The 487,587-nt window shown below is 39.9% G+C and overlaps 2 protein-coding genes across 5 annotated transcripts; one reads left to right on the forward strand and one right to left on the reverse strand.

Moving 5' to 3' along the window:
* Nucleotides 1-48,814: 48,814 nt before the first annotated feature.
* On the reverse strand, nt 48,815-119,382 carry znf277 (zinc finger protein 277). Of its 2 annotated transcripts, none has more exons than XM_072267618.1 (12): nt 119,302-119,382; nt 108,736-108,937; nt 103,141-103,229; nt 102,870-102,952; nt 78,058-78,149; nt 74,566-74,676; nt 69,280-69,412; nt 65,171-65,238; nt 60,512-60,608; nt 57,770-57,812; nt 54,851-55,025; nt 48,815-52,382 (listed from the first exon to the last, which is right to left on the reverse strand). In XM_072267618.1, the coding sequence occupies exons 2-12, from the start codon at nt 108,792-108,794 to the stop codon at nt 52,178-52,180; spliced, it is 1,155 nt and encodes a 384-aa protein (XP_072123719.1). In that variant the 5' UTR covers nt 108,795-108,937; nt 119,302-119,382; the 3' UTR covers nt 48,815-52,177. The 2 variants fall into 2 exon arrangements, with proteins under 2 accessions (XP_072123719.1, XP_072123718.1); XM_072267617.1 differs by having other exon boundaries at nt 119,319-119,379.
* A 250-nt stretch (nt 119,383-119,632) lies between these two features.
* On the forward strand, nt 119,633-485,317 carry dock4a (dedicator of cytokinesis 4a). Of its 3 annotated transcripts, none has more exons than XM_072267619.1 (52): nt 119,633-119,789; nt 198,923-199,006; nt 210,930-210,970; nt 211,763-211,818; nt 212,959-213,055; nt 216,842-216,990; nt 238,289-238,373; nt 258,800-258,951; nt 276,847-276,928; nt 278,766-278,826; nt 278,921-279,068; nt 292,552-292,640; nt 308,728-308,853; nt 315,891-316,015; nt 319,732-319,894; nt 322,685-322,791; nt 323,470-323,611; nt 332,261-332,358; nt 332,463-332,546; nt 332,813-332,913; nt 336,879-336,960; nt 340,272-340,442; nt 342,703-342,895; nt 351,533-351,660; nt 356,817-356,951; nt 360,090-360,188; nt 364,025-364,119; nt 371,629-371,704; nt 378,414-378,514; nt 378,651-378,709; nt 378,809-378,957; nt 384,817-384,902; nt 395,313-395,408; nt 395,795-395,855; nt 399,114-399,207; nt 401,853-402,001; nt 407,806-407,892; nt 408,013-408,117; nt 420,504-420,645; nt 425,543-425,709; nt 425,862-425,948; nt 426,134-426,310; nt 431,766-431,849; nt 436,165-436,284; nt 459,772-459,893; nt 462,376-462,496; nt 465,790-465,871; nt 466,022-466,131; nt 469,052-469,124; nt 471,215-471,331; nt 473,967-474,046; nt 478,284-485,317. In XM_072267619.1, the coding sequence occupies exons 1-52, from the start codon at nt 119,753-119,755 to the stop codon at nt 478,710-478,712; spliced, it is 5,904 nt and encodes a 1,967-aa protein (XP_072123720.1). In that variant the 5' UTR covers nt 119,633-119,752; the 3' UTR covers nt 478,713-485,317. The 3 variants fall into 3 exon arrangements, with proteins under 3 accessions (XP_072123720.1, XP_072123721.1, XP_072123722.1); XM_072267620.1 differs by having other exon boundaries at nt 469,055-469,124; XM_072267621.1 differs by lacking the exon at nt 471,215-471,331.
* The last annotated feature ends 2,270 nt before the right edge of the window (nt 485,318-487,587 follow it).

Here is a 487,587-nt window from a genome sequence, read left to right on the forward strand (position 1 = left end):
AAATCCTGATATTTTTCCGTCGCAATCTTCCCTCCTGGTCAAGCAATTTACTTTCCTGTTGTTTTAATATTTTTATCATCTTACTTAGTATCTCTGCCACCGCTATTTTCTGATTGACGTTCGTGAGCTCTGACTTTATATCATTGAGTTGCTGCTTCATATCTTTTTGGACTTCCCTTATCTCCTCCAGAATCCTTATCATATTTGCCGCTTTGCCGGCATGAGGTCCCGCGTCAGCCTCACCACCACAGGCACATGTGGGAGCGCCGTGCACCGTACCTCTCTCCCATAGGCTCCGCAGTGATGCTTTTTTTAATCTCCATTCTTTTTCCCCATTCTTGCCCAATTTATCAATTCAGATATTTTCGAATGAGTTTGCATTTGAAGGATTAACGGGGCAAAATATGCGTTCTTCCTGAGGAGCTGTTGATTTATGCTGCCATTCTGAACGATGACGTCTCCAGAACCCCGTCGCTGTTTTTTTCTTTGCAGAGGGGTTGGGAATTTGTTGCTATTGTTGCTGGTTTTTTCTGCAGGGAGGGGTTGGCGATTTGTTACTATTGTTGCTGCTTTTCTACAGGGAGGGGTTGCAGAATTGTTGCCACTGTAACTTTTTTCTGTGGGGGAGGGGTTGGGGGATTTTGGGGTTTGCAAGTTTTGTTTCTTTTTTTTCGTGTGGGGGTGTGTGTCTCTTCTTTTAACAACTCCTATGGTCTTGCTGTACTTCATGGCTATCTGGAGAAGATGAATATCAGAGTTGTATTGTATATGCATACTAGACAATAAAATGAATCTTTGAATTGAGAATGTGGTAAGGATTAGCTTTTTTTGTTATGTTACATCGAAACATGCAGTGAAATGTGTCTTTTACATCAACAACCAACACCCCTTGAAGACGTGCTGGGGACAGCCTGCAAATGTCACCATGCTTCTGACACCAACACAGCATACCCACAACTTACCAACCCTAACTGATATCTTTTTTGGAATCTGAGAGGAAACCTGAGCACCCGAAGGAAACCCATGTGTACAAACTCCTTACAGACAGCAGTGGGAAATTAGCCCTAATTTTCCTGTCACTGGCTCTGTAAAGTGTTACACTGGTTTCCATGCTATTGTGCCTTTCAAGTCTCTCCAATGATAAAAAGCAATATGAATATTAATGGAATAATTGTTATAAAATTTGCATTGCTAAACTTGCAGAGAATAATTTGATTATTCAATATAGTGAAATTGAAACAATAATTCAATATACTGCATATTTAAAATTTATTAAGGGTTATTACCACATATTGTGACATATGAATACAGGAAGAGTGAATACAGGAATTCAGAATTTCTCTTGTGAAAGCACTAAGGCTGATATTCTAATATACACTAGTAGTAAATCGAGAAGGCCAATTTGGACAATGTTGGAAAATCTGTGAGGGCTCATACCTCTGTTTTTCTAGCATCCATACAGATCTGAAGCATACTGGAAATATAACATGCTTATCTGAAGGTGGATGGGTGAAGTGATTCAAAATAGAAAAATGGGATTTGTCATCTCACACATTCCTTATTATTTATTCCTTTGCAAAATTAGACACAAACAGTACTAATGTTTTATAGGTGTCTTCTGTATTGGTCTAATGGACACCAGTCATTTTTAAGCACAATTTCAGTAAGGCAAGTGTTTGCAACTTGTTTAAAGGTATATTCAAAGGACAAAAAAAATCTGGCATCTTATTTTGTTCTTCTGCATTCTCATCCACAATGGTCTGTGAAAATTTCTAATCCTTCTTCCTCTATGCAGGCATTCTTGTGGTATGGAACCAGTTTTTGGACATACCCTAAATATTTCAAATACTTTGATTTTGGGGAATGCTTCAGTTTAAAAGAATTGTATTTATAATGAACTTTTCTTCACCTAGAGGCATTTTAAAACAATTTCCATTTGACAGGTACTTGTTATTGAAAAACAGTCAAGTGGATAGCCTAGCTACATACACAAAATGCTGGAGGAACTCAGCAGGCCAGGCAGCATCTTCGGAAAAGAGTAAACAAGCAATGTTTTGAGCTGAGGCCCTTCATCAATGTCCAGCATTGTGTGTGTGTTGCTTGCATTTCCAGCACCTGCAAATTTTCTCTTGTTTGAAAGTGGATAGCTAATGTGCAACCAGCAATATGCTACGAACATCAACGTGGCCAATTTGTTTTTATGCCATTCGTGTCCCTCAGGATTTGATTAAAGCAATTTTGGGAGATTATAGATCAGAGGCAGTAAAATGAGGAAAGAAGAAACATGGATAGATAGCAAAGTGAAAAGGAATTAACAAAATAAAGTAGTATAAGACCTTGGGGAGAGCTTAAGGTAAGAATTTGATGGTGGAGAGGAAGGAGCTGTTTCTAAATCATTGAGTGTGGGTCTTCAGGCTTCTGTACCTCCCCCCTGATGGAAGTAATGAGAAAAATTTATGTCCTATATGATGAGGGTCCTTAATCATAGATAACTGCCGGTTTGAGGCACTGCCCCTTGAAGATGTCCTTGATAGTGGGGAGGGTTTTGCCTGTGATGGAGCTGACTGAGTCTATTTGGAGAAGAAGTTAATGGGTGAAAATTTACAATGATGTTGCTAAGAGTTGAGGATCTGACTTATAGGAAAGCTTGAACAGGTTCGGGCTTTATTCCCTGGAGTGTAAGAGAATAAGGGGAGATTTCATAGAGGCATACAAAATTTTGAGAGGTAGAGATAGGTTAAATGCAAGCAGGCTTTTTCCACTGAAGTTGGATGAGACCAGGACTAGAGGTCATGGGTTAAGGGTGAAAGGTGAGCTGTTTAAGGCAACATGAGGAGGAACTTCTTCACTCAGAGAATGGTGGGAGTGTGGAGCATGCTGCCAGTGGAAGTGGTGGATTTGGGTTCAATTTCAAAATTTAAAAAGAAATTTAGATAGGTACATGGATTGGAAGGGTATGGATGCCTATGGTCCAGGTGCAAGTCAATGGAACTAGGCAGATTAATAGCTTGTCATGGGTTAGATGGGCCAAAGGGCCTCTTTCTGTGCTGTAGTGTTCTATGACTATAGTGAGATTTTGAGTGGGTGATGAGATGAATTGGAGAATGTTGCATAAACTACAACTTATTGAATTATTGTTCATTCAATCTTACACAATTCATTGAGTGTTTGAGGCTAATGAAGGAAGTGTTTGAAAAGTTAACTTCTATGATATGGTGATGAACTTAGTAACCAGAAAGGGAAAGATACTACAGAGTTTGACAATGGCTTTGAAGAAGGAAAAGTTGATTTTGGTATCAAAAATGATGAACAAGTGAACTTATCATGATTTGAGCAGGAAATTAACATTCGACAACTATTTTTCTAGGCTAAAATGGCAGCTGGGGCAATTTGATGGAATGAAAACAAGAAATACTAATGTGCTAAGGATGTCTAAGAACAATACTTCAGTTTTGTTAACCTTCAGCTTGTTTGATTCATTAATAATTTACCAAAAGATGGAGAGTTTAAGAATGCAGTACAACTTTTAGGATATTGGAGAAGGCAGCAATGTAACTCCAAATTGTCAGAGTACACCTGGGAGGTAACCCTGCCCTGTAATTCCTGATGATGCAGCTCTAGGGTAGAGTGCCGAGACACAGTATCCCAGGATGAATCCTTGAGGCTCTTGGGAAAATACCTTGTTGGAAGAGGATGAGACATTGCTGGATCAGGATAAGTAGAATCAGAAGATAGCTGTGCTTCAGAAGAGAATGTACAGAAGAGAATGTACAGAAGAAAGCAAAAAGTAAAATAATAAAAGAGGCAGTGAGATCAAATAGGAGAGAATGGAACTACATACCTTTTGTTCAGATCAAAAGTTCTTTGACTATTGCCATTGGTCTTTATTAGGATGCTGCTTAATTCCCAGCATTTTTATATTTCTGTTTGTCTAGTGTGGATTTGCTACTTTGTGTGACTCAACAATGAAATTACAGAGGCTTGAATGAATAGTATGAAAGCAGAGAGGTGAGGGCTAAAACAAAGTTCCACATTTTATGCACTTCTTTTGTGAACAAACTGAGAAGGATAGGAATAAATGGGACTGAGGTCCTAGCCATGTTTGTGACATTGGAAAGATTGTCAAGGCATACATAGTCATGGAACATCGTAAGGATAGCTCATAAATGTGTGTCAAGGGTTCATGGTAAAGTGTGCTGTGTACAATATGCACTCAGATAGAATACAGGGATTCATAACTCTCTCCTACAATTTTTAGACCATAAAATACCCTGCCACTACTGAGGTCCTTTCAGTAGGACAGCAAACTTTACTGTTCTGGTTATTGTTTACTGTTTACCCATGATGCGCTTTACTACGTGCATTTCGAATTATATTTTATTAACTTATTTATAGTATAATAATTTGGTTTCTGTGCTGTGTGTGATATATGCAGTGTGGGTGCATTGTGGTCTGGAGGAATGTTGTTTCATTTGTGAGAGTGTGTGTAAATATACACACACACACACACACACACACACACACACACACACACACACACATATTCAGATGATAATAAATTTAAACTTGAAAATTAAAGATTGGAAATTACTTTGGAGACACTGATACTCTTAACAACCAAACTATGAGCCAAGTAAATTAATAGATCTGTTCTATTCATATTATAAGTACTTGTATATATTTTTAGTGATACAGCACGCCAACAGGCCCTGCTGGCCTAACGAGCCCATGTCGCTCAATTACACCCATGTGACCAATTAACCTACTAAGCTGTGCATCTTTAGAATTTGGGAGGAAACTGGATTACCCAGAGGAAACTCACATGGTCCATGGGGAGAACATAAAAACTTCTTACAGACAACAGTAGAATTGAACCTGGCACTGGTGCTTTAATAGCATCACGCTAACTGCTACACTGCTGTGCTGTCCCATGATTTTATATTTATTTACACTTCTGAACTTCACACATTTAAATATAGTTGCTCTTGAAATTCCAAAATTGCTAACAATTGGGTCATTGATGCAAAACTATTTTATTGCAGATTCCGACGTGTTCATTTGATAATGAGAGCAGTCCAAACCAGGAAGTACTAACTTTCACAGATGATGAACGTGCTGGAGGTCTATGGGTTCCAGGGAAAGGAATGGTCACCACATACATTTTTGAAGTAAAATTATACCTTTTTCATGAATCTTAGTATTATTGAAATGTTGAAGACTAGAAATTGAATAAATATCTCGTAAATCGCAACTGTTTATCCAAATGAAAGCATCTGGTGTATTAATCTTTTATGCTTCCCACAGGAGAGAACAAAAGTTTGTAAATACTTTGACACAGATTGTGGAGCCTGACTTATCTTGCCATTGCAGTGGGAAATGAATTTGGATTTCATCAAAAAATGTGTAGAACAAGTTCAGGTGAGCAACACTTTATGATTTATTGATGACTTAATAGCTTAAAAGTGCACTGTAATCTGTAGTACCTGCTGTTGTTCCCATTATGTTGCTATTTTAAGAAATGAGCATATTTAACTAAAAATTTTACTTTAAATATATTAAGTTATTTATTTTATTTAAAGATAGACCATCAGTGGTAGAATTGAATCTGGGTTGCTGGAGCTGTTATAGTACTACATTACCATGCTGCCAGATCATACATAGTCTGAGGGACAAAATATCTGCAGTATACATGTATGCCACTTAATTATTTTTGACAAAATAAATTTTTAATGAGCTAGTACAATCTTGACTCTGAAACCATATTGCAAAGGTATGTTATTTTACTTATTTTGAACTTGATTCTTGTGAATGATTAGTGTTCATCTGATAATACTTAGACAGAAAACAAAACAGAAAGGGAAGCATACATCAGTTTGTAAGTAAGGTTTGGTTCTTTGGAAACCTGATGTAGGTAAATTTCAGTAAGTATTGTCCTTCTCTATTTCAGGAAGACCTTTGAAATTGTACCTTATGTGCAGTTAGCTCTTGAGGGAAGCTCTCTGCGTAAATTCAAATCTAGCTATGCAACATGAGATATTAAAATGGAATATTACTAAATAAAGTTCATTGAAATGTATATTAGGGACGTGTATAAGGACCATTGCTGCTTTTGGTGACTATATGTCGCCTGGAAATGGTAGTAGTAACTTTGTGGAAAACGTATGTAAAAGGGAGATTAGGGGGCAGGTAGTCAAACAATAGGGACAAGTCATAGTTATATAAGTAAATTAGAAACACTGAAATTGAAAGTGACAATATAGCACAATGTGGAAAAATAAATTATATGCAGATAAAGAAGGGGAAAATTAAAATGTCAGTCACAGATCTATAAATTTGCAAATGAGACCACTGATGTTGGTAAAATATCTGATGGTGACAAGAAGTTGCATAGGAGTGAGATAGATGGTTGAGTGGTGTTGTAACACCTGCCTCAAATTCAGTGTCACCAAGACCAAGGAATTGATTGTGGGCTTCAGGAAGAGGAAGTTGGAAGGACACACAACATTCCCCCTTAACAGGTCAGCAGTGGAAAGGTGAGCAGCTTTAAGCTCCTGGAAAACAGCTTCTCAGAGGATCTGTTTTGGGTCCAACACATTGATGCAATCATGAAGAAGGTACACCAACCTGTAGCTATACTTTATTAGGAGTTTGAGGAGATTTGGTATGTCACCAAAGACTCTAGCGAACTCTGTGGAGAGCATTCTAACTGGTGTGGTGGTGCCGTTGAAATGGATTGTAAGAGGTTTCAGAAGAATGTGGTCTTAGCCAGCTCCATCATGAGCACGAGATGTCCCCATCATTGAGGGCATCTTCAAAGTGCAGGGTTCAAGAAGGTGGCTTCTATCATTAAGGAATCACACCATTTTCTCATTACTACCATAAGGGAGGAAGGCCCACACTCAACATTTAGGAACTGGTTTTTACTCTCTGACATCTGAATGATCCATGAACCCATGAACACCACCTTGGTATTCGTCGTTTGCACTATTTATTTACTTTTAATTGTAACTTACAGTAATGTGTCGTGCCTGCACTTGACTGCTGCAATAAAACAACAAGTTTCATGACTTAGGTCAGTGACTATGAACCGGAATCTGATTCTAACCAATCTACTATATTCTAAAAGTCAAAAAGAAAACAACTGGAGATGTTTGAAATCTGAAACAAAACCAGTCAATGAAATAAGTATTTGAATCAGGAGTAAGAACCCTTATTTTTTAACAATGACACTGTATACTGGAGGCCCATGACCCATTCCTCATCGGGGGGATCAGAGGTGGAAGGGGTCACCAACTTTAAATTCCTTGGGGCTATCATTTCAAAGGATCTGACCATGGTCCAGCTTGTAAGTGGTATTACAGAGAAGACATGGTAGTGCCTCTATTTTTTTTAGAAGTTTGCGCAGATTCGCACGTCATCTAAAACTTTGACAAATTTCCATAGATGTATGGTGGAGTGCATACTGACTGGTTGCATCACAGCCTAATATGGGAACATCAATGCCCTGGAAATACAGGAAGTAATGGATACAGCCCAGTCCATCACAGGTAAAGCCTCCCCACCACTGAGCACATTTACAAGGAGCACTGTCGCAGGAAAGTCTTGGCTCCACTTCAAATTCCAATTCGGCTTGACTCTTAAATTGATCAAATCTTGGAAATTTCCATGCCTCACCTCGGCTCCACTTCAAATTGACTCCAAATTCGCTCCAGCAACTCCAGGTCAGACATGCTGCAATTGTCCTGCCCCAGCAAGACTGGCAGTGATTGTTTACCAGAAAAAATACGAATCACAAAGTATTTATTTGGTTTTTTTTGTTTCATCAACCACCAGAAAGGTCAAGTCACTTTTTATTGTCATTTCGGCCATAACTGCTGGTACAGTACACAGTAAAAATGAGACAACGTTTTTCAGGATCATGGAGCTACATGAACAATACAAAAACTACACTGAACTACGTAAAACAACACAAAACTACACTAGACTACAGACCTACCCAGGACTGCATAAAGTGCACAAAACAGTGCAGGCATTACAATAAATAATAAACAAGACAATAGGCACAGTAGAGGGCAGTAGGTTGGTGTCAGTCCAGGCTCTGGATATTGAGGATTCTGATGACTTGGGGGAAGAAACTGTTACATAGTCTGGTCGTGAGAGCCCGAATACTTCGGTGCCTTTTGCCAGATGGCAGGAGGGAGAAGAGTTTGTATGAGGGGTGTGTGGAGTCCTTCATAATACTGTTTGCTTTACGGATGCAGCGTGTGGTGTAAATGTCTGTAATGGCGGGTAGAGAGACCCCGATGATCTTCTCAGCTGGCCTCACTATCCACTGCAGGGTCTTGCGATCCAAGATGGTGCAATTTCCGAACCAGGCAGTGATGCAGCTGCTCAGGATGCTCTCAATACAACCTCTGTAGAATGTGATGAGGATGGGGGGGCGGTGGGAGATGGACTTTTCTCAGCCTTTACAGAAAGCAGAGACGCTGCTGGGCTTTCTTTGCTATGGAGCTGGTGCTGAGGGACCGGGTGAGATTCTCCCCCAGGTGAACACCAAGAAATTTGGTGCTCTTAATGATCTCTACGGAGGAGTTGTCGATGTTCAGCAGAGAGTGGTCGCTCCATGTCCTCCTAAAGTCAACAACCATCTCTTTTGTTTTGTTCACATTCAGAGACAGGTTGTTGGCTCTGTACCAGCCCGTTAGCCGTTGCATCTCCTCTCTGTATGCTGACTCATCGTTCTTGCTGATGAGACCCACCACGGTCGTGTCATCGGCGAACTTGATGACGTGGTTTGAGCTGTGTGTTGCAGCACAGTCGTGGGTCAGCAGAGTGAACAGCAGTGGACTGAGCACACAGCCCTGTGATGGTGTTGGAGATGCTGCTTCCAATCCAGACTGACTGATGTCTCCCAGTCAGGAAGTCTAGGATCCAGTTGCAGAGGGACGTGTTCAGGCCCAGTAGGCCCAGCTTTCCAATCAGTTTCTGAGGAATGATTGTGTTGAATGCTGAACTGAAGTCTATGAACAGCATTCGAACGCACGTGTCCTTTTTGTCCAGGTGGATTAGGGCCAGGTGAAGGATGATGGCAATTGTGTCGTCTGTTGAACAGTTGGGACGGTACGCAAACTGCAGGGGGTCCAGTGAGGGAGGCAGCAGGGTCTTGATGTGCCTCATGACGAACCTCTCGAAACACTTCATGATAATGGATGTGAGTGCGACAGGACAGTAGTCGTTGAGGCAGGACACTGAAGACTTCTTCAGCACGGGGACGATGGTGGCGACCTTGAAACATGTAGGAACGACAGCACTGCTCAGGGAGATGTTGAAGATGTCAGTGAGAATCTCGGCTAGCTGGTCTGCACATCCTTTAAGCACTCTGCCAGGAATATTGTCTGGTCCAGCAGCCTTCCATGGTCTGACCCTGCACAAACCAGTTTGAGTTGTCGCTCAATCTAGTAAGTTGCACCATGTTAAATTGAAAGGAGATTGAAGAACAGAAAAGTCAGGCTGTATATTCATAAGCATTTGTAGATAAAAGGACTGTTTTGAAAAAGCATAGTTAAAATAGGGAAATACGAGGAATTCTGCAGATGCTGGAAATTCAAGCAACACACATCAAAGTTGCTGGTGAACGCAGCAGGTCAGGCAGCATCTTTAGGAAAAGGTACAGTCGACGTTTCAGGCCGGGATCCTTAATTTAATAAATAAATGAATAGGGTATGAAGGCAAATGGTTGTTGGTGAGTACCTGCAAAACACTGGATTGACCACAATTAGAGCAATGCATTCAGTTCAAGTTAGAGAAGCCCCTGGGGAGGGTGCAGAACAAATGCAGCAGACTGGGTAAACCTCATTAAATCATATGGAAAGAGAAACAGGATTATTGTTTCAAATCCATGACCTTTCATCAGAAAAGAGTTTCAAAGAATTGGGGGATGAAGGAAGACTGGAGAGCTTTGGCTGATTGAGGATGTTTGTTATTTAGAGATGACACTGAGCAGAAAGTTGCTGTTGCGACCCCACTCGACCTGCCCTTGTGTCTGCTCCTGCACGTCTTCTTGTTGCCATCTGAAATTCTGCCCACAACATTGTGTCATCAGTGAACTTATATGTAGATGGCATTTGAGCTGTGCTTCCCGCACAATCCTGAGTGCAGAGAGAATAGAGCAGTGGGCTAAGCACCCACCCTTCAGGTGCACCTGTGTTGATTGTCAGTGAGGTTCATCAAAATGGACAGACTGTGGTCTCACAATGAGGAATTCAGAAACCTGTTGCAGAGGGAGGTACAGAGGCCCAGCTTTTCAACAGAAGCTTGTTAATTGGTACTGAGGGGATGATAGTGTGGAATGCTGAGCTGTAATGGATAAGGAGCAGCCTGACACAGGTATTGCTGATGTCCAGGAGGCCCAACGCCCAGTGGAGAGCTAGTGAGATTGCATTCACTGTAGACCTGTTGTGGCTGTAGGCAAATTGCAGTCGGCCTAGGCCCTTGCTAGCAGTAGTTAATTCTACCCATGACCAACCTCTAAAGGTACTTCATCTCAGTAGATGTGAGTGCTACTGGGCTCACCCAGCTCTTCTTGGGCACTGGTAGGATTGACACCCTTTTGAAACAGGTGGGAGTCTTTGACCGAAACTGTGAGAGATTGAAGATATCCTTGAACACTCCAGGCAGTTGGTCAGCATAGGTTTTCAGTACACTTCAAAGGGCATCATCGGAGCCTGATGCCATGTGAGGGTTTCACCCTCTTGAATGATGTTCTAACGTCAGCCTTCAACACAGAGACCATGGGGTCACCAAATACTGTGGGGATATTCTCCCTCTTGCAGCATGCGGAAATGATGTTAAGCTTATTGGGGGAGTGACGTACCACAACTGATTGTATTGTTAACTTTTGCCTTATAGGTAGTAATGACACTCGAGGCTTGTTACAGCTGATGTGCATTCGATTGCGACTTCCTTCATACAAAACTGCCTTTTCGTTGGTGCCAAGTTTGAGAGAGTTCATGAAGGTGGAAAGACTAGGAAAAAAATTCTTCTTCTTAGAAGGGAAAGTTGAGAGTTGATAGATTGAGATGTTTAAAATTGTGATGGGTTTGGACAAAGAAATGAAGGGAAATGATCTGTTTTGGTAGAAAAGTCAAATGGTATTGATTTAAATTGCTTGGCAACCAGGGATAACATGAATAGAAATCTTTTCTGTCAGAAAGTGCTCCTGAACTTAAATTCACTGCCTCAGTAATATTTGTCTTTTTCACAATGGCTTTTCCTGTAAAACACTCTGGGAAATGTTCCTATTAACATATAAACACAGCATTTTTTGTTCTTTAACTTTACTCGAAGTAATAACTTCCTGGGGATTTGATTTTCATGTCAGAAGACAGGTTTCCAGTATGTAGTAGCTTTGCCCAGAAGGCAAATTTGTAAAAACCCTCATAATTATTGTCACATATTTATATCCTTGTCATAGTTGCATGTATTATAGCAACATCAGCTTATCACATTATAAAAATGTGTTTGGAATTCAATACAGAATAAAATGACAGCAGATTTTGGCCTTTATTGAAACTTGAGGGGAACCTGCAGATGGTGGCATACCCTTGCACGTGTAGTCAGAGGTTTCAGGTTTGGGACTTGCCACTGGAATGATCCAGGCAAGCAACTGCAATGAATTGCAGGGAGACAAAACAAAGAAACTATATGAACAAAAGACCATCAAACACCCAAGGGGGAAGGGGAGAGAGAGGGTGGGGGAAAATCAGAGCTGAGTAATCATTGCAGAACAGTGGGCAGAACTAGCCTGTCCTTCGCCTCTGACCTCGACACTCTGACCTTTTCAATCTCGCCCAGCATTTAAATCTTTGTGTTGTTCCTCAGTCTTGCACAGCTCTGGGGCCTAGACTCTGCCAGCATGATTTGGCCTGCACCCTACCTTTCCAATTTGGCCCAGCGTTTAAATTGATCAGACATCAGGACTTCCCTTGCTCCCGCCTCTGACTGCCTCGAGCATTCCTCGCCTCCAAAGATCTCCCATCCAGGACCATGGCAACGAACTACTGGTTGAGATGCAAAAAGGGGAATTTCAATCTTGTGGCCAGTTAGAGGTCTATAAAATTCTGCACTGGAGTCAATAAGGGCAATGCAAGGAGCACCGCTCTGGAGGGAGCTGAACTGGGAGTGAGGCTAGCAACTGTTACAGCTTGATGTTCCTGGGAGTTTCCCAGCAGGTTGGGACAAGAGGTCCAATGATGTCTGGCCTCTCCACAGTAAATGCAGCACCTCTCCCTCTTTCTATCTCTTTTGGCTTGCGAGAGCCTGGTCCAGCCTATTTGCGTAAGCTCCTCAGAAGCTGGGATCGGCAGCAGTCAAGGAGTCCTAGCCTGGGGAATAGGAGAGGACAGAGGAGAGTCAGGGGGAAGAGTCTCTTGGGAATATTCCCCTTCATCTTCAATTCCAGTAGGAATTTGGATGGCTGTAACTTGAAGGAACATTAAACCAGGAATCCGCAATATATTTTGGGGTTACCCTTGTGTCTCCTGGGAGCCAGTAGGTGCAGCAATCCCTCACTAGCATCGACAGAGTTGCCAGCTTGAACGTGCTTAGAACTGGCAGCCACTCCAGCTGAACTCGGATCCTGCTTACCAGAATCGGGGAATTTCTGGGGAGAACATAAGAACATCAGAAATAGGAGCAGGAGTAGGCCACCTGGCCTGTTGAGCCTCCTCCGCCATTCAATAAGATCATAGCTGATCTGGCTACTGACTCAACTCCACCTACCTGCTTTTTCCCCCAGAACCCTTAATTCCCCTACTATGCAAAAATCTGTCCAAACTTGTCTTAAATATATTTACTGAGGTAATCTCCACTGTTTCACTGGGCAGAGAATTCCACAGATTCACCACCTTCTGAGAAAAGCACTTCCTCCTCATCTCCATTCTAAATCTACTCCCCCAAATCTTGAGGCTACGTCCCCTAGTTCTAGTCTCACCTACCACTGATAACGACTTTCCTGCCTCTATCTTATCTATCCCTTTCATAATTTTATATGTTTCTATAAGATCTCTCATTCTTCTGAATTCTAACGAGTACAGTCCTAGGCGATTCAATCTCTCCTCATAGTCTAATCTGCTCATCTCTGGAATCAACCTGGTGAATCTCCTCTGTACCGCCTCCAAAGCCAGTATATCCTTCTTCAAGAAAGGAGACCAGCACTGCATACAGTACTCCAGGTACAGCCTCACCAGTACCCTGTACAGTTATAGGATAATTTCCCTGCTCTTAAATTCAACCCCTCTAGCAATGAAGGCCAACATTCCATTTGCCTTCTTGATAGCCTGCTGCAGCTGGCAACCAACCTGAGAGCGGTGAGCATCTCCTGAAGCATGCCTGCAATTGCTCCCTGGTAGGTCAATTTGGTTCATGATGGCTCAATCATGCTGTAATTTGAGAAATCACAAACAGTAATACCACAAGTGGTTCTCCTACAATTCTTCTTTTTCTTCTGACTTTAAATGGCAATTGGCAGTCCAACTTAAAGGTGCATTACCGCCTCCAATTGGACTGGAGTGTGGTGTAAAGAATTGAGGAATTAAACCCCAACTAGTTCTTTATCAAATGCAACTAAATTACCTCAAAAAACCCTCTAGATTTTAAATAATGAAAGACAATATTGTGAATTAAAGTCACTTCCATAACTTAGTAAAGTTTTTAAATGAAAACTGTCAACTCCCAAAGCAAGTAGTACAGCCCACATTTGCTTTCTTTCAACCTTATACACTTCACATTGTAAAAGAATTGTTCAACTGTTTCATAACGATGACAAAAACCTGCACATCCCAGAGTGATGTTTTCTAACAAGGTATAAAGAATAGAATGCCCAATTCTAAGAATTCCTACAATTAGTAGCACGAGGCCCTTGAGTACAGACTTTCCATGAAGGAATATGGCAGGCAATAATTGGCAGTGTGAGTCTTAAAGGGACAGCAGCAACTAACCATACTCTGGGGGAAATGAAGCACCAAAACCTGGGTGCCTGCTGCTGTTGTTCAGTCAGGACCATAACATTTTCCATTATATTGTTGTTTTATGTCTTGTAGTGCAAAGGCTTTGTGTGGTCAGGAGTTGAATTATTATGCATAGCCAGATCATGTCACCCTCATACTGTTGCTTGACTCCTCCATAGGATAGGTCTTCCAGTTTAGTCATGAGTCCTCAGATGTTCATTGGGAAGACTTTTTAAGGTAATCTGGTCTTTGCAACACACATCAAAGTTGCTGGTGAACGCAGCAGGCCAGACAGCCTGGCCTGCTGCATTCACCAGCAGCTTTGATGTGTGTTGCTTGGACTTCCAGCATCTGCAGAATTCCTCGTGTTTGCGTTTTTAAAATCTGGTCTTTGAGTGAGTTTGCTGCGTCTGGACCAGATTTTTTAGCTTAATAATTTTGGTGCACTTGAGTGCCTTGCTAGGCCACTTTGGAGACCATTTAAGAGTCAACGATATTGCTGTGATCTGGAGACACATATACTAAATTAGTGAACCAAGTGAAAATGTATGGCAATCCTGTAGTTTTCTGTTCATAGTTATGAAGATTAATTGTTTTTTTACAGTTGCAAATTACTAATTTCCTCAGCCACCATTCAGGGTATTGAACTTGTGTCTCTGGAGTCTGTTGATGGCTAGAAAACACATTATGCTTTGGGTACTTTGAAATTTAATTTAAAACAATGCAGCCTCAGAACCTTACTCTAGGTTGGATGAGAATAGTAAAATGCTTTAACGTGAGATAAATGAGCTCTCATCAAATTAATACTGAAGAAATTGTCATAATTCTTATTTTAGGAAAGACTTCCAAGCCTGTCTGATCACCGAGAAGTTACTGCAGCCCCTAGACAATGCAACGATGATGCAGATGAAGTAATTTCCATTTTTTTTAGCTATCTTTGGGGATAGTCTGTTAATACCATTCAAAAGCCAAAGGGACTACAAAGATGAAAATGGCTACCGGTAAGTAAAAGCTGCTGTACTTAATTATAATCAAAGGTGTTCTCTGTGCATAATATTCAATATGCAGACATCAGTCCATTGAATTCAACTATTATTGTTCTGTTCTCATGTAAAATTTCAGTAAAGGATTTGAAGAAAAGAATTAATTTAATGAAGATTTTTAATATTTGGTAGTTAAGTTACCATATTGAAAACATATTTACTTTTTCCATTAGAAACATGTGAAATATTTTGTTTCTTACAGGGTTCACAATTTATGTATCATTTTGAATTAATAATTTGAATTTCAATTCAGTTGAGCTCCCTGGAGAACAATCATTGACAACATTTATGTGGGTTTAAGAATCTTCATAGTTAAAAAATCACTGAACAAGTATTCCTTTTTTTGCCAATTTTCATATAGCTTTAAAGCACTAGAATCTTTTTGCTAAACTGTAGTTCTGGTATTTCTGTTGCTAGCTCATATACATTACTATACCTAAACATTTGTCCTCAATCATTTTCTAAACCAAACAGAGTATTTGGCTTTTGTCTATGCTACAAAAATGTAAGGCTGATCTGAAATTGATATGTCGAGTACAGATGCCAATAGGCTATTTAATTAGAATCATGGAGACATAGAACACTACAGAATAGAAAGAGGCTCTTTGGCCCATCTAGTCAGTGCTGAACTGTTACTCTGCCTAGTACCATCAACCCACATCTGGACCATAAATTGGAATAATTTCTTCTGCTTTAATCTCAGATTACATGATTGGCTTTATGCTAAGTTTGGACTACTTGGGATGATCTTGGTAAAAGCTGGTCCAAACTGAAAACATCATCCATGCATTCAGATGCAATTGTGTTTTGTGGAGGTTGGTAAAACCAGGACTTTAGTCCTTGTCACCAATTTATGATAAGGAAGTGGTGAGGATACAGATGGGGAAGATGTGGGGGAAAAGCAGCACAAAGAGGAAGCAGAGCAAGAACAGATTCAACTATAAATATACCCAGCTATCAGAATTCATCCAGGGATTAGTTTACAAGACCAATCCTGCCCATCCTTGTACACTACCCTCCTCAGTTCTATTATCAGAATGCCATCCTGTCCTAAAACCCTTGCACTCAACTGACTACATACTTAGCACCAACACTAAACTTAGAGAAAAAGTTTGCTGTTATAACACCTGTGTGACCAACCTGTCTTGCAAGCTCACTGTTACAGATTTGTCAGTGGCTACACCTTGGCAGATGGGAGCACTTTGAGCTCATTAGGTGGAGGTGGCAGGTTATTTGAAGAAGCTGTCAGCCTTCACAGCATATTTGCAGGCTGCAGTGGTGCATTGTTGGCAGGGGTGGGGGATAGTTATGTCCATTCAGCCTTGTGGCATTATAATGTACACAGTGGAGTGGGTGTCAAGTCTGACTAATTGGTGATTCCAGAAAGAGGTTCCGAGCATTCTGTATAGCTGTGCAGAAGTGAAATTGGAGGAGTGATGTGGAGCTTTGAAAGCCCCCAACAACATTTGGTCCCAACACCGAGATGGCAGTGACGCTGCATCTCCAGAACACTGGTCTTCTGAACACTTCACAGAGGGCTAGCAAGCTGCTGCAAACAGCTGCAGTTTTTGTGTAACATGACCGTGAGATGCAAGTGATAAGCTAAGGTGAGAAGAAACTTTCTGTGACACCTTTGTTTTACTTGGCCACTTGCTTCATTATCAACTTTCTACCCTTCCCATGAAGGGCAGCATGTGCTTGTTCACAGTGGAGAGGGAATACAGGTTGATTCAACCTTTTTCAGGTTCTGCCTTTTTTATTTATGCTTGGACAATCTCCTTTCGCCAGTGGGAAGCTAATGAGCTAGTGAAAGCTTATAGCTCATTTAGGTAGGAGGGTTACAAAGTTATACAATATACCTAGCTTCATTTGCAAGGTGAGAACATAAGAGAGGATGTTTTCCATCATGGAAAAACTTTGAACTATGGTGCATGTTGCTGAAAAAATGTCACTCCACTCTTTAAGAAGGGAGGGTGGCAAAGGCCAGGAAATTATAGGCCAGATATCCTGATTTCAGTGGTTGGCTAAATGTTAGATTTCATTATTGAAGGTGAAGTTATGGAGGCATATGATAAAATAGGTTCTTTTTTTTCTTTATTAATCTTTTTATTGATTTAAAAGGAACATAAATACAAACAAGAGGAGAATTTTCTCAAATATATATATCAATAACAATACAAACCGAGATTAAGATAGACAGTATCAAAATCATACATATTGTTAAGCTAGTATAAAAAACATAATAAAAAAAGAAAACAGCGATTCTCCTCTTCTCAGTTCATGAAGAGCAAAGAAAAACACTGAATTTTAAACGAAGGAAAAAGAACCGCACTACACTATATAAAAAAAAGAAACAAAAAAAAGGGACTGGGCAGTCCATTTTGAAGATACGACCAAAAAAAAGAAAGATTTTCTGATCAAATCTAAAACTTCGAAAAAGAAATTGGAAGAGTAATAAATCAAATTAAATGAAAATATTGGATAAAAGGGCACTAGATTTGCTCAAATTTAAAGGATGTATCAAATGTCTGACTTATTTTCTCTAAACTTAAACAGGACATATTGGAGGAAAGCCAATAAAAGACCGTAGGTGGATCAGAATCCTTCCACTTCAATAAAATGGCTCTCCAAGCCAGTAAGGTCGAAAAGGCTATCATATGTTGAGCAGAAACAGGAATATTTCCTGCTTCTGATGGGATAATCCCAAAAATTGCCATAAGCAAATTAGGTTGTAGATCCAGATCCAAGATTTTTGATAGCATTTTAAAAACATCTCTCCAAAACTTATCTAGCTTTATACAAGACCAATACATATGAATTAAAGTGGCCACCTCAATGTTACATCTGTCACAAATAGGACTGATATTTGAAAAAATACACTCTAGTTTATCCTTTGACATATGGGCCCGTGCACTACCTTGAACTGTATCAAGGAATGACGGGGACAAATAGATGAGTTATTAACCAAATGAAAAATCTTACTCCATTGATTATCTGAAAATGACTCTTGAAATTCCGATTCCCAACCACGTTTAATTTTATCATTAGATACCATTCGTGAGTTCAATAACCTTTTATAAATTATAGCTATCAACCCTTTTTGAAATGGTTTAAACTGAAAGAGAGCATCTGTCATATTAGGTGGATAAGCAGAAGGGTAATTTGGCAACAAACCACGTAAAAAATTCCTGATTTGTAAATATCTAAAAAAGTGTACATTAGTTAAATCATATTTATCCACTAATTGAGAAAAAGGCATTAAACAGTCGATAAAATAGGTTGAAGTCAGCATGCTTTCCTAAAGAGGAAATCTTGCCTGACAAATGTGTTGGAATTCTTTGAGAAATTGACAGGCGGGATCGATGAAGGAGAGTTAGTGAATGGTGTGTGCTTGAATTTTCAGAAGGCCTTTGACAAGGTGCCACACATGAGGCTGCAAACAAGATAAGGGCCTGTGGTATTACGGGAAAGATACTAGCATGGATAGAAGATTGGCTGACTGGTCGAAGGCAAAGAGTGGGAATAAAGGGCTGCTGGTGACTAGTGGTGCTCCATAGGGTTTGGTGTTGGGACACAACTTCTCATGTCATTCTGCAAAATCGTCATCCAGCCCACATTTGATTTTTTCCAGCATAGAGGGGAACACATTGAGAGCACTGAATTCAGTTCATTGAATGGGAAGAGGTGCACTTGAATTGCTGTTTTGCCTGTTTGTGTTCCTGGATAGTGGAAAAGGAAGAGACTCCTGTGGATGTGTGGGAAGGTGCCATGAGAAGATGTTGGTGACGATAGAGGAATGAACTTAGGAGTTACAGAAGGAATAGTTCATTTGGAATGCTGAAATAAAAGGGGAGGATGGGTCCGGTGATGACGTTATTTTGAACATGGTGGGAACTATGGAGGATGACGCATTGAATGTGGAGAATGGTGGGACAGAGATTAGGATAAGGAAATCCTTTCCTTGTTCTGGGTAGAAAAATGTGTGTGAGAGTAGAATTGGGAGAAAAGAAACAGACACAATTCAGAGCCCTTCAGCTATGCTGAAGTGAAAGCCATAGTTGAGAAAAAAGACAGTCATCTTAAAGGATCGGAAGTTGCAATAAGAACAGAAAGTACTGGAAACACTAAACTCAACAGGCAGCATCTGTGGAAAGGGAAATTGGATTAACGTTACAGGTGTAACACCTTTGTCAGAACTGTGAAGGAAAGAAAACAAGTTAGTTTTGTTAGCTGAAAAGGTGGGGGAGGGACGGTGGGAACAGAGGGAATATCAAGTGTGAGGAAAGGGTGTTGGGTTCTTACCTGTCAGCCCCAGTGAGGTCCATGAATATTCTCCAGCATGGTTGCCATGTCCTGTGAACTGGGCACTTAGCATTGATCTCATTAGTGGCCACCACAGAATAATAGAAGAGATGTTGCCAAGGGGCTTACCATTGACAATCTCTCCACAATTCATTATAAACAACCCCTTTCCTCCTTCCCAGTTCCCATTTCATAACATTAGTGCAGGATGTCCTATTAATGTCTTTTCCAAAAACAAAATTGTTTGGGAGGAGTGGACTCAATGCTAAATCTATTCATTCCTCATTACTCTTTGGACACATTATTCTGAAGTTGTAAAAGTTCCTCACTGTTTGTAGAATGATGCATTATTGCCTTGCACAATGCAGATAGCTTTTAATTGGAGACAGTGACATCCAGGCCCAAAGAATTACACAGCCAATAAGTTAGATATGTCTGTAGGGACAACACATCAGCTTAGTGTGGCTGTGAATACATTTAGGAACTGCCTGACCATCTGTGAAAGTATTACCATACTGCACTGAATGCAACTATATCAAGGGATATGAAGATCAGTAGGGAAAATGAGTTTGGGATTGAAGGCCAGACATAATTTTAATGGATGACAGAGGAGTTTTGGACCATTAACTTTTGCACTTATTTCACACCTTTGATAACATTGATATTTACTATTAAAATGTCTATTATATAGAATTGCTGAAAAGACAACTAAAACAATGAGAATAAATAGTAAGAAAACATTTATGGATACAAATGTTTCTGCCAGAGGTCTGATAGCACTCACCAATAATAAGGCACAGCTCCAAAGCAATTTCAAGTGTGAGACACAAGAGAATTTTAATGCAGATGCAGAAACATTGTCTTTGAAGAGACTCCATTCTGTTGTCAGTTTCTGAAGAATTGCATTCCATCTCAGACACTATGGGCAGCACAATATCTCTGTACATGCACATAGATATAAAGCAAAGGTGAAAGCCCTGTAAAGGACAGTGCTTTATTTCCATATCATACATTAACATCTTGCAGCACAACATACAAGCAAAATTAAATGGGCAAGGGGATATCTAACAATGATCAATTTAATGACTCAATTAATATTGGGTTTAAATATAGTCTCAATACATGTGTTTATGTTTCAATGTAAAGTTTGTGTGATTATTAATAGCTTATTTTATTTATTCTAAGCCATTTGATAGAAAGGAATATAATCATTGACAACCTACAACAGAAATTGAAACAAAGCAACACAACCGTGGAAAACCTCCATGAGAAAATCAGAGAGTTGTTGGAGGACAATTGTCAACAATCTGAAATGATTCAGCACCTTAACAGAAGAATATCGGAGCAGAAGATTAATCATAAGGAAGCTCTTGACAGAATCACAGCTTTGCAAAAAATATTTGGGACCTACAATTCTGTCTCGATAACACCTGGTTCATATATGGAGCCAAAGTGATTACTGGAACTTCATAAATGCACTCGTGAATTAAGTATTTCCAACAGACACCTTAGATCTATGCTAAATCTTAAAAATTCAGAAATCAGTCAAACCATAAATAAAATTATGGATCCTGTGCTGAAACTGAAAAATACTGAAGCAGCATTAACTCAAGAAACTGAAGACCTAAGGTCTTTATATAAGAAGGAAGCTCTGGAAAAGAAGTTGCTTTATAACAAACTCCAGGAGATTTGTGGAAACGTTAAAGTATTCTGTCGCTGCAGGCAAGATTCAGAGGCTCAGACCATACTGGATTTTCCTTCGGAAAATGAGATCACAGTTAATCAAAATGGAAATGTGAAAAGATTTTCCTTTCATAAAGTTTATCCTCCTTACACCACTTAGGTAAATATTCAAATTATAAAATGTGAATCATTCCCAATGGATTTCTACTCCTATCAAATGTCTTTTTTTTTCAGTATTTAATTTGGGTACTTTGCCATTATAGCCATGGTCTTGAATACAGCTGTTCGATAAATCAAGGTACCAAATAGGCTTTTGGGACTATGGCTGCTCAATAATGCCAAATACCAATAATATATGAAACTTGCAAAATTCAACTTTTATATACCATCAATATCTTTCAAATTTGGAAATGGAAGAAATTTAATAAAATGCCATTTTCTGTTTTATGTTACTTATAAATATGGAAAATAAATAGTGTACTTAAAGATTTTTGGCAAATGTAGACAAAAAAATTAAATGTAATGATATGAACAATTTATTTATTCTATTGTTTTCTCAGCTATTGACATGTGAAAGCCTATTTTAGAAGTAAATTTAGTAGCATTCACTTAAAGTTATGTTCAAAGTTCAAAGTAAATTTATTATCAAAATACATATATGTCACCATATATAATCTTGAGACATTCACAGTAAATAGAAGAAACACAATAGAATCAGTGAAAGACCATCCCCCAACAGGACAGTCAAACAACCAATACACAAAAGACAACAAACTATGCAAATTTACAAAAAGAATAAATAAATAAATAAACAAACAATAAATATTGAGAACATGGGATGAAGAGTCCTTGAAAGTGAGTTCACAGGTTGTGGAGAAAGTTGAGTGATGGGGCAAGTGAAGTCATCACCTTTGCTCCAAGAGCCTGATAGTTGAGGGTAATAACTGTTCCTGAACCTGGTGGCGTGGGTCCTCAGGCTCCTCTAACTTCTGCCCGATGGTAGCAATGAGAAGAGTGTATGGCCTGGATGTTGGGGGTCCTTGATGATGAATGCTGCTTTTCTGCAACAGTGCTTTGTGTAGGTGTGGTATATTCTGTGACTGTTCAATAGCTGAAATTGAAAGACATAACTTGTCAATAAAACACACACAAAAAGATTTCATCAGTTTCTTTAGAGTAGATATCTTTTACTACCATTGAACATTTTGTTCTTAGAATCCAAACTAAGTCCAATTCTCTTTTGTTAGTTAGAGAAATATTTTTGAACTCAATATCCATGATTAATGTTTATTTAGTGATTTTAAAAATCAAAGATCATTAAGTGCAATAATATTTTACTGAAGTGTTATCATTGCTTTAATATTAGTCAGTTTAATTCACTCATTAGTTCAATCACATCTGCTGGACTCCTGGCATACAGAAAGTTGGATCACTAGAAGATGTCCATAACAGTGTAATGTCTTGTTGCCATCATGCTGTATACTTATGCAATGAGAAGGATCTTGTACCTGAAGAGATAACATTGATTATTTTGCTTAATGTATTCATTTCTTGTTGAAATACATTAGGACCAAGTGTTTGAAGGAACACAACCCATCATTACATCTTGTGCAGATGGCTACGATATCTGCGTTGCGGCCTATCGTCAGACGGGCTCAGGAAAGACCTACACGATGATGAGAAATGAACGTGATCCGGGAGTGAACAGAAGGTCAGCACCACCAAAGTATTTTATTGTGCAAAAACTGGGTGAATTAAGTTAATGTTATCTTTACATGGAGAATCTTGCACTTGTAAAGATGAAATGACTCGTTCACACTTCATTTTACATAAATTCATACGCTTAAACTGGTTAACATAAAAAGCTTCTGTTCATTTACTTTAGATCAACCAGGGAATTTCTTCAAATATGTCAGCAAAGAAAAAGTATCAGGTATACTATAAAGGTAAATATTATTTAAATGTTTTATTTTTAAAATATGAGTTAAATATTTTATGAGACAATGATTTCTTCAAAGCTGCTAATTGAAGTGCTATAGTGAATCTAATTGAGGAAGTACTGTATGTACTTGCCCCATACACCATACAGAAATGGAATTCCCAATGAAGTAAGACCAGAACCACACAGACCACAAGATAATGCAGCTTTGAGCTGACTCATTTAACAGTCTGATAATCAAAAACTATAATCGAACAAATGTGCAAGAAAAGGAAAAAAAAAACAACTTACATATTTTTCATATTTAGTATTTTTATGAGTTTATAACGTTCATAATTGTTATTTCATCTGTTCTTGGAATTTGTCCAGCTAATCTTTTGCTAGATTAGATCAAACAGGGAATGTTTAGATAATGAGAAAAGGAACTGAATCATTACCAATATTGCTGAAAAAAATTGAAGTTATATAAGCTATTTGAGAAGGTTCTGTAGAATATGAAGGTCTATAGTTTAGCTCAGAAGACAAATGTTCATTCAGTCCAGATGGAACCACAACAGACAACTATGTAGGTGTTCAGTGGTACACTTTGGATACACTTATCCCATCTCTGATTCCGATGTTCATATTGGGATCAGAAAATCCCTATACATTGTGTGCCTTGAATTATACAACTGTGTGTTCACGGATGAAACTAGTTTAGGCCCATTCAGCAGACATACACTCAGGTTCTGAGATTGTATAGTGGAGCAAATTGTTGGGTCTTGTTAATCCAGCTGCGGTATCACTTATCTGGGTCTTGTTGAGGTCGTGTCTCATTTGAGGTCATTCAAATGATTACTTGATATTCAAGTGTCCCTTTATCACCAAAATCAACTGGTTGGTTGCTAGGGCCCACAATGCCTTCAGCTCTGCAGCTTCTCACATCAAATCTGATCCTCTTCCATTAATTATTTTAACTTCTCTTTCAGGGAACCTATCCATATCAGGATCCTTGCAGATCTATCTCATTCACTTTGGATGTCCCAGTACTTGATCCAATCCTAAGCCTTTCATGAAATTGAGCTAATGTCAGTGGTAGTATTGATAACTCTTCCCAGTAGTGTTCACTGTCTCTGGAGGACTATATGCACCAATCTTTGATTTACTGTAGCTTCCCTTTCATTAAACCATGTGAGAGACCCTAAGATTCAAGATCCATGGTTGTTTAAAGTCATTTCCATACACAAGTGTAAAGGAGAACGAAGTAATTGTTACCATGGATCTGATGAAGCGCAAACAAAACTCACATAAGATAAAGAACACAATAATACAAAGACACAATAAATATAAATACTTAACATTGCTTATACAGTACTATGCAAAGGTCTTAGGTACATGTAAAAGAATTCTGAAAAGCAAAGATGCTTTCCAAAATAATGAAATAAAAGGTTTCTAAATATCATTTTTTTAATAAAGAGCAGTAAACAGTAAAAAAAAACTAAATCAAATCAACATTTGGTGTGACCACCTTTGCCTTTACAACTGCATCAATTCTCTTTGGTACACTGTTGTGCAGTTTTATAAGAAAATCATTTGCTGGGTTGTTCCAAGCATCTTGGAGACTTGCCACAGTTCTTCTGCAAACTTTGACTATCTTGCTTGCTTCTGTCTTGCTTAGTAATTCCAGACAGCCTTGATGATTTTGAGAGGCCATACCATCTGAAACCACATAAAAAAAATCTCAGATGCCTAAGACTTTTGTACAATACTCTATATGTACATAGATTGATTGTAGATACAGAGAGTGACAGTAGGTACAGGAGTCCCCCTGGGTCCGCTCCTCCGTCTCTTTCTCCTATGGTCCACTTTCCCCTCCTATCAGATTCCTTCTTCTCCAGCCTTTCCTACCCACCTGGCTTCACCTATCACTTTCATACTAGCCTCCTTCCCCTCCTCCCACCCTTTCACTCTGGCATCTTCCCCTTTCCTTCTCAGTCATGAAGAAGAATCTTGGCCTGAAATGTTGATTAGTTATTCATTTCCATTGATGCTGCCTGACCTGCTGAGTTCCTCCAGCACTTTTTGTTGCATAGGAGTGTCTATACATAGGGTGACTCTGACAGGAAAAAGTTATATTGAGAATTATGGATACAATTTTGTATTTTACATTCTCATAAAGCTGTACCAATCTTCCCATAACAACACTCAACTCTCAGGCTTATGATCTACTGAGGGGCATTCTGGAGATCACTTACAATCACCTACTCATAAATTTGGGATGTGCTCTTGGGATAAGTGGAGCCAATACACCGATAATCTTGTATATCTTCCTTAACTAATTTCCTAGCAGTCAAAGTGGCAACCCCCTTCCCCGTTACATCTGATTTTAAGAACTGTATTTGTCTATTGCTACTGGGGTAAGCTTGATCCCTGGTCATAGCTGTATCTCACTATCTTTTTGCCTGGTCACAGTTAGGGATTATAGAAAACACAACAGAATATTCATACCTGACCCTGTCATCCCCCACGGCTGACTATTCATCTCAAAACCAAAGCAGTATTACGGGCCAACTTGCAGCCCATTGTCCAGTCCTGGTTGTAGACCTGTCTCTTTGCTCTGTGCAAATCAGTTCTGTTTCTTGAGTAGTGTGGGCAATATTGGCAGTTCTCTAAGCTTCCATCAATAGGGGCATGGTATTTATTTCCGTAGATTCATGGATTTAATCATGACCAATGCTCCTCTGAGCATATGTTGCAGAAACTTGTAAAATTAGTCTGCTCTATCATGGGTACCCGTCTTCGTAGTATCCAAGACACCTTCAAGGGGCAGTGCCTTTGGAAGATGGTGTCCATCATTATGAATCCTCACCACCCAGGGCATGCCCTCTTCAAACTGTTACCATTGGGGAGGAAGTACAGAAGCCTGAAGGCACACACTCAGTGATTCAGGAACAGCTTCTACCCCTCTGCCATCTAATTTCTAAATAGGCATTGAACCCATGAACACTACCTCACTACTTTTTTTTAAAAATTGTGTTATATTGCAGTACTTATTTGAACTTGACTATTTTATAGAGATATATACACTTAACGGAACTCAGTCTTTTTCTCTCTATATATTTACCATGTATTTCATTGTACTGCTGCTGTAAAGTTAACACATTTCACAACATTGGCTGGTGATATGAAATCTGATTCTGTGCCCACTGTGGCTGTCCCTTCAGTCAGTTTCACTGCTTGTTTCATCATCCGTGCCCATATTGTTTCAAAACCAGCCTCTCTATGAATTAGGTATCAAAGCCCTGACTATTTGAACAATTATTTTTTAAACTACATTAACCATTTAACGAGATGCTGTGCTTAAGTAGCTGTAACCCACTCCTCAGTACAAGATGATCTGTAATTTGTTACATTCCTTGCAAGCAATTGCACTGCAGGAGTGTGATGAAATATCCGCCACTTGTTTGGATGAGCGCCGCTTCAACAACATAGAGGACATAATCTATCTACCCTGTCTACAACCATTCAATCACTCCACCACTGATCCCACAGTCTGTACCACCTTCAGGATACACAGCAGTACCGGTACCCCACCTAATCTAGTGCATGTTATCTTTTGGCTTTCATTGTCAATAATACTAACTTTTTCAATCAAAGGTAATTAATTATTGATTCTTAAACTAATTTAAACTTTGAAGTCAGACTAATATCCATTGGCAATTTAATCCAATAAATGTCCCACACTTATCAAAATATTGTTTCATCATTCTTTTTATAATTCTAAGCTAAAATCAAACTTTTCTTTTGGACTGGCAGTTTTTCTCAAAGATCCAAGTAACTTTCATGCCATACAAGTGCCAGGCAATAATGATATCCAACAAGAGGGAACCTAGCTGTTATGGTATGGTATGGACATCCATGGCATCAGCCTCAGGGTTGACCATGGATGTTGCATCTTAGCTGAGCTGTCTAGATACACAAGCCTGGGCAGTGCAACATGAAGAGCAAGCTGCTGCCCACGTAGCAAGCTCCCCCTCTCCATACATCTGATGAACCGAAAGGAATAGCAGAGACTGATACCAAAGGCATTGCAGGAGTTGCCCGTCAGCGCTGAACTCAACGTTAGAGACGTGGCCTTAGAGGCTCCAGCTCCAGATTTTTCCCTCGGTGTTTACTCCTGAAGCCTCCCCTATAAGTGGGTATGGCTGCAAGACAGCAGAGGTTTGAAATCAACTATTACACCTTGACATTCAATGGCATTGACATCTCTGAATCATGTCTTAAGGCCATAAGACAGGAGACTTGCCCCACTGAGTCTGCTCCACCATTCCATCATAGTTGAATTAATTATATTTTCCCTTTCAACCTCATTCTCCTGCCTTTTTCCTATGACCTTTGACACCCTTAATCAAGAAACTATCAACCTCCACTTTAAATGTACCAAATGACTCCACCTCCACCGCTGTCTGTGGCAATGAATTCCACAGACTTACCATTCTCTGGCTAAAGAAATTCCTTCCCATCTCTGTTCATAAGGGAACTCCTTTTATTCTGAGTTTATGCCTTCTGGTCCTAGACTCTCCCACTACTAGAAACATGTTCTTGATGGACATTCTAGCCCTTTCAATACTTGTGGGTTTCAATCAGATTCACCAACTCCCCCCCCGCCCCCCACCAGTCTTCTAATTTTCAGCGAGTACAGGCCCAGAACCATCAACTGCTCCTCAAATGTTAACCCTTTCATTCCTGAGATCATTCTTGTAAACCTCCCCTGGAACTTCTCCAATGCCAGCGCATTCTGGGGCTCCAAATTGCTCACAATACTCCAAATGCAACCTGACCATTTCATTATAATGCCTCAGCATTAAATCCTTCCTTTTACAGTATATTCCAATCTTCTCAACATAAATGTTAACTTTGTATTTTCCTCCTTTACTACCAACTCAACCTGCAAGATAACCTTTAGGGAATCCTGCACTAGAACTCCCAAGTCTCTTTGCACCTCTGATTTCTGAATTTGTTTCCCATTTAGAAAATAGTCTACACCTTTATTCCTTCTACCAAAGTGCATGACCATACACTTCCCTACACTGCATTCCATCTGCCACTTCTTTGCCGATCTGTCCCAATTCTTCAGTAGACCCCTGCTTCCTCAACTCAACTTGCCTCTCCAGCTATCTTTGTATTAACGACGAGCTTGGCTACAAAACTCTATCATAGATGGATAAGGGATGTAAAAGCATGAGAATACCCCCACTTTGGAAATTGCTCACCAAGCTATACATCAACCTGACTTGGAAAGATATCACCATTGCTGGGTCAAAATCCCGAAACTTCCTCCCTAAGAACACTGTGGTATGTACCTGCACCTCAAGTAGTACAACAGTTCAAGAAAGCAGCTTGCCACCACTTTCTTAAGGGCAGTTAGGGACAGGCAGTTAAATGCTGGTTCAGCCTGCAAAGCCCACATCCCTTGAATAAATTAATAAAAAGACCTCAAGAGACTGCAGGATAAGAGGAAATTCTTAAGGTTTACCCTGGAGGGGTGTAGTGAAACTTAAAGTATCCATGTAATCAAAATTTTGTCAAAAGAGGCCCTCATAATGTGATAGAATGTACAGTAGGTATGATGTCTTTATATTCACCTTTTAATCTGCAGTCTTTTTATTTTGCAGGTATCCATGTTGGAAATACATAATGAAGCAGTACCAAATCAGCCACGTGCCCAGTTGGAAGTAATGACCCAGGGAAGAACCGTTGTTATCCCAGGATTAACAGAGATTGAAGTGAAAACTGAAAATGACATCAAGAATGTAATGCAGCCTGGAAGCAAAAACAGAACAATTGCATCCACAAAGATCAACTCTGACAGGTACTGCCCATCTAAAATAAATGAGTTGACTATAATGACAGAGTTATACCATAATGACAGAATATCTGGTTTTAAGGCCCAGGAGTGAGTAATGTGATTGTTGGTAGTGATGGGAGTAGGGTAAAGTTACTGTCCAAACTTATTTTGTCACAGTCCTTCTGCAGACTTTGTCTGTCTCGCTTCCTTCTGTCTTTCCAGATAATTCCAGACAGCTTCGATGATGTTGAAATTAGTGCTCTGTGGAGACCATACTTTCTGAAAACACATAAAAAACCTAGGTTGCCTAAGGCTTTTGCAGAATAATGTACATGTGCAGAGATTGATTGTGGATATATAAAGTGGCACTAGGTTAAGGAGTCCAATCACAAACGAGAGAAAATCTGCAGGTGCTGGAAATCCAAGCAACACACACAAAATGCTGGAGGAACTCAGCGGGCCAGGCAGCATCTATGACTTTGTCAATATTTCAGACTGAAACCCTTCAGCAGGACTGGAGAATAAAAGCTGAGGGGTAGATTTAAAAGGTGGGGTGGAGGGGAGAGAGAAACACAAGGTGATAGGTTGAAACCTGAAGGGGGAGGGATGAAGTAAAGAGCTTGGAAGTTGATAGGTGAAAGTGACAGAAAGCTATGGAAGAAAGAAAAGGCGGAAGGAGCACCAGAGGGAGTCGATGGGATGGCAAGGAGATAAGGTGAGAGAAGGAAAAGGGGATGCGAAATGGTGAAGGAGAGGTAGGGGTTTTTACCGGAAGTTTGAGAAATGGATATTTATGCCATCAGTTTGGAGGCTACCCAAATGGAATACAAGGTGTTCTTCCTCAGACCTAAGAGTGGCTTTATCACATCAGTGGAGGAGGCCATGAATAGACATATCGGAATGGGAATGGGAAGTGGAGTTAAAATGGGTGGCCAGTCTCACAATCTATGTCAGGTCTCATCAATAGGAGTGTCTATACCTAAGGTGACTCTGACAGGAATAAGTTATATTGAGGATTATGGATACAATTTTGGGAGTTCCAAGTTTGCTACGTCTTATAATGAACAACAATTAGCTCAGAGTGGATCAAAAGGTGGTATGTATTTTGCTATAAACTCCAGCATCTGTCGTCACTTGAGTCTCTAGTCTGGTATCTTAAAGTGATAGAGTAGGGGGTTAGTATGTACCGATGCCATGCCAGATATTCATGGCATGTACTTAAAGAGGTGCCATAAAAAGAAGGCTTTTATTTCTCATTTTCTTCTGTTTACCCAAATGTATCAGAACTTGTCATAGCAGGATTAGTACAAGATCACCACAGAAAACCAGGATCAGATTTAATATCACTAGCATATGTCATGAAATTTGTTGTTTTTGTGCCTACATTACATAATTGAGCAAAAAAGTGGATTACAGTAAATATATATATAACAATTAAATTAAAAAGTAGGGAAAAAGTAAGAATTAAAAAAAAATAAATCAAATGGCAGAGGGGAAGAAGCTGTTCCTGAATCACTGAGTGTGCGCCTTCAGGCTCCTGTACCTCCTCCTGATGGTAGCAATGAGAACAAAGCATGACCTGAGTGATGGGGGGTCTGTAATGATTGACGCTGCCTTTTTGAGGCATTGGTCCTTGACGATGTCCTGGATACTGCAGAGCTAAGTGCAAATGATGGAGCTGACTAAGTTGACAACTCACAGCAGCTTATGACAATCCTGCGCAGTAACCCCACACCCCACCCCCAAATACCAGATAGTGATGCAGCCAGTTAGAATGCTCTGCATGGTACATCTGTAGAAATTTGCAAGTGCCTTTGGTAACATACCGAATTTCCTCAAAACATACAAAATCTACATTTTAGAAAACTCAAAAACTTATGTATTTTTCTTTGGTCTCTAGTTGACGCTCTCACCTGATTCTCATGATCTGGGTGGATGGAGTGGATAGCTGTTCTGGGGCTAAATACCACGGCACACTTACACTATGTGAACTGGCAGGGTCAGAACGAATCTCCCAGACAGAAGCAACTGGTTAGAGGCTTGTAGAGGCAGCTGCTATTAACAAATCCCTAGCTGCACTTGGACAGGTAAGCTCCTTTAGTATTTCTTAGAATGTTATAACATTGCTTGGCAACAACTTTCTAAAATGCTGCTCACCTGATTGGATGCCTTGGATTTACTCTTTTGATCAAATGTTCATAAAATAAAAACGGAGTGGAGTTTTTAGATTTTAATTTAGAATTCTTTGTAAAGGCAATGTAAGGTACAGTACTTTTCAGTAGTTCGAGTTTAACTGTCATTCAAACATACAGATGTGCACAGCTAAACGAAACAGTGTTTCTCTGGGGCCAAAGTGCAAAACATAGTACATACAGTCACACATAGCACACAGCATATATAGACATGATAGCACATACAGTCAAAAAATAATATCAGCACAAGTCACTGAATGGCATGGCTTGAAGATTGATGGTGCATGGGATGTTGTCCTGGAGCCATGTTTCTGCATGAACAAGCACAGCACAGTTCCTCATCTCACACTGAGTCAGCCACAGATGAAGGCAAACCAGCTGGTCTCATTTGGGCCAGCCACAGATAAAAGCAACCTTGCTTTTCTTTGAGAAAGCAAATGCTGGAGAGCAGCACTGACAGGAGAGCTGCCTTGTAGGGGCCAATCCCCAAACCAGAATGGATTCCAGTGAGCCTGCCACATATTTTTTCTCTCTCACATTGCCCCCAGCATCTCCTCCCCTGAGTGATTGTAACAGGCAACAGTACAGCATGAGGGCCTGGTCCATACAATAACTGAGGCCTCAAAGCTCCCTTACTGTCAGTCTCTCCAATGAATCAATGAATGGACTCACAGTACTTGGTGTAACCAATGCCCATCAAGGTCTTGCAATCACAAGAAAAGTTATGTCCGCACTCCATGTTTCCATTAGTAGGAGAGCTTAAGGTCTGAGAGCACAGTTTCTGAATAAAGGAACGCCTTTTGAGAACTGAGACGAGGAGGAATTTCTTCATTCAGAGGGCTAAGTATCTGTGGAATTTGTTGCCATGGAGGTGACAGAATATGCTTTAAAGCTCAAGTGCTGAGAGAGTGTGAGATGGTGAAGTCCATCAACTGTTCACTGATTTCTAATAGGAACTGTGCTGAAGTAAAGGGGGAAAACAATAAATGCCAGGCCAACAGGCCGTTAACAAGAACTTTCAATCTAAAGCTAACGCCGGTATAGCGGCTCGGCAGTAGTAGCTTAACAGTAAACAAATACTGCTCATGAACAGTATCACTCTAAACGGTAGTCTTCTTTCCCAGAACAGTAAACAGGGCGTGTTAACATCACTCTGCTTTTGATCAAGACTCAACAACAGTGAAATGAAAGCAAGGCAGTTAAATACCACAATAATGAAACACTAATTGGCTGGAACGTGCATACCCACGAGCGTGATTTCTGAACCTGTCCTGCCTCCCGCCTGCGGCAGAGTTTGTGGTTGTGACAGGGATCCTCTTCCCTAGACACCAAAGACCTGTACCTGCCAGAAGTCCCGGATGAGAGACTTGTCTAAGATTTCATGGGCTGGAACCCTAGAATATTCCTCAGGGTCATGCCCCTCCCAATCCATGAAATACTGGACCCTGCCCCGCACACAGGGGAGCTTAGGGTGAGCAGTGGAGTGGGCTGCTTTGGTGAATCGGTTCACAGCCACTTGAATGGTAGTGCGTCCATGAGACAAGGGCAGAACAGTGATGAAATCACCATCAGGTAAGACCAGGGGCGTTGAGGAGCAGGCAGAGGAGAGAACAGATCTGTAGGGCACTAATGTGACGTCTTGTTCTGGGCACATGCGTCAGAGACAAAGTCGTGAATGTGCTAGGCCTTCAAAATCAACTCCATGAATTCCAGGTCTGTTAAATTCTTGGATGTACAACCAGATGGGAGGAGTGACCCCATTCCAACACTCGGGCGCACCATAGCGGGGACAAACAGCTGGTTGAGCTGCCCCTCACCTGATCCTCGTGGGCGATCCTCACCTCTGCCTCTATTCCCCGAGTCACCGGAGCAGCAATGCATGAGTGAGGGAAGACTGGCGTTGAATTGCAGCAAGAGAGAGCAGTGGCCTTGGTATTGCTGCCTGGACGGTAGGTGCGGCTGAAGAAGAGAGCCGAGTCTCTTGGCATCACAAGTGTAGGAGAGGTTCTTGTGATGTGTCCATACCAAAAGGGGGGGTGCTCTACCCTCTCCAACCAGCGTTGCCATGTTTCCTGGGCCTCCATAACAGCCAGAGGTCCCCGGTTCCCGACATTGTAATTACACTTGGCAGGAGTCAAGTAACGGGAAATAAGAGCACTGGGGTGCAGCTGATTATCTGCAGAAGAGCGCTGGGAGAGTACAGCTCCAATGCCGATATCTGATGCTTCCAGCTCGACAGTAAATGCACGAGATGGGTCTGGCTGAAGCAGCACTGGGGCAGTGGTGAAGCATTGCTTTAGTTCTGAGAATGCTTAGCCTGCTTCACTTATCCAAAGGAATCCTGCAGAGATCATCTTGCTGAGTGTATTTATGAGGGCCACGATGGAACTGAAGTTTCTGATGAAGTGGCAATAAAAGTTTGCAAACCCATGAAATGCCGCACCTCTTTGACCATAGATGGTTAATGTTACCAACAGCAACTGAGAGTAAAAAGACATCATCTACAACCTTCATTTTTCACTCACAGTGAGTCGAAGAACAAATCACACAGCAAGTCATGAATCACTTGTCATTTAAGGGCTTTTGCTGAAATATCAATTTTATTGCAGGCAGGAGCACTGATAAAGACCTGCAGCATCTGTAACCATCTCCTTCCACTCTACTTGCTTCCCCCCACCACAGTAATTTACCCTTTTTGTTCAGATCTGTGATCTCCGCAGAGGTAGCAGCCATGTAAAGTTGGTTTGAAGTAAAATGCCCTGCTTTCCTGAGCAAATATGATGGTACTGAGCACATAGTAAACAGATAACTTCTAGCAAATACAGATGCAATTGGCAGTGAATCACTGTAACAATGTCCTAAAGCAGGAAATCTTCCAATTTTGTGAATTTTTTTTTTGGTGACACTTAACTTACCGTTGAAGGCATTTCGTGCACAAAAATAGGTAAAATCCAATTGCAAGACCATGTTCCCCTGAATGCAAAGTTAGACGTAGTCTGCAAAAGTATCACTTTGACAACTCGCAGTTTTATCATACTATCTTCTATCACCTACATTGATATGGAAAATCCTGGACAAATGCAAAATAGAATATTTGGGTAATGAACTATGATGCTGCAAAAGAACATTGTAGTGTCAACATATTGATCCTATTTGAATGTTTTAGTTTAACTTTTTACACTGATTGGCCTAATCTCAAATAATAATGAGGCAGCCTACAGAGAAGAAGTCATCACCTTGACACAGTGGTGTCAAGAAAACAACCTCTCCCTCAATATTGCAAAAACAAAGGAGCTGGTTGTGGACTACAGGAGGAATGGAGACAGGCTGGCCCCTATTGACATCAATGGATCTGGGGTGAGAGGGTGAACAGCTTTAAGTTCCTTGCCATGAACAACACCAAGGATCTCATGTGGTCTGTACATACTGGCTGTGTGATGAAAAAGGCACAACAGCGCCCCTTTCAGACGGTTGAAGAAGTTTGGTATGGGCCTCCAAATCATAAGGACTTTCTATAGGGGCACAATTGAGAGCATCCTGACTGGCTGCATCACTGTCTGGTATGAGAACTGTACTTCCCTCAATTGCAGGACTCTGCTGAGAGTGGTGCGGACAGCCCAGCGCATCTGTAGATGTGAACTTCCCACTATTCAGGACATTTACAAAGATAGGTGTGTAAAAAGGGCCCGAAGGATCATTGGAGACCCAAGTCACCCCAACCACAAACTGTTCCCGCTGCTATCATCTGGGAAATAGTACCACAGCATAAAAGCCAGGACCAACAGGCTCCGGGACAGCTTCTTCCACCAGACCATCCGACTGCTTAATTCATGCTGACACAACCGTATTTCTATGTTATATTGACTATCCTGTTGTACATACTATTTATTATAAATTACTATATATTGCTCATTTGGATGGAGAGATAACATAAAGATTTTTACTCCTCATGTACATGAAGGATGTATGTAATAAAGTCAATTCAATTCTCCTCTCATCTTTGTAGGTTCTTGCAGCCTTGAAGAATAATGCACTTCATATACCATTCAGAAACTCCAAACTTACACGTTTACTTCAACCAGCTTTCAATAGGGATGCTGGTAATAGGTTCATTATCTTTAATTATATTGCATAATGTATTTAAAATTCTTCTGTTCCTTTTAATTATGTTAAAAACCCTGGAAAATTAAGGAATAGGCAATTTAATCTGGCTGCCCTCATGAAAATGATTCTGGGATTGAAAAGCTTGTCATGTGAGGACAGTTTGATGATTCTGGGCCTCTACACACCGAAATTCAGAAGAATGAGGGGTGACACCGCCCCCCCCATTGAAACCAATTGAATGTTGAAAGGCCTCAGTAAAATGGATAGTGAGAGGATGTTTCCTATGGTGGGGAAGTCCAAAACCAGCGGGCACAGCCTCAAAATAGAGGGGTGCTCTTTTAGAGCGGAGATGAGGGTGACTTTCTTCAGCCGGAGAGTAGTGAATCTTTAGAATTCATTGCCATAGATGGCTGTGGATGCCAATTCATTGGGTTTATTTAAGACAGAGATTGAAAGATTCTTGATTGGTCAGGGCATGAAGGAATATAGGGAGAAGGCAGGAGATTAGGGCTGAGAGGAAAAATGAATCAGCCATGATGAAATGGCAGAGCAGACTTGATGGGCCAGATGGCCTAATTCTGCTCCTGTATCTTGTGTGTTTTCACTGTGTTTCTATTAAAATTTCGGTGTCAAATAGTGAATTTAAGACTTATATCTAAAGGTGGGTGACAGGGCAGTCGAGGAAGATACAAACTGATTGGTCTGATCATAAATTAACTGCTGGCCTTGATCAGTTAGTTTGAAAATAACTAGAAATGAAATGTCAACATTAATAATTTCAACCAACAATTAAAAGGCAATCAAGGAACACTTTCATTGTGCAAATTCACTTTTAACTCAGAATCTTTTGGAATTTATAAGTAGTTGATATAAAACATGTCTGTAGAAAGCATACAGTGCTTAAAAAAAGTATGCAGCCCACTTGGAGCTTTCATGTTTTATTGTTTTACAGCATTGATTCACATCATCATCATCATCATCAGGTGCCATGCCCAGTTTGAGCTTTGACTGCCATGGCCCACACACTCCTGTTTCAGGTCAAGTGGATCAATTCATTGGTATTCATTTCCAGTTCTCTGGCTGCTGTCTCCATCACCATTTGTCTTTGTCTTCCTCTTGCTTTCTTCCCTTCAATCTTTCCCATAATTACCCTGCATTCGAACTCCTCTTTCCTAATCACATGTCCAATGAAATTACTTGCCTTTTCATGATCTCATACATTATTTCTCTTTTTGTGTTTGCTCTGTTCATGACATCCTCTTTAGATATTCGTTTTGTCCATGATATTCTTTGCATCCTCCTCAAAAACCATATCTCTGTTGCTTCAATTCGTTTCCTCATGTTACTAGATATTGTCCAACATTCTGAGCCATATCACGTAACTGGATAAACGTAACACTTCAGTGCTCTGAGGTGGGTTATCATGCCTAGTTTAGTGTTGGTCAGTATACTCCTCATTTTCGTAAAAGGTGTCTTTTGCCATCCCTATTCCTCTTTTGATGTCCATGTTGCACCTGCCATCTGATGTCACCCAGCTTTCTAAGTAGCAAAAGTTCTGTACTTGTTTTATGTCTTCCCCATTTATTCTCAGCCTGCAGATAGGATTCTCCTTCTTTTTGGATATCACCATACATTCTGTCTTTTTGCAATTGATAGATAGACCCATTTTTGCACTTTCTTCAACAACTATATCAATTAAGTTTTGTAGTTCTTCCTCTGTACTTGCAATTAGCACACTGTCATCCACATATCTAAAATTATTGATGTTTTCACCGCCAACTTTGATTCCCAAGATGTCTCTTAATTTTTTGTAGTATTGTTTCACTGTACACATTAAACAAATCAGGGGAGAAAACACACCCTTGTCTAACGCTTCTCCTGATTTTCGTAAACTGACTCACCTTTCCATCTATTCTTACAGCGGCAGTTTGTTCCCAGTACAGATTTCTGATTAGGTGGAGTTCTTTCGAATCTAGTTCTAGAGTTTCCTGTAATATTTTGAATAACTTATTGTGTTTCACTTTATGAAATGCTTTTGTGTAGTCAATAAAACAAACAAACAAATCTTTTTGCACTTGAATAGCTCGTTCTGATAGTATCCTTAACATCATTATCGTATTTCTTGTACCTTTGTCTTTCACAAAATTACATTGTTCTTTACCTATTTCAGCTTGTATCTTACTGTTAGCTCTTGTCATCAAAATTCTTAGAAGTATCTTAGTGATATGACTCATTAAACTTATGGTCCTATGTAATTCACATTCTATTGCTCCAGGTTTCTTAGGAAGAGTGATAAATACTGATATTTTAATCTCTTCTGGTATTATTCCAGTCTCATAAATGTCATTGCTAAAATCAGTAAGTTTTTCAATTCCATAATCTTCAAGGGTGAAAATTTGTTCTATTACTAATTCATCAGGACCTGCTGCCTTTCCTTTCTTCGTCTTATTTATTGCATTACGAACTTCAGATTTTAAATTCTTGGACCTTCAATGTTCTTCTTAATTTCTGGATTTCCTCCTCGATTGTCTTCAAACAATTCCTGAATATACTCAGTCCATCTGTTCATAATGTCATCTTTTTCCATGATAATGGTACCGTCCTTTGCTTTCAAACATCCACCTGAAGAACAGAGGGGCTTTTTACCAGTGATATTCTTGATTTGTTGATGTAACCTTTTTGGATCAGTAATAGTGGATTTAATTTGGCTTTTTGGACACTGATCAACAGAAAAAGTTTTTTTTATGACAAAGTGAAAACAGTTCTCTACAAAATGATCTAAATTAATTACAAATGTAAAATACAAAATGATTGATTGCATAAGTATTCATCTTCCCCCCACCCCCCTTTTAGAATGACACACAAAATAATCACTGGTGCAGCCAATTGGTTTTAGAAATCACATAATTAGTTAAATGGAGAATTGTTTTTGGAGACCTTTGTGCAGTGAAGGTGTTTCAACTGACTGAAGTAAAAATAAACCTGTATCTGGAAGGTCCAGTTGCTGGTGAATCAGTATCCTAACAAAAACTACATCGTGAAGACAAATGAATATTCCTAGCAACTCCACGAAAGGGTTATTGAAATGCACAAGTCAGGAGATGGATACAAGAAAATTTCCAAGTTATTGAATATCCCTTGGAATATGGTAAGTCCATTAGACCGTAAGGCATAGGAGCGGAATTGGACCATTTGGCCCATCGAGTCTGCTCTGCCATTCAACCATGGCTCATCCTTTTTTCCCCTCCTCAGCCCCACTTCCCTGGCCTTCTCCTAGTAACCTTTGATGCCGTGTCCAATCAAGAACCTATCAAGCTCTGCCTCAGATACACCCAATGACCTGGCTTCCACAGTTGCCTGTGGTAACAAATTCCACAAAGTCACCACCCTCTAGCTAACGAAATTTCTCTGCATCCCTGTTTTAAATGGACACCCCGCTATCCTGAGGCTGTGCCCTCTTGTCCTAGACTCACCCACCATGGGAAACATCCTTTGCACATCTACTCTGTCTAGGCCTTTCAACACTCAAAAGGTTTCAGTGAGATCCCCTCCTCGTGCTTCTGAATTCCAGCGAGTACAGACCCGGTGCTATCAAACGTTCCTTATATGATAATCCTTTCATTCTCAGAATCATCTTTGTGAACCTCCTCTGAACCCTCTTCAATGCCAGCACATATCTTCTAAATGAGGAGCCCAAACCTGTTCACAATACTCAAGATGAGGCCTCATCAGTGCCTTATAAAGCCTCAGCATCACATCCCTGCTCAATCTAGACATCTTGAAATAAATGCTAACATTGCTTTTGCCTTTCTCACCACTGACTGAACCTGCAAATTAACCTTTAGGATGTTCTGCACAAGGACTCCCAAGTCCCTTTGCATCTCAGATTTTTGGATTTTCTCCACATTTAGAAAACAGTCTGCACATTCACTTCTTCTACCAAAGTGCATGACCATGCTTTCCCTGTTTCCTCAACACTACCTTCCCCCCCACCAATCTTTGTATCATCTGCAAACTTGGCAAGAAGGCCATCTATTCCTTCATCTAAATCATTGATATACAGCATAAAAAGATGTGGTCCCAACACCGACCCTGTGGAACACCACTAGTCACTGGCAGCCAATCAGAAAAGAATCCTTTTATTCTCACTCACTACCTCCTACCAATCAGCCAATGCTCTAACCATGCGAGTAGCTTTTCTGTAATACCATGGGATCTTAACTTGGTAAGCAGCTTCATGTGTGGCACCTTGTCAAGTGCCTTCAGAAAGTCCAAACATGCAACATCCACTGCATCCCCTTTATCTATCCTATGTGTTATCTCCTCAAAGAATTCCAACAGGTTAGTCAGGCAAGATTTTCCCTTAAGGAAACCTCGCTAACTCTGACCTATCTTGACCTGTGTCACCAAGTACACCTTAACCTCATCTTTAACAATTGACTCCAACATCTTTCAGACCAGTGAAGTCAGGATAACTGGTCTATAATTTCCTTTCTGCTGCCTTTCTCCTTTCTTAAAGAGTGGAGTAACATTTGCAGTTTTCCAGCCCTCTGGCACCATGCTCGAGTCCTATGATTTTTGAAAGATCATTACTAATGCCTCCACAATCTCGACTGCAACCTCTTTCAGAATCCTAGGGTGCAATTCATCCGGTCCAGGTGACTTCTGTACCCTCAGATCTTGCAGCTTTTTGAGCACCTTCTCCCTTGTAATAGTAACTGTACTCACTTCTCTTGCCTCACACCCTTCAACATCTGGCACACTGCTTGTGCCTTCCACAGTCAATACTGATGCAAAATACTCATTTAATTCTGCTTTTGAAGTCTATCAGCAAAAAATGGAAAGAATATGGCACAACTGTAAATCTGGCCAGAACAGGCTGTCCTCAAAAACTGAATGACCTTGCAAGAAGTGGATGAGTAAGGGAGGCCACCAAGAGACCTATGACAGCTCTGGAGGAGTTACAAGCTTCAGTGGCTGAGATGGGAGAGACTACGCATACGATAACTGTTGTCCAGGTGCTTCACCGGTTGCAGCTTTATGGAGAGTGGCAAAGAGAAAGCCACTGTTGGGGAAAGAAAAACTCTTATGAAATCTTGGCTAGAGTTTGTCAGAAGGCATGTGGGAGATTTTGAAGTCAGCTGGAAGAAGGTTCTATGGTCTGATGAAACCAAAATCGAGCTTTTTGTCCACCAGACTAGATGCTATGTCCGGCATAAGCCGAACACCACACATCATCAAAAAACACCATCCCTACTGTGAAGTATGGTGGTGGCTGCATCATGCAGTGGGGATGCTTCACTGCAGCAGGCCCTGGGAAGGCTTGTGAAGGTAGAGGTTAAAATGAATGCAGCAAAATACAGGGAAAACCTGGAGGAAAACCTGATACAGTCTGCAAGAGAACTGCGACTTGGGAGAAGATTTGTTTTCCAGCAAGACAATGACCCTAAGCATAAAGCCAAAGCGACACAGGAATGGCTTAAAAACAATAAAGTTAATGTCCTGGAGTGGCCAAGTCAGAGTCCAGACCTCAATCCAATTGAGAATTTGTGGCTGGATTTGAAAAGGGCTGTTCACTCACAATCCCCATGCAATCTAACAGAGCCTGAGCAGTTTTATAAAGAGGAATGGGGAAAAACTGCAGTGTCCAGGTGTGCAAAGCTGATAGAGACCTTTCCACACTGACAGAAGGCTGTAATTGCTGTCAAAGGTGCATCTACTAAATACTGACTTGAAGGGGGTGAATACTTATGCAATCAATTGTTTTCTGCCTTATATTTGTAATTAATTTAGATCACTTTGCAGAAATCTGTTTTCACTTTGATGTGAAAAAGTCTTTCTCTGTTGATCATGTAAAAAAAACAAATTAAATCTACTGCGATTCGATGTTGTAAAACAATAAAACATGAAAACTTCCGGGGTGGGAGGGGGGGGGTGGTGGTGAATGCTTCTTATAGGCAACGTATGGTTCGACTGATCAAGAGCAAACATATTGAGCTACAACATATTGATAACTAGCTGAAATGTTGACAGAGAACTGATCGTGAGTTGCATTGTGTGCCTATTTGTGGACTATTCTGTCAGCCCTGTGGCATGGAAGGTGGAACACAGTGCAAGCCACAGAGCATAGAATCTTACAGTCTGGGAACAGAGTCATCATAACCATGCTCACCGCTGACTGTATCCTCTCTTCTAGCACTGACTTGTGCTCTTTTATGTCATTGACATATCTGTGGTCATCTCAGTACTTATTAAATATTGTCAGAGTACCTGCTTCACTACTCACTCAGCCAGTACATTTCAAACAACCTCTGGATTTATAAAAAAATTATCCCCCAAAGCTCTCCCAATCTCCTACTACTTAACCTTTGCCCGCTGGACACCCCTGTTAAGTGACAAGTTTCTCATTATGTATTTTTCTCATAATTTTGAATACCACAGTCAATTCCTCCTCAGTTTTTTTCTGTTTCAAAGGAAGCAAACCCAGCCTAATTAGTGCCTCCTCATAGATGAATTGCTCCAACTCAGAGAATATGTGGATGAATCTCCTCTGCATTCTCTCCAATACAGTCAAATTTAAATGTTTTTGTTTGCTTGCTTAATAACATCTTTGCATTGATATTTTAGGCCTTCGAATAATGTGTCTTATCTGCCTTCTTAATCCCCTAACTGAGATCTTCAGGGATCCTTGAAGACAATCCCTCTGTTTCCCAGTAGTTCCCGAGATCCTTTCATCATGTACATCCTAACTTTATTAGACATCCCAAAACCCAAAATTTCCCATTTTTTGGATTAAATTCCATCTGTATTGTTCTGCCTATTTTACCAATACATCAATAACATTCCGTCGCTAAAGATGTATATTTATGTTTGTAACATCAGTTTTATATCTCCTTGAATAAATCTATATTTTTCATTTATTTAATTTATTAATCATCAGAGGCAAACGGAAATAGTGAAATTATCTTCAGGTGGCACTTATGAATAGAGATATTGAAAAAAAATGAGAAGGCATTCAGTGCCAGGATATAGATTGAGTGAATGGGCTAAACCTTGGTAATTGGCATTTAATTTCGGAAAGTGTAAGGTCCTACACTTCAGAAGGAGAAATCAAAGGACAGACTACTCTCTAAGTAGAGTATGCAAATGAGTAAACTTGCATTCTCATGCGCAAGAAAATATAAGTTACCCTAACTCTGTTTCTGTAAGTGAAAGAGTCTTGAATGAGGGGGCATAGTGACAAGATACTCATAGTCACTCATTTGAAAATCAGAAGGGAACTTCCTTTTGCAGAGTGCAGTGAATTCCTGGAATTATCTACCTTATGGGTTTGATGAGGCCAGACCACCACAGCTCCTTAATACATTTTTGAAAGAGCATGTAATTCAGAGACATATGGATCTGGCATAGGAGTACTGGCCTGAGACAGATCAGCCGTGATCATATTGAATAGTGGGGCAGGCTTAAGGAGCACAGTGACCTAATCATTTTGCTTTTTTTTCTTTATAATTAAGGCATTTAAGGCAGAGATAGATAGATTCTTGATTAGCCAGGGCATCAAAGGGTATGAGGAGAAGGCAGGGGAGTGGGGATGACTGGAAGAATTGGATCAGCCCATGACTGATGGTGGAGCAGACTCGATGGGCTGAATGGCCTACTTCTGTTCCTATACCTTATGGTCTTATTATTCTGTTGTATCTCCTTAAACTCTGCATCATTTGATATACTCAGTCAGAACAGTTCATTTATAAACTAATCAAGGCAGCAATGATTTTTCTTCCAACTTTGGGAGCACCATCACTACAGTCCTTGCCTCTTTTTCCTTGTATCTCAGTGATATATAAAGTGTTCCTCTGCTTTCCTTATTTCCAGCTTTAGAAAGAGAATTAGTGTTATGCATTGTCTGATATTAAGCAAGAATGTCTTCAAGCTGAGCACTGAGGTCAAAACTGTACTTTGGTTGACTAAAAGTTCTATAACCTTTTCATAAGATGCATTGTATTTCCAGCTAGTCAAATAACTTTCCCTAAATAAGAACAGACTTCAGGTTCAGAGTCTTTTTTCCCCAGGGTGGAAATGTCTAATACCAGAGAGCATAGCTTTAAGGCGAATGGGTAAAGTTTAAAGAAAATATGTGAGTCAAGTTTTAAACAGAAACTGGTAGGAGCCTGAAAGCACAGCTGGGGGTGAAGGTTTGATAGAAATGGATATGATAATTATTTTTAAGAGGATTTTCAAGAGGTAAATAAACAAGGAGGGAAGGGAACAATATACAGTAGATCATGTGCAGGTACATGGAATTAGTTTAACTTAGCATTATTTAGCTTAGAAATTGTGTGCCGAAGTGCCAGTTCAATGTGCCGCAAACTGATAATTAGAAACTACAGTGAACTTGTACAATGTTAACCCAAAATTGTCCTAGTACTTGACAGATTGTTTTGAATCCCATACCCCATTCATCATCACTACTTAATTCCAATATATGTCTGTATTTTTACCACAGTGCCTGCATTGTTAAACCTATAGTTCTTCTTAGACTCAAATTCTCCAGTGCTTTACTTGCTGTTTTTTCCAAAGTGCATTCTCAACAAACCACAGCTTACCTAAAACTGCACGGCTGCTACAAGGTTTTGTTCTTCTATCATCCATGAACTCATTGATTGCATCTCTCACCGGATAAAATTCAAATTCAAGGTCATTTAAACACTTTTCTCTTGTTTTCTAGTTTGTATTCTGTCCCTTAACCTTAAACTTCCAGTTAATCCAGTGCTCTTTCCATTGCTTTAGCTGTGGCACAACTTTCAACAATCTCATGTTTTCTAAAGTCTCTTGTTCAATTGTACCTTCCCTCCTTTGCTAATTTTATTCCCAATTTGATAAGCCTACTTACAGCCTTTTGGTTATCTCCCCAACTTCCACTTGGTATCCAATGTGAAAATCATTCTGATGTTTTCTATGCTAGACATACAAGGCTCAAACTACCAAAGATCCATCCCTGGCCAGATTTCAGTTCTTGGACATAAGGGATTATAAAGATCATAGTTCATTTATAATACCAAGCCAGAAAAGTTGTAGTAAAAGGTCAAACTGTGATAATTAGACTCTAGGTGTTTGGAATCAAACTCTATATTCCTCAACACAGACAAAATGCTGGAGGAACAGCAGGCCAGGCAGTATCAATGGAAAAGAGGAAGTCCTGCTGAAGGGTCTCGGCCTGAAACGCCACCTTTACTCTTTTCCATAGATGCTGCCTGGCCTGCTGCGTTCCTCCAGCATTTTGTGTGTTGCTTGGATCTCCAGCATCTGCGGATTTTCTCTTGTTTGTGACAATGTTTGCAAAGTATACTTATACTCTTTTCTACTCTTTTCTTTTAAGATTGTGATTGATACTTTTTATTTTTACACTTCAGGTCTGCATTTTTATTAATGTTAATTCAAATACTGAGAATTTGGAAGAAACCTTGAGAACACTTCAGTTTGGGTCCTCAGTTCAGCAAGAGAATCTTGGAAAAATCATACAGAACTGTCAAGCCCAGGAGCTGAAATAAATTGCAGAGCTTTGAATGGAAACCTGGATGGATTAAATGCATCAAAATGACTTATTATTCATAATAGCATGTTATTCATAAATAGCATAAGTAGAATAATAAAGCAATTTGCAGTGCTACCTTTTTTATGTTGACACTTGTAGGCCATTATGTGTTGAATCATAATGGGTTATAAATAGAATTTTCTTCAAGGACTGTGATGATTGATTTCAAAACAAACAATACTGACAAAATCCATGACCTTATTTTATAAGAATATCCAGAAACAACTACCGCAATAGCAGAAGAACCAATGAATTTCACCAAATGGCCTCTGTACACACAAGCCCATTCCACATGTTCAATGTGTCATTATGCCTACTGCAAGAGCATTACCAAACCATGTTCTTTTTAGCCTAACTAACTTGGGACAAAACATCAATTGTCCAAAATGTTGAAATATGCAGGTTAATCCAATTTGAAGTAATTGGGTGGAAGCACAGGCTACCTGTCACATTATCTCTAAGTCAACTGCGAGACAGTGAGATACAAATTGCAAAAACACATGCGCATGTTGCTATGGATCAGGACATTTTATTGTTGACATACATGAGGTGTTGCCTCATGTAGGATTGAAACAAATGAATAGCATTACATTTGACAAAATGACTGTTTTAGTATTGCTGAACCAGTGGTTAGTTTTGCATTTTCAGCATTGTTCTGATTAAATGGTGAGTGTAACTGAAATACATTTTATCCATTTATCAGAAATGGATAAACATGTTGCACATTCATTAAGCTTGTCATATTCTAAACCATAAATGCACAGCCGTGAGCTCAAATCCTGAGTGAGTGATTCAATTAAACTAGAATTGATCAAGATTTATTAACAGTATTTGTGGCTGCATCACAATCTTCTTCAGAGATATTCTTCAGAGTGGTAAATCTGCCATCCTTACCTATACTAAGCCTATATATGATTCCAGGACTAGCAATGTGATTGATGTGTATCTGTCTCTTCAGGTCAGGGACATTGAGCAAAGGTGGTACTTGTGACGTTAACATACCGTGAAAAATATTGAATATTCCTATTACCTAAATACTGAAAAATATTACTTTGCTTTGTGCACTTTGAGCTGTTTAATATACTGTAATTTGAATTCAAGTATCTGTAATTCTAGTTTACTTTGTGAATATTAAATGTAGCACTGAAAGTCAGCTTCTTTCTTATGCAGTGTCTTGTCCTGGTTCCATGGATATTGGAATCAATCTGAAATCTGAAATATTTCCCAAAAGATCCACACTTAAAAAATACTTAAGAAGGTGAGGTTGAAAGACATCTTCCCAGTTAACTCCCTCAAAGCATTTACTTCAACTTTGTATTTTATTCTCCATTATTTGTGGTGGATTTAGTAATAACCCAAACTGGAGGTGTTTTGGGAACTCACACCCCTCTTTACAGCAGTGGTACAGTAGTGTAAGCAGTTTTTAAACTCATGGGAGTGCATTTCTTTCACAAACACTGATGGTCCCAGATCACATCATACACAATCAGGAAAGGTCACCAATGCCTCTGCTTTTTGAGGAGGCTGAAGGGATCTGGGCTACGCAAACTGGTACTCATGAACTTCTACAGATGCACAGTAGAGAGCACCCTAACAAGCTGCATCACTGCATGGTATAGAAACTCCACTCTGGTGAACAGGGAGGCTCAAAGCTGCCCAGTGCATCACCAGCCATCAAGAACATATATACAGAAAGGTGCCAGAAAAAGGCCTGTGCCACCATGAAGGATCTCACTCACCCTGCTCATGGTCTGTCTGTCCCACTCCCAAAAGGGAGGAGGCTACATAGCATCCATACCACGACCACCACTCATAAACGGTTACTTCCCTCAAGCAGTAAGGCTGATCAACACCTCCACCCACGAACCCACCCCCGACCACAACTTCTTTATCACTTACTCTCAGTCACTTTATGTACAGACACTCCTGTATGAGTGTCACTTTATGGACATACAATCAATCTATGTATGAGTTATCTTGTGTGTTTATACTGTGTTATTATTATTAGTGTGTCTTTTATCTTATTTTTTTTGGCCACTGTTTCAGATCTGGAGTAATAATTATTTTGTTCTCCTTTACACTTTGTGTTCTGAAAATAACATTAAGCAATTTTAAACCTTGAACTTTCCAATACTATTAGCATTTACTGCACTAGGTGGCAGTCTATTCTGTGAATTTATGATAGTGGTATCAATCATTTCTTAAATTTAGTTTAAATATTTATTGTCCTGCAGCAGGAGTACACAGAGTAGCTGACCTTTTTAATTAAGAGCTCGAGCTATACAGCATTAAAATTTAAGAAAGCTTTAATTTAAAGCTTACTTAAATTTTAATGCTGTGTAGCTCAAGCTCTTAATATAGTTATTAATAAGGCAGAACCTTTTGCAGTGTGCCTTTTCAGTCCAAAGCATATATTAAGTAATCATTTTTTTTTAAATATTGTTTTCATTCTATGTAAATAATAAATTTGTGAGAAACTTGATGAATTGATTGGCTATTTCTTTGTGGTCAAATGATTTTCAGCAAACAACCTGAAAAGATGCAATATAAGACATATACTAATCAGCAAAAACATCATCCAATGGTCTGAGCCACAAAATTTCACAATGGCGCAGACCATGCAAATTATCTTTTCACTACTGAATAATGTTGAAAGGTGATGGTGTTGGAGAAGTGAAGAGATGGGTTGCAATTCGGTGGACTAATTGGACCTGAAAGAATTTTGTAATAAAGGCAAAACAACTAGCAAACTGCAAGGCTTATTGGTACTACCGGAGTTGACTTTCCTTCTCCAAATGGGTTTTGTCCTCCACTTCTCCTGATTTTTGTAGATTTAAGTCTCAATGTCGCGCAACATGTTTTTTTCTGGAAACCTTGTACATTAAAAGGCAGCTTTAGATCAGCCAACAACTAAGAGCATTAGCAGAAAGCCAATAGGTGTCATTTGGCTGAGATCATGCAGTTTTTGGTCCTCTTCAATTGAGCATTTTGAAGGTATCGGTAGTTACTGCGGAGTTACATGGGTGTAAAATGGACCAAGAAAGTAGACTGCTACAGGATGAAGATATTATTGCAGCTGCCCAGAAATCTTCCAAACACCTATGAGAGTATCTTTGCATTTGCATAGCAGGTTTTTTGTCAATAGTGTAAAGCTTTCACGGAAAATTCCCAGATGACTCGAGTGTGCTTTGACTGTCAAGGGTAAAATTGATGACTGTGTACCCGGAGGAAGTCAGCAAAGTTTTACATCCTAGTAAACAACTCATCAGCCACTTTGTTAGCTGCCCAGTGTAAATGTCTCTCACTGAACTCTGGGATGAAGCAGTAACAATAGGCAGCAATGTCCTTTGGTATTTTTGGTTAAGCTAGACCATCAGGTTCAGAAGACAGCAAAACTTAGTCCTGATACAATGGATACATGCATTTGTTTGATATGATATCTGGAACTGCTTGAGACCATGACTGAGACAGCAATCTATTATTTGTGAAATTGTGGTTTATGAGGAGCTATCACAAAAGTTTGCAGTTACTTAATAAAAGTAAATGTCTTGCAAAATTAAATTTTATTTACTCAACTATAACATTTACAGTATTATCTGACACAGGATGATTGTGTCATAGTCTTTATTGAAATACAAAAACATAAGAAAGTAGCAGCAAGTGTATGCCATTTTATTTATCAAACCTGGCCCACTCTGATCTCAGCTGCGCAAGTTCTCCATAGGCCTCAAATCCTTGATCTTTAAAAAACTCCTTTCTAAGTACCCTCAATTAGATAAATTAGCCTCAGCAACCCACTCAGTTTTAGATGACTACCCCCTAATCTGGTAAATATGTCCCATTTATGATTCTCCAGTTAGTGGAAGCATCTCAACAGCTACCCTATGAAGAACAACCCCCCGCCCCAACAAGTTTCAGTAAGATCAGCTCTCATTCTTTTAAGGTCTAAATAAATATATGGCTCTATTTTCATTTTCTTCAGTTGATTTTGAACACACATCTCTCATCACAGACTTACCTGATGAAACTTTTCAGCCTGCTTCCAGTGCTAGTATATCCTTCCTTAAATAGAGACCAAAACCATGCACAGCAATGCAAAACATTGAAAACACGACAGACACAAAACTTGTTTTTTCCTCCAAGTTTTTTTAATTAAAATAAATTCAAAAATCACTGCTAATTTTATGTATTAAGTGTGATGTAACCTTTCAGGCAAGCAGACTATCAGGTCAGATTTGCTAAATGTGGAAAACAAGATTTTATATGGCAATTGTTCTTTTTAAATAAAAAGCTGGGATCAACAATCGGTAAAATAGAAAATTCATTGTCTTTTTAATACCACATTTTTGGAATTGTAGTAAGAATATTTCAATGATGACAAAAGCAACATTTTAAACTCATCTCAGACTAGGAGACAAATATATAAAATATAACATTATAGGACTTACAGTATTTACTTTTACCAAATCTTTCAGTGGTCAATTCACACTTTGCTATAATATTCCCATTACGTAATTATTTCTCGTTTCCATTACAGAATGCCACAATATAACTCAGGGTGTCAAGCAACACAATTTGAGCACACTTCCGACTGCAATAAAAAATGACAATATTATTCTTATTACAATAGATATCCATCTTAAAATGTAGTACTGATTAACCCTCAGGAACAAAGCTCCAATGACTTTAACTTCCTCTCTGCTATTTCAGAACACTCATGTAAAATGTTACACTGCATTTTTACTCGTTTTCTTGTGAATGCGTCAAATATAAAACCAACAGATAAGAATTTATACAGGTGTGCTAAGCAGTAATTTCAAAATGAGATTAGAGGTTGAATTAACCTCATTAAAAAAACCTATAAAAATTTAAGGTAGCATTCTATTGTTTAATGTAACCCTACTTAATTCAAGCAGCTGTTTAAAGTCTATAGTTAATGTTTATGTATTATAGTCAAAGTTTATAAGCTGAATTTATAGTTTAAACAGTTTATAGTCATAGTCATGAAACAAGGTTTTGACTCAAAACATTGACATTTCCTTTTTTTTCCAAATAATTACTGCTCAACCTGCAGAGTTTGTCTAGCAGATTTTTTGTTACTTTAGTAATATGTTCTAGTATAAAGTAAACAGCTGAAAGAAGCAGTAATTTAAATCTGAAAATTTCCTGTTTTAGATTCTAGGCTTAATGAGCCTCTTTTACATTCTCACATTTTAGAACCAAGTTTTGGACAGTTTATTTTAAGTCCTATCCTTCTGCTGGTTCTGATCTTAAATTGGAAAAAAGGTGCATTGCAACCGCTTCTTTTCACATGATATGCCAATAATTTAGATGAATTGATGGTTTTGTAGCCAAGTTTGCAAACAACGCAATGAGAGGTGGAAGGGCGGGTAGTGTTGAGTAAACAGGGAAGCTGCAGGAGGACTTAGAAAATCGGTAGAATGGGCAAAGAAGTGGCAGATGGAATATAGTGAAGGGAAGTATATCGTCATACACCCTGCTGGAAAGAATGAAGGCGTAGACTACTTTCTAAACGGAGAGAAAATACGAAAATCCAAGGTGCAAGGGGACTTGGGAGATCTTGTGCTGAATTCCCTAAAGGTTATGTTGCAGGTTGAGTTGGTGATAAGTAAGGCAAATGCAATGTTTGCATTCATTTTGAGAGGACTAGAATACAAGAGCAAAGATGTGATGCTGAAGCTTTATGTGGCATTGATCAGACCACACTTGGGAGTATTGTGTGCGCATTTTTGAGCCTCTTATCTAAGAGAAGGTATGCTAGCATTAGAAAGGGTCCAGAAGAGTTTAATGAAAATAATTCCAGGAATGAAAGGGTTAATGCACAAGGAGTGTTTGATGCCTCTGGGCCCATTCTCACTGGAGTTTAGAAGAATGAGGGAGGATCTCATTGAAACCTATTGAATAATGAAAGGCCTAGAGTAGATGTGGAGAGAATGTTTCCTACAGAGGTCGAGTCTAGGACCAGAGGGCACAGCCTTAGAACAGAGAGACATCCATTTTGAACAGAAATGAAATGGAATTTCTTTAGCCAGAGTGTGGTGAATCTGTGGAATTCATTGTCACTTACGGCTTTTGAAGCCAGGCCATTAAGGATATTTAAAATGGGGGTTGGTAAGTTCTTGGTAAGTCAAGGCATTCAAAGGTTACGGGGAGAAGGCAGGAGAATGGAGTTGAGAGGGATAATGAATCAGCCATAATGGAATGGCGGAGCAGACAAATTAGACTGACTGACCCAATTCTGCTCTTATGTTTGATGGTCTTAAATGAGATTAGAATTGCATGTTCCATCAGGAAGCTTAGCTGCAATGGGTAGAGAAGGGCTGGTTGCATTTAATGTTTTTCACAAAGCTTTTAAGAGAAGATATGCAGGTGCACTGATATTAAAGGACAGAATACTACCTTAAATATGTAGTAGATGTGGTTAGGATGCTAAGTATGATAACTTGTCATTAGGTAAAATGCACGAGGAAAAGTATTACAGGGCTGACCAGGATAGGATTGACATGGGAATGCAGGGAATAGAATCCTTCCACCATTTCAAGCACGGCAGTGAGTTTTCCCGAAAGATTGCCTGCATGAACAGAATGATTTTAAGTGACACAAAATATTTTAGTTAAATTACATGGGGTCATTCGGGATTATTTTAATCCTCCCCATATGCATTAACATATCATGTTCAATAGTGAGGGACAATAGGACTTCCCAAGCTTGAAGTTCAGATCCCCATAGAAATAATGAGGAAACTGAACAGATTTTGGTCTCCCTCTACAGGTGTTAGTTTAGATTATATCATTCTCAGATATATGAGAATCTTACTTAATGATGTCAATTTAGAAGTTTTTTTTTAAACTTCAAGTGGCTTTGATAGAAATTTTAACAAGTGGAAAAGCAGGGAGCTTGATACCTGGGCCTGGCCGCCACATCAAGGAACATGGCTGAGCCTGCACAATTATTGGGAACAGGTTTTATTCTTCTAATATAAAGGGGGAATTAGATGCCAGATAATGGCTTATGCAATTTGTGGGAATTGCAACGCTTATGAGATTTTTCTTCCAAGTTTCAAGAACCGCACTTTGAGGAACCATTGATATTTTAAAGTTTGTTTTTTTGATGAACTCAAGTCAGTGGTGATTGTAATTTGTAAAAAAAAAAACCTGTGGTTTTCAGTTCATAGTCTTTTGTGATGTTTTAATCTGGATAATAATAAATTTTAGTTTTAAAATCTTTAATTCTCCAAAACATTAAATAACGTGAAAAGTATTAACCAAATGGTCTGAACACTGCTGTTTTTCCTATTGGTGGCTTTTCACATGACTGACTTCTTCCCCTTATACAAATATTTTTAAAAATATGTTCATTGATTCTTGCATTCCATCTTCTGATAGTACATGTAGACAACCTTATGTAAAAACTTGAGCCAGATAGCTACGCATCTGCCATTGGTATAATTCATAAAAATGGTGACTTTTTAATTTGCTGGATGAGAGAGGGCGATTGCTGGCTTCTGGTGCTGCAGTCGATTTAGAATACTGCTTTGCTTTAGCGTTTGCAAATTCGAGATGTCTTCTGCAACAACAGGAATGTCTGTTGTTTGGTTGTCAGCTGTAGTTTCATTCTCGCAGTCAGATAAAGAGCAAAGCAGAGCATCATTTTCATATGTAGGAAAGTAATACCTAAAAATAGAAATAACAAATAATTTAATCATCTTAACAATGTTATGATAATAGCTCTAAGCATACGTAAATTCATTTTATGCATACTTTTGAGGCCACATGCATTGTGCAGAGGGAAATAATGCAAATAAAGGCCTCCGAGGCCAACTGTATTACCACTTCAATTATACATTGTATGTTCACATCATAGAGAACCAGAGAAAGGTTTTAGATGTCTGTTTAATTTAATCTAACGTACAGCCTTGAAGTCAGCATAATTTTGTTTTTAAACATGCAAAGAAAGTTGATAACAGAAACGGAACGGAATTATTATGCACATTTTTTTCCTGAAATCGCCAAGTTGCTGGAGCGCTTTGTCAACTTCAGTGCTGTACAAGAATGGCGCTCCTTGGCACCTACTGCAACAGGTTTGACTTTTTGTCAAATGAATCTGACTTAAGAAGAAAATCAATTTTGCGATGAATGTCTCCAAATGAAATCACTGTTATGCAAAAAAGTGCTAAATGCTTCACCATTACTTTTGTGAAAATTGCTATTTTATTTTTAATCACAGATATATAATGTCCTGGAAGAACTCCAGCAAAGACAGACACAATCTGACTCTTCTGTATAATTGTCAATTCTATTCTAAAGCTAAATCTTCCAAATAACACTTGATGCTCATTAGCTCTCACTGTAGTCTCAGATACTTTTGCAAAGGTTAAAGATCGTCAATTTTAATTCACTGTTGGTAAATTGAAGAATCTTACACATTCTAATGGTCGGACAGTAGCATAGCAGCATAACGTTTTACAGTGGCAGCAACCTAGGTTCAATTCCGTCGCTGCCTGTAAGGAGTTTGTATGTCTTCCCCGTGACCTCATGGATTTCCTCCAGATGCACCCACTTTATAAAGAAGTTAGGGTTAGTAAGTTGTGAAGCTGGAGCATGGTGACACTTGCAGACTACCCCAGCATATCATTGGACTGTGCTGTTCATTGAGATGTACAACACATTTCACTGTTTTTAAAATGTACTTGTGACAAATAAAGCTAACGTTAGGATAGAGATCTTTACCTCAAACACATTTCAAAAGCTTTTCTTTCAACTTGGTTTTCCGTTTACTGTTTGTTGCTCTTCTTGTCTCTGGGATATAACACCACAGTAATTTTATAAGCATTTTTGCTACAAAATAGTCCTTTCGACTCATTGCTTCGACTCATTTCGACTCATTGCTTCGACTCATTTACTGCTAAGGTGGGTAGTGTAGATTCAATATAAATTTCAAAATTAGGAAGTGTTTATACAGAAGAGACAAGGAAAATACATCCATAAAAGGGAAGCCGAATAAACAAAGGTAGGGTTAACGCAACTGGGAAAAGTTCCCCAGGTGATATTTTTCTCCCTCTCAGAGCAATTTCTCATGATCTTGAAATACATGCCTAAAAGGATGGAAGTACAATCAACAGCAACTTTCAAAGGGAAATTAAAACAGTAATGATTCCAAAAATCTTTATATTTCTAAGTTACTGGAATAATTTTTCAACTTTAAGGCTATGAGAGCAGAGCAAATGTGCGGAAGATGAAATGGGTCAAATGGACTTAAGTAGAATTTTAAGCCAGTTTTATTCAAATCAAAACTAATTGTAATCTTAATTAAAAATAGTAATAGTAATCAAAATTAAGATATGGCTTGCTCAAAGCAGCCAAATGATGTAATTAGGATGTCAATCTTGGTGACACTAGCCTAGGAGCGAACACTAATGTTCTTCTATTTTGGCAGATATTGCAGAGGCAGTTTTAAAAGCATTGTTCCAATAGTTCAAGCTGACTGCTATCTCAAGAACATATAGGAAGCCAGGAATCATTGCTACCCAATGAGCCATAAGTTTTGCACCAGGTTTGCGTTCTTGAAACAATTTTCCATCAGTCAACTAAAAGCTGTGGTGCTGCATTAAAGGTGATGGTAAATTTCATCATCAATAGTGCTAATGCATTGAAGGTGTGCTGGAAACCCGAAGGAGAAATAGAAACATAGAAAACCTACAGCACAATACAGGCCCTTTGGCCCACAACGTTCTGCCGAACATGCCCCTACCTTAGAAATTACTAGGGTTACCCATAGCCCTCTATTTTACTAAGCTCCATGTACCTATCCAAAAGTCCCTTAAAAGATCCTAGTGTATCCGCCTCCACTACCGTTGCTGGCAGTCCATTCCACGCATTCACCACGCTGCGTAAAAAACTTATTCCTGACATATCCTCTGTACCCACTCCCCAGCACCTTAAACCTGTGCCCTTTTGTGGCAACCATTTCAGCCTTGGGAAAAAGCCTTTGACTATCCACACGATTAATGCCTCTCATCATCTTATACACCTCCATCAGGTCACCGCTCGTCCTTCGTCACTCCAGGGAGAAATACTATGTTCTGTCATCATGTTTGAAATCTAAAGTAATACTGAACTGAACTGTTTTAATTAATACTTACTGAGGTTGATCCCAGGCAGATTTATCAAGCAGTGACATAATATGGTCTGTTTCCGTCATGTGATCTACAACTTCTGTTTTCGAGTTGAATGCTTCTCCACACCTGCTGCATTGGCGTTGGTGAATCTCTCTTCTTATAAAGTTTACTAATTTGACCTGCTGGTAGAAGTTTAATCCTACAAAAAGTGGAAATAAACTTATTGTTCTTGTATATTCAGCATAAAATTTGACATGGTGTGAACACCAATTATTAAAAAATAACAAGACCTGTCCTCAATTTTTAGTGATTACATTTTATCTGCAGAGTGCAGCATTTTCCACCAGCTCAAAACATTTGCTAAGGTCCCCAAGGATAAAGGTTTATTTCAATATAAATACAAAATTGTGTAAATACTTGGCAATTATCAACTGTTGGGAAATAATAACTTCAATCAAGTTGCAACTTCAACAAGCATCAGAAAGTTCTGGAAGAGGAACGCTGCATTGTTTTCTCCTCATCCAGTAATGCTCTAGCCAGTTTTAAGACGAGAGCAACCAGGCAAAGTAGTTAATTTTAGAATTCTCTGTCACACCCAAAGATTGACTTACTGGTTTCTGGTAATGCATTCAGTTAAAATCCCTCATGTAATTCACTGATCATTAGCCCACACAAGCTTCATAAGCAATCTTACCCAATCCTTTAATAACTAAGAAGGATTTCCTAAGGGATCCTGCAATTAATTTTTGATATACAGTACTTCCAATTATACTGCTGTAGCCTGAATGCAACTGTAGTTGATAAAATTACATTAGATAAACCTATAGGATTGAAATCAAGGTACGTCTTCTACCTTCTTGATACACGTTCCTTGTGGAAAATCACAAGGAGTAAGTTCACAAAGGATGATTAGACCTCTTCTGCAATAGATACTGCCAAAATCCCCTTGAAGAACTTAAAAAGCAGCAAAGAATAATTTCTTTTTGTTCCCTGTAAAGGCTTCGTGACAAAATGCTCCAGAACAGCTGTAGGCTCTAACTTTGTTACAGATTAGGAGGCACACAGAAGAGATAATGGAGTTGATGCTTCCTTGGCACTAAGCTGCTGAGGTCATGAAGTGGTGGCTTGACTGACTCTAATGGACTTAAAGTCAGCGGTACTGCATTGGTTTGAGACAGTGGAGTTTGTTGGTCTAGTTGAGAAAGGTTGGTCATAAAACTTGAGGATTAGATTAACTTTACTTCACATTTCTAATTCCCTCATCTTCACATTTTCACTTCCTCAGCTGTTCTCCACTTGCAGAAATAAACTATTGACCAATTTTCAAACAGTCAAATAACTTACAATGATCCCTTAATTACACCTCCCCCCACTCAGCCTCCAGTGAGGATTCCATTCCGTTCTCCCAGGTTTCTCCAGTATATGCATTCTGACAATGCCAACTTAACCACCCTTTCTGGCATGAACTAGATGGGCCAAAGGGCCTGTTTCCATGCTGTACTTCTCTATGACTCTCTATGTCTTCTTTCTCCAACACTATTTGTTCCTATTTCACCATGAAACTTGGCAGTTTCTACCTCTGCCTTACTTTCTCTTCCTCCCAAAACTACAATAAACATCCCTGTTCATGCCTCTTACCTCACTGGACTCCAGGTTCAAAAGGCAAACCAAGGCTTTACCACCATCTCTTGTGCGATACCATATCTTCCACCGTCCCCCCCACATCATTCTATATGATCAACTCCCTCTGCAACATCCTGATCTAACCTGAACATCAGCCCCAACATTCTTCTCCCTTTCCTATAGCATCTTCTGATGTTTAGTCTGTCCTTGGTTATCTCATTCCAGGGCCCCAAGCAACCATTACATGTGGATCAAACATTTCCTCTGCGTGGGCAAGGTTACGTACAAACTGAATGATTGATTTGTTACGTATTGTTCAGTGCTATTGCGACTTTGTTTCCAGTCACTTACCTCCTGTGGCCACTCTCAGCTTCACCTTCGGTTTCAACAACATCCCAGTCAAGCTCAAAAGAAATTCACAAAGTATTCCACCTTTCAATTCAGCTCAGTTGGACAACTGATGCAGGTAATTATTTTGCTGTGATATTTAACCATCCCCAACTTGCACTGCCAAACACCTTTCCTTGTTTCACACAGACAAACCACCTCTCACCTAACCACTCACTTTTCAAGGCAGACACGAAAATTAAATAAACAACATAGAAGTAGTGACAATTTTAATCAGGGGCATTTTAACATGAAAAATATCTGCCACGTCGAGGGACTTTGGAGTCCACAGAGCCTTGAAAGTGACAACACAGTTAGATAGATTATGGAAGGTATAAAGGATACTGGCATTTGTCTTCATTCATGGAGAAAGGGTCTACAGAAGTAGGGAGCTTGTTCTCTAACTTTATAAAATCTTGGTCGGACCTCAGCTGGAGTATGCAGGTCTGGTCACTAAGGGCATAGGAAGGATGTGGAAGAGCAGGAGGGGGTGCAAAGAAGTTTCAGCAAGTTGTTAACTGGAATGAAGCAGTGGCCTTGCAAATCTCCTTTCCACCCTCAATACCCTCTAGTATCTGTCATTTTGACTTGGAACAACACTGATTATCTACTCAATTGAAGCCTCTCGTTGTACGTATATCTTCTGTCAGCTAGCCGCTCGGCTTCTGACACTCGAGAGAAACAACCCATGCCTATAGCTAACACACGCCACTCCAGCATCCTGGTTAACTTTTTCCTGCACCCTCCCCAAGGTCTCCACATCCTTCCTTTATAGTACTGGTGACCAGAACTGCACACAATACTCCAAATGTGGTCTAACCGAAGTTTTATACATCTGCAATACAAATTCCCAACAACTTTTATACTCAATCGCTGACTGATCATTGAAAATACTGTAAATAAACATCTCATGAGGAAGTAAACAATACCTACCCATTTCAGACTTCAATTTAAGAAGGTCAAAATGATGTTCTGTCTACAAAACAGATTAGAGAAAGTTAAATATTATAAACTACAATGGTGGGATAGAATGTAAATCTTCAGATTAAAAATACAGATACGCAGATACAATACAAGTGAAATTCTAATTATGTGGAACTATAAGATGAACAAAATAAATCTATGATGCAATTTATTAGTGGTATAGTGGCTGCAAATCTTTTATCGAATCAGCACTCTCTGAACCCCTGAGTAATCATTGTCATTTGCAGTGCAGTTCAGAAGCACATATTTTACAACAACCCATCAAAGCATACTCATTTAGGTTCTAGGAGACAAGCTCAGAGCCGACTCAATGGGATCTATTAAGTATTAAAATAGCGCCGGAAATATAAAATTATGATTAAACAGTGTCACTGTAGCTTTATGAAATAAAAATAAAGCATGACAAATCAAAGAGAAGTTTTGGAAGTAATTGGTGGCATGGGCAAGAGGGAACCAGTAGATATGGTATATTTGGATTCTCAAATGTGCCATACAAAAGGCTTTTATACAAATTACAGGCTCTTGGGATAGAAAGCTGCACACAAACCTAGATAGAAAACTGGTTAAAGGACAGTATAATATGTCAGATTGGTAGAATCCAGAGAAATGCATGCCTCAATTTCTAATTTCTTTGCAGACACAAGAGGCTGCAGATGCTGTAATCTGGAACAACAATGAGAAACTCAGTGAGTCTGGCAGCATGTGTAAAAGACAAAGGTCACCATTTGAGGTGGAAACTCTGCATTAGGACTGAATATAGAGGGGAGACAGAAAATATAAAGAAGTGCGGGAGGGGTGAAGCAGGGACTGGAAGGTGATAGGTGGAATAAGATGAGGAGGGTGACGATGGGCAGAAGGAGCCAGATGAAGGGACAGAAAGTTAGAGTTGCAGATGCTTAAATCTAATACGTGAGGAAAATGTTAAGTGGAACCAGATAAGGGAGGGATGATCAGCAGATGGGAGTAGTTGGTGGAGGGTGTAGGCGAGTGAATGGGTGAAATGTGTGGATGATAGGCAGATGAAACCAGAAGGGGAACAAAACTGAGTTACGGGGACAGGTGGGGAGTTGGTTGAGACAACATGGAATTTAGAAAATTCAATGTTCAAACCTCTGAATTAAAGACTGGCCAAGAGGAATATGATGTGTTGTTTTGCTAGTTTTCATTTAGCCACACTCTGGCAATGGAAAAGGCTAAGGACAGGCAGATTGGTGTGGGAATGGGAACTGTGATAGCAGGCAACTGAGAGCTTATGACGGCCATTGCGGACAGAGCACAGGAGTACCATCAAGAGTCTTTGCTTGGTCTCACCAATGAAGAGGCCACATACAGAGCAACAATTGCAGCAGAATAGGGTGGGGGCTGTGCACATGAACCTTTGCCTCAGCTGGAAGAGTTGCTTAGGTGTAGGGACAACAGTAGTACATCCTGCGGTTGCAGAGGAAAATGCCTAAAACAGCGTGGGGAGATGGAGGGGAGGTGGGTTGGTGGTGGGTGGTGGAAGGGTTGAGCAAACTAGAGAATCAGAGAGGGAGTGACCTCCAGAGTAAGCTGGAAGGGATCCCATTGCAGGTGGCAGAAACCAAGGGTGATGTACTATAAGTGGAAGCCGGTAAGGTGAGAGGTGAAGAACATCTGTCATTGTCAAGCAGTGAGCCTATGGCTTTCTGTTCCAGGACATCTGAAATCAACAAATATATTTTCCCCACTACTGTGGTTGATGGAGACCTCACATGCATTTCCTCTATGTTCTGGACTTCTCCTACCTGAGGCTAAGGGGAAAATGGTGAGCTGGGGGTAAGGAGAATGTGAAGAAGGTAAAGTCAGGTAGTTAGAAGGGGAGAATATTGTAGTTTGTGAAGTTGTTCATTTGGGTTAGAAAAATTTGACCCAGAGAAAGAGTAAAGTCTTTATTCTAAGCATTAGCATTAAATCTTTGGAATTTTCTACCCCAGAGAACTCTGGATGCTCAATCTGAGCACATCAATACTCAGATCAGTCAAACTTTGAATTCTAAAGGAAGCAAGGGAAAGGAGGATCAAACAGGAATATAGAGCAAGGGGCAGAATTCACCTACTCCTGGAGATGTACTCTTGAAGATATTTCACGTTTAAGAGCACAGCTGAATCTGAATATGCATTAGCAATTTTTAAGAATCTTGATGAGTGCAAATCCAAATTAGTGCTAATTTATGGACAGATGGTGTGATGTGGTTTCAAATACAACAGTAAAAAACGGCAGTTTCACTTAGTTGTCAGTGAATACAAACTAAAACAATCCAAGCTAACAGTAATTCCCTTCACTCTTCCCAATCAATCAATGAATGACTTCTGGTATCATCATTATATCAATTTTGAAACTAATGTCATTTCTGACCTAAATGAGTCTGCTGTATAATAGTATTTTAGCCATTTAATAACAAAATAATGAAATTATTCACTGTGGGCTAAAATATAATTAGATACTGAAAAACAGTGAACATTTTTTAAATAATCAACTAATCATTTTCTTCAACTTCATTTCATTTATTTTAATTCATTTAAAAAAAATTACTTGTTCCATTTCTTTTTTGAAATGGTTTCTTTTTATGTTAGGCAACAGACATTAATTTATAAAGGCAGTCTGCAGACAGCTAAGCAGACTGGTTCACGCTCTTAACAAATTTTATGTTATTCTTTGACTTAGTTTTACCTTCATGTGAAGGTGTAGTTTTTCAGTTGAATCTTTTGCTTTTTCGCAGAAAAGACAAACAGCACACATTGGGTTGCCTTGCCAATCAGACCAATCACTGCAAATAGAGCATAAAAATGAGACAAAGGTAAATAAACTGCATATCCACAGACTGAGGGAGCTCAAGAACTATGACAGAAGTCTAGTATGGGGAAATATGATGCCACTTGTTTTTGATCTGAGAAGGACAAATCGAAGTGTTTTCTCAACGGTGATTATTTTAGAGAATCAATTCATGTCTTCTAGTGTGACTCTGTGGTTTTGTGGTACACTACCTACAGGGAGAGCCAAGTCTATAATGCTAAGGTAATTCAACTTTATCTATGTGCTGATCATCCCTATGAAAATTCCTGGTGCAAACTGATGCACAATATTAATGTTCTGAAAATACATGTGATAACATTTCCAGATTGCAGCACTTCTTCCCCAGTTGGTGCTGGCCAGGATTCTATTACGTTGCTTTGGATTCTGCTGTATAATGGCATTGCTTAGATTTTGCTGGAGGTGAAGTTATAATCTTGGTAACTCCAAGATAAATGGTCTGATGTTGCAAGAAATTTATCTGTTGCAGAAAGGATCCCAACTCATTCATGGACGGTCCCAAGCCTGGCTGTGATAGGAAGAGGGTCGGTCATGGGACGAGGAACCCTGTACCATAAAAACCCAGTGCTACAGAAACATCAACAGAAGCTCCGGGGACCTCAGCCCTGAGAGAGGAAGGATCTTTGCCTAGCAGTGAAAGACGGGTGACAGTGGTGACAGGCTTAAGAACAAGAAAGGATTCTGCAGTTCTCCCAACACACATCAAAGTTGCTGGTGAACGCAGCAGGCCAGGCAGCATCCCTAGGAAGAGGTACAGTCGACGTTTCAGGCCGAGACCCTTCGTCAGGACTAACTGAAGGAAGAGTTAGTAAGAGATTTGAAAGTGGGAGGGGGAGGGGGAGATCCAAAATGATAGGAGAAGACAGGAGGGGGAGGGATGGAGCCAAGAGCTGGACAGATGATTGGCAAAAGGGATAAGAGAGGATCATGGGACAGGAGGTACGGGAAGAAAGACCGGGGCGGGGGGGGACCCAGAGGATGGGCAAGGGGTATAGTCAGAGGGAAAAAAAGGAGAGGGAGAGAAAGAATGTGTGTATAAAAATAAATAACAGATGGGGTACGAGGGGGAGGTGGGGCATTAGCGGAAGTTAGAGAAGTCGATGTTCATGCCATCTGGTTGGAGGCTACCCAGATGGAATATGACGCAAACAACAGGAATTCTGCAGATGCTGGAAATTCAAGCAACACACATCAAAGTTGCTGGTGAACGCAGCAGGCCAAGCAGCATCTGTAGGAAGAGGTGCAGTCGACGTTTCAGGCCGAGACCCTTCGTCAGGACATACTCTCATTCCTGGTAAACTTATGAAGATATGCATTGAGCTTCTCTTCTGTTTGTGTACTATTTTTTTCAAAAGGAGACAGCCTAACAGCATTCCAACCAGAATGGTAACGTGTGGACTGGTCTGGGGAAGGCTAAACAGCAGCACTTCTCTATAGAAACACTGCTGTAATCAATCACTAGGCACGTACAGACAGTGAGGGGTCAGGAGGTGAACTACCTGACAGAATGCTCAACTTTTACTTATATGGACCTCAGTGAATATGGACTGTTTGGGGCCCTGAATGGTGGTAAGGGAGGAAGTGTAAGGGCATGTGTAGCACTTGTTCTGCTTACAAGGATAAGTCCTTCCAGGTGAGGCGACACTTCACCTGTGAGTTGGCTGGGGTGATATACTGCGCCCTGTGCTCTCGATGTGGCCTTCTATATATTGGCGAGACCCGACGCAGACTGGGAGACCGCTTTGCTGAACACCTACGCTCTGTCCGCCAGAGAAAGCAGGATCTCCCAGTGGCCACACATTTAATTCCACATCCCATTCCCATTCTGACATGTCTATCCACGGCCTCCTCCACTATAAAGATGAAGCCACACTCAGGTTGGAGGAACAACACCTTATATTCCGTCTGGGTAGCCTCCAACCTGATGGCATGAACATCGACTTCTCTAACTTCCGCTAATGCCCCACCTCCCCCTCGTACCCCATCTGTTATTTATTTTTACACACACATTCTTTCTCTCACTCTCCTTTTTCTTCTTCTGTTCCTCTGACGGTACCCCTTGCCCATCCTCTGGGTTCCCCCCCCACCCCCCCCGGTCTTTCTTCCCGGACCTCCTGTCCCATGATCCTCTCGTATCCCCTTTGCCAATCACCTGTCCAGCTCTTGGCTCCATCCCTCCCCCTCCTGTCTTCTCCTATCATTCTGGATCTCCCCCTCCCCCTCCCACTTTCAAATCTCTTACTAACTCTTCCTTCAGTTAGTCCTGACGAAGGGTCTCGGCCTGAAACGTCGACTGTACCTCTTCCTAGAGATGCTGCCTGGCCTGCTGTGTTCACCAGCAACTTTGATGTGTGTTGCTTGAATTTCCAGCGTCTGCAGAATTCCTGTTGTCTGCAGTTCTCCCGTTGCTTCTGTGTCAGTTGGGTAGAAAGGCAAGTGGAGAGCAGTACAAAAATAACTGCTTTGCTATTTTGAGGTTTGCCACCTCACTGAGAGAAATACAATCAGAACAAAATTGTCAGCCTAAGTTTCTTGGCTGGATTTTTGTGGCAAGCAAGTTATATAAATAATGGATAAAACATGTCCAAGCACACATTTGAGTGGGAGCCCATTTTGTATATATCATGTCAAGGTGCATTGGTCTCCAAGATATATACACACTGGAACTTCTGTTTTGGATTTTGGACATTGAACAGCTTGAAGAATATGCTGGCTTTGAAACTGATACTGCATACTTTCACCATTATTATAATAGTATAATATTAGGATAAGATGAATAAATCACAGCAAATTAGGCCAATGAAAAGATTTTGTAGTGGATTAAGTCCTATCTGACACAAAGCTATCAGATGTCAGTCTTCACATCTTTATGATATAACTATCATGATTGTCATAAGGAAGTGTCCTTTACCCAAGCACCTTCTGCTTTTTTGATATTGACCAGTTATCTTTCAGAAAGGCCAAGGAGTGCTTATTCCCTGACAACTCTACTCTGGTCATCTCCCTGTACAATATGCTTAAAGATCAATAACATTCATTCCTGCAACAGGGTCTTGATAACATCCAGAATTGTAACAAACACTGAAGTGACATCCCTGCTACAGAAACATTTGGAACAAGAGATCTTCCTTGGCTTGAAATGGAAGTCAACGCTGCTGAATCTTACAATGTTAAGAACATTAACCAGAAGCTTCCCTGGCTAAAATGAACACTGAGGTCCATATAAGTAAAAGTTGAGCATTCTGTCAGGTAGTTCACCTCCTGACCCCTCACTGTCTGTACGTGCCTAGTGATTGATTACAGCAGTGTTTCTATAGAGAAGTGCTGCTGTTTAGCCTTCCCCAGACCAGTCCACATGTTACCATTCTGGTTGGAATGCTGTTAGGCTGTCTCCTTTTGAAAAAAATAGTACACAAACAGAAGAGAAGCTCAGTGCACATCTTCATAAGTTTACCAGGAATGAGAGAACGCTGGGAATTTTGTTCAAATTCATTCAATCCAAATTTCAGCACAGCAACAGTGCTTAGCATATTATTCACACCCCCCCCCCCCCACCGCCTTTACTTTGGTCTGTCGTCGGCAATATCATATGGAACACACCGACTGTACAAAGATATCAAAATGCAGCTTAAACCTGCTGAGCCAGGGATTGTGGAAAAGACATTCGGTAATGAAAATCTTTGGCATGATATACAATTCTATCAATATTTCTGCTGAACACAGAGTAAAATTCTAACAGCATTATCCTTGATATTGTTAAATAAAGTGTACATTAATACTGCTGGATAAACCGTAAAAGATCTTTATCAGTAAAAGTATTGACCAGCCACGTGTGGAGCTGAGAATTTCTGCATCGCAGCTTATAAAACTGATTAAACTGCAGTAAATACACCATGTGTGTGAAACACTATTTACAGTGTTATGAATCACCATAATATTGCAATGGCTCATTATGGTTATGTTACTCCCTGATACACTTGTGGAAGGTGTAACAATTTTATGTCAGAAAAATTAAAAATACCAAGATACCACTAATTTAACTAGTCAGTGTTCTGGCAGCTCCAGGTGTTAAAATGTAGCTGCATCCTCTGCCAATTCAGGGTAAGTTGTAAGACACCACTCCACCTCACCATGAAGGAAAATAAGCTTATATCATCAGTTGGCCACTGGCCAATGAAACATAGATATGAATTAAAACCCCAAAGGAGTCTGTAACCAATTCACATCCTTCCTTTCTCCTTAAGAAAGGATATGAGCATGAATTACTAACTTTAGATCAAATTAAAAGATACTCTTAATAAAGAAAATTGAATAAGGTTTAAGATATCATGCACTTTCTCTAAATAAAAATAAAAATAAATAAAAGTAACAAAAACAAGGTGGTAATTTTGTAGTCTGTGGGCAATGAATTACAAGACTTTATTGCTGCTTTATAAAACAACTGCAAACTATCATTTTACCACAGTAATTTTACTTAGAGTGACGACAAAAACAGTTTGAAATCAGATCACTACTTACTCATCCAGCTCTTCAATGATTTCACGGTCATCTTCAGACTGAACTTCCTCCCAGTTCTTCCCAAACTCCTGAAATAAGTCAACAAGTTTGCTCAATTCTAGGGGAAATCAAACATATTCAAGCTGTAGTAGTTAAGCTCATTCCTTCTGAAGTAGAATGATGCCCCGGAATGTTTGTGAGGATTCAGCCAATGTGCAGAGCAGCAACGCAAGTTGACCAGTCAATTCATTGAAATCTTTTATAAGGCTTTACTTTTGTCAGATTACTTAATATAAATAAATTGGAATGCACATCAGCGTCCTTAAATTATTTTGTGGTGCGAGGTTTATTAGACAAGTTTAAAGAAAAATTATCTATTGATTTTACAAGTATAAACTTACATTGTGTTTAGAATGGAATTCATGTAATTGCACTTGCTGAAACTTAGCGTAAAAAATAAGGGAAAAACAAATTTGGTGCACTGTTACGGTAGCACCTCAGGTTTCAAATGACTGGATAAATTACATATTTGAGAGCACTAACAATAAGTTCTTTCTTTAAAAAGGGATAATTGGATCTATTTGAAGTATGCTGTTATCAATTTGTCATGATATGGCTGTAAAGTAAACCAACAGCCTTCATTGGTAAGTATGTATGTGTAAATTGGTAAACAGCAATACTTTAGACAGTTACAGTAATGTTACTACATGACTTACAAATGCATTCGGACTGTTAGAGCAATGCCAAGTTCCAAAACAAAGTTAATAACATTTAAAATGGCTTTTTACTATATTCACAAAGCTGTCTCTGAGCAGTTTAAAATATTAGGCATAATAACCTTTCATTATTATTGCTGATGAAATGAAAAACTGACACCACATTGACATAGTGTAAATAGAGCAAAAATATGTAAGGAGTCTATTTGATACAGTTAGTGAGTGATGACAGACTAATGTCATGCATTGTAAAATTACAAGTTTAATGAACATGTTTTAGGAAGAGAATTAACAATTAGTTCTGCAAAAGAAATTCATTAGTCTTGCAGTGCAGTGCAATGTATTTGCTGAGTGACATGCCAAAGCTTGGTGCAGCTGCCCTGAAGATCTCTATGGGTAAAGTCTACAGTCTGAGGCTCTTCTGCCATTATACACCTTGGGGCCAGAACCTATGTAGAAACGTTTGCTAAAGAAATATTTGCAAAGGATATCATGTTGAACTAAAGAATGGTGACATATATATAATCTACAAGTTTTAAAAATATTTTTAAAACAAAATGTAGATCTGAAAAGGGAAGTAATAGAGTAAAACATAATCTTAATTAAGAGCTTTGAAGCAAACCAGTACTGAACTATACAAATTAAATGTGTTTTATGTTCAATTAATTACCATCAGAAATGTAGTCATTTTTGTAATGCAAGAAATATGACAGCCAATTTGCACGCAGAATGGTCTTAAAAATGTAAGCTGAAAACAACTAAATTATCTATTTTATTGATGTTGGCAGAGTCAGCAAGGATAATTTTCCTGCACCATCTAAATATACCATGTGACTAAACCAATGGGGCTAGGGGGCTGATATCTGATTGTAGTAGTAATCAGGGTGAGATGTGTGCAGTATTAGTCATGCTCTGGTGTCTGGTGTGCAACTTAAAGCTGCAACCTGCTTTGAGGCAAAGGTCCTATCAACTAGCCCTATTTAAATGTTCCATGATCGCTGTCATATAACTAACATGTTTGGAACAATTCTAGATGAAATTATTTGCTTTGTTTTGATCAACACTCAAAAACATCCAGCATTTTGTGTGAGTGGCACAATTATTATGTGTTATTTGTTAGAATTTTTCTGCTATTAACTCATTTAAGAGTTTAATGCTGGGACTAATTGGAAGAAAGAGTTGATAATTTGTCTTATACAGGTGTCCCCCGTTTTTCGAACGTTCGCTTTACAAAACCTCGCTGTTACGAAAGACCTACACTAGTTAAAGATTTCGCTAACAGAAGGTGTTTCCACTGGTACGAAAAAAGGCAGCGCGCGATAAAAGGCAGCACGCACCCCGAGCAGCCAGGCTCCTCCCCTGGAATTGCATTCTAGCCGGCATTGCTTAAACACGTGCCTCTGAGCAGCCGTTAGCAAGATAAGTTCTAAGGTATTGGAAAAGCCTAAAAGAGCTCGTAAGGATGTTACACTTAGCGTAAAACTAGACATAATTAAGCATTTCGATTGTGGTGAACAAAGTAAGGACAAAGTGAGTTTGGCTTGTGGAAGTTGACGAAGATGATGTTGAAGAGGTTTTGGCATTCCATGACCAAGAACTGATAGATGAAGAGCTGATGCAATTGGAAGAGGAAAGGATAACAATCGAAACCGAATGCAGTAGTGAACGGACCGAAAGTGAAGTCATCCAGGAACTGAACATGAAGCAACTGCGTGAGATTTTCCCTGCAATGATTGCAGAAAAGTACAACTTTAATTTTGAAAGGGTACATCAGTTTAGGGCATATTTGCAGGATGGTTTGAGTGCTTACAAAGAACTGTATGACAGAAAAATGCGCGAGGCTAAGCAGTCAAGCATACTGTCGTTTTTCAAGCCTTCCACATCAGCCACAGCAGATGGCGAACCTCGACCTGGAGGCAGGCAGACATAGAAGAAGATGACCTGGCTGCCCTGATGGAAACAGAGGACGACAAGATGACACCTCAGTGTTCCACCACCCCAACCCCCGGACTGATACATTGCCGTGGAGAATGCAGCGGTAGCCGGGACGCGCCCAACACATCTTTAAGAAAAATAGCCGAAATAAACAAGCTAATTAATTAGGTGCTGCCCGGCATGAAAATGTCGGGCCAGATCAGAGGCGATTGTCAATTGCGTTGCCTCTGATCTGGGCAACATTTACGTGCCGGGCAGCACCCAATTAATTAGCTTGCTTATTTCAGCTCTTTTCTTAAAGATGTGCTGGGTGCGTCCCGGCTACCGCTGCACCACTGCATGAGGTTGGGGACCACTGGACCACTGCACCACCCCAATCTCTGATGACTCAGCCTAACACACCATCATCAGTGTGCTCGACGCTGTCTTCCCGATTCCGGTAAGTGATATTACACTGTACATGCATTATTTCTACTTTATATAGGCTGTGTATTTTTATGTGTTATTTGGTATGATTTGGCAGCTTCATAGCTTAAAGGTTACTGGAGAGAGTGTTTCTGCCGAGAGCGCTTGCGTGAGATTGTCACTACAGAGAACAGTGCGGCAGTGATTGTAGAAAAGTATTTCTACTTTATATAGGCTGTGTATTTATATCATTCCTGCTTTTACTATATGTTACTGTTATTTTAGGTTTTATGTGTTATTTGGCATGATTTGGTAGGTTTTTTTTGGGTCTGCAAACGCTCACAAATTTTTCCCAAATAAATGGTAATTGCTTCTTCACTTTGTGACATTCTGGCTTACGAACCGTTTCATAGGAATGCTCTACCTTCAGATGGCGGGGGAAACCTGTATATGTGTGTGTGCTAATTGGGGAAAAAAAAGTCCCAGTGCAGGGACTCAACCCATATTATTGAAATTTCTATCCACTCCCCCCAAAGAAGCTGCTGGATTTGCTGTTCCTCTAGCAGATTGTTTGTTGCTCCAGATTCCAATATCTGCAGTCTCTTGTCTCCGCAACTAAAACTTGCAGGTGCTGGAAGTCAGTAACAAGCAAAGATGCTGTTTACAACACAACAGATAATGAAAAGAGAAACAAAGTCAATATTTCGTGACAATGGCCCTTCATCGAAATTCAAAGTCTGAATGCAAGCATGTTTGGACTGCAGGAATTGGGAGGGAGGACAGAATAAAGGAAGTAGTATCTCTGAATAGTTGTGGATCAAAGTTGTAAAGGGAACAATTATTTCCATGTACCTATAGTATTTTTCTTCTGTCTCTAACTGCAGCAAGTATTGGCAATCCCTACAACACTGATCTAGACACCTCCACCTCTCCTCCTTTTTTAAAACACAATACACAATCGGTTACCGATTCAAAATGTTGACTACTTCTCTCCCCATGGATGCTGCCTAAGCTACTCAATAATCGCCTTTCTTCATTCTAAAGCTGCACTCCAAAGCCATACAAAAGCCTTACCAGATAGTTGATGGTGTAAAATCTGTCGTACTCCTGATTTTTGGCATTGATTCTACGGTGCTGCTTTTTCCTCATATGGTCTCTGAGTGTATGTTTGTCCCGAAATGTTTTCTCACAATACAAACATTGCAAACTGCAAAAAGAATACATCTGTCAAGAATGCATTTGTTCTTAAATACTTAATGCACAAAAAGGTTCAATCAATCATTACTTTACCTGAAAAATATAAAAATTTAAATTCTTATTGTCCTGTAGCAGTAATTATTTCTCTGACTGTACAACTGCATTGACGTCAAGATTAAAACAAAGAAAATTAATATTCAATATTTTTATTTATGTTGATTGAATACTAAAACCATGAATAGAACTTTCATGCAGGAACAGTAGTTAAGTAATTCAACTGAACACAAAAAATTATTAGAAGATGAACACAAGAAATTATTAAAAGAGAACTGAAGGCAATAAGAGGGGGAAAAATACATCAAGTAATGATAAACTGTCAGACACCTTTTGACAAAGGGTGTGAAATAAGATTCAAGAATATGTTTGGGAAAAAAAAATTAAATGTCCATCCAAGAGAAAAATTTTCCAGGTTATGGTAAAAAAACATGAGAAACATATTTCAAACATCTGACACAAGTAGGATGGGTCAACTGGCTTCCTTGTGTGCCACATCATCTGTGCACTTCTGTCTACATTTCTGGGAAGCCACATCCTTGAACACATGGAGAACAGCAGTGACAATTTCAGGCTTTCATCAACCCTTCAGCAGTATTCATTTACTACTGTAAACATGGCAATAAGAAACATGAAGCATTTTCACGAGCTTCAGTGGAGTTAACATATTGCCTGACATTTTTCCAATTTTTAAAAAATACGTCCAGGACAAGATGCCACATAGGAAGAACAAAGCAGTGAACTACAAACTACCCTCCTCTGACTGAAATATTTATTCAAGTTTGTACTTGCACTCAGCAAGCCAAAAATAACCCAAGTGGTTGAAGAGTTTATAATGGAGATGCAAGGATGTACAACAAACTAATAAGTGGTAAACTAATGTAACAGAGAGACAGGAGAATGCAAAGAAGGAATGGAATATCTTTGGTCAAAGGCTAAGTTTGTCCAAATGTCACAATGGCTATGAGGGCTAATTTGTTAACAAATTAAGGAAGTTGGTGAGAAAAATAAATAGGAAAAGAACACATTGGTCTGTCCTGCTGGGTATTTCCACCATTCACCTTTTTCCCCTGATTTCCAGTAACTGTTATATTCTCTGTCCCAAGATAACAAACAGGAGAACCAACTCAACAGCATTCTCCCTGACAACAGCAGACACGCACAGCACCAGTGAGGTTTAACAGCAGAAGAGAGAAGGACTAGGCAAATAGCGAAGATTAAAATAAATCCTGGTTGTACATTGTTATGTACTGTAAATCTATCTTAACTATATGAATTCTAAATTATTAAGTTTTTTTTTTGCACTTACCAAAAAGTGGAGGCCTGTTTGCAAAGGGAGTGTATGAATATCTACTTCCATTTACACAATCTTCTGGGTAAGACCATTTAGGGAGTTGTGTTTTCCCAACAGACACCTGGAAAGGTAACTCTGCCTTGAATTTTCTTTTGTAATGTAGCTTTATATTGTAACTGTCATTTATAGTTTCAGCTGTTCCTGTGCTACACCTATTTATACCGTCTGTGAACCCTGTGGGAAGGGTGGGATAATGAATTCTCTTCCAAAACCTGCTGAAAGGCTGACTGCAGAAATCCTTTCTGGATGTGGCGAAACAGAAACTATTCTAACTCAAAGATGACGTTTTGAAGTTTGTGAATACAGGTGGCCCCCGTTTTCCGAACGTTCGCTTTACGACAGCTCGCTGTTATGAAAGACCTATATTAGTTACCTATTTTCGCTAACCGAAGAGTGTTTTTGTTTTTATGAAAAAAGGCAGCACACACCCCGAGCAGCCAAGCTCCTCCCCCGGAACTGCATTCTAGCCGCCATAGCTTAAGCATGTGTCTGTGAGCATCTGTGCTTCATCTCAATTTATTTTGTGCATCCGTTAGCAAGGTGAGTTCTAAGGTATCGGAAAAGCCTAAGAGAGCTCGTAAGTGTGTTACGCTTAGCGTAAAACTGTACGTAATTAAGCGTTTTGATCATGGTCAACTAAGTAAGGACATTGTTCGTGCGTTGAACTTGCCTGCATCCACCATTTGCACTATTTACACGCAGACAGAAAGAATCTTGAAAGCTGCCAATGTTACTATTGGTTCTGCTTGTAGCAAAGTGGTCTCTTTTAGTCGGCATCCAGTAATGGATAAAATGGAAAGTCTATTGCTTGAGTGGATTGATGGGTGTACAAAGCGTGGTGTTCCATTAAGTTATCTTATACTTAAGGAGAAATCAGTCAGTCTTTTTAATAAGTTGAAACAGAAAGCACTGGCCGATGGTGATGAAAATGTTGCGGAAGTGGAATTTAAAGGTAGTCATGGGTGATTTGATCAGTTTCTAAGGTGAGGGCAGCTTCATAGTTTAACGTTTACTGGAGAGAGTGCTTCGGCTGATACGGAAACTGCCGAAAAGTTCCCAGCAGAACTGAAGAATATAATTACAGAAGGTGGTTATTTGTATGAGCAGGTGTTTAACTGTGATGAAACTGCAATTTATTGGAAAAATTGCCGAGTAAGACATTTATTTGGAAAGAAGAAAAGCAGGCTAAGGGACACAAGGCATCGAAGGACAGGTTTACCCTAATGCCTATTATTAACACCACTGGTGATGCTGTCCTTAAGCCTCTACTAGTGTACCATTCGGAAAATCCGAAGGCGTTGATAAGAATACACTTCCTGTTGTGTTCCGTTCACATCCAAGCAGTTGGAATACCCAAGGGTTTTTTTCTGAGTACGAGTGAATACGTTAGTCCTTTTGTTGAAAAACACTGTACAGAAAACAACCTCGATAATAGGTGTCTTGTGATTGTCGATAATTGTGCTGCTCATCCACCTGGCATTACCGAGTATAGCGGTAACATTCGTGTTGTGTTCTTACCGCCGAATATGACATCATTGCTGCAGCCGTCCGACCAAGGCCTAATAGCCACAATTAAGGCTTACTATACACAAAATGTAATGCGTTTTATTGTAAGTACAATTGACAAAGAGGGCAACTCCGCAGTGTCTTTGCGAGAGATCTGGAAAGAATACAATATAAAATTGGCAATCGCCAACCTTGGAGATGCTCCCGATAGGCTAACAGTCTCGATAAGCAATGGCGTTTGGAGGAAACTGTGTCCCGAAGCAGTGAACGATTTTAAAGGCTTCGAACTATCAACAATAATTATGGCAATCGTGACTTTGGCTAAGGAGGCTGGGTTTGTGGAAGTTGACGAAGATGATGTTGAAGAGGATTTGGCATCCCATGACCATGACAGATGAAGAGCTGATGCAATTGCAAGAGGAAAGGATACAAATCGAAACCAAACGCAGTAGCGAACAGCCCGAAAGAGAAGTTGTCCAAGAACTGAACGTGAAGCACTTGCGTGAGATTTTTGCTGCGATTAACAGAGCTGCAATGATTGCAGAAAAGTATGACTTTAATTTTGAAAGGGCACGTAGGTTTAGGGCATATTTGCAGGATGGTTTGAGTGCTTACAAAAAAACTGTATGATAGAAAAATGCGTGAGGCTAAGCAGTCAAGCATACTGTCATTTTTCAAGCCTTCCACATCAGCCACAGCAGACGACGAACCTCGGCCTTCGACATCGAGGCAGGCAGACATAGAAGATGTCAGTGACCAGTCTCCTGTACCTCCTACCACTGCAACCTCAGCCTAACACACCACCGTCAGTATGCTCGCCGTCTTCCCAATTCCGGTAAGTGAAACTACACTGTACGTTATTTCTACTTTATATAGGCTGTGTATTTTTATGTGTTATTTGGTATGATTAGGTAGGTTATTTTTCGGGTCTGGGAACATGCAAAAATTTTTCCAATATAAATGAAAGACATTTCTGCGAAAGTGGAATTTAAAGGTGGTCATGGGTGGTTTGATCGGTTTTTGAGACGACGGCAGCTTCATAGCTTAAAGGTTACTGGAGAGAGTGCTTCCGCCCAGAGCGCTAGTGTGAGATTTTCGCTACGCTTGACAGTGCTGCAATGATTGCAGGAAAGTATTTCAACTTTATATAGGTTGTGTATTTATCATATCATTCCTGCTTTTACTATATGTTAGTGTTATTTTAGGTTTCATGTGCTACTTGGTATGATTTGGTAGATATTTTTTGGGTCTGGGAACGCTCAAAAACTTTTCCCATAAAAATTAATGTTAATTGCTTCTTCACTTTACACCATTTTGGATTACAAACGGTTTCATAGGAACGCTCTACCTTCGGATAGAGGGGGAAACCTGTACTTCTAAAATATGAGTGCAATCATTTTTCTGATTTGGCAACTGATGCTGTTAAGCTTTGCTATGGATTTAACTTAAGCTTGTTTCAATTCTGTTGCAAGCTCTAAAGCAAGCAAATGGAATGACTTTTGATTAGGTGCTGGAATATAAGAAACATTTCTGTGTCTACCACAGGCAAGTAAAGAAATTAATTGTAATGTCTTGCAAGTCATAGCAATGCTGGATTTGTGCAGGTAATATGTTGGAAAATCCAGCTACTTGGGCATAATGGTAATTTAGGGGTATCTGGTTATACATCATGTTCATTCAGCAAAATTCATTTGGCCGATTAGGTGTGGAATAAAATTCAACAAAGCTCAGGATTCCAAAACAGAGATTGCACATTGGAAGTAAACAGTAGAACAAACTCAATTTTAGTACTCAAGACAAGATGTACGTTGTGATAAGTAAAACCAATCTGATCTGTGATGCTGAATAAACAAAGTTGCTTTAAGAAACAGCAAATTTCCTAAATGGAAAATGGCTTGTTGCCATATCCATAATTATTTAAATTGCTTTGTTGGTGAAAATCTCCAACTTGAATCTAAACCTGAATCAGTTTGACATGGATGAGGATTGAGAAGGCTAATCATAACTGCTCAATAGTCTTTTTCATTCAACTGTTTACAGCAGGGCCTATTGCAGACTGCCCACTAACCGTAAGAATCATTTGCTCTGTTAAATTTTGTGAGCAGGTAGACAACGTTAGTTGATAAAAGGAGCAATATGACTTATGTGCCCCATACATTGTAACTGTGGAAACAAACTAACATTACTCAATAGTTATCAATCTTTGTAACAACCCTATTACATAGAAACATAGAAATAAAAAAACGTACTTATCCATTTTTTTCTGCACCAAATCCAGAAACTCATTGCAGTACACAATATTGTCTGGAAGACCCACGTTGAAAGCATGATCTTTGGCCATATGATTGAAGAGAACCGCTCTGAATGTGTATTTAAAATAAAAGAATACAATTTTAAACAATTACTAAGCAAACCCATGCTAACATAGAAAAGTTCTGAGAGTGCAGGGTAACTTCTGAAATGAAAATCAAAAAGAAAAGTAAGCACTTGTTTATCTTATCTTGTTAAGCAGCCTCATGTGCAGCACCTTGTCAAAAGCCTTCTGAAAATCCAAATAAATAAATCCACTAACTCTCCTTCGTCCATCCTGCCTGCTATTTCCTCAAAGAATTCCAATATATTTTTTGGTTGAATTCCGCTTGAGGAAACCATGCTGACTCTTAGTACTTGGTACCATGTGCCCCCAGGTACTCGGAAACCTCATCCTAATTAATGGATTCCAACAGCTTCCCAACCACTCAAGTCAGGCTAACTGGCCCATATGCCATCTCATAGGCATTCTACAAATTCCCTCTCTTGGGATCCAGCACCAACCTGATTTTCCCAATCTACCTGCATATTGAAATTCCCCATGACGACTGCAACATTACCTTTACTACATGCCTTTTCTAATTCTCATTGTAATTTGTATCCCACATCCTGGCCACTGTTTGGAAGACTGTATATAACTGCCTTGAGGGTTTTTTTTTAACCCTTGCAGTTTCTTAACTCTACCCACAAGAATTCTACATTTTCTGATCCTATATCACCTCTAAGGATTTGATTTCATTTTTTTACCAACAGAGCAACCCCACCCCCTATGCCTACAAGCCTGGCTGCCATTTCAATACAATGTGTATCCTTGGATGTTAAACTTTCAACTATGATCTTCTTTCAGCCATGACTCAGTGATGACCACCACGTCACATCTGCCAATCTCTAAACGTGCTATGTGACCATCTACCTTATTTCATATACTGCACGCATCCAAATATAACACCTGTATTCATCACCCTATTCAATTTTGCCCACGTGTTCCACTTCAACTTAGTCCACTGATTGTAATATTGCCCAATCATTGGCCTGTTCTTCCTCACAGTATCACTTGTATACCAATTGCCCCATCCTCAGCCCTATCAGTCCAAATTAGTTCCCTTGCCAAATTAGTTTAAACCCACCCCAACAGCTGTAGCAAACCTGCCCGCAAGATTATTGGTCCCCTAAATTCAGGTGTAACCCATCTTTTTTGTACAGGTTAAACCTTCCCCAGAAGAGATCCCAATAATCCAGAAATCTGAAACCTTGCCCCCTGCACTACATCTTCAGCCACTCTTTCATCTATACAATCACCCTATTCCTGCCCTGTCTAACAGGTGGTATTGGGAATAATCCAGAGATTACTATCCTAGAGGTCATTCTCTTCAGAATCTTCCCCAACTCCCTATACTCAGTGTGCAGGACCTCTTACCCCTGTATCATTGGTGTCACTGTGCACCATAATCTCTGGCTGCTCTCCTTCCCTCTTTGAGAACCTTCTGCAGCTGCTCTGAAACAGCCTGGACTCTAGCACCTGGGAAGGAACCCACCATCCTAATGTCTTTTTTGTGGCCACTGAATCTCTTGTCTGCCTCTTTAACTCTCCTATCACTATCACTCTGCCTGACTTTAATGTTTCCTGCTGAGCAATGGAGCTGGCCACAGTGCCACTCATCTGGCTCTTGCTGATGTGCCCCGATAGGTCAGCCCCCCACCCCCTCAGCAATATCTAAAGGGGTATACTTGTTGCTGAGGGGAATGGTCACAGAGGAACCCTGCACTGATTGCTTATGTCCCTTGCTTCTCTTGATGGTCATCTGTCAACTATCTGAAGGCTGCACCCTAGGTGTGACCACCTCAGTAAAAGTCTCATCAATGAGGTTTTCAATGTCCTGGATGGCCTTGAAAACTTCCTGCTCCAGTTCCTTGATCTTTTCAGTCAGGAGCTGCAGATTGTTAATTAGAACAATCTGCAGCTTCTGTTAATCTGACTGTCAGGAGGCAATGAGAGAGGCATATCCTGCTGGCTCCCGGTGACCAGTGGTGTTCTGCAGGAGTCATTATTGGGACCACTTCTTTTCACATTATACATCAATGATTTGGATGACGAAATTGACAGTTTTGTGGTGAAGCTTGCAGAAGATACGAAGATATAGTGTTGAGGGAAGCAGAGAGTCTGCAGAAGGACTTAGATTGGGAGAACAGGCAAAGAAATGGTAGATGGAAAGTGTATGGTCATGCACTTTGGTAGGAGGAATAAAAGTTAAGTCTACTTTCTAAACGGGGAGAAAATTTGAAAATTATATATACAAAAGGACTTGGGAGTCCCTGTGCAGGATTCCCAAAAGGTTAACTTGTAGGTGAAGCCAGTGGTACGGAAGGCAAATACAACGTTAACATTCCTTCTGACACTAGAATACAAGAGCAAGGATGTAATACTGAGGCTTTATAACGCATTGGTCCGACCACACTTGGGAGTATTGAACCCCATATCTAAAAAATGATGTGCTGGTACTGAAGAGGGTTCAGAGGAGGTTCACGAGAATGATCCTGGCAATGAAAGGATTCACATATGAGGAGCGTATGATTTTTCCGAGCCTGTACTCACCGGAGTTTAGCAGACAGAAGAGGGGTTCTCATCGAAACCTATCCAATATTGCAAGTCCTAGATAGGGTGGATCTGGAGAGATGTTGCCTACAGGGGGTGAGTCTAGGACCAGAGTAGAACATCTATTTAGAACAGAGATGAGGAGGAATTTCTTTAGCCAAAGGGTGGTGAATCCATGGAATTCATTGCAACGGATGGCTGTGGAGGCCAAGTGATTGAGTATATTTAAAGTGGATATTTAAAGGTTCTTGACTAGTCAGGGTGTCAAAGGTTAAAGAGAGAACGCAGGAGAATGGGGGTGAGATGGATAATAAATCAGCCATGATGGAATGGTGGAGTAGACTCGATAGGCTGAATGGCTTAATTCTGATCCTATGTCTTATGGTCTCAGATTACCAGAAGTGAAATGCTTCATGAACATAATTTCAATGATCAGTTCTTGTTCTCAAAAATGTCTAATATCCATAAGTTTTACAATACGTTAACACCAAGAATGGACACATGTGGAAAGCGTGTTTAAGTTTGCTCATTAAAAGAGAAGGTTGTGGGAGGTAGGAGTTAGGAAACCACAGAACCTGAGTACTTAAGGTTGAGGATTTCTAATGCAAGAGAAAACTAAATTAGAAGTACGTGGTGATTTATACATAAATGAAGGATTAGATTTGGTCTGAGAATTCTCTCAGTAAGATTGCTCTAGGTCCATTATTTCATGTGGCAAGCAATTTAATAAATTTTCATTCAAAGCTTGGCTGTAAAAGGTTATCTGAGATAAAAATTCAAAGTTCATCTGAATCTTCCTCTGAGCCAGAAAAATATAACTGCCTTAGAAAATACATACCTGTTTCCTGCAAATTCTTCATTACAAAACATACAGATACGATAAAAACTGTTGTCATTCCTTTCCACCTGTTGCTGTTCCAATACTTCTTCCTGTGTAAAAGAAAAGGACTTAGGAAAAGAACACTGAGCAAATCAGGTATATTAGCTTATGAAATACTTACTTAATAAATTGTACATCCTGATAGGTGATATTATGTAAAGAATACCCAAGAAAAGCAATACATAAGACTGTATTCAGAAAGATCTAATGCATAGAACAAAAGAACACAGCTTTAATATAGGAAATGACTCTATGATTCATAAATAAGAAACAGGCATCAAACAGTAACAGAATGGAGATGGAAGAACACAATTTTGATAAAGTTAAGTTTTGCACAAACTCTGAAAATTACGAGAAATAGTGAGGTGATGGGGTGGTGCTAGTTTTCAATGAGGGCTTCAAATGTTAGGTACATATTGGTAAAGGCTGGAGTATCACTATAAAGTAGAGGGCAGGATCTGTGTATGACAAAGGTGGCCGGAATCAGAGGACAAGACGGAACAGAAATAGAAGTTGGACTGGTGGAAACTGAAAGGATACAAGACAGGAGGCATCAGTGAAAGAATTCTGATGATGGGTAATGAACAGCAGGTGAGAATAAAAGTGATAGATAACTGCATGGAGGAGTTTCAAATAAGCTGCAAATCTTGGAAGGCAAGCCACGAAGATCAATCAAGATAAAGAGTCTAAAGTAATTTAAATTGAAGCCAAGCATTGTAATAGTAGTGGAGTGAGACAATAGTTACAGTACTACAGAAATGGACAAAATAATAGGTTTCAAGAACAGCTGGGTATTGCAACAATTCTTTTAGTCTTGAGTTAATCTGACAAAGGCAGGTGAAATAGATTTGTTTTCAGATGTTCAATTGGAAGAAAGAAAACTGATAACTTGATTCTTGGATATGGCCTAATTACACTCATATTTAAAATTGTGCTATCAATTTAGGGGTAAAAATGTGGTACTTCAGACGATATTGCCAAAGGGCAGAAACACTGGAAGATCATTAGAAGGCATCTCATTGCAATAGATCAGGAACAGGAGCAGAAACTGGATTTAGCGCAGGTGGTTCTGTGTCGAAACAGAATGGAACCAAGCAAACATGTATGGTAAGGTTAAAAAGGGCAAATAAGTTGTGATCAAATAGACTGAAATTAAAACTATTAGAGTACTAAATTTTGATATGATGTTCAAAAATATACAAAAATAGTGAGTTAAATCTAGGATTAGACAAAATGGGTACTGATGATCAGTGTGAACTTGATGGGTAAAAGAGTTTTTTCCACGCTGTGTTTTGCTCTGTGATTTTAAACAATGGAAGAATGGTGGATTTTGCTTCTATCACTGTTCTTAGCAAGGTCCTACATGACTACACCTCTCTGCATTAAGTTAAAATGCCAGATTCTCACATATTTCTTTGATTAGCCTTTAAATATGTGCCCGTTGAAGTATTTTTTTATTCTTCCATCTCATCAAATATTGTATAACTTTATGCCGCTTATTTCTTGTGAAAAGCAGCACATTTGATCTAATCCCTGACACAGAGAAATATTTTTCAGCTTGATATTCCTTCCAAAGTTCAAGAAAATTAAAGTTTGAAGGATTATGCTTTCAGTGGAGGATGGTGTTCCCACAGAGAGTCATTTTGAAGTTCAGAAAATAAAAACAATTGCATGTTGTGGAGTGAGGGGAGACGTCAGGCTACGAATAGAGGAAACAGCGGGTGTGAGAGGAGATAAGTCCATTAAATGTTGAATTGAGGTAAAATGGAAAATAAAGGATTCTAGAAAATTAGAGAGAAACAGGGAAGAACTGAAGTACCCGTGTGAATAGTGTCTATGAGATGAAGTCCAATAGGTTCAGATTTAAGATTTAAGTGAGGAAGGTCTTTTATTTTTGGAGGGTTATTTGAAATATTCTTCAACTTCTAAAATAATTCTGACATAGAGTTTGATAAATGAAGGAGCACAGTAAGGTAGTATTTTAAGGTTTGGATTTAAGGAAAAGGGAATAAAATCTGCATTTATCAGTAATACCAGCATCTTCTGAATGAATAAAATATATTTTGCAAACATGTGACAGCATTGTGCAAAACACAACCAGTTAACTTGACCTTACGTTCAGGGACAATTCTGAGTGCAGAAAACAGAGGCACTAAGACAACTCAGATCACCACCAGTTCGTAGATGGTATATTTTGAAAGTTAACCAAAGAAATAAAATATTACATTAAATCTGGTGAGTTCCAAAATATGATATTTCATCACTGCAAACAGCCAATACTTAGTGAATTTTGCATTATATAACATAAAAACATAAGGAATAACAGCAGGAGTATGACACCTGGTCTGTCAAGCTTCCTCAGCTATTCAATAAGATCATGGCTGATCTGGCCATGGACTTATCTCCACCTACACGCCTTTTCCCCATAACCCTTAATTCCCCTACAATGCAAAAATCTATCCAGCCTTGTCTTAAATATATTAACTGAGGTAGCCTCTACTGCTTCTTTGGGCAGAGAATTCCTTAGATTCACCACCCTCTGGTAAAAGCAGTTCCTCTTGATCTCCATCCTAAATCTACTCTGCCAAAGCTTGCGGCTATGCCCCCTAGTTCTAGACTCACCTATCAGTGGAAACAACCTTCCTGTCTCTATCTTATATAACCCTTTCATAATTTTATATGTTTCTATAAGATCTCCTCTCATTGTGCTGGATTCCAGCAAGTACAGTCCCAGGTAACTCAATCTCTCCTCACAGTCTAACCCCCTCATCTCTGGAATCAACCTGGTGAACCTGCTCTGCACCGCCTACAAAGCCAGTATATCCTTTCTTAAGTAAGGAAACCAGAAATACACGCAGAATTCCAAGTACGGCCTCACCAGTACCCTGTATAGTTGCATCATACCGTCCCTGTTCTTAAATTTAATCCCTCTAGAAATGAAGGCAAACATCCCATTTGCCTTCTTGATAGCCTGCTGCACCAGCAAAGCAACCTTTTGTGATTCATGCACATGCACTCCCAAGTCCCTCTGCACAGCAGCATGCTGCAATCTTTTACCATTTAAATAATAATTTGCTCTTCCATTTTCCCTTCCAAAGTGGATGACCTTGCATTTACCAACATTGTACTCCATCTGCCAGACCCTTGCCCACTCACTTAACCTATCTATATCTCACTGCAAACTTTGAAGGTCCTCCGCACAATTTGCTTTTCCACTCAATTTAGTATCATCAGCAAACCTGGATACACTATACTCAGTCCCCTCTTCCAGATCGTTAATATATATCGTGAACAGTTGTGGGCCCAGCACTGACTACTGTGGCACACCGCTCTCCACTCATTGCCAAGCAGAGTAACACCTATGTATCCCCAACTCTCTGTTTTCTGTTATTTAACCAATCCTCTATCCGTGCTAATACATCACACCCAGCTCTATGCATCCTTATCTTATGGATAAGTCTTTTATACAATAGACAATAGGTGCAGGCGTAGGCCATTCAGCCCTTTGAGCCAGCACCACAATTCACTGTGATCATGGCTGGTCATCCACAATCAGTACCCTTTTCCTGCCTTCTCCCCATATCCCTTCACTCCGCTATCTTTAAGAGCTCTATCTAACTCTTTTTTGAAAGAATCCAGAGAATTGGCCTCCACTGCCTTCTGAGGCAGAGCATTTCACAGAACCACAACCCTCTGTGTGAAAAAGTTTTTCCTTAACTCCATTCTAAATTGTCTACCCCTTATTCTTAAACTGTGTCCTCTGGTTCTTGACTCCCCCAGAACGTGACGGCATGTTATCAAATGTCTTCTGGAAATCCAAGTCAGTAACGTCCATCTGTTCCCTCTATACACTGCGCTTGTTATATCCTCAAAGAACTCCAGTAAGTTTGTCAAACAGGACCTGACTTTGCTGAATGCATGCAGTGCTTGCCTGATGGATCCATTTCTTTCCAGATGTCTCACTATTTCTTCTTTAATGATAGCTTCAAGCATTTTCCCAACCAGATGTTGAACTAACGGACCTATAGTTACCTGCCTTTTGCCTACATTCTTCTTTGACCAGTGGGATGATATTCGCCATCTTCTAATCCATCGGTACCTGCCCAGAGTCGAGGGAAATTTGGTAAATTATCACCAAAGCCTCTACTATAACTTCTGCCATTTCTTTCAGAACCCTGCTGCATTCCAACAGGACCGGGAGACTTATCTAACCTTCAAACCCACAAGTTTGCTCAGCACTACCTCTTTAGCAGTATTGAGGACCTCACCTCCCATCGCATTCATAACATCTCTCTTTGGCATGTTCGACGTCCTCCACCATGAAGACCGGCACAAAGTAGCCATTCAAAGCCTTCGCCATTTCCACATTACCCAATATCAATTCCCCCTTCTTGTCCTCCAAGGGACCCACATATTTTTGGTAATGAAATTAACTACAGTTCAACTTTGTTTAAAATTCAAAATTCAACTCAAAAGATTTCATTCTGAAGACAATGGCAATGACTAAATATTTCAATAGAATCTCTCTGTCATCATAAGTGGCAAAGTTGCAATTATTTATGCTCAGTTACCAAGCTGAGATAAGGAGAGAGAATTAAAAACAAGTTTACTGACCTCGCCCAACATTTTCATGCTAGGAGAGCACAGTCCCAATTTGAGGGACACCGAACAAAATGTGGGCTGAGTTTAGAAACAGGGTTACATCCAAGTTCAAATTTAACTATCATTCAAACATACAGCATTCAAAAATATAGCCAAACAAAACAGCATTGCTCCAGCACCAAGATACAAAACATAGTCATGCACAGCACAAGGCACATAAAACACATATAATTATCATTGCAGTAAACATACAATCATACACAAAGAAACTATAGCCCAACTCCCTGAGTACCATGTCCTGTAGATCGGTGGTGCATTGGATATTGTCTGTCACGACGAGCATGCAGCGGTCCAATCATCACATGCTAGTGCATCCACAGATGAACACTAGCCAGCATTTCTTCTACCAAGTGAGCACTGGAGGGCAGCACTGACAGGAGGACCCAGGCACCCAGGCATCAACACAGTGTGTACACATGCTGCTCCGCATTGCCTTGGTACTTCCTCTGCTGTCTGGCTGCACCAGGGAACCCTGCAGCATGAGGGACTGGTCTGCACAATAACTGCAGCTCTGCTGCTGTCACTCTCCCCAATGAACCAGTGAACCAGACTTGCAGTGTTCAACATCACCAATGCCCAACAGGATCATGCGAGCAAAAGAAAAGATGTCCAAGACCATCTGTTGAACTGTGCACTGCTTCGGACACCTCCCTGTAGCAGCCAGTAACATGGTACACAACAAGTCAGCTCCACCACTATCAAGCAACTCCCTAGTGGGGTAGATCTGCAGTATTTGACGTTTTTAATATCCAGCGGTGTCTAGCAGTCGTAAAAAGATATAAATGACAACAATTACACCTTTGTTTTGACACAGAAAGGCCGCTGAGACTGAGTGTGCCACCATCTAACCAAGAGTGGGTAATCCAACACCTCCTTCTTTGGTCCTTAGCATCAGAATGTCACAATCCACTGTTCAAAAGTGCAGTGCTCTGTCACTAATTCAATTCAATTCAGAGAGAGTACAGCATCATTTCAAGTACTTTTCTTGACGGACTAAAGCCACAGAACCATGGCCTAAATTAGAAGGGCCAAAGGGCCTCCTTCTACATCATAGGAAATATCCAAAGTAGTAGACAAGCTGCATTGTTCACTTGATAACAATAACAGTAGTTAATACATTGTTACAAGCAACTCTTGGGTTCATTATAAGTTATTACATACGCAAACACGAGGAATTCTGCAGATGCTGGAAATTCAAGCAACAGTGGCCGCACATTTTAATTCCACGTCCCATTCCCATTCTGACATGTCTATCCATGGCCTCCTCTACTGTAAAGATGAAGTCACACTCAGGCTGGAGGAACAACACCTTATATTCCATCTAGGTAGCCTCCAACCTGATGGCATGAACATCGACTTCTCTAACGTCCGCTAGGCCCCACCTCCCCCTCGTAACCCATCCGTTATTTATATACACACATTCTTTCTCTCCCTCTCCTTTTTCTCCCTCTGTCCCTCTCACTATACCCCTTGCCCATCCTCTGGGTTCCCCCCCTCCCTCTTTTCCTTCTCCCTGGGCCTCCTGTCCCATGATCCTCTCATATCCCTTTTGCCTATCACCTGTCCAGCTCTTGGCTCCATCCCTCCCCCTCCTGTCTTTTCCTATCATTTTGGATCTCCCCCTCCCCCTCTCAAATCTCTTACTAGTTCTTCTTTCAGTTAGTCCTAACGAAGGGTCTCGGCCCGAAACTTCCACTGTACCTCTTCCCAGAGATGCTGCCTGGCCTGCTGCGTTCACCAGCAACTTTGATTTGTGTTGCTCAAGTTATTACATAAATGCCTTTTTGGACATGCAGCTAAGTCATCTGTATGTCAGTAGGTGCCAGTACCACCTTTGAGCCAAAAGGTTGCCAGAACATGCAACAAAATTAGCATAATCTAGGCTAAAAATAAATGTAATGCTGAAGCTCTGCTGGCTTTCTTAGGCGGACACCAAAGTCCAATGTACTATATCTATGAAAATTTGGGTAGTTTTGGCCAATATTTTATCCCTAAATTAACAACACAAACATATGATCTGATCATTTGTGCAAATTAGCCATTGTGTTTCCCCCATGTGCTGTGAAGTGCTTTACAACATCCTGAAAAGGGCACTGACAATACCATAAAAGTAGAAAATGCTTCCCTGATTGTATTTATACTATTTTTAAAAAGTTCAAGATACTAATGAAAATCTCATGTTTTGTGAGTTGTGTTTCTACATTCCTATTCCCTATCCACAATGATGCATGTGATTTTTAATCAGACCACAAACTTCAGGTCCAAAACCAAATGGATAACAGGAAATTCCTGTTATTCTGTGCTAGACATAAACAATTTGATTGAGAAATTGTTACATAGCTATGATGGAATGTCTCATTGTTATAAAAAAAACAAAGTTACTGATTCTTACGTTTACATTTTAAAATGATAGAAAGATGCAGTTTATATTTAAAAGATTCATATACTACAACTGCCTCTGAACTAAAAACAGTAGCTTTGAGTTGAGTTGGAGTGCACCCAACACTTACTATGACATGCTCATAAAGTCTGATTATAAACCTCCACAAATGTTTCCAATTTGAAGATTATGGTTTGTTTTTTTTTCACTCAAATCCTAAGAAATAGTATCAAGGATTTAAGGTAACAAACAATAGGACTGGGGGGAAAATTAGATCACCATGGGGATCTGAAAAACAATGCCTAAAGCGTGGTGAATAGTGAAAACTTAATCATATTTATCAGTAAATACCCCAATGAGTGCAGAGCCCGCCATAGCCCACAAAAAGGCACTTTGTCTAATTAACTCTTCAGATTCTTTTGATCAAACAAAGTTACAATATACTTTTTATATCTTATGTAACATAAAACCAACTAGCAAATGTTCTGCAGGCAATCAATAAATGTGAGAATGGGGCTACAAAAAGATAGATAGGACAAAACCACAGTTAATAATAAAGAGATGGCAGAGAGAACAAATCATTTCCTTGCTTTGATGTGTACCTGGGAAGGAAACACGTTGGATGAGCAGTGAAGAGGCTAGAGAGAGTGCACCGATTTACAAAGTTGATAGCAGAAATGCAAAGATAAACACATCAGGAAAAACAAACAGGATCTCTTTTCACCTGAGAAAAGTAGCTGAAAGGGTGACCTAAAAGAGGTATTTAAGAAGAGGAAAAGTTCTGCTAGAGTGAGTAGATAGAATGCTTCCACTTATGAGAATAAACGTAACAATGACCATAAATATAAAGAAATCTAATAGGGAATTCCCTCCAAAAGGACCATAACCTTATTGTGGTTTGGATGTTTGTGTGCCCCAATGACCCGGAGAGCTATGCTGGCTGGAGTCAGGGCTTTGTACTTTGGCTATGGGTGGGGTCACCCATGGCAAACAGGTTAAATGGTAGAGGCCAGATGAAGAGTGGTCCACCGATCCTCGAGGTTCAGGGTTCAGGTCAGGGTTACCAACTCTGACTTGTCAAACAAAACTTATGGAAACTGCAATGAAGAATCCTTCTATATCTGTGTGTGACGGTATTCCTGAGTCTCCATCCAGAACTTGCATGACTGACAGTAAACCTTGAGGAAGCTACTGTCATGATCAAAGAAGCCATGAATGCCGCCAGAGATGGAGGACCTTCACTGCTGCCAGCAGCATAATGGGCAAAAGAAAAACAGGAATTTCAGGAAAAATAAACCTTCCTTATCCGAACATGGATGAAAAGGTGGAACTCACGAACATAGTACATTGCATAGATGTATTAAAGAGGGCAAATTGGAGGGAAGAGGGAATAAAATGTTGAGCTGATGAAGAAAAGGATCCAGGAACATTATACAGGTTGGAATTGACTGGATGGGCCAATAATCTATTTAGCATATCGATGTTGACACTTATTACAACAGGTTCTCTCTAGCTTAGGAACACCCAACATATACACAGCCTAGGAAATACAAACAAGCTGATGGGAAAGGTTTGCCAACTGCAATGGGGCTGCAGGCATCTTAGAAACATAGAAAACCTATAGCACAATACAGGCCCTTCAGCCCACAATGCTGTGTTGAATATTTACTTACTCAGAAATTACCTGAGGTTACCCATAGCCCTCTATTTTTCTAAGCTCCATGCACCTATCCAAGAGTCTCTTAAAAGACCCGATTGTATTTGCTCTCACCACCGTTGCCGCAGCCTATTCCATGCACTCGCCACTCTCTGCATAATAAGAACATACTGCTGACGTCTCCTCCGTAACTACTTCCAAGCATCTTAAAACTGTGCCCTCTCATCTTAGCCATTTCAGCCCTGCGGAAAAAGCCTCTGACTATCCACACGATCAATGCCTCGTCATCTTATACGCCTCTGTTAGATTACCTCTCATCCTCCGTTGCACCAAGGAGAAAAGGCTAAGTTCACTCAACCTATTCTCATAAGACATGCTCCCCAATCCGGGCAACATCTTTGTAAATCTCCTCTGCACCCTTTCTATGGTTTCCACGTCCTTCCTGTAGTGAGTTGACCAGAACTGAGCATAGTACTCCAAGTAGGGTCTGACCAGGGTCCGTTACCATCTACAAAAGGAAAGGTGATCGATCCGAATGCAGCAACTATTATGGAATTTCCCTGTTAGCAACAGCAGGAAAGGTCCTCAACCGCATCATGAACAACTGGCTCAAGCCTTTAGCTGAGAAAATCCTTCCGGAGACACAAGCCGGCTTTAGACCATCACGTGGAGCAATAGACATGATCTTCACAATGCGACAACTACAAGCAAAATGTCGTGAACAACTTCAACCTTTGTACATGGCATTCATCGACCTCACCACAGCCTTTGACTCGGTATCAAGGGAACTCCTATGGGATGTCCTATCCCCCTATGGATGCCCTGAAAAGTACATTTGAATCCTGAGACTCCTCCACGATAGCATGCTTGCCACACTCATGGTCAGCAACAGTAACTGTGAGCCTTTTCAAGTCAGATCAGGAGTAAAACAGGGACGCGTGATTGCCCCAACTTTGTTCACCATCTTCATTGTGACAATCATCCACATTATCAAAGACGACCTACCCCCAGGAATCGAAATTGTCTACAGAACAGATGGCAGACTTTTCAATCTTGCCTGCCTCAAGTCCAAAACGAAGACATCCACGAGTTCCAATACGCAGATGACAACAGCGTTGCAGCTCTTTCAGAAAACCACCTACAACAGATTCTGACTGCCTTCAACGGTGCATACATGAAACTTGGACTTACCATCAATTCAAAGAAGCCTCAGATCATCTATCAACCGTCACCAACTAAGACAAACCGGATAGAACCATCAATTCAACTTGGCGAAACAACCCTGGAAAACGTGGACCACTTTCCGTATCTTGGAAGTCACCTCTCCTCCAATGTCGACCTTAATGACGAGATCCAACATCATCTTAAATGCGCTGGAAATGCTTTTGGACGTCTCCAAACAAGAGTCTTTCATGATCGTGACATCCCAACAGACACCAAAATGTTAGTGTGCAAAGCAGTGGTAATCTCAACACTCCAGTATGCATCAGAAACCTGGACAACATACCGACAACATCTGAAGGCACTTGAAAAGTTCCATCAACGCTGTCTTCAAAACATCTTAAATATCAGCTGGGAAGATAGAAGAACCAACGTCAGTGTGCTAAATGAAGCAAAAATAACAAGCATTGAAGCCTACGTCATCAAGAACCAACTAAGATGGAGCGGTCATGTTGTTCGGACGAAAGACGAACGTCTGCCGAAACAAATCTTCTACTCCCAGCTTAAAGAAGGCAAATGTAAAAGAGGCGGAAAACAGAAGAGATTCAAAGACGTCTTAAAAGCCAACATGAAGAAATGTAACATCGACACCAACAACATCAACAATTGGGAAACCAATGCCAAGGACAGGAAACTCTGGCAAGCCATCATCCGAGAAGGAACAGCAACTTTCGGAGTCAACAGATGTGCAGAATTATAGGAAAAGAGAAGAAAATGAAAAGAGAGGGAGCAACAACCAAAGCCCGATCTGCCATCTGGAACTACCTGTCCTGAATGCAGAAGAACTTTTAAAACCAAGATTGGACTCGTAAGCCACTTGAGAGCCCATAAGTAGATCAACAGAACGAAGACCATCATCCTCGACCTCGAGGGATAGCCACAATGACGGCGATAGCTGTAACATTACCTTTCAGTTCTTGAACTCAATCCCATGGTTGATGAAGGCCAATGCACTGTATGCCGCCTTAACCACACAGCCAACCTGCGCAGCAGCTTTGTGTATCCTATGGACTCAGACCCAAAGGTCCCTCTGATCCTCCACACTGCCAAGAGTCTTACCATTAATACTATAGTTTGCCATCATATTTGACCTACCAAAATGAACCACCTCACACTTACCTGTGTTGAACTCCATCTGCCACTTCTCAGCCCAGTTTTGTATCCTATCGATGTCCCACTGTAACCTCTGACAGCCCTCCACACTATCCACAACACCCCCAACATTTGTGTCAACAGCAAATTTACTAACCCATCCTTCCACTGCCTTATCCAGGTCACTTACAAAAATCACAAAGAGAAGGGGTCCCGGAACAGATCCCTGAGGCACACCACTGGTCACCGTCTACAACCACTCTTTGCCTTCTGTGGGCAAGCCAGTTCTGGATCCACAAAGCAAGATCCCCTTGGATCCCATGCCTCCTTACTTTCTCAGTAAGCCTTGCATGGGGTACCTTATCAAATGCCTTGCTGAAATCCATATACACTGCATCCACTGCTCTTCCTTCATCAATGTGTTTAGTTACATCCTCAAAAAATTCAATCAGGCTCATAAGGCACGACCTGCCTTAGACAAAGCCATGCTGACTATTCTTAATCATTATGTCTCTTCAAATGTTCATAATTCCTGCCTCTCTGTATCTTCTCCATCAACTTACCAACCACTAAAGTCTATAATTTCCTGGGCTTTCTCTGCACCCTTTTTTGAATAAGGAAACAACCCTCCAAATCTCTGGAGTCTCTCCCGTCCCCATTGATGATGCAAAGATCATTGCCAGAGGCTCAGCAATCTCTTCCCTCACCTCCCACAGTAGCCTGGGGTATATCTCGTTGGGTCCCAGTGACTTATCCAATTTGATGCTTTCCAAAATCTCCAGTACCTCCTCTTTCTTAATGTTTACATGCTCAAGCTTTTCTGTCCATTGTAAGTCATCCCAACAATTACCAAGGTCCTTTTCTCTAGTGAATACTGAAGCAAAGTATTCATTAAATACCTCCACTATCTCCTCCGGTTCTATACACACTTTTCCATTGTTACATTTGGTTGGTCCTATTCTCTCACGTCTTATCCTCTTGCTCTTCACATACTTGTAGAATGCCTTGCGGTTTCCCTTAATTCTGCTCGCCAAGGCCTTCATATGGCCCCTTTTGGCTTTCCTAATCTCATTCTTAAGCTCCTTCTTGCTAGCCTTATAATTTTCTAGATCTCTATTATTAGATTTTTGAACCTTTGTTAAGCTTTTCTTTTCCACGAGATTTTCAACAGCCTTTGTGCACCATGGTTCCTGTACCCTACCCTCCTTTCTCTGTCTCACTGGAACATACCTATGCAGAACACCATGCAAATATCCCCTGAACATTTGCCACATTTCTGCCGTACATTTCCCTGAGAACATCTGCTCCCAATTTATGCTTCCAAGTTCCTGCCTGATAGCTTCACATTTCCCCTTATTCCAATTAAACACTTTCCTGACTTGTCTGCTCCTATGCCCCTCCAATGGTAAAGGAGATAGAATTGTGATCACTATCTCCAAAATGCTCTCCCACTCAGAGACCTGACAGCTGACCAGATTCATTTCCCAATACCAGATCAAGTACAGCCTCTCCTCTTGTAGGTTTATCTACATATTGTGTCAGAAAACCTTCCTGAACACACCTAACACACTTCACCCCATCTAAACCCCTTGCTCTAGGGAGGTACCAATCAATATTTGGGAAATTAAGATCTCCCATCATGACAACTCTGTTATTATTGCACCGTTCCAGAATCTGTCTTCCTGTCTGCTCCTCAATGTTCCTGTTCCTATTGGGTGGTCTGTAAAAAACACCCAGTTGACATCCTGTTTCTGACATCCACCCAGAGACACGGTAGGTGGACAATCCCTCCATGACTTTCTCCTGTTCTGCAGCCATGACACTATCTCTGATCAGCAGTGCCACTCCCCCACCTCTTTTGCCTCCCTCCCTGTCTTTTCTGAAACATCTAAAGCCTGGCTCTCTAAGTAACCACTCCTGCCCCTGAGCCATCCAAGTCTCTGTATTGGCCACCACATCATAGCTCAAAGTACACACAAAATACTCTTCAGATGCTGGGGTCAAAGCAACACTCACAACATGCTGGAGGAACTCAGCAGGTCGGGCAGCATCCGTGGAAATGATCAGTCAACGTTTCGGGCCTGAACCCTTCATCGGGACTGAAGAGGGAAGGGGCAGAGGCCCTATAAAGAAGGTGAGGGGAAGGTGGGAAGGAGAAGGCTGGAAGGTTCCAGGTGAAAAACCAGTAAGAGGAAAGATAAAGGGGTGGGGGAGGGGATAGGCAGGAAAGGTGAAGGAGGAAAAGGGGAAAGCCCAATGGGTAGTAGAAGGAGGCGGAACCAAAAGGGAGGTAGTAGGCAGCTGGGGGAGAGGGCAGAGTGAAACTGGGATAGGGGAGGGGAGGGGGAGGAAATTACCGGAAGTTGGAGAATTCGATGTTCATACCAAGGGGCTGGAGACTACCCAGTTGGTATATGAGGTGTTGCTCCCGACCTGCTGAGTTCCTCCAGCGTGTTGTGTGTACCATAGCTCAAAGTACTGATCCACACTCTAAGCTCATTCGCTTTGTTCATAATACTCCTTGCTTTAAAATAGACACATCTCAAACCATCAGTCTGAGCATGTCCCTTCTCTATCACCTGCCTATCCTCCCTCTCACACTGCCTACAAGTGTCCACTATATGTGAGCCAACTGCCCCTTCTTCCATTTCTTCAGTTCCGTTTCCACCCTCCAGCAATTCTAGTTTAAACTCTCCCCAGTAGCCTTAGCAAACCTCCCCGCCATAATATTGATGACCCTCAGATTCAAGTGCAACCCGTCCTTTTTGTACAAGTCATGCCTGCCCCAAAAGGTGGTCCCAATGATCCAGAAATCTGAATCCCTGACCCCTGCTCCAATCCCTCAGCCACACATTTATCCTTCATCACATTCTACTCCTATACTCACTGTCGCATGGCATAGGCAGTAATCCTGAGATTACTAGCCTTCTGGTGTTGCTTCTCAGCTTCTTTCCTAACTCCCTGTAGTCTGTTTTTAGGACCTCCTCCCTTTTCCTACCTGACATTTGTACCAATATCTACCATGGCCTCTGGCTGTTCATCCTCCCACTTCAGGATATCTTGTGCAGGGTGGGAACTCTGTGGCTATATTTGCAACTTGCAACCTGTTCCAGTTACATACAGTTCATAAGAATGGAACCTTTATATTTCACAAAAGTTCAAATGCACTAGCATCCAACTTCCCTGAATATTACATCAAAAACTCGGAGTACTTAAAGAGGTGGCTGAACAGATTGTGGAGGCATTAGCAACGATCCTTCAAGAATCACTAGATTCTGGAATGGTTCCGAAAGACTAGAGAATTGCAAATGTCACCCCACTCTTCAAGAAGGGACAGAGGCAGAATAAAGGAAACTATAGGTCAATTAGTCTGACCTCAGTGGGTGGGAAGATGTTGGAGTCAATTATTAAGGGTAAGTTCTCAAATACTCGGAGGCACATTATAAAATAAGCCGTTGTCAGCATGGTCTCCTCGAGGGAAAATCTTGCCTCACAAATCTGTTGGAATTGTTTGAAGAAATAACATGCAGGATAGACAAAGGAAAATCAGTTGATGTCGCGTACTTCAATTTTCAAAAGGCCTTTGACAAGGTCCCACACATGAGGCTGTTTAACAAGCTACGAGCCTATGGTATTACATAAAGTTTCTAGCACGGATAAAGGAGTAGCTGATTGGCAAGAGGCAAGGAGTAGATATAAAGGGAGCTTTGTCTGACTGGCTGCTGGTGACTTTTTCGTTATATGTCAATGATTTGGATGGAATTGATGGCATTGTAGCAATGTTTGCACATGATATGAAGATAGCTGGAGTGGCAGGTAGTTTTGAGGAAGTAGACAGGCTACAGAAGGACTTAGACAGATTAGGAGAATGGGCAAAGAGATGGCAGATGGAATACAGTGTCAGAAGTGAATGGCCATGCACTTTGGTAGAAAAAATGAAAGGACTGAATATTTTCCAAATGGAAAGAAAATTCAAAATACTGAAAGCAAAGGGACTTGGGTGAGGAAGGCAAATGCAATGTTGAAAGTTTATAAAGCACTGGCAAGGCCTCACGGAGTATTGTGAGCAGGTTTGGGCTCCTTATAGAAAGGATATGCTGAACTGTCATGTGAAGAGCATCTGATGGCTCTGAGCCTGTATTCACTAGAATTCAGAAGAGTGAGGGGTGATCTCATTGAAAACTATCAAATCTTGAAAGGCCTTGATAGAGTGGATGTGGGGAGGATGTTTCCTATGGTAGGAGAATCTAAGACCAGAGGACATAGCCTCAGGATATAGGGTGATCCTTTTAGAACAGAGATGAGGAGGAATTTCTTTAGCCAGAGGGTAGTGAATGTCTGAAATTCTTCGCTACAGGCAGCTGTGAAGGCTGTCTTTATGTATATTTAGGTAGAGGTTAATAGATTCTTGATTGGTCAGGGCATGAAGGGAAATCAAATCCTTAGAAAGAATGACATAGGATCAGAGATTTACAATTCTTAGAATTAGGGTAGTGTTAAAAAATGTTAAGGATAAAAAAAAATCCCTAACTGGAATTATATCAGCTAGCCAGGATGTGGGGTACAAATTACAACAAGAGATAGAAAAGATATGTAAAAAGGGCAATGTTAAAATAGTTATGGGGGATTTCAATATGCAGATAGAATGGGAAAATCAAGTTGGTGCTGGATCCCAAGAGAAGGAATTTGTAGAATGCTTACAAGATGGCTTTTTAGAGCAGCTTGTGATTAAGCTCACTAGGGGCTGGATGTTGTGTAATGAACCAGTTTGATTAGGGAGCTTAGTGTAAACCCTTAGGAGGCAGTGATAATATGATACAATTCATCCTGTAGTTTCAGAGGGAGAAGCTAATATCGAATGTATCGGAATTACCACACCATATATGGAATAAGGTAGATGAACTTGCAGCACATTTGCAGATCAGCAGGTGCGATGTTGTAGGCATTATTGAATCATGGCTGAAAGGTTATAGCTGGGAGCTTAATGTCCAAGGATACACATTGTATCAAAAGTACAGGCAGAAAGTAGAAGGGTGGCGATGCTCTGTTGGCAAAAAGTGAAATCAAATCATTAGAAAGAGGTGGCACAGGGTCGGAAGGCGTTCAATCATTGTGGAGAGAGCTGGGAAACCGCAAGTGTACAAAAAATTTTGAAGGGAGTTGTGTACAGACCTGTAAACAGTAGTAAGGATGTGGTCTACAAATTACAACAGGAGGTACAAAACGCATGCTAAAAAGTTATGGGGGATTTCAATATGCAGGTAGATTGGGAAAATCAGGTTTGTGCAGGATTACAGGAGGGGGAATTTTTAGAGATACGGGGAGAAGGCAGGAGATTGGAGCGAGGGGAAAATTAGGCAGAGCAGACTTGATGGGCCAAATGGCCTAATTCTACTCCTATATCTTATGGTCTTCTGGTACCAGAGAGTGGGATTAAAGGGATCCTATTCTGGTTGGCTGCCGGTTACCAGTGGTGTTCCACAGGGATCAGTGTTGGGGCCGCTTCTTTTTACATTGTACATCAACGATTTGGATTATAGAATAGATGGCTTTGTGGCTAAGTTTGCTGATGATACGAAGATAGGTGGAGGGGCCGGTAGTGCTGAGGAAACGGACAGTCTGCAGAGAGACTTAGATAGATTGGAAGAATGGGCAGAGAAGTGGCAAATGAAGTACAATGTTGGAAAGTGTATGGTTATGCACTTTGGCAGAAAAAATAAACCGGCAGACTATTATTTAAATAGGGAAAGAATTCAAAGTTTTGAGATGCAACGGGACTTGGGAGTCCTCGTACAGGATACCCTTAAAGTTAACCTCCAGGCTGAGTCAGTAGTGAAGAAGGCGAATGCAATGTTGGCATTCATTTCTAGAGGAGTAGAGTATAGGAGCAGGGATGTGATGTTGAGGCTCTATAAGGCGCTGGTGAGACCTCACTTGGAGTACTATGGGCAGTTTTGGTCTCCTCATTTAAGAAAGGATGTGCTGACGTTGGAGAGGGTACAGAGAAGATTCACTAGAATGTTTCCGGGAATGAGAGGGTTGACATATGAGGAACGTTTGTCCGCTCTTGGACTGTATTCCTTGGAGTTTAGAAGAATGAGGGGAGACCTCAGAAACATTTCGAATGTTAAAAGGCATGGACAGAGTGGATGTGGCAAAGTTGTTTCCCATGATGGGGGAGTCTAGTACGAGAGGGCATGACTTAAGGATTGAAGGGCACCCTTTCAGAACAGAAATGCGAAGAAATTTTTTTAGTCAGAGGGTGGTGAATCTATGGAATTTGTTGCCACGGGCAGCAGTGGAGGCCAAGTCATTGGGTGTATTTAAGGCAGAGATTGACAGGTATCTGAGTAGCCAGGGCATGAAAGGTTATGGTGAGAAGGCAGGGGAGAGGGACTAAATAGGAGAATGGATCAGCTCATGATAAAATAGCAGAGCAGACTTGATGGGCCGAATGGCCTACTTCTGCTCCTTTGTCTTATGGTCTTATACTGCAGTGTAAAGGGAATTACAGAGGCATGAGAGAAGACCTGACTACAGTTGATTGGAAGGGGACACGAGTAGGGGTGACGATAGAGCAATTGGAGTTTCTGGGAGCAATTTGGAAAATGTGGGATCAGTTCATCTCAAAGAAGCATTCTAAAGGGAGGATAAAGCAGCCATGGCTGACAAGAGAAGTCAAAGAAAGCACAAAAACTAAAGAGGGTATATACAAAATAACAAGATTAGTGGGAAGATTGAGAAGTTGTTTAAAAACCCACAGAAAGAAACTAAAAAAGCAATAAGGAAAGGAGAGATGTAATATGAAGGTAAGCTAGCTAATATAAAAGAGGATATCTGAAGTATTTTTAGTGCTGTGCAAAGGTCTTTGGCATATATATATATATAGCTAGGGAGCCAAAGACTGTTGCACAATAGTGTAATAATTCTATGTATTGTGCTGTACTGCTGCAGCAAAAAGAAAAACAATTTTCATAACATATCTGAGTCATGATGAACCTGATTCTGATATGGGTCTGTCTCCATTGTGGACTGAGAGTGGGAAGGGTGTAAGGAGAGGGGAGGAAGCAGGAAGCACCAGAGAGACGTTTTGTAATGATCAATAAATCAATTGTTTGGAATCAAGTGACCTTGCTTGGTGTCTCAGTGCTGGGTGTGTCTGCACTCGTACCACTCCCTACCACTGGCAATCCTTCTATGCCATCTGACCCAACACCCCTCCTCCCCCCCCCCCGGTGCTCCACTCTTGCCGTTCCCAACATCCATCTCTCCCGCCAGATTTACAAACCCACTGTCCAGTTAACATTGACAAATACAGTGCTGTGCAAAAGTCTTAGCTATATATACAAAAATGCTGGAGAGATAGTAATGGGTGTGAGAGAAATGGCAGATAAACTCAATAAGTATCTTATGTCAGCCTTCACTGTGGAAGACACCAGCAGTACGTCAGAAATCCAAGAGCGTTAAGAGTGCAGAAGTGAGTGTAGCTGCTATTTCTAAGGAGAGGTGCTTGGGAAGCTGAAAGGTCTGAAGATACACAAGTCACCTGGACAAGATTAACTACATCCCAGGGTTCTGGAAAAGGTATCTGAACAGATTATGGAAGTTAGTAGTTCATTCAAGAATCACTAGATTCTGGAACGATTCTAGACTATTGGAAAACTGCATATGTCACTCCACTCTTTAAGGGAGGGAGGTAAAAGGTAAGAAGTTATAGGCCAGTTAGCCTAACTTCAGTGTTTGGCAAGATGTTAGAGTTTATTATTAAGGGTGAGGTTTCGGGCACATGATAAAATAGGCCAACGTCAGCATGGTTTCCTTAAGCAGAACTTTTGCCTGATAAATCTAGTGGTATTCTTTGAGGAAATAACTGGCATAATAAACAAAGGAGAGTCAGTGCATTTTCAGAAGGCCTTTGATAAGGTGCTGCCCATGAAGATACATGAAGAGCCCAAGGTATTAGAGGAAAGTTACTAGTCATAGAAAAGTAAAGCACAGAACCCAGGCCCTTCAGCCCATCTAGTCCATGCTGAAAAATTTAAACTGCCCAGTTCTAATGACCTGCACCCAGCATAGCCCTCCATATCCCTGCCACCCATGTGCCTATGCAAATTTCTCCTAAATGTTGAAAATGAGCTCGCATGCACACTGACATGACACTCTCACGACCCTCTGAATGAAGTTTCCCTTCATGTTCCCTTTAAACTTTTCAACTTTCACCCTTAACCCATGATTTCAACCTCCATGGAGAAAACCTGCTTGAAATTACCTTATCTATACCCCACCTGATTTTGTATACCTCTATCAAATCTCCCCTCAATCCTGACCTATTCAATCTTTCCTTATAACTCAAGTCCCCCAGTTGCAGAAACACCCTTGTAAATTTTTTCAGTACTCTTTCAACCTCATTTACGTCTTTCCTGTAGGTTGGTGACCAAAACTGCACACAATACTCCAAATTAAGCCTCACCAACATCTATATAACATCCCATCTCCCGTAGTTAATACCTTAATTTATGAAGACCAATGTGCCAAAGGCTTTCTCAACGACCCCATCTACCTATGACACCACTTTCAATAACGGACCTTTTCAATCAAGATGATGCCAGAACGCTCCCTCAGTCGACATCTTCCAGATAGCTCCCAAAAATGTCTTTATTATTTCTTTTACATCTGCTTTTCACATTAAATGTGTTTCTGCGATTCACAGTTTGGAGTTCATTTGAGTGATCCAGCACCTTCTCCGAGAAGATTCCGGGAAGCTAGTGTGTACTTGGACGGCCTTGATGCGAAGAAACTTTGAGATGGGTTGCCAGCTGATGTTCGACTCCATTTCACCAGTTCAAGCATTCATCAATTGCAGACTAAAGCATCGAGGAAGATTCTGACATCGAGGCCAACATGGAAGGCGAGCAAGAGTTCAGTGCTGACTGCCTTCCTTTTGATTGCTGCTGGAGAAGGAATCTGCGAGTGGCCTACCACTGTGTGGTTCGCTGTGGCTGGTGGGTAGGCCTCTCTGCCTTGTGTGGCATCCACCTCTTTTGATGAATGTCAGTGACATCATAGGATGGTATCGTGGTTCCGCGTTTATGGACTTCGGACTGTTTCAGACTTATGGTTTTTTTATATTCCGTGGTTTTTTTTTAAATCACCTTTTCAGTTTCATTGTGCGAGGAGACATTCCTGGGGGCTGATGTTCTGTTGTGTTCTGCTAGTTTTTTTGTACGGGAGAGGGGTTGTTTTTTGGGGATCGATGTTCCTGTTCCGTTTTGTGCATGGGGGAGGGGGATCTGGGGCTTGATGATCAGGGTGTTTTTCTTTTTTGTGCGGTGGGGGGCTGTAGTTGCCCTGTAAACAACTTTCATGTTCTTTCTTTGTTTCGTGACTAACTGGAGAAGACGAATTTCAGAGTTGTACATGGATACATGCTTTGATAATTTGAACCTGTACTCGCAGATCCCTTTGTTCTACAGCACTCCTCAGTAGCCGAACATTCACATTCACTGTGTAAGACCTACCCTAGTTGGTTCTCCCAACGTGCAACACCTCACACTTGTCTGCATTAAATTCCATTCTAGCTCATCCAGATCCTTCAAACTCTGAAAGTCTTCCTTGCTGTCCACTACACCCCTAATCTTGGTGTCAACCTCAAATTTGCTGATCCAGTTAACCACATTATCATCCAGATCATTGATATAGATAACAAACAACAAAGGACCCAGCACTGAACCCTATGGCACTCCACTAGTCACAGGCCTCCAGTCAGAGAGACAACCACCTACTATCACTTTCTGTCTTCTCCCAATGCCTAAAGCCAATGTCTAATCCAATTTCCTACCTCATCTTGAATGCCAAGTGAGTAAACAGTCTTGGCAAACCTCCCATGTGGGAGTTTGTCTACATGGACTTCAGCAAGGCATTTGACAACAACTAATCCCTTGCCTTCATCAACTTTCCTGGTAACATCCTCAAAAAATTCTGTAAGATTGGTTAGACACGACCTTCCTTGCACAAGGCCATGCTGACTATCCCTTATCAATCCTTGTCCATCTAAATACCCATATATCCAGTCCCTTAGAATACCTTCCAATAACTTTCCCACTACTGATGTCAGGCTCACAGACCTATAGTTTCCTGTTTTTTTTTTTACATGAGTCTTTCTTAAACAGCAGAACATTAGTTAGCCTCAATCCTCTGGTACCTTATCTGCCACTAAGTTAGGATAGGTGCATGGATTTTTTTTGCTTCTATATTTACTCAGGAGACAGACACAGATCTATAGAAGTAAGGCAAAGTAGCAGCAAGGTCATGGATTACAGATTATAGAGGAGATGGTGTTTGCTGTTTTGAGGCAAATTAGGGTGGATAAATCCCCAAGGCCTGACAAGGTGTTCCCTTGGACCCCGTGGGAGGCAAGTGCAGAAATTATAGGGGCCCCAGCAGAGATATTTAAATCATCCTTAGCGACAAGCAGAGCCTAGACTCTACAACAGGAGGTCATTGATACGGGTGAAAGGGGAAATGTTTAAGGGGAACATGAGGGGAAACTTCTTTAGTCAGAGAATGGTGAAAGTGTGAAATGAGCTGCCAGCTTAAGCGGTGGATGAGATTGCGATTTCAACTTTCAAGAGAAATTTGATAAGTACATGGATGAGAGGGATATGGAGAGCCATGGTCCAGGTGCAGGTTGATGGGACAAGGCAGCTAAAATAGTTGGATGGACCGAAGGGCCTGTTTCTGCCCTGTAATTTTCTATGAATCTCATTCTTCTTCAACTTATTAGATTGGAAGAACAAACAGCATTCATTTGACAATAATATTAGCTAGTGATTGTGCCAGAATAATTTTCTTATTTTCATGTGTTTCTTAATATAAATGCAAATTAAAGTACACTAAAATAATTGTTTAGGGACAACATTGCAGATTCACTACTCAGCTCAATCTTAATCATGCTATCTGTTGCCAGGCATGCAGCCATGCATATTACATCTAGAGTTTTCAATCTAACCTCTATTCCCCAGCTGATATTCCTCCTTCACACACCTGCTTTCACTTACAACACAATAGTTAATGCTGCTGCCCTACATCTCCAGGGACCTGGGTTTGATCCTGATCCTGAGCAGTACTGGTATGGTGTTTCAACATGATTCATTGAGTTTCTGCTGCATGCTTGGATTTCTCTCATATCTCAAATGATTTTCTTTAAATTTACTGATATTTTAATTGGCTACTGCACATTACCGCTTGGTATAGGTTAAGTGGGGAAAGAATCAATGGGAACATAAGAGAGACAAGGAAGAAATAAGTTTCAGAATTATAGGGAAATCAGAAGGGCGAATGGGACTCCTGAGAACTGGCATTGATCTAATTAGCAGAATAGCTTCCATGTGTGTTGTAGTAAGTAATAAGAAATGACTTGCAAGCTGTAACCAGCCTAACTCTGAACAACAACATGATTAATCCATCTGTCCATTGTTGTGCCCTTTGTGCTGCAGACCATTTGATCAAGAAACATCTGCAGATCTTCTATAGAACATGGAATCAAATCAATTGAAGGGAAAAATAAATTCTTCTCAAATAGCTTGGATAAGTGATGAGGCACGTCTTGCATTGTCCAAGATCTTCAGTCACCTGTGCCGTAGATCAAGCTGTTTCTTTTCACTGTGGTTCTGGATTCAATCATGCTCAGTTCAGTGCAGGATTCACTCAGCACGTGTGCTGATTGCAATGGAAAAGTATATGGCATCCACAGGCCCACTAGTTGTCAAAAGCACCATTGAAATAGGAAAATTGAAAACCTTTGACCAAACAAAATATGTAATATTTTAAATTAAGCTTACACAATTTCCGACAAAGTCAAGGAATGGATTCTACTTCTGCTGGAGGTCAGAGTTGTTGTTCCAACTGAGAGTTTGCTGAGAAAACAATTCTAGATATTATGCAACAATGTTTTCCCACAAGCTACATAAAAGCAGCGTTCTTTCAAACAACCCTGAAGTGAAGGTTAGCTCCAAGGCCCATTCTCAGCATGGTAGCTCAAACAAGATACATATGGTGAATCACAGGAATTTGTTCTTCATCAGTTGTTTCACATTCCTTGTTCTAAAGATTATTTGAAGACACATCCTGGTCAAGTAGACTTTGCCACTGAAGGATTCATAATGACCAAGTGGATGGAATAAGTTTGCTTGCAAAGGGAATAATTGTAGTTTAAAAGTTCTAAGTGAAGACAGATGTTACCTATGAGAAAGAAACAGGTGAAGGAAGTCAAGTGGAGAGTTCTAAAAATGATGTATACAAACATGATTACATTCAGTTGCCTATGAATTGTATGTATAATGACCATCAGACAGGTGGGGCTCGTCAGCCCGCCAAGGAGAAGGAAAACCCTGATTTTAACCCTCCGCTGCCTTGTGGCCATACCCACCCATGGGAAAGGCTACGGGAGTAAACCCCGAGGAAGAAATCGAGAGCTGGGGTTCCCAAGGCAGTTTGATGTTGTTTACAACTTCACTCTGGCAACCTCTGTGACAACACTGGTGCCAAGCTGTATCAGCGCTTGCCCTTCCCTTGGACTACATCAGTGACGTGGAGAGAGGAACCCACTGCATGGGCAACAGCGGGTTCTTTAAATCTTCCCGCCCAGGAGAGGACACAGCCCACCAGAGGCGCAAGCCCATGATCCCCTGGGATCGATGGCTGCCTACTTACATAATGACCAGAATCAAGCTGGTCTCAGATTGCTGAATTTGACTTGTAGAGGTTTGGTGACATCTTGAGTCATCACATTTTCTGAATTATGCAGATTTTAAGTTCAGGTGCTTCCTCACGTATACTTACAGATTTGGGCACATTTCATTTTTAACTCCCTAGTGATGCACATAGAAGCTGTAAAAAGTACTCTTAAAAAGTTGCTGTAAATACTTTGCATTAGCCTGAATCACATAACTATATTACATATTACAGACAGTAACTTCCAAATAAACAAGTTAAAACAAAAGTGAAGTCATAATCTATTAGTTGCACTCATAAATGTAACTATGTTTCAATGATAACTTTTCATAAAACAATTCTAGCAATGCATTTTCTTTAAAATGTGGACTTTTTCTGTTTTCTGAATGACTGATATCAACAATATGCTGTAACACAGCCCAACGTGCAATATTTTGTGTATGCCTAGATTTTTAATAATCTGAGTCAGTTACATAATACTTACACATTTAATTTAGATACTTCAGGTCTTAACATTTAAAAGGTATTGAAACATTTCTGAATGCCATATGATGCCGCTTAATACAAGAGTTTTTCATAACTTCAAAAAACAAAATATAGCCTTTAAATAAGAATTAAGAAATACAATGATGTATTCAGCTGAATTAGACTCTACCCAGGCAAAATACACCTTAATCTGACAACTCTTATCAATATCCAATTAACAAAAGATCGTTGAGTGTCCTTGTCAAGTTATTCAATTAAACCACGTTTTGATATGCAACACACACAAAATGCTGGAGGAATTCAGCAACAGGCCAGGCAGCATCTATGGAAAAGAGTAAACAGTTGATTTTTCTGACCAAGACCCTTCATCAGGACCGAAATGTCGACTGTTCACTCTTTTCCATTGATGTTGCTAGGCCTGCTGAGTTCTTCCAACGTTTTGTCTTGTTTTGATTTTTTCAGCATCTGCAGATGTTCTCCTGTTTGACATTATTGATAATAAATGTCAAACACGAGACATTCTTCATCGTAATCACTTACAAGTCTTTTCTGCTGAAGCTGCTCTCGAAGTATTCGGTCTTCAGGTAAAACATCGCACAGAAGGTAGTAGTCTGCTTGTTCCTCTATTAAAACAATATAAACTGTTAATAATATTATTTGAGAGCTTATTTAAAATTCCTTACCTAACATTTATAATCACCTGTTTCACCCTTAGTTCACGGGACTATAACCATCAACAATTTGAAAACAACTATCAATTTGAATTTAAAATTAATTTCTCCTTAGTAAACTATTGTAAATAATAACCTACCCTCAGGACGTTGGGAGTTGGTTCTTATTACACTACAAAAGTCCGTCACTGGTTGCTCAGTAAATCTTTTTTTCCAATACAAGATGTATCTTAAAACAAACAAAACAAAATACAAGTCACACTCCCATGAACTACTATTTTCTTGCCACATAAAATTAAGACTACTTTTCTTCCCAGATAATTGTGTGTGAAATTTCTTTTAATTATGTGATGGCTGCTCAGAATCTGGACTTTAAAGTTTGGATGCCAGAGGTCCTCCAGATTTGACGCCCAACACCAATTAACTATGAAATGGTTAAGTCATTACTGCAGGTGTGGGCATCTTCCTCAAGGTCAGGGGTTCCCAACCTTTTTTATGCCACAAACTCCTAGCTTTAACTGGGGGTCTATGGACCCCAGGTTAGGAACCCCTACTTAAGATCAATTAAAAGTGTTAATCCTTTGCCGATGATGAAAATTTCATTCAAAAGTTTAACTTTTTTTTCCTCTTAAACAAGTGTTTTTATATTGCTTCTTTATCGTGCCATTTTTATGCTTCTTCATTCTATAAGACAATTTATCTCAAGCAACATGCAGTTGATCACTCCCTCTGCCTTAGATAAAAATGCAGACATTTCACTTAGATTATAAAAAGTGCTGTATTTTATTGCAACATCTCACAATAACCAGCATGCTCAGGGCTTGTGGAAGCAGCAGATATTCTCAATTATTGGATATTACTTCTATTAATACCCATTTTTTTGTGTTAGACACTAGTACAATAAATTGAAAGTGAGTGTGGGGACCATAATCCCAATGAGTTTAAAGTAGGCCAGATTCTGAACCATCAGGAAATCTGAATTATTGAATAGTGGATTATCAGAGTTTTACTATACAGTATACTGTTTCCACCATTCAAATATGAGATACTAATCATTCTTTGTTTTCTTTAAATAAATCACATGGTGGTATTTCATTCAATTGTGAAAACCACTTTGTTTGCTTCGATTTACCATCCTCTTGGAAATTTATTTTAAACTACTATCTAATATAGCCATCATTTTACTTAATGACATGTCTGGATAATTTGGACAGTTCTTCGCCACTATTATAATCTCAGTTCAAGGCTAAATTTATATGCTACAATTTCTATATTTGTCCTTATTGTTTTCCCCTTGTTTACATCAATGCTTAAATAAAATCTAATTAGGTACAGCAGGTCACATACTGTACTTAATACTGTACATATAAGCTCAGAATGGCTTAAGTATGATAAATATCATGACTATTTTTAAATCAGAAATTAAGATCAGATGTATTAAATCAATTCATTAGGAATAAAGGAATACAGCAATCTTTCCTCTGCAATCTTTATTTTGCCCTCCGTGCAACATTTAAATCTGGTTTAACAAAGCATCATTGTGTGGAGTCTTCAAAGTGATTGGTTTGAAACCCAGGGTTCAGAGACCACTGACATCCTGTAGAGAGCACCATGTTGGATTAGATGTCTGGCAATAAGCCTGCACGTAAAACCAATATTAAGCACTACAGACAGTTGGATATTTGATAGACAAAGAAAACATTTTCTGGATCCATGTTGAGAGAACAGACAAGATGTCACTGGTACACAACAGAGCTCAAAAGCACCAACATAACAAAATTCAGTATTTCTTAAATATCATTAGTTCATATTATTCAAATGGTTAGCTATTATGAAAGCTTACCACACCGCCAATTACAATAGTTAATAGAACATTAAGTGGTTCACACTGCAGAAAGTAAACAGGAAGAAAGAACTATGTACTATGAAGTACAGTATATTATACATGCCAAAAGACTTTGAGGCCAAAAATTGAAGCAAATGCTCAAAACCAAGAAAAGTGATTTTGTAAATATTTTTCTTTCTTCTTTAGGCACTTGAACCTTACATATCTATTTTGTAGGGAATGTGCTAAACAATGACTGATGAGATGAAGGAATTAAGGAAGTGGAAAATCTATAATAGAAGAGAGATGTCAAGTTGTAATATTTTGCTATTTTATAGCGAAGGGACAACTATTAAGTGAGTTGATAAGCAATCCCAGTGGCGTTCTCACTATCAGATCATGTAGTGACAATTTCAATTATTGTTTCTTTCATTGGATGACTTATATCATCCTGAACCTATTCCAACTGATTTATTTCACTGTAGTGCTTTTATAGTATTTTGTTGTTTAAGTCGATTTTAGAAGCCTAAATAACGTTACTGGTTATCTCATACATGTGCGCCTATAAACTGGCATAAAAAACAGAACTGTTACTTGAGTAATAGTAATGTGTTAATCACAATTGCAATTAACTCTGGAAAAGGAAATTCAATTTTGACCCATAAGAGATTTACTGCTATTTTTGAACCTATGAAACATAATTGTATCAGGCCAATGCAAATTACCAATCTTATCCACTGATCAACGTGCTTTGCACTTCAACTTCATTTACAAATGTGCAATGGGCATTTTACTTTTTTTGCCACTTAAAAGAAATCCAGATTGTCAGTGAAAGTCATTGTGGACTTCAAGAAGGTGCAGGTGAACCACCCCATCTGTGAATACATGGCTACTCTGTAGAGAGTTAAGTGCACCAAGTTCTTGGAGAGTTCACATCATGGATGATCTCACCTGATTCCTTAATATCACTTCCTCAAACAAGAAGGTAGAGCAGTGCCTCCAATTCCTAAGGAGACTGAGGCAAGCAAGGCTCCCATCCTCCATCGTAAGTGAATTTTATAGGAGCACTACTGCGAGCATCCTGACAAGCTGCATCTCCATCTGGTATGGGAGCAGCTGAGCATTGGACTGGAGGTCCCTACATAGGGCTGTGAGAATGGCTGGCAGGATCACAGAGGTGTCCCTACCATCCAATGAGGACATTTAATCAGGAGCACTGCGTACACAGGATCCTCAGTATTATCAAGGATCCCACCCATCAACCTAGCAACGTCTTTGACTTTCTACCGTCAAGCAAGAGACTCTGATGCAGAAAAACAAGAACTATCAGGAGGGGAAAAAGTTTCTTCCCTCAGCCCATCAGGCTTTTGAACTCCCTGCCACACCGTATTTGAAATGTTTCCAGTTAATCTGTTCTGTACCTTCCAATATTTAATGTATAACTGGGCTTTACACCCTGGTTCGGAGAAACATATCGAATAAGCACCTCTCTTGCTTCAAGCCGAGTACAGGTACCAATTATAAGCAACGTTTCAATTACAAACTCTGCCATCTTCTTCAGGGATGATTATTTGAGACCATAATCTGTTCACATTGTCACATGTATATAGTTAAATGACAATAAACTTGACTTGAAAAAACATGATGAAATCTCACTACTGTTGAGTGCATTCCTGTGCTGTTGTAATATAACCAATTTGACTATATGAATTGCTACGTTCTTTTCTGTTTCTATGGTCAGTAAATATTACAAAATGCTGCTAGAAGTAAATGTTGATTCTATCACATAGGATGACTTAAAAGAAAAATCACTTGCTCAGCAGAAAAGTATGATAGCAGTACTGTGTGGGAATACTCATGTGAATTTTGATTTCAGGATCAAATTCTGACAGGAACTGGACACAAAGTTATTATTCATTCTCATTTAGATTTTTTTGCTCCAGATAGAATACCCTGATAATTATACAAGTCATGACATGATACAAAAGAGGAAAGTCATACATTTAAACCCTCACAAACAAGAGAAAACCTGCAGATGCTGGAAATCCAAGCAACATACACAAAATGCTGGAGGAACACAGCAGGCCATGCAGTATCTATGGAAAAGAGTAAACAGTCGACGTTTCAGACCGAGGCTACTCAGAAGGAATACAAGGTGGCCACCAATGGCATGCACATGGATTTCTAGAACGTCCAGTAATCCCCCCCCGCCCCCCCCCCACCTTGACCACTCCCCATTCCATTTCCTCTCTCACCTTATCTCGTTACCTGCCCATCTCTCCCTCTGGTGATCCTTCCCTTTCTTCCATGGCCTTTTGTCCTCTGTTATTAGATTCTCCCTTCTTCAGCCCTTTATCTCTTTCACCAATCAACTTCCCAGCTCTTCACTTCACCTCCCCTGCACCCTGGCATCACCTATCACCTACTACCTTGTATTTCTTCCTCCCCTTCCCCCACCTTCTTACTCTGAACGCTCATCTTTTTTCCTCCAGTCCTGTGAAGGGTCTCAGACCGAAAAGTTGACTGCACTCTTTTCCATACATGCTGCCTGGCCTGCTGAGTTCCCCCAGCATTTTGTGTGATCATTTACAGTCTCATTTTTTTGTGTAATTCATAAGTCAACTCTACAAAATTTATAATTTTTTATGTACTTGCATAATTTGGAATCCAACATGGGGACCAGTACATTTTGGCTCAATTAAGTAGCTGACCCAATTAGATGAAGCTTCATGGAAATAGTTAAAAAGGTATAAAATACAAAGCACTGTTTAACTGAGTAACAAATTATGACCTTATGCAGTAACAAATTATGACCTGAGTAACAAATTATGACCTTCTCCACCGAGATGCAGCACAGAGCATCATAGGAAGTCATTCCTGCCTGTGGCCATCAAACTTTACAACTCCTCCCTTGGAGGCTCAGACACCCTGAGCCAATAGGCTGGTCCTGGATTTATTTCATAATTTACTAGCATAATTTACATATTACTATTTAACTATTATGATTCTATTACTATTTATTATTTATGGTGCAACTGTAACGAAAACCAATTTCCCCCAGGATCAATAAAGTATGACTATGACTATAAAATATAGATAAATTAGAACACTATCAATACAACTGGTGGTTGTAACCGATGATGACAGGAAACCTGTGTGGGAGAGTTTTCAAAGTGGAAAAGCCAGTGCACTCGGACATTTCCAATGTCTCCACCTCAGAAGTCTGGGTCCAGTAATATGAATAGAATGGGGGTTCTAGAATAGTTGTCCCAGGTTGCAGTGGATGACCATGACTTTTTTTGTGCCTCATCACTCCTGTCACTCTCCATTTAGAGTTGCAGAACTGCTTTCCTGCCCATTGGAGCTTACTGTAGATTTCTCCGCCCAGTCCGCCGGACCGGACTTCGCATGCAGGTATGTTCCTATCTCATGGAGGTATGAGACCCGCCAGCTACCGTCACCTGGCTTACCCCGCCTGTCAAAGCAGTGTACTAGGGTGTGGTCATTTTCACATGTAAACAGCTACTTGGAGTCACAAGTGAGAGCTGAGTGTCTGCTGGGGTCCAAAGGTAACATTCAAGATGATTGTCGATACCTTCAAATTCTTTATGGTTCCTAACTTGTTAAAGTAGTGAAATCATTTCATTTTTACTCCCAGCCGTTTCTGGCATCGCTGCTTGAAACTGCAGTGAGCTAAACAGTTCTGAGTTGTCTTACTCATTTTTTAATTCATTCCTTAAATTAAGTCTGCAATCCCTCAGCTGCCTCCCTTGCTACTGAGGGTGTCCTCATCACCACTTTTATCATTATTGCCCCCTTACAGAACTTCCACCACCCCTGGGGGGAACAATACCACCTACTTTTGGGAACCACTGCCCCAGAGTTAAAATGAAGAAAAAAAACATCAGACCTTCTAAAATCTGCAATCAGTTTCACATCGGATATCACCAGTGTGTGTTCAAGAATCATGTGCCTGAGTAAGTATTCCTTCTCTTCCGCAGGGTAACATTCTTCACAAAATATGCAAGGCAGCAGCAAGGAGGTTGAGACTTGAACAGCATTACTAATCGGCTCCGGCAAAGAGAGAGGCTCTAATATCCAGTCTTTGTTTTCTGAAAACAACACAAAATTGATTCTATTAGTTAACTTACCGCCACAAAGCCAGAGTTATAAAGCATGGAAACACGCCCTTTGGCCTAACTATCTCATCTAGTTTTATTTTGCTATCATTTAGCCCATTTCCCTTTGAACTTTTCCTATCCATGTACCACTCCTAATTCCGTCCCTCAAACCATTTGACTTACTGGAAAAGTTTGCAATGCTTTTAATAATGTGAATTCAGTCCCATCCTCGTGAAATCTATGTGAAAATTTCAGGGATGATGGTGCATGCCAACTTCTGGTCAGTTGATCAGAAAGGGCCCGAGGAGGCACAGTAGTGTGGTGGTTAGCACAATGGTTAACGGTGCAGGCACATGGGGTTCAATTCTTGATGTTGCACGTAAGGAGTTGATACGTTCTCCCTGTGACAGCATGGGTTTTCTTCAGGTGCTCTGGTTTCCTGCCACAGTCCAAAGATGTACCAGTTAGTAGGGCAATTGGTCTTTGTAAATTATCCTGTGACTAGGCGAGGATTAAATCAGGGGATTGCTGGGCAGTGTGGCTCAAAGGGCCACAAGGACCTACTCCACACTGTCTCTCAATAAATACACACAGGGAGGAGCATGCATACATCAGGACAGGTCATTTCTTAGTACCAAACATGTCAAAGATGACTTCTGAGTATAACAACTTAGATTTTCTGAAGATGTCAATGAGAGGAAGAATATTCTTCAAAATTTGAATATATTTGTTACATGGTTATAAAGCATTAATAATTTACTGCCCCAGATTTTGCAGTTCTAACTGCAAAACTTACCAAAGCCTATCACTATAGCAACTTTGAAATTTCTGTTAAAGTCTAACATTGCTGTAAAATTCAGAGTTACTCCATAGAATGTATTACTTTGCATGTAATTGGACAATTATACCATCTTTCTGCTCTACATGTGGTAATGTCTGTAACACTTTTCTTTTATTCCACCATACAAAAATCATATACTCTGTATTGTCTTAACTAAAATAAAAATAACTTATGGCCTCATTTTGCTCATATAGTTATAATGGGTGACTTCAATCTACATGTAGATTGGGTGAACCAAATTTGTAAAGGTGCTGAGGAAGAGGATTTCTTGGAATGTATGCGGGATGGTTTTTTGAACCAACATGTCGAGGAACCAACTAGAGAGCAGGCTATTCTGGACTGGGTTTTGAGCAATGAGGAAGGGTTAATTAGCAATCTTGTCGCGAGAGGCCCCTTGGGTAAGAGTGACCATAATATGGTGGAATTCTTCATTAAGATGAAGAGTGACATAGTTAATTCAGAAACAAAGGTTCCGAACTTAAAGAGGGGTAACTTTGAAGGTATGAGACGTGAATTAGCTAAGATAGACTGGCAAATGACACTTAAAGGATTGACGGTGGATATGCAATGGCAAGCATTTAAAGGTTGCTTGGATGAACTGCAACAAATGTTCATCCCAGTTTGGCAAAAGAATAAATCAAGGAAGGTAGTGCACCCGTGGCTGACAAGAGAAATTAGGGATAGTATCAATTCCAAAGAAGCAACATACAAATTAGCCAGAGAAAGTGGCTCACCTGAGGACTGGGAGAAATTCAGAGTTCAGCAGAGGAGGACAAAGGGCTTAATTAGGAAGGGGAAAAAAGATTATGAGAGAAAACTGGCAGGCAACATAAAAACGGACTGTAAAAGCTTTTATAGATATGTAAAAAGGAAAAGACTGGTAAAGACAAATGTAGGTCCCCTGCAGGCAGAAACAGGTGAATTGATTATGGGGAGCAAGGACATGGCAGACCAATTGAATAATTACTTTGGTTCTGTCTTCACTAAGGAGGACATAAATAATCTTCCAGAAATAGTAGGGGACAGAGGGTCCAGTGAGATGGAGGAACTGAGCGAAATACATGTTAGTAGGGAAGTGGTGTTAGGTAAATTGAAGGGATTGAAGGCAGATAAATCCCCAGGGCCGGATGGTCTGCATCCCAGGGTGCTTAAGGAAGTAGCCCAAGAAATAGTGGATACATTAGTGATAATTTTTCAAAACTCGTTAGATTCTGGACTAGTTCCTGAGGATTGGAGGGTGGTTAATGTAACTCCACTTTTTAAAAAAGGAGGGAGAGAGAAACCAGGGAATTATAGACCAGTTAGCCTAACGTCGGTGGTGGGGAAACTGCTGGAGTCAGTTATCAAGGATGTGATAACAGCACATTTGGAAAGCGGTGAAATGATCGGACAAAGTCAGCATGGATTTGTGAAAGGAAAATCATGTCTGACGAATCTCATAGAATTTTTTGAGGATGTAACTAGTAGAGTGGATAGGGGAGAACCAGTGGATGTGGTATATTTGGATTTTCAGAAGGCTTTTGACAAGGTCCCACACAGGAGATTAGTGTGCAAACTTAAAGCACACGGTATTGGGGGTAAGGTATTGGTGTGGGTGGAGAGTTAGTTAGCAGACAGGAAGCAAAGAGTGGGAATAAACAGGACCTTTTCAGAATGGCAGGCGGTGACTAGTGGGGTACCGCAAGGCTCAGTGCTGGGACCCCAGTTGTTTACAATATATATTAATGACTTGGATGAGGGAATTAAATGCAGCATCTCCAAGTTTGCGGATGACACGAAGCTGGGTGGCAGTGTTAGCTGTGAGGAGGATGCTAAGAGGATGCAGGGTGACTTGGATAGGTTGGGTGAGTGGGCAAATTCATGGCAGATGCAATTTAATGTGGATAAATGTGAAGTTATCCACTTTGGTGGCAAAAATAGGAAAACAGATTATTATCTGAATGGTGGTCGATTAGGAAAAGGGGAGGTGCAACGTGACCTGGGTGTCATTATACACCAGTCATTGAAAGTGGGCATGCAGTTTACAGCAGGCGGTGAAAAAGGCGAATGGTATGCTGGCATTTATAGCGAGAGGATTTGAGTACAGGAGCAGGGAGGTACTACTGCAGTTGTACAAGGCCTTGGTGAGACCACACCTGGAGTATTGTGAGCAGTCTTGGTCCCCTAATCTGAGGAAAGACATCCTTGCCATAGAGGGTGTACAGAGAAGGTTCACCAGATTGATTCCTGGGATGGCAGGACTTTCATATGAAGAAAGACTGGATGAACTGGGCTTGTACTCATTGGAATTTAGAAGATTGAGGGGGGATCTGATTGAAACAAATAAGATCCTAAGGGGATTGGACAGGCTAGATGCAGGAAGATTGTTCCCGATGTTGGGGAAGTCCAGAACGAGGGGTCACAGTTTGAGGATAGAGGGGAAGCCTTTTAGGACCGAGATTAGGAAAAACTTTTTCACACAGAGAGTGGTGAATCTGTGGAATTCTCTGCCACAGGAAACAGTTGAGGCCAGTTCATTGGCTATATTTAAGAGGGAGTTAGATATGGCCCTTGTGGCTACGGGAGTCAGGGGGTATGGAGGGAAGGCTGGGGCGGTGTTTTGAGTTGGATGATCAGCCATGATCATAATAAATGGCGGTGCAGGCTCGAAGGGCCGAATGGCCTACTCCTGCACCTATTTTCTATGTTTCTATATCTTCTGATGATGCTAGCGCCGAAACCTCTTCCAGTTAGTTCCCTTGTTCCTTCTTTGAAGTTGGTAGACCCAAATGCTCTACTTGAAATGGCGCTGAACAACAATCTACATATTTGTGCACACAAAATAGGAGGAAGCTTATTATCTTACAAACCCTTGAAATATATATTATGCTGTGTATTCTGTGCCTTATTCTGTTCAAAGTACATCACCTTCTTCCTTTACCTTTTGGCTGCATAATGAAATTATAAAACCAAGAGTCCCAAATGGAAATTATCGTTGTAATATCTAAAAATACCAACATAAGATGGATGGGAATGAGAAGAAAGGTCCAGTGGAAAAGTTTACAGTGGTAGGTTAAATGGCTCGCTCTCAGTTCCAATTTCTAATAATTTTACCTTCAAGTTCAAATTTATTATCATTCAACGTTACACGTGAAAACCAAACAAAACAACACTCCTCTGGACCAAGGAGCACACTACGGTACATGTACCTCACACAATACAAAGAAAGTAATGTTACCATAATAAATTAACAATTACTAAACATATTCCATGGGATGACATTTAGTGTAAGGTGCATCTATGGCACAAGTTAAAAGTAAACTATAATGCTACTGGCACTACATAAGTGATGAGACCTGGGTGGTGGTAGGGAGTTCTGAACTCTCAGGCCTGGCTGTTTCCCATCCTAACAGTCCTTGTCGTAATGCTACAGTCAACCCATTTACTGTCAGAAGAAATATTTTATAAAATTAAATAGCTGGTATATCAATATCTACCTTTGTGACTATTAAAGCTCCCCCTTTCTTCTTAGCCATTTTCTCCATTCTTCTGAAACTGAACCAGCTTTCACGACCTTGATATCATATTTATTCTAATCCTTGGACAACACACTGTACTGTAATTAAAGGCTGATTTATACTTCTGCGTCAAATCGACGCCGTAGGTACAGCGTAGCCGCGAACCCTACACAGAGCCTATGTGGATCCCTACACCGTAGCCTGACGTGCTCTCCCAAAATGTAACTATGCATCGTGGCAACGCAGACCGCAACAACTATGATTGGTCTGCTTGGTAGCATCGCATTTCCTCCTACGCTGCAATAGCTTCCCATTGGGCGACTGAAGGGCAGGGAAGGAACTCTGGCGGTAATGCTTTCCATAAAGCTTTACAGACCTCAGAACTTATGGAGGACACATTTTGCTTTTACGAAAAAAGACGCTCGCTTTAAACTTGTTTACCCCGAGAAAGACTACCATGACCATGAAGCCTTGCACGGGCAGGTGGGTGCGCATGTGTAACGCGCCTGAATTGCAGAACGACGCAGACACACCAATACACAAGTATAAATGCTCACAATGCGTGCAGGCCACGCGTAGGTTGCAGCGTCCACTTGACGCAGAAGTATAAATCAGCCTTAAGAGAACCATATATACAAGTCTCCAAAGCAATGTTCCTTCCTGGTTGCAACCTAGCACAACCATCTTCAGTTGTTTGAATTACTTTTATTTTATTATTACATTTAATGTGTTTGCAAATGACTGCACAATATTCAATTCCAATTTCATCTCCCCAGAAAAATTAAGCAACACCCCTGAAGGTAGCAAGAACTATACGACATTCAGATATTTTCCATACATGTTACATGTTAAGTAATATTCACATGATATAAACAGCACACAATGACCATCTCTGACAAGACCCACTTGTCTTTAGCAGCACTACCTTTGCTGAGTGACCTATTCTATTCAGCATCCTGGAGAATCATCACAATAGCGACTCAAATTGTGTGGCTGGAAAAGCAAATCAGGATCTGGGTATCCTTCAGGGAGTATCTCACCATTTGACTCCATAAGATCATTTCACCTTCTGTACGATTCAATTCACAAATCCAATGGAATACTCTCCACGTTCCAAGAAACCAACATTATAGAAGTTTGACAGCACGCAGGCAGATTGGTTTGCGAGACTGGTACTCAAATCACCAGTCCAAATATTCACTCCTTCCTTGACATGGGCACAAAATCCATAATCAATAGAATACTGGTGCTCTTCAAGATCACAGAAATACTTTACACACCACAAATATTTACCAACAGGGTATTAGGTCAGCAGGGAATTGGGGACAAAATACAGCTCACTCCAAGTCACACACCATCCTGACAGGAAATATTTTGCTATTCCTTCGTCACGGGACTTCAACACTAGAACTGCTCACTGAAAGGCAAGTTATCCAGATTCTTACCAGAGCACCATTGCAGTTTACCATTGCCTTTTCAAGCCAAGTAGATCTTGCCAACATTCTAAAATTAAATGATGGAAAATAAAAGCCCAGAGTCTAGATTTGACAAGCACTTCATATATTATTTGGGGCAGTGAGGTGGAGATATGTCTCTATCAAAGGAAGTGTAAGGCACTTCTTCTCTCCGCTAGCTTGCAGGTCACCCCTGGGCAAGGGGTACCACATGCTTAGCCCGCAATCAGGGTCACATAAGGCCATGGGAGCATATGGTGGATGGTTGTCCGAGCAGCTGGTGCACATCACAAGCCTGACGCCAAGCCGAGGTTCAATCCTGAAGGCTGGGGTCACCCGTCCTGTAAAGATACTGCCCAGAAGAAGACAACGACAAACCAATTCCTAAGAAAAATTTGCCAAGAAAAAATATGGTCATGGAAAGACCACGATCGTCCATGTCATATGACATGGCACATAACGAATGAACAAATTATATTACTTATTGACTCCGACTAGAAAGGAAAAATTATGGGAGATAATGCATATTTGTAATTTGTTTTGTTGCCTGCAGGGCCACTAATGCAAAGGCATCCTGTCAGAATAAAAGGCAAGGATAACAGGTTTACGGAACCTTGGTTTTCATGAGGTCCTGGTTAAGAACAGGGAGGATCACAGCAGATAACACAGGTAGAATCAAATGAGTACAAGAAGTATAAGAAACACAAGAGAACACTTAAAAAAGGAAGTCAGGAGGGCTAAAAGAAGGCATGAGGTAGCGCTAGCAGACAAGGTGAAGGAGAATCCCCGGGGCTTTTACAGATATATTAAGAGCAAAAGGATAGCAAGAGACAAAATTCGTCTTCTGGACCAATACATGCATGGACCCGAAAAAGATGGGAGAAATCTTAAATGGATTTTTTGCATCTGTATTTCCTTGGAAGATAGACACAGAGTTTACAGATGTGAGGCAATGAATCAGCGAGGTCATGCAGCCTATACAGATTACAGAAGAGGTGTTTGCTGTCTTGAGGCAAACTAGGGTGGATAAATTCACAGGGCCTAATAATGTGTTCCTTTGGACTCTGTGGGAGGCTAGTGCAGAAATGGAAGGGCCACCAGCAGAGATATTTAAAACATCTGAGGAGTGAGTTGAGTTGAGTTGAGGAGGATTGGAGGATAGCTAATGTTGCTCTGTTGTTTAAGAAAGGCTTCAAGAATATGCCAAGAAATTATAGGCCAGTGAGCCTGAATTCTGCAGGGGGAAAGTTATTGTAAGGTATGCTAAGGAACTGGATATACAAGTGTGGTTAGAGGAGCAGAGAAGGTTATTGGGGTCTCCCTACCTTCTGTCCAAGGCCTCTTTCAGAGTTGATGCCTCCAGAAGACACGGTACATCATAAAAAAACCCTCACGCCCTCTCCATGAACTGTTTGTTCTTCTGGCATCAGGCAAACGTTACAGTAGCATCAAAACTAAAACCACAAGGCTACTAAATAGCTTCCTTCCACAGGCAGTCAGACTACTAAATAGCTGCTCTACCTGACTCTGCTTTGGACACTTTTAACTTGCACTGGACACTTATAACTTGATTTTAACTGAGAGGTGGCTGTTGTGTTTTACTATTTATTGTTATGTTTATTATTTAATGTTGCGTTTGTTATGTTATGATTGCACTGCTCCTGAGAAACACTGTCTCATTCTGCCCTGCAGAGCTGATGTACGGTTAGAATGACAATAAAGTTTTTTGAATCTTGAATCTTGAATTTGGATAGACAGGGATAGTCAACATGGCTTTGTGCATGGTAAGTCATGTCAAACCAATCTTATACAGTTTTTCGAGGAAGCTACCAGAAAAATTGATGAAGCTAAGGCAGTGGATGCTTGTTTATATGGACTTTAGAAATGTCTTTAACAAGGTCCTGTATGGGAGGTTGGTCAAGAAGGTTCAGTCATTTGGCATTCAAAATGAGGTAGTAAATTGGATTAGTCATTAGCTTCAAAGAAGAAGCCAAGAGAGAAGGTAGATGGTTGCCTCTCTGACTGGAGGCCTGTGACTAGTGGTGTGCCATATGGATAGGTACAGGGTCTGGTGTTGTTTGTCATCTATGTCAATGACCTTGATGATAATGCAGTAAACTGGATTTGCAGATGACACCAAGATTGAGGGTGTAGTAGACAGCAAGGAAGACTATTAAAGCCTGCAGCGGGATTTGAACCAACTGGAAAAAAGTGCAGAAAATTGGTAGATGGAAATTAATGCAGTCAGCTGTGAGGTGTTGCACTTTGGAAGAACCAGCTAGGGTAGGTGGTAAATGGTGAGCAGTAGGGCACTGAGAAGTGTGGTAGAACACAGGAATCAGGGAATACAGACCCGTAATCCCTTGAAAGTAGCATCACAGATAGATACGGTTGCAAAGAAAGCTTTTGACACACTGGTCTTCATAAATCAATGTACCAAGTACAGGATTTGGGATGTTCTGATGAAATTGTACAAGGGTGAGGCCTAATTTGAAATACTGTGTACAGATTTGGTCCTTATTTACAAGAAAAATGTAAGTAAGATTGAAAGAGTGCAGAGAAAATTTACAAGGACGTTGCCGATACCCAAGGACCTCAGTCATTGGGAAAGGTTGTATAGAGGAGAACTTTATTCTCTAGAACGTAGAAGTTTGATAGAGGTATACACAATTATGAGCGGTAATGAATAGGGCAAATACAAGGAGGCTTTTTGCATTGAGGTTGGGCGGGTATGAGTTAAGGGTGAAAAGTGAAATGCTTAAGGGTAATGTGAGGAGGAACTTCTTCACCCTGAAGGTGGTGAGAGTGTAGAATGAGCTGCCAGTACAAGGGGGTGGGTGTGGGGTTTATTTCAACATTTAAGAGAAATTTGGATAGGACGGGTATAGAGGGCCACGGTCTGGGTGTAGGTCGATTGGACTGGGCAGATTAATGGTTTGGCACAGACTAGAAGGACAAAGAACCTGTTTCTGCGCTGTAGGGATCTACGACTCTATCAATACACTAGAACTTTCAACAATTCTTCTGCGGAAATCAGCATTGAAAAATTGGTAGCAAGCAAACTTCATAAATTGCTGCAACTTAAAGAACAAAACTGTATACTTAGAAGCATATTTTAAAATCTAGATAACACTCAAATGTACTGCTGCACAGAAATTGTTGAGAAATGTACCAAAAAATCTTTAATCTATTATTGTTGCATCAAATATTCCATTGGTACAAATAAGCAACCGAAAAGATAAAGCCTGCAAATGCTGGAAATCTGAAAAATAACACAAAATAATGCTGGCTATACTCATGATGTCAGCCAACATCTGTGGAAAAGAAACAGACTTAATATTTCAGGTTGACGACCCTTCAGCAGAAACTTTTAACAGCTTGGTTAAATATCTATTACTACAAGATGTAGGAATCTGTGCGACAGGTTTCATTTTAATTGGAGAACAAATATACTGGCCAGGAGGTTCACTGGTTTTACTTGGGAAGGTTTAAACAAATTTGGAAGGGGCTGAGAACCAGAAACTAGGTCAGAAAGAGGAGACATAACCATCAGAAAACCAATACATACACTCATATTTGGGAAAGAAGTGGGTGACTTCAACTTCCCCAACGTAGACTGGGACCTCCTTAGTGCAAGAGGATTGTACAGGGTAGAATTTGTTAGGCGCATCCATGAGGATTTCGTAAATCAGTATAGAGATAGTCCAACAAGATGAGGAATCATATTGGACCCAGTGCTGTGTAATGAGCCATATCAGGTGACTGACCTTTCAGCGAGGGAACAGTTAGAGAAGAGTGATCATAATTCCTTAAATAGTAAGATAGCTTTAGGCAAGTACAGACCTTGAAGAAATATTAAATTGGAGTCAGGTAAATTGTAAGAATATTAGGCAGTAACTCAGGAAAGTTAATTGGGAACAGCTGTTAATGGCCAGCTCCTTATTAGTCCCAATATGCAGCAGAATCTTGGAGCCTTGATATGAGGCTATAGCAATTTTGTATTTAGAAGAGATTAATTTAGTTGGGCATTTAATTAGTGACGTAATTAGTTCGGCATAACACCGGGCTGAAGGGCCTGTTCCTGTGTTATACTGCCTAACCCGGCTGAATGTTTTCAGCATTTTATGACTTTTTAAAAATAATCTAAGAAGTCATTGTTTCAATAAATTGCATCAGATTTATCCCTCGCACCTATCAACTATCCACCCTGGATTTTCACCCTTCACGTTGACCTTTAACACCAAAATGAAGTATCATTCCTTTGTATCAACACATGCAGTCTAAACAGTTGGGATGCCGGGATTCTCTACAAGGGAATAATCCTTATCTCCTCTGCAATGTTCTACAGAGTGAGAGAAAAAAACAACCAACGCGTACTGCGAGATTCACTTCAATTTAAAAGTGCAGCATCTGATGCTTTCATACAAAGTGAAACACAAATTCCCGTAACTGTCCATTACTGACGTTCACCCATGATAGTATCCCGTTATTCCCTTCTAACCCACGACTAACAACGCCCTCACCTCCCCCCTGCCCCAACACAATTAACAAGGAACGGCTCACGTTGCACATTTTACCACCTTCGCTGGTACTTGCCGTACCCACGGCCGCCATCACGCCAGTCTGCTTATCGGTTTTACGTCACCCGTGCGAAAGCATAACAACCGTCCCGCAGCCAATTGTAGATCGAAATCGATGGAAGTAATTCGCGTCATGACCTAGGAACCTTGTAGTTCGGTTACGCTTTGATATCGAGGCAAAGCGAATAATTAGAACTACACCTCCCAGAAAACAGCGCGCCTTCCTCAACTGAAGAAACTACTGTTCCCAGAATACCTTGTAGCACCTACAATGCGGGACTACAGCTCCTAGTAGCCTTTGCGCCTTTAGGGTTCTTGCCTGTCCAGAGTCTGAACAATGGTCCCGTGGATAAACTGCTCAGTAACTAGGGCACGTTAGGGGACAAGTTTTATTGTTGTGCAAATATTGCATTTATCCTTTATCTGGTTCGACGATGTGGATACCTACAGACAATGAAAAATACGGTGTCGGTGAGTGTATTGCGGCTTTACTCTGCGTGATTTGTGCCCCCCGCTATTGAATTGCAATGAGTTTGAGAGAGTGCGGTTGGTGCCAGTGACTGGGGTCGATGCAGAGGCGAAGCGATGTGTCCAAAAAAGCTGCGAAGAACTGAACCGGTGTAATACGATAATATTGCCGCTTCTTTGAGGGCGCGAGCTGTTCCTCTCGTCCGTTATAATTGGGCTGCCTATTTTTAATTTTCCGTTTCCTTGCTCATATTAAAAACGTCCTTGGCTTAGAGGAAGAGGGAGAAATGCTGGTTTCCCCGACTGCTTTGTGCTCCCGCTACCTTTTCCTTTTTAACCTTCCGCTAACGTTTTAGCCATCGCTTCTGAGTTCTCTACCCTGCCTTTGTTTTGCTTCATTTGTTATATTTTCTATGTATTTGAACACGCTGTTCCCAATATTTCTATTGTCTTTGCAAAATAAACCTGTTTATGCGTGCAAACAAAGATTATGAATACGCATAGACACATCTCTGAAGAATACTGCCCATTTATATGTAGTCGGGGTTTGTAGCCTTCCGATTGTCACTCTTTGTAATCTGGTTGTTTGTCAGAGTTGCGTAAAGTTTAGGGAATGATAAATTTGTAAACAGAATAAGTAGGTCTGAGGTATTCCTTTTTATTAATCATTAAAAACAGATTGTGCACGCTTCAAAAGAGGAATGGTTTGATTTTTTTTTAAATCTTCCGATCGTAATAACAAAGCGGCAGCATATGGATGGTACTACCGCGTCTCAGCAGGACGGTAGATCAATGGGATATTGATAGTAAAACTGCTTTTAATAGCGGGTGATGGAATTTTAAAAAGAACTCTCAATAAATCACTTCGCTGGTATTTTACAAATCTGAGTATCTTAGCAGAAGTTGTTCCACTGCCGCCTGTTATGAATATTTTAAAACTAGCCTGAGGGCAGATCTTGGAGCGCTGTTGGAATTTGGGCGGAGAGGTAGAGGTTTGCGTATGACTCTCCTCAGGAACCTTGTGAATGGATGTCCGTTATAATTCAGAGATGGTTAATTGCCAGATCAGACAGAAGTTGTCTATGTATGGTTATCAGTTCAGTTAAATACCAATTTTGGCGCCTTTTGGAAAAGCTGCCAGGGCACACCTCGAGTTTCCCCCCGCCGATCAGTGGACCGGGATTTTCCATTTCCCTCGGCGATTTGGCCAAGGTTTTGCAGCAAATCATTCTGGAATTCAAATAGAGCCGGCAGTCGATTTTTATCTCACGATTACACTCCCAGTGGAATGGATGGATTGGGAGTTGTGCGGTTTACTTTTCATCGCCAGGAGTGAGGTCAGAACGTCGATTGATGTGGTCATCGGTGAGGAAATGCAAAGTGATGGATGGGTTCTGTCACGCAGGTGGTTAGTCAAATTGGCGTTGCGTTAAAACCTTCATGGCTATAAACAATTCTCAGGAGTCGCTGCGGAGAAATAAACTATTTTGGAATCAATGCGTTTTGTTATTATTGGTTACGAGTTAGCTGAGAAAGCTTAGAGTAAGTTGTTGTCGGACAAAGCGCTCGGTGACTGTGAAGGTGCATTGAAAATGTGACCATTATTGCAAGTTGTCATAAGGGTTTAACTAATGTTTCCGAGCTCTGACCCACGTGAACAGAGATAGAAATGGAAACCAAAACAAGTTCCATTTTTAATAAAGACGAGAACATTTGCAGATGCTGGAAATCCAAGCAACACACACAAAATTCTGAAGGAATTCAGGAATTCAAATTCTGTCAGGTAGCATCTAAAGAAAAGAGTAAGCAGTCGACGTTTCGGGCCGAGACTTTTCACCAGGACTGGAATTATTTTTAATAATTCGTGTGCATTTCACTCCCCTCGTTTCACTGTTCTCTTCCCGTGGCGTTTGGAGACCATTTGGCGACTTTCTGTTTGTCTGCATTACTAATCTTAGAACAGTTTCTTCTTTAGTAAATGTTACTTGCTACAGGCCAGTTTGAAGGTAACTGAACCAAAATTAGTTTAATTCTTTTCTCATGGTCTTCAAAGGGATCAATTTTCATTGGCCATTCAGCTATAGAAAGCAAACATTTTACTTGTAATAGTAATGTACTCTCAGAAAAAGTAGGTTGTGGCAGAGAGTTTCTTTTATTCAAGTGTAACTATTTGGAGAATTCATTGATTTTTTTTGGAATCAAATTTGAAACTGTAACATGTGAAATTTAATTTTTGTGGAGAGTTGATTGCAAGGTGTGGAAACATTGTGGTCTAAAGCCAGATTTAAATAATGCAGAAGAGACTCTTTCATTTATTGTTCTGAAACAAACCATTAAAATGTGCTATTCTGTGCTCTGAAAACAAAGTTAATTGTAGAATAAACGCTCATGCTGGTTGAAGTAAAACACAAAAAAATGGTGAGAAAAATGACAAGCCAGTCAGCTTCAGAGGAGAAAGCAGACATTTGAAATTTAGCCTCTTCATTAGAACAGTTCCACTGAGAACCCTGCATTTAACTGTACCCTTGGTGGGAGGGGATGATTAAAAATTTACCAATCAGACACAAAGCCCTTTTCATTTGTCTTGCAAGAGTATGATAGCAACCTGCAGGAAAATATGGATGTTGTTAACTGTGAACAGCATGTTGCAGATACCCAAATGTGTAACCGCAGATCTCAAAGCTATTTGTACAGACAGGGATAAAGACAGTTAAGTCTGTAGGAGTGGAAATTTTTGTGCAAGCTTTACTTTCATTGATTTCACAGCTGTTTTTTTTCTAGCTGTGCATGAAATTAATAAATGCTTTATTAAGATATCTCTTTTGTGAAAATTCCTTTGAGCTATGTTTACTAACAATGTTTCAAATTTGTAGTTAGTTTGGGAATATCATCTGTATTGAATAGGAATCACAATAGAGGAAGTTCTATTAAAGAGAATCCGTGCTCCAGTAGGTATTTGAATTCAGCAATTGTACAATCAGATACAGGGTTGTGAGAATTTTTTTCAATCCTTCTCAACATATTGCAGTGAGAGAATATATTTTGATAAAGACACAAGTCCGTAGGCATTGGAGCAACAGACAAAAAGCTGGAGGAACTGAACAAATCAGGTAGCATCTAAGGAGGGAAGTAACGGTCAATGCTTCCAGTCAAGAATGCATATAGAAAGAGGGGAGATGGTCAGTATTTTAAAAAGTGAGCGGAAAGATGTGAGCAAGAGCTAACAGTCGGGTAAATCCAGGCAAGGAGGGGGTGGGAAGCGGATCGGGATGGGAGGATAGAAGCTGGGACGTGTTAAGTGGAAGTAACAGTGCTGAGAATGATGAAATCTAATTGAAGAGGAAGGTAGAACATGGAATAAAGTAAAGGAGGTGGAAGGGCAGTTTGGCATTTGGGCAGTGAAGCACAAGAGATTCTGCAGATGCCAGAAGTCTAAAATGTAGCAGCAGCTCAGCGGGTCAAGTAGCACCTATGGAAGGGAATAAACAGCCGACATTCCGGGCCGAGCCCTTTCATCAGGACTGGAAAGGAAGAAGCCAGTATAAGAATGTGGGGGGGGGGGGGGAGGATGACATGCTGGCAGGTGAAGCCAGCTGAGGGGGATGGTGGGTAGGTGAGGGACAGTAGATGAAGAAACTGGTAGGTGGTAGGTGGAAAAGATAAAGGGCTGAAGCAGGAGGAATCTGATAGGAGAGGAAGTTGGGGGAGGGGCACCAGAGAGAGGTGATGGGCAGGTAAGGATGAGGTAAAGGGGAAGAAGGGGGCCACAATGGGGAATGGAGAAAGGGGGGAGAAATTACAAATTGATGTTTGTGCTGTCAGACTGGAGGCCACCCGGTGGGAAGATGAGGTGCTGCTGCTCCAACTGGCACAGACGCTACAGCATCCCCTTCACTTCCTCCATTCAGGGCCTCAAATGGTCCTTCCGGGTGAGGCAATGCTTCACCTGCGAGTTTGTCGGGGTCATCTACTATTCTTGGTGTGGTCTCCTCTGCAGCGGTTTGATCCGACGTAGATTGGGGGACTCTGGTTGAGCAGCTTTGCTCCATCTGCCATACCTGGCAGGATTTCACACTGACCACCCATTTTTACTCCCCATTCCCATTCTGACATGTTAGTCCACAACCTCTTCTACTGCCCTGATGAGGCCACTCTCAGGTTGGAGGAACAGCACCTGTAACACACATCAACCAACATTTCCAAGTAAGTCTTTGCTGAATTCATGCAAATTGTACATAAATATTAATTGATCACAGAAACCTGGCTGAAATCTTAAACTGTTTGACATCAAGGATGTCTCTAACTTATTCTATTTTTAGCCCAGCATTTCACCAGTTTAACGATCTACTCTTCCATTCCCTTGCTGAGGAACCAGTGTATTAAATTGTTAATGATAACATCAGCTAAACACGATGGAAGGTTTCATCACATTTGTAATAAATGTATAGGATTGCTGAAGGTAAAACAAAATGTATGCCTTTGATTGGTATTACTATAAAAAGCATGCTTTGATCTGTTTATATATTCTGTACAAAATAAATAAGCAGTATTCAAGTATAGTGTGCAGCTTTTAAATAGTATTTTCATATGCTAACCATCTGAGGCATTGACAGCCTGCTTTGAGATTATCAGCATATGGAGTTGACGGATATTTAGTTTTCTATTGTCAGCAATTTATATTTAATAAAACTTTATGCTTTTAAATCAAACTCTTACACTTCAGGATATTGAAACTATATGCCCCTTGATGTATGTGTTTTACTGCAACCAATGGGACTAGCTTGGTTGCCTTGGGTGGCATGGGCAAGTTGGTCTAAAGAGCCTGTCTCTGTGCAGTAGATTCCCTGAATGGAAAATAACTGTGTGTGACTTTGTTTAACATGGAGAGATTGATGCATGGGCAGCCACTGCACTGTTTTTATAGATCTGGGTCAGATTTCAGAATCAGAATCAGGATTATTACTTAGCAGCAGCAGTTCAATGCAGTACACAATCTAGCAGAGAAAGAAAAAAAAGTAATAAGTAAAATAAAATAATAAATAAACAAGTACATCAATTACATCTATTGAATAGATTTTTAAAAATGTGCAAAAACAGAAACACTATATTTTTTAAAAAAAAAAGTGAGGTAGTGTCCAAAGCTTCAATGTCCATTTAGGAATCGGATGGCAGAGGGGAAGAAGCTGTTCCTGAATTGCTGAGTGTGTGCCTTCAGGCTTCTGTACCTCCTACCTGATGGTAACAGTGAGAAAAGGGCATGTCCTGGGTGCTGGAGGTCTTTAATAATGGATGCTGCCTTTCTGAGACACTGCTCCCTAAAGGTGTCCTGGGTACTTTGTAGGCTAGTGCCCAAGATGGAGCTGATTAGATTTACAACCTTCTGCGGCTTCTTTTGGTTATATTCCAGTGACAAGGAAGACAAGTTGCCGGGGAACCTTTCACTGCTGCAGCCTTCCTCCACCTTCGCTGCTGTTGTGATGTGTCATCATCTTCTGCCAGCCCCGCCATTGAGGTCTTCATTGGATTGCTGTTTATCTGCAACCTCCCCCTTGACCTTACCATTATGAGTGATCCTACCAGGAGCAAAAGTTCCAGGTGGCTAAGCTTCAGATGGCATCACTCTTGGGATCTTAGGAAATGAGAAACCTCTCCACCATGACAAACTGATGGTCCTCAAAAGAATGTGCGTATAACTATATGACTTTGTGCTATTCTGTAATTAAAGTTCCATATTTCCTGTAAAGTTTTAAAATTTGGTATTTTTAGACAATTCTCATTTGATCTTAACTAATAGTACATGTATGCCACGTTATGAGGTGTTCATTTATTATTAAATTTTCAGGGTTAGAAATATTTCCTGAATTATTGCTAAGCGCATACCTGGTCAAGATCAGCTTGCATTACTTTGGAAAACTTTAAATATTTCCAGCACTTCCTTTTCAGAACTTGGTTAAATATCACTTGTGGAAATAGAGTATTATTTTAAGTTATTATTTTATGATTGAAATTTAATTCAGCAAATCCAACCTGCCTTATCAGTCAATTCCAGTAAGTGTAACTGGAGAAAGTTACATTTCTTTTTACTGAAATCCTTTGAACTGCTTACATAATTAAGCAGATTTTCTTATTGGTGTTTTATATCAAGTCGTTATAGTAAATTGCATGTCTATGGCTGAGCACTCCACATGCATTGCTATTGACCACTGTTACTGAATTTCTGTCAAGAAAAATACGTAGCTACAGCTAGGTACAGTTTTCAAATTTAATGTCCTTGGTCTAATGAACCAGCAATACTAATAAACCTTGCTATCATTAGGCAGTCAATAATTTTTGGTTTACTAGCATTAATCAGAATCAGCTTTGGACACTACCTCAGTTTCTTAGAATGTACAGTATTTCTGATTTTGCACATTTTTAAAATCTATTCAATATATGTAATTTGTTTATTATTATTGTTTTATTTATTATTTTTTCTCTCTGCTAGATTATGTCTTGCATTGAACTGCTGCTGCTAAGTTAACAAATTTCACGTCACATGCTGGTGATAATTAACCTGATTCTGAAGATAGTCATCATAGCTATCAAGTGAAAGCTTTAACATTATTTCACTCTTTCATTTTACTTTTGTTTGAACAGTAATTACTATTACCTTTTTGATGAAATGGGGAGTACCATTGAATCAAAGGAATGCAAATGAACATGGGAGACAAATCAACATTCTGGGTTAATTTGCATGATTGTTTTTCCAAATGAGGCTCACTATAAATCGTACCAAGTGAACAGGCAAATTGATTCACTTGTTTATATAATTTTATGGCACATTACTTTTCTCATAGTCTGTCTTGGTATTCTCCGACCTGATGGCATCAATATCAATTTCTCTAAGTTAAGGTGACCAGCCCCCTGTTTCCCTTACCCATCCCTTGTTTTTCCTTAACCTTCTGGCTCTGTACCCATTCTCCTTCCCCTCTTCCGCTCTCATGGCTTGCCCATTGCTTATACATTCCTCCCTCTGTTTCCCCACCTTTGCCTCTTTCCCATTATTCAATGGTCCACTGTCAGATTGCATCTTTAGCCCTTTGTCTCCTGCACCTATCACCGATCACCTCCTAGTTCTCACATCATTCCCACGTTCCCCAACCTCTTTCACTTAATTACCTTACCGCCTCACCTGGATTTCCCTGTCACCCACTGGCTTGGGCTGCTCCCCTTCTCTCAATCCTTTTATTCTGTCTTGTGCCCTCTTTCTTTCCAGTGCTGATGAAGGGCTTTGGCCTGAAATGTTGGCTGTTCATTACTATCCATAGATGCCATCTGACATGCCAAGTTTTTCCAGCATTTTGTGTGTCCTCTGTTTCCCGTTTGTACAGTCTCGCCATCCGGTTTTTTTTAATCTGACATGGAACAGAAGTGAGAGTTTTCCCATAATTACATGATCTTGGTAGTATAAAATTGTGGTTTTGATATGGAAAATGATGTGCTCATGTCTCAAAGCCTCTGTTATGTAGTCAGAGATGTATTTGTTCATTTTTGGGTTTTAACTGAGATCCAATCAGCATGATAGCGAAGAAGATACTGTGAAAATGGTTTCATTTCATTCTGGCCACTATTTGTTCCTGCAGTGGTACTAATAAAACAATTGTCCCAAATGGTACTGAAATGTGCTTTGCTGTGGGGAAATTTGGGCTGTGCAGGCAGTTCATGTCGTGCACGTGGACGAGGCCTTAAAAGTTAGAGAAAGGAAGTGACAGTCACTGTTTATGAGAATGCATTCACTTTTCACCTTTTCACTGCAAAATAAGATTTAATCTTCAAGATTGTTTACATTGAGTTAAATGAACAGTTTAATTGGAGACGTTTGGTTTGCCACACCGGATGTTAGGTAGGCTATGTGTACTGAAGTTGCAACATCCTGTGAGAGTTGAACCCTTTGTCCAATATGTTAACATTTTCAAAGACAGAGTGGTGAATGGATTAATTTTTCATCAGCACAGAATAATGAAATCACAGAAAAATGGATAAGAAAGGAAAGTTATAGTATGTTGATGTTATTAACATTTCTTACAGTATGTTAATTTGCAATGTAGATTTATCATAGTTAATTGAACTAAAGATGGAATTTAACTTAAATGTTAAGTGAACTGTAATGTTAATTACATGTTAAGTTTCCATTTTCATGATAGAACCTGGATGAAACGGAGAATGAAACATTTGATGGATTAAATTTAGATTTTTGATCTTTGCCTGTTAAACACATTTTTTTCTTGGTTATATTTATTTGTATTTCCTTGTGAATTGAAATAGGTTGTAATATTTATTTACCTTTTAAGCATTATGCGGTAAAGAATTTTAGCCTTGAAGCAGGGTATAATTAATTAAATTGAAAAGGATAGGCATCTTATGAGGAGTTTAGGGAGAATTCCCAAAGATGTGATCTATTGAAATGACAAATGTAAAATAAACATGCTGTCCTTGTCAGAAGAATGCTGTCAAATTCATGCTTGTAAAACTATAGTCGTAAAATGGTGTATTGTTTTAAAAATTGCAGTTAAACATTTACTAAAGTAAATTATGTTGTAATATCTGATCTTCATTGGCATGTGTTCTGCTTTCTTCCTATGGGAAATCAATGTCTTTGTGAAGTTCAGATTTGCAAAGGTTCATGGACCTATCTGGCTCACTTTACAAATTATGATTTTTTTTTGCCTTGAGCAACAAAACCTCACAGACATGGCAAAATTGCTGTATGTTGAATGTTTTGAATTAAACAAGTTGCATTCTATTTTGATTACGGTTTATATTGCTTGAATGTTTCAACATCAAAGTATTAACTTGGAAGTTATTTTTAAAAAAAAGTGTGGATCTAAAATAGTGTCACAAATGATATTCTAAGGCATAGCAGTAAAAGCAAAAATAGTAAGACAACAGCTGCAAGTTCATTAATAAGATGACATGTATATTGCATTCAATTTCGTGATAAATTAAGAGGAAATTGGTATCTCAAAATCATAACTTGTACAATAGCAATGCAGACTGATGTCTAAAATTAGGAAGCAAAGAGACAAAGTATATTTAACATTTAACTTCAATGTAAATTATGGATACATATTTGGAAGAATTCAAGCTTTGAATGAAGGAAGGTCATATAGTGCAAAATTAGGCATGGATGCTGTTGATTATGATATAAAATATTAGCTATCTTAAACTAGAATTGGTAAGGTGTTTTACTTGCCTTTTCATTCTTATCATGAGATGGTCAGTGCATTTCACATCTTGTATGATTGTATATGTTTATCACGTATCCTCGTTCTTCTAAACACTATAGTAAAGTAGGGGTAAGGCTAATGGGGATTTCCCTTCACTTCATTGGGACTAAACTGCACTCCAGTAACAATGAAATGCATGTCTTGAAGACAATTTCAGAAGCTAAAATTGTAAAGAGGAGAAAGTCTCAATTAAAAGGCTTTCTTCCAAATTTCCAAATATATAATTTTATATTACCAACTAATTATGTTGTGTAATTACTGGTCTGTCAAACATGATTAGTAATATTGCACTGAAACAGCTGCTTCTGAATGTTGATTATTTTAATTTCATGATTATGCCATCATCTTGTAGACGAGTGGTATTTGGAGCTCCGTTCTATATGCCACATTGCACCAAGTGCAACATACTTGAATCTATCTTTATCAAGCTTTATGATGATAATGGATTTAATCATGTTGAACCAAGATCTTAATCTTATTGCAAATTCCTCATGTTTTTGTGGTGGCAGATTTGCTTTGGTTGTAGCATTTTTGTCTCTTTCATTAAGCTCCATACCCCAGATTTAAACACATAATCTTGGCTTATGTTTCAAAACAGTGCTGTCACTTAAATCTGAGATTCAGTCAAGGCAGTACCTGTTCTCCTGAGAATGCTAAAGATCCTTTGTTAGGCCTGAAAGAAAAGCAGAGGAAATCTGGTGTTCTATGTCAATTATTTGCTTCTGGTCCAATATAATTTGTTGCTTTTGATATCTTGACGTGCTGGTTGGCCACATGTTTTCTGACATCATGATGGTGACTATACTGTTGGGTTATCATAGGTAATTAATACTGACATTAAATACATTTTTAAGTGAAATCTTTTCAAGCATTGTTTCCCTTCTCATCCAAAGTGCATTTCCATCATTATATCCTTAAATGCCCTTCTGTGTTGCTGACAACAGATGACCATTTATCAGCCTTGCTTTTCTCTACCAACAAATATTTCATGACATACATGAGTCATGACAAACCTGATTCTGATGTGGGTCTATTGTGGACAGAGAGTGGGAAGGGGACAAGGAGAGGAAAATCACGGTTGGGAAAAGGGGGAAGGAGAGGGGAGGGAGTGGAAAGCGCCAGAGAGGCATTCTGTAACGATCAATAATCCAATTGTTTGGAATCAAATAACCTTGCCTGGTGTCTCTGGACTGGATATATCTGTATCCATGTCACACTGTGCCCCTGTTCTCATTCTCTGCTACCTGTCCCACACCCTTCCTATGGCACTTCATCTTCACTACTTCATCCTTTTGCTTCTGCCAGATTTACAAACTCTCTCTCCACTCCTTGATGACAAATACAGTACTGTGCAGAAGTGTTAGGTACACTATCTATATTTGTGCCAAAGACTTTATACACTATTGTATTTTCTTCAATCTCTCTATTTCCAAAAAAAGTTGATTATATAATGTCATAACTTTATAGCCTTCTCTATTACTAAAGCCAGTGACAACTTGTGCTCTTTTCACATTGGTCCCCAGTACATCACTCCCTTATCCTCCAGTATATCTTTATAAGTTCACCCTATCTCCTCTAAAAATGCTATTCCCTTTTCTCAGTTTCTTCGCCTACACTGCATCTGTTCTCAGGATGCAGTTTTCCATTCCAGAATATCAGAGGTGTCCTCTTTCTTTAAAGAATGGGGTTTCCCTCCCTCTACTATTGATACTGCCCTCACCCTCACCTCCTCCAATTCCCCTAAATCTGCGCTCATCTCATCTTCCCGCGGTCGTAATAGTAAGAGTCTTTCTTGTCCTTACAACCCTATCAGCCTCCGTATCCGAACAAATTGTCCTCTGCAACTTCCACCATCTCCAAAGGGACCCTACCACAAAGCATATCTTTCTCTCCCTCCACCTCTGCATTCCACAGGGATTCCCTTATCTATTCGTCCCTCCCCACTTATCTCCCTCCAGGTACTTATTTCTGCAAGCAGTGTAAGTGCTACACCTGCCCATACAGCTCCATTCAGAGCCCAAAAACAGTCCTGCCAGGTGTTGCAACACTTCACCTTCGAACCTGCTGGAGTCATCGGTTGTGTCGGGGGCTCCCAATGCAGCTCCCAAATTGCTTTGTCGAGCACCTCCGCACCATCCACCATAAGCTGGACTTCCCGGTGGTCAAACATTTTAATTCCGATTCCCATTTCTGATCCGACATGTCAATCAATGGCCTCCTCTTGTGCCAAGATGAGGCCACCCTCAGGGTGGAGGAGCGACACCTTACATTCTGTCCGGATACCCTCCAACCTGATGGTGTGAATATCAAGTTACCCTTCCAGTGAATAAATTCCACTCCCCCCCCCCCCCCCTTCCCCAGTCTGACCATTTTCTTCTTCTCACCTGTCTATTACTTCCCCAGGTGTCCCCTCCCCCTTCGCTTTCTCCTATTGTCCACTCTTCTCCAGCCCTTGACCTTTCCCACCCCCCTGACTTCACCTGTTACCTTCCAGCGAGCCTCTTTACCTTCCACCCACCTTTTAATTGAGGCAGTCCCCCCTTTCTCTCCAGTCATGAAGAAGGGTCTTGGCCCAAAACATTGACTGTTTACTCTTGTCCAGAGATGTTGCCTGACCTGCTGAGTTCCTCCAGCATTTTTGTGTGTCTCTCTAAATTCATTTATTTAGCTTCCACACCTCATTTTAAAACAATGTTCTTCAACTATTCCTTTGCACCAGAACATTTCCCCTACTGCCTCCTGTCTCAGCCAGCTCATTTTACTTTCCTTCTCTTTGCTGATATTTGAGGAGAGCTACAGAAACCAATTGTTGTAAGTATCTTAAAGGCATGAAATTGACCATAATCTGTAAAATCTTCAGGAGGATGGTAAAAACCATACATTTAGTAAGGACTAACACGACCAGATGACGCTTCTGTGCTTTATAGCAGTTAAGTACTTCTGAAGTGTTGTCATTGTACTGTAGGGAAAAAAATCCTTCAGTTTATGCGCAGCAAGATCTGAGAAGTTGTAATGTGACAATGGCCAAATGATTTACTTTTAATTTTGCATTAGGCATAAATTTAATCGGAAAATTGCCTTGCTGTAGTGTTGTGGCTGAGAGTTGGACAGCTACCAGGTGATATGAATTGGATAAAATTTTCACAAAGCATACATGTGAAAACTAAGGTTTAACAAAATAGGTTTTCAATTTATGCCATAGGTTTGGTGGTCTTTTTTAAAAACAAAATCATTTGATCTTAGACGTTCTGCAAAATCGTTAGATTTGTAGGCTTGTGTACATTTTTCTCCACTCTTAGCACTGCACAAAGACCACATAGAATCTTGACTCTGAAATTGAAATTTACATTTGTTTCAAAACACTGTGCAAAAGCTTTGATAAACTATGCCTTTTAAATGCCTTTGGAAAAAAATGCTGAGCTTGGCTTCTAAATCCTTCAGTTTATTTTACTTGTTGCCATCTGTGACTTTCATAGGTAAAGCACCTTGTATTAAATAGCAGGTAATCAGTGTCTGGTATTCTAAATTAGGCTGATGCTCTTTAACACAAATTTTCTAAGGTGCAACAGTCACAACTTCATAAAATTCTTCTACAATTGTCTATTTTAAGGCACAGTTTTTAAACAACTTCTACAAAGCTAATATCCAGCAGGCTTCATTTCTTATACACACCAGCAATGTAGGTGAAGTGCTTGGGAATTCAGGAGGCACATAGGATTTGAAGATGGATATCATCTGATATGAGTCCTGACGAAGGATCTCGGCCTGAAATGTCGACTGCACCGCTTCCTACAGATGCTGCCTGGCCTGCTGCATTCACCAGCAACTTTGATGTGTGTTGCTTGAATTTCCAGCATCTGCAGAATTCCTCTTTATCATCTGATATTGTTTGGAATTGATCCACCATGCATTAGTTCCAGCTTTGCTATGATGGGGGGGGGGCACTGGAAAGATATATGAAGGTAACGGAGGAAAAGAGGGCAGAATTTCAGCAGCATGTGATAAATTCCGTAGGTACAGACTGTTAAAGTATTGGGGCTCTTGGGATTATACAATGGAAAAACATGCCAGATATAGTTCAGATATAGTTCATACCTGAGCCAATTGCTGTTGCTTCTTTTGTATCTGCTTAGGAAGGAAGATAACTTGTTTCTACTCCAGTTTTATGGGTTTCAAGGTGACTAATGAGGACAATGTTGGAAACAAGTGGGAATGGGAGATGCCTGATGGAGTCAGTAGTTTGTTAGGGATCTCACTCAGTGTGTTGCTAGTACCAGTCTTCTTGGTGGTCCTGATGCATTGCTTCTGTTTTCTGTGTCATTCCAGAAATTGGTGGAAATTTTGCACTTGCAGAAAGCTTAAAGCCTATCCTTCAATCTTTTTCACTTTGTAATCTCTTTCATGTCGGATCTTAGAATAGTGGCTGTTTAGGGAGTCTGATGGTAGGTCTGTGAACATCATGACATTTCAAAGTCTCTGAGTAGAGAAGGCTTTAGATTTGGAATGCTGGTCTGGAGTTGTGCCACATAGCTGGGGATGTTGGTTCGTTACCTTCCCTATGAAACTGATTGACTTAACTAACATTTTACTCTTATCACATTAGAATAAAACCTTGTGTCAGCAATTCTTCTTTGTTCCTCTGTACTACAGAAGTGAACATTTTCTTTCCAGTCCTTCCTGGCAGTGAAATGGAAGTGATGAGGTTCTGCGCAAATCTGGAACAAACTCTTGAAAATAATATACATTCAACATAACAATTAGGCTTTCTCTCACATCTTCAGTCCAACAGTTTTCAAACTGCAATGGACTTTGGCACCTTTATGAACTGCTTCACCATGACCTCCTAAATCAACATTATTTGAATTAAGCCTTGAGTTACAGTAAATGGTTTGAAGGTAAAACAGAATAGTCTGAAGAACTACAGTGCATATTCATCCCCATTTGTTAATAATCTTAAAACTGCGTGAGACATGTATCCTGTACTGCTTGGTCCTCCCTAGCATTACAATTAATATTCTTTGGCTGGTTGCAGTCACTTAAGTTCATTCTTTTTCCAAAGTACTTTGGTCAGCAAACTTGAATTCTGGATGTTCTAATACCTTGTGGTTGAAAGGTAATCAAATTCATGATTTTACAATGCATTCTCAAAAGTTTCACAGTTTGCTTTTGGCAAGTGGGAAGGTGGGGGTGGGAATAATTGACTTAACAAAAGTCTTTCCTTTCTAACCCATATATATCAACTGCAAAGATGAACTGCGCCAAAGCACATTAAACATACTACAGGAAGATTTTTTTTCTCTAGGATGATTGCTATTTGCAGTGATCTAATCTGATGATTATTACTGAAATAGAAAGCACTTTTGATTATTGAACCATTTTGTCATCCACATGATGGATAGATCTGGTGCATTACTGTATGCAAACTAAATACATTTGTATTTTGGTTACTGCCTTTCATAGAACAAAATCTAAAAGGTTAGAGATGCACAAAACACTCAGTTCTATCATGTGATGATATTAGCAGAATGTTTTAATAGTTCAGACCGACAGGAAATCAGTTGAACATTCAGGTCATCAAATATGTCACTATATTTTTGTTACACTACTATTCAATGTGTGGGCATGTGGCCAAGTGGTTAAGGCATTGGACTAGCTACCTGAAGGTCATGAGGTCGAGCCCCAGCCGAGGGAACGTGTTGTGTCCTTGAGCAAGGCACTTAATCACACATTGCTCTGCGATGACACTGGTGCCAAGCTGTATGGGTCCTAATGCCCTTCCCTTGGACAACATTGGTGTCGTGGAGAGGGGAGACTTGCAGCATGGGCAACTGCTGGTCTTCCATACAACCTTTCCCAGGCCTGCGCCCTGGAGAGTGAAGACTTTCCAGGCGCAGATCCATGGTCTCGCAAGACTAACCGATGCCTTTACTTTTACTATTTAATGAAATGTGACAACTTGAAGGAATTTTTTTTTAAAACTCAGCCTAGCTGCTTCTGTTTGTTTCTGTCTGCATCTGTAATATTCCACACTAAAAATCCCCAGTCAAATGTATTAATTACATAAACTTTGAAGTTTAATACTGATTGGCCTAAAAGGGATTTTTAAATTAAATAGTGAGTTGGATGGTATCAGAGTGAGTTTATGTCGAGCTCCGTTTCCTTATCAGGTGAGAAAAGATACTGGTGAACTGAAACAAAGGATAAACAGCCCTTAAAGGTAAAGTGGGTCAGTTGTTAAGATTATTAAGCCTGTTAATTTTGAAGCAATGGATATCTGGTTGAAGTAAGGTGGGCATGGGTTTGTTGGGTCATTTTAAGGCATTACAATAGCTTCTGTAATAGCAAATTGATGTCAATGGGGGGGGGGGGGTCTCCAGCAGGAATCTTATTAATCTGGAAGTATGATGAAAGGTCATTGTCTGAAACAGTAACGCTATTTGTCTGTGCAGGTGCTGCCTTACTTAGGGTATTTGTATCATTTTGTGTTTTAATTTCAGGAAGTGCAGCTGCTTATTTTAATTTCCAAAGTTCATTTGAGATATTTAATATTTTTCCATATTGAGTGCTTCCAATATGGTCCATTAACAGTACTTTCTTAAATATCATCTATTTCCGCCCCTCTTTTTCCTGTTGTACTGTTGAAATACTAATATGCATTTTTTCTTGCCTAATTCAATCCTGTAGCTGACAGAATCAATTTTAAAGATGTGGCCTTGTCCCTTCCTAACCAAGTGGCATGCTTCAGTCCTGTGAGAACATGAAGAAAGCAGAGGCAGGATTGGTCACACAACCCTTTAGGCCTTAAAGCTCCTGACAGATTTGATCTCCTTTTCCCTGATGAATTCTCACAAGCCTCAATTTCCCCTGTAATCAGTGTATCTTGGCTTTGAAGACAGGTGTGTTCCATTACTTGGTAGGTATTGACAAACGTATCTTTCATGCTCCTTTAATCTCTTTGTTCCTGCCTTTAGAAAACTTTCTTTATAAGGACATCTGCCTTGTTGCATTCAATTACTTTAGAAACCTACTTACAAAAACATGACTGAGATTCATCCCCCCCTTACCAAACCTTGTGGCTTTTTCACTCCTATTCAGACTCCCTTTACAACCCTTGGCTTGATGATCTGAAACTATCTATCTAATGCAGACTAAAGTAGAGTTGCAAGTGGTGTTATTTGTGGAATGAAGCTTTTTCAGTGGTCAAAATATGCAGGTATACTTTGTAAGTGATCAGTTGACAGTGGAGGATGCAACAGTCAGGACTTAAAAAGACAAAGCATAGACCACACTGACATGGTACTGAGATAGTGAAACATCACCACTGATTTAAATTGCTGAGGATCAGTGCATGCCTGTGTATACTTCCAAATATTCAGACGTCCTGTTTCTTTCTCCTCACTCATTGGATTTGATCATCAAAATCTACCTGTTCATGTTCCTGTGGCTGAAGAATGCTCTTAACTAATTTCAACAGTTGTGTAATCTCAGTGGAAGTTAAAAATAACCTCTTCAATATTGACTCGAGTAAGCTTCTATTAATTTGCATCTTGAGCTCTTTGAATGTCATTCATGTGGTGTGGTTATCGAGCTGAAATTTCAATACTAATTGCATTAAATTTAATCTGTCTGTAACACACCAACTGTAAGGGAATTTGCTTCCTTTTCGAAGCATCTAACAAAGAATTAAAGAAATAACAATTTATGGTAATATTTCTCCAGATAATAGCGAGTATGAAATAAATCATATTACATTTGTGTAGATACAGTAATCTCTATGTATTTCATTATTGTAGCTAATACCCTTTTCTTCCTTTTTTTCCTTGAAAAGAGGACAAATACAGATATTTCTAAGGTCTCTTTGTATTTCCATCAGTTGAGATTAGAGCAATTTCCTTTGAAGTGTAATATATTTCAGTTCTGGATTATTATAGCCTCCTCTGATTTTTACTTATCTGATTGCAAAGTTATTTCCAGAATCACAGTCAGGTTTGCTATCTCTGATAGATGTGGTGAAATTATCGTCTTGGGGCAGCAGCGCACTGCAATATATAAAAAAAATTACTAAGTTAAAATAAGAAATATGAGAAAAGAAGTGGTGTAAAAAGAGCTCAATAGTAAGGTAGTGTTAATTGTTGTTTAGAAATCTGGCAGAAGGGAAGAAGCTGTTCTTGAAACACTGAGTATGTGTCTTCATGCTCTTGTACCTCCTCCCTCATGGTAATAAAGAGAAAAGGGCATGATCAGGCGATGGCACTTATCCCTGCAATCTGGGTAGTAACCAACCTGGTAGCATGAATATTGATTTCTCTTAACATACATAAAAGTTGCTGGTGAATGCAGCAGACCAAGTAGCATCTCTAGGAAGAGGTACAGTTGACGTGGCTAACTGAAAGAAGAACTAGTACGAGATTTGACTTTCAAATTTCTTACTAGCTCTTCTTTCATTTAGTCCTGACGAAGGGTCGCGACCCGAAAGGTCGACTGTACCTCTTCCTAGAGATGCTGCCTGGCCTGCTGTGTTCACCAGCAACTTTTATGTATGTTGCTTGAAATTCCAGCATCTGCAGATTTCCTCGTGATTGATTTCTCTTACCAGTTTTTTTTTTAAAAAAGAACCCTCCCCCTCCCCTCTTCTTCTGTTCCCCACTCTGGCCTCTTACCTCTTCTCACCTGCCTATCACTTCCCCCTGGATTCCCTCCTCCTTCCCTTTCTCCTCTGGTCCACTCCCCTCTCCTACCAGATTCCTTCCTGTCCAACCCTTTATCTTTCCAACCTGCCTGGCTTCACCTATCACCTTCCAGCTATCCTCCTTCCCCTTCCTTCCCTCATCTTTTTATTCTGGTGCCTTCCCCCTTCCTTTTCGGTCCTAAAGAAGGATCTTGACCTGAAATGTCGACTGTATTTTTTTCATAGATGCTGCCTGACCTGAGTTCCTTCAGCATTTTGTGTGTGTGTGTGTGTTGCAGCCATTTATGATGCAAAGTTTTCCCTTGTAGGAAGGAATGGCAAGTAAACCCTGACACAGCTAACATGCATCTGATTGCATCTGTAACTTCCTTTGGATTGGCTTTTTTCACTTTTATGATGGCTTTCTGTAGATCGTTCATGGACTAATTTGTAGAGTTCTGGATCCCAGTTTTTAAATGTCATTTATTTTGCCCAACTTTTATCAATAGAAAATACACCTTTGTCAGTAATGCTTACTCCAGGAATATAAATATATTGCGGCTTACCAATTTCTAGAGTTAATTTAAGATCTCCATTCACCATTGTAGGTTGAATTCCATGAAATGAAAGAGATATAACTTCAGAATTAATGTGTTCAGCTGCACATTGCAGTTGCAGCTTAGTCTTTGCATCGTATTGTTGGATCCTGACACCTTTGTGATCTAAAAGTTCTATAGAAGTCAAGAATGATGCATGAAACTTTTTGCTTATTGTCATTTTATTAAATGCTACAAGAGTCAAAAAAGAACAAGCAAGAAGAGCCGAGAGAACAAAGAAAAGACCAAGGAAAAAACAGTTGTGGGGTCTCTTACTTGGACTTGAGATAACAAACTTCACTGACAACAGTTAACCTATAAAATAGCCAGATTCAAGTAGTGTGACAACTGCTACTGAAAACTAAGACATTTACAGAAAAATACAGAAGCAACTGTGCCACAGTTACTTTAAAATTCACTGAACAGATGATGATACCAAAAATACAAGCACACATAGGAAAGTTAAACTGCAAGAAAAATTAGACTACAGGAAAAATAGCAATTCTACACCCCAATCCAGTGCTCTTCATTAGAGTATTTTAAACCTCCAATTGATACATTAAATTGTGGCAAAGGATTTGAGCCCATCTTATTTTGTAGGGTCATAGTCTTAGTACAGGTTGCTGGCTTTCTTTCAGTGCTGTAAACGTAACAGTTTAACATGCATTACTGCAACTGCATCAGAGTGTCATATGAAAGAATATAACTAAATGCAGTTAATTTTGAATAATTTTAACTCGTGTGTTGACTGTTATTGTCACTTGCAATATTGCAACAATACAAATCCATTATAATTTAAAATTGTAGCCATCTTGCATGGAATTGAGTTCTTTGGCCTACAATGTCCATTCCAATCTTTTTGCCCATCTACATTGATCCCATTTGTCTGCAGTGGTTCACAAGGTGCAATGCCCTGACTAGTCAAGTTTCTGTCTAAGTATCTCCTAAGCATAGGAACAAGTCTGATTCCGCATCTGGCTCTGACAGCAAGCTCCAGGTACTAACCGCTCCATTTTTATAAACAACTTTCTGGTCAGATCCCTTTTAAAACCTACTTGCCTTAAAACATATGGCCCTTGTTTTTGACACTGCTATCATGGGGAGAAAGATTTTGACTATCTACTGCCTCCATGCTTTTCATAATTTGATATGCCTCCCATAAAGTAACCCTTCAACCGCCGTTGCTCCAGAGAAAACAAGCCCAAGCGATTCGGTCCTTTCCCATAAGTAAATTCCTACAATCATTAATCCCTACTACAATCATTGTTCCCTCTACTGCAGCCGCACAGTTACTGAAATACTCCCATGCACATAGCCTTCGTTGCTACACAGCTGAAATTTTAATTTACATTATGTTAATATAAACTTGAAACTTTGCTGATATAGTTTTGAAATCTCTGCTAATATAATTGTGAAATACCCTGTAATTGTGTCAATGAATAAATTTTCTAAATAATAAATGTACTTAAACTTTTACATTGAAACATTTTAGAGCTTCACTATTTATTTTGTCAGTGTTTCAAATGCCAACACTCTTAGAAATTGTAACAATAAACACATTAATAGAAGTTGGTCGCTCATTGTTAATAAATAGCTGGCTGCTGAATGCAACATGAAAGGTTTTCTTTGTACTGTATTTCATTGTACTCTGCAATTAATAAATAAATCAAAAGTATGAGAATTTTCAATTTTCTTTCTAAATATTCATAGTATGCATATTACCAAAGAAACATTTAAAGTAACTTGCAGTTTTCAGGCCATGAAAAAAAAATCTTGCACAGAGCAAACTAAATATTGCCTCTAATCCAGACAATGTATCAGATGCAATGATAAAAATAAGCCACATGGATTACAGCAATGTACAATTAATAATCTCTGTTAATTAACTTGAATGAATACTTCTATGCAAATCCATAACATGCTTTTACAATTAGTGTTCTGTTAATCCAGATGTTTTTCTTGAAAACTGTTCAGTTACAAAGAACGCCACAGCTATCGTGATTTCTAAAGCAAACACTTATTTTGTGCTGTATGAAACATCCAAGTAAAGATGCCATTTATGTCAGATTTGCTACCATATTGGATTCTCTAGAATCATTCTTATCTGAAGTTGTATTTTGCACCACTTATTTAATTTAACTATATATATGACATCTCAAGATATCAGTAATATAAGCAAACTCCATACAGCTGAGGCACATATTATCAGGTCCTTTTTTTCAATGCCATTCTACAGTTCATCAGCAAACATTAATCCAACATCACTATAACCCATGACGAGATAATAGAAATTAATGATAATAGTTCATTGTGTCTTTTGGTATCATCCTTGTGTCATCTCCTCAAGTTATTACACAGATATTCTTGCTGTGAGACCATATCAGTAAGTGTAAAAGTCTAATGTGATTTTATTACTTTATTATTTGGTGCTCTCTCCATAAAACTAAGTGTTCCATGTGCTTTCTTAATTGCTTTTGACCATTCACTTTCACAGATACACACCCAGGCTATTCTGATTTTATACTCTATTTTAATATAGTGTCATTTTAGATGAATAGATTTTTGGATATTAAGGGAATGAAAGAATTGGGATTAGTACAGCTTTGAGATTTAAAAAGTTCATCTATTAGCTTGTAAAATAATATGTTAAGATTTTTACTGCTCTTGCTGTAGGGTATTTCATTTAGTACCTCTCTGTAAAAGCAGTATGTCCTGCTAGTGGAATGTTTTGGTTTCAACTAAAGATGAGGGATTATGTTGTTCATCTTTGGGTGTTGTGTCAGCCAATCAGGATGGTGGAATTGGGAGAAGGTTCCAGAGACAGCTGGGCTGAGAGATTTATGACGGACACTGGTGGGGCTCATGGTCTTTTGGTGGGAGATGTGGAGAGAAGAAGACTGGGAGGGATGGCTATACATAGGAGTCAATCCAATGGGAAGACATGATTGCAAGGAGTACTTCGAGACAAAGGAGTTCAAGATGGGAAGTCCTACCAGTGACTGGTGATGAGAATTCAGCACCATCAGTAACAGTCACACCCAGCTTTTGGACAATACAGGCTCCAATGCATGTGCACATTTAGACTGGTTTAATTGTATTGGGCCCTTTTTTTTTCTCTATCAATAACTGCTGGATAACGTTGAAATTAGTAAATACACTTTCTTTGTAATTGTATGTGGTGCACAATCTGTTGTTTCTTGCTGACCGATAGTTATGAATGGGCAGTATTTACAAAGCATCTGCTCAAATTGAGGTTCTGTTAATTGAACCTTCCTGTTTGGTTGAACCCAAATCACACTGATCCAAGACGTATATTGTTTAAGAAAGGTGGCCTTCTTACCGCTGAATCGCGTAGAGTTTGCATACGAGCTCAGTGAGGGGGTTACAAATAGAACAGGCATGAGATGATTGGCCTGCTGTTTGTTGCATTCTTAAGATCTATGTGTGGATCAACAATAGGACATTATGCATGTAGGATGCTTGTGCAAACTGATCTTTGCAAAAATATCAGCACAGCATAACTGAGTGGGAGAAGGTATCTCTGAAACCATGCAGAAGGTTAAGAGCATTTATTTACAGTAATTCGGCACTAAACCACTTTAAATTATTTAAACACTCTATTCCTCTGAAACACTCTTCTATACCACAGTGATACCAAACTATTCAAGGATCTCAAGTCATTAAATTATAAACCTTTCTCATCTGTTCCAGTTGGTGTAAATACAGCCCAGAACTTGTGGGAAATTGCATAATTGGGGTCTTACTGAGTTATTGCAGTGCATTGCTGATGATCTTCCCAGTAACTCTCAAACCTATGTTAATGATTAGAATACTTACTTGGTTTGTTAATTAAAATGGCTGTTGAAGATTGTATTTTCCACATACCAATTTGGGTTACTGACAGACAATTTAATACCTTAAATATTAGCAGATCTCAATATTGAATATGGTGTGGTGCTTCACGACAAAATAGAAGGGCAGATGTTGTGGTAGGAGCAGAGATTCTTAGATTGTTAATATTGTTGCCACAGCTCCTAGCCAAATGCAAAATCTCCTTGAAATCTCGCATGCCAAATCCTACTTATTAATATGAAGCCTAGGGAGGGTTCAGAGGTTAGCCTTTGTCTCCCCTAAATCTTGCAAGAAAAGGAATCCTTAGGCAGATATAATCTGGCTGAGGCAATATGAGGTGGCCCTTGTAAACTTTCATGTTATTTTACTGCTTGTATGAGTTAATTTACTGTGCTACTGGAGATGAGAGAGATTTTGATTGATAAGAGTAAAGAGGAAAACCTTGAAAAATGTATTTTACTTACTAATACACGGAATAAAATGAACCATTCTACTGATTTATTGCTGGCCCTGCCTTGAGTGGTTTCCGTAGTTATTTTTCAAAAAGTTGAGACTGCAAAAAGTACTATGGGAAATTATAGTACAGTATCTGTTAACTTCAACGAGCAGTCTGTTGCAATCCCAGCTCGTGCTTTTGTTCAACTAGATTACTGATACAGTGGATTGTAGATAATTGGGCCATTGGTTAATTGGGGCAGCGGTTTTATTTGAGACTACTCTTAAATAACAAAAACTAAGTTGTGAAAATAGCCAAGTTTCACTTTGTTTATTTGGGATACCATGCCACTTAATTGGGACAGGAGACTGTTGCTAACTAACGTCAGTCATGTGCATGGCTGTTAGACACTACACCGTTCTTACAGGGATCAGTTTTTAAAAGGAGTCTGTTCCGTGTGTTTGTGTTTAAAAAGCTGTGATTTTTGTCATTGTTGGTGAGAAGTGAGCAGTAAGACAATTCAGAACTAATTTTGCTCATTGCAGTTTCAAGCATTCAGAACTGCCAGGAGTGAAAATGAAGCAATATTGCTATTTCAAGTTAGGAATTATGAAGAATTTGAAGATATTGACAATAATGAATATTACAATGTAAATGAAGATTTGAAGAATATAATCGTCTAAAGCATTGTATGAAGGCAGTCCATTATCTGCTCTAGGTGCCTGCACTGATTTTGTTTATTACAATCAATCCAAAGTTTCATTTAAATACATAAATTGTTACTCAGTTACAGCGGTTTGTCTCTTTTTATACACCTTTTTAACTATTTCCATGAACTTCCACTAATTGGGCAGCTGCTTAAATGGATGAAAATGTACTGGTCCCAATGTATCCTAATTAACTCAAATCCACTGTATTCCTTATTAGAGAAAATTTGTAAGGCAGCAACTGAACGATGTTGATCTTGAGAGATGATTCTTTGCAAGACGAACTTTGGTTCAAAGGTTCATTTATTATCGAAGTATACAACTCTGAATTCTTCAATTCTTCGGGTAGTCATGAAACCAAGAAAGAAAAGAAAAGAGAGACAGCACGATCATCAACTCACAAATCCCATCCCCCCCCCCCAGCAAAAAAAAACGACCAAAAACAGATCAGGCACATCAACACCCAAATCCCTCCTCCCACACAAAAACCGAGCAACATGGATCAGGCATATTGACCCCCAAGTCCCCCTCCCTGCACCAAAAAATGAACAAAATGGATCAGGCATATCAAACTCCCCCTGCCAAAATCCCCTTCCTTGTACAAAAAAACCCGAGAAGATTGGGCGAAAATCACTGAATAGAAAAACTATGAGAGTGAAAAAAGGTCTATAGCCTAAAGTCCACATCCGACATGCAGAGAAAACCCAGACAATACTCTCTGTGCCTGGGTGCGGCAGCAGGCTCTCCCCTCTCATGTACAGAACAACTGATCAAAAGACAGGTATCTGACATTTGCCCTCTGCACTCACGTCAGTGCTTCAATCTCTCTTGTTGCTTTAATTGGCAAAGTGGAACCAAACATCGGCTGGCACCCCATTCTGCAGCCTGCCCACTATGAGGTTCGCACACTGCCTCCTGGAAACCTCTTGGAGACTGCAGAGTGCTGGAACACCCAAACGATCTCCAAATTTCCGTGCTGGCCCTCAACGCTTTAATCAGCGAACAGTGGACATCAGCTTGGGTGCCATTCTACTGCCTTCTTGTCACAAGGTTTGCTCATGCTGCCTCTGCCTCCTTGAGTTCTCTCAGACGTTGCAGAGCGCCAAGGCACCCAAACGATCTCCAAGCAGCAAAACACATGCTCTAACAGTTCCAGAATTACATTCAAGATAAGAAGCACACGTAAAAAGCCATAAAAGAAGTGATTTATGGTTTTGTGGTCTATCCAGAAGATGTCAACCAAAGGAGCGTTGTATGCAGATGCCATCCTGACCAATTTTTCACCAAACTTTGTAAAGTAAATTTCAAATAATCATGTTAGAGTTTGGCATTTATGGATTTTGTTTATATAGCCTAATGATTATACTCGTATTGCAAATATCAGTTATTTTTTATGAAAGTACTTAATTGAGGTGATGAATTAAACCTAAATTTATTCAACTTTACTGATTAAATAAAATCTGTACTGGACATAAAACTGAAGTGTACCTTTATGAACTGGTTCTCAGTGTTGATGCCAATGAAATTGTCATGAATTTGAAGTATTTTGATAATAAAATGTAAACTGATTCAGGAGTTTTGTTACCATGACAGTCTCCTAGATGCAGTAGCTACATTCAGTTTTGTGCCCAATTTTTTTTTGTGTTACAAATTTGGGAAAAATAATTTGCATTATTTTTCCCCACTTAGCTTTTTTATAATATTCACAAAAAATTATCATTATTTTATTTAGTAACTTTCCCGATTTCTCCAGATTGGCAAAGCATGACAAAAATTGCTTACACTGCATTTGAATGTTTCCTATGTGGTTACTGCTTTGGCAGATTTACAATCACTGCACAAAGGGTAAATCATTTTCTTATATTGAGCAATCCTGCTAAACTAGTACTGCATTGGAGTTTCTTCATAACATGTGCGTGCAATTTGGTATGACCTGGACTACTGGTGGAACAGACCTTCTGGAAAGGGGAATGCAGTGTTTGAGAGGAAATAAGTTGGTAGCTTTACTCAGGAAAGGGAGGGGCCACAAACCGCGACCGGAATGATTTAGGAGGCAATGCTCTGGTTTTGGCAGATGTCCAGCTGCACATCTTGTGTGTCCTGATGTGAATTTATAGTCGATGCTGACAATAACTATTTTTGTGTGCTTACTGTAGAGTAAAGCAGATGCTGAAAGGAAAGCGGGAACCAATATTAACTCAATATGGTTTAATTTGCTTGGAAGTAGGAGACACCAAATGAAGGGAAATGCAAAGCAGAACAGGATGAGTTGGACTGCCTGCGTGTGGGGTGCAAACAATAAAATTAGTGAGCTGCAGGCACTGAGTATTGCACAGATATACAGCAGCAAGAGAGATGTGGCTGGAAAAAAAACTGAACTTTTAAGTATTTCTTGCTATCAAGGATGTAACATTCAGACTTTATAGAACACTGATGAGGCCTCGCTTGGAGTACTTGGACCTCTTATTTTAAAAAGAATGTGCAGAAATTGGAGAGGGTTCAAAGGGGGTTCACGAAAATGATTCCAGGGTTGAATGGCTTGTCATATGAAGAGTGTTTGATGGCTCTGGGCCTGTATTCATTTGAATTCGGAAGAATGAGGGGTGACCTTATTGAAACTTATCAAATGGTGAATAGAGTGGATGTGGAGAGGATGCTTCCTATAGTGGGAGAGTCTATGACCAGAGGACACAGCCTCAGAATAGAGGGGTGTCCTTTTAGAACAGAGATGAGAAATTTCTTTAGCCAGAGAGTGATGAATCTATGGAATTCTTTGCCAAAGGCAGCTGTGAACGCCAAGTCATTATGTATATTTAATTCAGAGGTTGACAGATTCTTGATTGGTCAGGGCATGAAAGGATACGGGGAGAAGGCAAGAGATTGGGGCTGAGAGGAAAATACGATCAACCATGATGAAATGGCGGAGCAGACTTGATTGGCCAAATGGCCTAATTCTGCTTCTATATTTTTTGGTCTTACAACATTCTTGGGAAAAATCACTTGTTATATACCACTTAAACAGATGACAAATATGATGGTTCAAAGCCTGTTTGGTTAGAATGAGAGAAAAGGAGGAACTATCCTGTTGCTGACTGCTTATAGACCAAAGCAGCGAGAAAGAAGTAGACAACATTTGAGCAAGATTTTGTAAAGTTTCAAGCATTATGACATCACGATGGGACTTGATAATTGCTTTATAGATTAGGAAGTATTTTATAACATTGGAAGCATCGTTTTGAACAATTCAATCAATGTAATTCTGAGACTTTGAGGTACTGGTCAGGCCACACTTGGAGTATTGTGAACAGTTTTGGGCCCCGTATCTAAGAAAGGATGTGCTGGTGTTGGAGAGGGTCCAGAGAAGGTTTTTGAAAATGAGCATTGGGAATGAAAGGGTTAACATAAAATACTCATATGGCTCTGGGGCTGTACACACTGGAGTTTAGTGGAATCAGTGGGGGTGGGGAGTATCTCATTGAAATGTACCAAATATTCAAAGGCTTGGATGTGGAGAGAATGTTTCCAGTTGGAGGAGAGTCTAGGACCAGATGGCACAATCTCAAGAACAGAAGGACTTCCCTTCAGAAGAGATAAGGAGGAATTAGAGGAGGCTACCTCAGTAAATATATTTAAGACAAGGTTGAACAGATTTTTTTTATAGTGGGGAATTAAAAGTTATGGGGAAAAGGTAGGTAGGTGGAGATGAGTCCATGGCCAGATCAGCCATGATCTTATTGAATGGTGGAGTAGGCTCAATGGGCCAAATGGCCTACTCCTGCTCCTATTTCTTATGTTCTTATGAATTTCTTTAGCCAGAGGGTGCTGAACTTGTGGAAATTCATAGCCACAGAGCTGTGGAGGTCAAGTTATTGGGTATACTTAAACTGGGAATTAATAGGTTCTTTATTTGTAAAGCTATCAAAGATTATGGGGAGAAGGCAGTAGAATGGGGTTGAGAGGGAAAATAATGCAGCCATGGTTGAATCATGAAGCAGACTTGATAGGCTGAATGGCCTAAGTTGCTCCTATGTCTTATGGTATTATCAATTTCATCCTCCACTTATTTCCCTGTAACCTATTTTTTTTTTCTTCACACACCCATGAGCTATCAATTTAATTCTGATTCTCCCACCATCAAACTACACTGGGAATAATTGCACAGTTAAACACCTGACCAGTACATGTCTGAAAGGTGGGAGCAACACCTGGGAGGAAACAACACATTCCCAAGCCGCACTGGAGGTCAGGAACAAACCAAATCCTTGCTGAAGCTAGGAGGCAGCAGTACTATCTGCTGATGAATTATTTGAATTTAAAATCCACGGCTGCCATGGTGGTATTAAAACCCTAATCTATGTTGTTAGTCCATCCACTTTAGACCAGTAACTCGCCAACTGTGCCACGACAACACTTCTGGAGTGTAAACATTAGTAGCAGAAAGGAAGGAATTTTCCAAAACGAGCTTGAGAGAATTTTTTTTATCAGTATATTTTCCTCATTACAAGGAATAATGTAGAACGCCAAAAAAAATGACGAAAAGCAATTGATTTGCATTTTGACTGATGACAATGATTTCTGCTTAGTTGTAGTTGTGGGAAACAGTGAGGAAAATGAAGGCAGGCTAATTTGCTAATTTCACTGAGTTAAAATGGGATTTAGCCCATCCATAAATTGGTTGTGAGGAGGAGATGAGGAAACAGTGAATGTATAGGGAGCCTTCAGAATTAATCTGATACAGGCAAGAATGAAATATTTGGTTGAGGGTAGTGGGGTAGTGGAAGCTGGAAAAACAAACATGGAAAGAGGATTCAGTTTTCGCTTTCATGGTTTTATGGAAGAAGTGTGAAGTCTAGGATTTCTATGTAATTTATTGTAACAACCATTTAGACTGTTTTGAAATAAATACCTTTTTGATGTGAACCACCTTTATATCCCTGATATTTCCTCGTTCAGGGGCACATGGAATGTCTTTTATCATGCAGTGCTCATTTTGGAGCATCGCTGCAGGTGTGAGCTTTTCTGTCCGAAAAGCATGCATCAAATGTCTCTCAGAGCAGGATGATGTTTCTCACCTGGCACCATCATGTTCTCATCTCTGGGCTTGCCCCCAGCAGCTGTTCTGACAGATTCCTGACCCATTGCATTGAAGGTGTCTTCTGAATTTCTTCATCCTAATTTTTAATTTGCTGATGTCAGTTTTTGTTTGCCTTTTCAATTCCAACTACCAGTGTTCAGGCCATGTTTTCACTTCTTGGAAACAATAGGACTCTGACCCCTCCAACACAGCCCATCAGTGGAAAGGCTGCTTCCCCACGGGGAGGTTGAGGCAGCACCACATCAAAGACAAAGTTGTGTCTGTGTCCCTGGTCCTCATGTAAAATAGTTTTGCAGTATCGGTTCACTCATCAAAATAGCTATTGACACACCTCAGCAGTGTATGTCTAGCACAATCACCAAAGCCCAGGCATCAAACTGAACTAAACTGGCTTGTGTTATTCTCCAGTTACCAAGTTAAATATATTATCAGAATAAAATGGCGAACAGCAGGAGGAAGTTCTGAAGTCTTTTTAGATCTGTATAAATGGTTAAAGAATGGTTAAAGGAAGGGTGATTCTTCATCGAAGGAAATCTGCAGGCAGAGTATGTGACAGATGTAGTGAATGAACAATATGCATCTATCTTCATAAGAGATACCACTGCCAACATCACAGTAAAAGATGTGAAATGTAGACAAGCTGAATCATTTAAGGATGAAGTTCTCCAGGTTTTTTTCCCAGAAGAAAATGTTACTATGTCCATTTGGAATGCATGCTTGATTATTGAGGGAAGTGAGGTGAAGATAACTGATACTGACTACATCTTCTGATCCTCCTGAGAGCCCAAAGGTTAGAAATGTTACACTCTAAATGTTAACACGAGGAATTCTGCAGATGCTGGAAATTCAAACAACACACATCAAAGGCCTGCTGGGTTCACCAGCAACTTTGATGTGTGTCACCCTAAATGTTATTTGGTTTGCTGCAGGGGTAAGAAAGGCATTGAGAGCAAAGAGACCCAGTTACCCTGCTCAGAGTTGATAAACCTACTGTCACAAGGTTCATAGCCACGTAGAAAAATACAAATTATTATAAGCATTAAAATATTAATATTTAAACTTAAAAAGAGTAACGCACACTCTCACTCTTGTTTCCCTACACAAACAATTAAATATTTAAACCAATTTAATTAATTTGGATTAAAAAATGTTAATTTTTCCCCAGTGGTTAATTTCACCATTGATTTCAATGGGCTCATTATTCTTAAAGCTCCATAGTTTTACTGACCTTTGGTCTTAGTATTTCTGCTGCCAAATTTATTGGAGATTTTGGCAAAAGATTTGTCCCATTATGAAGGGGGAAGGTCAGAAATAGCAGTGTATTTATGGATAATTATGTTATGGATTGCAGTATTTAGTGATAAATTCAAGTTGCATTCATTTCATAATGTTATTGACTTAAGTGCTTTCAGGAAACTAATTTGTAGGGTTGTATAAACAACTTGGTTTTCTAAATACCTCCAACAAAAGAGAAGTGCAGAATAGAATTGGTATCAAGCAAACATTTAATACAAAGCCATAGAAAGAGAGCTTAATGAGAATGACAAAAGTTTCTGGGAGCATTGGAAAGGGCAAGAGAATCAGTGTTTTAGGATGGGAATTCCAGAGCTTGTGGCTAAGGCAACTGAGAACACAGCTGCCAGTGATGGCAGTTGCAAAACTGTGGACTTGCAGGAGAGCAGTATTGGTGGGAATGCAGTGATTTGGTGGAAGAAAAGGTCATAGACAGTCTTGAAAACAAAGAAGAAATGTGTAATGTTTGAGGTTGCCAGAACAGGGATCAGATAGGTGAGTAAGCACACGTATAACAGGTGAATGGTGCTTGTAATGAACTGAAAGAGTGAGTTCATTAAGTTTCCTGATATGGAAATTGACCCCAAGGCATTGAAGAGGATTTTAGCAGCAGGTGAATTGATGTAGTTTAAAGTTCAAGGTAAATTTATTATCAAAGTGTTACCATATCCTACTTTGAGATGCATTTTCTTGTAGGTAGTTAAAAGAAAAAATACAATTTTACAAAAAGCTTTACCTAGGTAGGCAAAGACTAACAAAAAGAACAATGTGCAAGAGAAGACAAATTCCAAATAAAAATAATACTGAGAGCATAAGTTGAAAAGGGTCCTTGGAAGAGAGTCTGTAGATCATAGAATCAGTTCAGATTAGTGGTGAGCAAAGTTATACATGCCGGTTTGGGAGCCTGATGGTTCTAGGGTAATAACTGCTCCTGAACCTGATGCTGTGGGACTTGAGCTTCTGTACATCCTGTCTGATGATAGTAGCAAGAAGAGGGCATCTCCTGAATTGTGGGGGTCTCTGATGGATGCTGCTTTCTTGTGGTAGCGCTCCTTGTAAATGTACTAAATGGTGGGGATGGCTTTGCCTAAGTTGGGCAGAGCTGTACCCACCACTTTCAGCAGCCTTTTCCATTCCTGGGCATTGGTATTTCCATACTAGACCACGATACAACCAGTTAGGATATCTCACTGTACATCTGTAGAAACTTGTCTTAAGTTTTTGGTGACATGCCAGATCTATGGAAAGTTCTACGAAAGCAGAGGCTCTGTTGTAACGCCATTGTGATACAGCTTGTGTGCTGGTCCCAGATAGATCATCTGACAGGTTAATACTAAGGAATTTATAGCTACTGATCCTCTCCACCTCCATTCCCCAAATGAGCACTGGGTCATGGATCTTTAGCTTCTTCCTACAGTAGTTGATAATCAGCTCTTTGGTTTTGCTGATGTTGAGTGAGAGGTTGCTGTTGTGACACCATTCAATCAGATTTCCAGTTTCCCTCCTATATGCCAATTCATCACCACCTTTGGTTCAGTCAAAAAAGAAACTGATGTCGTCAGGAAGCTTAAATATGACTTTGGAGCTCTACTTAGCCACAAAATCATCTGTATGAAGTGAGTATTATGCAGGGGACTAAGCACACAGCCATGTGGTGCACCTGTGCTGATGGCAATTGTCGAGGAGATGTTGAACAGGGGAAGGGGGTCAGGTAAAATTATGGAGGTGGAGTAGGAATTTTGTGTTTTAGTAGATCTTTGCTTTGTGACAAATGCATCAATGTTGTAAACTTTATGAAAAGTTTAGACTGTCAGCAAGGAAGAGAATGATGCCGGTGGAAGAAGCTGCCTGTGGATATGTTTATAGCCACAATAGACACAGCAGTTCAACTGATCCTTTGTGCAACACATTGCTTCATTCCAGCCTTTTCCATCAGTGTGGTATCAGAGCAGTTAACACCAATGCCAGTGAACACCAACTTTTGGAAAGGAATTTGAAACCATGGTCAGGAGTCCAATGCGATTGGATTACATTGTTTTGTACCATCATCACTACTATCAGGGGAGGTGGTACCGGAACTTGATGACCCACACTCAAAGTTTTAGAATTTTGTCCCCTTTGGTGTCAATTCCTGAATGGTCCATAAACATGTGAGCATTACCTCACTGTTTATTTATTTATTATTGTACCTTGTATTTTTTTTAATATCTTGCACTGTGTTGCTGCTGCAAGACAACAAATTCAAGATTATTTGATGTCATTTCCAATACACAAGAATAAAGGTGAATAAAATAATTGTTACTCTGGACCTGATGCAGTGACCAAAAAAATACTAAGATAAAGAACACAATAGTAAAACAAACCACCATAAATATAAACACATAAGATAGTATGTGTATGTATATGTATATATAGATAGATACAGTGGCATGCAAATGTTTGGGCACCCCCTAGTCAAAATTTCTGTTACTGTGAATAGTTAAGTGAGTAGAAGATGAAATGGTCTCCAAAAGTCATAAAATTAAAGATGAAACATTCTTTTCAACATTTTAATCAAGATTAGTGTATTATTTTTGTTTCGTACAATTTTAGAGTGGGGGAAAAAAAAGGAAAGGAGCACCATGCAAAAGTTTGGGCACCCCAGGAGATTTGAGCTCTCAGATAACTTTTACCAAGGTCTCAGACCTTAATTAGCTTGTTAGGGCTATGGCTTGTTCACAGTCATCATTAGGAAAGGCCAGGTGAGGCAAATTTCAAAACTTTATAAATACTGTGTCCCCTCAAACCTTGTCCCAACAATCAGCAGCCATGGGCTCCTCTAAGCAGCTGCCTTGCACTCTGAAAATTAAAATATATGATTCCCACAAAGCAGGAGAAGGCTATAAGAAGATAGCAAAACGTTTCCACGTAGCTGTTTTCTCAGTTCGTAATGTAATTAAGAAATGGCAGTTAACAGGAATGGTGGAGGTCAAGTTGAGGTCTGGAAGACTAAGAAAACTTTCCGAGAGAACTGGTCGTAGGATTGCTAGAAAGGCAAATCAAGACCCCCGTTTGACTGCAAAAGACCTTCAAAAGATTTAGCAGACGCTGGGATGGTGGTGCACTGTTCTACTGTGCAGCGACACTTGCACAAATATGACCTTCATGGCAGAGTCATCAGAAGAAAACCTCTCCTGTGTCCTCACCACAAAATTCAGCATCAGAAGTTTGCAAAGAAACATTTAAACAAGCCTGATGTATTTTGGTGTCAAGTCCTGTGGACTGATGAAGTTAAAATAGAACTTTTTGGCCGCAATGAGCAAACGTATGTTTGGAGAAAAAAAGGTGCAGAATTTCATGAAAAGAACATATCTCCAACTGTTAAGTATGGGGGTGGATTGATCATGCTTTTGGCTTGTGTTGCAGCCAGTGGCACGGGGAACATTTCACTGGTAGAGGGAAGAATGAATTCAATTAAATATCAGCAAATTCTGGAAGCAAATATCACACTGTCTGTATAAAAAAAGCTGAAGATGAAAAGAGGATTGCTTCTACAACAGGATAATGATCCTAAACACACCTCAGAATCCAAATGGACTACCTCAAGAGGCGCAAGCTGAAGGTTTTGCCATGGCCCTCACAATCCCCCGACCTAAACGTCATTGAAAATCTGTAGATAGACCTCAAAAGAGCAGTGCATGCGAGACGGCCCAAGAATCTCACAGAACTAGAAGTCTTTTGCAAGAAAGAATGGGTGAAAATCCCCCAAACAAGAATTGAAAGACTCTTAGCTGGCTACAAAAAGCATTTACAAGCTGTGATACTTGCCAAAGGGGGTGTTACTAAGTACTGACCATGCAGGGTGCCCAAACTTTTCCTTCGGGCCCTTTTCCTTTTTTGTTATTTTGGAACTGTAAAAGATGGGAATAAAAAAAAAATCTTGCTTAAAATATTAAAGAAATGCGTCATCTTTAACTTTATGCCTTTTGGAAATTAGGTCGTCTTTTACTTAGCTATTTACAGTAACAGAAATTTTGACCAGGGTGCCCAAATGTTTGCGTGTGCGCGCGTGTGTGTGTGTGTGTATATATGTATATGTATATATATATATATATATATATATATATATATATAATATACACACACACACCCGCCCCCATAGGAATACCTGTGCATAAGGTGACAGGAAGTGATTGTGTATGTAGATGGGTGGGATAGTGGCTGGAGGTTTTGATCAGCCTTGATGCTTGGAGGAAGTAACAGTTTTTGAGTCTAGTGGTGTGGATGTTATGTAGCCTCTTGCTTGATGGAAGTGGGACAAGCAGCCCATGAGCTGGATGGGTGGGATCCTTCGTGAAGTTACTGGCTCTTTTCCGACACCTTTCTGTATATATGTCCTTGATGGCCGACCGGCTGGTGCCAGTGATGTGTTGGGCAGTTTTGACTATTTGTTGTAGAGTCATCTTGTCTATCGCAGGGCAGATTCTGTGCCAAGCAGTGATTCAAATTGTTCGGATGGTCTCAACTGCACACCTGTAGAGTGATGTGAGCGTAGACTGCATCGGTAGAGTGACGTGAGCATAGACTGCATCTGCAGAGTGATGTCACTAAATTTCACGACAACACACCCAAAATGCTGGAGGAACTTGGCAGGCTGCAAGGCATCTATTGTGGGGAGCAAACAGTTGATGCTATGGGCCAAGTCCCTTCACCAGGGCACCCCTTCATGTCATGAGTCAGTGATAATAAACCTGATTTTGATTCTGAAGTTCAGAGGTACAGGGCAAGACGGGAGTGTAGTGGAGCTGAAAGGATTGCTAAAAGGCTGAGTACCCTTTTTCTTTTTAGTAACAAGTGAAGTTAGTTCATTCTACAAGAGTGAAAAAATATGCACTAAGAAGTAGGTCAGTTTTCTTAGAGATTTTATTCTTGGCTCTGCTTTTGCTTAGGGAATGTAATAGCTATTTGCACTGTCTCTGTGCTGCTCTGATCAAATTCTTCAACTGAAATACAATGTACTAAGTGTTATTTGTGTCAAATATTAAACATATTTATTGTAAGTTTTCTTTCTTTAATGCAGGTAAACAAAAGCATTATTTGACAATAATCTTTAAACTTTATGAAACTTTTTAAAGGAGTTTTATAATATGAAATTAAGATATAAAATTTTATTTCCTGAATCTATTATTGTATATTCTGGAAACTTTCGGTGCTGATTAGAAAACCCCAAAGAACCGGGGACTAGAAATAGCAAGGTGAAATCATACCGAGAAGATGAAATGTAAACCAAATTAGTTTAAAGTTGAGGTAAATGTGGTTGGCACAGAGGTAGTTATTTATCACATGGGAGTAAAATATTAGAGCACTTAATGAGCAGTGTTAGAGATTTAGAAAAAAATGACATGCACGTGCATGTTCAGACAAAGCCCTGCTCGGCATTCGTGTGAAAGGGAACTTTTGTGGGATGATGATACAGGAACCAAAGTATTTTTAGTACTGTGAAACTCCAGTGAGGATTGAGTTGTCTTATGTTGCTTCTCCATGTGCGAGTAACCAAGGGAATGGGGTTGGTCGTCCTTGTGAAACTGTGAATGAATCATCTGTGAGCTCTTGTATGCTATGTGTAAATTAGCAATGCAGTCATGAGAAGTGATACTGAACCAATCTGTGTATATGCCATAATAAAACAACTGAGTAAAGTATTGAAGTTTGTGTTCCAGTCCGGACTAGTTAATTTAAAATGCACTGTAGTGCACAATTTTTAAGCAACAAATAAAGATGCTAAGTTACACTGTTCTGCTTTTAATGTACCACGTATTAATATTCTGAGGTACATGAATGAGTAAAAGGCTTTTAAATACTCCTTATTTTGGAATGGTAAATGCTTGATTGTATTGATGCTTCATGGAGCAACTCAAAACGTGGCTAGAAACTGAAAATAACAAGATCACCAATTTGCCTGTGTTTTGAGGTGCAATTTTTAAAAATGTTGGCATTTCTGAAGAATTAAACATCTCAGCTCCTATTTGTTTAATAGGATAAGCTTTGCATTCTCAGTTTGAAATAATGTAGAACAATAGAATTTGGATAGAACCTATACAACTAAAAATTTAATAAAATTAAATAAAAGATTTTAATCCAGAGTATGCCAGTTATCCAATGGGCATTAGTCCCAGTTGACCTACATGTCTTAAAAATGGGGTTTCCGTTTGCATAAATGATGCTATTAAATTTAAATAATAACAGATGAAGGCTAATTTTGTGTGCGGAGGTGAGGCGGAGTTAAGGTGGCAGGGGCGGGGTCTGAGAGCGAGGAATGACCTGAGGTTTGCTGACGTAAGTGCCAGGCCGGATTGAAATGGTCATAGTGTCAGGGCTGGAGGCGAAGGATGGGCCGGTGTTCAGCTCGCTGCTCCATGAGGTTCACTCATTGCAGCGCTGAACTGCGGCTGTGGCCTGCAACTAGCCTGCGCCTGGATCGGCTGCAGTGATGACTGGCTTTGTGGCTGTGAACTCGCTCCTGTTTTTGCCCTGCACGTTGGGTGTCTGAGGGTCTTTTTATCATGGTTCTATTGGGTTTCATTGTTTTGTGATTGCTGGTAAGGAGATGAATCTCAAGGTTGTATATAGTATACGTACTTCAATAATAAAATAAAATCAAGTACCTTTGAACTTTGGGAAGCAAGAACACCAAAGTGGACTTATTACAAGTGAACATGATATAGGATCTGGTGATTAACCTAAGAAAATCTGAAACAATAACAAAACTAAATTATCTTTAAAAGAATAACATGGATTGAATCTGTACGTTAAACTCGAAAGACAAAAATAAAAAGCTGAGCTTTCTGTTACAATGGGAGTAAAAGACTGAAAATCTGACAGAAATACCAGAGAGTTAAGCAAAACTGCACCAGTGAATGATCTTGCATATAGCAATTTCCATAATCCTGTCGAGATTTCATAATCCTATTGAAATTGTGTTGTCAGCATTGTTCACTGCTCGCACTTCTGCAATAAGGCAGACTTCTGTCAACGTGACATCTGGATGAATCTTATCATTGACAACAGAAGATGTTGTCCTCAAATGGGTGAACATGCCATTTCAGATGAGATTCTTTTTTGAGAACGTTTGTTTAAAGTAATGGCACTAACTGCCATTGCTTTGCCGAAGGAAGAATATAGATTCTATATCCCATAAACTTTTTTTTTTCCCCAGTGCAGAAGGTTTTTGAAAGGGAGGTAACTTCATTTTGCTTTGTAAGTCTCTGCTCCGGAATTCCCATTGAAATCAATGGGACTTCTATCCTGTGCCAGGTCTGCCTTGGCACAGAATCAGGGTGGTGTTTTCTTCAGTGTAATCACAAGAACAGGCTCTGCTACTTAACACCGTGGATTCCAGCAGCAAAGTGGGTGCACTGAATTTTACGTTCTGAATCTATCCGTGATTCCTGGACTTCTGTGATTATGCTTCGGTCTGACAGATGAGTTTCAACAGCAGAGTGCCACAGGGACTGTTGGCAGTGTTGATATGATTTGGCCGGTCTATCAATACCAGTATAGATTCTTTATTCCTTTCAACAAATACCATGTACTCTCTAAGTTGGACGCTGCTTTCTCTTAACCAATGCTGATCAAATCCAGTGCAGCTCATTGACCTTGGAGCTAGAGACGGACTTGAAAGTCTTGTACATTGAGTACCTTGATGGTGTAAAACCTGTGTAGGTGATTTACAAGCATATGCTTTACAGAATAAAAAATCATTAATAAATGAAAGCGTGCTGAATGCCTGGTTTGATTTGGCTTCATATAAAATGAATTGAAAATGTCATACATTTCAACAGTTAATGCCCCACAAAATTGCTTCATTAGCTGTAAAGGTCAGGAATACCACTTTTTGTGTATTCATTGAAATTGCTTGCAAGTACAGAACATCACCTGATCTCGCTTTGGGATTCTGTTATTTGAGATCTCATTGAAGAAACTACCACCCTGATCCTGTGCCAAGTCAGACCTGGCACAGGATATGAAGAAGCTGCACTGATTTCAATAGGGATTTCACACAAAAAAAAAGCATTGATGAAGTGAAAGAAAGTTACCTTACCTCCACTAAGTAAGGGACACAATGCTGGGGCCCTGACAGAGATTTTATGTTTGAAGGCAGCTAATATTGCTCCCATATATAAGAATGGCAAAGATGAGGCAGGAATCCATAGTCAGTTAAATCTTGTGTCAATCGTGTTTTGGTAAACTAGAGCCAAAATTGCCTTGATGATGGACAGAGACTTGTGGTTAAGAGCTTATATTTGCCCCTGGAAGACTGTAGCCCATGGTATGCTGCAAAGATTAGTGCTTGGGCCTTTTTTGTATCTGATAAACGCTTCTGCTGATGACATGTTGGAGTTGTAGATAGTGAAGATGGTTATCCACGATACAGAGGGAAAATTGAGCAGAGGGAAATTCATAGAACATAGGACATAGAACACAGAAACTCTACAGCACTTTATATAGGACCTTTGGCCCACAATGTTGTTCCGACCATGCACCCTACTCTAGAAGCTGCCGAGAATTTCCCTTCTGCATAGTCCTCTATTTTTCTAAGCTCCATGTACCCGTCTAAGAGACTCTTAAAAGACCCTATTGTATCCGCATGTACCACCTTCGCTGGCAGTGCATTCCAAGCACCCACCACTCTCTGTGTGACAAAACTTACCTCTGACATCTCCCTTGTACCAAATTCTAAGCACCTTAAAACTATGCCCTCTCGTGTGTTCAGCCCAGAGGAAACCCTCTGGCTATCTGCACGATCAATACCTCAAATCCAGCTAATTGTCAGGTGAAGCATTTTGAACCATGGAATGCTGGCAAGACATGTGCAGTGAATGGTAGGGCTTCTTTGAAAAAAATTATGTACAGGTGGACCTTTGGGTACAAGTTCATTGCGACGTAAAAATGGGGATATTGGTAGATAGAGTGAGGGTGATGTTTAACTTGTTTGCCTTCGTAGGCAGGGATATTGTGTATAGAGACGAGACATTGATTAGATTATACGTGGAATGCTTTTTGCATTTCTGGTCACTACCGGAAAAAATATGGCATTGCAAGAAAGATTGCAGAAGAATTTCATTAGGATGCCTGAAACGGAAAGGTTTAGATACACGGAGAGATTGGATGGGCTGTTATTGTTCTCACTGGAGAACAAGGGGCTGGCAGGCGACAACAGAATTTAGAGGAGCAAAGGTAGTGCAATGTTACAGCCCATTTTGCAAGAGTCCAGAACTAGAGGAGGTAAGTTTAAAGTGAGAGGACATGTATTTAAATAAAGTTTTTCCACATGGATGGTGAGTATATGGAACAGACTGTCGGAGAAAAGGGTAGAGGCAAGTACAAATCGGTGTTTTAAAATTGGACAGGTGCATGGAGAGGAAATGAAAAGAGGAATGTTGGTAGGAAAATGGGATTAGTGTAGAAGGGTACCTTGGCATGGAAAAATCAGGCTGAAGGGTCTGTTGCCGTGCTGTATAACGTAACTCAGCTCTTAATGGTTTATTTACTTTAATGTGACTTGAAGCTGTAATTACTGGATCATTTCCAGATATAATCCCGTAATGTGCAAAGTTTTTATGGATTGATTTAAGTGTCAAGACAATCCTTGCTGTCCAATTTTATGATGTCCCTGAAGTTCAATTCTATCTCCTTAATAGTTTCTGCTTGAACCTCTGCTTCCAAGCAACATTATCCTGGCAGTTGCAATAAACCTAATTGAGTATAGCCCAGCTGTTTAAGAGGCACCTGGAGAGGCCTGCCATAAACAATTACTTTCATTAATGTAAGAAACAGGCAACAGATGAATGCAGACTATGGGTCCATAATTTGGCACCAAAGGCTGAATTTTTGGATGTGGTAGGTAAGGTAGTTGTGGAGGATGTAGAGTGGAGCATCTGTGATGCTAATCCTCGTCAATGTGTGCAGAGTTGATGGTCCATGACATTGTCGGTGTACTTATTTGAAGAGTACTTCAGCTAAAACTTTCAACATTACACAGCTGCACAAGAGTAAATGAGCTGCTTCCTGCCCCCCCACCCCCCAACACTATTTTAAAAGGCTCGTTTACTTGTTAGATATTTATTCTTCTTACTGAGTGGCTGTAGCTTCAGTTGTGCAGGTGCTTGGCTTTTCTTGAGCTTGTAAAGTAGCTGAAACCTACAGGGGAATGGGTTGCCAGGTGCTGGTGGGCGGGAATCGGCACAAACTACTGTGCTTTAAATTTGGACGCATTGGTGGCCATTCCTCTCTGAATACATGGAAAAAGAGTGCAGAATGAGCTCAAAGGAGAGAGGAGATGTGGAGAAGAATTATCGTCAGGAGTCCATTCCAGCCTTGGGCGACAAGGAGTTTAAAAAAAATACTTGAAATGCTGAGAAGGTCCTCCCAAGTTGTGCAGGGTGAAGCAGAGCATGAGTTTCTGTTTGAAGACCTTTCATCAATGTCTATAAACAAGTTTCATCGTAGAGTGGAAGGGGGATGGGAGAAGTGGATGAAAGAGGTCTCTGATGGGAAAGCAGGAGCCATTAAATAATAACGTGATGACATGTTTGAATGAAATTGAATTGTAATGAGACAAGTAAAGGAGATCAAATTAGAGTTAGCATAATGGGTGAATATAGTGCTTAAAATCTCAAGTGGAGATAGAAATGGCTAGGATGCTTATTAGTTGATTTTATTTGAAATTCAATTTGGACTCCGTGAGGCAATGACGTGTATGATCACAAAGTGCTACAATTCCTTACTTTGAGATGGGGCAGTGATTTTATTTATGTATTGTTTAATTTAGAACATTGTAATAGTCAATGTATAGTTTCTTTCATAGAGGGATGAAATGTGCATTGGTGAACATTTGCAGAACACAGAGTCCCTCCCCTCCCCACCCCAGCGGTCACCTGTTCTCTATAGTCAGTCACAGAGCACTACAGCACAGAAGCAGTCCCTTCAGCCCATCTAGTCTGTGCAGAGCTGTTATCCTGCCTAGTCCTATTGATCCGCACCAGGATTTAGAACCCTCCCTATCCATGTACCTATTGAAACTTCTCTTAAATGTTAACATCAAACCCATATCCACCACTTCCTCTGGCAGCTACACACACACACACACACACACACACACACACACCCCTCTGAGCGAAGAACTTCCCTCTTGGGTTCCCCCTAACTTTTTCACTTTTCATCCTTGACCTAAGATCTTTAGTTGTAGCCTCACCCAACCTCAGTGGGAGGAAACTGCTTGCATTTACCCTATCTATACCCCTCATAATTTTGTATACCTTTATCAAATCTTCCCTCATTCTCCTCCACTTCAGGGAGTAAAGTCCTAACCCATTCGACCTTTCCTATAACTGAGGTCCTTAAGTCCCAGCAACAGCTGTGTAAATTTTCTCTGTATTTCAATCTTACTGTATCTTTCCTGTGGGCAGGTGACCAGACTGCATATAATACTCAAAATCTGGCCTCGCCAACATCTTGGGCAGCTTCAACATAATATACCAACCCCTGTACTCAGTGCATTGATTATTGAAGGCTAATGTGCCAAACACTCTCTTTATGACGCTGTCTACTTGTGACACTGCTTTGAAGGAATTATAGATCTGTATTCCCAGATCTCTCTGTTCTACTGCACTCCTCAATGTCTCATTAAATTCTACCCTACTTTGTCCTCCGAAAGTACAACACCTCACACTTGTCTGCAGAGATTCATTTGCCGTTTTTCAGCCCATTTCTCTAGCTGGTTTTGATCCTGCTGCAAGTATTATTAGCCTTCCACACTGTCCACTACACCCCTATTCTTGGTGTCATCTGCAAATGTGCTGGTCCAGTTCACCCCATTATCATTCCAATCATTGATATCGATGACGAACAACAACAGACCCAGCATCAGTCCCTGCGGCACACCGCTAATCACTGTTCTCCAGTCAGAGAAGCAGTTTTCTCCTCAAAGCAAATGTCAGTCCAGTTTAATACCTCAGCCTGAATACCAAGCGAATGAAACTTCTTGACCAGTCTCCTATGCTGGATTTGTCAAAGGTCCATGTAGACAACATCTGTTGCCTTCATCTATATTCCTGGTAACCTCCTTGAAAAGCTCTGAAACATTGATTAGGCATGACCTAATGCACAAAGGCATATTAACTATCCCTATTCAGGCCTTGTTGACCCAAATACTCATCTACTTATCTATCTGGCCCCTTGGGATGCCTTCAAATAGTTTACCTAATGCTGACTTGCCGGCCTATAGTTTCCCAGCTTGGTGGTGGAATCTTTCTTGAATAATGGAACGGCATTAGTCATCTTCCAGTCCTCTGGCGACTCACTTGTGCTGTAAGATGTTTCGCTTCTGCCAATTTTAGTTTTGCTTTACTCTCTGTGTTAATTTTAATTTGACCAAAGAGAACCTTTGATGACTATGGCAAAACACTCTGGGAAAACCTCCGCGGGTTACAAGATTTCTTAAATAATTTGTATCCTTTTTAAAGAAGCAATTCCTTACTAAAGAGGTCACCATCTATTCCTTGGCACAGAGTGCTGAGGTACAGTGTCTTTTCCTCCTGTTTTGCCCTGTTGCCTGCAGCTTCTGATTGGATATATTGTTTCTTTCTTGGAATCTTTCTTTTTGCAGTTCTTTATTGATGATTTTTCTGGACAACTACCATTTTCCTGAGCTATCCCTTTCCTTCACTTGATATTATATCTTCACAATTCATGATCAGCTTAGCCCAATCTTTATCAGGCTTAGCTACCATGAATGTGGGTCTTTCTCACAACCAGTATCACACTTCATTCTCACTGTTCTTGCTTTAGTTATATGATGATTAATTCCCTGTTGTTCACAGTCTCCTTATTCACATATTTCAATTATGTAAATCAATTTTAATAATAAACCCTATAAATATTCTTCAATAAATTGAAAATTCATTTAAAAACTAACAACAATTTAAACATGTTAAACTAGTATGTTAAAACAGCACATTCCACCCCACCCCCAACTTCCAGGTTGGAAATTTCTGTTTGAAAGAGTTGGAGACTGATGCTATGTCCAGACTAGTTGGTGTAGATTTGGAGAGGCAGGTTCCGCAGCATAATCCTAGCACGATCTAGGTCTGCCATTGATTTTCTTGGGCAGATCCATTAGATGAGGAATGTTGTGCTTCTGTTCTGGTTTTATGTACTTAGGGATACATGGAACAGGCCTTTCTGGCCAACAGACTGTACTGCCCAGCAACCTACCTATTTAGCATTAGTCTAATCACAGGACAGTCTGTAATGACGAATTAACTTATTAACTTGTATGCCTTTGGATTGTGGGAGGAAACCGGAGCACCAAAACGAAGCCCATACATGTTCTGAGGCTGAAAATTAGACTAATGTGGGAACCACTGTCTCCTCTGTTGATGGGGCAGGTGGTGGCCAATGGAGTGCCTGGGTGCTAGTTTGTGAGACAGTATGTGCCTTCTGCTGCTTACACAGTGCTTCTCTGTTTCCTCATGGTTCTCAGCACCTTCCTGATTGATCTTTCTGCACTTTGGGTGATTACAAGAACACAAGGAAATGAGACTGGGAGTAGGTCAATTGGCCCTCACCCCTGCCCTGCGATGTAATGGCTGATCCACCCAAAAGTGATGCTGATATTGGTTTACTTGTCCTTCCATGAATTCCCATGATATTATGGAGACATGTTTGGTGGTTTATGTCCTTGTGTCTTTAGAAAGCCTGCTCTAGGTCCTTCATAGTTTGGAAGCACTCCGGATGGTGGGGTCACTACTGCCTGCTAGATTTGAGCTAGGCCTGAAATCTTGATCATTAAATAGTCTTTTTCTCAATAAAATAAAAGTTGAACAAATGTATTGTAGGTGTTGGTGGATGTTTGCCTTCAAGTGTAGATACCATTCATTTAGACTCAGTAGTATGACCATACCACAACTTCAAAAAACAATGCCGAGAACAGCACCAATCACTGTATGTGGCCACCTTCAACCTTGCTAAAGCCTTTGACTCCGTCAGTCAGGGGGTTATGATGGAATATTCTCTTCAAACTTAGCTGTAATAGAAATTCATCTCTATCTTTTAATCTGTCTACAGCAATGAATCAACAATGAAGACCTGTGTGAAGCAAGACTTCCCCATTACTCTAATTTTTTTTCAGTCTTTCTTTCTGTAATAATGCACCTTTAACTTCAATGGACTTCCTGTGGGAATGGAATGGTTTTTGGAACTGAAGGAAAGCGACTGTGCCTGCGGCCAAATTCACCTGAATCTCAATAGTCAACCTTCAGTATGCAGATTTGTGCAGGCTGAATCACTGAGCTCCAAGATATCAACTCATTCACTAAAGCAAATGAAGGGATAAGCCTTACATTAAACATCTGCAGGAACAAGGTCATCAGTCCACTTGCCCCTGCTGCCTTCTTGTAGGAAAGCATCATGTCAAGATATTGGAAGGCACGAACCAACTCTATATCTTGGGAACTGCCACTTAGCAAAAGCAGATATGGATAATAAAGTGGTCACTTTGGTTAGACGACATGTTGAGTTAAGCAACAGACCTGTCATTCAGCACACTCCTGACTTGCAACTTATCTGCTCAATGTTTAGATTTATTTATCTGGGAAGTGCTGAATACCAGCAGTTTCCAGTGGAAGCCTTGGCCACGATTTGATGCAATTATTCCAATAAAAGATTGGGGGAAGCTTGAAAGCAAATAAAGAGGAATACAAGTAAAATATTTTACTCTAAAATTGGAAAATCTTGTTTGAGAAAGGTGATCTCCCCCCCCCCCCCGAGTTTCACACATGTTGGGTTTTGTTAATTTTACTACGCAATGTCGGCTGTTCTGAGGTTTTGCACAATGATGCAATAGTTCACAATGCCAGTGAATTATTTGTTGCTGTAACTAATTTTTTTGGAGAATGGAAACTTGGAATAAATCTTCTGGTGATCTAACTTAATTATATCCAGTTACATTGACAATTCTAAAATCTCATTTCTACCATTGTAAGGAGAGGCAGACAGATTGGAAAAGGGCTGACAGTTTTAAACATAGTATGGCATATTGCTGGCGTGTTAAATGTGAATTTATCTTGATATCAGATGGTCTTGTGTGCTATTTGGCATTATGTTGATAGCATGGTAACCATGGCCAAATCATTTCCGATTGAGGCAATAATGGCAGTAACTACTGAAATAGATGAAAAATATTTTTGCCTTCAATAAACACACTGTCTTCTCAATCCTTGTCTTTTAGCTCCAATAATGTGAAATTAATAAGGTCTGTAATGCTTAAAAAAAAAGGATCAATATAGATTTGAAAACTCTTAATGCTGATGTATTGCATAGCTTATTTTGGAACCAATATCTAAATTTTGTAGAGATAATGTTATTTTAATTCTCTTTTAGCATACAAGACCATTAGACAAAGGAGCAGAATCATGCCATTCAGCCCAACAAGTTCGCTCTGTCATTTTATCACGGCTGACCCCCTTCCCTCTCAACCCCATTCTTTTGCCTCCTTCCATAATCTTTCATGCCTTGACTAATCAAGAACCTATCAACCTCTGCTTTAAATACCCCAATGACCTGGCCTCCACAGCTGTCTGTGGCAACAAATTCTACAGATTCACTGCCTTCTGGCTAAAGAAATTCCTCCTCACTTGTTCTAAATGGACAACCTTCTGTTCTGTGGCTGTGCCCTCTGGTCCGAGACACCCCCACCAGAGGAAACAACCACTCTATTGCTGCCCTTTTTTTGTCTTGTACGATCATTTCCCTTGTTATCCTATCCTATAACAAACATTTCCATTCCTCCTTTCCGCCCTTCCCTGCATTCCATTCTTCCCCAATAGCTTTAAACCCATTATGTTCCTCATTTTATATTGACCTGAAATAAGATCTTTACCTTGAACTGAAAATTATTGCCTCCACAAATGCTGACCGACCTTCTGGGTATTTAAAGCATTTTACACTTTCAGTTATCAAGGTTGCTTATTTATCAGTCAATAGTTTTCAATGGATTTATATTTTGGCTTTTGGCTACAGTTCTAATATGTCCTCATGGACATCAGTAGTACAGTATAAATTCTAATTTAAACAGAGCATTGACCTGTAATGATGTAGCATAGCTCCATGGAAATGCTGTACAAAGCTGCTTGAACTTCTGGTGGCATGTACCTTAACTGCAAATCAGGCCCATGTTTAACATAAACTTTATATCTTATTCAGAATTCATATGTTATCTGGCGGAGGATATGAAAAAAAACAGCAAGATGGTATTTGTCAACTTGTTGGATGTTGCATACTTGTTCATGAAGTTGTGCTGTTATTATCTGAGAGTGGTTAACCTTGAGACTGGACCTGAGTGAGAATAGATTGATTAACTGCATTAACCCTTCTGGAGTACTGTTTTTTAAAAAAAGAGAGATTTAAAAAAAAATGTATGCTAATAGCCTTGAGTGTGAATATGATTGCTTAAGTTGAATCCTAATCCATATAATTACTGTTGATGTAGGTACAGCTGTACCAGAAAGACATTGTTATTTTAAGACCTTTGTGATCTGTGTTGATTATCCAGTAAATGTAAAATTGCTCACTTCTATTCTGGTTTTTGGTGATTAAACCATGCATTTCATATGCTACATATTTAACGCACTGAGGATGAGAACTGTGCCCGATTTTGTGGTGGAGGGTAATTTCCTCCCTTAAAAAAAACAATATTGATTAGAATTTTTTCACAAGTTGTTACTGACCTATGCAGATTGGGAACTAGCATTTCTCATAGGTGTGGTCTGACCTGTTGAGTATTTCTAGCAATGTGTATTTTTATTTTAGATTTTCACCATCTGCAGTTTTTTTTATATATGTGAATATTGAAAGTGGAAATTCCCAAAGTAAGTTTAATTGAGTGTAACCTGTTGTAGAAGGGATTGTTAAATTTTTCTGCTGAAAAGGTATTTATTGGTAAATGAGATGTGACGGCCCAAATTGTAACTCGCTTTATGTTGAATGGAGATCAGCATCTTGGTGTTTAATCAATCCTTGGATGTTTGTCACCAACAAGGGCAGGATCAGCATCAAGATCCCATCCCCTTGATGTTCAATGACTCAACCACTGTTTGTTTTTCCACCATTAATTTCAAACAGTCACAGCAGAACAAAAAAATTCTCGTTATGTGGATAGATCTTGTGGTGAATTGATTCACTAAATGAAAATCAAAAAGAAAAACTGAGAACTCTAGAAAACTGAATTAAAACCAGGAAAATGCTAGAAATAGTCAGCGCGGTGGGCAGTACCTGTTAAGCAATGTAGAGTTAATGTTTAAAGTTTAGGTGTTGATTTGACTAAAGCCTTTAGCATTTTCTGTGTTGTAGTGACTGACTTCCCAATTTGTCTGAACCTTTTCAGCATTGATTAGGTGCATGTTATGAGCAATATGGATTTCTGAACAATAGTTGTTCCAAAAGCTTACAAAATTGTAGTTTGTGTGTTGGTAATACATTCAGCTTCTGTCCTGAATGTTTACTCTTTCCATGAGATCTACGAAGATGATCATGAGCAATATCTGCAAAATGTACTGTAGCCAAGGTTTCTTTGACTGTACACGTTTCCCACCACTTTAACGGACAAAGGCAATAAAGGCTCCAAAGAGTTGCTCCTTCAAATTTTGCCTCATTATTGCACAGTCTGTTGTGTTAGTAATGTATGATTCATTGACTGGCAGTGGTTCCAAATGTCAAGCTTCTTGCTTATCACTGCTGTGTAGCAGTACTGTCAAAACAACTGATGTTTCCACAATGTGATTCAAAGCCACATTCTCCAAAGGCAGGTCAACCTGGGAAACTGTTGACACTGTTAGTGATGCCCCCATCATGTAAATTCTTTACATTTAGTACTATGTTTATTTGTTGTGCTTATTGAAGATGGTTTGGATGGATTGAGCTGAATAATATTTCCAATCCTGGTGGACAGGGACCATCAAAGTGGAGAATTTCAATAATTCTGTCAACTGTGTAAATAGTAAGTGTAACCATTATAGATGGGTGACAGGGTCTCCATCATGGGAGGAGTCAGCTGCTCCTGTTTAGACCCCCAATCAGGGTCATGTCAACCAATGGGAGCAGATGGTGGATGGTCCTAAAAGCAGCTGGTGCATATCACAAGTTGTTGTACGACCACTGACACCAGGCAGACAACCTCTGAAGAGTATTGACAATGGCTGGGATCACTCGTTTTGTAAAGATGCTGCCTAGAAGAAGGCAATGGCAAACCACTTCTGTGGAGAATTTGCAAGAACAGTCATGGTCATGGACAAGACCATGATTGCCCATGTCAATGCTATATGGAAATGATGTTGAAGAATCATTATAGAAGGCATAGGATTTCTAACTTTTGTTCAGGAATACCTTTTCTGAATTGAGCTTTAAGGAATGAAACTGGGCAGTTGGAAAGCATGAGTCTAATAATAATCAGCATTCAATTTAATTTATCACTGTTATTGCAAATGCCATTGATTAAAAGGTGAAGGTTTGAATCCTGGATCACAATTAATTTTACTTGACGGAAATTGTTTAGCAAAAATGGACTGGAAACAGCTGTCTAGATGCACATTGGCTCTTGGGAGAATGAGAGGCATCCAGGAAAGAGTTTCAAAAGGTTAAGGTGCCAGAGGAAAGGGTGTGATTGTCAAATCTGGAACCCTCCAGATTATGATATGCAGAAAGGTTAAGGTAAAGGAAGTTTGCATGAAACAATGAGTTTAAAACAGAAAGTTGACTTAAAGGAAGTGAGGTGAAAATTGAAAGGGAAATTAGAGAAGTAACAAGATGGCCTGAAAAAATAATGACAAGGAAAATCAAAGAACATCCCAAGAAAATACCTAGTACTTAAACAACAGGGGAGTAATTTTTTAAAAACATAGAGCTCATGTGGACCATGAAAGTTAAACTAATGTGTGGAAGGGAAGGGTGTGTGGTGTGCCTTTATTAAAGGTGATGTTGAAATGGAAGAACGTTAAGCATTAGAGACACAAAAGAGACTGCAGATGCAGGAAGTCTGGAGCAACACACACAAAATGTTGGAGGAAATCAGGTCGGGCAGCATTTTTTGGAGGGAAGTGAACAGATGACATTTTGGGCAGAGACCTTCAGAACTTAAAAGAGGGTAGAAGCCAGAAAAAAGGGTGGTAGATGTGGGAGGAACACAAAGCTGGTGGTAGGTGAGTGCAGGTGAAGGGGGAGGGCTGAAGAAGATGTAATCTGATGAGAGAGCACAGTTGACCACAAATATAGAGAAGCAGGTAGTATTAGATAAGGAAAAGTGTGTTCGTGTTTCTGAAAGTGGACACATTATTCTATTGTGCTCTTTGTTAAAGTAAGCAATGGAGCAGAGACTCTGATCGTGACATTTCAATCTACACAGGCTTTAGGGAGTGTTAGAGAAGTGGAAGGCTACATCAATGTAAGGGGTCGAAAGAGCAAGTGAATTGATTACATGCCAGCTAACGTAACTTCAGTGAGTAATTTACTAGAACCAACAATGACAAGATAAAAAATATTTACAAAGGTATAGTGTAATTGGAGGCAGCCAGCAGGGACTGTTTAGGGAAGACCCTTTTGACAGGTGTGATGCTTAAGCAGGGTTAATGAACATGGTGCATTTGATGTGATTGTTGTGGGTTTCCAAAAAGTTTTTTGACAAGATCTCAAGACAGATGGGCAAAAAACATAAGCGTCCTTAGGATCCAAAGGGAAGTGGTAGATAAATTGGCACAGTAGTAGGAGGGGATAATGTTTGATAAATATTCTTGTGTCTGGAAGGCTGTTGCATGTAGGGTTCCACAGGGCTCAGTGCTCAGTACCTTTTGAATAAATTTTGGAGATAATTAAAAAAATTAACTATGTGGCTGTCAGTGAGGAGGAAAATTAGATTACAGGAAGATGTAGATGTTTTACTCAGTTAAGCATGAAAGTTCTGATGGAATTTAATGTGGGGAAATGTGATATGTATTTGGAATAGTGAGGTCATTCAAATGGAGGGCATTAAGTGGTTTAGAGAAACTAATTGATCTTACACAAACTTCTAAAGGTATTTAAAGCTCTTCTTAAACACATAGACAGCCAAACCTCTGCTCCTGTATACTGATTGGTAAATCACAAGCATGATATGATTGCACTGGAAGGAATATGTGAGGGTGTTGCCAAGTCTGGGAAATGTCAGCTCTGAGGAAAGCTGAGATGAGCTTAAACAAGGATTGTTTATTTTGAAGCATCAGAAGTTGAGTGTAGATCAGAGGTTGAGTTTATAAAGCTTTAAGGGACCCAGATGGGAAACTACCTGTTTCCGTTGGCAATGGGCTCGCAAACCAAGGGATCAAAGATTTCACATAAAGAGGAGATGAGGGAAAAATGTTACCCTAAGTGTAGAAGGGGTTTGGACCCAACTTGCTGAATAAATATGGAAATAGATGGATCCATGTAGGGCTGAGTACCAAGTGCTGGAAGGCATAATTAGGCGAGATAGCTTTTATTGTGGATATAAAGGACATAATGTCCTCTTGGGTGTTAACTCTTTTTAAAATTTAATATGTAGCTGATGACAGACCTTGCTTGACTATGATGACCCAGCCTAATAACATTCATTAAGTTAATATAGAGCCAAGTATCAAAGGATTGGGGAAAGCACTAAACAGCAGCTGTAAAGTATTATTGAAGACTTCATTGAAATATGAATATGCAAAATCAGGAAATTTTTAATTAGAGCGGAGTAAAAGCAAAAATAAAATGGCAGAAATCTTAAGGTCCAGTAGAATGATGAGAGAGATGAATAACATTTCAGCAACTAAGTACTGGAGGGAAGAATTGGAGGAATAAACAAAAGAAAGATCTGTGATATGAGGAAGTTGGATATTAAATGACAAACATAGAAAAGGTGTGCCTGGGGGAGAGGTAAATAACAACAGCAGAATAATTTCTATTGATTTGTCTGCTTTTTTGAAAAAAGTTATAAAGAATGAGAGTAGTGACGTCAATCAAATTGAGTTGTGTTGAATTTACGTCTGCAATAGGTGTGTGCGAGAAGTAGTAATTTGATTGTCTGGGAAGCCAGAGGCAGAAATCATCTGCATGGATGTCATTCCCCTGCTTTTCTTTCTACTCCAAGAAATTTATTGAGATTGAAATAGTTAGTAAATTAGCTGGCTGCTGAACCAAATGTGAACTATTGTTCAAGCTATAATTTTTATTTGATGAAATTGTGCTAGCTTGCTGAAAGCTGAAGATTCTAATTCATTAAGGGAATTGAAAATGGTGATATGGGGAAATTGTGTGTAGTTTGGAGACTTTGGGATGGGAGAAGTTAAATTTATGAGAGGAAAGTCAAAAAGAAGATGCTACTATGGAAAATGAAAGACTATTCTAGAAATTTATGATGAAGTCTCCTAAACTGACCGATTTAAAGGTAAAGCCCAGCTAACATTGGGAAAGAAATTGAGGAATCTGACAAAGTTGTGTTTGTATAACTAAGGTCTGTCAAAAAGTGATGGGTTTTTGCTTTGGTAAATTTTTCATGTGTGCAAACAGTCTTTTGGTTTTTTTTATTTACTTGCTTTATAAAATGCCTGTGCTTTTGTGAAATGTCTTATTAATTCAAGTGCAAGTGGAGCATTCAGCCTTTTTTGGGGATTGTTTTACACTCAATCCATATGTGCATGTTACACTTGTTCATGCCACTATCTCCTCATTAATACATTGTTCAGGTTTGCGTGTATGATCAGGAGGGAGGTGCATGCAGAAGTTAATAAAATATCTCAAAGGAAAGCTCCAGGAATATCCTACCTGGGGAGCATAAAATCTGTACAGAGAGCTATGACTTCAGAATGATTCGTATTTTGAGTAAATATGATATTTCTGGACTTTGGTCTGTTTGTTTTCCAGGACGTTGGAATGAATTAAGATTGTTGTACCTGGAGAAGGCACCAGGTCATCATCCTAATTTAATTGGTTTATTAAATTACTATTACACACTATTTCCAGCAAAAATCTTCAGGAGTGTGATTTTCAAAAATACACATGGTCTTCTGCTGGAGGGCATTTTTCTTCATGAAGTGCCTGAACCACTTTGCTTGTCAAGTGTTTCTTCAGAATCAGGTTGAATATCACTGGCATATGTCGTGAGTGAGATGTTGTTTTGCAGCAGCAGAACTTTGCAATACATAATTTAAAAAACTATACATTACAAGAAGAATTATATATAAATATTAAATGAAATAAGTAGTGCAAAAATGGGGAAAAATAGTGCGGTGATGTAAATCTGGTGGTGAGGAAGAAGCTGTTCCTTAAACATTGAGTGTGTGTCTTCAGGCTCCTGTACCTCTTCATTGGTAGCAATGAGAAGAGAGCATGTCCGGGATGATGGATGCTGCCTTTTTGAGACATCGCTTTTTGAATGTGTCCTGGATGCTTGGAGGCCAGTGCCTATGCTGGAGCTGGCTGAGTTTGCAACTTTCTGCAGTTTTTAAAAATACTTTGCTGTGGTCCCTCCATACCAGATAGCGATGCAACCGGTTAGAATGCTCTCCATAGTACTTCTGTAGAAATTTACGAGAGTCTTTGGTGCCATATCAAATCTCAAACTCCTGAGTGTTATTTTGAGTCTTTGGACTCAAAATATCCAATAAGCTTGAAACAAGCTTGAAAAGCACACATTTAAATCAATATTAAATTTACCTCTTTTAGGTAACCCATTCTCTCATTCCCCTTCTTTTACCTTCATGTGATTAAACTATTAAATTTCAATTTGTGACATTTTTTCTATCTGAAGCTAATCTTTCCCTGAATAACTCTGGTTTTCACCCTAGAGTGGCATTCCTTCAGTTGTATTGACTTAATAAATGCCCCCCCCCTTCATCTTACGATTAATTTTTTCAAATGAAGGTTCCTTGACCTGAAATATTGAGCCTCTTCCTCTTAACACTGACACTGTCTGATCTACTAGTGTTTCCGCCATTCTCCGATTTTTTTTAAATTTTGTTTTAGATTTCCAACATGTTTTATTGTTTTTTGCCACAATCCTTGCAACTTCATGCACTATTCATTCCTGTTGATATTTTCTTGGGCTACTGTCTCAATTTTTATCACAACTTTGGTGTGCTGTGGAGCTGTACATATTCTGGAGTCCTGAGAGTAAGTTTTTAAAAAATCAATGTTTCGAATAGTTGACTCAATAGGGAATAGAGTGATTTCAGTGTCCATTGTGGACAAGAAGAGCCTATTGTATGTGAGGCAAATCGGTCCCCGATATTTAATTCTTGGATTCTTATTTTTACGTCTGCTCGAAAAGAAGTAATTATAAATCTTTTCTTATCAAAGTGAAAGATATGTGCAAAGTTGTTATACTTCATCTGGAAAAGGTTGATAGTGCAAACAGCTGGAGAGAGAGTTCCCAATAATCAGTGGTGACAATGGGACTTAATCCCAACCTCAAAGCAGACTTCCTCTGAACTATAGTTCCAATTAAATTTCCTACATTATCTCGTCAAATGAGATTTTCCTTTGTTCAGTGAAATCTTAAGAGCCAATTCCTTCTGTAAGAGGCCCCATTTTTTTTTATTCCTGTGAGGTACAGGAACCAGAAAAATTAAGCTTGTCCCTGTTATTATAGAATAGATTCAAAATGACAACTGGAACTCAAAAGTATGTGAGAGTCCTTGGATTCATTTGGAAAAACAGGATGAGCCTCAGTTGTGAAGCTGATAAGAAATTCTGTAGACTGAAGAGAGGAAGGGGAAAAGTAATTGTAAATCTATTTTTGGAGTTGGGATCATTGAAAGCTGTACTTAATGAATTGCTGTTTCAGTAAAGTAGAAGTTTAGGGGTCAAAGCTCAGCCACTTTACACCTTCTGATGTTAACTGTGTTCTGAAAGTAAAGGCATGTAGTAATAGCCAGTTTTATGATATTTATACATGGAATTAAATAATATGACATACTGAAGTTTTAAGCTTGTGTTTTTTTTCTGAAACGAAGTTTCCACATTCTTCGGACACCAGACATACTGCTGAGTATAGCAGTGAATGAATGCACACTTGTAAGCATTTCTCAAGCTCTTGTTTTGTATTTCTTGCATGTTATTCATTTCAGATCTATTTGGCTGAACCTCAGGATGTTTTACTTTACTGTTATAATATTTCTATTACCCATGCGTTAATCCAGAAAATAATCAGACCATTTAAATCCACTTGCTGTAGGTTTTCTTCAGTATTAATTTTGTTGTATTTTAAAAGAACAGCATTATCTTGAACTTCATTGTTTTATAACTTGCTCAGGAATGCCAGCTGAGTTGAGCTTGGCATTGAACAAGTTTACTGTGTGCCAAAGCATCTGAATGGGGTCAGGCCATGAGTGTTTTGCTGATTTCCTTCAGCTTGAGGCTCAAACAGATTTACAGAGCATTGGCAAGGGGAGAAAAAGTCTTGAGTTTCAGAAGGCAAGGTTTAAATATAACTTTAGATGCCAGTTGACTTGGAAATAGTTTATTGTTTGAGATTTATTTGTAATTAATGTTTTATTTTAATATTTTGAATCCTTTTTATTAATCTGGATGGAGTGACAATGTAATTGTTATCTTTAACAAATAGGATTATTGCTGATTTAAAGATCAGTGGAGCACAGATGCAAATCTTGCACAGATTTTTCCACTTGACCTTGGCTACATTAAAAGACAATTGATATTCAACTGATGTCTCACTGGGAGATGAAGGTAGTGGGAATGATGGTGGTTTCGAGAGTGAAGACCTTTCACATTTGTAGAGTTGAGTGATTTAGGTGAGATTCTTTGATTTAATTCCTGCTGAGTCTGATTCATGTTGATGTTGGTATACCTGTTAATTTGATTTTTATGTAAGCCAATGCAGATTTTTACAATGGAATTTCTCTCTTTGATGCCCCAGTTACATATTGCACATCAAGCCCACTATATTCCTTTTTAACATGTTTGAAATCTTCCTTCGTTGGTGGGGAAGAGTAAACCTTTACCCTGCACTGACTTATACCAGACATGTGCAAACATTGGTTACTTGGTTATAGACAAAACGGAGCAAATCCATAAATATTGTGGTACCTAACTGAGTGCGAGTGAGAGACAGACACGCAAGGCATGCACACATTTGATTAACAAGCACTTTTGAATTCTGAGAAGTGTGTTCAGGTTCTATCTGTGACCGAAAGGCTATGGGTTATAATGCATCTGGCAAGCTTGACTTTCAAATGAATCTATTTTTTCCATTTCTTTTAAAATTAAAGATGACCTGACTTGTAGAAATTTAACTTCTTCATGTTCCTCCAAATTTAAAACATTTATCAAGAGTGCAATAAAAACAATATTTTTGTCATGTTTGTTATGACTCTGTATACAATATACATTCCTTATGTGTAGCGTTAATGTTAATATCTGGTGAAATGAAAGAATCATGCAAATGAAAGAAATCATGTGTAGAATGGTATGATATTAGTAGTTCCTGAAAATAAATGTTTCGGCTTGTGGTTGGTTCTCAGAAAGAAAGTGTTTGTTTATTTAGAGATACAGCACAGAACCAGCCCTTCCAGCCCTTTGAGCCGTGCTGCCCAGCAACCCACAACAGCACCAAATTCATCCTCACCCAATCACGGGACAATTGTCAATGACCAAATAACCTACCTAGTTCGTCTTTGGACTGTGAAAGGAAACCTGGGGAAACCCCACGCATTCCACAGGGAGAATGTGCAAACTCCTTACAGAGGATTCCTGGATTAAACTCCAAACTCCGACACCCCAATCTGTAATAGCGTTGTGATGCTACCACGGCACCCATATGTAAACTGGGAACTATCTTTAGTTCAGTAGTTCACCGTTTCTTTTCCTGCTGTCATTCTGTGCTACTTAGTTTGTATATTAAATACTTAAATTAAGTACTGAGGTAGTGTTCATGGGTTTAATGTCCATTAAGAAATCAGATGGCAGAAGGGAAGAAGCTGTTCCCGAATCGCTGTGTATGCCCTTAGACTTCTGTACCTCCTTCCTGATTGTAGCAATGAAAAAAGTGCACATACTGGGTGATGGGGGGGCGGGTGGGTGTCCTTGATGGAAGCTGCTTATCTGAGGCACTGCTCCCTGCAGATGGCTTGGATACTATGGAGTCTAGTACACATGATGTAAAATTGGTCAGCTCCAACACTCTGCATCTTGTTTTGATCCTGTGCAGTAAATCCCCCCTCCCCCATACCAGACAGTGATGCTGCCTGTCAGAATGCTCTCCGTGGTATATCTGTAGAAGTTTTCGAGTATTTTAGATTGCAAACCAAATCACCTCTAACTCCTGATGAAACATAGCTGCTGCCTTTCCTTTTTGCATCAGTATGTTGGGACCATGTTAGATCATCAGAGATCTTGAAATCCAGGAACTTGAAACTGCTCACTCTCTCCACTTCTGATCACTCGATGAGGATTGGTTTGTGTTCCTTCGTCTTACCTTTCCTAAAGTCCACTATCAGCTGTTTGGTTTCACTAACATTGAGTGCGAGGTTGTTGCTGCGACACCACTCCACTAGCTGGCATATTCCACTTCTGTACGCCTTCTCGTCACCATCTGAGATTCTGCCAACAGTGGTTGTATATCAGCAAATTTATAGATGGTATTTGAGCTATGCCTAGCCACACAGTCATGGGTGCAGAGACAGTAGAGCAGTGGGCTAAGCACACATCCCTGTGGTGCGCTAATGTTGATTGTCAGTGAGGTGGAGATGTTATTACCAATCCGTAGAGATTGTTGTCTTCTAGTTAGGAAGTCGAGGATCTAGTTGCAGAGGGAGATATGGAGGCCCAAGTTCTGTAGCTTTTCGGTCAGGACTGTGGGAATGCTGGTGTTAAACGCTGAACCATAGTCAATTAAAGCATCCTGACATAGTGTTGGTATTGTCCATATGGTTCTAAGGTCGCGTAAAGAACCGTTGAGATTGTGTTTGCCTTAGGCCTATTGTGGGATAGGCAAATTTTGGTGGGTCTATGTCCTTGCAGAGGCAGGACTTGATGTTAGCCATGAACAACTTCTCAAAAGAAGTTAATCACCGTAATATGAGTGCTACTGGACGATGGTCTTTAAGGCAGCTCACACGACCCTTCTTGGGCACTGGTATAATTGCTGCCCTTTTGAAGCAGGTGGAAACTTCCAGCTGTATCAGTGAGAGATTGAAAATGTCTTTGAGCAGCCCCACCAGTTGGTTGGCACAAGTTTTCAGAGCCCTACCAGGTACTCCATTGGGGCCTGTTGTCTTGCCAGGGTTCACCCTCCTTAAAGACAGCCTGATGTCGGCCTGTGAGACAGGGATCACAGGGTCATCGGGTGCAGCAGGGTTCCTCACAGCTGTAGTTCTATTCTTCCCTTCAAAGCAAGCATAAAAGGCATTGAGCTCATCTGGGAATGATGTTGGGTTTCTCTTTGTTGGAAGTAATGGCTTGCAAACCCTGCCAGAGTTGACGTCCATTCCATACTGCCTCCAACCTTGTTTGGAGTTGTTTCTTAGCTCTTGAAATAGCCCTCCGCAAGTCGTACCTGGTTTTCTTGTACAGACCAGGGTCGTCAGAATTAAATGCCGCAGACCTAGCCCTCAGCAGTCTACGAACCTCCTGGTTCATCCACAGCTTTTTGTTTGGGAATGTACAATAAGTTTTCATAGGCGCACACTCATCCACACAGGTTTTAATGAAGTTGGTGACAACTGCGGTGTACTCATCCAGATTCAAAGATGAATCCCTGAATGTTGTCCAGTCCACCGATTCAAAGCAGTCCTGAAAGCGCTCCTGTGCTTCCCTTGTCCAAACCTTCTTGGTCCTCAACACTGGTGCTGCAGTCTTCAGTCTTTGCCTATACTCGGGGTAGAAGTACGCCCAGGTGATCAGACTTTCCAAAGTGTGGGTGTAGAATAGCACAGTAGGCACTCTTGATGCACCAGTGGTCCAGTCTATTATTTCCTCTGGTGCTACAAGTGATTTATTGATAATTATTTAGTGACTTTTTCAGGGTGGTCTGAAATATATATATTTCTTATCGTAATTTAGTTTTTTTTATGTATTGCACTATACAATTGTTGCAAAATAACAAATTTCACGTTACAGTATATGCCTGTTATATTAAATCTGGTTCTATACCACAATAAAATAAAAATTTCCAGAAATTTTGTAAAATTGTAGCCATCAAAGCAGAAACGCAGTATTCAGTTTGCCATTTATCATGGCATGTCCAGAATGCTGACAATGGGAATGGGAATTTCAAGACTTAAGTTTTTAAAACTTATTCTGCTCTGAAATAAAAACAGAAGATGCTGAAAGCACTCAGGAGGTCAAACAGCATTGGTGGGGGAAAAGAAACAGTTCATGGTTCAGATCTAAAACCCTTCAGAGATCAACCTTTCTTGTTCAAATAATGTGGGATCTTTAAACTTGATTTGAAACTTTTGAGGGAAGGTAACTGAATAGCTCATACAAAATGCAGAACTGGTGATTATATCCATAGGTGTAAGCAAGAATACATTTATATTATGAACTTCAGCCAGAGTGGCTTAAGGTCCACAATTTAGGGTTGCCTGTTGGACTATTTCAAGCTGAATATTTGAGTAGTGTCAGTTGCCCTCTTGTATAAAGCTTTATCCCCAGTTGGCAAGTTTATTTACAACGGATGTCACTTCATTGTTTTGCAAGGTTTTTTTTTAATCCAAGCATGACTGGTAATGCGGTACATTTTTAAAAAAAGGATAAATTGTTTTGCATTGTGGCTGACCTGTGTAGATTGACTGTTACTACTGCACCTGCTGATACAAAGTGATAGCCTCGCAGACACTGGAGCAAATCAATTTATAGACTTTTTGAATTGCAGTTCAACAAATGATCCAGTGTTGAAAATTTATGGAACTACATTTTATCCTGCTGATTGTGCACCATGCTGAAGTTCTTTGAAGTCTGGGTCTTGGTTTTCAGAAAATACTGCTCTAATTCATATCTCTCTTGAATTACAAAACTTGCTTGAGTGCCTGATTAATTGTATCAGTCAACTTATACAATTCTTTTAGTTTCTTTTCCTCAATTCTTAAAAAAAAATGTGATGTTGACTCATTGATTTTTGAAATGTATTTATAGCTTTTTTTTTGCAGTAATGTAAATTTTCGTTGAGATTTGATCATGTGACATCCTGGCTAATATCTTATTTGTGTGCAATTCATCATTTGACCACGGCAAATGTTAATTGGTTCAGTGTATCATCCCTGATTTTTATACTCTCTGCTTCTGTTGATAAGAGCCTAGAATAAGCGCAGAGAGTATTAATCACTTTTGCAGTTTGCTCTCCCACTGGATGCACGGCTATGGTCCGGCTGCAAGTCGATGGGAGTAGGCAGATTAAATGGTTCAGCACAGACTAGATGGGTTAAAGAGCCCGTTTCTGTGCTGTACTTTTCTGTGACTATGACAATGTATGATTGTCGGCTTCCGTAGCTGAGGTTCAGCTCCTGCACCCTTTTTAGAAGATGATTGTCCTTATTGCCACCGTTCCTCATTCTTCCTGACAAAATGTAACACTTCACATTTCTCGAACACCACTGTTTCGCTCATTTCTGGTGGTTGTTGTTGAGGAATTTGGAAAACCTTTCAAAGGTATCCACTAATTGACACTCGATACCTTTTTTGAGTGGTCACAAGTTGCACCTGATCCATCGATGTTGTTATGCTATTAGGCTTTAAGTTGTTTTTTTACTAATCTTTTTATTTGATTTTTACTCAGTTTTCATGCTGAGGATGACTACTTGTGCTGAGATTAGCTATAAATAAAGACTGAACCAGTATCTTTATATTCAAATGTCTGAAGTAATCACTGGATCAGCTTAATTGGAGTAAAGCAGCCACAGACTTGAATGTTGAATATTAATGTCACTGAACATTAAATTTTCCATTTTACCAATCATTACTTTAAAATTGACTACTTTATAACTTCACACTTGCATGTGTAAATGTGAAATTGAGATGGGAGGATGTTGCACTTTTGTATTTTTCTCTGACTATTATCATTGTTTTCTGTTTTCAGATGAGCCCCTTAGAGAACAGATGGGCAGTTCTTGCTAATTTTATCTTTACCTACTTCTATGAACATTGCTTCAGATTGATCCACATGGTAGAATTTCAAAGCTAGGCAAAGAACTGATAAATATTTAACCCCCAACTCCCCAAGGACTGATCAAGTGTAATGTCAGTTTAAGATGGCAGTAGACTTGCATCCCACTGGCCAGGTGTGTGTCTTTACAACAGGGTTCTTGCAAGGCATAGTGTTTCTAAGGATTGTTGTCTTTTATAAATTGTAACATGTAACAGGAAATTCGCGAGTTGGAAATTAGATGTCACTAATTTAATCATGGATTGATTTTTTTGTAGTAAAAATAAATAATTTGCAGAACTAATGTATAACTACCTTCATCAATGTGCAGAAATGTTTCCTGGTATTCTTGCAGATAAAACCACATTATTTCCTTCTGGGGACACAAAATACAGGTTGCTGAAGAGTTTCAACATCAAACTGCTCTCCTGAAACACTGGAGGTTCAGAAAATCTTGATTAATACACACAAGAGGCTGGAGGAACTCAGCAAGTCAGTCAGCATCTGAGGAGGAGAACAAGCCGTCAACATTTCTGGGTGAGACCCTTCATCAGAACTGGTCTTTCTGAATGGTCTTGGCCTGAAACGTTGACTGTTTATTCCCCTCCATAGAAATTACTTCCTGGTTGAGCTTGGAATGCAAGGTTATAAGGTAGATAGGGTCATAAAGAGAGCTTTTGGTACATTGACCTTTATTAATCAAAGAATTGAGTATAAGAGCTGGAATGTTATGATGAGATTGTATAAGGCATTGGTGAGGCCGAATCTGGAGTATTGTGTTCAGTTTTGGTCACCAAATTACAGGAAGGATATTAATAAGGTTGAAAGAGTGCAGAGAAGGTTTACAAGGATGTTGCCAGGACTTGAGAAACTGAGTTACAGAGAAAGATTGAACAGGTTAGGACTTTATTCCCTGGAGCGTAGAAGAATGAGGGGAGATTTGATAGGGGTATATAAAATTATGATGGGTATAGATAGAGTGAATGCAAGCAGGCTTTTTCCACTGAGGCAAGGGGAGAAAAAAACCAGAGGACATGGGTTAAGGGTGAGGGGGAAAAAGTTTAAAGGGAATATTAGGGGGGGCTTCTTCACACAGAGAGTGGTGGGAGTATGGAATGTGCTGCCAGACGAGGTGGTAAATGCGGGTTCTTTTTTAACATTTAAGAATAAATTGGACAGGTACATGGATGGGAGGTGTATGGAGGGATATGGTCCGTGTGCAGGTCAGTGGGACTAGGCAGAAAATGGTTCGGCACAGCCAAGAAGGGCCAAAGGGCCTGTTTCTGTGCTGTAGTTTTCCTATGGTTTCAATGGTTATGTCTGAAGTTAAACAAGATTTATCTCTATTGGGCATTTATTTATTTTGTTTCTGACCTGAAGAACAAATGAACTGGTAAATGTGAACGCACCCATCAGATATTACTTACATTTCTGAACTTATGAGAAATTAATCGCTGCAACATTATTATTTTCACAGAAGTATGTGATGAGAAAATTGGGATTGTAACACACATCAAAGTTGCTGGTGAACGCAGCAGGCCAGGCAGCATCTCTAGGAAGAGGTACAGTCGATGTTTCAGGCCGAGACCCTTCGTCAGGACTAACTGAAGGAAGAGTTAGCAGGAGATATCTCTTTCATGTCTCTTACTAACTCTTCCTTCAGTTAGTCCTGACGAAGGGTCTCTGCCTGAAACACGACTGTATTCCTAGAGATGCTGCCTGGCCTGCTGCGTTCACCAGTAACTTTGATGTGTGTTGCTGGAATTTCCAGCATCTGCAGAATTCCTGTTGGTTAAATTGGGATTGTTCTCACTTTATGTGAGTGCCTGCACTTCCTCATCCTAACATTGAGTATCAATTTGACAAGAATGCTGCCATTTTACTTTTTAATTTTCCACTCGATGGTATCTCACGTTTGTGTCGGCACTCAGTTTAAGAACCAGAGATGTTCGACTTGCCCCTTTTTCCTCCCCTGCTGTTTATAGGTGAATTAGCTTACTGTAGTTAGTTACTGGGTGCTTAGGCTAATACTAGAATACTGTATCATTTAGTGTTTTCTGTAGTTGTTTACAGCTGCCAAAGTCCAAAGGGATCAGAAGACTTTGCACTGACATAAACAAATTATCAATAATTCGAGATAGGGATGCATTAGATATCCTTTGCCTTAGGAGTAGAATTAAGTCATTCAGGTGTGTGGCTTTACAACAGGGTTATTGTGAAGCAGTGTGTTCCTCAGAAATGTCTTGTATAAATAATAATATGTAATAGGAAATGACCAAATTAGAAATTATATGTTACTTAATTTGATCATGGATTACTATGACATAGAAGCAGAATTGGGCCATTCAGCCTATTGAGTCTGCTTCAGAATTTATTCATGGCTGCTTTGTTTTCTTCTTAAGACCCATTCGCCACCTTTCTCCCTGGAACCTTTGATGCTGTTAGTAGTCAAGAACCTGTCAACCTCTGCTTTAAATATCCTCAATGATTTGGCCTTCACAGCTGTCTGTGTTAATGAATTCCATAGATTCGCCACCCTCTGGCTAAACAAATTGCTCCTCATCTCTTTTCTAAAAAGCGATCTTTTCATTCTGAGGTTGTGCCTCTAGTTGTAGAATCTACCACTATTGGAGAAACATCCGCTCTATGTCCATTCTACCAGGTCATTCAGTATTTGGTAGGTTTCAATGAGATCCCTCATTCTTCTTAACTCCAGTAAGTACACGCCTAGAGCCATCAAACACTCCTCGTGCATTAAACCCTTTCATTCCCAGGATCATTTTTGTGAACCTCCTCTGGAACTTCTCTAATGCCAGCACATCCTGTCTTAGATATGGGTTCTAAAACTGCTTACCACTCCAAAAGCGGTCTGACCAATAAAGCCTCAGCATTGCATCCTTACTTTTATATTCCAGACCTCAAAATGAATACTAACATTTCGTTTGTCCTCCTTTCTATCACCTCAAACTGTAGGTTAATCTTCAGGAAAATCCTACTCCCTGTCCCTTTTGCACCCCCAATTTCTGAATTCACTCCCCATTTAGAAAATAGCCAATGCTTTTATTCTTTCTACTGAGGTTCATTACTGCACACTTCCCTGCACTGCATTCCATTTGACGCTTCTTTGCCCATTCTCCTAATCTGTCCAAGTCCTTCCTCAACACTACCTGCTCTTCCTCCTAACTTTATATCATATGTAAACTTGGTCATAAAGCCATCAATTCCATTATTCAGATAATTCACATATAATGTGAGGTAACAGACTGAACACCGACCCCTATGGTTACTGGCAGCCAACCAGGAAAGGCCCAGTTTATTCCCACTCTTTGCCATCTGCCAGTTAGCCAGTCTTGTTCATGTTAGAATTTTTCCTCTAATTACTTGGGCTCTTATCTTGGTTAGCAGCCTCATGTGTGGCACCTTGTCAAGGACCTTCTGAAAATCCAAATAAACAACATCCGCTGTCTTTCAGTTGACTATCCTGCCTGTTATTCTCTCAAAGAATTTCAGTAGATTTGCTGTGACTGGGAGAATGATTACGGGGAATGTTTTGCAAAGAGAAGATGTGGGGGAGGAGGAGGAGGAGCTTCGAGCAAGAATCCATTTTTACTGAGACGTTGAAAGAATAATTTCTCTACCTGAACTTCAAGCAATGGTGTGAGATGGGTGGACTTCATTCAGGTGGCCACACTGTCACTTGCTGTAGACAGAAAAAATAAACTTGACTCTGGGCTAGGATTACCTTGCCTAAGCTAGTCATAGTCATACTTTATTGATCCCGGGGGAAATTGGTTTATGTTGCAGTTGCACCATAAATAATAAATAGTAATAGAACCATAAATAGTTAAATAGTAATATGTAAATTATGCCAGTAAATTATGAAATAAGTCCAGGACCAGCCTATTGGCTCAGGGTTTCTGACCCTCCAAGGGAGGAGTTGTAAAGTTTGATGGCCACAGGCAGGAATGACTTCCTATGACGCTCTGTGCTGCATCTCAGTGGAATGAGTCTCTGGCTGAATGTACTCCTGTGCCCACCCAATACATTATGTTGTGGATGGGAGACATTGACCAAGATGGCATGCAACTTAGACAGCATCCTCTTTTCAGACATCACCGTGAGAGAGTCCAGTTCCATCCCCACAACATCACTGGCCTTATGAGTTTGTTGATTCTGTTGGTGTCTGCCTCAGCCTGCTGCCCCAGCACACAACAGCAAACACATTAAGCTGCAGATAATTCTGCTCACACCATGCGACAAAGTTTCCTACCGTAGCCCTGTACTCAGCCTCATCTCCCTTGCTGATGCATCCAACTATGGCAGAGTCATCTGAAAACTTCTGAAGATGACAAGACTCTGTGCAGTAATTGAAGTCCGAGGTGTAAATGGTGAAGAGAAAGGGAGACAAGACAGTCCCCTGTGGAGCCCCAGTGCTGCTGATCACTCTGTCAGACACACAGTGTTGCAAGCACACGTACTGGGGTCTGCCAGTCAGGTAATCAAGAATCCATGATACCAGGGAAGCATCCACCTGCATCACTGTCAGCTTCTCCCCCAGCAGAGCAGGGCGGATGATGTTAAACGCACTGGAGAAGTCAAAAAACATGACCCTCACAGTGCTCGCTGGCTTGTCCAGGTGGGCGTAGACACGGTTCAGCAGGTAGACGATGGCATCCTCAACTCCTAGTCGGGGCTAGTAGGCGAACTGGAGGGTATCTAAGTGTGGCTTGACCATGGGCTGGAGCAGCTGATGTGGGAGGTCAATGCCACCGGTGTGTAGTCATTGAGGCCGCTGGGGCGCGGCGTCTTCGGCACAGGGACGAGGCAGGACGAGCTAGGTAACCAAAGTGAGAGTAGTAGTTGATGTTTATATTTCTGGGCTTTCTCAGGTTAGAAGTAATGATGTTTGTGGAGATGGTATGTGGTATCTTGTTGTATACCATTCATTCTTAAAGAAGGGAAGTCATAGAAGTTCACTCCTGAAAGAAGCCAAGCTGCATTTCATTCTCTCTTGCCAAGATCCAGAAGGAAATCTTGCTGTGATTACAGGTGATCCTGTGGTGTCTGATTCCATTGTGCATAACTGTAGCTGGCAACTGGCATCAAACCTGCACTATTCTGGAAATGAGGGGATTTCTCTTCCTCTGTATCCAGTTGATTCTGGACCATAATCAATCAGCAACACGCACACTGCCAGTTGTATTTGAATCACCATGACTAGTCAGAGATCATGAGAGGACAGCCCTTGATACCAGTTGTGTTGTGAAAAAGAGGAAGCAACAGAATGTCTTCATCCACTCTGGTTATTCTTGCACCCAATGTCAAAGGGTGAACCTTTTAGCCAGCATTGTTCACGTCTTCCTTTCTTTCTGTTATTGGTTCTGTTATAGTTCAGTTAGACTTTCTTGGTTATTTAAATAATTAATTATGGGTTTATATGTAAATGTATGTTAATTGCATATGTCATGACACTACCATGTGATACGTGCATGCCTTGCTTAAAGTAAAGTCGTAGTTACACCCGCATTTTGGACTCCCGATCCTCCTTTGAATTAATGTTTTGAAGTTACAAAACATAACATTTGGCCTATGGAAGCAAAAATAAACAAAGCCACAAAATAACCATCACAATTAATTTTACAGATGTGAACTAATTGCCTTTCGTGCATCCCTTAGCACGTCCCTTTCATGTTTGTTAGTCTGTCCTGGTACTTCCAGCCAATTCTGTGTCTTCAGCTCCAGATGTAGGAACTTTGACCGAACTCCAGCAGTCCTGTGCCTCTAGGCTACATGTGTTCCACATGTTATGTACTCCATGCTGGCTAGCTGACTGGCTCCAGAGGCACAAGCAGAATGGGTGATAAGTTGGACAATTACTGTCATGAAAAGAGAACAGCTGCTTCTTGCTGTTCAGAACAATTTCTGAGAGATTTTAACGAGGGATTCTCCTTCCTAGCTTCCAAGACCTACTGGTCTACAATCAGAATTTGCTTTACATTCAGCAAAGATCAGGAGTGTCTTCTCTGCTGCTTGCCTGCTTGTATTAGTGAAGAGTATTTCTCGAGTGACTGTAAATCTTTGTTCTGCTAATGCATTTTCCTATCCTTGTCTGATATCCCATTCCCTTTGATCACTCCCTCACCTACAAACATGGTGTAACATTTTCCTTTCTGTCTGCCAAACCACAGTGACTATTCGTACATCTGCTCCATGCACAAATCATCCAAAGCTTTCCAATCCTCCCAACCAGACATTCCACTGCTGAAGGTAATGCTGGGTGTCTCAAGAGTAATAACGTTTGAATTACCACCCTCTCGTGAGACACTCTTTCCTCTTGAAATTGGTTAAAATATGCTTGTAAGCATCTCTAATTGCCGCCTCCTCCAGCTCGCTCATTGTGCAGATCATTTTCTTCTTAAAACTATTCCCTATGCATGGCCCCAACTCAACACAATTCATGAAAATTTACTACTGGTGTGTGCGTCTTGCAGTGACCCCTTCCGCAATATTTGTTCCCGCCTCAAAAAGGCAGCATCCTCATCAAGGACCCCCAGCGCGCAGGACTTGCTCTTTTCTCGTTACTATCATTAGGGAGGAACTACAGGAGCCTGAAGACACAAACTCAATTTTTTTTTAAGATCGTTTCGTCCCCTCTGTTCTCAGATTTCTGAAACAGATATTGAACCCATGAATGCTACCTCACATTTTTGCTTTCTTTTTGCACTCACTATTTAAAATGTATATGTATTTCTTATTGTAATTTATCGTATGTTTTATGTATTACACTACTGCTGCTGCAAAACAACAAATTTCACAACATACAATATGTCTATCAGTGATGATAAACCTGATTCTGATTCTTCCTTTCAAGGTTCAGTGGCAGTGCTATTGTTCTCGTATCATCTGATAACAATGGGGAGTAATTCAACTCTTTTAGTTGTTCATTTGTCTTGTTCAAATATATTGCCATTTACCACCCCTTTTCTTTAGTCTCTGCCATCCTTATGAGATCCTGTAAAATTTTTTAAAAATTGGAATCTGCTAACTGGCTTGGAATATTTAACTAAACTGATCCATTACCCTAAACACGGAATTCTGCAGATGCTGGAAATTCAAGCAACACACATCAAAGCTGCGGGTGAACGCAGCAGGCCAGGCAGCATCTCCAGGAAGAGGTACGGTCAACGTTTTGGGCCGAGACCCTTCGTCAGGACTAGGATTAATCCATTACCCTGTTACTTCAAAGCCACAGCTATATATTTTCTTGCTGGTCCTTCTCCACATCTTTTTCTCCCTGCATTTCGGCCCTCTTGCCTTGACACTCAACCTTGTGACAGATTGCAAATCAATAGGAATGTCTATTAAATTACTTCAAACTAATGAGAGATGAAACCCAGCTTTAGCTGGGGCAAGTAAAGGTCAGTGGTAATTTGGCTTTCTGTTATACATCCTGATTGACTTCTCCTTTCCATTGACCTCAATTAAAAAATTAAATTGGGCTGGGCCTATGAACTACGAAGAATTCATTCATGCTCATTTGCTGAATGCACTTTGGTTGAATTTTACCTCTTTTGTTTTGACAGGTTTGAAGGGTAGTTTGCAAAATTTCCAATCTATCTATGCCCTTCAATATTCAAGAGGTTTCAATGAGATCCCCTGCCGCCCCAATTCTTCAAAAGTCCAATGAGTACAGGCCCAGAGCCGTCAAACATTCCTCATACCTTAATCCTTTCTTTCCAGAGATAATTCTTGTGAATCCCCCTCGAGCATCTCCAATGGCAGGACATCCTTACTGAGATAAGGGGCCCTAAACTCCAAGTGTCATCTGACCAATGCCTTATAAAGCCTCAGCATTACATCCTTGCTTTTATATTCTAGTCCTCCTGAAATAAATGTTTACATTGCATTTTCCTTGTTTTCCATTAACTCTACTTGCAACGTAACTGTTAGGTAATCCTGCATGGAGACTCTCAAGACCCTTTGCACCTCTGATTTCTGAAAATAGAAAATAGTCTACATCTTTATTCCTTCCACCAAAGTGCATGACCATACATTTCCCTATATTTTATACCATCTGGCACCACTTTGCCCATTCTGTCTAAATCCTTCTGCAAGCACCCTGTCTGCCCCTCCACCTATCTTTGTTCATCTTCAAACTCAGCCACAAAGCCATAAATTCTGCCATCTGAATCATTGGCATACAATGTAAAAAGAAGTGGTCCAAACAAGAACCCCTGCGACACACTGCTAGTCACCAGCAACCAACTGGAATAGGCCTCCTTTATTCCCTCTTTTTGCCTTCCGCTTGTCGGTTTCTATCTATGATGGGATCTTTTTTGGAATACTTTCGGCTCTTGTTTAATAGCCTCATGTGCGGCACCTTGTCAAAGACCTTCGGAAAATCCAAGTAAAGAGCATCCACTGACTCTCCTTTGTCAATGCTGCTTGTTATTTCCTCAAAGAATTCCAGCAGATTTATCAAGCAAGATTTCCCCTTAAGGAACCATGTTGACTTTGGCCTATTTTACCCTATGCCTGCAAGTACTCCAAAACCTTATCCTAAATCGATTCCAACCTCTGTAGTCAGGCTAACTGGTCTATAATTTTCTGTCTTTTGCCTCCATCCCTTCCTTATTAAACAATAGATTGATATCCAGAATCATTCCAGGATCTGGTGGTTCTTGAAAAGTCACTACTAATGCCTTCCCAGTCTTTTCAGCTACCTCTTTCAGAGCCCCAGTGTGTAATCCAATCGGTCTAGGCGACTAAATGACCTTCAAACCTTTCAGCTTCTCCTTATTAATAGAAACTGCACTCGCCTCTGCCCCCTGGCAATTGAATTTCTGGCATAATGGGTAGCTTGAGCAAAGTTCCTTCTGTTGGATATGACGTCTGGGGTAGGGGCACTTTCTGATGATCAGAGTTGTGCCTTTCCTGAAAAACAATGGTAGGGTACATGCCTAGCATGTTCCGCCACTGATAGCAGATAAAGCTAGTTGAATTGTTGATATTAATTCTGTAATTAAATAGATATAGCTAAGGAAGGGTAAGTGACATCAGGTTAACTTGTGTCCTTGAAAGATTGGCAGTAAGAAACTGTGGCATGATGTGATTCACTCTGGTTTCATGTGTAAGCAGGTTAATGAGACACTTTCTTCAACCAAAAGAATGGAAAATGTGCAGAAGATAAAGTTATTTCTTCAGAACTTCGTCAAACTCTGTGCAATGTCTTTGTGATGATCTCATCAGTTTCGGAACTGAGGAAACAAAAGTACTTGCTACAAGTTTGAGGTGCAGTGATGTGTAGGCAAATGCTGCATCCACAGGCTATATTTATGTACCTAATCAGTGTGTTACAGTACTGTGGGTACGTGGGCTATTGCAATTTTGCATCGTATCAACTCCAGTGTTAGTGACATTAAATGGATAGATGAAAAATATAGGTACAGATGGAAAAACAAAGAAATCTGAACAACATAAAATAAGTTCAATAATCATGGAGCATACATTGAAACAGCTTCCATTTTATAAAGAATCATTTCAAAACCTGTGTGTATGTGGACTAAATTCAAATCTAAGGAACTACTGTTGCTTCAAAATAATAGACTACATATTGAATATACCATCTGTTACCCAGCATGCCCAGGTACACAGTTACGTTAGCAGCAGTAGAAGAAATAACAAATTTAATTCCAGAATTAGTAACACTGATGAGGATAATGATGAGGGTTTTTTGTAGTATTCTGCAACTGAAGTGTATACATATCAAAAACATAGAGTTAGAAAGCATGTCTCTTTTAAGAAGTTTACAAAATCCAGAACATGTGGTGTATGTATTGTGGACTAAATTAAGTCATCTGGTATTTGAGACAATGTTTTAAAAATTTTAAGTATTATACCATGCTTGAGACATGTATATTGCTAAACATGCCCATCTACTTTGGAAATATCTTGCCACAATTCAAAAAGGGAGATTAAAAGAGTAATATTATATTGAAGCAATTGGGCATTCTTCAGGGTCAGAGCAATAATTTGTTTAGGTGCCAGCTGGTTGGTGACAGAAGGTTCACCCATGCTGTCAGCTACCAGACAGATGTGCAAGAAGCATTGACCTTGCACATTGAAGTGGGAAGGAGAAAAAGGGAATGTTTACTTTTATTGTTTTCAGTGGTGAAGGCTTGCAACTGAGTAGATTATCCACTCTAGTGAGTGTAAGTAGAAAATAAAAATTATAACGTATATGTATCAATACATTAAACAATTATTGTTTCAAGTATTTATTTAACAGGGTATGGCAATTTCACCATAATTCTAAAACTTTTGGACCACATTTCAGTGTTAAATTGAGGAATTATTTTACTTCCAGCTTTTAAATCTTCAAAAATAGCAAGATTTTGGAGAAGACCAAGTCATAGATAATATGTTAGATCTTCTTGGGAAATGCTATGATGTGGATATCTATTCAAATAATATTTGTAATATCGTTTAACTTTTATAAAACATTTCCTCTTTCCAGTTCCCCATTTGTCAGAGAGTGCATGTCTATTTCATTTTTCAATTTTCTTGTGTTAATCTTCTATTAGTTCATATCCATAATCTCTTAAATTAGTTTTTATCTATAATGTCAGTATTCTTGAGATTAAATAATGAAATGGTTGTTGTTCTTGACATTGCATTACTTTGCTAATGTCTTCGCACATTCATTGGTTAATGTTGTAATCAACTACTGGGTTGTATAGCAATGATAATATTTAAGAAAATTCAAGCATTAGGAATTATATGTGGCTTCCATAAAATAAAACATCTGATAGTTGAGCAAAATTTTTTTGAATAAATTTCTACCTAAATATACAGGTATGTGTGATGATTACTCTTGGAACAGAGTTTTGCATAGTGGTAGAGAGAAGCACCTTTGGTAAAATAGAACATTTTTTTTCACATTCTGGTGTCAAACCCAACCTGTCTGCTTATTCAGATCAGTCATTATTTATCCAGAAAGTTAAATGTCTTTATGTAGATCAGTATCTTTCAGGAAATAGAATAAATTACCTTCTGGTACAACTAAGAAGCCTACAATTCAAAACTAGTTTTGTTACTGTATCTGAAACTTGCCTGTCATTGTTATGTGATTCATGAGATTCGATGAATGATTGAAACTTTGAGTAACACACAAGATGTTGGAGGAATACCGAGTCCCAGCAGCAACTTGTATGCAACAGTTCCTTAAAATTTTACTTTCGGGACGTAGGTCACAAAGACTAGACCAATCTAATGGACTTTCTTGAAGTAAGACATCTCTCTGAAGGCACTATTGGCAGAACTTTACAGAAATTTGATTTGGCAATGATGGTGGAATAACAATTTATGTCCAATTTGTGATTGTTGTTATTTCTGGATGAACTAAGGGGAGTCTTGTGAATTTGGTTCTTTTCTTCTGGTTACTGATTTGGGAAATACTGTGAAGGATGATTTTTTAATGTTTGCTGTAGTACATGCTGCCCATCATTAAAAACGTTAGAATCGAGTAGATGAAATAACAGTCATGTTTTGGATGCTACAGCTAGCCAGTGAAGTTGGAAGTGGTTCGTCATGCTCCGAAATTTGTGTCTTACAGGCGAGGAGAGTCTTTGGGTGGCATGGTGATACAGCAAAGAGCGGCTGCATTATAGGTCCAGTCAGTTGTGATCCTGAGATTTTAACATCTCTCTGTGACTGTGTGGATTTTCTCTGGGTGCTCCGTTTCTTTTGGTGTGCTCATGATGCGGGTTGTAAAGTTAAATGGCTACTGCACATAGCCCTAGTGTGTTGAGTGGTAGAATCGGGGGAATTTGCGGTGGGAAACAATAGGATTAGGGTAGGAAAACTGTAAGTAGGTGGTCGATGTGGACTTGGTGAGCCTGTTTCCTTGCTGTATAACTCAATGACTCTAAAATGGAGGCTCTGCGTTTACACAGCTGTAGCCACTGTTCTGTGTACGTAGTTTGTTTAGAACTTCAGTAAGTTGGGATCTCTTCTTGGGAAAGTACAACCTATCCAAAAGGAAAGGGCTACAGTCGAACCTGAAGAAGACCAATATTGTTATGGGTAGATTTGCTAGAGCTGTTGGGGAGTGTTTGATCTAATTGGGCAGGGGAAAAGGAACTGGAGTGATAGGCCTGTTGTTTTACAAGCAGTGGCAGTGTGTACTGAGACTATCAGGAAGGACAAGCAGATGGTAGGGCAAAATTGCAGTCAGTGGGATGAGTTGTAGTGTAAAGAGGGGATAAAGCTAAAAGGGCAAAGGGGATACAGGACTGAAAGTGTTCCATTTGAGTGCATGCATTATATGGAATAGGGTTGATGATCTTGTAGGGCAGTTAGAGATTGGCAGGAATGACTTTGTGGGCATCACTGAGTCATGACTCAAAGACTATCATAGTCGGGAGCTTAACCTTAAAGGATATACATTGTTTCAAAAGAGCAGACAGGTAGACTCAGGGGGTGGTGTGGCTCTATTGGTTAAAAAATTAAATCAAATTCTTAGAAAGACGTGACATAAGATCAGAAGATATCGAAAACTTGTGGGTAGAGTTTAAAAGACCCTGATGGGAGTTATATATGGCCCTTGTGGCTAAAGGGATCAGCGGGTATGGAGGGAAGGCAGGTAGAGGGTTCTGAGTTGGATGATCAGCCATGATCATACTGAATGGCGGTGCAGGCTCGAAGGGCCAAATGGCTTACTTCTGCACCTATTTTCTATGTTTTCTATGTTATATACAGGCCTCAGAACCACAGACAGGATGTGAGTTGCAAACTACAATGGGAGATCATTACTATCGTAACAATGTCACAATCGTTTTGGGGGATTTCTATATGCAGACAGGGAAAATCAGGTTGGTGCTGGATCCCAAGAGTTTGTAGAATGCCTACAAGATGGCTTTTTAGAGCAGCTTGTGGTTGAGCCGACAGAGGAATGGCAATTCTGGATTGAGTGTTGTCTAATGAACCAGAGGGTGGGCACGTGGCCAAGTGGTTAAGGCATTCGACTAGCGATCTGAAGGTCGTGAGTTCAAGCCCCAGCCGAGGGAGTGTGTTGTGTCCTTGAGCAAGGCACTAATCTCACAGTGCTCTGCAACGACACTGGTGCCAAGCTGTATGGGTCCTAATGCCCTTCCCTTGGACAACATCGGTGTTGTGGAGAGGGGAGACTTGCAGCATGGGCAACTGCTAGTCTTCCATACAACCTTGCCCAGGCCTGCACCCTGGAGAGTGAAGACTTTCCAGATGCAGATCCATGGTCTCGCAAGACTAATGGATGCCTTTAATGAACCAGATTTGATTAGCGAGCTTAAGATAAAGGAATTATTAGGAGCCAGTGATCTTTAAGAGGAGGATATGATAGCATTCACTCTGAAATTTGAGGAGAAGTTAAAGTTGGATGTATCAGTATTACAGTGAAGTAAAGGGAATTACAGAGGCATGCGAGAGCGATGGCCAAAGTTGAATGGAAGGGGGCACTAGCTGGGATGATTGCAGAGTAGCAGTGGTTGGAGTTTATAGGAACAATTCAGAAGGTGCAGGGTAGTTACATCCCAATGAACTATCCTGAAGGCAGGATGGCACAGCTGTGACAGACAAGGGAAGTCAAAGCCAACAGAAGAGCAAAAGAGGGGGCATATCATGAAGCAAAAATGAATGGGAATCTTTTTAAAAACTTATAGAAGGCAAATATAAAGCCATAGGGGAGGAAGGAAAGATGAAATATGAATGTAGGCTACCCAACTGTGTCAAAGGGGATAACCAAAAGTTTTTCTTCAGATGTATAGAGTGTAAAAGAGAGGCTACAGTAGATACTGGACTACTGGAAAATGACACTGGAGAGGTAGTAGTAGGAGACAAGGAAATGGTGGATGAACTGATTAAATATTTTGCATCCATCTTCATAGTGGAAGACACTAGCAGTATGCTGGAAGTTCGAGAATGTCAGGAGACGGAAATGAGAGCGGTTGCTATTACTAGGGAGATGGCACTTGGGAAACAAAGATCTGAAGATGGGCAAGTCACCTGGTCAGATGGACTACACCCCAGGGTTCAGAAGGGGGTAGCTGAAGAGTCTGGGGAGACATTAGTAATGATCTTTCAAGAATCAGTAGTTTCTGGAATGGTTCCAGGGGACTGGAAAATTGCAAATATCACTCCACTCCTCAAAAAGGGAGAGAGGCAGAAGAAAGGAAATTATAGGCCAGATAGTCTGATCTCAGTGGTTGGGAAGATGTAAGAGTCAATTGTTAAAGATGTGGTTTTGGGGTACTTGGAGGCACATAGGTCAAAGTCAGCATGGTTTCCTTAAGGGAATGTCTTGCCTTGTGTACCGTTCATCCAATCAAATCACGGCACAGAGCAGAATAATGAGAATAGAGTACAAACAGCTAAATAGAAAATTCAGTGCCGGTAAGCAATAAGGTGGACAACAATAAGGTAAACAACAGAGGTTATAAGGTCAAAAGTCCATGAATTTCACTGAATTCTCTGGTGTTTGTATTTAATTTGTCAAATTAAAATTTTGCAAAATTAAAAACATATTCCTTTTGCTTATATATATTTTAATAAATTTGTTTACAATTTGTAGATATAAAGGCTTTATAACCAAAGCAGGCAGTAAAATTCTGTAAGTGATTGTGTAGAAACTGTACTGCCATCTTCAATTGGTTGGATCTTTGTTGAACTTTACTGATGGTTCCAATGGGAGTGCCAGGCTCGTTACTTGCACTACTGCAGGTTTCTGTGAACCTGAGCACTGAGGCCCATTCTTGCCGGGTGCCTAGCAATACGCTGAGTACTTGCCGTTTGAATCTTATATTGGGTCAAACATGGAGGATGTCCTTGGCTGCATCAATGTCAATGGGGAGGTTATGCCTGTGTACAGGGTGAAAGATGAGAATCAGATCTGGTTTAATGTTTTAATTATTTCTAATTGCTTTGTGTTTCCAATTTTTTTTTCTTTTGAACATTTAACACTGTGAATCAGTTTAAATTCAGAATGTTAGAAATGTTTATAAACAATTTATCTGACTAACTCAGATGGGAAAACCCTGTCTCCAGCTCCACCTACTACGAGACCGATTTTGTAGTCAGTGTTTCTACTCTTAACTGTTAGAATCCCAATCAAAGCTTAAAGTAGATTTATTGTCTAAGCACATTTGTTATCAAATGCAACCCTGAGATTCATTTTCTTGTAGTTGTACATGGTGACATGTATTTTTTTTTGTGTGTGTGTCTGTGCATGTGTCTGCATGCATGCATCCGTGCGTGCATCCATGCATGTGCGATGTTGACAGGACGGTGTCTTTTTCATGCCTTTACAAGGTGCGGAGTGAGAGAGAGAGACTGAGACTGTGGCGCGCCACTCCTCACACAGACATTTCACAGTATTTTTCCCTTTATTTTATGAGGTCGAGTTGCGATCTCGACACTCAACCCAGCACGGATGGAAAGCGTACTCGGGAGTGGACCCGGCTGAGTTCAAACCCAGGAACCTCTGTTCCAGGGTCCGGTGCTGATGTCATTGTGCCACCAGCCAGCCAACATGTATTTGCTTTAATAATAAATTGATGCAGACAAGGGATGAGAAGTCCAATGATTGGCCCTCAGCGTCTAGCCTATTTATGTTTGAGAATAAATAGACTGTAGTTATCATCTGAGTAGAAGACCGGATCCAACATGATCTCACAACAAAATGGAGTTCCTTCCTTGGAATGCGAAGCAACCTCCATTGGAGCTTTTCTCAAATTAGCCATTTGATTTTTTGAAATCTTCCCATCCTCGTCATGCAGTCTTCATCTGTTATTTCCATTGCATTTGCTGTCCTTAGTTTATGATCTTTATTAAGGATATTTGTTTTGTCTTTTACTCTGAGCTCCCAGCCATCCCCAAGTTTGCTTTTCAATTTGAAAAAAAAGTCTTTCAGTATTTTAACTATAAGTATTTGGCATCTCTAACTTTTGTGGCAGTTTTGTACATCACTTTGTATGCTACAGAAATGCGGTTTCAGTAACTTGAGGAATATTTCAGATAACCTTTGTACACTTAAAATACTTATTTCTGAATTTACAGTAGTGGACTGAGTTTCAGAATTGTCAGCTTTCTTTTGTATTTAAAAGAATTAATCAAGATCAGAAGTCTTCCAAAATAACTCTGTTTTTAATTTAATGTCAAAATGAGGAAGTGCACTTGTGAAGAAATGTTTTTGTTCTTTTGGACCAGCAGTGTGAGTGAGTGTAATTTATAAGCTATCTTATCTATTTATAGTTATTATTTTTTTTTATTATTGTGCTGCTTTTGTGCTGCATTGAATCTGGAGTGACAATTATTTTGTTCTCCTTTACACTTGTATATTGGAATGACATGAAACAATCTTGAATTATCCTAATTTGTGTGAAATATTAAGTGCCAAAATATTGCTTTTGTAGAGCCATAATCATTAGAACAACACAGCACAAACCCAGGCCCTTCAGCCCAATGAGTCCATGCTGACAACAGTACCCATCTAGCTAGTCCTAATTTTCTGAACTTGGCACTTATCACTCTAAACCCACCCCTCCATGTACATGTACCAATGTAAGGAAGGCCCTATCGATTGCATTCTTAGTGTAAAAAGGACTTGGGAATAATTTTTCTTTTCCTGAAGAATTAAGATACTTGAGATTGAATTGCAGACCCATTGGAGAAGCAGAAAATTGCCAATTGTAATGCAGTTAGATTAGATTAGATTCAGATTCAACTTTATTGTCATTGTGCCGAATACAGATACAAAGCCAATGAAAATGCAAAAATACAGATCCAAAGCCAGTTGCTTCAAACTGTCTCCTGTCCTGGAATTTATTGCGTAACGGTACCATATGTGCACTTTTGCCAGATAGGTACAGTCATTCAAGGCATTTAGCAACAATGTTATTGGGGTAATGAATTTCTCTCCCAGAAATTCATTTTAAATTGTTTTTAGTGTGCGTACTTAACCTGACGATAAGTTTCATAAATATAAATTGCTACTGTAGCTCTGTAAATTGTGCAGTTCAGTTTTGAATTGCTCATCTGCAATACTTCTGGGACCCATTAGCTGTTGTGAGTAGCCTCTATGGTGGAGAGTTTTGCTTGAAACAGGAGCATTTGAGAAAGATTACCTTGTAACCGTTGCATTCTCCACTCTGCCGAGACCTTTCAGGGTGATGGTAGTTACTTCATAACTGGTGTGATTCCTTGTTCTTAATAGTGATGACAATAACACTGTAACCACATTTTTTAGACACTATGCCAAATTAGGTAATTATTTAACTCTTTGCTCAGTTTATCACACAGGTGATTATTATCTTGATTTTCAAGAGGAAGAAGGAAAGACTTGAATTTATGTTGCAAATTTTATAATGAGAATGTGTCCCAAAGAGCAAATTAAGTTTTTCCATGTTTAATTACTGCAGGTGAGGCAACACAATTTTCAGAAAACAAGATTCCCACAAAAGAGAAGATTTATGTGTGACATAATTTAGGGTTGTTTTTGATACAGTCCGTCGAGATGGGCCTTGTAAGTCCAATGGCCTAACTCCAGTCCTGGCCTCTGTTGCTCTCAGTGTGGAGTTTTCAGACTTATCTGTGACCACCTGGGCTTGCTCTTAATCCCAAAGATAGGTTAATTGGGCATTGTAAGTTCACCCTGGTGTGTAGATGACTGATAGAATCAGAAATGAGGAGAATATGAAGGTACATTTTACTTAAATAGACATGATATGTTTGTTGGTCAGCAACGATTCAACGGCCAAAGGGCCTGTTACAGTGCAGTGTGAATTTGAATGCTGGATTGTCTTCAGTATCCTGGTCAGAATTGCTGTCTTTTGTCAAACCCATACTTAGAGATGAGCAAGTAGGGTAAAAGACTATTGATAAATTTATTTATTGATCGATTGATTTGATTGAGATACAGCACGGTTAGGCCCTTCCAGCCCTTTGAGCTGCAACACCCAGCAACCCCAGATTTAAACCTGGCCTAATCACGGGACCATTTACAATGACCAATTGACCTACCAACCAGTACACCTTTGGACTGTGGGGAGAAGTCAGAGCACCTGGAGGAAAGGAAACCCACAGAGTCAGGGGGAGAACGTACCAACTCCTCACAAACAGCGGCAGCATTAATTTGTATAATTAGTTGCTCCATATCATTCTATCAAGAGATAGAGTACAACACCGGAGAAATGGTGTGTGGTTTACATTACAGGAATAGCTTGATAACATTTTCCAATAGAAAGGCTTTTATTTGAAGAACTAGGTAGTTGGCAACTCCAGCCTACCCAGGATAACAAAAAATATGCATTTGGCTGAATAAATATAGCAGAAAAATAAACAGTATTTTCTGAAATTTGTATTGCCAACTTTGTAAGATCATGTTTTGTGTTTTAATGGTAAATTAGCTAAATAGCGTGTTTAAGCTTTATTTTCTGCTGGAATTTTCTTTGTGATATCAATCTACACAGTTTAAAATACTTTTTGTGGATCATTGCTTTTAATGGTCATCCGATTAAGGCATTCAAAGATTTGCCAAAATCCCCATGCATTAACGTTTCTCATGTTTATTGGTGATACAGTAGTAATACAGATTTAAACTCATTGAAATGTACAGTACTGCGCAAAAGTCTTGGGCACAAATATATATATTTTGCACAATCATGTATATTTGTTAAAATAGGAAGGTGGTTGGGAAACAGAAATAAGAATGCTTAGCTTTGTATTAGCTCAGTTGTATGAAGACTTGGTAACAGGGAAGATATAATATACAGTACTGTGCAACAGTCTTGGGCACATAGTTTTACATATGTGCCTCGGACTTTTGCACAGTAATGTATAGATTTAATTTTAGATTAAGGTGATAAATCTATAAAATTGTATATCTTGTCAACTCAAGATGCTGTAAATGTGCCCCATGTAAGGAAAATAATTGTCCTTTCATTATATTTTGCAGTTTAATTATGAGCAACATCTTAACCATACTGTTCATATTTCTCTCTTTCAGTAATATCTGGCTTTCGGGGAACAGTCCCTTATGGTTTACCATTGGAGGTGGGGGACACAGTTCAAATATTAGAAAAATGTGACGGTGAGTTTGCCAGTGGCACAAATTTATGGAGGTATTGAAACATCCTTAATTGAAACTTGTGAATTCTAATTGTATATTTGGGTTGATCAAGTAATTTTATATTTGGTAGAGCAGACACAGGGGAGCAAAAGCCTCACTCCTGCTTATACTTCTAATGTAGTACTCTTAATTATTATAGAGTAGCAGTTGAGAGTTGCTGTTTCAGGCTGTTAACTCTGCAGCTGCAAAGCAAGTTTTGTTTTCAGTGTTGTCTCAAAGGCCTGTGAGCAGAAGCAATCAGTCAAAACTTGTGAAGGTGATTGATTTGATTGTGAGTGCAGACAGATTTGGATCTATGGCAGTTTCCAGCTCAATGCTTTATAAACCAGCACATTAAAACAAATTCCCTGAGCTGTCATGCTGCTGGATTAATTTGTACAGGTTTTGGGCAAACAGGAAAAGAAATACAGCCTGCTAATAATATTTTATTCAGAATCAGGTTTATTATCACTGGCATGTGACGTGAAATTTGTTAACTTAGCAGCAGAAGTTCAATGCAGTACATAATATAGAAGAGAAAAAGAAATAAATAATAATAACAAGTAAATCAATTACAGTATTGAATATTGAATAGATTAAAAAATGTGCTAAAAACAAATACTGTATATTAAAAAGTGAAGTAGTGTCCAAAGATTCAATGTCCATTTAGGAATCGGATGGCAGAGGGCAAGAAGCTGTTCCTGAATCACTGAGTGTGTGCCTTCAGGCTTCTGTACCTCCTCCCTGATGGTAACAGTGAGAAAAGGGCATGCCCTGGGTGCTGGAGGACCTTAATAACGGACGTTGCCTTTCTGAGACACCACTGTCCTGGGTACTTTGTAGGCTAGTACCCAAAATGGAACTGACTAAATTTGCAACCCTCTGCAGTTTCTTTCGATCCAGTGCAGTATCACTCCCTCATACCAGACAATGATGCAGCCTGTCAGAATGCTCTCCATGGTACATCTATAGAAGTTTATGAGTGTTTTTGTTGACATGCCAAATTTCTTCAAACTTCCAATGAAGCATAGCCGCTGTCTTGCCTTCTTTATAACTACATTGGGATCTCTTCTGGGGAAGGTGGGACCTGTACAGATTGGATGGGTTGCACCTGACCTCGAGGGGGAGCAATATCCTTGCAGGTAGGAACTCAGCAAGTTGGGCAGCATCCGTGGAAAAGATCGGTCGACGTTACGGGCCGGAACCCTTCGTCAGGACTGCAGAGGGAAGGGGCAGAGGCCCTATAAAGAAGGTGGGGGGTGGAGGGTAGGATGGAGAAGTCCTCCAGTGTGTTATTAGTGTTGCTTTGACACCAGCATCTGCAGATTATTTTGTGTTGTCCTTGCAGGTAGGTTTGCTAGCATGGTTCGGGAGGGTTTAAACTCATTTGCAAGGGGGATGGGTCCCAGAGCAATAGAGCAGTGAAAGAAGTGCATGGAGTAAAGCCAGATCTAACATACAGAGAGGCTTTGAGGAAAGAGAAGCAGAATATATGGTGTAAAGACAGTAAGGAAAAAGGGGCTGAAGTGTGTGTACCTCAGTGCAAGAAGCATCAGGAACAAAGGTGATCAACTGAGAGCTTGGATACATACATGGAATTATGATGTAGTGGCCATTACAGAGACTTGGCTGGCACCAGGGCGGGTATAGATTCTCAATATTCCTGGATTTCAGTGCTTTAAAAGAGATGGGGGGGGAAGGGGAGGAGGGGGGACATTACCGGTCAGGGATACTGTTACAGCTACAGAAAGGGTGGGTAATATAGCAGGATCCTCTTTTGAGTCAGTATGGGTGGAAGTCAGGAACAGGAAGGGAGCAGTTACTCTATTGGGGGTATTCTATAGGCCCCCTGGTAGCAGCAGAGATACAGAGGAGCAGATTGGGAGACAGATTTTGGAAAGGTGCAAAAATAACAGGGTTGTTATCATGGGTGACTTTAACTTCCCTAATATTGATTGGCACCTGATTAGTTCCAAGGGTTTAGATGGGTCAGAGTTTGTTAAGTGTGTCCAGGACAGATTCTTTTCACAGTATGTGGACAGGCTGACTAGGGGGAATGCCATACTAGATCTCGTACTAGGTAATGAACCGGGTCAGGTCACAGATCTCTCAGTGGGTGAGCATCTGGGGGACAGTGACCAATGCTCCCTGGCCTTTAGCATTATCATGGAAAAGGATAGAATCAGAGAGGACAGGAAAATTTTTAATTGTGGAAGGGCAAATTATGAGGCTATAAGGCTAGAACTTGTGGGTGTGAATTGGGATGGTGTTTTTGCAGGGAAATGTACTATGGACATGTGGTCAATGTTTAGAGATCTCTTGCAGGATGTTAGGGATAAATTTGTCCCGGTGAGGAAGATAAAGAATGGTAGGGTGAAGGAACCATGAGTGACAAGTGAGGTGGAAAATCTAGTCAGGTGGAAGAAGGCAGCATACATGAGGTTTAGGAAGCAACGATCAGATGGGTCTATTATAGGGAAGCAAGAAAGGAGCTTAAGAAGGGGCTGAGAAGAGCAAGAAGGGGGCATGAGAAGGCCTTGGCGAGTAGGGTAAAGGAAAACCCCAAGGCGTTCTTCAATTATATGAAGAACAAAAGGATGACAGGAATGAAGGTAGGACCGATTAGAGGTAAAGGTGGGAAGATGTTCCTGGAGGCTGTGGAAGTGAGCGAGGTCCTCAATGAATACTTCTCTTCAGTATTCACCAATGAGAGGGAACTTGATGATGGTGAGGACAATATGAGTGAGGTTGACATTCTGGAGCATGTTGATATTAAGGGAGAGGAGGTGTTGGAGTTGTTAAAATACACTAGGACGGATAAGTCCCCAGGGCCTGACGGAATATTCGCCAGGTGAGGAATATTCTCCACGAGGCGAGGGAAGAGATTGCTGAGCCTCTGGCTAGGATCATTATGTCCTCTTTGTCCATGGGAAAGGTACTGGAGGATTGGAGGGAGGAGAATGCTGTCCCCTTGTTCAAAAAAGGTAGTAGGGATAGTGCGGGTAATTATAGACCAGTGAGCCTTACATCTGTGGTGAGAAAGCTGTTGGAAAAGAGTCTTAGAGATTGGATCTTTGGGCATTTAGAGAATCATGGTCTGATCAGGGACAATCAGCATGGCTTTGTGAAGGGCAGATCGTGTCTAACAAGCCTGATATATTTCTTTGAGGAGGTGACCAGGCATATAGATGAGGGTAGTGCAGTGGATGTGATCTATATGGATTTTAGTAAGGCATTTGACAAGATTCCACACGGTAGGCTTATTCAGAAAGTCAGAAGGCATGGGATCCAGGGAAGTTTGGCCAGGTGAATTCAGACTTGGCTTGCCAGCAGAAGGCAGAGGGTCGTGGTGGAGGGAGTACATTCAGATTGGAGGATTGTGACTAGTGGTGTCCCACAAGGATCTGTTCTGGGACCTCTACTTAGAAGGGTGCGCTGGCAAGTTTGCAGATGACACCAAGGTTGGTAGTGTTGTAGATAGTGTAGAGGATTGTCGAAGATTGCAGAGAGACATTGATAGGATGCAGAAGTGGGCTGAGAAGTGGCAGATGGAGTTCAACCCGGAGAAGTGTGAGGTGGTACACTTTGGAAGGACAAACTCCAAGGCAGGGTACAAAGTAAATGGCAGGATACTTGGTAGTGTGGAGGAGCAGAGGGATCTTGGGGTACATGTCCACAGATCCCTGAAAGTTGCCTCATAGGTAGATAGGGTAGTTAAGAAAGCTTATCGAGTGTTAGCTTTCATAAGTCGAGGGATAGAGTTTAAGAGTCGCGATGTAATGATGCAGCTCTATAAAACTCTGGTTAGGCCACACTTGGAGTACTGTGTCCAGTTCTGGTCGGCTCACTATAGGAAGGATGTGGAAGCATTGGAAAGGGTACAGAGGAGATTTACCAGGATGCTGCCTGGTTTAGAGAGTATGCATTATGATCAGAGATTAAGGGAGCTAGGGCTTTACTCTTTGGAGAGAAGGAGGATGAGAGTAGACATGATAGAGGTGTACAAGATAATAAGAGGAATAGATAGAGTGGATAGCCAGCGCCTCTTCCCCAGGGCACCACTGCTCAATACAAGAGGACATGGCTTTAAGGTAAGGGGTGGGAAGTTCAAGGGGGATATTAGAGGAAGGTTTTTTACTCAGAGAGTGGTTGGTGCGTGGAATGCACTGCCTGAGTCAGTGGTGGAGGCAGACGCACTCGTGAAGTTTAGGAGACTACTAGACAGGTATATGGAGGAATTTAAGATGGGGGGTTATATGGGAGGCAGGGTTTGAGGGTCGGCACAATACTGTGGGCCGAAGGGCCTGTAATGTGCTGTACTATTCTATGTTCTATGTACATCGATACATTGGGATCAGGTTAGATGCTCAGAGATCTTGACACCCAGGAACTTGAAATTGCTCTGTCCGCTTCTGATCCCTCTATGAGGATGGGTATATGTTCCTTCGTCTTACCCTTCCTGAAGTCCACAATCAGCTCTTTCATCTTACTGACACTGAGTGCCAGGTTGTTGCTGTGGCACCACTTTACTAGTTGGCATATCTCACTCCTGTACGCCCTCTTGTCACCATCTGAGATTCTGCCAAGAATGCCTGTATCATCAGCAAGTTCATAGATGGTATTTGAGCTATGCCTAGCTGCACAGTCATGTGTGTATAGAGAGTAGAGCAGTGGACTAAGCAAACACCCCGAGGTGCGCCAGTGTTGATCGCAGCGAGGAGGATATGTTATCACCAATCTGCACAAATTGTGGTCTTCTGGTTAGGAAGTCAAGGATCCAATTGCAGAGGGAAGTTCAGAGGCCCAGGTTCTTCAACTTCTCAATCAAGATTGTAGGAATGATGGTATTAACTGCTGAGCTATAGTCGATGAACAGCTTCCTGACATAGGTGTTTGTATTGACCAGGTGGTCTAAGGCCGAGTGAAGAGCCATTGAGATTGTGTCTGCCATTGATCTATTGTAGCAATAGGCAAATTGCAGTGGGCCCAGGTCCTTGCTGAGGCAGGAGTTCAGTCTAGTCATGACCAACTTCTCAAAGCATCTTATTACTGTGGATGTGAGTGCTACTGGGTAATAGTAATTAAGATAGCTCACATTATTCTTCTTAGGCACTGGTATAATTGTTGCCTTTTTTGAAGCAAGTGGGAACTTCTGCCGGTAGCAGTGACAGATTGAAAATATCCTTGAATACTCCAGCTTGTTAGTTGGCACAGGTTTTCAGTGCCTTACCAGGTACTCCGAGACCTTCCACCTTGCGAGGGTTCACCCTCTTTAAAGACAGCCTAACATTGTCCTCTGAGACAGAGATCACAGGGTCATCAGGTGCAGTAGGGATCTTCACAGTAGTAGTTGTGTTCTCCCTTTCAAAGCTGGCATTGAAGGCGTTGAGTTCATCTGGTAGTGAAGCATCGCTGCCATTCATGTTATTGGGTTTCGCTTTGCAGGAAGTAATGTCTTGCAAACCCTGCCAGAGTTGCCGTGCATCTGATGTCACCTCCAACCTTGTTCAAAATTGTCTCGTTTCCCTTCAAATACCCCTCTGGAAATCATACCTGGTTTTCTGGTACAGACCTGGGTCGCCAGACTTGAATGCTACAGATCTAGCCTTTAGCAGACGACTTACCTCCTGAGTCATCGACTGCTTTTGGTTTGGGAATATACAGTAAGTCCTTGTAGGCACACACTCATCCACACAGGTTTTAATGAAGTCAGTAGCAACTGCAGCATACTCATCCAAGTTTGAAGATGAATCCCTGAATACAGTCCAGTCCACCAATTCAAAGCAGTCCTATAGGCGCTCCTGTGCTTCCCTTGTCCATACCTTCTTGCTCCTCACTACTGGTGCTGCAGTCTTCAGTCTCTGCCTATACTCAGGGAGTAGAAGTACAGCCAGGTGATCAGACTTCCCGAAATGAGGGCGTGGAATAACATGGTAGGCATTCTTGATGGCTGTGTAGCAATGGTCCAGTCTGTTGTTTCCTCTGGTATTGCAAGTGATCTGTTGATGGTAATTGCTTAGTGATATTTTATTTTCAGTCCGGCCTGGTTAAAATCTCCAAAAGCGATGGTGAAGGCATTGGGGTGCGCTGTTTCTTGCATGTTGATCTCATTGCTCAGATTATCTAAAGCCTGATTGACATTGGCCTGAGGTAGAATGTATACTGCTACCAAAATGACCCTGGAGAACTCCTGTGGCAGGTAAAAAGGACAGCACTTAACTACTAGATATTCCAGGTCTGGTGAGCAGAATTGGGACTGATATATTTGTGCAGCAAGAAGAGTTGATCATGAGGCATACTCCTCCACCTCTGCTTTTGAGAGACTCTGTAGATCTATCCTGATAGTGTATAGTAAACCAGTCAATCTGAATCGCTGCATCCAGTACGGAAGGATTCTGTGAAACAAAGGACACACGCAGTCATAATGTCTCTCTGATTCAGCACCCTAGCTCTGAGATCTTCCATTTTATTCACCAGAGACTGCACGTTTGCCAGCAAGGTAGTTGGTATAGTGTGTTTAAAAACCCTTTGTGTGATGGGGTTATGTTACACTAAACAAATTAAATTGATTTTTCCATGTTTTTAGTACTTGTTCTAGACTGCGCTGATTTATTGTAAATGCAAACTGCATTTGTCTGTGTATGTTACTTTTACTCCCAACTTCTGCAGCCTCTGTTTCAGTTGTCTTGTGGGAAGGACAAGGCAGAGTATGGAGACAGGGTGCCTTTTCACAGTGAGCCAGGTTAGCTGAAAACTTGTTTCCAGTGATTGATAAAGCTCAACCCTTGACAGGCAGTAGTTTTATTAGAAGAGGTTGAAGAACATTTTGCTTGCCTATCTTCGATGAGGGAGAAAAAGGGCAACTTGAAATACATCAACAGCTAGAAAATTGACACACACAAAAGTTGCTGGTGAATACAGCAGACCAGGCAGCAATTTTTATGTGTGTTGCTTGAAATTCTACCATCTGCAGATTTCCTCGTGTTTGAGCTAGGAAATTGAGTCTGTGCTCTCTGAACCAATGGAGTTTTTTTTTTTCATAGCCTCCTTTTGTGTCCTCTGTAAGGGCAGCCACAAAAAGTACATGTAAGGCTCTGTGAGCATGTGTGCAGATGGCTGGAAGTAACATCACCCAGCTGTTGAATCGGGCCACAACCATCATCACCTGCTGGGCTGGACACAGCCGTCCATCACAGGCAAAACCCTCCCCACCATTGAACTTGTCTACAAGGTGCACTGCTACGAGAAAGCAGCATCCATCATAAAGGACCTCCACCATCCAGTTCGTGCTCATTTTGCTGGTGCCATTGGGAAGAAGGTACAGGAGCTTTGGGTATCATACCACCAGGATCAGGAACAGTTATTAAACTTCAACCATCAGGCTCCTGAATTAGTGTGGATAACTTCACTTACCTCAACTCTGAACTGATTCCATAACCTCTGGACTCACTTTGAAGGACCCCACAACTCATGTTTGGAGTATTATTTATTTACTGATATACATTTTTTTTTGCACAGTTTGTCTTTTTGCACACTGGTTGTTCGTCAGTCCTTGCTTGAGGGTAGTTTTTTTCATTGATTCCGTTGTATTTCTCTGTTGTACTTTGAATGCCTGCAAGTAAGTGAATCACAAGGTAGTATCTAGTGACATATACGTACTTTAAATTTACTTTGAACAAAACAAAAAAAAAGGACAGGCATCCTAGTGGATGCCATGTACATGTATGGATATCATGTGCATTACTTGACAGGTCCTTAGAAGATGTAGGAAGAAAATTCTTTGGCAAGTACCTGATTTTATTTAATTTTCATTTATTTTTTCCTTAGATATTCCATCACAGAGTCTATTTAATTACTGCGTTCTGGTATTAAATTTCTAGTGTATTATACTTTTGCTGAGAACATCTGGCTCAAATGGGGTAGCTGGCCAAGTACTTAAGACCCGTGCTGATCATCTGGCTGCAGTGTTCACCAATACCTTTAACTTCTCGCTTTGGCAGTCTGAGGTGCCCACCTGGTTCAAGCAAGCTTCATTTATACCAGTGCTTAGGAAGAATGTGGTAACCTGCTTCAACTATTGTCCAGTAACACTTGTATTCACTGTGATGAAATGCTTTGAGAAGTTGGTGATGCAATGTTTCAACTCCTGCCTGAGGAGCAACTTGGATCTGCTCCGATTTGCCTACCATCACAACAGGTCCACAGCAGATACCATTTCATTGGCTCTTCACTCAACCGTGGAACATCTGGACGGTGAAGATACATATATCAGGATGCTCTTCATTGACTAACACTCGGTATTCAGTACTATCATCCCCTCAAAATGAATCAATAAGCTTCAAGATCTTGGCCTCAATACCTCTTTGTGCAATTGGATCCATTATTTCCTCACTTGCAAACTCCAGTCAGTTTGGATTGCCAACAACACCACCACCACAATCTCCCTCAGCACTGGTGCACCAGGAGGCAGTATGCTTAGTCCCTTGCTCTACTCACTTTATACTTATGACTATGAGGTTAAGCACAGCTCCAATGCTGTATTTAAGTTTGCTCACGACACCACTGTTGTTGGCCAAATCAAAGGTGGTGACGAATCAGCATTTAGGGAGAAGATTGAAAATCTGGTTAAGTGGTGCCACAATAACAACCTCTTTCTCATTGTCAGCAAGACCGAGGAGGTAATTATTTACTTCAGGAGAACCAAACCAGAAGTCCATGAGCCAGTGCTCATTGGAAGATCAGAGGTGGAGAGGGTCAGTAACTTTAAATGCCTCACTGTTATCATTTTAGGGGATCTGTCCTGGGTCCAGCAAGCAAGTACAGTTACAAAGAAAGCATGCCAGCACCTCTACTTCCTTAGGAGTTTATGAAGATTCAGCATGACATGTAAAACTTTTACAAACTTCTATAGATGTGTGGAGGAGAGTATATTGACTGGCTGCGTCACAGCCTGGTATGGAAACACCAATGCCCTTGAACATAAAATCCAACAAAAAGTACTGGATATGGCCCATTCCATCGTAGATAAAGACCTCCCTAACATTGAGCACATCTACATGAGTGCTACCTCAAAAAAGCAGCATCCATCATCAGGGATCTCCACCACTCAGGCCATGGTGTGTTCTCACTGATGCCATCAGGAAGAAGGTACAGGCGCCTCAGAGCTCACAGCAGGAATGGTTCTCCCTCAGCCTTCAGGCTCCTGAGCTAGAGGGGATAACTTCACTCCACTTGCCCCATCACTGAAATAGTCCCACAACCTATGGGCTCAGTTCAAGGACTCTTCATCTCATGCTCTCGATATTTATTGCTAACTTATTATTTCTTTTATATTTGTACAGCCTGTTGTCTTTTGCGCATTAGTTATTTATCCGTCTTGTTGAGTGTGATCTTTCATTGATTTTATCATGTTTGTTGCGTTTACTGAGTATGCCCACAAGAAATCAAATCTCAAGGCTGTATATGGTGGCATACTGTGTGTGTGTGTGTGTGTGTGTGTGTATATATATATATATATATATATATAAAATACATGTGTGTGTGTATATATATTTAATTATAAACTTTGAAGATGCAAGAATTTTGGAGGATAGTGTAATAAGAGTTGAAATAAATGTGCGTCAAGGAATGCCAAAGAACATGGGCTAAAGAGTTTTCTTTCCCCACAGCACTGCTCGGTGTATAGAATAAACAACTTTCTCATACATTCAAATGTACAAAATAATACCATGAGTTTTAGTTTCTCCATTGCATGCAATCAACAAATCAGGTGCACATGGCACTGAATCTGAGAAGAGTTTTTTTTCTTGTGCTTGTAATTCACCTTTTTAAGAGAAATCTCTGAATTAAGCATAACTTTGTTCAATTTGATTAATGAAGGTAGACAAAAAACACTCAAAATATGCATTAATTGCATTGTAAATGTGAATAACTTAAATATTTTTAAAAATGTAAACATTTTTGCTGAATTGTTGCTGTATTTTTAATATGGTATAGCAATGCATATATATGTTCTAAAACTTTTAAAAAGATCCTTTACCTAATACTTCAATCAAATATGCAGCAGATTTAAAAAAAATTTCAACTGAAGTGCACAAATAAAGAAAATATATCAGCACAAACTCATATGGGGTTTCCCCAGGTGCTCTGCTTTCTTCCTGATTCCTAAAGACCTGTTGGCTGGACTAGTTCATTGATGTGGATTGCCCCTTGTGTGTGGCATGGGGAAGGAGAGGTAGGGAGAGAGCTAATGGGATTTAAGAGAAAATAGATTACAGGGAAATAAGTAGGGAGGATGGAATTGATGAAATGAGTCAGCATGGACTGATGTTGAAATATGAAAACTGTATTAAATCATGTAGTTTAAAAGGTCTGTGCCTGAAATTTCATGATAATTTGAAGTTTGGCTACTTGTAATCACACCGTACTGAAGAAATATTGCAGCATTTTAAAATTTCCCAGTTCAGGTATTTTGTTTGGCATTTCAGTGCTGCTTCAAAATATGATTCAAGGAGTAATATACACCACCTCAGAAGGCTTGGCATCACTACGATGATCCAGGGAATTTTGATCCATATGCAAGAACAAAGGGTGTCCTTGCCTGCTGAACCTCCATGCTCCGTCTTTGGAATGTGGAGTTTGAAAAGGCTTTGTGTTATCCTGTTACAACAAATCATGGATCAGAATCCCTGAATCATCTTGATGTTTTTCCATAGCATATTGTAGAAGTGCCACTTGTTAGTGCCTCAGCTAAGGCAATAGGCATTTGCTTTTCAAATGATTATTTGCAAATACCTGTGTATCTCCACAACCTGTCAGAGGGATCATAAATTTAGCACAAAGTTTTGAGATAGAACGATAAATGAAATAGATGAGCATAATGTTCAGGAATGAAAATAGAGAGGCATAGGACTGGGTGAGGGAAAGAAAAGGGAGAAATTAATACAGTACTTGGGAACATGAGAAAATCTGCAGGTGCCGGAAACCCAAAGCAACACACACAAAATGATGGAGGAACTCAGTAGGCCATGCAGCATCTATGGAAAAGAGTAAACAGTTGACATTTCGGGCCAAGACCCTTCATCAGCCCAGCATTTTGTCTGTTTTGCAATTAATATTTGGATTATTTTTCACTTTCATATGATCAATAATTAAAGTGAAAACATGAGGCTACATTAGGACAAGTTAATTTTCAGTACCAGCGTGGTTCATAGGCAGTAATTAACATTTAGCACATAATAAAAAGAATCACTGCTAACTAATCCAGGATTAATTAATTATGGCTGTGAAGTTCCTTCTTGTATCGTTCCAGCTCTGCTCGAACACTGTGTTCAGTTGATATCTACTGTGCAAGGAAAGCAACTTCATGCCCCATGCAATGAATTTCAATGAGCCAGGCAATGAGTCGCTGTGTTCACAAAGCTAACAATGAATCCACATAGGTCACACTATACAACAACATTTCATCTGCAGTATTTACTTGCAAATGTCCCATGACTGAAGCTGCTCGAAATAAGTGCACAAATAATGAGGTTAATAGCAAAGACCATTGTCATTGTGGGCAAATTAGTGGATAATCATAATCAAAAGAGATTCTGCAGATGCTAGAAATCTTGAGCAACTCCCACAAAATGCGAGAGGAACTCATCAAGTCAGGCAGCATCTGAGAATGTGAATAATCAGTTGACATTTTGGGCCAAAACCCTTCAGGACAAATGGCTGGTATTTGCAAGGAACGCTATTGGGCAGTTTTTAAGCACTTGAAATTCTACACAGCCATGGATTCCTGAGAGAACAGTGATGTAAAATTGCTGGTCACATTTTCTACTGATTTTCCATCAACTGTATTCCAGTCTTTAATTTTAAAAAAAACACTTCACTTTTGAATTTTCTGTTTTATTTTTAGGTTGGTACAGAGGATTTGTTTTAAGAAATCCAAGCACGAAGGTACAGTATATACATCTACACAATATAATTTTGCACTTGAATTATGGAACTTTGTGAATTCTGTTCAAGAGTAAATGTGCTTAAGTTACTAGTTTGTTGTAAAATGTTAAGATACCCTACAGCACGTCCTGGATAAATTGTCATGCTTTATTTTTGCTGTCCCTTCATGTTAAAGAATCCATTAATACCTGCATTTGTTCAGAGGGTTGCAAATATTTTATTTGAGCCATAATGACTTTTTATTTGGGCTTTCTTAAAGCTTGCATTGTAGGATTTTGATTGCTTACTGCTTCTTGCTTTAAGTGCAATATGATTGGAAAATCACCAATTCCTTGTGAACTCTTGACATCCATTTTTACCTTGCTAGCATCTCTCCAGATCCCTTCACTCTAAGTTGCCCGTCGGCTCATCTGACATTCAAAGCATAAAATTCCTCCATCTGAGCTTAAGGGCAGAGATATTATTTTTGGCTCCCAGTGCAAATTCAGTCTTTGTTACTGACTTTGGTCCTTGAAGACATTCATTAAAACCATCCCATTGACCAAACCTTTGGGTTTGAGAATTGCCTAATTTCTCAATACCTGGCAATATTTCTGTGTGATATCTGTGTTTAATGTAAAATTCCTTTGTTTTATTTAAAGTACCTTGAAAATTCTACAAAAATGCAAATTGTTATATATGGTGCTTTGTTTTGGGGTATATTTAGAGCATGTGTTTTGCACTGTTATACAGAGTGTAATTTGTAAGCAATTAGGGTAGCTTGAAAAATTAATATTTTTCTCATTCTTAAAGGGAATTTTCCCCGCTGCCTATATTCACTTGAAAAATGCAAATGTCAAAAACAAAGGGTAAGTTCAGCAATTCTAAAGTGTGAAGGAAAGAACTGTTCACTGGCTTAATTTTCTAAATGGGTTTGGGAATATTCATATTATGATTTGCACAGTTATTAAACCGAATTGCTACTGTAATTACCCTATCATGGTATCAAGCTGCTGGCAGAAAGATATAATTAAGCTTAACTGAAGAAAATATCCTTCATAATCTGTAATTGTTCTCCAGTCATGATCAAATTGGCTGCTTACTGAAGACTGTCGTAATTTGCAATTTATGATTAATTGCTATGTAGTGCTGGAAGTACTTCCTGGTTTATAGAGTTATTAGAGTGGGGAAATATAACTACATGCATTTCCCTGTAAATGAAAAAGTATCTATAGTTGACAATTATAATTTAATGATTCTTTGGTTAGCTTGGTTGCACTTAAAGTTTGAAATATAACCGTGTGTATGTGTGTGAGAGAAGTTACTATTATATACCCTCAGTCCATCTCTGCCACAACCTTGGAGATGTGTGGAAACTCGGAGTAAATAATAGTTCTTGCCAAATCAAGACATTAATTCCAATTCCACCACTGCTAGATTGCCTTCTTTGCATTACATATATGAAAAGTTGCTTATTTTCAAACTGAAGTATCGTGTTAATTATCCACCTGTACCTTGTATGTATGAATCTAACTGGAAATGGTATTAGATTAAACTGCCTTGGATTTGTGCTCAAGGAAGAGTATGCATTAGACATCGGGTATGGCTCTCAGTAAGTCCACAGGTTTCACTCCAGTATCAGGACAATAAAATTTTGAAATGTTATTTTCTTTATTACTGCAATTTAAAACAAAAAATACCCATTACTAAATATGTAGGTTACAGTTACTGTAAGGATATCTTATTTTAAAAGATAAAAGCATTTTAAGCACAACAAATAAAGATATTTAATTGCTGAAGTTTTTCAAGAAAATTGTGCCGTTGTGCTTGAGAATCATTCAAATCTGCAGACACATGCAAAGGAGATTATTTTTGCCCATTACTTGCATAAGGAAGATAAATATTTCAGTCATTCTGCACAAAAAAGTGAAATAGCCCAGTTCTTCTGTAACTTAATGTAGATTGGCACCCTTCAATTTATGACAGATCTGTTCTCTTTACAATCACAGGCAATTTGAAACAATCATTCCAACAGAAGACACAGTCATCACAGAAATGACAGGAACTTTACGAGAATGGGGGATAATGTGGAAACAGCTTTATGTGGTAACAATTTTCTTTTTTATATCTTAGAAATATATATCCTGAAATATACTTTGATAACTCCCTCCTCTGACCTCTTCATCAGTGTAATAGTTGCCAGAATTCCAACAGTGGAGAACTAGTGCAGGACCTGAGGAAATTCATTGTATTTCTACTACAGAGAAATATGCTGGGATTCTCAGTGTATCCGCAAGCCTTGCTAGTGTTTAACAACGGGTTGGACATTTTAATATTAGATGGCATATTCACATTCCTCACATGCGTGAACATTTTTGAGACTTGCATAATCTTTAAGCAGACCTTAACCTGACAGCAGTGGAAACAGTGGTGCAGATTTTGTTGATTCCCCCCCCCTGCCGCCAATTGTTAGTTGGCTCAATAGTTAAATATATAATTAGCACTGATTTGCATCCATTATGTTTTTTTTGTCTGTACTTCTTCATACTGTCATTTAAGTTGCTGTCCTACTTTTGATTCTACATTTTTGAAATTAACCCTGGAGAGTATTGATTCATAATATTTCCTGTGTGCCAAAAGTCCTTCTGAAGGTAACCTTGCAAGAAACTTTGCCCGTTTCTGAATTTTAATAATAATGTTACTGAGTTATTACCATAACATCAATTGTTTCAGACACCAAAGGGTGTTCAAAATGAAGCCCTCAATTTTCCTTTTCACCTTGATGCTTCAAGCTTTGTAATGCATCAGAATGAGGGGAAAACATCTGGAAGTTTAGGGTCTCAAAGTTTGCTGCTCTCTCTGTAATATATTTATGTACTTATTAAGATACAGTGCGGAACAGGCCCTTCGGGCCCTTTGAGCCTTGCCACCCAGCAACTCCCCCACAATTTAACCATAGCCTAATTGTGGGACAATTTACAATGACCAACTGGTATGTCTTTGTGCTGTGGGAGGAAATGAGAGTACCTGAAGGAAACCTACATGGTCATGGAGAGAACATACAAACACCTTACAAGCAGCTGTGGAAAAGGAAAAAATTTAAAACAATATCATGAGTAGTAAGCATAATCACAATATAGACTGTAGCTTTTATAAGGTAAAAATACAATCTAACTCCCATCTGTCCATACCTTGAAGGGTGGCTAAAGCTACTGGGGTAGGAGCATTCCTCAGCTGACTGTTGAGGTGAATGTTTGTCTTCTATTTAAGGCAAACCACAATTATTGCTTGTTTTTCTTAACCTATTCAACATTGTGAGATCTAAATTCGGTATGATCCTGAAGTAGCATTTAAAACATAATCAGATTAAATAAGCACATATTCAAGGAATAAAGCTATTGCATAATCTATTGTTTTATTTTTCATTTTGAGTCTGGTGTGAATGGAGTATTATTCAACACCTAAAATATTCTCTTATTAAGCTTGTATCTGTAAAGCAAATATTCTATTATATGAAATGGAAAGACATTGAAAGTAAAGACTGCAATCCGGCAAAGAATGTTTAGATGACTTGGCATCATGAACCATCTCATTGAAGTTTTCCCAGTATCCTTGCACAATCATTAATGCTCAAGTTCACTTAGTGAGAGGGGAAGATTGTTCAGGTCAACTGGGTCACCTTGTGACCAGCAACTAGTTGTCAAGCAAAGCCCATAAACAGACCATCAGCTTTCTAGCCAGAAGGTAGCATGTGTGCAGAAAATTAAATTGCAAGACAGCACGGAAAATCTGTTTAAACAAAAAGGATGGAAGGTAAACAAAGGATAATTCATTGCTTTCACTTCCTGTGCTGTGTCAATTGTGAATTATTTTTTGCTGCGGGTTCTTTCAAATAATGCTGCTGAATCATTTGCTTCCAATGAAGGGATTAAAATGCATTAGTCTCAGCTATTAAAGTGAGTAAACGTAGGTCAGAACACTAATATTGTCCAGCACCTGAAATAGAGATTGTACTGTATGTCACAGACTAATCCAAGGAAATAATTTTCAAATTAGATGCACACATTGAATCCAAAAGTGTTCAAAATGTCTACTCCCAACTTGCATTGATTTATACCCAGTATTTACAGTCTACAGCTGCTGGAAATCAGAACTCTCTATCAATCTGGTAGATTGATTAAAAACAATTGGTTCTGAAGGCTTGTTTCCATCACAAAATATATTCCCTGGCTCCATTCTAAAATAAAATACCATGTAGAATTTTCAGCAACTGCCCTACCTTCTAAAGAAATTTCTTATTTAAATTCACGCCCCACATCCCCATGGAAACATGGCATTTCGGGTCAGGAGGACTCTGGAGAAACGCCTCAGCTACCATCTGCTACAGGCTCAGTGAGTATTTCAGTTGATCAAAATGGATTGACAACATTTTTATTAAAGGATGCTGATCCAAAGCTACCAGTTGTTTTCTTGCTCAGTACCAGCCAAATGTGAAGCTTAATGGATTTGCTATCAGGTCAAATTAGAAACAACAGAAGACTCTGGCACCCAAAACCTGGAGATTTTAATTTGTGGGGCAGGTGCTGGAGCTGCCAAGCTGCAAAATGTAATTAATTTTTAAAATTTTCTTGCTAAATTTGAAGTTATTAAAAAAAATCTTTCTGCAATTCATTCCTTTATCCTTTTTTCTCAACTCACCTCCCACGTAATGAAGTCAATTTTCCCAAATTTCCTTTCCTCACAGGCCCCACTCCATACCTCCTACTGACTGGACTGTGCTGCTTGTGGCAGGCATTGATTTTGTAAGATCAGATATTTCCACCCTAATGTAGCACAATTTGATGCCTTAGGGCAGCGTCGGATCAGAGCCAGGGACAGTGATGTGGGCTGAATTCAAAAGCAGAGCAGGATGTGTCCTTTAGCAGGGTGGGAGCATATAGAAAATGGTTTTCCAGTGACCTTGATTATAATCAAATGAAATTAAGTGGAATCCTATTCAGTCCAATATCCAGTTCCTGCACTATCAGCAACTTTGTGTTTTCAGAGAAGTCCTTGGCCGTGCATCATATTTGTTCTCCATTGAATGTGTATGTATTTTGCAAGTGACTTCAGTGAAGAAGATTTGAAATGGAAAACCTGATCACCAACAGCATTGATTAATTGACAGTTTTAAATAAAAGGAAAACTGCTACATTCCAGAAAGGAGCAAGAAAAGAAAATGGTGTTAAAGATTTGTGGAGTAAATTTTTGTGATATGCAGATTGGGCAGTATTCATAACAACATTGGTGAGACGTGCCTGAATTCAGATCCACTTCATGACAGCCATGAAAGTATACACATCTCAAATTAATGAATTAATTATTTCTCTCATGTCTTCGCTATCCTGAGGACACTTTGGGTATTTTATTAAATTTTAGTTTGTTTTTCTCTCCAGGGCATTTAGTTTGAATTCAGAACAAACGTGATGTACGGCTAAGAATCTTTCCAAACACTCCAAGGCCATTTACCTAAATGTTTCTGCATTATTGAATCAGGAGGTTTTTCGTAATAGGCCAATTTATATGTTCACTTTTGTGAGAAAATTAAATATTTTGAACACTTGATTTCCATAAGTTTCTCCCCCCCGCCCCACCCCCGCCACATAAATGCCTGTCTTTCAATCTCATGAAGATGTTTGGTTACCATTTTCAATTCTGCCTGTATGTATTCAGCTTTATTTTGATTGTGAGTGCTGCTGATTGTAAGTGCAGCTCAACATCCTCTTTGTGTGTTGGTAGATCTTTCTGTATCGACCATGATGACAGTCCACGTTTTTGAAGTCAACTACTTTTTAAAAGGATGTCATTTCCGCAAAGCATATTTTATCTCATTTTTTTTTCCCTTTCTGACAGAAGAATGAAGGGGATTTGTTCCACCGACTGTGGCATGTGATGAACGAACTGCTTGATCTCCGTAGGCAGGTCCTTGTGGGGCATCTAACCCATGATCGGATCAAAGATGTAAAACGGCACATTACAGCTCGCCTGGATTGGGGAAATGAGTAAGCACTACCTAATGATTATGGTGCTATATAATATTTAACGTTTAATCTAATTTCACAATGATGTTCCACAGCAGCCAATAATGTAATGTGGAAGCACAAACAGGAAAGTAATATTCTAATATCGGTGTCATGCTGAAATGTTAATGCTTAGCATAGTCGATTATAATTGAACCATAACATAAATATTAAATGAATAAAATTGTGGGTGAGAGGGGATGTGGGGTGGGGTGACATCAGGCCAAGTAGTTTTGGAAATGAGTAAATGAAATTGCTTATAATATATCTACATTAAAAGGATATTTAAAATCAAACACATTTTACTTATTTGTATGTTTATTATATGAAGTGAAAGCTCTAAAATTGCTAAGGATAAAGACACGTTTGAGAGAAGCTGTGTAGGAGCACTGTCAAATTTCTACAGATGTACCATGGAGAGCATTCTAACTGGCTGCATCACCATCTGGTATGGGGGGGGGGCCACTGCAGAGGATCAAAATAAGCTGCAGAGAGTTGTAAACTTAGTCGTCTCCATGATGGGCACTAGCCTTCATAATATCCAGAAATCTTCAAGGAGAGATGCCTCAAAAAGGCAGCATCCAACATTAAGGACCCCTATCACCCAGGTCATGCCTTGTTCTCATTGCTACCATCAGGGAGCAGGTACAGGAGCCTGAAGGCACACTCTCACCAATTCAGGACCAGCTTCTTCCTCTCTGCCATCCGATTTCTGAATAGACATTGAACCCATGAACACTACCTCACTACTTTTTTACAGATTTCTATTTTTGCACTACTTAGTTAATTTAACTATTTAATATATACTACTATAATTCACTTTTTTCTCTATTATTATGTATTACATTGTATTGCTGCTGCAAAGACAACAAATTTTACTACATATAGCGGTGATATAAAACCTGATTCTAGTTCTGGAAGGTGAATGGGTCATTGACTTACTTCAGTGTATTTTCTGTTGTGTTTTAACTTTGGGAAATCTGTGTTTAAGTGAACTTCCTGTTACATTTATCTTCAAGATGGGTCATGAGGTGTTAGCAGTCCTGAGAAAATTTCTGGAGCTGGTTTTTTTGTAACTCTTTTGCGAAGTATCCCCAATTCTTTTCATGCGTCTAACATTTTACACCATCTAATGTGGCTGCCCCTCTAGCCAGCTTGCTGTATGCCCAATTAATTTACATGCAATTAAAATGCCACTTCTGGTGTAAGTGACATCTGGGTAATGGAAAGAATGGTCTCTGCAAACTATTAGCATATCGTCAGCCATTTTAAATGTAAAACAGTCAACTAGCCAAGGAATAAAAGCAGTAAACAGCAATGAATGCAAGTGCTATGTTTATGTATCCCTTAAATGCTTTAATTTCCAAATTGGGAAAGAAGAAAACCTTTTTGTTAATTTGTGCATTTTAGTTTTAACACATTATGTAGACTTCAATTTCTGATTACTTGACTCCCTTTTCAACAATGGGTAATATATGGTACAAATTCATTTGGGTTTCCATGAGTTAGAAACAGAGAAATGAAGTTTAAGATGAATCCAAAACAAAAAGATGGAAGCACTCACCAAGTCAAACAACACTTGTGGAAAGAGAAGCTGAGTTGTTGTTTCAGGCTGAAAACCCTTCATAACTGGGAAAGTGAGAAGTTAGCCTCAACATCCAGGAAGGTGTTTCCATTATTTACGGAGCCACCTGGTTAGTAGGTAAATGAGGAAACTTTGTCAAAAAGAGAAAAGAAATAAAGGAATTTGTTAAAGCTGAGAAATGCAGGTCAGAGATGTGCAGAACATGTAACTGAAAGGAGAGTGTTGAAAATACCAGAAGATGAGACATTATCATCAGAGAGAGTAATATTCAGTTTTTCAGGTGGATAACCTTACAACAGATCTGGCCATTTTTGGTGAAGCCAAACTCCTTAAGGTGTGCACCCAAGAAATAGATGAGGTGCTTAGATTCAGCCTTACTGGAGCTGTGCAGGAGGGTGCTGATGGATATTGTGATTGGGATCATAATTATTACAGGGATCATTACAGAAAATCTTTCCTACCAAATGTAATGAGCATATACAACAGTTCATATCTGTGCGACAGGAGAACACACTCCATAGTACAACAATCTCTGTTTTATTATTTCGTACATTATTATTGCACAGTATTGCACACTGGTAAATTACTGTGTATATTATTTTGTACTTTAGTTAATACTACTATTATTATATCATTATTGCTAATTGTGTGATGTTAAATGTTGCTGTTGTAACAATGTAATTTCCCACTCAAGATCAATAAAGTACTTATTATTAAACTGACAAACATTGGTAGTTTGGGGTCATTCCTGTGGAAGCATGGTGATGCTCCTCAAAGTACTAATCAGATCTAAACACACGAGATTCTGCAGATGCTGAAAATCCAGAGTGCGCACACAGAATGCTGGGGGAACTCAGCACGTCAGGCAGCATCAATGGAAAGGGATAGAGTCGACATTTTGGGCCAAGGCCATCCATCAGGACCGGAAAGGAGGGTGGAAGAAAACCGAATAAGAAGCTGGGAGGAGGGGAAGGAGTACGAGCTAGAAGGTAATAGGTGAAGCCAGGTGAGGGAGAAGCTCACTGGGCGAGGGAGGAGGGATGAAGAGAAGAGCTGTGAGGTGATAGGTGGAAAAAGTAAAGGGCTAAACAAGGAGAAATTTAATAGAAGAGAGTGGACAATGGGAGAAAGGGAAGAAGGAGGGCTACCAGAGGGAGGTGATAGGCAGGTGACAAGAAGAGGAGGGGTAAAAGGGGTGCCAAAGTGGGGTCTTCCAGTCACAGTTGACAAGAACAGAACAGAAGCAGCTTCAGATCCTCTTCAGCGTATCTCCAGATACCTCACTGAACAATGGCCATTCAAGGTTGAGAAAGATGTCATAACCTTCTACTGACAGCATGCAATGTTCTCAACTGTATACTCCTGTCTAATGTTTGGAGAAAGAATAATAATTCCATGAATACTTCAACCAAAAGTATTGAAATAATTCCACCATGGTCACCCAGGCATCAATTGAATGGAAAGTCCTGGCAAGGAGTTTTGTGTACTGGCCAGGTATTGATGAAGATATCACAGCTGTATGTAGTGTACTCCTGTCCCTATGGCTACAAAGAATCCAAGTAGAGCCAATCCACAACCATGACCTCAGCGAATCAGACATTGGAGTTCAGTACGTATTGACTTTGCTGGCCCAATCTATGAGTGTACCTACCTTGTCCTAGTTAACACCTATTCCAAATGGCCAGATGTATTACCTACAAAGTCAACAATGACAGAGGCTGCAGATCTTCAGCCATTTTGACATTCTGGAAACGCTTGCTTCTAATGATGGCATTCAATTCCGTTCACAGCAGTTTACTGCATTCTACCAGAACACTGGATTTACCCAGATCTGCTCACCCCCGTATCATTCATAGTCCAAAGGCCAAGCAGAGAGGTTTGTGGATACATTCAAACAGCCGCTTTTGAAATCAAGAGGGGAAGGAGCATCGTCTGAGGCTCTCAACATTATCCTGCTGACATATCAAATTGTACCGCCTACAGGCTTTGAGGGGATGTCTCCAGCTGAAGGGCTTTTGGGAAGAAAACTGCGGTGTTGGATGTAATGTTGCCGTTGAGACAGCAGATGGTCAGATGCACAAAGACAGCCACAGCGACCTTGGTCGGCAAGTGAAATCATTCAAGCCCGGATCTGCAGAATGTCCAGCGATGATCACAATGGGCAAGGCCACTGGGTAGCAGGTCAGATTGTGAAACGGATTGGGAATGTGCTGTATGAAGTAATCATCGATGGACATAGCTGGCTTTGCCACATCAACCAGTTGTGGCCATGTCCTCCCGAAGGCTCAAGTTCGTTGGTCAGATCTTCAAAAACAGAACTGCGCCTTCATCTCTTCCTGGAAGGGTTCGAATTACCCCAACTGAACCAACCACCAGTGGCAAACACCATCATATCAAGAAAGTAACAGGATGCAACCACTAAGAAGGACTAATTGTCAGCATAAACCAGTTCTCCCATTTGAAATCAATCCTCTGCTCAGATCCTACAGGTAATCAACTTCAAGACGGAGGTGTTACGGCGGGCCAGACCAGTCAGCACCTGGTGGTCAGCTGAAACCTATCCCAGCTTGACTTTCACTGATTGGTTGTTTTCCCAATTCAGGACTCAATTGTTCTGGGGTAAACCATTCAAATAGTTGTACTGGGGAGTGTAAGTTTGAGTTGAGTTTTGAGGCTGGTTATTTCAAATTCCATCTTGTTCTGTTGTCTGGCTTTGAGTCTCATCAGTAGTTTTAGGAAGTGACGACAACAGTGGTCTAGGGTTGGAATGGTAGGCATTCTTAGTCGTACAGTACTGTGCAAAAGTCTTAGAAACATAAGTAGCTGGGGTGTCTCAGACTTTTGCACATTACTGTTGTAATTTTCTGTATTGCACTGTACTGCTGACATACGTAAGTGATGATAAACCTGATTATGACATCTGTCTCTATTGTGGACTGGGAGTAGGAAGTGGACAGGGAGAGGGGAATTATGATTGCGAAAAGGGGAAGGGAGCAGGAAGCACCAGAGAGTCATTCTGTAATGATCAATAAAACAATTGTTTGGAATCAAATAATCTTGCCTGGCATTTCAGGGCTGTGTGTGTCTGCAGCTGTACCACTACCCCGCTTCAACACTCTTTCTCTGCCACCTGTCCTATATCCCTTTGGCAGTGCTCCACCTTCGCCATTCGCAACAGCTTTTGCTCCCACCAAGTTTACAAACTTTTGCTCCAGGCTGATAAATATAATATTGCGCAAAAATCTTAGGCACCCTAGTTATATCTATGTGCCTAAGATTTTTGTGTAGTACTGAATAACAGTGGTCGAGTGTATTGGGACCATTTGTGCTGCAGGTGTAGATACCTTGATGATACTTGGACAGAGATTTCTTCAAACCAGCCTGGCTAAAGTCCCCACAGTGATTTGAAAGACATTGGGGTAGGCTGTACCTTGATTGCTATTTGCTGCACTCAATACTTCCTGAGTGTTTGCTTAACAGTGGCCTTTGGTAGTATGTAAACTGTAGTCAGGATCACTGAGAACTCTTTTGGTAAGTAGAATGGTTGGCACTGCTACATCCACACACCACGAAAAGTTTATCATGAATCACAGACCCCAACTTTTGCTTGGTCTATCCAATGTAAAGTGAAGCCTTTGTTTCTTACTGATGTGTCCAGTGTGTCTTGAGTGAGCCATGTCTCTGTTAAACACACAATGCAGCCATCTCTCATTTCCTTCTGATACACCAATCTTGCCCTTATGTTCCCAGTCTTGTTCTCCAGTGACTGTACATTTGCTAACATGATACTGGATAGAGGAAGTTTCATACCCTGACATTTCAGTCTGGCTTGGAGTCCATCCTTCCTTCTGCTTTTTCAGCCATAATGATGTACCTTCGTCCACTTAAAATGCTGTACCTGCATTCCTGAGAGTTAATAGAATGACTGAAGAATGACCGTCAAAAGTAAAAATGTTGCATAAACCCAGTATAAAGAGGCAAATCTCTTTCAACAGGAAAATGTACGCTTTGCAGTGGAAATTAAGGGCTCCTTGAATTAGCAGAGTTGGAACATTTCATCATCCAGGACACTGGCCAATTGTAGTGTATTTTATCACCCTAACTGAATGTAGATACTTAAGGATTGTTCATAACCAAGAGCATGGCTGTACAAAATTGAAAAGTAATCCATGTGTTTGTATGTAACTGACTGCATCGTTACATAGATAATTCCTTTTGGCTTTGAATCATTGTAAGCTAACTTTGAAAATTAACCGCAATGTCCTGACTAAATATCTAAAATAAACGTAGAGCTGTCATTGGGAACTGTGGGGCCTTTTGTACCATCTTTCTGGCAGCAGCTGCTCTCTGTGTCCTTGCAGTCATTTAATCAGTAATAGATGATATATCGATAAATGAATGAAACATCACTTTTGTTTTGAAGTGGAGATGCGGACAGGGTTGCACAATCTGTTTGTGACACAGCTGTTGTGTTGATTAGACACTCAGTAAATTGGAATTCTTCCTCCATGGTTCATGTCTATTGAAATTTCCACCATAAAATATAACATCAATTTCCTTTTGGAAGTGGAGAGGTGGAACCAGATCACTCAAGTGTCTTGACAGCCAATTACCTTAAACAAATTTAGTTTTATTACCAGTGAAGTTTTAGTTAGGCACAGTCAAATGTGATGGGTGGTAATGTATAATGGTTCAGCATAGACTGGATGGGCCAATGAACCTGTTTCGGTGCTATGACTTTTTTAATGTATATTTTTTTTTCCCCCATGCTCAAATGATTCTTGGTTTTAACTTGTTTCTGATCAGCGTGCTGCATACTTTCCACCTGGGGGCCACATGAGTGGCAATGGTGCTATTGTTTTTAAAATCTCACTCAGCACTTAGCACATTGTCTATCAGTGTATTAATGAAACAGTTAATTGCACAGTTTTGAATTAAGTTTGGTTTAAAAAGTATATCTTGCACCCTTTTAACATTGGGTGTTTATCACAAATTCTAGTCACAATTTGAAATATATAAAAAGAGCCCTCGTTTAAGATATTAACCACTGTTCTTGGGATAGTTGCTTCCACTGTGTTGCATTGATACGCAATTTGATTCTGAAATTCTTGTTCTGTAGTTTATTATAGCATTCCTCTAGCCAGCAAATTCCAACCAGGGTTAAATCCACATTGCTCATCAGTGGTAGTTACTTAAATTATCACTGAATGTCATTGTTTTACAGAAGAGTTCCAATGGAAGAAGGGAAGCTGGTTATGCTGGCATCCCAGGCATATAGTACCCACCCTCAACACACACACGAAATACTGGAGGAACTCGGTAGGCCTATCAGCATCTATGGAAAAGAGTGCAGTTGATGTTTTGGACCGAGACCCTTCCTCAGGACTGGAGAAAAGAAGATGAGGTCTGAGTTAGAGGGTGGGGGGAGGGGAGGAAGAAACACAGAGGTGACAGGTGAAACTGGGAGGGGAAAGGGTTGAAATAAAGAGCTGGGAAGTTGATTGATGAAAGAGATACAGGGCTGGAGTAGGGGGGAATCTGATAGGAGAGGACAGAAGGCCATATATTAAAAAAAAGGGAGGAGCAGCAGAGTGCCGTCAAGGAGATAAGGTGAGAGAGAGAAAAAAGGGGATGGGGAATCGTGAAGGAGGTGGAGTGAGTAGCCATTACTGTAAGTTCAAGAAATCTATGTTTATGCCCAGGTTGGAGGCTGTTCAGACAGAATATAAAATATTTCTCCTCCAACCTGAGATTTTACCTCATTGCAACAGTAGAGGAGGCCATGGGTCGACATTTCGGAATGGGAAGTGGAATTAAAATGGCTGGCTACTGAGAGATCCTGCTCTTTCTGGCGTATGGAGCATAGGTGCTCGGCAAAGCAGTCTCCCAATCTGTGTCAGATCTCACCAGTGGTAGTGAGGAAGGAGGTATAGCACTTGTTCTGCTTGCAAGGGTAAGTGCCAGGAGGAAGATCAATGCGGAGAGACGAAGGGAGAACGAAGTTGCATAGGGAGCAATCCTTACGAAAAGCAGAAAGTGGGAGTGAGGGAAAGATGTGCTTGGTTGTGGGATCCTGTTGGAGATGGTGGATTTTACGGAGAATTATGTGCTGGACGCAGAGGCTGGTGGGGTGGTAGGTGAGAACATGAGGAACCCTATCACTGGTGGGGTGACAGGAGGATGGTGTGAAGGCTGACCTGCATGAATTGGAAGAGATGAGGTTGAGGGCAGCGTTGATGGTGGAGGAAGGGAAGCCCCTTTCTTTGAAGAAGGAGGACATCTCCTTCATTCTGTATTGAAAAGCCTCACCCTGAGAGCTGATGCAGTGGAGACGGAGGAATTGAGAGAAGGGGATTTTTACAAGTAACAAGGTGGGAAGAAGTATAGTAGAGGCAGCTGTGAGAGTCAGTGGGAGACATCAATAGATAAGCTGTCTCCAGAGATAGAGACAGAGAGATTGAGAAAGAGATCGAGAATCTCCTTGCCTGTGCTGTCTGGTGCTCCTCCCCCTTTTCTTTCTTTCATGGCCTTCTGTACTTTTATTAGCTTTCCCCTTCTCCAGCCCTGTATCTCTTTCACCAAATTCCCAGCTCTTTACTTCACCCTCCCCCCCCTCCCAGTTTCTCTATCACTTTGTCTTTTTTCCTCCCCTTCCACCTTCTAACTCTTGAATCCTCATCTTTTTTTCTCCAGTCCTGTGGAAGGGTCTCGACCTAAAACATTGACTGTACTCTTTTCCATAGATGACGCTTGGCCTACTGAGAGTTCCTCCAGCATTTTGTGTGTGTTGCTTGGATTTCCAGGATCTGCAGATTTTCACTTGTTTGTTATTAGTACCCACCCGCAATTAGTTCAGGAATTTACTGTCCCCACCCAGGAACAAATTTCAATGTACTTGATTGCATGATTGCGTCTGATGAGGTCCTGTAATTCTTTATGCTTCATCAGGGAGGATACCAGTTCTGAGCCATCTACCAGAGTCTGATTTGCAAATTCCATTTAAGTGAGGAATGGACTTGTTGAGTTAAAGACAAGTGAGATCTTTTGTCATTGATGTCAGCCCATCACAATAGCACATTTCCTTTTCTAATCTTGCCAGCATTTTGCCCCAATGAGAAAGCAATTGGCCTTATTCCACTTCTGGATTGTTTAGAGAAAGCTTTACTTCTGTTCTGGAGCGTTTGGTCCTGGGACAAGACCAAATAGCTTGTTTTCTTCAATTTGTGGAAAAACAATCTTTCTGTTTTGTTGGAACTCCTGGGACTGCTGTTAAAACAACTATGACTGTGCATAATTATTTACGTATAAGTGGTCTGATTTGAATTTTGGAGTAGTTGAAAGTTAATACCGAAGGCTAAAAATCTTGTTTTGGTAGATATTTTTTCAATTTAAATTTTAATGCGAGAAAGAAATTATTTTCAACATCTTTCATGCATCATCAATTGAGGCTTTCAACTGAAAGACATTTTCCAATGTGGCATTTTATTTGGAAGTATTTAACAGGCTTATTTTTCATTTAAGTGCATTCAATTAGAGGGCCTCAAGTGGGATAAATATAATGAAAGGATATTTAATAATTTAGATTATTGTAATATTTTTGATTTATTATTTATTTTTTAAAGAAGATTAGTTCATGCTTCTGGCGCTAACACAGCCTGTCCACAACTTAGTATTCCTAACCTGTACACCCATGGGAAATCCATGTGGTCACAGAGAGAAGGTACAAACTCCTTACAGAATTGAACCCGGAATGCTGGTGCTGTAATAGCATGACACTAACCACTAGGCTACCTTGCCACTCCAATTGGAGAGAGTTCCTTGTGCTTCAGAAATCACTCCCCTTGCATGATTACTACTGAAGCAGACACTGCCAGTGTGTCCTACAGATGTCATCTTGTGCATTGACAGCCAACATGATCCATGCTGCATCATGATTTTTAAAATGTGTTTGTTTGAAGATGTAGAACTGGATCAAACCTTACGTACCTAGTCGTAGTGCTGTAGAAAATACAGAAATTTTGCACGTAAAATTAAATTCAGAGAAATAGATCCAAATCCCGCATCCCATGGTATGTAGAACTTGCCTGAGCAACTCCTCGGTACATTTCACTCCTATAAATAAATCTATTACTTGAGACATCAACAAAATATCCAGGTAGCCATTGTGAACTTCACATACTTGGAACAGATATGAATTTCAACTCTCCATTTTAAAACTGTACTTGCTGTCAGTTTATACAGCTATGATGGTCATTTCTCCTAAACGTAGAAACATAGAACATAAGTCCAGGAGTAGGCCATTTGGCTCTTCAAGCCTGCACCGCCATTCAGTATGATCATGGCTGATCATCCAACTCAGAACCCTGTACCTGTCTTCTCCCCATACCCCCTGATCCCTTTAGCCACAAGGGCCATATCTAACTCCCTCTTAAATGTAGCCAATGAACTGGCCTCAACTGTTTCCTGTGGCAGAGAATTCCACAGATTCACCACTCTCTGTGTGAAGAAATTTTTTCTCATCTTGGTCTTAAAAGGCTTCCCCTTTGTCCTTAAACTGTGACCCCTCGTTCTGGACTTCCCCAACATCGGGAGCAATCTTCCTGCATCTAGCCTGTCCAATCCCTTTAGGATTTTATGCACATTGCATAATATTCACAATCACTCTTTCCCTTTCTTGTATGATAGGGAGACATTAATTTAAGGGGAACTGGCAGTAACAGTGACCCCTGGAATTGAGGAAACTTTAATGCTGATATGCTCACCACATCCTTCACCTTTATGCTTGTTCCCATCAGGAATGGTTGGATGAAAGGCAGCGGTCAATGGTTGTTATTTAAGGATGGTGACCACGTAATTGGGTTATTGTAGTATCCCAGACAAGCCCCCTGAATATTGTGACTGTGACCAAGTCACTGGAGAAACTGGATATGGAAGTCTTTATACATCATGATCATCACCATGAACAGCAATTCTTGGCGTGTCACATAATTTGGAGATGGGATATATAGGTGAAGTATTGGACATGAATGTACCCGAAGCAAGAAGGAAGAGCAGTGCCTGATCTCTGGATGCACAGGTTTTGCATGAGAAAACTGTTGAAATAGTCTATAGTTGGAAGCACTGTGAAATCCTTGAAACAATGGTTAGTGGGCATCAAGGAGAATGGAGCATATTAGTATCAAGCTAGGAACCTTTTTGTAGGATCTGAATCCATTCTTGCTGTTGTAGCATAGATGAAATCACTGGTAGGTACAAAGCAGCTTCTTTATTCCACACAACTGTACAGCAGGCATCATACGGATGGAGATGCTTTCGGTAGAAAGGTCTGCTAGCCCAATGTGGGCTCGATATTTATATGCTAAACACAAAGGCAATCACTACTTAAGAAGTTATAGACAATGTTTCCTTTTGAAACTACCTACAAACATCACACCTCCTAACTTCATCCTTTCCTTCCGATGCCAACATGTCTGGGTTGGTATCTACAGCCTTTAGGAATGCAAGTTAAATCCACAGTACATTTATTTGGCATTTTACGTGCTAACGTAGAAGACAATTAATATTTATAATGTATGGACAATACTGTCTTCGAAACTACAGCTTCTGGTCAAACTACGGCGTCAGAAGCATCTGGTATTCACACCTTTTTAGGAAGTGCATTGTTGTGGACTCAATCCACTGTACTTTGTCAAGTAGTCAAATAGGAGTCTGGTGGCCGAAGTCATTTATCCAAAAAAACTCGTTCTAACACTTGCTTCCAAAGAATTAGTGTTACAAGTCTACATATTTAGGCACAATTCCACTATCCTGTCTGAGAATGTTTTCATTCCTCCACACCCTGTCAATTTATTGTTGGATATCTACTCTAACTCTTGTGCTGGGATGGAGCAGTTTGGAGCCAGGCCTTCTAAACCCAGAGCAGTTTGAAGTTGTTCGTTTGCACCCTCGTCTATTGAAAGTCAACTGTATTCTACTGCTGATACTGAATATGCGTGAAGTATTGAGACTTGCAAAAACTGGTGGGACAGACATGGCACAATAGTTTTGTTTTGGATTTTGTATATACAAAAGATCAAAGATTAGCTTAATTTGTCACACATATATCAAAATATGCAGTGAAATGCATCATTTACATCAAATCAAATCAGCAAAGCAAGGGTTATGTTGGACAGCCTGCAAGTGTCGCCACATTTCCAGTGCCAACGTAGCATACCCATGATGCACTAACCTTTACCTGTGCATCTTTGGTAGCAAACTGGAGCACCTGGAGAAAACCCTTACAGCAATGGGAAGAACATACAATCTCCTTTGAGGCAATGGTGGAAATTAAACCCTAATTTGGTGTCACTGTTGTAGTTTTATAGCGTTACAATAACTGCTACAGTAATGTGCCACTCTGTAAATTAAAAAACCTGCTCTATCCAGGTGGATATCTTGGGCAATGCAGAGAAAAGGGAAGAGTGTTGATAGAGAATTGAGGCTGCACCTTTGGTTGTGTTGCTCAGGGATAGTCCACTCTGGTTGCCTTCCCCATATTTTCCTTTTTCTGCTCTTTGCTGTCCTAAAACTCTATTGGGCATTTTTGTGCTTTCATGTTGGTTGGGATCTTGCAGCATAGAGCAAATTACTACAAATTTGATACCCACCCAGTCAAGTGTCTGGGGTTCACCTGGTGCAGTTAAACAACAAAAACATAATTTGAGCGCATACTAGTCTGTTTTATAGAAGTGTGGTGTTTATTGTACATTCACTTCTATCTATTGCCAGGATAATGTGTGTTATGTATTGGTCATACACCAGCTGGAAACTGACTCACAAGAATGCAATTTAGTTGTGATGCATTTGGTGGCTGCAAGCAGTTGTGGTTGAAATTGGTCATCTTTTGCCTTGGAGAAGCCTGCATTCCTTTTCAAGTCTTATTATCAATCTACTCTCAATTTATTTTGGCAAGCTCATTAAATAGCAGGTATTACTGTCTTTTCTTATGCAACAGTGGAATTGAAGCTGTGAGAGATAAATGCAACCATCCCTAATCTGAATAGAATCTGGAAAGCAGACATTTGTGGCTATTTGTCACCTTGGCAACCAGTGGTTTTGCAGAGCAGTAGCATTTGTGGCTGTTGCAGGAGGCAGTTTTTGATGAGAGTATTCACCCTGTAGAGGTTGGAGTTAGAATTTCGGGTATGGTGGTGGTGCCTCTTCTTTGCAAATAGTATTTGGTTCAGGCAAGTGTGAAGCTCCAATTTGGCAATAACAACATCAGTTCTGCATTGGCAGTAGTCTGCCAATTCTGTAATCTCTGCAGGCCTGCTAGTATGATGTCCAGTACAACACATTCCACAAAAATGCACAAGTGTGCCTTGAGACCATCCCTAGTATTTAAAAGTAACTCATCTTTCGGATTCAAATTTTGAGACAATTATGTTGGAGGAGAAATGGTTTCTGTGTATTGATTTCTAAAGACTCATTTAACTCCTGTTGTGCTTTCTTTTTCTTGCCTTTCACTATAAACATTTATCAGCAAGTTGATGGAGGTTACAGACCATATTAGAGTACAAGGGTTTAAAATATCCAGGTGACGTAGCACAGTCGTAGATCATATTATTTTTGCTGCTGCTATTAATTTCACTCCTTTCCGCTTCCCTGCTCGGTAATTTCTCCAAATGCAATTCTCTAATGGCATGTCCTGATTGACGTCATTAAAAAGGAAATTACACTAAATTATATTTTCATTTGCAGAGTGTGTCTCATCATGGGTTTATTTCTGGAAAAAGGTGATGAAAGTTGTAGGTGGCTGTTTGAAATCTTTGTACTTGCCACAATAGAATCAGAGGAAACATATATAGGTCAAGAAAATGTGTTACATGTTTAGATCACTATCACTTGATATCTGGAATGGCAGCTGACAGAAGGCCTGACTGGTGGTCTTGAAGCTGCCATGTGCCATCTGCTGCATTTCTGTGTCGTAGCAGAGGGCATATTGATGCAGCTCAAAGTGTTACCTAAAGCCTGGGATTGTTGGTTCTACAAATGTTTCGGGAATCCAAAGCTGTCACATCTTGCACTCACAGTTCTAACCTGGCACCAAATTTCTGATTTCTGGCATTTTTGCCTTTTTGGATTTAAATGATTAAATTTAGGAGAGATGAGCTTTAAAGCCAGTGCAGACCTAATTCATGTCAAAAATCAGACTTAATCTTTGTGTCACAGATTTGGCGTCGTCACTCCAGTGGTCCTGTATTTATACCAGATAGGTGGTGTCTGTGAGGGCTCAGTCACCTGTGAACTGATTCTGTCAGCCTAATGGCAGAAGTGCATAGAATAGTCAAATGTGTGAGTAGCAGTTATCACAAAACATTGCAAATTATATGGAATAGCTCTTTTGTTTAGCTTTTCATCTGAAAGGTTATTCAGACTGAATTTTTTTGTCAGGCTAGAACTAAAAATGTATTTAAAAATAGAATAATAGAATCATTAAATTGGGCCAACATAGTAAATTACAGTACTAGCTTCAAATATCTCACAAACTTTCTAAAACTAAATGTCCAAAAATCTTTGTTCTCTTCACTAGCTACTAGCTGATTTGTTTGGGGTGTTGATAGTTTTCATGTTGCTGTTCTGTGTTACAGATGAAAATAATAACTAGCAGGTGGATGGAGTTATAAAGCTTTTGAAAAGATATTTAGCTACCTTCAGCAGAGTGAAAACAGGACATTGGGCAGGCAATCATTCACTTCTCACTGTTCATTACACTAAAATATTAGATTAGACACAGGCTATGAAATTCTGTCATCCTGTCACCACAAGTTGCACATCTCAGTAGGGTTCATGTGTGTTGCTTAAAAGGAATGTGGTCTCTGTTTCAAAATTTGAGGATGGGGCTATTAGCAGAATTATGATGGCTAAGAATTTCTATTGACTGGTTTTTGGAAAGCCGGAATCCGTTCTGATATTACTTGCTTTTGACATCCTTTCTTTCAAAGCTTATTCCAGGCCTTAACTGGTGAAAGGATTGCCAATATAAGCGGAAGAATTAGTTTGATAATTTTGGGACCTTACTTGATTCTACTCCTGTACAAGGGGGATGAGAGGAAATCTCCCCAGACTCTGCCTCTGATAAATGGAAATGAAACCAGTACACGTTTCTGCCATATCTGCTCTTACCAAATTATTGAACTCATTGCCCTGGGATGGAATGAAAGTTTGATACCTTTCTTGAGTTGTTATTATCCTTGTTTTGAGCTTTGAATCTTCTGTCCTCATTTAATTTTTTAACTACAACTTCTAACAGGAATCAAGCTGAATAACTGCAGGAAATAGGAGTCTTTACTCGCTGAGTTTTACCTTCTCTGTAGTATTGCAATTAGCTGGATACTAACAACCATTAAATCTCAGGACAAAGAGCATGGCTCAGAATTATCCTGGAAAATCTTGCTGCAACATCTGAAGATTCCTATTTATTTTTCTTGCCCTATCAGTTGTTGAAGAAAAAAGAAAAGCCAATAGAATTTTGCCATTGAGCCTTAATATAAAATCCCTATTGCCTTTAATACATCTGTACAAGTTCAGTAGCTAAATATTTAACCTGCTTTAATTCTGCTTTGCTGAGAACTATTTCACAAAGGTTGAACTGTAACCTCTAGCTCTTGGTATGTTCACAGAAGTAAATGAATATGAATTATTAGCAAAGGCGTTTAGCAGGAAAGTAAAGCAAACCCAATCTATAATAAAAACTGTTACTAAGCTGATTAAGATAATAGCTTATTCATAAATTATAACACATTGATACCACTCAAGTTCTCCTTTTGAATTTTCTTAGCTGTCACACTCACTGATGCAGGAAGTAAATCCAAATTGATGCAAGATGCTTTAAGACCCAATTTTAGAGATATTTATGTGTCAAAATTGGTCACATATTCCTTCAATAACCATAGACAAACTGTTTGTTTTCTATTACATCCAAGGCAATTAACATTTTTGCATTCAGTTACTTTAGAATTTGAAATGTGGTTTTAGCATGTATATCATAAACATGAGAAAATCTGCAGATGCTGGAAATCCAAAGCAACACACACACACACACACACACAATGCTGGAGGAACTCAGCAGGTCAGGCAGAATCTATGGAAATGAATAAACAGTTGATGTTTTGGGCTGAGGCCCTTCAACAGGACTGAAAAGGAAGAGAGAAGACGCCAGAATAAAAAAGATGGGGGGAGGCAAAAGAGGCTAGCTAGAATGAGGAAGGTAAAGCCAGGTGGGTGGGAAAGGTGAAGTGCTGGAGAAAAAGGAATCTGATAGTAGAGTTGGACTGCAGGAGAAAGGGGAGGGCGAGGGGACCCAAAGAAAAGTAATAAACTGGTGAGAAGAGTTAAGTGGCCAGGGCAGGAAATAGAAGGGGGGTGGTAGGGAAAAAATTACTTGAAGTTAGAGAAATTGATATTCATGCCATCAGGTTGGAAGCTACCCAGACAGAATATGAAGTGTTACTCCACCCTGTGGATGGCCTAATCTTGGCACAAGTGTGTTCAAAGCAAAGGAATGTTTTTAATGTTCAAAACAAAGGAATGTGTGAACCTTGGGCTTTGTGAGCTTGTTCAAATACTCTGTTAGAATTTAGTGTTTATTAAACCCCTCTGCTCTAAGCCATCAGGCCCTGCTTTGAAGTGTTAATGTTCCCAGTGTTTTAGAGAAGGAAGTTTCACACTAGTAGTCTCAATTTCTGATTTCACATGTAAGTGGCTTAGTTTTAATATTGTGCCCTTTTTCAGCATCGCTGCAGCAGAGAAATTGGGAAAGCAATGCTAGAAATTTTATCTCAGCATACACTTATTAGCAATGTAATTTCAAGGAAGTAAAACATGACAGTGGTCATTCATCAGTCATTTTGTGTCACTCAGGAAATTTGATCTCGCATACTTCAGAATCAGACTCATTTCCTGTTCTTTAAATCATATCATGGGGAATTTAGCCTACATTGTCCTGAGAACAACTGGCATGCAACAGAATGGAGATCTCCATCTACCCCATATTTAAACTTTAAAATCTACTCCCCCCCCATCGATTTCATATGCACAGACCTCAATGTCCCAGATGCTTCGAGACCTTGATTTCTCAAAAGCACCTGATCTTCAAGTACTGAGTTTCTTCTGATGCCCCCAGCAGAAGCTCTGACCCTCTGATTTCTCACCATCCTCAATACAAATAGCAATATTATCTCCAACTGCTGCCCTCTCTTCACCTTCTACCCACGTCCTACTATCTACAAGCTCAGTTCCAGGTAGTACATTTTACCCACATGCTATTGTTACACCACTTTATCATTACACTGGCAAGCAGAACTACTCCATTGCACGTCCCCAGGCTGTGCTGTCTGCAGTGGGATTAGTCTAAAAAAATGGGATTTTTTTTGGACTACCATGGAAACATGAAGGCGTGGCCTCTATCTGTGTTGTAGCCTATCATTCCGTGAAATTCTTTTTGCCCTTTGAGATCCTTGATTAGTTTAACGTTAAATCTTCTGAAGTAAAAGGAATACAACCTTAACCTTGGGTATTATTCTCAATTTTGTAATGTTTCTCTTCCAGAGATTTCCACGAGGATTGACATTGCAAACATGACAGCAATCCTTTGGAAGAGATCTTTGGTGTAGAGGTTCTGCATTTGTGTGTGTTGCAATATAGAAGCTGTTGAATATGCTTTTGATGCATTTTTGTTTTGAGATTAAATCTACAAAAATTCTAATTTGAAAAGAGCCCTGATTTAAATGAGAAATTAAAAGTGAATAGCCAGTTGATCTATTTCCTGCCACTCTAAGCCTCTTGTGCCCTTACCTTAAATCAGTGTTAATCATTGAGATTTGCACTTCAGAATGAGAGAAAAGGAAAGATTGCGCTGTTATTAAAATGTATGTTTTGCTAATGTTCAAAGCAACTAGTGGTAGATCACGTTAAGGGTGAATGTTGGTTGACAAAAATTACCAAAGAGATTCGGCTTTATGTGCTGCCCTAAGCAAAGTAAGAATAGTGTGCTGCATATGTGGAACCATTGTTCGCTTGCCTGCAACAAACATGCACAATTGTGTTTTTGTGTAGGTGATTCACTCTCATTTCATTTTTGAGCTGCACTTCAGTTCTTCCTGGCTGTGTTTTGATAAAGGATTGAATTTCACTAATCTTCAAGTTATCTTACATCCAACAGCTTTTGTCCCCCCCCCCCCCCCCGCCAGCTCTGATTAGTTACCAGCTATCCTTCTGTTTTGTTCATGTCTTAACCTCTGAGTCAGAAATCTGTGGTTTCAAATTCTGTTGGGTTACATAATCCAATGTAATACTTAGTTCTGCTTTTCAAATAACACGTGAATCTGCTATCCTCAGCATATTCTGGTCTATATTTATTCTTTGAGCAAAACTCTCAAAGCAGTTTACCTCTTTGATGTTTATATGGCGCTGTGTACAAGTTTGCTGGTGTTTGTTTATGTAAGAGTGACCACACTACAAAAGTAGTCTGTTGGCTCTGAAGCATTGTTGGTGTCCTTGGGATGCGAATAGATACTGTTTTCCTCTTTTACGTTCTTTATCATGGTATGTGGTAAAATACATTCATTGTCAACATGAGACGGTTTTCCAGTCATGCTTAGTTGAGAAAAACATAATCACTGTGCTTGACTGGAAATTCACGGTCATCATTACCAACTGCTGTAATGGGGAATTTAAGGAAGAGTGTATGTGTTCATGCAAGGTACTGGAGGGGAGGCAGAGAGAGACAGAGACAGGCTAGCAGAGGAAAGACAAGAGAACACAGGAGTCAGAAATCTAGAGTGAGATGTTGGATCTGGATAAGTCACTTTTTTTTGGCAACACATTAGTTGGATATAAATCATCCTTAGCCTGGGGAATTGGTGATTAAACGTGATATTAAAATGGTTATTTCTGATGGTATCAGTGAGTGTCGCTGACTGGAGCTGGAACATTGGACATTCTTGTTATGTTCCAACAGAACAAAGGAGAACAGCAGTTTCCCTTGGACACAGTTATCACAACATCTATTTTACAACTGGACACTTCCTTTTATTATTTAGAAACATTTTCATGATTGTGATGAATGCTGACCATGGAAATTTCTGATAAAAAATGACCTGCATCTTGCTGCAATTCCAACATAATATTTTTTAAAGTAACAGATTATTTTTGGTTCCGGAACATTGTAAAATTATTTTTGATGCTATTGGTCCCTTGTGATACTTTTCTAATGTGGCAAAAAATGTTGTCTTTAGAGAACAACAGATACAGATGGAAGTGATATGGTTCTTAATATCTAAGCTAATGTTTTATTGGAGCAATCTTAAACCAATCCCATCATCTCAAACTCTCTCCAAGGTCTCATAGCTGAAAACATTTTTCTGTTTTTGCATTTAATGATAGTGGTCTCTATTTCAAGTCAAGCTTATTGTCATTTAATTGTATTTATTCAACATGTATATTGCCAAATAATACAATATTTCTCCAGACCAGGGGTAAAGCATAATAGCACACATATAAGACACAATAATTTAGGAAAGTAAGAATTAAATCTACAGATGAATTTTGTATAGATAAACAAAGTAAAGTGTATTAATTAACTTTGTATGGTACAGTGCAAATTATCCAGTGACACTTCGAATGTGATGTGGCAGGGAGGTCGGAAGCCTAATGCGGGAAGAAATTGTTTCCCATCCTGACCATTTTTGCTTTTATGCATCAGAGGCTCCTGCCTGATTGCAGAATGTCAAAAAGCATACTGGATGGATGGGTGGAACCCTTGGTAATACAACTTCCTATGACAAATCATTCCATGTAGTTTTTTTTTATTTTCTTAGACACAAATCTAAGCCAGAAATGTGTCAATAATTCTCAGCTAGAACTGTCATCACTAACAGAACTTTAATGATGTTGAAAATCTCAATCAAAATTCCTTTTCCATTCTAGTGAAAACACTGGTCTCCCTGGACAACAATGCATTTCCATCCCTGGTTTCATCTTCATATCCAGATATGTTTCTGAAAGATTTCCTTTAATGCTACAGGAGGAATTTCAGAAATTTAAATAGTGGCTTGCTTTTGTTTTGAAACCCCTCCCCATAGGTTAATGGCCCAAATCTGCCAACAATATTTGTATTCTGAATTTGGCCATGTTTCAGGGGAATGGCAGAGAGGATATAGGTTTCAGCCCAGCAGTTAATAGGGAAAGGGAAGATTGCAGACAAATGACCCTAATGCCAGTTTACCAAATGGCTTTCACTTGTCTCAACAGATTACTTAATAGATTGGGTGCATGGTAAACATGAATGGTGCATTCAGATGCTGAGATTGAACAAACTGCATAAGTATGTCTTTAAAGCCTGTTCATCTGCCTGATAAAAAACGGAACAATGACTGAAATTTATTTCAATACTGAGTGCTGCCAGAAAACGCTGAAGGTTCCAGAGATTAAAATTGCAAAATCAAGGCATTGCTCTCGAAGTTTAATTTGTGTATTACCTGTGATGTAACCATTGATTTTGCATTTGGTATGTGCCTCTTGATAGTGCTTGCTGTAGTTTGCAGTGTCCCAAACCTAATTAGTAAAATTGAGCTTTGTGTTTCATCACTGTACTTTTAAATGTTAAGATCTTGGGCCAGCACATCTGTTCTCTCCTAATTTTAAAGAATTGAAGAAGTGCCAAGACAGGGTATCATGCCATCTGGGCATAATTGAAAAGCAACTACACATCAAACTAGCATTATAGTGCAGCTAGTACAAACTGTAAATGGGATGAAATGCTCTTTTTATCCAGCTTTACTTCTAAGGTTTCATGTTGGAATCTAACATGGGTGAACTACAGCTGCAGTTCACACACTACCCTTACAGCAACATAGCAGTGAGGTTTCCTTTCATATCAGGATTTCCAGTAATGTTACATCCCTCTTCATAACTGAGCAGCCTGCTTGTGCCTTTTTTAATTTGCCTGATAAAAATCCAATCTTTGAGGAGCTGTAATCTTTTCCATTAATACATTGCGAAGGCTCTCACAAATGCTGTTTCCTCACTCGGCTCAATCCCCTTGGGTTGAACCTGACTGTTCACAGTTTCAGCATCCTATTTATTGCTGAATTTAGCTTCCAATTTAGCATTTCCCTCTTGTAGCAGCATTATCTTCAACCATCGCTGCATCTCCTGTAGTCATTGTCAAAGTACTACTGCCTGTAGAATGATTTGCATTGTTGAGGTCATAGAAGGTTACACAAGTGAAAGTATACCTTTGTTCTGCCTGACTTAACCCTTAAATGACTGAAACATTGAATGTTTAAATAGTTCTAAAATCAGCTATGTTATTGTTCTGTGTCACTATTTATACTTCTGCACCCTTGCCCCTGTTCAAAGCTCCATCTGGATCCTGACTGGTGTCACCCCTCTCACTTGAGATTTTTTTGAATCTATATATTATTAACTACCAGCGAAGCTTCAATTTTAAGTGCACATTGATCTAGCTAAATTCTCTTTATGCATTGTTGCTATTCATCAACTCTGGTCTTGCAGTTTCCTCACACCATCTTGGTCTGCAATGATGATGCAATGGTCTGTAATTTCTGTAATTACAGGGTGAGACAGACTTTTTTTTTGAAGTATTTGATAAATTATATTAATCTATTGAATGTTGTTTCATCTTCCCAATAGACAACTGGGTTTGGATCTGGTTCCAAGGAAAGAATTCAGTATGGTTGATCCTGAAGAAATCAGTGTTACAGAATTGTATAAATTGGTGAGAATTTAATTTATTTTTCTCTTCTGAAAGGAACTATTAATTGAGTCGAGCAGTACCTTTTTTTATTATTCTGAAGTCTTTCAGTATGTTGCTAAAGTTTAAAGTTGTGAACTGAATCAGTGAACATCTATGCATTCCTGTACTTTGAAGAAGAGGAGGGGCTAGAATGGGAGTCATATTGCTAGGAAGCCAAACTGAACAGATGGCCACAACCCATTTATTTTATACACATTGCTTCCTTTTTCCAGAGAAAATTATACTACTTCACTTCAAACCCTTCATAAAATCTCAGACAACTGCAGTCCAAGCTTGTCAGGTAGCTGCCGCAAATATCCACTCAATGGTATTCTAAGTGTTGCTTCCTCAGTCAGAGACTTGAATCTGTCATGTCAGAATAGAAAGGTACAATTACAAATGGGACATGTGATGATTCTGTTCAACCAGGGCATAAAGCTTTTATTCTTAAATTATTTAATTCTTAAATAATTTTTAATCTATTTTAAGTGTTACAAATAGATATCATAACCATCTTCTCAGCAGCTTTTTCAGTTTTGAAACTTTTGAACCTTTCTTGAGATATTTCACTGTTGCTAACTTTCATTGGTTATTTGTGTTGTCACTCTGATCTGGAATGAAACCATCCATTTAAATATTCTCACTGGGCTTGGTTGCTGAAAGCACACTCAACCTATCAACAAGTGAATTGATCATTTTGAGCAAGTGGACCTGATTGCACAAGTTGTTAATTTTGAAAAAGTATCTCATATAACTTGACTCTGTTTAGCAGGAATGATAGTTAAAATTATTGAGATCTATGGAATCACTAAACTGAAAAGTAAACATGTTGTGAGACACAGCGTAGCAGGAGTAGGGCTGCTTCTGATTATGTTTTCTGTACTTAATCAACACAATAAATAGAACAGTTTAGTGGAAACTCTCAAAACTGTATTTGCAAATTAACAAAATAGGTATAGCTTTTTAGCATTTAATTTAGAATGATTTTTTTTACAGCAATTATTGAAGTTCAAATTTATTGAGCAAATCCTTTCTGATGCCATTAATTTAGGCTGCTTACATTAATCATGTGAATACTAGACAACCTGTGTGTAACACAGGGGGAGATAAAATCATAGTGTTCCACCCATCACCTCATTATGGTACTTGGTGCTTAATTCAGAGTAAGTCCAATTGAGAAAATTACTTATTTACTTACTGCCAGTAACACCACTGGCATTTAGGGCAGCAATGAAGGTCTCCTCCATCTCTGTCTGTCCTTGGTCACACACAGATATAGATGGATTCTTCATTACTGTTTTAGTGACTTTCTTTTTGACAGGTCAGTGTTGTTAGCCCTCAGCTGAACTCCCAAACCTGGAGGACCAGTGGACCACTCTTAGTCTGGTTTCTACCCTTTGACCTGTTTGGCATGGGTGACCCTACCAGGAGTCAAAGCAAAAGGCCCTGACTCCAGCCAACATAGCTCTCTGGGTCATGCAATCCTCTAAACCTTACGATGATTCCTCTTGGAGGAATTGAGAGCATGGCACTCGAAGTGGTGTACTTCTCTGTGTAACCTTGTGTGCTATTTTTTTCGCTTTGCATGCATTGCTTATTTCTAACTTCAGAACCTTTTGTTTATGAGACAGCAAGACATAGGAACAGAGTGAGGCCATTTGGCCCATCGGATTGAATGAAATGGTCTCTGTGTGAGGAACGTTTGGCAGCTCTGGAGTTCAGGAGAATGAGGGGGGATCTCATACAAAAGTTCCAAATGTTAAAAGGCCTGAACAGATTAGATATGGCAATATTACTTCCCATGGTAGGGGAGTCTAGGACAAGAGGGCACAACTTCAGGATTGAACGACGAACATTTAGAACATGTATGCGGAGAAATTACTTTAGTCAGAGGGTGGTAAATCTGTGAAATTTGTTGCCATGAGTGACTGTGAAGGCCAAGTCATTGGGTGCATTTAAAGCAGAGATAGATAGGTTCTTGATTAGCCAGGGCATCAAAGAGTTATGGGGAGAAGGCAGGGGAGTGGAGATGACTGGAAGAATTGGATCAGCCCATGATTGAATGGTGGAGCAGACTCAATGGGCCGAATAGCCTACTTCTGCTCCTATACCTTATGGTCTTATAAGTTGCTTTGCCACTTTTTATCATGGCTAATTTATTATCCATTTCCACCCCATTCTTCTGTCTTTTCTTAATAACTTCTGATACACTGAAAAATCAAGAACCAATCAAATTCAACTTTAAATATACTCAATGATTTGGCCTCTGCAGCTGTACGTGGCAATGAATTCCACAGATTAATCACCCTCTTGCTAACCCTCATCTCCTCATCTCTGTTCTAAATGGACATGCCTCTATTCTGAGGCTGTGCCCTCTGGTCTTAGACTCGGGCACGAAAGGAAACATCCTCCACACATCCACTCTATCTAGGCTGTTCAATATTTGATGTGTTTCAATAAGATTCTTTCCCCACGTCATTCTTCTAAACTCCAGTGAGTACAGGTCCAGAGCCATCAAACGTTTCTCATGTGTTAACCCTTACATTCCTGGAATCATTTTTTTAAACATGCTCTGGACTGTCTTGAATGCCAGCATATCCTTTCTTAGGTAAGGGACACAGAAATGCTCACGATACGCCATGTGCAAGCTGACTAATGACTTTAAGCCTCGGTATTACATCCTTGCTCTTGTATTCTATTTTTCTCGAAATGAAAGCAGGCATTGCATTTGCCTTCCTACCACCAACTCAACCTGCAAGTTAACCTTGGGGAATCCTGTACGAGAACTCTCAAGTCTCTTTGCACCTCTGAGTTTTGAATATTTTTCCCGTTTAGAAAATAGTTTGTGCCTTTATTCCTTCTACCAATCTGCATGGCCGTACACTTCTTTACATTATATTCCATCTGCCAGTTCTTTGCCCATTCTCCCAATCTGTCAGATTCTTCTTCTGCAGGTTCCCTGCTTCTTCAGAACTACAAAATCATTAATACAACATGAAAAGGAGCAGTTCCAACACTGACCCCTGCAGAACACCACGAGTCACTGGCAGCCAACCAGAAAAGGCTGCCTTGATTCCCGGTCTTTGTCTCCTGCCAGTCAGCCAATCTTCGATCCATGTGAGTTTCTTTCCTGTAATACCATGGGCTCTTGCCTTTTAAGCAGCTTCATGTGCAGCATCTTGTCAAAGGCCTCTTGAAAGTCCAAGTAGAAAACATCCACTGACACTCCTTTGTTTACCTTGCCTGTTATTTTCTTGAAGAATTCCAACAGATTAGTCAGGCAAGTTCCCCCCTAAAGAAAACATACTGATTTTGGCCTATCTTATCATATGCTTCTGAGTACCTTAAAACTTCATCCTGAATAATGGACTTCAAAATCTTCCCAACTACTGAAGTCAGGATAACTGGCCTATAATTTCCTTTTTTCTGCCACCCTCCCGTCTTGAAGAGTGGAGTGACATTTGCAATTTTCCAGTCTTCCAGAACCATTCCAGAATCCATTAATTCTTGAAAGATCATTACTAATGCCTTCTCATTAGCTTCAGCTACAGTACCTCTATCAGAACCCCGGAGAGGCCATCTGGTCTAGGTGACCTATCTACATTCAGACCTTTCAACTTCCCAAGCACCTTCCCCTTACTAGTAGCAACACATTCACTTCTGTCCCCAGACACACTCGAATTTCTGACGTACAAATGTTTGTACAACTGATGTCCTCCACAGTGAAGACTGTTGCAAAATACTTATTAAGTTCATTTGCCATTTCTTTGTCCTCTATTACTATCTCTCCAGGATCTTTTCCCAGTGATCTGATATCTACTGTCTCCTCTCTTTACTCTTTAAATATCTGAAAAAAACATTTTTGTATCTTCTTTAATATGATTGTCTAGCTTGCCTACATATTTCATCCTTTCTCTCTTTATGCCTTTTTAGTTGTCTTCTGTTGGTTTTTAAAAGCTTTCCAATCTTATAACTTCCCACTAATTTTTCTATAGTATGTGCCCTCTCATTTACTCTTATGCTGTCTTCAACTTCTCTTGTTAGCCATGGTTGCCTTATCCAGCCTTTAGAATACTTTATCTTTGGGACGTATCTATCCTGTCCCTTCCAAATTGCCCCCAGAAACACTAGCCATTGTTGTTCCGCCACCATTGCTGCTAGTATCCCCTTACAATCAACTTTGGCCAGCTCCTACCTCACTCCTGTGTAATTTCCTTTACTTCATTTGAATACTGATGCATCGGACTCTAGCCTCTCCCTCTCAAACTGCAGAGTGAATTCTGTCATATTATGATCACTGGCTCCTGAGGGTTCCTCTACCTTAAGCTCCCTAATCAAATCTGGTTCATTACTGCATTTCCCCTAGTGGGCTCAACTACAAGCTGCTAAAAAGCTATCGTGTAGGTGCTCTATGAAATCCCTCTCTTGGGATCTCTCAGCAACTTGACTTTACAAATCTACCTGCATATTCTGTTTTTGCATTACTGATATTAACTTAACTATTTAACATATATATATATACTTGCTGTATTTCAGTTTTTTTTCCCTATATTTGTCATGTATTGCATTGTACTGCTGCCACAGAGTTAACAAATTTCATGACATATGCAAGTGATATTAAACCTGATTCTGATATTGAAATCCTCTGTGATTATCATAACATTGCTGTATACATCTGCTTTTTCTGTCTGCCGTTGTAATTTGTATCCCACGTCTTATTATTCAGAGCCCTGTATATAACTCCCATTAGGGTCTTTTTACCATCGCAGTTTCTTTGCTCTATCCGCAAGTGTATACAGCTTACAATCCTATGTTACCACTTTCTGAAGATTTGATTTCATTTTTTACCAACAGCTTATCTGCCTGTCCTTTTGATACAATGTGTATTCTTAGATGTTAAGCTCCCAACTATGATCTTCTTTCAGCCATGGCTCAGTGATGGCCATAACATTGTACCTGCCAATCCCTAACCGTGCTACAAGACTATCTACTTTATTCCAAATGCTGCATGCATTCAAAAAACAACCTTTAGTCCTTTTTGATTTTTGCCCCATGTTGCACTTCAACTCATTCCACTAACTGCAATTTGTCCCCATCATTTACCTGTCATTCTTCAGTCTTGTATACCAACTGCCCTAACCTCATCACTATGGGTCCTACCCGTCTTGCAAAATTAGTTTAAAGCCTCCCCAATAGCTCTATCAAGCTGCCTGCAAAGATGTTGTTTTTGTTTACACCTGATAAATCTTGTCCGTTGCCTTTTAGCCTGTTAATTTATTAGATGTTTTCCATTAGGAGTCCTTCATGTAATACCCAACACCTGTAAAATGAAAATGCCTTAAACTTTTCACTATCCCCTGTTCTGTTTTTATTGTCCATTTCTTCAATGCAAAGCATCTAGTTTCTTGCCTTAATTTAAAAATTCCTAATAGTGTTGTTTCTTTCCTGGTCTACAGTCTTTACCTGCTGGTGTCAGAGCTCCACTGTTTGTATCTTAAAACTTTGTAAATCTTGATGTCTTTAGTCTGCCTTGCAGGCACAGATTTCAGCTACATTACTCTTTGATACGTTGCAAGTTGTCATTGTGAAATAATTAGATTTGTGCAAGCAACACACACAGAATGCTGGAGCAACTCAGCAGACCTGGCAGCATCTATGGAAAAACGTACAGGCGACATTTCTGGCTAAGACCCTTCGGCAGGACTAGAGGGGTAAAAAGGATGAGGAGCAGGTTTACCCGTGGGGGGGGGAGAGAGAGAGAAACACCAGGTGATAGGTGAAACTGGGAGAGGTAAAGAGCTGTGAAGTTGACTGGTAAAAGAGGTACAGGACTGGAGAGGAGGGAGTCTGACAGGAGAAGATAGAAGGTTATGGAAGAAAGTAAAAGGGGGGAGGAGCACCAGAGGGAGGCGATGGACAGGCAAGGAGATGAGGTGAGAGAGGGAAAAGGGAATGGGGAATGGTAACGGAGAGGTTGGGGGGGGGGTGGTTGCCATTACCGAAAGTTGGAGAAATTGATGTTCACACCATCAGGTTGGAGGCTACCCAGACCGAATATAAGGTGTTGTTCCTCCAACCTGAGTGTGGCCTCATTGCAACAGTAAAGGAGGAGGCCATGGATTGATATATCGGAATGGGAATGTGATCCCAACAGACTCACAGGTGAAGTATCGCCTCACCTGGAAGGACTTTTTTTTTGGGGCCCTGAATAGTAGTGAGGGAGGAGGTGTACGGGCAAGTGTAGCACTTGTTCTGCTTGTTTTGTGCATACATATCTCCACAGATAAATGGAAGTCTGATTTCCGTCAAAACTGGATGGGTGGCTGCTGTGTGTACGGCACATGGAGGTTGATTTAGAATTCTTTATTTTGCTCCTCTATCTGTAAAAAGTATCTTTCTTTATCTGTTCAGCATTAGGAGGCTATTGTTCATTTGATATCTTCAAACAGGTTTGAAATGTTAAAAAGGTCATAAAGGAATTGTAATTAACTCCCCACTGGCATTTTTTTCATTGACTGCAATGTCTGGTGCTTGACTCGGTGGGGTAGGGTGTGCATGGCGTGTAAGTGGCTCAAGTTGGAAGTGCCATTAGACAAGAGGCTGCTTTACATCTATAATTAATACCCTTGAGAAGTAAGTAAACTGGCCTTGTTTCTGGAGTGTTTTGTAATCATGGACATTCATGCTATTGTGCTTGTATTTCTAAATTTGGAAACAAAAGTGGTTGTGCATGGGAGCTGGTGGTGAGTAATGTTGGCTGTGTTGACCATAACTTTGTCTGTGGGCAACACGTGAGTATTTAGAAACATAGAACACCTATTGCACAATACAGGCCCTTCGGCCCACAAGGTTGTACTGAACATGTCCCTACCTTAGAAATTACTAGGGTTACCCATAGCCCTCTATTTTTCTTAGCTCCACGTACCTATCCAAAAGTCTCTTAAAAGACCCTATCGTATCCGCCTCCACCACTGTTGCCGGCAGCCCATTCCACGCACTCACCATTCTCTGCGTTTAAAAACAAAAACTTACCCCTGACATCTCCTCTGTACCTACTCCCAAACACTTTAAACCTGTGCCCTTTTGTGGCAGCCATTTCAGCCCTGGGAAAAAGCCTCTGACTATCCACATGATCAATGCCTCTCATCATCTTATACACCTCTATTAGGTCACCTCTCATCCTCCGTCGCTCCAAGGAGAAAAGGCTGAGTTCACTCAACCTGTTTTCATAAGGCATGCTCCCCAATCCAGGCAACATCTTTGTAAATCTCCTCTGCACCCTTTCTGTGGTTTCCACATCCTTCCTGTAGTGAGGCGACCAGAACTGAGCACAGCACTCCAAGTCGGGTCTGACCAGGATCCTATAGAGCTGCAACATTACCTCTCGGCTCCTAAATTCAATTCCTCGACTGTATGCCCTCTTAACCACAGAGTCAACCTGCGCAGCTGCTTTGAGCGTCCTATAGACTCGGACCCCAAGATCCCTCTGATCCTCCACATTGCCAAGAGTCTTACCATTAATACTATATTCTGCCATCATATTTGACCTACCAAAATGAACCACTTCACATTTAAAGCACTCACTTTAATCTCTGCCCTTCTCTTTTAAATTAAAGGGGGAGAAAGTGTCCAATTTGCACCCTGTTCTATTTTATGTCAATGCAGCATATAGCTTCTCGGGGAACAAATCATGCATTCAATTCAAACATACACCATTGATATTGCATGGGTTAGGTTATAGCTGGCTTGGAGGATTTCTAGATTTGTGCAGCTTTTAGCCAGATTAGCAGTATTAAGGAGGTTAACTGAAATGTGGATTGATCAAAATAGGACAATTCAGTGTATCAAGATCCTGTAAAAGAAAATGCATGATCAACAGGAAAACAAAATGGTACAGGAATCACTGGCTCAGTGAAACTGCAGCAGTTGCCTGGGGATGCTTTTCCACATAGCGTGAACCATTTTCTCTGCTATAATGGCATTGCAGTATCTTGGTTGGTGACTGCACCTACTGGTTTGACAATGCTGTAAAATGATTAATGCAATATGTCATTATGTGGGATGGCAGTTGAGTGAGCAAGCACTGCTCCCACAGGCTGGTGGCACATCTGGGTATCACAATGTGGTCTTCCCTACCTTGGGGACATCAAACGCAGACTAACAGTGTTGAGGTTTTTATTGGTGGTCTTAACACACCTTAACATGGATATACCCCCAGTACCAGGCCTGGTGAATCCTCAGAAGTTGTGTGAAACAAAAGAAGAAACTGAAAAGGCCCTTGCGGAGGTATCTGCATCATCTTTGGTCGTGGGTGAAGTTCTTGAAGACAGGAGACTGGCTGAAACTCTGTGCCCGTGATGTTGCTGCAAGCCAGTTTTTAATTATACCTGTAAATGGCTTTGTTGCCAAGTTTGCAGGTGATACAAAGATTGGCGGAGGGACAGGTAGTGTTGAGGAAACGGGTAGGATGCAGAAGGACTGAGACACATTCGGAGAATGGGCAAGAAAGTGGGAAATGAAATACAATGTTGGAAAGTGCATGGTCATGCACTTTAGTAGGAGAAACAAATGTGCGGACTATTTTCTAAATGGGAAGAAAATCCAGGAATCTGAGATGAAAAGAGACTTGGGAGTCCTGGAGCAGAACACCCTGAAGGTTAACTTGCAGGTTGAGTCAGTGGTGAGGAAGGCGAGATCCGTTATTAAGGACCTCCAGTACCCAGGACATGCCCTTTTCTCACTGTTACCATCAGGAAGGAGGTACAGAATCCTGAAGGCACACACTCAGCGATTCAGGAACAGCTTCTTTCCCTCTGCCATCCGATTCCTAAATGGACATTGAACCCTTGGACACTACCTCACTTTTTAAAATATACAGTATTTCTGATTTTTGCATGTTTTTTAATCTATTCAATATATTATACTGTAATTTATTATAATTTTATTTATTTTTTTCTCTTCTGTATTATGTATTACATTGAACTGCTGTGGCTGTTAACAAATTTCACATCACATGCCGGTGACAATAAACCTGATTCTGATTCTGTTAGCATTTATTTCAAGAGTTCTAGAATACCAGAGCAAAGATGTGATGGTGAGGCACTGGTGAGCCCTCACCTTGAGTATTGTGAACAGTTTTGGGCCCCTCATCTTAGAAAAGATGTGTTGGCATTGGAGAGGGTCCAGAAGAGGTTCACAAGGAAGATTCCAAGAATGAAAGGGTTATCATACAAGGAACGTTTGATGGCTTTAGGTCTGTACTCGCTGGAATTCAGAAGGATGAGTGAGGAATCCCATTGAAACCATTCAAAGGTTGAAAGGCCTAGACAGAGTAGATATAGAAAGGATGTTTTCCATGTTGGGAGAGTCTCGGACAAGAGGGCACAGCCTCAGGATGGAGGGGTGCCCTTTCAATACAGAGATGCAGAAAAATTTCTTTAGCCATAGGGTGGTAAATTTGTGGAATTTGTTGCCACATGCAGCTGTGGAGGCCAGGTCATTGGGTGTACTTAAGGTGGAGATTGATAGGTCCTTGATTGGACATTGCATCAAAGGTTACAAGGAGAAGGCTGGAAACTTGGATTGAGGAGGAGTTTTAAAAAAAAAAGGATCAGCCATGATTGAATGGTGGAGCAGACTCAGTGAGCCAGATGGCTAATTCTGCTCCTTTGTCTTATGGTCTTATGGTCTAAGTTAGTGTACTTGTCCTACTGCTCTAATAGAAACATAGAAAATTGGTGCAGGAGTAAGGCCATTCGGCCCTTCAGTACGATCATGGCTGATCATCCCACTCAGAACCCTGTACCTGTAATGCAGGGGTCCCCAACCTTTTTTGCAACGCAGACCGGTTTATTATTGACAATATTCTTGTGGACTGGCTGACCCCAGAGTTAGGGGGGTGGGGGTAGGGTTGCCAACGGACAAGAGTAGCTGTCAAATATGTTGTGTTTACCCCGAGAAAGACTACAATGACCATGAAGCCTTGCATGGGTACCAGTGCGCGTGCGTGACTTGTGCATGCGTGTACGTGCCGACTTTTTTTTCTACAAATCATTTTTGGCAATTCTGTTCGGGGGGCGGTGTTGATCACGACTGGAATATAGGTGATAAGTGGCTAATACATTCAATTTCGTTTCTAAAAGGGTTTATCTAACGAATTTAATATTAAACACACAGCACATATTTTCCTCGCATGAATATAGTGGTAAGTCAATTATCAGGGGAGGACAGGGGAGCTTGAAGTAAGTGTTGAACGAACTTCCAGTAGAAGTGGTAGAGGCAGGTTTGATGTTATCATTTAAAGAAAAATAGGATATGTGTATGGACAGGAAAGGAATGGAGGGTTATGGGCTGAGTGCAAGTCGGTGGGCCGAGGTGAGAGTAGCGTTCGGCACGGACTAGAAGGGCAGAGATGGCCTGTTTCCGTGCTGTAATTGTTATATGGTTATATAAGTCAATAGCATCATAACATTTTAAGTAACGTTTGGATATTAAACACACAGCTCATATTTTCCCCGTATGAACATTGCAACACACCAATATCGCTGAATCAGTGGGAGCCCTGGGCTTGTTTTCCTGCAACAAGACGGTCCCATCGAGGGGTGATGGGAGACAGCGATACTCGAACGGGGTTCCTATGTCCAGTCTATTCTGCAATTTAGTTTTCGTTCCGTTCATTGCAGAGATATGTTGGAAATAGAAGCAACGTTTTCAGTGCTTTCGTGGCTATCTCAGGATATTTAGCCTTGACTTTGATCCGGAATGCCAGCGGAGATGTTATATCAAATGTACTTTTCAGCCTGCCGTCATTTGCAAGCTCGAGGAGTTGATTTCCTTCCCGTGCTGACATGGATGACGTGCGGGTAATGACCTCACATGAGTAATGACCTTGCGTGCGTTCAAGCTCAACAGTGGGTGTGACAGGGAATGAGGAAAGATGCAGCTGACTCATCAAATCATATCGTTTCCTTGCGGCCCAGTAGCGAATGCTTTGCGGCCTGGTACCAGTCCGCGGCCTAGTGGTTGGGGACAGCTGCTCTAATGCTGTACTGTTAATTAGGACGGGCAACAAAGACAAGCCAGGGAGCTATAGGCTGGTGTGCCTAAAATCACTGGTGGGATTTTGAGGAACTGGATCTACCAGCATTTGATTGATAAGGATTGATAAGGGATAGACAGCACTATCTTGTCCATGGAAAATCATGTCCCACAATCAGTTGGATTTTTTTTGGAAGAAGTAATCAAGGAGATTAATGAGGTCAAAGTAGTGGACGTTGTCTATATGAGATTTAGCGAGGGATTTGGCAAGGTGCTGCATGAAAGATTGCACGCAGGGCTAGCAAAGTGAATACATAATTAACTTGACGGTTGGAACCAGAGGTTGATGGTTGAAGATTGGTGTTTTTTGGATTAGAAGGCTGCGATGAGTGGTGTGCCACATGGATTTGTACTGGGTCTGTTGTTTGTCATGTAAACCATTTGGGTGAGAGTGTACAAGGCATGCTTAATAGGTTTGCAGATGACCTTGACATAGGTAGTATTGTAGTCAGTGAAGAAGGTTATCAAAAATTATAGGGAGAAATTGATCAGCTGGGTAAATTGCTGAAGAATGGCATGGCATTCGATTTGGATAAGTGTGAGGTGATGAATTTTGGGAAGTTAAATCAAGGTTGGGCTTTCACAGTATGGAAGTGTGGGGAGTGTGGTAGAGCAAAGGAACCAATGAGTTTATGGACATAGTTCCCTGAAAGTGATATAATTGATAGTGTAGTGAAAAGGGTATTTGACATGCTGTCTTTCATCAATCAGAGGACTGAGTGTAGGACTTGGGACGCTGTGATGCATCTGTAGAAAATGTTGGTGAGGGTGCACCTGAACCATTGTTAATAATTATGGTTGTGAGGCTGCACCTGAACCATTGTTAATAATTATGGTTATTCTGTTATTGGAAAGATACAATTAAGCTGGGAAGAGTGCAAGTAAATGTTGGGCAGCTAGGACTTTATTCCTTAGAACGAAGGAGACTTACTGGAACCCTCAGAGGTGTATAAAATCATGAGAGATGCACAGATGGAATGAATGTATATAGCTTTTCCTTCAGGGAAAGGGAAGCAAAGGCTAGAGGGCATAGATTTAATGTGAGAGGAGGAAGATTTAAAAGGGACCTGGGGGGTGGGGGGGACAACTTTACACCGAGAGTTATATGTATATAGAATGAACTGTCAGAGGCAGTTACTATAACATCTAAAAGAAACTTGGACAAGTACATGGATGGGAAAGATTTGAAGGGATACTGCCCAAATCGTGGCAAATGGGACGAGCTTATATGGGCATCTTGGTCTATACGAGTGAGTTGGGCTAAAGGGCCCATTTCTGTGCTGTATTGGCTAAATCCTTGTGCAGAATACCTTGGTTAAGCCCACAAGGGAGACCTTGAACTTCCAGTTGGCTGTCACTATAATTTTGCATCTCACTTCCTCTCAGTTCTTTGGTTGCCTTTGGAGTTTAAATGAGCATCAGTCCAAGCTTAAGAGGCAGCACGTTTTCTGATCAGGCTGATTACAACCTTCATCTCAATGTTGGTTTCAATGATTTCATATTACCAGCTGTTCCAGTCCTGCATCACACCTTTTGTGCAGGGCTGTGTGCTGAGCCCAATGTTGTACACTCTGCTGCCGTGTGACTACACGGCCAAACACCCGAGTAATCACATTGTCAGGTTTGCCGATGACACGATGGTGGTGGGGCTCATCACCAACATTGATGAAATTGCCGACAGAGAGCTCGGTGCTGAGTGCCATGCAAATAACCTCTTCCTTAATGTCAACAAGGCAAAGGAGATGGTTATCGACTTAAGAAGGACTCGCACCACTCAGTCCTGCCTTTATATCAGAGGCACAAGCAGTTTCGAATTCCTGGGAGGGTACATCTTACACAACCTCTCGTGGTCGTAGAACTCAATCTACACAATCATGCAAGCTCACCAACGCCTCCACTTTGTGAGGAGGCTGAAGAGAGCTGGACTATGCACATCCGTATTTGTGTGTAGTCCTACAGATATGCAGAAGAAAGCATCATAGCTTGCTGCATTACTGCATGGTACTGCACTGCAGAGGACAGGAAGGCTCTGCAACGGGGAGTCAAAACTGGCCAATGCATCACCAGCACTTGCCTACCTGCCAGCAATGACATACATACAAAAAGGTGTCGAGGAAAAAGTCCAGCACCGTCATCAAGGATCCTACCCACTCTACTCATGGACCATATGTACCACTCCGATCGGAGAGGAGGCTATGTAGTATCCATGCCAAGCCAACCATATGCAAAAACAGTGACTTTCCCCAAGTAGGAAGGCTGATCAACATCACCACCCACTGACTCTGTCCATTCACACACTCCCATCATCACTGATTTATTATTTCCTGTCAGAGTCGTCATATATATATATATATATAGACACTCCTGTGCCTAGTATCACTTTGTGGACATATTTTACCATCAGTCTATATATGTAAGCTATCTCATGTATTTATAATTATTGTGTTTTTATTATGTTTTTAAATTATTGTTTACTTCATATTTTTTGTGCTGTATCAGATTCAGAGCAACAATAATTTTGTTCTCACTTGTGTTGTGTAATAGATATGACATTAAACAATCTTGAATCTTTTTTTTTGGCTCTTGCCTCCTGTGGTAATTTGGGATTTCTTTTGTCTTGTTCGTTAACTGTTACTGTCCCAGCTGCCTCCAGCACCGTTATTTGGGCTCTTCTGGTCTCCACATTGACATGGACCCGTTTAGTTTGTTTACTCCACTCGGACCAGTCCCACTGTGACAATGAGACACCATCATTATGTGCAAGATATAATGTCCATTATCTTCAAATTTTTCCTGCTCTGCTGAAAGGTCATTGCCCTCAATTATCAAATCTACTTCCTTCTCCACAGGTTTTCCAGCATTTTCTATTTTTATTATCGCGTATATTTCTGCTAGTGGGCAAAAATATTATTTTAAAACTGAGCAACTCGCATAAGATGGTTCATCTGTTGGGGTTGGACTAGAGCTTTCAATCTTAATGAGACTGATGAGAAGTAGGGTTGTTCTGAACAGTAGCAGAAAATGAAGCAGAGGGATGGGAACAGTGAAAGCATAGTGACCAATCAGTAATTTTAGAATCAAACCTTTGAAAAGGCTGCCTTGTACTTGCAAATAGTTACAGTTTGGTGCCAGGTGAGAGCAACGTTGGTATGGGTGGAAAATTTTCCAGAAATGGAGGGAATAGTTTGGATGAGTGCAGTATTACAACATTCGGGGTTAAAAATACTTATACTTTATTGTCTCCAAACAATTGATACTAGAGCGTACAATCATCACAGCGATATTCGATTCTGCCCTTCGTGCTCCCTGGAGTACAAATCGATAGTAAATATTAAAAAATTAAATTATAAATCATAAATAGAAAATAGAAAAGGGAAAGTAAGGTAATGCAAAAAAAACCGAGAGGCAAGTCCGGATATTTGGAGGGTACGGCCCAGATCTGGGTCAGGATCCGTTCAGCAGTCTTATCATAGTTGGAAAGAAGCTGTTCCCAAATCTGGCCGTATGAGTCTTCAAGCTCCTGAGCCTTCTCCCGGAGGGAAGAGGGACGAAAAGTGTTTTGGCTGGGTGGGTCGTGTCCTTGATTATCCTGTCAGCACTGCTCCGACAGCGTGTGGTATAATGTGAGTCCAAGGATGGAAAATTGGTTTGTGTGATGTGCTGGGCTGTGTTCACGATCTTCTGTAGCTTTTTCAGTCTCGGACAGGACAACTTCCGTACCAGGTTGTGATGCACCCCAGAAGAATGCTTTCTACGGTGCATCTATAAAAATTAGTGAGAGTTTTAGGGGACAGACCAAATTTCCTTAGCTTCCTTAGGAAGTAAAGGCACTGGTGGGCTTTCTTGGCAGTGGACTGAGCTTGGTTGGACCAGGTCAGGTCATTTGTGATGTTGACCCCGAGGAACTTAAAGATTTTGACCTGTTCCACTTGCGAATAAGATGAGTATTTAAAGTAGAGAAATTAAATATGTAGGGAGATAGAGGGCAATTGGAATAGTTCTACAGTTGTGTTAGTAATTGTGCCCCTGTTTCATATTCAGCTCTTAAAAAGACTTCATTATTGTTGTACAATGTATGTGACTGCTTCAGGCCACTCATTGAAGAAGAAATTGTACTTTTAAGAATACTGAATCAGGAAAGTGCAGCACCATGTAATACTAGATAGAGCTAAAATTTTCTTTGCTACTGTTTTCAGTGCATACATTGTTTAAAAAAATTCCCACGAATTTCCAATTTCATTTCGCATACGTCTGCCTTCACCCCACCTGGGATAGGGTTCCTCTTGTCCTCACCTATCATCCCACCGGCCTCCACGTCCAGCATATAATTCTCAAGATCCCACCGCCAATCATATCTTTCCCTTTCCTTTCCCCCCCGCCCACTTTCTGGTTTCCACAGGGATTGCTCCCCACGTGACTCCCTTGTCCATTTGTCCCTCCCTATTGATCTCCCTCCTGACACTTATCCTTGCAAACGGAGCAAGTGCTACACCTGCCCCTACACCTCCCCCCTCACTACCATTTAGGGCCTCAAGCAGTCCTGCCAGGTGAAGCGACACTTTACCTGTGGGTCTGTTGGGGTCATCTACTGTATCTAGTGCTCCCGGTGTGGCCGTCTGTACATTGGTGAGACCTGACGCAGATTGAGAGACTGCTTTAAGCACCTAACGCTCCGTCTGCCAGAAAATGCGGGATCTCCCTGTGACCACCCATTTTAATTCCACTTCCCATTACCATTCCGACACATCAGTCCATGGCCTCCTTTTCTGTCGCGATGAGGCTAGACTCAGGTTGGAGGAGCAACACCTTATATTCCACCTGGGTAGCTTCAGACCTGATGGCATGAACATCGATTTCTCAAACTTCCAGTCAAGGCCCCACCCCTCTCCTTCACCATTCCTGTTTTCCTTTCTCACCTTATCTCCTGCCCCTTTTCTTTCTTCCATGTTCTTCTATCCTCCAATAGATTTCCCCCCTTCTTCAGCCCTGTATCTCTTTCAACGATTAACTTCCCAGCTCTTCTCTTCACCCCTCCTGGTTTCACCTCTCACTTGTGTTTCTTCCCCCCCCCCCTTCCAAATCTGACTCCGCATCATTTTTCTTCAGTCCTGATGAAGGGCCTTGGCAAGAAACTTTGTACTCTTTCCTGTTGATGTTGTCTGGCCTGCTTAGTTCCTCCAACACTTTGTGTGTGTGTGTGTGTGTGTGTGTGTGTGTGTTGCTATTCAAAGCATGTTTGAAGAGTTTAAATTATAGTAAGTAGTTGAAAAATATAGGTAGTGTGAGGTAGAAATCCTAACAGTGGCATAGAAAGAAATGAGGTGCAACCGATTGGGGTTCCAGTTGTTTATTTTCCTGAAAGCATCATGTTATGGCAAAACCAGGATGGCTGTATTTTTTATTTTCTTAGTGAGAAATGTGCCCTAGCAAATTGTAATGACACACTTGTAGGAGAATTATCTGACATTGTTGACAAGTTGTGGATGGTGCATTACACACAACATCTCACCCTGTCAAAATCTTAATTCTTCTACAAGCCCACTATCTCTGCTCCCTCATATTTAAAAGCTTCCTCCACAGTTATCACTTAAATCAACTACTCTATGCCAACACCTCATTTCTTTCACTATTTCGTTTTCCCCTCACAAATTGCCTCGGATACTTTGAAGATGTTTTCTGAAACCAATAAAATTTATTTTGACCTTTGTTTCCACAGCAGAGGTAATGACAGCATAAACTCTAAAGTTAGACTCTGTTTTCCTCTCGCAGTTAATTTATACCAATGTTGCCTGGAGAATTGATTAGCAAATGCCAAGGCATGCGCAAGATTAAATCAGAAGGGAAGTAACCAATGATTAATCCAGTGGTCCTGTTAATATATGACTTATTGCTGAATTGTATGTAAGCCCTTGTGTATTAATTTACTAATGGTTTGCAGTAATATTTGCCTTATTTAAGATTTTTAAGATTCTTTTAACCCTTTGGGGTAAAAGCCATTCAAAGATTACTTTAAACAAAATATATAGAAGTTAATTTTGTTTCATAATCATAGATGCATATATTTTAAAAATGAGTCTTTTAAAAAATACACGCAATAAATGGAATGAAGAAAAAAAATGAAATTTTGCTATACAGCTTTCACTTATTATTTTATTACTGAGGCTGCAATTGGCATCTTTTAGAAGATGATAATATTCTACAGGGCTTTGTTGTTGTCAATTTAACCTAGTGTCATGGATATTTCTATATCCTATTTTTCAGTTCAAATCATTATTTGATTTCAAAGCATTTATTATTTTCAGAATATTAATTGGTCTGTATTTTTAGCAATGTAATTAATTTATTATGGTAATTTATTAAGAAAATTTGTAATATGCTAATACTCCACACCTCATGATGACTAACGTTATCTTACAAAACTGTAACCATGATCCCACTTTACTACTTAAATGCAGCAAATTTACATGAATTAGTTTTGTAGTATTGGACCTATTATCATTACATTCTTCTCTACAGGGAAGTGGTAGAGATTAGCAAGTTAATATGAACTGCAAGGTGGCAGAAGTTCCAACAGGTTTTGTAATGGCTAATTTGTGTTAATGATGTCATGAATGATCATTAATTTTGTCATTCATCAAGATGTTAGTTCCATGTGATTGATATTTGCCAAGAAATAAGCAGTAAGACAATTCAGAATGGTTTTGCTCAAAACTGTGGTTTCAAGCATTCAGACTTGGAGGTGCCAGAAGTAGCTGGGAGTGAAGATGAACTATGAAAAGTTTGAAGGTATCAACAAACATCTTGAATGTTACAATGAAAATGAAGATTTGGAGGATGCAGCTGTCAAAGGCATTGTATGAAGACAGGCCATTATCTGATTAGGTGTCTGCATTGATTTTATTCATTTACAGTTGATCAAGAGAACACAGCAGATGAATTCCTCCAATAACTCTTAGGAACTAATACTGTTTTATAGTACTGTAGAGATATTGGTTGTGTTCTAATTTGTTCTCTATTTCATTTAAATACATAATTTGTAACTCAGATGGGGTTGCCTTTATTATGCATTTTTGAACTATATCCATGAATCTTAGGGTAATTGGGGCAGCTGTTTAATGGGGCCAAAATGTACAGGTCTTGATGTGTCCCAATTAACCAGAATCCACTGTAATCTATTGTATTATTTTTCTTTTTGAGTCTGTCTGATGTTTAGCACCTAAGATATTCTTTTATTAAGCTTGTATATGAAATAGGAAGATATTGACAATAAAGACGGCGTGTAACTGCAGTCCAGCAAAGAATATTAAGACAATTCAGAACTGCTTTGCTCACTGCAGTTTCAAGCATTAAGGCTTGGAAATGCTGGAAACAGCCAGGAGTGAAATGAATGATTTCATTACTTCAAGTTCAGAACTATGAAGAATTTGAAGATATCAACAATCACCTGGAATGTTAGAATGAAAATGAAGATCTGCTGGCTACATTGTATGAAGACGGTCACTAGGCATTATCTGCACTTGGTCTTTGCACTGATTTTGTTCATTAACAGTCAATCATAAGAACATGGCAGTGTACAATGGATGAATTCCTCCATCGATAACCAGTACACAGTTTTACAGTACTGTAGTGGCAGAGTTCTAATTTGTTCTGTACTTCATTTAAATATATAATTTGTTGCTCAGTTATACGGTAATTTGTCTTTTTTAAAAAATACCTTTTTAACTATTCCCATGAAACTTTTGCTCATTGGGGCGGGGCTTAATTGGGCCAAAATGTACTGGTCCTGATGGGTCCCAATTAACTGGAATTCACTGTATAGGGTGAGAATTTAATAGTTTTAAGTAACTTTATAATGATAAGGGTTATAGAGGCATAGAGCACTACAGCACAGAAACAAGGCCTTCATCCCACCTAGTCTGTGCCGAAATATTATCATGCCAAGTCCCATCGGCCTACACGTGGACAATAACCCTTCAAACCCCTCTCATCCATTTACTTGTCCAAACGTCTCTTAAATATTGAAATCAATCTGGCGTCCACCATTTCGTTGGCAGTTCATTCCACATGCACATTCTCCTCTGAGTGAGGAAGTTCCCCTTCATGCTCCCCTTAAACATTTCCCTTTCACCTTTAACCCTTGACCTTTAGTTCTGGTATCACCCAACCACAGTGCGGGGGAGGGGGAAGCCTCCTTTCTATACCCCTCATAATTTTGTAAACCTTTTAAATCTCCCCTCATTCTGCTATGCTCTCAAGAATAAAGTCCTAACCTATTCAACTTTTTCATGTAACTCAGGTCTTCAAGTCCTGACAACATCCCTGTTATCATTAATGAAACATCAAACAACCTCTATTACCCAGAATGGGAACAATTTCAACTGATGCTAGAATATTGAAAGTTGTTATTGGACTTTGCCAGCATGTCAAAATTTTAAATTATTATTGATTTCTTCTGTGTTTCCCTAAATGTAAGGCTTATTCCAATTTTCTCCGAATTTGATTCTAATTTACTGTGTTCCTCCATCTGTTTCTTTCTCTTTGTTCTTAAGTCTCATCGTTCAAGAGAGCAGGTGTTTCTGCTCTTTATTGGGTTTGCCATGTGCTATTGACCATGCTATAAGTGTCATAAAAAATTTACTCCCAGCAAACTATGATGGAATGGAATCTTAACTTAAGATCAATGGTACATGCTGTGATATGTCACACGCCAGCATTTTTGAACTATTGGTGGTGGCATCCGTTAGTCTCGCGAGACCATGGATCTGCGCCTGGAAGGTCTTGCTTCAGTCTGTGTTAGAGCAGCGTCTGTTGTGGCTGTAGGGGCCCACACGGGAGTGACAGTCTCAGCTGCATCGACTGCACTTGAAGGTGCTGTCCTTCAGTGTTATCTTGGCGCTGTTTTTCCGACGAGTGCGCTTTTCTTTAGCAGCTAGCCTCAGCTTCTCCTCTCCTCTTTTTAGACCTCTGCGTAGTTCCAGCCTCCAGTGAGAGTGGTCGCTTGCGATGTCCTCCCACCTCTCGATGTTCATTTTCAGTGACTTCATGTCTGTCTTGCATGTTAAAAATGCTATTTGAATCAGTGCAGTGAATGTTGTTAATATTGTGAAAATCAAATATTATATCTCAAAGTTGAAGCTTTGCCTCTACACCACCAGATCAGGATCACAGTGAGCTGGAGTTCTGATTTATGGAGAAACTGTACATCTTTCCAAGGACAATAGAATTGAATTCTTTCTGTTATATATTGTACAGCTGTAGATGGGATTGACAGTTTTCTAATCTTGGGTTTTGTGTTTTTTAATTAATTTCAGATGGAGCACAGACATCGAAAGAAGGATACCCCCATTCCAACAAGCACCCACCACCTCTTTCTTCAAATGAAAAGTTTGATGTGTGCTAATTTAGGGGAAGAACTTGAGGTCTTCTTTTCGATTTATGACAGCCGGGAGAATCAGCCCATCAGGTGATCTTACATGGTTTTGTTTTAGGAACAACAGTTGACTCTTGTATGTGATTGCAATAGATCTTGTACACTGTAAACCTGCTGTTTCGTCTGCTGTTGATGTGGTGGTGGCATCCGTTAGTCTAGTGAGACCATGGATCTGCACCTGGAAAGTCTTGCTTCAGTTAAAAAAAAAAAAAAATGCTGCTTTCCGTGTTGTGCCGTCGCAGTGAGGCTACACTGGCGTGTCCTCTCCAGGGCGCAGGCCTGGGCAAGGTCGTATGGAAGACTGGCAGTTGCCCATGCTGCAAGTCTCCCCTCTCCATGACACCGATGTTGTCCAAGGGAAGGGCAAGGGCCGATACAGCTTGGCACCAGTGTCGTCGCAGGAGTTGCCAGAACGAGGTTGAAGGCAACATTGAACTGCCTTAGGGACTCCAGCTCCAGATTTGTCCTCAGGGTTTACTCCCGAAGCCCTTCCCATCAGTGGGTATGGCTCCAAGGCAGCAGAGGTTTGAAATCAGAGTTTCCCTCTCTTAGATGGACTGCCTTCCCAGGCTGATGAGCTCCAGCTACCTGAAGCACTGGTTTTAAGGCGCCAGGACCCGCCTTCGCCCCATCTCCTGTCAGTAGAAACAGTTCTGCTGGGCTTAGAGGCTAAGCCACATGAGAAGGCCAGGAGTTGGACTTAGTTGTCAGAGGCTATTTGAGGCACATACCGTGAGGAGCACTTTTAGGTACTGGGAGCTTGTCCCCACTACCACCCCTTGGCTTGACAACCTTGGAACCTTGCTATCGACGTAACAGGCGATTTCAGCAAAGGTTCTGTGAGGGTTATGTCTCTCATTCAAACGCTACCAATGAACACCCGAAAAAAGTTTGGTTTATCAGCTTTTCTTATACTTGCTCTAATTTCAGAGTAGAATATAGTCTGAAACTAAGACATGGGACACTTGTTTATAAACTATCATGAACAATGGCGTTTGATTAATACCTCTGAAAATCAATTTGTCAAAAAGTATCCTAACCAATGATTATCTCCTCATATGAGAGCATTGTTTTTTTTAACTTATCAGAAATTTACAAAGGCTGCACACAATTTTTAGTTATAACATAGTGCAATGATCAGTTTAATCCTAAATTTTAAACGAAATCTGGTGTTTATGAGTGTTTTTGGACCCAAATGATTCTGCTTTATTTTAGGATCCACTTTAAGGTTTTGCTGACATGTATAGTTCACAGAAACTTGATGATGATTACTGTAGTAGAGAAAGTGACCAGTTCTTTAGACAATGGGGCATCCGATGCAGTGTTTTTGTACGTTGTTGAAACCTGACTTGTGCTGAATGCAATTTATGATGGAGTCCACCTCAGAGAGGTCTCCATCTCTGGAGCAATAAAATAATACAGTTCAAGCTAGGCTTTTTAGTAGTCGGTTTGTTTATTAATTTTGTTAATTATATCAAATTTCAGCATGTTACTCAAATAAAATGTCTTTTTCCCTGGATAAAAAGCCATAACCAAATGTATATCTTCCTTTTCTAAAGCTTTGGTTTGCAACAGCCCCAAAAATGACTTGGCTGTTTTCATCTTCTGAGCAATTTGAATCAAAAGGATGTCCAATAATGGCTGTTCTTGTTCATGTGGGAGTTGAGGACAAGTGATGATTCATCTCAAAAATATCAACTGGAAACCCGTTGAGGTCTAACTATGAAGTAACTTAATTTGGTGTGGTTATGTGGTTTAATAACAATTTTTCCTCATCATGTGTGAAATTAAAAAAGCCTTTCATGCAGAAATACTTAGAGCAAATTCTTAGTTAAAGTGGACTTTTAATTTATTCTGTTATTTTGGTGGTGATTTTCTTAATCCTTCATTAAATAGGATAAAAGCATTCTTGCCTTTAGAAAGCTGATTATCTAGCAGTATAATAGCATAGAATTAGACTAGTTATCGGCCTATAGTTGTCTAACAGAAAAGTTTGGGGAGGTTGTGAGGTTTGAAGTTTGGTTGCATAATACAAAGAAAGCACCACCAATTTACAGAGTAGCCTCTGTTTGGGAAGATTAATACTTCATTACCATGAAACAAGGACAAAGGGTCTCATGCTGCTCATGCCTAACTGTGTTCATGCAGGTTGATGGCTGCTGTTTCTAGATATTGCAAGTTTCTGATTTACAATCCCACTCTGGCGATCAGATCTTGGCAATTACCTCTGTCTTACATTTGCATGGAGCAGCACCTGTTTGATGGTGTTGCATAGAACTGGCTTCCACAGTCAAATAGATTTTGTTTAATGAAGTTTTCCAGGCTGTGGAATAGACTCCTGGCTAATTTCAGAGCACTGAACCATAACACACAATTAAGCAGTCCTGAAATTAAGGAATGTAGTTTGCGCCTTACCACTTAGAGCAAAAGGTTGCCTTGGGATTAGTGGTAATAAAATAGATAGGTTAATTCTCCCAACTGCTTCCTAGTGGTTTTGTTTTTAATACATTGTATGTTTAAATTAAGCTCCTAAATAACAGCACTGACCACCCAGACTGCAGAATGTTGTAACGCTGTTTTAATTAAATGTGAATGTTCTTGACAAACAATCACCAGATTTTAATATTTCAGCTCAATTTTTATACTTTTTTAATCTTGCTTTCCAATAGCCTTGATTATAGTTTGAGGGTTATGGGGGTCATCGGATAAAGCTGTTGTAAAAAGCTTTTGACTTCAATTTAGCTGAACATTATTGTACACTCTGGAGGTGGCCAAATACAATTGGTGCAGTTTTATCACCACTAGGGAAACACATGATTGGAGTTTCTCATGTGCCTTTTTAAACATGATCTGTAAGTGACCTCTTGAAGATGGTGTTATTCTTAAATGCTTGTTTGCCGGAATTCTATCCTTAAACTTCAGACGAGCTCTCATTATGGCCTGGAAACTGAATTTGGGACCCTTCAATAACCTAATAAATCATGGTGAATTGCTACTTTGCAAGATTCCAATAATCTGAGTGCCTTACTTTCTGCTGCAGATTGAGTTACCAGTGGTTATTAGTCCATTTATCAGCCTTAACACTTTTGGGCCTGTAATATACTCTTAGTGCATCCTTCCAATCTGCTGTCATCGCTGATCTCCTTAAATGGAGTTCTTGATGTTTCCATACTAGCAATATACTGCTTGTTTCAACCATGCTTTCCCTCCTGCCTTAACTTTGCCCCAAAATTTCCATGTTTCTAATTTTTTTTCATGCTTTCTCTAACCATCTGCACTAACTCTAAATCTGCTGGGAATCACATCATCTTCATCTTCAGGTCTGGGGTTTGTGCACATCCTTCGATATAGTTGTTTAAACATTGACGCCAAACTTTACCACAAAACTTGTGCAACTCTAATTTTTTCATTGAGGATGCTTTGTAGGTGTTCCTGTGATTTTTTTTACTAGATTAAAAATCCAATAGAAACAGAAGTCTTGTTGTTGACCAGCACAGAAGCAAGGACAAGGTAATGGGTAATACAAAACAACATTTGAACAAAGGGTCTCGGCCTGAAACGTCGACTGTACCTCTTCCTAGAGATGCTGCCTGGCCTGCTGCGTTCACCAGCAACTTTGATGTGTGTTGCTTGAATTCCCAGCATCTGCAGAATTCCTCGTGTTTACATTTGAATGGAAATCTTAGCTTACATCACTCATCACGATGTTTTGCCTCCACTCCTTTACTTTCTCTTGAGCAGGCAAATGTCAGAAATACCCAGCAGATTAGTTAGCATTGGTAGAAAGAGAGACAGAGTTAACCTTGCAGATCTTGACAATGCTTTAAAAGTAGACAAAGTGAGCAAAAGTTGCAGAGAAGGAGGAGTGGTCATTTCCCTTCCCTAAGACTAACTTCTCCCAGTTCTGATCAAAGGTCTTGACTTGGGACATTATCTGTTTATTTCTTAAATGCCAACTGACCTGTTGAATATTTGAAATATTTTCTGTTTTTTTTATATGTGCAACAACAGTAATTTTTATTTGCTTTTCCATTACTGTTTCCTGAGGAAGTTTACATGCCACAAGGTCATTAATTGATTATTCAATGGAATATGTTTGGGAATATGAATTTAACCAACTGGCAAATCCTTTAGCCTAAAAGCATGGATAGATCAAAAATACATTATCAGTCGCAGTTGTGCATTTTGGCACAGAGGGTTGGTATTCCAGAGGGCTAATGGGATGTAGTTATGTTTGTTGGTGATGTATTTAGCCTTCTCATATAAGTTTGTATCCAGGAGGACTTGTTACACTTCATTCTGTATCCCACCAGATGTTCTCTCCCACACACCTGATGTCATGTCATTGGAGATGAAAGAGTGAAGAATGAACTAGAAATTTCACAAGTTCTTATATTCAGATTGCATGTGCTTTGTGGAATTTCTGCTTGATTCTCCACTCTTTCATTTTGCAAAGTAGTTTTCTTGCTGAAACCTGAAATCTATTCAATTCCCTAATGACATTTTTAAATGATCAGAGATCCTAGATAACTGTGAAGTGTTTTCAACTGCTCTACAGCAAAGCCTAAAAAACCCAGCATGAAATGTCGCATCTTAGCAATGTGCTCCATCTAGTGGGCCAGCTCGGAAATGTGGCCCAGTGAGCAAGTGATAAAAGAATACGCAACACGCATCAAAGTTGCTGGTGAACGCAGCAGGCCAGGCAGCATCTCTAGGAAGAGGTACAGTCGACGTTTCAGGCCGAGACCCTTCGTCAGGGTCCTGAAATGTCGACTGTACCTCTTCTTAGAGATGCTGCCTGGCCTGCTGCGTTCACCAGCAACTTTGATGTGTGTTGCTTGAATTTCCAGCATCTGCAGAATTCCTGTTGTTTGCATTGATAAAAGCATACAGTGGATTCTGGTGAGTTGGGAGACAACAGGACCATTACATTTTGGCTCAATTAAGTGGCTGCTTCAATTAGCCAAAGTTTCATGGCATTAGTTAAAAGGGTATTAAAGAAGACAAACTGAGTGACAAACTATATATTTAAATAAAATGTATAACAAATTAAAACACTACCAATAGTAATATTATAAAACTGTATAAGTTCCTAATAGTTATCGACAGAGGAATTAATCAAACATACGCAATGAACAAAATCAGAGCAGACACCTAGTGCAGATAATGGACTACCTTCATACATTGCTATCGATGAATACATTCTCCAAATCTTCCTGTTCATTGTAACATTCAAGACAATTGTCGATACCTTCAAATTTTTAATAGTTCCTAACTTGTTGAAGTATGAAATTCTTTGATTTTCACTCCCAGGTACTTCTGGTATTAACAAACCTGAATGTTTGAAACCGCAGTGAACAAAATAATACTGATTTGGCTTGCTGCTTATTTTTCACTAATGATCATGGACACAAATCATTGTTTTTTGAACACAACACACGCAACTGAAGTTATTTAAAAGTTGTTAGTTCTAAGCACAGCCACACAAGAATGTGCAACTGACCTTAGTTAGAACCTGTTTGGCAACAGTCTCTTGTCCCAATTAAGCAGCATAGTGTCCAAATAAATGAAGGGAATTCCGGCAATTTTCTCAATTAGTTTTTGTTCTTGAAAAGTTGTCCCAAGTAAGTGGCTGCTCTGATTGACCAGCAACCACTGTATTAGCAGAAGCCAATTCTTAAGATGCATTTTCATTCATATTATTGCACAGGTTTTCATATAAATTCTTATTTTTTCATTTACGGGATGTGGGCGTCACCAGCTACGCCAGCATTTATTGCCCATCCCTCGTTGCCCTTGAGAAGGTGATGGTGAGCTGCCTTCTTGAACTGCTGCAGTCCCTGAGGTGTAGGTACACCCACAGTGCTGTTAGAGAGAGAATTCCATGATCTTGACCCAGCAACAATGAAGGGATGGTGTTATATTTCCAAGTCAGGATGGTGAGTGACTTGGAGGGGATTTCCAAGTGGTGGTGTTCCCAGGTACCTGCTGTTCTCGTCCTTCTAGATGGTAGTGGCTATGGGTCTGGAAAGTGCTGCCTTAGTAGCTTTGGTGTGTTGTTACAGTGCATCTTGTAGACAGTACACACTGTGACAACTGTTCATTAATGATTGGATGCGCGTGGAAGGGGTACCAATCAAGTGGGCTGCCTTTTACTGGATGGAGTCAAGCTTCCTGAGTGTTGATGAATCTGCACTCATCCAGGCGAGTGGAGAGTATTCCATTACTCTCCTGACCTGATCCAAGTAAGAATAGGAAGAATTTTTGTTTGCCTCAATGTGCAAACCATAGATGCTTTTTTAAAAAATCAATCAATTAATACCAGGAAGTAAGTTGAGCACCTTCACAAGTCTGGCAAGTATTCCATTGAAAAGTAAATATGAAACATTTCAGCTATCATCATTTTCTCTGATGCTGTAAACTGAAAATTTTAAAGAAACTTAAATTGGATACTGTGACCAAATATTTTTATGGAATAGTTAGGCCCAAGAGGCACCTAATGTGACTCTAGTGTATCAGGTTCACCTGCTATAGTCACATGCAGAAGCTAGTTGATGAAAGCTAATTGAAATATCAGCCACACACAGTTAATTCACTGAACTGGAGCCCAAATTAGTTGCATAAAAGGCACCAAATCTACTCATGTTATTCCTCTTGCTTATCATCTACTTGGTTTTAATAGTGATATAAAGTACTTTTTCTGGGAGAGTAGATTTTGAAAGGCTAAGGCTCAAAAACTAAATTATCCCAAGAAATATGTATTTGGATATTTGCCATTTCTAAAACGAAAATTAAAAACATTGTATTTTTATTTTCAATACTCCACTGACTGAATATCTACAAAAGCTGACTGAAAACCCAATTTACAGAAGCTTGAATTCTGTTAACATGCTGCACTTTCATGTAATCAACCATCTGCTGTGTTTTAGCCCAGTTTTGCCATATGTCTCCAAACACTCTGTATGCCATGTGATTGTGCACATGTAGCAAATCTTTTCTGATTGCAGTTCTTCAGGAGAAAGTCAATTTTGTAGCTCTAACCAAAATCATTGTTTTAAAATCATTGCATTGAATCAGGACTCTGATTTAGTTTAATAAATATACTGTTCAGATTTATGAAAGCAGGAATTGAGATTAGTTACTTCTGGGAAATATTCTACTGCGTAATTGACCTAATTTGCATAGAAACTTTGATCATATTAGCATAATGCATTCATTTTCTAAATATTTGCACATCAAGCTTCTTGGGGATTTAATTAGGATTTTTTTTAAATAGATGAGCTCATTTTTTATAATAAGATCACAAGCTAAATATAAATAACAAGGCCCAATCCAGATCTTGGATTGCCAAAGAAGATAATGATGAGAATGGTTAGTGGATTCATGAAACTTAGAGAAGAAAGTGAGATGGAGAAAAATATGACAAAAAGGAGTTTATTGCAGAGGGGACTAAAATGTAAATTGTCTTTGCATGGCACAAGTTTGAAGAGTGCCGAAAAGTAAGCTACCTTGATTTCATATGCACGATGGTAGTACGCAGTTAATAGTGTATTGACGTTCTGAGTAGAAAAAAATATATCTCACAGTAACAACGTCATTCTCAAATTTCAAACGATCACTGTGCAGGCCTCAGCTGGAACAGTGTGGACAATTCAAAAACAAAGTAAAGGCAATAGTATCCCTGGATGTTCTGATCATGGTGAGAAAATAATCCAGGCATTCTGTGTATAATGCAGTAAAATTATTGTCATTCTATCCTCAAGTCCCTTCCAATTATTGCTGGCATTTGCCATCGGACAGTATTAACAATAGGAGCATTGTCAGTCAGCTGCTTCCTTCCCCATGTTTGATTTGATGCTCTGAGACTTTGTAGGGCCTGAGTCAAAGTTGTGGATTCAACCACTTAACACTACACTATCCCCTTTGGTGGGTCTGTCCTGCCAGTGGATCAAATGTAGCCAGGAATGATGGTGTGTTATCTACAAGATACCGTTCTATAAGTGTAACAATATCAGGCTGTTTTGAACCAAATTACCAGTGATTCACGACAAGGACTTTTTGCAATGTTAATTGGACTGGGAATGACTCTTTCATGTCGCGATTTGTTACCCAGGTGATCTTTCATCTGAGCAAAAAGCAAACTGCTGGTGGAACTCAGTGTCTGTGGTGTGGGGAGGAAAGGAAATGTTGACATCTCGGGCTGAGACCCTGCATCTCAATCCTGATGTATCAACAATTCCTTTGCTTCCACAGATGCTGCTCTACCTGCTGTGTTCTTCCAACAGTTTGTTTTTAACTGCAGATTCCAGTATCTGCTGACTTTTGTGTCTCCATGGGAAGTAGTGAGGGAATTATCAGGGAACACTTGTGATGAGGATGGAGAGTGGAGCAATAAACCGTGATTTGTGTCTCTAAAAATGGTTAAAAAATGTTAGTATCTGGATATGATAGATTTACAGTAAAACACTTTTTTGTTATGACTGACCTAAGCACTACCTATCCCTCCACCTATCTTTGGGTCATCTGCAAACTTTGCCACAAAGCCATCAATTCCACTATCTAGCATCATTGACAAACAATATGAAAAGTAGCAGTACCAATACTGACTCCCTGTGGAACACTTGTAGTCACTGGCAGCTAACCAGAAAAGACCCCCTTTATTCACACTCACTGTCAGCCAATCCTCTATCCATGCCAGTGTCTTTCCGAAAACACCATAGGAGTTCATCTTCTTAAGCACCCTCATGTGAGGCACCTTATCAAATGCCTTCTGAAAATCTAAGTAAATGAGATCCACTGCCTCTTCTTTGACCACTTTGGTCTGCAGTGGACTTATTTTGTTCAAATTGTGTTCTTCGTTGCAAAAAATGTGTAGTTTTTAATCTACCTAGTGAATGTTGCTTATATGATCCTGTGTGTCTGCTGCAAATATGTTTTTCCTTGAACCTGTGTACACATGTACTTGTGTATGTGACTTTGAGAAACAGCTAACATTTGGGCCTGCGACCCTTAATCAGAACTGCTTCAGTCCCTTCCTTCAGCTGCTGTTAGACCACCGAACTTTCCAGCATTTTATGTTTCTATTTCAGATACCCAGCTTTTTAAAAATTTTGGTTAAAGCAGGAAGTTTTGTTTGTTTTAGCAAATCTGGGTAAAATACTGAGCTGTGGGGAGAATATTGATTCTGATTTCGCAAGCAAATATGATTCAAATGTAAAATTCAGTGGTTTGATTTAAATGCGAATACTTGTCATGCTTGAACTGCTTTCTGCTTATGCATGGGGCCATGCTGAGTTGACAAATGTAACCATAATGTTGGTTTACAGAGAAATTCTGTACCCTGTCCAGCCATTATTGTGAATGAAACCAATGGCCTTTTCCAGGTTGTTGTTGATCAACTCGCTCTGAGCAGGAATTTTTTTTTTACACAACATGAAAACTGCATGGTACTTTAATGTTTATTTGTAATATGTATATCAAACAAACAAACCCAACTTGCAATCCAAATAAAAAATATCAGGCAGTCAGAACAACTGACATTGGCCTTTTCCAGGTTGCTGTTGACCAACTTGCTCTGAGCAGGAATATATTTATCTTGCAATCTGGAAGATGCCTTTTGCATTAAGTCTGATAGTGCAAAGTAAAATATTTTGACGAGATGCCGCCGGCGTTCAGCGGGCCAGCAGTTTATTACCAATGAGACTTCCACTCTGAGTTTATTGTTAGAATTTGTAAAAAATGTTGTGACTTGAAACACTGATGATGATGTTCCAACTTGTTTCAAAGTAAAGGTTGTGGTATATTAACTATAGAAACATAGAAAATTGGTGCAGGAGTAGGCCATTCGGCCCTTCAAGCCTGCACCGCCATTCAGTATGATCATGGCTGATCATCCAACTCAGAACCCTGTACCAGCCTTCCCTCCATACCCCCTGATCCCTTTAGCCACAAGGGCCATATCTAACTCCCTCTTAAATATAGCCAATGAACTGGCCTCAACTGTTTCCTGTGGCAGAGAATTCCACAGATTCACCACTCTCTGTGTGAAGAAGTTTTTCCTAATCTCGGTCCTAAAAGGCTTCCTCTTTATCCTCAAACTGTGACCCCTTGTTCTGGACTTCCCCAACATCGGGAACAATCTTCCTGCATCTAGCCTGTCCAAACCCTTTAGAATTTTATACGTTTCAATCAGATCCCCCCTCAAATGTTAAATTAAAATTAATTATTGGAAGAAGACTAATTTTATCTAAGTGACTTGCAAAGATTTAAATAAGCAAGAAAAGAGAAATCGGGCAGTACTAGCAGATTGTACTGTCTTTGGGATGTTCTGGAAGAACTCACTAAGACACTGACACTTTAGACAGCAACTTCCAAACTCACAACCTCTACCAACTGCAGAAGGTCAGGGCGGCAAAAGAATAAGCATAACACCATCTGGAAGTTGCCCTCAAGCCACGCACCATTTTGACTTCAGAATCAGAATCAAGTTTATTATCAGACTTGATTGTTGTTTTGTAGCAGCAGAACAGTGCAAAGACACAAAAACATTATTAATAAAGAAACAAATAATGCAACAAAAAGGAGTAATGGGGTAGTGTTCATGGCTCTTAAAAATATATTGCCATTCTGTCAATGTTGTTCAATCAAACTCCTGGAACTTTGCCTAAGAGCACCTCAAGAATTGCAGTGGTATTGAATTAGGTTTAATATCACCGGCAGATGTCTTCATTGTAGTTTGGCAGCAGTACATTGCAATACATATTTTTTAAAAAACTATAAATTACAATAATTCAATTTACAAGTTTTTTGTTTGGTGCAAAATAAATTCCATATACTGTGCACTTTTATTTTCCTTTAGTGATTTATTGTCTCTTTTGTGGTAATATGCTTTTGTTCCAGCTTTCTGAGTATAGCTAGTTCTGTGGACAATTCTGATCAGAATATGCGTAAATGTGAGAGGGACATTAGTCGGTGTAAACACTCAGCATTGAGCATTGCAGTCATATTTCTCCAAATATGAAAATCAAAGTCTCAGCTTATTCAACTGTCATTAACTTACATTAATCATACAAGGATTAAAAAGTAATCTGCAATGTGAGATGATATCCAATACTGATGCATTAAAGTCAATTCAAAGAAACAAATACCGTGGAAAATCAGTGTTTTCTTTAATTAAAGCAAGCAAAAATTGCAACAAAGCTCATGAAAATTTACTCTTGTTCCTACAGCATTTGCAAATCTGGTATTCAAAGATGCCTCTGAGGAAGCTACAATGCTTATAAAAAGTTTTTTTACTCCCCTCTCCCTGGAAATTTTCATGTTTTGTTGTTTTACGACATTGAATCAGTGTATTTAATTTGGCTTTGACACTGATCAACAGAAAAAAGACTCTTGCATGTGAAAGTGAAAACAGATCTCTACAGCCCCCTCAAACCTAATCCTAAGGTCCAAGGGGGCACACACCCTCACTAACCCTAAGCGCACCCTGATTAACTCTAGCCCCACCCCCACAAACCTGATGACCTGTGCAAGGAGGAACCAGATCCAATAAAGGCAAGTATTGGACCTGGTGAATGAAGGCGTGGGCCAGATCAAAGTGGCAGGGTTACGCGATACTGAAACTCATGTGACGAGATCAACGAACCCAAGACGGATGATCCGTCAACTGCCTGCATTTTTAATATACAGTATCTCTGTTTTGCTTGTTTTTAATCTACTCAATATACATATTTATTTATTATTTTATTTTCTCTGCTAGATTATGTATTGCATTGAGCTACTTCTGCTAAGTTAGCAAATTTCACGTCACATGCCAGTTATAATAATCCTGATTCTGACAAAGTGATCTAAATTAATTACAAGTATAAAACACAAAATACTTGATTGCACAATTACTCACCCCCTTCAAACCATTCCTGTGCAGCTTTGGTCATTGTCTTGCTGGAAAACTAATCTTATCCAAGTCACATCAGGCTTTCCTCCAGGATTTCTCTGTATTTTGCTGCATTCATTTTATCCAAGCCTTCCAGGGCCTGCTGCAGTGAAGCATCCCCACAGCATGATGCAGCCACCACCATGCTTCATGGTAGGGATGGTGTGTTTTTGATGATGTCTGGTGTTTGGCTTATGCCAAAAATAGCATTTAGTCTGATGGCCAAAAAGCTCAATTTTGGTTTTGTCATACCATAGAACCACCTTCCAGCTGACTTCAGAGTCTCCCATACGCCTTCTGGCAAACTCTGGCCGAGTTTTCATGTGAGTTTTTTTTCAACAGTGCCTTTCTCTTTGCCACTCTCTAATAAAGCTGCAACTGATAAGCACCCGGGCAACAGTTGTTGTATGCGCAGTCTCTCCCATCTCAGCCACTGAAGCTTGTAACTCCTCCGTTGTTGTCATAGATCTTTTGGTGGCCTCTTTCACTCGTTCCCTTCTTGCACGGTCACTCAGTTTTTGAGGATGGCCTGGTCTAGACAGATTTACAGCTGTGCCATATTCTTTCCATTTCTTGATGATTGACTTAACTACTCCAAGGGACATCCAGTGACTTGGAAATTTTCTTGTATCCATCTCCTGACTTGTGCTTTTCAATAACCTTTACGCGAAGTTGCTTGGAGTGTTTGTTTGTCTTCATGGTTTGTCTTCTTGCTCATGTTGTTCCATTGTTTAAAAAGGGCTCTAAGAGTAAACCTAGCAATTATTGGCCTGTGAGTTTGATGTCAGTGCTGGGTAAATTGATGGAAAGTATTTTTAGAGATGGTATATATAATTATCTGGATAGACAGGGTCTGATCAGGAACAGTTAACATGGATTTGTGCGTGGAAGGTCATGTTTGACAAATCTTACTGAATTTTTTGAAGAGGTTACTGGGAAAGTTGACGAGGGTAAAGCAGTGGATGTTGTCTATATGGACTTCAGTAAGGCCTTTGACAAGGTTCCACACGGAAGGTTAGTTAGGAAGGTTCAATCGTTAGGTATTAATATTGAAGTAGTAAAATGGATTCAGCAGTGGCTGGATGGGAGACGCCGGAGAGTAGTGGTGGATAACTGTTTGTCAGATTGGAGGCCGGTGACTAGTGGTGTACCTCAGGGATCTGTACTGGGTCCAATGTTGTTTGTCATATATATTAATGATCTGGATGATGGGGTGTTAAATTGGATGAGTAAGTATGCAGATGATACTAAGATAGGTGGAGTTGTGGATAATGAAGTAGGTTTTCAAAGCTTGCAGAGAGATTTAGGCCAGTTAGAAGAGTGGGCTGAAAGATGGCAGATGGAGTTTAATGCTGATAAATGTGAGGTGCAACATTTTGGTAGGACTAATCAAAACAGGACATACATGGTAAATGGTAGGGCATTGAAGAATGCAGTAGAACACAGCGATCTAGGAATAATGGTGCATAGTTCCCTAAAGGTGGAATCTCATGTGGATAGGGTGGTGAAGAAAGCTTTTGGCGTGCTGGCCTTCGTAAATCAGAGCATTGAGTATAGGAGTTGGGATGTCATGTTGAAATTGTACAAGGCATTGGTGAGGGCAAATTTGGAGTTCTGGTCACCGAATTATAGGAAAGATGTCAACAAAATAGAGAGAGTACTGAGATTTACTAGAATGTTACCTGGGTTTCATCACCTAAGTTACAGAGAAAGGTTGAACAAGTTGGGTCTTTATTCTTTGGAGCGTAGGAGGTTGAGGGGGGACTTGATAGAGGTATTTATGATTATGAGGCGGATTTATGATTATGAGAGTTGACATGGATAGGCTTTTTCCATTGAGAGTGGGGGAGATTCAAACAAGACATGAGTTGAGAGTTAAAGGGCAAAAGTTTAGGGGTAACATGAGGGGGAACTTCTTTACTCAGAGAGTGGTAGCTGTGTGGAACGAGCTTCGAGCAGAAGTGGTTGAGGCAGGTTCGTTGTTGTCATTTAAAGTTAAATTGGATAGCTATACAGACAGGAAAGGAATGGAGGGTTATGAGCTGAGTGCTGGTCGGTGGGACTAGGTGAGAGTAAGAGTTCGGCACAGACTAGAAGGGCCGAGATGGCCTGTTTCAGTGCTGTAATTGTTATATGGTTATATGTTGTTTTTGCCAGGATACTGACTCACCAGCAGTTGGATCTTCCAGATACAGGTGTATTTTTACAACAATCAATTGAAACACCTTGACTGCACACAGGTCTGCAAAAACAGACCTCAATTTAACTAATTATGTGCCTTCAAAAACCAATTGGCTGCACCAGTGATGATTTGGTGTGTCATATTAAAGGGGGTGTACATTTAAGCAATCAATTGTTTTGTGCTTCATATTTGTAATTTAGATCACTTTGTAGAGACCTGGTTTTGTTTTGACATGAAAGATTTTTTTTCTCTGTTAATCAGTGTCAATAAAGTCAAATTAAGTTCACTGTGATTCAATGTGGTAAAACAATAAAACATGAAAACTTCCAAGGGGGCTGAGTGCTTTTTATAAGCACTGCATATTACAGGAAATGTATATGAGATGATGCAACTTGTGAACAAGGTTATTATTATATGCAAAAGTGTGGTAGGGCAGTGACATTGTTGGAAGGTCATAAGAGTTTAAACAACCGTTCTGTCAAAACATGTTTGTGAAGGCTGCAAATCTGCAGTCAAGTTGCATTGCATGTAGAAAATACATGCCATTGTGTGCTATGCATTTCTTTGCATTATCTTTTGTGTTACTTTTTAAATGTTAAACAGATGCAACACTTGGAACATTTATTTCTTCCATTTTTTTTGCATTTATTCCACTCCTTTGAGTCCAGCAAAGCAATTCTCAATCCAAAATGAAGAGTACGAGACCTATTTATAATGTTCTGTTTTTTTAACATGCTGCTAAGTGGTAATTAAAAGTTTTTCATCTTCAGCATGCTCCCCACTGCTCTGTGGCTTTACCCTTTACTTTAGTATTAACATCAAGACAAATTAAATTAGAAAATAAATTGATTTATTGCAGACTCATAAATCAGTATTTCAACTGTAGACCAAGGATGTAGCAAAGACTTTGTAAGGATTTGCCATCCATAAAGATTTAATTTTATCAAGAGTTCCTTCACTAAATCATCTTTTCTCTTTTTGGCCGTCAGTTCAGGATTTATGTATGTTATTTTCTATTTTCATGTTACAACTCCCTTTTTTAAACTTAAATCTTCAAATTGTTTCTGTTTTTTAAGAAAACAGTAAATGTGACTCCAAACAGTTTTTTTTAAAAAGGAATCCAAATTTGCAAATCCCTGTTGGAAGAAGTTTAAATAAAACAACATAATATTCCTTCAGAAACCAGTCAATATTATGAAATGGACACATGTCTTCTCACATTAATTAATGTCAACAAGTGGACCTATTTGAATGTGTTCATAGTTGAGAACATTTTGAGAAAACAGCATGAGAATAAAGATAGCACTAGAACAATTTGTGTTCTTTGGTTCTGTCATTCTTGAGAAGAATTCTTAGGCACTGTTTTATCAAGGACAGTAAAAAGCAAGTTTTTAAATATAAAGAAAGCTGTTTGGAGTGTTACTATTCAGGCCTGAAAGATTGGAGAATTTGTGTGCGAATGGACAGGAGAAGCTTGGTTTATTGTCCTTGAGAAGAGCGAGGATAAAGTTGGGAGGATTTGACAGAGGCACTTAAGGTTGCTTTGAGACACACATACAGGCATGTGCTTAAAACTGGATCTACCCGTTCACACTGAAATATACAACTGCATGCACCCACAGACATGTACACATTAAGAGTAAAAAAAAATGTGGAAGGGTAAATACAGAAGGGTAAGAATGTAGAAGGGTGATTGACAAAAGTAGCAGAGTGAAATATGCAATGATTTATCTGCTCGTTGTGTTCTGGAATGCATTGTCTGTGGATGGTGGAATTAAAACTTTTTAAAAATAAATTGGATATACACTTGAAGGGGAAATCTTTTCCGTGGTTTAGAAATTCAATGGTCTAATTGAATAATTCAATAAAAATACATCATGGCCCCAGTCAGGTGAATGACATTGTCCTGGTTTTCTAAATTCATGTGATACAGGTCCACAATCCCTTATCCGAAATCCTTGGGGCGAGGATTCAGAATTTTTTGGATTTCAGACCCCCCCCCCATACCAAAAAACACGTATGTTCAAGTCCCTTATTTAACCTGTTTCAGCGCGGTGGATTTTAGAACCCAGCGGCACACCAAACCTACGCACATCCTCCCGTACACTTTAAATTATCTCTAGGTTACTTATAATAGAACATAGAACATAGAATAGTACAGCACAGTACAGGCCCTTCGGCCCACAATGTTGTGCCGACCCTCAAACCCTGCCTCCCATATAAGCCCCCACTTTAGATTCCTCCATATACCTGTCTAGTAGTCTCTTAAACTTCACTAGTGTATCTGCCTCCACCACTGACTCAGGCAGTGCATTCCATGCACCAACCACTCTCTGAGTAAAAAACCTTCCTCTAATATCCCCCTTGAACTTCCCACCCCTTACCTTAAAGCCATGTCCTCTTGTATTGAGCAGTGGTGCCCTGGGGAAGAGGCGCTGGCTATCCACTCTATCTATTCCTCTTATTATCTTGTACACCTCTAAAATGTCTCCTCTCATCCTCCTTCTCTCCAAAGAGTAAAGCCCTAGCTCTCTTAATCTCTGATCATAATGCATACTTTCTAAACCAGGCAGCATCCTGGTAAATCTTCTCTGTACCCTTTCCAATGCTTTCACATCCTTCCTGTAGTGAGGTGACCAGAACTGGACACAGTACTCCAAGTGTGGCCTAACCAGAGTTTTATAGAGCTGCATCATTACATCGCGACTCTTAACCTCTATCCCTCGACTTATGAAAGCTAACACCCCATAAGCTTTCTTAACTACCCTATCCACCTGTGAGGCAACTTTCAGGGATCTGTGGACATGTACCTCGAGATCCCTCTGCTCCTCCACACTACCAATTATCCTGCCATTTACTTTGTACTCTGCCTTGTATTAGGTATAATACCTAATACAATGTAAATGCTATGTAAATAGTTGTTATACTGTATTGTTTAGGGAATAATGACAAGAAAAAAATTTGTTTCCAACGAAAACATTCAACAAAACATAAAAAAATACAGCTTCAAACGAACCAAATCAAACACATGGTAAATGACTTATTGGAATAATTGTAGAACGTCACTGTCACTGTAAAACTTCAGTAACTTGTCTTTCTGTTTATTTAAATCATGTACAGTGGTATTTCCGACACTATTTTCTTCAGTAATACGCCGCACGGACACACCACGATCAAGCTTCTGCAGTAACTCCACTTTCTGAGTTATTGATAATGATAGATGCTTCCTTCTCTTTTTCTCATTGTTACCTGCAACTCTTTTTGACATTTTTACAGTGAAATTAAACACAAAGTGTCAACAGTGAACACAAAATATCAGTGAACAGCAAATGCATGTGTAACCAGTACGAGAGCTGAGCCGCAACTGACGTCTGGCAGCCTCTGCTAGTGCTGCCACACCACACCTGAGTGACGTCAGCTGTCGGCGAAAAAAACTTCAGTTTTCGGAGCTTTTTGGATTTCAGAATTTCAGATAAAGGAATGTGCACCTGTAGTGTATTCACCAACATTCTTGGACCAATTGATCACCATATGCTACGTGTCCTATGCCAAATTGTGTAACAGTTGAATGGATTATTTTAAGGATTTTAACCTTCTTAATATTTTTCAAAGAACAGTTATAGCAAAACATTTGTTTTGACTCTTCTGATTTAGAGATAATTTATCAGTCACAAGTTGGTGGGTGGCCTTTTTCTTCCAATTGGCTGGATAGTGGGATGATGCCAGTTATGTTACATAAAGATGATGAAGTGTCAAAAGCTGAAAAATCCTGAATGCTATCTGCAGATGCTAATATTATCTTTTTTTCTTGCAGTGAAAGATTCTTTGTAAAGTTGAATAAAAATGGTTTGCCAAAATTTCCAGAGAGAATGGAAAGACAGTGCACACTTTTCATTGTAAGTAAAACCCTAATTGTGTAATTAATTAGAAACAAGCTAGAAAATTGTTTGTCTTCAGCATTCGGTTTATTGATTTAACATGATTACCATCAAGTTAATCATTTTTTAGAATGAATAAATCCATGTGATTGGTCATTCTAGCAATAATATTGTGGGTTACTACCTTTTGTAAAGCTATTTTGTAATGGTGTTATTGGTCATTATAAGAAAATGGAAAGTACTTGATGTGAAACAGGAACCACTTACTTTTTTACATATTATTCATAATATAAATCCGTTTGCTCATTTCCTGGAATAATTTGTTAATATTATGTCATGATTCCCATATAAGTAGTTTCATACTTTGTATTCAGGAAGAGGAAATAAGGTAAATGCATGGCATTTTATTTCTGGGCTGTGCAATAATAATATAGTAATTGGAAGAAGGCAGAAGAATGGGATTGAGAGGAAAGATCAGCCATGATCAAAGGGTGGTTAAGAATTGATGGGCTATTTAGAGTTTTAACATCATTTTCCTTTGTGTGATTCATATCATTTAAACTATGCAGTGACGAAGGATTTGTTCTCATTTTAATGCATATGATAACAAGTAATAGGATACCAGACACCAAATCCATCTATGTTTCTTGTGATTTTGAGACTCTGCATCCATGCTGCTTTTCTTCTTTGCCCCTATGATGCCAATTCTTTGGAGCAGAGAAATTTAATAAAACACACTGAAGAAATTTCTCCTCAAATGTGACAATTCCTCTTCCACTTTGATAATTAGCCAAGATTCAAGAATGCTACCGATTACTTCTCATGAAGCAGAGTTAACTCGGATCTTTTCTCATCCTCTACTACTCTCTCTCTCACATTTAACCTGATGCCAGAAGAATATAGGTCTTTAGAGGACCAAGTCCTTCACGCAGGTCCAAAGGATCAAAGGCTACCCATAGTTCTATCCCTTTGTGTTTCTCCATCACTTAATGTTCTGAAGTTCTTCTTGATATGTCCTCTTGGATGGGATGATCTCAGATGCTCTTCGACTCTTTTCGATCTCCCTGCTTTAGTCCTTCCTCTCCACCTCATCAATTTCTTGTCCTAGTTGGTTATGTCCTCAATCCACACTCTGCCCCTGTACCTGTCCTTACTCAGTTTCTCACCCCACAACCACCTCCACCTCTACACTCAGATTACTTCCTGCTTCTCCAGTCAGCGGAGAATGTAAATGAGAAATTAAACATGGGTGCTGTGGTACAATTTCTAATTTCATCTTTGTAAGTTGTAACAATTCACTGATAGAATATTCTTTGAAGCCTAAGAAGCTGTTTGGGTGTACAACCTCACCTAATGTTACCTTCTAGGAAGAGTCATGAGAACTTTAAAAACAGAAAATGCACGAAACAGTTCAGCAGGTCAGGAAGTACGTGTGTCAAGAGAGATGGTTGATGTCTCGGGTCCAGGACACTTATCACAACAAATGAGTGTTTGTGACCCAAAATACCAGCATTGTTCCTCTTTCCACAGATGCTATATGACGTGCTGAGTTTCTTCAGAATTTTCTGTTTTTAGTTTTCCAGCATCTGCAGTTTCTCTGTCATGGGAACCTTAATAGAGATCTGGCATGAGAACAAATATGTGAAAGATTTGAATTAATTTACTTTAAATATTTATTTTATGAATTTACAATTTTCCATTTCATGAAAGTATATGTCATGCTGGTGTTGGGTAGGTAAAATTTTAATGTTTAATGTTCTTTCTTCCGTGTAAGTCATCTGTATGAAACTGCAAAGACAAATGTCTAACCATTTAAAGTATTTCAAATCTGTTCTGCTTTCATGTCTCTTTTCAGGATTTGGGGAGCAGTGATCTCAGAAAGGATATATACATTACTGTTCACATTATAAGACTGGGTAATATTTATTTTTCTTATCAAGGTATTTTGACAATCCAAATGTATTTCTTTTGGTATTTTTTTAAAAATGAAAATATGTTTAACACCTTCAGGTCGAATGGCAGCGGGAGAAAAGAAAAATGCTTCCAATGCACAATATCGGCGCCCGTTTGGTTGTGCAGTCTTGAGCATTGCAGACTTGCTCCAAACTGAGAGGGAGAGCAGAGATTCTAAAGAGGACCACATGCTTAAAGTCTACATGTACAGTAACATTTTCAGTATTCTTTTTTGCTTGAAAATGATGTTCAAGTGGTGAGATGCTTTACTCTAAGGGCTGTTTAAGTTATAATTCGGTTCATCTTAAGTGACATGCAGGGACCTTATTGTGATGGCATCAGAAGGAGATTTAAGCTGAGTAATTCTAAAAGTAACCAATCAGTTTTTGATGAGAGATTTCCTGCATCATTTATCATCCAAGTGCAAAGCTTTGATAATTGTGATCTGAAAGTCATCTTCATGTTGTAAAATAAGCAAACAAAGTGCAGAGAAATAACACATATTGGCTGAACCTTGCAAACAGACCACATTTTTGGCTGTTGTATGAGACATTTCACAGCAGATGTCATAGTGCATGGGCCAGATTGTGTTGCTGTTTACTCAACCCTTCTCTCAATACATAAAGTTGAGCAAGCCTATCTTCCACGTGTTGTGTCCTCTGAGATGAAGTGAGCTGCTACTGGTGACTGGGTCTCTGGACCCACTTTTCATTTTATAGGTCATTACTATCAAGGCAGTTGGAGCCTTGTATCTGTTCTCTCTGCTTTGTATTCCATGCTGCAGGGTTTATTATGCTGGTCACGTGAGTGGGGGGGCATGGTAAAGGTGGAGAGAATAAGTCACTTATCTTGCTTATTTTGTGGCAGTTTCTGGCTTGGGACTGGTGGGGGCCATTTTTTTGCTGGTCACTTAATATCACCGCTAATGGGTTTGACTATTTGGAACAATCATTTCATTGGAGCTCAGGGTGTGGCATGCAAGTATAACAACCTCATGGTGGTTGCTTGCTCGCAGCAATTGATTTGTTTTGATACTTGGATTAGTCTTGTTGCTACAAAGGCCGTGGTGCAGTTTTTAAAAGTCTCAGGTAGTTGGAGAACTCAGACACTCCCTGCACGAAGGCCAAGTGACAATACTTATACGTCACCATATCCAACCCTGAGATTCATTTTCTTGAGGCCATTTGCAATAAATACAAGAAGCACAATAGAATCAATGAAGGACCACTCCCAATAGGACAGACAACAATCAATGTGCAAAAGACAATAAACTCTGCAAATACAAAAAGAAAAAGGAATAATAATAATAAATGAGCAATAAATACTGAGAACATGAAATGAAGAGTTCTTGAAAGTGAGTCCATAGGTTGTGGGTGAAGTTCAGTGATGGTGAGATCTACTTCAAATATTTATTAAGTGGAACAAACAAGGGATGCTGGAAATAGTAAATAAATTATAACATGCTGCAACGTTAGGTTAGGGGCATGCACCATTAATTTACATTTTGTATGATGAATTCACTGGAAAGTTGATCCTGCAGTGTTGAGGTGGTCAGTAATGAATCAGGGATTTGGCCCTTGGTACAGCCAGATGTTTTCAGCATGGATCAAGCACTCAATACAAAGCCAAACTGAGAACAACTTTCAGGCTATGAGGTAAAAAAGGTGTAGCTTCTGAAATCACTCCCTTGAAACCCATTCAAATAACTTGCAGCTTAAAAGAAGTCTGTAAAATTACTGGGTTAACTCTGGGAACTCAGGTTTGTAGGGACAATATGGCCGACCATTGCAGACCCAGGTAACTTGATGGGAGATGGTTGAAGGCCAGTTGTTTGATTAATTGTCGTACGTTAGGCATTGCACAGTTATAAAGCTTAAACAGGGCAAATAAGGTAAACATTTTGGGATTTGATTCTCAATCATAATATCTGTTGGAAGTAACAATTAAAAGTTTCATATTGATGTAATGTTTTTTTAAAGAAAATTTCAAGTTGAGAAGAAGTTGGATTTCAAATTTAGTACTCGTAGGAGTGGAGGGTGGGAAGTAGGAGGAAGGTCCAAAGCATTCAGAATGAAATCTCTTTTGTCAAGGATAAACACAAGGACAATAGAAAGTCGGGAAAGTCTATTGCCATGGGAACCAGGTTTTTCAGTTGTGGCATTTGTTAAAATTAAGACCTTTTATATTTCTGGATTAAGAAGATTCTCATGCCTGACACATGCTGTCAATCTGATAGTTGCCTATTACACATAGCTCGCTGCCTAACATTGTCCCCGTTTGCCCCCTGCGGGGTAAGTTGATGCAGTGCATCTGGGAAGTTTGCGTAGAGCTAAAGAAGAATCCCTTTTGAACTATAGGAATTCTATGAAGTGTTACAAGAATGGTTGATCGTGGCTTTGCAATCTCCATAGAGATTTAAATAGTGTTTCCCTTCCCAAGGACCACACATTCTAGACCCTTGCATTCTTCGGGCATTCCTATTAGCTCCTCGCACCATCACAAACACCTGACTCTCCTGCCAGCTACCTCCCTGTTCCCGGGCTAATACACAATGGCAGTCAGTGCGTGCTGGTAAGGTGGGAGGAAAGTCGAGCAGTCAAAGAAAGACCACAGACTCCACACCCCCAGCACCCAAGATCAGCATCAGCAGTACAAAACAGTGCCACCCAGACTGCATTTCCACAAGAAAGAAATTGGTTACTTCTGAAAGTCACTTCATGATCTCCCAGCTATGAACAAAATGCAAAATATACCCAATGGACAGGCAGTAAGAATACATTTAGCTTCCCAATATTAAGAAAGTTATCTTAGGATATCTTAGAAATTATCATCGTGATGGTAAAACAGGAAAAACTGTGGGTTAGTATCCATGAGGATTATAAATTATGGATATTTCCCAAATTGCTGCATTGGGGACCAGAGCTTGTTGATCCATCAATGACTGCCTCTCCCCCTCCTCACCACCCACGACAAATGAAGGTCATACGAGCTATATAGGACCTTGATTAGACCCCAGTTGGAGTACTGTGTTCAGATCTGGTTGCCTCACTACAGGAAGGATGTGGAAACCGTAGAAAGGGTGTAGAGGAGATTTACAAGGATGTTGCCTGGATTGGGGAGCATGCCTTATGAGAATAAGTTGAGTAAACTCGGCCTTTTCTCCTTGGAGCAACAGAGGATGAGAGGTGACCTGATAGAGGTGTTCAAGATAATGGGAGGCATTGATCATGTGGATAGTCAGAGACTTTTCCCCAGGGCTGAAATGGCTAGCACGAGACGGCATTGTTTTAAGGTGCTTGGAAGAAGGTACAGAGGAGATGTCAGGGATGTTTTTTTTTTACACAGAGAGTGGTGAGTGCGTGGAAAGGGATGCTGGCGGCAGTGGTGAAGGCGAAATGATAGGGTCTTTTAAGAGACTCCTGGATGGCTACATGGAGCTTAGAAAAATAGAGAGCTATGGGGTAAAGCCTAGGTAGTTCTAAGGTAGGGACATGTCCGGCACAGCTTTGTGGGACGAAGAGCATGTATTGTGCTGTAGGTTTTCTATGTTTCTATGAGGGTAAAATGTTCCATCACTGCCCGCCCCACCAGATCTTTTTTAATCTTCTGTAGCTTTGGAAGGATAATGTCATAAATCCTGAGAATTGGTTGTCACCATTGCTGAAAATAAAGCAGCACACACAAAATACTGGAGAGTTTCAGCCCAAAATGTCGACTGTACTTTTTTCCATAGATGCTGCCTGGCCTGCTGAGTTCCTCCAGCATCTTGTGTGTGTTCCGCGGATTTCCAGCATCTGCCGATTTTCTCTTGTTAGAATAAAGGTGTTTTTTGGTTAAGTTGAGCTTCCTACAGGAGAGACACGAACATTCCAGGAAATACAAGTGTGATAACAGAATTAAATCAGTCATCGTATTTCTTTCTGAAGCTTTTGTCACTTAAGTGAAAATGCATACTGTTAGTACACCCACGGTCATTTTTTCCAGCAAATTTAAGCCAGAGTATTTATTAGACGATTGAAAGCAGAACCAGATCATTGACCATAAAGCTATAAGATTTATGAGCAGAATTCAGCCATTTGGCCTATTGTGTCTGCTCTTTGATTGCATCACGGCTGATACGTTATCCTTCTCAACCCCATTCTCCCACCTTCTCTCTGTAATCTTTGACACCCTGACTAATCAAGAACCTATCAACCTCTGTTTTAAATATACTCAATGGTTTGGCCTCCAAGCCATCCACAGCAATACATTCCATAGATTCACCACCCACTGGCGAAAGAAATTCCTCCTCATCTCCGTTCTAAATGGATTCACTCACTATAGGAAACATCCCCTCCAAATCCACCCTACCTGGGTGGGCCATTAAATATTCTACAGGTTTCAATGAGATCCCCCCCACCATTCTTCTAATCTCCAGCAAGTACAGGCCCAGAGCTTTCAAACGCTCCTCATACATTAACCCTTTCATTCTAGAATCATTCTTGTAAACCCCCTGTGGACCCTCTCTAATGACAGGACATCTTTTCTAAGATGAGGAGCCCGAAGCTGCCTATGATACTCTGAGTCGTAGTCTAATCAATGCCTTATAAAGCTTCAGCATTACATCCTTGCTCTTATATTCTAGTTTTCTCAAAATCAATGCTAACAGATGTGTCAGCCAAAATTTCCCCTTAAAGAAACAATGTTGACTTTGGGCTAATTTATCATGTGCCTCCAAGCACCCCAAAACGTCATCCTTAATAATGGATTCCCACATCTTCCCAACCACTGAAGTCTGGATAACTAGTCTTTAGTTTCCTTTCTTCTGTCTTCATCTCTTCCTAAACAATGGAATGAGATTTGCAATTTTCCAGACCTCCGGAAACATTCCAGAATCTAGTGTTTCTTGAAAAATAATTACTAATGCCTTCGCAATCTCTTCAACTACTTCTTTCAGAACCCTGGGGTGTAGTCCATCTGGTCCAGGTGATTTATCTACCTTCAGACCTTTCAGCTTCCCAAGCACGTTTTCCTTAGTAATAGCAACTACACTCACTTCTTTCTCCTGACACTCTCAAATTTCTGGCATGGTGCTAGCATCTTCCACAGTGAAGATTGACACAAAATACTAATATGTTTGTCAGCAATTTTTTGTAATATTATATGTCCTCACTTTTCCTTTTATGCTGTCTTTAATTTCCCTTGTCAGCCACAGTTGCCTTAGCCTCCCTTTAGAATACCTCTCCATCCTTGGGATGTATCTATTCTGCACCTTTTGTATTGCCCCCAGAAACTAGCCATTGCTATACTAGAGTCATCCCTGCTTGTGTCCCCTTCCAATCAATTCTGGCCAGCTTCTCTCTCATGCTGCTGTAATTCCCATTTCTCCATTGTAATACCATTTTCTCCATCATAAAACTGTGATATCTGATTTTATTTTCTCCCTCTCAAACTGCTAGATGAATTCTATCATATTATGAACATTGTCTCCTAAGGGTTCCTTTTTCATAAGCTACTGAATGAAATATGATTCATTACACAACATCCATTCCAGAATTGCCTTTCCCCGAGTTGGCTCAGCCACAATCTGCTCTAAAAAGCTATCTCATAGGCCTTCTACAAATTCCCTTTCTTGGGATCCAGCACCAACCTGATTTTCTCAATCTACCTGCATATTGAAATCCCCCATGACTAATGTAATATTACTCCTTTTTGATTGCTTTTTCTATCTGCCATTGTAATTTGTATCCCACATCCTGGCTACTGTTCCGAGGCCTGTATATAACTCCAATCAGGGTTTCTTTACCTTTGCAGTTTAACTCTACCCATAAGGATTCTACATCTTCTGATCTTTTGTCACTTCTTTCTAAGGACTTGAATTAGTTTTTTTACTAAGCCACACCATCCCTGCTGCATACTTCCCTGTCCTTTGGAAGCAATGTGTATCCTTGGATGTTAAGCTCCCAACTATAATCTTTCAGTCATGACTGAATGCCCACAGCATCACACCTGCCAATTTCTAACTGCACTGTGTGATCATCTACCTTATTCCGTATACTACGTGCATTCAAAGGTAACACTTTCAGTCCTGCATTCATCACCCTTTTTGATTTTGCCCATGTGTTATACTTCAACTCATCTCACTGTCTGTAACTTCACCCTATCACCGTCCTGTCCTTTCTCATAGTCTCACCACACACTGCATCTTGTATACCAACTGCCCCATCCTCAGCCCTATCACTCCAGTTCCCATCCCTCTGCCAAATTAGCTTAAATCCTCCCCAACAGCTCTAGCAAATCTGCCCACAAGGATTTTGGTCTCCTTTGGTTTCAGATGTAACATGTCCTTTTTGTACTGGTCATACCTTCCTCAGAAGAGATCCCAACAATCCAAAAATCTGAAACCCTGCCAGCTGTACCAGTTCCTCAGCCACTCATTCGTCTGTACCATCATTCTATTCCTACCCTGACCACCATGTGGCACTAGGAGTAGATTAGATTAGATTATGAGGACACTCAGTCCTCGTTTATTGTTATTTAGAAATGCATGCAATAAAAAATGATACAATGTTCCTCCAAAATGATATCACAAGAAACACAAGACAAACCAAGACTAAAACTGACAAAACCACATAATTATAACATATAGTTTCAACAGTGCAAAGCAATACCGTAATTTGATAAACAGCAGACCATGGGCACGGTAAAAAAAAAAGTCTCAAAGTCTCGATAGCCTCATCATCTCACGTGGACGGTAGAAGGGAGAAACTCTCCCTGCCATGAACCTCCAAGCGCTGCAAACTTGCCGATGCAGCACCATTGGAAGCATCCGGCTGCAGCGGACTCTGAGGTAGTCCAAAAACTTCGAGCCTTCGACACCGAGCACCAAGCACCATCCTCTGCCGAGCACTTCGACCCTGCCCCGGCTGCCGAGCAAGAAGCAAAGCCGAGGACTCGGAGCCTTCCTCTCCGGAGATTTCGGACCACACAGTAGCAGCATCAGCGAAGCAGGCATTTCAGAAGTTTCACCAGATGTTCCTCCATGCTCTTACGCCCGTCTCCATCAAATCAGGATTGTGCACGGCACCTTACTTGACAAATAACAGACATAACCACCGGAGTGGCCGCTGTGATGTCGCGCTGCCATCTTCTCCTCTCCTATCCGAAGTAATCTGAAGATTACAACCTTGGAGGTCCTGCTCTTCAGCCTCTTCCCTAACTCCCTATATTCACTGCACAGGAGCTCTTCCTACTTTCTGCCTACGTCATTGGTGCCAATGTATACCATGACCTCTGATTGCTCACCCTCCCTCTTTAAAATATTCTCAAGCAGTTGAAGCTATGCTTGAACCAAGCACATGGGAGGCAACACACCATCCTGGTGTCTTTTTCATGCCACAGAATCTCCTGTCTGTTGCCCCTAACTGTCAAGTCTCCTATCACCACGATTCTACCTGATTTTCCCCTTCCCTGCTGAGTCTCAGAGCTGGCCACAGTGCCACAGGCCTGGGTGCTGCTGCTGTGCTGTGATTGGTCATCCCCTCCAGCAGTATCTAAAGAGTTATATTTTTTGCTGAGGAGAGTGGCCACTGGGAATCCTGCATTACCTGCTTACTCCTCTTACTTCTGGTGGCCACCTGTCTACTGTCTGAATCTTGCACCCTGGGTGTGACCACCTCAATAAAAGTCTCACCTATGAGGTTTTCAGCCACACAGGTGATCCTGAATATCACCCAGCTCCAGCACCAGTTCCTTGACCTTATCAGTCAGGAGCAGAAGGTGGGCACACTCCTGCAGGTGTAGTCATCAGGTTTACGTCCCCTGAAGGGTTAAGTAACATTTGGTACCCTGCAACCCCACATATTCCAGGAGGAGTAATAAAAAGATTTAAAAAGAAAGAAAGGAGGAGCATTCCACTGCCTAAACTACCATCCTGCCTGCACTTGTTATACCTTTGGCTCTTAATGCTTAAGCTTGAATTCTACAACCAACTAAACAATTCTAAATGATCCAGCACCCTTACTGAAGTCTGTTGAGCCAAAGCTTGACCACTCTAAGACTGTCCCACTCTAACAATGGCCAATCCCACAGTACTATGTGTTTCTAGCATCCAGAGATTGTTTATGTTTCTCATTCCCAGAATTTGTATTTAAAAAGTCCGGAGAAGCATTAATTCTTTCTTCTGTACATTCAATAAGCAGCATTCTGTGATTTGTAGCAGCTTCTGTTTAAATACTCCAGAGCCTACTTCAGATCTTTTTAGATTAAGCAGTTCCACAGTACATCATACATAAGCGTGTTAATTTACAATCTGTTTCTACTTAAAATGGTAATAATAAGTTCATCTTGCCAAGCATTTAAAATTTTTGCACATGGTGTCATGCAAACCTTGCCTTGATCAGTGCATTTTTTTTAAACAAATAAAAACAAAAGTTTTAAAATTTCTTTTCAGGATCTCATGGGTGAAAATGAAATTATGGGTTTCAAGGTGTATTGGTAAATCCTATTTCTCCTTGCTTAATTGATAGACTTTATTGGAGAAAATCAAGGATGCTTAGGGATTTCCAGACTCTTATTTAACAGTGGTGGTGCTATGCAAACGGATTGCTTATCATCTTCCTGCTGAACCATGTCTACGCCCACCTGGACAGGCCAGCGAGCACTGTGAGGGTCATGTTTTTTGACTTCTCCAGTGCGTTCAACACCATCCGCCCTGCTGTGCTGGGGGAGAAGCTGACAGCGATGCAGGTGGATGCTTCCCTGGTATCATGGATTCTGGATTACCTGACTGGCAGACCACAGTACGTGTTCTTGCAACACTGTGTGTCCGACAGAGTGATCAGCAGCACTGGGGCTCCACAGGGGACTGTCTTGTCTCCCTTTCTCTTCACCATTTACACCTCGGACTTCAACTACTGCACAGTCTTGTAATCTTCAGAAGTTTTCCGATGACTCTGCCATAGTTGGATGCATCAGCAAGGGAGATGAGGCTGAGTACAGGGCTACGGTAGGAAACTTTGCCACATGGTGTGAGCAGAATTATCTGCAGCTTAATGTGAAAAAGACTAAGGAGCTGGTGGTAGACCTGAGGAGAGCTAAGGTACCGGTGACCCCTGTTTCCATCCAGGGGGTCAGTGTGGACATGGTGGAGGATTACAAATACCTGGGGATACGAATTGACAATAAACTGGACTGGTCAAAGAACACTGAGGCTGTCTACAAGAGGGGTCAGAGCCATCTCTATTTCCTGAGGAGACTGAGGTCCTTTAACATCTGCCAGACGATGCTGAGGATGTTCTACGAGTCTGTGGTGGCCAGTATTATCATGTTTGCTGTTGTGTGCTGGGGCAGCAGGCTGAGGGTAGCAGACACCAACAGAATCAACAAACTCATTTGTAAGGCCAGTGATGTTGTGGGGATGGAACTGGACTCTCTCACGGTGATGTCTGAAAAGAGGATGCTGTCTAAGTTGCATGCCATCTTGGTCAATGTCTCCCATCCACTACATAATGTACTGGGTGGGCACAGGAGTACATTCAGCCAGAGACTCATTCCACCGAGATGCAGCACTGAGCGTCATAGGAAGTCATTCCTGCCTGTGGCCATCAAACTTTACAACTCCTCCCTTGGAGGGTCAGACATCCTGAGCCAATAGGCTGGTCCTGGACTTATTTCATAATTTACTGGAATAATTTACATATTACTATTTAACTATTTATGGTTCTACTACTATTTATTATTTATGGAGCAACTGTAACGAAAACCAATTTCCCCCAATAAAGTATGACTATGACTATTAATTAAAATAAAGTGAATTGTAAAAAATCTTCAAGATGGTGTCACGGAACAATGTGACCAATGGCGATGTCCTGCAGAGGGTTCACAAAATACTACTTCTACTACTTCTTTAAATATGACTCTACAACTAAGCCACGTGTGATTGGAACCTATGATTTACATCTTGATGATGTGTTTTTGGGCCGATTGAGCGATCTGCTGCTTTGCTGTCTCCGAAGGAGTTTGGTGAGGTTGGGAGTGAAGTGCGCAACCTGGAGGCCTTGATTCCCGCAGATGGCGTTCGACACCATTGCTTCTGTCCGATTAAGCCAACAAGCAAGGTGGAAGCTGATGAGGACAAGGGCAAAGGACAGGCAGATATTCGGTGTTGTGTACCTGCGTTGGACTGGTCCTCCTCTCCCTCGTACTAACTGCTGTCACAGGAAAGGGCAGGAGTCTTGGGTTGCTCATTACAAGGATTGATTGGCGAGGCTCATGGATGTGGTCTCAATTTGGAAGACTTTGATGTTCATGCTGAGATTCTGGTTACTCTCTTTGCTGTTTTTGAGCAGTTTGGGGTGATCATTGTGGACTGGGGTGTTTCAGTGAGGAGTGGCTCTACGGTCTGGAGTCAGCTTTCGGTGCGGCATTGAACTGAGTACTACCAGACTCCTGGTTTGATGTTTGATATTCTATGTGTTGTTCACTTGCTTTTCGCCATCTGCACAATTTGTTCTCTTTTTTTCATGCGTTGGGCATTTGAGGTTTTATTGAATAAGTTCCCTGATGTTTCTTTGTTTTATGGCTGCCTGGAAAAGGACGGATCTCAGATGTATTCTGTATACATACTTTGATAATAAATAAACCTTGACTTTGAAAAAATTGCAAGTGTTTATTTTTGTGGGGAAAATGGGAAGGAATTTGCTTCCATAAAAATAATAGACTGGATCCTAAACTGAGACTGGTTCTTCTAACAGTGCTGTCTTTTGCTGGGTGGTTTAATTTTCTATCTGAGGAACTTAATAGACAATAGGTGCAGGGGTAGGCCATTCGGCCCTTTGAGCCAGCACCACCATTCACTGTGATCATGGCTGATCATCCACAATCAGTATCCAGTTCCTGCCTTATCCCCATAACCTTTGATTCCGCTATCTTTAAGAGCTCTACCCATCTCTTTCTTGAAAGCATCCAGAGACTTGGCCTCCACAGCCTTCTGGGGCAGAGCATTCCATATATCCACCACTCTCTGGGTGAAAAAGTTTTTCCTCAACTCCGTTCTAAATGGCCTACCCCCTATTCTTAAACTGTGGCCTCTGGTTCTGGACTCACCCATCAGCGGGAACATGCTTCCTGCCTCCAGCGTGTCCAATCCCTTAATAATCTTATATGTTTCAATAAGATTCCCTCTCAGCCTTCTAATTTCCAGAGTATACAAGCCCAGTCGCTCCAATCTTTCAACATATGACAGTCCCGCCGTCCCGGGAATTAACCTTGTGAACCTACGCTGCACTCCCTCAATAGCAAGAATGTCCTTCCTCATATTTGGAGACCAAAACTGCACACAGTACTCCAGGTGTGGTCTCACCAGGGCCCTGTACAGCTGCAGAAGGACCTCTTTGCTCTTATACTCAATTCCCCTTGTTATGAAGGCCAGCATGCCATTAGCTTTCTTCACTGTCTGCTGTACTTGCATGCTTGCTTTCAGTGACTGATGTACAAGAACACCTAGATCTCATTGTGCTTCCCCTTTTCCTAACTTGACTCCATTTAGATAATAATCTGCCTTCCCGTTTTTACCACCAAAGTGGATAACCTCACATTTATCCACATTAAACTGCATCTGTCATGCATCTGCCCACTCACCCAGCCTGTCCAAGTCACCCTGCATTCTCATAACATCCTCCTCACACTTCACACTGCCACCCACCTTTGTGTCATCGGCAAATTTGCTAATGTTACTTTTAATTCCCTCATCGAAGTCATTAATATATATTGTAAACAGCTGCGGTCCCAGCACTGAACCCTGCGGTACCCCACTGGTCACCGCCTGCCATTCCGAAAGGGACCCGTTAATCGCTACTCTTTGTTTTCTGTCAGCCAACCAATTTTCAATCCATGTCAATACTCTGCCCTCAATACCATGTGCCCTAATTTTGCCCGCTAATCTCTATTGTGGGACTTTATCAAAGACTTTCTGAAAGTCCAGGTACACTACATCCACTGGCTCTCCCTTGTCCATTTTCATAGCTACATCCTCAAAAAATTCAAAGATTAGTCAAGCACGATTTCCCCTTCATAAATCCATGCTGACTCGGATTTAAATATAACAATTATATTTAAATTTCTGTAATGATATGACGGATGCAGTCGATTTTTTTTGCTCCAACAGCCTTTTATTATCTTGGACAATCCCACTGTTGGATCTCTGTTTAATTTGTGACCTTTAGGGTTCTTTTAGGGGTCAGGAATGATAAGTAAGTGATTCTAAGATTTCAGATTATTTTAGAGTACAATCATACGAATACTAAGCAAACTAACTAAGGAGCTGAGAAATGATGCTAAGAGGTGTATAGACAAAATAATTAAGATGGCACTTCTGAAAATCCATTACTTGTATAGATAAGAAATGCCTTGGATAAAAATGAATCAGTTAATAAGCTACATAATTAAAACAATTGCATCACATGGGCAATGAGCTAATACTGAGCCGAAGTAAAATGAGAAAAGTTACGGGTGCTGGTTTAGTTGCTTTTCTGCTTGCCACGAGTGAGTGTGAAAAATACTTGAGTTTGTTTAAAAAGTACGAACCTTATAAAAAGTATTATTGAATAAAACAGTGATTTCCAATGTCACCAAAATGTACTACTGGGAAGTACAATTCTTGTTTCATGGGAATGTAGCCCCCTCCCCCCCCCCCCCCCCCCCCCCCCCGGCCAGCCTCAGGTTCGCTGGGCTCACTGTCGTCTAGGGAAACAGCCCTCGGCCCCGCCAAACTGGGTAATAGTTTGTGTGGATGCTGTGTGATGTACCCTACCCCGCCCAGATAACAGAGAATATACCAGATACGATTAAATGATTTACAGTTTATAGATATTACTGGAACTATATAATTAATAGAGAAGAAAATATAAAAGGAAAATAAAAGGCGCCACACTTATCAAAGTTCAATCTCTTCGTGCACAAACAGTTGGAGCTCAGGACCCTTCTTCTTCACCCTGAGACCCCTCGGACCACCTCGACTGGCCGTCTGGGACCAACAACGGTGGTCGACCAGACGCTCCACACGAGTCCGTCTCCGTTTCCTCTCCTTGCCGAACGCCCCGCTCGGAGTCCAACCCCGTTAGTGGCCTCACAGCGCGATGTCCATCCTCTGTCTCTCTCTCTCTCCTGCCTTCTCCTCCCAAACCCCGCGCATACAATATCTTACAGACACACCAAAAGCATAACAACTATCCCAATTGGTTTGTAACATCTTCTTATCAGTAACGTGATCCAAACAAACTGCTAGCGGAAGGACTTTCTCAGCAGTTAATATAACAAAGAAGCCCTTTCAATTATAACATAACAAAGAAGCCATTTTAATTAGACTACGCAGTGACATTAAAAAAAAGGAAACCCCCTTACACAAATTTGAATTTATTATTGAAATTTAAATGTAATACCTTTTGTACTGTACATGGATTGAAAACTAAGTACCAATTAACACCCAGAATTCTTTAGTTTGCTGTTACATTTGAACAGCTTCTCTTGACGTTTGTTGAAGCACCTTCTCTGTCCTTTAGTGAAGCCTCACCATGTAGGCCTCAAAATTGATGAAATTTTTGACCTTAGTGTGATGACATGAGTGAATCATTGTCAAATATTTTTAAATTATTTGTGTGTGGGTGCAGTTTCCACTTTCTCTTTACAACATGCACTTGTGTTGCTTCTAGGTGCAATACTGAAAGTGAGTGGTGTCAGATACACGAGAATATTATCAAGAAGCTAAATGCACGATACAATCTGACAAGTTCAAATGCTGGTAAGTGGAAAATGTTTAACATTTTGTGTCATACACAGGAGGATTTCAATTCTGTTGGTTGGAATTGTTTCACGTGGACCTGCGAGCATTACCGTGGGAGCATTGCTGCTAGAATAATATAATAAATGCAGTATTGATTTAGACAATTCTACTTCCTTTTGCAGTGACAACTGTGTTGCTTCCTCCTGAGATGAAGCTGTCAATGTTCATGTTTATTTTCAGGAGAATGCCTATAGATTAATAACTTCTGATGTATTGTCCAATCAAAACTAAATCAGACAACTACACGACAAGTAATTATGCCAATATGTTCATAATCTGTATCTATAAATGTTAAATTACACACCTTAGCCTCTCTATCATGAAATGTGGGGATGCTGTGGATAAGTGACTCTGATTGGAGGTATGCTGAGGTATTAGATTAAAATCTGTCCAAACTTGAGCCTGAGTATTTGGGACATTTTTGATGCCAAATCAGCCATCAAACTCCGAATCCTGGCCAAGGTACACCCTAGGCCAGCATTACCAGACTAAAAGAACAAGGTCCTGATTCAGCTCAATTTGAGCCAAGCCTGAGGACGTAATTATTTTCATACTGAACCGGAACAGAAGCAGAACTTGACAGTCTTGAAGGCCCCCAGAGAATCAGGTTGGGTAGCCAGGCCCCAGGTAAGATTTGAAATCTTTTCGAATCTTACGGGATGGAAAATTCCCTGCCACGTTGTGCAAAGTGACTTGAGGCAGTTTCAAGCTCATTATCACTGTGCATTGGTGAACCCCATAAATCTGCACATAATAAGCATCCCAGGTTGACAACAAGTTGATTTCAAGATGGCACTGGTGAGACACGGTGATGTTTTGCATGCAACTTACAAAACTTGTAATTATACTTCTGAACTGCTTTCACTGCAATCTGCAGCTTGTAAGTTCCTGATAAAGAATGTGCTCTTGAATGCTTTAAGGAATTAGTGATTTCAAGATCTTCTGAAGGACTTCGTGGACTTTACTCACAGGGATGCAGGTATGGTACTTTTAATCAGATGAAGGTACATCACTATGGCAGGAAGAGCGGGAGATGGGGAAGACTCCAAGCCAGACTAAAACTGCGGTGTGTGAAAGTTCCTCTACCCAGTATCAATTTAGCAAATGTACATTCTCTGGAGAACAAGATTGAAAACCTAAGGGAAAGATTGCTGTATTGGAGGAAAATGAGGGATCGACGTGTCCTGTGTTTCATGGAGACATGGCTCACTCAAGACGCACCAGATATGTCATTAAGAGGGCTTCTCACTACAGCAAATGGACTGGACTGCTGATTCAAAGAGGGTAAAAGGTGGAGGTTTTTGTTTAATGATAAACTCTTTGTGGTGCTCAGATGTTATGGTCTTCTTGGACTCTTGCTTCCCAAATCTGGAACATCAAATGATTAATTGCTAACCATTCTACTTATCAAGAGCTTTCTGCTCCGTGATCCTGACCACAGCTTACATACTCCCAAAGGCCGATGCTAAGCAAGCACTCGAGTTATTGAGTACAGTGATCAGCAAACAAGAAAGAGCCAAAAAGTTCTATTCAAAAGGTTTAAAGGAACATCTAAGCAAGCCTGATGCATTTTGGAAATGAGTCCTGTGGACTGATGGACTTAAAATAGAACTTTTTGGCCGCAATGAGCAAAGGTATATTTGGAGAAAAAAGGGTGCAGAATTTCATGAAAAGAACCCCTCTCCAACTGTTAAGGGGGTGGATCAATCATGTTTTGGACTTGTGTTGCAGCCATTGGATGGGAAACATTTACTGGTAAAGAGAAGAATGAATTCAATTAAATACCAGCAAATTCTGGAAGCAAACATCACACGGACTGTAAAAAAGCCGAAGATGAAAAGAGGATGGCTTCTATAACAGGATAATGAACCTCAACACACCTCAAAATCCACAATGGACTACCTCAGGAGCCACAAGCTGAAGGTTTTGCCATGGCCCTCACAGCCCCCTGACCTAAACATCATCGAGAATCTGTGGATAGACCTCAAAAGAGCAGTGCATGCAAGACGGCCCAAGAATCTCACAGAACTAGAAGCCTTTTGCAAGGAAGAATGGGCGAAAATCCCCCAGACAAGAATTGAAAGACTCTTAGTTGGCTACAAAAAGCGTTTACAAGCTGTGATACTTGCCAAAGGGGGTGTTACTAAGTACTGACCATGCAGGGTGCCCAAACTTTTGCTTCGGGCCTTTTCCTTTTTTGTTATTTTGAAACTGTAAAAGATGGAAATAAAAAAGTTTTCTTGCTTAAAATATTAAAGAAATGTGTCATCTTTAACGTTATGCCTTTTGGAAATCAGTTCATCTTTTACTCGCTTAGTAATGGAAATTTTGACCAGGAGTGCCCAAACTTTTTCATGCCACTGTATATGGCTTTAATAAAAAATTTACTTTGAACTTTGTACCAATTATGGTTAAAACTCACTTTTGCACAGAGCAGAAAAAACTTCACTCACCTTGTTTTGCTTTAGAATGCTTGGTGCAGAACCCCCAGTAGAAAAATGTGAAAAGCGCAAATAGCCTCAAGTATTACATTGACCAATAAACCTAAGCAAAAATATTTTATTCTTTTTAAGTGAGCTGAATAGAGATAGTTGCTACTTGAAAGGAGGCACTTTGTGACGACGACGACTACTACTACTACTACTACTACTACTACGTTGACTCAGGCCTAGGAGGCTGGCGTCGGGCACAATGACGGATTCTCCACTTCTCCCTCTCCCTCATCAGTGTGTTCAGTTCATCTACATTAGCTACGCCGCTGTTTTCTAGGAGCATGTTGATCATAGTCTTGGGAAGCTGCCCAGGGTTCATTCTCCCATGCTTGGGCTCCCATAAGATGACTAGGCTGGCAGGTAGCTCAAGGTGACGTAGACAGTGTCTCGCTAGTTGCAATCTTCTCGCCTCGATTTTAGTGGTGAGCATCGGTAGGTCATCCTAGGGCTCGACGTTCGTCATGTGCTGTTGCCAACTCACATCAAGAACCATCTGGACTATTCGTGTACAGCAACCATCTAGAGACTTTCGCATAGTCTTGGTGAGTGTTCACGTCTCGCATCCGTATGTGAAAATGGACTCTATGACTGCTATGAAGATCCTCTTTTTAAGCCTTTCTGGTCAGATTCAACTTCCAGATTTTCTTCCTGTCGTTCATAGCCCTCCACGCCAGCGCCTTCCGTATCTTTATGTCCTTCTCCGAACTCATTGTTCTTGACCCGAAGTCAAAGCGTTTAGGTGAAGTCTAACTTTATTGCACTCAATTTCCACTTTTGTCAGTAGCTGCTGTGCTTCCTCCATCTGGTCAGAGAGCAGGACTATGTCATCTGCAAAATCGAGATCTGTGAGCGTAACTGGTCTGACCCTTTTGGTTTTTCCTGGTTTTATGGTAAAACCAAGCTTGTCATAATCTTTGGTAGCTTGATGTAGAACGTAATCAATGACGATTATAAAGATGTATGGTGCCAGAGTGTCTCCTTGCAGCACACCAGCTAGGAGCTCGAACACTGCTGTTTCTCCGTCTGGTGATACAACTTTCGCCATGGTTTTGGTATAGCTGGACTCTATTGCTCTCAGTAGATGGTCTGGTACTCCATAGGCTTTCAGGATCTTCAGCATTTTACCTCGGTGAATGGAGTCAAAAGCTTTGCGAAAATCAATGTAAGTAAGCACGGCTGGTAGGTTGTTCTTCTTGACTTCCTTGATGATTCTACAGAGAGCAAGTATTTGCATTACTGTTGTGCGCTTCTGCTAAAAACCATTCTGATTGAATCTTAGTTTAGGGTCAATGGCGGTGCGAATTTTGTTCAAGATCATCAGATTGTATAGCTTTGCTAAGATGCAGGTCATGCTGATACCGTGGTAGTTGTCTTTGTGAGGGATCCAGACTTGGGGACTGGGATAATGTTTGAGAGTGACCACTGTTCTGGTTTGTTGCCTTTCATCAGTGCCGTATTACATATGTCCAGCAAGATGTCGTCCAGGTCGCAGTTCTTCAGGACATCTGATGGTATCCCATCTGGTCCAGCGCTCCTGCCCTCTTTGAGCGCATATTTGGTCTTCTTCAGTTCCTCAATGGTGAATGGGCCGTCATCGATGTTGATTTGCATTAGTATCATGGGTATGTCCTTTTCTTCTGTGATCATTGGAGGGCTTCCCAGCAGGTTCTTAAAGTGGGTAAACCATGTCTGGAAACGGTCCTCTGCTGTTTTACCATTTATTTGACCTGATGGGGACTTCTTCTGTCTGCTGATCTCGTTGACTAGGCGCCATGCTTCTCCATGCTGCTAGTCTTCATACATAGCTTTATAGTACCGTAAAGATATTGGTAGTGTTCAAACTGTATTCTGTATTTCATTTCAGTACATTAATTGTTACTCAGTTAAATGGTAGTTTGTCTTTTTTATACCTTTCAACAATTTCTATGAAACTTTGGCTAACTGGGGCAACCGCTTAATTGGGCCAAAGTGTACTGGTCCCAATGTGTCCCAGTTAACTAGAATCCACTGTACTATATTAAAATATTGGCCTGTTTACTTGTTGTAATGAATTTAGTATCCAACAATTAATACGTTTGGGTATCTGTTGTACTTGTGTAATTATAAACAAGCGATTTATTTCCTGTGCAGGTTTTTATCGGCCATGAATTGGTAACATCTTGGTTTCACAGCTTAAAGCTGCAGGAATAGAGTGGAGCATGGAGTCCATGGTAACAATCTGAGAGATATCATTAGTTCTCAGAAGAACAGGAACATACTGTTTGCTTTTGTGCTGTGTATTATGTAACGGCTTTTCTAGTATTCAGTTCTGAAAATGACATTGTTTTGAAGATCTTGAAGCAAAAAAAAACACCTTGTTTACAATGTTGAAAATTCTGGTGGTGGTAGATTTTTATGTGATCGTGTTATGGCAGTAGAATTGTTTCAAATCATGTCTGACTACTGTTGCTATGCTGTGAGAGACCTTCATAACCTCCCTTGCCATTTTTAAGTATCCAGACTCCAAATCGGTTTCTGCTGTCTCTCCCTTTAGCAATGTACCAGTTCGGTACATGTTTTTGTCATGTTTCTGTCAACTCCCTAAGTGAATATGTTCCTCTCTTTAGTGCTTTTTTTGTTTGAACTGAAAGAAGTGCTTTAATGTGTAACTATATTAGATTTATTTGTACCAGTGTAAAGTACTTAGAATGTAGTTGTTAAAAGTCAGTGATCTAAAATGTATCATGCTAAGGAAAAACATTTTATTTAACCTCATAGTTGTGACTAGGGAGCCTGTTCTCATTTAATGTGTTTAATATTCATTCAATGTATATAGATATCATTGTTTACCACAATAAAATTAATTAAATGCCAGAATTGCAGTGATTTGATCACAATACTCTGTTCTTTTCAATAAACTTAGTTAAATCAATCCCTTCTGTACCAGTTGGTTAACATGGTGATCATACAATGCATCACCTGTCAGAGTCAATTTCTACTTTTCAGTTCATTCAATTCCTTTGTCCTGGTGCAAAAGAATTTTGAAAGTGCTTGTTAAAAATTAGTGATTGAAAAATATATGATGTGAAGTAAGAGAAGAGATATTTAGTTTATGGCTGATGTGTCTGACAGTGAAATTAAATAAGTAAAAGGTAGAAATTGGTTTCACAGCTGATGCACTATGAAATAGTGATGCCAAACAACTGGTTTTGTGGTTTGTAATTTGACTAAGTGCTTTGAAAGCAAAAGACTATCTTGGTCAGCTGTGCTTGATGACCAAAGTAATTTCAGAGTCAATGAATTCTTCAGTTTATTGAATGAACTGTAAGGAAAGGTCATACGACAGTGGAGTAATGCAGCAGAGAAACTGGCCCTTCAGCCCACCATCTCCATGCTGACCTTGTTCATCTACACTACATTTGCCTGCATGAGTATTGTATTGTGCTGTGAATTGCATATAGAAGTGCCCGTCTATATGTTTTTAATTATAGCTAGTCTATCTGATCCCACCACTTACTCTAGCTTCTTTCAGATTTAAACCTCTCTCTGTACAAACAGGAAAACAAAATACCCCTCAGATCCCTTTTAAATCTTTGTATCTCACCCTTAAACTTCTTGCCTTTGATACCCCTTTGAAGGGCAAAAGATTCTGACTACCCTATGAAAGGCAAAAGATTTTAAGCATCTGCCATATATGTGCTTCTCTCAATTGTAAATCAGGTAACCTCTCAGCCTCCTTTGTTCCATAACTAAGGTTTTCCAAGTTAGGCAACATTCTTACGAAACTTCTCTGTGTACACTCTGGTGCGTTCTTCCCACAGAACAGTGCACATCACTCCAAGCATTATGTAATGGCGACAGAACATTCCAGCTTTAGCACTCTGTTCCCTGACTGATAAAGGCAAGCATGCCACTGGACTTCTCCACCACCCCGATGAACTTTGCCACTTTCAGAGAGCCACGGACTTGGATCCCAAAAGTCTTACTGTTTATCAGCATTCCTTGCCTCTCCTAGAGTTCCTAAACTACATCTTGCCAAGATTAAGTAATATCTTCCAAAGCTCTGCTCAACTTTCCAGAAGATCAGAAGATCTACTGTATATCTTACTGTAGGAAGGATATATGGTAGAGCAAACATTCTTGCTATCCACAGTGCCACCAACTTTTGTGCTATGTGCAGACCCACTATCCATGCCTCCTCTGTTTACATCAAAGTCATTAATATATACCACAAAGAGCACAATTCTTTGCACTGATCCCTGTAGTACATCAAAATTCATGGACTTCTAATCAGAACATTATCCTTTTGTCATCAGCCTGTGCCTTCAATCACAAAGTCAATTCTGGACCACCTTAGACAGCTTGCCTTGGATCCCATGACCTTTGGACTTCCAGATTGGTTCTTTGTGAAACTTTGTCCACATATCTTAGTGTTAGACTGCCCAGACAACAGCTATACCCATGTCAAGCTGTGTTTATCAATTTCAGCTCAGTATTCAACATCATTATCCCCTCAGTAGGAATCAACAAGCTTCGAAACCTCAACTTCTGTATCTCCCTCTGCAACTGGATCCTTGAATTCCTCATCAGGAGACTACGGTCATTGTAGATCAGGAATAACATCTTGGCCTCGCTGACAATCAACACCAGCGCATCTCAAGGATGCATGCTTAACCCACTGCTTTACTTACTCTACACTCATCACTGTATGGCTAAGCTCAACTGATGACAACACTGTTGTTGGTAGAATCTCAGATGGCAACAAAGGTGCAGATAGGAATGTGATAGATTGGCTGGTTGAGTGTCCTTTCAAATGTTCTCTGTTAAATTCTTTACCACTAATATAGGGCTCACTGTCCTGCAGTTACCTGGGTTGTCCTTGATGCCCTTAAAGGAACAAAATTAGCTATCCTCCGGAATTGCACTTCTCTGGCTCACAAAGATGCAATGATCTCCTTCATGGCCCCAGCAATCTCCACCATTGTTTCTCATAGATTTCTGGAATAAATATCATTTGGTCCTGGAGATGTACATGTACCCCTGCACCTATTGGAGTATAATACCTGCAGTTGAAGAACAACTTGTATTAAGAAATGCATTTATAGTGGAGGCATTATAGGTCAGAATACTTTATTTCCCATATTGTGATACATTTTGCAATATATTGTCAATGTCTGACAAGAACTGTCCTTTGTTATTCAAATAACAAGCCATGGGTGACAAAGGACATTAAGGACATCCTGAATGCTAAAAAGAGGGCGTTTGGAGATGGAAATAGGGAGGAGCTGAGGGCAATACAGGGACCTGAAAGCTGGGATCAGGGAGGCTAAAGACAGGTACAGGAGGAAGCTTGAGTGGAAACTCCAGCAGAACAACATGAGAGAGGTCTGGAGGGGGATGAGGACCATCACTGGGTTCTGGCAAACTAGCAACAGAGGAGCTGAGGGCAGTGTGGACAGGGCCAACGAACTTAACCTGTTCTTTAACACATTTGACATTGTGACCCCTGCCCATCCCCCACATGAGCCATCTGTTGTCGGCCCCCAACCAACACATATTCCACTCTCCCCTCCTACCGCTCCTCACAGTCCCCCAGCCTGCTCTCATGACTATACCCCTCCCCCACACGAAACCACCACGGTGGGCTTCACGGCTGAATAGGTGAGAAGACAGCTGAAACGTCTCAACCCAAGCAAGGCTGCAGGACCGGATGGTGTCAGTACCAGGGTGCTCAAAGCCTGTGCCCCTCAGCTATGTGGAGTACTTCGCCAGGTATTCAACCTGAGCCTGAGGCTCTGAAGGGTTCCTGTACTGTGGAAGACGTCCTGCCTCGTCCTTGTGCCGAAGACGCCGGCCCCGGCGGCCTCAATGACTACAGACCGGTGGCATTGACCTCCCACATCATGAAGACCCTGGAGAGACTTGTTCTGGAGCTACTCCGGCCTATGGTCAGGCCACACTTAGATCCCCTCCAGTTCACCTACCAGCCCCGACTCGGAGTTGAGGATGCTATCGTCTACCTGCTGAACCGTGTCTACGCCCACCTGGACAAGCCAGCGAGCACTGTGAGAACCATGTTTTTTGACTTCTCCAGTGCGTTCAACACCATCCGCCCTGCTCTGCTGGTGGAGAAGCTGACAGCGATGCAGGTGGATGCTTCCCTGGTATCATGGATTCTTGATTACCTGACTGGCAGACCCCAGTATGTGTGCTTGCAACACTGTGTGTCTGACAGAGTGATCAGCAGCACTGGGGCTCCACAGGGACTGTCTTGTCTCCCTTCCTCTTCACCATTTACACCTCGGACTTCAACTACTGCACAGAGTCTTGTCATCTTCAGAAGTTTTCTGATGACTCTGCCATAGTTGGATGCATCAGCAAGGGAGATGAGGTTGAGTACAGGGCTATGGTAGGAAACTTTGTCACATGGTGTGAGCAGAATTATCTGGAGCTTAATGTGAAAAAGGCTAAGGAGCTGGTGGTGGACCTGAGGAGAGCAAAGGTACCGGTGACCCCTGTTTCCATCCAGGGAGTCAGTGTGGACATGGTGGAGGATTACAAATACCTGGGAATACGAATTGACAATAAACTGGACTGGTCAAAGAACACTGAGGCTGTCTACAAGAAGGGTCAGAGCCATCTCTATTTCCTGAGGAGACTGAGGTCCTTTAACATCTGCTGGATGATGCTGAGGATGTTCTACGAGTCTGTGGTGGCCAGTATTATCATGTTTGCTGTTGTGTGCTGGGGCAGCAGGCTGAGGGTAGCAGACACCAACAGAATCAACAAACTCATTTGTAAGGCCAGTGATGTTGTGGGGATGGAACTGGACTCTCTCACGGTGATGTCTGAAAAGAGGATGCTGTCTAAGTTGCATGCCATCTTGGTCAATGTCTCCCATCCACTACATAATGTACTGGGTGGGCACAGGAGTACATTCAGCCAGAGACTCATTCCTCCGAGATGCAGCACAGAGCGTCTTAGGAAGTCATTCCTGTCTGTGGCCATCAGACTTTACAACTCCTCCCTTGGAAGGTCAGACACCCTGAGCCGATAGGCTGGTCCTGGACTTATTTCATAATTTACTGGCATAATTTACATATTACTATTTAACTATTTATGGTTCTACTACTATTTATTATTATGGTGCAACTGTAACAAAAACCAATTTCCCCCTGGGATCAATAAAGTATGACTATGACTAATTGTTAGATAAAGGATGAATCAACCAAGTGGGAACATTATATCATCATCATCATGTGCTTTGCAAATATCAAATTGTTTTAATAAGTATTTCGCAGTGGGTGTAAATGCCTAGGAATTTGATTTCACCTTTTTTCCATAACTAACACAATTTTGCATAAAATGCTAGCATTAAATTAGGTACCCTAAATAGATTGTGAAACTGGTAACAAATGAATGTTCAGTCACATAAATATAGTTCCATCAAAAAGGTGCATTTAATTGTGACAATTTGGGATTGCTTCCATCAGGTTTCCCATTTCTAGCCCAGCTGCTACTGCCTTGGTTAGACAGCAAGCAGAATACAGTAATCATCCTTAAAACAGGAGCCCCCGCATTTGGATGGGACCATTGCACATCATGGGTGTAATGAAGGCAAGGGGCTGAGAGGACACAGAAAGTACATCAAAGTTCTCAAATAGAAGCGAAGGGTTGATGGTGAACAGGGTGCATGCCAACAGAGAAAATCTATAGGTGCTAACAAATATTTGTTTTGTATTTTCCAATGAGGTCGGAACTGCTGGTATCAGGAGGAGGAATTCCCAGATGTGAGAAGAGCTCTCTTGGGAACAACATATCATTGGACCTGGGGGGAAATGGTGCTCCTGTTCCTGACCAGCTGTTTGTATTTAACATGTAATATTTATATATCCAGTGATCATCTTCAGTCAGCTAGATTCCATCATCACCTAAAAGTCAACATTTTGCTCCAGAGCAGCGTCATGTACACTTCTGTTTTTGCAGAATCACCTGCCTACAACTTCACTTGTTCACCAGTGATTTCAAAAGCCTAAAAAACCCTGAATATTTGAGACCTAAGTAATGAAAAACACAAACTTTCCTTGTACCCTTGATGACATTTATCAGTACTGTCCCACCCTCAATGGCCGAGACGACCTTCATCCCTGTCCTTGCTTTCCTTAGCAACCTTATGTGCTTCAGCTCACTGGCGTCATGTTGACCATCAAATACCCATCCACACTATTCCTATTTTTACATTCTTCACATTCCAATCATCAGCTCCTATGTTCTACTGCTTAGGTGCACACGTATCAATTCACAGTGGACAGTTAACTTGCCAACTTGCACACGTTTGGATGTGGGAATAAACTGGAACACTGGGGATGGGCATCCCATGTTTCAGGGAAAACATGCAATCTCCACAGAGACAACACCAGTGATCAGGCTTGAACTCATCGGTGGAGCTGAGAGGCAGTGTCACTACATCAACTCCAAATTTCTTTTGGCCATGCTATCTGTCTCTGTATCCATGCTGTCCTTAGAGTCATAGAAAAGTACAGCACACAAAAAAGGTCTTCGGCTCATCAAGTCTGTGTTGAGCCATTTAAGCTCCCTATTCCCATCAACCTGCACAGGGACCATAACCCTCCATACCCCTACCTTCCATGTACATATGCAAACTTCTCTTAAACATTGAAATTGAGCTCGTATGCACCACTTGCACTGGCAGTTTGTTCCACACTGTCATAACCCCGAGTGAAGAAGATTTCCCCCTCACGATCTATATTTACCAGGAACATCTAAGTCCGGCAGTCTCAGTGGCACTGCTTGCAGCTGTTTATGCTATCAGTCAGAATGCACATTGTTAATCTCTCTACTTTGCTGCACATTTCTGAAAGTATTCACAGCATGCTAACAGATTTTTTGCTTATTCATTCTAACTCAATTCCTGTTCAGTCTCTTAAAACACTGAAATTGCTTTCAATATCTCAGAGCTGGTGCAGAAGCATATTGTTTAGTATTATGTTCTGGGATTTCTACATTTGTGTGGAATCATTGAGATGTTCTTTAAAATCGGCTTGGTTTGCTAAGAGAAGGATTGGTATCCCAAGAAGAGTGTCCAGAGTCTCACCAAATGAAACTATGCTGAAGGAGACTCCAGAAAATTATTCACAGACTTTATTCTAAAGATAAAAGAATCTTCTTGTTCATAATACAAGGCAGTTCCGCTACTGTCATAGAAGATGCATTATTTGCAGGATGATATCGTGGTTAGCAGGCTTGATAATAAATTTCTAGTTCCCCAACACCCACCTTCCTGTGTATCTAATGTCACCTTTACACTCTAGCTGTTCCACGTAAACAAGCACCATGCTGAAATCTTTTGAAGCTAGGTCATATTTTTCTAAGTAGTTTGAATCCGTTGATCTTGTTTCCTGGATACTCTTCAAATCTAAGTCGTATTGCTTCACTGCCTTCTGGCAAAATTACAAAGAAAGTCCTTCAAGCATTCCTTTGTCACCTGCAGCTTTATTGCATTCAAAGTACATTTAATAATCTCTATTGAGCAATGCATTGTAATGCAACATTTTTTTGGAATTCGTGTGGAGTGATTGTTTTAGTTATAGCTTGCCATATGGTGAGGGAGCAATAGCTGCTGTCCTCTGCTACTCTCCCTGTTGGTAACCAGCACGGAAGCTGCCTTCAAGCTGAGGCCATTGCGTTGATTCCTGGAAAAGAAGCCTTTGAGCATTTGGCTTGTTTGGCATCATTGACTTTTGGCATGAGGCAAAATCATGATGAACACGATTATTATAATTTTGGAGCTGATTTTGTTTTTCTAGTGGTGACATATTATAACTATATAAGTATTTAATGTGCTTGTAGATACTTCATGCATGAACATTAATAGGGATATGTATAGATATATGAATTAGAAGCTGGAGAAGACCATTCAGCCCATCATGTGTGTTTTAACATTTACTAACATTTACCAAATTCATTTACCTGAATTTTATTCCATCTTTTCATTACCATCTACCACAGTAAATTTGTTGACTTGTTAATGAGTTGGTCATTGCATTAATTGGCCAGTCATTGCAAGAATTCACAATAATCTTAAACCCTTAATTGGGTTGTAGTCTGGTCTCTGCTGCCTGTCTTCCTTTTTCACCCTCATAGATAGGGAATGGTCACTAGTTTAATAGTTCATCAAAGATACTTAATTAATGAAACAGGACCAGCTGCTTTGTGTTGTTTCCATTTAGGCAGTCTCTCCTAAATTTTTTAACTCCCAAACTGAGAACAGCTGCTATTGCACAGCTCCATAACCCAGACAACAGGAATTCTGCAGATGCTGGAAATTCAAGCAACACACATCAAAGTTGCTGGTGAACGCAGCAGGCCAGGCAGCATCTCTAGGAAGAGGTGCAGTCGACGTTTCAGGCCGAGACCCTTCGTCAGGACTAACTGAAGGAAGAGTGAGTAAGTGTAAGCCCTTACTCCTTCAGTTAGTCCTGATGAAGGGTCTCGGCCCGAAACGTCGACTGCACCTCTTCCTACAGATGCTGCCTGGCCTGCTGCGTTCACCAGCAACTTTGATGTGTGTTCCATAACCCAGATTTGACTTGGAGTCCGTGTCCCATTTGAGTGGAGTTTGCGTGTTCTCCCAAGGGCCCACTGGGTTATCTTCAGATCTATAGTTTCCTCCAACATTTTGGAAATGTATCAGTCACTTAATTGGCTGTAGATTGCTCCTGATACTAGGAGAATCAGGGGGAAGTTGATGGGTGCATGATGGAATAGATTATTATATAGAGAAAATAAATGGGGGAATGGAATAGTTGAGAATGATTTGAGAGCAGATAATCTCTTATGGACTAAATGGCCTTCTTTTACCTTGTAAGAAAACATGATACTTGCAAGCCTGCAGGGTTTACAATCAGAAGGAGGGTGGCAGCAATGAAGGAAACATTTTGACCATAAACTGTCAGGTAATATTTTCCTTGAGTCACTAAATTGAGTGGAAGTTCATGGAACATCAAACAGTGAAGGTATTGACCAGATCTGGTCAACATCGAAGGTATTGAACATTGATTTCTCGAACTTCTGATAATTGCCCCTCAACCCCCTTCACCATTCCCCATTATTATTTCCCTCTCTCACCTCATCTCCTTACCTGTCCATCACTCCCTTCTCATGCTCCTTTCTTCCATGGCCTTCTGTTCTCTCCTAGCAGATTCCTGTTTCTCTAGCCCTTTATCTCTTTCACCAATTGACTTCCCAGTTCTTTTCTTCACCCCTCCCTCTCTCCTGGTTTCACCTATCACCTACTATACTTCTTGCTTCCTTCCCACCACCTTCTTACACTGACTCCTTATGTCATTTTTTCTGGTCCTGATGAAGGGTCTCAGCCCAAAATGTCCACTGTTTACTCTTTTCCACAGATGCTGCCTGGCCTGCTGAGTTCCTCCAGCATTTAGTGTGTATTGCTTTGATTTCCAGCATCTCAGATTTTCTCTTGTTTGTGATTGATCAGAATCTTGTGCTCATATTGACATATTTGCATTCATCAAACAAGTACTGGTTACTGGGGTTGCTGCCTCACATTTGTGAAGTTAAATTACCCATTGTCCTTGCTTATAAAAGCTAACATAGTTCCCACCCCCAACGTGGGAGCCAAGCATCATTGCTAATCTTAGAATGAATTGTACTTGTATGGTGCACATTAAAATCAAATGATTGGACTTTTCATCATGTGAATGAGTTAGGAATGTAGGAATGTGAAGGAGAGGAAATACTTGTGTTGATTGTGAGTTATTTATACTATAGCACACATCAGTATCTATCTGCATTGATTGCACTCTATATTGTACAAATTAAATCTCATCACTTGTTCCAGAATGTAATAAGAACAGGCATATAGATTAGCTTTACTTCACCTGTGAGAGTATTTTTCTAGGGTTATATTCAGTAGTTAGATTAGTTAGCAGCTGAAGTTGCATTAGCAGCCACTTGCCAGAGGCATAAAGAGAGCTACCACAAAGATCTTGAGTGGGTGTATCCAGCTTTAGCTACCATCAAAGGCAATTTGATAAGCAGGCTCTTACTCTCTTGGCTGGTCATTGATCCACTGCTCTAGGGGTGTAGTGGAATTATACTGTAGAGTCAGAATCAAGTTTGTTGTCACTAACCTAAGTGATGAAGTTTATTATTTTGTGGCAGCAGTACAGTGTAGGCATTGCAAAATAAGTTACAATAAAAATAAATAGTATAAAAGGACAATACCAAGGTAGTGAATGGCGATTGATCTTGCAAGTAAGGAATTTGAACAGGCACAGTTTACCAAGTGGTTAATATCCGTAACTGCAAGTCAATTTTGTATAGAAATGGCATTTCTCGGTTCAAACTTCAGAGCAGTGTGTTGACAGGGGCCATGTTGGTCTCCTTGTGAACAAGTAAATAAAGTACAGCATGAGCACAAGCTTTCAGAGTCCAGTTAATTGGCAATGGCTATCAGAGAAAGACTATTCTGTCATTTAAGGATTAATCTTGGATTGCTGCCCAAGATATCGTATGGATCTTCAGTTAAATGAAAATATAGCATTACTTTGATCAATCAGCAGATTTCTGTAATGTGTGTGTTGGACCACATTCTTGGATATTTTCTCAGTCCCATAATATCATTTACTTGTGTACTGTTGCACATGTTTTATTTCCATGTCAGTGTATGTCTCAGTGCCAGTTTCATGTAGCGGACTTGTACCTTGTAGAAAATGGTAAACCACAGTCTCACTTGACTTAGCACTCTTAGAATTAGGGAAACTTTTTAAAGAGTGACGCGGTTATGGATCCAGCACCATGTCTTTGACGGAAGTAAAGACTGCTTTCTTTGGCCCTTTCCTGTGTATTTGGCACAGATCTTTTCCATAAAGTAACAAAGTCAATGGTTTCTTTGCTTAATGAGCGTTGTATTAGGTTTACACATTCTTAAGCTGTGATAAATTATAAAATAGATGTAGACCACAGATATTTAAGATTTCTCCTTGGTATACTCAATAGTGCATCATATTTTGAAGTTTATTTAAACAGACCATTTTAGTTCTGAACAAAGCTGTTTTCATAGACCTGGTCAATAGTAGCATGCTTTAGTTGCACTGCAGAGATTGATCAGAGTAAAGCAGAAAGCTGTTGTCTTCAGTTCAGGATACATTTGGATATAGTTTGGGCTGTTAAGGGACTGTTAAGTATTATATGTTGCTCAAATAATTACAAAGCAAAATTTAAAGGGGTATTGTCTTTCAAAAACTTGAATTTCATTGAATAAATGTTAACTTCGCAAGAAGGAACAGTAGAACGAACTCCATGTGATAACTGGTCTGAACAGTAAAATGCATAATTTTTACTGCTTTCCATAACAAAATAATTGAAGTCATTGAAGCAAGTTGATAGAAACTGCTTATTATTTTTACTGATCTTGGGTATCCATAATGTTTTGTGTTGTTATCCAGCTGATTTTAACTGTTGTTTGGTTGCACAAGATTTTCTTTCCACAAAATTTCAAACTGTTATTTATCTGTTTTTGGTTCAAGGCTTATCTGTGGCACTACAGTTGCTACATGGAGATATTGATCAGATTCGAAGGGAGTACCCGGTTTTGTTTACAAGAGGTGTGGCGATCACCAGAAAATTAGGCTTCTCAGATATTATAATGCCAGGTAGGTTTGAAATGCAATCCAGTGATAATCTGAAACTATTTTATTTTCTCCACAGTGCTTTCATAGGACAGAAATTGCAAGAAAAATCTCATCAGATTATACAAATTATTTATGGGTTTTACAACTTTATTTTTAAAGACTTCGAATTATCAAATAATTCATGCACATAGGAATCAAAAAGGCTAATGTTATAATGGATTAAGTGCCAGTCCCATTCCAGATTTTTGTACATAAAGCTGACATTTAAGAACAGTACTGAGGGAATGCTATACTGAAAGTTACACATGATCCTTAGCCCTCTATGTACTGCCTGTCTGTCTAAATGTCTCTTAAGTAGTAAATAGTAATAGCTGTTGTCCTCACTGTTATATCTGCTGTCATATCTGCTTTGAGTAATATCTAATATCTAGTAATATCTACTGTCATATCTGTACATATGCTGTCATATCTGCTTCTACCACACCAATGTTCCTGGTACCACCACTCTCTCTGTCCTTTTTTTAAAAAAAAAACTTCTGCTTCACAAATCTTGTTTAAGCTTTCCTCCTCTCACCTTAAACCTCTGCCCTTCAGTATTTGACATTTCTACCCTGGAGGAGAAAGGGTATTGATGCCTCTTATAATTTTATGTACTTCTATCAGATTGCCCCTCAACCTCTAACACTCCAGAGAAAACAAAACAAAATTTGGCTATCCTCTCCTTATGGCTGCTGCACTCCAATCTAGACAACATCCTGATAAACCTTTCCTACACCTCTCCAAAAGTGTGGCCAAGTGGTTAGGGTGTTGGACTAGTGATCTGAAGGTTGTGGGTTCGAGCCTCGGCTGAGGCTGTGTGTGTGTCCTTGAGCAAGGCACTTAACCACACAATGTTCCAGTCTACCCAGCTGAGAATGGGTACCAGCATTCTCTGGGGGTTAACCTTGTGATAGACCGGCGTCCTGTCTTGGGGGGAGTCTCGTACTTTCAGTCACTTCACGCCACGGAAACCAGCAAAGCACTGGCCTGATGGGCCACAAGGCCCGTGACATTAATCTTTAAAAACACCTCTCCAAAGTTTCCACATCCTTCCTGTACTGTGTAGACCAGAACTGTGCACAGTACTCAATAGCCTAACAGCTTATTTACATAGCTGCAAATGAATACTGGATTTCTATACTGAACGCCTTGACCAATGAAGGTAAACATGCCGTATGCCACCTTTACCACCCTATCCATGTGTGCTGCCACTTTCAGGCAACTGTGAATTTGTAACATAAGATGCCGCTTTACTCCAAAGGTCCTACCATTTACTTTTGCATTTGTCCTCCCAAAGTACAACACCTCACACCTGTCCAGATTAAACTGCATCTGCCATTTCTCCACTCAGCTTTTTGACTGATCTATGTTCTTTATTGGTTGACAACCTACCTTCCTTCCTTCAGGATCAGCCTACCATATGAGGCTTGTAAAGAGAAATTGGCAAATTGGATATAGTGCTCAGAAGGCTGTAATGTGGCCAGAGAGTTGAAGTGTTATTCCCCAAGCTTTCACTGAGTTCTATTATAACAGTACAGGAAGCCACAGGCAAGTCAGAGTTAGATGGAGATCGAAAATAGCAGAATCAGGAAGCTCAGGTTTGCTCCTGCTGACTGAGTAGAGACGTTTCACCAAGTGATCAGTCAATCGAGAGAAGGCAGATGACATTATGAGTACCGAATCCAGAACCGTAGATTGAAGGTGCAAGTGAACTGCTGCTTTGCCCAGAAAGCTGCTTGGGTCCCTGGTTGCTGGGAAGAGAAGAAGTGAAAGAGTTGGGATTTCTAATCTTTATCACATTGTTATTGGGAAAATCATTTTGTGCTCAGTACTCCATTGACTATTGGTCACTTACCATCATTTCTTCTCTTGAATAATACATTGCTGTCAAAATGTTTTTTTTGTAGAAAATACTTTTTTGGAGAGTATCAAATACTGACTAATGGTACTGTGCTTAAAAATATATGGTTGCTATGTTTTGAATGGCAAGCGAGTTTAATAGACCAAATGAATTATTCCTGTTCCTTTTTTTTTGTGCCTCTTATACTAACTTACTACTGTACTAAGCTGTTTATCCCTGTTAATGCTGTATAATATTATTGACAAGCACACTTGGCTATTAATTCTCTATTAACTGATATTGTAATTATTAATTCTACATTGGCATTTAAATCCCTTCTCTGATGAGTCACCTACAGAGATGCTTTAGAATGGAGGCGTAACCTGGTGCAGTCATTGGAATGTATTTCCAAGCACAAGTGTTAAAGAATTTATGCATCTTGGCCAGCTGTTGATAGCTTCCTTGAGGACTCCAACATCAGAACGTAATTCACAGAATATTCTGCCAATGTCTGTAATTTGCTGTTCATTGATCTAAATAATTTTGGCTTTTGTTTTTAATACACCCATTGTGCCTCATCTCCTCTCAACCTAACAACTGCTTTTATCTTACCAAATCTTGTTTTCTACCTAAAAAAAAAACCAAAAAAAGTTTCTTTTTGAACTACTACCATGAGTAGTCACCTTTTTTGGGGGGGAATCTATCATGGCCATGATATAGAGTGTAATAATACGTTAGGTTTTTCCTGTTTCTATTTTCTTAATAGCATGCATTTATAAACCATCTTTTACCAAGTTGTGATTAAGCTGATTAATGGTCAGACCACACTTGGACCATAAGACATAGGAGCAGAATTAGGCCAAATGTCCAATTGAGTTCATGCTGCCATTCCATCATGGCAGATTTATTATCCCTCTCAATTCCATTCCCATAATCTTTGTCACCCTGACTAATCATGATCCTGTCAACCTCTGCTTCGAATAGATCCAATGACTTGGCCTCTTCAGCCATTTGTGGCAATGAATTCCATACATTCATCACTCTCTAGCTAAAGAAATTCCTCCTTATCTCTGTTCTAAAGGGAGACCCTTCTATTCTGAGGTTGTGTCCTCTGGTCCTAGCCTCCTCCACTATAGAAAATATCTTGTTGAATTTGTTTGATTTCACCATATTACCTTTAAACCCCGTCTTGTATATTGTGGCAATTTACCTTAATCTGTGGCATCAAAGGGGATGGCCCATGACAGCCGATCGCAACAAATCCCAGTTGCACTCTCAACTTCATCATAAAATTGCTTCAAAATTTACTTTTCAAGTTGTATGTAACAGAAAAAAAGTACCATTGTTGCTGATGTTACCAAATTAAGTCAAAGTAAAAAGCTTTGACGCACTGGTTAATCAACCTATGCTTTAAGTATACCCAAAGATCTGGCCTCCACAACTGCCTGTGGGAATGAATTCCACAGATTCACCTCCCTCTGGTTAAAGAAATTCCTCCTCATCTCTGTTCTAAATGGATGCCCCTCTATTCTGAGGCTGTGTCCTCTGGTCTTAAACTCACCCACTGTAGGAAACATCCTCTCCAGATCCACATTTATCAGTTTTTTGATAGATATTTGATAGATTTCAATGAGATCTCTCCTCATTGTTCCAAACTCCAACGAGTGCAGGCCCAGAGCAATCAAACACTCCTGATGTTATCCATTTTGTTTCAGAATAATTTTTGTGAAACCCCTCTGGAGCCCCTCCAATGCCAGCACCTGTTTTTGTTTTTCAGATAAGGGGCCCAAAACTGCTCACAATACTCCCAAGTGCAGTCTGACCAATGCCTTAAAGCCTCAGCATTACATTCTTGTATTCTCGTGCTCTTGAAATGAAATACTGTGATCAGTTTTGAACCCTTTATCCAGGAAAGGATTAGCTGCCATGGGATAGAATGGCAGAGCAGACTCAATGGGCTGATTGGCCTAATTCTGTTCCAATGCTTATGGTCTTATAAACATCTGCAAAAGAATTTTGGTTTTCAATTTGGATTTTCATTTACAGCATATTTTAGAACTTTTTTTTTGAAATCACTTGCCTGGCAAAGAGCCTTCCCAGATGTGATAAATTTGCTAATAGCTTAGAAATGTAGGGTTTAAAGAAAGGGATTTTATTTTAGTTTCTATTGTATATGTTAGGTACTATAACCTTTTTTTGCCAATTACGGCTTTGTGAACATTAAACTCATTTGGCTATAATAAAAGATATCCTGTTATAATTTGGGTGTAACCCTGGATGATCTCCATGCTCAAAGAACCTGCTTCCTGCACATATTCATTAGCCTCTCCAACATCACCTGAGCCCCTGGTAGAATCCAGCACACTCCTATCATTGCATGCTTCCTTCATTCAGTCATAGCACTGGAAACTGGAATCACATTGCTTATATTGTGGTGTGTAGTTTTAAGAGGCAGTTACAAAGTTAGCACCTGCTGGACTATATGCTGACAGATGTGAGAAATGGGAGTGTATCAATAGGGAGGCTTCCTCTGAGATTGAAAGTGGGTTTCAGCAACCAGGTGTTATCCAGGGAAACAAAGAACATTTTCATGTGGATCTCACAATGGAAGTTATTGCCTTTTGTGTAACTCTTTTAAAAAAAACAGGATATTCATTCAACCAATATGAGATGATAACTTCCACCAATAGAGGGCAGTGGATTCTTGTTATCAGTAAAATATGCAAATACATTTTAATTATTACAGATCTGGGGCATATTATACTTGGGATGCATTGGAGCTATAACTTCTGACAAATTTTATCCATTGAATTTTGCATAATATGAGAGAGTTTAAAAATTCACAGAAGGTATTTATGCATTCAAAGCTAACTGGTAAATTAACTGTATTATGTGACACAGAGCAGACAAATGTAGGTTCTGTACTGTTAATGTAGTTGGAAAAGATTTCTGTCTTGTGGGGGTGGTATGTAATATCAGTAAGGATCTGAACTCTTGCAGCATAATATCAGGTGGGGACTATTGGCCAATGCTTTATAGGCTGCATTCATGCCACATCAGATGCAAGTTTATTTCATATCCAACAAGAAAATAGGAACCGCAATATTTATTTTCAGGTATTAAAGACTGGAAAGTTACCTTACATGGTGCAATAAATGCAAAAAATATAAATGATGTAGATGAGGATAGCGAGACTCAGGGATTCTGATGTATAAAGCTTAAAATATCAATTGTTGAAAACAATGATCCAAATCACAGCTCCTTACCTGTGACCCTGCAATGCCAGTACTTACCTGGGTTGAAGGTAGATGGCCAATTTAGAGTCTGGCAACTTGATCTTAATAGTAACAGGGTCTCCAGTGCTGCAGTAACAGCTGGCAATGCCAGCTGTAAAACGTGATGGATTTTTGGTTTTTAAATATCTGGGCATTGTAAATAATCCTAACAAATAAAAATTGAACCAGAAACACCCAAGATATCTATGGTTTGTAAAATGAAACAATTAAAATAAACAATTACTTTCCCCTTTGCTTCCAAATCGACAATGTAACTAAGATCATTAAAATCAGTGGAGTTTTAGATCCTGCATTAGCCCAAATCTGGTACAGAATCAGAGAGGCAGTATGATCTAAGTATGATGAAACACTGTCCCTACGTGCTGTGTGAAGCAAACTTTTAGGATTCTCAATCCATCTGTCTATCCAGGCAACCACAACATTGAGCTGATTCTGCAACCTATGGATTCACTTTGAAGGACTCTCCAACTCGTGTTTTCAATGTCATTTATCTATCTATCGATCCCACCCCACAATTTCTCATACTTTACACTGGTTGTCTGTTTTTGTGTGTAGTTTTTCATTGATTTTGTTGTGTTTCTTTGTATCCACTGTAAATACCCACAATAAAATGAATCTTAGGATTGTATATGGTGATGTGTGGGCTTTGATAATAATTCTACTTTAATCTTTGAATTTAGAACTTTGAACCACAGGCAAGGAGCACACGAGGAGGTCAGGGTTTTGCTGTGGTTTCAAATGGCTGATCGTGGCGAATTTTGTTTGGAATGGTAGCAAAAATTTGGCCCATTTACAGAAACGAGAGTTTAGAATATTATTGAAAGCAACATTGGAGTGAAGTAATGGTTAGGATACAGAATAATAACAATATCATTACGACTTAGCACCTCATGTAAATGAGGAGCTTAAAATGGTTGAGAAAATTCAGCATGGATTAATTGGGCTGATGGAAGCATGGGAATTCATTAATTTTGAACGACTACTTATTGAGACTACTTCCACTGGAGCAGACAGTTCTGAAGAGAGACAGAGTATTGCTCCTTAAATTACCACCAATTATGTTAAAAGGAATAGTAAAATATTGTTTTCTTGTTGGGTTCATGTCAAGGTGGCAAAGCTTTAAAACCGAGAGGCAGCAGGGTGCTTTGGAGAAATTTTACATTTTTGGATAAATTATTTTAAGATTACAGTGCTATGTCACATGAAGTGGCACAAGACAGAGTAGCTTTTAAGGAAAGGTAAGTAAACATTTGGAACAGAAGCTTTACGACTCTGGGGAGAATGCAGTGAATTCATTTTGCATCCAGTATGAGGTGATTCAAATTCCCACCTTGCTATAAATGTATTATTTGACACACACCAATGTTTAATAATTCATGCACAAATAATTTCATCATTTTGTGGATGCAAAGGTCTTCTGCAACAGAACTGTTTCCCAGTTTATTGCATAGGAGTCAGAATTGCACTTTACATAGTCATTCAGCTGCCTGAAAGGGCTACCAATTGGATTGTCCTTGGCCTGCATGTTTTGTTTTTCACAGGTTTTTCCATTATATAACATGAAACAAGATGAAATGTGTGCATTAATTGAATAACCCATGACTCATGTATAATTGATTATCACAATTAAATTTTTGTCTCATAAATGCCACTTATAACTGTTTTATGAGTGATGTGTTAATGAAATGTTGCTTAAAATTCTAGAAATCAATTTCTTTACTGAGAGTCAGAGGAAATATTTTCTGTGTTTTGGAGCTTGCCTATCTTTGGTGATATACAATTTTGTATGATCCCTGGGGAGGCTTAGAAGAAAGTGACAAAAATCAATTTTTTAAAGAACATTGTAATATATTTCTTAATACAGAATATTTTCTGTTACTCAGGTGACATCAGAAATGACCTATACATAACACTGGAGCGAGGGGAATACGAGAAAGGAGGCAAGAGTGTGGCCAGGAATGTGGAAGTAACAATGTATGTTTTAGATAGTGAGGGGCAGGTATTAAAGGTAAATAAAGATTCTATCCTTACTCCTTTTTGTTATCTTTAAACAATTTAAGTATTATATTTTCCACAATGACCTGCTACGATAGTTGTATTTTAGAAGGGGAGGATGGGAAGTGTTTTGTGTCAAGATTGACGACAACATTGATACGAATGTGAATTGTGCCCTGGGTTGTCCTGTTCCCATTATCGGCTCCACAATGGCTGCCTGTTCCTCACCAATTTTGAGAGGGGAAGCCGGGCACACGAAGATAGAAAGGGAATCAAAGAACATAGGAACAGGTGTAGGCATTTCACCTCATCAAATCTCTTACCTTATTCATTTAGATGATGTCTAATTTAACTCCATGTACTTGTTTAATTGTCTGTCAAAAATACATCTATTCCAACAGGACATGTCTATTAGTTTCAACAATGTTTTTAACGATAAAGATTCCTAATATTCTCTGCCTTTTAACTGTGCTGTCCAAATGTACTCACTGTCATTCAGTCCATTTGGCCAAGCTCCCTTGTGCTGAGCTACCCCAGCCAGAGAAGTAGCTTGTTGAATGTTTCAATTGATCATCTTAGATATTTCTGTTAGATCACCTCACAAATTTCCATGCTAAAGCAGCACTAGCCTTGTGCATGAAATTGAACTTGCAATTTAACTATTTTGGACTCAATCATTCTAGTGAAACTCTACTTCATTCCCTCCAAGGCCATTAAGCTATTCCTGAGATGTGTTGAATTGAATATCTGCAGGGCTGTGGTCCCTAGGTAGACCAACACATTTGAGATTTAAAAACCACCATTACATTGTTATTTTTAAATTCCTTTTCTGTTCTTGCCACAAGATCTCAGGTTTTTTGTACTTTGACTCTCCATATCTTTGCTAATTCATACTTCCTATATTTTCTTCAATCCTTGCACCCATCTAGCTCTATCTTGCACATAACTTGGCATGATTAACAAACTTTAATGTACAGCTTTGTCTTTTAACTTCAGAGTAGTCTACACACAATGAAAAGCCGTGTCTGTATTTTAATTCCCCACTGAACAGCACCAGTCATGTCCTGTCCATTTGCATGCAGATTGTGTCTTTCTACTATTTCAAAAGTATATTTTCTTCTGTACAGCTAATACAATTGGGATGTGTTTCTCACTGCTACATTTGTATATTTAGTTCAAGGCATTGTCTTACAATGGGTCATTGCCACACATGTTTCTTCCTTTGACAAGGAAACCATGAAGCTTTTGAGAGACCATTTCACTGGCCCAGTCCTTCACTGTCTAATGGTGGCAGGTTGCTAGTCTGTGGTCCTATCCCTTAGAGCCTTTATAGTGGCTGCACCAGGCTTCAGTGCATCCCCAGGCACATACTGCTGCATCTTCAAACCTAGTCTATGGCGGCGTTCACTTGCAAACTCCTCCTTGCACTGGAAGATCAAAGGGTTTAGGGCAGACCGAGTTGATGACCTTCCTGCAGTGGTTGATATTTGTCTCCATATATGGCCATAAGAATAACCAATAGTTCATAGACACGTCTTAAGCAACTGCTCAGTCCACAAGGAGGACTGCATCACAGAGTCCACAGTGCTAGTCGTTCCACAGTCATCACAACCAACACATACAAAACACCTGAGGATCTCCACAGATCAGGCAATATCTTTGGAGGGAAGTGATGTTAAGGGTCTTGGCCAGAAGTGCTGACTGTTCATTTCCCTCCAGAGATGCTCCCTGACTTGTTGAGTTCCTCAAGCACTTCATGTGCATTGCTTTCAACATCTGCAGTTACCACAAGGGCAAAGTATGGTGGGACTGAGGTCCCAATGCTGTACGAAGGATCTGACGGAAAGGGTTGCCTCTCAGTGCCAGCGCTCGTTTGTGAGTTCTGACACATCATTTCTGCACTTTGCTCTTACCTTTTGGGGAATTCCACTGTAAGCCAATGACGTCGCTTCATTTTCTGGAGTGACAGACATGTTCTGATCCTGGTAACTTCTGTGCCTTTTCTGAAAGTTTTTCTGAAGTGTTTTTAATTTTATTAGTTCTTTAATTAAAAAGAGAAAATGGTGGAAACACTCAAGAGACCGTGCTATATCTGTGGGAAATGAAACAAACTTTGAATACCCTTTGTCCGAAGGGGGAAGGAGACAAAAGAAACTTGTTAAGCTTTGGGGAAAGTGGGGAAGGCAGGGATGTTTCTGATACAGTGACCATATGGATGATCTTTAAAAAAGTTTCTGATCATTGAGTGAAAGGGAGCAGGTAGAGAAAATTCAGAGACAAGAAAGTACTGGACAAATTAATTCTATTAGTTGTGAAATAAAATATTGAGCCATACAATGGGGGGGTGACTTGATTTCTGTCTGTATCAGTCATCCATTTATGATATTAGCTTAGATTGTTTTTTTCTTCTTCTTTTACCTCTGGGAGTGGGGGAGATGTCTAGCCTAACCTGTTGGACCTGTCTTCCTGCCCAACATTTTATAACTCCTATATTCTTTATGCAAATTCGCACTCTCTAACAGCTTCTATTTTCATAATGACCAGATAAGACTTATTTACCAATTATTTTTATGGTCACCCCACTTTCACCCAATTGGATATTCCAACCCCCCCCCCTCCGAACGCTGCAGTCTAATGAGCTTTTGTCTCCCTCCAAGATCTGACAAAAGATCTTCAACCTAAAATATTAACTTTATTTATTTTCCCTGCACTGCCTCTTGGTCTTTTGGATATTTACAGCATTTTCTGTTTTGATTTTAGAATTCCAGCTTCTGCATATTTCAATGTTTGATTGAACTTTCATTTTTATTTTATCCTTATCATCCAATGTGAAAACAATGTAAATTAGTTGTTTAACAGAATTTTGTTGATTCCATTTATTGTGTTGCTTGCATTGGTCATTGCTAACCTTTGCCTCTCAACCTGCTTGTACAGACGCTTCACATAACTTTTTGATATCACTCAGTACTTTTTCATGCCCACCTTGCATGCATATGCTGCAATTTGTATCACTCTCTGTCCAGAGGAATATGTGTTCTTTGCTTTATTTCAAAGATGTTTAGTTTAATCGTATCATTTTGCTTGTTCACCTTGATTGCTTAATTACACAAGTGGATATCTTGCCCTTTAGGGGTTTGTGTCTGTCTTTTATTGTACCAATTATTTATTTATCTATCTCCCACTGCTCATCAGTTAATAGTTCTGCCCAGTCTTTTGTGGCCAATTTCTGCTTAATCTCACCAATATCAGCAGTACTTAAGGCTCAACGCTTAGTTTAAGATTTCATTTCTTCCTCCTCAGTGTAATGCTATATATTACCACTTAGTGATCACTGGGTGTTACCTTACTATTGGATTGTTAAATAATTAAAGTTTATTTCTCATCATTAAATCCAAAATGGAGTTGAATTATCTCAGGCAACTATAGCATGTTAATTCTGTGTTTAATAAGATACCTCATGTTACATGAATGTGGTATTTATTGTAAGCTGCTCTATAACTCAGTAAAAGGATTAAACAAATAGTGACACTCAATATATTTTCATTAAAATGCCAGGAGAGCCTGTTTTATTGCTTGCTGTTCATGCTTTCTGCAACTGGTTTTCTGTTGGTTGTATTTTATAAGTTGAATTCTGCTGCATTTTATAGGGTTGTGCTCCCATTTTATGGGCAGAAATGTACAAGCTTCACACTTCCTTGACCTTGAAAACATTTTTCCTTCCTCCCACAGGATTGTATTTCACTAGGATCTGGAGAAGTGCCAGTGAGTGAGCATCACTCATTTGTGCTTTATCACAACAATAGCCCCAGATGGGGTGAGCTGCTGAAGCTTCCTATTCCCGTGGATAAATTTAAGGGTGCACACATCCGCCTGGAATTCAGGCACTGTTCCAGTAAGCATTGTTACATCATTGACTTGCACTCTGAATAGCCCGAGTACTGTAATCATGGCGATCTGCATGTGTGAAATTAAACAAAAATGTCTGATATAACATGGGTGGTCTGCAGAAGAATCAGTTAAAATATATAAAATCTCTCTGCTTATTCTTCCCTTTCACATATTTCAAATTATGGGCAATGTTTGGCAAAGTAGTTTGGTAGACTAAGTTAGGGGTCCCCAACCTTTTTTGCACCGCAGACTGGCCGACAGGGGGTGGGGGGTGTGTTCAAGTCAACAATGCGTGACAGGGAATGAGGAAAGGTGCAGCTGACTCATATCACCAAATCGTATCGTTTCCGCGCGGCCCGGTAGCACATGCTTTGCGGCCTGGTACCGGTCCATGGCCTGGTGGTTGGGGACCACTGGACTAAGTTATCATTTGATTCCAAGAATAACTTGAATATCTGTTAAAGGTTGTAGCGTAACCTACAGAAAATGCCGGATGAACTCAGCAGGTCAGGTAGCATCTATGGAAAAAGAAACAGGCACTGTTTCGGGCTGAGACTCTTCTTCGAGAAGGTTGCAGGAGGGTAAGGAATACAAGCTAGAAGGTGATGGGTGAAGCATGATGGGTAGGGAAGGGGTGAATGAAGTGAAAAGCTGGAAGCTGGTAGGTGGAAAGGGTAAAGGGCTGAAGAAGAAGGAATCTAGGAGAGGAAAGTGGACCATGGGAGAAAGGGAAGGAGGAGGGGCACCAGGGAGCAGTGATAGGCAGGTGAGAAAGAGGAAGAAGGGGAGCCAGATTGGGGAAGAAGAAGAGGGAAGTGGGAGGAAGAATTACCGGAAGTTAGCGAAATTGATGTTCATGCCATCAGGTTGGAGGGTACCCAGGCGGAATGTGAGGTGTTGCTCCTCCAACCTGAGAGTGGCCTCATCATGATACGAGAGGAGGCAATGGACTGATGTGTCGGGAATGGGGATTGCATTGGAATTAACGGTTAACCACCGGGAAGTCATGTTTGTGGGTGGAGACAAGGTGTTTGACAAAAATGGATTCCAGTCTTCGTTACGTCTCACCAGCGTAGAGGAGGCTAGGTGAAATGTTGACTCACCTGGAAGGACTTTGGGGCCCTGAACAGAGTTGAGAGAGGAGGTGAATGAGAGGCAAATTTCCAGCATCTGCAGAATCTCTTGCCTTTATTATCTGTTAAAGGTTAATGGCTTTTTAAATTTGTTCCAACCAAAATCAGTGGTGACCTGATTAATTATGAAATTACTTAAGATTGTATAGTGTACAATAATAGGGTAAAATGAATATGAACATTGATTTCCAAATTCAGTGAGCTAATTAGGTTATTTTCAGTTAATTTTGTGCCATTAAAATCACTTTCAGATGAGCCTGTACCTTTAAAATGAAAAGCTACAGACAAAATGTATATTGTTCACATGGCTCTTTCTTTTTATAAATCTCCTCATTATTAGGGTGATGAAGGCTAAATGACTAGAGCCGTATTTTTGTAGGTAAAGTAGTGCTACTGATAATTTAAAAATAGTTAGCATGTGTACATCTACTTCCCTTGCCCATATTGACTGTAGATTTTGTTTTGAATGGAGAAAAAAAAACAGTAAAGGACAAATTCTGCGCTCACCAATGTAGCAATGATTCTTCATCTCATTTGCATCATGTTATATAGAGGGGGAGGGTGAATAATCAGTTTGGCACTTAGAAGAACTTCAAATTCTATTTTGGGAATATACCATTTTAATCTCTCCAAATCTAAATAAAACTGCGTCCCATGATCCGTGAATGTGCTGATTTTCTAAAGGTAACTGCATGGTGAAGCTGTTTCACAACTGAACCTGGTTTTGCATTTAACAACAGCAATATCCGTAAATTGTAGTGCTGCAGTCCTCCCAAATAAAAACAAAGTAATTGACCTTTTTATACAAATCATAAATGCATTTATTATACATTTATATCTGTTACTAAACTGGGAATGACTCTTATTCATGATGCATTTGCCTTAATATCATAGTATCAATCATGAGTGACTTTTTGCAAGATGAGTTGCATTAATCAAATGGTTCTTTCATTGATGTGGAAACAGTGGTTTTGGTACAATGCTGCTTTGGCAGGACCCAAGTTATCACAATGATGTAAACACAAGGAATTTTGCAGATGCTGGAAATTCAAGCAAAACACATCAAAGTTGCTGGTGAACGCAGCAGGCCAGGCAGCATCTCTAGGAAGAGGTACAGCCGACGTTATGGGCCGAGACCCTTCGTCAGGACTCAACATCGACTGTACCTCTTCCTAGAGATGCTGCCTGGCCTGCTGCGTTCACCAGCAACTTTGATGTGTGTTGCTTATCACAATGATGACTTGTGTTTGTGGAATGTGATGTTGTTTGCCATGCGCCGTTTCTCAACCAGCATCACTACCTAAACACGCAATTAAACTATGCATCTTGGATCTGTTGTCAAGTACAAGAGAAACCATGAAAATGAGATCTTAATACACTGTCATTGATTGTGGATCAACTAACTAAATCCTGTGGAATTGCAAAGTGGATTAAAGGCTGGTTGAATTTTAGTAACAGTACTGCCCTCAAGAGAGAACATTTAAGATTTCCTGAATGATATTTGTGATCCCTGTAAGCTCCCTTATTTTTTACCTTTATTATTTGTTATTTTCAAATAAGATTTAGACTGGATATTCCTTGAGTATTTTTATAGTGATTTGATTGCACAATCATTGGCTGGCGGATCCTTCATTACAGCATTTAATTGTCCTTGTTTTCAGCAAAAGAAAAAGGAGAGAGAAAACTTTTTGGGTTCTCCTTTGTTCCACTGATGCAAGAAGATGGCAGAACATTACCAGATGGTATTCATGAGCTCTTGGTCCACAAGGTAAATTGCTCTTTGAGTTCATCTAAATAACTGGGTATCAAGAGTAAGCTATCATACGTCTTTTTGTGGATTATTAAGTAATGTATGAGACAAGGTTCTATAAATAGTAGTTTTGCCTGTTTGTTTTTTGTTGGCGTAGCCTTAGTCACAGCGGATCAGACTTGTAACCATTGACTCATTTGCCTGCTGACATCTTGTTCAATTGGTTGCTGTATGGAGCTGTTATTTTTCCCCCTAAGGCAGAGTTAGTTATTGTAGAATCATTGGCACTGGTTTGGGCAATCACCATTTCCTCATATGCCTCGTCATATCCCTTTAACTATTTGGCAAAATCATTACTGGAAGGCACTGTTGGTGAAATCCCAGCACACCTGTCAGGATTTAACATATTAATATATCAGTTTTCCAGAACTGGTGACATTGTGTATAGATGTATAAAACAAAATGATTAATTCTATTTTACTAATATATCCGATCATACAGTTATGAGTTCCTAACCTAGGTACAGATTCATTAATTAAATGCTTACACTACTTTTGGCTACTCAGACATAAATCTGCAGTAAATGAACTGTCTGCAAGACCTGAAATGCTGCAAGTTCTAGTCAAATTTGAGAATAATGTAAGTTATTTTAATGTGAATGGTAAGTCAGACAAAACTCATGCTTTTATTTTTCAGTGTGAAGAAAGCACAAACTTTCAGGATCCTACTCGCTACCTCAAACTTCATTATTGTAAAGGGAACAATCAGCCACTTAAAGCTTCCAAGGAGACATTTTGGATCTCATCATTTCTGTGTTCCACTAAGCTCACTCAGAATGGTGAGGAGATGTTTTCCATGTGCAATAAATAGATTTTCTACTTTTAAAAATTTTCATTTGATTTTGTGATGCTTGGGACTCAGTTTCTATCCATTGTCAGTGTGGAAAAAGTTCAAACAATGCTGAAGGGGATGACTCTAGAATTTGCAACTCCTAAGTTACATTGACTTCCTAAAGGGAATTAGTTCTCATTGCAAGGGACCTGTACATCATGAATGACTGAAATTGCACATTTTTGCTATGCCGTGGCCCACAGAACTGTGGCTGTAAAGTTGACAGCGGCCCAGTTAGCGGCGGGAGCAGATCACAGCGACAAAGTTTCTCACAGGTCAATGACGTTTGCTTCAAAGGAGAGCATCATGAGTGTTCGGGCTCATTCCGGCAGCCCTGTCAGTATCAGGAGCAGAGCACAATGAATTAAATAAAAAGTACAGAAAGGACCAGCGGGGCGGCCTTTGTTGGCGGTAGGCCTGTGCTGAGAGTAGGAGTGCTGGGCTTTGGCTCAAAGGAAGCTTCAGGAAGTTTCTGTTAAAGTTCCCATTTTTTTCCCTCTTACTGTACCTAGTACAGTAAATGGCCATTATGTGTTCTGCATGCTGGATGTTGGAGTCCTGGGAGACCCAGAGTCTCTTGGGGAACTACATCTGCATGAAGTGCATCCAGCTGCAACTCCTTGAAGACCGTGTTAGGGATCTGGAGCAAAGCTGGATGACCTTCAGCTGGTGCGGGAGAGTGAGCAGATTATCCATCAGAATTAAAGGGATGTAGTCACCCTGAAGTTGCAGAGGCGAGTAGCTGGGTGATTGTCAGGAGATAATGGAAATGCGATAGGCAGTCAGCGCAGAGCACCCCTGTGTGGCCATTCCCCTCAATAATAGGTATACCTTTTGGATACTGTTGTGGAGGATGGCCTCCCAGGGGAATGCCACAGAAGACCAGGTTACTAGCACTGAGCATGGGTCCATGGTATAAAAGGGAAAGAGGAGGAAGAAGGGAGCAATAGTGATGGGGGATTCAATAGTCAGAGGAAAAGACAGGAGATTCCGTGGACATGAACAGGACACCCAGATGGTACATTGCCTCCCTGGTGCCAGGGTCAGGGATGTCTCGGATCATGTCCACAGAATTTTAGAGGGGGTGGGGGAGGCAGAGCAGCCAGATGTCTTGGTACATATTGGTACCAATGACAGGAAAGAAATTCAAAGAGGTCCTGAAGAGAAAATTTAGAAAACTTGGTAGAAAGCCGATAAACAGGACCTCCAGGGTAGTAATTTCTGGTCTGCTGCCTGTGTCATGCGCCAGTGAGGGTAGAAGCAGGATGATTTGGCAGATAAATGCATGGCTGAAAAGCTGGTGCAGGGGGCAGGGCTTCAGGTTCTTGGATCATTGGGACCTTTTCTGAGGGAGGTATGACCTTTATAAAAGTGATGGGTTGCAACTGAACCTGAGGGGTTTCAAAATTCTCACAGCCAGGTTTGTTAGAGCTGTTGGGGAAGGTTTAAGCTAATCTGGCAGAGTGATTGGGACCAGAGTGAAGGGATTCAAGATAGGATGGATAATAAAAATGCAAAGATAGCATGTGGACAGGCTGTCAGGAAGGGCAGGCAGATGATTGGACAAAATTACAGCCAGCAGGGACGTATCAGTGTATTAAGAATGCAGAATCAAGAAGGGTAGCAAATACAGTACTCAAAGTGTTATATCTCAATGCACGGAGTATAAGAAATAAGGTGGATGATCTTGTTGCACTATTAGAGATCATGAGGTATGACGCTGTGGCCATCACTGAATCGTGGCTGAGGGATGCTGAATGTCCAGGGTTACTCATTGTATTGGAGGGATAGGAAGTTGGGCAGAGGGGTTGGCATGGTTCTGTTGGTAAAGAATGGCATCAAATCAGTAGAAAGATGTGACATAGGATTGGAAGATGTTGAATCCTTGTGGGTTGAGTTAAGAAACTGCAAGGATGAAAAGACCCTGATTGCAGTTTTATACAGATCTTCTGGGATGTGGACCACAGATTACAAAGGGAAATAGAAAAGGCGTGTCGAAAGGGCAATGTTACAGTAGTCATGGGAGATTTTAACATGCATGTAGATTGGGAAAATCAGGCTAGTAATGGATCTCAAGAGGGTGAATTTGTTGAACGTCTATGAGAAGGTGTTTTAGAGCGGTTTGTCATTGAACCTACTAGATGATCATCTCTACTGGATTGGGTGCTATGTAATGAACTAGAGGCAATTAGAGAGTTCAAGGTAAAAGAACCTTTAGGAGGCAGTGATCACCATATTATTGAGTTCAACATGAAATTTGATAGGGAGAAAGTAAAGTCTGATGTTCCAGTATTTCAGTGGAGTAAAGGAAATTACAGTGGGATGAGAGAGGAGATGAACAAAGTAAATAGGAAGGAGATGTTGGCAGGGATGACAGCAGAGCAGCAATGGCATAGGTTTCTGGGAAAAATAGGAAGTTGCAGGATAGATGTATTCCAAAAACAAAGAAATCCACAAATGGTAAAATAGTACAACCATGGCTGACAAGGGTATTCAAAGCTAATGTAAAAGCAAAAGAGAGGGCATACAACAAAGCCAAAATTAGTGGGAAGACAGAGGTTTGGGAAGCTTTTAAAAACCTACTGAGGGCAACTAAAAGAATCATTAGGAGGGAAAAGATGAAATATGAGAGCAAGTTAGTAAAACAATATCAAAGTGGATAGTAAAAGCTTAAAAAAAATTGAGGCCGGAGAAATAATAAAGGAAACAAGGAGATGGCTCTTGAACTAAATGAGTATTTTGCATCATTCTTCACAGTGGAAGACACTAGCAGTGTGCCAAATGTTGAAGGGTGTGAATGTAGAGAAATGAGTGCAGTTACTATTACAAGGGAGAAGGTGCTTTAAAAGCTAAAAGACCTAAGGGTATATAAGTCACCCAGACCGGATGAACTGCACATTAGGGTTCTGAAAAAGTTAGTGGTAGAGATTCTGGAGGCATTAGTAATGATCTTTCAAAAATCATTGGACTCTAGTATAGTGCCAGAGGACTGGAAAATTGCAAATATCACTCCACTCTTTAAGAAAGGAGGAAGGCAGCAGAAAGGATATTATAGACCAGTTAACCTGACCTCAGTGGTTGAGAGGATGTTGGAGTCAATTGTTTAAGAAAAGGTTATGGAGTACTTGGTGACACCGGACAAGATAGGACAAAGTCAGCATGGTTTGACTAAGGGGAAATCTTGTTTGATGAACCTATTGGAATTCTTTGAGGAGATTACAAGTAGGACAGATAAAGGGGTTGCAGTGGATGTTGTATATTTGGATTTTGAGAACGCTTTTGACAAGGTGCCACACATGAAGCTGCTTCCAACTTAAGAGCCCATGGGACTACAAGAAAGTTACTGGCATGGTTAGTGCATTTGCTGATTGGTAAGAGGCATTGAGTGGGAATAAAAGGATTCTTTTTTGATTGGCTGCCAGCGACTAGTGGTGTTCTGCAGGGGTATGTGTTGGGACCACTTCTTTTTATGCTGTATATTTATGGAGTAGATGGCTTTGTTGCAAGTTTGCAGATGATATGAAGATTGATGGAGGGACAGGTAGTGTTGAGGAAACAGTTACGCTGCAGAAACACGTGGACAGATTAATAGAATGGGCAGAAAGTGGTGAATGAAATACAGTGTTGGAAAATGCATGGTCATGCACTTTGGTAGAAGAAATAAATTTGAAGACTATTTTTCTAAACAGGGAGAAATCCAAAAACCTGAGATGCAAAGGGACTTAAGAGTCCTTGGTCAAAACACTCTGAAGGTTTACTTTCAGGTAGAGTCGGTGGTGAGGAAGGCAAATGGAATGTTAGCATTCATTTCAAGAGGTCTAGGATACAAGAGCAGGGATGTGATACTGAGGCACTGGTGAGGCCTCACCTTGAGTGTTGTATACAATTTTAGGCTCCTCATCTAAGAAGAGATGTGCTGGCATTGGAGAGGGTTCAGAGGAGGTTCACTGGATGATACCTGGAACTAAAGGATTATCATAGAAGAAGCGTTTGATAGCTTTGGATATGTACTCACAAAAATTGGAAAGGATGAGGGGGGAATCTCATTGAAACATTCCAAATGTTGAAAGGCCTAGACAGAGTAATTGTGAAAAGGATGTTTCCTATGGTGGGGGAGTCTAGGACAAGAGGGCATAGAGGGGCATCCATTTAAGACAGATGTGGAGAAATTTCTTTAGCCAGAGGGTGGTGAATTTGTGGAATTTGTTACCATAGGCAGCTGTGGAGGCCAGGTCATTGGGTGTATTTAAGGCAGAGATTGATAGGTTATTGATTGGCCATGACATCAAAGGTTACAGAGAGAAGGTCACGGAGTGGGGCTAAGGAGGGGAAGAAAAGGATCAGCCATGATTGAATGGCAGAGAAGACTCAATGGGTCAAATTACCCAATTCTGCTCCTATATCGTATGGTCTTATGGTTTTAATAGCAACACAAAAACCACAAGTGGAATTTGGTTACCTGGTCTTTGTTTCCAAACCAATGGTCATGATATGTTTAAGCTCTTCAACTTGATTATTATTATTGATAATGAAGCAGTTTTCATTTTGATCAAGTGATTCTTACGATAAACTTTTCTATTCATGTACATATTTTATAAATCACAGAATATGCCTCTGGTGCTTGTACCATCCTTTAAGAAGGATGCCACAGCCTTGAAGAGCTTGCAGGGCAGATTTATCAAAAAAGTGCCACAGATGATGAGAGCAGTTACATGTAGAGATGTTGTGAATGTTTCTCTTTATAACAAGGGAGGAAATAGTCAAAATCGTATCAGTCTGATACAAGGAAGAAATAAAATATTCAATACTATATTAGCCTGATAGAAGGAAGTTAGAAAAATGGTTTCTACTTGGACGTGGTAGAAATTGAAGTCAGTATTCAGGATATAGGGCTTGGCAAGATGAAGGGTTTGAGAGGATTGCTTAAATCAAAACTGATACAGATTTGATGGGCAAATTGCCTACTGTGTTGTGACAGTTGTGTGATTCCACTGCAACATTAGAAACAGAAAGAAACCTTATCTTCAGCCTCAGCATCAGTCCTGATGCAAAGTTCTAAGTGTTGACAATTCCTTTCCTCCCACAGATGCTGCTTGACCTGCTGAGTTCCATTGCTCAGCCCCAATTGCTAAAGGGTTGCTCTATTAGTGTTTATTTTCTGTCTCTTAATTCTCACTCCAGTTATCTTTTGATTACTTGCACTCAACTTGCCGATTTAATATTGATTCTTTTAAATTAGGTACCATTTAATGCTGTACACCTAGTCAAAGTAAAACTGAATGGGGAGGTCCCAGATGCACAGTATTGCTAATGTGGGTCAAGAATATTGGATTATGGTCATAATTACTTGGAGCACATTATGCGCATGCAGATATTGTGTGCATTAAGTGCCATTGATTTCTTCCTAAAGTAGAGACTTTTTTCCCTCAAAGACATATAAGCTGAAATGGAGAGGAAGAGGGATTTACTTCTATAATGCACAAACTCTTGTTAAGATAATTGTTTAGGAGTTATTTCTTAGACTGCATTAGATCTGTGTTGTGGTAATTTAATAATGTGTATCAATTCATTATGAAGATGTGTTGCTGATGTATTTCCAAACTTGAAAAAAAAACAGTTCTGACCTGTTGTACAGTTTTTCATTGAAAGATTGCATGATTGAAATGTGCCCAACTCACAGTATCATGCCATGGTTCCAGATTTCCAAGTGCTCCCCCGATCTGTTACCAAGAGCAGAGTGATTGCACAAAAATCAGAAAACCCTGAGAGGCTTCAGCAATTCAGGCAGCATCTATGGAAAGGAACAGTCAATATTTGTCAGGAACCTTCACTCTGCTGTGCTGTGCTCCTCACCTTCAAACTTTTCCCATGGTTAAGTTCTCGAATAACAGAGGCCATAAATTTAAGACAAGAGGGGCAAAGTTTCAAGGATATGTGGGCTGCAAGTTTTTTTTTTGCACAGTGTGGTGGTGGAAGTAGTTATGATAGGAGCTTTTTAAACAGTACTTAGCTGGGCACATGGCTATGCAGAGAATGGATGGGTACGGTCCAAATACAGGCAGAAGGGATTAGTGTTAATATATATCATTGGTGTAACTAGTTTGGCACAGCTTTGTGGGCTGAAGGCCTCTTCCTGTACTGTACTGCTCTTTGTTTGAACGTTATTTATGGATCTTTGTAAATGACTTGACTGGCATCCGAGCACTCCAAATAATTGCTTATACTATCCCAAGTACTGACTCTTCAACTGCTTGCTCTGAAAGCATACAATCATTGCTTGCATGTGCATGGTACTCAAAATTTAAGGTGAGCAAAAAGGACTGTTTTCTATTTCGCTACATCTCTCGTTTGTCTGCTTTTTCTGGCTCACTCTTGACTTGCTCCATAACTTTACCTTTCATCCATAGATGCTTTCACAATGGGGTTCTTCTGACCAAGGATCTCAACATTTGCTTTACATGCTGTTACATTATGAATTCAACAAGTGGGCGACTCCTGTTGACAAACACTCATTGTTAATGCTGGAAATCCACATGATTTTGGAAAAACATCTTTAATCTTTCTGTAAAATCAATGAAGAGCATGATATTTAGGATACTATCAACTTGCTCGGATAATGTACCGAAACAGAACATTTCTATCAACTTTGCGACTTCTACTACTACATGTCACTTCATTTTGTAATTGTTTTGGCACACAATCCTTTGCATACATTATCCCAACTCCTGGGGTTTCCTCCACTAGAGCATGATGGTTACTTAGCTCACTCAGATTGTCCACAAATCCACCTCTGGGCAAGTACATCACTCCTGCTACCTTGATCATCAGAGGGACCTTTGTGGAGAAAGCTGCCTAACCTCCTTTGGTATTGTTTGCCAAGACAAGTAACACCACTTTAAAAGAAAATTAAATATTAGTTAAGAACCTGCTCCATTCTTCTCCCAGCCTTACGTGTTCCAAAATCAAATAAGCTGTACTGTCTTGGGCTCATTTATCTTTCTGTTTAATAGAACAAATCATAAGAATTGAGCTACCAATAAAGCTTCCTCTCTTTACGGCTGTCAGTACTCAACTAATGGATTGCTGATATAAGAATTTATCAAATGCTAAATGACATGGTGCTTTCAGGTCTTAAAGGGACAATCCTATTCCAATACTGCACGAACAGTAGGCAAAAACTATAACAATGATGTAATCTGTCACCACATTGTCAGTTTCTATCAGTTATAAAGCTTTAAAAGAATGTTAAGGCTTCAGAGTTATAATTATGTATTTGAAATTATATCAAGAAAACCTGATGAACATAAATTGCTGAAGCTAAAATGCTGAAGAAAAATTACCCATCAGTACTACAACTTGAATAGGCACAGTGCATCCTGGGAAATTCACTGCACATGCTCTGACTGCAGAATAGAAATGTGGTGGAAAAGCAAAGATGTCGATAAAGACATCATGCTGAAGTTTTCAGGGCAGGGAAAGTTCAGGTTTTTTTTACTAAAACCTTATGAAATCCAAAATTGATAACTTTAGGGTAAAGTATATGTAATTTTAAATTGTATACCTCAGTTAAACTGTATTGAAGACAAATATTGGATTGAGAAAAGTTACATCAATGATTTTCCCGAAAGCTGTTGGCATGTTCTGCAAAATCAAGTTTACAATATGATGAGAGGAAAAACCTGACAGTTCAAGTTGTACATGCTAACTTAAAAAGACGATAAAAACATATAGCAGTTTGGGAAGTAGGTGGTAAGGATACAAGACAGCATGACAGACTGCAAGTAGAACTACAAAGCAGAATCATCAAAAACTCTCACCCTTAACCTTGTGATGAAGATGATTAATTGTGAAATGCATGCCATCGTAGTTGGGCTGGTAGATGCTGGGCAATGTTTGCATCAAGTAAGTGTCAGCTAATGATTATTTTTTTTTTAAAAAGTACAGCAATTAGCTGACAGTGAAGGAAGGAATGGTACAGCTCGTAAAGGTGCTGCCTCAAAACTCACAACTTGGGTTCTGTCCTGACCTCTGGTGTTGTCTGAGGAGAGAACAGAAAATCTCTCTTGGCTGCCTTGCTCCCCGGGCCACCTGCATTCTCTGGCTTCCTCCTATATCTCAAAGTTGTGCTGGTTGATATGGCAGTTGGCCTTGTATGGTGTATGCACTGCTGGTGATAGAATTGGGGAGGACATGGGAAGAATATGATCACTATGAATGAGTGTTTAATACTTGGTTCGAACTTTGATCTGAAGGGCCGGTTTCTGTGCTGTGTGGCTATGAACTGCACAATACCTCCATATCAAGGTGATCTGTAACTTTGGGTGAGGAACTTGTAAATAGCACAAATTTATTTCCTCCTTCTGATGAAATGCAACGCTCTACTTTCTCCCTCCACAGTTGCTGCTGAGTATTTCCAGAATTTTCTCTTTACTGTGTCGAAAGAAAACCTACAATCAATCAATGTGTGTTTATGGAAAACCAGAATAAAACTAAACATGCTTTCTTTTGACTGGAGCATATTGGAGATAAATATATTGTTTCATTGTTCAACTTAGTGAAATATTTATTCATGCTTTATAAATCTTTTGCTTTTAAGGGGATTTGCTAGATTTTTTGAAATGGAGAGCCCACCCAGAAAGAATATGCGACATTCTCTCAAAATTCAAAGATATCGATGGTGCAGAAATAGTTAAGGTAGACTGCATTGTTTACATTTAATATTTTAAAGCACATTATCTAAAATGTATTTGGTTTGTTGGGTAAACATATGTCTACAGTTTCATTTGAATGTCTCATAGTTTTTGCAAGATACACTGGATGCATTATTTGGAATTTTGGATGAGAATTCCCAAAAATATGGATTGAAAGTTTTTGATTCATTGGTGAGTGTTTTTCAAATTTAACTTCCAATTGATCGATAAATCTCTATTATGTTAGTTCCTTTTCAAGTTTAATGTGTCCATTGCAAAATAAATGTTATATGTTCGTTCAAGCGATTGCATGGAGAAAAACAAAGTTATATTGTTCTCCTAACAATTATGTTTTAGTTTGCAGACATCAGTCCATATTATTAAAAACATTTATTTAAAGTTTATTCCACTATATTGTACTGGAACACTTTGAACACTAATTCCTATGTCTTTCACAGGTTCATATCATAAATTTGCTACAGGATATCAAGTTTCAGCATTTTAAGCCAGTTATGGATACGTACATAGAGAGTCATTTTGCTGGAGCATTAGCCTACAGGTACTATCCGATGCACCGATACATTAACTCTTAGTCCCTTGCATCCCCACTGGGTTGTTTGTACCTGAAGATACCGAATGATGTTCATTTCGAGAAAACCATATCCTGCATTAAAATTTGATTTTCCAAAAGCTCAATGCAAAGTATTGCTAATTTCTATTTGATGTATATTTTGAAAACAGTGATTATCCAATGAGCTAAATACTTCCGTTACTGGGTTTCTCCCCTTTAGCTTTCTAATAGTTCAGCTGCAGTGGTGTCATGATAGTGATATTAAAAGCTGCACTGAACTTTCCAAATCAGAAGATGATTCTATAAACTACAGGGCTCACATGTATAGATGGATTAGTTGGCCGGTCTTACCTGTGAGTGTAATTAGATCGTAAAGTCATTGTTGTTTGGCATGAATTGGACCTTTTGCAGACATCCCAGCCTGCAAAAACTCATTTCAAGGAGGTAGCACCCCCGCCCCCCCCCCCCCAACTCCATATCTCCCTCCTCCATCACCCCACCGTCAACCTCCAAATGTGTATGTAATACTTTGTTTAGTGATTTTGTCTAATCTGTAAACCAAGTTGGGTATATGCAGAAAATGTGACATTAAAATATGTACCTATATTATATTATATTATTATGTTTATTACAACTTTAAGCAAATCTACAGGGAGTTTGGCCTCATCACGTAGGACATCAATCGCGAAGCTCCTTAGCAGCTAGCCAGCTAGTTTAAATAACGTTAGCTATGCTAATGAACAAATGACACCTGTTAAACTCACCTCAACATGTCTTTTACATTTTAACCCACCATGGGCAATAGAAAAGTCACTGTTGCAAACAGTGCAGCGAGCAACACTGTCATTATTTTTGAGGTCGACTGTAAAACCCGCCCACAGAGAAAACTGATAGGTCTACTTAGCAGGGGTCCCCAACATTTTTTGCACCGCAGACCGGTTTAATATTGACAATATTCTTGTGGACCGGCCAACCGGGGGTGGGGGGGGGGTGGGTTGTTAATCACGACCGGAATATAGGTGATGAGTCAATTATAAGTGAATAGCATCATAACATTTTAAGTAACGTTTGTATATTAAACACACAGTGCATATTTTCCTCGTATGAACATATAAAATCATTGCAACACACAAATACCGCTGAATCAGTGGGAGCCCTGGGCTTGTTTCCCTGCAACAAGACGGTCCTATCGAGGGGTGATGGGAGACAGCGATACACGAAGGAGGTTCCTTATGTTCAGACTCTTCCGCAATTTAGTTTTCGTTGCATTCATTGCAGAAAACTCTGCTTCGCAGCGATATGATGTTGGAAATGGAAACAACGTTTTCAGTGCTTTCGTGGCTATCTCAGGATATTTAGCCTTGACTTTGATCCAGAATGCCAGCAGAGATATTAAGTCAAACATACTTTTCAGCCCGCCGTCATTTGCAAGCTCGAGGAGTTGATCATCTTCCCGCGCTGGCATGAATGACGTGTGCGTAATGACCTCGCAAGCGTTCAAGCTCAACAGTCCGTTACAGGGAATGAGGAAAGGTGCAGCTGACTCATATCACCAAATCATATCGTTTCCCGTTGGGGACCACTCTTAGCACAAAGAGAGACCAATCAGGATGCTAGCTCTCCCTCTCCCTCTCTTTCTCAAAAAAATCTATTTCCAGGATATTGTATATAATTTCCGGGCATCAAGGAGCCACTATCGCTATGCGGGAGACTCCTGGAACTTCTGGGAGAGGTGGGATGTCTGCTTTTGGCTTACCATATCCATTTCTCTGTATATTCATCTCCCAGCGCTAATCCTTGGCCTTTATCTTTTAGCAATTGAAATGATCATCTCGATGCTTTTTAAGGATTCTGAGAGTACATATGTCCTCCACATTCCAAGGCGGTATGTCTCGGATGTGAAGGGAAATCAGAGCATCTGTATGAAATTTGTACAGTCCAGGGAAAAGATGCAAACTCCACCGTGTGCAGATAGCAGATCGTGGCATTCCACAGAAAAGAGGTGGCAATGCAATTTGTTGAACTTGTGTGTAATTTGGTGTCAGTGCTGTCTTAGCTGCAGTCTTGCCTTTTGAGCACAAAGGTTATAGATCCCAATCCAGAGGTCTGAGCACAAAATCTTATTCATTATCAACAAAATGTTCAACTGCAAAGGGGGCTGCTGGTTTGGATGTGAGATTAAACCAAAGCCTTGGTAACATGCCCAGGTAGAAAGATTCAGTGTTGCGGTTTTGATCAGAATGAGAGTCGGGTTTAATGTCACTGCCATGTCGTGAAATTTGTTGCCTTTGCAGCAGCAGTGCTGTGTAATACATAATAATAGAGTGAAAAACTGTGTGTGTGTGTGTGTGTGTGTGTGTGCGTGTGTGTGTGTGAAGTAAGTAGTGCAAAAATAAAAAAAACCAGCACGGTTGTGTTCATGGGTCCAATGTCCATTCAGGAATTGAATAGGAGAGGGACAGAAGTTGTTCCTGAATTGTTGAGTGTGTGCCTTCAGGCTACTGTACCTCCTTCCTGATGGTAGCAATGAGAACAGAGTGATGGGGGTCCTTAATAATAAATGTCGCCTTTTTGAGGCATGGCTCCTCGAAGATGTCCTGGATATTATGGTGGCTAATACCCGCATTGGCACTAAGGTTGCAACTTATTTTGATCCTGTGCAGTCGTCCCTCCAAACCATACAGTAATGCAGCCAGTTGGAATGCTCTCCTCAGTACATCTGTAGAAATTTGTAAGTATCTTCAGTGACATACCAAATCTCCTCATACATCTAATGAAATATAGCCACCGTTGTGCCACCTTTGTAGCTGCATCAATACTTTTTCTCCAAACATACCTTTGCTCATTGTGGCCAAAAAGTTCTATTTTAGCTTCATTAGTCCACAGGACTTATTTCCAAAATGCATCAGGCTTGTTTAGATGTTCCTTTGAACCTTCTGAATAGAACTTTTTGGCTGCAATGAGCAGAGGTATGTTTGGAGAAAAAAGGGTGCAGAATTTCATGAAAAGAACACCTCTCCAACTGTTAAGCACGGGGGTGGATCGATTATGCTTTGGACTTGTGTTGCAGCTAATGGCACGGGGAACATTTACTGGTAGGGGGAAGAATGAATTTAATTAAATGCCAGCAAATTCTGGAAGCAAATGTCACACCATCTGTAAAAAAAAAAGCCAAAGATAAAAAGAGGATGGCTTCTACAACAGGATAATGATCCTAAACACACCTCAAAATCCACAATGGACTACCTCAAGAGGCGCAAGCTGAAGGTTTTGCCATGGCCCTCACAGTCCCCCGATCTAAACATCATCGAGAATCTCTGGATAGACCTCAAAAGAGAAGTGCATGCAAGACGACCCAAGAACCTCACAGAACTAGAAGCCTTTTGCAAGGAAGAATGGGTGAAAATCCCCCAAACAAGAATTGAAAGACTCTTAGCTGGCTACAAAAAGCATTTACAAGCTGTGATACCTACCAAAGAGGGTGTTACTAAGTACTGACCATGCAGGGTGCCCAAACTTTTGCTTTGGGCCCTTTTCCTTTTTTGTTATTTTGAAACTGTAAAAGATGGAAATAAAGAAGTTTTCTTGCTTAAAATATTAAAGAAATGTGTCATCTTTAACGTTATGCCTTTTGGAAATCAGTTCATCTTTTACTCGCTTAGCTATTCACAGTAACAGGAATTTTGACTAGGGGTGCCCAAACTTTTGCATGCCATTGTATATGTTGAAGGCAGCACACTGAGCTCAGGCCTATACTAAAGGAAGATCATGAAAGCAGGAGTGAAGATTGCTGCCAACATCAGTAAAATTGGTTTGAGTACATTTTCGATGTGAACAGAGTTGTAGAAACTGATCAACTTTTTATACAAATACGGAGTTTGACAGAGAAGAAAGTATGCTTTTAAGGTAATAATGATTTGTTTTTGTTAAATTGCAAATTTCTAATGTTGCAGGGATCTTATAAAAGTACTGAAAAGATACATTGATCGTTCAATAGAAGCAGAGAGACAAGAGCATATTCAAGATGTGCTGAGGGTAAGGATTTTTACACAATTAATGTCAATTACTCTTTTTATAATGAATACTAGAGACAAAGACATTTGACAAAAGCTGAAGGAAGGTTTCAGCCTTTTCAATAGTTGTGAATCAAGGGAAATTTGATGTCATACGTTAAGTGCTGTTGAATACTTTGGCTGTTTACCAGTGAACATTAAACTTAAAGAAATAACTTTGCCTTTGGAGAACATTTCAGGAGTACTTTAATGAGATCTTTCATTCTCCTAAACGTGAAAAGTACATGCAAGTCTGCACAAGCTTCCCTCAGAGAGCAAATTTGCTATCTTAGGAATCAATCTGATGAGCCTTGCTGCATTCTCTTTTGAGTATATCTGTTGTTGGACAGGGAGACTGAACCATTTCCATTGTCATTTTATCAGAGCCCTATGTAATTGGAGCAAGGAGTCTCTATTCTTGTAATCAGATCCTCTTGCTATGAAGATTGGAATACAACTTGCTGTCTTAATTGTTACTGAATTTATCTATTAATTTATCATGTCTCATACATAGGTATACTCAGAATCTTTAAATATTATTTTCCTTCAATCTATCACCATTTAGAAATATTCTACCTTTCTACATACTGAAGTGATTAACTTAACATTTTTCCCTGCCCTTCTCACAACCCCAATTTCCACCTGGATTTGCATTATCAGCAAACCTAGGTATACAGTATCTCGCATGATTACCTTCCTCCAAAGTATAAAGGAGATTGCCTACAGCCAGAGCCTTGCAGAGATTCCTGTGCTAGCCTGAATGTACCTCAGGATCAGAATCAGCTATAATATCACTGGCGTATATTGTGAAAGTTGTCATTTTGTGGCAGCAGTAGATTGCAATACCTAATACTAAAAACTGTAAATTACAGTAAGTATATATAAGGAAATAAAACCAAATTAAAGCAGTAATGTGAAAAGAGAGGGGGAAATACTGAAGTAGTAATCATGGGTTCATTGTCCATTCAGAAATCTGATAGCGGGGGGCAGGGGCGGCGGGGAAGAAGCTGTTCCTGAAGTGTTCAGTGTGTGTGTCTTCAGGCTCCTTGATGGTAGCAGTGAGAAGAGGGCATGTCTTGGGTGATGGGGGTCCTTAATGATGGATGCCACCTTTTTGAGGCATCATCACCTTTTGAAGGTGTCCTTGATGCTGGAGTGTCTCGTGCCCATGATGAAACTAGCTGAGTTTACAACTTCATGCAGCTTTTTCTGACCCTGTGCAGTGGCCCCTCCATACCAGGTGGTGATGCCATGAGTTAGAATGCTCTGCACAGTGTACCTGTAGAAACTTGCGAGTGCCTTTGGTCACAGTCTGAAAGCAGCCTGTTTACTTCTCGCTGTCAGCCAATTTTCAATCTACATCAATAAATAATCTACAACTGTCAGACCCTTGAACCAGTTGAGGATAACTTCACTCACCTCAACTCTGAACTGATTCCACAATCTGCAAGACTCACTTTCAAGGACTCTACAATTTGTGTTCTGCTATTTATTTCTTTATTTGCCCAACTTGTCTTCTGTTACACCTTGGTGGTTTATCAGTCTTTGTTATGTATAGATTTTCATAAATGATATTGTATTTTATTTTCCTCTAATTGTCTGCAAGAAAATGAATCTCAAGGTAGTATATGATGACATATACATACTTTGATAAATGATTTCCTTTGAATTTGACAAAGTGCTAAGAACTCGAAGTATTCTTCATTTGATGCTGCCCATAAAATCTGAACTTTTGGTATAAAAATTATAAATCTGTGTATTTCTTTCACTTTGACAATATAAGTTCTGCACTCATATTGAAAACTAGAGCTGCGGACTGCAAACTAGTTTTCATACCATGGGAATGGAAGTTAGAAATCTGTATTGTTACAATCTGAGAAACCGGAGCTGTTACAACTATGAGCAGGATTGTCTCACCGTGAGTCAATGCAAAAGTCTGGTATTACCAGCTTGTTCTTCTCAACACTACGTATTAATAAATGTGTTATCTTGTGAATGGTTGCAGATTCTAATCTGAAATACGGAATTTGATCGGAATTTCACAAATAGCCCGTGTTGTTCAGTATGATGAGCGCTGCGACATTATTGACTGAGGTTAATGTCACCAGAGAATTAGTGGGGCTGTTGGCAAAGGCATGGGAATGTGAAGCGTTTGGAGTGCTACTTGAGAAAATAGAAAACTGCTGATTTGCTTGTGAGGCAGGTTGCGATAAGAACATCTTGTTGAAATATCACTTGGAGACATGCTGACGTTGACATTCAATAATTCCTGACATCTGTTGCAAATTAAATATACTTTTGATTAGTTGTCTTTGCTGACTTATAACAGTGAATGAGCACAAACTGGTGATTTTTAACCAGTACAACCAAGCAGAAACATCAACAGGTACTTGGCTCTATGTAGCGAATCTCTACCATAATGAAAAGTCCCAACTGTCTTCAAAACATTAATATTCTATAACTTTGAGGTTCTCTGATAAGGATCTGAACTTGCATTCATTCAGGTTATCTTGGTAGGGTTTTAAACAAAAGAGTATGGATTTTCTTTTGGTTTTATTGCAACATTGTTTGTGAAATTTGATAATTAGCTTCCCTGAGTGCTTAGTGTTCCTGCAAATTTTAGTCACATAATATGCTGAAAAAGAATGTGCAGATATTAAGTGCTAATTGATTTTTGTATTTAAGGTTATTCCACAATGTATTGGCATGCACTTAGAATTACCTTGCTTAAACCCATGATGAATCCAGACAATATGGACCTTCTGTACAATTTAAAGAACACTGAGTCACTCAGAGAATGACATTTTCATTTTTGTTGGTTGAGTTTGTGCATTGCATCGGGCTATCAGCCAATTTATTTCACATAGCTGCCAAGGGAGTGATTAATGCAATTTGACAAAGGCTCCATTATGGCTGGTACCTCCAATAAAATCTCAAAAATCTGCAGATACTAGAAATGCAAAGCAACACATCCAAAATGCTGGAGGAACTCAGCAGGTCAGGCAGCATCAATGGAAAACGAGTGAACAGTCGATGTCTCTGACCAAAATGTCGACTTTTTCTGTAGATGCTACCTGACTTGCTGTGTTATCTGGGATAAAATGTTTGTTCTGGGCAATAATGCAGTTCCACAAAGCTGCATAATATAGAAAATTTTAGAATGCCATAAAGGCAAATCCACAGCTGTTGATGTATGTATTCTGGTTTTGCTTTTTACCAGTTGACTTTTAAAATTATTAGAAATTCCAGTTATTTCACAACTATCTATGAGTGGTTTTCCAATTCTAATTCTAGGCACAGGAATATATATTTAAGTATATTGTTCATTCTCGGAGTTTGTACACTCTTGCAACGGGCGGACAGAATGAGGAAGAGTTTCGAAATAGTATTTATGAACTATTCCAGTCAGTGAGATACTTCCTTTCCATTGAGAGCCAGGGATCATCCATCATCACACAAACTCAGGTGAGTAGTTTCAGCCTTAACCCCATACAGGCTCAGTATATCATATTCCGGTTTTCTTGGATGATAATTGGATACTCCCAATTTTCAGTCAGCCCGAATTTATGTTCTCCGGTTCACTATGATTAATAATATAATAGAATTTCTGTAATCCAACATGATTAAAATTTTACTGATACCAGACTAGCACATTTACTGCACTATTGGATGTTATTTAGTACTGTCCTCCCAAATTTTCAGGTCTTTGTGGAGCAAAGAAAGAACATGTAAGAAATATCATAATTCCCTCAATCGCAACTAATTTTCTTTTATTTTATGGTTGTTTTTTTTAAACTATTCTGATGTATGCCAAATGAGATTTTCTGGGAATTTTGAAAAGATTCATTAACAGGAAAATCTCTGTAAATTTCAAAGTTGCTGGTTGTGCCATGTGATAACTGGACTGCTGTGATAGTTTGAGGCCATTCTGGAATTCCTTTTAAGGTTGCTTCTTCAATATGGGTGCTGATACTGAAGTGTTAATGAAATGGCAACCCTGCTTATACGTTAATACCTCATTCAGCTTTCTGCTCTATTGAAGTCAGTCTAATAGGCAATGAAGCAGAGTGTAGATTGTGGCTCTTCCATTATCATCTGCTTTGTGCCAGATACATTTCAACCACCATCTGTTATTCAGTTGCTAAATTTCAGAATGTCACCTTGTAATATACGTATATTAGGTCTCATTCTTGAAAATGATGTTTGATTTATTTAAAGATTAAGCTGTTATGTGGATCCCTGCTTTTGCTCGTGAAAAGATCAAATAACAAAATGCTAATAATTTTACCTTGACTTAATTTGGTAACATACTCTTTACTGTTACATATAATTTAAAAAGAAAATTTTGAAACAATTTTATTATTAAGTGGAGAGAGGGAATGGGAATTTTTGTAATTGCCTGTCTTGTATATCTCAGCACATGAGACATTTCCTTTGAAATCACAGATTAAGGTAAATTGCCATAAATTATCAGATGGAGATTGAAATTAAGCAAGATATTCCCTATAGTGCTGGAGACTAAGACCAGAGGACACTGCCTCGAAATAGAAGGACATTCTTTTAGAACAGAGTTCAGGAGGAATTTCTTTAACCAGACAATGATGAATTCGTGGAATTCATTGCCACAAGTGGCTGTGGAGTCCAAGCTACTTGATTATTCAAAACAGAAGTTGATAAGTTCATGATAAGTCAGGTTATGGTAAGAAGGCAGGAGAGTGGGGTTGAGAGAGGTAATAAATTGGCTGTGATGGAATGGTGAAACCAAATGACCAAATTCTGCTTATAGTCTAAAATAAGATCAAAAGAAATGCTCTGTTTCTGTATATCTGAAATAAGAACACAAAATACTCAGCAAGTTAGGCATTTCTGTTTGAGAGAAGAACAGGGTTAGCATTTCAGATGGACCTTCCTCTGGAACTGGATAGAATTAGAGATGATGTGTTTTTTAAGGAGGTACATTGGAACAGAAAGAAAGGAGAAAGAGTAAAAGAAAGTGTGGTTTGCTTTGGTGTGACTGATGTTACCTTTCTGAGCGTAACCTTTGTTTTCCAGGTATGAGAACATACCACCCTCCTTCTCTGCTCAGGAACCTGCTCAAATGGGATTGCTTCAGAAAGGACAGAAAGCCGGGAAGACCAAATTACAAACCAGCATGATGATTCAAAGTAGCAGAAAGTAGTAAATAGCCAAAGTACAGAAACAAAGTAGTTTGAAGACACTGGGAATAGCACTTGATTAATCAGCACCAACTGACCCAAACAAGAGTAGTGGTTATGATCTGGCATGATTGAGTGCAGTGTTGAGTTCATAAAGTAGGAACCCAGCTGCACTGGGTTGTTGACCATTGGAGCTCATTGAAATGTCCTGGGAGATGAGTACTTACTGTGGGAATGGGATAGAGAACTAAAATCATAGATGACTCTTAGCTCAGGTATGATTGTGGACTAAATGGGGTAATCAGAGAAGCAATTGTACAACTTTGTACTCCATGTTATGAGATTAAATCAGGATTTATGGTAAAAATTCATTGATTGACCTGAAACTTTAACTTTATTTTCTCTTCACACAGATGCTGGGTGATTTACTGATTTTTGTTTTTTTATGCATTTTTTCATTTACTTTATGAATACTAAGTTGAAGTGTGACAAGTAAAAACTGCCTCCAGTTGAAGTAGTGTGATGGAGTTTTGATACTTGAGTTACATTTTTATCTTTATTTTCACCAGGCTGTGTTTCTCAGCTCCTTTCCAGCTGTATACTCAGAGCTACTGAAACTGATAGATGTGCGAGAAGTTTCAAATCTGGTTAGAGATACATTGCGCAGCATGCCAGATATCCTACATGTGGAATATTCACTGGAAGCTGTCAAACTTCAGTGCATCGCTAAAACAGTAGAGAGCCAACTTTTTGCTAATCCCGGTAAGAGAAGTGGTTGTTGCTCTATTATCTTAACTGTACATTCTCTAATCTGTTTTTAGATACAGTATATGCATTTCCAAAGAGGTATTGCAGTTAACTAACATTACTCTTGTTGAATCATGTGATCTATATTTACTACACAAGCCAGTGACCCCAGGGTTTAATAAAAAGGTTTATTAAAAATTTTTAACTCGATTTAAACAGATGGAGCAATTTTGTTATTCAAAAGGAATCATAAGCATTGAAGGGAATGAGGCTTAATTACTTTATAAGAACATAAATTGCAAATAGTAGTAATAAATTTTAATTTAAAAAACAACTGTTGCTTAACACTAACATTCATTTAACTCTAACTCTAGAATTGGTGAACTCGTTAACACTGAAGGCTAGTTGTTGAATTTCACATTTGTATAGTTTGTCAACTTGAATTATCAAGGTAACATGATTACATTTTGTTAGTTCAAAGTCAGCCATAACTTGTAAAAATTTAGTGAATGATTTCAATGTAATTTGTATCAGTGTATTTTGCAAATTAATTTTAGATGTTTTTTTGAATATTAAGTTCTACTGATGTAACTTGTTTGTCTCAGAGGAATGTTAGTTCTGGAACATGTTATGGACTATCCATGCAGTTTGTAAATACAAAGCAGCACCGTATCAGTTGGCCATTCAGCTCACTGTGTCACTGATTTTCTTACTTGCTGCATGGCAGAAGACTTGGTGTCAAGAAGCAGGATGATGAGTAGAAAACACCAAGGTGCTGCAACATTATTTCAGCTCTGTACGATTGGTTGCACAGCACCATCCTTCAGTGAGTTGCGCTTGTCCACATAATAATAACTGCACTTCAGATACAATTGTTGTGAAGTGCTTTCGGTTGCTTCATGAGATAAGTTGAAAACTGCTCATTCTTGTTTCAAAGCTACATTTAATGTCAGAAGAATGTATACAATATATACATGTATGTATATATCCTGTATACATGTATACATCCAGTGTATACATCCTGAAATGCTTTTTCTTTGCAACCATCTATGAAAACAGAGGAGTGCCCCCAAAGAATGAATGACAGTTAAATGTTAGAACCCCAAAGTCCCCCCTACCAGCTCCCCTCCCTCCTGTGCGTAAGCGGCAGCAAGCAACAATTCCCCTCACCCCAACGGCAAAAAAAAACACATCGGTGCGCAAGAGTGAGCAAAGCAACAGCAAAGACAAAGACTTGCAGTACTCCAGAGACTATTTATTCACCCGGCATTCGACATACCACAGGCTCTCTCTCGCTCCCTAATAAGGGAGAAAGGGGTATCTCCATTTCACAGCAGAAGGGGAGACATAACAAACAACTCGATGGTTTATGATGTTAAAAGTCCGTTGCATCACTTTTTTTCGAGCTCTGTGCTCAAAGATCTTGGGTCTCTGGGCACACAGCCTTAGATCTTCCACCTCCCATGAAACACTGGGCTCTTGCCTGGACACTGACCTTTGATCTGCGCATCTCCAGAGCCATGAGATCTCGGCTCTCCAAAGGCAAGCTGAGCTCTTAGGTCAAGCCCTTGGCATGCTGAATAATGGCCAGTCGTGAAACCCCGGGAGCGTGTCCCATTCCCACAAAACACCATAGTCAGCATGTAACTCCAGGTCAGGGTCTTCAAAAGAAAGGAAAAAAATAGAGATATTAAGGATGGAAAAATAGAGCTGCTTCTGAAAATGAAGGCAGAAGAGCCATTAATCCACTTAAGCTTCAGCATTATCTATAGTAGAGTACTGTGGAAATTTGGATGAATTGCTGATCAGTGGGCTGAACCTGTCAATGAAAGCAGAGCCAGGATTGGGATAACGTGTGAGTTCTTGATTCATTCTTGCCGTTGTTTAGAAAATTGGAATTGGTTGAGTAACGTAACTCATCGTCTGTATTAAGGAAAAATTATCATAATCTGGACCTGAAGGCTTGCTGTATGAATCTGTGAATAAGATGAGATAAAACTTTATTTATCCTGAAGGAAATTATTGTTGCAAGGTTGCTCAGTCAGAAATATATACTTTAAAATACAAAATGTAAGCATTGAGGTATGAAAGTAAAATACAAAATGTGTACTGAAAAGTAATAGTGCAAAATACAGATATGTAATGAAACCATATACTTAAGGAGCAGGAGTTGCAGAGTCTATTAGCCACAGGCAGAGAGGATCTCCTGCGCCATTCCATTACGGTGGAATCAGTCTGTTCCTTTGTTTGTCCAGTATGTCGTAGAGGGGGTGAGAGGGATTGTCCATAATGTTCTGTAGCTTCTGCAGCATCCTCTCAGACAGACATAACCACTAGGGAATCTAGGTCCACCCCCAGAACAGAACCAGCCTTCCTGATGAGTTTATCAATCATCTTGGCGTGGGCTGCTCTCACCCTGTTGTCCCAGCAGACTACAGTGTAGAACAGAATCCCGGCCACCGTCGAGTCGTAGAACATTTGCAGCATAGTATTGCAGATGTTGAATGACCGGAGCCTCCTCAGGAAGTACAGTTGGTGCTGTCCTTTCTTGTACAGAGCCCCTGTATTTTTAATCCAGACCAGTTTATTGTCCAGGTGAGTTCCTAGGTATTTATAGTCCTGGATGTCTTCCATATCTATTCCCTTGATGGAGTTGGGAATGCAGAGTGTTTTCACCTTCCTGAAGTCCAGTATCAACTCCTTTGTCTTAGTGATGTTGAGCTACAGATGATTCAGCCCACATCACTCAACAAACTTGTCCATCTCTCTTCTGTACTCAGCCTCTTGACCCCGGCTGATATAGCCCACAACTGCCGAATCGTCCGAAAACCTCTGCAGGTGGCAGGACTCAGAGTTGTATCTGAAGTCCGAGGTGTAGACGGTGAACAGGACAGTCCCTTGAGGTGCTCCTGTGCTGCTAACCTCAGTATCTAATACACAGCTCTGCAATCTCACATACTATGGCCGACTGGACAGGTAGTCTGTAAACCAGGACATCAGTGGAGCATCCACCTGCATTTCCGTGAGCTTACTCCCTGGTAAAGCAGGTCGTATGCTGTTAAAGGCACTGGAGAAATCAAAGAATGTGATTCTCACAGTGCTGCCTGGCTCATCCAGATGGGTGTAAGGCTGTTGAAGCAGGAAGATAATGGCATCCTTGACTCCAAAATGTGGTTGGTAAGCAAACTGCAGTGGTCCCAGTGATGGATTTACGATGGTCCGGAGATGTGTCAGGATCAGTCTTCCTAATGATTTCAAAACTTAAGGTCCGTGTCACTGGTCTGTAGTCACTGGGTGTGGTAGGACATGTCTTCTTGGTTGCTGGAACTAGGCAGGATGTTTTCCACAGCACAGGGACCCTCTCCAGGCTCAGGCTCAGATTAAAGGTGTATTGAAAGACTACACCCAACTGAGTGGCACACATCTTGATTACCATTGGGCTGATGCTGCCCGGGCCCACAGCCTTGCCTGGGTAAAGTCTGCTGAGCTGTCCCCTTACCTGCTCAGCAGTGACAGTCCATGTGTCTGTGTTCATTGGCTTTCTGGTGTCCTTGGAGAGAGATAGAGGATGAGGGGAGGAGCTGGAGGTGGAGGGTATTGGATGGGTTGTAGAGGGGTAAACACAAGCCTCCTCATCAAACCTGTTGGAAAAAACAGTTTAACTTGTTGGCCCTGGCCTAGTCCCCTTCAATCACCTGGTCTCTTGTCTTTTTGTACGTTGTGATTGTTTTCATACCACTCCACACATCCTTTGAGTTGCTCTGCTGAAGTTTCCTCTCCAGCTTTCCTCCTGCAGTGGTCCTTGCTCTGGACGATCTTCTCTCCCCGTTCCCTCTAAACCAGCCTGATCTCCCTATCACCATCTCTGAATACCCTCTTCTTCCTGTTCAGTATGGCTTTGATGTCTTTGGTGACCCAAAGTTTATTGTTTGGGGAAATGTGTAATCCTAATTGGAACAGTATTATCCACACAGAAGTTGATGCACCCCGTAGTGCAGTCTGTCAGTTCATCATTGTCCTCTCCGTATGGACTACAGAGCACTACAGAATGGATGGGCGGTTTCAGGAAAGGAGCAAAATCTGTGCCTTTCCTTGTTTCTCACTCTGTGTGTATGTATATACAGTATACAGATTGAGATTATATATAATATTATATGTAAAAATCTACAAAATAAACTTGTTGGCATTTTTATAACCCATAAGCAAACACAATGAACTTTAAAAAGCAATGAGCAAGTTGGTATGATTGCTGCAAATCAATAACCTGAAGTCACCATGTATCTATAAATAAGACATCTCATAAGCAGGCGATGAGGAATTGATGAAAATACTCCTGCTTTATTCAATCGTTTTAGCTACCTTTCTGTTTGTGAATTATCTCAGGGCATTGTGTCAAATTAAGACTTCAAAACGAAGTTAACAAAAAAAAACTTGACTTTACAGATACGAAGTCATAATCTCTTTGCCATTATTCCAAACAAGAATTCAACCTACTCCAGTCTGTCTTGCATGGATCATAGAATATAAAACATTACAGCACGATATACGCCCTTCAGTCCACAACATTTGACTGTCTTTTTAACCTGCTCTAAGGTCAATCTAATCCTTTCCACCTACATAGCCCTCCATATTTCTATCACCCATGTGCCTACCAAAGAGTTACGTAAATGCCCCAAATGTATCTGACTCCACCGTCACCCCTGGCAGGGCGTTCCACGCACCCACCACTTACCTCTGACATCCTCCCTATACTTCCCTCCAATCACCTTAAGATTGTGCCCCCTTGTATCAGCCATAATTGTCCTAAATAGTGCGTCATCTAAATTAGCTGATAGCTCTTGATAATATGAAATCCCACTTCATATGTGCCCTGAACTGCTCAAAATGTAGGTCTCATTACTTCTCTTCTAACAAAATTTGGGGGATGCATCTTGCTGTGCAGAGAATGCTCAGGAAGTGTTTGACTCAACTAATCAAACACCTGATGTGAATCATTAGAATTATTGGAAATAAGAACTGCATCAAAGCACGGGACAAGTAGAAATCTGTCTGACACCATTTTTTTAAACAAAAATCAGCAGAAAAAACATGAGCCTGCCACATGGTTTGGGTAAGATATTTCTGTATATGCTGAAACAGATGTTGCAGAATGTTTAGAGAAATGTCAAGTTGTAGCGACATTGGTAATTTGAAAACAACACTTTGCAAACTTGTTAGAATTCTTCAAAGAGGTATCAGGGAAATTGGTGACGTACCGTTAACTTGTCTTCAAAAGATCTTTCTCGAAAGCTTTATTTGTAAGATTGTTCCATAATATAAAAGGGAGAAGGCAGGAAGACATGGAAAATTTCATCAATCAACAGGGAAAGCTCATTAACCATTTGTCTTCCAAAGCTTACAACATACAGTGAATGAAATTCAACAGTGCTTTGTTGAGAAACTGGCCATTCGCTTTTTGTTGGTTTCTACTCGAAGTCAATCTAATGAATACTTTCTCTCATATTCCCAAAAGATGTTATCAGAGTTTGCCATTCCCATTTATTTGGTAACTGGAACAATGTTATACCCTTATTTTAGTAAGTATTATACTTAACTCCTGCTTCCACATGATGTAATGTTACCTGTCGTTCTATCCTTCCCTTCCTAGCCTGCGTTGCCCTATTAGTGGAATTGAACCCGGGTCATTGGCGTTACACTAACTGCTACACTACCATGTCACCTATTTGATTTATTGACCGCGTTACACTCCCTTTATTCTAAATTGTGAGAATAATTTGTGAACAGCATTGCAGACATACCTGCATCCTACAGGTATTTTAGACAGGAGTTGTATGTGCCCTGGCATGAAGGATCTGATCTTATATAGATGTGATCTTTGGCCTCAACGTTGCATTGACACTCTGCATCATTAGAAATAAAACTCAATTATTTTTGTATCTTGTTATTATGGACATTGAATAACTGATGAAAGGCATATGTTGTAGGATTTAAAAATAGTATACAGCTGTCAATATGACCAGGAGCATTTTCTGTATTCTGATTTAAACAAATAGCCTTGTTCATTCTTATGTAGAATGTTGGTCTGAGTGTAAACACCAGTGGCTGGTCATGGAAGGTGCTGGACAACTGCATCTGGGAACTGCTTCAGTCTGTCAAGTGACTGTACTCCCACATGCTGCTGCATAGAGTGCAAAATGCTATTATAGCATATGAGAATAAACATGCTTGCCATTTGTCAAACACGGTTACATTGGAGGCCAATTGTGAAGACACCAGTTCCTTTTGAAATACTTCCACTTTGAAAAGGTTAAGTCCTGTTTTATGCTTCGGCTATTTCAACATGGCCCTGGAGGGAAGAGTTGGACCTTACTTTTCTGGAGTACTGGTGAATAAAGGGCTGTTGTCAATGAAGCTAGGTTTGATGTGGTACCAAAAAACAGGAGTAGAGGTCAATGGCTCTCCCAAATCTGCTCTGCCATTCAGTTAGATAATGAGATCCAATTTTGGTCTTGGATCCTTTTCCACTCTCTCCCTATCCCTCCTTGACTCCAGCAAAAAGAAAATTCCATCTGATAGTGCAGCTTTGCAGCTCTTTTCTTTGTGTGTTATTTCTCTCCCACAGCAATATCAGCTTTGTTGTGTGACTATTCTAAATGGGATTAATGATGCCTATTGGTGACAAGTGTCCTATGAAAACTGGGAGTTATTTCAGCTGCTACTGTAGTAATTGTTGAACTAGACTTGGGGGCATTTCAGTCAGCTGAATTTGCAGCCTAAAGGTGTGTTGAGAGGAAACATCTAAACCCTCAAGTGGGAAACTTAGCATAGTACATGTCCTTCTAAGGATAGATTTACAAGGACAGAGTTCAGCTCTACATTCGCTTTGTAGCTGATCAAAATGCAAAAGCTTAGTTTTCAGCCAGTGTAATAGTGATATTTATGTTTGATGGTACTTGTTATAAAGCACAAAAGAATGATTTAGTAACTAATGTTATTTGTGGTTTGGAGAAAGCACTTACCTCTGAGAGGGCGGCATTTTATCAGTGCAAACTAGAACACCAGATTATTCTGATAAATTTCTTGGGTAACGTAGTCTAAATTGGAGGGAAATGCACTAAATTGTTGGAGTCTAGCATCAGATGTAATATTCCCCCCTTCCCCCCCACAGACTACCATGGTGTGATCCATGTGAGTAATAGCATTTCTAAACGATGCCAAGTTAGCCTTTTGAAAGACTTGAGCTCTACAAATCTGATTTCAGGAAGAAGTGGTTTGCTCAGCAGGCCAAATAGTGCACAGGTGTGCCAGCAATTATGTTTACATGTGACCACAGGGTTGGAATTTCTGCATGAATTGAATTGACTTTATTACTTACATCCTTCACATACATGAGGAATAAAAATCTTTACATTACATCTCTGTCTAAATGTGCAATTTGTAGTAATTTGCCCCTAATTACTTTCTCAATGATATCGAGACTGTGGTTTGCCTCAGATCTCCAAGTAGAGCCCAGAATTGAAATACAAACTTTTGGCAATCTGGCCATTGTCTGACCTATATCACATTTTTGATCAGTCCTTTCATTTCTAAAGAGAGCGCAGTAGCTGTAAGGGATTCTGATAAATTGTTAATTGAGCCATAGTTGGTTTTACTTCTACTTTGATTAAGTTGAACATTTTAAGCCTTTATAGTTCTTTGGTTTTCTACACTTTTTTGATGTTTTAGAGGTACATAAATTTCCTAAGATTTTGACAGGTAACAAATCTGGGTTGTCAATATTTTCGTTCATAAGACCGTAAGACATAGGAGCAGAATTAGACCATTTGGTCTGTTGAGTTGGCTCTGCCATTCAATCATGACTGATTTATTGTCCTTCTCAACTCCATTCTCCTACCTTCTCCCCGTAACGTTGGACTCCCTTACTGAACAAGAACCTATCAACTGTAGCTTTAAACACACTCAATGACTTGGCCTCCATAGTTACTTGTGGCAAAGAATTCTACAGATTCACCATCCTCTAGCTGAAGAAATTCCTCTTCATCTCTGTTCTAAAGGAATGTCCTTGTATTCTGAAGCTATGACATCTGATCCTTGATTCCCCTACTATAAAAACTTACTCTTCATGTCCAATCTATCTCGGCCTTTCAATATTGGATAAATTTCATTGAGGTCCCCTAAAGTCCAGCGAGTTCAGGCCCAAAACCATCTAGCGCTTTGGTTTCCTGGAAGGCTCTTGTAAAAGAATAATTTAATGCAAGTCTACCAGTTGGGCCCTTGCTACTAAGAATCTGGGTAGCAGCAGAGAGCAAGTTCACATCCAGAAAACTTCATACTTACCGCGTAGTGATTGGTGTGCTTGATTAGTTGCCTCTGGCAGCAACTGCTGGTCTAATCTTTCAGTGCTACCATGCGTAAAAATAAATGGTGATCAAGTGACAATCCTAGAGAAATTCAGCAGCATTATATATGCCTTCACAGGACACATTTTAATCCGGAGCAAAATGCTTGCCATGGAAAAAAAACTTCCACTCTCAATGAAAGAAGACAAATAGTACCAAACCAACAGCAGTTGTGTAAATGTTTAGATCCCAAGCTTTGTCATGATCATCAATGTGTCAGTACTACTATTTCTTGTTTATTAATGTGTTCTAGATTCTCGTTGCATTCTCCTCCCTGTGGTTCTTCATCATCTTCACATGCATTTGCAAGAACAGAAGGATCTCATTATGTGTGCACGCATCCTTAGTGCAATGTTTTGTCTCATCAAGAAGGATGGCACTGTGAGTATTGTATATGCAGGGCTAACTTGCAGATTTACTTCTGAAATGAAAGTGGTACGTGGGCATTGGAATGGCCTTGCTTGGTTTCTGCTTCATGAAGTAATGGCCAAGTTCAATATTTCTGTTAGCAGTTGAAATACACTTTCTTCTTGTAAGATAAACTATTGACTGATTGAGATGCTACTTAAAAAAGCAGAGCAGAATTTTTTACTTTCCTCCAGCAAAATGTTTTAAAAGGACAGAAACTTTTATATTAGCTAACTAATCCAACTAGTCCAAATTGTTGTCCAGTATAATGACACTGAGATGAACTTCCTGTTTCCCGCTTTGTCCATTATTGACACAAATTGCTTCCATATCATCAGTGACATCTACAATACCTGCTGCTGGAGTTCTCACTTTGTGTTCATCACCTTTTGGCTCAGCTATTTCCATTTTCTCTCAACAGTCTCACACCTCCAAGCTGGATTTCAGTTTATCCCAAATGTGGCTGCCTCTAATTCATTATATCACAGATCCTACCTGCTTATGGTCCAGTGGTTCACAAGCCTTCACTTTAAAAACAAAACTAACTTTCTGGGTATAGAAAACGTTTGTGTCATTCAGGGTCTTATGCGATGTTTTTATCCTTATTAGCATCTGAAAATTAACAGGTTCAAAAAATTTGAAATGTTAGACATCTTCAGATATTACCTATACACACTGCAAACTTAATGCATAATAAAAATTGTTTGAGCACACAATTCATTGCGCAGTCTCAGGCAAGATATTCAATGTAAACTTATGTTTCCACTAAATTTGCTATTGCATTGTGTAAACAATTGTTTTTGTATACTTACACTAGGATTTATACTTGACACAATTCTTGGCTATCCTTCAGATGAAGAACACAAATATGCCTCCCTCCATTTTTATTATGTACTTGACAAGTTCCCTAGAGTACGTCTGGACCCTTTTGCTGGTCACAACCACAGCAGGGCTGCCCTGAAATGTTGTGTTGCCAGATATCTTGTGTTTTGTTTCTGAGCAGTCCTGCTTCAGATTTCTCCTGGATGTTTACCTGTTACAGAGACTTGATTAGCTGAATTGGATCTTATTGGCACAACAGATCTCATAATATCTTAACTTGGTTCCTCTCCCAACCTCTGTCACATCTCAGTACACATTGGGTGAAAGCCATATTTCCTGTACAATTTACTGCTATATCTCGGCACACAAGGTATTTCCGTGAAGTTATTTTTGACCTTTAGACAATGTTTTCTTTTTATTTTTGGATAAATGAACAAGAAATTTTGCCAAGAGATTAGCTGGAATTCTCAGCTGGTTGAATGTTGAAACTATTTATTACTTGTGTCTAAACTGCATTCAGTGGGCATCAATCAAGGAATTGATGATGCCCACTAGAATGATCTGAAAAATTGTAATCAATGATTTCTTCATCCTCTCCAGTCTTGTTTAATTCGGTAACAAATTTATACAGAATACTCCAGGCAATCAATTATAATTAATTAATTAATTAACAAACTAACAGCCAGTGTGATCTACTTTGCATTTTTTCTCTCTCACATTTACCTTCATTTTCATGATCGATTGCTCACTGCCCACCCAAGCATAATTGTTACTGTGATGTGTAATCCCAGAAAAATCTTCAAATCCTCCCATTTTGTTTCTTATTTTTGTTTCAAAACCTCTTATTTAATAACATTTCCATGATGAATTGCCTATGGAATTACTTGATACTTTACATGAACCTTCTCTTTGTGACTCAGTTACCCCTATCTTCTTCTGTTGTAAGATATCATTTTCTTTATTCATCAAATTCACGTTTACTGTCATTCAACCGTACACATGTATACAGCTAAATGAAACATGATTCATCTAGAGCCATGGTACAAATCATTGTACGTTTAATCACACATGGCACATATAGTGTGAATCTCGTTCATATCGTCACAGAATAAGTAGCATGGCTTGAAGATTCAATCACAAACAAGAGAAAATATGCAGATGTTGGAAATCTAAGCAACACACAAGATGCCGAGTTTCTCCAGCATATTGTGTGCATGGCTTGAAGGTTGACAGGTTGACATGAAATAGGAGGTGCATGCTTACTTGAGACAGTGTAATGTTACTGACACTATTGTAATGAAATGAGCAGTGATACAAATATATGTAACAGCAGAAATAAAAGATGAAAAGTGACCATTGTGGGATAAGAGTGTGTCGGTGAGTTGGAGATGGGTGGGGGGTTGGTGGGGAGAGTGCGGCAGGGTATTCAGGCAAGCTGTACACATATGTTAGGTTGCATCAGGGTGTTAACAAGTCTAACAGCCTGGGGCAAGAAGCTGTTACCCAGCCTGACAGTTCTGGTTCTTAAGCTGTAGCACAGTCTGCCTGACTGTAGGAAGTCAAAAATTTTGTGAGTAGGATGGGAGGGGTCTTTGACAAAGCCGGAGGCACTGCTTAGCAGCAATCCTGATGCATGTCCTGTAACAACAACTTTCACGCCATTTGAAAGCATACTACTACCTGTCTTCAGTGCAGCTTCTCTTCGATTCACCAAGGCAATTACAATTTATTAAATAATTACAAGATCAAGTAATGAAGCTAAGTGGAATGGGATGACAGTTCAGCCTTTATAGGGAGAAGTGCGTGTCCAAAAGACTGGGTCATTATCTGAGGAATTTGTTGAGTAGTTAATGAAAATTAGAGAAAGATGTACACCAAGCTTTTCATCCAAAACATGACTAAGAAATCAATAGAATTTAAATTGCAGTGTATTTATATAAATATGATAGTTGACAAAATGCAATCAGAGTCAAAGTGGGAGCAAATTCACAGCAAATAACCCCAAGCATTACATTTAAAATGCAACTGAAACCATGTTGAAATTTAATTTTGGGCTTTATTTGTCTTTAGATTGCTGTTACAGTTACATTTTGCTGTATACTGTGTAATTATAAGATGAGTAACTCAAATTTACTATACTACATAATTATCTTGCACACGCAGTTGAATTTAACAGGAAAAAAAATAATTACCTTTGTGCAGAGCTTGCAAGCAAGCTTCAAAGAACCAGAAGTGTGGACCCCAAAATCTCAGCTGCTCTGATCTGCTCCTCCTTTAATTATTTGAATGGCTTGAATCTAGACAGGTCAGATCCAATGAATATATTTCTGTGAAGATCTTTTTGGAAATGAAACTACTACACAACTTCCAGACCATTGTTATTTCATGTTGAAGGCTCACTGACCTGGGAATATTTGGGATGCATCTAACAGACCCATAGAACCTTCAAGTAATAGATGCGGTTAGGCTCATGCAAGTTGGAATATTGGCGGTACATGAATGATTTTGGCATGGTAGCTTGATATTCAGAAGGGATAACATTTCAATCCAAACTGTTCCCCCCACCTTCCCCACCCCAACCCTTACAAATTTGTCTCCATTTCTGGGTCGGGGTCAAGTCCTTGATCTCCAAGGATAGCTCTAAAGTCACCCAAGTCACTTTCAGCAGAGTTCCCAAAGGAAAGACCTTTGCCCAAGTTGGGCTTTCTGTTGTAATAGCAGCACTAAATTATTGTCCACCTCTTTCTTCGATGAACTTCAGAAAGGTCAACATTTAAAGCTGTGGCTGTGTTTGCCTGAATGTATGTCATTCTTTAAATGTTTGGAGCTCTAACATTTAAGTAAAAGGAAACCTGATATTAGCTTGTTACACCAATTAAGTTAAGCATAAGTGCCCCAGTAAATTTGTTATTTCTGTGAGCAATTGACCCTATTGGTTACTTAGTAAAATAGATTCTTTTGGGATGGTTTCTCAAATAATGTTTGAACTTCTTTCCTTGTGAGAATGGGACTTTAGGTGGAGCATAGGATAGATAGATAGATACTTTATTGGTCCCAAAGGAAATGACAGTTACACCGTAGCATTGCAAGTGCACAGATATACAAATACTAGAAGAGAAGTAAGAAAGAATTTAAAAAATGTTACCTCAAATAGCCTAGCAGGAGGGGATCATCACTTCCCAGCTATATGTTGACTCATTATAGAGCATAATGGCTGAGAGGAAGAATAACCTCATATTAACACTCTTGGTGGAGCAGTGCAGTTGTCTTAGTCTATTACTAAAAGTGCTCCACTGTTCAGCCAAGGTGGCATACAGAGGGTGAGAATAAATGTTTCTTATATTGATTGTGTTTAGGAATTGTACTAACTTACTTTAATTGTAAGTTAACAAATTAATTTAACTTTCATAATAAAAGAAAGTTCTATTGGAGATCGAACCTGAGCTACTGTCATTATTTTTGTGTGGCCCTTGTGGATTGACTGTAGTTTGTTGTGGGATTGTGAAATGTCAGCACGTAAATTGAACAATGCCATGGTGATAGTGTGGGAGTTTTATTTTACCTGCATTGAATGTTAGACCAGGAGGACAGTGGTGCATGGCAGAAAGATCCATTCATTCCTCACAAGGATGCTTCTTTCCATGTGATCTATTCTTGTAACTTCAGACACATGTCGTTAATCCTTGAGCGGTAAAATAAAATGTAGGCATCATAATCAGACCTTTCTCCATATTATTTTCTTATTTAAACTGATTTGTATCTGTCCTAAATGAGTGAAAATAAATCAATCGCTTATTAAGAAAGGACACAAAAAATAAAATGTGTCTCCATGCAACAGGCTATTGTAAATGATGTCTTTACTACACAATGTAAATTAGCTCTTTAAGCTTATTATTCAATGAGTGTTCATTTTCATGGCCTTTTTCAGACACAGTAGTGGGGGATCAGGTTGTACTGAAGCAAAATTGCAAATGAAAATTGACCAAAATCCTATTTACTTTAAAAAGACTCAGTTTGTTGTGGCATAATAGCTTGGAACAGAAAATAAGCTGCTGGAGAGACTCAGCAGGTTGAGCAACATCTGTGAAGGCAAAGAAATGGTCAACATTTTGAGTTGAGATCCCGTATCGAGAATGGTCATAACCTGAATTGTTGGCTGTAGCTTTGCTTTCAGAGCTGCTGCTCAACTCGCTGACTTCCTCTAAGTTTTCTTGTTGATCACTCCTTTGATTGAGCTGGTTTGTTTCTGTCTTGTAAGTACAATGTGAGTTGACTTGACACCAGCTGTAATTGATGTTATCATTTAGGAAGCGACTGTTTCAGGGGAGGTGGATATGCTTGTCGACAGCTTGTTGGGTATGCTGCTGAGGACGATATTAGAAATCAGCAATAGGCCACAGCCCTCCGGACCCACAATTCGTTTGCAGTTTCAGGATGTGACTGTAAGTATATTCATCAAAAGTAAACGTCTCTATAGCAACAGTTAGTTCCTATAGTGTTCTTCATGCTTTAGTAGATGTTTAAGCTTTTCATGAAAGTAGCTTAAAACTATACACTGGTACAATTGACATTATACACTCATCACAAAATAAATTTATTTCACTTTACAACTTTGCACTTTGGCCACCTAGTTATATACTTTTACAATTCAGACCCATGTTATATTACTGTAAAATATTTCTGGTACTATTATTTTTGCAAAAAAAGCACGTACACAACTGGGTAAAACTTAACCATTTTTGTTTCAGATCTATGAAGTTTTTATTTTCAAAACTTTCTTCCATCATGTCTGAGATGAAAGCTAGCTACAAAATCATTTATATTTTGTCTGTCTTTATCTGTCTATCTACACTCCTCCCATTTCTCTCTTCCTTGTGATATGTGTCCCTCCTGCTCTTCCTATACCTGTCTCTCCACTCCCCAGCCAGGTTCACATCAAATCAGGAATACCAGCTACAGTGACAGAGGAGAGATCCGCAATGCAAGAAGCCTTTGAAACTTCAGCAACCAATTAGCCTGGGAAGAAGCTTTCTTTTAGATTTGTGTGGGAACACATTAACAGGAGTGGACTGCTCAGCTCCTCAAGCCTTGTCAGACATGTCCTCAGATTGTAGCTGTTGTGCTCCTCCTGAAAGCCCTCGCTTCACTTGTCCAACAAAAATCTAGAAAATTCATGTTTTTCTTTTTTTTTGGAGGAGTGGGTGAATTGCAATTTGGATTTCGTCTTCAGTTTCTATGTAACATTCCTTATTATTTAAATTTCAAAATAGTCTAGTTTGAATTTTAACATAATGTTTTCTTGTTCTGAGTTTCCCCACCAGAATAAGTGTTATGCAGTCAAAACCGTAAATATTTTCTCTAAGTCTCCAGTGTTCCTTTATTCCTTAATTATTTAATGAAACATTATGTATATAAACATCCTGGGAATGAAACCTACGGTAAAAAAAGAAGCACAATAAATGCTTAACAGGTCAAATAACATTGATGGTAACATCAATGCACTTTCAATAGAAGATATGCTCCCAATCTGAAACTTATTTCTAAGTCTGCTACTGACTTGCCTCAGAATTTCCAGCAGTTTTGCTTTTATCGCATATTAAGAAGTACTGAAGTTGGAAAAAGTCTGGAATTTAAAAAGTGTACTCATTTTACAATTGAAGTTCAGCACCAGACAAACCACACCAGTAATTGTCTTGCTAAATCACTGTATTTCATTAATCACAACTAGTTCAAAGGTTTGCCACATAGTTCAATTACTTAATTCTTTAGTGTTGCACCTCTCTTAAAGGGTCAAAGTAAATTTATTATCAAAGTACATATATGTCACAATATATAACCCTGAGATTCATTCTCTTTCAGTTCTTTTAATTCTCTCATAACTTCTAGATATCATTACTTATATAGGGGTTGACGTACCAAGTTTTTCTCCATGTTCCTGACTCCGTCTAACATGATCATAATTTTCCAGAGCTGTTGCTACCTTTTTATGCACTTGCTTGCAAAGCTCACAGGCATTGCTTTGATTTTATTGCCAAATGTGTAGCTATAGGTTCTTTATTTTCCTTATCCTTAACTTTCAGAATTATTTAACCTCCTACCCTTGTGATTATCAGGTTACCTATCTCCACAGATCTTGGCATTTTTATCTGCTTGTTCTGTACCCTGAGTCAGTGAGATAGTTTACAAGGTTGTAAAGTTCTATCAGCTATGTTCAATTATCAATACTAGACAGGTCACCAGTTTTCAAACTGAAATCTGTTTCAACTATATCTCCATATAGTAACTGACCAAGTATCTAAACATGAATGTGACCACTTCACATTTCATCATGTTTCTTTGTCTCCTCCTCCCCCTCACACTACACTGGTATCAAGAATTGATCTAGGTGATCTGATATTACCAATTGAAGTTGCATTTATGGCAGGAGGCTATCACGATATCACATATTTATCAACAATTTCGTAACAATTTCAGTACAATTAAATAAAAACTAGGAAATCCTATTAGAAACATTATCCAGTTCAACAAAAATGATCATTGAGTGAAATATAAGATAAAAGCCATGCTGGAAATGCCCACTTGGTCAGGTGATAGCTGTGAGGAACAAAATACTGTTGCAGGTCAGTTATGATTCATAAGTGCTAAGCTCATAATTTGGCCACTGGGTGAAAAATGGACACCTTCATTCTTATACTTTGATGTTCAAATACCTATATGTTTTATTCAAATGAAAATTAATTTTTTCATCTTTTTATGAGCAAGATAAGGCAAAACAATATGAAAATAATGAATCAAATCTGGAAAAAAACATTTAAGTCATAAATACATGTGTGTATTTCATAGTTTTCTAAATTAGCGCTTTGCAGGTAACATTATAGCACATGGCAGACCCTGCACCCTTATTCTGTAAGGCAAGGAGTGAGGGGGTTCTTATGGTAATGTTCAAGTGGTCTTATTCTCACAGTCTTTCATTATTTTTTGACAAACTGGAAGAGACTCGGTCTCCTCCAAGTACGAGGTCAGCCAATGGTTTGCAATTAACACCATAATTGGTATTTTTATTTCTATGTCATTAATTATCCACAGGCACTCAACATGAAAGCTCTCTTGTAGATCTTGGAATCACTCTTAAGATTTTAGAGTGAGCAGCACCCATGTAAAATCATAGCTGAAGAATTTGAGAAAAATGTTTTGGGGGCCAAGTACTGTAGTTGGGTATATTTAAAACGGAGATTGATACATTCTTGATTAGTTAGTGTGTTAGCGGTTATGGGGAGAAGGCAGGAGAATAGGGCTGGGGAATAAAAAAATTAGCCATGATGGAATGACAGCAGACATGATAGGCCGAATGGCCTAAATCTGTTTCAAAATCATATGGTTTTATGCCCCTCATAATTTTATATACTTATGTTAAGAAACCCCTCATCCTCCTTCATTACAAAGATAATGAACCCAGCCTATCGAGTCTCTCGATTATGAGGTGGCACCTTTTTGACTGTACACACTTCAGTGCTGACACTGTTATTGCCTAAATACCTGCACGACTGGTAACTTGTTCTGTTCCTGTACGTTTCTGACAGGGGGAGTTTGTGGCGTGCCTGCTTGCGCTGCTCAGGCAGATGACAGATAAACACTATCAACAATTTCTGGAGCACTTCACCAGCAAAGATGATCTCAGGGTGAGTCAGCTGCACTTGTGTGAGCAAATGCATTGATCTGTCAATTAGCAGAGCAGCGAACAAATGCTTGAATGACTATTTTCCCCTTACTGGTCTATAATAATTGCATTCACAAGTAACTTAGAATCCAAGTATGTTCCTTTTCAATGTTTCTAATCAATTTGAGATATAAAAAAAATCATTGTATGGAAGGTAAAGTGACTTTGGGGAGCAGAGAGATTGAAATCACACAGAGGATACCAAGGGAGTGAAGAGGAATTTGAATGCAGTTATTTAAATAAAAGGCACAATAAAATCCCACTGAGCCCAGTCACTGCAAAGTGCTCCTCACTGACATCTGATTACATGCATAATCACACAAATATGTGGAAACAAGCTGACATAGTTCAGGCATGAAAAGCTTTCAGCCTATGGCCTAGTTAATTCCATGGCCATCTCTGGGTAAGTCCAGTCTTGTTGGCATAATGGACACAGAGAAATGTCAGGCCTGTGACATTTAGTTAGGAAGAAGTGAACAGAGGGTTCTTGTGAAAATGAAAGATATCAGGATAAATTTTAGGAAAGAAATGCCCGCTAATTGCCATCTGTTTCCCTTCAGTTCATGAATTAATATTCCCCTCTGTTGCACTGGATTATGAGCTGGAGGTATCAACACAGGTCATGAGCAAATCGACAGTGCTTCTACTGATTAAAGACATGAGATAATTCAGATCTTGGAATCTGGAACAACAAACTAAACACTGGGAGAAACTCAGCAGGACAGACATCATCTATGGGGGGAGATGGACAGTCGACATTTTGGGTAGAGGCCCTCAGTCCAGGTGCAGCGGATCAACCCAAAAACATTAACTGTCTGTTTCCCTCCATGGTTCCCAAGTTCTGATTTCCTCCAGCATTTTGTGTGTTGCTCCTACTGAATGACAGCTGTCTAAAATCCCGAATGACAGTAACCTGCATGGATCCCTTGGCAGGTGGCGATATAATTACAGAGAAAAAAAATTTCCTTGCCCACTTTAGTATCACTGTGGCATTTGGCTATGAAGGGTAGAGTAAGTGTAATGTGGTGCTGGTGAGTGATTAGTCCTTAACTTCACCTTGGACATCCTCAATTGTTTGGCATGACCACTGATTAAACTGACTACTTCCAAGAATGGATCTAGCAGCTGTGAATCATTGCGGACAGCAGCAGAAATGTGTTCCATGATAATCGGCATACACAGTTTCTAGTGTTTCTCACTGCCCAGCGATATCGTGAAACTGGTGTTCAAATTTCTAGTATTTCTCACTCCCCCACAATATTGTGAAGCTGGTATTCAAACTTCTAGTATTTCTCACTCCCCAGTGATAATTGTGAAGCTGGTGTTGAATGAGAATACACAAACTCACTCCAAGTGCGACCAAAATCAGATGTATCTAAAAATGAGCTCACTCATTGAAACTTCAATGGACGACAACTTGAAAAGAATACAGTGTAAGCTGTGTTGCAGGCAGAGCTAAGTGATCCCACAAATACTATGCTATGAAAGCTTTGCATGCCTTGCCACATTCAGTCCTGAACAGAGTTGTGTAATTAAACAATTTTATAAAAACCAATGGGATGAGAAAAGATCCTGGTCACCGCTCAACTCACAATGCTGGAGCCGAGGAAGAAAGGTCAAAAGATGGTTCTGTGGCATCTGGTCAATGGTAGCCTTCAGTTGTAGTGCCAAAAACACTGCTACCACTCGAGCTTTGCATAGAATCAGATTCCATATCACTGGCATATGTCGTCAAATTCATTGTTTTGCAGCGGCAGTGTATTACGAAACATAATAAAAAAACTATAGATTACAATAAGAAATAGATTTTTAAAAAATTAAATTTTTGCAAATTGCAAAAAGAGAGCAAAAGAAGAAAATTGTCCATTCAGAAATCTGATGGCAGAGGGGAAGAAGTTGTTCCTAAACCATTGAATCTGTGTCTTCAGGCTCCTGTACCACCTCCTTGATAGTAGCAATGGGAAGAGGACATGCCCTGGGTGCTGGGGGTCCTTAATGATGGATGTTGCCCTTTTGAGGCTTTACCTTTTGAAGATATTGATGTCGGGGAGGTTAGTGCCCAAGAAGAGCAGGATGAGCTACCTCAGTATCTGTCGCCCAGTGGCACTCGTATCTACTGTGATGAAGTACTTTGAGGGGGTGATAATGTCTAGAATCAACTCCTGCCTAAGTGAGGACTTGGACCCAATTTGCTTATTGCCACAATAAGTTTACAGTGAATGCAATCTCACTGGCTCTCTACTTGGCCTTGGGTCACATGGAGAATAGTAATACCTACATCAGGTAGCTGTTTATTGACTACAGTTCAGTGCTCAGCATAATTATACCCTCAGTTCTAATCAACAAGCTCCAAATCCTGGGCCTTTGTGCCTCCCTCTGCAACTGGATCTTTGACTTCCCCAGTGGGAGACCATAGTCAGTGTGGATCAGAAATAACATCTCCTCCTCGCTGACAATGGTGCGCCTCAATGATGTGTGCTTCGCCTACTATTCTATGACCTACACACATGACTGTGTATCTCGGCACACATCAGACAACTGAGCATGAGTGAAATGAGCAGATTTGCAATTAAGGCCAAGGAATTGACTGTGGACTTCAGGAACTAAGTTGAGGTAACACATGCCAGTCCTCATTGAGGGATCAGCAGTGCAAAGGGTGAGCAGTTTCAAGTTCAGGGGTGTCAACATCGATGAGGATCTATCCTGGGCCCAAGATAATGATACAATTACAAAGGAGGCACAGCAGTAGCTATATTTCATTAGGAGCTTCTGGAGATTTGGTATAGCACCAAAGACTCTCACAAATTTCTACAGATGTATCATGGAGAACCTTCTAATTGAGTTGGTTGCATCACTATCTGATATGGAGAGGAATCTGCACAGGATGGGGGGAAAAAAGCAACAGAAAGTTGCAAACTCAGCCAGCTCCATCATGAGCACCAGCCTCCCAGCATCCAGGACACCTTCAAAAGGCGATTCCTCAGAAAGGCAGGGTCCATCACCCAGCAAATGCCTTCTTCCCATTGCTATGATCAAGGAGGTCGAGGAGCACGAAGACACACCATAATGTTTCAGGAGCAGTTTCTTCCCCTACACCATGAGATTTCTGATGGACAATGAACCCACCAGCACTACCTCAGTATTTTTTTTCTTTCTCTTTTCTTTTTTATATATACTTGTAATTTATAGATTTTATTATTATTTATTGCAATGTACCGTTGCCACAAAACAACAAATTTAATGACATATGCCAGTGATACTAAACGTGGTTCTGATTCCATGATGGCCGATTTTGCAACTTCTGCAGCTTTTTTCAATCTTGTGCAGTGGCCCCTCCATACCAGACTTTGAGGCAACCAGTTAGAATGCTCTCCATGGTATATCTGTAGAAATATGCTTGAGCCTTTGGTGACATACCAATTCTCCTCAAACTCTGAATGAAGCCCCTGTCATGGCTTCTTTGTAATTGCATCAATATGTTGGGTCCAGAGTAGATCTTCAGAGATGTTAACACCCAGGAACTTGACTTCCCTTTCCTGATTTCCACAGTGGATTCCTCGGTCTTGCTGATGAATCTGCTCAGTTCAGTCTTGCTCAGCCTAAGTTTTGCCAGGGTTACTCAATTTTAGTCCTCATCACATCCTTGGTCAATTAAGATAAAGGTACTAAATTCTATTAGGCCCTTGACATCAAGCATATTTGCTAAGTATATTACCAAGGATCTCTGATAAAACTATGGTCACTTCAGAGTTAGTAGGATATAATTCATTGAAATTAATATATATATCTTTTTTTAAGGATTTTCTGCTGCAGATTTTTACAGTGTTTAAGATTCTAACAAGGCCAGAGATGTTTCCAAAAGACTGGACGATAATGCGCTTGGTTACAAACAAGTAAGATCCATAATTTAAGATGCTCGTGGCAGTGCTTGTATGATCGATGTATATAAACTCTTGAACACTGACGGTACGTTAAACATTTTACTCGTTGGAGTTAAATGAATGAGACCAATCCTGAAATATCCAAAGTAATTATTACCTTTTGGATTTTGGAATTTGATATTCAAAAAATGTGGTTCCTCTTATCGTAATAGAGTTTCATTTTCCTGGAACTCGCCAGGGAGAATGGACAAGAGATCTTGGCGTTAAGGGGAAAGGTAGACAATATTTCTAAATTAGAGCTGTTTAGAGCTATTAGAGCTCTCTCTTCCCTGGTACATATTGCAGTATTTGATTTATCTTCCTTAATGTATTCTGGAACAAATCACACAAATCAGAATCAAGAGCAAGTTCCCACTAAAGAACATTTAATGCTGTAATACATGATAAATTCATTATGTGAGGTATTTCAGAGGAAGCTTGTTAAAATACAACCCAGTATCTATTATCCCTGGGAATAGTGTTTTGGGGCTTCACATTCATGAAGACATCACATTTTAGCTGTCTTGTTCATCTGGCCAATAAACCAAAAAATTAAGTGTGTTTTAAAATTGAAATATGTGTTGTCTCCTGGACTTGTTGCATACTGTAGTTGTGATGGGGGCACTGGAAGTCCGTTGTTGTAATAATTGTGACTGCTGTTCTGTGACGCCACTCACGGTTTTCCATCAGTTTTTGGCACCGCCTGTCTTCAAACCTGGTGTAGGCTTCATAGCACAGGGCTCGCCAGCCGGTTCTGTCAGCAGCCGCAGCTTCTAGTTCCCTTGGCTGGATGTCACAGTAGCGTAGGGTTTCCTTCACAGCGTCTTTGTAGCGCTTGTGCGGACAACCTTGAGGTCTCTTTCCAGTCTCCAGTTCACCATAGAGCAGCTGGCGAGGCATAAGGTGGTCGTCCATTCTGATGGCGTGTCCCACCCACTGCATTTGGGCTCTGATGATCAGGGTCTCAACACTGGTGGACTCTGTGCGATCCAAGGCCTCCAGGCTGGAGACACGGTCTTGCCAAGGATGGTGCGGAGGGCGCACATGTGAAATTTCTCCAGTTGTTTGATGTGTCGTTGGTACAGAGTCCAGGTCTGACATCCATATAGGAGAGAAGGGATGACCACAGCTCTGTAGACTTTCAGCTTTGTGGAGATGGGGACGTTGTGTTGATTGAGCACTCTGGTACGCAGCCTCCCCAGAGCCTGGCTGGCCTTGCTGATCCAGGAGTCAATTTCTTTGTCCAATCACTCGAGATGATGCTTCCCAAGTATTTGTAGCTGTTTACATTTGTCGGCTGGGTGTCGTCAACAGTGATTTTTGGTTCTATGGGGTTGGTGTTTGTCACGGGCTGGTGAAGTACTTCAGTCTTGCTCAGGCTGATAGTTAGGCCAAAGAGCATAGCAGCGTCTGAGAACTTGTTCAGCATCAACTGTAGATCACTGTCTTTGTGCGCCAGGAGCGCACAGTCATCAGCAAAGAGAGTTTCTTGAATGACTGTATGGAGGCACTTCGTCCGTGCGATCAAGCGGTGAAGGTCAGAGAGAGCCATCCAATCGGTACCTGATGTACACTCCCTCCCTCAGACCTTGGACAGCACATGACAACATGTAAGTGAAGAACAGATTGAACAGGACTGAGGCTAGTACACAGCCCTGCTTCACCCCACTGGAAATGACAAATGCAGCTAACGTATAACCAGTGCAAAGGACCTGTCCTGTCATTCCGTCGTGGAGCAGCTGAATCATCTTCACAAATTTCCTCAGGCATCCGTAACATCTCAGGATGATCCAGAGAACCTCCCTGTCTACAGTGTCAAATGCCTTTGTCAGGTCAAGGAAGACAGAGCAATGAGGCTTGTTCTGCTCGATGCACTTCTCCTGGACTCTGTTCTGGCCGAAAGCCACACTGTGCCTCTGGGAGGTTCCTTTCCGAGACAGTGACAAGTCTGTTCAGGAGAATGCGGGCAAAAGCCTTGCCTGGGACGGACAGCAGTGAGATACCCCTGTAGTTTCCGCAGTCTGATTTGCTTCCCTTGTTTTTGTAGAGAGCCATGATGAGGGCAATCGCAGATCTCGTCAGGCATCTCCTCTGTGATACAGATGTCTTCCAGGATGTCTTGGAATGCCTGTAAGGTGTTTGGGCCTAATGCTTTGTCAATCTCAGCAGGAATGCCGTCCTGCCCTGTTACTTTATTTGGGTTCCTCTGCGAGATTGCTTTCTGGATCTCATCAGTGGAGAGCGGCAGGTCTAGGTCATCCAGAACTGGCTGCTGAGGGATCTGCTGTAAGACATCAGGATCAACTGTGGACAACCTATTGAGTAGGTTGGAAAAGTGTTCAGCTCTGCGGCTTTTAAGTGCTTCCTGGTCTTTGATCAGGCTCGACCCATCAGATGACAGCAAGTGGGAGCAACCTGATTTAGGAGGACCATAAACTGACTTTATGGTGCTGAAGAACTCTCCGGTGGGATGCATGTCTGCATAGCGTTCCACTTGCTCAGCCTTTCTCTGCCGCCACTCGTCCTGCATTTCTCACAGTTCTGCCTGTACTTTGGACTGCAGGTGTTTAAACTTGTCTTTCTTTGAGACATATGATGGGTCATTCTGCCAGTCTGCATAGGCCGTGTTCCTGGCCTGAAAGGCTGCTGAAATGTTCTCATGGTTTTCATCAAACCAGTCTTGATGTACTCGGGTTTTCAGTCCGAGTACAGTTGTTGCAGTCTGCGTGATGACATCTTTGAACTGCGTCCACCTTTCATAGAAACATAGGAACATAGAAAATAGGTGCAGGAGTAGGCCATTTGGCCCTTCAAGCCTGCACCGCCATTTATTATCATGGCTGATCATCCAACTCAGAACCCCGCCCCAGCCCTCCCTCCATACCCCCGATCCCCGTAGCCACAAGGGCCATATCTAACTCCCTCTTAAATATAGCCAATGTACTGGCCTCAACTGCTTCCTGTGGCAGAGAATTCCACAGATTCACCACTCTCTGAGTGAAGAAGTTTTTCCTAATCTCGGTCCTAAAAGGCTTCCCCTTTATCCTCAAACTGTGACCCCTCGTTCTGGACTTCCCCAACATCGGGAATAATCTTCCTGCATCTAGCCTGTCCAATCCCTTTAGGATTTTATACGTTTCAATCAGATCCCCCCTCAATCTTCTAAATTCCAACAAGTACAGGCCCAGTTCATCCAGTCTTTCTCCATATGAAAGTCCTGCCATCCCAGGAATCAATCTGGTGAACCTTCTTTGTACTCCCTCTATGACAAGGATGTCTTTCCTCAGATTAGGGGACCAAAACTGCACACAATACTCCAGGTGTGGTCTCACCAAGGCCTTGTACAACTTCAGTAGTACCTCCCTGCTCCTGTACTCAAATCCTCTCGCTATAAATTTTCGGAACAGGTTTCCACAAGCGGTGAATTGCCGGAGAGTTTTTCATTAAGTACATCTTGAAAACATTGGACTTGACCTGGGTCTTGCAGTCTGCCGATGTTGAATGACACTCTGACAGTCTTTGGTTGCTTACAATGCAAAGGGGCTATGTGCAGGTTGAGGACCGACCGAACCAGCCTGTGATCTGTCCAACACTCAGCACCTCACATGGCCCGGGTGATGCTGACGTCTTGAAGGTCACGCTGGCGTACAATGACATAGTCGAGTAGGTGCCAGTGTTTGGACCTGGGATGCATCCAGGTTGTTTTGTACTTGTTTGCAGTCTGAACATCGTGTTAGTGATGCACAGGTTGTGCTCGGCACACTTGCTCAGAAGCAGCAGGCCATTACTGTTTAGTTTTCCCACCCCATGTCTCCCAAGGACTCCGTCCCAGTTGTCGCTGTCTGTCCCCACCCTAGTGTTGGAAGTCTCCCAAGATGACGAGTTTGTCGCTGGCGGGTGTTGTCCGACTAGTCTGGTCCAAGTCCTCATAGGAACTTGCGTTGTCTTCGTCTGGACTCACGAGAGTAGGTGCATAGACACTGACGATGGTGATATACCGGGAATTGCTGAGAGGAAAGCAGAACTTCATGATACGTTCATTTATTCCAGTGGGTAGAGCAGGGCTGTTCTTCAGCAGAGCAGTTTTGATTGCAAAACCTGCTCTGTGGATCCTGTTGTCAGTCTGTGGTTTCCCTTTCCAAAAGAACGTATATCCACTCACAGCTTCCTGTAATGACCCCTCGTCTGCAAGTCTGGTCTCACTGAGTGCAGCGATATCAGTGTGATAACGGCGAAGCTCGGCCGCTATGAGTGCTGTTCGTCTTTCAGGCCTTGCCACCTTGCCTCTATCCAGCAAGGTGCGGACGTTTCAGCCTCCAGAGATGAGTTTGCTTTGATTTGCTTTTCTTGATGCATGTGGACCACTAAGGAGATGATCCGCCAGCCGCGGTTAGCTAGCCTGATGTTGTGGGGCAGGCAATGTTTAGGGTACCTTTTCTAACCCCCTCCCTCATGCGAGGGTGGGCAGTGCTGTCCTAAAAAGGGATGCTGCCAGACATCCCTGCTGCCCCGGCTACAGAGACGAACGACCACTGATCCAAAGGCTGCCTACGTGCAGGTTTGTGACTACAACTGCCGGTGGTCATCTCCACCTGTTCCTTTGCCACTCCCCCATCGCTGCAGGGCTTGACGAGTTGGGTTTGGACTGAGATGAATCGCACAACAGAAACCCGTGCGTGATGGAGTTTTAAGTGGAACAGCCGTTACACAGGCGCAATCCCACTCCCTCGGCAGAAGAGATCTTGATCCAGTGGCACGGACAACCGTTACAGCTGGAGACCTCTCCTGCTGCAGTGGATGACCAGGATGTCTAAGTGCCTTGTCGTGCTCCTAGCGCTCCACCACACCTGCTGGGCTGCCTTCTTGACCGTTGGACCATTAATCAGTCTGCTCCGGTCAGTCTGCCACGGCCAGACTTCACACACTGGGATAGACAGATCCTCTACCTCACCGAGGGTCAAAGACCCATCGGCGACCCTCAACTAGTTTGGCCCATTTGCTGAGACAGTTTACCGGGGTGTGACCGCTGCGCATGTTACAGCTACTTGGAGCCACAGGTGACAGCTGAGCGCCAGGTGGGGACCAAAGGTGGATGAGCTGTCCTGAGAAAGGGCACGGCAGGCCCTCCCACCAGAGGTGCTACCCGTCCCTGGACACCTCATACACCCCCATGCAACTCTACATCATTACTAACTCTCCCCACCCCTTCACAGTAAGTAAGCATCAGACAACTTGGCTGATGCTTATTACTGAAAAGGCAGAAATTTCTCCCAAGTATATTGGGGGAGCATTTCTGGTAATGGGAGACTAAATGAGTGGTCATAGGTGTATGGTAGTTGCTCATAAATGAAACGGGAAATTGAGGGGCAGTAGCTAAAGGGAGTAGGGAGTAGCTAAAGTGATGAATATCTGTGCATTAAAGGGAAGCTGGTTAATCACACAAGGTGAAAGTAATTGAAGCATTTAAAGACAGGCTGCAACAGTGCTGAACAACGAAACTGTTGTACGCCATATGTAATTTTATATCCTAATTGAGCCCTGTAGTCTTGTACTGTATTATCAAGTTCCTTTTAATCTAATAGACCCTAAAGTCATGGAGTTATGAATGATACCTCTGGTAGCTGCCTTGGAAGGAGTCTGTGCAGTAGTTTCTTCCATAATCTCCAGCCATTAGTCTGGAATTATGTGCTGCCCCTTTGGACATACATTTTTCTGCGTTCTTTCGTTGTAACAGATTGGACTGGATACGCCAGAGCCAGGAACCATGTTCCTGATGTTAAGGGAGTCCAGAACCAGAGGCCGCAGCTTAAGAATAAGGGGTAGACAATTTAGAACGGAGTTGAGGAAAAGCTTTTTCGCACAGGAGTGATTCTGTGGAATGCTCTGCCTCAGAAGGCAGTGGAGGCCAATTCTCTGGATTCTTTCAAGAAAGAGTTAGATAGAGTTCTTAAAGGTAGCGGAGTCAAGGGATATGGGGAGAAGGCAGGAACAGGGTACTGATTGTGGATGATCAGCCATGATCACAGTGAATGGTGGTGCTGGCTCGAAGGGCTGAATGGCCTACTCCTGCACCTATTGTCTGTTGTAACTGTTACGCTTTTCCCTTCATTTATATAATTTCCTTCACTGTTGAATTTGGTTCCAATACCCTTTTAAATCTGTTTTTCTTATCCAAAGGAAACAACCAAAGGCTGTCCAGGTTCTTTGCAGAACTGATGTTCATGTCAGATACCATTCAGTAAACCTCTTCCAGCAAACTTTCTTCAAGATCCCAAAAATCTTACTAAAGACCAGCAACCAGAAATAACTCAAACCTCTGTCCAAGACCTAAGCATCCTTGTACAAAGTTCTGACATTTATTAAAATGATTACCAAGACTTGAGGCTATTTTGACTGTGTTGGTGACCGAATTTGCAATTCACTTATTTAGAATGATAACTTCAAGATAAGTTTTGACGAACTTTATAACTGGAAATGAAACTCTGGTTGTGCTGACCTATGTTGCCATTATGTACAGTAAACTAGCAACTTGACAAAAAGTTTCTTAGCTTAAACTTGGGTCAGCAAAGAAACTGTGTAACCTTTAAGGAGAATTTTACAGATGCTGGTTTCAGATCTAGAAAGTTTACTGAAGAAGATTTACTTAATTGGTATCCCATATGAAGAACTTCAGACATGAAATAAAAATAGAGAGTGCTAAAGATTTTGCACAGATTCAGCACCATCCTTGGAGAGAAAATGAATTTACCTTTCAGGTTTCATCATATTGGTCTCTCTCAGCAGCTACCTAACTGACCTGTGAAGTGTTTCCAACATTCTCTGTAAGGATTTCTGCTTAATCTTCCCTTGTTAACTATTGGAGCAGGAAAACAGGCAATGCAAAAGGAGACTGAGGATTGATTCATAGGGAAATGGGGTGGCACCGTATCTTAGCTTTGTTAGCACAATGCTTTACAGTGAATGTGACCTGGGTTCAATTCCTGCTGCTGCCTGTAAGGAGTTTGTACGTTTTCCCCGTGACCGTGTGGGTTTCCTCTGGGTGCTCCTGTTTCCTCCCACCTTTGTCATTGTAGGTGGGGGATTGCTGCCAACATGGCTCGAAGGGCTGGAAGGGCCAATTCCATACTGTATCTCAATAAATATATAAAATTTTTAAATAAGCATATGAAGTAATCGAATTGGAACTAGAAAGAGAATGTAGAGCTGTTGCTTAAGGGGTTGCTAAATAGTCACCCAACAAATTTGGGAAATTAATGACTTTAAAGAATGACCTCTCTGATCAAAACTACAAGTGAAAGGTATTTAATACAAATTTCTTTAGATGGTCGTAAACAAGGGATATACCTAGTTATTTCAACAAATATAAGCACTTATTACAATGTGAAACATGACACGGCTGCAGCTAATGTCATCTTTTTAATGTGTGAAGTTACAAATTGAGTATGGTTTCAGATACTGATCCTTGCTTTTCTCCTCTTTCAGTGTGATCATCACCACAATCCTGTATCTCTCAGATGCACTTAGAAAGAACTTTCTAAATGAAAGCTTTGACTTCAAGGTAACGTGATTTTAATTGGATTACACTCTATTGCCTGCTGCTTTTTGGCTAATGTACATTTGACCATTGACCTAATTTTGATTTCTGCTCTATTCAATCTAGTTCATTCAGCAGATACTGCAGTAAATAATCTTGTTTAGGGTGATTCATTCATTGTTATTGCTCCTGTGAGGAGACTTTTCAAGGCCATATTAAACTCTATTGGAAGTAATAATTCTGGGAGAACTAACAGAATTTGCAAGAACATATTTAGCTTGCTCAGAGTGGGTAAAAGCCTGCTGCAGGAGGACTGGTGTCCATTCCAAACTCAACAACCCGAATTTAACAGGAGAAAGTTTGAAGTTGGATGAGTAATCCGCCCTAAGAGCCAGGTAATTAGTTTATCTATAAATGATTCAGGAGACTTAATGAGTCACACAGGACTTGTAGATAGAAGGATGATACTTCCCCTTTTTTCTGGAATGTCTAAAAGCAGGAGGAAGGCCTCAAGCTAAGCGGTGAGCCATTCAGTACAGAACGCAAACACAAGGCAGTAGGAGTAGAAGAGGGACACATGCCTCCTCAAGATTGTCTCACCATTTAATGTGATCCCAGGCCTGATGTCCTTTTCTGTGCTAGTACCACAATGCCCTCAGTACTCTAAATTTCCTCTTTGAAAACCATCAATGAATGGGGCACCAAAATCTTGCAGGAACAATGAACTTTAGAAGTTCCCTTGCAATAAGAAGAATGTTCTTATCGAACAGAGCATTGCGAATTCTCTCCTCACAAAGCTATGGAGATTCTGTTGCAGAGTATGTGCAATGCAGAGGTAACTAGATCTTTAGATAATGGGATTGCAAGATATGAGATCAGTACAGGAAGGTCTGAATTTCAATGAGCTCTGAGGTCAGGTGTTGTAACTGAATGGCAGGGCAGGCTTTCGGCCTATTCAATTTTTACTCTTATTTTAATCGTCAATGCCTTGGACTCTATTGGTGACTGGGTTTCTCAGGATTTGGGGAAATGTGGGAGCTGAAATGATGAAGAAATGGTAAAATCCAGAGATAAGTGTTATTCCAGGACTATTTGGAAACAGGATTATTTAACCTGTAGCTCTTTGAACAGACTGCCTTCTCCAGATCTATGCACATTCAACTTCCTCAGTAATCTTCAGGTCATTCCACTCTGGCAATCTTTTGAACTCGCCTCTTGTCTCCAATGCTTCACCTCTGGTGCTTCAGATCACTGATATCATGTATCAGAACATACAAATCTATGAAGCTTTGCTAACAATGCGTGCATTGGGATCTGGACCAGCTCGAAAAATGGGCTGTAAATTGGCAGATGGAATTTAATGCAGACAAGTGTAAGGTGTTGCAATTTGGGAGGACCATCCAGGGTAGGTCTTACACAGTGAGCGGTAGGGCTCTAAGGTGTGCGATAGAACAGAGGTATCTGGGAATACAAGCCCATAATTCATTGTAAGTGGTGTCACAGGTCGATAGTGTTGTAAAGAAAGCTTTTGGCACATTGGCCTTCATTGATCAAGGTACTGAATACAGGAGTTGGGATGTTATTTTGCAGTTGTATACAATGGTGGTGAGGCTTAATTTAGACTATTGTGTGTGCAGTTCTTGTCACCTACCTACAGGAAAGATGTAAATAAGATTGAAAGAGTACAGAAAATGATTACAAGGACGTTGCTGGGACTGGAGGACCTGAGTAACAAGGAAAGATTGAATAGTTTAGGACATTATTCCCTACAATGCAGAAGACTGAGGAGAGATTTGACATAGGTACACAAAATTTTGTGGGGTATAGATAGGGTAAATGTAAGCAGGCTTTTTCTACTGAGCTTGGGCGAGACTATAACTAGATCTCATGGATTAAAGTTGAAAGGTGAAATGTTTAAGAGGAACATGAGGGGAAACTACTTCAGTTGAAGGGTGGTGAGAGTGTGGAACAAGTTGCCAGCGCGAGTAGTGGATGCGATTTTGTTTCCTAGGTTTAAGAGAAATTTGGACAGGAACATGGATGGGAGGTGTATGGAGGGCTATGGTCCAGGTGCAGGTCAATGGGACTAGGCAGTTAAAATGGTCTGGCATGGACTAGATAGGCTGAAAGTCCTGTTTCTGTGCTGTGGTTTTCTATGGCTTTATGACTCTAAATAGAGATGGGCCAATAGCTGCCTCATACCTGTCCTGCATTTTGTAACCATGGCAGATCTGCTTTTCTCCTGTGACAGCCTTATCCTGACGACAATCAGGGCTCTTCCTTGTTCCCCTATTGCTGCCTTGCTGGATATCTGCTCGACAGTAGATAGAGTTTATGATTATTAATTCATTATTGCCAATTTTAGATGATCATTTGGAGATGAGCAACCAACTTCCAGCATCACATTGCTACTTGATATTTGAAATATGCAAGCTTTAACAGTGTTGGTGCTTCCTGAACTGACAATGTGGCAGTTGCAAGCTAGCTGTTGACAGGTTTAATTATAAATCAAAAAAAAACAACTGCAGGAAATCTGAAGTGAAAACAGAAAATAGTGGAAATCAGCAGGTCAGGCCGTTCCAGCGGAGAGAAAACAACATTAACATTTTAGGTTGAAGACCCTTCGTTAGAACATATGGTTAATTATAACATATGCTGTTGATCTATGTCAAATTCAACAAAATAGCTACATGGTAGACATGGAGTGTCAAAAGCTTAGCTTGGGAAAAAAAAAAGCAGTAAATTTAGTCTCTGATATACCTGGTGCACACTGTCATATGAGAAGATCTGGTGCAAAAAGTCGGGGGTGGGGGAGTTCTTGCAAGCTTTTTTTTTTGTGTGTGCACCTGTGTGGTTATCTATCAAAAGGATAAGTTTTTAAATTGCCTATGTTTTCCTATGGGTGTTCAACTGGTTCACTAAGCATCTCTCAAGGCATTGCTTTGCCCGTGAAGATATGAACAGTCCATGCAAATCTGCTTGTAAGCAGTTCAGTAGGCAGAAGGAGAAGTGTATAAACTCAGGCATTGGCTGTGGGCTGAGCTTATATAAACTGCTTTCACAGTGCTTTATGATGCATACCCTTTCCTGGCATTATATGTTGTCTCCAGCATTTAACCGAAACCAATATAGCTTTACTCCTGCATTGAATCACCCACTCACCTCAAGTGGAAGCTACTGAACTGCAGTATAATTCAAGTACTGTCTCCAGTTTCTGAGGTCACACAGAAGCAGCCGTCAAAGTAGAATTTTGGCTTTTATATGGTACATGGACTTAAATTTTTGGCTTCTCACAAAGCATGTATGCCTTGATTATTTTTAAGCACCATGGTGCCCGAATACCTTGCAGAATGTGAAGGTTTACTGGTCACTGAGTGCATCATGCATATCATTTATATTTTTGGGTTGAAATGAGAGTGCATAAATTTGAATACGAGAATATAGCAGTAATCTCTTTATTGTGTATTTAATAAGATGTGAAAATTTGAAAGTTATTTGGGTATGGTATGGTGACGTAAACATTGCTGCTTCAGTGGAGAGTAAGACAGGGATAGAAATCCAAAATATGTTACTTATCCTGACTGTGTCATTAAATGAGTCATTTCCCCACAGGTAGTGATTGGAGATGATTCATTCCAGCCTGCTCTCACATTCCTAGCAGTGAAGTGGCAAAGACCTGTAAACATGGCTCTCGACTCTTTTTCGAGCCAAAAGTGATGCAGGCTACCGGGGTGGGGGGGGGGGGGTGCGGGTTTCATAAAGAGGGCCGGCAGAAAACATTTCATCTTCAGAACAGTGGTTCCCTTTTCTTTCCACTTGATGACCTGGCCATATGCACTCTTATCCTTGCAAACTTGAGTTTAATTGACTTATTGGTGTAATTGAAAAATGTTCAATGTGAGGCACACACAAGTATTTAAGTTTTGATTAAATTTTTGTTGGCAGAGGCTAATGGCTGTTTGGGTAGTACATTGTCAATTATTTAGTTCATTGGACAGAAAGCCATGGTATTCAAGGCATCAGGGTTATTGAGTGGGCCAAATGCACTTTTTGCATTTCACCACTGAGGGACATATAAAGGTGATCACCATATCTGTTGTTTCCAAAGATCATGGGGGAGATGCGATTTGAGGTCAGATTGTGTGCAAAATTAGGGTCCTTGGTCAGGCAGGACCATGGTTGAGTGTGAGTGAGACCTGTGTCGGTCAAGGTCGACCATTGATTTTGCGCTCTAGCTGTCTGGATACACAAGCCAGGGTACGATGATATGGAGAGCAAGCTCCCTCTCTCCACACATCTGATGAACCCAAAGGAACGGCAGAGACCGATACAGTTTAGTACCTGTGACCAATGCAGCAGTACAGGAGTTTCCTGTGATGCATGTCATGCTATTGCACACCTGAAGGCCAGAAGCTGGATTTAGTTTTTCAGAGGTTATTTGAGGTGCACGATATTGGGAGCATTTAATAGTTAGTGGGAGATTGTCCCCATTATCACCCCCGCCTATAACGACCTTAAGGAACTGGGGTATTTGAGGTTCGTATTACAAGTCTTGATCTAAGTGTGATTGTGGAGACAAAAGATGAAATTGGTAGAATGAACAATGTTAAAGTCATGATATCTGAAGGTAAGGTGATAGGTGATAAAATGTGAAAATCCTAACAGCTGTAGATGATAGAACTCTGAAATATTCAGCTTGTCGGCAGCATCTATGGAAAAAGAAATGAGTTAATATTGCAAATCATCACAGTTAGTAGAGAGAGAAAGCAAGTTTATTTTAAATTGCCACGAGGGTGGGGAAAGGAACAGATAAGACAAAGGGAATATCTCTGTAAGTGTGAGACTTGCAGCAAACATGACTGTTTTGGATAGAAATACAAAAAAAAATGTAGAATTCAGTATAGAGTCTGAAAGGATCCAACGTACTCAGATGAATGAAGAGGTACTCTTCTTCAATCATATCTTACGCCTGTTTGTAACAGTGCTGGAGGTGACAAACAGGCCAGGGTGGGAGTGGGATGGAAAATTAAAGTAACAGGCAACCAAAAGCTCATGGCTGTCCCTGTGGACGAAACACAAGTGCTCCATAAAGCAATCTGTGTTTAGTTCCTCTAACATGGAGGAGAGCACACTGTATGCATTACACTGCACTGGAAGAAATATAAGTGCAAAAGTCACAAATATGCAAAATCATCCAAGCTCTGTTTGCGAAACTAGAACTATAGAGTTATTATTTAAAGTCATTAACATTATTATTAAAGTTACTATTGACATAAAGCCATTCATTTGACTGTGCCCATTATATTTGTGCCTTGTTAACCTGTCATAACTTTAGTTGCCAGTTTTCCAAACTTGCATTTTTTCATTTGCTTGGAAATAATCCTTACAAACATCAACTGCACATTAAATATCTCAATAGGAGTGGTCCCTATAAATTATACCCTTGTACAGCCTGTACCCAGGTAATGAATAGGTTCCATTTTCATTTGCCAATAACTCGGAAAATAAACAAAATCCACATTTTTATAATGAATGGCATCAAAAGTGCATAAGATTGCTAAGAAAGAATAATTACTAACAGTGGAAGGTGAGAGGAACTAGTTTTGCGTTTCATAGGAATTAATGTATTTATATCAGATTTCAGATTTAGTAATATTATTGAAAATAATTCAGAAGGATGTGTTTCTCGGCTGGTTGAAGGTTGGGTTGAGTTATCCTCCGATCTTGGCAATTTACTTGTAAACATTTTGTCACCGTGCAAGGAGGCTTCGTTGCTGCTCTGTTGGCTGTGGTGTGACCTCACACAATAATAATATGAGAGCTCAATTGCATGTAGGGATGTCCATGTGAGATACTTCTACCCCAGGAATAGCCGATGTAGCATTTGATTCTATCATAATAACACATATCATCTAGCTCTCACAAGAAGATCCACATGAGAGAGTGGGACCTAATAGGTTTGTTCATACAAAGGGGCCAGAATAGGCATGATAGACAAATATTAGCTTCCTGTGTGATAAGCTTAAATGATTATGTGAGGACCCACCTGTAATTCTCCCTGTATTCTTGTAATTCTTTGGATCTGTCTAACTTTTGGTTCAAACCATTTGACATCAAGATTTTACATGCAACACACATCAAAGTTGCTGGTGAACGCAGCAGGCCAGGCAACATCTCTAGGAAGAGGTACAGTCAACGTTTCAGTAACCGAGACCCTTCGTCAGGACTAACTGAAGGAAGAGCTAGTAAGAAATTTGAAAGTGGGAGAGGGAGGGGGAGATCCAAAATGGTAGGAGAAGACAGGAGGGGGAGGGATGGAGCCAAGAGCTGGACAGGTGATTGGCAAAAGGGATATGAGAGGATCATGGGACAGGAGGCCCAGGGAGAAGGAAAAGGGGGAGGGGGGAAAACCCCCTTTTCCCACTTTCAAATTTCTTACTAGCTCTTCTTTCAGTTAGTCCTGACGAAGGGTCTCGGCCCGAAATGTCAACTGTACCTCTTCCTAGAGATGCTGCCTGGCCTGCTGCGTTCACCAGCAACTTTGACGTGTGTTGCTTGAATTTCCAGCATCTACAGAATTCCTCGTGTTTAAGATTTTACATGTTTTTTTTGGCAAATTTTCTAGATATATTTTGTAAATCACACAACAATGAAATTTGAATTAAACTACCCTATAGCTTCCACTTCTTAATGATTTGAACCCAGGCCTAATAAAAGAATTTATTTTCCACAGGTGTGGGATTCTTATTTCTATTTGGCAGTAATATTTATCAATCAGCCTTGTCTTCAGCTGGAGTTATTTTCACCATCAAAAAGGAAGAAAGTTCTGGAAAAGTAAGTTATGTTATGAGACTTGTACTGTTTTATGCATGTTTTAAAAAGTCAATTATGCCTAGAGTAAAGGCAATGAATATTTTCTATTATTGTTGTTTCTTGTGCTTTATCATTGATTTTTCAAATCAAATTATAGGTACGGAGACATGAGGGTGATGATGGGGTGTGAGATCTTCAGTATGTGGCAAAATCTAGGTAAAAGACAAAAGATTTGTTCTGATTTTGAATTCACATATATGTCTGGCATAATACCAGCTGTTTACACCTGTTAAGTTCTTCCTGATTATATTACAGGAGAACACAAGCTGCACTTTATCCCTGGACTAATCGGACCATTTCTTGAAGTAACTCTTGTACCTCAGGCAGACCTTCGTAATGTGATGATCCCAATTTTCCATGACATGATGGACTGGGAGCAGAGGCGTACTGGAAATTTCAAACAGGTAGAATTCTATTGGTGTAATAATTAGTTGATGTTAAATTAGGTTTTAGGCAAGTACAGAGAGTAAGGAAGAGCAGGGGAGATGAGGAAAGGACAGGGAATGACATCTGTGATAGAAATGGAAGTAGGAAAGATGAAATTGCCAATAAAAGAAAATGGGGCAAGTCAGGAAGTCCAAGGCATGTCTGGAGGGGATGCGAGTGCAATTAGCAGATTCATCATTGGTAACTACTATTAGGTTGTAAAAGTTGTTATGCTTGGAAAACTCAAATGTTGAAGTTGGATATTTGTTAAGGTTTTGTTTGATTGATACTTTCTTCACGCCTGAGTTAAACATGAATGAACCAAGTCAGACACAGAGGAACTGGAACGTGAGTGGGGCAGAAAATTAAGCAGGCAGAATAAAGCTCTTGGTTATTCCTACAATGAAATAGAAATGTTCCTCAGAGCTGTTACTTAGTTTGCATTTTATTCCTCTCTAAGTAAAATAATGTTTACCTAATGCACAAGTGTCATTATCTGAGAGCACACGGAATAAAATATTCTGCATGGGATAAATCCATTCATCATAGTAAGAGTTTCTAGAAATGACAATATTTCAAATTTCAGTAATATAAATATTACTTAACCTACGAAACTTGACCATTTATATACTTCCGTGAATGATGTAAAATTGATTTGAATATATTAGACGCAAAAATTAGCAATTCTTAAAATTTCTTAGAGAATTTGTTGTTATGTGGTTAAGGTTGGAAATAAGATATATGGGTGTAGTTTCTGCTTTCATACTGTGAGAGGGGGAGGATAGTGGAGGAGGTGTTTTTTTTTCCCTCTGGCACGAAGGCTGCTTATGCTTATGTATTTTACTTTAGAAACCTGTTTATTTAAGTTCATTTTTCACATGTCAAAATTCACTCAAGATGCATCTGACCATATCAGCAATCATTCACTGAAAGCTCTAATTATGTTGGAAGCTGGCTTTTAAAGTTAATTATAGAGTCACAATGCTATTGGGTATTCCTGCAACACAAATGAGAGCATTTTGTTTTAATATTTATTTCTTTAGGTGTAATCCTTCATTCTTTCACATCGAGTCATTCGTTGTTGTCACTTGACACACAGTAATATTTTTATGGGAACCAGGAAATTGTTAAAAAAAAAGAGATGTGCTGCAGTTGCTGCAGTAGCTCGGCAGACGTGGAAAGGAGTTTCAGAGAGCTGTTAGTTTTTTCATTGCTGGAGCCAAGCATATTTGCGTAATTCTGGCTGGAAGAGGGGGTTGTAGCAGATTTCAACTCCATGTCAATATGTGTTAAAGGATTAATTTCAGGAAGCAGCTCCAGAAGATCCAGCTGTGCAACACCTTAAACACTTTAGCAAATTACAACATTTCTTTATTACTTCATATGTATAAGAACATAGAATCAGCAATTCTGCATTAACTAAGAAAAGGACCTCCCAGCTTGGCAATTTAATAAGCAGCTTTCATTTGCTGTTGTGTTGGGGTCAGTTGCTTGGTAGTCATTTGAGGCTGTTTGGCCAGTTAGCCTGACCTCAGTGGTTGGGAAGATATTAGAGTCCATTATTAAGGATGAATTTTCAGGGTACTTAGAGGCCAGTGATAAAGTATGGTTTCCTTAAGGGAAAATCTTTCTTGCTTGACAAATCTGTTGGGTTTTTGAGGAAATGACAGGCAAGATAGACAGAAGAGATTCAGTGAATGTTATTTACTTGGATTTTCAGAAGATCTTTGACAAGGTGCCCCACGTGAGCCTGCAAGACAAGATAGTGCATGGTATTACAGGAAAGATACTAGCATGGGTAGAAGATTGGTTAACTGGCAGAAGGCAAAGGGCGACTAGTGGTGTTCTTCAGGGGGTCAGTATTGGGACCACTTCTATTCCCAATTATATATTGGTGCTTTGGATGATGGGATTAATGGCTTTGTGGCCAAGTCTGCGGGCGTTACAAAGATAGGTGAAGGAGCAGGTAATGTTGAGGAAGCAGGGAGTCTGCGGAAGGAATTAGACAGATTAGGAGAATGGGAAAGAAGTGGCAGACATTGTGACAAGAAGTGTATGGTCATGTACTTTGGTAGAAGGAATAATGGTGTAGGTTATTTCCTAAATGGGGAAAAAAGTCAGAAGTCAGAAATACAAAGGGACTTGGGAGTCCTTGTATAGGATTCCCAAAAGGTTGAGTTAGTGGTAGAGAAGGCAAATGCAATATTAGCATTCATTCTGTGAGGATTTAAATATAGGAGCAATGATGAGAGGCTCCCGAGGAAGTTTGCAAGAATGACCCTAGGAATAAAAGGTTTAACATATGAGGAGCATTTGATGGCTCTGGGCCTGTACTCACTGGAGTTTAGAAGAATGAGGGGGGGTTCTCATTGAAATCTGTTGAATATTGAAAGAGCTTTATAAAGTGGGTGATCCTAAGGCTAGAGGGAACTGCCTCAGAATAGAGGGACATCCGTTTGGAACAGAGAAGGAGGAATTACGTTAGCAGCTGGAGGATGGTGAATATGGAATTCATTGCCACATATGGCTCTGGAGGCCAAGTCGTTGGCTATATGTAAAGCAGAAGTTGATAGTTCTTGTTTAGTCTGGGTGTCAAAGGGTACGGGGAGAAGGCAGGAGAACAGGTTTGAGAGGGATAATAAATCAGCCATGATGGAATGGCAGAGCAGACTCGATGGGCCGAATGGCCTAATTCTGCTCCTATGTCTTACGGTTTGACCTCTGTTTTGATTGACTCAGTCAATGACCAGGAAACCCTAATTAAGTTCGTTATGTTTTGTTGGTTTTGGCTGCCTTTCTGAATAGATTTAATAAAGACATGTGTAGCTCAGGTTGGCTATTGAAGGTGGAGACTGGCAGGGGAGAGGAGTTGCTCAGGAGAGGGACTTCTGTGCAGGATAACAAAAAACTTTCTTAAAGGAGCTTTTCTCTTCCAACATCTGATGTGCCTGCCTTCCAAATTATAGTCCTACATTTTTGCAATGTCACTCAGCATAGCCACATTTGAAGTATAAATTGAAGCAAATGCAGCAAAGCCTGAAACTAACAAGGTCACCTTGACTTTAACTTTTATGCTACACACTCCTGTCAGATTCTTGTGAAGCATCTCACTATTTATAGTCTAGCATTGTGCCTCAGAGATTACCAAGGCCACTGATATTAAGACAGAATCCAATAACTCTTCAAATGGACAGAGATGCAAGAGATGACTGTGCTGCTTTCCACCAGTGCAGGATTCCTCTGTATGTCTGATTTTAGTTACAAACTATATCTCCAGCTTTCTCTGTCTGGGCCAAATATCCCAACCCTACATAATGAAATCCTCACCTCAGAATGACAGTCTGGTCTCTCCTCTGTTCTCAATCCCTCACTCTCCTTCCCTACCCTCTGCTGGAGCATGTATCTTAAATCAAAATTGTGACCTGTCATTTTATGGAATGAAGCAACATTGAAGGTCAGTTCGCCTCTGCTAGTCTTTTTAAAGAGCCGTGCATTCTCTTGCTGTATCAACAGTGTGTGTGGTCTCAAAAGTTACCTAACTCTACTTTGGTAAAGGACCTTGTGGTGTTCTATTGTTTAAAGATGTGATTCAAGTTTAAATTTCCACACCACATTTCAGAATAGAGAGGGATCCCACACTCGTATCCTATTTCCCATGCAACCGTGGGCTGTACAACACTTGTATCATTTTTTAAAAAAGTACCAACTATGTAAACCCAATAGTCTCTCCTAATGTACCAATAGACGTATGCCATCACTACCACCAGCAGTCCAACCTTGAGTCTTTTTCTCATTTGACTATAACACCAATATGAAATCCAGAAGAGAAAGCATATTTTTCAACTGAATTCCTCTTGAAATCAGTAATGGCTCTTGTGCAAACCTTCTGCCCATATTTGATTATTTAGTCATTCCCCCAATGTTTACAGTTCGGGGAGTCTGTGGAACTGCCATCAAGAACGTTCAGTTACTAGATACAGACAGCTTCAGGTGTCTTGCTGTCCTTTAGAGTGGCTTTAACCAGTGAACGGGGTGAAATTGATAGCTGGGTGATGGAGGCTCAGATACATTCTTGCTTTCAAAGAAGGCAGCTCTTAAGTCTCCAGTAGACAGCTGGGAGATGTGCTTCAGTACTTTTACTGTTCTGTGTAAGCTCGGTGCAATGGAGTTGTGACCCTCTGGAAGCATTGTCAACGTTGGTCCAGAAAGCCAGGGTGAAACCAGATCAGATAACACAGCAATGGTATGAGCAGGTAGCATAGGTGGAATCCACTGTTACGTCTAACCACACGGGATAGGATAACTTACAAACTCTGTATCAAAGTGAATTCCGATTACCTCATGCCATTGCCCAGACTAGCTGACAGGGTCTACAACACACTGAGTACTTAACAATGGATCACCATCAGTTTTCGGTGGAATGTTGGTCTCTTGAAGTCTGCTTCTTCCCAGGAAAATAGGCTCATTAGTCTAAACACGAGAAAATCTGCAGAAGCTGGAAATCCAAGTAACAGGCACAAAATGCAGGAGGAACTCAGCAGGCCAGGCAGCATCCATGGAAAAGAGTAAAGAGTGATGAAGGGTCTCGGGCTGAAATGTCGACTGCTTACTCTCTTCCATAGAGGCTTCCTGGCCTGTTGAGTTCCTCCAGCATTTTGTGTGCATTGCTTGGCCTAGACTGCCGAGGAGCTCTAATCATCAGATGTTCTCAGCACCGTGAGCACGACAATTCGTCACTGGTGAGAATCCAACCTCAAAGGTACACATGGTACGTGAACTTTCTGGAATCTGTTCAATTGCAACTCCAGCTTCAGAATGAGGAACTGAGTTTCCTGCAATGTTGGCTCTCCCTCATATTTTTAGCATTAGAGGGTGAGGTGGTAAGGCAACAGTTAGTATTGAAGCTGATGGAGAAATGGTTAGTGAACATCCTTTCAATTTGGCAAGGAATCTAATAAAGTAACAGCAACAGAGGAAAAGAGGATAGGCTGTCAAGTATTCTGAGTGCCATCTCCTTTGCAGCTTCTTCTCACCAACAATCAATCTCCTCCTTCCCATGTGACATCAGTGGTTTGCAACCTCTGCATAAAACCTGGAGCCAGTTATGTGTGATTTTATAGTACAAAGGAGAAAAGAAAGTGTGATAGCAAGCCCAGCAAGTTGTTCAGAAAAGGTGCCTGTCGTTGCTGAGTCAGTGCCATCCTGTTCATGGTTTGCAAGCTGTGCAGAAAGATTATGGTCACAGAGATTGGGAGGAAGATGATAAATTATCAGTCATTGTAGAAAAATGAAGGATGGCTGTGTTTGCATTGTGTATGGTGTGGAGAAGTGAAACATATTTTGATGTTTCCAACCATTACACTGATATCCTGAAGATTTAACCTTAAGGTATCGACTCTTCTCAGTATTGGTGGAAATGTTGCTGTGAAGATTCTGGCCATGAAGGGAGAGGAGCCTCCAAAGCCATTTCAGAGAACTTGTTTGTCCAATATGAACAGTCGTTAGCTTTGCTTTCCTTGTACGTGTTCCCTTCTGACAGCAACCAGAGTGCCCTCCCACTTAAAAGGCTGTGTAGTGCAAGCTGCAAGCCTGAGTCATTATTATTGGGTAGACGGCATCTGTTTCATGTGAAACATTTCTGTGACATGACCCAGCAGCTGCAACCCACATCCCCATCCCCTTGGCCCATTTCTGGACACAATTGGATATCTAGGTCACGCCTGTTATTTCTCTTTGAAGTGCTGTAGAGAATACAGTGTTTTTTTTTTAGCAAAAAGCTTGTTTTATTTGTCAGAAGACTTAAGTAATAAATACATATTCAATACTTATGTTTACAGGTGGAAGCAAAATTGATAGACAAGCTGGACAGTTTGATGTCAGAAGGCAAAGGTGATGAAACTTACCGGGAGTTATTCAACAGCATGTGAGTCGTAACCTTATTTTGCTTCTTTTACTTATGGGCCGAAGTTGATGGTTTTTAGAAATGTTTTCACTTTGAATTATTTACTGTTAGGTGTACGGTTTGCATCTCATTAATAAATTTCACTGGGGTCCAGATTCCTCGATGGAAGAATGCAGAAGCACCATGTTTTGATTGCTGCTTCATGCTACAAGCTAAGCAGGGAATTCTATCAATTAGTACCTTTTTGGTGTTGAAGCAAAATTCAGAAATAAAATTGGGTAGACCCCAGCAGAAGAAATATTTCATATGCTTTTGTTTTAAAGCATTTTAGGTGGAACTCATCTTGGGTGGGAATGACAGCTAATTCTGAGCACAGTTACCTAATGTCCAAAAAAAAATCGTACCCTCACTTCACCTTCCCCAGCAATGGAAAAGAATGGACTTGCATTTATAATTGAGACTTCTGTGCGGGCAGGTATCCGAGACGATGCATTTTCCCAAACTCCGTTGCTGGATTTTCAATTTTTTATTTTGAGCCTTCTCAATGCAATCAATATATTCATACCAGTCCCTTTTTCAAAGGTCTTCATACTTTCCTGCAAGTGGACCACATCCCATAAGTTTCGGCAGCTGTTGATTTTGTGCAGTCTGTTATCAGGGGTGTTATATAATCTGGATTGGCACTTACATTCCTTGTACTTCTCCCAGTCACCTTGCTGTGCAAAATAATTGCTCAGTGTCATTTGAGAGATTACACTAGCCCTAACACACTTCTATATTTATAAGGCAAATGAGCAGAATATTTAAATTCACGACGGGGAAATAAACACAAATTATAGATAACTACTGTTTAGTTCATGAAGAGTTAATACCCATTTGAACATTCTGGCACCTCTGGGCACCTTACGCATTTCAACCAAGAAGTGTCCTTCTAGCAGATGCCTGAAGGTTAGGCTCGGGAGGAGGTTTGGAATTGGAAATGGGGGAGGTAATACAATGTGGAAAAATCTACCCACTTACTGCTCAAATAAGGGTGGCCACTTCCCTTTTACATGGTAGATGCCAACGATATAAAGGAGGTGGCCCAAACTTAATGCAAGCTGGATGATCTGGAGGCATCCTTCAGGTACAGACCCTACGTCCCTTTCAGGTCATATGGAAACAACAAGATTCAATCTCTCCATATTTCTTTTAGAGCTCTCTGCGTCTGAACTGTATTGTCAGCTCTTATTCTTAGAGCTTAGCTATATATAACTCAGGTTACTTCTGTAGGTGCTGAGGAAGCACTACTGCAGATTCACCAGTCAGTAGCACCTTGGCTTCATTAATGGGCATTTTCAGCTGAAATGAGAATTTTAGGAGTTAAAGACTGTGGCCATGAATATATAAAAATGGCAGGGAGATCGAGCTTCATTACATTAGACTTCAAAATATAAAGCTGCTCGATAAAGCACCTTATCAATCCATCATTAAATACACTCACACTCACAACCTGGGATTTGCCTTCTCATTGGTACCATTGGGCAGGCAGTACAGGAGCCTAAAGACCCACACTGAATGTTTTAAGAACAGCTTCTTCCTCTTCCCCATCTGATTTCTGGATGGTCCATGAATATTACCTCACTATTCCACCTTTGCATTACTTACTTATTTCGTGGTTTGTAGTAATATTTATGTCTTGCACAGTACCACTGGCACAAAACAACAAATTTTATGACATATGTTAGTGATAGTAAACCTGATTCTGATTCTATTCCCATCTGCTACCAGTGGTTAAGACTGGACAACTTGTTTCCAGTGCTCTCAGAGAGCTCCAACTTGAGGGAGCTGAAAAATGGATGCGTCTTCTTCACACTAGCACAGAGGAGAAAATCACAAGGTGGTGATGGTGCTCCCCATAATGTTAACTGTAGGGAGCACCATCACCTCCGTGTTAACCATGGGGAGCACCATCACCTCCGTATTAACCATGGGGAGCACCATCACCACCGTGTTAACCGTAGGGAGCAGCATCACCACCATGTTAACTGTAGGGAGCAGCATCACCATCGTGTTCACTGTGTAGGGAGCACCATCACCTCCATGTTAACCATGGGGAGCACCATCACCTCCGTGTTAACTGTAGGGAGCACCATCACCTCCGTGTTAACCGTAGGGAGCAGCATCACCACTGTGTGGAGGAAGACATTTTGGAGAAAAGATGGTTCTCCCCACGGTGTTAACACCTGTGCAGGAAGGCATTTTAGAAAGAGGTGGTGAAGATATGAGGTTGTAATATCAGTTAAGTGTAAAATTAGCCAATCAGATTTCAATAATTATTGATTAACATTTGAAGCAGTTATTCCTGTTCTATGCTATTATTTGTATGTGTAGTTTCAAAAAACATAATACCTGTTTTACTGACTTTTTTTTTGTTATGGCAGCTTTCTTCACAATTCAAAGAACATCTTTAGAAGAGGTTCTTCTCTCCTCTTTTTAGAGGGTTATACACTCACAGAACACAGAAAGAGGACCATCAGCCAATTGCATCCATACTGACCATTTTTGCCCATCTGGACTAATCCCATTTGCCCACATTAGGAACATATCCTTCTGTGCCTCGCATATTTAAATGCCTGTATAAACACTTTTGAAACATATTGACTGTCTCGGATTCAGTCACCTTTCTAGGCAACATGATCCAGATATTAATCATTGTATGCAAGGGGGGAGGGGATAAAATTTTACTGGTCAGATTCACTTTAAACCCCTTCAAACCTGTGCTTTTATGACAGATTTTTATGACCATCTACCCTATCTGTACCTCTCATGGTCTTATATACTTCTATCAAATCACTGCTTCATTTCCATTGCTCCAGAGAAAATAGTCCAGCCTTTCCAAACTCATTCCCCTTCACTGAAGTTATCCAGGCAATGTTCTTCACAATTTCCTCGGCACTCTCTTCAGTACAATCACATACTTCATTGACAGCTATATTGTGCCATTTGCTGCTGGAGATTTTGGTAATGATCAACTCTGCTTTGAATTGCTATCAATCTCTAAATGTTACGGCCTGATTTTTTTTTTCTTTTTATTTTTCTGAATTTCATGCTCTTAATAGCTAACGGTTGATTTATTTTTCACAGACACTTATTACTAATCTGCAATACCCTGAAATATCTGCACTCGTCTTCCTTCAGAGTCCATGCACCAAAACATTATCCTTTCCCTTTTTCTTGGATTGTTTTTGCATTGTGATTTTTGCATCCCATCCTTATCCTGTAAGTCATGTAATTTTCTGCCACCTACACCAATTCCACAACCAGGTACATATTCTGTTCTCCACCTCTCACAATCTTTTGCAGGGGTGTTTTCTTCTATCATACTCTGCTGGTGCTGCTGCACATCTGCTGCAAATTTACCCAGTAAGAGTTATTTTGTACATTCACAGCAGATGTTTATTCATCTCTCCCACACTACTGTGCAGAGCTCCAAACAGCTATGGGTTTTCTTTTGTGCACTGATTTGACAAGCTCGTGTGCTAATATGGATTAGAAAAGCTATTTAATTGACCTATCTAAAAATTACTTACAATAGCCCCGTTAAGGCATTTTAATTGATAATTTAAATTATTCCAGATTTCTCCCGACCTCCATCACCCCGCCCCTCATCTTTGCACTACCTCACCTATTTAGTGACTTGGCTATTGTGTGCAGCACAGACTCTGTAGACTTACAGATAGAGGTGTGGTAAATACAAGAGATTCTGCAGATGCTGGAAATCCAGAGTAACACATACAAAATGCTGGAGGAATTCAACAGGTCAGCCAACAACTACGGAAATGAATAAAGAGTTGGCGTTACTCTGGAGGTGTGCTAAACAGGTTGGAGCATAGTAGTGGACTCTGTGAGGACATAAACTGACGGGAAGGGTCAGGCAGATGGCAAACAAAGCATAATGGAGTAAATATAAAGTAATGCACCTTGAGAGAAACAATGAGGAAACGTTAGGTCTACAGGAATTTAGAAAACTTGACAACCTGGATGAATACATAAATGTTTGAGACTGTAGTTAATGAAGCATAAGGGGATCTTGGAATTCTTAAGTAGAGGAATAAAGTACAGAACCCAGGATGTGAACTTGTGTAAAATACATATAGCAATAATTATATCAATTCTAGTCACCTTATCTAAGAAAAAGATATGAAGAGCCCAGTGAGGGGCAAGAAAGATTTACTGAAGGGTTTCAGAGAGAAGAGGGATTTTCATCGAATGATTACACTAGAGAAATTGCCACTTTTGTACCTGAAGTAAATATAGCTAAGAGGAAATCTGATTGAGGAATAGAAGATGATTTCAGGTTTTAAACAGGGTTAATACAGATAGGAGCAGGAGCCATAAATTTAAAGTGAAGATACAGGGGAGATGAGAGAGAAAGCTTCTTGGTGAAGATATTTGTTGTGATCTGAAACTCACTGCCTGCCTCTGGCTGTCTCTGCTAATCTTGCTCCATTTATCTGTAGGTTTTCAAAAGGGACTGAGTTAAGAATATGAAGAGAAGCAATTTACAAGGCAACGGGGAGAGCACAGGGGAATGGGACTAATGGGTTTTGTTCTACAAAAACTAGTATGAAGCTGAGTAGCCAAATGGCCTCTCCTGTGCTGTAATTATTCAATGACCTCATTCTCTGATTTGATGAGTTAATCACTCTGTGAAGAAATTCTCTCACATCAACTTTAAGCTGGCCTTTTACTAAGATATGACCCTTTGGTACTTGACAGTTTTGTTTGAAGTCATTTCCAAACTTGGCATTTTGTTCCATTTACAATCTGAGTTTGGCAAGCTGTAAATAGTGGGTTGCCACAGGAATCAGCACTGGGCCCTTAGTTATTTGCAATTTATATTAATGACCCAGATAAAAAGACAGAGTGTAACCTATCCAAGTTTGTTGCTAATGCAAATCTGGAGGAGAAATCTTCTGTAAAGAAAATAAAGAATACATGCAGCAGTACATAAGCAAGTTTAATGAGTGGACATGAAAGTGGAGTATAATGTGGGAAAGTATGTTGTTTCCCAAAGAAAGCAAAGTCAAAATTAGGAGGACCCCCACCACCACCCAGGTCATGCTCTCTTCTCACTGCTGCCATCAGGAAGAAGGTACAGGAGCCTCAGGACTCACTACCAGCTTCAGGAACAGTTATTACCCCTCAACCATCAGGCTATTGAATCAGTGGGGATAACTTGATTCAACTTCACTTGCACCATCACTGAACTATGGACTCACTTTCAAGGACTCTTCATCTAAAGTTCTCTATTGCTTAATAATAATAATAATAATAATAATAATTATTATCTCTTTTGTATTTGCACTGGTTTTTTTTTGCACGTTGGTTGCTTGTCTGCCCTGTTGGATGCTGTCTTTCATTGATTCTATCATGATTCTTGGATTTACTGAGTATGCCCGCAAGAAAATGAAACTCAGGGTTGTACATGGTGACATAAATGTACTTTGATAAGAAGTTTACTTTTAAACTTTAAAATGTTAATATTCAGGGGTATCTTGGTGTACGGTTTTAGGAATGCTGAGAGTAAATGCGCAGGTGTAGCGAACAATTAGCAAAGCTGGTCTTTATTGGAAACTGGTTGCCCTACAAAGCTGAGGGAATCCTGCTGCAGGAGCACTGGCCTTGATGAGACCCACCTGGATTAGTTTGTACTTTTGGCCTTGGAGCCAAAGGAAGATGTGTTTGCATTGGAGTTAGTGAAAGGTGAATCAGTTAGTTTGATTCATGAAATGAGGGTCTTGTTTTACAAAGAGAAGGAGAGGAATTTCGGAATTGAGAAGTGTCTTTACTGAGGTGTACAAAACTCTAACATGAACCAATGGGATGGAGTGCAGAATTAGGGCAGATCATTCCGGAGTAAGAGGTAAGCTATTGAGGACAAATGAATGATTTATTTACAGGGTGGAATGTAAGCCTTTGGATTTTTCTGCATCAGTGGGCTGAGGACACACAAATGTTATGTGTTTGAGATGGAGATTGATAGATTTTTCAACATAAATAACTTAAAACACCAGGGAAGTGATTAAGGTGCAGGATCAGCTGGGATGAATGACAAGAGAAGCCTCAGGAATCATTGGCCTACTATGGTTCTATTCTGAGAGTGGCATCCTTCAGCCGTGATGAAATGCATGCTACCTCTCCACCCTTTGACCTAGTACTCAGCATGATTCTGAACAAGCCAGCTGGGGTAGCACATTGCAGCCAAGCTCTCCTGGGCTTGTTGGTCAGGAAATTGGGACCCTTGATGTTTTTTGTGCCCAACAGCAAGTATCCACCATGTTTTACTGAAGTTGCTGGGAAGCTGGTTCATTTGCACAGTAGGGTTTAAGACATCTTCATGTAGGGAAATAACAAGCCTGAATCATTGGCTGCAATGTTCACAATTGGTTAGACTCAGAGTAGAAACAGCAAACCTACCCATAATGGGGAAGGGAGAGGAGTATGTAGCTGCAAGGGAGAAGAGGAAGTATGATGTTTTATAAATTATTTTAATTTTTAAAATGTTTAAATCCTTCCTGGTATGGTTGTTTTTTTAAATTGTTTTTGAATATCAAACATTTATAGATCAAGTATCTAACTGCTTTGATACCTTGTTAAGCCTTGAGAGACTGTGGCTTAACCAGCTGTCCAATGGGTGGTACAGTGGCTCAGCGGTTAGTGCTGCTGCCCTATAATTCCGGTTCAATACTGACCTTGGGTGTTGTCTGTGTGGAGTTTACCCTTCACTCCCTGTGATGATGTAAATTTCCTCTGGCTGCTCTGGTTTCCTCCCACATTGCAAAGACACACTGGCCGGTTAAATTGGATTTTATAAATTACTCTTACTGTAGGTTAATGGCTGGAAGCTCAATGGCTTTGGTGGATGGAAGGGCTGTTTCCTGTATCATAAGATGCAAGTTAAAGAAAACTGGTGATTTGATATTGCACTTAATATTGTGAAATTGTTTTACTGGGTCAGAACCAGCTTGCCTGGAAAACTTTTATTTCCCCTGGGGTACAACTCTACACACAAGATGAAGGGCTTGTGTTTAACTATTAATGGAGCAGTGGCTGTGGGTGGCAGGCCGAGGTGCAAGTAGCAAGCTTGTTCTTAGAAACTGTTGGTCTAATGGGCTGCCATTGGTAAGAAATAAATGGAACGCAACTGGGTTGGTCATTGTCATAGTGGTCATAGTGCTGGTCATTATCCAGCATAGAATCAGACCCTTTGACCCAACTTGTCTGTGCTGACTAAACTAGTCCCGTTTGCCTGTGTTTGGCCCAACTCACTCCAAACTTTTAAGCCATGATAGCTGTCCAAATGTCTTTTAAATGTTGTAATTTTTCCTTTCTCTGCCGCTTTCGTGGGCAGCTTGTTCCCTAGACCCTTGCCCTGCCTTCTCCACTGGACCCTTATAGGCATCTGTTAGTCTCGTGAGACCATGGATTTGCATCTTGGAAGGTTTCTAAGGCGCAGGCCTGGGCAAGGTTGTATGGAAGACTGGCTGTTGCCCATGCTGCAAGTCTCCCCTCTCCACGCCACTGATGTTGTCCAAGGGAAGGGCACTAGGGCCGATACAGCTTGGCACTGGTGTTGTCGCAGAGCAATGTGTGGTTAAGTGCCTTGCTCAAGGACACAACATGCTGCCTCAGCTGAGGCTCAAACTAGTGACCTTCAGATCACTAGACCAACGCCTTAACCACTTGGCCACGCGCCAACACACTGGACCCTTGTTGTGCTGAAATTTGTTTGAGTGTCTTTTGTGTTTAAGTATTAATAGAATAGTGGCCTGCCTTATTTACAGAGGTTGTATCTGGTTTTCTAGTGCCCCAGTGCCAACCTCTATGCAGTTCCCTTTGCACTAGAGGAGTCATGACCAGCAGGGCTTAAGGCTCAGTGCTGAAAGATGGGATTAGAACCCGAAGCTCCTTCTTGATTAGCGCAGACCACTGAGTGGTCGTCTTCTATATCATCAATTCTCATTGACTCTGTGAACCAAGTTTCTTCAATATCCACTCTGAGTACAAGCAAGCACCCTCTCTTGGGCTGAAGGACAAGGAGATGAGATGATATTGAATTTGACTGACCTTCCTATTCCGACGAGCTGCAAACTGTGAGGTGTGGCAGAGATCAGCAGCAGCAGCCTAGGATGATCCTAATGAAAGGATACTGCAAGTGTAAGTAACCTCAATCAAAGGCAGAGCAGCCCCGGGAGACTTTTGAAAATGTGTTTGATGCCACAGGTGGTCGCAGAGCTGGATGAAGACGATATGTATTTCTAAATGCTGTTCCTTTTTCTGCTCACTGGTCTGAAAAACGATAATTTTTGTTTACTCAGAGTTTTACTAGCTCTGTTCCCAGAAACTGTGCTACTTAAAGAGCCACAGTAACCGTGAATTATTTGTGCACCAAAATCTGTGATCTTCTGTGACCTGAACCGTGTGTCTGACTGGGCTATTGTGCTTTGAGAGACCCAAGTCACAGTCTTCTCAGTCTGCTTGTAGGAGACTCGAGACATAAAAATTTAATTTGTTGCTCTGCTGTTGACATGGTCCAGGGTAGCTTTATGGCCGAAAATGGTGACTGGGGACCCATTTAAATGCTAATTAAAATCTGAGGTCTAGTGTGCTAAAGCACTTGGAATTGCATGCAAAATTGCTTTAGTGCAAGTAAGCACAACTGCATAGCAACTTCAAAAAGTGGAAAGTTGTTTGAAATAACTTCAAGGTCTCTGTTATTAGCTATATTCAATCCCAGGATGTAGGCCTTGTTATCATTGTCATTCCCTAACTGTCCTGCAGGAATTGGTGGTAAGCTGCCTGCTTTAGCCACTACAACCATGTGTTGTGCATGTGATAGGTATAGTCTCCTTCAAGCATCTGACCTCATCTTCAGGCTTCCATTTGGATTGGATATTCACGTTCACTTTACTGCTTTAGTTGTTTGTCTATCCAAATTCAGCAGTAGGATTTGTTATAACAAGCTGGAGCTTCTGGAAGGAAATGAGATTTAAAAAAAGATGAACAGTACTGAAGCTTGGGACTTCCCGTCAAGCCAAAATGCACAATGGCACACAAATCCTGTGATCCAATTACACGCAGTTGAGTGCCCCATTTAATAGTGCCTCTGTGATGTTCTTCTGCAGGTTGCTGCTGGGTGACTGTCTGTCCCAGTTGATGTGTTAGCAATACAGTGGATGTTGTTTGAGGGGGCGGGAAAGGAGTATGCATTCTGAACTCTGAAAGACGACCACATGCCTGCTTTCCAAATTGCAAGCAGCTCAGCCAAATGTGGGATAGCAATAGGAGAAGCAGGTTGGAAAGGAGTAGAAATCACTTTGTTGTTTCTTTAACACTTACCTTGCCTTATTTGTCTTGAGTGGGCCGATTTAAAATTGGGTCTTTAAATATTGCTTGCAGTGATCAGCAACTCAGGTCATGAAGAAACAATCTTTGTGCTTAAGTTGAATGTTTTTGTTTCTAACAAGAATTTGTGAACAATATATGAAAGTTTTGCCACTTATTTGTATGTTGCATTTAATATTTATCCAAGGATATTAATTTTGTCAAGAGCTTTTTTAGAAAATATACCAGAAAGGAGAAATAAATAGCTCATTTTCATTAATTCACAGATTCACTGTATTCCTACTGTGTTTACAATTTGAAAAAAGTATGTCATCTCTTACATAATGCCCAATATTAAGTATTTTCTGATAATAAGATGAAAATATGGGGTATTTTAATCATCAAATATAAGCTGAATAATAAAACAATTATTTAAATTACTGTAGAGTTTGTGTCAAACCTTTTAAAAGTAAATTTGCCTTTAGCAAGAGGAATTTCTAAGATTAATGTTGATTCCTTAACAGTTGCTAGACTGTGATTTGGTAGAATTGTATTTAATGAATAGTTAAAGTAAATGTTCATGTCAGCCATATAGGAGTGGTATATTCCTACTGCATATTTACTTTTCCCATAGCAATTATGCTAATTTTACTTTTTTAAAAAAAGCGAGCCAGTTATAATGGCAAAATAAGCAAAGAAGGTTGTAGCCATGACAACATACTTTTGACGCAGACTGCTGCTGAGGAGAATCTGTCGCTATTGCTTCTTTCATGGATAATGTACAAATTCATTTGTTTTGCCAATGCTTCCTGGATCTAGAATACCACTTTTTGGGCCTTACCCTAGGTAAGATATTGCTATAATTATATTTTTGCTGGTTTTATTGTGATGCAATATAACTAGTGAAATACAAATTAAGTGGTACTGTATAACCTATTACAGAAATAATTATTACTGTGTAATGTGAGACATCAGCGAAATGTGATTCTGGGCTCGTGGTAGCATTGCACTTGTTTTGGATAAACCAGGTCAGAACACTGACAAATTCCTTTCTATCTGCAGCCTGCTGAAAAAAATTGAGAGAGAAACCTGGCGAGAAAGTGGTATTTCTCTAGTAGCTACTGTAACTCGCCTAATGGAAAGGTTGCTGGATTACAGGTAAGATCTGATAGCTTTTATTTCCTCTGCAAGTTCAAAATTCTAAGAAATAATAAAATTGTTTTTTTTAAAATAATATTTAAGCAGCAATTTAGTCTTAACTTGTGTATTCATAATAATGCGCAGGAGCTGAGATTCGTGCAGTTCTTTTGAGTATATCACCCCTACCTATCTGTCTCATGGATTCTTGCAGTATTTTATAAATACCTAATGTGCAGTTAGAAAAACATACTTGACACTTTTTTTAAAGTGTGAAGTGTTATAGATGCATATTTTTACCAAACACATAACAATTTTCCTTATCAGTGTGAATGTCCTCTTAGTATGCTAAAAGCTGCAGGGAACATTGGTAATGTGAATAAATTGTAATTGTTTTCCATTTGCAGGGACTGCATGAAAGTGGCGGAGGTGGATGGCAAAAAGATTGGCTGTACAGTTAGCCTGTTGGTCAGTATCTTTTTAATTGCACTGCTCAATCTGAAATGAATATATTTTGTGTATAATGGCTGTCTACCAACATTATTGAATGTTGAAGGACACTTGTACTTTTGATTCTTTTTTCAATTTAGTGGACTAGACTTTTTTCCCTCCAAGGAATATCAACATGGTTACCTGTAAAGAGATTTAATGAACATCCTCTGCACAACTGAATTTCTGTTCACACCAGCATTATACAGGATAATACCAAGCTGTGGTGTGCTGGCTTGCCTCAGTGAAGAAAATGATGTTTCATATGTAGCTAGTGCACGGAGAAAACTGCCAGTCAGACCTGATATTGATCTAGAGGGGATTAGGGAAATGGTACAAAAATGAAAAGTGTTTTTCATAACTGTTGAATGCCAATGATGCCCAGCTGTGATAATGCTGCAGTTTCTGCTTGCTCAGGAGGCATATCCCATCCTATAGTCGCTCTTCTTGGTTTGTTGAATTCAAATGAGAACCCGTGAACACTTTAAACTTCACGGTTCTCTTGGTTGCAAATCTGGCATTCGTTGTGAATTTTCAAGCCACCGGTCTGTCCCACCTCCAGAATGGATGGTGTTGTCCAGGTGACTGTTGGAAGTTCCCTCAGAAGGAAAATGTGTGGTTCGGAAATCAGCTAGCTGAAAACCTGGTTGAAATTTTTTAAAATGTGTTATTCCTAGATTTTTATGATCCTCAAACTATTTGCATCCTGCTGTTTCGAGGAAGTAGTAGTATGGGCCCACAACAATAAATCTGCAGGATAAGGATAAAGGAAAATCCTTAACCATATAAAAGGCATAAGATCTACTAACATGTCTTTTCCTTTGCACCAATCTGTGAACCTTCTTTAGTGAGTTACCCTTGGCTTACATTTGCATAATCCAGCATGGCTCTCTATTGGAACAATATACAGTACATCAACTTCATTTTCAATATTGGTGGGATGAAAGTATTACCTCTCTGCAGGTTACAATTATCCTTTCTGAAGTGGATCTTCCTTCTGCACGCACACTTGTACATCTGTGCACCAATCTCAAATAATCTGGTCAGGGCAGTTAGCAGTATTGGAAAGAAATGCTTTACGGGTGGAGCAGCATCTCTGGGGAGAGAGAAACTGAACTAACATCGAAGATCAATGACTTTTTATCAGAACTGAGGAAAGTTAGAAGTGAAACAAGTTTGTTCAACTTCCTTTCTTGGGAATTTACAATTTGATTTTTTTCTGCTTTTCCCCATCTTCAATGCACTGTCATTGGATAAAAGGATCAGCCATGATGGAATGGTGAAGCAGACTCGATGGGCCAAATGACCTAATTCTGCTTCTATGTCTTATGGTCTTATTAACATGGAACAATGATTCTGTTTCTTCACAAATTCTCCCTGACTTTAACAGTGTATCTACAAACGTAGCATTTAAAAAAATTTTTTACCTCAGCTTCCTTTATTTGCAGCACTTTTCTTTGGGACATGTAAAAGCCAGCATTAACGCTGTGCTTGTGTTGCATGTAGAGGAAACTTTAATCTGTTCCTTACTGGTGCTGCTGTGGAGAATTATCATCTTTCCCCAACATTTTAACTGTATCTACAAAGATATCACAACCCATGACAACAGAAAAACGTACTTGCCTTTTTCCTCCCATCCCCACATTCACAAGCAATCAAGCATCAATTCATAACAATGAATGTATTTATTCTTGATAAATTTCTTTTATGTGTTTTTTTAAAGCTCAGGATTGCAATTTACAGTTGTACTTAGTTCATGCCTTTTTTCATAATCAAAATTTTTAGCAAAATCACAGCAGTTTCTCATAGCAAACCTATTGGTGCTCATTTCAACAACCACTCAAGGATTTGAGGTTATATCTATTGACCTGGATTTTGTCGGTTGAGAGCGATAGAAGTTATAAATAATGTTCCAGATCTCATGACTATGAGATATGGGGAGGACTACAGTTTTACATTGGGTACAGCGGCACTCCAGGTTATGGAAGTTTTGACATGATAATTCCACTTTACACAAATTGTCCCAAACATATTTAAAGCATTTTTCAAGCTAGTAATATTAATAGTAAGCAGTGCACACTAAGAGACCACTTTATTAGGTACAGGAGTGGAACCCGGTGAGTCTTCTACTGCTATAGTCCATTCACTTCAAGATTTGACATGTACATTCAGAGATGTTCTTCTGCACAACACTGTTGTAACATATGGTTATTTGAGTTACTGTTGCCTTTTTGTAAGCTTGAACCAATCTGGCCATTCTCAACTAACCTTGCTCATTAACAAGGTGTTTTCCCCCACAGAACTACCACTCACTGCATGCTTTTTTGGTTTGTTTTTGCACCATTCTCTGTAAACTGTAGCAACTGATGTATGTGGGAAATTCCAGGAGATCAGCAGTTTCTGAGATAATCAATGTACCCCATCTAGCACCAACAATCATTCCACAGTCAAAGTCCCTTAGATCACATTTTTTCCCCATTCTGATGTTTGGTCTGAACAACAACTGAACCTCTTGATCATATCTGCATGCTTTTATGTGTTGAATTGTTGCCACGTAATTGGCTGATTAGACATTTGCATTGGCGCGCAGGTGTACTTAATAAAATGGCCACCAAGTGTATATTCCATTAGGTTAATTATAGGTAGTGTAAGGGCAATTTTTTCAATGAAGTAAGCAAATTATAGCAAGTGTATGTTGAACAATATGTGGGTTACTATGGAAATGGGATGTTTCTGACTTGTAGAAAAATCAGCATAGGGACAGTTCTCAAAAACAGAACCCTTATGTAACCTGGGAATTGCTTGTACTAGTGAAAGGGCTGGTAAATTGTAGTGGAAGATGCATCTCTTAATATTCTTTACATTAGTTTTATTTTGATATTTTTATCTGAACAGACAGATACATTCTAGAGTGTTGGATGGCCCAAATGTGAAATGCTGCCATTCTCCCATTTTTAATGACTATTAAAGCCTCTCAGAATATCACATTGATCATTGTTTCCAGTTAGACTTGAGCAAGAAGATCACTAGGATGTATAGAGTTTTAATGACCTGTTAATATTTTGACTAAATTGGTACCTATGTTTCCAACATTTTGTTTGACGAAAATGAGAACAGTAATGAAAGGAAGATAGTTTGTTGGACTTTGTAGATTCTTGGGTGTATGTTTCTGTTAGATTCTTTTATAAACTTTTCAAAGTAAGATGTGCTTGTAACTGATTTCACATTTACTTTCAGAATTTTTATAAGACAGAAATTAATAAAGAAGAAATGTACATCCGTTACATACATAAGCTGTATGATTTGCATTTAAAGGCACAAAATTTCACAGGTATGTTATTGCTTAACTTTGAAGGCATATCTCCATTTCTCTGTACAGAAAATTCAGATGTATAACTTCAAGGTTAAGGGGAAAATGTAATTATTTTTTAAGATCATAGACTCCAGCAGAGAATATTGATGCTGCATTTTACATAGAATAAATATTGTTCATGGAGTTTTGAACTGAAATGGCCTGTTTTCTTCTTGGGTTAAGGGTGGTGTTTAAATTAAAATCATTGTTATTTTCCATTATTGTAATGGAGATGGCTTTGTTTAAAAATTGCATTTGGTGAGCTTGAATTATATCGGAGTTGATATCTGAGGCAGTGACAGATCCTTCCCTGAAATGCAGCTGAAACTCCACCGACAACGATGATGGAATCTTGTCCAAAGCAAAATTACTGAGATTTAAATTATTCAGGGCAGCCAATTGAGGGCAGGTGAACTGGAAGCTGATCTTCAATTTGCATGTCAAAAATGTGTGATGGGGTAAAGGCAGCAAAGTTCTAGGAAAGGTAAAATTCTCTGGAGATACTAAACATGGAGGAAAGAAAGATATGGAAGAAAGCTTTCAATGAGGTGAAATGAAGGCAGGAATTGTTAGTTGCAGAGGTGGAAATAAGCATTCTTGTTACAAACCTGGAAGCAGAATTTCTCAACAGCCCATTGGAAGATGAAAGCATTGATGGTTACTCTCCAAAAAAGTTCAATGTGCTAAATGTGTTGTCAATCCACTGAGTAAGCAGGTGTTACTACTTTTCCTGATCAGAATTTTTGATATGCCTGTCCCACTGTTGAGAATTGTAGCTTTAACATAAACAAACTTTATGAAACAGAATAGTCCGTTTCATTATTTGAGTTTTTTAACCTCCCTCAGGATCCTTATGAATACAACCATTTGCCATTTTTCTCTTAATGCTGCTATGGCCTCTCAGGCATATCCCTCAAATAACCTCAGTACCCTCCCTCCAGTAACCCCCATTGACCTTTTCAATTGCCACGCTGATTGCTCCCTCCATTCCATGATGACTTATCATCTTGTCAAACCCTCATCTTTCCCATACACTCCTTCCAGCATCTCTGGGCATATGCTCCTTGTCAATTTCATTAACTGACAGGTAGAAAATTGATGAGGCTGAATTCTTGCCATTAAATTCTGCTGGTCCACTGCATCCCAGACATTACAGAGATTCTCTCCTCGCCTGGTGGTAGCCCTACCATCCCATCCCACCTCCAATGAAGTTTTTGCATTGTCAGCCTCAGCTTGCTAAAGCAGTCAGGAAAGGGGATTGTACTTTCAAAAATAATCAACCATTGTTGCAGGGAAAGTGTAAAATTGGGTGGCATCAGAATATAAAATTAAATAGCACAAGTCGGCAATTAATGTGACTGAAAGTGCACTGGTACAGAGGCAGGCAAGGCAACAAATGAACTTGAAGAGCATGTGACAAGAAGAGCAGAGAAAGTAGAGGAGGAATTTCTAGAAATGTACTAGGTGGGGCAGGGCATATAGTGATGGACTCACCAAAGGGCCTTGTGAATGTGGCATGGCACAGAGGGTGGAGTAAACTGCCATCTACTTGTTGCGAGGAATCAAGATGGGTGAAAGTTATTATACTGGTTGCATACATTATGTAGATGGGTTAGATCCAGGCACTTGTTATTCGGGCCAAGAAATTTGAACTGAAAATGGTGATGTCATAGGATGAGAATGTGTGCAGTATTGGTGTTTCCATGGACATAACTGAGAGGGAGAAAATGGGTAAAGTTATATCATCTATGAAAAGCACAGAGCTTGACTGGAAGAAGGGACTAAAGACTACAAATGACAGAGTGACACATTTTTAGTTTTAGTCCATTGAGAAGGCACTCTATTACATAATTTGGTTACAGTTGAATTAATTTATTGATACGAAGATTTTAAATTCACTGGTGAATTACAAAGATAGTAGAGTCCTTAGCAAATAACAACCAGTCCATTGATTAGGTCCCATTAAAGCAAATAAATTAGAAAATAATCTGTATTCATTCCGATATTTTTAGACCTTATTGATATTTGCAGCATTTTCTATGGCGCATTTGGAAATAAATTTGAAATTTTGAAGGTTTGCTACATTTTTTTTGTGCACTATACTATTTTCTCTAAAACCATTTTCACATGCTGGCAACCTGTAATTCATGATGAGGTTATTAACCTTGTATTCATGGAGTGAAGTGGGATAGTTCTTGGGCATGTCTCCCTGAAGAGCACTGATTCTTCAATTACCTCCAGTTCTTTACATTTTTGGATTGGTGTAATAGTGCCCTGATCTTTCTCATGGGCAAAGTCTGCACAGCTTATGAGCTAAATAAACATCCTGTGCGTATATTAACTAGCATATATTAACATAAGCAATTTAGATAATGTACTTTAAAAAATAATTCATTTTCTAACTTACAGGCCATTTTTATGTCAGTCTGTCTGTACCCATGATGTACCCTCCTGTACCCAGTAAATTAAAAATGCAAAAGCAATGAATTTCCCCACCTAACAGATAAAACTCATCAATATTACAACCTTCATTAACTTAATTTAATATTATGAAGTGTATTTTTTGTAAGTTCACTCATGGTTTCCCATTGTTGATATTTGTTCAACTCTATTCTCTATTGCAGAAGCTGCATACACTCTGCTATTGTATGATGAGCTCTTGGAGTGGTCAGAAAGGCCACTGCGAGAATTCCTTCATTACCCAATGCAGACTGAGTGGCAGCGCAAGGAGATCCTCCATCTTACCATCATCCAGAACTTTGACAAGGGCAAAGTAAGTTCAGCAATTGCAGCCAGTGTCTGTCTGCTAAGCTTAGCTATCTGCTACTGTGCTTAAACTCGACATGCTGCGGGGCAAAGCAAATCACAGCATTCACCTGCCCTTTTTCTGTAATCCTTCCATCATTCTAAGTTCCTTCATTTGCACTTGTCTTCAGTCTCTTATGGTCTGCTGGTAGGATTCATTTGAAAGAGATTCGTGATAAAATAGTATATATTTGTTTATTTATGGCTTAATTGTGTGGTTTCAATTTCATTGCAGCTTTTGCATATTAGATTTTTGTTGAGGGTGGTGGTGAAAGCTGGGCTTTACAAAAGCTAACAAGACAGTTGTGCAAACTGATCATAAATTTATGCATTTAGCATGGCATTTTCATTAAATTAAATTTACATGTATTCTTGTGTAGGTGTTACAGAAGCAGAGCATTATTGGCATCCAGTTTGTCTCATCATCCCTACTTGATATTTTCAGCCAGGATGACTTTGTTCTGTTGAATGGTCAGCCTGTAATTGTAGTCTGCTCTTTGCTATTATGAAGTCAGAAGTCATTGGGATGAGATTTATAACAGGAGAATTTTACGATGTGTTCACTTTCAAAAGCCAATAGCATTTAAAAATGTATTTAAATATTTCAGTAAATAGAATATCTAGCCATATATTAGGCTTGGGATAAGATATGTTGTTAGTTCAAAAGCTCAATTATTTTTACCCTTCAAAATATTTAACTTTGTATTTGATTTTGTGGTATTATTTATTATTTGTGAAAAAATATTGAGTGCAAAATCACACCAAGTGCTTTATTTTTAATTGCTTTATTTACAACCGCTTGGCCTGTTAGCAGCTTTTTCAATTTAAAAAAAAATTCTGATTCTATCATTTAAAGAAAGTGTGTGTAACTTGTTTATTTTAAGATAATTCCTAATTTGAAATTATTCCATCAGATTAATTATTGGATTAGTATGTTTTGATGTTGTTTCTTTCATATTGTATGTAGAGTTCTCAATTATGCTGATCCTCGAGGTGTCTTAATTGTAATCTGCTGGACATGAAAACTGGCCATGTATAAGGCTGAATTTGTTTATATCATTGGCTTCATGTGTTTAAATTTGTGAGTTCAAGCTTTTGAAAAGCCCTGATTTTTTTTTCTTATTTCATTGGTAAATCACTTGTAAGACAATTCCAATAATAATTGCAGTGTTCTTTATAAAAATATGTAATTTTGATCAAGCCAGTTTTTGACTGCTGATGTAATTTAGTCCTGATTAGTTAAAACCTAGGGTGAATCTAGTCAGAATGGTGGCTTTATTATTAATGATAAGTAGGGTCAATCCAGTCGTAAAGTTAGTATGACTTTCGCATCAGTTTCGGATAATTGCAGAGAAGCGTCCTCTAATAGTTTGGACTGGATGATTGAACGTTTATGAATTTTAAGGCATACACACAGTTAAATAAAATCAGCAAAATCAGGCAATCTTTACAGTTGTTGGAAATGTTGATGTATCGTTTCAACTCTGGCTTCTAATGTTCAAAAGGATGAAAATTAAAAATAAACTGGAAAAATTACTGTGTAAGAAGGGTATGGGAATCAAGTTACATGCCTGTGGAGAAGTGGTCATAACTCTTCTAGTTATGCAGGTCTTTTAGTGTAGACTAGGTAATGGATCGTTAAAACAGATACAGTAGTGTAGTTCATTTTACCACAGCCAGGAAAAATGGGTGACTGCATCTGCCATGATGCTTCCAATTGAGTTATACTGCTTGCTGATCATCCCGGCGTGGTAACATTTCATGCAGTCCCTGATGAACATGACATACTGTGATTAGGGAAACTCTGAATGATGCGACGGCACTCTAATTAGTGAAGCCTTCACATACCATGCATACCATAGTTTGATGGCACTGCCTCCCTTTCAGAAGAGGCATCTGTGCAATCTCAAGTCATCTGCAAACTAAAAGTGTGTGTGCCTCTGTCTGTAGAGGAGGTTTTGGGATTGTTAATATTAGGCCATATATAACCTTGAGTGCAGTGTGACCTGCCTTCCATGCTCCAGTGAACCTTTGTTTCTGAAATTCATAGGTTTGTGAGGATTGTGTTGAGGTGTACTATTGGAAACACAGGGAAAAGATTCATAATGCAATTTCTACCAGGTGCTTCTAGAAATGTAGGTAACAGCAGAAAATTAAAAACAAGCTTCTAAAAATAGCTCAGGTTCTTCATGGAATATTCTCACATTGCCACTAAAACATACTGGTTAATATTCATTATCCTAATCACACTTTGTAAATTAGTGTGAACTGTGTAGTATGCAATGCACTCTAAGTCAGTGTGCACATTGTAAAAGGTGTCACTCAGCCTTGATTTTAATATTTCAGTGATTCAAGTCCAGCAATAAAATGTGAGCAGATCATAAGCTTTATGGAATTTCATTGACGAAAGTGGGAGGTGAATAGAAGTTCATCTTCAGTTTGCCTAAGCAAAATGGTCAGTTTTGTGCTTTATCCCAGGATCTTGAACTTAGTGTTTTATTGTGCCACATACTTTGGGGTATGTGGGGGATGACCAAACCAACATTTTACCCCCATCCCCACATTTGAAATGAAGAAGGAATACTTGATATTTGCCTGAAATCCACTCTGAATGTTACCCTGACACAACAGATTGTCTTTGATGAATGGAAGCAACAATGGCCTATGTTATTTGGGGAATAATAAGAGGGAAGAAAATGCATACCTATAGTGTATTTAATATTTCAGTAATTTTGTAAATATATTGTTTGATGAAGCATTTTTGATTCCATAATTCATTACAGGTTGTGTGTAAAAGTTAGTGAATGGCATGCGTCATTACGCCACCATGTCACAAGTGCATGTCTCACTAATGTAAAACTAAACATGCATGAGTTACCCAGGATCCTTTTTTATTCGTTTAATTACAAAACATAACAATCATGTGTACTTCAAGGCTGTAAGGTGATCATTTCCTCAATTAGAATGATTTGATTTATCAATTGAAATCATAACATTTTAACCAAGCTTTGTGCTTGGTTACAGCTCCTTTATAATAGAATTTCTTCTTGAAGTGTCTTCTTAACCTGCAACCTCACTTGTATCAGAAGGTTGAATGTGTACGCATCATCCCTTAGTTTACATGACGACTGCAAGTTAGGACAAGGTGGTTGTCAGTTTGTCAATTGAAATCTCTTGACATTATGATGTTGATCATGTTCATTTCTGAAAAGCTGGGGTTCCAATTCAGCACCCATTTGCAGAGTAGCCAGATCCCAGTTGTTTCCCAATCAAGTTCTTGAGGATGAAATCTTTCAAGGTGATGCATAAACTTTAAACTTCCAAAGGTGAATAGGGAATTTTGTGTACCTTAGTTCATTATTTGATATGGCTAGGCCATGTTCTTGAGCTAATATTTTTTAAAAAAACTGTAGACTCCAGCACCCGCTGTTTTTATTTAATGTCCTTTTGCTATTTGGTGTAAATTACAGTATCCTTTTATCAAATGGCATGGTTCCATCATCAGAATCAGGTTTAATATTACTGGCATATGTCATGAAATTTGTTAATTTTGCAGTAGTAGTACAGTACAATACATAATAGAGAAAAATACTGAATTACGTTAAGTATATATATTAAATAGTTAAATAAGTAGTGAAAAATAGAAATTTAAAAAAAAGTAGTGAGGTAGTGTTCATGGGTTCAATGTCCATTCAGGAATGGCAGAGAGGAAGAAGCTGTTCCTGAATCGCTGAGTGTGTGTCTTCAGGCTTCTGTACCTCCTTTCTGATGGTAGTAATAAGAAGAGGGCGAGCCCTGGGTGATAGGCATCCTTAATGTTGGACGCCACCTTTTTGAGGCATTGCTGAAAACACTTAGATAAACTTCTGATTGTTCTGGCACATTTGCTCGTATGGAAGTAACCTTTTTCATTCAGGATGTGAGTATCACTGGGAAGCCCAAATTCAGTAGATCTTAAACTGAGTGGTGTTCTAAACCGTTAGAGAGTCAGTCTTGTAACCCTGAGTCTGGAATTGCATAATGTTTTGTAAACTGTTTAAGTGTTTATGCCCACTGATGGTTTTATGATCAGCTTTACTGATGCCAGATCTGTAAATCCAAAACTGGTTAATTTAACATCAACGTTTTGTTGCCCTATCGTGGTAAATGATTTGGTGTAACTTGTTGTCTCACTGAAGTAAGGAAACCACTTGAGGAAGGAAGAACATTTTTTGTGCTCTTAGTTATATAATTACTAAATTACTTTTTGCAAACAAGCTAATGATAATGGAAGACTTTATTGTTGGGTTTGGGAGAGGGTGATGCCAAAGTTGTCAAGAAAGTCAATGTCTTCTTGATTTAAAAAAAAAGTAAAATGAAAATATCTCATCGACTGGTTTTCAGGAAGAAGACTTGTATCGGATCAAAAATGTTCTCTAACAGTCTGATTTACAGGAGACAAGAACTGCCAATGCTAAGCCTAGGAAAAAAAAAACTAAATCTACCACTGAATAATGCATTCTAAACACTCATTGGCTGTGTAACCCATGTGCTATGAGATATGTCCAAACCTCTTTGGCATTAGAATGCAAGACAGCTGGAAGACTCAAATATCCAATGGGGAACTATATAGAGCATAGTTTCAGTTTATTACATGGAGACATTTTTCTTGAAAAGCAAGATGCTATGATTGCTTTAAATTTGGAATATAAGCAGAAGTTTCTCAGCAGATCAGGCAATGTCTTTGAAGACAGAAATGAGGTTACTGTTGCAGGTTTGTGACCTTGGGCTAAGATCTAATCTAGCTAGTCAATCATCAGCAATGTCCTAAAGCATTAACAGCCTCTGTCTTGAGTCTGAGATTAAAACAGAAAATCCAGGCAGCATATATCTTGTTCTTCATGTGCCTTACGCGTTACATGCTTGGGCAATCATGGCTTTCCACATCGAGCGATCCCTTGCGGCATCAATGATATCTGCAGCAAATATAGGGGGGATAAAAAAGAAAGTTGTAATTTTAGGGCAGCAGAAAGTTCATTGAAAGAAATCTGTTTCTCACTGCAGATTTTTGGTATATTAAGCATTTTACAATCATATGACTGAGTCTGCAACCATAGATAATGAGGTTCTGAGCTTCTGTCACCAGCTACATTCCATTTGGACTTCAATGACTTCCTAAAAAATATATTCCACGCTTCAGTCAATTGAAAGATTTTCATCTGATGATTATTGGAAACTGGAGCTGGGGTCTTGACTGACAGCAAATATCAGGTATTTTTGCTGAACAGCATGGGAAGCAGTACAGCACATCTCAGGGCATGTCACTCATCGTGTGACCACACCGTGAATGCACATGGTGGTATGGTCACAAGATTACAGCTCCGCCAGCTGGTGATATGGAGGTGTAACAGAACTGTAGTCCTCAGGATAACTCCACGTTTTCATACAGAGCATCCAATATCTTTCAAGGTAAGCTCCAATTTCCAGTTGGCGGGTTCCAATAGCTGATAGAGATTGTCCTTGAGTCTTCAACTGGTAGTTCTTAGGAAGCAGCCCTTGAGTACAGCCAATGACTGACAATCTTGAAAGTGACTGGGGCTTTGGCGCCAAAACACTCTCAGCTTTGATGCTGTGCAGTTGGTTGACAGATTGGCTTCCCATTATACATCCTAGTTAATTTTGCTTTCCATTGACGTGGTGGAATCTGGAGGTTTTATGGTGACTCTTATTCCTTTTATATATGAATCTCGGTATTAATAGAGTACAAAAATGGACTTGTTTTTTATTTTTTAGTGCTGGGAAAATGGGATTATCCTTTGTCGTGAATTAGCAGATCAGTATGAGAGCTTCTACGATTACCGCAACCTTAGCAAGATGAGGGTAAAGTATAACTTAACTTTTAAATCCCAAAAATAAATAATTCTCAAAAAGCCTGTTTAGACCAATATGATTAAAATAAAAGTGATTGTAAGCAGTTTTATTTCCATATTCTTTCAACAGATGATGGAAGCTGCTTTCTATGATAAAATAATGGACCAACAGCGTTTGGAGCCTGAATTTTTCAGAGTTGGGTTTTATGGAAAGAAATTTCCATTCTTCCTCCGAGTGAGTACCTCATATAAACTGCATGTGATTTAAAATTAGAATATTCATTTGCCAAATTTACAATGTAAATGTGCAAAGGTAATAATTAAAGTTTAACAAATGTTTCATTTTTTAAAGTTTTTGTTAGGAAATGATGAGATTTGACAGTATAATAATTGCTGAGAGAAGAGTATTTGTCTGCATATTTGAAGTATTGCATTAATGTGATGTGTGGGATGATCAATTCTGAGTTTGATACGTAGCAGAGTTGGGAGGAGGGTATGCAGTGAAAGGAGATTCATAGGTATTTTCCCAAACATGAGACTTAGCTTTATAATTACTGAAATCTTTTGACCAATTTGACATGAGACGCAATTTTCCGCACATGATCTTAAAATGCAATTTCTTGTTCAAGATAATCCTAACTTGCACCAATTTCAAAGCTGATGTTTTTCTTTCCTATCAACAAAATGATAAGCACAATAAAGATTTAATATGAGTATAAATCACAATTAGTTGTGTTTTCTTTCCAGTAATAGTATGGCTTCTCACATTGTTAATAGTTTTCAAAACGGAATTAGAAACACTTCCCCACATTCACCATCTTCTAAACCTTGTTAACACTAGTCAGAGTTACTGCCATTCTTGAAGCCATATTGTTCACTGTTAAAAATAATTTCTGTGACAGTTCTAGAAAAGTTTCATTGAGGCCAGAGCTATATTTACACATCTGGAAGAACGTGTTTGAATGTGTGCAGTACACCTTTGATTTTTTTTTATTGTCAGAGAAACATTATATACATAAAAGAAGAAAATCTTTAATTGACACGAATTTCACTACCAAGGAGTTAAGGAAATGGTGGATGAACTAAATAATGATTTGCATCTGTTTTCAGATGCAAATCTAGACACTAGCACTATACCAAACATTCGAGTGTCAGGGGGCAGAATTGCTATTACTAGGGAGAAGGTGCTTGAGAAGCTGAAAGGTCTGAAGGTGAATGAGTCACCTGGACCAGATGGACTGCACCCCAGGGTTCTGAAAGAGGTGGCTGGGGAGTCTGTGGAGGCACTGTTAATAATCTTTCAAGAAGCATTAGGTTCTGGCATGGTTCCAGAGGACTGGAAAATTGCAAATGTCATTCTATTCTTCAAGAAGGGAGAGAGGCAGAAGAAAGTAAATTATTGGCCAGTAAGCCTGACTTTAGTAGTTGGGAAGTTGTTGGAGTAAATCTTTAAGGACGAGGTCTCAAGGTACTTTGAAGCACATGATAAAATAGGCCGTAGTCAACCTGGTTTCCTTAAGGGAAAATCTTACCAGCAAATTTGTTGGAATTCTTTGATGAAATAACAAGCAGGATAGACAAAGGAGAATTGCTGGATGGTGTGTACTTGGATTTTCAGAAGGCCTCAGCATTAACTTGCAGTTTTCAGAATTTAACAAGATAAGGGCCCATGAGACATTTGGAAAGATACTGGCATAGATGGAGGACAGCTGATTGGTAGGAGGCAAGGAATGACAATAAAGGGTAGTCTTTTCTGGTTGGCTGTTGATGTCTCGTGTTTCTCCGCAGGGTTCAGTATTGGCACTGCTTTTTATGTTATATGTCAATCACTTGGATGACAGAATTGATGGCTTTGTGGCCATGTTTACAGATGATACAAAGATAGGTGAAGGGGCAGGTGGTGTTGAGGAAGCAGAGAGGCTGCAGAAAGACTTAGATAGATTCGGAAAATGGACAAAAAGTGACAGATGGAACACAGTGTTGTGAAGTGTATGGAGATGCACTTTGGTAGAAGGAAAAAAAGCATAGATAATTTCTAAGTAGGCAGAAAATGTAAAAATCCAAGGTGTGAATGGACTTTGGGAGTCAGTGTGCAGGATTCTGTTAAGGTTAACTTGCAGGTTGAGTCAGTGGTGAGGAAGTCAAATGCGATGTTAGCATTCATTTCAACAAGATGAGAATATAAAAGCAAGGACTTTGTGCTGAGGCCTTGTAAGGCACTGGTGAAGCCTCACTTGGAGTATCGTGAACAGTTTTGGGTCTCATCTAAGAAATGATGTGCTGCCATTGGGTAGGGTTCAGAGGAGGTTCACGAGAATGATTCTGGGAATGAAGGGTTGTCGTATAAGAAGCATTTGATGGTTCTGGGCCAGTACTTGCTGGAATTTATAAGAATGAGGGGGGAATTTCATTGAAACCTATTGGAGGTTGAAAGGCCTAGATAGAGTGAAGGTGATGTTTCCTGTGGTGGAGAAGTCTAGGACTAGAAGGCACAGCTTCCGAATAGAGGGGCATCCACTTATTATGGAGATGAGGATTTTCTTTCACCAGCGCATGGAACTTGTTGCTGCAGGTGGCTGTGGAGTCCAGATCATTGGGTGTGTTTAAGGCGGAGAATGATGGGTTCTTGATCAGTCAGAGCGTGAAAACTTATGGGGAGAAGGCAGGAGAATGGGGTTGAGAGGGTAAATGGATCAACCGTGATAAAATGGTGGAGCAAACCCAATGCGCTAAATGGACTACTTTTGTTCCTATTTCTTATGGTCAATAATTTTAAGAATAGCCATGAACCAAAACTTAATAAAACACTTCATTATAACATTGCAATGCACAACTTTGCCATGCTAATTTTATAGCAACTGGACAACAAATACCTCAGCCTAAGATTTGGAAGCAGTGATGAAAATAAATTGACCTCTGTTTCCCAACGGAAGATTTCATGTTAAGTGAAGATATGCTGCAGATGTTGAGGAATGCGTTGTCCCAAGCAACAAAATCCAGAATAAGTGAAATCTTATCCCTTTGTAAAATAATTAAACATCATGTAACCTTGGCATATTTTCTCTGAGCTACAAGGAGAGCAGCTTTCTACACAGATCAGGCAGCTCGCCATCTCGTGACAGAGGAAATGCTGCATTGCACAGGATGTCTGAATCAAAAAGGAATAAAGAATTTTTTTAGACCAAATGAAGATGTTATATTTACTTGTAACTATAGAGCAGAGACGAATGATATGATAGTACTTTAAATAATCCCTTACACTTATGCTTAATGTGTCTTTTAACGATGTTAACAATTTTGTAGTCAGTTGAGCAAGGAAATGTCTAAAATTACTATTGAATAATGAGACAATAGTGAAGAGCTATTGTTTTGGAAATGTTTTCCAGCAACTTTTGTAACTATTGTAACCCTCATTACAGTAACTAGAACACAATTTGTTGACCCTGTTTGTTAATTCCATTAATGTTCACAGTTATAAATATGTATGTTTGGACATTATATTTTGTTCAAGATTATTTAACTATTCTGAGCCCCTTTGTCTGAGCACACTGAGGATATTAGTTTGCATCACTCAAAAGGAAAATACAATAACTCAGAAATTTACTTGTACCCAAATTTGAGCTGCTAAATTGTGACCAAATACTAATCAGATATTACCAAGCAAAACAAAATTGGGACATCTTTGCTCTAAGATGGTGTTGTCATGATTTATTGTTTTTGAGAGTGTAAAACTCTGCATGTACATTTCACCTTCCCTGTTGGCCACTGACCCATGAACAGCAGATCAGCAGCAGCTGCAGCTGCTGTGATGGGGAAGCAGCAGCAAATTGGGGAAGGGGAAATCACATGAGGGGTTGGAAATGTTAGAGGAAGGGTAGGATTTTAATGACCAGTGGGCATTCTGAGATGTGCAGGGGGAGGGGTGTGTGCTAGGAAGTTAATCAGATTGGAAATGACTCAGGACTCCTTGTGTTGATGTTCAGTAAGGCAAGTCATAAAGGATGGAGCAACTCCTAACACAACTTTTATTGGCGATGGTCTATAATCAACCAACAGTAGCTGGTACAACTCTGACAAAAAGGGTGTCACATGGAACACAGTTTCTTTCAAATAACATAAACACACCTGTACATTCTATTACTTTCCCAAAATAGAACGATGGTAACGATCAACTCTCTCTCTCTCTCTGGCTATCCATCCCATAGGATGATAATGGTTCCTTTCAGTCAGTTAGTGGGGTTTGATATAGGTGTCCTGGAGTGGCTGTACACTATCAGCATATTGTCATTGATTTACTCTTCGCATTTGCTAATCAGCTAACAAATAATCAGTAACTTATAAACTTCATCTATCTGATTCCTAAGCTCCGGAACCTGGGCCTTAGCAGTCAGATCTGCAGCTGGATCTTCAACTTCCTCACAGACAGGACCCAGGCTGTGAAAATAGGGGACAACCTCTCCTCTACAATCACTCTGAGCACCGGTGCCCCACAAGGCTGTGTACTCAGCCCCCTGCTGTACTCACTGAAAAACCCATGATTGTGTAGCTAAGTTTCCATCAAACTCAATATACAAGTTTGCTGATGACACCACAATTGTAGGCCGTATCTCGGGTAATGATGAGTTTGAGTACAGAGAGGAAATTAAGAACCTGGTGGCATGGTGCAAAGACAATAACCTATCCCTCAACGTCAGCAAGATGAAGGAATTGGTTGTTGACTTCAGAAGGAGTAGTGAACTGCACGACCCTATTTACATTGGTGGTGCGCAAGTGGAACAGGTCAAAAGCTTTAAGTTCCTCGGGGTCAATATCACAAATGACCTGACTTGGTCCAACCAAGCCCAGTCCACTGCCAAGAAGGCCCACCAGCACCTTTACTTCCTGAGAAAGCTAAAGAAATTTGGCCTGTCCCTTAAAATCCCCACTAGTTTTTATAGATGCACCGTAGAAAGCATTCTTCTAGGGTGCATCACAACCTGGTATGGAAGTTGTCCTGTCCAAGACCAGAAGAAGCTGCAGAAGATTGTGAACACTGCCCAGCACATCACACAAACCAGTCTTCCATCCTTGGACTCACTTTACACCGCACGCTGTCGGAGCAGTGCTGCCAGGATAATCAAGGACACGACTCACCCAACCAACACACTTTTCGTCCCTCTTCCCTCCCGGAGAAGGCTCAGGAGCTTGAAGACTCGTACGGCCAGATTTGGGAACAGCTTCTTTCCAACTGTGATAAGACTGCTGAACATATCCTGACCTGGATCTGGGCCGTACCCTCCAAATATCTGGACCTGCCTCTCAGTTTTTTTGCACTACCTTACTTTCCCTTTTCTATTTATGATTTATTATTTAAATTTTTACTAAATTTACTATCGATTTCTACTCCAGGGAGCGCGAAGCGCAGAATCAAATATCGCTGTGATGATTGTACGTTCTAGTATCAATTGTTTGGCGACGATAAAGCAAATAAATAAATAAATATCTACAAACTTTCTTAATCTATATGAGCTCTTCAAATGCAGTGACCATGTTATTACTTCTGGTGTCCACTCAGGACATCCTCAAATCTGATGATTTTCCCCTTATAAGCTGATCATTTCCTACTCAGTTCTGGGTAACTCGTGTCCCCCTTTCTTTGTCTTACGCAGCAACAGCTAGATCATGGGGCTGGTCCTATAACTCAAACTCGGGCTTATTTTGCACATCGTTATCGATTACAGTCTTCTTGGGTGATACAGGCATGTCAATTAATTTATAAGTATCTTTTGGGACCCACCTCCTAATTTTTCACCATGTAATTCCTGTCTTGCAGAACCTTAACAATCTCCTCACAGCTCCATCTTGACAATCCTCCATGCCCTGCTGATCAGCCAATTTCACCTTGAAACCATTTCTCCTTTCTGCTTCCTCTTCCTGCACCCATCCCTTGTAAGTCAGTTACACCCATCTCTGTGTCTGCAATCAGCCACAATTAGTGCCTCACCCAGGAATTTTTTTCTTTTGGAGTCTGAAGCAATTGTGGACAAAGCCTCACGAACATTTCACCTAATGTTGCTCTTCACCCCAGAACTATGTCTCCCCATTCTAGGACAACATGTGAATGGAACTCAGTATGGTGGACAGACTCAGTAAGCACTTTGGAATAATCTTTTAGCATTTGTAAGAAAGAATGAAATTTAGTGAGCTCTCTAGTGTCCAATACAGCCGCTGCCTTCTCGTCTTCCACCATCGCTTAAGATCATACCAGTCAGAGTAGGCAATAACTCAGCTTGGCTCTGAAATAAATGCAAATATTGACCTTATATACAAAAATGCTACAATATAAATTGGTGCAAATATACTTGTAATATGCCAGAAGCCTCTGCAGCACCAGTGTACAATGGATTTCTGCCCAGCCAATATATAGTCTGTGTACTCAGCCCTTCCCCTTCAAAGTGGGTGTCGGCAGTTGTTTATATTACTTATAATTACCTTGAAACAGACTGAGTATGACAATTCATTTTAGTGTGTTGGATCTTTCTGTTGTACTGCTGCAAAATGCTCCAGTAGGGTGCTGCTTATCAATTGTATGGGTGGTGACGTCACAGCAATTGATCCACTTCTATGTCAGTCACCATTTTTGTAAGGTGACCATTTATCTTTGAAAGTATATACCATTAATTTTTGGAGTAGTGCACTATACTTGCATCACCTCTGCCGCAACCACCCAGTATTATTTTAACGTGCCTTCAAACCTTTGTGACCTAAGAATTTCATTAATAAGTTACTTTCTGTGACCATATGGAATAGCGCAGCAGACAGGGAATTTGTGAAACTGCTTCATACTTTTGTATGGATGTAGATTCCATGATGAGGCCACTCAGTTTATCTCCTCAAACGTTGAGACGTTGGTGTCATATGCTACTGTATGAGTTCTCATCACTTGTCCCATACACCAGACCATTTCTCCTAGTGCGCATTCTTATAAAGGTCTTGAAATTCCACTTCTTTGCCAATATCTTTAGCCTGAGCAAATGTTTATAACAATTTTTTTCTGACTTGGTTGTATATGCTAAATCTTGTAACTCTCAATTCTGAAGGTGCTAGTTGAACTACTTCTTCAAAACTTATACAATAGCTCTATTGGAAACATCAGCTGTGGGTAATAGAGCTAATATCCTTTGGCCTAAGGCCTGAACAGTATCATTTTCTTTTTGCCAGTAGCTGCGTTCATCTGTTCTGTGTCTTCTCCCCAGATCTCAACAATAGTATTTGTTCTTAAGGACATAACTGCGCTTATTTCACATTTAGAATAAAAGGCTGAGATACCTCTCCAGCTCACACCACATCTACAATGTCTAGCAGCTGCCATCATCACTGCTCCATCCAAAGAGCCCAGCTCTCTGTTACTTCACACTTAAATGCTTTTTGCTGCTTCCTCAGGCATCAACACTCCAAACACATTTCTATGTAGCATCTTTAAGTGCTTTTGTGTGGTACTTGAAAAGCAAAATTAAAGCAAGGATAGAGATGCATATAACACTTCCTTTATTAAAGTTAGTCAACCTTTATCAAAAGCCATATGACATGGGATATGTAGTTTCTTTGAGAGAAGTTCTCTAGACTGCAGTGGTTTAATGGCTTCTTGACCTTTCCAATGCCTCAGGTAACATCTAAGATCAGCACATTAAAGCTTGCACTTTTATTTTTGTTCAGCACATATTCTTCCTCACTAGTCACCTTGTGATTTGCTGAATATCACAGATGAATAATATGATGTGATTGCATATATCACCTATATCTTATATTTTGGATTTTAATGCGTGATATAAGAACAGTCATTTAGCACATTTTATTCTTCAGCTCTTAAATTTACAAAATAATCCTATTATCTAAATCTTGCTCTAGCTTATCTTCAACTTGTTCAACAGAGACCACAGTAGAGGTCAGTAATGTGGAAACCTCACACCTTGCCTCCTTCTCCCCCGAGACTGCTCAACAGTTGAGTCAGACCATTCTTCATCCACTCTTTACCCAGAAAATGTTCAGACTCTAGATCCCCCAACAGTCTAGGGTCTATTGATCTCATCCTTGGATATTCTCATTGACTGAATGTCACAGAGCCTGCAGTTCCAAAGTTCATGACTCTGAGGAAATTACTTCCTTTCTCATTATCCAGATAGTTATAGCCAGCAGATGAAACCTCTTGTCTCAATCCCGTTAACACTTTTCAGAATCTTTTTCTGCTTTAATGAGATTAACTTTTAATCTAATAAACTCAGATAAATACAGGTTTGTTTTATTTGATATTAGCATGCTTCTGAGTACTTCAGATATAGAGCAAAGCAGAGCACTCCTCCATAAGTGCAGTCCATGTTTAACATGTTTGCATATAATAATAACTTAACTAAGTTATTAGTCACATAGAGGTTAGGCCAGATTTCTGTATATAAATTTGGGGTTGTCAGCTCTAAATTAATCTGTTGTTGCCCAAAGGAGGCATGATCTTGTATGTTTTAATTTACCTCATTGTAACCTACTGGATGCATTTCCCACTTCATTTGCTGAGTGAATGAGAAAGGCACCCACATTAGCCATGATGCAACCAGTCAATATAGTTTCTACCACACATCTATAGAAGTTTGGCAGAGTTTGAAATGCTGAAACTTTGCAAACTTCTAAGAAAGTCGAGGCACTGCTGTGCTTTACTTATGTGCTGAACCCAGTTACAGAATACACGTGGACTAAGATGTTCACCGTTCTGTGCTATCACCAGTGGGATCATCAATTGATCTGTCACCTGTCTTCAGGAGTTTCGGCCCGCTTATGATCAAGACTCCCTCGAGGTGGTGGGCCAGCAGTGCTAAAGCACCACCTCCCACTGGTGAGCTGAAAAACTTGGCATCTGCCTCTATCAGTCACTTCCATCCAACAGATACTCTGCTCTTCAGGTGTCTATGCAACTACTGAAGGGTTTGCAAAAGATGTATACACTGTCTGACTATCTGCCCCTCTGGACGTACTTGGTCCATACCCATGCTGATCCTTTCTCTGCTGCCTCAGCTACAGCCCTGCTGGTTGACTTGATCTCTCTTCTAGTGAAGGACAGATCCTATGAAATCATAACGCTGAGTAAATTAAATTTGCTAACCCTCTGCACTTCTGATCCCTGAGGAGGACTGGTTCATGGACCTCCAAATTCCTCTTCCTGTAGTCAATAACCAGCTTGGGCTTGCTGACATTGATTGAGAGGCTGTGGTTGTGCCACCACTCAGATGCTGATTTATCACCACCTTTGCTTTGGCCAATGATGGCGATGTCGTCGGCAAACTTAAATAATCCATTGAAGCTGTGCTTGGCCTCACAGTCATAAATATAAAGTGAGTAGAGCAGGGGGCTAAGCACACAGCCTTGTCGTGCACCTGTGCTGATGGAGATTGTGGAGGAGATATTGCTAATCCGAACAGACTGGGGCCTGCAAGTGAGAAAATCGAGAATCCAGTTGCTCAGAGAGATATTGAGGCCTTGGTCTTGGAGCTTATTGATTAGTTTTAAGGGGATGATAATACTGGATGCTGAGCTGTAGTCAATGAAAAGCATCCTGATATACGTATCTTCACTGTCCAGATGTTCCAGGGTTGAGTGAAGAATCAATGAAATGGCATCTGCGTTGATGATAGGCAAATTGGTGCAGATCAAAATTGTTCCTTGGTTTGGAGTTGATACGTTTCACCACCAACTTCAAAGCACTTCATCACAGTAGATATAAGTGCTACCAGATGAAAGTCATTGAGCAGGTTACCACATTCTTCTTGGGGACTGGTATAATTGAAACCTGTTTGAAGCAGGTGGGTACTTCAGAGTGCCAAAGCGAGAGATTAAAGATATCAGAGAACACTCTAGCCAGTTGACAGCACAAGTATTTAGCACTCGGCCAGGTACCCTGTCTAGGCCAGATGCTTTCTGTTAGTTCGCCCTCCTGAAGGGTGCTCTCACATTGGCCTCAGCGACTGAAATCACAGGGTTGTTGGGAGTTTGTGAAGATGTCTCCATGTTTTGATGGTCAAAGTGAGTATAAAAGTCATTGAAACACACAATACAAAATGCCAGGAGAACTCAGCAGGCCTGGGAGCATCTAAGAGTCATTGAGATCATTGGAAAGCAAAACCCTGAAGTCATCTGTGGTGCTTGGTTTCACTTTGTAGGAGTGATAGCATTGAAGCCTCCCCACCACCCCCACATACAGCTGTCGAGCATCCTTCTGTGATTTGCTTAGTCTGGAATTGCTACTTTACGTGTAAGATGGCTTTCATGAGGTCATACCTGGCCCTCTAGTGTTTTACTTGGTCGCCAGACCACTGGTGTGGTCCTCAGCAGATTACAGATCTCATGGTTGATCCAGGGGTTCTGATTGCAGAAGATTCTGAATGATTTTGTGGGAACTTGTTCATCTCTGATTGTTTTTATAAAATCTGTGACAACCGTTGCATATTGGTTCAGGTCCTTGAACACGGCCCAGTCCACCAACTCGAAGCAATGCATGTCCCGTAGTCCTTCCCATGTCTTTCTCTTGCTCCACTGTATTCAGTGGTTTACCAGTCCCTGGCTCCTATCACACACTCAACAGGCCTTCAATCAATCACACTAGCACTGTGATGCACCACTCATGTTCAAGGCAGTCAGACCAAGTGCATTGGTGTTTGGATTCGGGTCTGGTCACAGTACTCTTTGATAAAACATTTCAACTTGCGTCAGTGTGGACTGTATTATTGCACGTGTAAGCTGCTGTTTATCAAAGGCAGGGGGTGTGCACCATTGCAAGTCATTTCACCTTTTCAATTAATGACTCCAAGTTAGATTACTGTGGAAAATATTGTGGGTACTTGGATAGGAGTTGGATTGGCTGTGGTTCAGATAAAATTTTATACCTCATTTGACTACAGTGCATCCTCCTTCATCCTTAATATCAGGCACCTCGACCTTCCCTCCTTCTCAGAATCCGTTAGCATTGTCGTAAAACTTTCAAGACTTCTTTCCTACCACAATTATATGGCCACTATAAATATTTCTTCCCAATACCTATTATCCCTTGCTTGTTTTCCCTGGTACAGTTAAGGTTGAGTATTTCGATTCCACTAAGGATGAAATACACACTAATGAAGTTCCCTGTCTCTGCAGGTCCTGTCAGTGCATGTCCACAGAGAGATGACACAGATAGTGGCAGTTCCACCTCACCATGCCAGGCAGCTGGAAGTGTAGCAGCCAGTAATACAGATAAAGTCCTGCAAAGGGGGAAAAAAACAGTCAGTATTCTGTGAACAGGATTTCTTGTCTTTATACTGAAGTCCTTTAAACTTCTGAGGAATCCACAATTGAACAAGCAAACTGATCGAGTTTCTTGGTGCAATTCTAAATGGTCTTTAACCTTGTCAATAACCAGAGCACCTCAAATATGCAGCTCCTTATGATGATGCAGTGTTTACCATCACACTACACACTAGCTGGGCTCAGGGAGAGGAAGAGGCATTTTAATGTTTTGAAACCCATAGCTGAAACTACTTAGAAGAGAGCTCTCTGAAGGACAAGATCCATTCATGGTTTGCTGAGAACAAAGATAAAGGTTTAGCACATACAATAAAGTGAAGAGCTGTGCTTGCTTTGTATAGCAGTTACATTGCACGTGGAAAGGGTTACCATGTAGTTAGTGTCTGCACTGGCCTCAGAACCAGAGGTGATTAACGCATTCAGAATGCTGGAGGAACTCAGCAATTTTTGCATCCTTTATGGAATGGAAGAAGCCTTGGCCCAAAATGTCGACTACTTATTCCTTTCTAAAGATGCTGCCTGACCTGCTGAGTTCCTCCCACATTTTGTGTGTGTTGCTCTGGATTTCCATCATTTGCAGAAAATCTTGTGCTTATATTACTATATTCTGCTATCTGCACTCCTGCAGACGAAAGAAGTGCTGAGCCTCAACTTCACGATGATGGCGGTAACACAGTGGGAGCCGTACTTTCTGCTTGTTCACATGACAGCCTTCCCAGCCCATGGCAGGTTCTGTCCAACCTAACCACTTCTCTGATTCATGATGGATTAATTTGGCCGAGGTTTCCAAACTAACAAATGAGCCATGTGGTGATTGAAGGATGAAATATATGATTTTCATGTTTTGTTTGACTCTGAAGTATGGTACCAGCCGCGAAAGCAAACCCAAGTTTAACGGTTTCTCAGGAATGGACTGCTCAGGCATACATTTGAAGGGCAGTGGCACTGAAGGGCAATGAAGCATAAGCTTATTATTACATGAGTGGAAGGTATAACTATCAGCCAGTCATTTTGTACAGCAAAAGAATAGCAAACATTTTGGAGATTTTCTGTCTTTGCTGATTATTGTGGATCTGTATTGATTTACTAACTCCCTGTTGGTAAGTGTGGTGGTGAAATTGCTTTACCTATGCATTGTTACGACAATCACGCTCAGGCAGGTGTATTCTACTCCTGCCTGCTTCCTTTTTATGTGTATTTAACATAGGCTGCTCTGTCTACTGCCAGTCTGTTAAAAGATTTATATATTCCTACATTGTGCTGCCCTGTGTTAGATGCCTATCAGATAACCACTGCCTTGTCTTTCACCCCTAACAGAACAAGGAGTTTGTTTGTCGAGGACATGATTACGAGAGATTGGAGGCTTTCCAACAGCGAATGTTGAACGAGTTCCCACATGCGATTGCTATGCAGCACGCCAACCAACCTGAAGAGACTATTTTTCAGGCTGATGCACAATGTATCCTCAGAACTGCCACTGGCCTAAAGTGGATCCCAATTAGATTTGCATGGGTTCTGGGCTAACCAGTAGTTTTCTTCAGTTTTATTAACTGTTATGTGTAAAGCAGACAGATTTTTACACCAGTCAATTTGGATGTCTATGAAGATAAATGATTAAACTAGGGTTAAATCAGTGGGTTGCTGGCAGCGTGGCTCGAGGGCCTATTCCCCACTGTATCTCTAAATGAATAAATATCTGGAAGTGTCTTCAATATTTATTATTTTGGAAATTATCTGATTAATGGATGCATTTTTTACTTATAGTATGTTTTACTACAGTCAGAAGTCCAATACTGCTGCTGTTCACATTGCATGACGAGATTGCAGAAGCCTGTCAACTCAAATAGTTTTATCAACAAAAAAAAATGACAGGAACCCTCCATAGAATTATTCCTGCTCACGTCAGTGTTGTTTTGTATTCCAATATTGAATGTACTGGCAGACTTGAGGTTATATCTGACCCACTAGTGCTCCGATTTGTTCATGGTGATCCAGTCTGGATGTGAAGGCTGATTGAATTGACCTTTGACCCCTGACCCCCAGGACATGTCTGACAGGGCAGCAAGGCCTTGGTGCACTGTTGAGTTGTTTGCTGCAGAGTGCCCCTGCAACATTTGACATGAGACACATTTGAGGACAGATCCTTATTCCTGTCACTGGTGAATGCATGGATTGAGGTTATCAATATCATCCTGAAAGTTCCTTCCCAACATGGAGCAGTAATCAGCCAGACCATCCCAGAAATCAACTTGAATGTTGCATTTCTTTGAGAAACCTTGAATGCTTTACTTTGTGGACCTGGTCATCTTTTACTATGTCAGAGCTTGGAACAAAGAACCTGTTTCAGGAACCAGGCGTCACAGACAAGAGACATGGTCTGTCCAGGGTAGCTGACCTTGTGTAAGGAGTGCTGTAATGTTGGGAATGCTGGCCTAGGAGAGGACAGAGTCCTTCATTCTCTTATTCTTTCAGTGAACTTGGAGAGGTTTATAGAGAAAACATTGGTGGTATCTTTCCAATGCCTCGAGGTACATGCTTTAGGTTGTCCAAGTCCTAGATATGCAGAGGAGGGCAGCAAATACTGTTATCCAGTGGGACTCTGTGTTTTGGGCCAGATCACTGATCTTGATCTTTAAATTACCCTTTGCCTCCACTGTTCAAATGCTGATGGTGCACTGACAGCATTGATGAATATCCTCATTGATGTCTGTATTCACTGAGATTCAGATGATCCTTTTAGAATGGATCAGTTGAAATGAGACATGCTGAGCTTCTGGAAGCACAGACTGTGCCTTGTGTTTCAATAAACTCGAAAGTCCTCTTCATGCAGAATTTGAATATAAAATCAAAGAAATAGAACAAGCCAGAATATGACAAATCATAATCATTGCACTTTTTTGCTGACCTATTCGGAGGGAATTCCGAACTACAGTTGATAAACGTGCTTTTCCTAAGTTGTGCAAGGACTGTGGTTTAAATTGTGATGGTATTTGACAATCTGTGCAAAGAGTTTAATAGGAAGCATACGGGTTATGCATGATGTATTTCACTAGTTTGCTATCCAAGGCTGAAGTTGTTATTTCTAATTTGATCAGAATTGCTAAGGTCTGTGCTATTTCCTGAAAAGTGTACATTAGATCTGTACTTAATCTGTGTATCATTACAAACATTGCAATATAAATAATACAGACAGATGGCAGGCACTTCCTGTTTGAATGACACATCATGAGATGTCATCTCTGGCAAACGAGCTTGTTAGGAATTTATGTTCCTTCACGGCTCTTTATCTCCCCCCCCCCACCAATCTCTCTTTTCCTCTCCCCCTCCTCACCAAACACCTTGCCCTTCTGTATAAAAGGCCAAATAAAACGCGATACACATTGGATATCTATCTCTCTCTCCCCCCCTCTCTCCCCCCCCTCTCTCCCCCCCTCTCTCCCCCCCTCTCTCCCCCCCTCTCTCCCCCCCTCTCTCCCCCCCTCTCTCCCCCCCTCTCTCCCCCCTCTCTCCCCCCCTCTCTCCCCCCTCTCTCCCCCCTCTCTCCCCCCCTCCCCCTCTCCCCCTCCCCTCTCCCCCTCTCCCCCCCCCTCCTGCCCTCTCCCTCTCTCTTTTTCCCCTGAGTCAGAGAAATGTAATTGAAGCATCAGCTTGTTACTATATTGTTCTAACTTTGTCAAATGTCTCAGGCTGCATCACAGGAGCATATGGAATTGGAACCAAACAACTAAAACCTTAGTCAAAGAACTTTTCAAGAAACATTTTAAAAGATAAAAGGGAAGTAATAAAAAGGGGAGATGTTTAAGAAAGGGATATCAGAGATGAAACCTTGACAGCTGAAGAGGCAATCAACAACCAATTCTGGAAGGAAGCCAGGGATAATTTGGAGCCAGGGGAAGTGAAACTGTTTCTGATTGGATGCCTGCCATCTGATAGATAAGAATGGAACTAATCAAGTTTGGTCTCATCGATCTTGAAATTGTTGGGGGATATTGAAGGGTGATGATGTGCCGAATTAAAATCAAAGTCTACAAGCAGGTCAAGAGTCTGAGAAGTGAAAGTGAAGTGTGTAATTGTGAATAGTGTGATTTGTGGATTTGAGTAGATTCCATACATATGACAGATGGAGAAATCTCAAAGGAACTTGGACAGTAGACATGAATTATCAGGGACTTGGGAGAAGGTGTATAGGTTACCAGAAAAAGGAGTCATGGATGAATTTCATTTCATGACGATAGGACAGTGATAGTGACCCATTTGCAGTAGCTGAATCATTGCCTGCAAGAAATGTAAGGAATGCAGCTGATGCAAGTGCAGGAAGGAAATCCAAGCTGTTAGTAAGTTTATGGGGATATGAAGGAACAGGCGGAGGAAGCTCTTGGACAAGATGGTCTTGAAAAGTTGTGCTGGAAGACGGGAGAAAAACTAGAGAATGACCAAGTTCCATTTCTTGGGCTTAGTGGACCTTAATAGATTGGCACTAGGCTAAGTGAAGTGCTGGAGGCAATTCATTGACTCCTGCTTTTAAAAGGGACAAAGATATCCAATGTGGAACTGAATAGACTTGTGCATAGAAAAAAGTGCCAAATGTCAGGCAGCTGGGCTTTTCAAAGCCCTCTTGGAAGTACGTTAATCCCTTGCCTGTCCATCTACCGAAGAACAGATGCAGAAGTAGGGTGAGGATGAATAATGTGAATTACTGTTGCATTATTTTTCCTAAAGAGAGTGACAATACTGGCAATGTGAACGTTACTATCTTCTTGTGACTGGCATACTTTCAACTTAAAAAACATTTTCCAGTTTTAGTAAATGTAATCCATGAACAAAATTTTCTTCGCAGCATTGAGTACAAATATTATTTATGAGACTGTTTTTCATAAATCCTGGTTCTCACTGAAATTAGCTTGCTTTTATCAGCTTATTCTATCACGCAAGTTAACTTACTCATATTAAAATGAAGAAATGTAAGGTGGAGGGTGCATGTGTTACTTTTTGCAATGCTGGAATAAGTTACTTTCCCCTAAATTTTCCCACTCTTAAAGTTCACTACAGGTAAACCCGGTTTCATTTACATGGTCTGCCAGCAAAGCAGTTTGACAGTGAGAAATTATATTGTCATTCTTCAGGCCTCAGCAACAAAAGAAAAATATCTTTTCAAATTAACATTGCTATTGTCTTCAAGGATAAATGGCCAAATGAATTTTGTATCTAACTGCTTGAATAATTTTAATTGTACTTCATAATATTGGATTAAGTTATTCACTGTTGGTAGTCTGCCAGTTAAATACTCAATCTATTAAGGCATGCAATTCTGTGAGCATCAAGCCTGTATTGCAATTTTGATTCAACCAGGACTTATGAATCCTTAAATTTATCTTAAAAGTCTGATTTTCCTTATCCCCCAAGTGTAAATATTTGGAAACAGGATGTGAGTAGTAACTGCAGCTTGTGGTTCACTCTGTCCATTAATTCAGTCCAACCAGGATTCATTAAGACTTGACTTAGTTTCATTGACCAGTAGTAGGAAAACAAATTTGTGGTTATTTCTATAAGGTAGCAAACAGTTCTGGACATGATCCATCTGGTGAACCCAGTGAACCTTGGAATGTTTCCAGCTTTCCTTAAATAAAATAAGGGCATCCTTACCTTTTTATAGCAAAGGATATATGTCAAGGCTTCTCAGAAATGGCAGACTACTCATGATCCTATGTTTGAATTGTGCAACTTCTGGCATCATTCTGCACCCCACTTCGGAAACTGACTCATTAGCTCCAAAACGTCACAGTTAAGATCGTTTGTCTCTAAATCTTGCTATAGTTTTGTTCCAGCTAGAAAACATACAACTTTATTTTGAAGTTTGATGACACAGCAGTGGAACATTTTGTCACAGCTAGCTTAGTTCCATTCAAACCAAAACCAAAGCAAAAAGTCAATGCCATGGTCCTCAAGAAGTCCAGACAAATAAATGTATCTAGATTCTATTGCTTAAGGATGTTTGATATGTTATTTTGAAGTACTTTTCTAACAACGCATGGCTATTTTTGTATGATGTTCTCCTTCTAAGACAATATTTTCCTAGCAAATATTCTATAACATACTTTTCAGAGGATCTTTTAGCAGCTCTTGCCTTTTTAATGTGTATATTCAAAGTGCATTATTTTAACTAATGCTGAAACTTAATTTTAACTGTCTGGAATTCCATCACAAGCACAACCACTGGACATGCAACTTATTTCCAGTATGTCCTGTTTCATTTCAAATGTTTAACTTCTGAACATTTTCACTATTTTTTTTCCTGTGTTCACAACTGGCAATCAATTATTCAGCTTCGAGCTATATTCTTAACTTATAACATGCAGACCTGCAGATTTATGCGGTAATTCCCATTCCTGAGAATCATGACATACTGCAGAAAGAAACTATACCTGATCATATTAAGAGTTTCTATAGAGTCAACAACATCTGGCGGTTCAGATATGACAGACCATTCCACAAAGGAATCAAAGATAAAGAAAATGAGTTCAAGGTATGTCTCTGTGTACAAAAACATCCAAGATTTGGAAGAATGATAATTTATCATTGAGATCTTTGCTTGAATCCATGTGCTTCATTTTATATTAAAAAAAGAAAAGTAAGGAAATAGGTTCCACCATTTATCTGTTTCTCATTTCTTGTCAGAGTTTATGGGTTGAGCGGACAACGTTGACATTAGTTCAGAGTTTACCAGGTATCTCCCGTTGGTTTGAAGTGGATCGGCGGGAAGTGGTGAGTTCAAAGTGCTTCTTGAAAATTTGTTGACTGCAGAAATTCTGCACCTTACAAAATTCAGATTTCTTTCTATTAAAGTGAATAGAAACTAAGTTATTTAAAAGTTCTTCACAGATTGTCTTGTTTGCATTTCTTCTTTTTGTAAGAAACTTACCTAATTTGTATAGAAAATCTGTTTCTAGGTTGAAATGAGTCCACTTGAAAATGCGATCGAGGTGCTGGAGAACAAGAACCAACAACTGCGAACCCTAATCACCCAGTGCCAGTCAAGGCAGATGCAGAATATAAATCCTCTGACCATGTGCCTCAATGGGGTCATCGATGCAGCAGTTAATGGAGGACTCGCCAGATATCAAGAGGTAAATTAGAAAGGTTTGGGAATTAAAGACGACTCAGGAAGTTTAAAGAAATAATTAACAGGATAATAGATTTCCCATAAAATTACGATCAGGAATGGTAACAATACTTTAACGTTTATCATCTTAATTTTGTCAATCACTTCTTTCCTGCATACACAATGGAATTTCACCAGAGTATCCCAATGGTTAAAAGTAGCTGAGAAGAGTCTGAATTAATGGTTAAAATTTTGAGCCTAACTCCATAACAGAAGCATTAACTTGATGCCAAAGCCCATTTTTATCAAAAGATACATTAGAACAAAACTAAGAATGATAGAAGCATTCAACATATCAAGTAGATTTACTGTAGAGAGACAAACATTGTTGTGTCAGAAAAAGAGAAGTCAGATGATGAGCATTTTTAAGACAGAGGACAGAGAAAAAAAATTTAGGAAGGTACAGACCAAAGATAAAGATACTTCATAAACTGGCACTTGGAACAAACTGATTCAGAAACAATTTGAAATATAACAAATTTAAGAAGTGTGTTTGAGGGAGAAAGGTTAAGTAAGTGTGTACCTAAAATTATAAATAAGAAGTCCAGAGGATTGTAACGTGCCTAATCATGAGACCAAATGCAGTGCACTAAATTGGATGGAATATATGTGAAGTGTTGGTTCATCTGAGAAATCTGTTGTTTCCTTGGATACCAGGGGAAAGAAAGGAAACAGGCAGATATTGCTTAATGTTGGTATTTAATGTTTACAGATAATTTTGCATTTTAATAGTTACAGCTAAAGCATGCCTTTCACAAATGTGACTGTACCTTTCTTTTAATATATTAGGTTTTAAATTGCTTCTATATCATTTTGTTCCTAAAAGTGATTTTAAAGTAACCATTACCTCAACAGTGTTTGTTTCCACTCTGTCATGTCTTTCCTCTGCAGTCCTCTATCTGAAAATTAAAACAATTGTATTGTCTCACTTTACCATTCTGACGAAAGATCCTTGATCTGAAATGTAAACTGTTTTCCTCCCCAAAGTGTCACTTGACCTGCTTGGTCTCGCAATTTCTGTTTTGGCTTTGGATTTCCAATGCTGTCAGTTTTATTTTTTCCAAAAATATCGTACTCGATAAGGTAGGAGGTACAAGTGAAATAGTCAACTTCAAAGAGAAATTTGCTAAGTACTGGAAAGGGATGTTGGAATTGAGGAAGGAGTGGGATAGTAGAAGTGAATGTTCTTCAGAACAGTCAGCTCAGATTTCATGAGCAAAGTGACTTTTGCACTTCTGTTCAATTGCTTTATTGCAATATCAGTCATTGGCTTGTTCATGATCAGAAATTAATTAAAACCAACTATCCCTTTGTCCTGGAGGTACCAGGTTTATGGATCCTGTGAATCCAACCCCTTTGAGAGCAACTTTTAGCTTGCATAACTTAAATATAAATTATTACGTGATGTTTTCAATGTGCTAGGGAAATGATAAGTCGTCCAGAGTTAAATTAATAATTAGTTGTTTACAGCAAAGTCAAGCAACGGAAATATCGTTTACTTGAATTCAGTGTTTACTGAGATCCTGTGAAACCAATCATGATGCATTCTGGGCATTAAACAACTTTAGCAGGAAGGAGTTGCCAATTCAAGTTTTAGTGCTTTTCCCTCCTACAACAATCTACCAAATGTGAAGGATACTAAAACAATTAGAGCAGATGGAAGAAATTACTCTTTGTTTAAGTATCTTGGTTTTGTTTATTGCACTTGAGGATCATCTGTCATTCGTCGCGCATTGCCTGAGTGCTTTTAGTGTTGATTATGGGTTGTGCGCAGCAAGCTGACAGTTTACACAAGGGCATTGTGAGCATCTCTAGGTATTTTGATTTTGCTTCCAATTTCATTGTACTGCCTGAATTTCAACAACCTGTGTTTTTATTGTACTTTTATTATAATGGAACATTCAGAGGTTCGCAGATCAAACATAATTTCACATAAAGCCACATGAAAAGAATGAATATGTATCCTAAAGCTTGATTGATGGTTGGTTTTAAAAAAAATCTCAAAGAAATAAATTCAGGTAAAAAAAATTTTAGGGAAGACGTTGTGTACCACTGTGTCCTGGGCGTGACCCTTACTGGTGGAGAGAAGAACACCTGCCATGAATAAGAAACAAAGAACATAAGAATCTTGGCAAATTATTCAATTGGAAGAGAGAGGTTTGGAGAACAAAGGCTAAGGCAGAAGTTGCAAAAATAAATGATAAGGATATTAAAACCAAAGTATTGATGGACTAAAACCAGGTGCAAGTAATTTAGCACAGAAATAATTCAGTATTACAAGAATTTGCAGTGAAAAAGCAACAAACCTGTCAGTCCAATAGGTACATGCTGTATTTCATGCCACACTAGGTTATTATCCCTAGTGTTGATCTAAGCTCGACAGAAATTCCTTTTTTTTCGCTTGTTCCTTTAACTACCTCTTAAAGGATATTCACTATGACAATTCCTTCTGGTGATCAGTTCCGTATAGTATCCACCCTCAGTAAAACTTCTTCTGAATCTCTAAACTTGTTATTTTTGACTAACTATTACCCACAACCCCACCTTGTGTCCTATTGTGTGGAAACGTTGATGTAGAATTCACATTTGCTGCGTAGTGAACTCTCGTGGTCACTCTGCTAGCAAATTTAGTAATACACAATAAAGACCTTCTTGACCACTAACTTGGTCTTGCATGTGGTCAGACTGTTCTTCCGCAAGGTCTACCTCAGAGGAGTGGGGAAAGAAAATTAGTTAAGATAAAGGTCAGGTGGGAGGTATGTAAGTTCTTGTGGAATAGAGGTCAGGGGTGGAAGCGAATTGCCTGGAATTGGATTGGTAAGTTGAAAGGTTGGAGTTAGGATCACCAGGTGAAATGCCAGTCAGAATATGGATAATTAAGTTGTGATATGTATCAGGCAGTGGATGGGGACAGAGATATTGAAGGAAGTCAATATCAGTCAGAGTTGTTCCAATCATTGGTTGATTGAGTGTGTGCAATCCTTGATCAGCTGGTGGAGCTTGGAGATTGAGGGGCAGGTGGTGAGGAAAGATGCTGATGGGGTGTGGAGGGATGAAGAATTAGTTTAATGTGTCCAGGAGAGAGGGAATGCAGTGGTTATTGTATGGTTAGATGAATTCTCAGTTGTGGCCCTCTACCAACTCAGTAGCTGATCCTATTTAATTGCAGTGCAAAGCTCACAGCATGAGCCACAAATTACATGACAATGATACAGAGACAACCTCACTGATATTGCAAATTTTGCATTCTCCATGTATTAGGGGCCTCCGTGGTGCACAAAAGTCATTGACCCAATATGCACCCAGCTCCCACTAGCAGTTTGAGTCATTCCGCAAGTTTAAAAAAATCTTCCAAACCAGTCTTTTTTTTAAAGAGAATAGCTCTTGCATTTTTCATTCTTTCCTCTAGTTCTGATAGTGGCTGTGTATCCTTTGCATGGTCTAGAGACTAAGTTGTTCATAATATCCTCAAGTGACCAGAAGTTTATTTTAACTTCACTGCCTTTCACTTTGTTAAATTTAAAGCCCTCATCAATAACCCAACATCATGCAGTTTATCTGCTTTATTTAGAGACATATTCCAATGAGTATCTACACTTTTTCTTTCTACCAAAATGTATATACTCAGACCAATGTAAACTGAAATTCATATACTAGTTACATTTTTGCTCTCCTAGTTCTTTCTGCATTTTGTTCTCCTCTTTTTACCAAATCCCTTAATCTGATGATTTCCCCAGCATTTGTGCTTGTGAGTCCCAATACTGTTTTCTTGATGTCGGCAGGAACATATAGGCTCATCGCTGTTTCATGTGGAGTTGTATTTCCCACATTTTGCCAGTCTTAGTGACTAGCCTTATCCACTAATCTCCCCTTTTCTCTTTGCACCTGCCTGTTCTTTGATGCCTTGAGCTATTTCACATATTCTGACTTTAGGTATGAGTCTACTGTTCCATCTTATTAAAAAGTCTTTTGAAATTTTTTGCATCACCTTTTGTCTATTCTTTCTTCAAAGAATTCAACATTTTCAGTTTCTGTTTTTTTCTGATATGTTTGAACAAGGGTTCTTTTATCTTTTCTATCACTGATATTATATTAACTGGCCTGCAGTTCTCTGCACTTGTCCCAATTTCCTTTTAAATATAGAATTCCTATTAACGATCTGCCAATCCTCTGCCACTATTTGCTTTCCTAACAAGCCCTTCTACATTTGTAATTATAACTCCTTCAATTTCTCAAAGTAAGTTTGCAAGGGTGCTGTGCATCCAAGCTACAGGTTTAATCTTCATTCTAATTTTGGTTATTATATGAAATACTAACTACTAGTGACCTTTCTGTCATATTACCCTGCAAAGCGATACGTGGTGCAGGTCCGGACATAGATGGCAGAGTTTTGGATGACATCAAATGTACAAAGATTACATAAACACTATTGAAATAGCCATATCTAAGGTAACAAGGACACAGAGGAATGCTTCGGCAACTGGAAAGCTGTTGCATTGTCAAGTACCTATGGTTAGAATATATTTCTGTTTAGAGGTCCAATGGTGCCTGACAACTGAGCTTCCAATACAGTTTGTTACTTAGTGACCCTGTTCAGATTAGGGTTTTGTATGTGTCAATATCTTTGAGGAGAGGCAAGGACAGAGGAGTAGTCTGATCATCCATAAAATGCTGGAGAAAGTGAAGAGCGTGCTATCCTTTCCACTATTGTGCATCTATGCGGCATGCAATAATTGAAACAAAGGTGACACTGAATATAAATGAAGGGCACAAACCTGGATTTAGTGGAAGAAAAGTGAATTGTTGAGTTCTACATGGCCGGAAGGTAAATGTACAGTATTGGATTATGTGAGACAGAAATGAAATCTGTTGGAAATACTCAGCATCTATGGGAAGAGAAACAGTAGAGTAATTTCTATGGATCTGGTTTTTTAAATTAACAGAGCGTAGCCAGTGTGGTGGTAGCTAAGACAGCCGATGTGTCCTCTCTACTTAAGATCATTATCAAGTGGATTCATGCTGAGAAGTAGGAGAGGACAGGATTGGGCTCGGGCATAATTTCCTACATTATTAAAAGTTTCTTCACTTTATTAAGAATTTCAGTTAATTACAGACAGATTTGACCTTCTAACATCACTGCCTGTCCATAATTATACGTTGCTATATACATGAAGATCCTTCACTGCCTAATGCATTAATTTGCATAATTTATTTTCTTGCATTTTCTCCCAAGAACTGGAATTCCTGTATTTCAAACTATTTCATAAATACTTCTCCAATTTCTTGATAAACTGACAATTATATTCGTTATTGCCAGAGTGCAAATGTCTTCTCAGCCCAGTTGCAGATTCAGGGAGGTGAATAGGAAAAGCTTGGGAAAACTGCAACAAAACTGAAGAAATCTGACTCTTCTATTGTAGGCATTCTTTGTGAAGGACTACATTCTCAACCACCCTGAAGATGGGGAGAAAATCTCTCGCCTGAGGGAGCTTATGTTTGAGCAGGTAATGCAGATGCATGTTCCCAAATTAAAATGTATTCATTATCAGTAGTTAATGGATATAATTAGAACCAAACTAGAATATAAAAATGACCTACATATGATCAACAAACAGATCACAAGGTAGAAGACAGAGATTCATTTAGCCAATATCGTTCATTCTTCAAAAAGAAAACCTCTATTCGTTTTCTCCACTAGATTATTTAACTCTTAAAGTAAATTAAGGTTTTGCCACCAGTTACAGCCAGGAAAATTATTCCAAATCTTGTGAGCACTCTGTGGGCGAGGATGATTCATTGACATCATTCTAAATTGTCTTTTTGCCAGTTCTAAGCTGTGTTCCTTACTATAGTATCTTGGCAGGTCTTAAAGTAGTGCTTCAGATTTGTCGTGTGGCATTTCATACGTTAAACACAAGCCAGTGAGATGAACAATGAGAAAATACCATTGGATTCAATAGTGCCTATCATGTCTGTCAAATGGAGCGATGCCGTGACCCACCAGCCGCAAACTCTTCCCACCTCTACCATGCCCATCAATCAAATTTTCAGTCAGCTAATTCCTGGGGGAGGCTAAAATAATCCCATAGCCAGTTTTGGATCAGAAACTAAATCCCTACTTCCTGTGACAATATGCTGTGAGAAATCTGCCACAAATCACTGGATGTAATTACACGTCCAGTAACTTAATGGAGTGGTTAAGTGCTTTGCAAGCCTTTGCCAATGATCCATAGACGTAGACTAAAATTCCTAAACAACTACAAATTTAAATTTTTGATTAAATAACATTGAATTTAAAAACAGGCGTCGTTAAGGTTAGCAATAAACTTGGATTGTCATAAGAATGGAGTTCTCAGATGACCTTTGGACATGAAGATCTGACGTTATTGATTCTGGCTTTTCTATTTCTCAATGAACAATAATGTTAACTCTTAACTATTCTATAAAATGATCCAATAAGCTCTGTACCAAATTATTGCAAAGAAATGTAATTATAAAATTGGAAGGACTATAATTTCTTGAACTAGGCATTGGAATAAGATGTAGCAAAGTCTCTATAATCCAGGGGAGCTTGTGAATTCCTCTGTATGAACACCAGGGAATGCTGGTCAAGCCACAGACTGACCAAGTGTTTTACTTAACAGAATCCAGCCTTTCAGCTAACATACTAAATTCCTCCATTCTGATGTCCAGGTATCACCCAATTAGCTGTAAGTTTAGGCATCAGTGCAATGAAGGGTGTGAGCATGCACTCATATACTCTTGCTCCTTTCCCCCTTGGGTCCCAATATTCTGTACATATGGTAGGAAAAGTAGAGAAAATTTCTGTTCATGTTAGAGAAAATAGAGTCACTGCTGGCACAAATGTATTCTTTCAGCCCAAGTCTATCAAGCTGCTGAATATAGGAAGTAAGGGTTTTTCTGGGAGTCCAGACCGAACATAATTGTAATTGTTGAAGGTGGTCAGTTATTTCATTTCTTTCCATTTCACTCTTGTAAGTAAAATATTGAAGATGTGTACATTAATGAATGTTAATAGTCTTTCCTACTGAATGAAGTGAAGTTCACAGTCTTTGATGGCTACCTCCTTCACTCTTGTGGCACTTTCCAGAATTGGACAAGATGCTACAATTAGCAATAACCCTATTTACAAACCCCATTTCCAGAGAAGTTGGGATATTTTCCAAAGTGCAATAAAAACAAAAATCTGTGATATGTTAATTCATGTGAACCTTTATTTAACTGACAAAAGTACAAAGAAAAGATTTTCAATAGTTTTACTGACCAACTTAATTGTATTTTGTAAACATACACAAATTTAGAATTTGATGGCTGCAACACACTCAACAAAAGTTGGGACAGAGTTAAAATAAGACTGAAAAGTGCACAGAATATTCAAGTGTCAGTTCAAAAGGAACATTTCTCAACACAAGATTGCAGAGAATTTAGGTCTTTCAACATCTACTGTACATGATACGAAAAGATTCAGAGAATTCAGGGACATCTCAGTGCGTAAAGGGCAAGGTCGGAAACCACTGTTGAATGCGCGTGATCTTCGAGCCCTTACGTGGCACTGCCTAAGAAACCATCATGCTACTGTAACAATTATAGCCACCTGGGCTCGGGAGTACTTCGGAAAACCATTGTCACTCAACACAGTCCGTCGCTGCATCCAGAAATGCAACTTGAAACTGTATTATGCAAGGAGGAAGCCATACATCAACTCTATGCAGAAACGCCGGCGAGTTCTCTGGGCCCGAGCTCATCTCAGATGGACCGAAAGACTGTGGAACTGTGTGCTGTGGTCAGATGAGTCCACATTTCAGCTAGTTTTCGGATAAAACGGGCGTCGAGTTCTCCGTGCCAAAGATGAAAACGACCATCCAGGTTGTTATCAGCGAAAGGTGCAAAAGCCAGCATCAGTGATGGTATGGGGGTGCATCAGTGCCCACGGCATGGGTGAGTTGCATGTATGTGAAGGTACAATTGACGCTGAGGTGTATGTTAGGATTTTAGAGAGACATATGTTGCCATCAAGGTGACGTCTCTTCCCGGGATGTCCATGCTTATTTCAACAGGACAATGCCAGACAACATTCTGCCCGGGCTACAACAGCGTGGCTTTGTAGACACAGTGCGTGTGCTTGACTGGCCTGCTGCCAGACCAGATCTATCTCCTATTGAAAATGTATGGCGCATCATGAAGAGGAGAATCAGACAACTGACACCACGGACTGTTGAGCAGCTGAAGTCTTATATCAAGCAAGAATGGACAAAATTTCCAACTGCAAATCTACTACAATTAGTATCCTCAGTTCCAAAACGATTAAAATGTGTTACTAAAAGGAAAGGTGATGTAACAGAATGGTAAACATGCCTCTGTCCCAACTTTCGTTGAGTGTATTGCAGCCATCAAATTCTAAATTTGTGTATGTTTACAAAATACAATTAAGTTGGTCAGTAAAACTATTGAAAATCTTTTCTTTGTACTTTTGTCAGTTAAATAAAGGTTCACATGAATTAACATATCACAGATTTTTGTTTTTATTGCATTTTGGAAAATATCCCAACTTTTCTGGAAATGGGGTTTGTATTTATTTTCTAAAATGAAACAAGCTGGAGAAAAACAGGTAAAAGTTGCATGCAGCAGTTTGCAAATTATGATGTTTTTAATGTAGAAGATTCATGGGAGCTTGAACAGGACATGAGTAAATAGTGTGACATTATAACACTGCACTCTTCTCCAGGACCTGTGAATATAATTATTCTTTCCAATATTATGTTGCATATTGCAGCATTCACTCAAGCTTCAGGGGACATGAGCAAACGTTGACATTAGCTTAAATAAAAACAGAAAATTCTGGAAGTACACAACAGGGCAGGCTGTTCTACAAGAAAGAGAAATTAATGTTTCAAATCGAAGACCCCTTGACTTTTTTTAAGCTTTTCAGCAGCTTTGGTGCTTTCAAATTTTTCATTTAAAATCAACTTTTAGTGTTTTCTCTGACATTCTCTAAAACATAAGGAGATAACCTCAACAAGACCTTCTCATTTAATTTTTCACAAATTCCTAATGAAAACAATCTTCCAGGGCTGCTATACCTTGACAGTGCAGTGCAGAAAATTCATGTGGACATTGCTCTCATAGCTCTTCCTTATTCTTGTCTATCTAAGTCTATCATTTATTACAGTCATTGTCACTTAAATCTGCCTCGTATCATATGTGTACTACTCAACGAACAAAAAGGTTAGCAAATGCATTTAAGATGTGAGAGCTGTTTGGTAATTTTGATATGCTCCTGAAGTTTTCCTCTTTACCTTTGTTCAGAGGTGCAAATCTATTGGTGGTCATTTAATCACCCCAATCCTTTCAGATTTCTTTTCAAATTCTCATGCTCATCCCTGAAAACAACAACAAATTTTGAACACTTTAATAGAATTTGCGCGCCTGCAAAGATACTTCTTACCAGAGAGCTGTAAATGGATTTAGCTGAAGCTGTATATTTTCCCCCAACTCCTACACTTGCTGTTGGCCAGTTGATTTTAATGCCCTGCCTGTAATTACCTACCCACAGTTGTGTTGCACCCGACTTCCAAAACACGCTGACATTAAACCAAGGAGGTCAGTAGTCATTTACCTCAAGCCAGTTTCATTGGATATGTGCAATGAGCCCTGCACCTGGATTGTCTCATAATTCATGGCCAATATATTGAAGCCAATATATTAAAAGTAAATAAGCTAACTAGAGAAATGTAGTAAAGTATAATTCTTTAAAAATTGAAGTAAAGTTCTCGTCTTGTGTGTTTCTCTGTATTAAAGGCGCATATTCTCGAGTATGGGTTGGCCGTACATGAAAAATTTGTGCCCCAAGATATGAGACCACTGCACAAGAAGCTGGTGGATCAATTCTATGTGATGAAGTCCCGATTGGGTCTGCAGGTATGAACTCACAGTAAAAAAAACTGACCAAGTGAATTCCATCATCAGTATTCAAATATCAAACAACCCAAGTGCCATTTGAATGTTATACGAGTTATTAAATGTTGAAAATGATGATTCATTCTGTTATATTGATGTTTAAACAAAGTAGGAGTTGCTTTGATAAAATACCAGCAAGTTGCAATGAATGTGATGTTGATCTTCTCTGAGGATAAGCAATAGTGACTGCAGAATTGTTAGTGTTGCTTATTGAAGTTGTATTTGATCCAGTATAATCAAGTTTGAATAAGTACGTGGATGGGAAGGGTATGAAGGTCTATGGTTCAGTGCAGATCAATGGAACTAGTTATTCCTCTCCGCGCCTTGTGGTGCATCGGGTGGCAACCTTGCTGTTTCTTTAGCATTTTGTCTGTATTTTTCCGAGGCCAAGTTGCTAACTCAACACTCAACCCAGCATGGATGGAAAGCGTGCAAGGAACCGGGTGGATTTGAACCGAGGACTACTCACTTCAAAGTCTGGTGCTGATGCCACTGCACCACCGACTGGCTAGGGACTAGGCAGAATAATAATGGGCCAAAGGGCCTGTTTCTGTGCTCTGGTCCTTTGACTCAATAATCCGTGCGGTGGTGTGACGGACAGACAGACAGACATCTTCTCTTATGACAATATTTTCCCTATTTGAAAGTTACATGACTTTTGTCCTTTGGCATTTATTTTCTTCTAGAAATTCATAAATTGTCCACTTCAATTGATCTCTATTCCTGCTTTCATCAGTCCTGTTGAAGGGTTTCGGCCCAAAATGTCAACTGTACTTTTTGCTCCCCCAAAGATGCTGCCTGGCTTGCTGAGTTCCTCCAGCATTGTGTTTGTGTTGCTTGGATCTCCAGCATCTGCAGATTTTCTCTTGTTTCTGTCCCTACTTTTTTCCTTTTGATCCTTTGGTTATGACATAAATAGGCAGACAATGAAGAATAGTTGCTGGTGAACGCAGCAGGCCAGGCAGCATCTCTAGGAAGAGGTACAGTCGACGTTTTGGGCCGAGACCCTTCGTCAGGACTGTACCTCTTCCGAGATGCTCCCTGCCCTGCTGCATTCACCAGCAACTTTGTGTATTGCTTGAATTTCCAGCATCTGCGTTTTTAAAGAGTAGAATATTTCAGTTTCATGAGAATTGAAATATAGTCAATTGGATTGTTGTATACTGTAATTTTGCAGGCTGAAGGTGTAATATTCCCCTTTCTTTATTCCATTTATTTCTTAAAACTTCTGCTTTCTGCTTTGATTCTCTTCCAAGCTGCATGGGAGCACATACTTTGCAAAGAATCTCATTTACAGTAATCGTAGACAGCATGTTTTAACTGCTAGGAAGAAGATGAATACCAACCACAAATGGATATTGTGATCTAGGTTGGGGCTTGGGATAAAAAACATACAAATGAATAATTGTAGTCTTTGAGGGACAAAATTAAAATTTATTTGCTGTAAGATTGTCCAAAAATAAATGGGATAGAACCAACATAATGCTGAGCCTTTTGGAAGGGTTCTCCTCCTTTATAATTTACCACTTCTACACTTAAAGCACCTCATTTCTATCCTGTGCATAGTGGCAAATGGATACAGTTTGTCTACTTCATCAGTCCTGCTCTCCTATCGATCCTCTTACATAAATGCGAAAATAGTGGAGAATCCCAAATGTTAAGCAATTGCAAAGAGTCTGGAATCAGCGAAGTATATTAATGGGAATTGCTGGCCTCAAAGTAATATGTGCCAAAAAAAAGTTGCCAAGTGCAAAGCAAAAACTAAGTTAGTAATTAAAACCACTGAAACAGCCTGTCCCCCACAACTATAGTTTATCTTTCAGAAATTGGATGCCTGTTTTACCTTGCTCTGATTAGCATTAATTGTGGCTAATCTGGAAACCATGAATGTGCTCAGATGTTATTACAACTTTGTTTGCTCACACCTGCTCATGTTTTTTTTGGAAACAGAAGCAGCAGAGGGGGAAAAAAGACAACCATTAATATGGGATAAGAGCCAACAAAACACTACATTCCTAAAACTAGATGTAAATCAACCAACATTCTGGTTGCTGTGCCTGCAGTGATTACTGTCTCAGTTGTACAGAAGTATGGGATTACATTTTTTAATTATCTTCCAAAAGATTGGCTGCCAAGATTCGCTGATGGGCGTTGTGATCCAATTGTGTATGGTATCTGGGAATTCGAGTACTTTGTTTTTAAAATAAAGTTAAAGGAATGAACTATGTGAGGGGAAAAAGCATCCTTATTTGCATATCCTCCATTCCTCTAATAGATAAGATTATTTCCCATGACACTCTTGGGGAGTGCTATTTCATTTATTGACCACAGTCGTTTGGGTCCGCTCTTCTCTTTGAACTTGATACTGTTTAAACAGTTTATTTGCAATGCTGAAGTTATAATTTAAATCCACAGATACGATAATAATCAAATGGTATCACAGTTAATCACTTCAGTTTCATGGAAACAACCTGTTTCAAAATACATTTTTTTTATCAAAGTATGTATACAGAGTGGGCACGTGGCCAAGTGGTTAAGGCATTGGACTGGCAACCTGAAGGTCATGAGTTCGAGCCCCAGCCAAGGCAACGTGTTGTGTCCTTGAGCAAGGCACTTAATCACACATTGCTCTGCAATGACACTGGTGCCAAGCTGTATGGGTCCTAATGCCCTTCCCTTGGACAACATTGGTGTTGTGGAGAGGGGAGACTTGCAGCATGGGCTACTGCTGGTCTTCCATACAACCTTGCCCAGGCCTGCGCCCTGGAGAGTGAAGACTTTCCAGGCACAGATCCATGGTCTCACAAGACTAACGGATGCCTTTATTATGTATACAGAATACAACTCTGAGATTCATCTTACTGTTCAGAGACATTAAGCGTTGTTTGGTAATTGATGAAAGGCAAATTAAAATTCAAACCTCACTGTCTGATTTTAAACATCTACCTTGCTGATCTTTGCCTTTGAAGATTTATTTGATGCATTTATTATATTACCGCACGTCTTAAAGTCAGATCTGGTTTGAATGTCAAATCAAAAGAAAAACATCTGTCAGAAATATAAGCTGTTAGTTGATGAGGAATCTATTAAACATCAAAGTTTATTTTCCCAGAGACAGACCATTTATTTTTATGACAGAAACTTGTTTAAAGGAAGTGAACGTATTGTTACATTGGGAAGCTGAACAAAATTGATTTAATTGTACAATCACCGAATGTCACTCTGTGAGAATGATTGTATTTTTAACATTTCAGTGTCGTACTTTAGGGTCTGAGATTTTTTTTGTATTGAGACAAAAGTGTTTTAGTTGTGATGTGGAAAAATGGAGCACATAAAAATATTGGATATTTTGGAAGGTCCTGAACACAAATTTTGTCCCTTTATAAGTGAGGTTTGTTTCAAAAGACAAGATCCACCTGATTGAATGAGTCATCAAGCATGGAACTGGGTGAACTCAGAGACTTTGATCATCCAAAAGCATTGTCGGAAGTATAAGCTCCGATAGAAATGACGATATATATATATTTTTAAACTTCTTAGATTATAGTCCCAAGGTTGAGCACCATACTCTGCCTCTGAGTAATATGAGGATGGAATTTTTATTGTCCCATCCATCTGTCAAAGGAGCCCTCACCACGGGGCTCATTGAGGTTTCTTCTGTGTGCCTATGACATGAAAATGGAGGAAAAACAAGATAAACTGAACCCGATGTGCGGTGTCAGGGCTCTTTAATGGTGAAAGACCAAATAACAAAGAAACATCAGAAATTCCTCAAAAGGCATTTCTTGTATTAGGACAAAAAGAAATTCCTCTTGCAAATTAACTGACAGATGCTTTCTCAAACAAATGAATATGAGTTTTGAACACTGGACTTCAAGACCCAACTGAATGTTGTGTGGCTGCTTAGAATTACTGAAGATATTTATTGACAAAGAGGTGTACTATAATTTGGATGGAGGTTATAAACCGGGAAATCTGCTTTGTCTTTTTCTTCTTGCTTCTGTTATTAATGAGATTCCTCATAGCCTTATGTATTGATTGTGGTAGCTCTCTCCTTGCAGTTGTGCATCTTTCAAGTAAAAGGCTAAGCAGCACAGAGAAAGGTGAGAATGCTTAGGAAAATACATGTCACTGTGAGATCTTTTGCTGCCTAGGTTCTTTAATGTAATGATGCAAGTCCTGGACTATGCTGTGAATAGGAGAAGAGATATTATTCCTCCAAGGAAAACAAAGTTGGCAACAAAGTTAGTGAGAAAAATTCTTCCCAAAAATCTCAAGGCACACCTTGTCAGCTTGCTACCAAAGAAGCAATTCTGAATTATAATCATGAATGTGATGTACAATTTGTATTAGTTAATTTGCGTTTAGCTTCCACAAACAGCAGTGCTGCTGCCTTCCTTGTGTCCACCTTATAGAGGGGCTGTTTAATATCTCACTGGAGAGGTGGCTTTTGTTTCACTGCAACATGCTTCAAGTGCAGGCCTGCTGTATCAACTTAGACACGTTATGCTTCAGTCCTTTGGGCGGCATTAAAAACCACCAATTTCTGATCCAGAATGAAGGAAGCTGACAACTGAGAAAGGGCTTCCATGGGGGGATCACAGAGGAAGTCAGTAACAGAGTTTTTTCTCCAGTGCATGACCAAAATGCTGGAAAGTATTCAATGACCTCACTTGAGTTATCAAGTTAAGAATCTTCCCTCTCATTCACAATCTGCCAGTCACCTTGACACTCATTACTACTACGTCTCATACCTGCTGCAACCTTCTTTCCTCAATGTAATCTTCTGCGGGACTAGCAAATTGTTTTATTCTCAATCAAAGCGTACCTGAATACTCTTCCTGTGGAGGCCAAAGTGAGTGGTAATATTGAAGGACAGAATTGACAGATTACTTCTAATCTCTTTTACCTTTCAATACTTCCATCACATGCTACTTGTCTCTATGTCAAGGCAAGCTGTTCTCAATTCCTGCTCCTCCTCCAGACTAAGGGATAAAATGTCAAGACAGCTTTGCTACCCAACTTTGTTGAGTCAAACTTTTTAGACGTAGGAGATATCCAGAGGAGGAATTTTCATGTTGAGCATTGTATTCTGGCATTCAAGAGTGTGAGGAACATAATGGGATGCTAGAGGTGCCAGTTCTCAGCTCCTACTGGTTGTGTTGTATGAGAAGTAGATCATCATCATCATCATCATCATCATCATCAGGTGCCATGCCCAGTTTGAGCTTTGACTGCCATGGCCCACACACTCCTGTTTTGGGTCAAGTGGATCAATTCATTGGTATTCATTTCCAGTTCTCTGGCTGCTATCTCCATCATCATTTGTCTTTGCCTTCCTCTTGCTTTCTTCCCTTCAATCTTTCCCATAATTACCATGCATTCTAACTCCTCTTTCCTAATCACATGTCCAATGAAGTTACATTGCCTTTTCATGATCTCATACATTATTTCTCTTTTTGTACTTGCTCTGTTCATGACATCCTCGTTAGATATTCGTTTCATCCATGATATTCTTTGCATCCTCCTCAAAAATCACATCTCTGCTGCTACAATTTGTTTCCTCATGTTCCTAGATATTGGTCAGTATACTCTTCATTCTCGTTAAGGTGTCTTTTGCCAAGCCCATTCTTCTTTTGATGTCCAAGTCGTACCTGCCATCTGATGTCACCCAGCTTCTTAGGTAGCAAAAGTTCTGTACTTGTTTTATGTCTTCCCCATTTATTCTCAGCCTGCAGATAGGATTCTCCTTCTTTTTGGATATCACCATACATTCTGTCTTTTTGCAATTGATAGATAGACCCAATTTTGCACTTTCTTCAACAATTATATCAATTAAGTTTTGCAGTTCTTCCTCTGTACTTGCAATTAACAGTGTCATCTGCATATCTGAAATTATTGATGTTTTCACCGCCAACTTTGATTCCCATGATATCTCTTACTTTTTGTAATATTGTTTCACTGTACACATTAAATAAATCAGGTAAGAAAACACACTCTTGTCTAACGCCTCTCTTGATTTTCGTAAACTGACTCACTTCTCCATCTATTCTTACAGCGGCAGTTTGTTCCCAGTACAGATTTCTGATCAGGCAGAGGTCTTTCGATCTAGATCTAGGGTTTCCTGTAATATTTCAAATAACTTATTGTGCTTCACTTTATCAAATGCTTTGGTGTAGTCGATAAAACAAACAAACAAATCTTTTTGCACTTGAATAGCTCATTCTGATAGTATCCTTAACATCAATATCATATTTCTTGTACCTTTGTGTTTCACAAAACCACATTGCTCTTTACCTATTTCAGCTTGTATCTTACTTTTAGCTCTTGTCATCAAAATTCTTAGAAGTATCTTAGTGATATGACTCATTAAACTTATGGCCCTATGTAATTCACATTGTATTGCTCCAGGTTTCTTAGGAAGAGTGATAAATACTGATTTTTTCATCTCCTCTGGTATTATTCCAGTCTCATAAATGTCATTGATTAAATCAGCAAGTTTTTCAATTCCATAATCTTCAAGGGCGATAATTTGTTTTATTACTAATTCATCAGGACCTGCTGCCTTTCCTTTCTTCATCTTATTTATTGCATTACGAACTTCAGATTTTAAAATACTTGGACCTTCAATGTTCTTCTTAATTTCTGTTTTTTCGCCTCGATCATCTTCAAACAATTCCTGAATATACTCAGTCCATCTGTTCATAATCTCATCTTTTTCCTTGATAATAGTACCATCCTTTGCTTTCAAACATCCACCTGAAGAACAGAGGAGCTTTTCACCAGTGATATTCTTGATTTGTTGATGTAACCTTTTTGGATCAGTAAAATTGGTGGTGGGGAAACTGCTGGAGTCAGTTATCAAAGATGTGATAACAGCACATTTGGAAAGCGGTGAAATCATCGGACAAAGTCAGCATGGATTTGTGAAAGGAAAATCATGTCTGACGAATCTCATAGAATTTTTTGAGGATGTAACTAATAGAGTGGATAGGGGAGAACCAGTGGATGTGGTATATTTGGATTTTCAAAAGGCTTTTGACAAGGTCCCACACAGGAGATTAGTGTGCAAACTTAAAGCACACGGTATTGGGGGTAAGGTATTGATGTGGATGGAGAATTGGTTAGCAGACAGGAAGCAAAGAGTGGGAATAAACGGGACCTTTTCAGAATGGCAGGCGGTGACTAGTGGGGTACCGCAAGGCTCAGTGCTGGGACCCCAGTTGTTTACAATATATATTAATGACTTGGATGAGGGAATTAAATGCAGCATCTCCAAGTTTGCGGATGACACGAAGCTGGGTGGCAGTGTTAGCTGTGAGGAGGATGCTAAGAGGATGCAGGGTGACTTGGATAGGTTGGGTGAGTGGGCAAATTCATGGCAGATGCAATTTAATGTGGATAAATGTGAAGTTATCCACTTTGGTGGCAAAAATAGGAAAACAGATTATTATCTGAATGGTGGTCGATTAGGAAAAGGGGAGGTGCAACGAGACCTGGGTGTCATTATACACCAGTCATTGAAAGTGGGCATGCAGATACAGCAGGCGGTGAAAAAGGAGAATGGTATGCTGGCATTTATAGCGAGAGGATTCGAGTACAGGAGCAGGGAGGTACTACTGCAGTTGTACAAGGCCTTGGTAAGACCACACCTGGAGTATTGTGTGCAGTTTTGGTCTCCTAATCTGAGGAAAGACATTCTTGCCATAGAGGGAGTACAAAGAAGGTTCACCAGATTGATTCCTGGGATGGCAGGACTTTCATATGAAGAAAGACTGGATGAACTGGGATGTACTCGTTGGAATTTAGAAGATTGAGGGGGGATCTGATTGAAACGTATAAAATCCTAAAGGGATTGGACAGGCTAGATGCAGGAAGATTGTTCCCGATGTTGGGGAAGTCCAGAACAAGGGGTCACAGTTTGAGGATAAAGGGGAAGCCTTTTAGGACCGAGATTAGGAAAAACTTCTTCACACAGAGAGTGGTGAATCTGTGGAATTCTCTGTCACAGGAAACAGTTGAGGCCAGTTCATTGGCTATATTTAAGAGGGAGTTAGATATGGCCCTTGTGGCTACAGGGATCAGGGGGTATGGAGGGAAGGCTGGGGCGGGGTTCTGAGTTGGATGATCAGCCATGATCATAATAAATGGCGGTGCAGGCTCAAAGGGTCGAATGGCCTACTCCTGCACCTATTTTCTATGTTTCTATAAGGATTCTTTCTATTTGCTTACATTCCTGGTTTAACCATTCTTCTTTGACTTTTTGACATAAGCTTTTAACTTTTTTATCTAAGGACTTGTATTCTATATGATTTCCTTTCTTCTGTCTCCTTTCTTCCTTTAGATTTTTGATTTCATCTATCATCCATTTATTCTTTGTGCTTTTTTCTTTTTTAGGAATCACTGACTTTGTTGATTCTACCAAGGGATCCTTTAGAGAGTTAAATTTCATTTCTACATGATTGCTGTCATCTTCAACAGATTCTATTTCTAGACTTTGAAATCTATTTCTTATTTCAATTGTAAATTTGAAGTAGATACTCTGTTTGAATACCCAGTCACTGTAAGAATCTTCATAGGGATAAAACAGGAAAGAAAGGAAGAGTGGACTGTTTCATGGCTTCATGCAAACTCATGAAAACCGCTTTATCCGACAGGAATTTAGAAGCCAGCTTCAGGTGGTTTGCAGTAATGCAGAACATTGTGAAGCCTCTTTTAAAACCTCACATAGGTACCATTAGACATTGGTTTGCCTTTCCACATTACCTCTTTGGGTCAGTATAACCCAAGTTTTCAGACCATTATATCACTTATGAACTCTCTTCTCATAAAGGATCAGTAGAAGTGCTGAGGTGCAAGAAAACAATCCTTGGTGTGTTCTTCCCAGATCTCTATTTATGTTTCAGCTTGAGACTTGTATCGCTGCTTTTATGTCGTGTTTATCTTCAGACTACAGGCCATGAGCCACTGAGGGAAAAAATTTTCATTTCTACACATGATAGAGTAGAGTAGTGAATGATGCATACAATGTGCCCACAGTAATATCTATATCCATTTTTGCTGGAATATAATGTGCCTCGTTTATTTTCTTTCAGCTTTTAACTTGAATAATCTGATAAAGGTTAACTGGAGCTCGCTTAATAATTTTTCATGCTTCTTAAAACATTAATTCTAATATTGCATGCCTGGCATAGATATCGTTTTTCTCTGTGAAGAGTTTGTGTGTCTGTTGGCAGTGTGATACTTTTGCTCATCCTTTTGCAAAAGTACACTTGCATTGCTGCTGTTGTTGCTGATGATTTGCTTTTATCAGTTTTGGTGTTGGCTAGAAATAGATTCAATTTTCTCTCAACTTCTGGCCGCCTTGGTCTTAATGATGCATAATTTTGGGGTATCAACTTCATCAGTAGCATCAGAAAAACTGAGAAACTAGGAAAGAAAAAGACAAGCAAGTAAAGGGCTGCTGAGGGAGGAGCGACCATAATATGATAAAATATTACCTGAAGTCTGAAAGTGAATCAGATCGAGATAGAACCTTAAATTTAAACAAAGCAAACTACAGATGTGTGAGGCATGAGTTGTTCTCAGATCTTGTTCAGCTTTGTTAGTGTTTCTAACATCCATCACTGATCCATCACTGAACTGATACCACGATCTATGGACTCTTTGTCTCATGTTCTCAATATTTATTGCTTATTTATTATTAAGGAATACTTTTTTTCTTTTGTATTTGCACAGTCCGTTGTCTTTCGCACATTGGTTGTTGCTACTATTGTATCCTCACACTTCGATCTCTCATCTCAATCTGCTTCTGTGATAATAGATGCAAATGTACATTGTAAGGTGGTTCAAGACCTTGTCAGATAGAGTTACTTGGATTTGACTTCCTATCCCATCTCTGACTTTTCTTCTCAACATGTCTGGTGACTTTTTTGGCAAGTGACTAACTGGTTTCATTTGGAGATCATCAATCATGCAATATTTAAAATCCTCAAATTTTGTAGTTGTTTTGTCAAAACATGTTGGGTTCATTTTAATCAGGTTTTGCTCATTAAAAGGTTTTGCTTATTAAATCAGCATATTCAGCTCAACCCTGTGTAGCTTCCTCCATCTAGTGGCTTACTGTAGTTCTCACAATTTCTCTACACAGAACAGCAAGTCCTTTGGCCTCTGTGACATGGAGCATGTAATTGGCTTCATTCGTCCACTATGTTCTTCTGATTTGAATAATTCCTAATTGTGTACTTATTTTCCTCTGTACTGCAATGACAGGGAAGGTCTTTTAGAATCACTCAAGTGAAATGATATTTGTTCTGGATTCATTTTTAACTCGATATCGACAGTGAGGATTTGTTTCTCAGTCTTTTACAAACACACCTGTGGATTGCAATTCATAATGAATTTGTGCTTCAACTTATTCCATTCAGATGTATGATTCCAGCAACTCATGTATTCTCAAACTCTTCATGGTTTGGATGGTCTGATTTTGTTTCTTTTCCATGTGGTCATTTTACTTTACCTTTGACATCCCTCGGTATATTTTTTTCAGTTATACATCATCTATGGAAAAAAGGCTGAAGTTTCTACAAAGGTTCTAAACACAAGAAAGTCTGCAGGTGCTGGACATCCTAATTAACACTCACAAAATGCTGGAGGAACTTAGCAGGTCAGGCAGCATCTATCGACATTAATATAGAGTTGATTTTTCAGGCTGAGACCCTGAAGAGACGTCGACTATCTAGTCATTTCTATAGATGCTGCCTGATCTGCTGAGTTCCTCTAGCATTTTGTGCGTTTTGCTTTCCACAAAAGATTTTTTTTTATTGGTTGTGAACTTGCTTGGTTGTCCATAGCTCCTGCTTTGCATTGACAAAAAGTATCAACCTTACTTCCAAACCTCAGATTGATCTTCCTTTTGCCTCAGTCTTCATCTGTCCATTTGCAGCTTCCTGTTCTCCGGTTGTATCAATTGTTTCTACTCTGGTGAGCTCTTGCTTCTTGTTGAAGGGTTTTCATTTGGTCAGGATATGCTGGGACCCAAATGAGTTGTTCCGCTTGCCTTTCATCCACTTCATTGGTTTGCATGTACTGGCTACTTCTCCAAACTTAAAAGATTAGCTTTATTTGCCACATGTACATGGCAACATACAGTGAAATTCATTATTTTCATCAAATCAGATCTACAAGGATTATACTGGGCAGCCAGCACCAACGTACCAAACTCACAACTTACTGACTCTAACCGTATGTCTTTGGAATGTGGGAAGAAACCGGAGCACCCAGAGGAAACCCACAGGGTCATGGGGAGAGTGTATAAACTTCTTACAGATAATAGTGAGAATCAGAACCCTGATCTTGCAGCTGGTACTGTAAAGCGATGTGCTGACCTGTTCCATACTGTGACGCCGTTGTAGTGAAGTGGTTAGTGCATCATCAGCAGGCTCATCTCGTTCCTGCTTTCAGGGTTTATAGCTCATATTGATAGATTTATAATTCACTTTTAGCCTGATGTGTGCTGAATTTTTGGAAGATCTGGTGAGGATATTTACACTATGGTTCATTTATCTCCTGGCTGACAGAAAAATCTAATCCTTTTTTTATCTGTCCATGAAAACATGTATCTGACCTTTTCTTCATCACTTTCAGAGAACTGCTGAATGTCATTTTATGTGCTTACTTGAATTTTCAGAACATCTCCACAAAGTGATCAGTCTCCCATTTCCTTTTGGGGTGAAACTGTGCAGTGTGTCACTGGCATTCCCTCTCACTTTCACGTACACATAACATGCATTTATGACAGAATAGACTTGTTTCTAAGAATCAAAATCAGCATCTATGTCATTCATGTGTTTTGGAATTTTAGGTTGTTATTACTTCAAGTTGTCAGATTTACAGTCTTAAGATTCTGATCTTTGCCTCTGTTTTTGTTTGAGACTTGAGGCCACATGCTGCGGTTTGTTTTGATGCAGGGTCTCCACTCCAAACTCGACTCTGATAATCCCCGTCCCTCCCCAGATGCTGCTTGACCCAGAGTTTCTCCAGCAGTTTGTTCTCTTTAATCCTGACTCCAGCATCGACAGTCTCTTTTCTTGCTATATTACAATTTGTGACTCCTGCACTGAATTTCGTGCATTGGAGAGGAGTGCCGTACCTTTAACAAAACAGGTCCTGATCTATTCTATGACATCCTGCTTAAAGAAAATGACACCCTTACTGTTCTCACACTGGGGCATCATGCCTGTCTCCTTGAACTCTATCATTCATTTCTGTCTTTATTCCACACAGTCTGGTGGGCAGACTGCTCTGTCATGTACACTTACATCTAAAACTTTTACAAGCTTCTATAGATATGTGGTGGAGAGTTATAGTAATTGGTTGCATTATGACCTGGTATGGAAACAATGCCCTTGATTGGAAAATCTGTCAAAAGGTAGTGGATACAGCTCAGTCCATCACCGGTGAAGCCATCCCCACCATTGAGCACATCTACACAGAGCACTCTTGTGGGAAGGCAGCATCCATCATCAAGGATCCCAACTACCCAAGTCATGTTCTCATCCAACTGCTGCCATCATTAAGGAGGCACAGGAGTCTCAGGGCCCACGTCACCAGCTTCAGGTACAGTTATTACCCCTCAACTATCAGGCTGTTAAGCCAATGGAATAACTTTACTCAACTTCACTTGCCCCATCACTGAACGGTTAGCATAACCTCTGGACACTTCATCTCATGTTTTCAATATTTACTACTTATTTATTATTATTATCTATTTTTCTTTTGTATTAGCACAGTTTGTTATCTTTTGCACATTGGTTGTTTGTCTGTCCTGTTGGGTGCAGTCTTTTATTGATTCTATTATGTTTCTAGGATTTACTGAGTATGTCCACAAGACAATGAATCTCAGGGTTGTATATGGTGACATATATTTACTTTGATAATAAATCTACTTTGAACTTCGAAGTTCACCATGGCATTAACGGAAGCACAGCAACGTTCCTTCTCACAAGCAAGAGGCATATCTCAGGAATGCAAGAATACATAGTTATATATACAAGAAAAAGACAAAGGAATTGCTTTAGAATTATTTTTAAGCATTTTGTATAAATATAATAGTAGTTTTCTGGATTTGGAATTGAAGCTAACGCTGTGGTGAAATGCAAGCTTGGCACAAAAGGCTGGATTGAAGGAAGGCGCTGATACGTGTAGAGGGCAAATGTGCTGAGGAGACCAGAACTGGGAATTGTTCAGTGCAAATGTTCAAGAAGTTTATCTCTGAGACCCATTGGCAAGCAATGCTGGTTGTCACAGGGGCCCCTGTTCTTCATCCTCTTCACTTCTCCTCACGGATTACTTCAAAATAAAGTAGAAATGCTTCCAGCTGTTTTCAGCGTGTGATCTAATATGTGTTGATCATTTAATATGACTTGTGCACATTGATGTCTTTGTTTTTCCATTATACATGGACTCAGAATTGAATTATATAGTGCTGATTTTTTAAAAACACGTGAGGGTCCTATTTTAGCACAGAGGCATCTCAGTTCCAGGGGGATTTATTTATTTTATTTTATTTTATATAGAGGTACCTCACGGTAACAGGCCCTTCTGGCTCAACGAGCCTGCGCCGCCAAATACACCAAAGTGACCAATTCACCCACTAATCCATACATCTTTGAATCCGAGGAGGAAACCAACACAGTTAGAAACTCCTTGCAGTCAGCAGCAGCAATTGAACCTGGGTTACTGGCGCTGTAAGGCATTACAGTAACCACAACACTGAAATCTCCCTGTTACTTGGCACATAATCCTGCATGTTGGTTGATTAACATTCTTCATTTTCAAAATGGTTAGTTCATATTTTATACTTGCCTAAACTTGGTGGCTGGACAAATGTCTTGGCAAATCAGTACAGACTGTAGCCATTGTTCCAGTTTGCCTTGAGTCTTCGTACATCTCTAGGTTAAGTTGTAACCTTCGTCCTGTAAGCAGGACAACAAATTCACTTCCTGTGCACTGTCACTGCAGTAAAATTGGTAAACATGAGGAAATCTGCAGATGCTGGAAATTCAAGCAACACACACAAAATGCTGGTGGAACAAAGCAGGCCAGGCAGCATCTATAAGAAGAGGTACAGTCGACGTTTTGGGCCGAGACCCTTCGTCAGGACTAACTGAAAGAAGAGGTAGTAAAAATTAGTGAACTGTCTCAAGGCCAATCTGCCATTCATCATGCAGTTAACCAGTTTTCATGATTCTAAATCCATCTTTATGAATAAGCAGTGCACGTGGGTTATACCTGCACTTGGAGTGGATTCCAATTTTGAGATGATGGTGTGTGCTAAGCACACAAGGTTCTACAAAACAGAAAATGTCTGTCTATCCCAATGCGTCCAATTTCATTTGATCACAGCTGCCGTGCTCCTCGGTTCCATCTTGATACCTGCACCTCATTGAAAGTCCCATCCTCAGTCCTGAGTTTATCAATTGGATTTATACCCACAAGCATTCTGTGGCTCAGTTTTCCAAATAAACACTAGCAACTTTCCCTTTGTGATAGGTGGGGATGGAGTGGCATGCATGCTTATCAGATGCCAAACTGAAAGCAAATTGCTACCTTTGGCATTTGTTTCCTGTTTTCAGAAACTATTATTCAATGTTCAGAGTAAATTTATTATCAAATCACATATAGGTCACCATAACCAACCCTTGGATTCATTTTCTTGCGGGCATTCAGAGTAAATACAGGAAATACAATAGAATCAATGAAAGACAGCCCGGACAAACAATCAATGTTTGATGTGTTGGTGTCAAAGGGTTAAGGTATGTGCAGAAACACTTGATTCAGACATAAATTGAAACTATATAATGAAAGGGAACTAGCAAACTGCTGGAAGAATGAGTGGGAGTGTATGCATGGATTGACATTGTGTTAGAAGGAGGAGGAGAGACAATTTGCCTGACGTGTCCAAGGAGCAATTCTCCAACTTGAATGTTAACAAGAAAAACATGTTGGAATCTAGTACTTTGAAAAGGTACCTTGGTTGAATCTGTCACTTTTTCAGATTGTAGCTGCAGATTTGTGTTAGGTTTGGACTGCCTATGTGAGTCAAGGTAGCAATACCAAGGCGTCTGCACATCAGCCTTCAGACTGGACTTGTAGATATTGTCTTCATATTGCCAGCTAGAATTTCATTTGGAAAGTCAGTGAAAGAGCTGGAAATGATAACTAGCTAGCATTGCTGCTTCATGTGGATTTCATGAGTGAGAACACAATCTTTTTGAGATTCCTCAGATTCTGCCCACAAATCCAACACCAGGTCACACCTGAAAAAAAATGTAAGCATAAATTTATTTTTTTTAGCGTGTCGCACCTGTCAGCCATTCTTGTCTGGCATGTGGTGTCAGGATTGGTCTCCTTTCAGATTAACCAGGTCACGATACGAATGTTCCTGACTCGACCCTTTTTTTTTCTACGAGGCCGAGTGGCTAGCTCGACACCCAACGCGGCATGGATAGAAAGCGTGCTCGGGGGGTGGCTCGACTTGGATTCGAACTCGGGAGCCTTCGCTCCAGAGTCCAGCACTGATCCTATTGTGCCACCAGCCGGCCAAGAATAAAATGAGCTGTTATTATTTACAATTTTGGAGTCTGGAATAATTCCTTTAATTATGTAAATGATTTTACTTTTTAAAAACTTGCTGCTTAATTACTTAATTCACTTTTAATAGCCTGGTAGGCTTCTGATTGTATCGAACAACAAAGCTGGGGGAGTGATTTTTGCTGTCAGCCTAATGCTTTGCAAACTATCTCAAAGGCAAGGCTTATTCTGGACAATGCACACGGCACATACCCCTAGTAGAATGTGGCTAGCAAAGACGTTTGACCTTCTGGACCTAACCAGATCATGTTGAAGGCATGGACTCCCGTGCCAGTGATCAAGATGAAGAGTTCATTACTCATGTCAGTGAGTTAGACTGGCGGGAAGAGTATAAAAGGCGATCATTTTTTCTTTGGCAGTTTGATCGAGGAACGACTGTGCAGGCGCGTGGACATTAGCGAGTTAGACTGGCGGGAAAAGTTTAAAAAGAAGACAGCTTTACAGAGCGGGCCTCTGAGGAGCAGGCGACGGAGTAGAGGTAGACAGAGTAGGAGGGCTTTGGCTCAACAGGGCTTTGGCAGTAAGGGGTTGAGGTGAGGTAGGTTGCCTGTGTAGAATAGAAATAGGAAGTATGTCTGTGAGGCCTGTGTTCTGCACTGGGTGTCAGATGTGGGAAGTCCAGGAGACTTCCAGCTTCCCGGAAGGCCACATCTGCACCAGGTGCATCGAGCTGCAGCTCTGTGTTAGGAAACTGGAGCTGCAGCTCAATAACCAACGACCTTTGTCTCGTCAGGGAAAGTGAGATGATAGAGAGGAGCTATAGGCAGGTAGTCACATCGGGGTCTCGAGACAGATAAGTGGGTAACAGTCAGAGGGAAGGGCAAGGGTCAGATACTAGAGAGTACCCCTGTTGCTGTCCCTTTTAACAATAAATATTCCTGTTTGACTACTGTTGGGGGGGGGGGGAGACAGTCTAACTGGGGGAAGCAACTGTGGCCGCGCCTCTGGCACAGAGTCTGGCCCTATGGCTCAGAAGGGTAAAGGAAGGAAGAAGGCAGCAGTAATAGAGGACTCTATAGGGGTCAGACGGGCGATTCTGTGGACGCAGGAAAGAAACATGGATGGTATTTTGCCTCCCAGGTGTCAGGGTCCAGGATGTTTCTGATCTAGTTCACGACATCCTGAAGTGGGAATGTGAACTGCCAGAGGTCATGGTATGTATTGGTACCAATGATATAGGTAGAAGAAGGGAAGAGGTCCTGAAACAGACTGCAGGGAGTTAGGAAGGAAGTTGAGAAGCAGGACCTCAAAGGTGGTAATCTCGGGATTACTGCCTATGCCACACGACAGTGAATATAGGAATAGAGTGAGGCGGAGGATTAATGCGTGGCTGAGGGATTGGAGCAGGCGGCAGGGATTCAGATTTCTGGATCATTGGGTCCTCTTTTGGGGCAGGCGTGACCTGTACAAAAAGGATGGTTGTACTTGATCCCAGGGGGACCAATATCCTGGTGGGGAGGTTTACTAAGGCTATTGGGGAGAGTTTAAACTAGAATTGCTGGGGGGTGGGAACCAAACTGAAGAGACGGAGGAAGGGGTTGTTGGCTCACAAATAGAGAAAGCTTGGAGACAGTGCAAGAGGGAGGATAGGCAGGTGATAAAGAAAGGATGTGTTCAAACCGATGGTTTGAGATGCGTCTATTTTAATGCAAGAAGCATCATGAACAAAGCAGATGAGCTTAAGCATGGATCAGTACTTGGAGCTATGATGTTGTGGCCATTACAGAGACTTGGATGGCTCAGGGGCAGGAATGGTTACTTAGAGTGCCAGGCTTTAGATGTTTCAGAAAGGACGGTGGGGGGGGGGGGCGGCGGGATGCAAAAGAGGTGGGGCGTGGCATGGCACTGCTGATCAGAGATAGTGACACAGCTGTAGAAAAGGAGGAAGTCATGGAGGGATTGTCTATTGAGTCTCTGTATGTGGAAGTTAGAAACGAGAAGGTGTCAACTGGGTGTTTTTTCTGGACCACCCAATAGTTACAGGGACATCGAGGAGCAGATAGGGAGACAGATTCTGGAAAGGTGTAATAATAACAGGGTTGTCGTGGTGGGGGATTTTAATTTCCCAAATATTGATTGGCATCTCCCTAGAACGAGGAGTTTAGATGGGGTGGAGTTTGTTAGGTGTGTTCAGGAAGGTTTCCTGACGCAATATGTAGATTAGCCTACAAGAGGAGAGGCTGCACTTGATCTGGTTTGGGAAATGAACCTGGTCAGGTATCAGGTCTCTCAACAGGAGAGCATTTTGGAGATACTGATCATATTTCTATCTCCTTTACCATAGCATTGGAGAGGGATAGGAACAGACAAGTTAGGAAAGTGTTTAATTGGAGTAAGGGGAAATATGAAGCTATCAGGCAGGAACTTGGAAGTATTAATTGGGAACAGATATTCTCAGGGAAGTGTACGGAAGAAATGTGGCAAATGTTCAGGGGATATTTGGGTGAGACAGGGAAAGAATGATAGGGTACAGGAACCATGGTATACAAAGGCTGTTAAAAATCTAGTCGAGGAAAGGAAAAGCTTACGAAGGTTTCAAAACACTAGGTAATGATAGAGATATAGAAAGAAGATTATAAGGCTAGCAGGAAGGAGTTTAAGAATGAAATTAGGAGAGCCAGAAGGGGCCATGAGAATGGCTTGGCGAGCAGGGTTAAACAAAATCCCAAGGTATTCTACAAGTATGTGAAGAGCAAGAGGATAAGACATGAGAGAATAGGACCAATCAAGTGTGACAGTGGAAAAATGTTTATGGAACCGGAGGAGATAGCAGAGATACTTAATGAATACTATGCTTCAGTATTCACTACGGAAAAGAATCTCGACGATTGTAGGGATGACCTACAGTGCATTGAAAAACTTGAGCATATAGACATTAAAAAAGAGGATGTGCTGGAGCTTTTGGAAAGCATCAAGTTGGATCAGTCTCTGGGACCAGATGAGATGTACTCCAGGCTACTGTGGGAGATGAGGGAGGAGATTGCTGAGTTTCTAGCAATGATCTTTCCATCATCAATGGGGATGGGAGAGGTTCCAGAGGACTGGAAGGTTGCAGATGTTGTTCCCTTATTCAAGAAAGGGAGTAGAGATAGCCCAGGAAATTATAAACCAGTGAGTGGTTGGTAAGTTGATGGAAAAGATCCTGAGAGGCAGGATTTATGAACATTTGGAGAGGCATAATATAATTAGGAATAGTCAGAACGCTTTGTCAAATGCAGGTTGTGCCTTACAAGCCTGATAGAATTTTTTGAGGATGTGACTAAACATGTTGATGAAGGTAGAGCAGTAGATGTAGTGTATGTGGATTTTCAGCAAGGCATTTGATAAGGTACCCCATGCAAGACTTATTGAGAAAGTAAGGAGGAATGGGATCCAAGGGGACCTTGGTTTGTGGATCCAGAATTAGCTTGCCTACAGAAGACAAAAGAATGGTTGTAGTCGAATCATATTCTGCATGGAGGTTGGTGAACAGTGTTGTGCCTCAGTGATCTGTTCTGGGACCCCTTCTCTTCATGATGTTTATAAATGGCCCAGATGAGGAAGTGGAGAGATGGGTTAGTTAATTTGCTGATGACACAAAGGTTGGAGGTGTTGTGGATAGTGTGGAGGGCTGTCAGAGTTTACAGCAGGACATCGATAGGATGCAAAACTGGGCTGAGAAATAGCAGATGGAGTTAACCCAGATAAGTGTGATGTGGTTCATTTGGTAGTTCAAATGTGATGGCAAAATATAGTATTTATGGTAACACTCTTGGCAGTGTGGAGGATCAGAGGGATCTTGGGGTTTATAGAAGCCTCTATAAAATAAAATATTGCAAACCTAATTTATAAATCAAAGTATACAATTTTGCATATAAATGTCAACAATTTTCATTTAATCATTCTCTTTCAGGTACTGTCTTAATCTGGTGACATTTGCCACTTGCTGAGCATTGCCTTTGATTTGCACTGAAGTATGCAGATGACTGGCAGATGATCTGATTAGTACTGGACCTTGATGGGCTGCATTTGGACTGTAGTCTGTGCTGACTGGCTAATGAGTGACAGAAAGGGCACTGTTGAAATGGCTACAGTAAATCTGAAATGCTGTTATACTGAGAAGCAGCAGCAGATTTGTGCTCCATGAAGCCACTGTTGACCCTTGTGAGATATATCTCACTGCTCTTCATAATCTGCCAGAGGATGGGTCACACAACTGTAGCCCTTAGATTGCTGATATTCACAGCAATGGTAGCAATAGTCTGAGCTTGTGTTGGAATTCTAATCTATCACTGCAGCAGGCAGATGTTGGGCATCTTCAGAAACAGTTACAGTTTTGCACAGAAATACATTAATAGAGCTGTTGTCAACCTTCCATTCTGGGTTTGATGGACTCCAAGTTTTGCAGAAAGGCTAATTCCAGGTTGGAGTTGCACTCCTCAATTATTCTTGACATTGTACAGTATGCCGGCTTTTTGATGGTTCTATTTACGCACCAAGTGTTTATTATGCATATCCATCAAGCTTCTTCGTTCAACTTCCACAACAGAAACCTCATCTCAATCATTTGTAGGTAGAGTTCTGTGCAACTTCGTCCTGAATAAAGTTGGTACCTATACTGGCCTCTTCTCTTGCCCGAGGTGCAGGTCATTGATTCTTGACACCTATTCAAGTACAATCTGAGAAGTTGTGTGGCATCTGAGTTGGAACAAGTGCTACTCCTTTAGCTTTACTCTCTTTTTGCTCACTTACAATGACCTGGAAAGGTGTGAAGATGGGATCCTGAGCAGGCTTCTCTAGAGTCAGTGACAATCATTGTCCTTTTACCTCTCACCAGAAAATCAAGTCATTTTGTCGTGTTGCATGAAAGGTTCTGAACAGAGGAAGTTCAGCATTGGCTTTCTTTTACTAAAGATGCTAAAATGTGTTCATTTCCTTTTGAAAATGATTTGAATAAATGCCAATGAATCAGAAAGACCCATTGTTTCAGTTAAACATGTGAGGTACATCCAGGAAAACTATGCTGCTGACCTTTGTTAAAGTGGATGTTTCTCCACTCCAACTGACAGAAAAATACAAGGCCAAGATTTACTGTCCATGCCGTTGCTATTTATGTGTAAAGTATTCAGCAACTTGAAGCAAGACTAGATGGAGTTACCCTGTCGTGGAAGTTGCACAGAAGCATCTCATTCAATAAATAATTACTGGATGCATTGAATGGTATTAAATTCTGATACATGCATAGCGGATAAACTAATTTTGACTTTCTGAGGAGGTTGAAGAGACCCGGATTATGCACATCAGTACTCACGACCTTCAGCAGAATCACAGTACAGAGCACCCTAACATGCTGTATCACTGCCTGATACGGAAACCGCACTGTGGTGGACAGGAAGGCTCTACAAGGCCCAGTTGCCCAGCGTATCTCTGACATAGCCTACCTACTGTCAAGGATGTATATACAGAAAGGTGCAGAGAAAAGGCAGCTATTTTATGAGTGATCCCACCCACCCTGCTTATGCACTGTTTGCCTCGCTCTCGTCAGGGAGGAGACTACATAGCATCCACGCCACGTCCACCAAACTCAAAAACAATTACTCTCCCCAGAAAGTAAGATTGATCAACATCACCCAGTAACCCACCCCACCACTCTCCCCCAACACCATTACTTTTTCATTTTCTATCAGTCACCTTATTTTCATACGCTCTTGTGCCTGGTGTTACTTTAATCATACTATCTATATAATCTTATGTATTTATATAATTTTATTATTGTGTTTTTAATCTTATGATTTTTTTTGTGCAACAATGGATCTGGAGTAGTAATTATTTTGTTCTATTTTACGCTTGTGCACTGGAAATGACATTAAATAATCTTGAATCTTGAAAATTAGTGTTTTGACTATTTCTGTCTAATTATACTTTTTAAACAATATGATGCATCTTAATGAATAGCAAACTAACCCCCAACACAGAAAATTAACTAGTGCAAATATGAAGTTCTAATTCTCTCATGTTGGAGACTCAGAAGCTAAATTCCATTTTTTTTTACTTTCTACCTCATTTTTCTCTCTTGGTTAAATTAATTTTCCTGCTCCCTATTTCACTTTCTATTCTTGATTTGTGATTGAATTCAACATTAGAATTTCTCAGAATCAAGGTTGTTTATTGAATAGTTTTCCAATTTGCTGAGTTAAGGATGCACTTGTCCTGTAGATGATGCTCTACTACTTCCATTCTCACTTTCCAACACAAATTTTACAGCAATTAAATGAGTAAGAAAACACCTAATATACGGTGGGCGATGTTTGTCTGCCAGTAGTTTATGGCCCATGGTGCAATGTTTTGTTTTACATTTCAAGAGTGCTTCAGTAGCTGGAAAGAGGTTTATGAGATCTTGAAGCAAGGAAAACATCATATAAATTGCCATTTTTTCTTAAGTTCAAGTCCAAAGTTTCAGTCAAGGTATGATTTCAGTGGGGGCTGTGGTCGTTGCAGAGTTTAAATTTAACCAAGTTTGCTGACGGTATAAAGTTGGATGGAAAAGTACACTGTAACAAAACAGCAAGAGACAGCCTATTGATCTGTGAACCATTTCAGTGATTGGGCAAGAATAGGGTTGATTTCCTTTAATATGGGGACTGTAGACTTAGGGCTTTAGAACAAAAAATAGAAAAGAAGATTTTAAACAGAATGATGAATAACCAGACTCTATATTCAAAGCAATTCATACACTCTTGTACACCGATGTTAAAGTTAACCTAATGGACAGAAAGGTATTATAAAGGTAAATCATGTATGAACCTAACTCAATCAGAGTTGAGCTGCAAAATTAGGTCTTGTGCGTTTAACTATCTAGCAGTACTGTGTACAGTTTTAGTCATCTTCCTTGGGAATACACTTGCCTTAATAGATGTGCAACAATGAATCATAAGATTCATTCCTGTTTGTAGAGGAGAAGTGAGGAGCGTTTGTCCTATGAGGAAGAATTGGTTAACACTTACCAAGTTTACAAGACCATGTAATCTTATTGAAATGGAGATCATATTTCTGAAGTGATGAAGGTTCAGTTTTTCTTTCTGGCGTTGCTGCCTCACCTGTGAGATGTTTCTAAATTTTTTTGGTTTAGTTACTCATTTACACCATCTGCAGTTCTTTGATTTTCAACACATAGAGGCAGTCTTGCTTGCTTTTATTTAAAGGAATTTATTAAGCCTAATGAATTTTACCTGCTGAGAAAGAAAAGACTAACAATCACTTTGAATGAAGTATTTTGATTGATTGCTTCACTTTTCTTCCATCATTTAGTCAACTTTGCCTGGTGTGCTATGCTCGTTGCCAATGGTTCATCACAATAAGTTTCCCAAATGCTTCCCCCACCCCCACTCCCCTGCCACCAAATCCCTTTACTTCTGCTTAACTATGTTTTATTTTGAACCTTTACCAATCTGTGACAGTGCTGACAGTGAATTGTAGAAACAGAAGTGTGCCAACAGATACTAAGGTAAGGGGACAGAACAGGTCTAGGTTCATAATGTGCTAGTAGTTAAGATTAGTGGATATAACTATGCGTCTTTCTTTCTTAAATGCAAAGCAAAATCTGAGATATTTACAAAGCAACAAGGAAGCATTTACGATTTTTCAGATGTATGATATCATAAGAGGTAGCATGTAGAAAATGCTGTTGTGTGTTAAATCTGGAGAGATTTGGCTTAGTTCTGAAGATTTATATTTTCTGCATGCAATTACTAAGTGTACTCATAGTTACATTGCGATTATATCTACATTTTTTTATTGATTACGTTCTCTTTGCAGGACTTCCCAGCATATTCCCGTGTGAGTCCCATACACCTAACAAACGGAAGTCCCCGTACTTGCCGAAATCCTGCCCTGGGTGCTATAAGCCCAGATGGAGCCAGAATTGTCAACAGACGCAGGTAAGATTGCACCCAAGATAATATTTTGTTTTTGAAATGAACAGTTTCTCCTTAAGATTACAGTTTTTCATTTTTATTCACAGTGCACAAAAGAAATGCTATGTTCTGCACATCTTAATTACCTAGGAGAGCAGGCAGTTGAAAGAGCAGTACATATAATTTTGGTATAATTATTCTTCCAGATTAAAAAGTAACAATTTAATTCTAATGCTCTGCTATTAACCCTACAGTTCTTCATCTTTTTAACCAATTTTATTTGTTTATGCATATTGGAAAAAAACATTCTTTTATAATGAAGGAAGCATGGTCAAAATGCACACCGATTACTGATGAAGGTGATAATGCCTTGCATACAAACATTTGGATACTTGCACCACAGTTTAGAAGATACTAAGTCTTAGCATCATGCAAACCTTCCACCAAGTCCTACAGCAAAACAAACTGGCAGCAGTTTAATCCCCTCCATCAGCAGAATTAGGGCCGTGGCAAGATTAAAATTTTAAATGATTGAGTTACCACTCTGAACCCATTACGATCACACTTTACCTCTACTGCTGTGAAGAAGCTTCTCGGTGCTCACCTGAGAGGGCCTCATTAATCATAGCAAATTGCAGTTTTATAGTTCACTTTGTGATTCAGAGCAATTTATGGAGTTCACTGTAAGGAATGCATGCCACACCTGATCTGCTCACAACTTAGCAGTCAACAGAATGAAACTCAAAAAATAAATCTGAATTATTTGTTTTTGACCAGGAGTAGCTACCTCTAAATAAAATGTTAGGGAATAACCTGGGAATTGTCAGGTATCCATGATAGTGTCCAAACACCCACCTCTACACTACATCTCTGAATTGACTTTCTTGCAGCCACTTTTGTAAAACATTAACCCTTTTCAGCCCCCTGGGAAATTTGTGAATCAAGTGCTTTATTAGTTTACAGATAAGTATCATCACTATACCTATTCAAGTGAGATGTCCAAAATGAACATATGAACTCTTATTGGCAGACGAGTGAGTTGCAGGGTAACCTTTTTGATTGTTGCGAATTTATCGAGGTATTAATCCAGATTAGGCTAAAACTAATTTCAATTCCACAAAGGAGTTTGGCAAGCACACTCCTCTGTCTTTACAGAGAGACTTAATTCTTCTAATCTGATGGTTGCCAAATGCACCTTCCCTAACCATCACAGCTCTAATTTGCTCCAAATGTGAACTAATCAGTTTGCATAGTGGGCTCCCCCTTGCTAATCTAGCTGTTATGTTGTTTTCCCATGCTTATTGTCTACAATCATTTTAACATTCGTTCCAGATAACAACTTTCTGAGGCATTGTCTTAATTCTTTATCTATCTGGATTTGTTCTCTACTAAGTCTCGCTTCTCCTTCTCTATGAATATTTCAGCCAACATAGTGCTTACCGTCTTCTCTTACCAGGAGGAGAACTGACCTTTATACCACCAATGCACAGCTTCATAAATTTTCATCTGGAAACAATCTTTTAGTGCATGTTAATTATTTTGTTATCTAATGCTACTAATATGTTAATTACAATCCTACAACTTTCTGATATAGCACTGAGCCAGTTGCAGTGGAGTACCTATGTGCAGTATGAATCTTGCCATTTTAATTAGGATCTGCTGAAAGTGGGCGAGGAATTCCAGGGAGCCCCCTGATACTTAAAGACCCAATCAGAAACAAGGAAGTTTAGATTAGTGATGTAGATATTAGTTCCATTGTTTAATTAAAATAGAAGGTATAATTAATATCTGTCCATACTGAAGGAGTTACGTATTGACATGCTAGATATCCTCAAACATTTTAATAATTTCAGGTCTACATTTGTTTATCCTTCCCTTTTTTCTGTCCCCTCCATTTAATCCACGTCCACACAAGAAACATTGCAGTTTTGGGCATCTAGAAAATTCCTCTGGTTGATATGTGAAGAAATTCACATAAGTAAAAGCAAGCAGATTCATCTCTATGTCAATCCATCCTTAATATGCCTCACACACTATTCCCTTCCGCCTTGATAATTTAACACATTCTAACCATCCTTTAGGAAATTCTTGAGTGCTTACATCAGCTGCTGCCAATACGTATAAGCAGGTGAGAAAAAACACTGCAAATCTGAAAAAACTTGTTATTACCATTTAACAACTAAGTTCTCAATCAATAACCCACTGTGTAAATTGAAGCACTAAGACTCTTAACTTATTTCCATTCAGCTGAGCACTAAATATCCTCACTGCAAAACTGTCTAGTGTTGTAACATCAATCAAAAAGAAAAATTGAATAGTGGAGTTTTTTTGTAGAATAAAGATTAGTCATTCAATAATTATTTAAACATTATTTTTCCAATATGAGATTTTCGAGAAAAAAGATGATTCATGCAATGATTATTCAATAATCATCTATTCTGTCAGTTTTAGGAACTGATCACATTTTCACTGTTAATGCTGGGATGTGTTCTGATATTTATTGCAGCCCATTAAGTTACCCAGCATTCAACAGATATTCTTCTTCATCCTTGTCATCTCAAGCATCAGCTGAAGTTAGCAACATCACCGGGCAGTCTGAAAGCTCTGATGAAGTCTTTCATATGCAGGTATATTATGTCTTCTATAAATGAAAATAACTAACTATTTTAGTAAACACCTTTTCATTTAAGCGGGTAATCTGAGTTAGTAAACACAAAATACTCTGCAGATACTGGGGTCAAAGCAACATTCACAACACGGACACTCACAACCGTGTTGTGAGTGTTAATCTGAGTTAGTAAAAGTACCTGCTATGCAATGTTGTTTCTGTAAGTCTCAGAGCGTACACAGCAGTACAATTGATGAGCAGGAGCACATGATAATTTGAATGAAGTCAGCAGCAGCTCGAGTCCCATTCCCATGGAACCTTCGTATGAAAAGAATATTTGACCATATTGCACTGTAATAATGCTTCACTCCATCAATATTTTAAAAGTTGTTTTGGAACTCAGGACACCTTTTGATCATCTTTCTTCAACTCTGATCCTATGATCATTCCAGTATTCAGAAGCACTAAGAATGCCTACTATTTATGCATGGTGCATGAACACTGGGGGAATATTTAAATAAAAAGCACCCTTTTTAGACATTTCTTCTCTTTCAAATAATGTTTGATTTTCAGTTTTAATTGCTGCCTGTTTGCTGCTTGGGTATCTTTTCTCCAGAAATATTAGCACAGTGAGATGCCTCTTATAGCCTCCTATCCCTTCAACTACACTGAATTTGGATTTTCCTTCAGGCCATTTTCTGTTTTCTCTCTTATTTTCATATATTTATCTTGAAGCATTCTGTATTCCTTCAATAATTCATAGTGTATTCTTGATAACAGTCATTCTAGTAAATTTCACACTTGTATGCTGTAGGGAATACTTACTGTGCTGTGAAGTACTGTTTTTTCTGTATTGTTAATAACCTTCCTGTAACATTCGTCTTGTGATCTGGCTGTCATTGATTTTATTTCAACTGTTTCTAAGTTTATCACTCAACCAGTTTATGAGTTATTAAACACAATAGTATTTATGCATTAAATTAAAAATAACATTGTATATATTTTTAAAACTGGCTTTCATCTTTACCATCTGGATGATTTTTATCTACTTGTTATGAATGGATTGGCTGTCCTATGCTCAGAACCAGGTATATATGCCTGCACAAGAATGGCAGCGTCTGTTTTTAGCAGTCAGATGTTTAATAAGATAATTATATGCTGCTCTAGAACAGACTCCAATGATTTCAACTATAATTGAATGTTGCTTCATTGGCTCGAATTTCCTTGGCCAGCCAGGGTAACAGTTGTTGGTTCCAAAGAATCTTGTTCGGTTTCTGGAAGTAGCTGGTAATATGACTTGAGATTTTATCATTTGAGGAAGGGGGGGATAAGAAATGAATGCTGCTGAAAAGGTCTGTTGCCTTCAGTCTTTAAGGAATTTCTATGTGCTGATGACACTGATAAGATGGCAAAAGTTATTTGAACTGGCAATCTAGCAAGCTCTCAATTGTCCATTCTACTTTTCATTTTCAGAATATTTTCAGCAGTGGACACATCGTGGGCCATTAGCATTGGTGCTTGGCCATGTAAGAAAATAGGCTATACGATTTCATTGTACTATCGTAGTACTTAAGTACTTCCTATTTTAGTGACTCATTCGGTTGGAAGTGATGCTATGATAGCGTGATGCTATTACAGCTCAGAGGGTTTGAGTTCAATTTCGGCATCCTCTGTAAGAAAGCTTGTATGTTCTTCCTGTGTGACCGTGGGTTTCCTCTGGGTACTCCAATTTCCTCTCATAGTTCAAAGACATTCTGGTTAGTAGGTTGATTATTCATTGTAAATCGTACTGTGATTAGGCTAGATTTAAGTAAGTGGGATGCTGGACAGTGGGGCTTATTGGGTCAGAAGGGTGTGTTCCGCATTGTATCGCCAAATAAATTAATTGAATTAAAATAATAGAAGATGGCTATGAAGGTACTGGACTAAGTCTAGAAACATATTTAACCTTGTTGAGGTCCCATCCTGGTGCTACAGAACAAAAACAAGGTTGGCCCTGGAGGGACCAATGACGGATACACGATTCACCTTCAAAATGTTGCAAAGAAACTAAAATCCAGAATGGCCATGATCAGGAAGATGGCAGGAACCAAATGGGGTGCTAACCAGTCAGTCGTACATATATCTAGCCTAGCACTATGTTTCTCAGTTGCTGAATATTGAGCACTCACTTTGGGAGAAAAGTGTTCACACAAACATCGTCAATGTACAGCTCTATATTTCTTTGAGAATAATCTCAGGAGCCCTAAAGTCCACACCTGTTCAATGGCTCCCGACAATGAGCGGAATAGCATCCCCAGAGATCCATACAAGAGCAGCTTCAGCAAGTGTATCCAAAATATATCCAACAACATTCCAGTTTGTTAAACTCATTGAGAGTGCTCTTCAACTTCCTGACTGAAATCCCCAAAACCTTTCATAACCTTGAGAAACTTTGACTCCTATGACAAACACATTGAATGGTGGCATTGCTGGCACAGCAACACGCCCTCTCCTGGCGGAGATCTGATTGATGACCTTACCTCACTCTTCCTGAGCTTTACTACTGCTACCAGAAAAAAATGGACAGCCACAAATAGACTCAGAAGTCGGCATCTCAGGACAGCGCAAACACTACGCCGATGGGGTGACCGACAAACCCAGCTTGCCCCTTTGGTGCCTCAACTCAGGATACCCTCCACCTGGTTTAAACATGCCCTGTCACCAAGATCTGAGACGGCTTTGCCATGGTCCATCGATGTGGCCATGAGCTGGAGGAGCGGCTTGACAAAAAACAATTAGAAGTGTGAAGAGTAAAACACCAGCCATGCGAAGCAACAATGCCTCTAATAGGAACCTTACACAAACAATAGCATCATTACTGCCTGTCTAACAATGAAATTATCAGAGGTGACTCACATCAAGTGCCTGGTGCAATTTCCAAAGTAATACAAGACAACTCACACAAAAAAAACATTATCACATTTCACTCCATACAAAATGTGTTGACAGTTGCTTGGTGCTGAAACAGTGGGAAGCAAAATGCAAATACAGTTTTAACCTCCAGAAGTCTAATAGCTTTGACAGCAAGATAAACCAGTGTGCACAAGACTGCCACCTGTCAAGCTTTTGCTGATTACTTCTTGTTCCCAAGGTAAAAGAAATGACTGCACAGAGCCCTGCCTTGCAGTGGTTGGAGCCACCCTGGAGTGACCCACACAAGTCTAAGCTTTTTCTCTCTTAGATCAGTGACTTGCGTGTATTCTGTGTTTTTTATCCCTCTAAAGCAAAATATTGTCTTTAATAAAAAAATGCATTGTATATCATTTGTAGGCAAGTCCATCTACCTCAAGCTTAAGCTCCACACACTCAGCCTCCCCAAATGTAACAAGCTCAGCTCCATCCAGTGCTAGAGGTATGTCTACTCATTTGCATCAACCACACTTTTTTTTATTCAATCCAAAAGCACTAGGTCAATTTCTTTGCTGAAAGTTGTACAAAATTTGCAAGACTATGATAATGGTCAAGTAGTTTTGAGAAAATGTTTTCTTACTATATATTTTAGGTTCCCCACTGCTCTCTGATAAGCACAAACACACAAGGGAAAATACGTGTCTTTCTCCCAGAGAACGGCCCTGCAGTGCCATTTATCCAATCTCCTTGGAGCCAGCACAGGTAAGCAGACCATGAGAAGAGGTCACTGTCAGCACTTCTTACAAATAAGCAAGATTGCAAACATGCATACTCAAACTTAATAAAGCTGAGTATTTCACAATTTTGCCAAACTGCTAATATGGATGAGTAAAGCATGTAAAGTGAAGTGGATCGATTTCATTCAGAATGAAGCATTTAGGCCATGGCAACGTTGTATCAATGTCTACTTCAAAGCAAATTGAAGAGAGGGGAACCGTGTACTGTATCTTTCTTTTATTGCTCCCCACTCTTCATGTTCCTGAAAAGATTCCAACTTCACTCATCCACAATTCCATTCTGAATAATCTTTATTTGATTAGGCTCCCCAACCAGGTCTCACCCTCCACCTATGATCCTTAGATGTTATCAAAATGTCTGCTCTCAGTAGCTCTGGCTGCTTCTTGGTCTAGCCAAAATCTTAGCTCCCTTAACTCTAAACATGGCAGACTTGAATGGACATGGAGGACAACTGATTTAGGCACTCACCTCCTCATTTGGTTGAATCATATAAACATCGTTCGACCCTGCTGCCGTATACCAAACCAGGCCTTGTGGAAACCAAATCTGACCTTTGGTTCTGCAGTGTCACCTGACCCACTTCTCAGAAACAGTTAATTTGGGTTAAACTATTGTGATAAAGGTGTACTTTATGTTTTGAACAGAGAAGAGAAAGTAGTGGACTTAGCAACAGGATGGGATGGAGGTGAAAGTTATTTGTCAATTCTGAACTGAGAACTGAACTGTAACTAGATGATGTGTGCAGACCAATGTAAACACTGAATTGCACAGCCTTAGGATTGGCATTAGAGACCTGCCACCCCACCAGGGATAAGTTTCTCTTGTCCTCACCTACCACCACACCAGCCTCCACGTCCAACCCATAATTCTCCATAACTTCCACCACCTCCAACGGGATCTGACCACCAATCACATCTTTTCCTCCCACCCCACTTTCCCCTTTCCACAAGGATTCCTCCCTACATGACTCCCTTCTCCACTTGTTCCTCCCCACTGATCTCCCTCCTGGCACTTATTGGCAAGCGGGACAAGTGCTCCACCTGCCCCTACACCTCCTCCCTCGCTACCATTCAGGGCCCCAAACAGTTCTGCCGGTTGAGGTGGAACTTCACCTGTGAGTCTGTTGGGGTCATCTACAGTATCTGGTACTCCCGGTGTGGCCTCCTGTATATCGGTGAGACCACTTTGTTGAGCACCTATGCTCCATCTGCCAGAAAAAGCGGGATCTTCTGGTGGCCACCCATTTCAATTCTACTTCCCATTCCCATTCAGACAGACCTCTACTGCTGCGATGAGGCCACACTCAGGTTGGAGGAGCAACACTTTATATTCCACCTGATGACATGAATATCGATTTCTCGAACTTCTGATAATGCCCCCACGCACTCTCCTTCACCATTCCCCATTCCCCATTCCTACTTCCCTCTTTCACCTCCCCTGCCCATCACCTCCCTCTGGTGCTCCTCCCACTTACCTTTTTTCCATGATCTTCTGTCCTCTCATATCAGATTCCTCCTTCTCCAGCCCTATACCTCTTTCACCAATCAACTTCCCAGCTCTTTACTTCACTCCTCCCACTCTCCCAGTTTCACCTATCACTTAGCACCTTGTACTTCTTCCTTCCCTCCCCCCACTTTCTTACTCTGGCACTTCTATTTTTCTCCAGTCCTGCTGAAGGGTCTCGGCCTGAAAGGTCGACTGTACTCTTTCCCATAGATGCTGTCTGCCCTGCTGAGTTCCTCCAGTATTTTGCATGTGTGGCTTGGATTTCCAGCATCTGCAGATTTTCTCTCGTTCACGGGTTATTTTTGTCTTGCACACAAATAAAATAATGGTCATGCTAATCATGGGTGGTAAGATGGAGATACATCTCTGCCAAAAGAGGTGTAAGGCATTCCTTCTCTCCGCTAGCCTGCAGGTCACCCTTGGGCAAGGTGTAGCACCTGCCTAGCCCCCCGGATCAGGGTCTCATGAAGCCATGGGAGCAGGTGGTGGAAGGTCGAATGAGCAGCAGTTGCATGTCACAAGTTGGTTATGCAGCCACTGACACCAGGCAGACAATCTCTGGAGAGTAATGATAATGGCTGGGGTTATCTGTCTTGTAAAGACACTGCCCAGAAGGCACTGGCAAGCCACTTCTGTAAAAAAAAATAAATTTGCCAAGAATGGTCATGGGGACCATGATTACCCATGTCATATGACATGGCACATAATAATGATGATAATGGTAACTATCGTGAAATTGACCAACTCAATTATCTTACATATTCACAAACTTGGGAGACTGCAGTGCTGATTTGGTATTATTCACTTTGTGCTGCTGAGGTCAAAATTGCAAAAAGTTGCAAAATTGTGACAACTACTGCTTTAGACTTTGTAGGTGTAAAATAGTGAAAAGTTTTTGCAAACCAGGTTTTCATAGTAAAAGCAAAAACAAGCTGCTGGAGTAACTCAGCAGCTGAAGCAACATCTGTGGAAAAATAGGGATAGTCGATAGGTCTCTTGATGCCAAGTCTAGATGCAAAACATCGACTGTCCCTTTGCCTGCACAGAATACTGACCCACTGAGCTCCCCCAGCAGTTTATTTTCATTTAGCTCCAGATTCTAGCATTTGCAATCTTGTGTTTCCATTTTAAACCTTGTCCCATGCAAATTTTTATATTCTGCAAAAGAAAAATTGATGAAGCTCAAAATGTACCTTTTAAGTCTGCTTTTCAAAACTATCACTTGTTATGGACAAATTTTGATAAAGATCATAATATTATCAAGTTTTACCCTACAGCATTTCTAGCAGATGTATTATATTTTACACCTTTATTCAACCTATAATCTTGCTCGAATTATCACTTCTAACATTATTTGCAATAAATTCTTGTCATTTAGCAGACACTTACCCAGCAAATTGGTGACTCCTGCATGCCCCGAAGTGATCCTAATTTATCTGCACCTGAGAAAGGTGGGGCTTGTGCTAATGTTTCTTATTTTGCATTATTTTACAATGTTTAACTGTTGTACTGGATTAGTCAATGGAGTACAATTTGGTCAATCTGAAATTCAGGAACAAAAGTCAAATTAGTGTTTGGGACAATTTAGTGTACTGGAATCCATTTGTGCGGAATGATCCTATGTTTCTTTTGTGCTTGTATCTAAGTGTATCTGAAACTATTATAGAATTTCCATTCCACTGCTCAGTTGGGGAATCACAGGATGTGGGGTTTGTGCATGTAGAGGTGTTGGTGGTAAGGCAGAAGATCATTCACAATTCTAATAAGTGTTAGAGTTCTTATAAAGAGCTGAATGGCTTACTTCAATTCCTGTTTCTTTCACTTTCTCCACCTGACTGAGATGTCCGGTCAATATGTTGATCGCTTTTGTGTAGAGAGCACAGTTCCCTCTAAGCTGCACGGGTGCATGGCTGCAGAGTAACTGAAATGTTGCTGCACTGTTGGAATTCTCTTTTATATAATGTTTATTAAAGTGCTGCGCAGTCTTCAGGCCATGTAAAAACAAATAAACAAAATAAATTCCTGCTCAGACCAATAGTTGGTCCGTGCAGCTGTAAATAAAAATATAGAATGTTGATAGAATGTGTGTACCTGAAACCAATTTTAAATTTGTTTCCCCTGCTTCATTTGTCAAATTCCTTCCATTCAATTTTAAGTAATATTCTGAGATGGTTTTTCACTTTCTTATAATTGTGTACGTATATTAATATAATTACTCTGTGGGCTAAGATCAGTTTTATCAGTCTTTTCTTGAGGGAGTTTAGATAATATCATACACATTTCTGAATGTGCAACTCTATCTATACTAATATAATATAGAGAATTATGAGTGTCATATTGCAACTAAAAGAAAAGTAAATTAGAAAATTAGATTAGTAGATGTCTTCTGATTTGCCAAGCACTTAAATTTTAAAACATTAAGGGAAATTTAAGGCCTGAAAATAGCTATTTTGTCTTGATCGAATGTTAAAAGTCTCAATCACCACTCCACTCCATACCAATCTCTCCCACAGAGGCAATACAGGGTTGTGGCGGACAGCATCCCACTCCTAGAGGTAGGTATAGTCATTGAGAATATATGACTATATAGGTGCCATATAACTGTTATTTGAAGTTGCATTCCTGCTGGACATTGATAATTGAGGAATGAAACAACAGCTAGTTCCAGTGGAATTGTTCCCATTCTTAATCCAAATCCACCAGTCCCCGAAGCACATTTCTCCCACCCTTCACTATTTGGATCTTTCCATCTCCTTGCTGCGATCGTCATCTCCTATCGTCCAAACTAGTACCTACTGGCATAGCCCTGAATGCTCAACAGCCTGATTGTTTTATAATGTTGCTCATTGTGCCAAAAAGGTCACAGATTAATCAGATATTGTTAAAGCCACCTGAGACTGAAGAGCACTGTTCTTCCAGCTTCCTAACTTAAAAGTGGCAGAACCCCCAAACCCTCCCATCTTAAGTGGTCTCTGTTCTCAAGACAGGCATGGGACCATTATATCAAAGTGCCTTCTACATATTGTATTGGCAGATATTCATATAAATATTTTCAAGATGTAGTACGAGTCAAATTACAACTGTGATGGGCCATATTAAAATTTGCAACAGCACTTGGTACGCTATCTTCATCAGAAAACTCTTCATAAAAGGACACTGAATAAATGTTTACCAGAGATATCCAAAAATACAGTCAAAAAGGGAAGAGATTTTTGAGGAGGAAATTCTAGAGCTATGGGATTTGAATAAATGAAGTAATGAAAAGTTAAACAAGTACAGTTAACAGTTCCAAAGTTGTCAGAGTGACCTGGGGCTAAAGTAAGTGAGAAATTTATAAATGGGCTACGTCCTAAAGAGATTTAAACATAAAGATAAAAAAAAGTTTAAGTTGACAATGTTCAAATACCGTATAGGGAACCAAATAGATCAGTGTGCATCACTATGATCCACTAAAACAAATAGTAGTAACTGTATAATAATGTAATACATTTAATTAGGGACATGTTTCACCCCACTAAACAATGCACATATTCTTTCATAGTCATGAACCCAACTCCAAGTAGTTGGAGCCTAGACAGTGGTAAGGAAGCGCGAACCTGTGTGCCAGACAATGCAAGACTGGTGTCTCCTCCCATCCCACCCAGACCAACACAGACAGGTAAAATGTCACATAGTTTAACTCCAGGTTTTGGAATCTACAAACCATGGGTATTTTGATATAACCACTGTAAGTTAATTTTATAGAAAACTTACAGGGAAAAATACAAGTAAATACTGCTCTCAATTTAGTCCATCAAAGGCAATTTCCATGAAATTCAATTATGCTTTGCATTCATTTGCTTTGCCATAGTTTCAAGATGTTCATTAAGTGTTTCAATGAATTTGTTGTGTGTCCTCCAGTGTGTGGACTGGTAGCAGAATATCATTCTCATAACATCTAATAACATCAATCAAAGACTTTAAAAGTATCAGATGAAGTTTACGTAATTTGGATAATTTAATTAAGTTTGTATTTTTTTCATTCCCATGTCCTCATGATGTAGCTGAACTTCATATCCTCCTCATGAAGACTACCTGACTCCTCTTTCATTGTTCCCATATGATATGTACTGTAAATTCTCATCCACACATTTCGCATCTTGATAATCAACTGTTCCAAGATACTTGGGCATGATCATTCCACCTTTTAGTATTTAAAAATTATCAACGAGGTAAAATTTGTGTTGACCAATCATTTTATGCATTTAACTTATTTATCCATTGTCCATGGCTTTCGTGACCTTTGCAATTTGTCTTTCAATGTCTAAACTTTATTATCACTGCACTTGTATTTAAACCTGCTTCTTGTCATGCCTGTCCCGCTATAATTATTTAGGGCTCCAAAGTCTCCTCCCATGATGCCAACCACATCCCTTCCCTCCAACTTCACCCACAAACATTCCGTTCTTCTGCCTTTGCCTGCTTAAACATCTCTTTCTTCATCCCAGCATTAATGCCTTCAGATGTTTTACCTCTATGCTTCCAATATTTTCTCTGAAAATCTCCTCGTCTGTTCTGTCTCCATAAAGTTTTAAGTCATTCCAATAAAACTTCCTTTGGTTTAAATCATAGAATTGTACAGCATAGTAACAGGCTCACCAAACCTATGCCAGCCATTATGCCTATCTGTCCAAATTCCGGTTGCCTGCATTAATTCCATGTCCCTCTGTGCTTTATTCATTTGAAGTACTTGTCCAGATATCTCTAAAGTTCATTCCAGATGCCAATTATTATTTGTGTGAAAATATTACATCTCAGATCCTTCCCCCTCTCCCTCTAGTTAACTAGTCTTAGACGTGCATACCATGGGGAACAGACACAACCTTTCTACCCAATCCATGTCTTTCATTATTTTATATACCTATATGATTGTCACCATTCAACCGCCTCTTCTCTAGAGAATACAGACCTAGACTATCATGTTGCTTCTCATAACTCAAGTTCTCTAATCCAGGCAACATACAAGTGGTATTTTTTCTGTACCCTCTCCAGATTAATCACATCTTTCCTCCAGTGTGCACACAACTCTGCAAGGGCAGCCTAACCAATGTTTTGTTCAACTGCAATGTAGTATCTCAACTCTTGTACTCAATGTCTCAGATGATAACAGCAAACAGGCCTTATGTTTCTTCACCTTCCTATTACCTGCATTGTCATTTCTAGGGAACTGTATACTTAGATCCCAAGATCTTTCTTTTCAACCATTGTCTTATGACTTCAGGAAGCTCTTGGGAAAGTTTTTCTACATTGAAGACACAATACAAATGAATGTTCTTTGTTGTATGCAATCAGAATTTCAGGATGAAAACACTAATCTTAAATTAATCCCATTTTTTAATATTATAGTCTCATTAATTCCCACAAGATTCTACAACATCTATAGGTTCAATACAGCTGTTATAGAGAAAAACTTAATAAACTTATTAAATTTGCTGCAAGCTTTTTTTTAAGGAATCACTATTTTTTGAGAGGTGATGAGCTATCAATGAAATCATGCAGCACTTTGAATCAGATCTTCAAATAGTCAACACATCAATACCACTGAAGTTATAATTCTTAAAGAAGCAAAATTAAAATTCCAAGTATATGTTTATAAATAGTCATCTGGGTCGTGAATGAAGGCTTGTATCTCCAGACGTTAGATATCTGGACTGTCTTTATCTCATTGTGATTATGATGTAAGCCATTCAGCTAACAAACTTGTGTGATCTTGCAGGAGGTTTGGTGAAGAATGTCTAGCAGAACCTGCTGTTTAATTCAAGGCATTTTAACTATGCATATTAAATTTTGAGGAAAACATATTCCACACAGACAGTTTAAATGCTTTTGATATGGCTTTTTACTTAACAAGTACTTACTAAAAGCTAATCTCTAATCAAGAAAGGAGGATAATGAGCAGTTACTACTCATTTTTCTTGTTTTCTGCTCAGTAGGATGACCAAATGGGGAGGGCGAAGGGGTTGATGGAAGGCGGGGGGGAATAGTTTAATACATAAGCATTCAGTAAAGGAAAAATGGTATAACAAAGCAGATACAACTTGCCACTGTCTCCATGTGCATTTTTAGCACTTGGACATCTTGTATACAATCAAACTGAGTAAAGCATGTCACTCCAAGAACTTGTCCGTTGTTAACTGCTTTAGATTTGTAATGAACTATGAATTACACTAACTCTATTACGTTGCAGTAAGCAATACTTTACAGATATCATTTCTCCATTGGGAAACCAGTATTTTTTTTATTTGCTGATACAGGTTCACCTGCAAAGACATACAGGTCCTTTTCTCCACAGGCATTTGATACTCCTCCTGCACTTCCCAGATCTCCTCATAAGGTATGGGTTTTGATTACAAAAGAAATGTATGTATTTCAGAAGGTGCAAACAATTTAACTTTGTCTTTTGCACATCAGAAGGGAAACATGCATCCCTAATTTTAAAAAAAGGAGTAGGTATGCAGCTAGATAAAGAAATAAATAAATCAGAAGTAGAAGCATGATTACACAATTTTTATCTAGGGAGAATAAAACAGTGTGGAGGATGGCTACATATAAATTCTGATAAGAATCAATCGAATTTATTTACAGATGTATGTTTACCAGGTTTGATTGATTTATCCATCCACCTTGCCCAGGATGCCACTGGTGAACCATAGCGATGTGTTGCGGGCTGTTTACAAACCTTCTAAATATACTTCTTTTGAATCACATTCACTGCAGTCTGCAGCCTATAATTTCCCTTTAAGGAACATAATTTTGAATTGTCTTATAAAACTAGCAATTTCACGATCTTCAGAAAGACTCTGCAGAGTTGACTCTTGGGCATGCTTTAAGTGGATGAGGGTATGTCGCTACTACTGAATGAGTGGGGGGATGGGAGGACTCCAAGCCAGGTTAAAACCAAGGGGCAGGAAACTTCTACCCAGCATCTTGTTAGCAAATTTACAGTTGCTGAAGAACAAGATTGACGACCAAAGGGCAAGATTGCAGTATAGCGGAGAAATAAAGAATAGCTACATTCTCTGATTCACAGAGCCATGGCTCACTCCAGACACATCAGATACATTGGTAAGACCCAGGGCTTCTCAATACACAGGATAGATGGGAATGCTGATTTGGAGAAGGCAAAAGGTTGTTGTCTGTGTTTCACAATTAACTCTGTGGTGCTTGGATGCAATGGTCTTATTGCACTTTTATTCTCCTGACCTGGAACATCAAAAGATTAAGTGCCAACTGTTCTACTTACCGAGTGAGCTCTCCTCCATGATCCAGACTGCAGCTTACATACTGCTGAAGGCCATTGTTAAGCATGCAGTTGACATATTGAATGCCACCATGAGCAAACAAGGAACAGCTTATCCCAAAGCCTTTCAAATCATTGTTGGGGACTTCAGTCACGCTTATTTGAGGAAATATCTGCCCCGTTATCATCAACATATCACCTGCAGCACCAAGTGTTTTAGTACACTTGACCTTGTTATACTACAATTAAAAATGCATACCATACTATGGCTGGACTGTATTTCAGAAAATCTAATCACTCAGCTGTCCTCCCTCTATCAGCATACAGGTAGAGGCTAAAGATTCCACAGATAAGGACAAAAAATAGGTGGCTGTGGGAGGCAGAGGGGAGGCTATGGGATTGGTGGGCTAGGCCATATTCAAGGACTCTTCAGCAGATCTGATCCAGTACACCACTGTTGTCACAGACTTTATAAAAACATCCGTAGATGAGTGTGTTCCCATAATATCATTCAGAGTCTTCCCCAACCTGAATCCCTGGATGAACAATGAGATCCACAATATGTTGAGGGCTAGATCAATGGCATTCATATCAGTGACCAAGTGCAATACAAGATGTCCAGGTATGATCTCCAAAAAGGCATCTCATATGCAAAGCGGCAATTCCGGACCAAACTTGAATCACTTAAGGATGCTTGACAGGTGTTGGAGGGCTTGAGTGCTATCACCTCCAACAAAGTGAAACCAAGCAACATAGGTGACAATAATGGTTCTCTTCCAGCTACATTTTCATCCAGGCTATTTAAATACACCAAAAAACAACAGAGGTCCCAATATAGATCCTTGTGAAATACCATTAATCACAGATTTAAAGTTAGAATAAGTCCCTTTGACCACTACCCTGTCTTCTATGAGCAAGCCAGTTCTAAATCCAAAAGGCCAATTTACGAGATCCCCTGCATCTTAATCTTCTGGATGAGTCTCCTATGAGGGCCCACATCAAATTCCTTGTAGACAACAACCACAGTTCTTCCTTCGTGAATCACCCTTGTCATCTCATCAAAAAAACTCAAATCAAGTTAGTAAGACACGACTTGCCCTGCACAAAGGTATTCTGGCTCTCCATAATTAGGCCATGGTATTTTAAATGCTCACAAATCCTATCTCTAAGAATTCTCTCCATTAACTTCCCTACTACTGTCTTGAGACTCACTAGTCTATAGTTTCCAGGATAACCCCTGGCTCCCTTGTTGAATAATAGAACAACATTAACTATTCACCAGTCCCCCAGGACCTCGCTTATGGCTAGAACGAACACAATGATATTGGTCAAGGCCCTAGCAATGTCATCTCTTTCCTCTCTCAATAACCTCATGTACATCCCAATCAGGCCCTCAGGACATCCATGTAATGGTCTTTAAGAGACCTAACTCTACCTCCTCATTTACCTTGAAATGCCCTAGCATATGAATACACTTGGTACTGATCACCCTATCTTTTATGTCCTTCTCCTTGGTAAATTCTGATGTAAAGTACTCATTTAGGACATCACCCACATCCTCTGCATCCAAATAAATGTTCCCTCCTTTATCCCTGAGTGGTCCTACCTTCTCGCTAGTTATCCTCTTGCTCCTGATTTATGTACAGAGTGCCTTGGGCTTCTCTTTAATCCCACTTGCCAAGGGCTTTTCATGGTCCCTCCTGGCTTTCCTAATTCCCTTCTTGTTCTTTTATGACTTCTTTATAATCCTCAAGCACACGGTTTGGTTCTCGCTTCATAAGCTTTAAGTACTTTTCCTTGATCTTCTTGACTAAATTCATCACCTCCCTTGACATCCAAGGTTCTCTTATCTTGCCATCCTTGTCTTTCCTTCTGACTGGAACATACCTGTCCTGTACTCTGTGTAGATGGTCTTTGAACTACCTCCATATGTCGGATGTGAATTTGCCCAAAGCCAGCTGTTCCCAATTTACTCTGAGTTCCTGCTTAATGCTCTCGTAGTTTGCCCTGCTCCAATGTAATTTTCTCCTGCGCGGTTCATACCTATCCTTTTCTATAGCTATCTTCAGACTTAGGGATCACTGTTCCTTAACTGCTCACCCATTGAAAATTTGAGCCTAGGTCATTACCTAGCCCCTGGTCCAGTACAGCCCCTCCTTTATAACTACATATTGATTTACGAAACCCATCTGGATGTACCTAACAAACTCTGCCCCATCTAAACCTCTTGCATTAAGCAAGTACCAGTTAACTTCAGGGAAATTGAAGCCCCCATGACAACAACCCATTGTTTTTACACCTTTCCTTAATCTGCTTGCATTTCTGCCCCTCAATGTCCCAGTGGCTGTAGGGGAGACTGTAGTACAAGTCCATCAGAGTGATTGCACCCTTCCTATATTGAGTTCTACTAATATAGACTCTGGACGAGCAGTCCATTATGTCTTCTTTGAGTGCAACTGTGATATTAGCTTTATTAATATCTAAAGTATTTCAGATCGAATTTTAGTTTTGAAAAAAAAAATCAACTTGGATTTCACTACTGCAGTAATTATGCTTAGTACAGCATCTACCAACATTCAGGCTAAGGTGTTGGTCTGATTATGGTTCCTGATGTAAGCATTTTTAATTTAAAAGTGTATATCAGACATTGTCTACTCTCCGTTGATTATTCTAATGCAAATCATCAAACACAGGCATGATTAAACTCTTATATATTAGCCGTGTGGGAAAATATTTCAATACGCTGATCTACAAGTTACGCACACCATTCTAAATAGTTAAATTATTACATAAGGTGCCACAGTAACGTGGCGGTTAGCACAAGGGCGTTCCAAAGTTCAGGGTTCAATTCCGATGCCGTCTGTCAGGAGTTTGTATGTTTTCCCCATGAATGCCTTGGTTTCCTCTGAGTGCTCCAATTTCCTCCCACAGTCGAAAGACATATATACTGGTTGGTAGGTCATTGTAAATTGTCCTGTGACTAGGCTAGTGTTAACATAGGTGGTTTACTGGACAGTGTGGCTCATTAGGCCAGAAGGGCCTGTTCTGTGCAGTATCTCTAAATAAATAAATAATAATAAATATAAATTTTTAGCTTAAAATAATGTTAAATATAAATAATTATAAAAGATTACATTTATAGAAAATCAAATGCTGGACGTCCAAGTACATCCACCAGCATCATCAAACAGATGTGTAAATACTTGAACATACCGATACCAAAAATTACCTGTATGAACCTGTATTAGTTGTTTTGGGAATGCCTTTGACTTAGTTATATTGTGCATGAAATCTACCTTATGAGTTTACATATTCTCTTCCTGTCCTGCAGGGTTCTGTTCAATCACTGACACCTTCACCTACCGATTATCAATCTTTGGGGCCAGTTTACAATTCTCCTGTGTTGTCTGGAAGTAGCAGCAGTGGTATCTCCTCTCTGAGCAGGGGAAGTGTAACTGAAACTACCCTGACTGATGGAACAATTACATGTACCTTCATTGGCTCTGAGGAATTAATTAAAAAGGAGAATGGAACCTTTGCTTGTATGCCACCACGGTACAACATAGCTGAACAAAGCACTGGAACGTCAAGACGTCGTGCTGCTCTACCTCATAGCCTGTCTGTTCCTGCCAGTGCAGAACCACCAGCTCTTCCTCCTAAACCCCATGTATTACGTGTACATAGGTCAGAAGGTGAAAACAGAATGGATGAAGTTCTTGTTAGACCTAGATCTCAACCTCGCAAAGTTTCACAGCTATAGAAAAGCAGAAGAAAATCATTTGTGACATTTAAGAGACATGCATTCTTTTCAACCTAAATGGTAATTTGACCAAGAGAATCCAGGTGGGCACCTTAAACAAACAATTTTGACCAATTGTATGGATCCATTAGCTATAAAGATTCTGTAAATATATATTGAAATTGTTTTGCACAAAAGGTCAGAATGGGGAAAAAAGTAAACTTGCAGCAGGTTGCCAGTGGCAAGCAATATTACTGCTATTAATATGTACACCATGCCTTTTGTTTTGGAATCATCATTCTCCAGAATAACTGATGCAGAAGCAACTATGCTGTTCAACTTCAATTAACATTTTCATGAATGTACTCTAAACATTATACACACACAGCTTATACACTCATAATGTCTTTCTCTAAAAGAAGCTGGTTATTTTATTCATATTTCACAATTTTCTACCCCCGATCTCTCTCTCGTTTCATTTTTTTAGCATTTTGCTTAGAAATTAAATTAGTGCCCAAGCGTTTGCTACAACCTTCAGTTGCACATTTTCAGCAATAAAAATACAATATGTTGCCCATGAGTCAAGCTGGAGATGGGACTTGGAAATTATAATTGGAACTTTTGCTGTGGCCATGAGGAAAGAATAGAACATTCAATACAAATTATGCTTACTGGTTTTAATAAAGCTCAAAACAAATTGTCTCCAAGACTGTAAACAATAAGCAATTCATTAGTTTTACTTGCTGATGTAACAGATCTCACTCATTATACTCGTTCAGCACAGAAGTTCCCTGGCTGGCCTTCACTTTGACTATGTAATAAAGAATGATGCGATTAAGACTTTAAAATACAAAGCAACAAGATGAAGTCTTAGTGAGGAACAGAATGAGAATCTGTGTGAATTGTGAGGGGCTGCAGTGTTTGGTTTAAGTACTAAAACTTCATAATTAATACCACTTAAATTATGTGTTCACTATTGCTGCTCCATACTTTCATTTGTCATTGAATAAAGTTGCCCTTTGGTTTGTACCAACCCTTGACTGATTAGATATACTCTTGGACTGTCCTGAGCCAGACTGGAGAGGAACTGGGCTTTGAAAATCATGAATGTCACGTAAGTTAATAGTGACAACATTTTACATCCCGAGATGTGCTACTATATAATTTGGATATCCGTCAGTAGAGGCATCTGCAAGCAACCTGGTTTGTTCTTGGTTGTGTATCCTAAACCTAAGGTCCGATAATGCATTGTTTCATTCACCTACACAGATAAATTTCGGATGAGTTGTACCACCCATTTGCACATGGCCGTAAGGACAAATTTCTATTCCAATATGTTTAGGCTCTTTATAATTATGCCTAACATTGATGCATCAAAGAGAATTTTGACAAAAAAAAGCAATAAACTGCACACCACCCCAATAGGTCACAAACCTGACCACATAACTGGTCAGCAAAGCCAAATTCAACAGCAAAATACTATGGGGGCTGGAAATCTAAAATAAGTACTGAAAGTACTCTTCAGCTTAATGGCTATTGACCAGAATTGTTAACTTGGTTTCCCTCCAAAGATCTGCCCTTCACATGCAGATTATTTCCAACAGTGATTTATCTTAAGTGGCTTGCATTTCAGGAAAGCAAATAGTTTTTTGCTCTTGCAGCTCTCTTGTCTCACCATATTGTTAATGAAGAATCATCCAGAAATTTAAGGCACCAATGGACGATTCACATGAATAAGTATACACCAGTTTGGTATACTGACTTTCACTATACTGTACTTCCTTACATCCTGTTGAAAAGTACCTCCAATCCTTTCCCCATGTATATTTAGATTTTGTTATAAATGGTGATCATTTTGCACACAGTAAAGGTTCAAGCCCTAAGTTGGGTACAGATTGGGTTAAGTGTTTCTTTAGGTTAATTTGCATGTTCTTGAAATCTTACATCATGTAAGATTTTTCTGTTCTATCAATATGACAGTTATGTCTATGTTTTTAATACGAAATGGGAGTGAGCTTGGAAGGATTGTGAAGCTATTGTTTATGCTGAGGCAACAACAAGTTTGAAGCCTGAGTAGTCACTTGAAATGTAGTAATATAATTGACATTATACATACTTAAGAGCTTAAGCGAAAGGTCAGCGATTTGTGCAATTTAAAATCAAAAGTTTATAAAATGTTCTGTCTTATCCTGTTACACATTACGTTAGCCATTGTCTTTTTGTCACCCCTAAAAGAAGAGCCTGTTATCTTTAGTTTAAAAATAATTTGATTAGATTTAGTTTAGTTTCTGTCAATCAGGTGCCTACCTGAATACTTCTGGGTTGCAAAAAGTATATTGAAGTTCTGTTATGGTTGCGGGCTACTTTTATAAAGGGATTAGTTATTCTGGTGCCAGAGGCCTTTATCAACCCCTACATCTATTGGAGTACTTGTTCATTTAATAACAATAAACTATATTTTGAAATTTTGCTCTGAAGACAAATTCCAAGAGGATTCGCCAAAGTAGTTACGTGGAATTTCTTTTTGGGATTTCAAAATGTTGTTATTTATGGAAAGGATTAGTGTTTTTAAGAATTGTATTACATTAAACTTAAAATAGATGATTAAAGGGCTAATTTAAACATTCATTAGAAAAGCACAAAATGTATGTCAGATGCAGAGTGGCACTGAAGTCACTATTTACCACTGCATCTTGACATGTGTAAAAGGAAAGTGAATGTTTATATCTAAAAGGGATATTTCTTGGAAATTTTTCAGGCTGAAATTAATGTAGAGGTAATGTATTAAAATGGGGCACAGAACAATTACAGTTCAATTGTCAGTAGAGTGGTTTCTGGAATGCAAGTACATATTGAAATTATGAAGAGGATTTTTCCAATATTGTTTTTTTCACTAATATTAATTGTAATTGTTATATTACTATGTCATAAAAAGGAGATACTGGACCACAAACACACCTTATTAAAAATGTGCACCAGAATAATAGTTGTTTTCAGCCGAGCTGAGGCTACTTTTTTGATTTTAAAATTCTATATTGCCATAATTTCTTTCCTAACCAGATACTCGATGTGATCACCAGAGACTAAGATATCTAAATAATTGTTTTGTTTCTTTAAAGTCATCTCAGTGTTAAACCACTCCCTATCATATGCTGCTATTATTGTATGTAATTGGTGTTGCATGCAGCCTGTTCTCACTGATGCAGGAAATTTTAGACAATGAGAAACCTAATGCGAACAACCCATTTTGTATAATTGGCACCAGGTTTATGTTGATTCAATCTACTTTTGGAACTTACTAAGTTCCCCATAACTATTTTCAATATCCCTAAATAAGTGACGAATCCAGTGCTCAATGCCATCTATCAAACGTTGCTGAAAACTTGATTTGCATAACTCTGTTTTTTATCCTACTACACTGGGATAGAATACTCCATCAATAATGCCGAGGTTCACAAATCGAAGGCACTAAGAGTGCCCATTCATTTTCGCTGATGTCAGCAGCAGCCAGTTGCACCACTTTTGTCATTTCCTGTGTTGCCACTTCAAAGAGTAATTTCCATTACTGATGACAATGTTTCTGATTGTGTAGTTAATCAGAGTCTTCATGGTGACCTGGAAAATCCATTTCAGACACATTTGAAATAAAACCTGATCCATTTTAAATCAACATACAGGTATATTACATATTGATCCATTTGTTGGTATGTATTCTGCTTTTTGTTTTGCTTTCTATCCTGCAAAGGCCCTGTTGTTAGTCACTGCAGTTCAGTTACTATAGTCAAATATATTTCAATATCAACAATCATGAATAATTTCCGTATTGCAACCTTGAAGCTTTTGGATTGGTGTAAAGTTTGGTAATGCTCTTTTTATTCTTTAAAGAAAGGTGAACTCTTTCTGTTCTTTACCTTAGAATTGTATCCAGTTTCAACAGGGTTAATTCTTGACTGCCCGCTAAACCACAACATTGTATCAAACCCCAAATACGGTTCAGGATGGTATCCCAGTGTACCTAATTGTTTCTTTAGCCTTTTAGTCAATAGGAGAGGTGCATCCACATTGACAAAAAGGCAAAGTGTCATCTTTCCTGTGCAGTCACTACAGAATATAGTTAATACATCTGCATAGTATCCTATTTTGAAAATTTGATTGCATTGACTTTATTTCAGAACCAAATTTTAGAAGTAACACTTAGCATATCTGAGAAAATATTTAGTATTTCCATCTCACCTGATGAATGTAGAGCATTTTTTTAACCACTCACCTAATTTTGTTTCCATTCCCAGAGTTTCTCCTGTTGCAATGACTTGGATTGGTCCACATGACCTTTCATGTGGAATTTATTCAAAATATCAAGTGCACTACTTTCCATGGTTCATGTGGGTTATCTTTTGCTCAAAGCACTTGAAACTTGTCAGGCAGAATTTACATTGCTTTTTATATAATATTTTATGCAGGAAATCTTAAATGTACTAATTAAAATCATTAGGATCTTAGTTTGTCCTGTCTGTATTCCTGCCTGCTTCTTGGATATGAATTACTTTTGCAAACAATCCCCAAACTACTGGTGTTAATAACCTGGTCACAATGGCTCACTAATTCTGAATGTCATTTCGAAAATCAAGATTAAAAAACACTTTTCTTAATTATTTTGAGCCCTTTGGGATCTTCTCAGAACAACCATTGGCATTTGTATTGGTGAAATGAACCATTGACCAAACCAATAATTACCTTTTGCTTTTATCACACACAAAGCAAACAACTTAAAATTGTCTACTGACTTGCTATTTGCTGTTTTGTATGATCACCCATGGTGAACATTGTCCTTCAGTTTTGAATAGGTTATCTGCTTGGGCAAAACATAGTATTTACATCATCCAATCAATGTTTTAGGAAATATATACAGCATATTACTATTTGGCACGAATCCAGTGCTTTGATTCACATACCATACAAAGCAATGAAGTAGCTGGTTCTGGTGACAATTATAAAGCTCAAAAGAGACGTCTCAGATATTCAAGGGTCTGGTTGCTCACTGACAAGGAATAACTTTAGATATCTTTGTCTCTGAAGAAACTGAGTGCCAGTGATGTAAGTGTAACTTTGGTCAAAAGCAACACAAAAATTGTAATTGTACAGAAATTAAAGATTTCTAATGTTTTAATTAGGATTGATTAAATTTGTTATTATTTATAAATGTAAAATACACTAATTGTAATGTTACTGCTCTATTAATTGCCCTTTTCGCGGCTGCTGTAAAAATGCATTATGGATACAAGTACTGGTATATATTAGATGTTCAGTGCAATTTTGTGTAGCAGCACTGGTAAAACTGTATGGGGAAAATCAATACATGTTCAGTTAAACTAAAACTGTATTAAAACTGCTTAGTTTGATAAAGATGAAAACAAATGCACTTTCTTTAGAGGCTCAGTATATTTCAATATGTGTTTACTCTGCTCCCTTGACCTGATTACCATACCTACTATCACTGACCAAACCCATGATCCAGAAAGCTGTTAATTATTTCTTTTCATTGAAAAATAACCTCGGTGTACCTTTACCATAAAAGTTCTGAACATAATCTGGCCTCAGAATGCAGTGCATTTACAGATGTCTAATTCTTCAACAGTTTTATTTTGAGAAATTCCAGTTGCTCTAGGTCGCCTTTGTGCATGCTGTATCCAGCTACTAGTTAGTACAAAGGGCTGCCCTAATGAGTTAAAATCATCTCCAATTTACATCATGAATGCAGATGCAACACATCTTTAATCCTATGCCTAATTTCTGTGCAATGACTTTGTACTACAAGACATCAAAAATAATAGTATGGAAATTTTATTAAAAAAGGTAAACACTTGGGTGAATTAAAGAGAATACAGTGTAGTGAATATTACGTTTTTAATATAAATTAAAATTCTGTAGGAGTTTTGACAAATTGAGCTTTTTAATATTCAAAGAGCAAATTATACTGTACAATGTGAATGTTGTTGCGTTGCCAAATGTTTATCTATTAAGATTGTACATAAGTTTTTATAAAAATTCAGCCATATTAACTTACAACATTGAATGTTGGAAGAACAAATTCCTAATATATGTTTAGTATTTATATACTGTTTAGTGATGATATGTAAGCTCATAGGAATACATTAATCTTACTGAGCATTTATTAAAATGCTAGTTCTGGATTTCTCTTCAACTCTGATTCCTTTTTTGCAACGAACTGAGTTATCACTTTTCGGTAATGTAATTTGTTGTCAAAGCACATGAAAGCCTAAATGACTGTATTTTATTAAAAAATGTTTGTACAATTAATTTTGCTTCCTAAATCTTGATAAGATGTCAAAATATCCAAACTGTATCAAACTTGCTTACAGTATTGTCTTGTATGATATTTTTGTATATATTCAGTACACTTGCCGAGGGTCACTGTCTTCTTATATAAATAACCATATGCAGTGTTTTGTTGGTAGCCATCAACTGTTTCCAAGCATTCTGAATGTTGTATACAAGGCTGCCAGATCATCTTTTTACGGATGAGGTTTTTGTGACGTTTTCAATAACTGATGGCACACGGTGACTATGCTAGAATATTCATGAATGAAAATAAAGAAAACATTTTATCCCCAATTTGACTGGTGAATTTTTTTTTGAAGTTATTGTGATGTGGCTGGAAATTCTTTAATTGTTTCAGTATAAATTACTTTTTGAAAACAGAGTAGTGTTAAAGTTTCTCTTTTTCTTAAAAATGAACTTGGAACATGTGTATTTTCAATATGAATATTAAAATGCAAAAATATATTCATAGATGTAAACTTGCATTTTGATGTTTCAAGTAAAAGCCCCAATTAGAAACTTATTTGACCAGTAGCTTCAGATCTGATGATCATTATACACATCAGTGGTTTATATTTTGACCTCATTGGAAAATAAAATTGGAATGTTGTAAAATGTGTATCCAAATTAAAACTGCCCCATTCCTGCTGAATTGTGTAAATTACAATGGGGTTTCTGTTAATTTACACAGAATGCTAAATCTGATTGAAGAAAACAGGGCATTGCCAACTGCTTTTTCTTTCAGAAGTTGGATACAATTCTGATTTCTTTCTGGTTACTGTCATATTTAGGAATAGTGAAGTTGCAACCCATGGTAATTTCACAACTGCATAACAAATGTACATCCCTTCATCTTACTCTCACATTTTCTTTTCTTTTGCCCGTTATGCCACTGGCATTTAGGGTCGCAGTGAGGGACCTCCATCTCTGGTGGTGTGGACGGCTTCCTTCACATCAGTAGCTTTCTCTCAGTTTACCGGCAGTCAAGCAAGTCCCAGTGGAGCATCAGGAATACTGTCGCACACAGATGTAGAAGGATTCTTCATTGCTATTTCCTTAACAGTTTTGTTTGACCCCTCAGGGTTGTTAGCCCTGAGCTGAACCCCTGAACCTGGAGGATTGGTGGACCACTCTTAAGCCTGGCCTCTACCCTTTGACCTGCTTGGCATGGGTGACCCTACCCAGAGCCCTGACTCTAGCCAGCACAGCTCTCTAGGTCGTTGGGGCATGCAAGCCTCCAAACCATGACAACGTTGTGATTCTCTTGGAGGGTACACCCAAACAGTACCAGAAAATTAGGTTCAGGGCAGCAGAGAGCAAAAAGGTGCTAATTCATTGCTCTTAAAAATCCTTTCTCTGTACCTTTTCAAAAGCCAAGACCCAAGGATTGTACAGCAATGTAAACGTCATAGAAATAAAACAGTAAAGACAAGAGATTGAGCAGATACTGGAAATCCAGAGTAACACACTAATATGCTGGAGGAACTCAGCAGGTCAGGCAGCATCTACGGAAATGAATAAACAGTTGACATTTCAGACTGAGACCCTTCTTCGGCATTGGAAAGGAAAAAGGAAGATGCCAAAATAAAAAGGTTGGGGAGGGTAGGAGGACTAGCTAGAATGTGACAGCTGAGGCCTGGTGGTTGGGAAAGGTTAAAGGGCTGGAGAAGAAGAAATCTGATAGGAGAAGAGAGTGGACCATGAGAGAAAGGGAAAGAGGAGGGGAACCAGGGTGAGGTGATAGACAGGTGGGGGAAGATACAAGAGAAATGAGTGTGAAAGAGAGAAGGGGTAGAGGAAAAAAATACCAGAGGGAGAAACCTATGTTCATGCCATCAGGCTGGAGGCTGTCTAGATGGATAATGAGGTGAGAGTGGCCTCAATGTGGCGAAAGAGGAGGCTATAGACCAACGTGTCGGAACGGGAACGGGGATAGGAATTAAAATGTTTGGACACAAGAAAATTCTGCTTATGGCGGATGGAGTGGAGGTGCTCTACAAATCAGTCCCCCAATTTATATCGGGCCTCACCAGTGTAGGGAAGGCCATATTGGGAGCACTGAATAGAATAGACGACTCCAAAAGATTCACAGATGAAGTGTTGCCTGGAAGGAAGAGAGGTAAAGGTGTGTTTGATGGTAGGACCCATTGAACATGACTGAAGTTGTGGAGAATGATGTGTTGGATGTGGAAGCTCATGGGATGGTAGGGACTCTGTCCTGGTTCAGCTGGTGGGAAGAAGGGGTGGGTACAGATGTCTGGGAAATGAAGAGGATGGGGCATCAGTGGTGGAGGGAGGGAAATCCCGTTCTTTGAAGGAGGAGGACACCTCTGATGTCATGGAAAGGAAAGCTTCATTCTGGGAACAGATGCAGCAGAGATGAAGGAACTGAGAAATGGGAACAGCACTTTTTGCAGCAGACAGGATGGAACAGAGGTATAGTCAAGATAGCCATGGGAATCGGTAGATTTATAAAAGATGGAGACAGAGAGATAGAGAAAAGGAAGGGAGGAGTCAGAATGGACCCAGTGAATCTAAGGGCAGGGTAGAAGTTGGA

The sequence above is a fragment of the Mobula birostris genome, chromosome 9 (assembly GCF_030028105.1).
Source record: "Mobula birostris isolate sMobBir1 chromosome 9, sMobBir1.hap1, whole genome shotgun sequence".
NCBI classification, from domain to species: domain Eukaryota; kingdom Metazoa; phylum Chordata; class Chondrichthyes; order Myliobatiformes; family Myliobatidae; genus Mobula; species Mobula birostris.

Coding starts and splice junctions, on each gene's coding strand:
- znf277 (XM_072267617.1), bottom strand. CDS start 119,352: ATGGCGGCCGTGGGTACGGCAAGTACCAGCGAAG. Junction 65,239..69,279: donor TTTACACCATCAACTATCTG/GTAAGGCTTTTG, acceptor GACTTATTTCAG/GAGTTTGGGAAGAACTGGGA. Junction 60,609..65,170: donor ATCATTGAAGAGCTGGATGA/GTAAGTAGTGAT, acceptor CTCTATTTGCAG/TGATTGGTCTGATTGGCAAG.
- dock4a (XM_072267619.1), top strand. CDS start 119,753: ATGTGGATACCTACAGACAATGAAAAATACGGTGTCG. Junction 199,007..210,929: donor AATATTAGAAAAATGTGACG/GTGAGTTTGCCA, acceptor TTTTATTTTTAG/GTTGGTACAGAGGATTTGTT. Junction 462,497..465,789: donor ATGAAGTCTTTCATATGCAG/GTATATTATGTC, acceptor TATCATTTGTAG/GCAAGTCCATCTACCTCAAG.